The sequence below is a fragment of the Canis lupus genome, chromosome 6 (genome assembly GCF_011100685.1).
Source record: "Canis lupus familiaris isolate Mischka breed German Shepherd chromosome 6, alternate assembly UU_Cfam_GSD_1.0, whole genome shotgun sequence".
In the NCBI taxonomy this organism is placed as follows: Eukaryota; Metazoa; Chordata; class Mammalia; order Carnivora; family Canidae; genus Canis; species Canis lupus.
The window spans coordinates 72234366-72650041 of record NC_049227.1 but is presented as its reverse complement, the minus strand read 5'-3'; the positions used below and the strand labels follow the sequence as shown (position 1 = coordinate 72650041).

Genomic DNA, 415676 nt, shown 5'->3' with positions numbered 1-415676 from the left:
TATAGCAGGGTATATAACACAACACCTAGCATAATTCCCTGCTATAAAGATGAACCATTTGAAATCTGTTCCAGAGGAAGTCAGAGTATGAAGACAAAAGTTTTGCTCAATGTATGTGCTTTGAAATAGGAAATGAGTGTATATAATTTCTTCCAGGATAAGGTTATTGTTTATAAATAAGTAACTTAGACCACTGTTGTGCTCTCCCTGACTTCAAATTATAAAATATATGTTGAATATTAATTATGTATCAAGACCTTTTCTAGACAGTGGGGTTATTTTTCATTGCTCTCAGGGTCTTTCAGTCTAGCAAATGATAAGACAGGGAAAAAAAAGGAATTGTAGTAATGTTCCACAATAAACTGTAAGGTGTCATGAGGAGAAGTCAGCATAAGAGACTAACAAAAGGGGGATCCCTGGGTGGCGCAGCGGTTTAGCGCCTGCCTTTGGCCCAGGGCACGATCCTGGAGACCCGGGATCGAATCCCACGTCGGGCTCCCTGCATGGAGCCTGCTTCTCCCTCTGCCTGTGTCTCTGCCTCTCTCTCTCTCTCTCTGTGTGTGTGACTATCATAAATAAATAAAAATTAAAAAAAAAAAAAAAAAAAAGAGACTAACAAAAGGTACATAATCAGGACAGGCCTTCAGGGGAAGTGAAATTTATACTAAGACCCAAAGGAATAATAAGAACTAACATGTTTATGGGGTTTTTTTGTTTGTTTTTGTTTTTGAGGTGGATAGAGGGAGAGAGAGTGAATAGTGGAAATAGCATTTGTGAAGATTGGTAGGAGAGAGTAGCTAGTACATTGGAGGCTCTAAAAGAAGACCTGTCTGAAGTGTAGTATGTGTAAGAAAGAGTTGATTGGGGAAATGTCTAAAGTTTAGATTAATTTATAGTCCTTTATAAAAATGTTCATGTACCTTCTTAGAAATTAAATAAGGTCAATTACTTCAGAGAATAGAGAAAGTAGTGTAGTTGTGCGTGTGTGTGTGTGTGATGAGGGTAATTGTTCCAGTATTTAGCTAACAAATGACAAAATTGAGTTTTTGACAGTTGCGAATAGGAAAGCAAAGAAAGAATTTTTAAATAAAAGTCCAATGTCTTCCCACAGGTCACTTCCTAGTAAAATACTGTAAATTAAGAGAAAGTGGTGATCCATGTGATAATTTTGCCTAAGCATAAGTAGTGCACATAGAACAACAATATAGAATTGAAACAAGAGAATGGGAAAAACAGAAACTCACAAGCATATTAACATAGCACAAATATTTCACAGAAACTTATTTACTCTGAACTTGAAAAAAAATGATTTCAAAACTTTAGTGTTTAATCCTATATTTTATATTCTCTTTAAACACATATTTCTGGGAAATGTTTTTGTTTAGACATGAATAGCTACCTTTTGTCTTTACAAGACTTTATTATCATCTGTGCTGAACTAAAAATTCAGTATGCAGGTGGCTTTTTTATTGATATAGAAATGACACCACATACAATATTATTATATCAATCTGATTTAAAGAGCAAAAAGAATGTGTTTATGTAGTTAGCTACACTGCATAAACCTTTTCTTTCATGGCTCTTGGTAGAAAAATAACATCAGTAACAACCAAAATACTTACATAAATGCATATTTTATAGCCCATAATCAGACATTAGCTAAAGCAATGAAATAATCTTCAAAGTTTTCCAGTAAATAAAAAAAGAACATAATTTTCTAGTTTAGCATAAAGCTCAACCAACATAGGGCAAAGTATAAAAATTGGACGATATTTTTTTTTGGTTCCTAGCTCCACTGTTAACTCACCGCAGTCTGTACTAAGCCAAAAGTCAAGATACACAAACACTAGAGGCCACTGGTCCATGTGAGTCTGGAATGGTGTGATAAAACTTTACTAGGAAGCCTCTTCAAATTAAAACAAAAACACCTTCTAAATGAGTGAAAATATGCTGCCCGTTTAATTATGATATCTAGGAAAATTTAATGGATTAAAGGAGCACTTAGAAAATATGTTTATAATTACTCCCATTAGCTAGGATAAATATATTTCATAATTCCTTCCTTCAAATCCAAGAAGAGCTTTCTTTATATGATCTTTCTTTTATGATACTATGGGTAGGTGTCCTGCGTTGAACACTACATTTCAAATGTAGTTTCAGTAGACTTACATGCAAAACTTTTATGATCCTCTTTGTAAAATGATGCTTCTATCTAAACCACTTTACTTTCCTCATTGTGCTTCTTGCTATTATATACCATGAACTCATATATAAGTTGCATATTCCTCTCACTGATAGAATACTGGCTTATACTACATCCCATGTGCTTCTCTCCTCTGATAATTATGGTTTTAGGTTGTGTTTTTTTTCAAGCAATGTTGCTTTGCCTTTTATTTCCTGTTGAAACTCTTGTTTATCGCTCCTGCTCCTATTTCCCCCTGTTGCGGCCACTTGATGTAATTTGTTTGTCATTTGGTATTTATGACTTCATCTAACTTAATCTCATCAAATGTTTTTCTCAAAAAAAAAAAATCCACGTTGAAGTCTAAATTACTTTGATTTCATCAGTTTTGTTTAATTTGTTTTACTGTGTAGAGCAATAATAGAAATTTTAATGAACACTGTCTTAATAATTTCTCTAAATCCTCTAAAGTGATATAATGATTTAAATTGTGTTCAAGCTCTCAATTTATTGTATGTCCAAGCTTAAAGAGTCATTTCTGCTCTAACATTTTTAAAACTCCTCAAGCAGCAATACCTATTTCAAGTCATGCTATGCTCAAAAAACTTCTGTAGCCAGCCCAATGTAACCCTTTCCTCTTCTTAAGGTTTTATAGTATGTGGGGGGTTTTTTTGCGCTGTTCATTGGCTACTTTGTAGAGTAAGTTATATTTGCAAATATAAAATTAGGTTTTAAAAAATAGGTTTTAAATTCTCTCTCCACACACATATAGAAAACTGTGTCCAACACTTCAGGAGTTTTATTTTTTTCCTAATTCAAAGGACTAACCCTGGAAGATTCCAATTTAGTTGATCATGAATAAGTCCTGGTGTGTTTTAAACACTGAAGTGTTTAAAAACTCCCTGAAAATCTGATTTGTAAATTATTGTGAGAGCATCAAATACCTTGTATAAATGACAAATACTAATAACTCCAAGTAATTAAAAAAAAAAAAACTCTTAAGATACAGATAAATATTTAAAAGGAAGATGATGAGAATAAAGAGACTAAAAATTGTTTGAATTATCCTTGCATAGAATTTCAAAATGATGCATGTTTTGTCTGCAGAATTGGCAATGGCTTCATTCAAATTCACTTTACTCTTTTCCAGACCTCAGCAATATTTCCCTTAATGAAAGGATTGATTCTGCTCAATTCAATTGGTTCATTCCAATTCATTTTGGTTCAATTGAATTCAGTTCAATTCAGTCCAAAACAATTAAATTTGGGGCACCTGAGTGGCTCATTCGGTTAACTGTCTGACTTCAGCTCAGGTCATAATCCCTGCATCCTGGGATCGAGCCCCTTGTCAGGCACCCCACTCAGAGGGGAGTCTTCTCCCTTTCCCTCTGTCACCCCCTCCCCTGCTCATGCTTATGTGCTGGTTCACTCACTCTCTCTGACTCTCAAATGAATAAATCAAAAATCTTTTTAAAAAAACAATTAAATTTATATCTCTCAGACACTGTGCTGGGCTATTGCAAATGCAAAAATGAATAAACTACAATTCTTAAACTGCTTGCAGCCTAACAGGAGAGAGAAAGGCATTAATTCTATCTTCTATAATAAATGTTTTAATACAAGGGTGCCTGAGTGGCTCAGTATGTTAAGCATCTGGCCTTTGGCTCAGGGTCCTGGAATCAAGCTCTGCGGTGGGCTCTCTGCTCAGAAGGGAGTCTGCTTCTGTGCTCTGTGCTCTCTGTCTCTCTCTCAAGTAAATAAAATCTTTTAAAAAAAGTGTTTTAATACAAATAGGTATTGCATTCCTACAGGCTTAACTTAGAGTAAGACTTAAGAGTGTTATCAGTTTGTTTTATTTTGTTGCTGTTTTTGGATTTTATATATAAATGTGTATACGTACTATAGATATAATGTATATACATATATAGTGTACCTATGTATATAATGTATGCACATTTATATATATATATATACACTATTTACACACATAAAACATATATAATTGTGCATATTGCCAAATAGAAGTATATTTGGCCATCAGAAAGGAACAGGCGTAACAGCCACCCTTAATAACATAAAAGGATGCAGCCCTGCTATATCCTCTTCAGATGATTTTGTAGATTATTGCGATTCAATAAAAGAAATGCAAATTATAAAATAGTTCAAAGAGAGTGTGATCTTTAGAGGATCTGTAGATAGCTATTGTGATTATTTAACAAATTAGCTATTATGTAGCTAAATGAGATGGATAGTTTTCAACATCGTGGGAAATGAAAGTTTCAGAAAGATGATGATAAAATTAATTTGTTAAACGTCAGTTGATGGCATGAATTTATCTCTCATTTTGATATACCTAAGGCCCTCAAAAATTCTAAATGCTTTGTAGCCCTCCCCATGGGCTCCATCTCTCTTCTGGCTGCATATATGAAGTAGTGAAATATGGGGACAATTTTATATTACGATTTGGGTAACCAGATTCAGACCTCCACTTGGGCAACTCTGGGCAGCAGTTAGGAACTGGTATGACATAGTAAACCAGCTTAAACAATTAGATTCAAAATTTGGAATTTAGGTCCACTATATTGTGCCATGACTTAATAAATCTAGGCATCAGAGACACTCAAGTTAGTTGTGTCTGCAACATTTGTTTTAGTTTTCAAAAGGTGGTGATCCTAAATGGTAGAGTTTGTACTGTGGGAAAAGTAGGGAATCCTTGGGGAGGATGGAAGTGCTTCTAACAATTTCTACCACTCTGTAATTCCAAACATGCATCTCTAGTATTGGGAACAATTTTTAAAGGTTTTTAAACTGACCTAAATCTAATTTACATTTTTTCCCATTAGTATAGACCTCAAGTGACCATAATTGTGGGGTCAAGAGGCAAAGCAGAGTGCCAGATACGGTGAGAGCAACAAGGAGAAGGTGGTCTACATAGTTTAAGTAATTATAAAGGCTACTCAGAGATGCTGAACACCTAAATTGAATTCTTAAGTAATAATATGATTTTTCGGGGATCCCTGGGTGGCGCAGAGGTTTGGCGCCTGCCTTTGGCCCAGGGCGTGATCCTGGAGACCCGGGATCGAGTCCCACGTTGGGTTTCCGGTGCATGGAGCCTGCTTCTCCCTCTGCCTATGTCTCTGCCTCTCTGTCTCTCTGTGTGACTATCATAAATAAATAAAAATTAAAAAATAATAATAATAATATGATTTTTCATGGGACGTATGGGCAAAAATAGTAGAGGCAATCATTCTCCATATTACCAGGCTGGCAAAGTATAATATACACTTATTTTAAATGCAGTGATAACTTCTAAAAATGACTTTACATGAAAACAAATTATCTTGACATTCACAATTATAGTCTACTCTTGATATTCCATTTTAAGAAGGGGATAAAATTGTAAGGAAAACACTATGTAACTTGTTCACAAATTCTAATTGAAAACATTCTTTACACATTTCTTAAATATATACACACATATATATACTTAGGTTATTTTTTAAGATGTTATTTAATAATTCATAAGAAACACACACACCCACACACATACAGAGAGGCAGAGACGTAGGCAGAGGGAGAAGCAGGCTCCATACAAAAAGCCTGATGTGTGTGGACTCTGGGATCACGCTCTGAGCCAAAGGCAGACAGATGCTCAACTGCTGAGCCACCCAGGCATCCCTATATGCTTAGATTATTAAACTTGAATATTGAGTGGGAAGGTTATGTTATGTGGATACCAGTAAAGTAAGATACAAATCTATTAGGATATATGTTGACTATATAAAATTGGAAACTTGTGTTTATTATCAAAAGTATACTGGCATTGGGATATATTCAAACATTGCTTGCTATAACAAGTCTCATAATTATTATATTCTGAGACAACAGTCCCTACAACAAGAAATCAGAAAGCTGTGTGGTCCTATAAACTGTGACTTTCTGTTGATTCACCCAACCAAATGTACTGATCCATTAAGGGAGCTGTAAGTAAACATTGATCTTTTTGTACCCCTAGCAGTTTCATCACACTCCTTTTTAATCATAGCACTCCTTTTTAATTTCTCTTCGGGACATTCAAGATTATATGTATATGAAATTTCAGCTGTTAGGGGAGCCAGCCTAGTTCTACAGCTATAGTATAAAATGGATAGAAAATGTTGAGTCAGTGTCAGTTCTGATTGGTGGGATGCTGACCTGGGCTATGTGAACAGAAGAGGGATCATGAACTTCTTTCTGAGTATGTGCCGACGACTGATGCCATTTCTGGCACTGATATGATATAGGACTATAGGAGGATAGTATGAAAGTATATGGCATTATAACTATTATCACCATTCTTCCACTATGAACAGTAAAAGATGTAATAAGAAATAATGATTACCTATGCTTGGACAGACTACTTACTATGATTGTTTCTGCTTAGAGGGACTAAGCAAAGAAATGGTCATATGGAATCACTCAGCAGGCTCTCTGACAACCACATGTTATATAGATTCACTTTTTGAACCTTTAAGTAGTTTGTCCAACCTACATCTCATTAGTTTTCTTTTCATTTTGAGGAATAGCCACAGTAGATAATTGGTAAGTGAAAAGAAATTTAACTCAATGTAAGTAGAACTATATTTGTTTTCCTCCTCCACTTTGTTTTCTTTGATTTTTAAAAAAGATCAGGTGCATTCAGAGTGGTATGGCCATAGACTATTTGTTTGACTTTTAAATAACAAATCTCAGGCATAGAAAAGTTATGCCTAAAGATAATAATTACCTATTAATTGAACTGTAATTATAACATAGTGTTATTTCCTTATCAGGACATCTGACTCAGGAAGGGAGAAAGAAGGATAAAAGGAGAGAAGTGGCCTGAGTCATGAAGTTTAAACTATTCTGATGGTTTTAATGCCTCAATAATATTTTTTTCTAAGTGGAATCTAGGCTTTATTATATGTACCTTCTCATTACCAATCATTTGTATCTCTATCATAGTATAAATATTTTATCGCAATTGTCTGTTTACTTATCTCTCCTTGGCTCCCATGAACTCTTTGGAGTGGTTAGTTATAGTACATGCTTATCGAATGAATAAATGGTTCAATCCACCAATAAAGAGCTGGATTGACAGTTGAAAGAAGCTCTATCAATTTGGAAAAGAAAGTTTTAGCCAATGACAGAGATGTGACTCATCATTGTTTAATTTAGATTCTTTAATAAACTTTACTTCATGCTTACCAGTAACAAAGGAAGGCAAAGGAAAAATTAAGATATTTTCATTTTCAATTGTAGTATATTGGAAACAAAAATAGCAATATACTTTTTTTCTTTCTTTAATATATTCTCACAGTTTGAGATACTGAGAACACCTGTTTAAATTACTGTGTAATTTTTTTTTACCTTTACTTTATTGTATATGCTCAAGGCCTATTCATTTTTGAGGATTAATCTAAATATTACCTTAGCAATGTTTGTTCAGGTTCATAATGGTAATTTATAGCTCCATCTAACATACTTCATATATTCTAGTGGAAAAGAAAGGAAACTTGTTTGATAACTAAGAATCTTACAAGTTATTCTTCTTTAAATGCAGAAATTTGTGCTTAAAGTGAAATTAATCAAATAATTTTAGATGGGGCAGCCCCGGTGGCTCAGTGGTTTAGTGCCACCTGCAGCCCAGGGTGTGATCCTGGAGACCGGGGATCTAGTCCTATGTCGGGCTCCCTGCATGGAGCCTGCTTCTCCCTCTGCCTGTGTCTCTGCCTCTCTCTCTCTTTCTGTGTGTCCCTCTTGAATAAATAAATAAAATCTTAAAAAAAAAATTAGATGAATAGTTTATTCATCTTAGACAATACACAAATTTTCTTTGAGAAATTTTTGTTTTAATAAGGGGAATTTAATGTTTATTAAACACAAGGAAAAAACCTAAATATATACCGATTAGTAATTTGGGGTTATTATGTTTAAAGCAATAATTCTCTTAATTGCTTGTCAACCAGATGTAACACATCAAAAATCTAAACTTCCCTAAAACTTTGGAACATATTAATAAGAACTCATATACACTGAAAACAATTTAGGTTTTAGGTGTAAATTAACTCAGATTCCTAAATTTTATAAGAATTGCTCCAAGTGCATCAGTTTGATTTCATGGGATACATGTTCTTTATAATTTATCTGTTGGAATCATAAAGGTAGAAGTGTCAAGGTCAATTTTTGTATTTTTCATCTTGAAAGCATCCTTTTAAATATTTATGAAGAGACTAGTATGAAATATAAATAGCAGATGCACAAGTGTAGATTGGGATAAATAAATAATATAAACCCCAAATAAAGGAATTCAGAAAGAATGTAAACAGGCTTATTGAAAGAGTATTAGAACATATCTATGTATGTGCTGAAGTGGTCTAATAAATCACTTGAAAAGTTGGAGACATTAACATTAGACTTAGGCAATTCAGTAGAACTTGAAGGTTGATCAAAAAAGGAACAGTAGAAGAACTAAGGTATTTACTAAATCTACCCTGACATTTTGAATGAAAAAAAAAATGTGAAAGAAAAAATATACTTACTATGAGTTATATATTCCTTAGAGAGGGCTTTTCCCTATGTTATAAATATTCCTTGAAAGTTCAAATGGTCTTGTTAAGGAATTACTATGTTTGGTCTTATTTATTTTATATTTTTCCTTAATTTTTAAAAATTAATAGACTTTCCTGTTAAAAGTTTTAGATTGACAGAAAAATTGAAGAGAAAGTATAGAGAGTTCTCATAGACTCTTTACCTCCCCCCCCATTTCCCCTATTATTAGCATCTTAAGTTATTGTGGTATTTCATTACCATTGATGAACCAAAAAATTGATATGATAATATTAACCAAAGTCCAGTTCAATAACATTTAATATTTTAGCAACTGAGATCACCATTTCCTGAATTTTTATGCTGCTATCCTCTTTTTTGTGGGGGGAAGGAGTTGGGGGGTCTTATAAGTGCTAAGAGAAAGCAGGTGCAGCTGGTGTTGTCTGGCCTTCAAACAAGGAAAATGCAAAATGCATGAACCAAGTAACCAGAGACACCCACAGAATGGCAGACAACAAAAGCTACATAGCATATACTGATGAGGAGAGATAAGAAGAGTTTAATCTAGGGGAGGACAGAGATGTCCAGGAAGTCAGTTTATCTACTTCTCTAGCTATATCTGATCAGTATGGAAATCCTCCCTCTGCAGCTGAGATTACCTTTGCTGAGAAAATGGTGTGGGGAGTCCTAAATCTGCCTTAGCATTTACTTCAAAAAGACAAAATTGGTTGAACATTCAACTATAATAAATGTGAAATTCATACCTATTACGTTAAAACGATATCCTCTGGAAGGTGAATTTCAAGATTGAAATCTGTACCTTCTAGGTACAAAAAAGAAATACATAGTTAAAAAGCAGACACTCTTTCTTTCTATGTTCTCCAATTATTCTACATCCTATCTTGAGTTTATTTATATAAATAGAAATATGCACAAGCCAAGAGAAATATCTCCCATGAAGTAAATGGAAGGTGAATGAAAGAGGAATTATGGGAGACTTAACAATAGTAATATCTAGTTTGACCTTCAGAAACATATAGACACAGAATTGATTCCAGACTCCTCCACCTACTAGCAAATCTAGATTTTCTTATACATAATATGGGAATAATGTATACCCTGCAGAATCCTGCAAGATATGAGGTATCAATGACAAAATGTACATAAAGCACTCTGACTAGTATCTATCACACAGGAAGCATTCAATCTCATTATTCATAGTCTTGTTCTTGCATTATTTTATGAATTGCTGTTTATAAAACTCAGTGTCTTAGATTTTTATCTATGGTTCTTATGGTCAACATAATCAACACATGGTAAAATTTAATCATGGTCTATGTTGAGAATTTCTTTTTATAGTTTCATATGTCCAATATAGACAAAACCTATGTTTATTTCTATTACAGCACGTCATAGAATGTGGGTTCCCATTATTTATATAGAGAGATGAATTCTAATCAGTCACTCTTTTCCAACTGGCATTACTTTAACTCAGGGAAAAATAATTAGAAAGAAGCTTTAGAGTTTTTAATAGCTGTTTGTGAACCTCAGATGTAACTAAACAATTTTCCAGATTTACCTATTAAAAAAATGGCACATGGAGGTATACGTGGATAGAGAAAATCAATTGATAAAGGAAAATAATCCTATTGAAACATTTACTATTTATTTTGGATACAACTGTTTTAAACAAACTGATTAGTTCCCTTTATGGTTTCAGCCTTGAAAGCACAAACCATTTTGTTCTTCGTCATTGTTGCATGACATTCCATTTGACAGTTGGCTTATTTTTAGCTAGACTATCAAAGTATTTTCAACTGGACTGTCATTGCACTTGAACTTGGAATCTTGTAACCTGAGGAACTGCACTCGGAAAAAGAAGAAACTTCTCACAAATGGGAAATTATAAATCTAGACCAACCCAAACTTGTACTGGTAATTATTCTTATATCCTTAAATGTAGCATGGTTGAATAGTAGTTACAGATAATTAACATTTCATTGGACTCTCTGTTAATTTTTACATGGAGGATATGACTGTTGAGAAGATTATCTGAACTTAAATTATTTTTCTCTGAAGGATTTTTAGAAAAAATAGAAAATTTCTTACAAAAGCATATTAGTTGTTAGGTGTAATGTTCCTAGGAATACTGATGAATATAGAAATTTTAGAATTATATCTTAAATATCCAGTATTTGAAACCTAAAAACTTTTGTCTAGAATCTAGAGATTGCTATAATTAAAATGCAATAAAATCAAATGAAATAAGTAAAAAATATTCTGTGTAAATATATTATTCAATATCAAATGGGTTCTTAATTACTACAGTTCAATATGATTGCATTTTAGTTATAAGCATCTGCATTTTAAGTTCACAATCAGTAATTTAAATATTGTAGAATTTAGAATAAGAGACTGAGTTTTAATTACTTGTATGTTATGATCTGTGTCTATATTTGTAAAACACAGCTATGACTCTGTCCCATTTGTTTTTCTTTACTAGATGAATGGAAGAAGAAAGTCAGTGAATCTTATGTTATTATAATAGAAAGATTAGAAGATGACCTGCAGATCGAAGAAAAAGAACTTACAGAACTAAGGCACATATTTAGGTAAAGTTCTCAGAGTTATTATTTTTTTGGTATAAATATCTTTATTAATTATCCTGTTTTTAAATACATCTATATTTAAAAATGCAACCCATATAATCTCAGATATCGCTAGGCATGTTAAGTCCTAAAATATAAGGTTACCCCTTCTTGACCATTCATATAGCCCATAAAATGCAAATATTTTATCTCCTTAAAAAATGATTTGCATGCTCCCATTGCTAAAGTTTTTTTTTTTTTTTTATAAATTTTTTTTAATTTTTATTTATTTATGATAGTCACAGAGAGAGAGAGAGAGAGGCAGAGACACAGGCAGAGGGAGAAGCAGGCTCCATGCACCGGGAGCCCGATGTGGGATTCGATCCTGGGTCTCCAGAATCGCGCCCTGGGCCAAAGGCAGGCGCCAAACCGCAGCGCCACCCAGGGATCCCCCCATTGCTAAAGTTTAAAAAAAGAAAAAAAAAAAAAAAAAAGAGAATCAAATAAGGGCTGACTTTTGAATACAAGCTGTTGCTGGTCTGAATAATCTTCCCTGGAATTAGGTCTTTCTTGTAAGCCACGCCAGCAACAAAAAGCAAGGCTTCTCTTCCCAAATGGTGATAGAATATTGGCCATGTTGTTCTTTTTGAACTACTAGGGTAAGTCCAATTTTAACAAACCTTCTGGTCTCTCCACATTTAAAGGCTGCCCATTAATGGAACTGACTATCATTCTGCCCCTGAACAATCATATAACAATGTGTAATACTGGCTTCAAGCTTTCTGTGGGTTTTGTTCATGATATCGAGAGAAAAATAATCTAGCATAGTGTCACAACCTTGGAAGACACAAAATGTTCAGAAAAGAGGGGCAGGACCCTTATATACACAAGCAGTGTTCTGGTGAAATGGAATCTGGCATTGAGAAACTAGTTGCATTTTAGAGGGTCGGCTTAAGTTAGCTGCCTGGCCAAGGAGAAGTTCCATGTAGGCCACTTAGCTATGTTGACTTTTACCTGAGTTATTCATCTAATGTAGTCATGACAAAGAACTCCCTCTATTTTACTTGGAAAACAAATGTGAAGCAGTGGCCAAATGGCATATTTTCCATGAGAAATTTCAGCTACAGTAAATATGCAAAGTTCATATAACTGGCAATTAAAGTTATTCATGTATAATACAGTTTACATGAAATTGTCAGTGGGTTACTAAGGCTTTTTCAAGTGATTAATTTATAATTTGGGAAATAGTTAATTCCCTGTGTTAATTTGGCCCAAAATGATAAATCAGCATTGATACTAGTGATGAGATACCCCGGGCTGACTTTGGCAAGTACTTGACCATGACCAGTTATGGGAAAAACATCTCAAACTCCAGTAGAGATTTGACTGGCACTGGTATAATAGATTTATACATACATATTTATTTTGCTGTAAAAGAGATAAAAATGTAGAACTTAATCATAAGTTCTCTAGCTCTTATTGACTCAGATAAATATGCTGAATAAAATGTGGTTAAACTGAAGAGATTTTCTTCAACTTCATGAATTCAAAACTTCATTTATTAATTTTTTTAATTTAAGACATACTGTGCAAGCATGTCAAGGCTAATTTAAATAGACATATCCCTTTTAAGGATTAAGCTTAACAATGGGATTGAGATGTAAGTTTTTTCTCATACTCCCTCAACAACAGACCATTGTTTTTATAGGTCTTGCTATAGCTGACTTTTCCTACATTTCCACTATCTGAAGAAATCTGACCTCTTTTTTTACTAATTAATATTGGGATGAGAAGCAAGAAATAGTGTCAGGGAGACTATAGTTCAGAATGTATTGTGCCAACTATATTCAAGTTGTTATTCCAGACTCATCATATATAAGACATTGGGTAATTTTCACCATGACTCTGTCTGGTAAATATGAATCCTGACGGATGATAAATTAAGGATTAAAGACATTGTATCTTATCAAGATCATATGATCAGTAAGTGCTGGAACTCTGATTTATGTCAAGGTCAGCCTGACTCCATAGAGAGAAGTCTTCCTACACTTCCTACACACTGTTCCTGTTCCAGAAGTTCATAATCCAGTTTAGGGGAAAGACATATATAAATATCTCACAGAGGACAGTCTACATGTGAGAAATGGAAAGAAAAATAAAATAGTTTAAAAAAAAAAAAGATTTGGAGGGCTTGATTTATTCAGCAATTTTAAGAAGCATTCCACATAAAAGGCATACTTAAGTAAAGATATATAGGCAAGAATGGATGAGTACCATGGAAAGTCTAGAGGAGCCAAGAAAAACTAATGTCTTGATCATTTTATCTAAGTTGAGTAAGAAAGTAATACCAGTCAGTATAACGGTTTATAGTGATACAAGCATAGTTTTATTTTATTTTTTTAAACATTTTTTTAATTTTTTTTATTTATTTATGATAGTCTCACAGAGAGAGAGAGAGAGGCAGAGACATAGGCAGAGGGAGAAGCAGGCTCCATGCACCGGGAGCCCGACGTGGGATTCGATCCCGGGTCTCCAGGATCGCGCCCTGGGACAAAGGCAGGCGCCAAACCGCTGCGCCACCCAGGGATCCCCAAGCATAGTTTTAAACCCAGTTTCTTTTATTTACAAACTATGTATCCTTGGATATATTATTTAATCTCTCCGAGCCTTATTTGCATCTGTAAAATGAAATTAATAATAACAACCTCATGGGATATTTGCAAAATGATGTCAATTAAATGCTAAATAGAGGGCCTAACACACAGTAGGCATGGGATAATTGAAAGTTTCTATTATCGTGATTGGATAAATAAGGGCAGTTAGAAAGACTGAAGACTGTTACCTACTGGAAGTAACAAATAGTTTATTAAAAATTAGGAAGCAAGAAAGCTAGGATTAAATGTTTTAATATGAACAGGATGTTTTCAAAAGTAAAAATGTAAAATGTTAGAACAATTCAGGATGATGCCAAAATCTGAAATATATCTTTTAAAGATTGTGATCAAAAGGGATTTGGCTACAGTACTAGAAGGCTCATCAAAATGGATGTCAAATTCCCTAAGAATAGTAGTAGGGCATTTTATGGGGAAGAAGACTGATAGCCTGGCATTGAAGCTGTTAAGGAAGTGACAGAAATGTCCCATTAGCCAAAAGCGATAATAATGAAGCTGAGGAGAGGATTACCGCTAGCCTAGACTCATGTTTCTCCAAGGGCTAGGAACCTTCCACAAGAGAGTAACCAGCAGTGCTTGCTAAAATTTTAGATTCCATGATTCTAGCCCATATCAAATGAATCAGAATCTCTGGAGATGACTTCCAGAACCTGAATTTATAACAAGCTCCTCAGGTAATACTTTTGCATGCTAAAATGATACTTCTGTTAAAGTTTAAAAACTACTTCTGAAAAGATATTCAAGTTGCACTGAAAACTCTGCCTCAGGTGATATTTGTGAAGGGATGAGGAATATGAGAACAGAAAGCAGGCAACTAGTATGGCCTAAAGAGATTCAAGGAGGTAAGCAAACAAACAAACATAAATAGAGTACTCTGTCTCATTCCATCAAGACAGATAGCATCATTGGGAAAGAAAGTCAGTCATGCCCAGGGCAAAGGTCTGAGGGTTTTTCTTTTCTCTAGAATAAAATGATGGATGACAAGGAAAGAAAAGAATGGGGTGCTGAGAATATAAATTGTCTTACTCGTTGACTCATCAAAATTTTAAGGCATTTGAGAATATTAAACATAATGTTGTATGAGATCACATTTGAGAATCTAGAACATTTTGGATGTTAAATAAATGTTAGAATCTTTTTCTCTCTCATCTTTACCCATGCCTAATATAATGCAAGGAATACTTCCATGATAAACAACTGTGTTATGCCTCATGATACCAGGCTTTCTCTAAACATGTAGACAAGAGGAAAATGATATAAGATGTCCAAAAAGAAGCATTTGACACCAGAGTCACAGGTGGAGGATCACTGGTATAAGCATGGATTTAGCAGATATTTGGAGTTTTTGTTTTTACTTGCCAATAAATTTCTTTATGGGATTCAAGGTAGATTCTAATTCCATTCATTAAAGGATATTTTCACACCATGTGCACATAGGCTTCTGTTGGCTCACACAGATTATCTCCCAGTATAGGCTTCACCCAAATATAGTATACAGCAAGATAGTAATAAATTTTAAAATGATGAGAAAAACTAAACCATTATGTTTCCTAGGCTAATTTATAGCAGCTTTGGGATGAAAGCTTGATAGGTAAAGAAGGAGGATGGAAATGGAGTATTCTCTCATCTTCTACAATAAAGTTGCATTCACTCATAATTTTGGATATGTGTTGAAACAGATGAAAGATAGGAAGAGATGAAGAAAAAAGAAAGTGGAAGAAGGAGAACCAGAAGTGCTACATTGGAATGCCATTGTCTGTATTTCCTCCTTTGTGCTTTCCCTAATTTTTGTTTATCAATATAATAGCTCTTACTACGTGGTGTTATCTTTATCCATTTACAGGTCTGTTTAACCACTAGTATATGTGTTCACTAAAGGCAGCTTCTTTGTCTTATTTAGCTTTATTTATATTTGTGTTTATTTGTAATATTTATTTATATAGCACTTGAAAGGAAGACTAACAACTTAGTGTCTACCATATACTAAGCAGACTACTAGGTACTTTAATACGCATTAGCTTATACAATCCTAACTGTATATGCATAAAGTGCTTTAGCACAGTGATTGGCACATGGTAAACACACACAAAAAATGTTAGTAAAAACTAATCATCATTGTTTATGCTAACAACCTCTGGGGTAGGCATTCATTGCACTTGCCATTTTATACCTAAAGAAAATGAAGCTAGTCAAATTAGTGAACATGGAACATTTCCCAGGATTGATCACATCCTGGGTCACAAATCAGGACTCAGCCAGTACAAAAAGATTGAGATCATTCCATGCATATTTTCAGACTACAATGCTATGGAACAAAGTCAACCATAAGAAATTTAGAAGGACCACGAATACATGGAGGTTAAAGAATGTCTTACTAAGGAATGAATGGGTCAACCAGGAAATTAAAGAAGTTTAAAAATACATGGAAGCAAATGAAAATAAAAGCATCAGTTTGAAATCTTTGGGTTGCAGAAAAGGCAGTGCTAAGAAGGAAGTACATAGCAGTAACAGGCCTTCCTCAAGAATCAAGAAAATTCTCAAATACAAAATCTAACTGTACAAATAAAGGAGCTGAAAAAAGAACAAATGAAGACTAAATCCATCAGGAGAAAGGAAATAATAAAGATTAGGGCAGAAATCAATGATACAGAAATCACATAAACAGTAGAACAGATCAACGAATCTAGGAACTGGTTCATTGAAAGAATTAACAAGATTGACAATCCCTACCCAGGCTTACCAAAAGAAAAGAGAAAGGAACCAAATAATTAAAATCATTAATGAAAGAGAAGAAATCACAATCAACACTGAAGAAATACAAATAATTATAAGAGAAAACTATATGCAAACAAATTAGGCAATCTGGAAGAAATGGATAAATTCCTAGAAACACATATACTACCAAAACAGAAACAGGAAGAAATAGAAAATCTGACCAGACCCACAACCACCAAAGAAATAGAATAGATAATAAAACATCTCCCAAAAAACAAGAGTCCAGGGCCAGATGCCTTCCCAGAGGAATTCTAGACATTTAAAGAAGAATTAATACCTATTCTTCTGAAACTGTTCCACAGAATAGAAATGGAAATAAAACTTCCAAATTCATTCTATGAGGTCGACATTACCTTGATTCCAAAATCAGAAAAAGACTCTACTAACAAGAATTATAGAACAATATCCCTGATGAACATAGATGCAAAACTTCTCAACAAGATACTGCTAATTAGACCCAATAGTACACTAAAAGGATTATTCATCATGACCAAGTGGAATTTTTTCCTGGGCTGTGAGAGTGGTTCAACATCCATAAATCAATCAATGTGAAAAGGTACATTAGTAAAATAAAGGATAAGAACCATATGATCTCATAGATGCAGAAAAAGCATTGACAAAAATACCACATCCTTTCTTGATAAAAAAAAAACCAAGAAAATAAGGATAGAGGGAACATACCTCAACATCATAAAGGCCATAAATGAAAGACCAACTGCTTATACCATCCTTAATGGGAAAGAACTGAGAGCATTTCCCCTAAAGTCAGGAAAACAACAGGTATGTCCATTCCACCGTTGTTCAACATAGGACTGGAAGTCCTTACCTCAGCCATAAGACAACAAAAAATAAATAAAAGGTATTCAAATTAGCAAAGAAGTCAAACTTTCACTCTTTACAGGCAACATGATACTCTATGTGGAAAACCTGAAAGACTCCACCAAAAACTACTAGAACTGCTACAGGCATTCAGCAAAGTTATAGGATATGAAATCAACACACAGAAGTCTGTTGCATTGCTATACACCAACAATGAAGCAGCAGAAAGGGAAATCAAAGAATCGGTCTCATTTACAATTGCACAAAAAACCATAAGATATCTGAGAATAAACATGATCAAGGAGGTAAAAGATCAGTTCTCTGAGAACTTTCCATGAAAACATGGCAAAACATTCCATTCTCATGGATTGGAAAAACTAACATTCTTAAAATGTCTATACTACCCAAAGCAATCTACATATTTAGTTCAATCCCTATCAAAATAACACCAGCATTTTTCACAGAGCTAGAACAAACATTTCTAAAATTTATATGGAACCAGAAAAGACTCCAAATAACCAAAGTAATGTTGAAAAGGATAATCAAAGCTGTAAGCATCACAATTCTGGACTTCAGATGTATGACACAGTTATAATCATCAAGACAGCATGGTACTGGCACAAAAACAGGCATAGTGATCAATAGAACAGAAGAGAGAACCCAGAAATGGACCTTCAACTCTATGGTCAACTCATCTTTGACAAGGCAGGAAAGAATATCTACTGGAAAAAGGACAGTCTCTTCAGTAAGTGGTGTTTCAGAAAACTGGAGAGCCACATGCAGAAGAATGAAACTGGACCAACCTCTTACACTATGCACAAAGATAAATTCAAAATGGACGAAAAGACTTAAAGGTAAGGCAAGAATCCATCAAAATCCTAGAGGAGAACACGGGCAGCAACCTCTTTGACCTCGGCCACAAGAAGTTCTTCTAGACACATCTGTGAAGGCAAGGGAAACAAAAGCAAAAATGAACTATTGGGACTTCATCAAGATAAAAAAGCTTCTGCACAGCAAAGGAAACAATCAACAAAACTAAAAGGCAACCTACGGAATGGGGGAAGACATTTGCAAATGACATATTGGATAGAAGACTAGTATCTAAAATCTATAAAGAACTTTCAAACTCCACACCCAAAAAGTAAAAAATCTAGTCAGGAAATTGGCAGAAGACACGAACAGACATTTTTCCAAAGAAGACATACAAATGCCTAACAGACACATGAAAAAATGCTCAACATCACTTATCATTAGAAAATACAAAAATCAAAACCACTATAGGATACCACCTCACACATGTCAGAATGGCTAAAATTAACGTGGGGAAAAAAAGGATGTTGGCAAGGATGCAGAGAAAGGGAAACCCTCTTCCACTGTTGGTGGGAATGCAAACTGGGCCAGCTACTCTGGAAAACAGTATGAAGTTTCCTCAAAAAGTTAAAAATAGAGTTACCCTATGACACAGCAATTGCACTACTAGGTATTTACCCAAAGGATACAAAAATAGTGATTCAAAGGGGCACATGCACCCCAATGGATGCATGGATAGCAACACTATCCATAATAGCCAAAATGTGGAAAAAGCCCAGATGCCCAGATGTCCATCCACTGATGAATATATATATATTTTTTTTCATGGAATATATATGGAATATACATGGAATATGGAATATATATGGAATGTTGCTCAGCCAAAAAAAAGAATGAAAAATTGCCATTTGCAATGATATGGATGGAACCAGAAGGTATTATCTAAGTGAAATAAGTCAGTCAGAGAGAGACAAATGCCAAATGACTTCACTCATTTGAGGAATTTAAGAAACAAAACAGATGAACATAGGGGAAGAGAAGGTAAATAAACTAAGATAAAAACAGAGAGGAAGACAAACAATAAGAAACTCTTAACTATAGAGAACAAACTGAGGATTGCTAGTGGGGATATAGGAAGGGGGATGGAGTAATTGGGTGATGGGCATTCAGGAGGGCACTTGATGTAATGAAAATGGGGTGTTTTATGCAACTGATGAATCACAAAATTGTACTCCTGAAATTAATAATACATTATATGTTAACTAATTTGAAGTTCAATAAAACAAACAAAAACAAACAAACAAAAACAAATTTACAATCAGCCATTTAAAACCTAAATTATCAGTTTGGAAAAGTAGACAATCTATAACAAATCCTTTTCTTCTTGCAACTTTCTTGGTCTTTCCCTAAATTTCAGCACAAGAATTAATCTATAAAATGCATCCACCTTTCAGAATATTTTGGACAGTAGTATGTTATTTTTGGCCAAATGTTCAAATGTTACATTTTAATTAGTTTCCAATTGTGGTCATGTCAGATACTTTCTTGAAAGGGTGAGGTCATGAGAAAGAAGTTTAATTGGATCACAAAACTGCATAATTTCCTGAATAAAAGGTAAAGGCTAAGAAAAGAGTTCATTATGCTACAAGAAAGAAAGTAACCTTTGGGTACAGAACTACCATTTTTAATGATTAAGGACAGAATTTACTGTTAGAAATATATTCATAATAGTGACTTCATTTTAATTAGGAACTTCATCCATACCCTAGCAAGCACTATGAACTCATTAGGATATGTTAAGTTACAGTATGGCATGGCAGGTGATGAAAAATGTAAGGGAAAATTAAAAAATAAATTGAGCTTAGGGTATTAGAATACATAAGTGATGTTCAATTGACAGTGAATTTGACATACACAGTTCCTTTAGAAGAGGCAAAAGAAGAGAATATGAAATATCTCTCCTAGGAATGATTGCATTAAAACCTTGAATATTTTAATTACATGTTTCAAAACAGAAACATTTGACTAGAAGTTAATGGGAAGTGAGAATTAGGATTCAAATATAGCCCCAGAGTAACTCTCATTAAAAAAATTACATTCCAGTTATTAAAGTTAAGATAAAAATTGTACTATTAAAATTGCACTTGACTGCCAAATATTGTGGGAGCCTATTTTCAGGTGATTCATTTTGTTGGCATTAATAGAAGTTGCATGAGTTCAAGGAGGATATAATTCAAGAGAAGAACAAAAACAACAGGCAATAGTTTAGTTTTGAGGAAGGAGCTCTTTAGGACTCTATACTGAGTTACGTATGGATGGTCAAGTCTAGTTTAAGATTCAGTGAGCTAAGAATTGATTATTGAACAGAAAGTCACTAATATAATTCATGCTTTCAATTTTACTTTAGTAAACAATAGGTATTCATTTAGGATTGTTCTTATTTTAGATAAAGCAATACATTTTAGCACCTTGTATTTTCTGTTTATTCAGCGTTTACTCTCTTTGCAGAGCTAATTGGGGCATTAGAGACCAGGACCAGGACTAATGCTGAGATCAGTTGCAGAATTCTATCTAGCATGCATTTTCCCAGCACTGATGCACTTAAAGGATCCAGGAATAGTGAGTAGTTCATAGGAAGTAGATGTTGAGAACATGATTATTAAGAACAGAGGTGGAGCATACAGTTGGTGTTTAGTAGATGTGGTGCCAGACTGTTTGAACACATCATCAGCGTTAGATCATGGAATAAGAAAGCAACTGAATATGTCTTCTCATAAAACTTTTCAGTGTAATCTTTTTGTTCCCGTTTGGATTTTCAAGATCTCCTGTTTTCTTCCTCTTTTGTTGTTTTAGTATCTCCAGTGTTGAAAATAACCTTACCATTGACATGATGCCCTGGACTTATATTACAAAATTGTGATTCTAGTAGTTGTCCTGAATCACTGAGAGGTGCTAGGTGTCACAGCAGCCAACTTGGTAATCATTTTTAAGAGCGTATGAAGACAAGGTCAGACATTTTCTAGGAGCCCGAATGAGAGTCACCATGAGCATTAAATACTTATATCTATAGAATTGTCAAAATAAGGAAATTTTACAGGTTGTCAAATGTGAGAGATTGAAGAAGGTCAAACTTAGTTTGAAAACTGTGCTAAAACTCTCCCAAGATTTAGACTGTGCAGGGGAAGTTGTACACTCAGTGACCTTGTTAATAATATGATAATAATAAAATAGCCATTTATTGGTAACATATGTGCTAGGTACTACAGGAAGCCCCAAACTCGTGTATTCTTCACAACAATATAATCTCTACGTATTATTTTAATCATTTTATAACTGAAGAAATTACAGCTTGAAGAGGTTTAACAACTTGTCCAAATTGGAGAGGAGGGGGTAAAAAAGACTACTTAAAAGCTAGAAGCAGGATAGGATTTCAATCCTGGTGCAAATAGCTGTTAAGGATTACCTACACTGCTGAAATGATTCCACTTTTAAAACATCAAAAGATGGCAGGTATTGCTATATAATATTAGAGATACACATTGAAAAACTAATTTTCTCAAGGGTTTATTGCTACAGAGAAGCTCCCAAGCCTCCTCTTTCAGCGTTTGCCATTGAGTTCATTATAGTTAGCTCAAAAGGTACTTCCTTCCCTCTTCTTTTAGGCTGAAGGTTACATATTTCTTTACATTTAACAGAAACTTCCCTTTCCTTCCCCATGCAATACTTTGTTTTCTGTCTTTTGATCTTATTGTGTGTTTCGCTGCTGGGTAATGGAAGGACCAAGAAAGAAAAGGCAATGCAGCTCACAGTTTCCAAATCATTGTCAATCAGCATTTTCAAGTGCTAGTCACAATTTTCTTTCCTTTTTTTTATATTTTTTATTTATGGACACTGATTTCCTACAAACCTTAAGAGAAAAATCCCATCTGACGAGCTTTAAAAGCAGAGTTCAGCTCTTCAGAAAACCTGTACTATTTGAAATCATAACCACAGAGAAGACCTCCGTGAATGCACTTGTAAGTCTGAGCTGCTGAGTGCACTTTGTTTAGTACTACCTATTAAGTTTAATTTCTCCAAGACATCTGTAATACAATTGGCTTTAAGGGTTTAGAAGCCTGGCTCAGGCCAAGGCCACACATTTCCAAGAACCATGTTATTTTGTGAAGTTAATGCACATACCATAAAATAGGTATACCATTTACAATTAGGTTCATTTTCAATAGACGTTTAAAACAGTAGTATTTTCATCAGAATTCCTTTTTTTTACGTATTTCATTGAACTAGGGGAAAGTACAGAAAGGAGTGAATTAAACTCTTACCTATTTTTCCCAAAATCCTTGTCTCCTTGCTCTCTTATATTAACATGTGTAAAGATGACTGAGTTATTGTACTTCTACATATAGCATTCCAAAGCAAGTTGAGGTATGTTTCTCAATACGAATAAGCATGTCTGTGGACTTTGCCGCTGAAAAGTTGAAGAGGCAAAGCAAGAAGGTTATGAGGATGGGGAAGTTCTAGAATGTTCTCTGAAAACAAACCACTGGGCTTGCCCTTGCTACTGAAAGCTTTTCATTGAGATCCTTCAATGTCCCTAGATTTAGAGGTTTTCTCGTTTTAGTAGCGCCCTGGCAATAGCACCTTTTCTTTTGTATTTTAAATATTCCAATAGCTTTTGAAGTGCTTAACTGGGTGCCATGATGATAATGTCCTGAATTTTAGTACCTTTCAAGTGTAAGTACTTTACAAATGATATGGAAGGCTCACTCCCAAAGACTATGATATCTCACTAAAGCTGCTGGAGATTTAAATAGGCAGGAAGCAGCATGAAATTGACCTGGGAGGCCAAGGATATGATCTCATTTCTACTGAAAAATGCCCTGGGAGTACGAAGGACTTCAAGAGGTCAGGAATTTCAGCTTGACATTCCTTTTCCAGGGCTACCTGTGGCTCTCTGGGGCCCTCCTGGGGCAATGGTCTTTGTTCAGACAAAGTCAAGGATTTTATTAATTGAATCACTAACACTCCTCCCCTCCAGGGATTGTATCATAGTACCTGATCAGAGTTTAGACCTTCTTTATCTGTGAAATCTGACCCTGTCAGAGTACAAGGAAACTTTGCTTCAGGCAGAATTTGTAAAACATCGGGATTATATTCCTCTCTTCAATATCTCATCAAATTCTACGTTTTTTTTTTTTTTTTTTTTTTTCCTTTTTGGAGAGATTTCTTGAATTTCTCCATAAATGTGCGGTGAAATTCTGAATGTGAATGAGTTTACTTTCAAATGTCTGTTTTCTGTTTCTATTATACATAAGTTTTTTAATTCATAAAGTTGCCTTGGAAAGTTTGAATTATACGTAGAACACAAAACTGCACAACAGTCGTTAATTTAAACTTGGTCTCTCAAACTTTCAAATTACTTTCTCTGGACTTAAATTATTCTTCATATGGATACATTTTCAAAATTCTTTTTCTAGGTACATCAAAACCCTAGAAAAGATATATTTCTGAATTTATAATAACATGATTCCCTTTTATAGTTTTTGAAGTGAAAATTAATAAACTAAAAGGTGAAATTTTTGATCATATGAAAAAATTTTTTTCAGCTCTGATGATGCCTTCAGTAAAGTCAACTTAAATTACCGCACAGAAAATGGGCTGTCTCTACTTCATCTATGTTGCATATGTGGAGGTGAGTGCTTGAAACTCAATACTTTATAAACTAGTTATATGTCTATGTGATCAATTATTTTAGTTGCTGAATAGTCCAAAGGACAATTCTATTCATGCTCAATTTTCTTTTTTGCTTTATCCCTAAAACCCTGAAAACCTTCAGTTGAAGCAGTAACTACCAGGCAGATGTTCCAATTGATTTAGCTCTGATTTTAGGTTGCATTGTGTTCCTACGCTGAACCAAGTCACTTAATTTGCTTGGGAAAAAAAAAAAAAAAAAATCATTTTTCAGTATTGGCCATGCCAGTCAGAGATTAGGTTAAATTCAGAAGCACTTAAAGCATTCCCTAAAATAACACATTGCAATTGCTTTACAATCTGTAGTAAAATATGTGTAAGGTAAGATAAATGCCAAAGATGAAAATCTCAAAGTGAAGATTGATCAAAAGGAAGAGTTAGAGTTTGATTTGGCTCACATTCTGTTTTATTTTGTTCCTTAATGAATCCCAAGTACGGGCATATGTCAATTTATTAAATAACAAATGATTAATATTAACTTTGTTAATACCAACTACTATTCATTGAACTCAGGTTTTTAAAGAATACCCTAATGCAGAAATACTGACTCTAATCATATTTCTTAAACATTCCTCCCAAACTAAGCAGGCTCTGCTTAACAGGTCTTCCTCCCAAATTTAAACATGCTTTCTCAACCTTAGTCATTTCTTCCAGATTTCTTTAATCTAAATAAGCTCTATTGCTAATAATGTTCTGAGACATCCTGTACAACTAGATTTCTATCTAAGCTTTTTCACTAATAGCTTTTTTTTTTTACTTTTTTTAATTTAAATTCAATTTGCTAACATATAATACTCAGTGCTTATCCCATCAAGTGCTCCCCAGTGCCCGTCACCCAGTCACCCCATCCTCCAACTCACCTCCCTTTCCACAATCCTTTGCTTGTTTTTCAGAGTTAGGAGTCTCTCATGGTTTATCTCCCTCTCTAATTTTTCCCACTCAGTTTCCCTCCTTTCCCTTATAATCCCTTTCACTATTTCTTATATTCCCCGTATGAGTGAAACCATATGATGATTGTCCTTCTCTGATTGACTTACTTCACTCAGCATCATACCCTCCAGTTCCATCCATGTTGAAGCAAATGGTAGGTATTCGTCCTTTCTGATTCTGAGTAATATTCCAGTGCATATATAGACCACATCTTTGTTATCCAGTCATCTGTGGAAGGACATCATGGCTCCTTCCACAGTTTGGCTATTGTAGACATTGCTGCTATGAACACTGGGGTGCAGATATCCTGGCGTTTCACTACATCAATACCTTTGGGAGAAATACCCAGTAGTGCAATTGCGGGGTCATAGGTATCTCTATGTTTAACTTCCTGAGGAACCTGCACACTGTTCTCCAGAGTGGCTGTACCAGTTCACATTCCCACCAACAGTGCAAGAGGTTCTCCTTTCTCCACATCCTCCCCAACATTTGTTGTTTCCTGTCTCGTTAATTTTCCCCATTCTCACTGATATGAGGTGGTATCTCATTGTGATTTTGATTTGTATTTCCCTGATGGCAAGTGATGTGGAGCATTTTCTCATGTGCTTGTTGGCCATGTCTGTGTTTTCTTTGGAGAAATTTCTGTTCATGTCTCCTCATTTCATGACTGGATTGTTTGTTTCTTAGATGTTGAGTTTGATAAGTTCTTTATAGATCTTGGAAACTAGCCCTTTATCTGATATGTCATTTGCAAGTATCTTCTCCCACTCTGTAGGTTGTCTTTTAGTTTTGTTGTTTCCTTCACTGTGAAGAAGTTTTTATCTTAATGAAGTACCAATAGTTCATTTTTGCTTTTGTTTCCCTTGCCTTCATAGATGTATCTTGCAAGAAGTTGCTGTGGCCAAGTTCAAAAAGGGTGTTGCCTGTGTTCTCCTCTAGGATTTTGATGGATTCTTGTCTCATGTTTAGATCTTTCAACCATTTTGAGTTTATCTTTGTGTCTGGTGTAAGAGATTGGTCTAGTTTCATTCTTCTGCACATGGCTGTCCAATTTTCCCAGCACCACTTATCAAAGAGACTACCCTGTTTCCAGTGGATATCCTTTCCTTATTTGTCAAAGATGCATTGGCCATTGAGTTGAGGGTCCATTTCTGGGTTCTCTCTTCTGTTCCATTGATCTATATGTCTGTGTTTGTGCTAGTACAACACTGTCTTGATGATCACAGCTTTGTAATACAGCTTGAAGTCAGGCATTGTGATGTCCCCGGCATTGGTTTTCTTTTTTCAACATTCCTCTAGCTATTTGGGGTCTTTTCTGATTCCACACAAATCTTAAGATGATTTGTTCCAACTCTCTGAAGAAAGTCCATGGTATTTTCATAGGGATTGCATTGAATGTGTAAATTGCCCTTATAGCATAGAAATTATAGCATAGACATTTCACAATATTTATTCTTCCAAGGCTGCATGGCTCACCTCCCCACGGTTTCCTGGTTGCCCCACTTGCTGGGGCTCTCCTCCCCCATCTTTATTCTTCTCCCTACCTCCACAGGAGCAATCACTTTTCTCTCTGTAGCCTTCCAGTCCTTCTCTCTTTACATCTCAGATCGAAGTCTTGGGTGTTCAGGGTGTTCTGAAAGCAATCTAGGTACGTCTGTGGGACCTGGTGAATTGAGGATCCCTGCACTTCCTCCACCTTGCCTCCTCTCTTTACTAACAGCTTATTAAAATGACTGTTTTTATATTTTAAAATCAACTGATGATGAGAATACTACAGAAAAAATGTAACACAAGTGCATTAAAATAATGCAGCATTGATACAAAGTTCTGTAAGTGAAATAGAAATGTTCACGAATAAGGAAGGCTATCAGTTAATAGAAAACTTTAGAAATGGCCTGCAGACTAGCAGTCTGATATTTTTAAATATTTTATTTATTTGAGAGAGAGAGCACGAACATGAGCGAATTGAGGGGGGGTGGTCAGGAGAGGGACATACAGACTCCACCCTGAGCAGAGAGCCCAAGGCAGGTGATCCCAGAACCCTGAGAACATGACCTGAGCCAAAATCAAGAGTCAGACGTTGAACCCAACCATTCAACCACCTGAACCAGCCAGTGCCACGGGGCTGACATTTTCATACATCAGTGTGAGTTTATCATTAAGTCAAAGAAAGATTTCAAAGACTTGGTCTACCCCCACAACCATTCAGCCTTCTTTCACTTTTCTCTTTCAGGCAACAAGTCACATGTTAGAACCCTTATGTTAAAAGGACTTCGCCCATCTCGACTGACAAGAAATGGATTTACAGCCTTGCACCTGGCAGTCTACAAGGTATGATATTTTTGTTCCCATAATATTGTATTACGACTAAGGATGATGTGTGTCTTTAGACTGCTGCTGCCCTTCTTCTTCTCTTCCTTCTTCCTCCTCTTCTTTTCTTTCTATTCTTTTTTCATGACAAATTGATAATCATGAAAAACATTCAGAGTGATCAGAGCATTATATTACTGGATGAAGTCCTTTCTCTATATTGAGTTGGTTTCATCTATAAACCAGACACATGCTCTTTCTGAATGCTTTCCATGTTCAACTCATTTAAGTCTCACAAGAAATCGGTAAATGAATATTGTTTTTATCCCTAGATTACATAGTTAGTCAACACATTAGCCAGGATTTAAGACCTGGCCATCTGGTCCCCTTGCTAGAGCTTCTCACCAGGAAACCAAGCTGCCTCTGTGCAGAAGAGGATGACAGTGAAAGAAGGGCATTGAAGCTACATTTCTTTTTCTGCACATTTTCCTTAATTGACAATCTTTCTAGAGGCACATAGGTGGCTCAGTTGGTTAAGTATCTGACTCTTGGTTTTGGCTCAGGTCATAATCCCAGGATCAAGAGATCCAGCCCCATGTGGGGCTCTGAACTGGGTGTGAAACCTGCTTAATATTCTCTCTCTCTCAATCTCTCTCTCTCTCTCTCTGCCCCTTCTGCCACCACCACCCAGTTGTGGGCACTCATGTATCTCTCTCTCTCTTAAATAAATAAATAAAATTTTTTAAAAAATCTGTAGAGTTCCCTATAGTATCCTTTTAGTTCTCCTACTTTTGCTTCAGCTTATTTCCTTGCAACAGTTCCTGTTTCCCAACTAATCTCAGTACCTCATCAGAAAGTAAATATAAAAGTGGATTGGAAAAACTGGGATACTCAGTATTGGGATAGATCCCTGAGATTGTCATAAATAAAAGTTATAGAATATCATAAAATATAAATTGTTCATGCCCTGAGTATAATAAGTTTTTATTTACTCTGGACTTAGTTAAGTATTACACTAAATTTTGTATACATTATTTCTTCAACTATTAATGTAACTTGTTGAGATGCATAATAGGGTTTATTTTATAGAAAAGGAAACTGAAGGTTAAAGTTAGAATCTAGTAAATGCCAAAATAATGATTGGAATCAAGAGCAATTGGCTCACACTCTCAGACTCTCATTGTTATATTGCACATTTTGTTCTTTCTCAATTTCATGTGAATTTGTAAAAGGATTTTCTTTCAGTTTTGTATGTGCAGGTGTTGGAGGGGGCAGCTGTTGCTCCTATCAGGATCACTTTGTACTACGTTCCCTCCCCCAACCTTTAGAGTTTATCACTGTGAGAGAAGACAGCCATGTTTTCCCCATGATCCAGCTTCACATATTCCTGTACTTCATTCATAGTGCAAATGCTCTAATACTCATCCTTTTTTGCACCCGTCAATGCCTAGTCAACTTTTTTTTTTTTTTTTTTTCTGGAAGAAAGTGTCAGTTATGTGCTAAATTGCTTTTAATACCTCCTAATCATCCTGTGAAATATGAATTGAGGCTGAGTTCAGCATGTGTTCTGATGCTGGCTTTCCTGTTAAATAGTAGGAGGTGAAAGTAGAAGAGCTCTCCAAGGAATAGGAAGCCAGTAATGCATCGTTAAGGCAGCATGCGGAACCATGAATTCTGAGTCTGTCTGGGAGATTCCTTTCTATATTAGTTTGTTTTCCTAACACTTAGTATGACACAACCACAGAAATGCATTCTGAATGATTTAGTGCTACAATCTTTACAGAATTTGTTACACTTCTGTTTATGAAAATTAAATTTCCATGTTTAGAATTCCCTTTGCTCTATTTCTTCTGTTTTCATATATTTTACAGAAGGATATACGGACTAACTTTTTTTGTAGCAAGTTGAAACAAATTTAGAATCTTAGGACCTAAAGTAGGCAAAAATTTTGAAAAGGCCATAATAGACGGCATGATTACTCTACTTATTCTTAACAAAGGCAAAAACAGATTAAATTGACAATTTCCTTTAAAACACAGAAACAGGGATCCCTGGGTGGCGCAGCAGGTTTGGCGCCTGCCTTTGGCCCAGGGCGCGATCCTGGAGACCCAGGATCGAATCCCACGTCGGGCTCCCGGTGCATGGAGCCTGCTTCTCCCTCTGCCTGTGTCTCTGCCTCTCTCTCTCTGTGTGTGTGACTATCATAAAAAAAAAAAAAAAAAAAACTTAAAAAAAAAAAAAACACAGAAACTATATAAAGCAGCCATTTCTACTACCATTGCATTAAATCTAGTTCTAATTATCCATTCCCTGACCTGCTTAAGAATAAGAAAATTCACTTTACATAATCACAATACATGATCAAAATCGGAAAATTTAAGATTGATGCAATACTAGTTTCTAAATCTTAGTCCAAATTCAAATTTGATTACTTATCATATTAGTGTCATTTATAAAAATCTGTTCATTTTTTTCTTATTTAGGATTGATTCCAGGATCATTCATTTTTAGTTTTCTTATTTCTGAATCTCCTTTTATCTGAAAGAAATTTCCTTGCCTTTATTTCCTTTCCTTTCCTTTCCTTTCCTTTCCTTTCCTTTCCTTTCCTTTCCTTTCCTTTCCTTTCCTTTCCTTTCCTTTCCTATCCTATCCTATCCTATCCTATCCTATCCTATCCTATCCTATTTTAATATTTTGGCACACACAGAACAGTTGCTTACATACATTTAGTTGGATTTTTATAAATATTGCAAGTGAAATTTATTTTTTCTTACCACTCACAAAATGAATAATTTGATTTTCACATCTTTTTATTGGTCACATCAGCAGCATTTTAAATGATATACCCTGGCATGCTGGGTCCACCTCAGGGCTGGGTAATTTTTACCAACAGGGCAACTCTGCTTTCATTATTAAATGGAACAAGTGTTTCGTTTTTTTTTTTTTAATTCCATGTAGAAGATAGTACTCCTCTTATTTGTTTTGTTTGTTTTTGCTTTGTTTTTGTTTAGTTTTTTTTTTTTTTATAAGGGCTAGATTTATTGAGGTATAATTTAGGCACAGGAAAATTCACAATTTTAAGTGGACAATTTGAAGACTTTTATTTATTTATTTATTTATTTTTTTTTTGTAAATTTGAAGACTTTTAAAAACATATACAGTCATGTACTAATCATCAGTCATGGTGTAGTACTTTTCTATCATATAAAAAAGTTCCCCCCGTACCCTTTATAGTCAGTTCCCTCCTCTATCCCCATGGCTTCTGGAAACCACCATGTGTTTTCTATCAGTATAATTTTTCCCTTTCTAGAATTTTACATAAATGCACTCCACTCAATATGTTTTCTTTTGTGTGTTCAGTAATTCATCTCTTTTATTGTAGAGCTGTATTTCTTTCTATGGCTATACTACCACTTGTTTAACAATTGACCTGTTATGGACATTTTGGTTGTTTCCAGTTTTTGACTATTATAAATTAAGCTATTAACATACATGCAAAGATCTTTGTTTGAACATTTGTTTTTATTTCTCTTGGGCAATGCATAGGAATGGAATTGAAGGGTCATATCATAAAGTGTATATTTTACAAGATAATGTAAAATCCTTTACCAAATTGACTATGTCATCTTCCATTTCCATCAACAATGTCTGCAATTCTAGTGGATTATATTACACTCTTGCCAACACTTGTCAATATTTATTTTTAGCCTTTCTGTGGGATGTATATTAATATTTATGATTAATTTACATTTCACTAGTAACTAATGAAGGTTAAATAGATTTTCATGTGCTTATTTGTCACATTTTTTTCCCCTGTAATGTCTGTTTAAATCTTTATCCCATTTTTAAGTTTTATTTATCGTTTTCTTGAATTGTAAGTAAGAAGAGATCTTTATATATTTTGGATATGGGTCCTTTTTGGATATATATTTTGCAAAATTTTCCCCAGTTTGTGGCTTGCCTTATCATTTTCTTGTAGCAAAAATTGTATGCATTATTTCTTAACTGATTACTCTAGTGATTACACTATAGATCTTCAATAAATGCATGCACTGTCTCTTAATATTGGCCTGCTTCACTTTAAATGTAAGAACCTTCCATAGTATAGTTCCACTTTATATTCATCCTTTATACTATTGTTGCCAAATACTATATATATATGCATATATATATATATACACACACACACACACACATATATATATATATATACATATGTTATAAACTCCAATATATTGTTAGGATTTTTGTGATAAACCCTTCATGTCTTTTAAAGAAGATGAGAGAAAATATCTTTAGTTTTTAGCAGATTGGTTGTAACAATCCCGTGTATGATTTTCTGTGTCAATGCTTTTTAGAGTTCATTGAGCTTAAGTTCATAAGTATATGCTTTCATCAAATTCAGAAATTTTGATCATTATTTTTTCAAATATGTATATTAGAATGTTTGGTAATCTTCCACAGGTTACTGAGTCTCCATTTTCTTTTATCTTCTTTCTCTCTGTTCTTAAAATTTAATTATTTCTAATGACTTGAATTCAAGTTCAAAAACTATTTCTCTGCTGTATCCCATCTGATGCTAATCTGCTAAGAATTATTAATTTAAGATACTGTGCTTTACAGTAGGATTTCCCTTGATGTTAAAATATAATTTCAATTTCTTTTATAATTACTCATCTGCTTCCTTTATTTTTCCATATTTTCCTGTAAATCTTGAAGCTATCATTACTGACTGCTTCAAATAGCGTACCCTCAAATGAGAGATTTTTAGAAATGCAGAACCTCACCCCTAATAAACCAGAATGTGGTTTTGTTTTTTGTTTTGTTTTGTTTTTAATCCCAGCTGACTGGTTTACAGACTAAAGTTTGAAAACACTCTTCTAGATTACTTCATTCTTTAGGACAAGCATTTTTTATATTCCAGTGTTTTTATTTTTATTATTTCTTCTGCTTAAATATATTTTTATTTATTTTCCTGATAGGAGATTATTACTTATAAAACAAAGATAAATTGATCTTGAGTTTTCTTGGACTCTCAAGCATATTTTATTGTACTCTCTTTTGTGTTTCAATTACAAATTCACATTTTTTTATATTATAGCACTTAGAAGTATTTATTTGGATATTTCAGATGTTGGTCTGTAACTTTTAGCATTGAGAGTCTTTTTCTTTAATTCCTCAGTGTATAAGGACTTATAAAAGACCCTTGATAAATATTCTTGGTAAATTAATGAGTATCCAAACAGCACAAACAATATTTGATATTGATAGATATAATGTACCTCAATAAAAATTGTCAGCTTCGAAGCCTATCTCAGTTTGAGACTTCGCATCTGTAAACAAATTATTCAGTTTCTGAAATGGAGGAAATAGAATTACCTATTTCATTGGATGGTTTATAGTTTTAAAAAGGACAAACTATGTGCAGCAGTTAGCTATTAGTAATTACTCAATAAAAGTTAACTATCATATTGAACTTTTATTTCAAACAAACATTTACTGAAGACCTAATGTTCAACCATTTTTTAAAAAATAGTATGTATGTTTGTGTGTATGCATGTATTTATTCATTTATTTACTTATTTATTTGAGAGAGAGAGAGTACAAGCATGTACCAGCCCACAAGCAGGGGAAGGGGCCCAGGGAAAGGGACAGGAAGAGAATCAGAATTCCAAGCTGACTCCTACCTGAGCACATAGCCCAACATGGGCCTCATCCCACAATCCTAAGATCACGATCTGGGCCAAAACCAAGAGTTGGAAGCTTAACTGACTGAACCATCTAGGTGCTCCTCGTGTTCAGCCATTTTATACAGAAAAACAGACAAAAAAGATTGTCTTCTGGATTATTACATTCTAAAGAAATGAGAATATGTAATCCTAACAACATCAAAGTAGTGAAGTCTATTCTTAGATTAATGGATTCCAATTTTTTATCATATGTCATATAAAATTTGCATCCCAAATACATATATTTGTTCATAAATTATAATTATGAACACAATCATCAATAAATAGGTGTGGGCAAAAATATACTTTGGCAGACAGAGTTAAAATTTATGAGTATAGATCCATATTTCATATATCATTTTTGATAATATCAAAATTTTTTAACAAAAAGTATTTTGATGAATTTGTTTTCAATTATGATTAGATTGTCATTAATTTTACCTGAAAGGTTGACTTACCAAAAGCTCAGATTGCTAGAAAGAAAATTGCCAGCATGACAACTCTGCTATTTTCCTTCCTTTCTTCTTGTAATAAACATTTCCTCTGTGATATTTTTCCACAGGAATCTTTTCAAGATAATCTGGCAATTTTTTAAAGATAAATTCATTTTAAATTAGATATTAAAATCTACAAATCCACTAAGTTTAGCTCACATTAGCTATAATGTGTCCTTATGTACTAAACGCTAAAAAAGAAAAGTGAGAACCAATTCTCAACTTCTCTCCATTTGGAATTACAATATTTATTTGTTATACTTTGGTTATTAAATGTATACATAACTAACATTAACTGAGACCACCACTATAAATTTTCATGTTAAATCTTAGTAAAATTTAATTCTTTTTTAATAAATAAAGATAAATAGAATTTCTGATATTTCTGTTTTGCACCTTAACTAATTTTCTTACAAGATACCTGTCATATTTGCACTCTACTCTGAGGCATACTTCTTTTAATAGTATCTAAATTCTTCTCCTAAAATGAAACATAAGACTTTGGGGAAAAAATTGAGATTTCCATGGTTTCAAAAATCTTAAATAAGAATGGTAATGAACAAAAACATATCTGTCTGATTAACCTTACATATACTCTTCCTTCAATACATAAGCAACCACTTGAAATTTCTCAGTGAATGAAAAATAGCATTTGATTAGTTAACTTTTTTTAAGCAATTAATATGATAAAAACGGGTGTTGAATGGTCGTTTATTCTATCCTACAGCCTTCTAGCAGGATCTCATTCCAGTCATTCGGAAGTCCTTTAAATATTTTTTAAAAAGGGAATGGGCATGGAAGGTGGTAAAAATTTAATTTAACCTATATATTTTGGCTCAGTAGACCTAGGTTCTTATTACCACACGACCCTGCCTAACAAAAAGCTCTGTATTCTATTTAGGGTGATCCATAGCCTGGAAACTGTTATATGTTTTTTTTTTTTTTTCTGATTTTTTTTCCTTTCTTAACACATGTATTTGATTGCAAAATTGGTACTTTTTTCAACCGACCTAAAAACCAGGTTATAAAGCATGTGTTTCATAGTTTCTGAATCCTTTTTTTTTTTTTTTTTTTTTTTTTAGTTTCTGAATCCTTTACTTACATAGATTTTCTCTGCCTCAGCACTACTGATATTTTGAATTGTATTACCCCTTATTATGGGAGCTGTCCTGTGCATTGTAAAATATTTAGCAGCATTCCTGGCCTCTAGTCTCTAGATGCTGATAGCTACTTCCCCCATCCCCAGTGTGACACCAAAAATGTCTGCAAACATTGCCTCTTGGGGATAAAATCACCCTCCACTGAAAACCATTAATTTAGAGGGCAAAGTTAATTGATATTTTTAAAATCTAAGTTACCTTTTTATTTTTTATTTATTTATTTATTTTTATTTATTTATGATAGTCACAGAGAGAGAGAGAGAGAGAGAGAGAGAGGCAGAGACACAGGCAGAGGGAGAAGCAGGCTCCATGCACCGGGAGCCCGACGTGGGATTCGATCCCGGGTCTCCAGGATCGCGCCCTGGGCCAAAGGCAGGCGCCAAACAGCTGCGCCACCCAGGGATCCCCCTAAGTTGCCTTTTTATTTGAATAAATAAAGTTTCCTGATTAACGAGAGCATTTTCTCCAAATGGATATTTGTCAAGATAATAACAAATGCTTAGAAAAAGAAACAAAATTCACACATGCAAAAAAAGAATCTTATTTTTTGCATACTTAACTAAATCTTCCAGGTAATTGCAACTTTTAAAGACTGCTTAAAGTCTTTAATTTAAGGAACCAGAAATCATTTATACCCACCAATTAGAACAAATATTAAGATTTCTTTTTTATATTTATATTTCTTCTTAGTAACCCAATATTTCATAATCTGTAAATTAACATGTTCTCAGTAAAAAGTTGATAAGATGTGAACTTAAGACACTAACTTACCCTTCAATTTTTATATTAGCACTGGTTTTTGGATATCCCTCTCTGACCCCTCCCAAGTCTGGATTAGGTGCCCCTCCAATGTACTGTCATAAATACCTTGTACACTTTATCATACTATGCTTCTCTTTCATTACTTGGTTACTTCTCTACATCTTCCTCTAAATTAAGAATCACAATCCTACATACTTGTAGGAATGATGTGGGTAACAAATGAATCAAGGTGTTAGATAATATGGCAAAGTCAAATGGGAGCTAACACTTGGACTCCGTGTTTTTGAGATATAAAACGTGACGGAGACTGTCTAAAATTAGAGAATTTATGCTCCATGTAAAGGGAGCAGTCAGCATTCAGCTCCAGCTAATTATTGCCATAGAGGAAGGTAAGCCTGGTATTGCTCCAAATTTCAGAGAATCAGAAATTATGTGAAGTTTCCTAATATTTAATTTCTATTATTTCAAATTTTTAGTTGTAAATATTATGCATTCCAAACTATATATATAGTTTCCCCCGTGTGACCTGTTTATAATCTCTGGTAGAATTATGACCACCACCAAAGCGGACTGGATCTAAATTGCTTATCACTTAGTCTAAGTACATAGAATAATTCCTGGTCTGTGTTCATGAATAAATACATGTTGAATAAATAAATGAATGAAGTTATAATTCTATGGTGAATAATTCTATTATTCAAAGGAGGAAGAATCATATTGACATTGGACAAAATATGGTTCTATTTTGGTCATTAGATGTGGAAATTAGAAAATTTTGAGATATTTCCTTCAGGGATATTTTAGTGAATTTCTGGGAATAGAAAGTGTAAAAATGGACGCAAAATAAATGGAGTTGGGAAAATGTAGGCAATGACTACTTTCTGCTTCAAAAGGTAAACTGCTGCTTTCAAAAGGTAAAAGTTTAGGTGATATCTTGAGGAGTGACAGGATCACAGAAAGATTTCTACAATAGTGCATTTCTTGATCTTTTTAAAATTTTGCTCCTTTGGATAAACATAAACATTAACTGTCAGTTTACATGTGTTTTTAAAAAATTTAATATAAAGTGAATATAAGTGAAAACATATTAAAGAAATTATAATACTCAATTTGCTTTTTCAAACAGCATGTATCTGCACATTCTCCCAAACTCCTAGAGATTCTGATTAGCTCTTCCCTACTAAATTGACACTATATTTTTGAAAGAGAGAACAAGTGTATTCAAAGACCAGTTGGAAGCAGCCCACAGGATGTTATTATTTAACACTAGGAACCAGAAGAGGAAGGTCAGCAGAGGTGATGAGAAAAAAAAAGAAGTCAAAAGCAAATTTAGAGGCATTACCTTGAGTACAGGTACTTATCCTAAGAGTGTGTTCCTTCTTTTTTCTTTTTTCAAAATTTCAAGCAAAGTCAAGTATTCCTGTCACACCAAAACCTTTAATAAGTGATATCTTTTGCGAAGATAAATTCAGAATTATTTCAACAAGAGGCATATAGGTGTGAACTTTCATGAGCAGTTATTTTTATACTGATTAATGGATCCTTTCATTGGAGATGTCTATGATGCATGAGGCAGCTCTAGTCCATTAAACTTTAATGCCTGGAACTAAATATGTTTCATATTAAAGTTCTGTATAGTCCCTTGCCCTAAAAGAAACCTTAATATTCTTTGAGGAGTACAAAACTGCTTTTTTACTTTTCCTTACTAGCACAAACAGGCAATAATAATTACCAGGCTGGTAGAGAAAAGATACTAAAATAAACACATTATTAAAATATTTATTTGTATATCCCTGTTTTCACACCCAGAAACCCAGTCTTCTTTCCAAACCACCACGTTCAGGTCTTTCTTGCAGCTTCATGTGACATTTCAGGGTAATATTAGTATATTAGAGTTAGATAGGGTATTACAGAAAACAATTTAGCCCAACTCTGATATCTTGATGGATAAAGAAATTGAAGTAATTTACAATTAAACATATTTGGGGATAGAGTGGACTAAGATGTAAGGTGATATTCCCATAGGTTGATCTTGGAGGTGGTACATTTAACGTTAATATATGAACTTACACTTGTAAAAATCTTGAGTTTATAAACATTCACACATACATTATGCGATTTGATCCCGTAACATCTCTATAAGATGGATAGAGTGGATGTTAGATTACCTTTCTCACAGATGAAGAGCACATGGTTAGAGCTTACATGTGGAAGCCAAAAAACTGAGACTAGATTAGTTGAGGGTGGAGGGTAACACGTTGTATTGAGAAAAGCATAGGATTTAAAATCAGAAGACCCAAGTTCAAATCCCCATTCAGCTTTGATTTAAATTTACATTAAAGAAACATATTTTATGATATGGTATGCCAGTTGAGTTCTTGAAAAGCAGGGTCTGATAGGATTTTGGAGCGCAAGATATTTATCTGGAAGTGACACATGTGAAAATCAAAGGAAGGTAGTAGAATAAGCCTGGGGAAGCTATCAGACCACAATGCAGACTTACTAAAATTTTAGCCAGCCCAATGGGAGCTCCAGAGCAAAAACTGCCTATTAGAGGAGTATCACTTGAGTCGCAATGACTATCTCCTTTTACCACCAGTTTTCTCAGGCAATGACTGGGGGCCACCATGAAAAGATCTCAGCTCTATTGCTACAGTGGAATCTGAAAGAGCTAGCTAAGGGAGACTGCCAGCTAACCTCTCTCCCACAACACTCTTCGTGAAGGGAGATCTGAGTGGCATATCTCTGCATCTGCCACACGAGGGGAAATACTTTCATTTTAAATGAAAAAGGGAGATTATTTGTCTCTATATGTAGTATAGCTCAATTGTGTTCATAATAATTAATGATAAAAATTATATGTCAAGCATTATGCAAAATGCATTAATTATTTGATTTAATCCTCACAACAGCTCTATGAGATTGATACTATTATGATCTCCATTTTATAGGGAAAAAAAACCTAAAGCCTAAGAAGTTAGAAGACATGTGCCAAAAAAAAAAAAAAAAAAAAAAAAAAAAGGAGACATGTGCCAAATGTAGGAAGTGGCCATTAATATGCAAACAGAAATTTACTTTGCCGTGCTAGTCTGTGCTCTATCTAGTTTCGTGAAGGGCCATACCTGGGAAAAAGAATGGAAGGAAATAAACACGTAAATGATAATAGTGATTATATGGTTATAATGTACAGGTTATAAATTATTGATTCCTTCACTTTATTTTCTACACTTTCCACTATGACATGTTCTAGTTATCTGTTGAGGCATAATGAGTTACCCCAAACTTATACTCTACTATAATAATCATTTTATTATTCTTATGGATTCTCAGTTCAGAAATTCAGACAAGACACAGCAAGGATGGCTTGATTCTGCTCCATTATATTTAGGGCCTCAGAGGAGAAGACACAAATGACTGGGGTACTTCATCTAGCAGAGAACTGGAATCCCTTGGAGGCTTCACATATCTGATGTCTAGGCTGGGGTGACTATACGTCTGGCTTTAGCAGGATCATTTGAATGAAAAGCTTGTATGTGATATGTAGCTTCTCTTTGTGGTCTGGGATTCCTTAGAGCCTGGCTGTCTCAAGGTAGTCAGCCTTCTTACATGGTAGCTAATAGCTTCAAGAACAATTTTACCAGAAAATACAGGAAGATAATTTGGCTTCTTATGACCTAGCCTTAGAGGAAATGTGGTTTACTTCCGCCACAGTCTTTTGATCAGAACCCAGCTGGATTCAAGGGGAAGGACCACAAATTTCATATCTGTTTAGGAAGATGATGAATGAATTAGTGCCATATTTTAAAACCTGCAGAGGACATTTCCATAATCAGAAGAAAATAATTTTTAGATATTAAAAATTCCCAGTTTAATTTTTATTCTGAAATAGAAGTAGCAAAAACAAACACCTACAGACAAATGTATGTGTGTGCATGTGTGTGTATTTAACTTATGTGATTTGGTGGTAGAGAAGCTGAGCTCTCTGACACTAATGGTTATTTATCTCGGCTTTATCTAGAGTAACAATCACAGAGGTAACAACAGGCATGATATTAGATGCTGTTTTAGAGTTTCATACATAGCACAGAATTGAAGTTGCTAACATTACAAAAAGTTTTAATCCATTTATGTAAATCTTTAGAGGCCTCTATATCCCAAATCCTATTTTTTCAAGTATTTGCTGGACAGATTTTTTTTTTTTTTTTTTTTGTTCATTCAAGCCTTACCCTACCACACGAGGATTTTCTTTTGTTTAAAAAAATATACAGTGGCTTCTGGTGGCACAGTTGGTTGAGCTCTGACTCTTGGTTTTGACTCAGGTCATACCTCAGAGTCATGAGACAGAGCCCTACCTCGAGCTCTGCACTGGGCACAGAGTCTGCTTAAGACTCTTTCCTTCTCCCTCTGTTCCTCCCCATACTCTCCTTCTAAATAAATAAATAAATAAATAAATAAATAAATAAATAAATATCTTTATAATTAATATTGTACACAATGTATTACAGAGGCTTATTTACCTCATACTTGAGAATGCTTCCGTGTTTCCCATTGAATGCTTATAATGTAAATTTGGCTAGATAGCACATAATGGATAACCTGTCAGTTCTCCAAAAGACCAATCCCTATTCACATCTTAAGGTCATTCTTTTAAAAACTTTGTCCTTCAATACTTGTTATATATCACAGAGAGCAAGCAATTAATATCAACTATATCAGATTTAAATTTTACCTATGTTATTCTTTTAGAGGAATTTTTTTCCCCCTTGGGAGGTGTGTACCATACTGATGACTTTTAAAATTATTCCATTAGAACAGAACACTTCTGTAGAGGAGGGGAAAAGTATTTGGGACTCACCAGTTAAATGCAACAAAATACACCAAAAGTACATCCTCTCTTTCATATTGGAACTAAGGAAAGATCAGCTAAAGCACCATGAAATGTCAGACATAAAACATGGACTTTGGAATCAAACAGACCCAAATTTGTACATAGCTCCAGCACTTAGAAACTACTTAAGGTTCTACAGGTACTTTAAATTCTTTGAATATGACTGCTATCAGCCATGATAGAGATATTAGTATTTTTCTCGTAAGTAAGTTATGAAGCTTGAAGAGATGTCAATAAAACATTTTATATGATGCTTAGCCCATAGTAAGCAATTTTTAAATAGCAATGATTGTTTTGTTATATTCTCCTTAGCATAGCTTCAGAAGATAAAAGCTCTATCTTTGTAGTAGATCTAAAAAAAAAAGAAAAATTTAGATCAGAGGTCAACTTGAGAAATCTAACCAAGGTAGTAAACCATGATTTAGTACTTCAAACTGACCTCGACATTTGACCATTCTGAAGAAATCATGACATGCTTTCCCTTACATTCCACAAATTTTGGCTAAGAAAAAAAGTATAAAGATAGTTGAGAAAAGGATGGATGTACATTTACTACAATATGCCTGATAAATATTTCATATGTTCCATTATTTTACACGTAATTATTTTAATATAACCTAGTACAGTGCTTCTCATAAGGTAGACACTCATTAATAGATATTTGTCAAATTAAGGAGTATCCATCTTTCTACAGATTCATACAAGTTCTTCATATATTAAATATATAAACCCCTTGTTGGTTTTACATATTGTGAATATTTCTCCAATTTGTCATTTATCATATTGTATTTTTTAATACTTTTATTTGCTTAAACTTATCATCTTTCCCCTCTATTTTAAAAAATGATTTTGTGCTTAAAAAGACTTTCTTCATTTCCCTGCACTTAAATGCCCACCCATCTGCAGGGAAAAACCTTTCAAGGTGATGTCTTTTTCATTTATCTCAGAGACTACTCCTGTCTTTAGCCCTCCTCTCACCTTTTAAAAATAAAAGTTACAAAAAAAATAAAATAAATAAAAATAAAAATAAAAGTTACTGATGAGGTTGGAGTTAACTTCTGTGAATTATTTTTTTCTAGAAAAGCAAAACTTATAGACATTTCCTGTCTTCCTGTATTGCTTCAGAGTTTTCCTATATTATATTACTTTGATTAATTCAGTGGATAACTGAAGCAGAAGAAGTGAAGTTGTGGGGAGGAAGTAAGGGCAAAAGAGAAATAGGAGTTCAATGATGAAGTCAATCATTTTCTTATTGGGAAGTTTTCATTGAGGGCCAAACTAAGCCCCAGTTCTTCTATGTCCAAAAGCAATGAATTTAGTGAGTATTATTTTGCCAGGTAACTTTCAAGTATTTTAAATGCTTTACCACATCAGTTGTGAATGAACAGTTTGTATGTGTGTTACATTAGGACATACAATCACTGTCCCCTTTATTCATAATCAAGGAACTTAATGTAAAGGGTTATGTAACTTGTCCCCGTTGACATAGTCATTAGCAAAACTGAGATTCTAAGAGGTAATTCTAGTACCCATAGCCTTAACCCAATGTATCTTATGTAAGTATCTCAAACTTAACATATGAAAAATAAAACATTTTCTTTCTACCTCAAAAACTGCTTTTTCTTTATTATTCTTCCCTAGCTCAGGATCATGTCATTCTCCTTTCAGCTATTGCACTTGGAAAAAATCCAAACATCAAATACCAGAGCCTACAAAGCCCTATAAGATCAGGTGTCTTAGACCTCATCTTGAACATTACTTTTCCTTTCTTTTTTTTTTTTTTTCCTAACCTTCTACTTAACACTAGCCCTCAAACACACTAAGTTTATTTCCATTTTAGGAAATTGCGTATTCCACTCTTAATTGCTCCCTGATTTCCAGTGACCATCCTTGAAATTGTCACTTGGATTTCTTCTTTTTGGTATTTATCATTTATCTCAAAGTGTACCTTCTCAGTGAAGCTTTCCCTGACTACTCAGTTGTAAGTAGCCACTCTATCATTTGTTAGTTTTCCTTCACAGTCGTTAGTACTTTATGATACTGTATATGATATTCTCTTATTTGATTATTTATTGTTTATTTATTTATTTGAAAGAGAGGGAGCATAAGCATGTGAATAGGAGGAGAGGGGCAAAAGGAAGAGGGAGAGAAGAGAAAGAATCTCAAGCAGACTCCCTGCTGAACATGGGACCCGATGCAGGGCCCAATCCTAGGACCCTGAGATCATGACCTGAGCCAAAATGAGCCAGACGCTCAACCAACTGAGCCACTCAGACACCCTGTCTTATTTGTTTATTTTATCTCTCTCTTCTTATATGTATATGGTAAAAATATAAGCTCCATGAAAGCAGAAATTTAACTATTTTACTCAGTGTCATGACCCCTCTGCTCAGAACAGTGTTTCACATACCATATATGCTTAATAACTACTTGTTAAGTACATGAAAGGTTTATTGAAAAAGGGAATGTTGTCATCAAAACTATGCATAAGAATGTTTATTGGGTAACAGTATGGAGGCTGGGCTGCAGGGAGAAAAGGCTTGATCATGGAGACTAGTTAGAAGACTGTAAAATGGAAGGGTGATGTTAGAAGTAAGAAGAAATGTAGGAAGTACTAGTGAGTTAAAACCAGCAGAACTCTGAAACTGATTGAGTTGAAGGGTTTCAAAATCATTTGGAATAAGAAAATGCCATTAATATTAATAAAAATACTAGGAGATGAGAGATAACACTTGGGAAAATTATGAATGGTATTTACAAGAGCAATTCTGAATTTTTAATTTGAGATGCCATTGATAGGCAGGATGTATGGATGGACTTGGAGGGATTTGGACTAAAGATAAAGTTATCTGATTGTATTAGCATTGCCAAAAGGTGGCATTTGGAATGAAAAAGTGGCTTGGGGCTAAACTCACTTTTTGGAGACAGATGGAAACAAAGAGGAGGCCAAGAAAAAGAAATCAGGAATATGTGGTTTTAGGACAGCAAAACAGATTAGGATTTCAAGAAGAAAGAGACCATCTGCCTATGAAGAAGAGGAGGATTGACATTGGATTTGGTAAATAAAGTTACTTTCTGAAACTGAGGAGGTGACTTCAGCACAATGGTGATTCCTTCTGTCTCAGGTGGAAGAAACTAGCATGCAATTTCTCTTGATGAATAAGGCAAGGACAAAGGGAGAAGAGATGATATAAGAAAGAGCAAATTTCAATGTGTAAGGAGCATAGTGAACTCAGTTGGGATTTATATAAGATTTGGGTATACACAGCTAGAAATCACTAAAGAAATGGGATCAGAGCTATCAGCAGTGAGTGTCAATAACTTTTTCCAGAAGCCTGGAAAATGAAGGCAAGGATAGAGATAAGATGTAAGCCTATAGTCTGAACAGAAAGAGCCAGTGGACTAGTAAAGGAACACAAAATCTTTAACTTATTTGGTAGAAGAGGTATGCAGAGTAGAAAATTTGGAAAGTATAACATTAATTTTGCTATTTAGAATTCTTTACCAAAGTTCTTTCTTTTTCATTTTTTATGACTTTTCCTTTTTTATAATCTTCAGTTACGTGTAATAGTACTAAGAAATCAAACTTTGTTTAAACGAGAGGATCTTCTACATCAACAGTGTGTGAAATAATATGTTTATGCATAAATGCAATGGCCTATCCCGTGAAGACTTTCGTGCCACAGAGTGTTTTTTTTTTTTTTTAATTTTTATTTATTTACTTATGATAGTCACAGAGAGAGAGAGAGAGGCAGAGACACAGGAGGAGGGAGAAGCAGGCTCCATGCACCGGGAGCCCGACGTGGGATTCGATCCCGGGTCTCCAGGATCGCGCCCTGGGCCAAAGGCAGGCGCCAAACCGCTGCGCCACCCAGGAATCCCCCACAGAGTGTTTTTGAGATGTTGGTGGGCCAAGTATTATAGAAGTTGTGGTTTGAGTTCTTACTCTGAGAGAGAAGGTTAAACATGAAGACCTTTCTTGCATTCCCTTCCAATGGTGGGGGTTTTATGAATATGACCTTCCATATCACTCTTTCAAATGTTTTGACTCATAAAGTATATAATAGTAATTTTTCATAGGATAATTTAGAAAAATAGTGGTTTTTAATTTTTTATGAACCATTTTTGGAGTCTTACCATGTACTAGGTTTAAGTATGTTAATGCATATGAAACGTTGATTACATAATAAAAATTCAATGAATGTAAGGTAATATTAATATTGTGAAAAGTTCCCTGTCTCTCCAAAGACAGAAATGCAGTGCAAATAATAGTATGAGGAAAGTAAGGATCACTTTAGCCATTGCATAAATTATTCTAACTCACAGGCCTAAATACTACTTCAAACATTTTCACAGTTAAAATGAGTCAAGTTAAGAAAGACACTACTGATTAATTATGTATAAGCCCATGACACTATATGTCATTAATTATGCAGAGGAGCCATGACACACATGTAGAAAAGAAGCAATTATGGAATTACCAGGGAATAGTCCACTGCAGTCACTCCAGTCACGCAGTTGCCAGGGAAAGCACATTTATCGGAGTGACCTACACACAAGATTGAGTTGAGTTTGCAAGAGCCTCACCATAGGTAATGTCCTTTCTATCTTTCATGGTCAAGTGGTAGAGGATTGATTGAAACTGAATAGCCCTGTCATTTGCTCCTACATTTCAACCATTTGAGACTTGCTCTCTGCCGTCTCATGTGCTCTTATGCCAGAAATCACACGTAGGTTTTCTTTGAGCGCCTAAACTGTCTGACAGTCAGGGAATCAATATATCCTGTTGCACAGTGTCCAAACCTGCTATTAGTAGAAAAGTAACACTAAAGATGTGTTTCCTTACAGGACAGTGCGGAATTGATCACTTCTCTGCTTCACAGTGGAGCTGACATACAGCAGGTTGGGTATGGTGGCCTCACTGCCCTGCATATTGCTACAATCGCTGGTCACCTAGAGGTAAGTCTCACCTCGCTCACCTGTGAAAGCAAACCTGGCTCTTTTGATTCTTCTTAACTATTATCAAAGGCTGGCTTTTCAGATTCTAGGAGTTGGTTTATTTTTTTAGCTACTGAACACATATATTTATTTTGAGGGTCAGGTTAAGCTATATAAATGTTCTTTTGATAGTGGGTTCAATCTGTTTTGTAACAATGTAATCAAACATCAATTAATATAAAGATGACTGGATACACACAGGCTTTACAGCAGTGATTAACAGCATAGATTTTGGAGTCAGGCTGATGGAGTGATGGAGTCATTTTTCATCTCGTTGTGTTTACCTTAAGCAAATTTTTGTACCTCATGACCTCTGTTTTCTTCATTTATGAAAGAGAAACAGTAATAGGCCTATTATATTGATTAAACTAGATAATCCATATAAAGCACTTTACAGATTGCTTCAAATAGATTAAGGACTCCATGAAAGATCATTCATTCATTCCCTTATGTATTATTTGATTTATTAAGTATCTATTGTGCGGTAGATATTGTTCTAGTTCTGAGGTGAGACTAGCAAAAAAGACAGGCAAAACTCCATTTTCTTCTAATTTAGTTGTAGAGAATGAGAGTCAATAAAAAAAGTATAATGTCAGTAGTGAGTATTAGAAAAATAATAAAACAAGGTAGAATGGAAACAGAATGCCAAAGTGGGCACCATTTAAATATACTATATAGCGAAACTGTATAGAAAATATATGTGATAGCACATGCAAAGACCCTGTGGCAGGAAAGAATTAGTTGTGTTTGAGGGAAATGCATAAGCCAAAGTCATTAGTGTGGTATGAGCTAGAGATAGAGTGATGGAGACGAGATCAGGGGGATGTTGACAAAACAGATCACAAAATGTATTTAAAGACCATAGGAAGGACTCTGGATCTTGTCCTAGATGTAACTACTGAAATATTAATTTCATACATATAAAGCACTTTCATTTGTATTATTTGTTTAACTTAAAATTCCTCATGAAATAGTTTTTAGCATCACTGTCAACTGATAGATATAAAATCTTGTATCATCTGCCTTTACATACTGCAAAACCATTGAGAAAAAGAGCCACATCTGGAATCCTGGTCCGTTTACTCAAAATTCCCATGATTTTCACACTGTATTATTTGTGGTAATCACAATATGTTTATTATAAAACTGTTATCTGTTTCTCCCTTTTAGTCATGTTACACGTTAAATTGTACTTTCTTTGCTAACAACTGTGAGCAAGTAGAGCTGCATATAAAATCATACATAAAACCTATAAAATAGATGCGATCCACCTCCCTTAACAGAATCACTTTAAAGGGCTCTTACATTCAATAAATATTGATACATCTCATTGAGAGAAAAATAATGTCCTGCGTGCTGACATTTCCACCCCTCACTATATTTTTTTCTCCCCCCCCCAAAAAAATAAAACATTTTTGGTGAGATTCACTGTAAATATAAGTGAATCTGTTACTTATAAGAAGGGAAATTTCATTAGCATTAGCATCACCTACATATCAGTGTTTTCCAAAAAAGAAACCAACTGAGGCCAGTGATAAAGTATATGGAAGGTAAACATTAGGAAGTCTGGGTAGAGGAACTGATAAAGTAGACGTGAAGTTCCAGTGAGATATATTCAACCTCGTAATGCCCGGAAAATGGGAGAATATGTTTTGCAAGACAAAATCCTTTTTGTCTAGTGCTGAGCTGATTACGTTTGTGAGGGATAGAATTACAACAGTTTCAAAAGCAAGGTACTTAAGAGCTTGGTCTCTTTATCTCCTATTCAAATAGCTATTTTTCTTGCTTCATAAATTGTAGTGTAGAAGGAAATGTAGTTCTACCAACCTAGGGCAAACTTTGCCAAAATCTTTCCAGGTAGGTCTCTACTCTTGTCTTGCATTGCTTCATAGATTCTCCAACTTCCTCTATTAGCTGTTGTGTAACATTTAATGACTTTTATTGTCAATCACTGCTGGTACATAAAGCAGGTGTATATACATTAACCTTTATTCTCTTCTTATCTAATGGACTAATTAACTTACAAATCAGATAATAAAAGAAAATGGTATTCAAAAAGCCTTCAAGCATCATACTCAAAATGCAAAATTCTTTTTCTTTGAATTATTTTTCCAAAGCTATTAATGCAATAAATACTCACTTTTAATATATTTTCTTCCCCTCACATTCATTTATTCATTTAATAAATATTTTAAACCTCTACTTTATCCATAGCCTAGTGCTAGAATGTGGGAACGATATAAGAGATAAGACATAATTTTCCTTCTAAAGGCTTTATAGCATAGCTAGACACACAAAATTAATATACAGGAAAAATTATATAAACAGTTCAAAACTAAAATAGTAAGGAAGGAAGGGGAAAGAGTCAAGGATCAAAGTGAGTTTGGTAATTAGGAACAATTAGAAATGTGATAATTACATGGCGTGGAATGACAATACAAAATGCGAAGTGTTAGGAGTTCACTGGGGAGAAAGATCAACTTGGACTGAAAGAGTTGGGGAAAGATTTATGAGAGGGGTTTTGAAGTTAGGCTAAACTTTAAAGAACAGTGAGAATTGGGCAGAGAAAAGAGGAATCATGTCCAGAAGTAGTAAGAAGAATGAGCTGAACACATCCATATTTAAGGGAGAGTGAATTTAATGCTAGTTGAATACACTGTAAAGAGTCCCTATAAATAAATTTGGATGTTAGGAATGGATCAGACTAAGGAAACTTAGTCCAAGGAGTTTAATTCAATTCAATAAGCAATTATTGTAGTGTATGATGTATAACACACATGTCTAAATGGTGCAATAGATAAAGAGACGAATAGAAGACAGAAATTCCTGCTCTTTAAAGACACAGCCAATAGGATATTTTTCTCAACAGGAAATGACAAGCCATTGAGACTTTTTGAGCAAGGGAACGATTGGAGATTTTATAAATAATGTATTGAAGAAGACTTCTTTGAAAAATTTTTTTTAATTTTTATTTATTTATGATAGTCACAGAGAGAGAGAGAGAGAGAGAGAGGCAGAGACACAGGCAGAGGGAGAAGCAGGCTCCATGCACCGGGAGCCCGACGTGGGATTCAATCCTGGGTCACCAGGATCGCGCCCTGGGCCAAAGGCAGGCGCCAAACCGCTGCGCCACCCAGGGATCCCAAGAAGACTTCTTTGAACAAAGTTTTCAGTATAGATTCCAGAGTGATGATATGATGATTAAAGAAAGAGACAGGAAAAAGAAAGAAAGAAAGAAAGAAAGAAAGAAAGAAAGAAAGAGAAAGAAAGAAAGAAAGAAAGAAAGAAAGAAAGAAAGAAAGAAAGAAAGAAAGAAAGAAAGAAAGAGAAAGAAAGAGGACAGGGATAAAAGATTGGGTAAAGAAATCAATTGGGAAGAGAAATCAATTAGCTTCAATATGCTGATCTACTGATGACATCCAAGTTTTCAAGCAGAGATATTCATTAATCATTTAGAAATATACAACTGGCATTCAGTGGAGAAGTTGGGGTTTAGTATAAATTTTTGAAAATTATACATGAAGAGTTGATATTTGAAGCTGGAAGTTGTAAAGTAGGTCTAATAGGTAGCCAGGGACTGAGCCCCTATTCATAGGGACTTGAGGAATTACTGAATAGCCTCTTAGGGATAAAGAAGGATTGGTCACAGTGGTGTACGGAAAACAAGGGGATTGTGCTATCACAACAATGAGGAGTATGGAGACTTTCAGTAGATAAAAGATCCTGGCAATCAAATGGTATAGAAAGTACAATGAGTAGAATGGGATAAAATGCATAAGGTTTTTACTTATCATACCAAACATTTAGGTGCTTATTTTCACTCCTGCTTTTCACTGTTGGTTAGCAGAGATGGCGACAGTGAATCAGTGGGAGTTCCCTTTCATTAGTAGTCACTTTCTTTTATTGCCCACCTGTCCCTAGGCAACAATAACTGATGCTAAGTCTGACAGCCGTCTTTGTCTACACGTATCAAATTCAGAACCTCCATTAGTGTCTCAAGTGTGTTTGCTCTCCCATAATTGTGAATCCTATTAAACAATTTTACAATAAAATTTACATTGACTAGGCAGCTGTCTCCTTCAATAATAAAAGAGAACATGTGCTGTGGATTCCTAGACATGCTGATTGCAATTCAAGACTCAGATTTAAGCTTACTGTGCTTTGAAAAGCAGGCAAATAGTGCTTGTCCTGGGTCTCACTACCTCTCCCTGATTTATCCATCTATCAATACATGTGCATATGCTGCTATATACAAGGCCCAAGATCCTGTCAGCAAGCTACAAAAATGCATTAAACCTTCTTCTCCCCTTTGAATCCAGGAGGCTCATGAGTCATATGCTCTGTCAACCATAGAAAGTGAAAAATAGTAGCTAATGTTTGGTGGTGCTTTACTGCTCATGTGCATTTGTCATTTGGCTCCCTCGTTAGATAGCTACCATTAGACTCAGTTTATCAATGAGGAAACTAAGGATTAGAAAAGTTAAGTGTCTTCCATAGGGTCATTCAGGCAGTAAGTAAAAGAGATGAGTAGGACTCAAATCTGGTTATCTACTTCAGATCTGTAGTCTTGTAAATAAAAGAGTACTCATTCCCTTTTGACTCTTGTATGTGTTGCTAAAACAGGCTTAGACCCATAAGACACAAAAAATGTATGCAGAAAACAAAACATAAACTGAATATCTTACTATCTAAGGTGAAGCACCATTGCTACATATACAAATTAAGCAACATTAATTGATTCAAGAATAACTTTATATATGGGTATATGGGCACCAAACTCGTGGACGTATAATGCGTATGTGTGAGCATACAACACACACATCCCCGAAGTGTAAAACACTTTATACTTAGATAATTCTTTTAAAAGCTGTTACACTTTGGTGTCTCATGCTGTAGTTTCTTTTTTTTTTTTTTTTCATGCTGTAGTTTCTAAAGTTATCAGGAAACAAATCATTTATCTGTAGCTGTAGACAACTGTTTGAATAGCAAGCAGAAAAGCATGTCTGAGATGACACAATATGTAATATATAGGGGCTGTGGAGTGTTTTATTTCTCACAGAAAGTCACAGTTTCATATACACTTTGTGCAGGTGAGAGTATTATTTTTACAGTTGAATTTATTCTATCCTACCTTATCCTTTTTTTTTTTTTCAGATTGTAAACACTTATCCAAACACTGCTTCAGAAATGCTTCCCAGTTATTTTGGAATTTATTTCTGATTTCAAGGAAACGCAATTGATGTTGTTCCAGTTCACTCTTAACTAAATCATCTGAATGTTTCAGGAGAGAGTTTTGTTTACCATGAAGCTCCTTACTCTAAGTTATTTCTTTTAAAATGCTTTAGTTTTCTCCCCAAAGACACAAACAAGTGAATGCTTGGAATTATAAAATGTGGTTTCTCTCTCTCTCTCTCCATCCCTCCCTCCCTCCCTCTGTCTCACTCTCTCTTTCTTAAAGAGATAATGTGATAATGTACTCAGGAGTTTTATAACTTAAGAGTATCGGATCTGCCTCCGATACTCTTATGAATATCGTCTTATGAATAGGCAGTAGTCCCTTATGAACTCCATTCCAAATTAGAGAAAGGAGGACCCCAGGCCATTTCACAGTGTGTGGTACGGTTGCCTTACCTCTGATGTCTCCCAAAATTTTGCAGGCAGAGAAACAAATCCTATCTGAACATCATGGGATACTGCAATTCAGGTACAAAAAGCTTGGCAAGTTGCAAATATGCCAGTTAATGCACATTATTGTCACCAGTTGTTCGAATGTCACTCTAGGGAATGCCATTAATGGTTGATAGGTATTCTAATTACCGTTCTTTGGCATGAACTTTAAACTTGGTCTAAATAGTCACTTGCAGTTCTGTGATGCCAAACTTTATTATTCCTTCATGTCAAATGATGAAGTCTGAAACTAAACCTTTATTATGCACATAGTCTTTAAGAACTGAGACCTGATTTAGGAATGAATACCACATCTCCTGTGGCATTCAGAAGTGGTTTTTCTCAGAACTCAAAACCAAGAAGCTCTATATCCTAATTTCTGAATGTGCTTGGTGTTACAGAATCCTGTTTAGTAAGTGCAAGGAGACAGTGTCCTACTGTCTAGGCTTTTGGTCTAGAGAGTGAGACGAGATCATAGATTATACATCATAATTAGGAATTTTATGGTTTCTTTATTTTATTAAAGATTTTTATTTATTTATTTATGAGAGAGAGAGAGAGACAGAGACAGAGACACAGGCAGAGAAAGAGGCAGGCACCCTGCAGGGAGCCTGACATGGGACTCGATCCCAGAACTCCAGGATCATGCCCTGGGCCAAAGGCAGGCACTTAACCACTGAGCCACCCAGGGATCCCATATGGTTTCAAAAGCGGTACCTTAACTGTGTATCAATTATGTAAGACTGATACAAGAGGACATTACCTTCCTTGAATGTCACTTTTTTTTTTTTTGGACTCAAGTCTTTGCCATAGGTTCTATCAGCTATTATTAAATATTAAGTATTGCTTTTGGGGTGAGGCAAAAGAGCATAAGCAGGAAAAGCTTTATAGGCTAATAAAATGTAAATGAAGTGTTCATCAGCTTGCTACTATGGCAAATGATGAAAGAAACATTACCTGAGACATTAGATTCAAAGATTATTGCTAATCAAATCAGCCTGAATGAGAAATCTCTTTGTAACCATTTGTTTGGTGTGAATTTGCCTCTCTATGCTAACACTCCTGTGTACTGAATTTGATTCCAATATCCTAGACACTCCATTCACTTTTTTTTTAAAGAGATAGATATAAAAAAGAGAGAGGGAGAGATAGGGATTCCTGGGTGGCTCAGCGGTTTAGTGCCTGCCTTTGGCCCAGGGGGTGATCCTGGAGTTCCGGGATGGAGTCCCACATCAGGCTCCTGCATGGAGCCTGCTTCTCCCTCTGCCTGTGTCTCTGCCTCTCTCTCTCTCTGTCTGTAATGAATAAATAAATAAAATCTGTAAAAAAAAAAAAAAAGGGAGGGGTATCATTTAAAAAAGATAGATATAGATAAGATATATATAACATGATTTATATATAAATATATCACATTTATATATAAATCATGTTATGCCATGTATCAGCTAGGCAGAAATAATTTCTGTGCTAGATATGTGTGACATTTGATAAGAAACAGCTATAGATTTTGATGCATGTGCACTTAACCTTCTTCTTCAATGCCACATTCTCTACCAGGAATTTGCAGGCTGAGATATGAATCAAAGTTTCTACAGCGTGTTTAAGTCACACCCCCAGAGTTTCAGAATGTCTAAGCCCCCGATGTCCCAGGATGGCCGGAAATTGCTACTCTTGTTCCCCTCGATTAGGAATACATGAGAAGACCAATATTTTCAATATTACTTTAAATACAGTAATAAAGTAGGTGGTGAACAGTACTTACTTTCTCTCAGGGATGCTCCATTGTGGGATGGTATTTAGGGAGTAGGGCCCTTTACGTATTTTATCCTTCCTAAACCTTGCATGAGCCATTCTCCCTGATGGCTTCCTTTGGTGGATCTCCAAAGAACTTTGAGAAACTTTCCGAGGTCGGGGTAGTGGGAGTGAGAGCCCAGGGCCCCCACTAGTGGCTCCCAACAGCTGAGCTCTGTCACAAGCACCTCTTTTCTGAGGTGTCCCTCAAAGGCACTCAGCACCTCTGCCTCTTATCCCTTGTTCTTCCACAACTGAATATCAGACTAATATAGCCATTATAAAGCAGGGAACTGTTAAGGAAGTCACACAAAGGTTTCTAGAGTTACTCTGAAATACAATTCAAGTGTAAGTACTTGAAGTTACCTTTAACCTTCCTTCCTTTAACTTTCCTCTGTGCCCTGAAGCAGGCTACTAGCTCCCTCAGTTCTGGGCTGAGCTGTTTCATAATTACTGCACATTTCCACATCTGAGAAAGACCCTGCCAAGAGCTGAAGAGTCATTTTCATAATTCTCTCCTGAAAGGTACACACTGAGCTATCCAGGAGACTTCCCACCCATCCTCAAAGTTCAGCTGAGAGGCTGCCTTCCTAAAATTGCTGGATTCCTCTAGCTTGAGGTGTTTTCATGTTTCTAACATCCAATCGTACTTTATTTATACCTTTCTTGTACTATTTAGCAATGCTTATTTTACAAATGTGGTTTCATTTTGTTATTTTATATATCTTTCTTGAGCATAGGAATCGCATGTTAAAGATATTTGTAGTTCCAGCATTGTATAGTAGGTTTTTACCTATAGTAGGTTTTTAATTAAAAAAACCTACTATATTTGTATGTTGAATGACTAAATTAATGATTATTTTTTTAAGATTTTATTTATTTATTCATGAGAAACACAGAGAGGAGAGAGAGAGGCAGAGACACAGGCAGAGGGAGAAGCAGGCTCCATGCAGGGAGCCCGACGTGGGACTCGATGCCAGGACTCCAGGATCACGCCCTGGGCTGAAGGCGGCACTAAACCGCTGAGCCGGGGATCCCTGGGTGGCGCAGTGGTTTGGCGCCTGCCTTTGGCCCAGGGCGGGATCCTGGAGACCCGGGATCGAATCCCACGTCGGGCTCCCGATGCATGGAGCCTGCTTCTCCCTCTGCCTATGTCTCTGCCTCTCTCTCTCTCTCTCTGTGACTATCATAAATAAATAAAAATTAAAAAAAAAAAAAAAAAAAAAACCGCTGAGCCACCCGGGCTGGCCAAAATTAATGATTATTCAAGTGGTCTTTTACAAATCACACAGAATGAGGAAAATGATTTCTCCTCTCAGTGCATGCACAAGAGATTTAATGATACCTTTAAAAAAGAAAGTAGCTTACAAAATTACAAGCAATTTTCATGAATAGTTTAATACAAATTACTCTTATAAAAATCAATAAAATATAGAGTCTATACAAACAAAAATAGTAATTGTTTTTTTTAAACTTTGCCCAGTCAATATATCTTTTTTCAGTTTTAATTTATTTATTACATGTTAATAATATTTTTTTATTATTTTAGGCTAAAACAAATTTTAAAGATAATCAAATACAGTTCCATTTAAGCTAGCACTTTCATTTTCTTCTAACATCTTCTAATCATTTGTGGAATTCTGTATGCTTTTATTTTTTTAATTTTATTTATATTCCAGTTAATTAACATATAGTCTAACATTAGTTTTAGGTGTACAATTTAGTCATTCAACACTTCGATACAGCCCCTGATGCACATCACAATAAGTGAACTCAGATTTAAAATATAAAGGAGGAATTTGGACTTAATCTAATGAAGTTTGACCCCACCAAAAGAGAGTAACAGAGTTTGAATTTAGTCCACTCCACAAAAAAGAAGTCCAACATACCCATAAGGGAGCATTGTCAGTCTTTCAGATCTGCATCTCTCTCTCTCTGTGACTTGGCTGAATTTTCCTAATCTCCATTCTAATCAGTAATGTTGTCTCCAATCTCACATGCGAATTGTGTTCTCTGGCATAAAATCAGTTACTCACAGTCTTGTGTTATTACGCAGCCTGAGCACTGATAGCTTGTGATCCATTTATGAACTGTCAAGATAAATAAAGATCTTCAGATTATTTATATCTGCTATTTCCCCAGTAAACTTATACTTTGAGAATTATTATATGTCTAATCCCTCCCCAACTTGGTTTTATATCTTTTAGCCTAATTGATTGCCAAACTGAATATACAACTTTCACATTGATGATACAAGAAGGGTGGACATGTATTGTTTCAATAAGTAACGTGAACTGGTTTAGATTTTGGCACTCCCACCAGCAAGCATGATAACATAAACTGTTGAACACCTAATCGATAAGTTGTGGGATTATAGTATTTTATAGTAAAAGCCTTTGAATTTTTTAGTGATGTCTTATTGTTTCTATTAAGTAGCTGCTTCTAGCTTTTCTGGGTATCCCCCACGAAAGGGAAAATCAGGCAAATTTAATAATTTTCAGCTAACTAAACACTCTTTAAGTACTCCCACATATGAGTATACTAGTATGGGGTTACAGAGACATAGAGGATACATTCTTGAGTATCTTGGGATACTTTGCCATTCTACACTTCCTTCTTCTTGGCAAGAGACCAAGTCTGAGCCCTCACTTGGAACTTCTGGAATTGTTGAGATTGTGTCTAATTTAGGTAACCAGATTTTTAAAGTTATAGTTTAAATAAAATTTGTAATTGAACAAATTCAGTACTAATTAACTTACCTTTGCTGAGGTGCCTGGGTGACTCAATTGGTTGAACATCCAGCTCTTGATTTCAGCTCAGGTTATGGGATCAGCACTGTGTTGGGCCCCACGCTGTGGGGAGTCTTTGCCTCTGCTCCTCCCCCAGTGCATGTGCACACACACTCACTCTCTCATTAATTGATTAATTAATTTAACTTTGATATACTGCTATCAAAATTATGTGGAAACTCTCTGTTTTAGACCTTAAAATTTTGCATATGCTATAACCCAGCAAATCAACTTCTAGAAATTTATTTATGGAAATTAGAAATTGGGTTGCAAGAACACTCATGTACAGTAAATAAGGAAAAAATCTAAATGCCCAGAAATAAATATTGATTAAATCAATCTGATACATGGGTACAAAGGATACTATGCAGTCATTACACACGACATTGCAGAAGTTTACATAGTTACGTGGAAGGAGGCTCACAAGGACTTATGAAACGCTGACATTATTTAAGCTTCATTTTACATTCAAGGTTCTTCTTTTCTTTTTTAGTTTATCTTATTAGTAGGGTGAATACATTTTCTTAAAAATATAACTTTACAAAATTGGCTACACAATTAATGGCTACACACTTTACTCCACTCATTGCTACCCAAAGGTAACTGCTATTCACATTCTGATGGATATGCCTCCAGATGTTTCCATATGTATTTACATAAAAATATACAAAAATATAATCACACTAAATGATTCTAAAGACTTTTTCCTATTTAAAACATACTTGGGACAGCTTTCTAACTTAAAATTATTTTTACTGAAAAAAAATATCATGCATACAAATGGATATGTGTAAATAAACATATATGAAATTCCTCATGAAAGCTTCATGTTACCTTTTTTGTGACTCTCTCTCTCTCTCTCTTGATTTATAATAACTCCTCTCTTGCTCTCCTTGAAATTGTGTATATGTGTGTATATTTTTAACATCATGAATCATATTTTTTTTGTTTTTAACATTTTTATGTTCTTGAGTATTATTATATGGAATTACATATTTGTTGTGACATGTTTATTTTGTTCAACGTTATATTTGTAAGATCCATGTTAGCTTGTGTAGCTGTGATCCATTTATTCTTCCACAAGTTATTCATCCAGTTTCTTCTTGATGAACATTTGAGTGGCTTTAAATATTTTGCTGTTATTGACAATGTGGTATGATAATTTTTGTATGTATTTCCTGGACTTCAGGAAGAACAAGGTCTTCTTTGGGACATCTAGGATTAGAACTGTTAGGTTATAGAATATGTAAATAAATGTTTAAGGGGTTGAACTAGTTGACAGTCCTTCCCAGTGTATAGACTGTATGATTGTTTTCTTGATTCATATCCCCACCAACATTAGTACACTAGGCTTGTTTTTCCCTGAAGCTGGAAGATATGGAATAGTATCACGTTTCGGTTTCAATTTGAATTTTTGGTTTACTTATGAGATTGAACACTTCTCAGAGTTTCCTTTTTTATGAAGTTCCTTTGTGTATCTTTCTGTTGAATGGCTAGTCTATTTTTAATTGGCTCACAGAACTGTTTTCAATGTACTATGAATAATAATTTTTTTCAGAGGTAAGAAGAGAGAGAAAGAGAGGTGGGGAGAGGCAGACGGACAGGGAAAGAGACAATCTTAAGCAGGTTCCATTTGTCGTGCAGAGTCCAAGGCAGGGCTCACTCTCACAACCTTGGGACCGTGACCTGAGCAGAAATCAAGAGTCAGACACGTAACCAACTGAGCTACCAATGCACACCATGAATAATAATTTTTAAAAAATTATTATACACTCATAAAAAGCTTATTATGTGCCAGGAATGTTCTGAGCACATTGTACAAATTATCTTTTCAGCTGCGGTATAGACATCATTATTAATTTTGTTTTACAAACTAGGAGACTGAGATACAGAAAGGTTAAATAACTTGACAAAGGTTATTTAGTAGATCACAAAAAGTTGATGAGTAAGTGATACTCTATCCTAGGTTGTGTGACTTTACCACTATGATCTTAATCACCATTACTAAACTGTCTCCCCTTTCTCCTTTCTAGTTATATGTGCTACAAATATCTTCCAATTTATTGTTTAAGAATCCCTGGGATTCTATGTGAACTTATTTTCTCATATTATCTGTTTAAAGTTTGGTGCTTTGTCTTTAATATTCAGTATTTTAGCCATCTAAAATTGATTCCAGTTTATGGTGTGAGGTATGGGTCCAACCTAATTTTTTTCTATGTTCAATTGTCTTGGTAACTATTGGTGAAAAGCATATTTTTCCCTATTGATTTATAATACCAACTCTGTCATATATCAAGTACCTATTTCATTGAGAATCTGTTTCTAAATCTTTATTCTGTTCAGTTGATCTACTTGAATATTTATGGAACATTACCACAGTATCTTAATTACCAGCTATAGAAAAAGTCTTAGACACTCTAAATATTCACTTATCATGCAAAATTGCTCACAATATCCTCTTAATATTTTTTGAAATTTCCATAGTATCAATTTTGGTATGTTCTTTTTCATTCCTGATGCTAGTTATTTTGGTCTCCTTTTACTTGTTAGTCTTATCAGAAGCTTAGTAATTTTATAACTCTTTCCAAGGAATCAGCTTCTGGCTTTGTTGATTTTCTGTTTGTTTTCTTTTTCATTGATTTTTGCTCTTACCTTTTCCATTTTTTAATTTATATTTATTGGCACATACTTAACATACAATATCCTATTGGTATGACACTGGCACAGATCACTGTAATAAGAATGTATAAGAACTTACAAAAAAAAAGAACTTAACAATTATACATTTCGGGTGTTAACCCTTTATTGGATGTATAATTTGCATATATCTTCTCCCATTCAGTAGTTTGTCTTTTTATTTTTTTGAAGGTTTCCTGCACTATGCTTTAATAAGTTTTTAGTTTGATATAATTTTGTTTACTTTAGCTTTTATTCCACTTGCCTTAGAAGACTGGTTCAAAGACATATTGCTAAGACCAGTGTCACAGAGCTTATTGCCTATGTTTTCTTCTAGTAGTTTTATGGTTTCATATCTTACATTTAAGTCTAATCAATTTTGAATTTATTTTTATATATTGTATAAGGTACAGATCCTGCTGTATCATTCTGCATGCAGCTGTCCAGTTTTTCCAGTACCATTCATTGAAGAGACTATCTTTTCCCCATTGTATATTCTTCCCTCCTTTGTCATAGATTAATTGACCATAAATTGGTAGGCTTTTTTCCTGGGTTCTCTATCTTATTCTAGAAATCTATATGTCTATTTTTGTGCCAATATCAAACTGTTTTGATTACTTTAGCTTTGTAGGATGTTTTGTAATCAGAGAGCATGATACCTCCAGCTTCGTTCTTCTTTCTCAAGATTGCTTTTATTTGGGGTCTTTTGTGGTTCCATACAAATTTTAGAGTTCTTTGTTTCAGTTCTGTGAAAAATGTGGTTGATATTTTGATAAGAATTTCATTCAATCCATAGATCACTTTGGGTAGTATGGACATTTTAATATTCTTCGTATGGACATTTTAATATTCTTCTTATCTGTGAACATGGAATATCTTTTTATTTGTGCCATTTGCAGTTTCTTTCATCAGTGTCATAGTTTTCAGAATCCATGTCCTTTATTTCCTTGGTTAAATTTATTCCTAGATGTTTTATTCTTTATTTTTTTGATACAATTGTAAATGGGATTGTTTTCTTAATTTCTTTTTTTTTTTTTAAGGTTATCTTTTTAAAGAGAGAGAGAGCACATGAACATGCACAGGGAGGGGGGCAGAGGAAGAAGGAGAGAGAGAATCTTAAGCATGTTTCACACCCTGTGCAGAGCTCATTGGGGGGCTTGGTCTCACAATCCTGAAATTATGACCTGAGCCAAAATCAAGATTTGGACACTTAACTGACTGAGCCACCCAGGTGCTCCAATTTCTTTTCCTGATAGCTTGTTATTAGTGTATAGGAAAACAACTGGTTTCTGTATGTTAATTTTGTGTCTTGTGACTTTACTAAATTTGCTTATAAGTTCTAACAGTTTTTTCTGGAGTCTTTACTGTTTTCTATATACAGTATCAAATCATCTGAGAGTAGTGAGTTTTACTTCTTCCTTTCCAGCTGGGATGCCTTTTATATCTTTTTCTTGTCTAATTGTTCTGGGTAGGATTTCTAATCCTATTTTGAAAAAAAAAAAAAAAAAAAGAAAAGAAAAGTGGCAAAAGTAGGCATTCTTGTCTTGTTTCTGGTCTTAGAGGAAAAGTTTTCAGCTTTTCACCATTGACTATGATGCTAGGTGTGGATTTGTCACATATGGCCTATATTATGTTGAAATATGTTCCCTCTATACTGCTTTCTTGCAAACTTTTATCATAAGTAGATGTTGAATTTTATCAGATGATTTTTCTGCATCTGTTAAAATGAGCATTTGATTTTTATCCTTCTTTTCGTTGATACAGTGTATCACATTGATTGCAAATGTTGAACCATTTTTGCATTCTGGAATAAATCCCACTTAATTATGATATATTAGCCTTTTAATGTACTGTTGAATTTGGTTTGCTATTTTGTTGAGGATTATCATACCTATGTTCATCAGGGATATTGGTCCATAATTTTGTGGTGTCTCTGTATTGTTTGTTATCAAGATAATACTGACCTCATAAAACATTCCTCCCTCTTTAAGTGGAATAATTTAAGGATAGTTCTAACTGCTCTTATCTATCTTTTCTTATCTTCAAATTTATTTGAGTTACTTTTGTATTTTGGTCTAGTTTCTGAAGATGGATACATGGCTTAGCTCATTAATTTTTTTAGCTCATTAATTTTTACCTTTTTTTCTAATCACTTTTAAGTCTATATACTTCAAAGTTCTATTTTGACTATATTGTTCAAGTTTTTACATGTCATATTTTGTTAATACTCAGTTCAAACAATTTTCTTACTTCTACTCTGAATTATTTTTTGACCCACAAGTTATTTAGAAGTTAGCTTCCAACTTTATAATTTAGTGTTTTTTATTAACCCTTTCCTTATTGATTTTTAAGTTAATTCACGCTGTTATTAGAAACTGTCATCATTGTTTCCCAGTATTTGAAATGTGTTGAGTGTTGCTATATGGGCCAATATATTATCAATTTTGTGAAAGTTCTGTATGTTCTTGAATTGAATATACATTCTGCTATTGTTAATGTTGCATGTGCCAAGTAGGTCAAGTGTTTGCATCCTTCATATCTTATATATACTTTTATGGGGATTTGGGGGCTTACGTTATCAACTATGTGGTAGAAATCTACTGTGATGATAGATGTTTCTTGTTTTAATTCTGTATATTTTTTCCTAATATATTTTGATACCATGTTACTAAATATGAACAAATTTAACATGATTATAGTTTCCTGGGGAAATCTAGCCTTTTATTACAACAAATTAACCTTCTTTATCTCCAATAATGCTTTAGTTCACCCAAGAAGTCTAATTTCTCTCATATAAATACAGCAGTATCAACCTCTCTTGCTTAGAATTTATTGGGCTTATCTTTCTCTGTTCTTTTATAAGCCTTTATAAATGTTTTACCCTAGAGATGTCTCTTATAAATAGCATATAATTGAATTTTATTTTATCCTATCCAGAAATTCATCATTTTAAAGATTAATCTATTTGCACTGTATATTTAGAGTTAAATCTACCAACATATTTTGAACTTCTATTTGTTCTATCTTGTTTTATGTCAAAAATTAATTGTCTGAATATGGATGGTCTATTTCTAGACACTTTACCCTATCCTAATGTTCTGTTTGTTGTATGTTAAAAATGCTCCACTTTCATTGTTAAAGCTTTATAATGACTTTTGATATCAAGGGGTATAAATGTGCTAATTTAAAAAAAATCATTAAGTTTTTCTCTTTTTTTTAAAGATTTTATTTATTTATTTATTCATGAGAGACACACAGACACAGAGGCAGGCAGAGGGAGAAGCAGGCTCCATGCAGGGAGCCTGATGTGGGACTCGATCCCGGGACTCCAGGATCACGCCCTGGGCTGAAGGCAGGTGCTAAACCACTGAGCCACCTGGGAATCCCCCATCATTAAATTTTTCATTGCCATTTTTTATCTATTACATTCATTATAAACTTTAAAATCAGATTGTCCATTTCTGTGATATTACAAGTATGGGTCCTTTTTTGGTCTGACATCATGCTCAAATTGCAGGATCTTATCAAATAAATCAGGTTCAAGTGTGGATGAGAATTCTTGAGTCTGGTACTTCTGCAATGGGTGATCTCAAATGGATTCCTGTGAAATAAAGAGATAAGTTGTCTGCCTCCTACACATCCAGCATGCAGTGGTGAAGTAGGCATAGATAACTACAATAGATGTACCTATTCAAAAAGTAGAAAATAGACACACACAGCAGACAACCTCATACTGATACCACAAAGACTCAAACACCAAAATATGTCAGATAGTACAAATAGTGATGCATGATTGTAAGTGTGTTGTGAGGTCATTTATACAATTTTGAAAGTAAACATTTCCAAGTAATATGGCCATGTGTTGTATGTTGCATTTAAATATAAATGCACAAATTAAATATAATTTGTAGTTTGATTATTATAATTTTTATTCTACTGTATATTCTAACTTTTTGATCATTCAGCTTTTTTTTTTTAATCATTTAAATTTTTAGAGGTACCACACATCTGGGAATAGATCAAGTCCTAGGTATTTGGCTAAAGCATCCTCAACTGTAGCTTTGTCTCCTTTAAGGTCTTCAAATCATATTATAGTTTTATGCTTATCAAGTTTGGGCCATGAAAACTGAGGCTCTTCTCCTGTACTTTGTATAGGGGACACATAAAGTAATAATACTAAGATCAGCAAAATAATAGACACATCACATCATGGCTAATAAAATTCTATAAAATAGTTTAGATGTTTTAATTTTAATTCTGAAGGTATCAGAAAGTGTCCATTTTGGCTTATAAAAGAACATCAGTATCTCTTCTAAAAGTGCCATAAATAAGACAGCAGCTGGCAGATTTATTGTTGATCTATGTTTAATTTAAACTTGTTTTTGGAATATAGGAAAAGTGGTGAAAGGAAACTGACAGCTTTGAAGAGATATATGGTCTAAAACTCTGTACTACATCACTCATTTTAAATTAAGACTTGATATTATTCTTTCTGAAACACATCAGACATGGAAAGAGACAGAGTGTGGTCCTGTTCTTTAGAGGGGCAAAACACAGACATAAAGAACCTCTTAAATTTTTGATTTTGTGAAACATGTCAAATTACTTGTCACCATAAATGTAATAGCTTCTAACCTGAGGTGTGCTGACTATGTGTTTGGATGCTTACTGGTTTTTACACCTTTATGACAAAACATTGAGGTTTATTTTATGCTTAGATAATTTATCAATATATATGTGTGTAATCCTGTTTATCTTGCTATTTTGTCGGGTTGCTAGTGTGAGCCCAATATTTTACAAAGTTATATATCAAATAAGTAGACTTTAGCAATTTCAAGAGACATTTTTTGATACAGTAGATTTCTGTACCAAGAGTATGTCATTGGATAAACTCTTAGGAAGTAAAATATAACACAGATTAAGCTATCTGTGAAAACGTTTTTTTGAGTGTTTTTAATACGCCAGTCATTTTCTAAGCACTTTACATTGATTATCTCTTTATATTCTCATAATAACCCCACAAGATAGGTGATATTATTATCCTCATTGTATAGATGAGAAACTGAGTCACTTTATTAGATATGGGAACATTCAAGATGGGAGAAGTAGTTTAAAAAACATCATGATATATGTGTGGAAATACAAGCAATTCTGTCCAAACTTTGAAGTTTAAAATAAAGGGATTTTGAAAGATGCCAGAAAGGGAAGTAGTGGTTCTTTTATGGTGAAATTTATATGTCATTTATAGAGTGGAAATCCAATATTTTTTATATTGTATTAAGTTGAATTATTTACTGGCACCAACATATGTTAAGTTAAATATGTACCAAATGACATTTAAAGAAAAATCTAGGGTGCTTGGGTGGCTCAGGGGGTAAGCAAGGCCTGGCTCCATGCTCAGCGGGGAGTCTGCTTCTTCCTCTCCCTCTGCCCTTCCCCCTGGTTCATGTGCATGCTCTCTCTCTCTCTCTCTCAAATTAAAAACAAAACAAAACAAAACTTCTTAAAGACCTAATTCTTTTTCTTCACACTCAAAAAGTATCCAAACTCTCTAATTTTATAACTTGCAATTCTATCTGTTTCCATTTTGAATTTACTCTATGACTGCAGAACTATCTTCTTTGCCTTATCAATTCTGTGGACCGGATTAAATTGATCTGTCATAATGTACAAGATACAGAAATCTGAACAACCCCTTGGACATCTAGGGATATGGTAAGAAAGAGAAACATCTCTGAAAAGACTACTTGGCCAGAGATGCATTAAATCTAGACTGTATACCTAAAGACTTGTTTTTTTTGTGTCTATGAAAAAAAAAATGACTTTTAAAAAACCTAACACATTCACAAAGCCATATATTTTACAGTGTATTTAAATAGCTATATCATATCTCAGCTTTATAAGAGTTTTCTTTAAACATAACTCATACCTGCCCTGCAGCCAATGTTTGTTACTGTTCCTCATAGAAACTCCATGAGTGGAATTACAGAATTATCATTCAGTATTAGAGGTGAAGATTGAAGTATATAAATGATTCGCCAGACAGCAAAGTGAAAGTCAGGGAGAGTGCCTAGAGAAGAATATAGAGCCCTGGAATCTTAAACTGAAAGCTTTGGTGTTCTAGGTTTAGTAAAGATCGTATTTCTACTAAGGTGCTGGAAGAGAATTGAGCATGATAATTCACTACTCCTGTTCCAGTTTCTAGCAGACGTCAGTCATGAGCCAGTATACCTATTGATTAAAAGAGTAAGTATGCTCTGGAGTCAAGAAAATTTAGGTTTAAATCTCAATTTTTTTAAAAAGATTTTACTTATTTATTCATGAGAGACTCACACTCACAGAGAGAGCAGCAGAGACACAGGCAGAGGGAGAACAAGGCTCCACGCAGGGAGCCCGATGTGTGGGACTCGATCCCAGGACTCACGGATCCTGCCCTGGGCTGAAGGCAGGCGTCCCGGTTTAAATCTCAGTTGTGCTGTTCACTACGTAGTTGGCACCGCGGTGGGGTGGGTTGGTTATCTCTTACCCTAAATTTCTTTCTAACATAATCATTATAACAGAATTTACTTTTTATGTTGTTGGGAGGGATAAATGTAGCTGAAGAGCCCAGTACCGAGACTCGTATTGATTTATGCAGGTTCTGTGTCCTTTATTCATCATAAATATGCTGATAATGTGTGATTGTACCTTTTACGGAAATGTATACAGGAATTCTGTTTAAGATAAGACTATCTATAAAATCCATACACATTCTCTTTGTTTTGTCTTGTGTTTGGTAAGAACCTTTAACATGAAATCTATCCTCCTAACAAATTTTGAAGTATACAAAACTGTACTTTAGTTATGGGCAGTATATTGTATAGCAGGCTTCTAGAATTTATTCAGCTAGCACAACTGAAACTTTATACCCGCTGAACAACTCCCTATTTCCCCCACCTAACAGCCTCCAACAACCACTATTGTATTCCCTACCTAAAAAGGTTTGACTGTTTTAGTTACCTCACATAAAAGGAATTATGCAGTATTTGTCCTTCCGTGACACTTATTTCACGTAGCATAATGTCCTCCACGTTCATGAATCCTGTTACAAATGGCAAAATTTTTTTAAGGCTAAATAAATTTTACCGTATTCATTACCACATTTTCTTTGTCTATTCATTTCTCGATGGACACTTGGGTTGTTTCCATGTGTTGGCTATTGTAAATAATGCTGCAATAAACATGGGAGTGCTGATATCTCTTTGAGATCCTGATTTTAATTATTTTGAAATATCCAGAAGTGTTTGCTGGATCATTTGGTGTTTACCTTTTTAATATTTGTTTTGAGGAATGTCCATAATGTTTTGCGTAACTGCTATACCATTTTACATTTCTGCCAACAGTGTATAGAGGTTCCTATTTTTTTTTCACAACCTCACCAGCACCTTTTAAAATAAATAATAGCTTATCCTAACAGGTGTGAGATGATATCTTATGATCTTGATTTGTATTACCTGATAATGATATTGTGCATATTTTCATATTCATGTTGGCTGTATATATATATGTCTTCTTTGGAGAAATGTCTGTTCAAGTCCTTTGCCCATTTTTAATATAGACTGCTTGTTTTCTTTGCTGAGTTGGATGAGTTCCTTATATTTTGGAAATTAGTCCCTTATCAGACATATGGTTTGCAAATATTTTCTCCCATTCTGTAGATCGTCTTTTCATTTTGTTGATTGTTTCTTTTGCCATGCAGAAACTTTTTAGTTTGATGTATGCCCACTTGTCTCTTTTTGCTATTGCTGTCTGTGCTTCTGGTGTCATACTCAGGAAACTCTAAGAGGTGTTGGATAAGTCCATTACCTTGATCATGGGGATGATATCACGTGTGTTTGCATGTGGAACATTCAATATATACAGCTCTTTGTAAATTATAAGAACATAAAAATCAATGGCATCAGTCACATTAAATGTTCATTTACAGAGGGAGTCTAACAAAAGGAGAGTTCAAATTCATAGATCAGTTACAAGTCCCAGAAAAAGACTTGAGTGCAGAAAATTGACCCATTGTGTCCTAGGAGATGAAGCTTCTGGACGACCCTAGTGTGGCAGAGTTGCTCACCCAAATCTATGTACTCTTCTCCTTCCTGTTGCTCAGAAAGACTGCATTTCCCAGTGTTGCTTGCATTTTGGCTTGGCCTCACAACTGAACACTCAATGAAAGCGAGGGACACCATTTTCCAAGTGTGGCCTCCAAAACCCTCCACAGCTCTTCCTTCCTGTACTTTTCTTCTTTCTCATTGACTGGAATGAAGCCATCTCTCAGAGGAATCTTAGAAAACATTTGGTGAAAGTAGCAGAAATTTCTAAATAACTGTGTGGAAGAAGGCTCCATATCAACTTGTTTACCTAATGATGGCTAGTAAATGAGCAAGAAATGAACTTCTCCAGGGTCTGAAACATAAACTTCTGGGCCCATTTATTGCAGCAGTGACTATTACTGTATTATAGCTGTTAATTATAATGATGTAGTATATTATATGAGATATATATGAGATATAATGAAAATTGTGGTGTACTGAAGTAGGCTATCAGATATCCCTTTTTGTGTGCCTCCACAAGAGGAGGAGGTATGGAAAGAGGATTGGGAAGTGGGAAAGAGAAAGAAAGCAGGGACTATATCTCTGAATTTTTTTTTAAGTCAAATCTTCAACTTTGACAATGAGTCTCAGGCTGACTACAAGTGGTTAGATGCTCTTTAAAACCAATTAAAATGGGGCTCCTGGGTGGCTCAGTTGGTTAAGTGTCTGCCTTCAGCTCTGGTCATGACCTCAGGGTCCTGGGATCGAGCCCCGTGTCGGGCTCCCTGCTCAGTGGGGAGTCTGCTTCTTCCTCTCCCTCTGCTGCTCCCCCAGCTCCTGCTCTCTGTTGTTATCTCTCTCTCTCTCTCTCTCTCTCTCTCTCTCAAATAAATAAATTAAATCTTAAAAAAAATAAATAAATAAAACCAATTAAAGTGAAAGCCCTGTAGAAGCCTATTGCAGGACTCACAAGCAGCCGACTCACACTGACGTGAAGGATCAGGATGTTTATTGGACCATACCTTCAGGATCAACACCAATAGGGAAGGGGAGGAAGCAGGACCCAGCTGGGGAGAAATTGGACTGTGATGTAGTCTCGATAAAAGCTCAGTCAATCCCACAGAGAGCTCCAAAACTGGGATTGACCTTTGAGAGCTTTCCAAGTTGGAATGAGGAGGCTGGGCTTTTATACTGGCAGAATAACTGGTCATTAGATTCTGGTGGCAGGGCTGCTCTTGTTAGCCAAGGGAAACCTCCAGAGAGGCAGATAGCTGAGGGCTGTGCTGTTAGCCTGGCAGTACTCTTGGCAGCTTAGGTAATGCATTGTTCAGACATTAGAAAGCCCTGTTATCTTAAGCAATCAGGACCCAGATTTAATTGGTTAATTGGAAAAACATTGGTAGAAGAGAGAACTCATATTAAAAATACACACCAAGTTGAATATTTTGTCTTAATCTGACATATAAATGCACATTTATTCATCACACTTTGAAAATGAGGCCAAAGTTTTTCTTTAAATGAAAGTTGCCAGGTTGGCATTCAGAAACCAAGTTCTTGCTTATATAATACTTGTAATGAATCAGATACAACTTATTGCTTTAGTGTCTTTTGAATAAAGTAAGAATTTACAGACACATGCAAAGTAATCTGAATATAGAATAGATACATTTTTACTACTTTTTTCTACTTTTATTTCATTATTTTTTATTAACACATAAAAATTATATACATAAAATAACAAGACAACTAACATTATCAATTTGGGGGTGAAATATGACTGAATTTTGGACAGCATAGAGTTTAAATCAGAAGTGAAGTTCTGAAAAGATGCTTACCAGCTGCAGATGTTTGAGCAATATGTCACCAAGTCTCTGTTTTGCTACTTTGGAAGCAGTCATTTTGCTAGAGGCCAAGTGGGCTCCCACTGCAGGTCCTGCCATGCAGATTTTTTTTTCAGCTTTATTAAGGTATTATTGACAAATAAAAATTGTATGTTTACATTGCACATGATGTTTTGAATGTACATATGCATTGTTTACATGATCACCACACTCAAGCTAATTAACACGTTCATCACCTAACATACTTAAAATTCTCTTTGTGGTGAAAATTACTTGAGATCTACACTTTTAGCACATTTCAAGTGTATAATACGTTATTATTAACTATAGTCATCATGCTGCAACATTACGTGTCCAAAACGTATTCATCACCTCGCCAAGCCAAGAGTTTTCACTCCCTGAACAACATCTTCCCATTTCCTCCGATGCCTCAGCCCCCGTAACCACCACTCCACCCTTTGGTACTTTGGGTTCAATTTTTTTTAAGTTCATGTATAAGTGAGATCATGCAATATTTGTCTTTCTGTGCCTGGCCTAATTCACTTAGCAGAGTGTCTTCTAGGTGCACGCATGTTGTCACAAATGGCAGGATTTCCTTTTTTTTTTTTTTTTTCTTTAAGGCTGAATAATATTTCATTACATATGTAAATATCATATTTCATATATCGGTTGATAAGCACTGTTGTCTCTGTATCTTAGCTACTGTGAATAACACTGCAGTGAACTGGGAGTGCAGATACCAGTTTGAGAGCGACTATTTCCTTTGGCTGGAAACCCATATGTGAGCTTGCTGGATCATCTGATAGTTACATTTTTAATTTTATGGGGAAACTCCATACTGTTTTCTGTAATTGCTATTCCAGTTTACATTCTCACCAATAGTGTACAAGAACTCCCCTTTCTCTATATCCCTGCCAGCACTTGCTTTTTTGACTTTTGGTAGTAGCCATACTAACAGGCGTTAGGTAATATCTCACTGTAATTTTTATTTGAGTTTTTCTTACGATTAGTGATATCAAGCATCTTTTACGCACATGTTGGCTATTTGTGTGTCTTCTTTATAAAATTGTATGTTTAGGTCCTTTGCCTATTTTCGAATTGACTTATTTAAGGGCTCCCAGGTAGCTAAGTGGTTGAGCATCTGCTTTTGAGCTCAGGTCCTGATCCTGGGGTCATGGCATTGAGTCCCTATCAGGCTCCCTGCATGGAGCCTGCTTCTCCCTCTGCCTATGTCTCTGCCTCTCTCTCTGTGTCTCTCATGAATAAATAAATGAAATAAAATAAATAATAAAACAAATTGACTTTTTAGATATTTTGCTATTTAGTTGTATGAGTTATATATTTTAGATATTAATCTCTTATGAGATATATGTTTTGATGATACTATCTCCCATTCCATAACTGCCTTTACATTTTGTTGTTTCTTTTGTTATGCAAAAACTTTTAAATTTCATATAACCCCCCTCATTTATTTTTGCTTTTGTTCTTTGGTGTTTTGGTGTCAAATCCAAAAAAGAAAAAGAAAAAAAAAATCATTGCCAAGAACATTGTCAAGGTGGTCTTCCCCTATGTTTTCTTCTAGGAATTTTATGGTTTTTAGGTCTTACATTTAAGTCTTTAATCCGTTTTCAGTTGATTTTTGTGTGTAATATAAAGTAAATATCCAATTTTTCCCTAGTTTTCCCAACATCATTTATTGAAGAAGCTATCCTTCTCAGATTGTATATTCTTGGCAACTTTGTCAAAGATTAGTTGAATACATATGCATGGGTTTATTTCTGGGCTCTTTCTTCTGTTCCAATGGTCTAAATATCTGTTTTTAAACTAGTACCATATGTTTTGATTTTTATCACTTTGTAATATAATTTGAAATCAGTACATGTGATGCCTCCAACTTTATTCTTCTTGCTCACGATTACTTTAGGGACTGGGCTCTTTTTTTTAATTTTTAATTTTTTATTCCAGTATAATTAACATATAGTGTGATACTAGTTTCAGGTGTACAACATCGTGCTTCAATATTTAAAAATCTGAATGGCTTCACAAATTTGCATGTCATCCTTGCACAGGGGCATGCTAATCTTCTCTGTATTATTCCAATTTTAGTATATTTGCTGCTGAAGTGAGTACTATCTGGGATCTTTTGTAGTTTCCATATAAGTTGGGCTTTTTTCTATTTCTGTTGCTTGGAATTTTGATAGGGATTATATTGAATTTGTATACTTATTTGGGTAGTATGGACATTTTAAGAACTTTAATTCTTCTAATCCATGAACAGGAGATATCTTTGCATTCATTTGTATCTTCAGATTTTTGTACAACTGACTTCTGCATGTTGATTTTGTATCACGCATCTCTATTGAATTATTTATTTTTTTCTAACAGATTTTAGGATTTTCTAGATAAGATTATGTCATCTACAAGGAGAGACAATTTTACTTCTTTCTCTCTGATTTGGATGCCCTTTATTTATTTATTTTTCTTGCTAAATTTCTCTGGTGGGACTTCCACTATTACATGGAACAGAAGTGGCCATAGTAGGCATCCTCGTCTTATTGTCTTGTTTCCTGTTTTCATACAGGAAAAACCTGGAGCCCTTCACCATTGAGGATGATGTTAGGTGTAAACTTGTCATGTATAGCCTTTATTATGTTGAGATGCAGTCCCTCACTATGTAAATACTAAGGGATTTATAGGGAAGGGACACTAAATTTTGTCAGATGTGTTTTCTACATGAACTGATAGGATCATCTGAATTTTGTCCTTTATTTTGTTAATGTGGTGTATCATATTCATGGATTTGTGTATGTTGAACCATTCTTGCATCTAAGCCATAAATCCCACTATGATGATTTTAGCATGCTATTGAATCAGACTTTCAAGTGTTTTGCTGAGGACTTTTGCATGTATATTCATTTGGGATATTGGCTATAATTTTCTTTTCTTTTAATGTCCTTATCTGTTTTGGTATCAGGGTAATGTTTGCCTTATAATATTAGTTTAGAAATCTTCCCTCTTTTGCTTTTTGGAAGAGTTTGAGAAGGGTTGGTATTAATTCTTTGAATATTCAATAGAAGTTCACCAGTGAAGCAATCTGATCCTGGACTTTCATTTATTGGGAGGCTTTAATTATGATTCCATTCTTTTCATTATTGGTCCATTCTGATTTTCTATTTCTTCAATATTCAGTCTTGATACATTGCATATTCTTAGGAATTTATTTATTTATCCAATTTGTTGATATGATATATGATATGAAGCATCTTCTCATATTTTTTACATCTGTATATCTTCTTTGGTGAGGTGCTTATTAAGGTCTTCTGCCCATTTTTTTTCTTCTGCCCATTTTTAATTAATTAATTAAAATTTTGTTTTCCTAAATTTAAATTCAGTCAGCCAACATATAGTACATAATTAGTTTCAGATGCTGAGTTCAGTTATTCATCAGTTGCATATGATACCCAGTGCTCATCACATCATGTGCCCTCCTTAATGCCCATCACCCAGTTACCCCATCCTCCCACCCACTTCCCCTCCAACTGTCTTCAGTGACAGTGGCTGTTGGTTACCCTGGTGGCCAAAGCTGCTAATGTCCTTTGTAGTGCCAGCCACTGAAGTCCACACCAGCAAACACTATGGGGTCCCCCTCTCTGAAAGCCATGGGAGTCTATGGTGCCCTCAGCTTCAAAAGCTGTCGAGATTCTCAGAGCAAAGGCTGCTGGAGCCCTCTGCAGTGCAGAACACTGGAGACCGGATGATCCCAGGGTGGCTCAGTGGTTTAGCGCCTGCCTTAGGCCCAGGCTGTGGTCCTGGAGTCCCGGGATTGAGTCCTGCATCGGGCTCCCTGCATGGAGCCTGCTTCTCTCTCTGCCTTTCTCTCTCTCTCTCTGTGTCTCTCATAAATAAATAAATAAATAAATAAATAAATAAATAAATATCTTTAAACAAACAAACAAACAAACAAAAAACACTGGAGACCAGGGTGGCATTCTCTGTAGGGCTGATACTGATAGCCTTTAACCTACTTTGCTTCTAGGTTCTTAACTGAACTCTTGGGCCCTTCCAGGGCTATTTTCCTTCATGCTCTTTGGGCTTTGTGGGGTTTTCGTTGTTTTTTTATTGATTTTATTGATTTTATTAGGGGGGTTGGGGAAGCAGGAAGACAAAACTTGGTATCTCCTACTCTACCATCTTGCTGATACCATTCCCAGATGCTCCTTCCCTAAACTAATTCTGAGTAACTTCTAAGGAGATAGCTGACTCATGTAGCATCATGAAAAATCAACTCTCCTTTCTAGCCCATACATATCTGCCATGCCTCCTATTTGAATTTTGTGATGTGATCCATCTTATTCCCTTAGCTTCAGGGATGGGGCATCTCCTAGCTAGAGGATAAAAGGTAGCCAAGTGTAGAGTCTCTACCACTTTCCTGTACTTTCTATTGTTACTTACAAACAAAACAGGTCAAACTTTTAGGACAACTTTGAATCACTTCATCCCCTGCTAAACATTATATCTTTTCAGGATAGAGATTTCAAATTGTAGATTAGTTTATTGTTGGCTAAAGTCTTTTTTTTTTTTTTCCTGTAATTAATCTCCAGGTACAAGATTCATTGTCTTTGAACTATGCTATACAGTAATAAATTTAGAGCTATTTGATATTCAAAAACATAACTTTTAATCATTGTTCTTCTTTCACAAATGTGGAGCAATTTAGGAGTTATACTGAATTATTCTAATAAGTTTTCAGTTCTTATAACTAGATAAATTAATTCAGAAGTTGTAGGCTTCTAGCTGTCAGGGAAAAAAATCTATCACATACACAGTGAAGGTTTCTTTCTTTTTTTTTTTTTTTTTTCTTTTTTTAAATTATTACTTAATTAGTTTCCTTCACAGTAAAAAAAAATAAATAAAAAATAAAAAAGTCATTAGTCCAATTATAAGTCCCCTTGGTTCCAGTGAACTAGGAGTAGATATGTTATACCCCTTAGTTTTTCTATGAAAATAGCTAAAAATATATTAACATAGGATATAATACCTAACACATGACAAAAGTAGATGCAAGCCCTTCATTCCATAATAAGCTCCCAGGGGACATTTTATGAAGGTATCAAGGGCAATAAATTCTTTTTAATATAATTAGGAAAATTCTGTTATCTGGATAAAATTGAGATTTCTTTATCCTATAAATGGGAGTGAGTCTTGCCACGGATCTGAAAATGAAATTTTGGTCTCTTTGTTTAAGCATCTCCTCTGAATAGTGAAATGTTGTGCACAGAAAATTCCCTGCTTCTTACATTAAGGTATTTGCTAAATGACAAATACAATATATATTGTGTAGGTGTGTGTTGTGAAGGAATTTACAAATTCCACAGCATTCTGACCTATTCATGAGTAATTGAAAGATAAACTATGAATCTTTGCCTCTCTAACTTTATAAAATTAACAGCCTTTGACAGCCTCTGTGATTTCCATTTCATATTGTATGTATTAAGATTGTATGAGTTTTCTGTTCCCTTGCTCTCTTAAAAGATGAACAGCTTTTCTGGGGATACATGATTATTATACTTCTTGTGTTGAGATTTACATATGTTTATTCATTCATTTATTATTATTTTTTAATTTATGAAGCCTATGGCCATAAAAAAGAAGTCAGGAGGGAGATGTAAATACAGAGAGAACTTGTGGAACCTCTCTTTTATAGACTATTAAAAATAGGGTAAATTACCATCAATCTCACTTGTTTTGAGTAGCCATCTGCCTAAGAGGCCAGAAGCTGGAGGTCCTTCTAGCTTCTCAGTGATCACCTATCTTAAGATATACATGTCCTACAGTGTATGGCATTGGCTGGTTTGGATCTAGGGAGACACATTTATGTAAGATACAAGGCTGTCACAGAATTTGTTCATGGACTTGCAGTAGAGGTGAGCTAAGGACAAATAAAACATAAGGAAAAAGAAACAGGGTGTCTCCTACTGAGGTTATTTATGACTGGTCTTCCTGCCATTGCAGGTTTACTAAAAGATGGTGATGAGGTCTTATACATTTTCAATCCAAATAAACATAAGGAATTTAAATTATGTAATGAGGACAGATTCAAATAACAGATCAATTTCTGAATATTCAAGACTCTTTTCTAATTGGCAGCATTCAAGCTAATCCTTATCAAATGGTCTTCTCAGGCCACTTCTGTCTTCTTTATCACCTAGATGGGAGGATTAGAAAAAGAAGAGACCAGGATATTTGGCCACTTCACTGGTTACTGATTAAAAGTTTCTTTCAAATAGGAAAAATGGGGAATGGATGAATATGAGAGTCGGAGATTATTTATTTCCCAGCTTTGCTACTGTCTCCTCTATTATTGTTCCTATTCTCTTTGCCTCAGTTTCTTAGCTTCTGCCTTCCTAGCTTATCCCATTGAACCACCTGAGCTCTCTGGAGGAGAAAACTCAGTTCTACTTTAGGACTACCTAATCTGAATCTAAGCAGATAGTATTCAAATAGCCTCAGGCACATTTCACCTGGTCTCTTCCTATGAAACTGAGTATTTGGACCCTAGAACCTGGTATTTCTATAGCCTTTATATGTTTGGAACTTTTTTTACCTTCCTCTTAGATAGCTCCTATACAGCCTTCTACAGCAATATTCAATACAGGCATTATCTCTTTGGAAAAGTCATTCCCCCAATTCAGTGCCTCATCTTTGCCCCATAACACCCGGTTTATCTCTAGCATGCTCCCTCACTGTGTTGATATCATACTTATTTGTCTCTCACTTTAGACAACAAATTCGTTACATCCAGGACCAGGCATTTGCATTTGTCTCCTAGGCTTGGTGCAGAGTGGACATTAGGTACTTGCAGAGGAATGACTGGCTGACTCAGTCTGAAATTGCCCTGAAGTTCCAATTTTCAGGTCTCTCCTTTTTAGGCTCCTCCTTCCCTATCTTCATCTTGACAGACTTCTTTCTAAGCCTTCAATTCTGGCTTCCAAAGCGTCATTGAGGTTAACTCTTTCCTTGAGGGATAATAATAATCTGCCTGCTGGATTGTATTAGTGCATTAAGGACTCCCAACTACTGAGCTTTCCCCATAAATTCAGCCCCAATAAATGAGTTGCCCATTGGAGCCAGACTTGCTTTGCCTTGAAATGTGGCAACAGGCATGATTCGGGTCCCCCGCCATCTCACTGCCCACACTATCTGGTAGGAAACTGCCCTCTCTACCCCATTGATAGAGTTGATGCTCTAACCTGAAAGCCAAGGAAATGAATATTTATGAAGGATTTTCTTTAATCAGGTCTTTTGCTTATTTTATTATTATACCATTTACTTTAATGATCACATAACTTTATTGAAGAAACTGAGGCTCAAAGAAATGAGCCAATCTGCACTAAATCACACAGTTATTAAATATCAGAGTCTAAATTCTTACCCAAACTGGCGGACTTCAAAAACTGAGCTCTTAATTTTCTGTATAGCCAGAGAGAGACCTACGGAACACTTCCTCAGAGAAGCTGACAGAAGAAACTCCATTGTTTCTCTATATTCTTTAGTATTTCCACTTCTACATTTGGCTTTGTTCTCATTTTTAAGGTTACACCCAAGATTCCTCATCAATAAGACATTTTTTTTTTGAAATTATACTTTCTACTATCTGTTTTTCATCTGTCCTTGGTGAAAGGCTAGAATACTAAGTATCTATTACAGAAGAACTGGAAAAGCAAGAAAAATATCTTTTTTAAAACTTTTCAAGATAAATGTTTTCTTGATCAATTCTGATTAGGACTTATTTTCTGTAGCACTGAAAAATTTGTTTTTAACTCAGTAACAAAAAAAAATTTGTTAAAAATACAACAATGAAAGTATCACTTTTTTTGTTTTGTTTTTTGGTCATTTGTTTCTATCTTATTTGTTGCTGTATCATTTGATTCAGCTACTGTCTTAGGATCTAAAGATTTTCAGTTCCACCTATTGCTTTCTTCCTTGTTCAGAAATTTCTATATTACTGGTTTACTTAAAGGTTGGAGCAGTCAATTTACTTGGACTAGCCATTTATTATATTTTTTTTCATGTGCCCTTTTTATTTTTTATTTTTTATTTATTTTTAACTGGAGTTCAACTTGCCAACATATAGCATAACACCCAGTGCTCATCCCATCAAGTGCCTCCCTCAGTGCTCGTCACTCAGTCACCCCCACCTCCCACCCACCTCCGTTTCCACCACCCCTTGTTCGTTTCCCAGAGTTAGGAGTCTCTCATGTTCTGTCTCCCTTTCTGATATTTCCCAAGATTGCTAGAACTCATACAGCAATTTGGTAGCGTGGCAGGATACAAAATCAATGCCCAGAAATCAGTGGCATTTCTATACACTAACAATGAGACTGAAGAAAGAGAAATTAAGGAGTCAATCCCATTTACAATTGCACCCAAAAGCATAAAATACCTAGGAATAAACCTAACCAAAGAGGTAAAGGATCTATACCCTAAAAACTACAGAACACTTCTGAAAGAAATTGAGGAAGACACAAAGAGATGGAAAATTATTCCATGCTCATGGATTGGCAGAATTAATATTGTGAAAATGTCAGTGCCACCCAGGGCAATTTACACGTTTAATGCAATCCCTATCAAAGTACTATGGACTTTCTTCAGAGAGTTGGAACAAATCATCTTAAGATTTGTGTGGAATCAGAAAAGACCCTGAATAGCCAGGGGAATATTAAAAAAGAAAAACATATCTGGGGGCATCACAATGCCAGATTTCAGGTTGTACTACAAAGCTGTGGTCGGGATCCCTGGGTGGCGCAGCGGTTTGGCGCCTGCCTTTGGCCCAGGGCGCGATCCTGGAGACCCGGGATCGAATCCCACGTCGGGCTCCCGGTGCATGGAGCCTGCTTCTCCCTCTGCCTGTGTCTCTGCCTCTCTCTCTCTCTCTGTGTGACTATCATAAATAAATAAAAAAAAAAAAAAAAAAAAAAAAAAAGCTGTGGTCATCAAGACAGTGTGGTCCTGGCACAAAAACAGACACATAGATCAATGCAACAGAATAGAGAATCCAGAAGTGGACCCTGAAGTTTACGGTCAACTAATATTCGACAAAGGAGGAAAGACTCTCCACTGGAAAAAGGACAGTCTCTTCGATAAATGGTGCTGGGAAAATTGGACATCCGCATGCAGAAGAATGAAATTGGACCATTCTTTTACACCATTTATTATATAATTTGCAGGTCTCAATAACAATAACAAAATACGGAGCCCCTTGTTTAAAAAAAATAGAGATAACTTCAAGATAGCAACAGTAGAGCATTAAAACAAGCATAGGGGCTGTTCTAAGCATGGGATCTTGTGTGCCTGCACATTGTGGTATTTGCCCTAGTTCTCATACAATTTCATAGATATTACTGAAAATATTCTTAGCAGGAAAATTATCAAAATCACAGTTAAATGCAAGATGGAAAGGGAAAAATTCATATATATTCATATATAGTCATATATGAATATTCATATATATATGAATATTATACATTCATATGTATGTATAATATTTACTGTTTTTTCTAATTTGATTAGAATTGAGGGTGGAGAAAGTGTGTTTAATTAAATGATAATAATGACATTCCACAGCCTCTTAAGCTATAGGTTATATGTTGCTAGAGCTTTGGAAAACTATTTGGGTTGTTCATAGTTTATACTTGAGAAATAGGTTAAAGAAAATGAAAACAATTTGAAATTTGTGTTTTAGGTCTCTACTTCATTGCTTGTCCAGTGATGAAAGAATCACAAAATGCCTTCTACTAAACCTGCACTAATTGTGACCAAAACATGGCATATTGAAGGATATTTCTGGAAAGGAGGCAAAGTCATTGGAATTTCTCTGTTATATGAATGTGCATGTACTCCATGATTTGCATACAAATTGTTCATGGAAAGAAATTAGGTTCTGTTTTGATTTAGTAATGGGAATTTGACACATAGTGAAAGAGAGCTCATAACAGCAATTTTGCAAGTGAAGGTGTCTTTACAGAAGAAAAAGTAATCAGAGATAGTGAAGACTCCATTATTGGCCCAGTTTAAATACTATTTCTGAGTGTGGTATTTTAAGACATTATATACTTTCAGCCCAGCAAAGAACCACTAGAGAATGAATAATGTATTTATTGTGTATTTAAAATTTATCAAGTATTCCCAAGCACACATGCAAAAAATGTGTCATTATTGCATATTTCAGTCAGCCAATTAATGCTTATATTTATATATTACAGTGTTAGTAAACTGGACTGAGACTTGTGGTAAAGACTGTAGCTTTGGTTCTCTCGGTATATTTTTGACAATATGACCGAGTTTTAGTTTAGTTTTTTTCTTATTTTAAATTGGATTTATAAGGAAACAAGATAACTTGCCCCATTATTATTGCTTTCCTAGAGGCAATTTTACAACTATGATTATAAATAAACTTCTATTATCAAGTCTTATTTCCCAAAAGACAAGAAAAAAAAAAATCCATCATTGGTTTTCCCTTGTGTGAGTTTCATAGTTTCTGGCAATATGTAAACCTTAAGAGTTCATGTTCCTTCTTTAGACTTTTTAAAGTTTATCTTGACTTTCAGAAGTTTTCTTTTGTTATTCTACAAGTTTTTCTTCAAGAATATTATAGAAGACATAAGAGTTGACTAGGGAAGAGCAAATCAAGTTGGTAAATATTTATTGAGTACTTATTGGCTAGTTGTGATAGAAATTGAAAAAGTATAAAATATAGCTTTAAATATCACCTGGAAGCTTGCAATCTGTTAAAGAAATTAAAAATTGGAACATAATCCTATACGTTCATTCTTTTACTCAACTGTTCAACAGTTATTGAGAAATGAATCTGTATTAAGATCTATGTTTGGCACTGGTGATTTAACAGTGAGTAGAATTATATACAGTTCTTAGCCTCACAGTTTATAGTCTAGTGGAAAAGACAGGAAATCAAATAATCATACAAACACACATAAAATTGTCACTATGATAAGAGCTATGAAGATGGTGCCTTGCCTAAAAGAGGGTAATTTGGTCTTCCTTCTGCGGTTTTCCCCTCAACCTATTCTAACAAGGCAGCCTGAGTGAATCTTTTAAAATGTGTATCAGATCCTGTCACCCCTCTGATCGGCCCCAAAGGCCTCCCGTATAAATCAGAACAAAAGTAACTCATTCCCTGCCTAACTTTAATCCCCCTCTGTTCCTAGTTTCTCTTCATCAGCCTTAAGTTCCTTGAACATACCAGGAATTCTCCTGCCTTGGGACCTTTGCTCCGCTCTTCTCTCTGCTGCACTGCTCTTAGTGAAGCCGGAAGCTAGGTTCTTGTCTCATGGAGTCAAAGAATGAGTCTCGTGGACAAAGGAGAGTGAGTAAAGCAGTAGAAGCTCATTAAACATGGTTACAGGAGTGAGGGGGGTCCCGACAGAGCTGCCCCTGGGCGCTTGTAGGGTTGGCCTTTTATTAAAAGCCAACCAAGGAACCTGAATCCTTTTAACACCTCTGTTGATATCACCACTGAGTAAGGACTAGTGATAATACTTTCAATGCCTTACTTCCTTTTCAGGGTAAGGTAATTCTTTGTGGGTAACAAGTAGCTGTTATAACAAGACCCCACCTCTGGCACCTGGGACCCGATGGTCTGGTTTGCTTCTTTATCTCTGGTTTCCTTTCACCTCCACACTTGGGATTTTTGTGAGCCTGATTCCATTCCCTGGGCCCCTACGGCTCTCTCCCTCTAGCCCTGTGTGTCCCTTACTCATTAGGAACTTAGAGTATCTTATTTTCTCATCTTCTTAAGATCCTGGTTCAAATGTGATTTTATCAGTAAGTTCTTCCCAGATCATCCTATTTTAAACTGAAACCTCAAATCTTTGGTATTCTAATCTCTTCCCTCCTTTATTTTTCTCTAGTACCGATCACTGTATAACAGCCTATTATTTATCTACTGTCTGTCTCCTGTACTAAAATATCAGCTCAAAAAAGATAGATTTTGTTGTTGTTTTCTCTCCATCATCCTCAATTCCTAGCATGGGGCCTACCTGGCCCACAGAAGACACACAATTAATATTTGTTGAATGAATATGTCAATAGTCATGGAGGTCGGGAGAGACTCTGAGGAACTGATGATGTGGACCTAAGTAGATGTTAATCAAGTTAAGGAGCTAAGATGACAGCCAAGTAGGAGGTCCCCAGGCTGGTCTTGTCTGTAGAATACAATGAGAAAACTATTAAATCATCCTAAATACCCCAGAAATCTGCCTGGAGACTGACAACATAAACTCCACAACTAAAGGGAGAAAAGAAGCCTCACTGAAGAGGGTAGGAAGGGCAGAGAGGTGGTGCAGGGGAGAAAGCAGCTAGGACTGCTGTGGAGGAGGGGGAACCAGGGTGGCAGGAGCAAGAGAGAGACACCGAGAGACACCGAGAGACACAGGGGAACCCACAAGGAGAACATTTCCTCAACGCCAGCTGCTGGGAAAGAGAGGGGCTGGCTTTCGTGAGCTCTTGGAGCCAGAAGGGCTTGAAGCCGAGATTCGAAAGGTCAGTGGGCTTGGCTGCCCTGCCCCTGGAGACCCCCAGGTGGAAACAGCCACCTGAAGAGTGCCTGTATGCAGCACACTGGGGAGAGGGTGTACCCCTCAGAGAGGCAGAGCTGCAGGAGCACACAGGCCTCCTGGTGCCCTGTCGCCCCACCCCTCAGCAGAAACACGGATGCGTCAGCAGGAGGCAGCGCTGGACCACAGCAGGCAGCCACCGTGCTTCCAGCGAAGCCCACGTCTCAGAACGCAGCCTCCCTGCATTCTGGGGAGACTGTCTTTGGAGGTGATGCTGGCCTCAAGCTCAGCGCGTGAGACCCTCCCCCAGCAGACCGATCAGGCCCCTGCCCACATCATGTCCCTAAAGCCTGGAGGCAGAGAAGTCAGCCGGCTTGGCCAGGACAGACCCGCAGGACACTGCCCTGCTCCTGGGGAGAAGAGGCCAGCTGGCCGGGGGCAGGCGGCCTGGCAACGGCGACCTGGAAGAGGCCTGGGACACACCTGAGAGAGAGGATTTGTTCTTCTCAGAGAAGCAGAGACTCTGGGAGACCGCTCCCCGGGGCCGTGGCTGGCGCGGTTTCCCCTCCTTGCCCTCAGCATCAGCACAGAGCCACCAGGGGCCGTGCCCCTTTCTCAGTCAGGCCTGCCTCAGTACCAGTGGGGCAAGGCCCTTGTCTGGAAGAGCAGCCCAAACCCCAGCACAGACCGTGTCCCGGACTAGAGAGTTTTGCAGGGCTGCAGCTGTGGTGCCAGGAGCATCAGGTCCCTTTGCACAAGTAGGCCCCATCTCACAAGCAGCATCAGGTCCCATCTAGTCCAAACTCACCACAATGGGGCCAGGGACCAAAGGCTGTCCACGGCGGGCAGGGGAGCCTCTGCCCATGACCGGCCTGAGGGCTGGAGCAGCCAACCGCAGCAGCAGCAGCGTGCGGGTGGCACACAGCAGGGATGCTTGCTCGGGTGCCAGGCCCCCGGCACTACATGCCTTCCTCTTCATAAAGCCATTTCTCGCAAAGTGGGAAACAAACAGACTTTTTTTCTTGCACCCAGAAGAAGGCAGAGACTTAGACAAAATGCCAAGACAGAGGAGCTCGTGCCAAATGAAAGAACAAAATCAAGTCCTAGCCAGAGATCTAAGTGAGAGAGAGAGAAGCAACATGCCCGACGAAGCATTTAAAGCAACAATCCTAAGGATACTCTCTGGGATTAAGAAAAGAATGGAGGACATCAGGGAAGCCCTTACCACAGAGATAAAAGAGTTAAAAAAAATCAGAAATGAAAAAATACAATAACTGAGATGGGAGATAGGGTTGATGTAATGAACACGAGGATGGAAGAAGCAGATCTCTCCGCAGACACTTGGCAAGCCAGAGGGAGTGCTGGGATCTGCTCAACGTGCTGAATGGGAAGGAAATTTTCTGATTGCAGGTGGTAAGAGTTCATTGTTTTTGATGGTTGAGTAATATTCCATTGTCTGTGTATACCACATCTTCTGCATCCATTCATCTGCTGATGGACATCTGGGCTCTTCCATGGCTTAGCTGTGGTGGACTTTGCTGCGGTGCAGCTGCCACTTCTGATCACTATGTTTGTATCCTTCGGGTGAACGTCTAGAGGTGCAGTTGCTGGCTGATACTGTAGCTCAGTTTTTCACTTTCTGAGGAACCTCCGTACCGTTCTCCAGACCAATGTGGAAATTCAGAAACAAAACAGGACCATGGGGGTGGGGATGGGGGGAAATAAAATGACAAAAACAGATAGGGAGACAAACCACAAGAGACTCTTCACTATAGGAAACAAACTGAAGGCTGCTGGAAGGGAGGTGGGTGGGCGATGGGATAACTGGGTGATGGGCATTAAAGAGGGCACCTGACGGAACGAGCTCTAGGTGTTATATGCAACTGGTGAATCACTAAACTCTCCATCTAATAATAGCTATATGTTAATTAATTGAATTTAAATTAAAGAAAAAACAAATAATGGGAAAAAACCTCCAACCCAGAAGACTCTATCCAGGAAGGGCACCATTCAGAATTGAAGGAGAGATCAAGAGTTTTCCAAAAACAAAGCACTAAAGGAGTCTGTGACTACTAAGCCAGATCTTACTAATTACTGTTGTCAAATGGTGTTCTTATGAGATGTTATTTCCCATTCTGTTCTTTTTTGGATGGTAATTATTACGTAGAAGGCCATCTTTTTTTTTTTCTGTTACCTAATAAAGTGTTTTTCTCTATACACACACACACATACAAGTAAAGAGAGGAAGAAGTAATAATAGTAGCTGTGATAGTAATAACAATTACCTTTAGTGCTGTGAACTAAGTGGTTTACATATATTAACTCTGAATCCTTAAAATAACCCTCCGAAATATCTAGTTCACAAATGAAACGTTGAGACAGAGAGTTTTCTAGAGAAAGGAAATTGTATGTGTACAAGCTTCCTGACTATAGGAAATATACTGAGGAGACAGTAAAAGACTGTGTGTCTGGAACTAAGAGAGACTGAGGGGATGTGGTGGAAAAGGAAGAGACCAGAGAAAAAGATTAGGGGCCAGGTAACCAAGGGACTTATTTATCGTGTGACAGCATATTCCTGATGCCTCTGCAAAGTCCTGATCTATACCTGATGGCCTGGTGCAATTAAATGAACTTCTTTTTACTAAAAATTTTTCTAGGTTGGGTGGTTAAACTGAGTAAGAAGTTCTGTCTCCTATGAGTAATGAGAGGCCATTAAGAAGAGCTAATGTGACCTGATGTCCATTCTGAGAAAATAACTTTGGTTGAAATGTGAAACAAACTAAAGTAGAAGAATTTATGCAGGGAGCCGTATTAGGAGGTAATAAATAATCCGTAATGACTGCCTGATTGTGGGTGGTATTAGTAAAGATGGAGACAAAAACAGGGCTGCGAAATATTGAGAGAGTAAAATCAAGTGATTTGGATAATGGGTTAGATATGGGGGGGATTTAGGAGGAGACGATATGAACAAAAACTTCCAGATTTCTGGTGTCGACAACCTTCAGTTCATTATGATGTGGAACAATGGAAGACGATCGTGTGTAGATGCATGCAGAATGGAAAGTGAAAGGTTGAGGATCAATAAATGCAAAGTTTTAAAATGTTCATTTCAAAATAAATAAATAAATAATGAAATGTTTATTTCATGGTAAATTATCAAATACAGGTCTTCAGTCCGTGAGTAGTAGTCTGTTTGGATCTGCCACGGTGTTTATCTCTCCACTCACCGATGGACATTGACATTTTTTTCCCAGGTTTTAGTGATTATAAGGAAAACTACAATGACATGATTGGACATATGCTTTTATTTATCTTGGGCAAATATCTAAGAGTCGAACGACTATATCATCTGATAGGTTAATGTATGACTTTTTAAGAAATTTAAAGAAATCTGTTTCAAAGCATTTAACCTTTGACAAACTGTTGAGCTAGTTTACATTCCTATCAGCAGCGTATGAGAGTTCCGATTTCCCCATATCCCCACCGACCCTTAGAATATTGTCTTTTTTTTTTTTTTTAATTTTAACCATTCTAGTAGGTGTGCAGTGGTATTTTATTGTGCTTATAATTTACATGCCCCTAGTGGCAAGTAAGTTAAGACTGTTTCCATTGCTCATCTGACACTTATTTTGGTGGTTTTCTTTTGTCTTATATTAAGGGTTTATTGAGTTTCTTGCATCTCTGGGTTTGCGGTTTTTCATTAACTTGGGAAGATTTTCTGCCATTATTTCTTTAATTTTTTTTTTTTTTTTCTGTCTCTCCTCCAGTCACATACACATTTAGTATGCTGTTTGGTGCTCTTCATAACCTCAGTGATACTCTTTTCATTTTTCTTACATTCTCTTTTTTCTTTGTATTTCATTTTATGCAGTTTCTATTATGATATCTTCAAGTCTAGTAATCTTTTTCTCTGTAATGTCTTATATGCTTCTAAGCCCATCTAGTGCATTTTTATCTCACATATTATAATTTTCATCTCTAAGAAATTTAATTTTGGTCATTTTTATATCTTTCATGGCCTCTACTTAGCTTTATACAGAAGTTATATGGAATAGTTTCAATAACTATTTTATTGTTCTTGTTTGAACATTCTAACATTTTATCAATTTGGGGACAATTTTGATTGATTATTGTTTCTTTTCATTATAAGTCATATTTTCCTGCCTCTTGGCATTTCTGTTAATTTCTTTTTTTAAAAGATTTTTTAATTTATTCATTTGAGAGAGAAGCAAACAGAGATAGTTCAATCAGGGGTAGAGGCAGAGGGAGAGGCAGGATCCCTGATGAGCTGGGACCCCGATGTGGTGCTTAATCCCAGGACCCAATGATCATGACCTGAGCTCAAGAAAGAGGCTTAACCATCTGAGCCACCCAGGCACCCTTCCTGTTAATTTCTGAATGGATTCCAGGTATTATGAATTTTATGTTGTTAGGTGGCAGATATTTTTTTTAATTTCTACATATAGTCATTAAGGCAACATTTCCAATTCTACTGGGACACAGTTTGGTTCCTTTAGGCCTCGCTTTTAAAATTGTGGGACCAGAACAGTGCTCGATGTAAGGCTAATAACCAACTTCTGAGGGAAGTCTCTTAGAGTATTTTACAAAGTGTACTACGAATTATGAGGTTTTCTAGTGTGGGTGGTAGGAATAAGCATTATCCCTGGACTTGTGTGAACACAGAATTATTACCACTAATCTTTGTTAGTTCTTTCCTGGTCAGTAGTAGTTTCCTCACATGCACATACTGATCAAAGCTCAGCTTAATCCTCTAGGAGGGCTCTCTGCAGATCTTTGCAGCTCTCTTTGTGTAGCTCTCTTGTTTCAGGTTCTCTGTTTTATGAAGTCTGGCCACCTTGGCTTCTCCAGACTAGTCTCTGTTATTCCATATTGGATGTAAGAAGAAGTCTCCAAGTAACTTTTTTAAAATGCAGATTTCTAGTAGCACTAATTTGGGGGAGATTATCTGTAATAATTTTTATGAGCCTCAATATGACTCTAAAGCTATCAGGATATTTAATGACTTGTCTTCATAATTAGTTCAATGAGCCTAGAGGTGTAAAGAGATTTCATGACGCAAGTAAACTTTGATCTAGATTTTAAGAAATAGTAGAATTTGCAAGCATGTGTTCTGTGCTAGGTACTGTTGGATCATCAAATATGTTTGAAAGATGAATGAATGAATTGTTTCATATTCTCTTTTCTGTTTAGCAAACTTCTAGTTCAAGTCCCGAGTCTACATTTCTCCTCTATAACTTTCTCTATCTTCCCCAGACTGAGGTTATAACTTGTACCTTCTTTTTTTTTTTTTTGTTATGATACCCCACACATTATCTCCACTAAATCCATAATAATCTTATATCATAATTACTTCATTTCGTTTCTTCTACTAACCTTTATATTGCTTTTGAGCAATTAATTTATCTTTGGCCCCCAGAACCCAGCATAGTGCCTAGAACACCTAGATATTTAAAAATATCTGTTGATTTGAACTGTTGCTCTTCTTTTAATACTCACAAGTAAATGGTAATGTAGAAGTCAGTTCTGACCTGGCTGTTTTCACTGATGAACAATTATATTAGCTAACTATCGTTATGCAAAAAGTTCCAGAACTTTGTGGCTTAAAACGATAAACATTTATTATTTTGCAGCTTCTGTTCAGGAATTTCAGGCCCCCTTAGCTGGGTCCCCTGATTTAGAGTCTTTCACAAGGTATCAAGTGGGACTGTAGTTATCGCAAGGACCAAGGGAGAGAATCCCTCCCTTTCGTGCTCACTCATATCAGTGTTGGCAAGCTTAGATCCTCTCTGGCTGTTGGCCAGAGACATCAGTGTCTTGCCATGTGACCCTGTCCATAAGAAAGCTCATAGTAAGACATCAATCTGACTGCCACCAGAGAGAGTGATGGAGAAATCTAGAGTAGGCAAATGAAATAAAGTCACAGTCTTTTTGTAATGTAATGTTGGAAGTGACATTCCATAACTTTTGCTGTAATCTTTTTATGAGAAATGAGTCATTAGGTCAAGCCTACACTCAAGGGAATTACTTGACATCATGTATAGCCAATGCCACTTATATTTTCTCCAAAGTAATAACAAATATATACAGAAATGGATTCATAGAGGGATTATGTGTTCTGTATGAAAGATATGGATTCTATTAACCCAGGAAATTTGGCATGATACCAAACTCGTGTTCTTTTGCCCAGTTTTCTTCTGGAAGCAGAGGATCTAGCAAGTAGATGCAATGGCAATTTTATTCTCCAAAAACTAGCAGCTCTCTTTTGCGGAACGATGACTTCCAGTATGCATTCTCTGGATGTCTAAGGTTCCAGTAGTCATATAGGGAGAGAAGGAAGAGTTCTAGGGTCATGCCCCTTACCACCAGGTGCCACCCAACCCAATTCTATCATGTTACTTATGCTGAATTCTCAGTTCATAAATAAACATTAAAAAAAATACTGTTTGAAATGTCTGAAAAATTAATATCCTAGAGCAATGGATTCTGGCTATAGCAGTATAGTATACTGTACTGGTTAGGCATGTGGGCTCTGGAACCAGCCAGCCTGGGTCCCTTTTATCCAGGTCCTGCCATTAGCTACCCATGTGATGGGATTTAGAAAAGTCTGGGTGTGAGTCACATCCAGGGTTATTTCTTGGCCCTTTCTGTATCTGAAGCCAAAACTACTTGGGCAAATTTGATACTGTGCTTCTTTTTATTTTCATTGTAGGTATCTATTATTAGCCACCCAGCATTTATCTTAGTTTAATATAACCAATGGAATGGTTGATGCATTAACCATCATTACACCTACTGTTTTTGTCCTGATAATAGGTCTTTGACTAGATGATGTGTGTTCTTTGTTTTAATAAACTCCTTCTCTAGAAGGAAAATTATCTATAATTGATTTCTATACCTGTCAATGCTTAGTGTTTCATAATCAGTTAAGATATTTTTACAACTGTGGGCTTACCTTTTTCATTGTGTCACTTATTCTAAGCTGTTGTAGACCAACATTTTCAATTCTATTGTTAAATAAAGACCCTATAGGTTGCAATTAATTACCCAAATCTGCTATTCTAATATGAATTAAGGTAGTGTCTTACAGTTTTCTAATAGTGAGTTTTCTGGATTAATTAATGAGGAAGCTCACAGAGTAGCACTAAATATTTTATGTGTTGTGCTCGTAACCGGGCTAACCCTTGAGCTTGAGACTTAACTGCTGATGTTGTCCTCTTTGGTTTTTTTTGTTTTTGTTTTTTTAAGATTTTGTTTATTTGTTCATGAGATACACACACAGAGAGAGAAGCAGAGACACAGACAGAGGGAGAAGCAGGCTCCATGCAGGGAGCCTGACTGGGGACTTGATCCCGGGTCCCCAGGATCACGCCCTGGGCTGAAGGCGGTGCTAAACCACCGAGCCACCCAGGCTGCCCCAGTCCTCTTTGTTTCTAAATTTCAGCTGCTGGAAATTAATCATTGATATAATTTTTTAGGAGGATTCTTATTACTTAATCTTGTCTAAGGGCCAAAATCTTTATGTGTTCCTTCCTATATTCTATTAGTTGGCTCCAATTCACCTTCAAAGTGTATTTTAGACATTGATTTTTCAAAGGACACCTGGGTGGTACAGTTGGTTAAGCATTGGAACTCTTGGGTTAAGCTCATCATGATCTAGGGTCATGATCTCAAAGTTGTGATCGTTAGTGTCATGATCTCAGGGTCATGAGATAGAGCCTCACCTCGGGCTCTGGACAGAGTTTGCTTAGAGATTCTCTCTCCCTCTGACCCTCCTCACCCCTCTCTCAAATAAATAAATAAATCTTTAAAAAAAAAAAAAAAGTTGGTTTTCAAGTGGAGGAAATCACTTGTTTTCAAAATGCGTTGGCAGAGGAGCCAAAGGTGGAGGAACAGATGACTTGGGCTGGAGAAGAAAAATCATGAGAAAACTGGTTGTCAGGTGCTACTTGCCCTCTGTGGTTCTGATGTCCAGGCTGTGTGCAGTGTGGGGAGGAATGTTAGTGAGAGGAAGCCTAACTGGTACTACAATTTTCAAGTCTCCACAATCAGAATATAGTGAAAAATGTTAGGCCTTTGGCAAGCTCTATAAGTCAATCTCATAAGAAAGAAAAAAAAAATGTGGCTTTTGAAAATGCATGGAACATGATATATTCATAACATAGTAAATGTTGAAAAGCCTGTTTTCTCAGCCAGGGATTTTAAAATAAGACCCTCACATAAGGAAATGTTGCAAAAAAAAAAAAAAAAAAAAAAAAGTATATCTATGAGGAAGAAAATAGCATAGCACAATGATGGTTAGCTGGAAGACTTAGAAAATGTTGTCCCGCTTTTCTTAAAACTATCTCTTCCACGGACTTCCTTAATAAGCATTCCTTTGTTATCTTTTTCTTTCTTAGATGACTTTTTCTTTTGCTGGCTCCCTTTCTTATCACTTTTTAGCGTAAATATCCCATAAATATCTCCTCTTACCTTACGGAAATGATGTTATCTCCTGGCTTCAATTATTACTTTCATAAAATGATACATACCACTTGTATCTCCAGCCTTGACCTGCTTTTCATTACTCTTCTTCATTCATCAGCTTTTCTTATGTTCTCATCATTTCCTGAGAAGTGATACATTTATATAATTGATTAATTTTTTGTACATATATAAATATATATGGTAATATATCCTTCAACTCTATTTCTACAACTTAAGAATATGGAGCTTCCCTTTAATTTCTTTGATAATATTATCTTGTGGAATCATTTTCTAAGTAATTTTCAGACCAAATTTAATTTTAACCTGAGATAATAAGAGAAAGATCACATAAGAGAACCTCATTTCTGTGACAGCCTGAAGAAACTATTTTCCAATAAGTTTTTGTACTCAAATATTTAATTAGAGGTATGTCAGGTAAAAAAAAAGTCATTACAAAAATATTCAGTGAATGTTATAAGTGAAAAACTGTGACTACATGATAGAGAGTTCTCACCTAACTTTTGTAGTGGATGTCAAGAAGTGAGTATATATTTAAAAATAGAAGATTTTACAGAAAATAGAGCATAAAGTCAAAAGAAGTACTTATTAAATCTAAAAAAATGCTACTATCTGAAATGTTTTCTAAGCAAGACAAGCTTCAATTCAAATGGATAAGCAATTATTGGTGTATTTAATTAGCATAGTTTTTGTAGTTGCTTCAAAATTTGAGAATTATGTTCACATATTGATTGAAGGATTGGCCTCAATCAAAACAGCTTGTGGTGTTGGATAAGAACACAGTGAATTGCCAAGAGGAGTTGGAAGAAACTGGCTATTCCAAGTGATTAATCTGAGAGACAGAAATGGTAGGTAATGTTCCCACTTCCTAACTTCATAAAATAGACAAAAGTTTTATTTTCAAGTTCATCTCCCCTCAGAAGCTTCCTCTTTCAAAGTCATCCTTTTTTAAGAGTTTCCCATCATCTCTCACTGTGCTCAGTCCTCTCAATGCCAAGTCGTATGATTCTATTATCTTAATTATCTCTGAAACCCATTCTTCATTTCCAAGCCACTACTACTACCTCAGCTCATTTTATCCTTAGCTCTCTCTTTTTAAGTTATTGTAAGACTTTGGTAACTGATCACCCTGCTTGCAGTCTTATTCCTTCTTCAATCCATTTGCTATACTATTACTAGAAGGGTATTTTAAAATGGAAATCAGAATATACTTTACAACTATTTAAAATCTTTTGGTGATTTCCTATAACGAAAAAAAATAAGAAAAATTCTAAACTTCCTTCCATAGTATATCACTCTTTAAGATCCCTAACAAACAACTCCTACTTAGAATAAATTCTTAGTAGAATAAATTTTACTTCATTTGTCTTCCAGTCAACTCCAAACAATTACATAGCCAGGATTATTCTTCCTGGTATACTGGATATATGACCATGTTTGGAAATCTTTGAAGAATAACATCTACTAAGAGCTATATCTTCTGCAAGCCTGTATAAAATGGCAAGGAATTGCTAACTGGCCATAAAAAATAACACAAATAAGAAGAAAAACAGCATGGGATAGTATGGTGCTTTGGACTTCCACAGATCTGAATGTAAACTTAGGTGCTTTTCTTTACAAGCTGTATAATTTGGATCTCCAGTATTCTTATTTTTAGATGATGCTTTTAATAAAATTCCATGAGATTGCTATAAAGCAATACCTGAAACAGATATTCTCATTTAGCTCATAGATATCCTCAAAGTACACATTAAAAAAAAATATTAGTTTCCAGGGCAGCCAGTTCCTGGCTCAGCAGTTTAGCACCGCCTTCAGCCCAGGGTGTGATCCTGGAGACCTGGGATAGAGTCCCACATTGGGCTCCCAGCATGGACCCTGCTTCTCCTTCTGCCTGTGTCTCTCTGCCTCTCTCTCCGTGCCTCTCATGAATAAATAAATGAAATCTTAAAAAAAATATATAAGTTCCCTTTGCTTTCTAATGCTTAATTGACATTAATAAGAATCAAAGTATAAATTTTAAAAAGATCAATGTGGAGGACTCTACCGTCCCAGGGAAATAGAATAGAAATACATAACAGGATCAACAGTTGCCGAAGGAGGTAGATCTTGTGTTAGAGGAAGTCTGGGAAAAGCATATGCAACTGGAGAGAGATGTGTGTGTGTGTGTGTGTGTGTGTGTGTGTGTGTGTGTGTGTGTGTGTGAGAGAGAGAGAGAGAGAGAGTAGTAGTAGTAGTAGTAGCAATAGTAGTAGTAGCAGCAGCAATAGTAGTAGCAGTAGTAGATGGAATAAACCAGAGAATGTATACTACAAAATAGCAGATAGCTGCCATTTATTGAATACTTACTGTTTTGTACCAAGTATTGTGCTAAGTGCTTTGCATGTATTAATTTATTTTTTGCATGTATTAATTTAATACAAAGGAATTAGAGCAGACAAAGGAGATCAAGAAGAAACACAAGGAAATGCCTGTCAGTGAGGAAAAAAGCAACACTTAAGAAGCACTTAAGAGATGAACAGAAAGAGTCGCCTCCAGAGAGCAATAATAATAATAAGTTGGCAGAGAGGTGGGAGGCAAAAACAAAGACTGCAACGTCAATCAGCCTAAGGGAAGACAGCATCTTAGGGAGCAGATAAATAGTAAAATAAGAAAAACTTAAAAAAAAAAATCTGTTGGGATGGGCAGTCAGGAGGCGTTTGATGTCATTTTCCACAGAGAATTCACTAAAGTGTGGGACCTGAAGCCAGGGTGTAGTGGGCTGAAGAATGAATAAAAGGTGAGGTAATGTGGACAAAAGGTAAACTACTTTTAAAGGAAGATTGTCAATAAAGTTTAGGAAAGAGGGCAGTGGTTTAAGGGGACACAATTAAGAACTGGTTTTTGAACGTTAGAAGTGGAAATAACTGGAAAATATCAAATCTAAATTAATTTGCCTGTAACATGTTTGGGATCATTTTGAATTCACGAGGCATAAACTTCAGACAATATTTTCCTCTATTGTAAAGAATGCTGCTATAAACATAGGGTTTCATGTGTCCTTTTGAATTAGTGTTCTTGCATTTTTGGGTAAATATTCAATAGTGTAATTACTAGATCGTAGGGTAGTTCTATTTTTAACTTTTTGAGGAAACTTCATACTGTTTTCCACAGTGGCTGTACCAGTTTGCACTCCCACCAACAGTGCAGGACATAGATGGAGCTTGAGTGTTATGTTAAGCAAAATAAATCAGTCAGAGAAAGACAAATACCATATGATTTCTCTCATATGTGGAATTTAAGAAACAAAACAAATGAGCAAAGGGAAAGAGAGAGACAGAGAGACAGAGAAACCAAGAAACAGTCTCTTAACTAAAGAGAACAAACTAATGGCTACCAGAGGGGAGGGTGGGAGGCTGGGTTAAGTAGGTGATGGGGATTAAGGAGTGCACTTGTGTGATGAGCACCAAGTAATGTCCAGAATAGTGGAATCTCTATATTGTACACCTGAAGCTAAGATAACACTGTACGTTAACTGATATTAAAATAAAAACTTAAAAGCTTTTTTAAGTAAGAAGAACATAAAAATAAAAAATAAATCATTTTCCTCTGAAGTGTCAATACTATGGATTTTCCAATAAACAGAAGTGGGTGTTATCCTAGTAGTCTCATGGTTCTGCTCTCTGTTAGTCTCAGTAACAAAGAGTAGAGAAAGGCATACTGAAGGGGAAAATTGTGGCTTTAAAGCATTAGTATAAGTAGATATTTGAGGAAGATGAACAAAGTCATAGAAAATGAGGTATCACTTAAAGCAAAGAAAATCTTAATTTAAAAGTGTAGGTATTTATTGAACATCTACTATGTGGAAGACACTATATTTAATTTTGACAATTTCAACTGATATTGATTGCCATTTTATTCCTTTTAGAATTTACTTTATTCTACTTGTCTCCCATGGGACATTTAGTTCCTCTTTATATGGCCTTTTATTTTTTTTCCTTCATTGCTATCAATGACTTTCATAAAACAAAGTATAGAAGGAGTGCTAAATGGGACCAGGGCAGATAAGGTAAAGTCATACTGTAGGAGAAGCATTTGGCAAGGAAGAACAATAAGGGCCTTTGCTCTTATAGACACTACTTTTAGAATCTCTGGAATTTTAAACGATAAATTCTGACTATTTTAATTATGATTAAATTCCAGTGAAAAATTATTTTCCCTGAAGTCCAAACTTCTTACACTTCACTGAGACAAGTTTAGAACATGAGAAAAAAAAAACGTTAAAATTTTATATAATAGTAGTTTTATATAACAGTGATAATCAATGGAAAAATTAAGTTGTGAAAATACATACTGTAAGTATTCAGAGAAAGAAATTATCAATATGGTAAAGTATTTGTAGAAATTTATTGTGAAGAACATGAGCTTGACCTTGAGACTCGGTTATATGATAGGTGGAGAAAGAAAAGGGAAAGTTTCTAAGAAGAAAAGCAGAATATACAAATAAGTATTTAAATTACAACCTGAAAATTGAAGAGGCTCCACTTGGCCCTTTTGTGAGTCAATTGGTAAATAAAAATACCTGTAAAGTGTAATATATGATAGTAATTTCTACTATCAAAATAAGGAACTCTGATCCATTTTCTATGCTTATAAAACAACTACTTGGGAAGTGGGAAGCACTTTTTGGTGCTTATTCTTCAGTCAGTAAAAGGTACCTAGTTACCAGACCATATTTGAACATCATTCCTTCAATCATAATAACAATACTGACATATATGTCAGTTATACAAATCTAAGTATAATACAGTTTGCTTCCTTAAAAAGCTTAAAGATTATAAAGATATCCTTTCTGTGATAACACTTTTTTCTATTTAACAATTTCACTAGTAGTTTTGTTATTGTTTTTGAGGAAAAATATAAAAACTATGTATTTCATCAAAAAACCTTATGACAACAGATTTTATGCCCTGCAAAAATATTATTATATAATAATATTATATAATATTAATATAATAATTAATAATTAATATTATTAATAATTAATATAATTATATAATATATAATATAATATTATATTATATATTATATCATATTATATATAATCCTAATCACAGTTCCTTACAGATGCTGGAGTTTGCTAAAGGTTAATATAAAATAAGCAATTGTTGAATTGAATTATTTAAAATTTCTGTCATATAATTGGGTCCTAATTGTTAATGTTTAAATTCCCTTGTAACTGATGGTGTGTGTGTGTGTGTGTGTGTTTAATTTTTACTAGAAATACAGTCCGATTCAATTATCTGGATGCCTATCATATACTAAGCATAGTGCCAAGTACTTTAGGCTGTGACTTTATGGGGCTTCATGTAGTAAAAAGAATGTAAAATTGCTTTACCAACTTTCTCAGGTTCTGGAGAAGGAAAGCATGGATAAAATGATCTGATAGATATATGTTCCAGCCTAAATGTTAATACAAGAGTATTTGTCTTAGCCATATGGCAGTCATATTTTTACATTACAATATGTTATATTCCCATAAGATTACTAAGAGATACTCTCTCCATAATCTCTCCAAAAGTCATAAAAATCAGTAAATGCATTCTACTCATATGACATTATTCAGATAATTCCAACGTGCATTGCTCTCAATGGTTAAATATTTCCTTGAATTTTAAAACAAACTAAATAAAGCTTACCATTCAATAATGACTCTGTGTGGTTTCATTAAGACTTACATTTTGACAGTTTCTCAGAAGGCCAACACTTCATAATTAACGAATGTTCATCCAAAAGATTGACCTTCTGAATGACTGGATAAGTGCAAATTTAGGAGGAAAAAGTTTGCTTTGAACCATTTATTGAAGCCTAAGGGCCGTTATCTTTTAGAATGAAAGTAAGTTCTGGAACCATGCCTAAGAAACTGGCTCTATATGTTAACATTTGAGAGTTTCTATTACAATAAAAATGCATGCTGTCTACTTTATTCTATGCTATATTTAAAATAAGAGAAACTGTAAAAAGCTTCATATACTTGATCGTTTGTGACCTTCTATAAAGGTTCCTAAGATTGAACTCCCAGGCATGTGAAGTTGAAGATACCAAGTGCTTTATATAAATGACTCTGGTATTCATGTCCAAGCTGCATCTACAGAGCTTCTACTGAGAGAATGTTTCCTCTTGTCTGAGCTTGAGTCATTTAGTTCATTTACTTAAAGGTTAGTGTTAATGAGATGAAGGTCACACAAGGGCCTGATGGAAAATATTTGAAGTCAAAGGGATCTAGCTTTGAATTCCAGTTCTACCTTTACTAGCTATAGGACCTCAAAAAAGTTATCTAGACTTCCTGAGGCTCAGTTTCTTCACCTTTAAAATGGAAGAGTAGCACCAATCTTTCTGTGTTTTGGGGTGAAACAGGACACTCAGTTACCATTTATGCAAGGTCTGAGACATAAAATGCCCTCAATAAATGTTAACGGTATTTTTAAATTTTTATTAGGAAAACAGCTCACTGTATACATTATTTATTCTATGGATTGTTAATTAGCAATACCCAAATATCAGCAAAAGTATTGTTCTGGAAGTGTACAGAAGCCCCCCCCATATATATATTTACACACATATATGTGTAAATATATACATATTTGTATTTATATTTATATAAAATACATTTAATATATTTTTCTATGTATTATATATATATATATATTTTTTTTTTAAGATTTATTTATTTATTTGTGAGAAAGGGACAGAGCACGCACAGAGGGGAGAGGCAGAAGGAGAAGGAGAGAGACGCTCTCAAGGAGACTCCCTGACTGTGGATCCCCACCTAGGGTTTGCTTGATCTCAGAACCCTGAGATCATGACCTGAGCTGAAATCAAGAGTCAAACGCTTAACAGATTGAGCCACCCAGACGCCCCAACCTCTGTTTATATTTTTGAAACTGCCAGAAATTTTAGATATCCTAACAAGACTTCCTTATCTTTTTCAATCACTAGATTTTACTCCTGAAGCTAATATTACACTGTTATGTTAACTAATTTGAATTTCAAGAAATTCTTGGGGAAAATTTTTTAAAAATTAAAAATAATTTTAAAAAACTTAAAAAAATCTAACGTGTATCTTTGACAGAAAGAACATATCCAGCTGCTTTTGATCAACCTGATGAAAATTCACATTCCTTTGATCTTATAAATGACCTTTTTGGGTAGCTAGAAAATGTAATTGAGCAAAGGAGTAGCTATGCCCAAATTAATTGAAAAGTCTATAATATTAAACTCAGTCATTCTGCTATCTCTAGCATTAAGTCACTGATTGTATTTTATCTTCTGATTTTTGTTCAGTATTAATCATCAAAACCATCAAAAACATAACCTTGACTATTTTTCCCTGTTGTATGTAGAGTTTCTTTGGTAAGAATTTCAAATATCCTGGAACTATAGATGTTGCTTTGTGAGTAGAAGTTTTTTCTCAAAACCACCAAAACTCAGCTTTATTTTCGTTCCAATATCAAAAGTGTCTTTAGCTTTAACTCAGAACTATATTCACAAGCTCTAAACAGCCCCCTATTTTACTTCTGCCCATGGATAATGCAAATATTTATTTAGAACAGTGATTTCATTGGGAAGACAGTAAAGAAAAAAATATGAGTCAAATGACTTTATCCAAAATACTAAAATTTGGTATTTCTTACCAATTTTTGTTTCAAAATGGAAGACATTTTCCTGGTAATACAAATCGTGCTAAAAATTATGAAACAGAAAAATGTGAAGTTCCCTTGAAATCTCACGTTATAAAGCTATTTACTATTTTTTTTAAATTTTTTAAATTTTTTACTTATTTATGATAGTCACAGAGAGAGAGAGAGAGAGAGAGAGAGAGAGAGAGACAGACAGACAGAGACACAGGCAGAGGGAGAAGCAGGCTCCATGCACCGGGAGCCCGACGTGGGATTCGATCCCGGGTCTCCAGGATCACGCCCCGGGCCAAAGGCAGGCGCTAAACCGCTGCGCCACCCAGGGTTCCCAAGCTATTTACTATTAATGTTTTAGTATATTTCATTCTATCCTTTAAGTCATAACTATACATAATATGTATGTAAGAATACATGTGATTATTTAACTTAAAGGTATTTAATGGACTCCTTTCCAAGTTAATACAAAAGTGATAGTTTTGAGAACTTATTTAATATTATTTCCACAAAGAACATTCCATTTTTTTCTTTACTAGTATAATGTTTCAATAAACATTTGTACTTAAGAAAAAAGAAGCCCATGTTCTTTTTGTCTGACAACCAGTTCTAATGCTGATTGAATAAATTGAGAATAAGCATGTGAAACAACACAGTTTTAGCTCATACATACTCAATAAATTGTGTGTTGATGCATGAATAAATGGATGATTGAATGAATAAACTACTTAAAACCATGGAGCACTCAGAAACAAAGCTTGAGGCAAGAGATTAAAGATTCACTTCTGTGCTGACATGGACTTGCTCCAGGACTTTGAGACATTTCCTCTCATTTTCAATTTCTTTGTCTTTAATGGGGGTTTGATATGTCATGTCTGTCCATGATCCCTCTCCAGTTCTGAAGGGCTATGATTCAAACAGGAAAGGAAACTTGACTGAGGAGGCAGTTTTTTATTGGAATAGAAGAGGTGTTGGAATGTAAGTCCTTTGAGCTTTTCAATCCCATCTTCTTGTTTTCTCTCCAAGCCTAACAGACTTTTGAAAATTTTCCTAAATGTATATTATTTGAGCACATGAAGAATAGACAGCACGTTAAAATCCACAATAAAAGTGACCATATCTGAAGGAAATGTTTCCAATCAATTTTCCAGAGAAGTGAGACGTAGAAATAGGTAATTGGGAGGAGAAGAGATTTGAAGGTTAGCAGATTTGTGACCAATCTATAATTTTCAATGAAGACAGTTGGCCAACAACTCCTTGTGTCTTTCATTTGCTCGTTCATTCACTCATCCATTCACTCATTCCAAATGCTTCTGGAATGAATACTATTTACATAGCAACAGGCCAGGGCAGGATCATAAAGATGAACCTGATGTACTTTATCCTTCAAGGATTGTGCTCTAGTAGGGATGAAAAGGCATGTATATAATTCCTTAAATGTTCTATATGGCGTGAAAGAAAGCTGTATGAGATTTAGGAGAAAGACAATTTCAGTAAGTGGGTTGGCCATATAGGGAGGAAAATCAAAGAAATCTTGGAGGAGAAGGTATTCAGCTTGGGTGTAAATATCTGTAGATTGGGAAGAACATAATTCTTGGCTGAGGAAATGATGTGAACAAAGACTCAAATGAGCAGGAAATGGAGTGCAGTTTTACCACATAATGGAGTTTACGAAAGAGAATAACGGAAAATGCATTAAAAAGGATGCCATCAACCAAGAAGACATTGGAAAGCCACACCAAGGGGTTCAGTCTTCATTTTCAAGACAAAACAAGCCATTACAGGTTTCAGAGAGGGAGACAGAAGAAAACTTTTGTTTCAGGATGGTGACTTCTGAAGTAGCACTGTGCATGGCGGGAGTAAAATGAATTTTGATGGGCAGATGCCCTAAGTCAAGGTCTTCACTGAGCTCTCTCCGTCTTTCCAGGCTGCTGATGTCCTGCTGCAACACGGAGCTAATGTCAATGTTCAGGATGCAGTTTTTTTCACTCCGCTGCACATTGCAGCATACTATGGACATGAACAGGTAAGCCTGATGGTAGGATCTCCAAAAGCTGGGGGACAATTCCAGGCTTGCTGAGCTCTCTGTCCTAGCCTCAAAGACAGAATATTTAAGATACCCTTTGAATTATTTTTGCCATATTCTCATCAGCTCCACCCTTGAGGAATTTATAATTCATAGAAGTACTACATCTGCCAACTTACCCATTTTTACTATCTTAGGACCCAAGAGGGGCAATAGAGTCACTGTACAATCCCAGGAATATGTCAGTCTGAATTTTAAAAATTCCCAACTTTTTAACCATGTATAGGTTTCATCTCCCCGATTTTCAGTTTCTTCATCTGCAAAATAGAGAAAATAGTACCTACCTCATAGGGTTGCTAATATGATGAGATATTAATCTAAAAGTGTTTGGCAAATGCTGGATAATATCACTACAATGATGCTGGCACAGTAACAATAAAACGAATTATAACCGCCATCCCAGCAGATGAAACAATGTCTTTCAGAAACTTGGTTTCTTCTTTTTTTACTGTCTTGGGATGTGATAGGATGAAGGTATGTTCATGTTTTATTTTTCGGAACCTGCGTATGTCCTAAAAGAGACTTTGCTGATGTGATCAAGTGAAGGATCTCGAGTTGGAGAGATTATCCTAGAATTATCCGGGGGGACCTGAAGTAATCACAGGGGTCCTTACAATAGGGAGCAGGAAACCGATGTGACAGGAGAGGCAAGAAGTTAAAGTGATAGGAGAAGGGGTCATAAGCTAAGGAATGCAGGCAACCTATGGAAGCTGAAAAAGCAAGGAAATAAAAGCCTGCAGGGGGAATGCAACCTGCCAACACCTTGATTTTAGATTCCTGACCTCCAGAACTTGAAGAGAATAGTCTGTGCGGTTTTAATCCAATAATCTTGTGGCAATTTGCAACCGTGGGAAACTAATACATGGAATAGCCCAGATAATTAAAAAAAAAAAAAAACCAAAAAACATTATACATGTTTTAAATATAATTTGCTTTGAATAAATAAGTATATAATGGGTCATTATTTATAAAATTTGGCATTCTGTAATAAGGTAATAATATACAGAGAATGTTTTAAAATCTACAGTGTGCCTTCACTCAATGAATAGTTTCATTTGACCTTCACGACAACCTGAGGAACTTGCCAAGAATTACCATATAAGCGATCTCATACTGTATCCACTTTGCGTGGATTTTTTTTCCTTTTTTGTAATTTTGCCCCAATCCAAAAATTAACTGTTGTCTGGCCTCTTGTTGTATGATCTACACGAGCTCTCTCAGGTCAGGTAACATGCCAGAGTCTCGTAGCTGGTGAGAAGAGCCGAAGTATGTATTCAGGTCTGTCAAATCCCAAAGCCCGAAGTTCTTCTGTTGTACCTCAGAGCCTCTTCTTCTATCAGAGACACAAATTAGAAAGTCCAGGAAATGTGCCCAAGCAGTGGGGCTCCATTATTCAAGGCCAGGGGCTCTCACTCCAAAGTCCATTGACTTTTAAAATTTGTAACAACTTTATTATTGAGATTTACCTCGTCAATGTAAATCATACAACTCAGTGGTTTTTAGTATATTCGGAGCTTTGCAAACGTCACCACAATTAATTGAAGGAAGTCCTTACCCCCAAGAGTAACCCCGCATACATTAGCACTTCAGACTTCTCTCCAAACCTCTCCCTTCCAGCCTGAGGAGAATACTAATATACTTTCTGTTTCTACAGATTCACCTTTTCTGGAGACTCCCTACAAATGGAGTCATACAACATATGGTTTTTTATGACTGATTCCTTTCACTTAGCACAGGGTTTTTAAGATTCATCAACTCTATAGCATGTATCAGCATCTCCTTGCCTCTTAGTGTGGAATACCACTTTGTTGTATGGATATGTTGGATTTTTTTATTCATTCATCAGTTAATGGACGCTGGATTTTTATCCCCCACTCTTTGGCTGTTATGAAAAATGCTGCTTTGAATATTCACTTTTTTAAAAAATTCAAGTATAATTAACATACAGAGTTATATTACTTTCAGGTGTACAATGATTCAACAATTCTATACATTACTCACTGCTCATCAAGAGAAATGTACTCTTAATCCTCTCATCTATTTCACTGATTCCCCACTTCCATTTCATGTACAAGTTTTGACGTAGACATCTGTTTGTATTTCTCTTGGGTACATCTCAGGGTGGAATTGGTGGTTCATGCGGTAACACTACATTTAACAATTTATGGGATTGTCAAACTTTTCCAAAGAGGTAGATGCCTAATGAGTTAAAAGCCACACTGTCTATAGAAAAGAAAGCCTATATGACATACCTTCCAGGGCACAGTAAGTCTATTGATTTTTAACCTTAAAGTATTGAAAGATAAAATTTTTATGTGCTACTTTCAAACATTGCCATTGAGTTAGCCTTAAGAAGCTAAATAGAACCAAATAAAACAGAAGTACACATGTAATTGGATAATCAAAGCTTAACTGTTCTTTTGACATCCCATTTTCACTCTCCCTTACTTTATATCTCTAGATCTCTAGTCTTAATCATGGAGTAAAAATACACCTTTTTGCCTTTGCAGAGGTCAGACCACTGTACTGCCTGAGGATTCCAAGTTAAAAATCAAACTTACTTGTGTCTCTGTGCTCTTCTAGTCATTGTGCCTTTATTTCTTTGCTATCTGGCATATGCTTGGACACTCTCAAACCCATGAAGCGTGACCTATAGCTAGGAAAGATTTCTCATTTCATTTGATGTGCTGCTCAGAGTGCACTGGAGTGTACTGGAGAGCTAGACACTGAAAATGCTTCAGAAAGTACAGAGTCTAAAAGCCCAGATGATGAAAAAATTCCATACTTTTCTGACTTTAGGCAGAGGCAGGATGTACACAATGCATGTTATTTGTAGAGTCATCCTCTTTGGTGATTAACCTCCTCACCCACAGAAACATAAAGAGCTTCTATGCAAGTTGGGTGGATAGCTAAATTTGTTTACTTTCCCTGAATATATGGTCACAGTCTTAGAAAATTATGCTAAAATGTGGATGGCCTTTTTATGATAAGGGACTCACTTTCTGTGTGCAAAGACAGCACATAAGTAATTTATGGATGCTATTGTCATTTGCTAAAATATGCTGACAGGAGAATGGTACATTCGATATATAAATGTGCCTAATGTTCCATGTTCTTTGCCATTTGTTTATTTACTTATTTTTAAGTGGAAGAGTAGATGTTTTGGACCAAGAGCAATATTTCCTAGCTATACAATAATAGTGCTTAATAGACAATCGATTTCAAAGATAGTTTAAAGCTGTCCATTTTAAAATCACATAATCAGAATTTATGGAGTCTTTGTAAGTGGAAATATCTGCTTAGGAACACACAGTTCTTGAGACTGACTTTTACTGCTCCAATTTCTTCTGAATTAAGTATTGGTCTGCCCATTAGCCCACAAATGGATAAAATACACATGTTCCACATGGTGCTACCACTTCTGCTAACATTTATTGAGTTGCAGGCACTTTTCTAAGTGCTTTACATGTGATAACTTATTTAATCCTGTAGCAACTCTATGAAGTGGAACTATTGTGATTCTCATCTTAATAATGGAGAAACTGAAGTTTCAAAAGGTCAAATAATTTATTAAAGGTGGTAAAGCCTAACTTCAGAACCCTTGTTCTTTACTCACTATACTCACTAGGAAGTTTCCCCCACATGCCACACTACTAATTTTTTTTTTTTGCCTAGAATTTCTATCAAATACGTACCATATTCTTGAGAGGTTTCTGCCCAAGACATGTTTATTTGCTGCCGTGTAGAAAGTCAAACTATTTTTAGCATTTGAATTCACTTTTATGCTAACACCTCAGTGGTCAGGTGAGTTGAGATTTCCACCCATAACTGTTACTTTAATGGCATAGATTCCTTCTAACTTACCTCTTGGGATCATTGTAATGACTTCTGAAATGCCCAGAGGAGACAATGTCAGAGTTAGAGAAATTATTTGGAACGTTCACAACTGGGTAGGTAAATAACTTAAAGAAATCCTATAAATTACCTGAAACAATCCCTGGAAGACTCCTAAGTTGTTTAATACTTCATTCTCTCTCTCCCTTTGGATGTGGATCTCAGCTAATTAAGGAAAATGCTGACAGCTAGTGCAGCTATCAGCATTTACTCACAAATCCAGAAAAGAACCCAGAACTCTAGTAGCAAGATGATCACCAGTGACCTATGCATGGTGTTGCCGTGAAAATTGAGAATCAAGTAAACACTGCTGGCTCTGGCCAGAAGACGACTTTGGAAAGGACATTAGGGAGGATAATTTATGTACAATGAAGAACCAACCCTGAAATTGCTCTAGTTTTAGACTTCTGGTTAGGTGATATAATAATAAATTCCTTACTGTTTAGGCCAATCAAGTTAGGATTTTCTGTTATTTTCAGGTAAAAATAATTTAAGAAGAGGCTTTAATTATATGTCTTCTTCCATACTTTTGAAAGCTTTGCATTATTGTTTGACTTTTGATACTAATTTCAAATGAATGGATTCTTTAGGTAACCCGCCTTCTTTTGAAATTTGGTGCTGATGTAAATGTAAGCGGTGAGGTTGGAGATAGGCCTCTCCACCTAGCATCTGCAAAAGGATTCTTTAATATTGCAAAACTCTTGATGGAAGACGGCAGCAAAGCAGATGGTAAGATTATATGTTTAGAAGGCATTTGCTATTTTTTACTTTATGTGTATTTTTTTACTTGCACTTTCCTTATTTATTAGAGAAAAAATTTGAGGCTGCTTAATTACATATGCAAATTTGTTCCACAAACAATAATTTATTATTTTTAATGTAATAATTAAATCTATATGTTAATCTTTTTGTATACATTTTCATTCAACTCCTAATATATTAGATGCTTCAATAAAACTAAAGAGTTTTCCTGGATAAATTATTCTCATTTTGTTATTTTTCACTAATCTTTTTTTTTAATTGAGGTAAAATTTGCATATAGTAAAATTCTCAGAATTAAGTAAATGTTGACCTAAGTGAATATTTACTCTCCATGCAAAATGACCCAGGTCAAGATGTAGAATATATTCATAGGGAAAGTAGAACTCTTCTCAGTAAATAGCTTTAACCACAAAAGGTAATTAATACTCTGGCTCCTATTGCCATAGGTTTAGTTTTTCTGTTCTTGAACTTCCTACAATTTGGGACTGCCTTCTTTTGATTGACAGTATGATATTAACTTCTATACATGTTGCATGGATCGTAGTTTGCTCTTTTTTATTGCTGAAGTTGTATGAGTATTCCACAATTTGCTTATCCATCGTCCTCCTCAGGGATGCTTGAATGTTTCTAGAGTTTGGCTTTTATGAATGTAGATGCCAGAAACATTCTTATTCAATTCTTTTTTTGTGAACATGTATATTTATCTCCCTTGGGTTATATATATACGTGTGTGTGTGTGTGTGTGTGTGTGTGTGTGTGTGTGTACGGAATTGCTATGTATGCATATGTTTAACTTTTTAGGAAATCAGAAACAGTTTCCCTAAGTGTACAATTTTAACTCCACAACAATATTGAGAGTGTCAGTGGCTGTCCGTATCCTCCTCAATATTTGATATTACTATTATTTTTAGTGGAAACAGCATTATGGTGTGATCAGGCTGGAAGAAATAAGCTTCAGAACATACAGAACGTTTTAGGTTATGGTTAAGAGGATAGAATTTCCCACAACTTTTAATTTTCTTAATTAAATTATAAATTATAAATTATAAAATGAGTTTTAGAAAATTGATTAAAAGTAGAGTGTCGAGGGCAGCCCAGGTGGCTCAATGGTTTAGCGCCGCCTTCAGCCCAGAGTGTGATCCTGGAGTCCCAGGATCAAGTCCCATGTCTGGCTCCCTGCATGGAGCCTGCTTCTGCCTCTGCCTGTGTCTCTATCTCTACCTCTCACTCTCCCTGTGTCTCTCATGAGTAAATAAATAAAATATTTTTTTTAAAAAAGTAGAGTGTTGTAAAAAGTTCTTTTTCTTTTTCTCTTCCTTACAAACTTTATTTTTTGACACAAATTCACTCAGAGTTACATCTTGTCATTAAATTCTCTCAGGCATATCCAACATTCTTCCATTGACCCCCAAGAGACCTAATTAAAAGCCCAGCTGTAAGAGCTGCTGGCCTTTGCAGCAGAAACCATGCACATTTACAAAAGGACAAGGTTGTCAGAGCTCTCGAACTGCCAGTGCCTTGGTCCAAAATTGAGATCAATATTCAGTTAATAAAGCTAATCAATGTTTTTACCCGCACATAAGGAAAACATAAAGGCTTCCAGAGAGAAGTATGGGAAGAGGCTAGGTCCGTTCCCAGTTTCTCTGCTGGAAAGAGGGCCATTTTATTTTGTGAAGTTTGAGAAACATAGCTGGTGTCATTTTCTATGAGCCAGGATGCAATAACTGAGGGATTTTTCTATAGGATTATCATAAATAACCTGTGTTGTCCGGATGCAGCAATGCTGTTCCTTAGACCTTTTTTAAGCAGTCTCTTTGATTCTGTTGGTTTAGCATAGGCGGAGGTACACCTGTATGAACCACTGAACACATAATTGTGTTTTTGAAACTGTCTCACTCTTCCAAAGGGTCAGGAACAGCTCACTTTTTGCTTTTATTATCAATGCCAACCTCAGCTTTTTATTCCTGTGTGCAACTCCAAAGCTCGGTGGTGTCAAAATGAGTATCATTGATCAGCACGTCTCCGGGATCAAAGTTCTCTTCTACAAAAGGCATTGAAATGTATATTGCACCCATATTCCCCCTACATGCCAGCATCATATGATATAAATTTTGGAACTTTCTGATTCACACAAGCACTATATGCTTCCTACTCAATCATTTAAAGTATCAAGAGACAACATGACCCAGATTTTTATGTATTTTAATTTCCTTCTAATACACATTTGATATTTAAGTCCCTTTTGTACTTTAACTAGTCACAAAAAATAAACTAGAAGGTCTGTGGTGCTACTGGACACTGCACTGGTTTTAGTATCAGCTAGTTCATTTATTCCAAAGTGTAGCTAAGCCTCCAGATAATTTATTTTAGATCTGGCCCTTGGCTGTGGTAAGTGGACATAAGAGCAAGAGTAAATTAATGACCCCAAAAGGGGCATGTTTCAAAATCTGGTATTTACAGTATGTTTCCATGGCAACAGAATGTCACAAATGAAAATAAATTCAGCTTACAAAATTAGCCAAAATGTAATTCTGAAAGCAGCCTCTTCAGTTGGGCATGTTTGGGAGGCTGACCTATTCAGTCACATATGTTTCAAGTCTCTAGTCTTCTTTGTACCACTTAAGAAAATGAAAAAGGAGAAATGTAATACTTATTGAATGAGATTGAAAAGGTCAAAATATTACTGGACTCCATAAGAAGAAAGTAGTGATTGAGCCTTCACAACATATCATTTTAATAAGTTAAAAATGGAAAATTTTAAACCCAGAATTTATTAATTTTTTGTCATCTATTAAATGCCACAGTTCCTTTCACATGGAACTGGATATTATATAGAGTCACAAAAAATTTCTAAGGCTTGGCCAGTAAAAGGAAGGATTTTATTTCTAAAACTATATCTCGTCAGAGCTATTACACAGATTTGTTATTGAACGTGTATTTAAGACCCACTTGGGAGTTGTTTTAGAGAGCTAATGGGAAGTGCTTACATTGCTGGATTACTATGGGAATTTTTACTTTATCTTTAAGATCAATAAGCAGAGATAAGCAAGAAAGAGCATCCATCCACCCACCCAGTCTCCCAATCTTTCTTTCAAAATACGTTACTGAACACATGCACTCTTCAAAGTAGAGGACTAGGCACTAAATACTTTCCTAATAATGATTTACATCTATTTCTTTGCTTGAAATTCTTTAACTCTCAATAAAATGTGAAATTAGAGCAAATAGAATACATTCATACATTCAATTTCCCTCATATAAGATATAATAATATACACCTTTTTTTTTTTTTGGTCACCACAAACTGATCCAAGACAAAGCAAAGTAGATCACAATTGCTGAAGCAGAAACATAGACGTGTATCTATAAACCCTATGTCTGATCCAGATCTCTCCTGGCTTGACCCTTCAGTTGGTATTTATATCTTCTTTGCTGAAAAGAACATCTAGGCCACTGCACATAATTCACCAAGTAGATAATCTACTTTGAAGTTTACTGACTCAACTAGAGAAGAATAATGTTGGGTGGGGTTGGGGATGGCCAAAGGCAAACTATGAATTAATGGAAGATTGTGCCGTATGCTGCTTTACAATGTCCCTTCTGGACCTCAGGGCCTCTTATGTGACCTCCAGTAGCCCTGGACTCCCTACCGTTCTAAAGCATTGACTTACGGTATTGACTTTCCTTGGCTTCCAACAGAATGTGAACAAAGGAGAGGTATCATAAAAAGAAAGATAATCAAAATAACCAGGGACATTCTTCTGAAGTAAGGATGTCCTTCTGAGCCACTCATTAATAAAAAAAGATTCAAAGATTTATTTTTCAATAACGGCCTTGGGAGGAGAAGTTCAGTGACTTTGTTAAAGATTTCCCTTTGGCTTAAGATCTTGCAGGACAATAACATTAAGAATCATTGTCTACAAATATAGCAGCCACAGACCTGTGTTCATTAAATTTTAAATGATGATTGTAACAACAGTAGTAATAAGCTACTTGCACACTTTAAAAATTATTATCTTCCCTTTTTCTTCCAATCTATCCTTTATTTTTTTTCTTCAATCCTTCTGATTCTACAGATAATTTTTATTATAGATGCATAAAAGAATAATAATACATGGGTTTCCTAAAGACTGTATTTTCTATTTTGAATAAAACACCTTGTACAGATTAACAAAGTAATCACATACAATAAATGGTTATAGAGCAGATGATTCGATTATTTTAGTTTTAAAAGTTGTGCTGAAGCGGATCCAGAATTTAGCTGGTGCTCAGTTATTATTTCTTCAGGCCTGAAATTATTGAATATTCAACTAGATTTCAGGTTATTTAAGGCTATAGATTGTATATATTGGTAACGTATTGGCCTTAGCACTTAGCAGATTTCTAGGAGGGAAATTTATGACAAAGGAGAATACATACTTTCATTGAAGGTCTAATATGTGGCAGGCATCATGCTAGATACTTTCTGGCAATGATCTTCTTTAATCTTTTCAGCATCCCTGCAACAATACTACTATTATATCCATCGTTATTGATAATAAATCAGTATCTCCAACACTCAGCATGGTGCTCGGCGCACAGTGATCCTTTTATACTTGTTGAGGAATGAGTATGTATCAATCAAGAGTTCTTATTTGCAAGCGTTGGAAAGTAACTCTTGCTAATTTAAGCATAAAAGGGATATATTAAGGAATATCAGTTAGAGCACAGAATCTTCCCCAGGACGGGTTAGAGGGCCATGTTTGGAACTACAACAGTGAGGAACAGCGTCCACAACCACAGCCCAAGAGTAGTCATTTGAAGACACGTTGCCACTGCTAGGTAACTTGTGCTTCTGGCACCGACAGTGTAGGGCACTGAGTCCGACTGGAATCACTACCACCGGAAACTGGGTGGAGCTACTCTACTATTGCTACATTGCCAAGATAGATCAGGTTCTGCTTTTTTGTGTCATCAGCTCTGATGTCAGAGTCTGACATAATGTGTTGATTGGAGCAGCCCATAGATAAGTGTCCAAACCAGGGCACTGCTGAGAGTGAAAGGGCCACTATTAAAAACTATGCTAGAATAAAGCCTAAACCAGGACATATGGCCACTCTCTGCTAATCCTGTGCCCTCCCTGCAAAGGAGGCTTGGAAAACATATTTTTAGCTCCTATAATTAAACATGGTCTTGGCCTCTAGTCAGGGAATTTTCCAAATGTCCAAAGGGTGATGAGGTCGGCTGGGCCAAAGAGAGGACAGATGCCCACTACTGAGTGAACAACTGGATTTCAATAACTGTCTAAGGAAATATAATGAATGAGGTAGGCCTCACTCTAATGCCTGTCTTTGCGTTGCACCACACTGTGTGTATGATAGTATGATAATTCTCAGTTAAGGGTACATGAGACCTTCCTACAGAGTGTTGTAAACACACACAGTGCTAGGCCCTACCCTAACCTATTGAACCCAAATCTCTGGCAATGGTGCTTTAGCCAGGATTTTGGTAAAATCTTTAGCATCTTACAAAAAGGGGGAAAAAATCAATTTGGAAGGAGATACTTGTGGAAATAAGACCATGAGGATCTTTTGGATGCTTATTAGTTCCCTGAACTATTCCATTGTGCAAGGTAGATTTGATTAGATGCATTCCATAGAATTTATGGAAGCTAGAAGAAAGCCTGTTTAATGTGGTAATGGGCAATAGAACAGAATTATAACTTTTTAAATTGGTTGCACTTAATTTCCTTTATTATTATCATTAATTGGCAATTTCCAGGAGTCTCTCAGGCACTTAGAAAAGTTCCTGACACCACACATGAGAAGGCTGAGACGCAGAGGATTCCAGATAACATACTTTTCCTTTCTTGTTGACAGTGAATGCTCAGGACAATGAAGACCACGTCCCCCTCCATTTCTGCTCCCGCTTTGGACACCATGACATAGTGAAGTACCTGCTCCAGAGCGATAGTGAAGTTCAGCCACATGTTGTTAATATCTACGGAGATACCCCCTTGCACCTGTGAGTAGTACGTAGCATTCCATGTGTCCTCCAGCTATGTTCCATGCACCTTCTTACTATCATCAAAATGTTTTCTTTAACTCTAGGGCGTGCTACAATGGCAAATTTGAAGTTGCCAAGGAAATCATCCAAATATCAGGAATAGAAAGTATGACTAAAGAAAACATCTTCAGTGAAACGGCTTTTCACAGGTAAAAGAATGTTTACATTGGACAGCCACTAAGGGTGGCCGACACCCTTCGGCACCTGCAGTTGTCTACCTACAGCAAGCGCGGATAGTGGCAGATGTTGCGATCAGAGAGCAAGAGCAGAGGGTGGGCAGAGGACAAGGAGCCCAAGCTAGACACACAGAAGAAAAGGTAGAGGCAGATGCTGCAGTCAGTACAACAGATGGGGCCGGAGCCAGATGCTGCATTCCTGGCAGCGGCCACAAAGACAGGGGCTGATGTTGCCAAGGCAACAGGCATATCAACATCTGTAAGCATATTGCTTCTATTCCACTTCACTCTGCAGAAAGCTGCCAAAAGGGGCAGGGCCCATAATCCTCCTCCGACAAGAATCTCATTACCAGAATTCATCAGCATCAAACGTGACACTTTTTTCCTCACCACTTAAACCTTATGTGCAAATGTATCTACCTATCTGAGACACCCATCTGTCAGCCTGCAAAAGCCTAGTCAGGGTGGCCGCGCTGGTACCTAAGAAGGCATTAACTCCTTTCTAGGAATGCATGAGAGTCCTTTACCGTGTGCTCTAGAAGAGGAGGGGAAAGGTGGCTAAAAATTCAGAGCCATGGCTTCCCAAAATATCCCAAAGAAAGCCAAATGTTTTATAAAATTTGAAACCCTCGTATTTAAGGATGAGTTACTCTTTTGTTATAGAAATAAAAGCACAGTACTTTCCACTTACTCAGCCTCGAGTATAAGATCATTTACCTACACACTACAGGTTTCTTGGCTGGTTTCCTAACCTCTAAAAAATGTATCTGAGACTAATATGTAATTTACATAGTGTTTGTATTTCACTGGTGATTGATAGAAATGAGGAGACTTTTTTTTTTTTCCATACTGAATTAGTATTGAGCTTGAGCTTCCTGATAAGGCATCAATCTGTCCGATATTGCTTGGATGCTCAGATTTTTCCCATCAAACCAAGAGATCAGCCAAAAGGGAGTTGAAGGAAGCTACCATTTGTGGATTAGTGAATATATGCTAGATGATTTGCATCCATCATCCCATTTAATCCTTATAACCATTTTACAAATGAAGTAGGATTTATTATTCCTCTTTTACAGATGAGAAAATTGAGGCTCAGAGAACCTATATGACTTGGCGAAGAGTCTTAGGATAAGAAAGCCATGGATTAAATGCCTACCTGATTCCAAATTCTGTGCTTTTTATATATCATTACGTTCCAGTACTAAAATATTTCGTCTGTGTTCTACACGTGCTGTAACAGAACAGATGTAAGAACTCTTTAGATCATACTTTCAGTCAAAATGGATCAGTGGAATTTCTCCCCGAAGGGATAATTGGCAGAACCGATATGTATGGTTACTGGTGCCCTCGTTCCCCATTAGGTCATGCTTGTTAAGGCTGATACCTCAGGCTAGTTTTCAAGTCATTTCGCTACTCTATGTACATAAATTGGAGCCAACTATAATCAAAGGATGATTGTCACCTCCAAAAAAGCCTATGTGACAAGTTTAGTGAAGTGAGTTAAAAGTACGTATCCGATTGCTTTATTTTTTGTAAGCCTGTGGCCACTAGGAATAACATATTATTTTTTGTGTGAATTTATTTTTTATTGGTGTTCAATTTGCCAACATATAGAGTAACACCCAGTGCTCATCCCATCAAGTGTCCCCCTCAGTGCCCGTCACCCAGTCACCCCCACCCCCCGCCCAGAATAACATATTAATATTTTTTTCTTTTTTATATTAATATTTTTATTCTATTCATCTTAAGCATGTATTTATAAAAGAAACCCTCCTTTTACATGAGGAGTTCACTCTGGTTCTGAAATTTTTCTGTGTAAAAATCACAATGCCTTGCACTCAATAGGAAGCACTCAGTACATTTCGGTTATTGTTTTCACAGGTATATACACATGTACACACATATGTACACCTGTGTATGTATATATTCAGAACTCATCAATTCCCGTAAATGGTTACTTCGAAAAGAATCAATGAGGCAGTTCAGATAATGGAACATTATGAGTGTGGTTTTATGGGTCCTACTTCCAACGCAAATAATTAATGGTGATATGATCTATTGCACTGAGCGGTGGCTTTCTATTCACTCAATTATTCAAGAATGACTTATTAAGGATCTACCTTGTGTTGGCACTGGTAGGAACATTAAGATGACTCCACTCCTTCCCTCTTAAAGGAGCTCTGCTGTAAGGTCTCAAGGTAATCAGAGGTGTATCTATTACCATAACACAATAGGATAAATGTCGTGTAAGACTGAACTGACAAGGAAAGGGTAGAGATATCAACAAACTCAATCTCTGGTTTATAAGATGTCATAGATGGACCAGCAGTTCAGGTGGGTGAATAATGTATTTCTTTAAGGAAAATAATGACATTTCATGAAAGAAAAAGTATTGGGCAAGGTCATCCCAGGAAGTGGAAATACTAAGGCCTAGTAAACTGCCTCTCCTAGAACCAAGTTTGGAAAGAAAAACACTGTTTTTCTGTGTGGCTTTACAACATTCAATATTTCACTTCTGAAATAGATGACACCAGTCATGGGAATTTTTCCCACACCAAACAATTCTCCAATTTTCCGCAGACACCAAGCATATGTCCTACAATTCAATTCTGTTCTGATACCATCTACCTGGAGTTAGTGTTAGATCCCACAGTCTAAGGGCTAAGTCTCACGAGACCGCCCCCTACCACTCCCAGATGCCAGTCAAAGTCCAGCTTGTCACCTAAGTCTCTCCGGACCCTTCTGGGTTCCCCATTCAGTTGTCTTGGAGAATACCTAGGTCCTATAGCTAAAACTGCATGAAACTCTTAACAATATTTTTTCTTCTTTTATGAAAAAGAATATCATAGGACATATTTAATAATAAGGCATGAGAAATTTTATATGACTTCTTATCTTGAAAGCCTAGATTTGGGAATCTCAGGATTTTATTGCTGTATGTGCTTGTGTTTTTTTTTTTTTTCATCACTTCCTTCTCCTCTCTCATTTCCTCCTTCTCCCTTCTTTGCCTCTTTAGCACTCTTGTATACACACTAACATCTGGAATAGACTGGGTGAATCAGAGCTATATTCATTTTTTAGGGTTGACATAACAAAATACAACAGACTGGGTTGCTCTAATGCCAGAAATTTATTTTCTCACAGTTCCGGAGGCTGGAAGTCCAAGATTTTGAGGTCAGCAGATTTGGTTTCTTCTGAAGCCTCTCTCCTGGGCTTGTAGATAGCCACATTTTCCTTGTGTCTTTACATGATTGTCCTTCTGTACATGTCATCTGTGTACTAAACTTCTGTTTTTATAAGGACAACAGTCCTATTGGATTAGGGCCCACCCTAATGATTCCATTTTGACTTAAATACCTCCTTAAATTGTATCCCTTTAAATATAGTCAAACTGTGAAGTTATAAAAGGGCTTCAACATATTAATTTGTGGGGCATACAATTTAGCTCATAACAGAAGTCTTTTCTCTTATGTTGTATTTTTGCAGTGCTTGTACCTATGGTAAGAGCATTGACCTGGTTAAATTCCTTCTTGATCAAAATGTCATAAGCATCAACCACCAAGGAAGGGATGGGCACACAGGTAAGACTTTGGTGAGACATCACCAGTTTTTGATGCATATCAATGCTCAAGAACAGTGGTGTGATTAACAGGGAAGAGGAAAAAGGAAGTGTTCAGTCTGATGAGGAAGGGTCAACCCTGATGAGGAAGGATGTTTTGTCTGATGACATCATTTAGAATTCATGGTGCATAGTGATAATAAAAAAACTGGAATGACTTTTGGTCAGTTTCATTATCCTGCAAAATTATCTATAGTTGACACTATAGTTGACACTATATCTATAGTTGACACATCTATTATGGCCCATACCAGGAACAACTGACCACACTGCCTTGCCCTTGGTTTGTTGCTCAAGAAAAACATTTATCTGGGGCCTTTGTTCTCGTATAAAGATGCTAATATTTGTTCTTGGTAATTTCAGTGGATGTAGAAATACCAGAAATTGTGCTAAACATAAGGCAATCTATCTAGAAGATGAAGTAAATAGGATACTTCTTTGTCTTAAAGTAGGGTGTGCTTGCTCAATAGTAGAATTAATTCTTTATCAAAGAAATCCATCTTTGCTTTATATCTCTGGCAACAATGCTGTGATGTGGTAATTACTGTCTTTTGAAAATTGAGGTTCAGTTTTCCTCTTTTCTTCTTTCATACTTTCATTCTATTATAGGATTGCACTCTGCTTGCTACCATGGTCACATTCGCCTGGTTCAATTCTTACTGGATAATGGAGCTGATATGAATCTGGTAGCTTGTGATCCTAGCAGGTCTAGTGGTGAAAAAGATGAGCAGACATGTTTGATGTGGGCTTATGAAAAAGGTATAGTCTTCATCATTGCATCTCTATAGTGATACCATTGAACTTTGTGCATAGATTATGTCGATGCATTAATAATTCCTTTGCTTGTATTACTTGTACACTCCCATTTCCTCTATAGATTATATTTGAGTCTTTGGGAACTTGATCAAAGAGTCCAATAGACCTTCACTAGGGAAGGCGACTCTGGGGCTACAGATGAGCTGAAGGCATTCTTGGTATTGGCACTTTGAAAAGCAAATGAGCTATAACAGTCCTAGATACTGGAGAAATAAAATTATGATATGTAATAATAGTTACTTTCCTAGAGTAGACATAGAGCTAGACTTTGTCTCTTATATAGGGGAATTTTTACATGGATTCAAATTGTTTTAGTGAAATAATTACAAAGAAAGGGAATATTTGTTACATCTAACCTTACTGACAATGCCTGGACTAGGAAAAAGAGACCAGTGATTAGTGCGTACCTATAAACTTAACTTGAGCTCGAAGTGATGAAACTTTGAGCTTTGATGTGAGAACACCTGGGTTTAAATCAAGCTGTATTCTTTGATCTTGGACAAGTCATCTATCCTTGCTGAATTTCAGTTTCTTTTCTTTTTCTTTTTCTTTTTTTAAATAACAATGTTTGTTTCTAATGGTTCTTTGAGTTGACTGGGTGGTTTCTTTGCCTGTTTTGCCTGGACTTGCTCATGAGCTACATTTAGTAAGAGGGGTTGGCTGGGCTGGAACACCCAAAATGGCCTTAGATGTCTAACAGTTGGTGCTGGTTGTTGCCTGGGGTATCCCTCTTCTCCCTTCAACCAGTGTCTTTCAGCAGGTGAGATTGACTTTTCAAGTGACAGTCTTGGTATAGTGTTGCGAGAGAGAACAGAATTTGCAAAGCCTTTTAAGGCTTTGACTTCTAAGTCATTTAATGTCCCTGTTGCCACATTTTATTGGTCAAAGTAAGTCCAAAGGCCAGTCCAGATTCAAGGAGTAAGGAAGTAGATGTTTTTTCATCTAAAAAAAAAAAAAAAAAAAGAGAATAATAACAATGCCGACTTCACAAGATTATAAAGATTAAATGAGATAATACGTGCAAATTGATTACTACACTGGCTGGCACATAGCAAGCACTAATAATTGGTAGTTCAGTACTGATAACAGTGGTAATAGTAGTAGTTCATAAATAGAGTTGATCAATAATTAGCTGTACATTTTAAGGGAAAGGAAACTAGAAACAATCAAAGATGAAATGGCATCTTCATCATTGTTTTAAGATATATTGGACCTCATGAGCAAGCTCGAGATATACGCGTAAGCTGCTATGGAGTTTAAATGTTCAGGTGAAATGGAACAGTCTACATTGTCATTGAAATAAGAAGGTTGCAATGAAATACTGTTAAATATAAAATACTGCCTATTTTTTGCTGTCTTATTAGGATGTTGAAAGTACATAAAGAAGTGTTGGGTTTAAACGCTCGAATCTTAGAAGTCCGTACTAAAAAAGCACAGCTACTAAACTGGAAGATTTCTCAGGCTACCAATTTGATCTAAAAGGTTTTCACCCTAAAGTAGGACACGAAATTCTATCAATTAAAAGAGAGATGGAATCTGATAGCTAGGAATGGGGAGTTGTAAGTACATAGAGAGAAAGAAAAATATAGATCCGAAGACTGCCAGTGAAAAAATGATTATAGGAGTTACTTTAATAGAGACAAGTGAGCAGACATGGTAAAGTAAGGGATGAGCTAGATGTGACCCTGTTATGTTTTATGTTTTTTATTTCAGCATTGGGTAAACACACACGCGCGCATACATACGTCTGCACGTTATAGCTCATTGAATTTTCACAAACTGAACTCACATCCAACATCCAGAATCCAGATGAAGCAACTGAAGATGGCCAACACAAAAGCCCTATTCACATTCTCTTCCAATCATTCTACAGAAAGGGTCCCGCTGCCTCTATGGAGCATAGATTAGCTTTGCCTTTCTCTGCCCTTTAGACAAGTGGAATGTAATGGCATATACATTTTTGAGTCTGGCGTCTTTTGACCAACAATTTGAGAGATTCACTCATGTTATTTCAGGTCATTATATGTTTTTCATTCTTGTTATAGAATATAAAGTTTTGTTACTATATCACTATTCATTCTTCTGTTTAGGAGCATTTTGATAATTTTTAATTGGGGGCCATTAAGAATACTTTTGCCATTTAGCATTCACATACATGACTTCGGATGAATATTTTGATGCATTTCTGTGGTACAAGGACCTTCTAATTTGTATAAAATAAATTCCAGGGTGGGTTGGTGGCTCAGTCTGAGTCAGTCTCAGACCCTAACTGACTGAGTTAAGGGTCTGCCTTTGGCTCAGATCATGATCCCAGGGTCCTGGGATTGAGCCCCAGGTCAGACTCTCTGCTCAGTGAGGAGTCTGCTTCTCCGGCTCCCTCTGCCCCTCCCTCCTGCTTGTGCATGTGCACGTGCATTCTCTCTCTCTCTCTTTCTCAAATAAATAAATAAAATATTTAAATAAATAAATAAATTCCAGGTAGTTCTGTATTTGAGTATCAGTTGAAAAATCTTACATATTCTGAAGCCTCGGGAGGGCTTACTAAGTTCTACTTACTCAACGCATTGCATTTATTCAAGTGATTCTCAGACAGCGTCTCTCAAGAAACTTGAGTTTCAGGGAAAGCTGTTTACAAAGCATTAGTCTTCCGGAAGACAGCTCAGATATAGCTGCTATAGCTAACTCTTCACAGGGGTTGGCTTTGTTTGTTTTTAGTTGACTGAGAGTGATAGTTGAAAACTGGTTTTAGTTTTATTTTTTTGTGGAATTCCACACTTTAAGAAACAATGAATCATTGTGTAAGTTCCCAAGATTTCCTTGCAAATGACAACAACAAAAATCATTTAGCTTAGAGGATTTACCCACTGGTCTCTGCAACATATGCTATACTTGTCACCCTTATGTGTTCGACTAATGTGCTAGGCATCAGTGTTGTATTTCGTTATTACTATGAATTTTAACAAATTGAATGTTAGTACTCAAGAGACAGATGGATCTTTTGCATATGTTCTAGAACAGAACGAGTCAAAACCCACAAAATGAAATTGTTGCTATTTTCTCTTGCTAGAAAAATGTATTGTTTTCATATGTTCAGGGGAGATTGACATGGCCTCATTAAAATATCATCACTATACTATACTATTTAGTCTACTCTCTTAATAGAAATCTGGAAGTTTTTCTCAAATGCTACCCGTCTCAATGCTTCTAGGACAAATTTTTCAACTGACAAAAATTTTTTTTAGCTTACCTTCTGCTGTTCTGATACAGCACATTCAGTTCAGGGGTGCTTTAGAGTTTTGTAAGAGTTATCAACATTTATTTATTTATTTATTTATTTATTTATTTATTTATTTATTTATTTATTTATTTATTTTAGACATAGAGAGAGAGAGAGAGAGAGGCAGAGACACAGGCGGAGGGAGAAGCAGGCTCCATGCCAGGAGCCCGATGCGGGACTCGATCCCAGGACCCCAGGATGATGCCCTGGGCCAAAGACAGGTGCCAAACCACTGAGCCACCCAGGGATCCCCCTCAACTTTCTTTTAGAAACTCAGAAAAGAGTTTGCTCACCATGGCTCCCTGTGGGATCAGATATGAAGAACAGTTTCCATTTACAGAACCCTTTTAACCTAAAGATATCAAAATCAATCTTGGAAATGATTATCCTGGTGACCTTGATTCCACACAGAAGCCTACTGATTAAGTTTCAATATTTTTCTGTGAGGCTACTCAAAGCTCTGATTTTACAATATTTAGAGTGTTTCCCCTCCTCTAGTTGGCTACCGGCACCCCTCCCCGTTGTTTGCTACTCTTCCATCTGAGAGTAGCCATAGCTGTCTCACTCACTTGGATCTGTTATGCCCTTTCCCTAGGGTACAAAGGACTTGTATGAATCAATTTAAATTGGCCAGAAGAAATCGCCAGCAGCCTGCTTACGTTTAAATCCTCTGCCCTAATCACCAGTATGGAAAACTCATTGAAAAGACCTACACATAATCTTACATCCATTGCATTAAAGATGAAACTGCCGAATTGAAAAGATCTCAGCCAATTAGAATTGAACACATAGCTCAATAGTGTGTCTGGCAGTTAGATCTGAAAAGGCTGCTTTTGACAAAGAAAAGCACTTCTTTATGTCAGGCTGTTTAGGGTCAGAAAATAACCCAAACCAGAAACAGAGCTAAAAACTTCTTATTTTGCTTCAGTACTGACACCAGTTAAAGTAATTTACAGAGGCTCCTCTCCCAATATCTAATTACGCAGAATACAATATTTGTATACATCAGAACGACTGTAATTCACAGTGACAGGGAGCTGCAGTTGGAGAATTAGTGAGTAAGTGAGCAAAAACAATAAAAATCAAGACTCCTGTACCATGATATATACTTTGTTCATTCCTTTTGACAAGTGTAGTATGGTGTGAATTATTTATAGTAAACGTACTATAGTGTATTCTCTAAAAGTAATAAAGTCTTACAGTTGTGAGTTTCTACAGTCTTCAGCCAGTAAAAAATAACTAAAAGATAAGAGTGGGGGAAAAGTTGAAGGAAGAAGAGATGGATTTGTTAATTTTTTTGATAAATCTTCATCAATGGATTGTAAATTCCCAAACTTCTTCTATATTAAATTCTTACCAATTTGGGTTTAGTTACTCAGTTTAGTGAAGCTTAATTTAATATGCTAGAGTGAATTAGGGGTGAAGGAGAAGAAATAAATGCAAAATTTAGATGGTATTTCAAAATCTATGTGAAATTTTGTGTGTACTGGTTACTGTCTACATGTTTAGTTACCCTCTTTTAAAAATAAAACAAATAGAATAATACTAACTCTCATTAGAATGTTCAGAACTCTTATTTTTGTTGGGGGGGTAGCACAATTTACACACAGTAAGATATTTTCTGAAACATAATAACTGTAAAAACCCACAAACACACTTAATTCTACTACTGAAATCAATATTGCACTGTATGTTAATTAATTTAATGTTAATTTAAGTAAAAATTTGAAAATAAAAAAAGCAAAAGCCACATACATTAAAATGGAGAGTAGAAGAATTTACATTCATTACGTGCCTATTACACATCCATATACATGTATTTATAATTAAATTATCAAGTTAATGCTTTAAATTGCTATTACCTTCCTATTACAGATTAATACAAGTTTGAGACTTCAATCCGTCAATTCACAATTGCCCAAACCACACAGCTCTTAAGTGAAGAGCTGGTACCAAACAGATTTCTGTCTTATTTCTTATTTCTGTACAAGCTCTTATCACTCACTTGAGAATCAAATCCAAGTCCAAATTCCATCCTTACTATTTAATGACTTCGGACACGTCATTTAACCCCTCTAAGATTTCATATTCAGATTTAAAAGAATGAATTAATAAACACTTTACAGAATTCTAAAGGTTTGGGCTAAGATCTAAATGTCTGGAACATAACAGAGCTCAGTAAAAATAATGGTATCTGCTATTATTAGGTTCATAGCAAAGGTTTAGTCAAGCTTCACATAAGTCCCAAATCGCAGTCTTTCCTAATTTAAAACATGTTTTAGTGTCCAGGAGGAAATATGACATATTGACTCTCTAATGAAGAGTTTATATCCCTGCCAAACACCACCAGACAAAACTGGAATAAGTAAAACCATGCGTTGTTATGCGGCACCTTGGGGGCTCAGTCGGTTAAGCATCTGACTCTCAGTTTCGGCTCAGGTCCTGGTCTCATGGGTCATGACATCAAGCCCTATGTCAGGCCCCGCTCAGTCATCTGCTTAGATATTCTCTCCCTCAGCCCCTTCTCCTAGTCTGTTTCTCTCTCACTCTCTCTTTCAAATAAATAAATCTTTAAAACCAACCAACCAAAAAAAAAAAAAAAAAGCATTGTGTGTTTTATTTATTTTTCTTATTTATGAATCAAGTAACATCATTTATTTTAAAACCTCAGAACTGAAGCAAAATTAAGGAGGTTTTAAAAATCACTGATCAGAATATTTTAAAAAAGTAATTTAAAAACCATTATTTTATTTGTATAGTTGCATGCAAACATGTAAAACAATAAGTTTAGCACAAATTTGCAAGTATCTTTGCTATAGTAGGGTTTCCCCTTCAGTCGTGGACAAGTGTCAGAATTTGTGGCCATGTTTTCAAACCACCATACCAACTGACTCACTGGAGCTTTGTACTTGGATATCTGAGGAGTATGTAAAACTCAACAAGCCCAGAATTGAACTTAATATCTTTTTTTGTCCTCATCAGTCAGTTTCTCCTGCCATATCTCTTACTCATTCTGTCATTTAATGGCGTTTCCATCCACTTAGTCGCCGAGTTCAGAAATCTGGATTGATGCTTGGTGACTTTTTCTCCCTCAATCTCTCTTTCCCCACATCCATTCAATCAAAAAGTCTCATCATTTTACTTCACAGGTACATTTTAATCCATCCTTTCTTCTTTATTCTTACTGTCGCTGTTTTAGTTGATAACCTTATCATCTTTCTCCTGATCCATTTTAAAAGCTTCATAACTACTTTTTTTTTTTTTATTGTCTTCAGCTTCTCTGATTCCATTTTCTCACTGTAGTCTTGAAGAAGTGTAAACAGGGCCATAGCATTCCCCAGCTTAAAATCTTTCATTGACACACTATTAACTATAGAAAAAGTTGCAATGTATTGTCAGAGCATCATACCCTGTGCCTTCCTACCTCTCAAACCTCATGTCCAGTCACTCCTGTCACACGAGCGACCCCACACGCCACAATCATCATTACATCCACTGCATCATTAACATTCACCAGGGGTTCACTCTGTGCCAGGCATATTCTAAATACTTTGTATGCATTAACTTATCACATGGGCACAATTATCCTGAGACAGTGTCTTACTAACATGACAGTAATACAAAGATACTCGTTCTTCCCCGGGTATACCATGTTATTCCATGTTTCCTAAGCCTTTTCTCATACAATCCTCTCTATCTCTACACGCCCCATTCTCCCTATCCCACTCCACTTTTTCAATTTCTGATTTCTACTGAGCTTTCAAAACTCCATTTACAGATCCTCTCTTCCTGAAAACCTTTGCTGACGTTCCAGGCTAGCATGCATGTCCTTTCCTTATGTTTTATTACACCGTCCGTGCATCTCTGTCTCTGTATTTAGCATTTCACATTGAAGCACCCCTCCTCTTACCAGATTATAAACTTTTTGAGAGCAAACATTTGAGCTATTAATTTTTCTCTTCCAAAAGACTAATTCAATGACTGATTCCTAATAGGTGCTCATATACGTTTGTTGGAGTAAATTAGAGAATGAGCAGATATCTTCGTCAGTCCCACGTCTCGCTCATTAAATGGCATCTAGTTCATCATAATATAGTAGACGTTCTCAAGAATACCACTCACCACTACTCTGGTGTCTCCATAGATATTTCTTTTTTTTTTTTTTTAAATTTTTTTTTAATTTTTATTTATTTATGATAGTCACACAGAGAGAGAGAGAGAGAGGCAGAGACACAGGCAGAGGGAGAAGCAGGCTCCATGCACCAGGAGCCCGACGTGGGATTCGATCCCGGATCTCCAGGATCGCGCCCTGGGCCAAAGGCAGGCGCTAAACCGCTGCGCCACCCAGGGATCCCTATAGATATTTCTTTAAATATTGTGGACTTCTTATTAACTGCACAATTCTAATACTTAAATTTTAGTAGGCAGATGATTTTAAAGTATTTTTTTTAAAAAGCTCCCCTTTCTATGCATTAGAACCATGAAATATGCCCTTCTGCTTCTAATGCTATTCTCCTCCCTTTTTGCTTAATCGACTCATATCCATCTTTCAAGTTCAGCTTAAAAGACAGTCCCTTAAGGGACTCTTCCGTGACCCCTCTAGCCTACTGCAAAATAGCACTGTTATGCACATTCATAGCATCCTCTACCTTTTCCTTCCTAAGAACTTGGCTAAATAAGATTTGAACATTTATAATTTTTTTCTTTTATTCTAGAAATTATTCATTATAAGATTAAAGGCATTTATATCTCAATATTATATCTCTCATACCTGGTTCTATTCATTCAGTCATTCAAAAAAAAAAATACTGCAAACCTAATATATGACAGACCCTGTGCTAGGAACTGAGGTAAAACAGTGAGATAGACAATATTTACCCTGTTCTTTGGAAGTTTGTATTTCTAACGGAAGAGACAGGTCATGGGCAAGAAAACAAATAGAAACTATCAGAAAATAAGTCCTGTGACTAAAATGGAAAGGAAATACAACACTGAGTAAAAAGCTTAAGGACACTATTTTTTAAAGATTTTATTTATTTATTCATGAGAGACACACAGAGAGGCAGAGACATAGGCAGAGGGAGAAGCAGGCTCCATGTAGGGAGCCCAATGTGGGACTTGATCCCAGGACTCCAGGATCAGGCCCTGGGCTGAAGGCAGACACTCAACTGCTGAGCCGCCCCAGGCATCCCAGAGACACTAGTTAAAAATCAAGAAGTCATGGAGGCTTCCCTGGGAGGATATTACTTGAGCTGATCTCTAGTGGCTGCTCAATAAATATTTGTAGAAGGAAAGAGAAGGGAAAAGAAACGCCAAATGAGAAGGAGAGAAGAGAAGGAAAGAAGAATGCTAAATGAGTTGGTTTGCATAGAGTTCTTGTGGCAAAAGCATTCATGATGGGGATTCTTATCTCAAGGTGAAGGACTGGTGGCATTCTTGTTTGGGCCTGGTGATTTGGTGATTAATGGACAACAATATTGGGGAGAAAAGATGCGTGTACCCTTTCTTGTGAAAGCATCTTTCAGATTTAAGAGATGAGAAGATGAAGCAAGTCTTGAATTTTTCTTGCCTCTGATAGTGTGTGGACCAGGAGGAAGAACAAACATCAGGAGCCATCCTTGATCCTACTTTTCAATGCTTTTGGAAAATGAGCTTTTGACATTATGGAAGGGGAGATAACAAAATATTGACCAAAATCTCATCTAGACCATTGCTGTGAAAGTTTCCTCCTTCAGGCATGTACAAAGAAAGGCTGAGACTGCTCCTTTGATCACCTGGGCATTTTGAACATGTGAGGTCAATAGGAATTCCTTGGCTTATGTAATCAAGAACTAATCCCCACGTTCTCTATCTTAGACCCAGGGGGCCTTGGAGTCACAACGTCAGAGAGAAGGTCTTATACTTACTAGCATCACTGACCATTAATCTTCAGACCTAGTACTTAAAATGATTTTCATAACAATGTTTCTTCTATGTTATTAAAAATAATTTTTCATAGCAATAAACAGCACTCAGTGTTTCTAAGACAAAATGATAGGGTTGGAGAGACCCAATCATCCCTATCATTATAGGGATATAGTAAAATGTGTCCTTTTCTTCCTTGAGTAATTGTGAACCCTCTGCTGTACACATGGTCATGACATACATTCTAAACTGTCTATGTGATAGACCTCCGGAAGGGCTTATAGCCTTAAACAACAACCTAGGTTATAAAGTAAAGATATGCAGAAAGTCGAAAACAAAGAAGTTTGGAATTGGGAGGAATCACTCCACATATAAGGAAAGGAACAGAAAAAGAAGACGAATTAAAGGGTAAACATGGAATTTGAGTTAATACAGACAGATTGGAAGAGTGGGATGCAGGAAACGAAAGACACTCCAAGCTGGCAAGAACCCTCATGGGCTCCAATCGGTAATCCTCTGACGGTGCAAAGCATTATTAAAACTGCATTAGGCTAATAACATAGCAACCTCCTGTTTTGGGTAAAATACTTGGATGTAGATAGTAAATTCTTAGATATGGGAAAACATTTTATTCAATTAGCGAAAGTTTGATTATCTCTGGACGTGTTCCATTAGCACGCCTGGGCTGTCTGGGTGCATCCATTATCAGGAGCGCCTTAGCAAGTCGGGTCCGTGAGTTCCACCGAGGCATTTCCCCGCTTAACTCCTTATGGCCAAGTGTCAGGGAGCTGGGCCCCGGCGGTTTCCAGGTTTCTTTGCATCCACTTGGGTAGTGTGTCAGAACAGTGACAGCAGCAGAGAATTTCCCATACATGTGGGCCTCAGCCCACAGTTAGCAGGAGGTGGGAAATCAGGCGGAGATGCCTTCCAGAGCCGAGGGGCCTCTTGGCATTTCCCTGGCAGCCTCATGCTTATCATCAGCCAGAACCCAGGCACTCATTAGGCTCTTGATGAAAAGCATCCCAAAGAAAATGCCAGCAAATTGTGCCACTGTGCTGGCAGGAAATTAAAACCGCTCAGAGCAAGCGGAGCCAAGAGAGCTGTTGAAATGAAAGGTAACATCAAGGGTGTGATCACTGACTCCCACAGGCTCAGGATTCAGGATGCGGCTCTCTGCTTCACGAGGGAAGGCGGGAGGCCTCTCTGCTGTCAGCCCCAGCCGCAGTCAGCCCCACAGAGAGGCTGAGACCGGCAGGGAGGTGGACTTTGTGATTTGAGTAAGCTTTGTTATGCCTGGGTAAATGCTTGGGGCTCAGGTTGTTTAATTTTTTTCCCAAAGGAGAAACAGAAATAAGAAAATTTGTTTTGTTTTGGTTTGCCTTTGTCCCAAACGCTTAAAGGCCACATTACGGAAAAGAACCACCGACTAAAAGCACCACAGGTCCTGTTCAAGTGGGGCAGACAATGCAGAGGGGAGCAGAGAAGCCTCCAACCTGTGAATCTGGCAGCAGGCCGCACGCAGGGGTATTTCAATTTCAGAGAACTTTTTGTTGGTGGTGCTACTTTCATCCTGAGGCTCAAATGGCCGTCAGCACATGGGGAAGAAAGGGAGGCTCTCAACGGGAGGCAGCGGCAACACGCCAGCAGAGCGCGCCGAAACGTTCCTCACCCTGGGGTGTTAGGCAGAGTGATGGCCCCCCAGAGATGTCCAGGTCCTATTCCCTGCAACTTATGAGTACTCGGCCTTCCATGGGAACGGGGAATTGAGGCTGCTAATTAGATGACTCTTTGAGAAAGATTATCCTGGATTATCCCAGTAGGTCCAGTGTACTAGCAGGGTTCCTTAACTGTGGAAGAGGGAGGCAGAAGCAGAGGTCAGAGTGATAGGGAGGAAGGAGGACTCGGCCGGCCATTGATAGCTTTGATAACATGAAAAGGGGGGCACAGCCAAGGAATGTCAGTGGCCTTTCAAGGCTGGAAAAGGCAAGGAAACTGATGCTCCCCTGGAGCCTCTAGAAAGGAGCAGGGCCCTGTCCACACCTTGATTTTAGCCCATTGAGAACTACATCAGACTTCTGACTTCCACTGCTACAAGACAATAAAGTTATATTGTTTAAGCCGTGAAGCTTGCAGTAGTTAATCACAGCAGTGACAGAAATAGAGCATATTGGTGTTTAGAAAAGTTATCTGAAGTTCCATAAGAGAGTTCCCAAGTTCATTTACAATTGTGGGGGCAAAATAGTAAAGCAAGAAAGCGGTAAAAAGATCCGAAAGGCATATTTACATGTTAGGATTGTAGGCACATGTATTATCTCACTTAAATCTCTACAACAGCCTTAGGAGGATTATCATAACGCTAATCTGTGAATAAGGATCTTATAAAAAAGGGAAATAACTCATGTCTTCCAACTAATTAAAGTGGTCCCTCATCTCACCTACATTAAAATCCAAACTTCTTCCTTTAAACTCCAAAGCTCCACATCCATAGTATCAGAGTGTGGACTCCTAAATGGCATCACCTAAGGCTTAGGAATCTGTGGTTTAAAATGCACTCCCTCCATGAAACTAGGAGCTGGTACTTTGAAAGAATTAACAAAATTGATAAACCCCTAGCTAGATTTGTCAAAAATAGATACAGAAAGAGAGAGAGAAAGAGAGAGAGAGAGAAAGGACCCACAGAAATAAAATCAGGAATGAAAAGAGGAGAGATCACAACCAACACAGCAGAAGTACAATTATAAGAGAAAATTATGAGCAATTATATGCCAACAAATCAGACAATCTGGAAGAAATGGATAAATTCCTAGAAACACATAAACTACCAAAACAGAATCAGGAAGAAACAGAAAATCTGAACTGACTGTAACCAGCAAAGAAATTGAATCGGTGATCAAAAATCTCCCAACAAACAGGATTCCAGAGCTAGATGGCTCCCCAGGAGAATTCCATCAGACCTTTAAAGAAGAATTAATGCCTCTTCTTCTGAAACCGCTCAAATAAAAGTAGAAATGGAAGGAGAACTTCTAAATTCATTCTATGAGGCCAGCATTACCTTGATTCCAAAACCAGAAAAAGACTCCACTAAAAAATGAGAATTACAGGCCAATATGCGCCTCAAGGACATGGATGTAAAAATTCACAACAGATACTAGCTAATAGAATCCAACAGTACAATGAAAGGATTACTTACCGCAACCAAGTGGGATTTATTCCTGGGCTGCAGAGGTGATTCAACATCCACAAATCAATCAATGTGATACACCACATTAATAAAAGAAAGGATAAGAACCATATGATCCTCTCAATAGATGCAGAAAAAACATTTGACAAAATACAGCATCCTTTCTTGATAAAAACCCTCAACGAAGTAGGGACAGAGGGAACATACTTCAACATCATAAAGGCCATACACAAAAGACCCACAGCTAATATTCTCAAAGGGGGAAAACCTGAGAGCTTTTTCTCTACAGTCAGGAAAACAACAGGGATGTCCATTCTCACCACTGCTGTTCAACATAGTACTGGAAGGCCTGACCTCAGCAATCAGACAGCATAAAGAAATAAAAAGCATACAGATCAGCAAGGAAGAAGTCAAATTTTTACTTTTTGTAGATGACATGAACTCTATGTAGAAAACCCAAAGACTCCACCCAAACATGGCTGGAATTGATACAGGAATTCAGCAAAGTAGCAGGATATAAAATCAGCACACAGAAGTCTGTTGCATTTCTATACACCAATAATGAAGCAGCAGAAAGAGAAGTCAAGGAATCAGTCCCATTTGTGGTTGCACCAAAAACCATAAGATACCTAGGAGTAAACCTAACCAAAGAGGTAAAAGATCTGTTCTCTGAAAACTATAGAATACTTATGAATTTGAGGAAGACACAAAGAAATGGAAAAACATTCCATGCTCATGGGTTGGAAAAACAAATTTTGTTAAAATGTCCCTATGGCCCAAAACAATCTAGACATTTAATACAATCCCTATCAAGATAACATCAGCATTTTTCACAGAGCTAGAACAAACAATCCTAAAATTTGTATGGAACCAGAAAAGACCCAGAATAGCCAAAGTAATGTTGAAAAAGAAAACCAAAGCTGGAGGCATCACAGTCCCAGATTTCAGGCTGTATTACAAAGCCTGTGACCATCAAGACGGTATGGTACTGGCATAAATGACACATAGTTCAGTGGAACAGAATAGAGAACCCAGTAATGCCCATATAACTATATGGTCAACTATCTTTGACAAAGCCAGAAAGAATATCCAATGGAAAAAAAAGACAGTGTCTTCAATAAATGGTGTTAGGAAAACTGGACAACCACACGCAGAAGGATGAAACTGGACTACTTGCTTACACCACCCACAAAAGGATAAGTTCCAAGTGATTGAAAGACCTAAGTGTAAGACAGGAATCCATTGAAATCCTAGAGGAGAACGTGGCTGCCTTTGAACGTGGCTGCAGCAGTTTCTCACTAGACACATCTCCGTAGGCAAGGGAATCAAAAACAAAATGAACTATTGGGACCTTATCAGGATAAAAGGCTTCTGTGCAGCAAAGGAAACAACAAAACTAAAAGACAGCCAACGGAATGGGAGAAGGTATTTGGAAATGACATAGATAAATGGTTGGTATCCAAAATCTAAAAAAAAAAAAAAAAAAAAAAAAAAACTTTTCAAACTCAATGCCCCCAAAATAAAAAATCCAGTCAAGAAATGGGCAGAAGACATGAACAGACATTTCTCCAAAGAAGACATAAACGTGGCTAACAGACACATGAGAAAATGCTCAACATCACTCGTCATCAGGGAAATACAAATCAAAACCACAATGAGATCCCACCTCACACAGGTCAGAATGGCTAAAACAAACAACTCAGGAAACAAAAGATGTTGATGAGGGTGAAGAGGAAGGGGAACCCTCCTGCACTGTTGGTGGGAATGCACACTGGTGCAGCCACTCTGGAAAATGGTATGAAGGTTCCTAAAAAAGTTAAAAATAGAGCTACCCTATATGACCCAGCAATTGCACGACTAGGTATTTACCCCAAAGGATACAACAATAGTGTCACAAAATAGTGATGAATGGATAAAGAAGAGGTGGTATACACACAGGTGCACACACACACACATGCACACACACCGGGATGCTACTCAGCTATCAAAAAGAATGAAGTCTTGCCATTTGCAATGATGTGAATGGAACTAGATGATATTATGTTGAGTGATGTAAGTCTGAGAAAGATAAATACCGTGATTTCACTTCCATGTGGAATTTAAGAAACAAAGCAGATGAACATAGGGGAAGGGGAAGGAAAAATAAAAGAAGATAAAACCAGAGAGGGAGGCACACCCTAAGACACTCTTAACTATAGGTGATGAACTGAGGGTTGCTGGAGGGGAAGTGGGTGGGGGACAGGGTAACTGGGTGATGGGCATTAAGGAGGGCGCTGGTTGTATTGAGCACTGGGTGTTGTATTTAAGTGATAAATCACTAAATTCTACCTCTCAAACTAATACTACACTAAATATTAACTAGAAATTAAATAAAATTTTGAAAGAAAATAAATAAACAACATGTGTTCCGGGTGATTCCTATACACACTAACAAGTTTGTGAAGCACTACTGCACATGATGTGAGCTCATCTATTTTTCTACCCAAGTCTGGAACCGCTCTCACCCTTGCTTGTGATGCTCCAGCCACACCGGTCCTTTCATTTCTGAAGAAGTCACATTTCTGCTCCCACCTTGTAACCTTTACATTGTCTGTTCCTTATTAGAGTCTTTGGAAATGTGCCTCTTGGCTAATGCCATTCAGGCCTTGAGCTTTCCCTAATTGTGAGCACAGGAGAGTCCAAAGAAAAAGGGCTAATAGGACTGGCTCCTCATTATTTCATCATAACCTACATCTATCATTTGAGAAAATTACGAATCTGCCAGTCATGAATTGAAATCTATGGATAAGAAAATGGGCACTCATTGTTCACTCTGTAGATTTAAGTTTTGCTACAGATTTTAGCAATTGTTATCACGGTGGTTTTTTTTTTTTGTTTTTTTTTTTTCTTTTTCTTTTTTCTTGAAGAATCTGGTGTTGGGATATTACATTTGGAAAAGCTTTTAATGCTAGTTAGTATCTTAATTACTTCATCTCATGATCTTGCATGCTCTATTAATTTTAATTCTCTTTTTTTGAAGGGGGGATTTGATAACCAAGCATAACTCTCAGCACGCACTCTCTACATTAATCAGGTGTGTTCTGAACCAGCGTTAACCATGAACCATCCGTGATCGTTAAGCATGTGTGCTTTTTCAATTCCTAAAGTTTGCCATTTTCACAATGAATTCTGTTGCATTTCACAAGTCTCTTGGCAGGGTCTTTAAGGCTGACTTTGTTTTTCTCTTGTATAAATTAGCTTCAGTAGATTATTTTTATAATTGAAACATAAAATAGTATCAAAAAGTTTAGTTCTATTGAAAACCATGGATCTACTCAGAAGAGCATTTCGCGTTTTTTTCTCTTTCACAATATGTTACCTACTGCAATTAATAAACCCCCTAATTTTGGTGAGTGTTATATAATAGGCATTTATTTATCAGTTATGTAGAAGTCCAATGTGGGCATTTCTGGTCCAGTGGATGACTTTCTCCCATCCCATAGGGCCTCAGAACCTTCTGCAGCCAGCCAGCAGAAGAGAAGAGTAGGAGAAGGCTCACTTTTTTTTTTTTTTTTTTTTTTTTAAGCCCAGAGTTGGGAGTGGCATCACTTTTGCTCATGTTGCCTTGATGAGAATTTGTCACAAGGCCACAACTTAATGCAGGACGATAAGGCACTATTGTCCCTGGGTGGACAGCTATTCTGAGTGACAAAAATCACTCCATGAATGGGGAGTACAAACACTGATAGGCAGACAGATAACTGCCTCTTGCCACAAAAACCTATGGAATTATCTCAGTGCCATGTTAGACGGCCACGGTCAACCCAAATGTAACATTCAATCAAAGCAAACACATCCCTCTCTCCCAGTTACCGTATGTGCTCTTTACCCTTTTAATGGTGCCCTTAGTACCTCATATTTCCTCATTTAGAGATTCTCATTATTGTTCAACCTACCTCATTATTATTCAAGCTTCTTATGGACAGGACCATAGTCACCTTGTTCTTTATATCCCTACCACCCAATAAAGTGCTTAACATAGTGCTTCAGATCTAGTAGAATCTCAATGAATCATTCTGAATGAATGAAAGAGTGGGTGAATGAATGAGTGAATGAAAGTACTACATTCCTATTGCGATATATTATCTCTTAAGATATATCCTATGTTTCAGGCTACCTCTAATCACTTTTGGGCTGAATAAATCACACAAAAATTAAGACCCTTTGACCTTTTTTGTCTTTTCACAAAGGACATGATGCAATCGTGACCCTCCTGAAGCATTATAAAAGACCGCAGGATGAATTGCCCTGTAATGAATATTCTCAACCTGGAGGAGGTATCCTTTTCTTACTAAGTTTTTGTCATTAGTACAATATTGTGCCAAAAGGTAAACCTTTATTTCTATTACTACTATTCTGGGGTTAGGGATGAGGGCATGTCAGATTGACTTTATTCTAGGAAAACTTATGTCTGGGTAAGGCTGAAAATAAAGAAGCCTTCACTTAGGCTGTTTTCCGACTCACCAGTCTGCAGTTCCTTCAGGTTTAGCGTTCCCTCGACTGGATGTTTATGAGGCTTATGCATGACCGGGAAGGCCCTGGTGAGCTGAGAGCAGTCGTTTTCCATTTCAGTAATCTATTAAGGCAGGCCAGAGAATACTCATACCCAGACACAAATTAAATCTGCCGGAGTCTACTAGACCTTTTTTTTTTTTTTTTTAATCTTTTATATACTCTCTAAATAAACACTTGCTATACAGTTTCAGTGTCCAGAAAAGGACCTGGGTTAAAGCTATATTCTCAGTTGGTTTTCTTAGCAAATTTCTTTTGTCACCTGCTTCTTTGTATAATGTTTACTGTTTATGTAGAAAAAAAATGCTACTTTAAACTCTGTAATATAATTTGATTTCTAGATGGCTCCTATGTGTCTCTTCCATCCCCCTTGGGGAAGATTAAAAGCATGACAAAAGGTATTTTAACATGGGACAATTGTTATATTTTATTACTAAGGATAACTATTGCCTCAAATGTGATAACCTTCTGTTTTGTTTTACATATTATAAATGATGACTATTTTGCATGCATAAATGATATTATCAACAAAGCATTCTTTCCATAATTAACCTTACCCTCTGTACTATTTTACATGTGCTATCTCGGTTCATGGAGGTACAGCAGTGAAAATATCCTGAGTATTAAAGGAAGATCAAATTCTCATAGACATTTGTATTTTTAATGAAGTCTAAATCACAAATATTAATGTCTTTAAGGAGAATTGGGAATAGGTTTGCCATAGGAAAATCAGTTTGAAAAAATAGGTTATTTTCCAAAAGATCCCAAACAAGTAATACCTTGGGAAATTTTTGAGTGTATGCTGCACACAGAAATTAAAGCCATTGAATCAGGAATATTAAAAGATACCTTCATGATTCAACAACAAATTTATAGTTATGCATTTAGAATTTGAAGTTTTTAAAAATTATTTTTGGTTCGAGGTGTTTCTCTGAATGATTCATTGGACTTCTTTTTTGACATCTAATTGGCATCCCTTTGAGATTTAGCTTATGGATATTTGGCTAAGCCCATTATGATAAGTTGAAGGGATCGGCCAGATAAGGCTCCTTATCATGATGTGATGTGAACAGTACTCCGGGGTTGCCATGTCATGCAGATGAGCTAGTTATTGATCAGATTAGAAATAAACCCTTAGCCCTGATAACAAAGGTCAGGGGACAGAGACGGGACTACTCACATGTTTTTAATGCAAAGGGACAAGGATCGTTTGTGATAAGGTTTCAATATCTACAAGTAGTCAATTGTATCTGGAAAATTAAATGTTACCAGGGAATGACATTTTTGGCTAAGTAAGGTATGTACGTGCATCATGTGTACACATCCACGTGTGTTCTTTGTCTTAACAAATAAAATAACATTTCCTGTTTTCAGAAAAGGCAGATGTTCTCCTCCTAAGGGCTGGACTGCCCTCGCATTTCCATCTTCAGCTCTCAGAAATTGAGTTCCATGAAATCATCGGCTCAGGTAACCCAAGAAAACGCCCTTCTGCTTTAGTTTCATGAGCTCGAGACAACACGTGTTTATTCATTTCTCTTAATTTTAGGTTCTTTCGGGAAAGTGTATAAAGGACGATGCAGAAATAAAATAGTGGCTATAAAACGGTAAGAGAGCAGATGAGAAAAGTCAGCACCAGACTGGAATTGTGAACCTTAAGAAGCATATGCACAGCAAGCCCCCTTGTTTTGACCCGTCTGTTGACTGAGGATTTCCTGTTCCCGCCCTTTCCAGTTACCGGGCCAACACCTACTGCTCCAAATCCGATGTGGATATGTTCTGCCGAGAGGTGTCCATTCTCTGCCGCCTCAATCATCCCTGTATAATTCAGTTTGTGGGTGCCTGCTTGAATGACCCCAGCCAGTTTGCCATCGTCACTCAGTACATATCAGGGGGTTCCCTGTTCTCCCTCCTTCATGAGCAGAAGAGGTATGGTTCTCTTGTTCTGACTTCTCACTTCACGTGTCCATGGAATTATCCTTGCATTTACCTCCGAGGCTTCCCACTTGGATGAGCCTTTCCCTTCTAACATCCCTGAGTGCTCGGAAGTGTGGCAGTTTGAAGATGGCTAATAACTTCTGCCCAATAATTATATTTTAGTGAATAGAAATACTTCTGTGCTTTCTTAACAGGAAGTCAGTTGGAGATAACAAATTCAAGGAATTTAAATTAGCAACTGAAGCTTATAATTAGGCCAAATATGGCATACTAATAACGCAGCTATATGTAAGCTGAGAATAAAATAATTACCAGGGGTCACAATATTTATTTTTTAAAGTTTTAAAAGAGAATGTCCTTGCACAAATCTAATTTGAATTCAGTTCCTAGATACATGCATACAATAATTAGAGTGTGGTTTCACTCAGTTATTAAAGCAGAATCCATTTTCTGTTATCATAAAAAAATTAAGTATAGCATTATAAATATAAAATCAAGTGGAATATTTTGAATATGAGGGGTTGGTACCTGAATTGATTGATAATTAGGCATCATCTGATGTACAAAAGTTCTTTTTCCAGATTTTTTTTGGATTTTTAGTCTAATCTTCAATAAAGCAAAAAGGGCTGAAAGATGTACAGAATAACAAATCATGTGCACCATTGATATCTTTTAGAAGGATGTGTTATTGGCATTAACCATTCCATCCTCACTAAATCTATTTTTAAATTCCAGGATTCTTGATTTGCAGTCTAAATTAATTATTGCAGTAGACGTTGCCAAAGGTATGGAGTACCTTCACAACCTGACACAACCAATTATACACCGTGACTTAAACAGGTATTTTTCCCTCTAAATAATGAACATAGAATTGTTCAGGTGACTAGGAGTCTAAAACAGATTTAAATATATCTAACTTCACTTAAGTATATGGCAAGTCAGGGTTTTCTATTCTGTGGGTTAGGTGACAGGCTACCTTACGGCTAAGGGATAGAAAGTTTTGTCATCATCTTCTACGCAAATAGAAAGTTTGGTTTTTTGTTTTTTGTTTTTTTTTTTTCAAATAGAAAGTTATATAACTCTCAGGGATCTTTCGAGAGAGTGCTATCTGTAAGACTCACCAGCCAGCTAGTTCTCAAGTCAAGAGAGTCAGAACAAGAATTTAGACTAATGACTATTATGGCATGTCAGGTCTCATACAAAGTCAGATATTATAAGAGGTTCTGATTTAAATTACCTGAAACACTATTTTTGTGCTACCATTTTGGTATTTTTCTAATAATAAATTCAGCCAAACTGCAGCAGCTCGTTTACCTGTTTTTCATGTGAAAATGTTCTCCTGTGGGTTAGAGACTTGAAACAAACAAGGAATTGTAGTGTTCTAGGGGTGAAACCCCAAAGGATTAAAAAAAAAATTAAACAGTGAAAGCTTTCTCTAAGCAAAGTCTTACAAGAAGGCCAGTATACAAAATGTAGCTCTTTCAGTTGAAGACAGAATGTAGGGTTTAGAAATCTGTTCACTTACCATTTTCTACTGCCAAGGAGGGGGATCCCTAGGCCACCTCTTTGGAATCCCAAAGGTGTTCTGGAGAATAGCTGGACAACCCCTGATCTAGTTTATGAAACAAGTCATATTATTGAAAGTAACTTTCATTTCATGATGATCAATAACTAACATTCAGATCTCATATATAACCTTTTGTGTAGAGCCCACAATTCCGAGACTACTAAAAAGTAACTACTCCATTCAGCCTTTTGTTCGACAACTATTTGGGTATCTACTATGTTTAAAACCTTTATACTTGGCACATTAGAGCCTACAAGGTGAAGCGGCCATAGACTCCATTCCCAAGAAGCTTTCTAGTAGAGCTTTCTAGTAGTTCTAGTAGAGGAGAAAAAAAAAAAATACCTACTTTAGGTATAAAATAATGTTTTATAAGAGATATTAAAAATTCTACAAAATTTTTAGAAAGAAAAATTACTTCTGAGGAATTTAGAAATAGCTTCATGGAAAAAGGGACATTTGAACTTGGCACCAAAGAATGGATAAACTCTGGAAGGGCATCATAGGCTTAGGGAAGACATTAAGAAAACAGAGATTAGAACGTTAAAGGCATATATAGCAACAATGAATAGTTCCATGTTGGGGGATGAAGTGCATATGAATGTAGCTAGTATTCATAATGTATGAAACAGACAATTGGGAAGGAAATTTAGAAAAACAAATTGGAATAAGAGCACAGAAATCAGTGAATTCTAGACATAAAGGTAGTTTAGGCTTTGTAAGAAAGAAGTAGGCATTGAGGTGGTAGATCTAGGAATCAGAGATTTGGAACCGTGTTTTGGAATGATTCACCCAGTCTCTCCACTCGGTGGAGAAGTCAAGAAACTGGTGAAGAAGTTGTTGCCCATAATCTAAATGAGAAGTAATTTTAAAAAGCAGAACTTCACTCGTGACCAATGAAAATGAAAGAGAGACAGATAGGAAAGATAGGAGAGATAAAATACATTAGGTAGGAGAGTGGTTGAGTCTTAGATATTAGAAGAAATATGTGTGGGATTCAATCCATTTAAAATTATTTATTAGTTTTCACACAAAAGTCATTTCTTTGCTGTTATTAGGTTTTTTTCTTACCTCTCTTTCAAAAGCATGCATGTTAATAGACATTTTTTTTTTTTGCTTTGAGTTTCTGAACAATATTTAGGAAGTAGATTTAGGTGATAAATTAGCATAATATAAACTGGTGACTTGTGAGTTGGAGGAGGGTTATCTTGTCATCCCAACCATTTTGCATGTAGTATTAAAACAAATTAGTGACCATTAAAAGTTTCGTCTAGCTGTAACTCTCCAATTATGGGGCAATTGAGTGTGTGTTCCTTTGCTTCTGTAAGTGCAAGTTGTTACCACCAGATTATAAAACAGGACCAAAAATATAAATGTTGATTGAAAGTGGAAATAGAACATTTACTGTATAATAGATATGTTTATATTTGCCATTTTTTCTGTTTCTTTTTTTAATAATAAATTTATTTTTGATTGGTGTTCAAGTTGCCAACATACAGAATAACACCCAGTGCTCATCCCGTCAAGTGCCCCCCTCAGTGCCCGTCACCCATTCACCCCCACCCCCCGCCCTCCTCCCCTTCTACCACCCCTAGTTCGTTTCCCAGAGTTAGGAGTCTTTATGTTCTGTCTCCTTTTCTGATATTTCCCACACATTTCTTCTCCCTTCCCTTCTATTCCCTTTCACTATTATTTATATTCCCCAAATGAATGAGAACATATAATGTTTGTCCTTCTCCAATTGACTTACTTCACTCAGCATAATACCCTCCAGGTCCATCCACGTTGAAGCAAATGGTGGGTATTTGTCATTTCTAATGGCTGAGGAATATTCCATTGTATACATAAACCACATCTTCTTTATCCATTCATCTTTCAATGGACACTGAGGCTCCTTCCACAGTTTGACTATTGTGGACATTGCTGCTAGAAACATCGGGGTGCAGGGGTCCCGGCATTTCATTGCATCTGTATCTTTGGGGTAAATCCCCAGCAGTGCAATTGCTGGGTCGTAGGGCAGATCTATTTTTAACTCTTTGAGGAACCTCCACACAGTTTTCCAGAGTGGCTGCACCAGTTCACATTCCCACCAACAGTGTAAGAGGGTTCCCTTTTCTCTGCATCCTCTCCAACATTTGTGGTTACCTGCCTTGTTAATTTTCCCCATTCTCACTGGTGTGAGGTGGTGTCTCATTGTGGTTTTGATTTGTATTTCCCTGATGGCAAGTGACGCGGAGCATTTTCTCATGTGCGTGTTGGCCATGTCTATGTCTTCCTCTGTGAGATTTCTCTTCATGTCTTTTTCCCATTTCATGATTGGATTGTTTGTTTCTTTGGTGTTGACTTTAATAAGTTCTTTATAGATCTTGGAAACTAGCTCTTTATCTGATAGGTCATTTTCAAATATCTTCTCCCATTCTGTAGGTTGTCTTTGAGTTTTGTTGACTGTATCCTTTGCTGTGCAAAAGCTTCTTATCCATGTTTTCTGTTTCTAATGTAACCCAAATGATTTCAATTGTACCAAAAAGTCATCAAAGTTTACAAAACCTCATTGCATAGGTGCCTGGAATATAATAGAGTCCCAAACTATTGCATTTATTGTTTGTGAACTACTTTTTTACTAATCTTTAATCTGGCAACAATAGAAACATTGAGTTTTTCAGATTAATGGGGATATAGCATTGCACATTGCCTCAAAGAGTGTAAGTCCTTCTGGGTTTACTACGCTCTGGTTGGGTACGTAGAGCATATGCCCAGCAAACAATTTATTCCCCGTATGAGGTAGAAGGTGACTAAGGACCAAAATGATTAGGCAGCAATTTTCAAAGATTTCATGTCAGTCAAAGATCAAAGTAGAGTTGAAAGCTTCATGGAGGATGTAGAGCTAAAGCTAGAATTTGGAGAACAGGTGCATGTCTTCCTCTGGGTTCTCACAGCAGACTAACCCTTACATGTCTACAATGCTGATGGAGCCCCACTGAAAGGGGAAGGGAAAGATGCACATCAGGGTGAGGAACTCAGACATATTTGCACATTAGCATTGAAATTATCTGTTTACACTTTTCTTTCTCCCACTAATCTGGGCAGCTCAGTGCTCCAAGAACAGAGATCCTTTTCTCTTCATCTAGAGATGTTCGATCAATGCATTTTTAACTGAACCAAATTCCTGGGGGTGTTTCTGTGAATAACATTCCAGGAAGCAATGGCCTAGTTGGTACGAGTATGGCTGCTTTTAGGTAGAGCCTGATCAACTTGCCCAATACTTTTGGTAGTTTCAAGCAAAGGGGCTGTTTGAGCCTATTGATCAGCTTACAGATGAGGGGGATGCTTCTATTTTTGGTTCTGTGGTTGTTGATTTACATGAGTGAAAGGAAAGAATTCTACCTTTCCCCTGGCAAGCTTCTTACCTCACAGGTCTGAAAATTAATTTTGATCTTTAAGTATATACTAAGGAGAAGTTGAAGGGCTGAGTAAGGAAGTGGTTCTTTCCAATGATGCTGATGAGAATGATGATAATACCTGCCATTTATTTACCACTCACATGTGAAAGGCCTACTAAGCCCTTTTCATGTATGCTCTTATTTCATCTCACATCAATCCTATAACATAGTTATTATTATTTCCATTTCACTGATAGGGAAACTGACTTAGTCTGAGGTCACATCCATAACTTATAGTGTTCTTAACATTGTATTATGCTGTCCCAACAACAATAACAAAACCAAGTCAGAACAGAGAGATAAAGGAGGCTGATGATACTGAATGAGCATCAGCCATTTACCAACTTTGCTCTTTGTGCTTCAGTCCTCAGGCTCAATTCCTGTGATTCAAATCATTTCTCATATCATCTTCTTGTGCTTCAGTGTTCCTGCTCTAGTGCTTCTTTTACAGCCCGTGTTCTGCTAGTGTGGAACAGAAATTGCATATGAGGCACACCGATATGTCTCCTTTGTCTATAGTGTTTAAATATTTCTTAAACATTTTTTTCAAAGACTTACTTATTCATTTTAGCGGGAGGAAGGATTCAGAGGGAGAGACAGTATCTCAAGCAGACTCCCCACTGAGCACAGAGCTCAGCATAGGGCTCAATCCCAGGACCCTGAGATCATGACCTGAGCCAAAATCAAGAGTTGGCTGCTTAACCAATTGAGCCAATGAGACGCCTCTAAATACTTCTTCAATGTATGTAGCTTTCTACAGGAATGTACTTTCCAATTTGTTGTAGACCTCACTACCTACCAACTTACCCTTGGCCCAATTTATACTTTCATTTTGCAGCACTGGAGCTTGCAAAGCATAGTCTACAGCTAAGGACTTCAAAACTTGTTACTGAATACAAGCAGCTCTCCGTGTTCCTTTGGAAAAGTACATTTTCCAAACTGTTTGACATTGAAACCAAAACATCACTGCAAACATATATGGATCAAATGAATGACCTTTACCCCATATAAGGATATAGTATAAGAACACTGTATGCAATGAAATGGTGATACCTCCATCATGGAGTGGCCATTGCACTCCCATGAGATATGTATGAGAAAGCGTTTTCTAGACTGTGAAGCACTATACAAATGACATTTGTTACTACTATTAACCCCTCATGTGTTCTCTTATACATCAAGGGTGGAAAAATACAATATTCTCATACATACCAATATTTCTTTTTATATAACTTTATGTGACTTTTTAAGTAATTAATTAGGAGTCTACATCTATATCTGAGAAAGATTACTGTTGGTTTTGAATGTTAGCTTGTTTGGGTGACAATAAAGGAAAATAATTAGTGACAATTTAAAAATAGCCCAACTACTGATAACAAATAACAAATACTGTATAAAATGACAAAGTTGGTAAGGGCTAGAAGAATTTTAATTTTGAAGATGACATTTAATTAAATCTGAAGATTTCCAAAAGTATCAGAGAAAAAATTATTCATAAAAATTTTTAATAATTGTTTTTAAGTTGATGTATGCATTTTTCTTTCAACTGAGTATAAATATAAAAGTCCTGCATTTAAAAAAATCAAGTACAAATAAATTACTAAGTTTTTTCTAATTACTAAATTATTAGGTACTGCTGTATTTCTCAGTTCTCATAGATTAAAGAGTCTGTTCTCAGCTATGCCTTTCACTTGTGACTTTTCCAATAAGTGGTTTTACAGATAGAGTTTAATATTCACTGGCAAATACCTCATTGCAAAGAATTCTGAACATCTAGATGCAAACCAGTCGATTACAATGCAGTAATTATTATAGGTCTTGAAAGAACCCACTGAAACTCATGAAATCCTTCACAACGCTACTTTTGTAATTCTCTAGTATTAAACTAGTCACACGTGGTATTTTAAGTTTAGTCAAACTTTTCTCATCCATTTCCACTTTAAATGTAAATGAATTAATGAATTAATATAAATACTTGAGTGCATGATATGACCCAGTGTCTGTGCTATGCCTGGAAATACAGCTGAGATTGATAGCCCCTAGCAACTTTTCTAGAAGAGCTTGGAGTCTAATGAACTATTTTCCCAAATTTCCCAATCATAAGCATCATCTCATTAAAAAAATACAAAAACAAATTCAAAGACTCCCCCTTTAAAGGCACAGATTGAGAATGTCCTGAATTGGGCCTAAGAATCTATTCTTTTAAACAAGATTACCAGCTAATTCTTATGATCAAACAAGTATTATTCTAGCACAATTTTCTCAACACTGGCTGCACATTAGAAACTGTGGAAGAACTTAAAAAAAAAAAAAACCCACCCCGGTGCTACTTACCTCAGAATTTATAGGGGTGGGGCCCAGGTATCATATTTTTAGATAGTACTCCTGGTGATTCCAATATACAGATTGCACTGAGAATGACCTTTAAGTGTAATTTCAATTACTCTAGCCATGTGCATACAATCTGATCCTTCTTTGCTGCCAGTGAGGAATGGGAATATTGAGAAATTAAGTAATAGTATAATTCTAAATGTTTTGAGAATTATTGCCCAAAATTCAGTATAATCACTCATTCATTCACATATTCATTCATTCATCCATTCAATAATGAATGCAAAAGACTGAGATCCATAGGCCCATGATACATACCCACAGCATAGAGTAGGTCCCAAGGTCTAGTAGTTTCCCTGGGAATAAGGCACTCGGGAACATCTAATTTATAATTCATGATCGATACTATAAAGTTCCCAGGTGTGTAGAATCTTTTTAGGCAGCCAAAACAGAAGTGCAAGTTTCAATACTGGGCAATTGCAGTGCACACAGGTCATGTGGGTATTCAAGACTACACACTCTGGAAGAATACAGAACTATATATAACAAATCAATACACATATGGAGAAGGATAAAGATTCATATAAATGGTGTATGTGTATTATATAGCAATGCATACAGAAGCCTACATATTTCCATGTTTTTTTGTTGCTTCCAGCCTTTCTCAACTGGAGTTCTGAAGAAATTAAGTCCTTTTTTTTTTTTAATTAAGTCCTATGGAAAATGATTTGAGAAATGGTTTTCATTAATTCTCCCAAGGATGAGGCATAGCTATATCATTTAGGATGCATAAAAGAGAAGTTTATTCTTTACCTACAATGAATGCCTTAGAACTTGGGACCTCCGAGTTTAAGGGGTGCTTGTAGTTCTGAAATGTTTTTGTCCAAAACTGTAATGGGAATTCAGATTTCCAAATTAATTTTTTTATTTTATTTTATTTTTCCAAATTATTTTTTTTAATTTTTATTTATTTATGATAGTCACAGACAGAGAGAGAGAGAGAGAGAGGCAGAGACACAGGCAGAGGGAGAAGCAGACTCCATGCACTGGGAGCCCGACACGGGATTCGATCCCAGGTCTCCAGGATCACGCCCTGGGCCAAAGGCAGGCGCTAAACTGCTGCACCACCCAGGGATCCCCCAAATTAATTTTTTAAAGCAATCTCTGTGAATTTCATCACTGCTTTGAGTAATGGGGCTTGGGGGGAGTTAAGCTATTTAATTTTCCAAGATGAAATTTGAATTTGTTAGGATAGGTAATCTGCTACAATAATGGACCCCAAAATAGATAACGGTCCAAAAACAATAGAAATTTATGTCTTGATTATGTGAATAAACAGGTTGTTGGTGTGGCCCCTATTCATGAAGTCACTCAAGACTCATTTTAAACATGTGGCTTCCAGGGTCTCCTTAGGGGTCATCTCTATTCAAGTGAGCCTAAATGGGAGAAGAATATTATGTAAGATGTGCATGAAATGTTTTATAGAGCAGGTATTAGAGTGTCATGAATCACTTTGAAAACCCATCTCATTGGCTAGAGCTCACTCCAATGTCCATGCTTCTTACTACAGCAGGTACTGTGTGATATAGTCTCGCTGTGTGCCCAGAAGATGAAATGGGTTTTCATGGGCAGCCAACAGTCTGCACAACATTCACTCTATTTGCATTAGTGACAACAGTTACTAGGGTTTAGATAAAGATAACAATCAAGAAGGCTGGTCTACATTTGTATGAATCGACTGCACTAATACAGTGTTAACTGCCTACTAAATACTTTTTAAAAATACATGTTCACAATTTATAAACTAATACCACTAATTGGGAAATGTAGTAGAAGCTATTTAATAAGGCGTATTATGTATGAATTAATTTTGAAACAGTTCTTTTCATTTGTGATTGTTGATTACATTAAAGATACGAGAATAGCTTTGGGAGTGTGGAGACGTAGGAACATGGTTCAAGAGCAAAACATGAAATGAGATACAAGAGTATGACCCAGACTGTGTAAATCCAAAACAGAAGTCACCGTTCCATGTGCTCTATGTCAATTAAAACACACATTTCCACACATTTTTCTTTAAGAGTGAAAATAAAAAACACAGAAGGACTGGGATCACTCTAGTCAGAGAACCTTGTTGTACCAATATCCAGCAGAAGGCATTCCTCAGCCATTTAGTTCTACACATTACTCTAATCCTATTTACGAGCCTCATTCGGGTATTGGTGTTCAGTCATACTTTCCATTTCCATCTCGAATGTGCTCAGAGTCCATCTTAGGTCTGTCTGTCCTCCACTCCCTAAACTTCCAGATGAAAGCAGAGTGTTTCCTCTGACTCTCAAGTTCCAACCTGTTATTTAAATAGAAATTCACCATCCAGCTCATCCTCATCTTCTCTGAATGTAGCTGCATCCCTGCCTCTCACCTTATTCTCATAGTTCCCAGAGGCGATGTCCCCAACATTCCCATGATATTTCATTCTGGTTTCGGAGGCTCATCCTGCATTAAACTAGCAGGTCCTCCCACTCTCCCTCCCCCTCTCCACTGCTCGAATGTCCTTTAGCTCTGAGTTGTCCTCTCTGTGTACTCCGGTGAAAACAGCTAAAGTTTCCTCCCAGGGCCACTTAAAATGTTCTTCCTTTCTCAGCTGCCTCCATTAGAACGTCTCATTTAATTTTGGCTGCATCCACGAATTCTAAAAATAGTGCTCTTACTTAACACCCCATTAAGTAAATTCCCTTAGACACATACTCCCTTTAAATTAAAACAGGTATATTTAAGTCAGAGGAAAGCTCATTCATGCTGCTCTCACTATCATATTGTTCACGCAAACCTGGTCAAACCTGCCATCCTCACTCTCTTCAGAATCTTTTACCTCAATGGTCCCAGGCAGATAAATCCCCAAATCTCGTATTTTAGAGATGGGTTCTAAGCCACCATATGCCATTGGAAACACTACACAAGGTTGTGTATGTGCGTGTACACAATAAATGTATCTGCGTGTGCAACAGCACAGGAATGTTGGGAGTCCATGGAAAACAGGAATTCTGTGATTCCGTAATTCCCTTTGAATCGATGTAAAATACCACTACTCCGCCCTGGAACCTGGCCTCAGGATTTCTTATCCCAGAGCATCTTGTGATGACGTCGTTCATTCCGTTGCCTCTTCCTGTGATACTACACAACCATACCCTGAGAATTCCCCAAACCAGGGAGGCAGGTGTGCTTTTCCTGTAACCGTGTCACCTTCTCTCACCCCAGAGCTGAGCTTGGAAGAGTAGAAGTGATGCCCCCTCTTGATCCTATGAAACCTTTCAAAAGCTTCCCTGTGACTGGTGATGAACTGACTGGCCTCCAATTTTCTAGTGTTGCTGGTTCCTTACACTGCCATTTTCCATTCTTCGGGGATGCGGCCTGTATAAAGTCAGCTTTTGAAAATGTCAACAAAGGCTTTGCTCTGTTCAGCCTCGTTTCTTCTCTGCTCTCATTTCTTGGGAGGCACTGTGAGTGCCCTCTTGGCACCTTGTCGATTTTCCGGAGCAGCTAACCTTTCAATAATGATATTAATGCTGCCTCGTGCTTATCTGTGCATTTCTCAGTTCATCATTTTCAACCGTTGCTTGCTGAGATTCATTTACATTGTTGTGTTCTTAAAATCCTGGAATTTAATTGAGTGCAACCTGATGAGGGACCCAGAGCCAGAATTTCTAGCTAATAAGGGAGAAACAATCTTAATAGGTGGGTATTTCTTTCGCCATTGATTGAATTTCCAATAGCTACACTGGCCTAGAAAAAGAGATACAGATAATTGTGGATATTCTTCTCTTGTGTAACATTTTTTTATTTCAAAATTCTCTCCATCACTCTTGGGACGAAGTAGCTTCTCAGATAAGGTCAGTATTTGCCAGAGAGGGCAACATGGACAGCTCTGGGAGTCTGTGTTGGTGTGGTCCACCATCCCACTGGAAGGCCACAGGATGAACCAATTGAGAGCAGAAGCTATGGAGCCAGACCGTGCAAGTGCAAATACCATGTCTGTCCACATCTTACCTGTGTCCTTGGGCAATTTGTTTAAAAACAAGTTTTCCAATATAGAAGATGATTGTAGATGATTATAGTATTGCCTAATTTGTTGGGTTTAAATGAGAAAAATACATGAACTATTACTTGTCATTTTTCTTCTTTGTTTTTCTGAAAGCACATTTTCAACTACTTAATACTCTTAATGCTGAAGTTTTTTTAACTGAATTAAATGTTTCTAAGGGCCTGTCTCTCCTTTTGATTGTATTATAACAAACTTTGTGTATAATATCTCAGATGGCTTGTTTCTTCTTGTCCTAAAGATCTAGGAGATAAGGGGAACATTCGCCCATGGAACTCTCACTATATATGGCGCAAGGCCAGGGAATTCTAATCATATATCACTGCCTTCATTGGGACCTCTCTATGCCTTCACAATTCTGACTTGCAGCAGGAAATCTGTCTGGCACTTCCACTAGGTAGATACAGATCTGGTAACAGAATATGGATAAAAACACAGCTGAGGGTTGGGCAGGGTTATTTAATTATCCAAGATCCTTCTAGTTGATTCTTCTTCCTAGAGCTCATTCACAAAGCTTAAGCATACAATTTAAACACAAGCCATCCAACCACTCAACAATGTATTTGTTGGTGGATATAATGGCAGAGAAGGGAAGGTCTCATCAGAGGGCACATCCCAGAGTTCATGCCAGACCAAAAAAAAAAAAAAAAAAAAAAGTTAAGTAGGGGAAATGCTGGACCTGTAGAGTGTTCGTAGAGCATCTATATAGTTCGGTAGCTTTTCCTCTCTATGCCCAGTGAGCTCAGTCAGCCACTCAATTCAGAAGTTATCCTCTTTTGCTATTTCACTATATAAAGAACAGGGGAGGATGTTTTCCAAATTGCAGTAAAAACTTGCCCCTGCCCCTGCCCCTCCTTCAATAGAGAAAAGGAAGGATTCATTCCATCACATCCTTTTTGCTTTCTTGATTCAAGAAGACAATCATTCTTCTCATTTCTATTCCTATCCTTTTTGTGACACTGTTGTGACTTCTCTCCACCTCAGGTTTGTGGAGATAATGGTGTCTAACATCTACCCGTTCACAGAGATATCCTTGCAATTAATAGGGGTGTCAGGAGAACACCAGAGGAAGACTCTACAAGGGAAATCCATGTATCATTTTTATTAATCACATGAATCTGAGGAGCCAGAAATCTTAGAACACGATTCATTTTGTATCCAGCTGCTGGATCTGTACTCTTTGTAGGGTGGTCTGGGTTATCTTCTTCCACCTGAAGTTGAGAAGTGTCCAGGTTCCTAAATGGCGTGCAGAACAACATCCCCCTTTTCCAAAAGTCTTGATCTTACCTTGACCAGCAAGAAGAAAAGAGCATGCACAGAATGATTAGAACTTTTTAATCCTGCAGGGACTGTCTTCGTATCAATTATATTTTAAGCCTTGTATGTGATGAACTGTATTCTTAGTCACTAAACCCTCATTTAATGGCTTTAACATCCCACAGAAAGTTAGTGAAAAGCAATGCCTGGTACCATAAATGAAATAGTGTTAGAGCATTGATGATGTCTGGCTTCTTTTGTTTGGGGAGGGAAATCCCCTTCTAATTCTTAAAATAGCAGTTGGCTTTCATTAAGTCTATTCACAGCTAAGGGTCTGAGGATCTTGAGTGACCCTTTCTTTGGAAATGGGGCACATTTTAATAGGCTTTTTCCTCTCTATGGTCCCTGAAAGATTTAGCCGCTGGCAGTCTCCTGAATTGCTGGGATTTGTAAAGGAAGGGATTGATTACATGCTTCTTCTAATTCTCTCTTTAATTTTCCCCCCATTTCATAAAAAAGAATGAGAAAGATGTTTTGAGTCTTCTTCTATTGAGATATACTTGGCCTTAAGGGCAGATATTTTAGCATTGAACTTTTATTAACTTCTTAGGGGTTTGACAAAATTTCTTCTTTTCTTTTTTTTTTGCTTCCTAAATATGAGGCTAAAGAGCTGTTATTTCCCAAACTTGTTCCCTAGCAATGTAAGCAGTAGACAGAAAACTCGGTTTGAACTTTTTTCTATTAATTAATTAATTAATTGAATTGATTAATTTTGTCTTTGTCAGTTGAATTGCATCTGTAGTCTCTATCTGAACAGGTAAATTTAATATAGGCCTCAACACATGCTGTTCACTGTGATGGAAACATCCACCCCTGCTTTACCTCCTTCTCTTCTTCCCCTCATTGTTCCTTCTGTCCCTCCTTCCAGTATCACTTTTCTCCTGGCTAATTTCTATTCCTTCCTCCAGGAGGCCCTCTTATATAGTCCCACATATAATACCCATATAAGCCACAATACCCTTCTCTGGCTTATTTTGGGATTGAAGGCACTCTATGAAAATTGGTCATGTATTTGCATGTATTCCCTGCTATACATTAAGCTTAATGAGGACAGGGGCTGGTGGATTTTGTACTATTCCCAAATGCTTAGCACGGTGACCGGATCCTAATAAAAGTTCAATTAATATTTGTCAGATGCATGCATTAATGAATAGCACTTCAAGGAATATAAAAGTATCATTGATGTTTCTTTGTGCCAGGCATTGAGCTCAATGTTTCATAGGCATTAGCTTATTAAATACTCAAGACTCTATGTGATGTCTTTTTAAACAGATAACAACAGAAAGGCTTAGATGCAGTTGGTTAGTGACAGACCAAGGATATTACCCCTCCTATATAGTTACCTATATCTATGGTTATCCAAAACATAGAGCTGTATGGTCATTTAGTTCCCTAGACAGGACCAGCTCTGAATAAATAGCAAAGCAGTATTTGTTAGGTTGCCTTTTTTTTAAAAATTTATTTTTATTGGTGTTCAATTTACTAACATACAGAATAACCCCCAGTGCCCATCACCCATTCACTCCCACCCCCCGCCCTCCTCCCCTTCTACCACCCCTAGTTCGTTTCCCAGAGTTAGCAGTCTTTACATTCTGTCTCCCTTTCTGATATTTCCCACACATTTCTTCTCCCTTACCAAGGAAGGGAGAGATACAGAGTTCATAGCAGAAATTAAAAGGTAGTTTTCACTTAATATTGAACAATTCAGTGGCATTTAATAATATGGGAGCTATTTCTTTGTTCAATTAAGACTGCTGTTCCACAAGCCACTTACCTAGCTGTTTTGTGCTATAATTATTTGTATGCTCATCACTGACGCCTGTCCAAAAACACAGTGAAGACAGTGAGAAAAAAAGATATGATCAGTTGTTTGACTGCTCTGATTTTCTAATTTACTCAGGTGAAAAGTTAGCCAAACAAACTGATTTTGCAATATAGACATAGCCCAAGACTATCTGATGATTCTTTAGAAAAAAAATATAATCCCCCTGAAATTCTAGTGATTTCTAGTCACTACTGACTATGTAGATTCAAACCAATATCTGCTTTTTCTGAATTGATTGATTTTTTTCCTTCTCACAGGCAACATTTTTATTTTCTAACCTGCAGCATTTCTGTGCCTGACTAGAATATTTTTGCATTTGATTAATGTTTTCATTTGACTTTCAATGAGGTCTCAAAACAGTTTGGCTTGTCACAGTCAAATTATTTAAATATCCTCTGTAAAGAGTATGTGGGAACTAAACTCAGATTCACATGAACCTGAAAAACCAGTGGTGACATTTCCTGAACTTGTTATATTTTTATGTCTAAATTAATCATTTCACAATTTTGCTTTATGTGGATGCTCAGCTTCTTAAATACAGTGATTATTAGATGCCTTAATGGAAAAGTTTTAATTTTTAGCTGACCCAGAGGTTACTGTCTGGCAAGGATTTATGTTTCTTCTTTTTTTTTCATAATATTCTTTGTGGTTTCAACAGCACAAATATATTATCATCTATATATGTATTTATGCATGTATATACATATACATACATACATATATATATTTAAGTTTCTTTAGTTTCTTCAACACAAATACCTAAGCCATCCTTTCCACTTCTCTGTTATTGTTCTCTCCTAATTGACTGGAATTATTCCAACCATGTTTTCAAATATGGCCAGTATTCTCTGTCTACATTCAGCTTATGCCATGTGAAAGATAGCACACGTAAATGAGTATATACCACAAGATCTCATATACAATTTTAGAAAATGCAGATTAATGTCTAGCAACAAAAAGCAGGTCAGGAGTTTCCTAGGGCTGGGCTAGGAGAGGAATGAACTGCAAGGAGAGTTAAGAATCCCATTGGAGTGACAGAAATATTTTGTATCTTACTTAAGACAATGGTTCCACAGGAGTATATGTTTGTTAAAACTCATTGAATTGTCATTTTTAAATAGATTACTTCTCTTCTAATGTGGATGCGAGTAAATTGTCTAATATAAGTGGTGAATATAAAAAGTGAAATCTTTAAAAAGAAATATGTAAAGTAATATGAATTGGCACCTTTCTAATCATAAATGGAATGTATTATCCTTTTGAAAACCCTTAAAAAGGAGAAATAATAATTTGATAATTAACCTCATTGAGGATATCAAAACCAACTCCAGCTAAAGGAGAAGAATCAACATAAGTAAATTGGAAGAAAAAAGGTTTACTTAGATGCCATCACTGAGTATGAATCTATATCATACTAAGGTCAAGTTAGCTCTTTGCAAATGTTAGTGTTTAGTCAAAAGACCCTAGACATTGATGGGAAAGGAGATGAGAAAGCATCTTTGAGACTCTGCACTTACCTTCTATTCACTCTTCCTGGTTCTGGTTCTGGGCTGATGCAAATGGTATTCAGTATTGGAATCTATTCCTCAGCCAAATGTGAGAATGCATATGTTGAATGGCAAAGAAAAGGCCCAGATTTTTAATATACCATCCAAAAAACATTGGAGACATTAGATACTGAAAATTGCAAACTGGCAAATAACAACACCTGAAACAAAAAAGCTACCCTAATATCACTAAGTCGATTAAAAACTGTGCTGCTAGATATGCAGCATGAAACTGTGGATCACAGCATGCAGCTAGAATGGCTTTGTCCATCTTCCAAATGTCATTCACAAGAGATCTATGGAATCTAATGAACATTGATGCCGTGACTCAGAAAAGATACAAAGAATTAATTAATTTGCAGTCAAGATCACAGAAGTGAGATAGGATAAACAACATAACTCATGTGCAAAAAATACAAAATTAGATTCCCTCTTCAAAGTGAGACGTGTAGAGCATCTCTATATAAGCCTCGACAAATGAAAAAGTATATGTTAAATAACTAGTCTGTGGAAAATGTTCCCATTGCACTCTGATCTATGGTTAGTTTAGCCCAAATTCAGAAAATTGGTTTGGACAATCCAAATTCAGTTGGCGGAAGGAAATGAGCAACATTCAACCTTCAACAATAAACACAGTGAAGGTATTTGTGATAAATAGAATTTTTTTCTTGATGTCTATATATGATTCAGAAAGGTATAGTTTAGATGGATTTCATTTGAGCAGATTATTTTTCTAAATTAACTCTTTACTAATCATTTCGAATCATTGTCAGGGTGAGGCAGATTTCACCATTTCAGAGAGCCATTTGTTTCCTTGTAAATGTTAAAATTTCTATAGAAAAGCTACACAGTATGTGTCATCTGTATGTATTGTTTTAATTTAGCAGACACATTTAACAAATAGTTTTTGCTATGACAACAAATAAGCCCTGAAGGAAGCTGGACTCTCTGGGTCAATAATCTTACCTCCTTTGTTCAAATGTCTCAATAATTGGAGATTACGGATACTTTATAGATTTTTTTCTATTGTGCCTCTTATTTTTCAGAATATTTTAAGGAAAAGTATGTTTGTTTGGTAAATAAAACCTACAGTAGTAAGAACTAAGAATACATCCCAGGTGAAAGAAACAAAAAAAAAATCAATTTAATTAAATTTAAAATTTCATTTTGGGATGCCTGGGTGGCTCAGAGGTTGGTCTGCCTTCAGCCCAGGGCCTGATCCTGGAGACCCGGGATTGAGTCCCACATTGGGCTCCCTGCTTGGAGCCTGCTTCTCCCTCTGCCTGTGTCTCTGCCTCTCTCTCTCTGTCTCTCATGAATAAGTAAATAAAAACTTTTTAAAAATTTCTATTTGAGCATTTGATCGATGAAGTACTATCAAAGTCATAGATTGATCAAATGCTTGTATAATCAGCAAAACTTGATTTTTGCTTGCAAAACTTTATACACAAGAAGTTTCCACTTTGGAGGTGAACCCTCAGAACTGGGATTTGTTACAAACAAACTAGGGGTGGTAGAAGGGGAGGAGGGCGGGGAGTGGGAGTGAATGGGTGACGGGCACTGGGGGTTATTCTGTATGTTAGTAAATTGAACACCAATAAAAAATAAATTAAAAAAATTTAATTTTGCCAATCATAAAAAAAACAAAAACAAAACAAAACAAAACGAAACGAAGCAAACAAACAAAAAAACAAACAAAACAAAACAAAAAACATTGAGACTTCTAGAACTGAAGTTCTTCTCCCAAAAATTAGGCTTGTTTGTCCACACTAGTTTTTGGTATCATTTCTTATAAAAAGAAGTTTCTATAGGCTTTGGCCAACAATAGAGCAACTAAGAATTGCTAGAGCAATTTTAAGAGCAGTAGTAGTATCAAAGAGAATACATTCAGGAGTAGCAGAAAGACTGCCTACTTTCAAATCAGAAATACTAAGGCTTAATCCAAGCTTTGCCACTCCCTAATACTGTAAAAGTTGGCAAGTTATCTCTAAACATCATTTTCTTTATTTTTGAAATCAGGATGGTATCTACCTCATAGCAGTGTCTGGCACACAGTAGACATCATTAGATAAATTAAAAACAAAACAAGCTCTGGCAATGTGATAGTGACTTAGAACAGGAGCCTTTGCCATAGGTTAGGAGAAAGAGTAGCCCAGGCTAGAAGTAGTAAGGGTGTGAACTGAGACACTACCAGTGAGAAAGCAACAGAATGTAAGGATTACAGACCTACAGTACAGGTGAAGTTGCCTGGATTTGGTAAATGGTCCAAACTGAAGGTAAGGTGGAAAAAAAGGATCGAAAACTATGAAGATTTCAGTCTGGGTGGCAGGGTAAGTGGTGATACACACAGCAAGATGGAAAGATTGAGACTGACATCAACCATTTGTGTTTGAAACACTAGTGAAGTAATCATCTTTACTTTATGGAAAATTGTAATACGGTATAGGGCATTTGGAAATTGCATTAATGTTACTTTCCTTTATTTATTTTTTATTATTTTATTTTTTAAGATTTTATTTATTTATTTATGAGACACACAGAGAGAGGCAGAGACATAGGCAGAGGAAGAAGCAGGCTCCCTGCAGGGAGCTCGATATGGGACTCCATCCCAAGACCCCGGGGTCACACCCTGAGCCAAAGGCAGATGCTCGACCACTGAGCAACCCAGGTGTCCCTGTTACTTTCCTTTAGATACCTTCTCTAATCCACCTCTCCTCTTAGATCAGGCTGGGTGCTTCCTTTCTGTGCTCTAAAGGCACTATTTCCTTCCTTACACTTACTTCTCTTTAATTGGAATTGCCTCTTTCATTTTTGTCACCTCAGTTAGACTATAGATTTAGTGAGGGGAGGGCTTATGGCCATTCTGCTCACCTTTGTACCATTAAACTAAGCATAGATCCTAATAAATAATAAATGCTTAAAAGCTGTTTTTTGAATGATCAGTAATGCCTCAGAGTCTTTGGAAGTTGTAAGGTTGTAAAGAGGTGATAGCGATGGGTATGGGATTAATTGACTTTATGTAAAGAGTCCAAATAGAAACAGCAGTGGGAATAAAAGCTGATACAGGATGAGAGGAAAAGCGAAAAAAGGAAAGTCATAGGGATAAAGGAAAAAGGGAGAAATTTTAGAAATAAGAGGTCAGAAATGTTAGGTACCTCAAAAAGCCCAGGATGTCTAGGGAGAGAACAATACCAGAGACCTCTGGAAGGTGGTAGAGGAGAGCATTGGCAGAGCAAAAATACAGGATGTCCATTATTATTTCAAAACTAAAAAGAGCAAGTTTAAGAAGAATAAAGAGGACATCTCAATGTGTAATCACTGAATTCTTTAATTCAGTGTTTTCCTAAGAGGATAGTTTTCAGGATTCTAGAGCTTCCCACTTATAAAGATGCAGAAAATGCATTAGAAGTTCTGTAATAATTGCTCAATTTCAACAAAGTAGTTCACCAACGTCTTTGACAATTTACAACTTACTTATTAACATTCTAAGGGAAAAAATATTCCCCGGAATGCATTTTGAGATATGTCGCTTTGATTGTGTGACTACAAACACATTTATATTCTCTAATTTTAAGGGTATAATAGTGGGTACTGTCACTGTCAGAAATCTTCCCGATTCAGATGACTGTGGAAGTGATGTGTTCTCCGAGTTCCCCTGAAGTGCATCTTGTAAACAGTGATAACACTGTACATCGACATTCCTTTATTCAACTAACACTTACGGAATACCTACTGGGTACCAAGTACTGTGCTCCGTGCTGAAGATACAAGATCAAACAAGATGACAAAAGTTCCCACTCTCATGAAGCATACAGATCAGATGTGGGTGAGGGGTGGGGGTGGGGGAGACAAGACAGTAAACAAGCAGAATAATTCTGGATAATTAAAAATGTGCCATACACTGTGTAGATGTGATAGAAAGTTGTTAGGAGTGGAGGGACTCATTTTGATTGTTGGTTTTGGAAGACTTCCGTGAGTAGGTTATTTGTGGAGCTAAGATCTGAATACTACAAATGAGCTAGCCTAGTGAAGGTATGAATGGGATGTGATTCTAGAGAAATAGCAAGCGAGCAAGCGAAAAATCCCTAAATTGGAATGAAGAAGACCAGAGTAGAGACCGAAGCGTCCTGGACAGGGGAGTGATAGAACATAGGAATCTCAGTTTAACAAGAACCAGTTCATATAAGGCACATGGACTATTTGGGAGTTTCACATCTTATTTTGAATGTGATAGTAACCCACTGAGATGTTCAAGCAGGAGAGAAACATCTGATTTCTTCTTCCTGATCAGGTCCATGCATCCGACGTACTTACGGACGTTAAGGAAGCGAATGAAGGGTGGGGGCCGTGAGGAGTTGCCATCTTAAAGCCCTCATATAAGAATCCCCAAAGAACTACGGACGGCCGTTCCTGACTTCACTGTTTCTTTCTTTTCTTCCTTTTTTTTTCTTCTTTCTTTCTTTCTTTCTTTCTTTCTTTCTTTCTTTCTTTCTTTCTTTCTTTCTTTCTTTCTTTCTTTCTTCTTTCTTCTTTCCTCAGCAAATATTTATAGAGCATACACTATATGCCAGCTCTTAGGCATTGAGGATACTGCAGTTACCAAAACAGATCCTGCCATTATGAAGATTATGTCTTAGTAAGTTAATGCATCTAATCTAGACTATTCTAAATGTATTGTAGAGAATGAATTAACATGGGGGCAAGAGTAGAAGCAGAGAGAGCAGTTAGGAGTCTATGATGGGTTCCAGGAGAGGAATGAAAGTGAATCAGGTTAGAATGTCTATAGTGGAGACGGAGAGAAACCAATAGATGTGTTTTGTTTTGTTTTTTACAGGTAGAGTCTGCTAGGTTGTTGCTGGGTGCATTCAGGTGGTGAGAGAACAAGAAAACCTTGATGGACACAGATGCCTTTTTTTTTTTTTTCCTTTTAAAGATATTTTTAGGAAACAAATCAAGAGCTCTTTTGTGGCCATTTTAAATGTGAGGAGCCTATTTAAGAAAAGGCCTTAAGAAGTCAGTTGCAAATGCAAATCTAAAGCTCAGGAAGAGATCAGTACAGCTATGAATCAGATGCAGTATTTATTCCATTTTATTGTTTAAGGAAATTGAGGCACAGAGATATCAAATAACTAGCCTCCGAGGTACTGACAGTGCTGGGATTTGAACCCAGGCTGAGCCTAGGCAGACTCCAGCATTGAGTCTTTCTACTTCACTGTGCTACTTTTCTAAAACCTCACAGGGGGGATATGGAAGGCAGGGGAATGGAGATAAATTTTTCAAGAAGTTTTGAAGTGGGAAACCGAGAAATTGGATTATAACTAGAGGGGTCTGTGGGCCAGGGAGGGTTTTTACCAGAGCATGTGTGCATGCTGATGGAATAATCTGGCAAGAGGAAAAATTGATGTTGCAGGATAGAAGCATCTAATTGTGTGAACAAAGTCCTTGCACTTGGCTCAGGGCCTGGCAGCCGTCAGGACTCAGTATGAGTCTGCTGAATTACAATAAATTCCTTAAACCTGGCAAGTAACAGAAGTGGGATTTAACCCCAATCTCTGAATCCTCTGTACTTCTCAGGCCACTAGACCGTGCTGTCTCGTCGCCCTTAGTCCAGTCTACTTCTCATCTAAAAAGTCATTTCCCTCTGGTTCTATCACCAGCCCCACTGTTTTAGATGCAGAAGCCCCTGATTCAATTTCTTGCTGGAATGGATTCTCCACAAATAAGGATAATCCTCCATTTCATGTTTACTCACTTGGTTGACTTCCTCTATTCCACACTCTTTCCACAACAGGCTTTGCAGTTTCTGTTTTCTGAGACATTCAAATAAATATGAGTTGGTATTACGACCAAGTACTTCCTGAAACACATAATTCCCCCCCCCCCCGTTTTCTCATTTTTTGAAACAAATGGATAAGTTGCAAAGGAGCTACATTAATGAGATGTTTAATTCGAGGTTTTAATTTTGCAAATGTTGAGAAGCATAATTAAGATTCAGGAAGTACATAAGGGTCTTCAGGAATACAAAACTATATTTTGCATCTATAATTTTGTGAACATTTTCTGCTTAAACACAAACCTCTTATAGCTGTGTTCCTTTGTTCCACAAGCATATTGGGAACTGTGAAGAAACAGAACATGTAGTCCTCACAGAGATGGCCAATACATAATCAGCATGGCTGTTACTGTGACAATTAGCAGAAAACAATGTGCTGGGAAGGGGTGGAGGTGAAGGTGAAAGGGAGTGGGCACTGGCTTTATATTTCTTCTGTTCTCTGAATTGCAGGGCAAGTTTCACTTTCATTCCAGATGATATCTCAGATCATTAAAACAGTGAGGAGAAAAAGGAATAACGAATTAGAAAGGGATACAGGTAGGATGGTAAGGGTTTCTGGAAAAAGGTAAGCAAGGAAAGGATTTGAAAGCTTAAGAAAAAGAATATAAGCATTTCCAGGGATTAACATATCACGTCAGTATTTAAAACACAAACAAAAACAAAAAACAAAAAACAAATCTTACGCAGCCATGGTACATCTGTCAAGAGGGAAGAAGAAAAGAAAGTGAGTTTAGATGTTAGAGAGCACGACTGGTTCTCAAATATCTGAAATGGCTATTTCAGACCATTTCTAGAAATGGAAATTAATTTCCCAGACAGTTTCTGTCTCTTAGGCTATATCTAAATATGTAAGTCAGTTTGAACAAAAAAGTGAGGTGAGTCAGGGAACCAATACTCATAAAATTACTATTTCTACTTCTGTTGGAATAGCATTGTACAGGATAAAAATGGTAAAAATATATGGATGGATTGATTTGTGAGTTCATTTAAGTATTAGGTTGAACCATATGAAATTGTCCTCTTTTGGTCAAAACAGTTGCAAATCAACAATATCATATGATTCAACGTAGTACTTATCATTAAGCTAATGGAGAAAATTTCTCTTATGTTCTTATGTTCCAAATAAATCAATATATATATTTACCATACATGGGGTATAGATAGATTCAGGACTGGAGCAGATGATGGAAATCAGTGATAACAAAGATACTGAATAGGACAGTTTTTTTTTTTTTTTTTAGTAGTATTAAAAGTTAGGCAGACCTCAAGGGATGCTATTGTACCTTTAGAATCCATCAAGTGAGAGAATGCATAACCAAGCTGGCCTAATGTCAATAACACTTTATGCACAATTTTTATGTATTTTATTATAGTTCTATTGCATATATTTGAAAAATAATAGCATATATATAAATAGTATACACACGCATATATACACCCATACGTATATACATACACTTCTATGTGTGGAGGACATATATATTTAATCTCCAGACAAAGCTTAGTGCAAATTTGGATTGTTAAACTATATTAGGCTTTCTTAAGTTGCAAATGTCAGAAAAACCACTGAAACTGTTCCAAGCAAAACAGAAAATGATTTTCACTTACGTAACTGAAAAGTCCAGCAGATGTGTTTTTGAAACACAGCTAGACCTAGGATTCCAAATGATATCCTCAAAGCTTGTTCTTTCTCCACCTCTAGGCTTTTTCTCTTATTAATTTTATTATTGTTCACTTGATTTTTATTCTCTACCTGGTGGCCACTGTTGCAGTGTGAGGAGGTTTTCTAGTTCCTCATTACCAACACATGTCCTAGAATTGTGTATCATGATTCCTGGGCTCATCACTACAGATTGGAGAAAGCGATGTTCTGACTGGCTAGATAATTCATAAACTACTCCCAGAATCAATATACATGAACCTCACGAACTAAAAGTGAGGAGGGGGACTCCACATAGAAAATAAAGAAATATGAATACATGCTGAATGAACCAGCAAAACTAACAGTTTTCCAGTTGTGTAATCCCCATGAAATAACCATTGCCATCCTAGGGATCATGGCACATGGGTTGGATATCACTGTTGTAAAGATTATACAATGAAAAATATGTATCCTTACCTTGTTCCTACAGCTTATTTTGGGGGTTATTCACTTATTCAGCAAGAATTAAGAGCCTACTGTGCTTAATTTTTTTGTAGTAGAGGATTCAAATTTAATTCAGACATAGTTTCTGCCTTCTAGGAGCTCAAACCTAGTGGGAAAACAAAATTGCTGAGTGATAAACCAAGTACTATGAAAGTACAGAGGAAAATGTAACCAACAATGTACAAAGAATGCTTAAAAGATCACAGAGATGGGATCCCTGGGTGGCGCAGCGGTTTGGCGCCTGCCTTTGGCCTAGGGCGCGATCCTGGAGACCCAGGATCGATTCCCACGTCGGGCTCTCGGTGCATGGAGCCTGCTTCTCTCTGCCTGTGTCTCTGCCTCTCTTTCTCTCTCTGTGACTATCATAAATAAATAAAAATTAAAAAAAAAAGATCACAGAGATCACAGGCACCGTAATACTTGAATAAGGACTAAAGGAATAAAATTTTCAGCCAGAATGAAAAATAAAAATAAAAACAGCAATGACTAAAATTCCTAAATAATTACTGCTGTATGAGCTGATAGAAGAAGCTCATGAGGATCCAGAGGGAAAACTCTGAGTACTTACACATGCCACAGATATGAACACCGATGGGGTGAGGAAGGTCAGGACCAGTTGAAAGTATGGGGATTTAGAGAAAAATCCTGTCCAGCATTTCAAGACACTCTTTGATAGTGCAACTTTTCTCAAGAGCTAGATAAGACAATTCTTAAAAAGCCAAAAATAAAAAAGAAATGTCCACCAGTGAGTGCCTTTTGGTGAGAGAGAGAGGAATGGGAAAAAATTCAGATGATTGTAAGTGATGTCTTTGGGAGCAGAGAACTGAGCCATTTCCATCTGTTGGTTTAGAAGGAAAGAAGACGACGTCAAAAAAGCTTTGTGTGATTCTTACAATCTGAAAGAGACCTAACCTTAGTAGCACCTGGAAATAGGAGGTCAAGAATATTAAATTAGTTTTAAAGTCTTAAATTCAAGATTCACTTTCTTACTTTTTAGAATTAACAATGAGCCTTGTTCTACAAGGCAGTTTTTAAGTTGCTATTATGTACTGGCAAAGGGAACGAGTGAGCATAACCTCTGTGGGTTTTTTCTTCTATAAAGATAATAGCTTTGATAAGGACATAGATATATTTCTGCCTATAACTCATTCAAATCTATATGTCTACATACATATTGCACAACGAATGTCATATTTGGGTGATTTTCCAGGTCACAGCAATTTTAATACTTTATACGTTTCTTTGTGATGAGTGAAAGAAAAGGTCTTTTTAATGCATTCACAGCAGGAAGAAAGATTTTTTAAAAAAACTTTTTATTTATCAATTTTGGTACTTAACTATATAATTCAGCCCTTTGTTATTCACAAGTGGTATTGAATCTTTAATAACACTATCAATGAAAAGGCATGTACCTGTCTGCATTTTGTAACAAAAAGGAAAATATATAAATAGCTTGCCATTGTTTGTTAAATTCTACTGCTCAGTTATGGGGAAGCTAAATAATCCATAGTCCATGTGAACAAGTTTAGAAAAGAGCATTTAATGAGCTACAGAGGGAAGTATTTTCAGAGTACTATACTCATTTTCATAAATGTTGCTGGAGAGGCAATTGCTCAAATATAATTCTCCCATTAGGAGGTTAAGAGAGATAATAACAGCTTAACACAGAAGGAAATAACAAAAGAAATAAGATGTCAAATATGATCAGATCTGTCTTTACCATATAAATTCAAGCATTAAAATTGCTATGTAATTATTTCAAAACTCTGCTTATTTTATTTTTCAATATTAAATTCTTCAAGCAAGGGTCCGCCAGTACATCTGGGCTTTGGATCACCCATAGTATTTGTATCAGGAGGGAAGCTCATTATTTTAAGAGGGAAAAAGGCAATTTCAGATCTATGCCTATTATTGCCATCCTGAATGACATTCATAGAAATGATACAGAGTTTAGCGTTGTGTAGGTGGAACATCAAATGAAAAACTCAAATTGGAATAGTCTCAGTATTCTCATCTTTCATATTTTTAAAATTTCTTTGTTTCTTAATAGCTAACTTTTGTTCCATCATGAGGTTATCCAAATGTAGATAAATGAAAGTAGCCCTCAGTCAAACGACCTGACTGCTTATATTAACTCTTGACAGTAATTATGTGACTCTTGGAAGTGATGGAATGCTGCAGTAATAAGATGAGATTTCAGCAGGCAACCCAGGACGCCTAAAGTCTTCCCTTGATGGTGATTATACTGCTCTTCCTTTAGAAGTCCCTGAGGAAAATTAATGCCCAGAGAACTATGACAAAGTAAGGAATTGTAAGGAATTATTGACTCAGAATCTGGCCTCAAAACCCACTGAAAAATTGGTTTTTGTTCTGTACCTTATGGAAAACTCATTTTTTTCCCTTATTCTAGAGATACACTAGGATCTTGACCAGTGGCAAGTAAGATTCAAAGTCAGATCTCTAATCATTACCCCTTTCCTGCTTCTGATGTAGAACATCATGGATTAGCCTTGCCTGTTTTTAAATTTTATATATGTAGATTCATAGACAATGTTATATATCTGGCTTCCTTTTTGTGAATCCGTCTGCTTAAAACAGTCTATAGTATTCCATTCAGCAAATATATTTATTTTTCCATTTACTATTGATGGATATTTGGACTATTTCTATAATAAGAATATCCTCCTCTGAACATTTTTTACATGCCTTTTGGTGGCCAAATACATGCATGTCTATTGTTCATTTATTTAGAAATGGCATAGGAAGATCCCCAAAGGGTGAAATTGACTCCAATTTTGGGCTCATATTGGTGGGTTTTCTTCTCCTCATGATTTTAGTCCCTTAATTCTGCACTGCTTTTTAGCTGTTTTGTGCCTTAAGATAGATTGTATTTTTTAACATTTTCTATATCTTCTCACAGAATGAGGTTCAACTTGTCATTATCAAAAATGGAACTCTCGAGGCGTATCCTCTTTAACTGATTTTAAGTTTCAGCATCAAGCTTCAGGTTCAATTCCACATAGCAAATAGGATTATATTTTGTTCCCAATTTTATTAGTTCACAAGTAACATTTATTTTTCTCCTCTTCTGTATTACTATCAAACTTTGGATACCATGTTGATAATTTAATTAGGCATCGCTGAACATACAGTGGAATTCAATAAACATTTGATCAATAGATTCAAACCAATGCCAAGCTACCAGAAGGAAGAAAGAACATATTACTGGCTATAGCTACCAAAACATCTACATGAAAAGTGAAAATAAATCAGTGGCTTTGTTTATACATTGCCAAATACTTAGATTTAGGGAGATTCCCAAACCATCTACTAGGTTTTCATTCTTATATGAGTCTTTGGCATCATGTACACAACCACATGGAAATTGTGTTCATTGTTAAAAATTTTTCTACGTAGTTAATGAGAAACATAGATGGAAGACTTGGCTGAAGTCCATGCTAATCACATTACCATGGAAAATGAAGAGCAAGCTGAGTGTTTGTTTTTAAAGTTCTACTTGTGCTTCATTTTGCCCACATCCTGTTCTCATTACCATCATTTGAGCAAGGAACTAAAACTTCTCAGTCTTCTTTATGTGTTATCTGATTAGAAATGTGTATTGGTTAAGAACCTACTCCCCACCCCAATAAACATACTATTTCAGCTGGGTTGGCTGCTTCCTACCTATGTTTAAACCTCAGTTCTAGCTTGAAATCAGAATATTTGGATAAGAATTATAATTAAATAATGCATCTCACTTAGGAACAAGAGGTAATACATGTCAAAATCATCTGGAAAGACTTTATTAAATAAGAATTCTTACTCCCATTTCTTTTATCACTCCTAAGGATGTATCAGAATCTACACCTCCCATTTTCCACTAGCCTAGTTAGACTTATCACCTTAGGAAATATTGGTTCAATAGTACAGTCTTATTTGCTTTTGTTTCCTGTAACTACTGCTTTCTCTCTCTATGCCTGTCCAATTCCATCAGGATTCATAGCTTAACTTTTCATATCCAGTGTCTCTTAACTTTGTACCTACTTCCCAGCAGCTTGATCTCTTAGATATTTGACACTGCTTCCTAAAATCCAAGTTCCCCAACTAATTCACTTGGCCTATGCCAGTGGTTCTCAGACTACCATCTGGAGGGCTTAGTAAAGCATTGATTTCTAGGACTCCATTTCCAGAGTTTATGATATAATAAGTCTGGGTTATGCTCAAAACTTTGTGTTCCTAACAAGTTCCTAGGTGAGACGGATGCTGCTGGTTTGGGAATCATACGGTGAAAACCTCTAGCTGATGTTGATCCCTCAGACCTCGAACTCATTCTACATAAGTTCAAATCCCTATGGATCATCCTTTATATGAATCTTCAATGTTAGTAGTTCTAATTCTTATCTATACTTATAGCCTACTCTTCCACTAGTAACTAAATTCCTGATTCTTACTCTGTTTTTTTTTCAAACCCTAAAGAACAACCAGAGTTTTGTTAACTGATTTGATTGATTGAGTGAATGATTAATTAGGTTCATTTATTCATTCCATCATCCATTACATATTTAATGCCTTGTATGTGATAGTCATTGTCTATGCAAAGTGAAAAAAGTACATTCTATATTATCAAGAAGCTCAGAGTTGGGCAGCCCAGGTGGCTCAGCAGTTTAGCACCACCTTCAGCCTGGGGTGTGATCCTGGAGACCAGGGATCTTGTCCCATATCAGGCTCCCTGTGTGGAGCCTGCTTCTCCCTCTGTCTGTGTCTCTGCCTTTCTCTCTCTGTGTGTCTCTCATGAATAAATAAATAAAATCTTAAAGAAGCTCAGAGTTTAAGGAGAGATCATTAAGTCGATAATGCCAATACAATAACACTAAGTTTTATGATAGTGTTAAGCATTGAGTTCTATAAAAACTCAGACATGAGAGATATATCCCTGACTACATAGGAACAGAGAAGGCTTCAAGAAGAGAAGGTGCCTAGATTGAGCCTTGAATTACCAGTTGGACTATCCAGCTGATGAATAAAGACCAGGCACTTGGAGAATATGGAACATATGCAAACAGCTATGAAAAACTTGAGAATCTCAGTGTGATTGACCAAAGGTGAAGAGGTACAAGTCTAAAAAGAAATATGAAGCTGAAGAATTAAGAAGGACAAAAATATACAGAATATACAGAATCATTTAGGCCAACCAAATGAGTATGGAGCTATGGGGAAGGATTTTAAGTAAATGATCTTATCCTCTCTATATTTTTAGAATTGGAAAGTGGTGAATAACACTACTCATATTTTTAGAATTGGAAAGTGGTGAATAACACTACCCATAAGGAAACAGGCGAGGATCTAAGCTAACGATAATAAGATAATAAATCAATATATTGAAAACATATTGATGCAGAGAACTATAGACATTTTTTACAAACTGTTTATGAAATAGTATTTATACAACTTCACGGTATAGAAAAGTGCCTAGGATTAACTATCTTTTGGCAGATCCAACTGGCACACCAGGAAGAAAAATTGAAGAGGCTAGTTAGACAAAAGAATGAAGGTTAAAGAAGAAATTTTCTGGGAATGGAAAGAAAAAAACATGATTTCTTATGATTAAATACTGAGTTCCCTGTACACATCTTTGAGTAATATTAGAATAAGTCAACTGAGGTAATATTATTCCCTTGTGATTTTCAAAACATCAGATGAGTGTTGACCTGAAATTTTTACATCTGAACATCGACCTTTTACTTATATGAAGATCTTCATAGTTAATTTTATTTGTATATTAGGTTTTGATAATTAGTTGCTGCTATATAAATTACTACAAAGTTAGCCACTTAAAACAATATAAAATTATTACCTATGCTAAAGATAAAAATTGGGTTGGCCTGACTGGCTTTCTCGGCAAATAACACCCCCTCACCATACACACACACATACAAAATGAGGTGTTGCTCAGCCAGGCTCTTACTGGGAGTCTCTGAGAAGAACCCACATCCAAAGTCATTCAGGTTGTTAGCAGATCCAGTTTTGTGGTTGTAGGACTGAAGTCCCTATTAACTTGCTGGCTGTCAGTTGGAACCTTCTCTTAGCCCCTACAGATGTCTCTCAAGTCCTTGCATGTTTGTCACTAAATCTCAGAGCCATCAAGTCACATTGAATCCTTCTCATGCTTGGAATCTCTCTGATTTCTTCCACCACATCTCTCCTGTCTCCAGATGAAGAAAGTTATGTGTTTTTAAGCACTCAGATGATTCTATGGTCTGTACCTTAACTACATCTTCAAAGTCCTTCCTGTCACGTATAACTAACATATTCACAGTAATGGAGACATCTTGGACTACAGTTCTGTCTACCACAATTCGTATTCAGGTTTTCCATTTACTAAGATAAACAAAAATTATAGTCTAGTGTGAATGGCCTCTGCCATTTGCCACTGTCATATGCAATGTTTCTGTTTCTCCCCTAATTAGCACAAAGAACCTTCATAAATCACCCACATCAGGTTAACTGCTAAAAGATTTGCTCCTTGCTTCTTTCTTTCTCCTTCTCTTCCATCACTCCACTTGTCAAAGTTGGGGTCTCTAGTATCAGTTAAAATACATTTCTGTCAAAGCTATCCACAATAAAGCAGTTGTTGATTGGAGCTCTTGAGCTAATGAACGCACAAGATTAGCATGTGTCTTTGAAGTCATAATGGTACAGGGAACGCCAAAGTTAATAGAAGACTCAGTGAAGATTATTTCGCTCACCGTTTTGCCATCCTCTCCCCATTGAAATTCAATATTGCATGAAAAATAATTCAACTATTGATGATGTGGTTAATAATATACACTAGAAAGTCTACCGGGGGGTCCAAATTTACATTAACTGAGAATTCCTTGGAAGATGTAATTGCATAATATCTTTTATTGCAGTTATGTTGCTTTGCCTTCTAATAGAGAGTTCCAATATATAAGATACATGGAAATGTGATACTGATACCTAATGTGAAAAGGAAATGTGATGGCAGATATCAATAGGAAATTAAATTAGCATTAATTTTTACTAAAACTTTTTACTAAAATGTTCAGAGAACCTTTTTTTTTTTTTTTTAGGTCTTATGATTAAAGATATGCATTTCTGGCATTGTTGTGAGTTTCGCTGTTTTGTTTTTCTAAAACTATGTATTGGAGTGGAGTTTAGGCCTGGATCCTAATGTTTACTCCTCAAGACTTACACAAATTCTTCATTTTGAAATACTTGAATTATCACGTGCTATTTTCTTTTAGTGTTATAGAAAAGATGAAAGCACAGCATATTAGAGATTTGGAAGAATTCAACCAGGCAAATAATTATCAGAGTATTTCTCCTATGTTTTTTTTTTTGGCCTTTTCCTAGTTCTTTGGTTTTAATTTCTGGAAAAGAAGAAATTCATTAGCTATAAGCCCGAAACTTGGGATGTCAAAGACAGAGACATATCTAGGATGTCGAGGGGATGAGAAGTGCTAGACCCAAAATTTTAAAAATAGTAATAATAATTTTTAAAATTTTAAAAATTGTGCTTTAAGTATAGAGAATATTACAATCCAAGTGGAGATGATGCCTTCTGATACCGGGCAGCCATCTAGTCTCTAACCTCCCTCCCTTCCTGTATTATGAATCGTACAGGAGGTACAAAATAAAACCTATCTTTAGTCACAGCCACAGAAGATATTAGGGCTTTTGCTTCTCTAGATCTGCTATACAATAATGTAAGGAGACACCATTTATGATGCCTAAACAAGACAAAAAGCAGACCTTAGTATTAAAGCAGGCACCCACTCCTTCTTAGGCTTTACTAGGTAAGCTAGGCCTTACTAGGTAAGGTAGGTATATTCTCATGTGTTTCTCTCTAGTTTCATCACATCACTTAACCTCATAGATCACCCCTGAATGTGAACTATTTTGCTTTCTGTTTCAGTCAGTGCTTGCTCGTACCACAACTCCCAACTCAACTGCCAATGCAATAACCATTCTTCTCCAAGAAATCTCCAGGTTCCTAGAAAACCCTCCTCCACCATTAGAAGGACAAGATGTTTTTCTCTCAAACTTACCACATATAGCTAGATTTGAGAAACTGAGACCTCATAACCACCAGTCAACCTTGCTTCCTACCACAAAGTTTTACAGATATAAGAAGTGGGGTTTTCAATGCCAAGTTGATGACAATTTTCAAGTGTGGCTAGCCTTTCTTATGAAGTACTGGCTTTAGAAAGGCTGTTAGTGATCACTGAAACTCATTCACCTCTCCCTCTTAGTACCTCATTGACTAGACCAAGTATTCCATCTTATTCAGTCTCACTTTCTTATTCCATAGAAACTGAAATTAATACTGCCATCTGCTTAGTGTTCCTATAAAAGACAAATGATGATATGTTTCTAAAATACCCTCCATACTGCCAGGAATGTAGCAGATACACATCAAATATTAGTTTTCTTTCATCAATTCTCCCTCTGTTGTTCTTGTCAGGTTTGCATTCTTATCTTCTCAGTCATCCATTCTCTCTAGGCAATCTACATCCATGTGGCACATTTTATCCTCCCACAAATCAAGGTCAGAAAAGACAGACACCCTAATTTTGAATTCCCTATTAATCAAGTTAACTCAAGTTAGTCACAAGTCAGAAGCCTAGAATGTTAAATCTTTATTTAATGTGTCTTGATAAACAAATCAGAAGCCAGTAATTCAAATCCAAATGCTACATGGTGTTATGTTTTTGAAGTCCTTCAAGACTAAGGTATAGTTCGACATTTGACTTGACAGCTTCATAACCCAAGTCTGTAGAAGACATTTTGCAGTATTGTACTTTTTGTACAAAACTTGTTTCAATTCATCACATATACCCCTTAATTAAAAAATCTCTCTCTTCATCATATATAAATGTAAACAACTTCAAGAAAGATGACATTTACCTAATGCCCCTCTATAGCTAAAAGAACAAACTGTTTTAGAACCAGAATTAGCCACTGCTCCATCAAAGAAAATTACATTGGCATAGCACTTTGCAATTTATAAATACTTTTCCATCCATTACTCATCTGATCTTCTCAATGGCTTATAAAACAGTCAGGAAAGACACATCTATCACCAACTTGCATATGAGGAAGTTGAGGCTAAGAGAAGTTACGTTACTTGCCCAAGATCATGTAAGTAACCCAGGAACCTGTGTTCAAGCCCAAGTCTGACTAAGAACAGAGCCCAAGCTCCTCACCATTATGACCAGGAGACACTGAAATCTCCTTATTCAAATCCAACGTAATTTGCTCTAGTCTGTGTTGCCACATTTTTTGGTCATTATTTTTAAGTATGAGGAAGAGTTCTATATTACTTTGGTTTTACTTGAGGTTCTATGTATAACACTTTGAACTATATATTCTGCAATATGTAAACTATTCCATTTCATGTTTCTGATTTCATTTGTACATATCTTAAATTTGAATCCACATTCTTTAGGGATTTTGCAAATTTTTTTTTATTATTCGTTTGTTATTGGCACTTAGATAGATTAGTGACTTTATTGTGAAAGGCAGTGGATGAAGCTGTAACAACATTCCGAGTCAATGATTCCTAGGTACTCTAGGAAATGTTGTATGGAAAACCTCAACCCTGACTTCCACTTTAGATGCCTATGCAAAAAGGTAGTTGAGTAGGAGTAATTTATTTTTATCTATGTTTACTTATTTGTGGTTTATTCCAAGTTTATTTAAAAACTTGTGGTTTATTTAAATTCCAGTTAGTCACGGACGTCTGAGTGACTCAGTAGCTTAGGGGTCTGACTCTTGATTTCTGCTCAGGTCATGATGTCAGGGTCCTGAGATCAAGCCCCACATTTATATATATTATAAATTCCTACTAATTCCACTTTGTCAAAGAGGTTGCTGCCTGTATTCTCCTCTAGGATTTTGATAATTTCCTGTCTCACATTTAGGTCTTTTATCCATTAAGGATTATTTTTATGTATGGTGTAAGAAAGTGGTCCAGTTTCATTCTCCTGTATGTTGCTGTCCAGTTTTCCCAACACCGTTTGTTGAAGACACTGTCTTTTTTGCATTGCATATTCTTTCTTGCTTTGTTGAAAATTAGTTGTCCATATAATTGTGGGTCCATGTCTGGGTTTTCTATTCTGTTCCATTGATCTATGTATCTCTTTTTATGCCAGTACCATACTGTGTTGATCACTACAGCTTTGAAATATAACTTGAAGTCTGAAATTGTAATGCTTCTAGCTTTGGTTTTCTTTTTCAAGATTGCTCTGGCAATTTGGATTCTTTTGTGGTTTCACCCATACTTTAGGATTGTTTGTTCTAGCTCTGTGAAAAAAAATGCTAGCGTTATTTTGCTAGAGATGCATTAAATGTATAGATTGCTTTGGGTAGGATAGACATTTTAACATTTGTTCTTCCAATCCATCAGCATAAGATGTTTTACCATTTCTTTGTGTCCTCTTCAGTTTCTTTCATAAGTGTTCTATAGTTTTCAGAGTGCATATCTTTTACCTGGTTGGTTAGGTTTATTCGTAGGTATCTTATGGGTTTTGGTGCAATTGTAAATGGGATCAATTCCTTGATTTCTCTTTCTGCTGCTTCATTATTGGTATGTTGGTAATTTAAAACTCAAATGAAAGAATTTTGTTTTAAAATAATTATTGATTGATGAAGACACTAATGTGATTTTACATGAATAATTAATTTAGATAAAATATGTTAGAGAACCACATCAATAAAGACTATCTCTAATTTTCAGTTGTATATTTCCATTTATAGAAACTTACTTCAAAATATAAAATAAAAGTGACTATTAATTCCAATTTCTTATTTTAAAAATGTAGAAGTAAGACTTCTTTGGGGAAATATTAATTTCCCCCAAATCATATAGCTAGTTAATGGTAAAAGGATATTAGAACTCTGTCTGACTCTTAATCTAGTATTTTTTCCACTATTTCCTTAATTTTTGATTTCCTTAATATTTGAATGTCCAATATTTCATGAGAAAATAAAAGTTGTGCCTCTCAAGTAACAGAAACGTATATTTAGTTTCTAACAGAATGAGAAATTTGTATTTTTATCCACATTTTACAATTTACCTCAGATTATACCAAAGTTCTTTCAAGAACCTGGTTTCAGGGATGCCTGGGTGGTCAGTGGTTGAGAGTCTGCCTTCGGCCCAGGGCGTGATCCTGAAGACCGGGGATCGAGTCCCACATCAGGCTCCCTGCATGAAGCCTGCTTCTCCCTCTGCCTGTGTCTCTGCCTCTCTTTCTTTCTGTGTCTCTCAGAAATAAATAAGTAAAATCTTAAAAAAAAAGATCTTGGTTTCAGACCTTGTCCTGTATTTCTCTTAAGAGCTTACCAGTTATAAAATTAAGCCATGAAAGACCAGAAATAAACTTGACATCTAAGATGAAAATGGGGGAAAAAAAAAAAAAAAGCCTAGCATTCCTTCCAAGATACAGTAGTATAATAGTCAAGATGATGAGATAACTGTCAGAATCCAATAGGGATCTTAAATTGAGATTTATTCTTTGAAGGCATGACTATGCTCTTATGGTGCTCTCAAAATTAGTAGTGTCTTATGAGTTATCACAGCCTGAGACTTGCTTTGAATGCTCTCACCAAGACTTTCAAACAGACTGATTTTTTTCAGTGCTCACTCATGTCCTATGGCGATTAAGAGATTGTTGAAAAGAAAAGGTTTCTGTCCTTGACAAATGGTTGGTTATTGTGAAAGGATTTTTTTTTTTTTTTTTGTCTTTATGTAGTCATACCTTAGAGCATACATTGCATGCTAAGTTTCAGGGCTGGAAAAGTGCTAATGATCTCCCACATTTCAATTTTATACCATAAAATTAAAGTTGCTAACAAAATGCATAGCATCACTAACTCTATCAGCTCCTAGGCTTTTATGATATCTATATTCTGTAGGTTTTTATATTTGAAGATTTCTCAATGAAGGATAATAGTGTGACCATTCCATTAAATAATATGCATGGCTGTAAGGCCCCTGAATAGGTAAGGTTCTATTTAAATGCTAATTATCATCATTATAAACCATTTGGGATGCAACTAAGTGTGGATACCCTGAGATAAAAATCTTTTTATCTAAAACAGAGGATAATAACCGTGGATAAAACTTACTGGTTCTTGTAGGTATCAACCCGAGACAACCCTCAATTAGAAATTCTCATCGTACAAATGCAGCAAAAAGGGGTATAATGAGCAGGTCAAACAGGTACAGACTATGTGGGATGCACTGAAGAAGGATCTCCCCTCACCTCATCTACACACAGTCACACCTCTTGTCCGGAAATAATGGCTTTAAAGAACTGTGACTGCTGCCTGACATTCTGCTGATGCATGAATTCACTAAACCTTTCTAGACTGCCTATTGTGTATCTTGAAGTGAAGAGATGGAAAGATAAGTAAAAAACAACCACTGCTCTCAAGAAGATAGGGTACATAAAAAAAAGAGATATTCAAAAGGAAGAAGAGAAGAACATAAGAGATACAGATAAAGTAGGGAGATAGTAACATCTAATTGTTGGAGGAGTGGACATGGGGAAAGAAGAATTAGAGAAAATGTATTTGAATCTCCCCTTAAAGGATGGACAGTATTTGGGCAAACAGAAACATGGAGAACAGGCGTTTCAGGCTGAAGAAATTAGGTAAATTAGAAAGTTGTTTCCTATTAATGTCCAAATACCTCTTGAATGTATACCTATTAATTGATGGCAGGTGACTAAGGTTAATTTACTAGAGTCAACAATAAGATAGGTAGATGAGTCAAGGAGGGCTGGTGCCTTCAGCAGGTATCACAGGTAAGCTTCTGGCAAAAGTTGGAGACACTGAGCTATTTCTTCTTTGATTCTCTGTGCTATACTCATCTGTCTGAATTTCTATCTTGATAATCCTGTTGTAATGGTTTTTTCAAGGTGATACCATGACTTGAATTATGATTTCAAATCTTTATCTTTGATACGGACCTCTCTTCTGTACTCTAGACTTAAATATCCAGATACCTATTTGGCTTTCTCACTTGAATAACTAAAGGAGTCTCCCACTCAAAATATCCAGCTCCAAATTTGAAATCATAGCATTGTTCTCATCCAATGTTTCTCTTCTCAGAAGTGGTACCACCATTTGCCCAGGGTCACATTTTAGAGTCATCCTATGTAATTCCTAATCTCTCACTCTTATTATATCCAGTTATACCAAGTCTTTCTACTGTAACTCATAGATACCTTATTTACCCAATATTCTCTATCCCATTTCTATTATTTTAGTTCAAGCTACCAACTCTCCCTTAAGTGGTGGGAATAGACTCTGAACAGGCCTCTCTGAATTTTGTTTTCATCACTTCGAATCAGTTCTCTGCTTTGCTCCTAGAGTAACTGTCCCAGAATATACAATCAATTATGTTACTCTTTTGGTGTATTTTTGTATTAACCTCACCCTACCCCATGAATCATACTTCTTGGGTATCCATAGACCTATGTAGTCTGCTCCTACCCCAGCTTGGGGTTTGACAGGTGACTAAATTTGGTCAAAGAAAAATCAACTAACATGACACAAACAGAGGTTTGGAAAGTACTTGTTCATTTAGACTTGCCCTTTAGAACACTGCCATGTGAAGATGCCGGAAAAAGGAGTAGGGAGGAAGAGATAGATGCAGTCAGTGTATGTTGTTGAGTATTTGGGTTATTCAAGATCCCTACTAAACATTGCTTCACCTTGACTCAATAACAGCAGGCCACATAATTTTTTATTGTTTCTTGGTCATACTCAATCTCAATTCTCTGTTCTTCAAATATAGGTCATGGCTGTTGAGTGGGCCAGATAAGGAAATGTTGGTAATTCAGCAAAAGAAGGCCATTATGGCTAGGAAAACAATTCAATACAAGTACTATAACAGTCATGTGAGATTAATGATGCCACCTTTATTGATCGGCCAACTCATTCATTCATTTATTTGTTTGTTCTTTGTTTCACATAGGAACCATTTATTTAACCATTTATTAAAGGTTTACAGTGTGTCAAGCATTGAAGGAACAGAGCAAGAAATAAGACAGCCTCTTCTAAAAAGTATATAAGTAACAAGTAGATTAATTCCATTCATAATTCAGGAGTAACTTGAGGAATAACAGAGGAAAATCCTAGATCATAATATAAAATAATCACTAGAAGATGTGATTTATTTAACTTTCCAGCTTTTTCCAAAAAGTAACACAATATATTTCACTATAAAGTATACATCATACCTCTTCTTAAACAATTCTAAACTATATTAAGAAGGTTATAGTCTCTGAATTAGTGGTAATCAATTATAAGGGAGTGGTCATGGGAAAGCTACGTATTCTTCCTAAATTTCAAGAGTGTTATAAAGTCTCATGTATTAATGTTCAAAAAATTAACTGATCTCTGATGAAATGACTTTAGTGCAAACTACATGTGCCATTACTTTTACTGTAACTAAAAAAAATAAAATCCAACTTCGACGGAAGTTAATTGCAGGCTCTTTAAGTTCTGTGTGAAGAACGTTGAGAGTTCTGCTTAATTTGAATGCAAGGACGTACCAAAAAAACATATGTTTATAGTAGGGTACTATTTTACACTCAGGGTTTTAGTGTGTATCCAAATTATTATACGTCTTAGTTTTATTTCCTAAAATTACTCAAGATGCCTTTATTTTGAAAAGAATGGGAAAGACATGTAAAATGAGAACAATAAATAGGTTTCACTGAAACCAACTGCAGTCAGTTCTTTCAGCTGCGTGATGGTAGGGGATTTAAGGTTGGTATGTATATTTTGCATTTAGGATTCTGTAAGATACAGATTGCGTGTTGGGTGTAACAGTGAGCACGTCCTTTTCAATGGCTATTGGCTGCATGGTAGTAGTGTAGGGGTGTTATACAAGTGTTGGCTTCATCAAAACTTGCATAAACATTTTGAATTAATGGACCACTGAGTGCACTGAGAGTAACAGTTTCAGAATTGGGCTGTCATGTTTATTACTATCCCACTTATAGCATCTGAATTAACCAGATATTAAAAAGCACCTTGAAGTTTTTCTTGAAAATGTCCCAGCCGTGCGTGATAATCTATGCTGGTTACTTTATAACAACTTTGATTATACAGTACCAAATGTATTATGCCGTTTTCCTAAAATTTATATTTTGACATTATGATGTAAGAATCTAGTAGCAGTTCATTTTACAGAATAAAATATGCATGGAGTTTTGTATGAAAAAATTATAACAGTGAGAGAAATATATGCCCACTTGGTCTAGCGTATTAATCTTAACCTTTCTTCCAGTTGTACTTTAGATTGTTATTCTGCTCGTGGACTTACGTCGAGTAACAGGCAGATAAATTCTGAATGATGTTGAGGGCATTTTACATTATGCTGTGTCTATTACTATTCCACAGTGCCCGTTTTTAAATATCTGTATATAGAAATTAAATTTAGTTTAAAAATATTGATCGCTCGTTATAGGGCAGATGCTCTGTTAGTACAAAGGACATAAGCTGAATAATACATTTGTTCTGTCATTATGAAATTCTCAGCCTTATAAGGAAGTCAAACAGCAAATCAACAGCTGCAAAAGGCATCTAACTAATCAGGAAATTCTGTCAACTGTCTCCCGAATATATGTTCAGAATTGGACCATTTCTCACTACGCGCCCCACTGCCATCCTGATCCCAATTATTCTTATCTCTCACCGGGACCGTCACAATACATGTCTAATTCATCTTTCTCTTTCCATTCTTGCTCCCTTTAACCCTTCATTCTATTTTCAACAAAGCAACAAAAGTCATTAAAAAAAAAAAAAAAAAAAAGCTGATCGTGTTATTCCTATTCCCAAGTGTTACAGTGGTTCCCCAGGTCATTTGCAATAAAAGTCAAAATGCAAACACTTAAAGGGCCCTACTTCAGCTGACCCCTGCTAACACTCTGACATGAACTCCTTCCTGTTCGTTTTCTGGTTTACTCCATTCCAGTCACAGTGGCCTCCTTGCTGTTCCTTTAACACTCCAAGGATGCTCCGCTTGAGCCCTTTGCCCTCGCTGTTCCACCTGCCTGCAACATCCTTCCCCCACCTATCCACCTGGCTGTCATCCCAACTCCTTCCATTCTCAAGCATCACCTCCTTAGTGAGGCCTTTCTTGGCCATCTTAGAACAAATAGCAACTCTTGCCTTTGCAGCTTTTCCTGTTTTTCCTGACTCTGCTGTATTTTCTACATTTTCCTTCTCACTCTTTGACAAACCATGTATTCAAATGGAGTTAATGTTAATTGTCTTGTCTTACTGTATGGATATTCATGAGTATATGTTGCTTAATACAGTGTTTTGTTTTTTAAATTTTTACTATCCCTTCTTTCACTATTTTGCTTATTTATTTGGTAAAATCTTCCTCTAAAAAAAAATATTTCCAGGGGCCTGGGTGGCTCAATCAGTTAAGCATCTTCTTTTACTCAGGTCGCGATCCCAGGGTCCTGGCATGGGGCTCTGTGTCAGGCTCCCTGCTCAGTAGGAATCTGCTTCTTCCTCTCCCGCTGCCCCTCCCCCTTTTCATGGTCTCTCTCTCTCTCTCTCTCTCTCTCTCTCTCAAATAACTAAATAAAATCTTTTTTAAAATTTAAAAAATATTTCTGTAAAAGTCATTCTTTTAATATTGGTCTTAACTACAGTCACATATGTTATTGTACTTAGGCTTTACTACTTTCTGGTTTCTATACTTCTACTGATTTTTTTTCTATTCCCTTGTATCTTTTGTATAACAGACTAAACATTCCTTATTTTTCTTTTTTCTTCAGCGATTTGAGCACTATACATTCTATTCTTGATTCGGGGCTATGGTCATCTTTACATTTTTATCAACCATTATTGAACCTTTTTTCTCTGTTTATGATGAGGGAAGCAGGATTCCTAGCTTTGGCCAAGCTGTGACTACTGATGTGTAACCATCTCCAGTTTTCCCTTCAAGAGAAACTATGCTTTAGGTGGTTGACATAAGGACTTCTGTGGACAGAGGAGCACAAAAAATTATCCGTGTGGAAAGGGGAAAACTTTTAGCATAGCCCAGGCCCAGCCTGGCCCCAGATTCCTCCTAGGAGTCTCAGTCCTGAAATCTTTGGCCGAAGTGGCTGCCTATTAGAGTCACGCTTTCTCTTTTTTACAGCAGCATTGATGGTTCTCAAATGTTCAAACATGGCACATAACTGGGGAGAGGGGCTTTCTCCTGCTTTAACACAAAGCAAAGCACAATACTGGAATTTAAAGACCAGAGGAAGGACACCCAGGTGGCTCAGCGGTTGAGGGCCTGATCCTGGAGTCCCGGGATCAAGTCCCACATTGGGCTCCCTGCATGGAGCCTGCTTCTCCCTCTGCCTGTGTCTCTCTGTCTCTCATGAGTAAATGAAAATAAAGTATTTTTTAAAATACATACATACATACATACCAGAGGAATTCTCAGTTCCTGGATGTGCCATGACCTCTGGTGATCATCCCCTTGGATGTCACGGTGGGAACTACCAAAAGAAGAGACTGTGGTGCGGTGCTACAATGGTGGAGAGTAGTGAGTGGAACTGAGAAAGAGGCTGTTGAGCTGGCATAGAACTGAAAAGAAGCATTTGTTAGCACGCATGATATAGTAGTTGTGAGCATCCTAGAAAGTATTAGAGTGGGTTTTTCCAGGAGATAGAGGCCTTAAATTAGTAGGCATGGTTGTGGAAAGATAACTTATACAGTTAAATCCAAGAACCATATCAAAACTTTGAACTCCCCTGATTGAAAGCAAGGACTTTAATATGCTTTTATTTCCTGCTCCTTAATATTTTCTAATATGATCTGGAATTAGATACATGGATTTTTATTAATACATTTTTCTTTTTCTTATTAAAGATCTTGTCTTTCAAGAATAATTTTCACTCTTGCAATTTAATTTTGCTATATCACCACTCTCATTTGAAAGAAACCTACACATTTTGCTGGTAGCAATGTTCTCTGGAGTTCTATTATACTACAATTTCTTCATTTCTGTCTTTCTATTTTCCATTCATTTCTTCTAGAGTCCATCTTTGTGTAAGACCCCATGATATGTGTATAATTTGAGCCTTTGACTATCTTGATAATTTCCTCTCATCACTTTTAGATATTAATAAAAGTTTAGCTTGGCTGTCTCTAACTTTATTACTCTCCACTGAACTTCAGAGGCTTATAGCTAACTATCTACTGATTATCTCACTTGAATTTTTTTTTTTTTTTAAGATTTTATTTATCTAGGGTCACCTGGGTAGCTCAGCAGTTGAGCATCTGTCTTTGGCTCAGGGCCTGATCCTGGGGTTCTGGGATCAAGTCCTCCTTCGGGCTCCCCATGAGGAGCCTGCTTCTCCCTCTGCCTATATCTCTGCCTCTTTCTGTCTCTCACGAATAAATAAATAAAATATTTTTTAAAAGATTTTATTTATCTATTTGAGAAAGAAAGAGAGCAAGAGCCGGGAGAAGCAGCAGAGGGAGAGGGAGAATCAGACTCCCCCCTAAGCAGAGAGCCCAGGACTCGGGGATCATGGCCCGAGCTGAAGGCAGATGCTTCACCGACTGAGCCCCCAGGTGCCCCTCCACTTGAAGGTTTAAAATATATCCCAGGTTATATCAGATAATGTAACTGTGTCAGTGTGAAATTTCAGGGCCATAATAATGGCACTTGCAATATGCAGGAGAATATTTTAGTTCTTGGGAGACACAGAACTCTAGTCCTCAGGAGATACATGAAAGACGGAGGGCCATTTTCCTTTGTGGCATCAGATACAATAATAGACATCGTGGCAGTTCTGAAAATGTGCCCCCCAGATCTGCTGTGAGGAGCATAACTGACTGCTCCAGTTGCTGCTCTTTTTGATCCACCCCCATGTTCAAGACACGGACACATTGCCCGTAGGCTTCTCCCAGCCGTGACTCTGCACAGTCAGGCTATTAATATAAGCTCATTCCTACAAGCCCGTGAACTGGCTCAAGGACATCCCACTGGTCAGCACTTTCTTTAACTATGTGGCCCTTATGCCTGGGTGGCTCAGCGGTTGAGCATCCGCCTTCGGGCTCAGGGCATGATCCTGGAGTCCCAGGATCGAGTCCCACATCGGGCTCCCTGCGTGCAGCCTGCTTCTCCTCCCTTTGCCTACATCTCTGTCTCTCTCTGTGTGTCCCTTGTAAATAAATAAATAAGTAAAATCTTAAAAAAAAAAAAAAAAAACAACTATGTGGCCCTTTAGGCTCTTCCTCCACAATCCTCCATCCTTCTCCTTTTCCTTCACAGAGACTCAGGCTCACCCTCCCTCCTCTTGCTTCTTGCTTCCTCCACTTTTATCTCTCAAAATTTTCCATTCTGGCTGAACCATGGGCAGTCGCTTTTCAGAGCCCCCCAAGCACACTCCTGCGTTACAGCTGGGTACCTTGCAGCTCCTTCTCTCTGGGACACTGCCTCAGATTTCATCCTTGCTCACTCTTGGACTTTGTTCAAGCTTCTGCTCAAAGACTGTATTTTCAGAGAGGGCGTCTTGAGCTACTTATGGAAACTAGAACCCCCATCTCCATATTCCCTTTTCACTTTACTCTGTTTTGTGTCTTTTCCTGATACTTATCATTATATGATATATAGGTATTTGTTTGTTTGGTTTGTATCTTTTCCCCCCTGAATGTAAGTCCCCTGAGAAGAACAGGGTTTTTTCGGCTTTGTCTGCTGCTATATCCTCAGTGACTCTAACAGCACTTGGCATAGAATATACCTCTCAATAAATAATCGTTTAGTAAATGAGTGGGAGCACAACGGTTTAGTTAAAATCCTATTCCCCCAAAATGCTATAGACTGTTAGTCTATTGCCTTCTGTCATGCAAAGTCGCTAAGGAAAAATCTAGAGTAAACATGATTTTTATTCCTTTTGTTTAACTTAGTTTCTTTGTTGTTGGATACTTCTAGGATATCTTCAATCATCAAATTTTTTTTTTTTAATAATTTCCCAAGGTATGTTTAGATGGGCTGAATGGTCCCATGTTATAAGGAGGTGATATTCATGAAGGAAAATTTTAGGGCCTTCTCCTAGTTCCTCATTGGTTTCTGGTGTTGCTCTGTTTCAGAGTTCAGTGCTTGAGTTAGCAGAGAATTATTTTCCTATCTAGTCCATCTATATCAGATCCTATGGCTGCCATGACAAATGATTGCAAATGTGGTGCAATCACAGGAGTTGATTCCCTCACAGTCTGGAGGCTAGAAGTCCAAACTGAAGGTATCAGCAGAGTTTCATTCTCTCTGGAAGCTCTAAGGGAGATTCAATGCCTGGCTTCTACTTCTGGTGGTTCTCGGCCACATCATTTCATTTTCTGCCTCTATCTTTATATCACCTTCTCCTGTGTATATCTCTGTCTCCTTCTCTTCCATCTCTTATAAAGACACTTGCCATTGGATTAAGGGCCCACCTAGATCATCCAGAATGATCTCATGTCAAGATTCTTAGTCACATCTACAAAGCCCTTATTTTCCAAATAAGATAATATCCACAGAGTCTGGAGATTAGAAGATGAACATATCTTTTTGAGGACATCATTCAAACCACCGTGTTGTCCATGCTACAATTAAGATTTCCTTCAAAAGATTAGCAAATCACATACTCACATACACACACAGAAATGATTAGTAAATCACTGATTTGTGCTGTTGCATATTGCGTATACCACAGTGCGCCTGTATATTTGTGAGTATATGTATTTGTGATATGTGAATGAACGTATGTAGGGGTGTTTGGGGGGTTTTGGGTTTTTTTTTTTTGATCTTTCAAAAGGAAGCATAAGAGTACCCAATAACCTGGGTCTACAATTTAGATATTCAGGATTTGTATTAAATGATACAGTCAATTGTTTTTCAGGCAAAACTCCCTAGTTTTCTGCTATCAGCTAGAAAATTTTGATATAGTAATTTTTATACATTTTAACATGCTGTATAAAATATTATCAAAGTTGCATAACAAAGTAGCATAAATGGATGACAAAAATTACGTATCATTTCATTTATTCATTAAATACACATTTCTGGAATGATTGCTATATGCCAGGCACCATGCTAAGTGTAGAGATAAGTAAGACATACATTGTACTCAAAGATATTAAAATATTTTAGATGGGTATAACATAATGTAAATGGCTATACGTCAAAAGAGAAAATAATAGGTATCCAAAGAGAGAATGAAATCAGGTGCCGTATGAGTCAGGAAGAAAGACAAAAGAAAAAAATTTTAGGAGAGATGTGCATTTAAAAAAATTAATAGACTATTTTTAAGAGTGGTTTTAGGGTCAGAGCAAAAGATTGAGATGAGAGGAAGCTACAGACATTTCCCATGTAACCCTCTTTGCTGACACATGCTCCCCACCACACACGTATTGTCAACATTCCCCACCAGAGTGGAACATTTATAAAGTTGATGAACCTATACTGCACATCGTGCCACCCCAGGGTCCACAGTTTACATCATGGTTCATTCTTGGCATTACACATTCTATGGGGTTGAACAAATTTATCATGACATGTGTCTATCAATATAGGATCATACAGAGTAGTTTTACTGCCCTAAAAATTCTCTAAGCTGGATGTATTCCTCCCTCTCTTCTCCCCACTAACCCTGGCAACCACCGATCTTTTTACACTTTCCATAGTTTTGCCTTTTCCAGAATATCATATAGTTAGACTTATACAGTATGCAGTCTTTTCAGATTGGCTTCTTTCACTTAGTAATATGCGATCAGTCTCCCCCATGTCTTTTCTCCCCCCCCCCATGTCTTTTTATGACTCGATAGCTCATTTCCTTTTGGCACTGAAATTACTCCATTGTCTGGATGCACCAAAGTTCGTTTATCCATGCAACTACTGAAGACTATCTTGTTTTCTTACAAGATTAAGAAATTGTGAACAAAGCTTCTTTAACTATCCATGCACAGACTTTTGTGTGGACATAATTTTCAGCTCTCTTGAGTAAATACTAAGGGGAATGATTTTTAGATCTTTTGGTAAGAGTTATGTTTCCTTTTGTAAGAAACTGCCAAACTGTTTTTCCAAAGTGGCTGTCGCATTTTGCATTCTCACCAGCAATGAAGGAGACTTCCCATTTCTCCACATTCTTACCAGCATTTGGTGCTGCGATGTTCATTTTGATCCTTTACCACATATGTATGAAACGATTGAATAAGTAGACGTGCATGAATTTTCATGCATGTGTAACTACCAGAGGCAGAAATCTGTGTTAAGTATAGGCCAAAAATTATGTGGAAGAAATCCTAATATATTTGGAGGAGTAAAACTGCAAATAAACATTTGCTAAGTGCTTCCTGTTTTTAAATTTATACATTAAAAACTGCTCTCTGAAAAATCAGCATTTCAGATTTCACAGGATTCATTCCATGCATCCAGTTGCACAAACAAAAGGAGAAAAGAACAAGAAAGAATTCTAGCAAGACGGCCAGCGGCAGGTGCTGGGATTTGCTTCCATGAAGTGTCTTTCTTGACTTTCACTTTGCTTTTGAGGATAGGCACGGGGCTTGAGAAATAACTTCAAAGAAGTTTTCTGGCCCGCTATGTTTTGCCAAGCTGTCGTAGCTTTCTCAAAGCTTTCAAAATTATCAAATACCAACATACATCTCCCACACTATTACTTTATCAGGAAAGGACACCGCAAACAGCATCACAACTTTCAGAATTTTTTATCAGGTCATAAAGCAGCTGCAGTCAAACGGCAATGCCTCCACTCAAGCTGTAACAAGGCAATGTCAGCATTAAGATGTAACGTCCCACAGATGCCAGTTTTAGCAATAGCTGTAATAAGTGTCAGAGGAAACATTATCACATGGTACCTCTTTCAAGTTGGGAATGTGACTTTTATCAATCTTTGAAAGTAATGGTTTGACTTCGAACTTCATGCCACCATAAGAAAAAAAAATGGCTTGTTCTTATATGTACTGTCCTGAATTTTTAATTAGTTTTGCTCTTTTCTTTTGCATATTTTACCTCCATCCATAGTCATCATCAGTTTTAGCTTCCAGATGGGGAGAAATTGCTGGGATTTTCTTGAGTTCCTATGACATTTAAATGGTCCTCCTGATATTTGACAAGCCCTACAGCACTGCCAGCGTGGATGATATCTATGGACTGTCCAGTATGTAAAACAAACAAACAAACATCAACTTCTAATCCCCGAAGATTCAAAAATGTGAAAAGGATGGTTCATGTTTTTAAGGTGCTTGTAGCTTAGTGGAGGATAAAAGTACACACAAGTGATGAAGAGTTACATCTAATAGTGTTTTGCAAATCACCAAGGTCTTAAGATGTATTGTATGATCCTTACAATAACTTGACAAGATTCTTTTGTTTGTTTGTTTGCTTGCTACCTGACAAGATTTTTAAAGATAAGAGAATTTAAGGTAACATATTAAGAAGTAACTAATTTGAGTGGTTTTCTTTAAAAGACTCTAGGCAAAGCTAGACTAGAGTCTAAGTTTTGTGTCTCTAAATCTATTCTTTCTATGACACGGTGGCTCTAAGAGTCTAAACTAGAACGGAAGACGATTTTAAAATGAAGAAATTGGTAGACTTCACAAGGAGAGGTGACTTAATCTGGTTGCTAAGGATAAGAGAGCTGACGTAACCTGGAAAGCTGGCAAGAGCAAGGACATAGGTAGTGTCAAGGCCCTGGGCTTTTATTTTCTGGATCTGGTAAGGCCCACTGGGTAGATTACTACTGCAAGGACTTTTTTTTTCCTTCAAAAGATTTTATTTATTTATTCATGAGAGAGGCAGAGACACAGGCAGAGGGAGAAGTGGGCTCCCTGCAGGGAGCCCCACGTGGGACTCGATCCCAGGACCCCAGGGTGTGCCCTGAGCCAAGGCAGACGCTCAACCGCTGAGCCACCAGGCGCCCCACTACTGCAAGTACTCCTACGTGGGAAGGCCTCGTGATCACATAACTCTATGGAGCAACCTTCTGAAAGTTTTCAGTTGGGCAAAATCTGAAAAACTAAGAGTAATGTGCCAGTCAGGGAAGAAAAAGAAACAAGAGCATTGGATTGCTTTCCTTTTTAATTTTTTCAGTGTAATGGCTTCTTCTTAGGAACCTACTCCTCCTAAGAAAGGGTTTTTAAATTTGAGGGCTGTCTTAACCATTTTGAGATTTATAATCATTTATACTCTTTGGAAACTAAAGGGTTAGCACGTCTTCTAGAAGACCTAATGCCTTAAGGTGATTTCTACCAAAGGTTATTTGTTCTTTTGCTCAATATTTAAAATTACTCACACCTCCCCATATATGTGTCATAAAGTGAAGACATATATGTGTTTTTTTTTTCTTATTTACTATTATGAGGAATGTATCATTTGTTTGTGTAAGCTGTCATCCTCAATCTTTCTTTTGAGAAATCAACTAATTAATTCTCTGATGCTGGCATTTCCTTTTCTTTATTTATTTCTTTATTGAGAAAACACTCTACATCAGGCTTATGCTGCATAAATTTTTTTCACAAGTATTATTTCATTTAATCTTTATTTTAAATACTCAGAAGCCTGAATAAGAGGAATTTATAGTTCAGTAAATTATTTTCTTCCCCCAAAGTCACTCAATAGGCCAAATGACAGAATCGATACCTGAACCTAAGAGCTCTGATGCCCAGTCCCTCATTCTTTCCACATTCCACTCACACTCTAACCAGCATTCATCACCTTCTAGAGACCAGACACTCAAACTAATGTTTGCGTTTGTATCTTTGACTGTACAGGGTGTGTGGGTAACATAATCTATGACTCATTTCCATCGTGATGGGGTTAAATACAAGAACTACACACAAATCAAAACCAAAACCAAAAAATTAAAAAATTAAAAAAAAAATTAAAAATAAAATAAAATAAACTTCCAAAAATTTTTAGGAACAAAATGTTCTGCAGTACGAGGTAAATGCAGAATACAAAGTATTGACAACTTGCTGGAAAGCTTATAGACTGCTTTAGAATACTAATCATCTGTCATTTCCATGCTGCATGCAGTCTGGGTAGCTGTTGGTAAGCTTGAATAAAATCACCCAGTATCTTTTGGCTTTGTTTCAGCTGGTAGATTCCTGAGTAACCCAGTCACATAAAGCCAACATCATGAAATATGCATGTTGTTGAACTATTTAGTCCCATATCACACTTTCGATTAACACATTCTCATTAGATTTTCTAAACACCATGGAGGCAATTCATGCTTTGGCTTAGCCCCTCCTTCAGATCCCATAGATCCCCTCTACCATCGCCCCCACACCCCCACCCTTTCTGTCTCTTTCATTTGGTCCTGTTTTTCTTCCCTCTCTGTTTTCTTCCCTCTCCTTAGTCATTATTTGTTGTTCTTTGCTGCACTTACTTTAACTTACAGACTTCACTATTTTAACATTTATCCTCTTTGCTTCCATTAAAAACAATATTCACAACAAATGTTCCCAAATTAATGTGACAGATGAGAAATTTAGTCTATACTTTCCAATTTAACTTTCCTTAAACCCCTCTGTGTGGTGACTGTCAAAGCATGTATGGAGGACAGTAAATGAATTTGGAAGGCAACTGGATGTGGATTTTTTTAAAGATTTTATTTATTTATTCATGAGAGACAGAGAGAGAGAGAGAGAGAGAGAGAGAGAGAGAGAGAGAGATGCAAAGACACAGGCAGAGGGAGAAGCAGGCTCCTTGCAGGGAGCCCGATGCAGGACTTGATCCCAGAACCCTGGGATCATGACCTGAACCAAAGGCAGATGCTCAATCACTGAGCTACCCAGACACCCCAGATAAATTTTAATCATAATTTTGACTTTTACCAAATGGGTGGCCTCAGGAAAATTATTTTAAGCTTTTCAGTCTCAAAGCTATATAATACTTATACCTACCTCATGAAGCTGTGTGACACTGGTAACCATAAATTGACTAACATACATTGCTTAGAACCATGCCAAGCACATAGTGATATATAAGTGCTAATTATTATTATTACCTAATTCCTAACACCAAGCCTAGCATTGAAAGAAGGCCTATAGGTAGTACTTTTCTACAAATGGGATGGTAACAAACATGTTTTTGGATTACTGACTTGTCAAAAGGTTGGATACGGGCTCAATGCACAGAAAGTATAACTGGGCAGATGTAGAACATATTAGAAAAGCAGAATCAATAGGACATGGTGACTGATTTTATGAGGGGATTAAGGGAACAGGGAGGAATCGAGAATGGTTCCCTGGTTCTTATTTGGGTAACTTGATTCATGGTGATATCCTGCACTGAGAAGAGAAGCAAGCTTTGGTCAGAAAGAAGTAGGGCTTGGGATTAGAGGATTCAAGAACTAAAGAGTCCTTGGCTGGCTCAAGGACCAAAGAGACCATTTGATCAGTGTAGATGTTCGTGTTAGAAAAAAGGCTTATTGCAGTGGAAGGAAAAAAGGTGAGACTAGTGGGATGAAGAGGGTCTGGTCAGTAAAGAAGTAGGTGTAAGAAAATCCTTCAAGAATGTTGACTGTAGGGCAGCCCGGGTGGCTCAGCGGTTTAGAGCCGCCTTCAGCTCAGGGCGTGATCCTGGAGACCCGGGATCGAGTCCCACGTCGGGCTCCCTGCATGGAGCCTGCTTCTCCCTTTGCCTGTGTCTCTGCCTCTCTCTCTCTCAATATTTCTCTCTCTCTCTCTCTCTCTCCCTCCCTCCCTCTAATAAATAAATAAAATTTTTAAAAAAAGAATGTTGACTGTAAAGGAGAACAATAGAATCTCCAGAGGATTACTGTGAAAAAATCAGGATGTTGTATCAGTAGCTATAGTGATAATTCATAACCAAATGCTATAATTTGCCAAGTTCTAGAGAGCAAAGGATAAAAAAAAAATCTGATTTAAGAATAGTTTTCCTCTATCTGGAGAAATAGGAGATACGAAGAAAAATTTTAAAAATATGAGAGTATATACTAAGTGCTAAATGTATGGAATTAAAAATTGTAAAATTGGCATTCAGTCTCAGATATATTGGTGTGGGCTGGAATATTTGGGTATAATTACAAAAAGGAGGTAAGATTTCAACTTGTTCTTGAAGCAGGGCCAGGATTTAGACAGTCAGGAAAGGCAAGGGGGAGATGGAGTGACTAGAGCTTCAGACTTCTGCATGGCAGTTGGTGATTAGAGGGGTAGACTGAGAAATGTTTATTCAGCTCATTTCCTTATCTTTACTGGAAAGGTGGATTTGTTCTAAAGCTTTTTCTGTGTCCTGCATAATATCTAGCAGAGTGGTAGATGCCAAATAAATATTAACTAAATATTTGTTGGGTAAATGCTGATTATATAGGTAGCTGACAGATAAGAATTTGCCTGGAGTAAGACTTAAATGGGAAAATTAAGGTATTAAGCCCCAGAGAATCTATTCTGAGTCACAAATTTGGACTTTTGTAGAAAATATGACACAATAATTTGGCCTGAGTAACTACAGAATTCATTCTATGGAATTTAGGAAGAGTTATAGCTGAATATATTATCCCCATAAAATCCCCCACCCATCATTCCTAGTTTTTCCTGCCCTTTTTTCCTCCAGTATCAAGAAGAAATTTTAATTCAGTAAGAGTTTATTGATCACCAATAATTTTCTGGTTCATTGGTCTTGGAATTTATAATCTTATTGGAGACAAGCCCCGCGAGAGCCAGGCTAAGACAAAATCACTGGACAGGGTGTTGATAAATGGGATATTTATTTAGAGGAAATTGGAAGTGAATTCAAACTTGGAGTAGACAGCATGAACAAAGGGAAGGAGAAAGGGAGGAAGGAGCTGAGGGTATTGTGGGGACAGTCACACGGCATTGACAAAGGGTTAGAACTAAAATAGCCCTAAACCGTCATGGTTGATGACTTATATTTCTGTGACTAATGCTTCTATCCCATGAGGAGAGACTATCTAGTGTCTTGAAGAAAAAAAAAAAAAAAAACCTACAGCTCCTCTTCTCAGCAACTGAAGAGACACTGAATGGTTCAGTGAGTTTTTAAAAAATAGACCCGTTCATTTCTTTTGAATTTTCAAAGTGTCCTTGATGGAAGGCATGTGGGACTAAGTACATTTTTAACCCAGCCTTTTGCACAGATATGGGCATTTAGTCTCCCTGTGCTAAGAAGAGATAGAGATGCCACAGCAAAAGCTATAGCTTCAGATTAGTTCAGTAGGTAAACGGTTCCTTTTCTGAGTTACCTACAAATCCCTGCCTCCCAAAGGGCCGCAAACAAATTCCCCTGAAGCCGTACTTTTTAAACACTCATGTGTGGCTCAGGTTAGAAGGGGACACTCCTTTAGAGGTCAAGCTCTGCAGGAGCACAGCCTCTGCCTGTGAGAGTTAGAGCCCCCTTGCCTGCTCTCATGGAGTTGCCCAAGTCTGAGGCTGCTCTACTTAATTCAGGAAACCTTTGCTGATAAAGCCCAGCTCTCGTCTCAGCTGTTATTTTTAAGCTCAGCCTCCTCTGCTCAACACATGCACACCTACTTCAGGGTCTTGAAACAGGAAACTTGGTACACAGAATATCAATGGTGCCTGCCACGCCAGACTCGAAAGATTCTGCTTCTCTTACATGTCCTTATATATTTGTTTTCATTCTCTCCTCTCTCTGGCCTTATTTCTTTGTTCCCATTATCTCTGCATGATAAAATTAAATCCTGGACATTGAGGGTCAAAATAGACGTTGTGTGTTTGAGTGTTTATGCTCAGAAGGCATGTTGCCAAAGACCCCATTTGGGATCTGGTTTCTTAAACGTGGGTGGGAAGAGTCCTAGCACATTTCTTGGTACAAGCCGCTGGTGCCCTTAGCCTCTATATATCCACACCTAACAGAGGCTGGAGACATGCTTAGGTCCTCAGAGATTGGGGAGAGGGAAGTGGGAGAAGCAGGAAAAAGAACACTTATTAGTCAGTGGCTGAATCTGGTAACCTTGGGAAAACAAACACACAAAAAACAAAAACCGAAACAAAAAAAAAGCCCTTCAAGTTCTTCCTTCATAGATCTCAGATTTTGCAGGTTGCATACCTAAGACGCCTCATCCTCATAAGATAATATTCCTCATGAAGAGGAATAAGCAAAACTGTAGCCACATCTAGAAACAGAGATTATGCTTGCTTCTTGATTCTAGGACACTAACTCGTAGAAATCTCACGATCAATTGCGTGAGTGTGTGTGTGTCAGTTGATTTATTCAGTTATTATCACTCTTCCACTCGCATTTCATGGTGTTGAGCAAATAGTAAGTGAAGAGTATGGAGGTTATTTTTTTTCACATTACTCTCAATAAATGGGTTTAACCACAATACAAATCTTATAATCCACCTCTTCAATCCCGCTGGCAATGGGACAAATCCAGTAGCTTTAGAGGTAAGCCTTCAAATATACTTCTACTGACAGACTGAAGTTTGTTTTAGGAAAAGTCAAGGTTCTGCGATCCTTTGCATTCATTGGAGTGTTCTGTTTCCATGGTTTCCAAGAGTTCACTGAAATTAGGCTTTCAGTGTTTAGAAGTTAATGATATGGGGCTCTGGTAAATTCCTTCCCTCTTTCCTGTATTGTGCTCAAGATCTGTAGACTGCTGCTCCTGAATGTGTTTGAGGGCCTATTTTGTGGTCAACATGGGTTTTCCCCGGCGTGCCTTTTCTAAAGAACCAGTGGTAGATACAAGCTATCTTCAGTCAGTATGCATGAAGCCCAACTAGGGTTGCTTTTGGCAGCATGAAAAATAAAATCACGGTTCTTATTTTTAGTGAAGAACTGCCTTCGGAGAGACTAAGAAGGGGGCACCTAGGCTTGGGATTCTCTGCCCTTTGTCGGGGAGAGGTGCCCTGATGAAATAAAATCCAAAAAAAAATAGAGTTCCAGTGGCCTCACTTTTCTGGCAGAGAGAAACAGCAAAAAAACAATAACAATATTTTCTGACTACGGTGGGAGCCCTGGAACAGTTTATGTCGGGCCCAGCAGTACAAAGATTTCCAGAATAGAGCTGGAGGCTTTACTAGTTTGTGAAGCAAAGTACATGATTTCTGACGTTACCGTACAATCTGTTAACCGGGTTTCTGTGCATCCCTAATTGTGAGGGAACTTCAAGTGGTTGCTGAGGGTCTAATCACCCCCTAACATACATAATAAGGAAATACCAACATGGTCTCTGAACCTAAATGTGCTGTCTCTATTGTCTGGGGCTCCCACTCAAAATCCGCAGCCATCACCCCTCATGAAGGTACTGAGTTTTTTTTTTTTTTTTTTGATTGGCTTTTGTTCCCTAATGATGTATGAAGCAGCGAAAGAAAAATGTCAAAGAGAGAGAAAAAGAGAGAGAGAATGCGATAATACATCCGTGACTGCAAGGAGCTGATCCAGATGACTTGGAAGATTTTTTTTTTTTCCTTAGGCAAAGGAACGAAACTCCAAAGCACATAGATGTGAGTTGTACTGCGTTTCAGGGATCTAGGAAGCACCTCACCTTGTACTTGAAACAAATTGGAAGCAGCTCAGGGTATGGGGGTTACATACCGACAGGCACCGAGCCACATTTAGTTCAGTCGTGGCCACGGTTTGAGAAGGGTTTTCAAGAGGAGCTTGATAGGAGAGAACAGTGTAGTTGACTCTGCTGAAAGTCAAGAAGGTGGGACTCCCTGGGGGTGGGCGGGGGGGAGGTCTGGAGCAGGAGGAGAGTTCTGGGCCATCAAGTAGTACCACCAGCAAAATGTGGCAGCAGGCAGATCCAGGACTCCTCAGCATCAGGTCTGAATGATTGCTTGTCAGGCAGATGTGTTTGTAAACTAATGACTTTCACAGTGTGATGAGATTCGAAATGAAGCCTAATTGCTTCCACCGATTTAACCCTTGGAATGCTTCCAGGCATGCCGATAGCCATGTGTCTTTAATCATGTAAGCTAATCACCTTCAGGCATTTATCAGAAAACAGTGGCTTAGAGCAAGTCTGGGGAGCATTGCTGTTGCCTTATGAGGTTTACACTTCTGAGGCTGTCATCTCTTCAAATAAGGACACTGAGAGGTTGGCCATGGTGCCCTTAAACTAGTGTTTGTTAGTAGCAACTGACACAGGCAATTACATGGCTCTATAATTCAGAAAAAAATGAATTAATATTTATGTGGGGCTTTTTTTGTGGCTTAAAAAAAAAAAAAAAAAAAGAACTCTTAATGGTAGCAGAGTGAAAGGAGCAAGTCACCTTGATCCTTCCAAAGCCATCATGAACTTCAGTCTGGCTCTGGAAGAAAGTCAGAATTGGAAAATGGCCTAATAATCAGGCCAGTCTGATTAATAGTGACAATTAGTATTGGACTATAGTGCATAACCAACTGATTATGAATCATTTGAGCACTTTAGGTAAATTTTCAATATAGGCAATTAAAATGAGAAGACTCATGATGCTTACATAATGACTTCATTAAATTAACTCAGTTCTGAGGTTGGAGGGAAAAAAAAAAATGTCAGGAAGAACCAGTAGAATTTAACTTCCATCCACTTTTGTCTGAGAGAAAACTGGAGAAAATACTTAAAAGATACAAATACACACACACACACAACACACACACACACACACTGAAAACAGGTCATTCTTCTCGGAAAGTGAACTGTGTTGCTTTGGAAGGAAGAGCTGAAGGTCGGAGAGAGCTTGTATTTGCACTGGACGAAGGAAACGTCGCCTTCGGTTATATTCTTCTGAATTGTGCATTGTTGAGGCTAAAAGAACTTTGTTGTGGAGTCGTCTGGAAGGGACGGACATTTCAAAGAGATAAATACTCAGTTCTGGTCCATAAACAATTGACCCAAATCATTAGCTTCATGATAAAAAGACAAAAACTGGAAGCACCTCCGAATACTGCGGGGCCCGCGGGTCAGGGGGGCCAAGCTGCCTGTAGGTGAAAGGCTCGTCCCCTCGCAGCCTTGACAGTTTTATAGGATCAGACGATGGGAGTGGGGGGACCAGGGTGGCTCTGGGGCAAGGGCGGGCTGAGACATCCCCACAGCGAAGTCAGCTTCTCCTGGGGGTCTGGACTCAGAAAGTCACGTTGCTTCCAAGGCTCATCACCTGCTACCTGACAGGTGCGTGGCTTCGTAGTTGACAACGGGCCTTGTTCGGGAGTCGGACAGACCCCCGGGAGCCCGGCGGCTGCGTGGTGACGATGGCCAGCACCTACTCGGCACTTTGGCATTTGTAAGACTCCATGGGTGACCCCTTAACATCCTCCATCCTTCTCACGAGCTTCAAAGATGAGAAAGGAAGACTCCAGGAGTGAAAATTATTATTCGTCCAAATTCACGAGACCGGTCATAGCAAAAACCAGGTGTTCTGGCTCCAGGTCTTTATCCTACATAGGACCTTCTGTTCATCCATCCCTGTTTCTTAAAGACCTTCTCTTCCACTTTAATGACCTTTTCCCGAAGGAACCCGCACAGTCCCTGTGTTCTTTTCTAGGCGTCCGGCAGTGGAAGCCGCTTGACAGTCTAGCTTATGCACGATGATGCTTCTTCCCTCAGTCCGCGCTTCACTCCCAGGCAGATTGTGAGCTCCCTGAAAGCGGGAACCGTGGTTTCTTCCGCAGAACGAAGGCCCTCACAGCAGCGAGGGCGACCTGTGCGGGTGCCCAGGTCGCCGACTGCCCCTCCAGCTTGCCGGGTGCCCTGTAAGGCCCGGCGCCCTCGCCTCCACTCCCTGGAGCCCAATGACACCCCCTTTTTAATTTTTTTTTTACTTTATTTAATATGTAGCGATAGCCCCAAAGACGGCAATGAAGCCTAAAGACAGCACTGAAGCCCTCTGAGCTGCCGATGCTGGGAGGTCGACTTGGCACACTCACCAGCTAAGCAACGTACTTGCGAGCTTGAGCCTCACTTGACACAAGGAAATCACTAGTTCACAAACGGTGTGGACTCTTAGAGTCACGCTCATCTAGGTGAAACCAAAATGTTAAATCCAGAAAGGCCAAAAACTACGGTAGGAATGCAGGACTTGTTGGCCTTTGTCTCTCACACTTACCTGTAGGGTTTTACCAAACCCGCTGCGATCTGGAGAGCGTTCCTCGGCAGCACGTGACCCTTCAAGGTGTTTCCAGAGAGTTTAGGGGGCAAGTGTGTGTGTGCACTGCTTACGTGTACATGTGTGCTTATTACAACATCCGTTCACCACCGTCCTCCCTCCTTCCAGTGTAACCCAGGTCTTCCCATCTCCTGCCCCTTATTTCTCAGTCCGTTTCCCCCCCATGGGTAGGACTTGGGCTAACGTGCTGGTTCCATCCATTGCCGACAGGCTTGTCCATCCATCGAATCCAGATCAAAAGGGTCCGACTCACAGGGCTGTTTGTACCAGATGTTATGCTCTGTAAAGCATCATGTGTCACAGAAAACTGCCTCCCCCAGAATTTTATATAAAAGCAAACAGATCAAAATGAACCTCCCTGGTGGTCTCTTGGGGAAGAAGAAGTCTTAGAATTCCCATCACTTTGTTTTCTTGCACTCTTCTGATCCTGACGATGTTCTTTGTCTGCCTCGCTTGATTCCCAGGTCCGATGGCAGGTTTCCTGTTCTCAGGGACTGTGCTTCATCCCCTCCATGTGCCATGTTAGCCACACTCTAGAAGGGAAGATGGTTCTTCTTTGCCTGCTACGTGCTGGTGGGTCAGAGGCGTGTTAGGCTGATTTCCACGTAGCTTGTCGACTCCATTCTCATTACTTATAGTCATACATTGAGTGCGGGAATTTTTAGCACTAACCGGTGGGTCTTCCTTCATTCACTCCAGCAGACTTTTCTGGAATTTCTGTCTAGACATCCAACTGGAAGAGTCCTGGCTCCTCGGGGCCTACTTGGGTGACGTGGGAGTCAGCCTCTCCTAAAAAGGGCGAACTCTGGAACCTGAGAATCAAATGCTGCTTCCCCCCCCCCCCACTAGCTGGAAGACTGGTCATCTCATGCAACCCCTCTGATCCTCGCTTACCCATCCATCGACTAGATACGCTAATGCCAGCCACGGGATGGCTCCATGAGTAATGGAAAGATCACGAAAACACCAGGAGGCTCTCATGCAATATTTACTTCTTTTTTTCTTTACTGCTACCTTCTCTGTTACCACCCCACAATTTTTCACTATTGTTTGCTCCCCTCAAAACATGCCATTCAGGACCAATCTCAGCAATAAACTCTTGAAGCTTTCACTAATAATAACTGTACCACGTCTATTGCCTTAGCTGGCTTCAGCTCTAAGCTCGTCCTCTTCCCTGGGTACCCGCAGCTCCAATGCTGATGACTCTCAGACCCGCCACAAGGGCCACCACAAAGCTGTAGTGCTGTCACTGATTAGCACCGATGCTCCCAGCGTCACCCCTGCCTAGGTAGGAACTATGGCTCCGCACTAACTAAAAATTGAATGTCTGAGTCTTAGAGGTAGTTCTAAAAGTTCCCATTGCTACTGAGTGACTAGAGAAGGAATGGACAAACCCAAAAGACTATCTTCACGTGACTAGAAAATGCCATTTTATTCCAGCACTGCCTGAAGTCCCGCAGTGTTATTTTCATAGCGTCCTTTTGACCTTTGGTCCCATGTGCTGCCATGAACTGAGAGAGCCCTGGGTTCCTAAACTGTCACTTCATCCTTTGTTTTGTTTAATTTGCTATTATTTGCTAAGAACCCAAGAGCTCGTGTTTGTTTCCATTTGATAAAAAACAATAGTTGTCTGGTGAGTCCAGTCTTGCCAAGCACAGCATTGACTTCAGTCGAGTTTCTCAGCCTCCCGAGTCAGCCACTACCCTTTCCATGAAAAAGCATAGGATTTTTAAAAAGATGATCCTTTCTAATTGGATATATCATTGCTTTGTGCTTAAGAACTCCAAACTAGAAAACTTGAAGGATAGTGAAGGATGATCCTCAGTTTTCTGTTCCCCTTAGTCCTCCATATCTAAGCTATCCCAGCACCTAGGCACTTTTTTTTTTTTCAGATGTTTTGATGGATTCATGCTATCTTGTTTGTTTCCCACTCTTTTTACATTTGTACTTCTTACTCAGGGCCTATAATTATTCTTGAATACTAATCTCTCTGCTTTCAGAGCATTGCACCCGAGGCATAAAAATGTACTGTCTCCTGGTATCAGACCTAGAATTCCCTTCCCTTCCCAGCTTTCATTCCCTGTAATAACCCAACACCACCTCCACTCAATGTCCTTCCATTATTCTGCAGTGTGAACTCTCCAATTTAGTGAGTAAATTCTTCCTATAATTCTTGCTACAAACTATAGGCATCCCCAACTCTTGGCCTTTACTAAGATCATCCCCCAACTTAGACTTCTTTCCTCCTCTCATCTTCTGCCCCATTTCCTCTGCACCACAACATGAGCTCATCAACTCATTGCTGTCTTGTTCACCACCACTATATGCCAGTATATAGAAAATTTCTTGGTACATGACCAGCATTCAGCCAATTTATATTTATAGACTTACAGACTTTCCCTCAAGGCCCACTTCAAAAATAATTTCCTTTTTTAAAACCTACACTATTTTCTTTGCATTCTTACATAATCCACATTCATCTTTATTTTTATCAGCTGATTTTAAGTTCCTTGAAGATGAAATTCATAACTTGCCTCACTTTGCATCCCTCAAGAGTGTCCTGATAATGTGAGGAAAGTAAATGTCATGCTTGGGGGAAAGGTCCCTAACAACACAAGAATGACTCATAAAATGCATTTCTCTCCTACTGTTTGCCAGTCCCTGTTTTAGATCTGAGAGGGTGGCCTACATGAACTGGATCTATTTTTTCACTGTTACTGGTTACCCGTATAATCTCCTCATTGATACACTTAGGTTCTTTGAGCTTTAGACTCCTCGTCTAGGAACTAAGAGGGTTAAACTAAGTTCTAATGTCCCTTTCAATTGTAGAATTCTACAAAATCTAAATATTTATCAGTAGATTGATGAGTGATATTCTTTTTTTTTTTTTAATTCATGAGAGACACAGAGAGAGAGAGAGGCAGAGACATAGGCAGAGGCAGAAGCAGGCTTCCCATGTGGAGCCTGATGTGGGATTCAACCCCAGGACTCCAGGATCATGACCTGAGCCAAAGGCAGATGCTCAACCACTGAGTCACCCAGGCATCCCGATGAGTAATATTCAAAAAGTACTCATGACTGTTTTCAGTTTCTATTCATTTATTTGTTCAACAAATGTTTATTAATGTTCCCATGTAATTGTGTGCACTAAAAACACCAGAGGTACAGCAATGAGCATAACCCATGTGCCCTGAGATACCCTGCTTCTCATACCATGATGCACTGGGTGGGCCAGTAACCAAATTCCCTTAAATTTCTTTGATAAGAGTAAAATTTTGCTAAACCTTCCACCCCAACTCCAGCTAGCTGGTATAATCATTCTCAATAACATAAAATATTGACTTTGGAAGAAATTGAGGCAAACAAATAAATAAATACGCCATGCAGATGTAACTTACCTGGGGCTTCTCAAAATCTATGGTTTTAAGCTATTGCCCTGATGACTACTATTATGGAAAAAGTGAAAGTTCAACTAGTGGTTCTGAGAGCCTTTCCCTATATTTAACTAGAGTAGCAGCTCCATTTACAAATGTGTTTTGCATGTTGAAATTATACTGTTGTTTTAAATAACCATTGTTCTAAGGAACTAATTGGAATTAAAATAAAATAATAGGGAGGATGCTATACATATAAATGTGTTATGATTGGGGAATCCATGCTCAGTATGTGTTTTAATGATATCTCTAAAATGTAACACCCATTATCCTTTGATAGACGAAGGGATTGTGGTATTGAAACTTTCATAGATCCTTCAGAGCATCTAGTGGTACAACATTAGATGCATTTTTCTTGTTGTACTTGAACTTCCAGAGAGCTCCTAATGCCATTAAGTTCTTTATCATGACAGTCATCACATCACACATAGCAACTGATAAACTTGTAGTCAAAGAGAGAGCATATTGGGTTTGGTTTTTGTTTTTGTTTGGTTTTTGGTTTTTGTTTTTTTGACATCCATGAGTACTTCTACACTGGGTTTTTCCAAGCAAAGTGACTTTAAATATATTCTAGATTTTTGGTAGTTGAAAAGAGGATTAAGCCTATATCACAGAAATAAAACCCAGTAATGATACTATGGAAGTTCAAAAGTAACTTTCTCATAAAGCTCCAATCGGCACCAAAAAAGCATTTATGTAAAGGATTCAATATCTTATTCAGGTCTAGATAATAATAGTGCTTTCCTCATATGGATCACAAAGCAAAAACAATTAAGGATAGAGCAAATAAAATAAATATAGTGTAGTCTATAGACACTAAAAGAAATCCAGTGGAGGATCTCCTAATACTGAAATGACTCATTTACAAGCCAAATGCGACATGAGCATAAAAAAAAGGCATTCAGCAAGAAGCACCCAGAGACAATCTTCCATCATGATATGCTTGTCCATAAGATATCCCACAACTCATTTCACCAATATGTGGGAGGAATGACCTCTTTTGGGCTTTCCCAGCCTTGATTTACTTTTTGAAAAGGAAGGATGTTCTTAATCTAGCTTGAATTCTGGGTTGAAAAGACTCTGGTGATCTTTATACCTTTTCCTCCCTAAGACCTTAAAAGTGGCTTAGCTGGTATCATGCTTAAAAACACTCCTTCTTCCTGGAACTGTAGCTAGAAGATATTAGCCAAGACAATTTCCCACAAAGGAATGTGGAATTTCTTTCCTTTTACCGTGTTCATGTCAGGCCCTGACTGGAACTGTATGCCGAGGGTTCCAGCAAGCTGGTTCCCTTACTCTGACTCTCATTATGTTCACAGATGCCTTTGGCCTCATCTATTACAATTGTATTAGAAACTGAACCTCAAAGATTTGAAAAACTAATCTTCAGCTAATGGGACTTTTTGATAAGTTTAGAGGATTTATCCAAAGTTGGATACTTTGTATACTTTCAAAGTTAGATTAAAAAAAAAATGATTTTGTAAATACACCTTTTGAATTAGCAAAATTAAGAAAATCAGAGTCACTAACCTAAGATTTCTGGTCATCTTTTGTGCTTCTTTAGTCTCTGGGTGAACAAATACCATCCTCTACCTTAAGGTGCCAGATTTAGAAATCATAAAGTTTACTCAAAGCTGTTTTTTGTTTTGTTTTGTTTTGTTTTGTTTTGTTTTGTTACAGTCACAATATTCTTCTCTGTGAGGATGGGCATGCTGTGGTGGCAGATTTTGGAGGTGAGATTTCTATGAATAATACCCCAAATGACATCAGTCCTCTTTCTTCATTCCTAGTTGGCACCAAATATTGTTATGATGAATCTGAAAATGGATTTCACACTGACAGTTATACTTTTCTAAGTCATTCAAATTTCAGTGATCCTGAATCTTAAAAGTATATTGTTTATTTTCAGTTTTTCCTCTTTGATATCCCCAGATAAAAGAAAGGAAGTGAGCACTTAAATAAGGTGGAGGTTTCTTGGGGTTTCAAAATTTTAGCTGTGATTTTGACTGTTTTTAAAGACATTTCCTTTGACATGAATTCGTTTTTTTCTCTCCCTCAGAATCAAGATTTCTACAGTCTCTGGATGAAGACAACATGACAAAACAACCTGGGGTTTGTTGCTGCTTATGTTTCCTATAATTATGAAACAATTAAAATGTGTAAACTCAGCATGAGACGAAGTGAGATGAGAGCAGCGTTAGCTGGAACCATTCTCATTGTCCCAGGGGCAGGATAATGTTTTATGTTTTTATTTTCAGTAAACCCTCAAAAGAACTCTTTCAAGGCTCTACCAGAAAAATAGATTAGATATATATTTGGAAAATGAGATGGATAAAATAATACAGAATTTGTTTCAAATTTAACTGAAAAAGTACATGGCAGGCATGGCTAATTGGCTTTCCTTTTTAGATCTTCTGATTAAGTAGTGAAGTTCACATTCACTCAGTAACTGTAGAATTTGTAAATTCTATTAAAAGCATCTATTAACAACTTTTTTCTACTTTAGCATCATAAGGCAATATGTCCTATAACCAAGCATTAATGTTTAAGTAAAATATAAGTTATAACATCTGAAGCAAGCATAATTGTACTCAAAATTTCTGCAATTAAATTCATTACCTGCTCTTTCCTTTGCTCCCCACATACCTCCAGAAAGTAACTTCTTTTTCTAGACTGCTTGTGTTATTTAATTACCCAACTTTGAGGTAATTTTCCATTCCTTCCTTCCTTGCTTCCACTAACTCTGTTCACTTTTTCTATCTATGTTTCTATGCTTGTTTTAATTTCAACCCAACCTCTTATCGTCCACTTCAGTTCAGGTCTTCATCATCTCTTTTCTGGATTAGAAGTAGGATTCTATGCCCAATACTCCCTTCCAATTCATTCTTGGCAGCATCAGCCAAGTGTTGGGTTCTGACAATTAATCTCCTTCTATAAGCCATCACAGATACCCACTACCAGGGGCGCCTGAGTGGCTCAGTTGGTTAAGCATCCAACTCTTGATTTCCGCTCAGGTCATGATCTTGGGGTCGGGATCAAGCTCTTCATCAGGCTCTGCTCAGTGGGGAGTCTGCTTGAATTCCTTTTCTCTTTCTTCCTCTACCCTCCCCTCCATGTGCTCACACACACACACTCTCTCTCTCTCTCTCTCAAATAAATAAATATTAAGAAAGAAAGAAGAAAGAAAGAAAAGAAAGAAAAGGAAAGAAAAGAAAGAAAGAAAGAAAGAAAGAAAGAAAGAAAGAAAGAAAGAAAGAAGAAAGAAAGAAAGAAAGAAAGAAAGAAAGAAAGAAAGAAAGAAAGAAAGAAAGAAAGAAAGAAAAAGAAAAAGACACCTACTACCCATAGGCCAAAATCAAAATTCAGTACCTGACAGCCTCCTGTCCTCCCCAGTCTGGTTTAGGGCCACTCTGTAATCTCTTCTCTCACAGCTAGTTCTCTCAAGCCCCCTCTACCCCAGCACACAAGCCTCCTAGCCATTCCCCAGACATGCCATTCACCTTCATATCCCTGTGACTCTGCTAGTATGCGTTTCTCTCCCTGGATAGCTCTCCATTCCCCAGCTAGAAGGAGTCTACTCATCTTGCGAGGCCCAGGAAATTTTATCCATAAGTGCCTTCCTTTCCCTAACATGCTGCCTCCTCCCCATTTACTTTTCTGTTTGTGCTTTTGTGTATTTTGCACTGCTAATTTAAACTCTTATTCATTCACTCTACAAACTTTTACTGAAGCCCTACCTTGTATCAGGCATTGTTTAAAGGGCCAGAAATGCAACATTTGAAGAAAAGCTTAGTCCTTGATCTCAAGGAGCTCATTTTCTAATGGGGAAAACATGGTAATAAGCATATAGATTTAAAGCAGTGTGGAAGTTCGGTGGTAAATAAGGTGTGACAAAGAGTCCTGGGAACTCAGGTAGGATGAATGGAAGTAAATTAGGTGTAGAGAAAACGGAAGGGAGTGGCAGATAGAATGAACAACAGTATGAGCAAAGACACAGGGGACAAAGAAATAGCAGACTTCCCAGGGGAACTTCAAATAGGTTGGCATTGTTGGCATGCACTGTGTGAGGAAGAGAGTAAAAGATAAGCTAGAGAGGAAGGCAAGAACCACATCATGGACATGTTGTATTGTGATGCATGCTCCCCCCAGTTAGATTTCACTCATTCATCCAACAAATATTTATGGACTACCTACTAGATGCCAGACATTCTTCTAGGCACTGGGAATATTGCAGTGAACAAATTAATTTTCATGGTCCTACGAAGCTAACATTCTACTAGAAGGAGTTAGACACTGAACAATTTAGCAAAATATATATTAGTAGCGATAAGTGCTATAAAGAAAAAACAAAGCACAGCATATGAATGTAGAGTGGCAGAGGTGCCATTTAGACAGAGCAAGAGGGAAAGATAACATTTGATGAGAGATCTGACCAACAGTCATCCATGTGAGGCAGCGGGGAGGGGGGTGCAATATAGATGGAGGGAGCAGTAAGTGCAAAGGCCCTGAAGCAGGAAGTTCTCTGTGTGTCAAGGACAGAATGACTGGAGGGCAGTGAGCAAGAGGAGAATGGTAAGATATGAAGTACAAGGGAGGTAGGAAGAGGGTCCTCTTTCTGACAGGACACACAGTACCTGGGACACAGAGAGTGGCAAGTCAATGGTTCTCAACCCTGGCTGCACATTGGAACCACGTCAGAAACCTTTGAAAAATCACACCATTTACTTCCAACCCCCAGAAATTCTGATTTCATTGGCCTGCGGTTGATCTTGGGTACCTGCATCTTTTAAAAGTTCCCTCAGGTGACTCTAAAATACATCCAGACTGGCTAAATAAACTTTGTTTGAAAGAAAATTGAATCGAATGTCACCAACAGCAAGCATTTATTTTTTTTCTTTCCTAGCAGTGTAGCCTTTGAGCACAGCCCTACTCTAGATTTATTTTGAAGGCTATTTGGTTTCTTACTAGTTATGTGGCCTTGTGTAAGTTGGCTAATTACTCTATTACCCTCCGTGGGAAAATGGGCATATTGCATGCCCACTCCCATGTACACGATGTTGCGACACAATGCACAATCTGCTACGTAAGTGGAGGCTACTTGGGATGTGAAAGCGCTTGAGGAAGAATTGCATATAAGCCCCATAGTGGGAATATAGATATTCTTGGAATGCTGTAATTATGCATGATTTCAAAATAAGGTAGACACCTCAAAATAATTATCAGCAGCCAGCTCTCCATAGAACTTTGGGGGCAGCAATAAAAGAATATCGGTTTCCTTCAGTGGAAGCACAAAGAAAGGAGGTGTTTGGCGAAGTTCACTAAGAAGGTATATAGAGCCACGGGATGTTAGAGCTGGAAGGGCTTGCCTCCTCTGTTTTGCCCTTGAGGAATCTGAGGTCCAGGAAGCACATGAGATTTTTCCAGAGCTGCCCAAGCAGGCAGTAGTAGAGCTAGAACTGGAAATTTCATCTTGTGACTCAAAACTTGGTGCTCTTTCCCCTAAACCACAAATAAACCAAAATTATGCATTTGCATCCCAGAATGGAAGCTTATATTTAAAACCAAAAAAAAAAAAAAAAAAAGCATAACTGCCAGTGAAAAGAATGTAAATAATGCCATCAAAACATGAATATAAAACTTTGTAGGAAGAAAATTATAACATTTTATAGCCTCTCTTCCTGGAATATCGCGCACATGGCCTTCAGAAATAACACAACTGGGCGAACAAAGGAGAATGGCACACATCATTCTGCCAGTAAGAGATCTGCTTCAGAGGAACATTCTGAGCACTCCCCCAAGATCCTTTCTCTCCTCAGTCATGAGGGCGCTATCGATGGGTTTAATTTAGTGACTTTCTGAAATTACAACCTGAAGATCTAAAGGAGGGAAGGTGCCTCCCACAGTGTGTGATTCACCCCCCCAGGGAGGCACAGAGCTCTTGGACGAATCGTGGTTGGCTTCTCGGAAGCTTGTATGGCTTCTAGGGAAGAGATGCTCAGAAGTAAACAGAAAGTGCTGCTGCTGTGATCATCATTTTATAAGACGCGGGGTTACTTGACGATTAATACTATCCCAGTATTTTTGGAAAAATTATGAACATCACGATCCTCCAGTGATTTTTTTTAAAAACCCTTTTGTAAAAAGGATCAACAATAGTAAACATGCTATTTATGTATGAACACACCAGTGTGTTGCCCAGTGCAGGACAATCTATGTTATTTTACATTTATATCTTTTGAGAACAATGGGGCAACACTTAAATGCTTACTAAGAGGAAGACCGTTCCACAGTGGACTAAGTAAACACTTGGTAGATGACTCTTGGATGTTTCTGAACCCGCAGAACCTCCGCTGGATGGCTCCCGAGGTGTTCACACAGTGCACACGCTACACCATCAAAGCTGACGTCTTCAGCTACGCCCTGTGTCTGTGGGAACTTCTCACCGGTGAGATTCCATTCGCTCATCTCAAGCCAGGTAAGACATCCTGCGAAGTGTTTCCATTTTCCAGGATTCTATGCATTTTCATGACTTCAAGAAACATTTTTGTCTTCCTCAAAATCATCACTCTTGGTGGGTTGGCAAGGTGAGGATAAAGTAAACAACTTCGATTTGTTTTAAAGCAGGTGCCAAATCCAGGAAACTTATTGTGCCTAACTGTGTGATTCCTAGACCCAGGCACACACAAGCATGGCTATATTTTATTAAAGTGTAAGGCTTTGATTTATCTGTGGTTAATAAAACAAGCAAATGACTATGATCACATGGCAGGTGGTGCAAATAATGTGGACATTGTAATACTTATTTTTTGAGATTAGATTCTAGACGCTTTTCAGTGTGTATATAGGGGTGAGCTGAAAGTAGCAACACATAACAATAACTTATCAGAACTGCTTTCTGTTTGTCTCACATTATGGAAAAGAGAATTGCTTTTCCTAATAATTTTGCATCCCATAAATGGATACCTTCTAAAAGTGGGACTTAGTGAGTAAGCCTAATTTTTGGTGAGAATATAGATTATCTGCTCCGTGCACATGTAGACAAGAGAGGTAGGAAATCTAATCATATGAAAAATATACACATACTTGAGATTTAAGGTAAATTTTATCTGCATCTGTCTCTTCATTTTATTTGAGTTGCTTTTATGTCTTGTTGCTCTATTTACTTACTTAGACTGGAAATTTGCCCCCAGCTATCACTCATCTGATTTATGTCTGTATAGGTTTGCCTTTTTGAGAATATCCTGTAAATGGAATCATGTTGTTGATTTTCAGTAATTCATTCTTTTTTGTTCCGAATAATATTCCATTGTGTGGATATATCACAATTTAATTGTTTGTGCATTGACCATTTGATGATTATTCTGACTTCAGAGCTGCTGTGAATATGATCGCTAAAACCATTCAGGTATTTGTGTGGATGGTTTCATTAGTCTTGAATAAATATGTAAGAGATGATTACTAGATCTTATGATAAGAGTTTTTCTACAGTATTTATATCATTATGGATTCCCACCAGCAGTGTATTAGAATGTCAGTTGCTACACATCCTTGCCAGGACTTTTTTGTTATCTGCTTAAAATAAAATATTAGCCATTTAGGTAGGTCTGAAATGGCAGATCACTGTAGTATCATTTAATATTTCTCTAATAACTAGTGATGTTGATAATCTTTTCACATGTCTATGTGTGTTCATACCTCTTTCTTTGGTGAAGTGTTTGTTCAGATTGCCTTATTATTTACTTTGTAAGAGTTCTTAGATTCTAGGTAGAAGTCTTTCATCTGCTATGCGTTTGGGAAGTATTTTTCTCTAGTCTGTGGCTTGCCTTTTCATGATTCTTAGTGATGTCTTCAAAGAAGTTTCTATTTTCAATGATGTCTACTTTATCAACCTTTTAAATCACTTTTTTTTGTATCCTTTCTAAAATATGATTGCATCACTAAGGCAACAAAGATTTCCTCCTATGTTTTTAATAGAATTCTTAGAGGTTTAGGTTTTACATTTAGAAAAACTATCCATGTTCTTTTTTTCAATAGCACAGGTATGAGCTTTTGTTTTTCTTTTGTTGATTTGTTTTTTAATATGGATGTTTAATTTTCCAGCATGATTTGTTAAAAAAAAAAAAAACAAACTTTCCTTTCTCCATTAAATTATTTTCGGTACTTTTATCAAAAATCAATTGACTGTATATATGTGTTTATTTTCGGACTCTGTTCCATCAATATATGTCTACACTTACACCAATACCATATTATATTGAAAGGTTATATTTAAGTCTTGAAATCAGGTTGTATGACTCCTCCAACTATGTTCTTCTTTAAAAGAATTACTTTGGCTCTTCTAGGATTTTTGCCTTTTTTTTTTTTTTATAGATTTTATTTTATTTATTCATGACAGACACAGAGAAGAGAGGCAGAGACACAGGCAGAGGGAGAAGCAGGCTCCACGCAGGAAGCCCGATGTGGGACTCGATTCCGGGTCTCCAGTATCATAGCCCAGGCTGAAGGTGGCGCCAAATCGCTGGACCATAGGGGCTGCCCAGGAGTTTTGCCTTTTGATATAAATTTTAGAATTTGTTATCTCTATCAAAAAAAAAAAGCCCACTGGAATTTTAGGGAGATGGGTAGATCCCATTGAATTTATAGATCAATTTGGGAGGAACAATTTAAGCATACTGAATCTTCTGATCAGTCCACATGGTATAACTCTCCCTTCAGTTAGGTCTTTTTTAGTTTCTGTCATGAGTATATTTGTAGCTTTTAACATACAAACCTCGAATATTTTTTTAGATTTATCTCTATGCATTTTGTGTTTTGATACTATTATAAATGTTATTTTTTATTTCAAAGGGTTCTTTGCTAAAAGGGAAATATAATTAATATTTGAATATCAACCTACTATTCTACAAATTTGCTAAATTTACTTATCCACTCGAGAAGCTTTTGTCTACATTCCTTGGGTTTTTCCACATAGATTATTTTGTAGTCTGTAAATAAAGAAAACTTTCTTTTTAATCTGTATGTCTTTTTATATCTTTTTCTTGCCTTCTTGCACAAGCAAAGACTGTGGTGAACAACAATGAACAAAAGCAAAAGTGATGAGCTATGTATCTCGAATCTATCCCTTTTCAAAATTTCACCCATCATCATGCTAGTCAAAGCTGCCATCTTTATCACTGTAACTACTGAGATAGTCATTTGACTTATTTCCCTTCATTCTGCTCCACTTCCTCTCCACTCCTTATAGATCTACTGGAATAGTATCTTAACATAAAACCAATTATGTCACTATTGCTTAAAATCATCCAAAAGCTTCCTGTGTTCTTAGAATTAAATCTCAAAATTATTAATATGCCCTGAACAACTCTACATGATTCTGTATCTCTGACCTTGCCCAGATCATTTTCTGTCCTGTCCTCCAGCCACTGTAGCCATCTTTTACTTCCTTCCATGTGTCCTATTTTTTCTGGCCCCTTTACAAACTTTTTCCCTGGAAATACAGTTGATGATGACTCCACAAAGGTTACTGTGAGGATCACATGAAATGATATTTTCAACTGACCTTCATAAACTGAAAACTGTCCGCAACTGTAAGATGAGAGATGAGGGCAAAGTGTAACACAAGGTCAGGACTTCCTAGGATTCTATACTTACGTGGCACTCATTCTGCAGAAAGCCCATATAAAAAGTCCAGTCATCTGTAACTCTTCTTATTCCTCCTTTTCTTCATTCCTCCTGTCCTTCCTCTCATGTTTTCCTCACTCATCTCTGTATTTTCGGTTCTACTTTCTAAATATCTCCTGAATCTTTCCCCTTATCTCCCTCTCCCACTGCAACTTCCTTATTTTACATGTAGAACTCTGCACAGTATCTTAAATAGTGTCCTCATCTCTAGGTTTTCTTGTCATATTCTTTTAACCAGTTGTCATACCATAGCTAAGCTTAGCTTTCTAAAAACTCAAGTTAGGTCATCTGGCCTTCCTTCTTTAAAATTTCCAAGGTTTTCCCTTTGCTTTTAAGATAAAAACAAAATTTATTGAAACAATTTACAAAGCCTCACACCACTTGCAGTCTCTCATTTATGTTTCAGCCACAAGACACTATTTCTCTTCCCCAACGTGACGTGTTTCCTCTCACTTCTCTGTTTTTGTACACATTGGTCTCTTTGAGACATTCTTGCTCACTTTTCATCGTATGAACCCTAATTAATTTTAAGATCTTATCTTAAATATCACTTCTTCCCAAAACATCTTCCTTAATTCTCTAATATTGAGTTAGTTCAGTCTCCTCCATGCCCCAAGTCATCATTTATTATAGTATTTATCATATTTTACTCCTACAGTTTTGGAATTTTCTCTACCGCATTATCCTTTGCTAGTTATACAGTGAATATTTCAAAGAGATAAAGATCCCTTCTGTCATGGACCCCCCAGAAATATTTACCCTTTTTAGACAGAGAATATTATATAATAAAACAGTTACAAGTCTTGCCTAAGAATAACTTGATTCCAATATCCCAGATATTAGAATTTACAGTACTTTATTGGAAAGAGAGTTTGTTTATGATAGATGTTGAATTTTTTAAAGTTGGACAGTGACCATGCATCAAGAAATGAGACTGTTTATATCATTGCAGTGGTTAGGCAATCTAGCATATGTTCAGCAATAAATTATGTGAAGCATCAGATTCAATATAAGCTACATATTAGCCATTTACAAAGAGGAACAAATCCATGACTACAATGTGTGACAGCATTATCAATTATGGTAGTAGCAACATTACACATGGCTCATCCTTCTGGATTTAGTAGTTCCCTATCTCCTGGGAGAAATACAAAAGTGGAACACAAATGTTGGCATTGACTCCTATGCAAGTGATGGGTTTGCATTGAGAATAACTTGGAGTTAGAGTCTCTTTTGCATAGGGCATGTTCAAATTTAATCTCAGGTTTAGAAAGGACCAAAAGCCATCACATCCAACATCCTATAGTCACCTGAGATCAAATGCCCAAAGGACCAGAGGAAATAGGCAAATGCTTGACACAGGACAGTGTAATGGACAGGAAATCACCTGCTCTGATTCAAGGGGATAGCTGCTACCCAAATCTAGCCAAGCAATGGCATGCAGGAATGTAGGGATCACTGCTCACTGTTACCATATACCCTAATTTCTGTGTATTTGTTTAGAAATCTAAATGTTTGGAGTGCTTGGGTGACTCAGTTGGTTAAACCTCTGACTTCTGATTTTGGCTCAGACCATGATCTCAGGGTTGTGAGATTGAGCCCTGTGTTGGGCTCTGCACTGCACACAGAGCCTGCTTAAGATTCTCTTTTTCTCCCTTTCCCTCATGCCTCCATGCTGGCACTCTCGAAAGAAAGAAAGAAAGAAAGAAAGAAAGAAAGAAAGAAAGAAAGAAAGAAAGAAAGAAAGAAAGAAAGAGAAAGAAAGAAAGAAAGAAAGAAAGAAAGAAAGAAAGAAAGAAAGAAAGAAAGAAAAAAATAAATAAAAAAATCTAAAAAATCAAAAGAAAGAAAGAAAAAAATCAAAAGGTTTTTAAATGTCAGCAATTATTTCAATTTTTAAGAAAACATTGCTCACACTAACACTATATGGACTGAAGAGAATCAGCATACTGTGTAAGAACATGAGCCTTAAAACTGTATGCAAGCTACTTAACCTAACTATGCTTCATTTTATTTTTATTTTTATTTTTTTAAAGATTTATTTATTTATTTATTTATGGTAGATATATAGAGAGAGGCAGAGACACAGGAGGAGGGAGAAACAGGCTCCATGCCGGGAGCCCGACGTGGGACTCGATCCCGGGACTCCAGGATCGCGCCCTGGGCCAAAGGCAGGCACCAAACCGCTGAGCCACCCAGAGATCCCCCATATTATTTTTCAAATGAGGATATCAATAAGACCTCAAAAACGTTGGAATGGTCACTGGAGATTGGTAGCACTCAATAAATCTTAGCTATTATTATTATCTTTAAGCTATCATTGAGTGCTCCTCTGACTGGGAACTGGATTTGAGTTAAGAGGAAAACAGAGAAGAACAGGGAATTGCTCAGGCCCTCGTAGTACAGAGCAGAGGTTAAGTGCCAAGTAGAGAGAAGCAGAGGGCTAAGGATGTTCCCTGGAGGAGTCTCCTGCCCAGACTGTGAAAAATGGGAAGATGGTATCAGAGAAGGAATCTGAGAAGAGACGAGAGCTGAACTGCCAAGTGAAAACTAATTAAATAGGTGAATAGTGGGAAAGTAGAGAAGGAGTCGCAACAGAAAGGAGGATGGGCAAGGTACAGAGTCATGAGAGATGCACAAATAATTCAATAGGGATGAACCAGAGAACACAAGGGAATCCATCACAAGACACATGCTGTAAAAGTGAAACTTGTGCTACATGGTGATGGGCCTTGTGTGTCCACAGTGAAAGTCACTGCAAGAGATTAAGCAGGGCAATAATACAATGCTATTACTATTTTAAAATGTTCCCTCTTGCTACAAAGCAAAGTCTGGATTGAAGAGGCTTGAAACCAGGGGCAAGGAGATGAGGTAGTCTAGATAAGAATGTAATAAAAACCTTAACTAGGGTAGTGGCTTTAGAAGAGAAAGGAGAGGCTGGTTGGGAAATTTGAATGGACTTGCCCATGAATTGAGGTGGGAGCACAAGAGGGAGGGAGGAGTCAGGGATAACTTCCAGGCTTCTGGCCCAGCCAGCAGGAGGATGATGAATCCAGGGAGAAAGCAGATTTGTGAGAGAAGTGACAAGATTAGGGAGAGAAGGAGCCAAGGTGTGAAACCAAGCAGAGAGAGAAGAACCAGGCAAGATGCAAAAGGCGCTGGTATGACCTGGCAAACAAGAGCTGTACTGGATACATTTCAGAGAAAGAAACCGACACCTGCTTCCCAGATTTTATATCTCTCCTGGGTCTGTCTCCTCTGATATATTATGAAAAACTAAAGAAGAAATCTAGGATAAATTAATCCATCAATATGTAGTTCATTGAATCTCATTCCCTCCTAACCAGATACCACATTTTGTGGATCACTTTCAGATTATAGTTCGAGGCCAAAGAAGAAAGCTTCTTGTTTTCCTTTTGTTTTCCTGTGTGATGCCAGCTGGTTCACAAGGAGACTCAACTCTGTCCTGGGATTCCTTCATGCCAAGCTGTATCTAAGTCTCGGATGTGGCAGCAAATTAAGAACATCTGCCAATTTATTCTAGCCAGATTTTGGTGAGACTTCATATTGACGTTTTAACTCAGAGTTGCAAAGTATAATACAGGAGCCAAATATGGCTTGCAAATTTTGGTCTCACATATAATTGTAAAAAAAAAAATAAGAATTTAAGTACATTTAGAGACACAGTTGTATCACAGGATCTCGTATTTGTAGCCATTTGTGTTTGCTCCCTCTGTTTAAATATTAGATGATTATGTTCTCCACCTATGAGCAGGATCCTAAACACCCTAAATATAATAATCACAAAAGCCATAAGCACATTGATGATGTGGTGGGAAAATAGGAGTGAGCTAAAGTTCCGAAATCCTGTGTTTGCTGTGCTAATCTTTATCAGTTTATCACTGAGAAGAGTAGAGCCAGCCAATCGCGACACAGATCACTGGAAAGATCGAATCGGTCCAATGGATTGGTGGTATTTCTATGAACATAGCTGATATTAACATTCCAATACTTCATTACACTGACAAAGATTGCAATGAGAATAGACACTGGTGCAAATTAATCTATTCTTCTGACAGTCTGTAATGAGAATGGGATGTGGTTTAAAAAATTAAGCCATTCTTAGTGCAATCTCAAGATTGCAATCTCATGGTCTCTCTCAGATGCTATATGCTCTGGTGATACATCATTGAAAAGTGTCAGTTTAACAAAGAATGTGTCTCCGCTCTTGCTGGGAGAGTAGTCCACACTTGCTTTGTTTCACCACAGCCCAACCCATAAAAACAATGAGGTAGAATCAATTGTGGTTTTTTTAGAACACACATACGTACAATCAAAAATGAAAATATATATATATATTCTAGCAGTTTTATCTTAGTCAAAGCTTACAAATAAAATATTGTACTTTATTGCTCTCTTTTTTATATGAATGCCTAGATTTATTTTTATAAAACATAAGAGTGATAGTTTAATTTAGGAATTCAGAATCTAGCACCAATTTATCCATAAGCAATATAGCTAATTAAATTCACCATGAAGAGCTGCATAGTCATCCTCTCCACAGTGGCCATATTACATTATGAGCTGGGGCTGGTGACAGATGAAATGGTTTGTAGCCTTGTAATTTGCAGTAACTCAATGCAATCTTGTACTTGTTATTCATACTCCCAGGAAAAAACCTCAAAAGGAACTGTGATTTCTGGTCCAAAGAGAAGAGAAGATATACAATGTCTTTGATATCTAGTTTTCTAGATTCAGGCTGAAAGGGATCAGTGAAACCCTCAGCTCTGTAGATGATAATGATTACAGCAACAGCAACAGCTAACACTTTTTGAGAACCAACAATGTACCAGATGCTCTCTGTATACTATCACCTTTAATTCTAATAACCTATGGTTTTGGTTCTTTTAGGATAAGATAGATATAGATAGATAGATAGATAGATAGATAGATAGATAGATAGATAGATAGATATAGTCAGGAACTGTGTCTTTCTGGAATATATATATATATATATTCATTCAATATCACACACTAGTAAGAGGTATAGTCAAGACCTAAATGCATGGCTCCTTGACCCCAAAGCCCATGCTTATCACCATTACACTGTGTCCTCACTTCTTCATCTTACATGTACAAAAATTAATACTCACAGAGGCAAATTAGCTTAGTTAGGATCTCTCATAGAGTTAAAAGCAAAGCCAAACTGGAAATTGGGCCCCACATTTCCTTGTTAAGGGCATTTCTTTTTTTTTAAATAATAAATTTATTTTTTATTGGTGTTCAATTTGCCAACATACAGAATAACACCCAGTGCTCATCCCGTCAAGTGCCCCCCTCAGTGCCCGTCACCCATTCACCCCCACCCCCCGCCCTCCTCCCCTTCCACCACCCCTAGTTCGTTTCCCAGAGTTAGGAGTCTTCCATGTTCTGTCTCTCTTTCTGATATTTCCTACCCATTTCTTCTCCCTTCCCCTCTATTCTCTTTCACTATTATTTATATTCCCCAAATGAATGAAACCATATAATGTTTGTGTTAAGGGCATTTCTTAATAGTTAAACTGTTTTAGTTTACAGAAGCCCTCACCCCAGATGTTCTGAACAAAAGATAAGATTATGAACTAAATATGCCACCAGATCTCAATAATTTATCTAATTGTGTCACAATGGAATATTACACTAGACATTATATTCATTCTATAGTGTTTCTTGGTGACTAGGCATTGTGCTCTGTCCTAAAGACATAATAATGAGCAAGATATTAATTGACATTGATCTAGCATCTTTATTCATTTGCACAATAAATGTTTACTGAGTTCTCTGTACCAGGACCTGTATTATTTCCAGTGAAATCATATTTTAAACTCCCTCATTTATTGATTCATTTGAAGCACATCAGCTGGATACCTACTAATTACCTGTCATCGTGCTAAACACAGGAGATACAATGGTAGAAAGACACAGTTCCTGACCTCAAGGAGCTTATGATCTATTTACAGAGGCAAGGAAATAAATTAGCAATTAAGTATAATATAATATATACTATTGTAGTACCAGGCGCTGTGAGAGTACGTGGGAAGGGCACCCAGAGACACTTCTTTAAGCCAAGACCTAAGTGACAGTAGACATAATGTAGGAAAAGAGGGTACGAAAGAACATTTCAGGAAAAAAGGATCACTTTTCTGAATTTGTGACTGAACCATAAAAAGCAATGAAAATCCAGTAAATCATGTCTTTAATAATTATTCATTCATTTGCCAAATATTTTGAGAAGCCCAGTACTTCTTTTTTCTTAGCTTGTTATCACTCACATGGAATGTTCAGTACATTCAGTCACATGAATAAAAGAATGAAGATTATCACATATTACCCTGAATGCCTTTTGACAAGCTCTAGTCATATATATTTTTTTGGTAAAGTATTAATAAACAATAAAGAACTTGAATCCACAAATCAACACCATGGTTATATAAACCTTTGAGGCTGACTCACAAAAATGTATTTAATAAGTCTCATTCCAGATAATGGAAGTGGGGAAAAGCTATGCTCTAGAATTGTGCAGTCCACTGTGGAAGCTAGTAGACACATGTGGCTATTTAAATTTAAATTTATATTAATTGAAACTGAAGTAAAAATTCAGTTATTCAGTCACACCTTTTTAGTGCTTAATAGCCACCTTTTAAGCACTTAATAGCCGTATGCTACCATATTGAACACCACAGGACATTTCCATCATTGTTAAAAGTTCTATTAGACAGTCCTACCCTAGAATCTAGATTACAAGTTTCACTAAATCATTGGTAATTATCACAGTGCTGGAGAAACGGTAGATGCTCAATAAATAGTTATTGATCCTTTTAAATTTAGCCTTATTTTCTTTTAATAGCAAAGTTTCACTTGGAAAGGTAGAAACCAGCATGTACATAAATCATTTAACATATTTTATGTAGCAATCAAGGTAAAAAATTGATTAATGGGCTAACAGTGTCTTTCCTGAATCTGGAATACCAGAAAATTTCCCAGCTGTTAGTGTAGCATGGCTACTTAGGCAAGACTGACAAAGCAATCTCAAAGGCGACAAATCTCAATTCCACGACCCCTCATGTTGCATTGCCCACTTTCTGGCGGAGGTGCTAATGAGTAGTATCACTGCCAAGAGTGCGCAAAGCAAAAGGGAGAAGGAGATGCCAAGGCCTTGCAGAATCTACTTTGAATAATGAAGAATTAGATATCGTTCATCTTAAACTGATTTTCCAGACACCATGCCAAGAAGCAAACAAGTAACTTTATAGACTTGATATCAGAGTCTAAAAGGGTTTCAAAGGAGACATTTGGCACCTGCATCTGAGTTTAACTCATTTTATGAATAGTCCCTCCCCGCCCATTAGGATATGTATAATTAGTTTAAATGTGTTCACTACACTGGCTTATGTGCTTATAGCTGCACCAGCTCAACAATATCCAAATGGTCATAAGGTGAAAGAATAGAGTTTGAAGATCAAAGATCATTAAGCATTAGTTAATCCATTTGCTTATTTATTTACCTCATTCCAAAAAGAATTAAAAATAGTCAAGAATAGCCAATGGAAGAAACCTAACAAACCTAGTTTTCTGTGACACGAAAGACACATTTTGTACATCGTGTTAAGTTTGCTAAAAATGTTATGACCAGTCTTTTGTTTCTTTGTTTTCTTAGTGTAGGCAACTATAAAAATAGCTGAGGGTGGCTAGAAACGGTTGGCAAATGTGACAATGCAAATAGTCTACAAATGGCATTGAACACAAAAGCAGAAATGGAATTCCTGACTCTGCCCTCAGCCTGGAACCATTGTACAATTACAACTTCTACGGCAAGGAAATATTAGAACACCAGGCAGCCAAGAAAACAAACTTAAAATTTTAAATACAAATAACCAATAAATATCTGGTAAAATACTAAGCCTCACTGCTTATCAAAGAACAAAATTTAAACAAGAAATGAGCTGATATATTTACCTCTCATATTAGCAAAATCTTTCATAAGATGAGAAAACTTCAAAATATTGAAGAAATTACACTTTGAAGTATTTATACCCAAATTTGAACAACCTAAAATTGAGGCATGATTAAGTAAATCATAGTGAATACAGAATCATTAGAGATACATTAACCTGAAGTTTCGATAACTTGGAAAAATGTTGATATTTAGAGGAAAAATCTTTTACATAATTGTATATCGGATTGGGCATGAGCTCAATGATACAAAAAATATATAAGAGGTACTCAAATATTTTAACAACCGTCCTCTCCGAATAAGATTTTATTCGAATTATGTTTCTAAAATTCTAGAGAAAACAGGAATAAATGTTAACATTTGTCAAAATTAGATAGTAATTCTGACGGATCCATAAAGCAAAATGTTGATTAAGTTACATTACATATAATTTCACTAGATTAGTAGATCTATAAACAGAACGGAAGCTTTAGTGGAGGAGAGGTAGTAGTTGTAGGTCATGCCTCAAACCTTATTAAGGTACAGACAGGTGTTGATGACATCACAATCTAAAAGATAGGAGGTCATCACATCTCTAAAAATAAATAAATAAAAGATAGGAGGTCAATGTCCTGGGACGTTATCCTCCCACTGTTGCGGAGCAATTTTTGTGAGGAATAAAAAGAGCTTCATGTGTTGTTCACAAAGTATTTTCAATGTGAAGTGTTTGGCGAGGGCATGGAATCTGGAACAAGAGGCTACACAAACTACTAATTATTTTTAATTTTTTCACAAATTAAAAACTAGGTCACATACACACAGAGTCATACCTTCTTTTTTTTTTTTTTTTTTTTGAGTCATACCTACGTTGCATAATTGTTAGGAGATTTGAAAAAGCTTATGTGTGTACCTCCCATGAGGCCTTATACAAAATATGTTCAATGAAAGTAGCTATGAACTTAGTTTCCAGGGGAGCTATAGAAATCCCTGGCTGCAGAACAGGACAATGTGCAACAGTCAGGAATCTATAGTGAGGACCCAAGAATCACAACACTGTAATTTGGAGTTTGAGATGAGCAAAATTCAGAAATTCCAGCAGGAAGGTAACTCTAGGGAGTTGAGTCAATAAGGAGTATCAGCTAAAATGATGCATTTGAAGTATCTAACAAAGGTTAGCAAATAATAACTACTTTACAAATATTAAATATTAAAATCCCAACATTCTTATAACCAGTAAGGGTAGTTAAGCTTAAAAAAGAATCTATATTGCCCAAGTGATATGGGTACTTTCAGAATTGCAAAGTCCAGTGGCACCCCACATCTCGCCACGTACAGTATGAGCTTTTTAGCCCGAGATTTATGACACCGTGCAATCTTTCACTCTTTACTTCCTGTAATGTCACATATATACCCTATACTCCAGACACACCAAACCGCTTGCTATCGGTATGTTCTTTTGCATGTTTTTTTGATCCTGATAAATCCCCTCTGCTCACAATTTGTTGAATGAACAACTGAATGAATGAACAATGATAAACCTACGGTATCAAATTATCCAACATTTTGTTTAAGGATTAAAAAAATAGCATAGAGCTAGCTTTAAATCTCTGCTAATGTTTACAGATTGATTTCTGATGACTTTTTTTGTCTGTTCAGATGTTTCTTGAAGTAAATATGTGAATTTCAAAACTGACGTGATCCTTTGGTTTGCAGCGGCTGCTGCAGCAGACATGGCTTACCACCATCTCAGACCTCCCATTGGCTATTCCATTCCCAAGCCCATATCATCTCTGCTGATGCGAGGGTGGAATGCATGTCCTGAAGTGAGTAATTTTTATTTCCTCTTAGAAAATGTGTTTATGGTCAAAATCTGTCACAAGTAGTGTAACTCCAAAGTCTACTTTCAGTGTGTATTTTAAGACTGTCAAGGCAGGAAGACTGATTTGCCTTCTGCTCTTTAGTCTCTAATTGCTTCAAGAAGTCTGAGTATCTCATATTTCTTTGCTGCTGCTCTCTGATTTCAAAATGTTTCTCACAACTGATTAGCAAAAGAGAGACCGGGGGATGACAGATGACTCACAGTCTCATCTCAGCTGCAATTTTATTAACTACTACACTTGAACCACACTTAGTCATTTTCTGAAGAAAGAAGTTTGGCACAAGATGGATTTATGTGGCTTTTCACCATGAGGCAGACCTTCAGGCAAAGACCCCGTGACAAGTGGTCTTTAGTAGCACGGGCTCACACAGGAGGACAGGGGTCCTCCCCTAACTCTCTGAGTGGCTCTGTGATAAGGTGGTGAGGAGCACAGATGGAAGAATAGATGCTGCGGAAGGAGTAAATAAAGTAGGATATGTAAACTGAAAAAAAAACAATACGATCATAGATCTAAGACTATTACACGTAGCACTCATATAATCCCAAAATGAAGACCCTCAGACCACGTGTCTACAGGAAGGGACTCTTCTTTAGGGTACCAGGCATTTTAGTGTCTACTTCGTTCTTAGAGAATGACAAAGAAGGAGACTCCACAACTGCTCTCCCAATAACACAGTTTAGTACCATGTCTAAGAATCTCCCTGCCAGCAGGTTTTGTCGTCTGTTGAAATCCTTGTATTTTGACATCAGCCCATGTTGATTCTTTTGCTCTGAGCAGAGGGAATTAGTTCACAATAGCTCATAAAAGTGTAGCTGTTGTTAACTCAGGAAGTACCTCACCAAAGGAGAAATAGGATGAGCCCCAGTCCAGATTTTGGAAAGAGAAAAAAAAAAAAATTAAAAAAAAAAAAAAAAAACAGATTTCGGAAAGAGAAAGTGAAGTTCCCCAAAGGCAAAAGTCAGGCCAAGTTATTACACAACCCCGCAAATGTACATGGAGACTCTTAAGAAGAAAAATAAAGATTATTATGGCATGTGGGTTGAATAATCTCAAAAGAAATAACCTCTTCTCCTGACCATGCCATTTGACAGATTTTGTATTTATTGGTGTCGAATCTGCTCTTGCTACCAGAAGGCAGGGACTTTTTTGTTTCGTTTTGTTCGTTGCTGTAACCCCAGCACCTATAACCACACCCAGTAGATGTTCAAAAATATTTGTTAAGTAAATGAGTGAGTACAACTGTTGCTTATCAAAGCTTCCAATCCCCTCATCTGAATCTCAGTGTCCCAAAACTTTGTCTTGAAAATTATAGGACTTAAAATCGTTTGGGAAAAGCTTTCCTTATTTTTTCAATATGAATGTCAGGCATATTTTCTAGGAGTAAGCGTGTCAGAAAAGCTAATTCGGAATTTCCTTCTCTCTTTGGTGTGTATAACATAAAGTATAACTTAAAAAACAGCCAAGGACATCCCTTTTGCTTTTATTAATAGGTTCTTCATGATTATGATTATAAATAAGGGACATATGGAAGTTTTCATTTGGAGATAAAAGCAAGTTATTAGGAACTTCTAAAAGCATTTTAGGGGGGTTAGAATGGATGTCACAAATAACCGGTTAGGAAATAAGAGAACCAGATTAGGGCCAAGGGACGGTACATTTAAGGTTTAAAAAAAAAAAAAATACTACAAGGCCAAAAATCAGTGCTTAGCTTACTCCTAAGCTGCAAAACCTATCAGTCCAGGGCCTGGGCTCTGGGAACGCAATTCAGAGAGAAGGATGAGGGAAGCAGTCTCTGACTGGCTACATCTGGGTTTACCAGTCAGGTGGGCCCTGGCTTGGCCATGGTATCATCTCAGCATTATGAAGCCGAGCTGCTGGAAGTGATGTTCCTGAGAATTCATCACAGTGCCCAGTAAGATCTTCACCGTGGGACTAGGCTCAGTGGTGAGGACAAGGAAACAATAGGCTACTTTTCATTCTTTCTTCAGCAATTACTTATTGAGTCTCTACCATCCACAGCCCCAGGAACGAGTGCTGGGGATTCAATGGAGACGCGCTCTCCATGGCGCCTAAGTGAGGCCTAGTAGCCAAATAGGGATTAACTGAATAAACACATTGATGATTTTATGATTTTATGGTTATAAGCCAAAATAAGGGAAATCAGATGAGATGAGAATTCACACTAAAGGAACTGACAGGTGAGGGACAAAGAGGTAGTGCTGGTCAGGAAAGGCTTCCTGGAAGGAGTGAGACTTGAGCTGAGACCAGCAGCATAAATAGAAGTTTGCTGAATGAAGACGGGTTGGGGAGAGAGAAAAAACGGTCCAAGCAAAGAGAACATGGGCAAGTTCATGGAGAGAAAGGACACGAGGGAGAGACTGATCAGTTAGGAGAACGTTGCAGCCGCTGTTCATCTTTAGCTCTAAGACCCTAACACCAAGCTCTCCTGGTCCTTGCTTCTAGCTTACCAACTTCACCACTCATTCTTTCTTTCATATTTGCCTTTGCCTCACTCCTTGAATTTGAAGCACAATATTATCTCCTATGTGTGTCTTTCTGGTCAAGACCTACAAAGATGGAAGCGGACAGTGAGAACAGCAGCCTGTAGGGAATGGGAAATGCTGGTTGGAAAACGGTGAGAGGTGGAAAAAAAAAAAAAAAAAGTCCTATTAGATCAGATTTCGGAAAGCTTTGGAAACCAGAATAGGGAATTTGGTTATGAAATCCTAGGCAGTTATGCTTTTGTCTTTAAAGCGTGCAGAGATAGGATAAAACTATATACTTTTTGAAAATTCATCTGAATTTGATAACTTACTCAAAGAATTATATTTGGTTCCTATAGTGAGACAGGCACTGATTTTCTTCTAGTGTGATTGGGATATTTGGGCATTGTTTCTTAACGTGGGGGCTGCACATTACATGCTCCAGTTTACCTGGCAGTATTTGTTCAAACGAAGATTCTGGGGCCCTATTCTAAATCTACTGAATCAAAATGTCTGGGATGGAGCCTGGGACTTTGCATTTGACAAGCACCTCAGGCGATTTGTGCCCAGTAAAAGCAGAGAACTAGTGGGCTGAAACGGGAGCAACAGACACTGAAGTCAAAGCGTCCAGCTGGGCTGCTATTGCATTAATCCAGTTGATTACAACACAAAGACTACAATGGTTACCATGGGGATTCAGGAGCAAGGGTAAACTGGAGAACTACTTGAAAGGAAACAACATCCTAAAGAGGTGAAAGACTGGATTTAGGAAATGGAAAAGAGGAAGGGGCCCAGGAGAGCTGTCATCCCTGCCTCCTGAGAATCCTAGTGACCAGAGTAATCGTTGGGCCATTAGGTATCAGGATATTGTTGGCAGTGACAGGAGAACAAAGCTGAGCGCTCTGCAGTAAAGTGAAGGTGCCTAAAATAAAAGAAAGAAAAATCAAAGAAAAAGGGAAAAAGAAAGATAGCTACCAAGAGATAAAAAACAAAACAAAACAAAACAAAACCACCTAACCTGGTCTGCAAAACTGAGGGAACTGTCAATTAGAATAAAGTTCTTGCTCAAGAAGTTGGCAATAGATGCTCTTCTCACCTTAAAGGCGCTTAACCAAATGAAGTGGGATCAAGGGAGGCAGACAGATGGCACAGGAGCTAAGCTCAGGCAGAGAGGCTGAGCAAAAATAGAGGGGAGAGGAGTTGGAGTTAAAAGCAAGGAAATTTTGAATCCAGGGAGAAAACAGAAAGAAGAGAGGGAATAAGGTTAGGGAGTTTCAAAATAAGAAAGTTACATCATTTGCTGGCAATTCTCAACAGGAAAGAAAACAGGCTAGGTGGGGCGTGTAAGCAATATTTACGTTGTTCTCTAGCCTTTGAAGCTTGACGATATTGCCGAATGTAGATATAAAGATACTGATGTATAAAAATATATTAGAAACTATGTAAATGTATAGAATATGTAAAAATGGATATAGATAGAGGAAGAGAAAGTACTACCTTTTTTCCCTACCGGGAAATGTAAAACACTGTAATATCCTCTACCATGAAAGTATGCTTTCAAGGTTTTACTGGGTTATCAAAAACACAATTGTGTGGGGTATCCCTGTATCATTCCAATAAGCGTGGCTTTGAATGAGCGATGCTGGTTCTACTCTTGCTTTTAAATCTCGTATTTATAAGGACGTTTAATTCCTTGTTTAATACACAAGGAGGAGTACTCACACCAAACAATAGTGACAGGCTAAACTCAAGAGATCAAACCTTGAAAGCTAAACACACTAAAAGGTTATCCAGTTTTCAAAATCTTAAGTTAATAACGATTGTCAGTAAAGCTTGTTAAAATTCCCTTTGTTCGGGATCCATTGTGTGGATCTTGAAGCCCCATTTGTTCTTCTAAAATGATTGAAGCCGACATCCCCACCTAGTGGATTTAGAGGATTTAACAGGTTTCACAGAAATTGCCTACCACCCCTGGAAATCCTTAATTTTTTTTTTTTCTCCTAGAGAAATAACAGGTTTAAAAAAAAAACAAAAAACTCTACTTAAGATCTAGGATAATTGTCAACAGAACAGTTGCAAATGGTTGAAATATACCAATATGCATATCAACTAGACGACAGTGAACAAACAAAGCTCAATTTTTATTTTCAAACCATAATTAGGAAAACAGATCAGGCACAAATATGAATATATAATCATCTGTGTAGAAAGCAATATTGTAACACCACTAATTGAGATGTGTGTAGTAATTTCCATAAAATAAACATCAAGTGCAAATCTGTTCAAGTACTTTTTTCTTATTTAATCTTTTATTTGCTTAAGGCTCCCCCCGCCCCCTTTTCTTTATCGTTTGCTTTCTTTTTCCAAGACCGGGCAAAACTTTACTTTCCTATTTTTTTTTTTCATTCCTTGGAGAAGCAAACTCAATTAATTGTGTCAAACACATCTTGCGGCTCCATCTTTGATTTTCCCATCGCATTCCATCATGCACTTTTATTGCATTGATAACAAAAAGCTACTGAGAAATGTGCCTCCAAAGTACTACATTTGGGATGCCTGTAAAGACCAGAGGGTGCCCCTGTGTCCTTTCAAAGGAAGCTCCAGTAGAAAGTGATTATTAGTTGAGTTCTGCCTCTAAAGGTGGTGGGTTAGCATCATCAGCAGATGGGGGCTACTGCGTAGGTGGGGGGCAGCGTTTTCAGCTTCATCTAGTCTTCTAGGCATTAGAGGCACCCTATTTTTTGTCACAAAACTAATGTCTTTTAACTCCAGTAAGGAGGAAAGCAGTTCACGCGTCTCCACTGTCCTGCACCTTCTTTATGCGTACTGCCACTTTTATCTGGTTGCATATTGCGAAATTCGCCCAAAACTTGCATAGTACTGTTAAATCAAAGATCTGTTTCACCACAAGTAGGTCTATGTTCAGCCTCAGGGGAACGCGGAATACCCAAATCCTTAACTGTAATAGTGGCCTCAACAGAGCTTGGATCATACAACGTATGCTTTTCCCTTTGTCCATTTTCCCAAGTTTGCTGCATTTCTTTTGTGCTGCCTTTTAAGGTCACCTGTGCAGTTCTCATTACTGTACTAGAATCCGCCTTGTTTTCATCAAGGACTTTCTTCTCTTCTTTCCCTAATATTTTCCTCATACATGGTGTTTCACTGCCACCACCTCTGGGCAACGCATTCGAGCCACCAGTTTCTTTTTTGCCTCTATCGGTTAGATTCCAGATGGCTTGGGTCTTAAGAGAAGTACTCATTTCTTTGGGAATCTCTGTCCTATTTTGGAATGGAACAGCATTTGCCTTCATCAGTGGTAGGTCACCGTTGGCTTGTGCCTCAGAGCAAAGGAGAAGGGAATCGTTAAGTTTCTGCTTGAGGAAGTTTTGTTCCTACGTCATTTCCCTCATCCACGATACAACTCTCTACAATCTGACGTGATATTTTCTGTTTGGTCATTAGCGTTTCCTCCTCATTTCCAAATTGTTCATGCCTAGGATGTTGTTCTACATGTTTGAAAGTTTCTTTTTGATCTAAAGTGTGTTCCTTGTAGGTGTCAGTCTTGTTGCCAACTGCAAGCTGTGTTTGATTCCCCAGGGACAAAGAAAACTGATTTGGCTCAATGGTCATTGGTTTGTCCTGCTCCATGGGCTTCGTGGGCTTCATGGGCTTCATGGGCTCTGCAGCCCCTTGGTCAGTAGCCCCCCTGGAACTGCTGGGTGGTAAAACATCACTGCCTCTATTTTCCCAAGTAGCTGGTAAACACCTAGGCACCTCCAATGCAAGGGAAGGTGCACCTTCCATTTGCTCAGATGAAAACTGAGAGGCTGAATGTCCGTGTTCAGCTATGATGGGTGTGGGCAGAGGCAGTGTCGGTGCACCGCTACCGGGAATGAGGCCAGTCGGGTGACAGTTGCCTTCCCTGGAGCTCTGGTTGACTGCAGGTAAGCCATTAGCACAGAGCAGAGCAATGTTTTTAGTGTTTTCTTGGTAATATGAGGTCTGCTTTGGAGCACGTTTGAGAGACACACTCTTTGAAGTGAGTTTGACAGAGTTACCCTCTGGCCGTTGGCGAAAATCTGCAGAGGACACAAGGTTTGTATTGGCTTCTCTCTGAGAAGCCTTAGATAATTTACTAGGCGGTAACAATACTTGTCTGCATTTCTTTTGGAGTCCTGGCAAGGATTTTTCTGGATGGACTTTGACTTTTCTAAAACTGTGTAGATTTAATTTTATCCTTGAATTTTGTTTTTTAATTTTCCCTTGGCGATCACGTTGATTGGTTCTCTTCTTTTTCAGAATCTGGGGATCAGTAAGCCATCTTCCTTCTTTGTCTCCCTCCTGAGGATTGCCACATTTTCTGAGATCCAAATTGGTCAGGTGGCTACTTTGATTTTCCTGCTGTTTCCAACGGGTTGATGTTCTGGATGACATCACCAAGCTATTTTTTTCTACTAAATCAGGATCACAGAAGCTAACCCTCTTGGGGGAATATGTTCTCTTGATTTTTGTAGATAACCTTGATGGCTCCAAGTTGTCCTCACTCATAAGGAATTTTTCTATTGCACTGTTAATTTGGATTTTCTCTTTCTTGGCCTTTGAATGTTCTTGACGACTTGGCTTCTTTTCTTTCACATAATCTTGAAATTGATCACAGGGCACATATTTACAGATAAGAGAATTGTTTGGCTGAAAATAGGGAGGCCTGCTCCGATTTAACAGTCCACAAGGATCATCATATTTTGATCTATGTTTTTGTAAGATCTTTTGTACACAGCGTTCCTCAGGCTCACAAGGCTTGGATGATGAGCCTGCAATAAAATGTCTCAGGCTGTGAGGTTGTAAGCCATTGTCTTTTTTTTCTATTGGAGGCTGCCATGATTCATTTGTTAAATGCTTTTCAAGACTTTCTCTTGCCAACGCTGAAGCGGATGTTGCATATCTTCTACTAAATGTGTCACCGTTGATATCTGCTGAACAATAAATGTAGAAATTTAGTACTGAGCAGAGTTTTATTACCCAACCAAACAGATGCTTAAAAACCTTATGCAAGGTACAGAAATGAGTCCTCTGATTACGTCAGTTCTTGAGTACTTCCTAATTTTTAACCAAACCACCAAGGACTTTGCGCAGTTTAGTGTGTTTACAAAGCTACTCTTTACGGCCACATTCTAATTAGTTGTGGTGCTGACTTAAAAGTTACAGAATTAGAATTAAAAACATTCATAGTTGTACATCTTTACATTAGTTGTTGTTTAGGTTAGCTTTAGATATGAATAATACCTAAACTCTCTTCAAATGGCCATCACAACTTTTTCTGCACTATTTTCCCAGTTGGAACTAAATATTAGGAAGAATATGATACTATATTGGTTAGCGTTTAGGTTTCAAACACAGGATAACCTCAGCAACAAATAAAGAAATCTCTGTGATACTATAGGCTTCATGAAAGCAGAGACTATACCTGTTTTATTTCCCATCATTTAATATAGTATTAATTAAATATCTGTTAAATGAATGATTATTTTGGAAAATGGCCTGGTCTGTATTGCAGGAATCTCTCTCTGTGAATGTTAAATGATAAATGTTAATATGATATTAATGACTCTTATTAAATAACACTAATAGCAAAAATAATAGTAATTTTTTACCATTAATTAAGCATCTACTAAGAGCCAGGCACTGTGTTAAGTGCTGTACCTTCGTTATCTCATTTAATATTTACAAAAGATCTGACCACTGGACAAGTCCTGTTGTCCTATCACTTTTACAGATGAGGAAAGCCACTTAGGGAGGTGAAATGCTTTCCCCCCATCACATGTCCACTAATGATATGGGCAGACCTTGACTTGGGTCTTTCTGACTCTGAACCCTATCCTTTTAGGCACAATGCAAATTAGGTTTAAAATTACATCTTATCAGTGTCCTTTCTCTTGTTTTCTGAAATTGTTTGTTTTATCCAGAGGAAGAAATGAGTATTTCTGTTGACAGAAAGGAGTATTTCTGAGACAAAAAGGAAGAGCAAGCTCAGCTTCACACTACCACGTAACTCTAAGATTTCCCTTTAACTTTCTGGGGGACCTTGGAGAAGCTACTTACCCAATGGGTATCAAGAGATAAGACTTAGATGGGAATTTTATGAGGCTATAAAATTATTCTGGGGAAAGAATGTTAGCCTTTCTCAGATTCTAAGAGAGTTCTGTGACTCAAAGATAAATATTCAGAACTATTGAACTAGATTTTCTCTAAAGCCTCCCCTCCTCCTGAAATACTGGGATTCTGCATTTCCATGTTTGAAGACATAACCAGAGTCACATTGCCTCTTAGTGACTTCTGTTCTAGAGCAGATGTGGCCTTATTGTTTTCTCCTCAAACACCTGTCCTCTCCATCTCCAGGACAAGGCCTAGCATGGAGCACAATTTCAAATCTTCCTGAAAAGTAAATATATTGATTTGACAAACAAATGTATTCTCTGTGTGAATATATAGAGACTGAGTTTTAAATCGTGAAAGACAACATTCCCTTCAGTGTAAGAGTCTCCCACAGAAAAGTTAAGGCATTGGACAAAGGTAAACATCTGCCTGAGGTGTGGCTTCATTGGAAGGGTAAGTGCTTCTTCCTTTCTCAAATAAAGCCAGTCTGATCTGGTTTCTATGGTAGATTTTTTTTATTTTCTTGGCTATTCCTCTCTTGAGTCAAATCATCAGTCCCCAGAAACTAGTAAGAACCAGAGTCTGTGGAATGCAATGGAATATATTCACATCCTGCCTTATGCCACATGTGACATAACACACAGTTTCATTCTTTTCCAATCATCCCCAAATCTATCTTAAGGGCTTTATCCCCATGGTGAGAATCTCTTGGCGTAGCACCTCCACCATCCGTATTCTAGGAGAAAGCTCTGCTTATTGTAAACCAATTTGAATAAATGACAGGAACCTCTTTACAGAGAAGCTGTCAAAGTTTTCACTGCTGAGCCTGAAAGCATCACCTCACTATTCAGGAAGGAAAAGGAAGACATTTAATTCATTGCCTCCACCTAAATATTGACATTGCCCAGGTACAGTGGGTAGATGTCACGGCCAGATTCACTTGGCTCCCAACATGGGACGATGAATTAAGTCCTGACTTTCCTTGGACTGGGAAGTTATCATCCCTGACAGCTCAGCAAGCAAAGTGTGTGTCTTGACATCATTCCTGAAATGAATCACCAGCACTAGAAGGCCCATTCTTCTAACATGTCATGCTCTGAGAAGGTTGCTTACTGCAGAATTGGCATTAGAGCTCGAAGGATGTTGGAATAGAAGCTGATATTCAGCCTCCCATAAATCTTAACAGCTTAGTGCTATTTAAAAGTCTTCTTTTCAAAAAAAAAAAAAAAAAAAACACCTGTTAGGTGTTGGGTCACAAAAATTCACTTTCCAACAGGCATAAGATATACTTACCCTCAGCTCCTGAGGGTAGGGGGTGAGTCCTCACGGACACCTTACCCCAAACACACACGCATGTGCACACACACACCCAGGTCTAAATTCTTTAGAAGAAGGATAGACTGGGTGCTACCCAGTGATTTTTATAGCATGCCGCTGTTGGGAAAATTAAAGGAGATTACCTCTTTCAGAGGAATTTAAACAGGGTGGGATTTTCTAAAACAAGACAACTCACCTATTGTTCTTGTTACATGCTGTGGCACAGTTGGCTGTTGGACTTCCCCAGGCTCATGATTCCTTAGCTTTTTAACTCTCTCTGGATATCTTGTAAGGAAGCCTGCTTCATTAAAAGCTGCCATATTCCCAGGAGGCTCTGAACGTCCTGACTGCAGCAGTCTGCCACCAAAGCAGAAGAAAGTGCTGTCCGCCCCATGGTCTTTCCCTTTCAGGTTTCTAAATGATCCGTCAAGGGCTGTGGACTCAGAGGCCAGGGCTGCTTGATGGCTGTTTTCCTGTAAGAGTGGCATTTCCTTTCTGGACCCCACAATGGACGTGACCTTTATCTCGTTTTCCTGAGCTAAGTGGCAGTTACAGTATCCCTTAGCGTGGTAATTTCTTGCCTCATGAGCACACAGGGATTCATCGAAGGTTCTGCAACAAAGGTTTTCTGATGTGTGTTCATTTGCTTTGCCTTGTTGGAGTTTCCAGTTAAATACAACTAAACCTAGGCAAGTGAGACCAACAGCTCCTGTGACAAATAGAGAGACCATTAAAAGATAACATCAGAGGAAGAAACCTATAAATCACCAAATGTGAAAACCACAAATATCAAGGTTAATGATTTAAAGGGCATCAGGATGGGTGGGAAGTCTATCACCATGTAGAAAAGTTATCCGTCCAGACAGAGGCTATTTAATCAACATTGTTCTGTTTGTTAATTTGGATCTGCCTTTATAGCTATGAAAAATTTTAAGAAAAATACCATCTGGAATGCCTTTGGTGGAAAAAAGGGTTTTTCTTTTTCTTTTTCTTTTTTTTTTCGTAGACTGAGGTTGATTCAAGATAAAATAATTCTTGCATTAAAATCATTGTTCTGCCATGAGAAACCAAATTTCCTCCTTCTTAATCCCATAATGAATAAAAATAAACTAACTTTAACTCATGCCCTGAAATTCCCATATATATAACCTCCTCCTATTGCCATATTTTCATCATCCCTAAAGATCCACCGCCTGTCTCAGAAAAAGTCGTTGACTTCCTATTAGCGTAAGGCCCAAACTCCTGCGCCTCCAAGATTCGGTGCAGTCTGGCCCTGACCGCCCCCCTTTCCCTCATTTTTCATTTCTCATTATTTAAACCCTGTGTTTCAAACTCTTCAGTTCATTATCCTTAAGTTACTCCTAAGCTTTCGTGCAGCCCCTCGTTATGCGTACGGTGCTTTCTCCAATTTCTGCTTGCTTGAAATTTATCTCTTTTGAAATTTATTTATCGTCTAAAAACTAAGGGCCTCTAAATTTCTTGATACTTTTGCTGTTTTTTTTTTTTTTTTTTTTTCATCTTGCAAAGGTCGCTCCCTCCTATGAACTGCCACAAAATAATGACTGACACCTAAACTCAGACTGTCTGGTACCGTCCCTTCACGTTCTATGTATACACAGCTCATCCTCCAAATAAAACTATGAAGGGCAGTGCTGCTCAACCTCACACGCAGAGTCTAACCTGTGTCAGCATCACTGTCCCATCTTGACGAACGGCATGCTCACCTGCCACGATGCTCAAGCCAATGTCTCTTGAGTTTTACCCCAACTCCCTCTCTGTCACAGAGATTTCCTCTTTTCTTAGTACTTGTAACAGTATAGAATTACTGTGGTCACTTGCTCGCCTGCTTGCTCACTGTCCCCACCTGCTAGAACTAAGCACTGTGAGGAAATGGACCTTTGTGGTCTTGTTCGAAATTCTGTCTCCCTGCCGTCCCCTCAGCTCTGGCACAGGCACTCCAGAAATGGTTTACTGCATGTTCTTAAACAGAAGAGATTCTGTTTATGAGTTCTAATAATGAAATGCACTCAGCAGCGCAAATCCTACAAATCCCCAAAATGGTGATGGGGAAGTCAGGGATCAGGATCAACTGAATTAGGAGCCAAGTCTGCTAAGTTCAGCTCTGACCATAAATTGCTGCGTGACCTTAGGCAAGTCAGTTTCCTGATTCCAGAAACAAGGACAGTGAACGGAGGAGGATGTCAGCATTTTAGACTTTTTGATGGACTGCTCCATGCCCACTTCCCTCCTTTGCAGACAACTTTAATGAAAACGTGATATTATTTGAACGTGAAAGAAAAGAGAAAGTGTTCGGGCATGATTGCTGCATTTCTATGTTAGATGAAGACTAACCAAAGTGAATAGCAGTCTCTGGTAAAAACCTTCAACCTTTGGGTAGTTTAAGAGATCTCGAGGTCTTAGAATTTTTTGACAACATATATTCCTTAGCGCTGTCACGTTTTGAAATAATTTCATCTCTGCTAAAGACACAACATTTTTATAAAGTAGTAGCAAAAGTCAGATCCAACATTCAATCGCCTAGAGCTCGGGTAATTCCAAAGAAGACTTTTGGCTTTAAAATGTTAAAAACATACGAAAATAATACAATTTTAGAAACACTCCGTATGTCTTACATGCGGTAGGAAAACTCAGGATTCAAAGCTTTGTTATGCCACTTTTTGTGGGTATGTTTTCTAACCTCTCTGAGCCTTATTTTTCCTTCCTCGGTCAAACAGGGATGATTAATACCACTCCGTAATTAAATGAGATAATAGATGTGACATATTTGATACAGCGCTTTAGTAATAATAGTAAGGTTCAGTGGATCGTGATTATGGTTTATGGTTATGATTGCTGGAGCTGCTGCTGTTTCGGTTCAATATGGCCCTATTTAGGTCCTCGAAGACTCAGCTGTTTTGGGGTTTTTTTTTTTGGGGGGGGGGGTGGCGGGGTGGAGGAAAAAGTCCAAAAAATAAAATCATTAAGAGAATACTTTGTATGACTGATGCAGTTACTAACCAAAATAATCAAGGAAAAGAATAAAGGAAAATAATGTCTCCAAAATAACAAAGGAAAGAAAGACCCACAGTTTCTTAAACACATGCATCAGCCATTGAAATGAGACTAAGCATAATATGATTATAGGGGAAAGTTTCCTAATTGTGTCCAAACGGCAAGGAACCACTCACTCTCCTGCTGTCGATGCCAGAGCTCTGTGTGCATCACATTACCACTCAGGTGTGGTCACTTCCTATTAGTGCAGAGAGCAAAAAGCAGCAAATGAAGCTTGTAGGCAGGCTGAACGTGCTATTAAGGAGACGGTTGAATTTTCGCTGCCATGGGCATTGCTGCTATTTTTAAAAAGTGTTCTAACCATCTTTCTGAGTTGGAAAAAAAACAACAGCAACAACCAAAAGCGAATTTAATGATAAGTCCTCATTGGAAATGGTACGGCTTCGTGAAATCTTTCTCTTTTCATCCATCCACCAATTCACAGAACAGGAGGCTTTAAGATGTCAGCGTCTGATGACAAATAACCACTTATTAGTTTTAAATTCCCTGAATAAGATTATTTATAGTCCCTGAAATTGTGGTGATTCATCTATAGCCAAAGAAGGAAAGAAAATCAGGGGTCAAATTATCGTTCTAAGTCTTTTCCCCACCGTCTACAGGGAGAGATGATTGGCTACACTTCTACTTCAGGGGGGTAGTAGAATCATAATAGAATAAATTGTATAAAATCAGAGTTTTTCAAAGACAAATTCTTCCTAAAAACAGCATCCTTGACAATCACTCGATGAAAGATACATTATGATACTTTCACACATTATAACCTAACGTGTGTATAATCATACTTTTAACTTATCAGAATTTGTCCCCGCACAATAAGCTTCCTATTATCGACAAAACCTTCGAATCTTCCAGAATTTATGCTTATCTCTACACTAATGTAAGTTGGCAGTAATTTTTTTTCTGAGAATAGATATTAAAAATACCCAGAAGATACTGAAAATTAGTCTATTGTAATATTTCCAAAATGATGCCCTACAAAAACACAGATTTAACGAAATCCTCTGCGGAAAAAAAAAAAAAAAAAACAGCTAATGGTTAAACGGATTGGAGAAATGCTCCACATTGTATCTTCCTCGTAAGGATTCATAATGCTCATTAGAAACTGAAAGGCAGAGAGAAAAATGCTGTAGCAAAGAAGCCTATTTTGCTTTGTTCAATCCAGCGTTACCCAGATCTATCTGAACCCTGCAACATGTTGTTTACACGGGCGTCTGCGTGTGTTTCCATTGGACCCACCTATTAATTACTCCCCAGAACTAGTGTTGGAGTTCCAGTACCCCAGCACTTGGGAGGTAAAACTCCCTTCCCTACTGCTTTTGTCTTTGATGGTAAATTATTCCTTAACACATAAAATGCCTAAAAATAAAAAATAAAAAAAAATAAAATTGCTGACATGGTTACACAGTTTAAAAAAAAAAAAAAATTTATCTTTCCGGAAGGATTTAGATTCATTTCCAGCTGAATCTGATTACTGCCGGTGGTAGTTCCATTGTTTAGACCTGACACCACTCTCCATCTATCCTGCTTAAAAGTGTTAAATGTCAGGAGTTAAAAATCTGATGTTCAGGTCTCACTGGAAACCAGCTAGGGAATAATTTTTTATAGCACATATTCAAAATACATCAGTTCAGTCCTGGATGTCATTTGCAAGCCTCTGGTCGTCCAGCTTTGGGGCACACCCCCCTACACACACACACACACACACACACACACACACCTCTCATCACCATGGTTACCCACAAGCACAAAGGATTTCACCATGCACTGCAAGCATGACGGGAAAAACACACATCCAGGTAGATCACTCAAGAAATCTCTTGTATTTTTGGTCTTGACTAGTGATGCGAAGTGTCGCTCTACACCATTCATCCAGTGAGAGTTAACAATAACTAATGGGTAGTTAGAAATGTCCACACTACCTCAGGAAAACTAAAGGCTGGAAGATTATCTTCCTCTTAGTCAGTCTAGGGAGGTATGGGATTCAAACCTGGGTAACCTGGGATCCCTGGGGGGCTCAGCGGTTTAGCACCTCCCTTTGGCCCAGGGCGTGATCCCAGAGTCCCGGGATCGGGTCCCACATCGGGCTCCTTGCGTGGGGCCTGCTTCTCCCTCTGCCTGTGTCTCTGCCTCTCTCTCTCTCTGTGTGTCTCTCATGAAACAACAACAAAAAAAACCCAACCTGGGTACCTGGTGGCGGGGCTCACGCACCTGACCAGTGTGCGGCACCAGCACCGTAGCAGGTGGCCCGGCCTGGTGCAGCCCGCTAGTTCCTGGTGTCCCGCAGAGGGGCACACGGATGTGGGTACCCCGAGGAAGGACCCCAAGTCTTTCCATCACGTTCGAATCCCTAGTTCTAGTGTTATGATGAAGGTCCCGGTTCTCCGTGGCGAACGGAGCCTTGGTAAAATGTAGGCAGCATCCTGCATTCCGGGCAAGGAGTCTGGAGTCTAGGGCCGCCTGCGGGGCTCGGCGGTTGAGCGTCTGCCTGCAGCCCAGGGCGTGATGCTGGGGTCCCGGGATCAAGTCCCGCCTCAGGCTCCCTGCCCCCCTATCTCTCTCTGTGTCCCTTATGAATAAATAAATAAAATCTTAAAAAAAAAAAAAAGAAAAGAAAAAGAAAACTGGGGTCTAAGTAGCAAAGTAACGGAATCAGGAGTAGTGGTCACAGCCAGATAGAGGCCGGGGATTAGGGCCCCCCCGCCCCACGGCCCCCCTGCACCAGGAAGCCCCTAGCCCGCTGCCAGGCCAGCCCGCCCGCCCGCTCACACCACGGCCTGACCCCGGCCCGGGTGCTCCCGCAGCCGCCTGCCCGCCGAGGCTGCATCCCTGAATGTCCCGCGTCGGAGGGGGTGGCCGCGCCGGGACCCAGCGTACCTGCCAAGCCCAGGAGTGTCAGCAGGGCCACATCCTGCCCCGCGACGCGGGGACTCGTGTCCCGCAGCAGCACGGTGAGGTTGGAAAGCGCGGGGTGGCACCTGGCCTGGGCCGGGGACCCGAGCTCAGCAGCCAGGGTGGTGGCTGGGGCCAGGGACCCGAGTGCAGTGGCTGGGGTGGCGGCCTGGGCCGGGGACCCGAGCACGGCGGCTGGGGCAGTGGCCAGGACTGTGGCCGGGACGGTGGCTTGGGCTGGGGACCCGAGCGTGGCGGCCGGGGTGGTGACCAGGGCGGTGGCTGGGCTGGTGGCTGGGGCAGTGGCCAGGGTGGTGGCCAGGGCAGTGGCCTGGGCCGGGGACCTGAGTGGGGCGGTCGGGGCTGTGGCTGGGGTGGTGGCCAGGGTGGTGGCCGGGGTGGTGGGTGGGGCAGTGGCCAGGGTGGTAGCTGGGGTGGTGGCTGGGGTGGTGGCCTGGGCCGGGGACCCAAGTGCGGCAGCTGGGGCGGTGACCGGGGCGGTGGCCTGGGCTAGGGACCCGAGCATGGTGGCCGGGACGGTGGCCAGGGCAGTGGCCGGGATGGTGACCTGGGCCGGGGCGGTGGCCGGGGTGGTGACGGGGCTGGGGTGGTAGCTGGGGCGGTGGCCAGGATGGTGACCTGGGCCGGGGCGGCGGTGCAGGGCGTCCTCCCGGCGGCCTCAGGGCGGGGCGGGGCGGGCCGGAGGGGCCGCTCGGTGTCCCCCGGGGAGGTCGGGTCGCCGTCAGCGCCGCTCAAGCCCGGTGCTCGCGGGGCCGCTGCGGGGAAGAAAGGCACAGGCTGGAGTGGAGGTTAGGGACGCCGGGTGGGGGGGCCCGAGAGGCCCCGGGCACCTGCCGAGAGCAGAGGGCACGGCGGCAACGACGCCCGGCGCCTCGGTTTCAGGGAGGCTGGCTCTTTATCAGGATGATGGATTTCTGTGTTCTTTGTTTCCATGACATGTTTATTTGAGAAACATAAACCCATCTGTTCCCTTCGATGTCACAGTGAATCCACGGTTGGGGACGATCGCTGCTAATGTGTCCTCGCAGGTGGCTTCCCAGGCCTCCCGACCCCCGAGCCCTCTGGGCCAGGACTGACCCCCCAGTCACCCCCTCCCCCCCCTCCCCCGGGCCTGTGTGTGAGCCTCCCGGCCAGGCTGCCACCAGCCAAGTCCAGGTACCCCGTGCGTCAGTCACCGCTTCCCTCACCTAGAGGCCCAGGTGGGGGCAGTGACAACGAGGACCCGTGTCTGCTTCTTGGCTCCAGGCTAACAGCTGGCGCCTTGGTAGGGACCTACATTCTCTCCAGCCGCCCCGGGATCTGTCCGCGGGGCTCGCTCTGCAGTCCGGGCCACCTCGGCCTCCCTCTAGCCTCTGCTCCCTCCAGCGAAGTCCATCCCGCGGTGACAGGTGGCAGTCAGGGCGTCCCACTGTTAAATCCCTTCGCCGTAAGCACCTCAGAGCTATCACCGCTCTGTCATTAGAAATCAAAGCGTTTTAACTCCATAAAGATGTATTATAATCAGGAGTTATTGTAACGCATCTTTATCATGCTAAACTTGTTTTGACGGCAAGTGACAGTGTCATGAAGACGGAAGAGTCCACTGTCCCTGGGAGGTCTGCGGGTGATACTAGAGCAATCAGCCGGGCGGGGGGGGCACTAAGCAAATCCCAGTCCCCTTATGAGAGTCAGACTACACCGCTCAAGCAAAGAGATTTTAAAAAATGTAAAAACAAAGGATTTTCACGGTGCCTTCTTGGGAAGAATTGCCCCCCCCCCCTCCCCGACGGCACGAGCAAGCTTAAGTCATGGTGGGGGGTTTCCTGCATAGCATTTATCTCTGATTCCTTGAATTCTGTTCATTCAGGCCGGTTGAGCATTTTGTTTCCCTCGGTACTGTCTTACTGATCTGGGCTGAGGGAGCGGTGTTTTTAGGGGTCCCCCAGGTCTCCAGGGACTCGCCGGCCCCGAGGGAGCCTATCGATGCCGCCCATCGCTTCTCGTCTAGGATGGGACGGATGTCACTCGCGAGTCATCCATGGGCTTCTCTGTGTCTCTGGATTCACTTCGCGAATGCGGCGTCGTGGAGAGGAGAGGGAGGAGTAGAGGCCCAGCCGCGTGGGTGAGCGGGATTGTTTCTTAGAGACGTCGCTACCTCTGACCAGAAAAAGTAAGAATGTGGTGAAGTCAGGAAATCTAGGTGAGCGAGCAAGGAGGTTAGGGTTCACGTGTTTTCGGTACTAATTGGAAACCGGGTACGACCAGCGAGCCTCGAAACTGTCTCTCTCCTGGCAGGGATGACGATCACTCCCATCTCTTAATTTTCATAAAGTCATAGGATTTTAGAAATGAAGGAAATCACCTTCTTTCACTCCATCTTAACTCCGACTTGCTTCTGAAAATTTTCCACTGGCAGAGCTTATAGCTTGTTTATCTCTCCTTGGATATCGGGATGTAAATCACATTCTCCTCAAATTTGTTAATAAGGTGTCTTATTAAATTGTTGACTTAAGCAAGCAATATGTAATGAATACAGGCAGTGGATCTTGTTAGCATTTCTACAGCTCATTTACCACCAATAAAAAAAGACTAGACTCTCAAAATTAGATGCACTTTGATAATCATCTGTTTTGCTGGTACATCACTTAATCTTACTAATGCTGAACAATTGCAGTTCAGGTTTCTGATTCATTGATATTTTTTTTTTCCAGCAAGTGGTAGGATTCCAAACTGCACAGAAGTATGAATAAGAATTATAATGGAAGTGATTTGCTTTCTTTTTCTTTTATTAAAAAGAAATTTATTTTTATTTTTATAAAATAAAACTGATTTTTATTAAGAAATTGCGTAGCTGCATAAAATGGCAGTGATCTTTTGTACTAGCAAAATATCTCAGTTGCCTCTGAAGGTCCTGACGTAGTTTTGGTTGAGACCACCATGAGCAGGAGAATAAAATAATGGTGTCCGTATCGAGTCGCCGGGAAAGGCTTGCTCTTTGAGAGTTTACCTCTATCAGGCTGAGCCCAGAGAGCACTCAGCACGACGAAAGCCGTGGCAACGAGTTTGCCAGACACACTTAACACTGCTTTTTTAGAGTTGTTGGTTTTGTTACCTACTATATAGGTTAGCTGGTGACAGAGGGTTACAGCTCTGGTGCTCACCACGCATGTGGCAGGACAAGCTGAAGCCAACGGCAGCACGAGGGCAGAGAGCAGGACCATCCACCTGAAAGGAGAGGGCAAGGCACATCGTGATGTTGGCATTTATTATCCATGATTTCAGTAGATTCGGCTCATGAGGCATTTGGGTGATGCCCGCTACTTGATGAGCACCTTGGGTTCTCACAAGATGCCAGATAAATAACTAGAGTTCTTAATTTGTGTATAATTTAATCCAAACTTCCAAAGCACTTGACCACAAATTTAGACAGTGCGCGCATATCCAGCGCACACCCGTTAGAATAGTTTATTTAAAAATCAAATTACTTTGTAAAATACTGTACAGCTTGCTGAACTTCTGCACGTACATTATGTTATTTAATTCTTTTAATTCTGCAACTTATTTTGAGCCTGAAAGACTGAAGTTCGGAGTGGTTAATAAACCATCAAAAGTCACATAACTATTTGGTATTTAACCTCCCATCTTTTAACTCTCTGTCCGGTGCTCTTTCTAGTATGCAGAAGTTAATCTCAGGCGCTGAGTTTTACATAAGTATAAGGGAATTATTCTTTACAGATTTAGATGCCACACCTAGGGAGGGAGTTGGAAGGAGCGCTACGATCATAAGGTCTACCTAGCTTTGAATTCAGCTCTGCTGTTTACTGACTATCGTATCTTAGGTGAATTATTTATTAGGTGAATTATTTTTTCCCTCTTTTTGCCTTTTCATGTTTAAAATGGAAGTAATAACAGATGCCTGCGTTATAGAGTATATTATAAAAATTAAGTTGAATGCTCTAAGTGTTTAATAAATGTTAAATTTTACCGTTATTTTTATGATTTTTCAGCCCTCCAATGAAATGCTAACATCATTTCGATAGAAGATTCCAAAAAAGCCCACTTATTTATAATGTATTTATTCCCTGATTGATTTTAGGGCGTCAGAATTCTTGAAGCACATTATAATAAAAATGTTCTACCTATACAATAACAGTTTGAGAACTAAATAAAATGTAAATAAAACAGGGCAACCCGGGTGGCTCCGTGGTTTAGCACCTGCCTTCGGCCCAGGGCCTGATCCTGGAGACGGGGGATCGAGTCCCACATTGGGCTCCCTGCATGGAGCCTGCTTCTCCCTCCTCCTGTGCTTCTGCCTCTCTCTCTCTCTTTCTGTGTGTCTCTCATGAATAAATAAATAAAATCTTTTAAAAAATGTAAATAAAACAAAAAACCATTAATTCTATCATCTATTCAACAGTATGTACTGACTGCCTGCTACAGGCCGAAACACGGCTAACGGCATTCGCGATAGTGTAGTGACACTGATAAATCCCTGTCCTCATGGGCAACGAATAAATAAATATGGAAATATCTAGTAAGTCATCCGGTAATAAGTGCTACAGAATAAATAAAGCAAGAAAAGGAGCAGATAGCACGAGCTTGGGGGTTCTAAATAGGATGAACAAGGAAAATCTCTATGATAAAGTAGCACTTGAACAAAGACCCAGAGAAGCTAAAGCACTGGCCAGTCCAGGTGGAGAGCATGGCAGGTGCGAAAGTCCCTCAGAGCATGATGTGCTTGGTCTGAGGAGGTCAGCGTGACCACGGACACCATAGGAAGGGAGAGTCAGGCAATAGCAAGGGCAGGCTATGCGTTTCTTCCAAATGAACGGAAAGGTTTTGCTTTTCATACAAATCAGGTGAGCACAATTGGAGGCTTTTGTGAGTGGCATGACTCCATCCGTAGTATATCTTAAAATGATTATTTTGGGGGCTGCTGGGGGGCTCAGTCGGTCAAGTGTCTGCCTTTGGCTCAGGTCATGATACCAGTGTTCTGGGATTGAGCCCTGCATCAGGCTCCCAACCCCACCTTCACCCCCACCCCACTCCTGTGTTCTCTCTCTCTCTGTCAAATAAATAAATAAAATCATAAATAAATAAATAATAAAATGCTTATTTTGGCTACCATGTTGGTTATTGTAATTTTGTAGTATAGTTTGAAATCGGAGAGCATGATGACTCCAGCTTTGTCCTTTTTCAAGATTGCTTTGGCTATTTGAAATCTCTTGTGATTTCACACACATTTTAAGATTGTTTTTTCTATTTTTGTGGAAATACGCCTTTGGGATTTTGGTAGGGATTGCGCTGAGTCTGTGGATTGCTTTAGGTAGTATGGACATTTTAATAATATTAATTCTTCCAATCCATGAGCATGGAAAATCTTCCCATCTATTTGTGTATTTTTCAATTTCTTTCATCAACATCTTACAGTTTTCAGTGCACAGATCTTTCACCTGCTGAGTGAGATTTATTCCTAGGTATTTTATTCTTTTTGAAGTAATTATAAATAGTATTGTTTTCTTAACTTCTCTTTCTGATGTCCACTATTAATCTATAGAAATGTAACAGATTCTCATATATTTGGTTTTATATTGTGCAACCTCGCTAGATTTGCTTATCAGTTCTAACAGTTTTTGGTGGAGTCTCAAGGGTTTTCTGTGTATAATATCATGCCATCTCCAAAGAGTGACAGTTTTACTTCTTCCTTTCTAATTTGGATGCTTTTAATTTCTTTTTCTTGCCTAATTACTCTAGCAAGGACTTCTAATAAATACTATGTTGAATAAAAGTGGCAAGAGTAAGCATTCTTGTCTTATTCCTGAACTTAGAGGAAAAACGTTGAGCTTTTCACCATAGAGTATATTTGTCAGTGGTAGGTTGGCTACCATATTGGGAATACTTTTGATAGGCAAAGAATAGAAGCAGCAAAAGTAGTTAAAAGGCAATTATAATAATATAAGAAAGAGATAAAGGTGGTTTAAACAAAAAAAATTGAGCTAGATTATGGATAATTTTTTTTTATCATGATGTAATTTATTTTTTTTCGTTATGCAATTTAATATAACAAATTTGAGCTCAAACAAGCTATCCCTTGCAATGAGACCTGCTAGGTATATAGGATTAAATAAGCCATTGCTTACTCTCAAAGCACTTTCCAGTAGTGGCAAAACTATGTAAATACCTAGTTCTAACACAAGGAAGAATGAAGTAAATCTAAACAAAGGTGCAACAAAATTATTTTGTGGAATCACTTAAAACACTTCAAGAAGCATGTATCTTGCGAGTTGGGACTTGAAGAGGGCAGAGGATTTCTACAGGCAGAGAGTAAGAGTTGGTTAATTCCAGTCTGAGAAAACAGTAAGAACAATACCCCGCATCAGGCAAAAGACCTTATCTCAGTTCACTTCTTTAAACCTCTCTGTTCCCTGCATACGTGGTCCAGAGATCAGCCAGAGATTTAAACAGCGTTTATATGCAGATTCTGAGACTCCTTTCCTCAGACCCTTTTCTTCCAGGATCTCCCCTCATTTTCTAGTGCCTGTGGGTGATAAGCAGGATTCTAGGATGGCCCCAAGATCCCAGTCCCCTGGTATCCATGCCAAGAAGGACCCTCTCCCCTTGAATATGGGCAGAACCTACAAATATGATTAAATATTGCTCCAATAATTATGTTTCCTCACATGGCAAAAAGAAAATTATCAGGATAGGCCTGATCCAACCAGATGAGCTCTTTAACAGCAGAGACTATTTCTCCAGTTGGTCACAGAGGAAGAAGAGAAACATGTCCTTGCTGGCTAGGAAGAAAGCAAATGGCCATGCTGTGAACTACTTAGAGGAACCATGTGGCAAGAAACTGTGGGTGTTCTCCAGAAGCTGAGAGTCATCCCTAAACAACTATTGGCAAGAAAACAGGGACCTGAGTCATACAACCACAAGGAAATGAATTCTTCCAATAACTGGTGGGCTTGGAAGAGAACTTGAGCCTCAGATGGGAATCGCAGTGTGAGCTGACACTTTGATTTTTTTAGTCTGGTGAGACCTTGGGCAAAGGACCCAGTTAATTTGCACTCAACTCGTGACCCATGGGAACTGTGAGATAATACATGGCTGTTGTTTTAAACCATTAAATTTGTGATAATTTGTTATAAAACCATAGTAATATACTCTGATTGCCCTGAATTTTGTCCTTGGGTTCTTTAACCAAGCAAACCTGGAGGCTTTCATAAGAATTCTAATTGTTACCTAAGATCTAGGTGGGGCCTCCCCTTAGGGTAAATTTTGTCTAAATAAATAAATAAATAAATAAGATGAAAAACTTACTCCATGCCCCCCCTTTCTTCCAAGTGACTCCCCTCCAGAAGTTTTTGTTCCCTCTCTATTGCCTTTAGGTAGCTGTCTTTTAGGTTTTGTCCAGAGCTTACAATTGCCTGCGGGAAGTTTGATCCACTACAAATGCTACCTGTCCATTCAGATTCTGGATACATTTTGAAGGCATAATGAATATGATTTGTTGGTGGATTAGAAGCAAGAGTATGACAAAGAGAGAAGTCAGAGATTATCCTTTGGTTTTTGGCCTCTGTAAGTGAAAAGATACAGTTGCCATTTGCTGAAACAGGGAAGACTATAAATATAAGAAATTGCATATGTGAGTTTAGAGTTTAAGGGAGTGTTCTGGGCTAGATATAGATATTTAGGAGTTGTTTTTTAAAGCCATGAGACAGAATTAAACCCTCAACAAATTAACTCTAAAGAGAGATGAGAAGAGACCCAAACCCTGAGTCCTGATGCAATCCAGAACTTAAAGACGAAGAGGAAAAATGAAACTAATAGAGGAGACTGAGAAAGAACAAGTGAGAGAGGAGAAAAAACAGTGAGAAGCAGTGACCTCAAATCCAAGAATGTTTCAGGGATGCCTGGGTGGCTCAGCGGATGAGCATCTGCCTTTGGCTCAGGACGTGATCCTGGAGTCCCGGGATGGAGTCCCTCATCGGGCTTCCTGCATGGAGCCTGCTTCTGCCTCTCTCTCTCTTTATGTCTTTCATAAATAAATAAAATCTTTAAAAAAAAATGTTTCAGGCACAAGTGAATGATTATTTGCATTTAATGCAGTGTCAAGGAAGATGAGCTTTGAGATATAAACCTTTGAATTTAGCAATGAGGAGGTAGGCATCTGTATCCTCGAAGAGAGCAGGAGTAGGAGACTGTTACAGGAGAAAGCCTGATTGGGGTGGAGGATACATGGAAGCAGAAAGTAAGAGACTGCAAATGTAAGCGGTTCTTTAGAGCAATTTTGGTGACTAGAGAAAACGCAGCAATACCTTGAGGAAGAAGTGGAGTCGAGAGTTTCATTTTGTTGCTTGTTTTTAAGATGGAAGAATTTATAGCATGATTGTATGTTGACAGGATTAGACAATAGAAAGGGAACATTGGTGATGCAAAAAAGTAGAAGGGAGAATTATTGTTAGAGCAATGCCCTTGAGTACAGTAGCAAGGATGAGTTAGTACACTGTGAAGGAAGTGGCCTCAGAAAGAAAGGCAAAATTCATCCATAGAAATGCAGGTGAGGGCAATTTTGTGGATTTAGACATTGGTGGGTGGTCAATGTAGTAGTGGGAATTAGACGTTTGAAGAAAGAGGAGAAGGTACAAAATAGGTACCTGGAGTGTGAGAGAGTGAGGGAGCCAGAGATGTGTAATAGGCTCTCTAGGCAGTAGTGAGGGTCCACCTGAGGTTAGAGGACCATGATTTTGAAGTACAGCCAGTCAGGGTGGATTTAATCAAGATTGGGATTTTTTTTTCCCAATAGGGTATAAAATGCATGATAAGGCAAGGGAGCCGAGGCTGTATCGAATAGAGTGATAATGATTGCCCATGAAATCTGAACTAAGTAAGGGAGGAAACCAAGGTGAGTAAATAGCAGTGAAAAGATAGTAAGATGAACAGGTGAACCTGTTCTGCTTCCATGAGCTTTCTGCTTCCATGTATCCTCCACCCAAATCATCTCCTGAGTAAGAGATTCAATTATAGAGGACAAACTGAGGCTTGCTGGAGGAGAGGTGAGTGGGGACGGGCTACGTGGGTGATGGGCATTAAGGAGGGCACGTGACATAATGAGCACTGGGTGTTATATGTAAGCGATGAATCACTAAGTTCTCCTCCTGAAACCAATTTTACACTATATGTTAACTAAGTAAAATTTAAATAAGAACTTAAAAGAAAAGAAGAAAAGAAAAGAAAAGAAAAGAAAGAAAAGAAAAGAAAAGAAAAGAAAAGAAAAGAAAAGAAAAGAAAAGAAAGAAAAGATGGTAAGACGAACAAAAAAATAAGGGATATAGATTAGACGATAGGTAGGTAAGTAGATAGATGCAGACTTATGTACATCAATAGAACAATATTAGCATAAACATGGTTTTTAAGGCAGAGTGTTAGATATGTGGAGACTCATTGAATTGTTCTCTAATACTTCAGGGTATATATGAAAATGTTTACAATAAAAAGGTAGCTTTTTTAAAGTGACAAGATGTTTTGTGTGACCAAGGGTCATTGGAGTCAGAAGAAGTAAGCTGGAAAGACGTTAGTAACGGGGCCTAGAGTAGGACCCAGGAGCTACGTGACTACCAGGAAGGTGGAGTGTGGGATCAAGGCAGAAGAGATCGAGGAACCTGGAAGACAGGCCATTATAATGATTAGTTGCATGGATAATAAAAGCACTGAGTAGTGTTAGCACGACAGGGAGCCAAACACTCAGGCCTTCAAAGAATGAGGGACAGTGACTGGTGGGAAACCTTCATAAACTGGTGGTTTTTAGAGAAGCCATTTGGAAGTTGCAACAACAGCAAGGAAGACCCAGAGCTCCTGCTCACCCCATCGCCACCCCCCCCCGCCGACCTAGAGGTACCAGGAATATGCAAGAAAAAACAGATTTCACTTGAGAGGGCTCTGAGGGAAGCAGTGTCCTCAGGGGAGGGCTAGATATTAAGGGAGAAATTGTTCTACTAAGAATCTAAATTAGTTGGTTACTGCACCTGAATGTTAAATTGGGCTCTCCACCTCCTGGCAGTAAAAGTTTCATAAAGGAGAAATGATAGGTTATATAGTCCCTAGGATCTAACAAAAGGAGGCATATAATTTCTTCCAAAGAGAACATTTTCTAAAATTCCCAGCATTTTTTCCATAGATCCGTAATCATCTTTATATCTCTAGCAACTGGAACAAAGTTTGGAATGTGATCAGAATACAACAAATGTTTCTTTAACCAAACTCATCTGACACACAGGTTCATAACCAACAATATCTTTAATGGCAGCTTTTGAATATAAAAAGCTTATCTTAACCCCTAAAAAAGGGCATAGTCATGAGGTTTCCATTGATCTTAGCTTTGAATCTAAGACGGCATTTTCAAAAATGAAGCTAATTATAAAATTTGCCCTAGCAGTTCTTTTCTACAGACACATTGTACAGTATATTACAAGGCACTGAGATAGTTAACAGTTTTTAGTATTCACTTTTATTCTTTCATTTTGAAGAGGAAAACCTGCCATTTAAAAGCATGCAAAGCTAATTAAAGCTTTTCCACTATTTCATTATCTGAATGTAGTTGCAAATTCTGACTTAAAACTCTTATCAGAAGGAGACTCAACATCCCTCCCTGAACAGCAAATGAACATTCAATTAACACTTCAATACAAGTGTATTTTAAATAAAAAATATACTTTATTGTTAATCTCATTCTTTACAAATGCAAATATCCAATTTTAAAATCCAAAGACAGTTGCCTCCCTTTTATTCTTTTGGGGAAAATAAAAGTCTTTTTCTTTATTTACAGGGAAGACCTGAATTTTCTGAAGTTGTTACCAAGTTAGAAGAGTGTCTCTGCAACATTGAGGTAAGAACTTCAGCTTCTGAAATAGGTCCATGAAAAAAATCTTGAATATCCTAGGGTGTTGGGGAATAGATGAGGTGATGCTGGTAGAAAGTAAGTCTGAAGGTCCATAACTTCATTCATCTATTTACCCTGTTCATTAAGTTTCTAGGGTGGACCGACTGAATCGACAGGGGCAAAAGCAAATTCAGCATGAACTCAGACCTCCCAACACATAATCATTAAGCATAGGCAAGCCCAGCTTTAAAAAATTAATATGTAAAAATTTGAAGATACAGTAAATATGTTAGAAAGTAGTTATTTAAATCAATTTTTTTCTATACAAAAGTTCCTACGGTGAGACATAAGTTAACATATTAAGCCACTTTCTATGTTCAATAAGAAAAGGAAATTATCACTGAAATTAGTACATAAATTAATTGGGATGCATTGCTTTTATACCACACATATGTTGCATAAGGTGATATATGTTGGTAATCAGCCTAATGGAATTTTCTTCCCTTAATATCAAGGAGTTGTTTGCTTTAATTTTCTCCCTAATTGCCTTAATTTTCTATACACCTGGTCAGGAGATAGCATTTGAAAATAAGCAAGGAACTAACACGGGAGTACTAATTCAAAAATAATAATATATCCCCAAAGCAAATGAGTGCTGCAAGAGATGGGGGCGGACATCACACATCACAAATACAAGTGCATGTGATGGGAAGGGGCAAAATGGGAAACAGCATCAACCTGAGATTGCATAACTAAATCCCAGAGTGGAACCATCCAATTTTTTCCCCTAAAAACAACAACAACAACAACAAAAATCTCAACTTAGAATCACTAGAACCCAGTTTATTGGGAAAGGGTTCCAGGTCTTCAATTGCAGCCTGCAGCGAATGGCTCTGTCTCATAACTCTTTACTGGAACTTCTAAAAAGGAAGCCTTTTATGTAGGAGGCAGCTTCCGTCTTTGGACATTAAATGTCCATTCACTTCTCTTCAGTCCTGAAACCCACAAAGCAGAGAGAAGTAGTAGTGTATTCAGTGGGGTTTAGCAGCCCCTAATAACAAAAGCATCCGCCAGAGGCCTTGGATGTTGAGAGACCCTTTTAAGGCTTACGTTCCAAGTGTCCTCTCACTTTGAACCTTTGTGTTTCTCAGGGCAAAACTTCTCCAAGCCTGGGGATATATCCAACTAGATGAGAGAGTGGATTCCAGAAACAGAGACAATGGTTGGATCTCCTAAACTAGTGTGGCTTCTTACATTGAGCAAGCCTCTTAGCACAGTCTCTCCCAGTAGAGAAGATGAAACACTCAATGCAAAGAGAACTTGCTGGACTGGGCTGCACTCGATAATGGCCCAGAATCAGCTTTAAGGGGCTTGATTTGTGGAATTCCGTACCTTGGAAGATAAAACGAGAGGACGTGTCTAACAAGAATAAATATAACATCACACACTAGAGGCAAAGAAACAATAGCAAAGATGTCAAATGGTGGAGATATGGTTTAGGAGCATCATGCATGTTAGTAGATAATAAGCTCTTTGGAGTTAGAATGTGAAGTAGCTGTCTTGCTACAAAATAAAAAATGAGTATCATTCCTCTCTATCCTGAGAAGGCCAAACAAAATAGTTCCCAGGTATGTCCTTTTAAAGGGATAATTATAGGGGCGCCTGGGTGGCCCTGTGGTTGAGCATCTGCCTTTGGCTCAGGTAGCGATCCCAGGGTCCTGGGAATGAGTTCCATATGGGGCTCCCCGCGGGGAGAAGCCAACTTCTCCCTCTGCCTATGTCTCTGCATCTCTCATGAATACATAGATAAAATATTTTTTAAAATAAAATAAAGGGATAATTATAACTGAACACATTTTAGGGAAGAGAGACCGGAATGATGAATGGATTGAACATCACATATATGAGAACCAATTAAAGGAACCAGAGTTGCTTGTCCCAGAGAAGAGAAAATTAAGATAAGCCCAAAAGCTGTTTTTTAAACATCTGAAAAATGATCATATGGCAAAGGAATTGGTCTTGTCCTCTAAGGGTCAACAGATGGAAAGGAAATGAAGTGTAATTATGTATGGTTGTTTGTTGTTGTGGTTTTTTTTGTTTTGTTTTTTGGTTTTTGGGTTTTTTTTGTTTTGTTTTGTTTTTTAGGAGAGACAAATTTCTAATTGTCAGAGCTGTCCTAAGATAAATGAACAGGTCTGGAGGCAGTGAGGTCCCCATCCCTGGAGGCTCCCCATCGGCTTGCATAGCCAACTTGAAAAGGAGGCACAGGAGAGATTCAGTCATGGAAGAGTTTGAAGGTTCATTTCAACACTAACATCACATGATTCTCCGAGCTTTACTTAGTAATGTCTTGGCTACTGTAAGGAGCCTAGAATTTGCATGGATTATACTTTTAAACCAAAATCTACTGTCTACCTGTGTTGTGAAATTATAATGTCAAAGCACTAGTGTTCTCAGTTGGGTTGGGTGAAGTTCGTGAACAGCAAGGTCGTCAGAAATTCAAGAAAACTACTCTCCTATTTTTTTTCTTCTTTCTCATTTTCTTCCCTCGTATTCTTCTATTTTCTAACTACACTTAACAATTTGCAACTGTTTTTGAAAACTCTCTCCCAACAACTCTCTTTAGTCCTCATGCTTGCCAGACATTAAAGCATCCCTCATTTTGTAAAATGGATATATTCTTGGGAAAATGTGTAAATTCATTTTACATAAAAGAAATAATTTCATATAAAGGGGATAGTTTTAAGCTACAATTTAAAGGAACTCTGCCACGAATCTCATCGCCGTAGTGAAAAATGTAATCTTTCAACCATTAGATAATCACCTTCTAAATATCTATTTTATGAATCTGATTTGAGCACATCGTGTTTTCTGAAAAATGTGTATAAATTGAATGGGCCAGCTCTCGGCATAGAACTGGCTCAAAAAAGTAAATTAAGCTAGCCATGTATTACCATCCGAGGCCGAGAGGAAAAGCCAGAAGCGAGCTGAGATGAATAGAAATTAAAATAAGAGAAATCCTAGAATAGAAAGTTAAAATAAATCCATACTCTAGTCTATGCCTTAAGCCTGTCAGATTTCTGAAAGGATTGAAGCCACCCTTTCTTCCCTCAGCTGATGTCACCTGCATCAAGTAACAGCAGTGGTTCTCTCTCACCTTCCTCTTCTTCTGACTGCCTGGTGAGCCGGGGAGGGCCTGGCCGGAGCCACGTGGCCGCTTTAAGGAGTCGTTTTGAACTGGAATATGCTCTCAATGAGAGGTCCTGTGCCACCTGGTCCCAAAGGTGAGTGGCAATGTCCCAAAGGTGAGTGGCAATCTTAGCAACAATCTCGTGGTCCAGTTAAATTCCAAAATCCCACCAAGATATTGGCCTGATTTGGTCAGTATCAGTGGGGGACTTACCACCCCCATGGCAAACTTCAAAGCACAAGTTTTTTGCCCATTTTTCTTATAATATTATATTAATATTATGGGGCTAAAAAATAGAACTTTTTTTATTTAAGATCTCTAAGTTTCAAGTAACAGCAATTAACTCTAGCTTAAGTGAGCAACAAAAGGAATTTACTGAAAGTGTTTTGGAGCTATCATATGGAACCCATGGTAGGATGATATAGAAACCAAGAAACAGCTTTGAGGATCTGAGCACCGAAAATTCAGCACACCGAGGGTTACTCTATGACCCTGTAATTTCACTCCTAGGTAAATACCAAAAAAAAAAAAAGTTGAAAACAGGTACTCAAACAAATACTTGTACACATATGTTTATGGCGGCCGTATTCGCAATAGCCAAAAGGTGGAACCAACCCAAATATCCATTAACAGAGGAGCAGATAAACAAAATGTGGTATGCAAGACAATAAAATCTTATCCAGTCGTAAAAAAGGAATGACATCCTGATGCATGCTACAACAGGGATGAACCTGGAGAAAATGCCTTCACCGGAAAGAAGCCAGGCACAAAGATCACACGTTAATGGTCCTACTGATATAAATATCCAGAATAAGTGTGTGGGTCCACTAAGGCGGCCATAACAAGATACCACAGACTGGATGGTTTAGACAGCAGAAATTCGTTTTCTCTCAGTGGAGGCTGAAGATCTGAGATCGGAGGGCCACATGCTCAGGCCCTGGGGGCACTTACAGATGCCCATCTCTCTGGCTCACAGATGGCCTCCTTCTCACTGTACTCTCACATGGCAAAGGTTCTGCAATCGTTTCACCTTTTTTTGTAAAGGCACCAGTCCTGTCAGATCAGGGCTTCACTCTTCTGTCTTCGTTTAACCTTAATTGCCTCCCTAAAGGCCCCTGTCTCCAATACAGTCACATAAGGGCTCAGTGCTTCAACATATGGATTTGGTGGGAGGGGGCCACAACGCAGTCCATAATAGGCAATATGTAAATCCCTTTAAAAAATTTGTTTTTAATTTAAAAGTTAAAGCAGATTGGTAGTTGCCAGAGGCTGGGGAGAGAGAGAAATTAGGAGTAAAGGCTTAATGCATACAGGGTTTTATTTTGGGGTGATGAAAATATTTTGGAAATAGATAGAGGTGGTTGTAAAACACTGTGAATGTACTAAAGGCCACTGAATTGTTGTATGTTTTGTGAACTTTACCTCAAAACAAACAAACAACTTAAGCAGAGGAGTAGTCAGAAAAAGAAAAAAAAAAAAAAGTTCAACATTCTTCCATAGTGAGCTCTACCATTTACATGCCCCCGTTCCCAAAAGACAGTCCAAAGAGACAGTCTCTTTGTCTCTCCGCCTAATTCTAGAGTCTCAAGGAGAGATACGTCAGTTATGTGTTGCCATAATAATTCTCCCTAAAATCCAAAGCAAAATTCAAGGATATGCTATCATGAATATTTATCTGTTGCTCATGTGTCCACGCGCTGGTTATAGGCGGCTTGACTGAGCACGGGTTTTATCCAGGTCTGTCCCAGATGTCTCTCCCTGTCCTGGGGCCAGCAGCTACCTGAGCCCTGTTCTTCTCATGGACGAAGGCTAGGAGCTCAAGAGGACAGGCCCCAACTCCACATGCCCATTTAAAGCCTAGGTTCAAGCTGTACCCCTGACATTCCATGGCCAAGTCACATAGCTGGGTCCAATATCCAACAGGGAGATAAAATATATATCCTCAACCTCTGATGGAAGGACCACAAAGTTACTTGGCAAAGGGCATGGATACAGAAAGCATCATGAATTCGGAATCCATGCAGTCTGCCACGAGAGAGAATGTGGTTGGCCCTTTTTGGATCAAATGGCCACCACTGGTCTAAGCAAATGTGGGGGTCATGTTCCATTAATATAAACATAGCTGCCAGGTCCCCTACTCAGGATGGGGAACAGAAAAGGCAATCACTTATGAACTGGATGGATACCATAGAAAGTACTTACGCAACTCATGGAAATCTGGAAAAAAAAAAAAAAAAACTGGCTTAAAATCTCTATTCTTCCACATGAGCTCCCGAGCGTTTGCATATGAGCTGCTGTACACTCGTACACGCACGTAAATGCCTACACGCTCACTCACACATTCCATCATCACTGTTAAAACTTTTTATCCTGAAAGCAGAGAAAGATTACCTGGAATTAGCGAGATCTTACACCGCACTCAAGTTGCTAGTGTTGCTTTTTTCGTCATAGTCATTATATTCTCAGTCTAACAAAAGAGTTGCACCTGCAGCTACGAAGAGATGGGAACCTGAATCATGAAGCCTTTAATCTATAGAATGTCATAAAATTAAGCATCAGCAGGTTTGATTGATAACCAGGCAAACTGGACACAATTCTTTATTGGATTCCAGTCTCTTATATAATTTCCTAAGAGGCCCAAAGGCCAAGATTAGATGGTACAGTCGCAGCATCTTCTCCTAGTTCCACCTGCGCGTCTTCTTCTTTACTTGTGATTTTTAAAATTAATGCTCTGGTAAGTCAGATTTTGATATTTCCCAAGCACGCTCACCTGAAGTCTGCTTGGAAGCAGAGGTTAAGAGTGTGAGCTGTGGAATCACACCGACCTCAGGTTCAATCTCAGCTTTGCCCTTTACCAGCCCAATGACCTTGGACAAGTTACTTGCGTCTAACACCTAAAATAAAGATAATAATACCAGCTTTTAGGATCACCGTTGAGGGAAGCGGTATCGTCACAGGAGTGAGTGATTGATCAAAAGAGGCCGAGAGACCCCAGCAAAAACTCCAAGTGCCCGTAATGTAGTAGTCACACACCTTACCACGTAATCACAGCTACACTCGAAGCAGGGCCTTCAAGAACCCAGAAAAAGATAAACCACGGCTCACGAAGCTGCCCGAGTGGGGTGGTCCTTCTGATAGCCTCATGACCCCTCACAACGTTCACGGACACCGCGAAGCCTTTATCTCTCTGCTTGGTTCAGGTTTCTCCTAACCATATAGCACATCCCAAGTGTTTGCCGGGGGGGGGGGGGGGGCATCGAGGGCCAGTTTGGTAGTCGTACCACCCCTCCAGCAAGTTCAGTCTCTGAGCTGCTTGAAATCACTCCTATATTGATGAATAAAGCATGTAGCTAAGCAGTAAGAGGCCCTAAGGGAGGGACCATGTGTGTTTTAGTCCCAACCGTACTCCTAGCATGTAGCAGGGCGGCTGGCATTAAGTCGACGTGTAATAAATATTTGTTTCACAGGCAAAGAATCAGGATAAATGGGCTCCATAAATCATAATTATTACTAATTCGGGGCATAAATCGGTGAAAAAGCTTTAGCTATCTTCGCTGTGCTCTCCATGCATGTACCTCCGACTAGCGAGGGCCCCCGCGAGCTGGGCGCTATGTCCGACTCCGGGTAGTCAGCGCAGTGAGGCCGAGCAAGCGGGTGTTCCAATTTGTATAGATGAGGAAATCGAGCCTCAGCAGGAAGAAGTAGCTTTCCCAAGCTTGGGGAGGCAGAGCTGGGCTTCTCACCCAAGACTCCTCTGTGCTTTCTGAATTTCTCTGGCACAGGAGGTGGCACCTTTCAGAGGCTTGGTATATTGTGCCAATACTTGCATTTGCTGGGCTTCTTCTGGAAGCCAGTCAGGGAAAGAATTCCGCTACTTCTCCTTCCACCTGCCTTTTCAGCTTTTAGATAGAAAGACGGAGCCAGTGAGGCCAGAGAGCCACAGGTTCTCAAAGTCAGAGGGTCTAGGGATACAGGAACTGATGGAGCGACTGCAGCAGGGCCATGCGTCTCGCAGCCTGGAAGATGGGCTCACAACGTGCGCCGCACGAACTTTTGCGAGTACCAATGCCCAGGGCCGGTTACACCCAAACCCACGGGGGTGGCAGCCAGACATCAGAAGCTTTTCAAAGTTTCCCAGATAGCTAGCTAGCTAGCTAGCTAGATAGATAGATAGATAGATGATAGATAGATAGATAAATTAGAAATAGAAATAGAAATAAATAGAAATAGAAATAGAAATAGAAATAGAAATAAATAGAAATAGAAATAGAAATAAATAGAAATAGAAATAGAAATAGAAATAAATAGAAATAGAAATAAATAGAAATAGAAATAGAAATAGAAATAAATAGAAATAAATAGAAATAGAAATAAATAGAAATAGAAATAGAAATAGAAATATAGAAATAGAAATAAAGTTTCTGGGATGATTCCAATACACCTCCAAGTCCGAGAAGCATGCTAGAAGGGAATGCTCCCGTGCTCACCTGCCCCTCACTTTGGGGGCCTGGGGTGCAACCGATGGCATACACGGAAGAGAAACGTGAGCCCACAGGTGACACAGCAGCTGTGACCAAAGGATACCATCCTGAAGGCTGATGACCTGTGTGGTGTCTCCAAGAAATCCTTACAACGTGCTAATAACTGCTCATCTAAAAGGCATTTGAACTCGTTAAAAAAAAATCACAGAGGGTGTGACTTTTATTTTAGTCTGGCCTCATGCTTTTAAAAAGAAAAAACGGGAACAAGATTTGGCCTGTGCAAATCCTGCCTCACGTATGCTCCCAATTCTGGGCCTCTCAGCCCTCCCAGTGCCTTAAAAACGGTGCATTCATTTTTCAATTTTTGGTCCTGACCTTCGTAGCCTGTAGTCTCACAATGCATTATTTGATGGGGGTTTTGGTTCTTGTTTATTTGCATCTTTGTTCTCACGATTGCTGTTCTCCTTCATAAAATCAATGTCAAGGTGGGGAGATGTCATGTCACTCTCTCCGCAAAGTGGTAGGGACCCACTAGCTTCCTACTGAAACCACAGATTGTTGAACTGTGAGATTGAGGAAGGCGCTCCTGAAGTCTTGCCTCTTTTAAAATATTTTGTGTCTCTAGATATATTTGGAAAACTAAGCATGTGGCACTTGCTCCTCCCACCGGGTATGAAACCTCTCCCATCTTGTACATGGATTACATCATGTAAATTTAGAAATGACAAAGTGATACACAACCTTTCAGATGCGACAACCAATTAGTGTCTGTGTGGGGCTGGGCTCTGAGAATAGAACGCTATGACCCAGTTAGCTGTCCAGGAGAAGAAACCCAGCGATCCGGTGACTGCAACTGTAAAACAGACACGCTCGGAATTAATTTCTCACATTACGGGAAGGGTCCATCAAAGGGTTCCTTTAAATAGAAAGCTTGCCTAGCGCATTTGGAATGCAATTCAACTTTTAGAAGTTGAATGTAAGTTAAAAAATTTTCATTTACACACAGTTTTTCCGGAATGCAGCAACTGTGGAAGACGATAGCATCCTGGAAACTGAGGTTCCCAGGAAGAATGGAAGAAGAAAAAAAAAAAAAAAAAAGAAAAGGAGAGCAGTTGGGGGGTGAGGATCGTAGCCATTTGCTGTCCTGGAGCAGAATGTTTATCAAGTAGCAGCAAGAGTGTCTCCCTGTCACCCAAGGTCAATACCCCCCTCATGTACCCCCTCTCCCAAGTGCTTCTTTGTACTGAAACTCCCTTAAATGTGCCCTTGTCTTGCGCTCCCTTCTTCATCCCCATTTATTTCTCTTGCCAGCTCCCTGCCATCAGCAGCTTCAACCCCCTGCTTGGGACCACTTTAAACTCCCCCTACCTTGCTTCTCTCGTCTTCATGGGTTTTGTTGTGATTTCACACATCCCCTGGCTCCAGCCTCTCGTTCACACACACGAAGACGCTCACCTTATACACACGCATTCGCAGGCACGCGCACGACTGATCCCCAGTCTGCACGTCCCACCCTGACCTTGACCCTTGTGCTTCCTCTAATTTCTCCCCCATTCTACCTTCCTAATGGCCTTCATCGGCTTACCCCTCTAGTGCCAGCAAATAACCCTCCTTCCGTAGAACTCCAATTCCATCCTTACCCTACTTTAAAACCACCAGTCATTTTCCATTACCTCTAAAATTAAGTGAAGTCATGTCATCGTGGAATCCCAAATGATCAACGGCACATTTTCCAGTTCCACCTCCCCCTGAGCGTCATGGGTCCCAGCGGTTCTAAGCAGAGAGTGATACGGTCATTTCTTCTCTTCTCAAATGAGTGCTGAACTTCCTACAGGGTTTTGGACAATCCCACAAAATACAGAATCACCCTGCACAAGATGACAACAGCATCCCTGGTCGCGCACACTACAGACGAACTACAAGTTCTTCTCTATCCCATACCTACCTCGTGTTTAACTTACTGTTAACCTCTCCCCATATCCTATTTTTTTTTAGCCTTGACACCCTGCCCAATCTTGTCAAAATATTAACAAGCCTTCAGTAATAGCTCCATCAGCTTAATCACTACATCGTGAGGGACCTTTTCTGGAGCCACCCCATCCCCGTCTATACCTTACCAAGGGCCACAGTATTTTGTCCCACTTTATGCACTTATTTTGTCTAATAATTATTTTTTTAAGATTTTTTTTTTCATGAGAGACACAGAGTGAGAGGCCAGAGACACAGGCAGAGGGAAAAGCAGGCTCCCTGCTGGGAACCCCATGCGGGGACTCGATCCCAGGACCCCGGGATCCCGCCCTGGACCGAAGGCAGACGCTCAACCGCTGAGCCACCCAGGTGTCCCATTATTTATCTTTTTATTTCTCCATTAGCTCAGAAGTGCTTCCAGGACAGAAATTGCCTTCTCTTTTGTATTTATGTAGGTGCCTACACTATCTCGTTTATAATTTAACTGTACGTGGTGAATACTAAAAATATTTATTTATAATAAGTCAGAGGAATCATTAGTCGGGCTCTGAACACTGTGCTTTGTCTCTCTGCATTTTAAGTGAGTGAGACTCTGGCGCTCAGAGTTTGCGACCCTACATTCCTATCAGGTCAGATACGTTCTTACCCAAAAATAATGAACCACCAGATAATGTTGCCTCTCTGTCACATGTAGAGCATTAAAAGTCTACCTATTTCTTCTTAATGAACAAAAGATAAAATGGAGGTACCTGAATTTGTGAGGAGAGAAGTGAGTGATGCATTCATTCCCAGCGTGTGAAAGAAAAAAGAGAGATTGCTTTGAGTTGAGGTGGTCAGGAGAGGTCTCAATGAAGAGGCAGATGATGGAGATGCGGTCCAGGTGTAAAGAGAACAGGAGGGACAAACACGAAATAATGATTGCAAACTTTGTTTTCCTTCTTTCCAAAAAAAAATAATAATAATAAAAATTAAAATAAAAAAATTTTAAAAAGACGTCCCTTCCCCAACTGATCTGTAATAGTAATTACTTATTCATCAAGGAGCTGCATTTAGATAGACCTTTTCTCACTATTTCTATTCCATTGAAATATTTGCTTATCCCTATGTAAATAGCACACAATTTTAATTGCAACAGCATTTTATTTTATTTTTTGAAAGAATTTATTTATTTATTTATTTATTTATTTATTTATTTATTAGTGAGTGAGTGAGTGACACAGAAAGAGAGGCAGAGACACAGGCAGAGGGAGAAGCAGGCTCCATGCAGGGAGCCCAATGTGGGACTCGATCCTGCGTCTCCAGGATCACGCCCTGAGCCAAAGGCAGATGCTCATCCACTGAGACATCCAGGCCTCCACGCAGCAGCATTTTTAAAAAGATTTTATGTATGTATCTGAGGGGGGGGCAGGGAAGAGTACAGAGGGAGAGTGGGAGGGAGAAGAAGGCTCCTGCCAACCAGGGAACCCCACGTGGGGCTCAATCCCAGGACCCTGAAATCATAACCTGAGCCAAAGGCAGACACTTAACCGACTGAGCCCCCCGGGCGCCCCCAATAGCATTTTCAAAGTCTTGATCTCTAGGAGGTGATGTCTCATCTTGGCTATTTTTTATTTTTCGTGGCTTTCACTCTTCCATATAGTTTTTATGATCAGCTTGCATTTTCTGCACACACACAAAAAAATAAGATTTTGATTACAGATTTTTTCAAGTTTATTTTTTATTTTTTTAGTAGTCTCTGCAAGCAATGGGAGGTTCAAACTCATAACCCTGAGATCAAGAGTCTCATGCTCTTCTAAATGAGCTAGCCAGGCACCCCAGATTATAGATATTTTAAACTTAAAGATCAATAAGGGAAGATCTGACATCCTTATGATACTGGGTCTCTCCTCTCATGAACTTAGTGCATTTTTGCATTTATTTAAATATTCTTTAATATCTTCTAGTTGGTTTTTATAATTTCTCTGTAAGGTTCTAATATACCTTTTGTCATATTGATTGCTGAAGTAATTTTAATTCATTGCTACTGTATTGTTTTATTCTCTGTAGATTTTTCTTTTTTTTGTCAACCTACCTTTTTATTGTTGTTTTACTTTGGATTTTTTGAATATGCACTGTTTTTCTTTTTTTTATTTCAAAAAGTTGAAATTTTTATTTAAATTCAATTTAATTAACATACAGTATTTATTAGTTTCAGAGGTAATTTAGTGATTCATCAGTTGCATACAATACCCAGTGCTCATCATATCAAGTACCCTCCTTAATGCCCATCACCCAGTTACCCCATCCCCCCACCCACCTCCCTTCCAGCAACCCTCAGTTGGTTTCCTATAGTTAGGAGTCTCTAAAAAAAAAAAAAAAAAACAAAAAAAAAAAAAAAAAAAAACAAAAAAAAAGGTCTCTCTAGCTTGTCTCCTTCTGTTTTGCTCTTATTTTTCCTTCCCTCCCCCCTTTGTTTATCTGCTGTGTTTCTTAAATTCTACATATGAGTGAAATCGTATGGTATTTGTCTTTCTCTGACTTATTTCACTCAGCATCATACCCTCTAGTTCCACCCACGTCGTTGCAAATGGCAAGATTTCATCCTTTCTTGATGGCTGAGTAATATTCCATCGTATATATAGACCACATCTTCTTTATCCGTTCATCTGCCAAAGGACATCTGGGCTCTTTCCATAGCTTGGCTCTTATGGACATTGCTGCTGTAAACATTGGGGTGCCTGTGCCCCTTCAAATCTCTATGTTTTTATCTTTGGGTAAATACCCAGTAATGCAATCGCTGGGTCATAGGGTGGCTCTATTTTTAACTTTTTGAGAAACCTCCATACTGTTCTCCAGAGTGGCTGCCCCAGTGAGCATTCCCACCAACAGTGGAAGAGAGTTCCCCTTTCTCCACATCCTCACCAACGTCTGTTTCCTGAGTTAATTCTAGCCTGAATTTACACTGTTTTTCTATTCTTGGTTAGGTCCCCTAGAAACTTTAACACATTCAACTTAGCAGACTCTATATTTAATATATTTGTTATTAAAAAAAGAATATCTCCCAAACAAAAGGTTTTTGAGCATTTTAGTTGCAAATCATCCCTCCCAAATTACATGATATTTCTGTCAATTATTTTAGTTTCATTGTGATTTTTCTAATTCTACACATAGATATTACTTTAATGATTTATCTAGCTATGGTTCATTTAGACTTAGCCAATTAACTGTTCCATTATTAATTGCACTTACATTTCACACCTTCCTCCTAGATCATTTTCCTTTTCTTCAAATACATCTTTAAAAATTCCTTTAACATGACTCTGTTAGAAGTAAGCATGTGAAAACACCCTTATTTTCCCTTTCTTGAAATATACTTTAGTGAATATAGGACTTGAGGTGTGTAATTATTTTTCCCCATACCTTCGAGATGCATTCAACATATTTCTGACTTTTCTTGCTGCTGTTAAGTTTTCATCTGTGGATCTAATTATTTATACCCTTTATAACTGCTGTTAGCACTTCTCTTTGTCTTTTGTATCCCACATTTAACTATGTGTATATAGTTTTAACGGATTTAATTTATCTTACTTGGAATTTGTTGGGGGGTCCAGCATCTGAGAATTGCTGTCTTTTATACATTCTAGATAATCCCTCACCAGTACCTTTTCTAATATTTCTGTACCCCATCCTCTTTATTTTCCCTTTCTGGAACTCTAGATGTATTTTAGATCTTCTCACTCTATTTTTCATATTCCTCAATATATATATATATATATATATATATACACATATATATACCATTTACTTTTTCTATGATGCCTTCTGGTAATTTCTTCAAATCTATATTCCAGTTCACATATTCTCTTGTTAACTGAATCTAATATATATTTCCCACCATTTATTTTTTCTATGATGTCTTCTGGTAATTTCTTCAAATCTATATTCCAGTTCACATATTCTCTTATTAATTGAATCTAATATATATTTCCCACCATTTACTTTTTCTATGATGCCTTCTGGTAATTTCTACAAATCTATCTTCCAGTTCACATATTCTCTTGTTAACTGAATCTAATATGTGGTCCTATTCATTGCATTTCTATTGCAACTTATTTCTAATTTCTATTCCATATCTACTAAATGTGTGTGTGACAGTTTTGAAAGTCTTATGTATCTTCCACATACTTTTAGTTGATAATTTTTTTCTTCAAACACATTTATTTTATATTCTATACCTGAATGCCTGTTATTTCTAATCTCTGCAGTCTTTATATGTACAATTGTGTAGTTTGTTGTTTCTGCTAATTCATGCTCCTGATTTCATCACATTTAGAGATTTTTGTTTCTATTTTTGAGCTCATTTTTTTAGCTCATTTTCTTTGGAACTTTATCTCCAGCAAGTTTTTTGGCCTTAATTGGTGTAGGTTACTTCACAGATGCTTTGTGTTTGCTCTTGCTAATCATATAGGTACACTAACTCTACAGGACCACTTCAAAACTCCCACTAGAAGTTTTTTATAAAATAAATGTAGTACTATTTCTATTTTAAAACTTGTATCTTTGTGGATCATAGATGGGAGTTCTGAGGGAAAATACTTCATTTTTATTTTTATTTTTTCATTTTAAACCTGGAGCCAAGGACAAATGGACAGTTATCCTCTGCGTCTCTTTATGTACAGTAGGTTTTATTTTTCCTGGTTCACCCTGGAGTTGTCCTTTGCAGATTTTAGCTTCATACCAGTGTTTCTTATCTGATCTCCCACCTTACTGGAACCCAGGCTGTATTTCCCCCTGTATGGTTCAACAAAATGCAAGGTTTAGACCAACAGGAATCCGTATCTTCACAGCATTTACATTGACCTGGAATTATAATTTTAACCAATCATTTACTTTTTCATTGGTATCTATACTAAGTACCATGAGAGCATAAACTTCTTTTCTTCTTTTTGATGCTGTCTCTCCAATACTTAAAACAATGTCAGGCATATGGTAGGTGCTAAAAACCTATTTGTAGAATGAATGAATATCATGATAGGCCCTCACAAACATTAATGCTGTTTAATCTTCACAACAGTCTTGTGAGGTAGGCCTTGTGGTTTCCATTTTTCAAGTAAAACAGAGACTCAAATGATTTAATCAATTTGTATGAAACTATATAGTGGGAAAATGGTAGTTAATAGTTGAACCTGGGCCTGCTGGTAGAGCTTCCATTATACCATGCTGTCTCTGGAGAGTAGACTTGAGCAACATGTTTGAACCATCTATAGAAAAAACAGAAACTTGTATCCTCTGGTTTGGGCTTTGAGAATCAGCAGAGAGCTGCCTACTTCTAAAGTTCTAACAGCTCAAATGGAACATAGAGCACTCTCAGTCTACAGCCAATACAACCTTTGATTGCAGGGAAATTGTCCCTTCTCACTCCAACTACCTCTGATACTAGCCAGTTTACCTCAGTTTATGCCTGCTTGTGACAGACCCTTATAATCAGCTGCCTGCACTGATACAGACCTACCCTGAACACAGCGATCTCCATATCTGCTGCATCATGCACCAGCTTGCCATGGCCTAACCCTGCCCTCTCTACATTCTTTAATTGTGTCTCTGGAAGTCAGCCTGACTCCCTGGCCACATTTCAAAAGCCACAAAAACCAATCAGAACATTTAAAAAGATAAACTCTTCCCTTCTAGACACCATGGGACCAGTTTCGAGGATAATTCTACTTTAGTATGATTCCTTTATCAAATTAAATACATTACAAAACTAGGCCTTTTTTTTTCATTTCTTCATTAAATATATTCTCTAGCACAGTAGTCAATCGCATTCACTGTATTTTAAGGAATTTTTAGCTGACATTTTCAAGCAGCAAATAGCCTATCTAATGATGAAAGTTTCAAGAATTTTTTAACCCAGGAAATGAAACATTCACTCATAAACACAGCCTTCCGGGTGCTTCCACATAGAAAGAATTGTAAGATTTATAAATGTAAGGAGACAATAGAAAGATAGCATCTTCGGCTTCTGAACTGTCTCTTTGCTTACTAAAGATTGTTGATTCAAATATGGCATATAAAGAATTTACAGAAGCCCTTGGTGTATATCAGGGCATCACAGTAGCAGGCGACTGTCACATCAGCAATGCCTTCTGAGCTTGTAGAAAGAGTTGCCTTTTACTAACTCATTTGGTAAGTTCTATGGGCCTTGCTCTCATTGTTTGTGTTCTGAGAGCAAAACGCCACTTGCCTAATCGAAGGACAAGAAAACTTTTTTCCCCCCCGCAGGATAGTTATCACGTCCAGGATGTGTAATTTTTGTGACATTCACTTGCTGAAGGTCAGTTATCAAGCTCATTAAGGGTCTGCCTTGAAAAAAAAAAAAAACTATAAAAGCCAAAGGAAGGCAGCTAGAACCCAAGCAAGTGCCATAACGCCTGTTGGTTGCCTTTGATCTCTGTCTGTCTAAGCTCAAATCCTTCTGAGGTGCCCATAAATCTTTCTCATTAACAAAAGCAGAAGATTTCTTAATGCCATAGGGTATGGGGTTGAGACCTGAAAGTATGCAGTTTCACGTTGGTAGGAGGGTGTCAAAGTACTTGGTACGCCTCCTCGTGATGTCCCCAGATGTCATCCAATAAGGAGGAAAGAGTAAAGAAAGGGGGAGAGCAGGGACCCCTGGGGGGCTCAGCGGTTGAGCACCTGCCTTCTACCCAGGGCGTGACCCTGGAGACCCAGGATCGAGGCCCACACCGGGGTCCCTGCATGGGGCCTGCTTCTCCCTCTGCCTGTGTCTCTGCCTCTGTGTGTGTGTGTGTGTGTGTGTTTCTCATGAATAAATAAATAAAATCTTAAAAAAAGAAAGAAAGAATAGAAAGTGGAGAGGGGTCTTGGAGGAAGTCAAAACTCTCCCAGGAAGGGCCAATCACTAGGCACAGCCATACCTCGCCAGCAGCCCTAGGGCCCCAGAGAGCGCTACAGTGGGATGAGCAAACAGCTCCCATGTGCACACGCACTCGCACACGCACGCACACCAGCGGCAGGCGGAGTCGACACGGATTGCTCGCGCCCTCTGCCCCTCCGCGGGAGGCATCCTGCAAGTCACCAGGCCCGCGGGCGGTCTGGGCCCAGTGCGGTGCAGCTGGGGGGCCGCGGGGCTGCAGCCGCCCGGCCCCTGCTCTCTGGCGCCACCTGGCGACCGGCTGGCGGAGCGCGCGGGGCCGCGGGGCCCTAACGTTAGGGGCCTGCGCGCCCGCCCCGCCGCGGTCCTGCCCGGGCTTCCCAGGCCGCGACTGCTGCAATACGTTTGCAGCAATAAGGGGCGGGGGGCTGCTGGGGTCTCTAACAATTCAGAGACCAGAGCACTGATTTCTAAATAGATTCCTGAAGCAGCTCTTACAGTGGCTCTGCACAGCCTCACACACAGTCTAATTCCTCATAGGTGGGTGGTTTTGGTTTTTTTTTTTTTTTCCTCCTTTTCACTTTTTTTGCACCTTCCACGCGGGCCAGTTCTAACCCTCACATCCTGCAAATATGGCAACGCACTTCCTTTGCCTTTGCTAGTATTTGAAACAGAAAGTTTCTTGTTAAAGAAGACATTTCCCAGGTTATTGTTTCTCATTTATCGCCTTGGCAACGATGAGATGGGAGTTTTTCTTGGTGTGGAGGTAAGCCGCTGAAATAAACCGAAAAAAAAAAAAAATCGTAGATCCAGACAAGAGATGATTCCTGTATCAACCGAAGTGGAATGAAACATCGCTACCGTTAATATTCATGGTATTAGCTGAGCATTTTCTATTAATGAGCAGATGTTTTAAAGGCCTCAGCCGCAAAGAAGTACAGGGGAAAAAAATTACTGATGGATGTGTTTACCTTCCTGAATCCTCTTCCAAAGAAACAGGGGGGAAAAAGGGGAAGGAAGGAAGGAAGGAAGGAAGGAAGGAAGGAAGGAAGGAAGGAAGGAAGGAAGGAAGGAAGGAAAAGAAAAGAAAGAAAGAAAAGAAAGAGAGCGAAAGAAAGATTGATTCATTTCTTGGCTTCAATCAGGCACCACTTTGCCAGCCGGTGTTAAGTGCCCTCCTGCTTCTCCCTGGCTGCTAACACAGCCTAGCCCCTCGGGGAGGTAATGACCTACACGAGGCCATATTCATCGACAGCAATATTAACTTGGTCAGAAAAGGAAAATGGAAGATACATTATGTATTTTGATCACTTACTATGTTCCAGACACTATTGTGCATTTTTTTTTTCTCTGCCAGTCGTATCCCTGACTTATCACAATTCTTCTACAAGGTAGGAATCATTTATCAGCATTCTACAAATGAGAAAACTGGAGACCTGACAGGATAGATGGCCTGCCTAAGGCTTTGCAACTAGTAAACAATGGGGCGGACAGTGAGCCTACGCAAGTCTGACCCCAAAGCACCCTGGCTGCACCCTGGCTGCACCCTGGCTGCAGCAGGGTGAAGCGGGGAGCCGCTCTCACACTAACCAGCTGTGTGGCGTGGACACATCCCCTCCTGACCTGGGTTCCAGGATTCTCCTCTCTCTCAGGCATGTAAACTGGACCCTTGCTACTCCGGGTGTGGCCCACGTCCCAGCAGCAGGAGCTTGTTACAAGTCCAGACTCCCAGGCCCCACTGGGACCTACTGAATCACAATCTGCATTTTAACGCTGGTGAATGTACATTAAAATGTAAGCAGCACAGGACCTACCAATCTCTGCGAACCCTTCTAGCTCTAGTGCATTTAGAAGGCCCTCCCCCTTATCTCTCTATTTCTAAACCCAACTCCTCAAGGTTGCATCATTTCTCCTTCCAAGCTTTCCCAATCCCATCTTTATGCTTGATGAGAAGCTGTTTCTCTGTTCTAACCAAAGTTTCATTTACCCTATTACCATTTTCTACTTAGTATCATGTCTATGCTGTGTAAATTCCTTGAGGGACAGAACCACCCATATTAAATAATTTTATACCTGTAACACCAACTGGCCTAGTACATTACGCTAAACAAACATGCTGAAAGAAATGTTAAATAAATCATTATCTGAATTTAATTACGGATACCACATAGTGCTCTGAGTGTAAGACCCCCATGTTACTAGTATCTCAAAGCAAGCACACTTCAAGAGTTCTTTAAAAATGGACCCAAAGAAGCTTGCAAATTGCACATGTAAGAGCAGTTTTCAAACTTCCTCACCCCATTCCTACCTTTTTAGCACACATACGCATGAAAGATTTCATTAAGACCAAGCTCAACTCCAAAGTTTTCTCTCCCAGGAAGTCTCCCTGGATGCCCTCAGCTGGTTAAATGCCCATCATCATGTTTGTTGCCATCTTATCCTGTGGGTACTTCATTAAAGCATACAAACTATATTACAATCATTATAATTACATCGCCCCCCCCCCACACGCAGACACACATATTGAATACTCTCAAGGTCAGGAATTGTGTCTTTCATTTTTACCTTCTTAATATTTATCACAATGCTTGACATATAGCAAGTGGTAGGTATTTGTATATTGAATCAATCAGTCAATCAACCAGTGCAAATGTTCTTATTCCAAAGTTTCTTTTTTTTGCTCCACACAAGGGTTCATTGACCCCAAGAACATGGAGAAGCACTGCCTGTGGTGAGATTTAAGCCATGATGACATCCCCTAACAGCATGGCACTTTGATTTAGTGTCACATGAGCTAGTCATCTAGGCATATAAGCCCTGAGACTTAGGAACTCAAGTGCCTTTGGGATACCCAAGATTGAAAATTAAATCAGTGTTGATTTCGTCTCTCAGTAAGTTAGTCACCCATTCATTCAATAAGCACAGAGTGCCTGCATTGTGCCAAGGGTTTGCTAGGGATTGGGGATGTCAAGAAAAGTGCACAGTACAATCTTTCCTTTCAGCAGTCTAGTCTTGGAAACAGACCCCAAATATATTATAATAAAATGTGATACATACAGGAATGGGCATAATCTCCTGGATCATGAGAACACAGAAGGAGGTATTACTAAGACTGAGGAGAAATAGGCCATTCATTGGCCTTAGAGGTATGTGCAACAGGTCCTCGCATTTGTCCTTTTCCGGAAAAGACACTGAATTTGGGGAGGAAGAACACAACCGGGCAATGAATCTGTACTAAGGAGGAGAAACACTGAAAACAGAACAGAAGATGAGGAAAGTTGGTGGCGAAGAGACTCATTAGCAGCACGGATCTAAATCTAAACAGGGTTTATAGGAGAAAGAGAAATAAACAAGTGCAGATAATCTCTTGAGCTCATATCATCCCTCAGGATGGTCTACTCTCTAAAAGGACCCTATGCTTTTACTTTCTCAATATTTAAAAGGAAAACAGAACAGGGAACACCACATCTGGGTGACTACTTAATGGCTGATAGAATGGCCAACAGATGTTGGCGAGGATGTGGAGAAAATGGAACTCGTGCACCGTCGGTGGGAATGCGAACTGGTGCATCCGCTGTAGAAGACAGTATGGAAGGTCTCAGAAAGTTAATAATAGAACGACCCTACAGTCCAGCAATCACACTACTGGATATCTACCCAACGAATACAAAAACACTAATTCAAAGGGATACATGCATCCGATGTTTATAGCCGCATTATGTACAATAGCCACGATGTGGAAACAGTCCAAGTGTCCACTTGAACTGTTGATAGAATGGTACATGAATGGATAAAGAAGATGTAGCATATATACATATGGATAAATAATATAAATTATTGGAATATATACTGGAATATAAGTCATTGGAATATATATATCATTATATATATTTTTATAAAACATGAATAATATTCCATTATTTATGTACATCTATAATGGAATATTATTCGGCCATAAAAAAGACTGAACTCTTGCCATTTGCAGTGACACCAGTGGAGCTAGAGAGTATAATGCTAAGCAAAATAAGTTGGAGAAAGACAAATACCATATGATTGCACTTGTGTGGAATTTAAGAAACAGAACATATGAGCAAAGGGAAAGAGAGAGAGAGATACACCAAGAAACAGACTCTTAATTGTAGAGAACCAACTGACGGTTACCAGAGGGGGAGGTGGGGGGGGGCTGAGTGAAGTAAGTGAAGGGGGTTAAGGACGTCACTTACAATGAGTACCAGCTGTTGTATGCAAGTGTTGAATCACTGTATTTTACACCTGGAACTAACGTTGCACTCCATGTTAACTAACTGGAATTTAAATAAAAACTTAGAAAATAGATAAAGCAGGCATAGGGGGCCAGTGTGCACCAGCATGCTTTTCTGCTCTATAGCTTTACAGCAAGAAATCAAAAGCCTTCGGAGAACACCGACAGCGAGTTCAGGGGAGAACCTGGCCCAGGACAGGTGTCCTGTAGAAGAGCGGCTTGGGAGAAAGGGGATGATCTGTTGCTAAACGGAGTGGAGGTTGGTGTGCTACACTAGAAAAGTGTGTGTACTTTAGGAGCCAAGGATATTTGCGTTCAAATCCCAGTTCTGCCTCCTAGGAGCAGTGCGAACTTGGGCCCGAGTTTGCTAAAGTAGGTATCATGATATTACTTTGGCTAGTTTTTGCAAGGATTTGGAGAACATACATATAAACCAGTTAATATTATCCCAGGGAAGCTTGTGTTGTTTTGTCTTAAACTAGACATAACTGTCTGCTCTTTTATCGTCCTACCCAGAAATAGGTAAATACCTTTCTGAGGCTGAGAAAGTCTATGTCTGCCTGGAATTCAGAATCCTAATTCAGGCACTCTGTTCTCCTTTTTATCACTTATTCTCTTTGAGATAGTAGGACATTCCTTTTTCTCATTAAATAGCAGCTTTACCCATAAATTTCTCATAGCTCTTCCCCACCTATCTACACTACTTGTTTGTCGAATTCAATAATGTTGGTTGGCCATTCCCTAGTCAAGTTGCCATTTGAATTAAAGTCAGGGTTTCTGGTTGTTGTCTATCTGGCGGCTATTTCCATGAAAATGACAGAAATCAGGGGAAATTACGTTCAAGGATTTCAATTTTCCTTTTTTTTTTTTTGTAAGCCCTGAGAAGAAAACTACAGTTAATTGTGAATATGCCTGATAAATGCTAGAGTACTACGTGAACGTGGAAAAGATTTAAAATGCTTCAGAAACAACAAATCAAGATACACTGTTTTTATCCAAATAAACATTTCTGTACTATTAAAAAAAATCATCCTTTGTTGTTCAAGGAAAGATGAGGCTAACATTTCCTTCAATAATATTTTACCAAATCATCCAGAGAAGAAAAATGGAATCATCAAATAAATAAAATAAAAATTGATGACAAAACACCATGTTAAGAGGCTGGTTGTTATTTTTGACATATGACATATGGTAAGGAATAGAGTATTTGCTTTTTTAAAAATTTTTATTTATTTATGATAGTCACAGAGAGAGAGAGAGGCAGAGACATAGGCAGAGGGAGAAGCAGGCTCCATGCACTGGGAGCCCGACGTGGGATTCGATCCCGGGTCTCCAGGATCGCGCCCTGGGCCAAAGGCAGGTGCTAAACCGCTGCGCCACCCAGGGATCCCGGAATAGAGTATTTGACTATGAAAAGTACCTATGAACTACTTTCTGATATTAAGTGATCTGAAGTTCATATTTTTTTAGGATTTTATTTATTTATTCATGAGAGACACAGAGAGAGAGGCAGAGAGAGAGGCAGAGGGAGAAGCAGGTTCCATGCAGGGAGCCCGACGCGGGACTTGATCCCAGGACCCTGGGATCACGACCTGAACCAAAGGCAGACGCTCAACCACCGAGCCACCCAGGTGGCCCAGAAGCTCATATTTTTAAAATTAGTTTTCTGCCGCTTGTATATTCTTTAGCTATTTTTCTTTCTTTTTTGAAGCATGAACAATTCTGAGTTTAAAGACTACTTAGAAAAGTTAAACTACATTATTCACCTGCAGATTTTTCCTGAGTTCTTTAGCACAAAGGACAATAAATTCCCATCCTTTTTCTTATATCTAAATGGAAAGGGGGAAAAAAGAGATAATTGAAATACTATCAAGATTCTTGTATTTTTTTTCAATTACTGCCCATTGAATGAGGCCCTTGCACTATAATTTGTCCCAAAGTACAAAGATCTATGTGCTACATTTATTTAAGTAAATTCCTCTTTATCTTAGGGAAACATAGGAAGTTGAGCAGTATACAAAGTTTAATTGACTATGGCTAGAATTGGAAAGTTCATGGAATTAATCACCTCTCTCACAAATATGCATTGAGCTCCTACTGGGTACATAGAACTGTTGTCTAGCCCTATCCAGGGAGCACCCCATATTTGATAGCTAGTCCTCCATATACCCTCTGGGCAAACTGAATACATTGCCTTTTGCTCTTTCCTCCCTCTTTATTCCCCCCCCCTTTTTTTCTTTACCTAGAAGATTACCAGTATTTTACGTATAGATGAGAAAAGCTGATGCATGCATCATGCTCCCTCATTCGTCTAGTCCTTTCAACTCTCCTATTCCTACTGCTGATTCTTTTGCTCTTTCTTTAGGTTGTTCCACTGGTGATATATTCATCTAACATTTATTAAGCATCTGCTATGTCCCAGATCCTGTAGTCAGTATTGCCAATACAAAGATGGATAACATCTCTTCTTAGCCCTGATAGAATGCAGTCTAGTGAGGAGGTCAGAGGAGCAAACCAGAAGCCAGGAGTAGGGTGCTCTGAAATCTGGGGAAGGTCCAAAGAAGCTTCCTGAAGACAATGCTACCCAACTTGAATCTGGGAGAATTAGCCAAAAAGAGAAGGGAAGGAAAGGCATATCAGAGAAAGAAAGCAACAAGAACCAAGGTAAAGAGTTGGGAACCTGAGTGATACATCTGGGATCAGCAAACAGTCGGGGGGACATAGTAGAAGAGATGAATAGAGATTTACAATGGGCAGAAGTAGAAATAAGAGAAGAACACGGAGACAAGGGAGGCCCTATTCCTTTTCTCGATGAATAAATTCTTTTTATCCAGTGCACTAAGTGCTCTTAGGAGAGCAAGTCCTTGGAAAGGTGGAGACACAGGCGTACTGCTAGTTGAGAACCTGGTGGTGATCCTTTAGCAGGGTTCCCTCGAGAGGGAAGCTTTGTTCAGTAGACATATCCCTCTTCAATGGCCAAGAAATTTTGGAAGGAATTGAGAGAAGTGTTACTTTGTGCAGCTTCCTTTCCAGGCACTAAGACCTCAGACTCTTCATCCAGACAGGGGGCATGTGAGGCTCTCAGTGGGACTGGGTAAAGCAACCAGCAGTCTTTATTGAAATCACACCGGGGCATGAGTCTAAATTTCCAGCGACTGAATGAACATGATTTCCGCAGCTGTGTTTAGAGCGGGTCATCAAAAAGACTCAAGTGAGAGAGAAGACGTAGTCATACAGATGAGGCATGAGTGACGTAGTCACCGTAGAGGTCCCCCTTGAACCCAGGAACAGCCTCTGGAACTGTGCCAACCAGGCCGCGCTGCAGGGGTGGCTCCTGACACTTAGCAAGTCTTGCACTGATGACTCCGTGCACACGATTACGCTTGTGAGGCTGTCTCTTAAAATGATGGGGAAAGAGAAATAAATATGTAAGGATCCAGGTGGAAGGCGAGAAGGGAGGAAGGAAGGAAAGAAGGGAGGGAGGGAGGAAGGTAGAAAGTGAGGGAGGGAGGATGAAGGAAGGAGAGAAGGAAGGAAGGAAAGAAGGGAGGGAGGGAGGGAGGGAGGGAGGGAGGGAAGGAAGGAAGGAGAGAAGGAAAGAAGGAAGGAAAGAAGGGGGAGAAGAGAAAGAAATTACCCAAAGGTTTCACAGCTTGTAGTTTGCTAATCTCTACGGTGAAGGGTGGATGATAAAACTGAGGCCTACTGAGGTGACGGGTGGCGTCTCAGCCATGTGCCTCCTTCCTCTGTCTACGCGCCCCCCCTCCCGCACCGCTCCCATCTGCCTTCGTCCTTAGCGCCCAGGATAGCATCCAGCACATGGTAGTTCCTCATCAAAAGTTCACTGAAGACAGACCAACACCTACCCCTGGCAGGGGGCTATTTACACTGTTCTGTCTTCCCTGTGGGAGCTTCAGACTATGTTTTCCAAATGAGCGCTGTGCTGCGGTGTGCCTCACCCCACATGGGGCACTTGTCTCCTACCGAGCAAAGGACAGGGGCGGACCGTGGCAGCGCTCAAAGGTGGCCTTTCCTGCCTCTCACCCGGGAAAAATGGCTCATCATGGAAAACCCTGCATGACTTTTGCCATCGCATGAGCATTACTCATGATAAGACACCTAAGAAAGAGAACACTCTTGATGGTTTCAAGTTGGCGATGGTTCTGGATTGTCAACAGAGGCAACACGGGTTGCTCAGTAAGTGCTGTTTGGCTGGCCCAAATGTCACAGCAGAAGTGCCTGGGATGAGGAATTAGTTGTGGACAAAGAACTGGCATGAGCCAGAGGGCCACGCAGGCTCTTCCAGCCTATTCACTCAGCGACATTTGTTGACCATTGATAGTGGGATTTGCAAATGCACTTGACTGAGCCTCCACCCCTTCCCTTAATGAACAAGTTCCTTTAACCCAGTGCTCTTATCAGAGTGAGTCCTTGGAAAGGTGGAGACACAGGGGTACTGCCAGGAGTTGAGAACCCGGTGGTGACTCCCTTGCAATGTCCCTGCAGAGGGAAGGTTTGCTCAGTAGGCCATCCCTCTTCAGAAGCCTCCACATCTGCAGAGAACTGTGCACTCTCACTGCGAGAGTAATTCCTTTTCCGTCCTTCCTTCTTTCTTTTTCTTCTCTAAGCCAAACCTAAGCAAGTCTACATTATCCCAAAGCAGCTGGTGCTACAATGTGGGAGTGTTAAATGTTTAACATCTTGTCACTTGCGAAACTGATGGAGTCATCCTTTTTGTTTCAGAGTTTCGTGTTTAGGGGTTGAAAAGCTAGATTGATGAGCATTACCAGAGAGAAATATCTTTTGAGAAGTTAGTGGAGCTGATGACACGTTACTTTACAGTTTAGTGAAATTCAGCAAATCTAATTCTATTATCCTGTCAAAGTTTCACAAAAGGGAGACCTGAAAGCATATTTAAGATGAATCTTTAAAGATTTCAGAAGCCACAACCACATCTGCAAAAATCAGATGCATCTGGTGCTGACAGACCTTTGTTTTTTTTTTTTATAGACTAAGGGGAGTAAATAATCTTCCAACGACTAATTAAGTTTAAATAAAGTTATCTTGGTGATTCAGTGCCTGCCTTTTCTCCCTTAAAAAGACTGTCCAAGCAGTAAACCATAACCACGTTTTTTTAATTCAAAGGCTTCACAGAGTTTACATAGCCAGATTTACCCAGGCACACCAAAATGGAAGCTTCTTTTATGAATCATAGAGCAGAGTACTAAAATAGAGATTTTACAGAGCATTTAAAGCCAGATCATCTAGGCTCTTGTTTATTTTCTCAATCAAGTATGAGATATGGTCTAATAAATGCATTCTTACCAAAATGTCAGGGGTAATTGTTTTAAAGCATTTACCCACAATTCTGTGTTCTTGTTAGAGGATCACAGGCTGACGAGCTGAAAGGGCTTTATGATCCTTTCAGCAATTGGGGGGACTGTATATGCACTTATACTGAGATGTCCATTGTTGAGTCCAAGAGAAACATTGACGTAAAGGTTTGTTTAATAGAAATCGCTTTTTTAAAAAACTCTCTGCTATTTAATAATCATTCATTAAAAAGGGAATCCTCGATGTAATTTATCGAGAATTTCCTATGCACCGTACTTAAATTATCTAATTTAATATTCCTGGCTACCTACGAGGTGGATATGTTTATTTTGAGGATGGCAAAACTGGTCAAAACAGAAATGATGCCCTGAAAAAGTAAGCAGGGAAGCTGGGGTTGACCCCAGCCTGGCCAACCGCAAAGCCCACGTGTGCTCTTTCCAGGACAGCACAAGAAATGGTTTGGAATGCACGATGAGAACAAGGTCAAGGCTGTGGCCTCGGATATGAGGGGATGCCATGGATTGAATTGTGTCCCCCAGAAAGATACGTCAAAGTCCTAACCCCCAGTACTTCAAACCATGACCTTATTTGGAAATAGGGTTGTTACAGATGTAATAAGTTAACGTGAGGTCATACTAGAGTAGGGTGGGCCCTTAGTCCATTAGGAGCCGTGTTCTTCTAAGAGGAGGAGAGAGAGAATGCTAAGCGAATACATGGAGGCGGAGGTGATAGCATCCACAAGCCAGGAACACGGAGAATTGCTAGCTGTCACCAGAAGCCAGACACAGGCATGGAATGGGTTCTCCCTCACAGCCTTCAGAAGGAACCAACCTTGATCCTGGACTTCTAGCCTCCAGGACTGGTGAGAAAATAAACTTCCATTGTTTTAAGGTGTCCAGTTGGTGGAGCTTTGTTACAGCAGCCCCAAGAAATGAACGCAGGGGATGAGAGCGATTTACTGAGCCCAGGATGAAAACAAGCCCAAGACTTGATGTTAGGCTGATGCCCTGTGTGAGGAATAGCAGTCACTTGTTATTTTCCCTTCATCATCTGTGGTTGTACAGAAAACCCACACCATCCCCAGACGAGATTTGAAAAAAACACGTTTCGGGGTGCCTTCTCAGAAAGAAAAAATACATGACTAACCAAAATTATGGTTAAATTCTAATACTTTGTGATACCCATGTGTATCACAAGGACACTGGGAGACAGCGTGCTCTCTGAGGTCTCAACTGAGGTCTCTTTGATGGTTGCTGTTGGCAACCAGTTCTACAAGAGGCACAATCGAAGGCCTAATTAAGGCAGGAGTCAGGAAGAAATTGCAGGTAATTGAGGTCAAACACTACTGAGGTCGAGCAGGTGACTGACATCCGATGTCGTTAAACTAAGGAGATCAAGGTTTGACGCAGGCAGAGACAACAGGTGAGGCCTAAAGACTGATCACTGATGGAAATAATTCAAAGCGGGATCTGACAAGGACATCAAGCTAGGTCAAACAATAAGTGTGATGGAATAAGATGAGTCTGAGATTTTCATCTTCAGAAACCTAGTCTTCCTCAATTGGCCCTTACTTTTGGACGGGAGATCTTTAGTTGTTAACAGGACTGTAGTACCATGGGGCACCTGGGTGGCTCAGCTGGTTAAGCATCTGCCTTCGGCTCAGGGTCTTGGGACGGAGCCCCACATCGGGGTTCCCCACTCAGCGGGGAGCCTGCTTCTCCCTTTCCCTGTCCCTCTGCCTGCCACTCGCCCTGCTTGTTCTCACTCTTTCATTCTCTCTGTGTCAAATAAATAAATAAAATCTTTAAGAAAAGGGACTGTAGTACCCATGTCTGCCTAATGCCCCCAGAGCCAGTGTACCTCTCTTATTCTCTAAAAAATGCTGGTATCTGACTCAGTCAAGAAGAAGAAACTTGCTTTTGGTGGAGAATGTGAATAGGGAGTAGTATTTACTGTCTTAAGGGCCTCACTGGAGAGGATGGGGAGATCATCCACTTAACTGATGAGGTCTTCCCCTGGGGATCTTTGAGGGGGAACTATGGTGCGAGTGTGAATCTGAAAGTGTAAATCGTTCATGTCTATAATTTTGTCGGTCATCACTTAGGTATTCCAAGATTTTTAAAAACCTGGCCAACGACAATGAGCTAATGTTGAAGACCAGTCAATGAATGCGGCTATCCACTCATTTGTTCAAGTACTACTTACTAGAATAAGGACAGGGCTCCAATTCCCAGATATTTTGCCAAATGCTAAAAATAAAGGAAAAATAAGAAGAGATTCTCGATTGAAGATGATAAAGGTCTAGTCAGGAAGGAATTACCAAATCCATGTGGTACAATGCAGTAAGTTCCTGTAATTGGGACAGTGAGTCCCTCCACTGTAGGGCTCACATGGGGGTACTGTGACCCAGAAATTCACTGGAGGTGGGGCCTACCCGGGTTAGGCAGGGAGCAACAGGTGATGAGGCTGGAGAAGTAGACCATCTGCTGCTAGGGACCTGGGCAGTGGGACCTTAGCAGTAGGTGGCATGGTCACCTTTGCTTTATAGGACAGTCATTTCCACAACTTCCTTGTGGCCTGGGGAGGGGAAGGGGCCGCCTAGTGGCAGAGATCAGGCTTTAGTTAGAACCTTGCTAGGTTTAAAAGAGAAGTCACGGGACGTGCTGCAATTTGCAAGGAGTAACCTGTTACCTACTTCATGTATGAAGGTGGCGTGGCTAATCACTACTCAAACATTGTATTTCTGCACTAGATGTGTTCTCCTACATCCACACTTCTCCCAACCCTTATCATGACAGCCTAAGGCAGTTTATTTCTGGGATTTTCCAGTGTTTAAAAATTCCACATAGATGATAGGCCCCTATTGACTGTTCACCCAAACGAGCTCAGTAATTGCTAACCACACAACAGACGACAACTTCTCTAGCATCCTCTACCCAAAGGTGACGGGAGTCTAAAAGAAATACTTATAGTTCAGGTTCCCATGAGCAGAATTGAGGAAACACTGATAACAATTCAGAATAAAACAGAAACATCCTTGTCCCCAGTCCCCAGACCTGTCGATGGGGATTATTGATGGCTTATCCCCATTTGGGCAAATGGGATTCGTTACTATGTATCAGAGGAATCAATGTCAACACCTGTGAGAACTTTCTATGTGCAATGTATCTGTAGGGGTAATTCTTTTAAAGGAGGTTAATGACATTAATCCCATTTTACAGATGGGAATACAAGCAACGGGGTTTATCATATTTTCTCGGGTCAAATAGTAAATCAATGCCTCATTAACATTCATTAGAATTTCCACTGCCTTCAATGTCAAACTAAGCTCCTTCCCTAAGGCACCTAATTACTATCAAGAATTTTCTGGCATTCGCTCCTCACTGATTCCTACGTCTAACAGTTGAGCCCACATATGTGCCAGTGGTACAAGACCTGCCTGGAATGGTGAGTGGATCAACTGAGCCGGACTGTGGGAAGCAGCTCAGGATCCGTGCAGGGGTCGCCTTTAATGACGATACTTAGCAGCGCTGAGGTCTATGGAGGGCTCCGTATGTGTAGACGCCGTGTTATGCATTATATATGAGCTGCTGTTGATAACTCATAGTGACAATCTCAGGCTTCCATTTCTATTATTATTTTTTTAACTTTTCCAAAGACCCAGGAAGGACCTGCTGGAATTCATTTTTTTTTCTTACATTCCTGGAATCTATTGAAGTTCGATTTGCCAACATACAGAGGCTCCCGTTTTTAAAATGAGGAAACTGAGACCTAGGGAGCGACATGCGTAAGGACTACAGCTAGTGAGTGCGCAGAAAGAGGACAGGAGACTGAGCCCCCTGAAGCCAGAGTTCATGGTTCTCAGATTTACTATGTGTCAGAATCACCTGGAAGGCTTCTTAAACCGTAGATGGCTGGGGCCCCTCCCAGAGTTTTTGATTGGGTGGGTGTGGGGCAGGGTTAAAAATGTGCATTTCTAACCAGTTCCCAGGGGATGCTGGGGCTGAGGATGCAGACCCCTCGCCTGGAGAACCACCGCTCTACGCGATGCTGCCCCGTGCCCTCCTCTCTGACTCTGACTCTGCTCAGCACATACGGGGAAGCCCTTCAACGCTTCTGAGCAAGTGGTGACCCAGGCAGAGTTCCTCTTGGAAAAGATGCATCTGGTGGCTCCGTGCAGGCTGCTAGAGGACGGGGGACAGACCAAGAGCTTCCTAGTGAGAGCAAGGCGGGGAGACAGAGAGACAGGGAGACGGAGGGGCCGCAAATATTGCCCTGGGAGAGTGGACACAGGGGGTTTGCTGATTGACTAGGGATGAAGGGGTCATCAGAGCTCTTTGGTCAGGGGGGCTGCAGGAATCATCGAGCCCTCCCCTAAGAATTGAGAGGACAGGAGGGAATTCCCCTTGTTCTGTACTGGATTTCCTGCTTCCACACAGCATCCTGCTGTTTGTTCCCTTTATTTATTCTTTTTTGGTGTATGATAGTTCCACAGCATTTTCCTTCTTCCTCTTTACCGACAGGACCAGCGTTGCCTAAGGGCAGCTACTGACTCTTGTTCTCTTCTCTTCGGAGAGCCAGTTCTTCCCCCCGGGGGGCCTCTGATTCTCCCCCTCCCGCATCAGCTCCTCCTTGTTAGCTCTGCACCGGGGTCTGAGTGGATTCTACTAGTCACGACTTGGGTTGGGTTTCTGTGTTTTACCAGGAGCCCGGCTGGGGAACTTGCTGTCAGCGATGGAGGCCTCATCACCCATCATAAATGGGGTTCAAAATAATATCTGTTTTTTTAAGTTCAAAATAATCGTATTGGTTTTCTGGTCTCACATTTTGTTTTTATGTAATTTCTTTTCCGTAAGTAAACGATGCATTTTTAAAACACCATTTACGAATATGCATCCTTGAAAAAGCATTTAGTCTTCAATTTAAGACAAATTGCCTTACCTTAAAAGTAAGAGGGCTCAGATTTAAAGGTCCTCAGACTGATTTTTATAAACTAAAATAATAGGGAAGCTACAGTAATAGAAAACTTCTGAGAGTCTCTTTATTAAGTAAATGGTTTTACAAAACAATCCCCCAGAATATGTCTTTAAAAGCTACTTCTGTTTCAACCATGGCATTTTCCTAAAGTGAGGACACGTACCCGTAATGGGGATACATTATGGCTGAGATAAACCAAAGGTTAACATTTATAACGTTCGTCGCCGTTCTGTTGTAAAATATTTGTTATCTATGCCTTGATTATGAATGACAGTTCCTTTTTTTTTTATTTTTTTTTTCAAAAAATTGAACCAGGTTCAGAATAGGTCTTTAGTATGAAAATGTAAATGCATGTCATTTAAATACACTCAAAAATTTCACGTGACCTTGCCTCCCACTTTTCATAAAGAGTTGAAGCCATCTGTCATGATTGCCACCAACTTTCCTCCTCAGGCCCTCTGAATTTATTTTAGAACTTCACGGATCTTCTGTTTCCCTTCAGATAGAGAAATAGTGCATCTCCTCTCGGAGTCTAGCCTCTCCCTTGCTCCTAGGTCTTGCTCCATCGGTCCACGTGCGGATCACTTCCTCTGCCTCTGGCTCTTTCTTCCTCGGGCCCTGCTTGTCTCCTGCAACCTTCTCTCCCACTCCTGTCCTCTGGCGCCAAAATTTTTTGTCCTACAACTTAGAAAAGGAACCGCCTTATTGTTCTTCCTCCATTTTTAATATACTGATGGCAACAGAGAGGAAAGAAGGAGGGGAGCCCTGGATCATATTAAGAGGTGGGGTGAGGTGGGTCTCGGTCCATTTAGGGGTGACAAAGAAAGGAGTCCCCTTCTGAACTGTGACATATCTAAGAGGCTGGACTGGGGGGGGGGGGGGGGACTTGAAATCAAGCTGACAAAAACCAAGGCAGCCCCTCACTAAACTTACACCTGGAAGTTCCGTGTGGGGTTCATTCCTCCTGGGGGTACGTGTTTGAGGCTTTTTATGTTTATTTATTTACTCATGAGAGACAGACAGAGAGAGGCAGAGGGAGGGAGAAGCAGGTCCCCGCTGAGCAGGGAGGCCAGTGCGGGGCTCCCTCCTAGGACCCTGGGATCACGACCTGAGTGGAAGGCAGATCTTAACTGACTGAACCCCCCAGGTGCCCCTGCTTGAGGCCTTAATCCGCTCAGTGAAGAGTGGTGACCTGGGAGCAGGGGTACAGGGAAGCTTGAATGGTCAGTCCCATGTTCCCTGCAGCGTTGGGGTCCTACCTATGCGCACAGATCCACTTTCTCTGGGCTCCAAGGACCCTGAATGGACAGTGTTCTTACAAGTATTTCTCCTTTGGGCAAGAGCTCAACAGCCAGCTTTGACCCCAGAACGTTTTTAGAAACTGTCCTGTCTCGGTCCCCATAGAGGTTTGCAGAGGGGGGATCATGATAGAGACGGAGGCTGTACACCGTAGCGGCGAGGAGCACATTCTCGCAGTCGCACTGGCTGGGTTCACATCCTGGCAAAGCCATTTCTAAAACATAAGGTTGGCCCAAACTACTCAGCCTCCTTTTATTTGCTTCCTTATCTACAAAGCAAGGAAAATAATAGTACTGACTTCATGATTATTGCGAAGAGGAAGTGAAACAATGGCCGTAAACCGTAAAACAATACCTGGCGCATAGTTACTGCTCATTACACGTTACCTATATGTATGAAATATATATATATTATATATATATACCTATATATAGAAATATGAACATATATATTTCATATATATACCTATATATTACACGTTACCTATATATATATATGAAATATATACTCCAGCACAATAAATTGCTCCCTGGTCATCTACATGCACGCACACACATATTCTATATTAAATGCTACTATTTTCATAAAACTTTTTTCATGTCTTTCCTTTCTTCCTTCTTTTGTTTAGCGAATAACTGGGAAGGACCCCCTACATCCCGGGCATGGTGATAGGGGGATCAACAAGGCGACCCCAAGCCCTGCCCTCCCAGAGTTGTCGAACAGGCCATTTTAGCAAAGCAGTCTAAACTTTATGATAAGGGGGGCATGGGGGCCTAGTATGAATGCATGCATGAATGAATAAATTGTGGAATGGGTGTTTCCAGTTATTTCTACATAAATATTAAGTGTTTTGATCCTGAAAATAAGCAGTGATTTCTTCCACACCTGTGCTAGTCTACTTGAGGTGCCATTCCCGCTACGAATCATGACTACTCCAAAGCCCAGAGTGATCGTGGGTCTGCATCCAACTGTTGTTAATCTTCTAAACAGGTAGCTGGGATCCAGGTAGAGCAAAAAAAAAAAAAAAAAAAAAATCCAGATGAAGGCGGTGTATCAATATCCTTCCAAAGATAGATCACAGGAAGCGGTTACTATCTGCCTTCGTTCCCACCCTCCTCACTTTTCCACCTCTCTCTCGTGCTGAGATTCACTGGCCAGGGATTGTTCTTTTTAAGAATCTAGTTCAGGCTCTATTGGAAGCTTAACATAGCAGGTGAAGCATTCAGGCCCGTGATGAATAAGAGGCAGACACAAATAGAAGGCTGTGGACTCGAGGGCTTCAAAGCATTTAGGGCAGTTCTGTGCCCGGAGCTGCTGCTCGCCCGCGCGGAGAGCCACAGTCCAAAGGAGGCAGCCGCTGCACGGGGCGTAAAGGAAGGAAGCGTGTCCCCAGCGTTCCTGTGGGAACCTGGGGCAGCTCGGGTGGATTCCCCGCTCCCCAGACCCGGTCCCCTTTCAGCGGGGCGTCTTCTATTGAAAGGGAGACCGAGGGCTCGCTTCCAGAGGGGTGCTTGGGGGACATTTGTCGTGGGCGTTGCATGACTAATTCTCCCAGCCCAGCATGGAAGACTCACTCCCAAGGATATCATATATTTTAAAAACAGCATGAAAAAGAGGCCATCTGACTTTCCTCCACATATTCCAAAAATGTAAAGCAGTTGCTGTCTAAGTCTCTAAAGCGTGCGCGTGCGTGTGCGTGTGCAGGATCTAAGGCAGCAATCCCAGCACAACATCCGCTGGCCCGTCGGCCTATTGATTATGGACTCAAGTCTGGATTGAAAGTGGTGGGGGTTTTTATCAGGTTCAAAATCTGTCTTCTTTCTGCGTCAGCCCCTGACGCTAGTGGCCACCTCGCCCGTGTGCCCGCCGGGGCACCAGGATGAGGCCGTGACCCCGTGAGGCTCGGGCTCGCGGGGGGCACAGCATCCGTAGGCCGCCCAGCAGACACCCGGATTCCTACACTAGCCCGGGTGCCCAGGGGCCGCCGAGAAGCCCGTGTGACCGGGACAGGCCGCGGAGGCCAGCCTGGCTGCCAGGCGGTGGCCCGGGGAGCAGGAGCCCGGGAGCCTCAGCATGTGCGCCCTGACCCTTCTCCTCACTCAGCGAAGCCCCCGGCCCTGCTGCTCTTTAGCTTCTTCACAAAACAATAATAGTGGTGATAATAATAACCCCCATCCCTCACGGCTGCTGGGAAGGTTAAATGAGACTCTAATGCATGTGTGAAATAGGGGCTCCAACCCTGGTGGTTTTAAAAAGAGCCTTTAAATGAGAAACACCAGGGGACCCCTGGGTGGCTCAGCGGTTTGGCACCTGCCTTTGCCCCAGGGCCTGATCCTGGAGTCCTGGGATCGAATCCCGTGTCGGGCTCCCGGCATGGGGCCTGCTTCTCCCTCTGCCTGTGTCTCTGTCTCTCTCTCTCTCTCTCTCTCTCTGTGTGTGTGTGTATCATGAATAAATGAATAGAATCTTTAAAAAAAAAATGAGAAACACCATCCCAATTGATGACTCCTGGGAAACAGCTTCGTGAAGTCCTGAATCACAGAGTTGTGAGCGTGACACTTGTGCTTTGCTGTCCCCTGGGCCATACATCTAGTGAGAGGACAAGGCAATCCTCCGAGGCCGCAGGTCCGAGGGCCAGGGGAGTGTGGAGCCGTCGCTCTCACGGGACAAGGGCTTCTGCAAAACTTTGGCACTTTGGACGCGACCCACCCGCCACCGGCCACAAGAGCAGTTGATGTTTTTTTCTGCTACGATGTCCTCAAAGGACACCTCAAGGGACTCACAGGCCGCGGTAACCACGCAAGGCCCCTCCAAACCCTTTCCTGTTTACAAGTCCTACAAGAAAGGGCATCAGCAAAAAGTCACATGAATGTCTCCAGAAGGAAACCCATAAATGATTTTCCATTTTTCTTGGCTCTGACAGCTGTGGACAGGCTTTCATTCATTCATTCATTTAGCAAATATTTATTCAGAGCTTATCCTTGTAGGGTTCGCACTACAGCAGCAGAAAAAAAAAAAAAAACAAATGAAAGAATCCCTTTCCCTCATGGTGCTTTTATTTTATTTTTTTAAAGATTTACTTATTTATTTATTTATTCATGATAGACATAGAGAGAGAGAGGCAGAGACACAGACAGAGGGAGAAGCAGGCTCCCTACGGGACTCAATCCATCCCGGGACTCCAGGACCGTGCCCCGGGCCAAAGGCAGGTGGCAAACAGCTGAGCCACCCAGGGATCCCCTGGTGCTTTTATTCTAGTGGGGGAGGAAAGGGACAGACTTTTTTTAAAGAAAATGTTGGAGTATCTTAAAGCAGGGATGAGGGATATGGAGTGCACGAAGAGATGTGGTTTGTAATTTTGAACAGAAAGATCATGGAATGGGGGATCCCTGGGCCAGGGTGTGGTCCTGGGGTCCTGGGGTCCTGGGGTCCTGGGATCGAGTCCCGTGTCAGGCTCCTGGCGTGGAGCCTGCTTCTCCCTCTGCCTGTGTCTCTGACTCTCTCTCTCTATCATGAATATATGAATTTAAAAATCTTAAAAAAAAAAAAAAAAAAGAAAGATCAGGGAAGACCTCCTCTCCAGATGATAACAAGCAAAGATGTGAACAGAGTGCATTAGGAAACCATAGGCCTCTAGGGAAGAGCATCCCAGGTTGTAGGAACAGTAAGTGCAAGTCCCCTGAGGTGAGGTCATGTCTGTGAAGTCAAGGGACAGCCTGGAGACCAGAAGGGGCAAAAGGATAGAGTAATAGGAGTAATAGGAGGAAGAGTAATAGGGGAAGAGTAATAGGAGACAAAGCAGAGAAGTGACAGGGGCCCAGATCATGAAGCAGGTGCAGGCCGCCGGGAGGACTGGGGCATTTACTGGGATTTGGACACACGCCCCCGCGGGGATGTAAGCAGAGAGGTGGCGTGATCGGGCTGCTTCTTAGAAGGATCACCCTACCTGAGCTGCTGTGTGGCACCAAGAGGAATGGTGGTCAATCCGTTTGCTCTTTTAAGCCTGCTCTCCTCTCACTCGATTATTTAATGACTATTTTCTTTAGCGCAGGCTGTGGGCGAGGCACTAGGGAGGACGGAGAAGTGAAGAAAAGCAACGATGAGCGATCTGATGAAGAACGCGCCACGGGGCAGCCCCCCAAGTGTCGGGGAGGAGGACGCCAAGACGAGAAGTGAGGGGTCGGGGTCATGCAGGCCGGTGACCAGCCGCAGCGGGGATGCAGGGACTGTAGACAGCCGGAGCTCCCGGCCAGCCCCCCCCCCGCACCGAGCACTGGGCCAGGAGAACCGAGCTCGGGTCCAGTCCCTCAAGCTCCCTTGTTAAACAGAAGTGTTGAGAGCCTAGATGCCAGGCCCCAGGTGCCAGGGCCACGGAGTAACCCACAGACCACGGCTCCCGCTCCGGAGGAGTGTGCGGTCTGGGGCGCCCCATCTCGAGGGACAAGCACCGACAAATACCACCACGGAACAACCCACGGAGGCCTAGCTGTGGGGCCGGCCACGGAGCACGCTGTGCAGAATTCCCCGGTCGTGTTCCTGCCCACACAGAAGGCAGGGGCGGTGGTGGGCTCAGCAGGCCATGCCAAACCCCGGGCTGCCCCAGGATTCAAAGAAGCTCCGCAGCACATCACAGCGGAGTAGGGTAAGAGCCCCCACGTCTCTGGCAGGAGAAGAGCTTTGCAGGAAGAACAAGGCACCCTCGCCACATAATACCACTTTGTTGTTATTCAGGGCCTGACAGCCAAGAACACACGGAGGAGGCAGGGAAAGCTTTGGTGTTGTATGATGAGCCAAAAGGTCCCAGAGGTTTAGTATACATTCACTTAAAACAAAACAAAACCAAAAAAAAAAAAAAAAAAAACCAAAAAATCAAACCAAAACAAAAAAACCCATGGCTTGTAATTTTGTAACCTCCTTAGGGTGTTTCAAATGGTTTGTGAAGATCAATGTTCTCCATGTTCAAAGAGTTTAGGGAGTTTTCAAATCTTTCCATTCAGACCAGCCTGTCATAAAGAACAAAGGAACATGGAATTTCTTGCAGGGATCTGAATCCGCACAACAGAGCCTGGAGACGTTCAATCAACAAAGATGGCCTTTGAACTCTCCTTGATCCAAAAGGGGAGAGGACTGTGTGCTGCTCCGTGGGCGCCTACCTGGTTGTCGCTTTTATCTTCCATCAATAAAATCGGCTTTGTAATTTTTACTTATGTAGCCACCCAGGGGCCATCCTTATAAAACAGTGGTTAAAAGCTTGGGCTCAGATGGGCCTGAGTTCAAATTCAGGTTCTACTGTGCATGAGCTGCGTGACCCGAGGCACGTGGGATGCGCTCTCCAGGTCTCGAGTGGCTTACCTGTAGGATGAAAATAAGAGTATCCTCGCCTTCCTCACTAATGTTGCCGCGAGCTTCAAGTGAGAATGCAGTTTGTACGTGTCTGACGTGTGGTCAACACTGAATAAATGTAAACTGTGTTTCTTTTCTGTTTTGCTGCGAGCTCGTGTAGTTTAGTCTTGATTATTCGTCTTCTAAGAGAAACTACTAAAATGGGAGACGAGCGGAGAGCCCGCTGGAGAGCCCGCTGTCCTTGGGATTGCATTGTTTGGCCCAAAGGTCAAAGACCCTTTAGAGAAGCACCACACACAGGGTTGTCTCTTGCTCTAAAGGAGAGGTTGATACACTATTTGCCCCATGGGCCAAGTCTGACACCCTGCCTGGTTTTGTCAAGTTTTTTTTGTGACCGTGGCCACACTCGTTTACATACTGTCTATGTCTGCTTTTGTGCTGTAACAGCAAAGTTGAATGGTTGCCAACAGAGACCATATAGTCCACAAATTCTAAAATATTTACCAACTGGCCCTGTATTTACAGGAAACATTTTCTGACCCCTGTTCTAGGAACTTAAAAAAAAAAAAAAAACTGATTTTTTTTTTTCAAGTCACGTAGTTCTGAAACTGCATACATTGGAAACTTGTCTGCATATGTTGGAAACTCATCTCCCCGTGGAAAAAAAAAATAAGGCTACCTTCAAGACGTCAACACATTTCCTTCAACTGGCCAATGCCAGGTGCTATGTGAGGCCCCAGGCGACATGCGCGTCCCTCCGGATGAAGAATCCACAGTCCGCAGCTGATGAGATGAATATGCAATATGAGGCGAGTTCTGCCGACGGCTAGAGCAAACGCCTAGGGCAGCGCAGAGGCCACTGTGGCTCCTGTGCCCTTCCATGTGGCCGTCACCTCTATCCCAGAAGAGAGACTCTGCATGCTGTTCCATTTCCCTGTCATATCCATAAGACTGTACCGAAAGCCCCCGAATGGGTGAGGAAACCCTAACGAAGACCCGTTCACAGATTTCTCTGGCAACGATGTGCAGGGTGGGGTGGGCTGGGCAGGAAACAGCAGTAGGGAGGCTTTTGCAGAGGTCATGTGTCAGGGGAATGCAGCTTGTTCTTGGGCAGTGGCTAAAGAAATGGAAGGAGGCTGAGCAAGAATCAGAGGGAGATAAGCAAAGATAAATATGGGTGAAGTTGCAAGGGAGGAACCTGCATTCATCCATTGAACACATCTCTATTGGGTGCATAGTCCAAGGCACTGGGGAGCGAGGCAAACAAGGCCCCGCTGTCAGGAAACTCCCCCTGTAGTCAGAGGAGGCAGGCCATGCTAAGTTGAGTTCCTCCAAAAAAAAAAAAACAGACCACAAGACAAGGATCTGAGTGAAAACTATTTGGGGGAGAGGGGTTGGGGGGATGTGATCTCAAGCACAGGGAAGGAAAGGGAAGGAAAGAAAAGTGAAGGGTTATGTTAATGAGTAAGTCACTGCTCTGAGCAACTAAGGCTTAGTGTCACGTTGTGACCTCTGGGGGCATAGACCACGCCTCAGAATTTTCCCAACGAGGAGCCAGGATGCCCGAGTACTTTTATCCGCCACCTCTTGTTCGTCACTGATGGAGGCTCGCTCACTGGGGTGGGTGGGAAGGAGGATTAGTTAGCGATCCTTTGAGGTCAGGCGCGGGAAGCCATGAGCGTGACCAGAAAGTTGTAAAGGTGACTTCCCAGGTAGATCGAGGCAGGGCACCGCATCGGGCTACGCAGGCGACAAACAATGAACAAATACCCAAGAAAACGAGCTGGTGGCCAAGTACTGTGCAGGCCGTTAGAACGAGCTGGAGGATGAAGAGTGACCGGGAGCCCAGTTAGGATGGGCGCTCGCAATGGCGCAGACAAGGGGGGTCCTGAGACACAGCGGTGGGCAGGGAGGAAAAGCGCGTGCAGAGTTCATAGGGCAGGGGACAGAGACGGAGGCGGGCTGTGTGGAGGACCCGGGAAAGAGGCGGGCGAGAGTGCTACCAGGTGGAGGCCGAACCCCCGAAGCTTTATCAGCCGGAACCGGGCGCTAGAACGTTGTCCTGCAGGTGCAGGACATCCCCGAGGGATTCGGAGCAGAGACGTCATCAGAGATGATCTGATTAACAGTTTGAACAGTTCGTCCTGGTTACTCCCCGTCCCTTCCCTTTTCCTTCTAAATGGCTTGGTCCGAAAGCCATCAGATAGGGCTGAGCAAGGCTGGGCGCTCCCCGGACTGGAACAGGATGTCTGGGTCCGAGCAGGGCGCCGAGAGTGCCCACGCGGCCGGCACGGGGGGCAGCGCCAGGCCCGCAGTGTCCGAGCTGGGCCAGGCCGAAGGAAGGTGTGCGGCGCGCAGCCGAGATTCTGGAGCCCGGGCACGGGAGGAAGGCACCCACGTGGGAGACCCGGCACGAGGTCAGCGTCCAAGCCTGGCAGGGAGGGCATCGGTGAGAGGGGAAGCAGGGCCCCCCATGGCGTGTCGGAGCCCTTGCACGGCGGGGGGGGGGGGGTGTTCCTGTGGGGAGGCAGTGGTCTCTGCGGTTCCACGCGGGTTGAGAAGGCTACAGGGAGGGGCCTGGTGTGGGGAGGTTGAAGCATCAGGGTGGGGAGGAGGGTCCAAGCATAGCCAGGCGGCCTGTGCTGGTGCCTGGGACCCGCACGGGGTGGGGAGGCCATCAGGTCGGGCACAGCTCAGCGCCGGAGCCCAAGGTGGGTGAGGAGGCACCTGTTGGGGCAAACGGGTGGGCAGTAGCCTGGGGCGCTGAGTCGGAGCACGAGCAGGTGGGGACAGCAGGGGAGCCCACGTCGGGCACAGGAGGACGTCCACATCCATGTCGAGGGACGGTTGTGTGACGGCACCCGGAGAGGGGCACGCTTGGGGGCACGGATCAAACGGGTAAATGTGCCAAGGACGACAGGGAGCAGGTTTCCCAGTGTCAGGGAAGGGCCGTGGAAAGGGAGACACGTAGAACGGACGCCGCGACGGGGGACTGGACTGGAGAGAGGGCACGGATTCGTGATGTGCGGGCGGAGGGGAGGTCTGAGCGTGCTCACGCGTGCACCTGTATACCTGCCCGCTCATCACCTTTGCCCGCTCCGCCAGAGGGCCGACCGGGGCAGCGACACTTCCACAAGGAGCGCGCCGAGCGCCCCGATCTTGGTTTGCAAGCACTGTCCCCCCACCATTCCGGAGCAGGGCAGGGGTCAAGGCCGGGACAAGAAGCGAGCCAAAGCCTGGAACGTTTGGTGCCAGAAAGTAAAGAGATCCCCGAAGAGGAGCACGCAGCAGAGGGACAGCTTAAAGGGGCCCCCGCTTGCCAACCACCAGACGATTCCAGCTTCAAAATAATGACAGTAGCGTTCTAATCCGTTGAGTAAAATAGTAACTTGAAATCCGTACGGATATAAATAAATGAAGATCTTGAGATTTGGTTGAGATGTGGGGTATTTATACAGTCTCGCAGCAACTCCCCACAAAATACTTATTTATTACAAAAAGAGTAGTTCTGTGGTGGAGGGTCCCGCCAGACACCAGCTTGATCAAGTCATGAAAATGAGGAACGCAATTGCGGGGCAAATGAAAATGTGATGGGCTGCGACGAAGAGAACACAAAGTACAGAACGTGAATCTAGCCAGGAGTAAGCCTCGGGTAAAACCAAACCCAGGGGTATTCTGCAAAATTCCTGGCCTGTGCTCTTCAAAAATGTTCAGGGTCATAAAAAAAAAAAAAAAAAAAAAAAAAAAAAAAAAAAAAAAAACCCAGGTAAAGACCGAGAAACTGTTTGCAATGGAAGGAAATTAAAGAAACAGAACAACTAAATGCAACGTGTGCTTCGGAATCCAAAGCTTTTGCTGTAAAGAACGTTATTGAGACAACGGGCAAAGCTGGAACAGAGTCTGGGAGTAGATGAAACCAAATGATTATATCTCAGGCTCTAGAGGAGAAGGTCTTTATTTTAGGATTCTGCTGAGATACAGCTCTGCATTTCTGTTTACCCCAAAGGGTAGCGTCCACGTCCATCACACTCGTATCTGGGTTCCTAGCACTTAGCACGGCACCTGGCGTCCTGCTTGATAATCAACCAGGGAGAAAAAAACACAGGGAGAGAAGGAGAGAGACCGGGTCAGAGGTGTAAGTTTGGAATCTTCCCTAGAACTAGCTCAGTTAAGGAAAACAGCTGATTCGTGTGCTCTCCGGCCTGCGTTTGAATTACAGCCACGTGATCCTGGACAAGACCCAGACTCCTTTTCCACACGCGTAACACGGGTTGTTAGACGGAGCGAACGTAATGAGATCTGGAAGGTCTCTAGCAGAGTCCCTGACGCTTAGCAGGTATGCAACAAGTTTTTGATTCTCTTTTCTCCTTAAAAAAAAAAAAGAGAGAGAGAGAGAGAGAGAAATAAAAATGATCAAAGACTAGACGTTTCGACCTCCAGGGTAGCTCCTGGCTTCACTACACAACCTTGGTATATGAACTTGGGTAAGTCGTTTCACTTCACGAGGCCTCGACCTCCTTCTCGGTAAAATGGGAGCTTGAGTAAATGGAGGAGTCGGGGCTGAGCTTTATGACCGTCATGTTCCCAAGATCTCCTAGTTCTAAAATTTGAAATTTTCCCTTTTTTCAGGGGGGATGATAGTAAGTGCAAAAATTGTAGGATAAGAAAGGTTTTGGGCTGTATTTAAAGGACGTTCCTGAGTTTTAGCAGTCGAGGCATGCAAAGTGCACCTCCTACCGGATTGCACAATTCCTCACTTACGCCTGCTTGAAGTACAGGTAACCTGAGAGGTGGTGGTATTGTTAGGTTACTGTGGAGGACATTAAAAATGCATGAGCCATCAAGGAACTAGCAGGCACTTTCAATTCTTGCTGCATTTTTCCTTATTCATAACTCTTTTCCTAATTGCTTTTTCTCTTAAAAATGGGGGAGCCCGAGACCTTGGATATCTGCCTAATGGCTCCAGAGGAGCCGTGACCCATTGCCAAGTCTTCCGGGCCTTTTATAGCCCGGGGACATTTGCCATTGAAAGAAAGCAGATGGGTTTGATGTTCCTGAAAGAGACGTTTTGCTCTGACCTCTGGCCCCACTAGATATTTCGGCCATTGCCCATTCACTGTAATGGGAGCAATAAATTTGTTTTAATTTAGGATGTTATCAAGTAGGGAATATCGACAGAGACAAAATAATGTTCTGAAAACAGCCAGGATGAAATCATGAATAAATAAATATGTTGAACTTCGCTGATAAATTAACAAATGCTAATTCCTAAGAGTCCGACTGGACTGTTTCAAAGTTAGGCCAAAGGTGATCCCGTTTCCACTAGAAACGTCATCTTTCTCTCTCGGCCAGAGAAAAGGTGGGCTACCCAGACGCTGCGAAGCATAGAAAGGCCTTTATCCCTGGTGACAGATCTGTTTTAAACAGATCTATTTGTTTCCAGCTAAATGCCAAAAGGAACAGCCCGCTGACTCCAGTAGCCTTTTCTATGGCAAAGCATTTATTTTCCTCGTGTAAACACCTTTATTAGGGATCAAGCAGGCTGTTTCTCTACCTTTTCTTGGTCTTAGTCCCCTAGATTAGTGTCAGAGGACTTAGGTTCTGGTTCGATGTTACCTGTCTGTGTTGCACTTTGAGTGAAAGAAATGGCTTTTAACTCGGATAGGTTCCCCTTGAGGAAGGGGATGAAGGTGCATAGGCCATTGATCCCCCTGCTAATATTCTTTCACAAGTAACATCGTTATGACAGACGGCAAAAAAGAAAGAAAGAAAAGAAAAAGAAAGAAATCCTAACAAACCACAAAGCATCTTTGCGAAGCTGTGAGGCCTCGGGATGGTGTTGCCTTTGCAAAGTCCAGGTGGCTAAGCCTTCTAGGTTACCAGTAGCCCGAGGGCACCTTTAGCTGCGTAAAAGCTAATTGGACCAACTCGAATGGAAGAAGGTCTCTAACCACACCAGTAACCTAGTGGTCTTCTGTGCAACGTGTAGGAAGATGAATCCGTGCGGGCAGCTTAGAGAGCTGCGGCCGTCGGAAGCACCTGGCTTAGGACGCTGAGCACGTTCCGTCTCAGGTTTGGCCATCGCCGCCCGGGACGGGCAAGCCCTTGGGGGAGAGGAGAAGGTAAGAATTGTCTAGAAGCTCTCACAAAGCCAGGTGGGACAAAGCTGGTCCCGCTCTCTGCACGACGGTGAAGGGCGTTTCTCCACGAGGAACGTCGCGACCATCTTCACCGTCTTCACAGGCAGGGAACCCCGCCTGGAGCTCGCGGCCACGTCGGGGGAGACCAGTGGCTGGCCACGCGCTGCTCTTGAGGGCCGCGAGCCTGGGCAGAGGGAGCAGGGACTGCGGGGCCCCGGGCCGCCGTCGGGCCTGCTTCCCCGAGCCCCGGAGCCCACGCGGGTCACTTCTCTGGGAGGCCAGATCCGGGCCTCCCCCAGCACCTGCGGGCGGGCCTCAGAGGAAGTGTGCGGCGACAGAGGCCTCCACGGGCACGAGCAACCCGCCTCCCGTCATCGTGGGCCAGCCCCATGGCCGGGGTCTCTCTGATTCTGTCTGGTCACTGGCCAGAACGCTCCAGATGCAAGGCCCCGGTGCTGCAAGCCCACCTGGGAGGGGTGGGGGTTACATGGTCTCCGCGGGACCGGGCGCCCACCCGCTGCCTTCTTTGGGCCGAAATCCAGTCAGAAGCATTTGCGGCGCCAGCGGGCGTCCCGGGAAGGCACGAAGGCCCACAGCCGAGGCCCGGACTCGGGGCTGCAACCGCAGCAGACCCGACGGCTGCAGGCCGGGCCCCGGCGGCGCTGAGGCTCACCCGGGCCCGTGTGAACTCGTCCCGGGGCCTGGAGACACGGCACCAGGCCTCCCCTGCAGCCCCTTTGGACAGGACTCGTCCTGCTCGGCCTGGGCCTTGCTTGACGGTGTCCCTGCCTGGATTACGAGCTGAGTGTTGGGTTTTTTGTTTTTAAGATTTTATTTATTTTTTCATGAGAGACACAGAGAGAGAGAGAGGCAGAGGCACAGGCAGAGGGAGAAGCAGGCTCCTCGCAGGGAGCCCGACGGGGGACTCGATCCCGGGACTCCAGGATCCAGGCCCTGGGCTGAAGGCGGGCGCTAAACCGCTGAGCCACCCGGGCCGCCCGACTGCGTGTTTTCCAGAGAGTTCTTTCTCTACCCCTCAGGCACTGCGACAGGAATGTTCTACAAATTTATCTTCTATCAAGACTCCCGTGAAGCGGCCTCGGACTCCCGGGCACCGGCCTTGCACGGCCTGTCACGCCAGGCCTTGAGCCATGGGCTCACGTGGCAGGCCCTCGGCCCTGGCCCTGGCCCAACGGCCGACACCACAGAGAAGGAAGGTAGAGTCGGCCGCCTCGGCGAGAAATGTCACCTCCCCCGCCTCGCCCACACATGAAAACCAGCTTCACAGACCCGGGAACACTCCCCAGAGCGCCACCGAGCGTGGGGCATGGAGGGAGCTGGAATGTCCCGTCGCTCGGGTCCCCCTACCCCAGGCCTGAGGCCCTCCAGCCATACCTTGCAAGCCTCCAGGGATGGGATGGGACAGTACCGCCTTCTGGAACAGTCCAGCCTATTTTAGGACAATTCTAGCTTCATTTTCTTCTAACCGTTCCCCGTATCTAAGGCTCGGCTCCCCTCTTTGAAGAATGTCACCTACCTGAAGTCTATGTCAGTTCTTCTCTGGTTCAGCCAGTGACAATTCAATCTAACCACCTGTCATTTGACACGAATCTCCTCTTGTTTCTTACGAGCAATCAGGAGAAACTCTGTCCAGGATCTGCGGGAATCCGGGCGTGTGCTCCCCCTGTGGATTTCCCATTTAAATTTATCTTCAACACGAAGAAATAAAGCAAACCTAACATCTTTTAAATTATTTTTTATTTATTCACGAGACACAGAGAGAGAGAGAGAGAGGGAGAGACACAGCAGAGGAAGAAGCAGGCTCCATGCAGGGAGCCCGATGCGGGACTCGATCCTGGGACCCCGGGGTCATGACCTGAGCCCAAGGCAGATGCTCAACCGCTGAGCCACCCGGGGCGCCCAACATTTTTTTTTCTTTTTTTTTTTTTAATTTTTATTTATTTATGATAGTCACACAGAGAGAGAGAGAGAGAGAGAGGCAGAGACATAGGCAGAGGGAGAAGCAGGCTCCATGCACCGGGAGCCCGACGTGGGATTCGATCCCGGGTCTCCAGGATCGCGCCCTGGGCCAAAGGCAGGCGCCAAACCGCTGCGCCACCCAGGGATCCCCCATTTTTTTTTTTCTTATTGAACCCATGGTAGCTTTTAGTAATCTGTTCATTTGGTCTCTCTCTCTCTCTTTTTTTTTTTTTTTTTTGAGTGTACAGAAAACTCTGTTTTAATATTCCTTTCTGGAGCTGTGCCTAGAATGTACATGAACCCCCTAATTCAGTGTATAGACAGCCTTACTCCTGCTCTGAAGAACATTTGGGCGTATTCTATGATCTAGCACTTTCCCCACTTGTCATAGCTATTCTGTAATCCTACATACATATTGATGTACTTCTCTTTGGATGATACTTTTTTGCTTAACGCGCTTGTCATGGACACCGTTTTCTCTGCATTCCTTTCAGCCAACATAGCCTCCTGGTTTAGAACATTCTTGCCTTTGCTGAGGGTGTGGAAGTCCACTCACCGACCAGGTGACTGTTAACATGCTAACTGGTGCGACAAACCACGGTCTGGATGGCAGGCACACCCAAAAATGCAGATTATATACTTTGGAGTTGAGTATGGACTGACCTAAGTAGCCAACCATCTGCTAGGTAGTCTATACGCAGAGAGCTTGGTTTGAAAAGCAGAAAATAGGGGAATCCCTGGGTGGCTCAGCGGTTTAGCCCCTGCCTTGGGCCCAGGGCCTGATCCTGGAGACCTGGGATTGAGTCCCACGTCAGGCTCCCTGCATGGAGCCTGCTTCTCCCTCTGCCTGGGTCTCTGCCTCTCTCTTTCTCTGTGTCTTTCATGAATAAATAGATAAAATCTTAAAAAAAAAAGAAAAGAAAAGAAAAGCAGAAAATATGCTTCTAGTTCTGCTCTTGATTTTGGATAAATCATTCACCCCCCAGGGCACCTCCGTAAGAGACAATGGCTGATGATTACGTCTGTCTTTATATTTACGCCACGGAGCTAATTTGAACTAGGTAGTCTAAAATGACTGAAGCCCTCTTTTAGTACGAAAATATAATGTATCGCTATGATGGGGCCGTGTGTAAAAGCGAACATAAAGAGCCTGTCATCCTCTGTAAAGGAGAAAATGTCATTACATCCTCATTAAACAAATACATGATATTACCCGTACAATATCCGATAGCATTCGTATATGTGCCTATATATAATATGCAACACCCTTTTAGCAAAAAGAAGGCCTCCTCGTTGACTAGTAATACCGAAACACTGCAAAACTGAGTGCTTTTCTTACCTGCCATTAGTTCACATTTACTTTCATTGAATTCGTGGGGCGGCGGCATCACTGGAAATGCTTATCTTCACCGACCGCAACTTCAGCAAACGGAGGCCCTGCGGGTGTGTCTCCTGAACTCTGGGCTCCTGTGAAACTCCCGCTGAAGTCTGGACGCACATGGGTTGAGGACAACTAGTCCCATTGATCAGGGTCTGGTTTCTTCTGCTTTGTCTGCCCGGGGTGCGCTTAGCTTCCATCTGTCTGTCATCCTAGAACAGTGTCCGCAGCCGGCCCATGCGGGCTCTCTTGGGCAGGGAGGTTAAGGCCCCTGGCATGAATTGCATTCAGCAACTGAATAAATAAGACAGCTTGGAGACGGGCTTTTATTCATAGGAAACCAGATAGCCTTTTTGATGATAAAATATTTATTCCCTATAGTCTTGTTGCCAAGACTACTGTGTATAGCACATTTCCTAAAAAGCGAGAATGCTAAAGAGGTCTTAGTAGGTAAATTTTAGGGTATTGGAAGGGTAACTTTTATTCTAAAAAAATAACTCGAATGGCATTCTGTTGCCCAGAACTGAGTGTGGTTTGACGCTTATTGGTGGTTGAGATAATACCATGCCCCGTGTTAAGTCAATATTTTTACTTCTTTTGAATCCTTGCTTTCCTCTAAGACACAACTTCACTTTATTCCTTAAGAAAGTGAGGCCAGAGGCACCTGAGTGGCTCAGTCAGTTATGCATCTGCCCTCTGCTCAGGTCATGATCCTGGGGTCCTGGGATGGAGCCCCACCTCGGGCTCCCTGCTCAGCAGAGAGCCTGCTTCTCCATCTCCCTCTGCTGCTCCCCCTGCTTGTGCTCTCTCTCTGTGTCAAATAAATAAAATCTTAAAGAAAAAAAAGGGGGGAGGCCAAACATGCAGTCATTTTAAGGCAGCTAAGTAAGTTAGGCGTGTGGATTTATATTAGAATTAGGAAAAAATCTGGGGATCCCTGGGTGGCTCAGTGGTTTAATGTCTGCCTTTGGCCCAGGACGTGATCCTGGAGACCCGGGATCGAGTCCCACATCAGGCTCCCTGCAGGGAGCCTGCTTCCCCTCTCTCTGTGGCTCTGCCTCTTTCTCTCTCTCTCTCTCTCTCTCTTTGTGTCTTTCACGAATAAATAAATAAAATATTTTAAAAAAAGAATTAAGGAAAATCTAACTTCTCCAAATGAACTTTTTGTAATAACTTTATTTTACACACTTTAATTGTTTTAACTATTTACAAAGTACAGGCTAAGCCCAAAGATGTCAGACAGGGTTTCTGACCTCCAGGAATATTCTGTTTAGTGTGGTTTACTAGTAAACAGAGACAGATCATACTACACCAAGGCAGACTCCGACAAACACTGTATTAGAAGTACGGAGTACTAGGGGGTATGAAATTCTGAGTGCAGTTTCCAAGAAGACTCTGAGGAAATATTGCCTTTGAGTTGGACCTTGATGCATAATGAAAGTAGGTAAGATTTACTGAGGGCTAACACTTTTCAAAGTATTTTAAACTTAGTAAATTCTTTAGTTCCCCTGATTCACCTTATAAGCCAAGTTTGGTTATAATTCCTATTTTACAGTTGCATAAACAGAGGCAAAGAACAGTTAATTAATTTAGGCCCGGGGCCATCGCTAGTAAGTAAGAGTCAGGATTCAAATTCCCCCGGACTCTGGCACCAGAATGTTCCTTCGTATTGCTTCCCCTCAGGGATAAAGATGTCCCCGAGTGGATTCAAGTAGTGAGAGCAGCTCAGTCACAACTACGGAGGAAGGAAAATTCAAGATATTTTGGAAAATCCAAAGTCTATTAGTGCGGCTTGAACTTGGAGGGGAAACGATGCTGAGGAATTGTAGAACATAAGATACACACAGAACACAAGTAGGTGTGGACAGCAGAGAGTTTGGACCCTTGGCCTAAGGAACTGCAGTGGGGAACAGGGGAGTGTCCTGGCAGGATTTTTGTCACCAGAAGACCTTGTGGAGGGGAGAATTGAGTGACTTAAGAGATAGACATTTTTTAAGGACCTGTTAATTAATTAAATTGTTCCAACTATATATATATATATATATTTTTTGAGCTTCTCCTATGTACCAGGCACCAGTGTTGAGTATATAGCAGGGAATAAAGGAGATAAGATAGACAAGGTTTCCAACCTCATTGCATGAAGGCATATGTAAGTAAATAGATAAGCAAGGTGATTTTATGTAATTCTTTTTTTTTTTTTTAATTTTATGTAGTTCTAAAAGAAGTACATTGTTGTGATGAGCTACACAGTGATAAAAGCCAAGGAATGGTGGTGAGGGAAGGCCTCTCTGAGGAAGTGATGTTATAAGCGAGGTCTGAATGCGGGGAGATCCAGGCTTGGGTGAAGGCAGGGCCAAGGCCTCAGAGAAACGGGATTCAATTTTATTAAAAAGTTTAGTCCAAGCCGAGTTAACAAATGCAAAAATCTCTGGATTAGGAAAGAGCTCGGAAGGCTCAAGGGACAGAAGGAAGTGCTTAGCAGAAGATGGGGACAGGGTACGAGTTGAGGTTGAGGTAGTCGGGCCCAGGGCCTTGGAGGTGAGGGTAGAGCATTAGAGTACGTTTTACTCTCGGTGAACTGGGAGGCCATTGGGGAGGTTTTAAGTAGGCAAATGGCTAAATCGGCTTTCTACTGTGAAAAGATCTCTCTGGGTAATAGATGGAGAATGGATTATAAGGGGAAGGGGGGAAAGCAGGACGATGGATGAGGAGGCAAGTCGCAGAGCCCCCAACAAGAAAGAGATGATATGGCCTAGATCTTGAAACTCAAGAGGGGGTGAACTGATTAGGGTTACGTTTTGGAGGCAGAGCTAAAGAGATTTGAATTGAGAGAACCAGACACCAAGGGTGACTCTAAAACTGTTGGCCGCAGTGACTAAATGCTGTGGTTCTGGCTGGCGACTGGGATGGAGAGCACTGGCTTGGGACGGGGGAGGTAAGAGTTCTGCTGTGCGCACAGTGAGGCCGGTACCAGGGGTGACTAGGGCAGCCTCCTGGAGGATGCTCAGGTGCGGGTGAGAGACGGGGACATCAGAGAGGCCACACTTACATAATTAACTGACAGATGTGATTCGATATTAGGGTGAGGGTTAAGGTGGCTTCCGGTTTTGAGCCTGAAGAAGTAAAAAAGGAAGCAACCCCACTAACCAGGGTGGTAAAAGACTAGGAGAAGTTGGAAGAAGAGCAGGATTCATGAGGGTCGGGAACCAGGAAGGACTTCCCACTTGAACAGTGGATAAGCACACAGGGTTTGGAACCTGAAAGCCTTGGGTCTGAACCATAGATGAGCCAACCACCTATGGTTGCATATGGTTTATGCAACTATAAACCTGTGTGACAAGTTACTACAGGTTTGCTCCAGCCTCAGTTTTCTTACCTGTAAAATGACAGACATGATTTGGTAATAGTAACGATTAAGCGAGATGAGAGAGGGCAATGCTTGATACGTAGGGATCACGCAGTAGATACTCTCATCACCATCTCTTACATGTACCATCATAATAGCAGCAGTGTAATATTAACGATATCTCTCGGCGTGTGGTTGCTCGGTAGTGATTATTACCGAGATAATAGCGTTCCTGGATGTGTCAGTTCCTTTTAAGTAGGGCCTACAATGGTATTAACTCGGGTTTTCGATTCAACGCTCCTTTTTGGTACATTTAATCATCATCAAAACAAACTGGAGATTATTGATGTGCTTTACCCATTTTAGGGATGAATAAACTGAGGCTGAGAAAGGGGGCCAGGACTTTTGGAGCCTACCTGGAAGAGCCAGGACTCACACCTGGATCGGACTTACTCCAACTAATTGGGAGCTCTTTCCCAACTAGTCGCTTGTAGCATAAAAACACCTTTGTATCACTTTGTCAGTTTTCTGGGACCTCTGCTGAGTGAATGGATTGTGTTTTATAAAAATGTGATTAGCAAACCGCCACTGTGCTTTTCCTAGTGTGAAATCATGTGTGTCGTGGATTTTGCAGCGCCGGGCCGTGTTCCTCTCAAGGCCTGTCTTTGGAGGAGATGAAGAGAGGTCTCCAGTCCTCGCCCGTTGACAAATACGGTGAGTATACGGATTCTTCAGATTGATTAAGGGAACTGCCCCTAGGAGGCTGACATGATTTATCTGATAACAAGGCAGAAAAGGTTTTGTTTCATATGATAACTAGAAACGACAGGTGCTTAAAAACTACTATATTATAAAAGTACGACCTTCGATCTTAAGTCTCACAAAACTCTGCATTTACCATTGAGTTTAATAACGTGTGTGCCTAAGGCTGTGCTCGTACAAGCGTAGCAGAGTGTGTGCACACGTGGAAAAAGGTACAACTCTCCTTCATGCAAACAATCGGCTGCACCTTGTGATGCTCCGAACCCCCTGTCGCCACCTTGCTTGAGTTCATCACAGGTACGTGGGGAGGAGAGAAACAGGAGATGAGTTTCTGCAATGACATCACCTGCTGGGGAGGGGGGGCTCTTCCCCTTTAGCCAGCACCCAAGGGTAAAACGTAAACCCAGCCACCCCCTCAACAAGCTGCAGCAGAGGTGAAGGTACCCTGGATGGTGTCCGTTTTGCACAGAATTACTTTAAAAGGAATTAAGAAAGCTCTTGGAAAGAGTTGACACAGGTCTATGCAGGCCCCTGGAAGCCAGAGGATGGGTAATCGCCCTTAGCACCAGCTGCCATATTAATGTGCTCGGCCTGTAATGTCCTTTTACCAACCTCTAAGCCTGAGAGGCTCTGTATTTAATTGGAATTTTAGCACAATGGGCTCATTTATTCATGAGAACTTGCCTTGACAATATGGAGAACTGAAAAAAGAAAAATGTATGTCAGTTGAAGAGATCAGATTTATTACAAGAACCGGGGTTTGGGGAAGAATAAATTGGATGATGGGTTTCCAGGTCTCTGATTCAGCTGGCAATAGACCCTGCAAGCCCTCCGCTTCGGGATCCCCACCAATGCCCCTCATTTTGCCGAGTGTTATTACCTAAGGCATTCGAGAGCCTTCAAGAAATGAAGAAAAAAAAATTGTTCTGGCTAAATGCAGGCAAACTACTTGGGGGACATTAAAGAAGGGAAACTTTGTGCTCTGACTCCCAGGACGTGTCTAGAATGCAGTCGAGTGCCTTTCATCAGCAGCTTAACAACATAATCTATGGCCAGTCCCGCAGCCCGGGCGGGGGGACATGTGCTCTGGGTGTCACAGCATCACATTTTGTTTTTTTATAGAGACAATACCGTTTTTCCAGACCTTTGCAGATGATGCGACCACATAGCCACGATATACAGGGCATCCTTTGAAACACGTGCTTTGACCAAACGTCTTTCCTTTCATGGTGGACGGAGCATTGCAAGATGAAGCATTTCGTTGTCGATCTTGTTTCTTAGAGGACTAAGACCCGGAGCAGAACTCCTCAAGAGGGAGGAGACGGGAGTGATGCAGTGAAGCTGGGGTTCCCTCTGCTTGTACCCCTGGGTCCCAGGGGTGGAAGAGAACACTCGGGTGTTAGGATGCAGGGCGGGCCCCACAGGCAAAGGAGATACAGCTCCATCTCCCCCTAGGAACGTCCCAGGGGTCAAGACAGAACTTTCCATTGCTCTCCATTTTCATGGCATTAGCCAACTGGGGCAAAACAGCTCCTTGGGGAACTGTCCCCCCGCCCCAGAGCAGGGCTAGAGGAGGGAGATGGAACTACATACACCCCGACTTTCTCTCTACCGCAGGCCTCTCACCCTCAAGTAACAAGGCGGGCGCCCACGGCTCAGGCTTTTCCGGAAGCCTGTGGTCCAATTTCTCTTGGGTCCCTCCTAAGTCGGGGGGGGGGGGGGCACACAGGTGCCGGCCCTTCTGGCAATGACGCGCCAATAAAAACATCAGCCCCCCATGGGCCAGCCGCGGAAGACAGCCACCCACGCCAGGGAACAAGGCCTCCCCGTGGGGACCCCAGATGCCCCGGGGACAAGCAGAGGGGCGCCGGGGCCCTGCACTGCCTGCTGCCCTAGCAGGTGGATGAGGAGCCTAAGCACGGCGCCGAACACCTGAGACCTGAGACCAGGTGCGGGGTCAGGCTGTAGGCCATGAAACGCTGGGCCTGACCCCTCAGACTTCCATGGAAGCCCCCCAAAATTGGGATTCCGGGCTGTGTAGCCTGCCGCCCCTCGACTCCCCCCCCACCCCCCCACCGCAGAACCTGCTCCTATGCGACCTGGGCCCGCCTCCCCTCCCCTCGGCTCCCCCCACCCCATGGCACCTGCTCCCATGTGACCTGGGCCCACCTCCCCTCCTTCCTCCCCTCCCCTTGGCCCCCTCCAATCCCCCTCCCCCGTGGCACCTGCTCCTATGTGCCCTGGGCCCACCTCCCCTCCCCTCGGGTCGCCCCCCCGTAGCACCTACTCCTATGTGACCTTGGCCCCCCTCCCCTCCCCTCGGATCTCCCCCTCAGCTGCCCCCCGCCGTGGCACCTGCTCCCATGTGACCTGGGGCCACCTCCCCTCCCCTCGCCCCCCGCCTCCCTGTGGCACCTGCTCCTATGTGCTCTGGGCCTGCCTCCCCTCCCCTCGCCCCACCCTGTGGCACCTTGGCACCTGCTCCCATGTGACCTGGGCCTGCCTCCCCTCCCCTTGGCTCCCCCCTCGGCTCCCCCTCTGTGGCATCTGCTCCCATGTGACCTGGGCCCGCCTCCCTCCCCTCGCTCTGAAAACGCAGCCAGCCATCAGAGGAACGAACGGGTGCCGCCCGGCCCGCGGTCTCTAGGACAGCGGCCTGGGCCTGGGCCTGGGCCTCGGGCTGCCTTCTTGGGCTCAGCCGGGGCCTTGGCTTCAATGAGCATCGAATCCCGCTGGTATCGAGGCCAAGCATGGGGGTGCACTCAAGACCCGGGTGCTCAGGGAGCAAAAACAAAACAAGACCTCACCAGAGGCCACCTGCCATAGAGAGCGGCTCTTTCCTTGTCCTTGACGCCAGCCCCCCTTCTCCGCTTCGCCCCGGCGGTGTCACGCACCCTAGGGATGGTCTGCCGCACGTTCCCAACCTTCTGGATCAGGGATCCTTTTTGCAGATGAAGACACTGAGGCCTAGAAAGGTTAAGTGGACACAAACCACAGAACCAGTAAGCAGAGGAGCCAGGGTTTAAACCCAGACTTGCCTGACAGGGAAGCCCATGGTTCTCGCCACCGCGACCCACCAGCTTCTCGAACCGTCCCCTGCTATGGCCCACTGGGGTGCACATCACACCCCCAGCCCTCCGCGGTCCTCTGGTCTCAGCTCTCTGGTTTGCATGTTGCACTTTGCCTCCGTTCCACAGCTGCTGCCAGCAAGTCTTCCCAGAGTGTTCCGGGAGCCGGGAGAAGCTCTGTGGGGCGCTGGGGGAGGGGGGGCAGAGAAGGGCAGGATGGACACGGGCCGGTAGGTGACAGCAGGCGTCTACTCTGATGCAGGCTACGTGTCCGACCCCATGAGCCCGATGCAGCTTCATTCCTGCCGGAGTAGAGGCCGCTGCGAGGACAGCGGCTGACCGCGTGCGGCGAGGACCTACGGCCGGCTCTCCAGGACCTACGGCCGGCTCTCCAGGACCTACGGCCGGCTCTCCCTCCCAACCGGGCAGGCTCGCGTCCCATCATAATGTTTTACCCTCCAAGGTCTCCTCATTATTGTTCATTCTGGTCCTGTTTCATTCCCCACCGCAACTCGGGCTTTGGATTTGTGGCTACGGAACAACACGCAAGACCTGGAAGAACCAAGACCTGGAAGGTCCTTAAAGAATTGGTTTGGATTTTGTAACTGAAAGAACAAATCGGTATCGTTGCTTGCGGATGGGGCCCGAGTCCGTGGTGGGCGCTTGCCACGTTATTCTGTGGACTTGTGTTTGAGATCTGTGGGTTTGATGTGATTTTTTTTTGGGGGGGGGATATTATTCATTTTCCCATATTATGTCACCTCCAGCACCCAGCTCTGTGATTAAAGGTTCTTTGTTGGCCCACAAAAGGGATCCAGAAGCACCTGTCATTCCAACAAGCCGTCTTCTGCCTATACCTTCTTTATGACGTGTCGGTGATGACCTTCAGGTCAGGACGCTCCCAAAATGTTGGGCTCAGTCATTCAGCCTCCCCGTACATGACGCCGAGCGCCCTGCGCTTTGTTGCTATTAGCACCAAGGTGTCATAAATGCCATCGGTTCACGTAAGGACATGGGCCCGCAAGTGCAAACCCGCTGTGCGAACCAGAGTCTGGCGCAGGGCGTGGGGAGGCTGTCCGAGGCACCAGTGGCCTCCGAAAAATGAGCAATCTGGGGGAGCCTGGCTGGCTCAGTCAGCAAATCCCGTGACCCTTGATCTCAGGGCTGTGAGTTCAAGCCGCATGTTGGGGGGGGGGGGTAGCGTTTACCTACAGAGAGAATTGGGGCGGGGGCGGCGGGGGGGATCTGCTCTCCAGGCTCATTCCAACCAGGAAGACAGGATTACTTCCACCAAAAAAAGTTTTGCCATTGAAATGCAGACTTGGGGGAAAAAAAAAAAAAGGCAGGAAACCACGAAAAATCAGTCTGATAATTACTACTTTTCACCTCCTTAAGAGAAAAAAATTAGTAAAGGAAGATGGGGTATGGGGTAGCCCGTAAGTCAGAGTTTCTAGATCTCAGCACTGCTGATGTGCTGGGGGTGGTGACCATCTTCGTGGGCGCCGTCCTGGGCTCAGGGGATGTTTACAGCTTCTTGGCTTCTGCGCCCACATGCCAGTCACAGCCCCCCTGGAAAGTCTCCAGACATTTCTAAATGTGCCCACGGGCGGGGGGGATGGGGGGACAAAACTGCCCCCAGCTCGAGAACCACTGCTCTAAACCCTGAGAGGACAACTGAGGACTTGGAGAGCAATGATGGAATATTGAACCCGGCGTGGACAGGACTTAGGCAAATCTGCTTTCTCGTCCTGAGTGATACGGGCTCGTATGCAAGGGCAAGGGAATGGGCAAGTGCTGATTGCTCCATTCAGGCCTCTGGTGAGCTCCCCCCGCGACCCCCATCCTCCCTTCTCCCCTCTACTGATTAGAAATTAGGTTTCGTGAGGGCAATTTCTATCAGGACAAACAGCCTCACCTCTAAAACGCTTCAAAAAAATAAAAAGAAAAATAAATAAAAAATAAAATAAATAAATAAAACGCTTCCGAGCCTTTTCTTAGGACCTGTGGTTCCAAAGTCGAAGGTCCTCTGAGCAGCAGGGGGTAGCCCAGTGCCAGCCCAGCAGACCCAACACATGACACACCTCCACTTAGCTTCACTCTTCTTCTCCCCCGGCCTCTCGCTTCCCCACCTCATTATTCTGGCGTCATAGGTGCTCTTTCCCACCTAGCAGGTTGCCAAGGGTCCTTCTAAGAAGCAGAAACAAGGAGCCTGCAGTGGTCGTGCAGGTATAAAGCCTTCTGGCAAGGGGCTGGCCAAAGAGCACCTGTCTCTAGGGCTCTCTCCCTCTCTCTAGGCCTCTGCTGGGGCTGCTTGAGGGAATGAGCCAGCACCCAGCCTGGGGTTCTTCAGGCCTTAATCCTTTTATGAGTTGAAAGGAATACCTTAGAAAGTTAAAAAAATAAAAATAAGTGAATATCTACTTCTAACTAAAAGATTCATGGTAGGTAGGCGTGATGCCGATTGCATGTATGATCAGGCCCGGGCTGGGGTAAAGCGGGCATCCTCCCAGTTTCCCGTGGACCGGAGATCATATCTGGAGGAAGGACAGTTTCCTTTTGAAACACTCCTCGAGAGGGGGATTTTCTAGAAAAAATACGTGAGGCTCCCTCTCTTTGTTTCCTTTAATTAACGACCTTCGCTCTCCACCATGTATCTCCTTAGGTTACCGCTTCCCTCTGGCTCTCGTCTTGTCGAGGATCTGCAAATAATGAGACTAATGTGTCTTGATTCCTGAGAAGGGGAACCTTTTCACAGATGCCAACCTGTAGCTCACAAATCCTTGGCGTTACTGCACCTCTAATGGGGCCTAAGGATCATCTTAGAGTTTGTCTTGAGATCAGGAGGTTTTCGTGTGCGCGCCTGTGTGTCTTTTCTCCTTGCTGAAAAATGTCTCGCTAATTGCTTTCTTTTTCTGCTGGTAAAAACGAACTTCTGTGATCATGTTTTTGCATGCTTAGCACATTACATTTTTTTTCTATGCGCGTGCAGCACTGAGCTCACTTTGAAGATGTTCAATTAGCTATAATTGTAAGCCAAATTACAGCAGCACCAGGAGAGAGTTATTCCAACAGAGTGATTATTTGGGTTAAATTATTTCCAAAGCTGACATTTCCCTGGGAAAGAGGAAAAAAATGGGTGCTGGCGGTAGGAGAAAAGGCTAGTGCTAGATAATCCATCTGAAATGAAAGCCTTGACTTCTTTCTTTCCCTCTCTTCGTCCCTAATTTTCCTTCCTTCCTTCCATCCCTCCTTTCCTCCTTCCTTCCTTCCTTCCTTCCTTCCTTCCTTCCTTCCTTCCTTCCTTCCTTCCTCCTTTCCTTCCTCTCTTCCTTCCTTCTTGCCCTAAAACAGCGACCACTGACTTTGGAGTCACTCAGACCTCCTACAGGAACTGCGTGACCTTGGGCAAGTCACTTAACCTAGCTGAGCTCCAGGTTATTTTCTGTAAGATGGTAGTAATAGCATTTCTCTTGTAGCGTTACTCTAAGAATTACAAATCCTATAAAGTTCATTGTAGAGTTCCTGGCACACAATAGCTGGTATTGTTGTAAATGTTGTTGTTGTTTTTTTCTTTTTTTTTTTTTAATGAGAAAGGTATGCCACTTTTTTAAAAAAGATTTTATTTATTTATTCTTGAGAGACACACACACACACACAGAGAGAGAGAGAAAGAGGTAGAGACCCAGGCAGAGGGAGAAGCAGGCTCCATGCAGGGAGCCTGACGTGGGACTCAATCCCGGGTCTCCAGGATCACGCCCTGGGCTGAAGGTGGCGCTAAACCACTGAGCCACCGGGCTGCCCAAATGCTGTTCTTGATCATTACTGTTATATCGCCAAGCAGCCAAAGAGCTGTAGTACAACAGGGGGGCATAAGAAGGGTGGAGACGGTTTTCTCTCATGTGAAAATAACCATCAATGTCCCTAAAACCCCACCTTTGCAAACAGCCGTCGTCTGAGCTGATACTTCTAAGGCAGAGTGAGCCGAGATCCAGCGCCCTTAGGCTTGTCTTCCTTGGTGATGACTTATTTATACCCGAAATCAAATCAGAAGAGAAATCAAATCCTTCAAATCAAATACAAGAACCAAAAAGCATTTCCCCCCTACAGGAGGGATGCTAAGTAAAAATAGCAAGAAAACGTGTATCGAACACCCATTATGTGGCAGGAACTGTTTTAGGTGAATTTAAATGCAATTATGCCACTGAGTTCTCCAAATAATTCTGGAAAGGGAGAATTTTTTTTTCTTGCTTGCTCAAGTGGGTAATGAATCTGAGCGAGCATAGAATGGAACCAAGTTTCAAAGCTAGGTTTGCCTCGCACTAGTATCCACGATTTGTTCACTACCCAGTACCTGCCTCCGTTGTGTGGAGGAAAAGTAGCAAATGTCCACCAGCCAGGATCATGGTAAAAGCACACAAATCTGCAGTCCTGCAGTCCTGAAGAAAATTTGGGAATTAGCCCTGGGAAAGTTAGTTTCAGGGTGACTCATTATTGCAAAGTAAAACCAAAAATATAATCATCATCATTTTTTCCCTGTTTTAATTATGGAAAAGAAGGGGCTGGAATAATCTCAAGGCTCAAAAAAAAAAAAAAAAAACACACACACATTGTTATTTTCTAGGCAGACGGAGCCAGAAATGATTGACAGGAGCAAGACTCTCCCCATGATAAGCAGGAACAAAAAAGTTAGGAGGGCAAAGCATGGCAATTAGGGAAGCCAAGGAGTTTCACATTTTCCTCTCCTCATTAGCACACTGGGCAGGGGAGGCAAGGAGAGCAAGCGGGCCCGTTGCCAGCAGGATCCGAATGCCTTCCTCCTTCCTAGTTGTGCATCCCGTGTGGTCACTCGAGCTTGCATCCTGGAGAGCTTCCCCTCCTCGGTTCCCTTCCATATTTCAAGACCCACCAGGGCAAAGAGGAGCCAGTGGACACTTGCAATCCCTTCCCCAGGATCCGCCGAACGCTCAGCGGCCGCAATAACAGACTGTGGTCCAGGACTGTCGGCTCAATTAGCACCGGATGCAAAACATGATGGAGAAGCAAAGTTCCTCTCCCTCCTTGGACACCCTACCTTTTATGAGGCTAACTAGAAATAAAAAGAGCAGGGGTTGCACATCTCTCCCCAGGCCAGAGGTCCAAGGCAGCACAGCAGCCGACCCAGTGGCAGGGTGCTAATTAAATTAGGCCTTCTTGAATTAAAACACTGCCACGGGGGCCAAGCCCCGCTGATGAGGACACACGTCTCCAAAGCACTTTCAGTCGAGCTTTATGTTTAATTAGTGAGATAAAAAGAATATTATCTCAAGTATCTGCCTCTTAAGCAATGGGCTCGCATGCAGAAAGGAGGTATCTTCACCGTCTTTAAAAAAGGTTTCGAAGCTCACTAATTTCCACTAACCTCCATCTCCTCTTTTATCTCAACTAATCAGTAAAGGGTACGATTCCAGCAAGACCATGAAATGCAATAAAAATAATTTGAATGTTGGTTTGTCCTTCGGTTTTCTACTCAGAATAATTGATGGTCTGCTTAACACCACTTCAAAAAGTAATCCACAGTGAAGAACATCAGGTTCTTACAGCTTTTGGGTTTTGTTTTTGTTTTTTTTTTTTTTTTTCCCTTTCCCGAAACTCAAATTAGTCTAAGGGAAAAAAAAAATCAATGTTAAGATTGAGGATAATTTGAAGTAATCAGAATAAAAATGAATGGGACACTGGATGATGTATGTTTATCCTACACCAAGTATGAAACTGTAGGGAGCAGAGCAGCATAAAGCAGTTCTTTTTTTATAAATTTATTTTTTATTGGTGTTCAATTTGCCAACATATAGAATAACACCCAGTGCTCACCCCATCAAGTGCCCCCCTCAGTGCCCGTCACCCAGTCACCCCCCGCCCCCAGCCACCTTCCCTTCCACCACCCGTAGTTCGTTTCCCAGAGTTAGGAGTCTTTCATGTTCTGTCTCCCTTTCTGATGTTTCCCACCCATTTTTTCTCCTTTCCCCTCATAAAGCAGTTCTTAAGCATCAGCCTATGTCAGGATTCTCAGAGAGTTTATTAAAATACGCGTCTCCGGGCCTCATCCCAGGTTTTAGAATCGGGAGCAGCAAGTTATCAGGAGGTGCAGGACCACGCGGAGAGGCCCTGGCGTAGTGGCTCAAGGTGTGAGCTCCAGAGCTTTAGGGTCAGACGTGGGTGATGTTCTGTTTCTTTCCCTCATTACGGGACCTTTCGTGGGCAAGTAACTTCATCTCTCTGATCCTCAGATTCCCTACCTATAAAGCGGTTATAGGGATTCTTACCTCACAGGGAAGATTAAGTAAAATGATGCACGAAAAGCACATATCCCGGTGCCGGGCACAAGATAAATGTTCCGTAACGACTGGCCAGGCTTGATAGAACATGACTGAGAGAGGACTCGAGCAAGCACCAGGGGCCGATCATTTATTTCCTGGATGCTAATGAGAGGATCTTGGCTGAGAAAATTTAAGTGTTTGTAAGACAAGCCCTAAGTTATGGTCCTGCGTGCAATTAAGGTTACGTAACAAAAAGAAAGTGAGGACACAAAAGGCACAAGGTGGATAAAAAAACTATAACCCGATTTGCAAATACAGTTACATTGGACATGAGCAGTGATGAGTGTCTCCAAGGACCAAGTATTAGACACCTTCAGATCTTCTTGGCCTCACCTATGCCATTGGCCAGTGAGCATCCAGCTCACTACCACATTGTAGGGTTGGCACCTCCTCCTCCCCTCTGCACACCTACACGCCTCGTTCCTACTTCCAGGGATTGCATTCTTGCTGAAGAAGGAAGCAGCCTGTGAGCGTTTGCTCAGGGTCTGCTTTCTGATGAAACCAAACTACAGTAGACCTGTATGCAGATGATTGGGATTTTGACCACTCTTTCCTCCTTAGGGAGGCGTGGTTTGTAGAATGAAGGAGTAGGCTGTTGAAGAAGAATGCAATTAGCCTAAGAATGAATCAGCAGATGAATGAGGGGCTCCAGAGCCTGCTGGAGCTCTGGGATCCCAATTTCACAATTTCAATTTCTTTCTTTTGCCCCTTTTGAGTATCCTGTTGTCTCTGCTGCTAAAAGATCAAGTGAGGCATATTAAAAATGTTAAGTTTCTTTGAGTGAAAATCTATTCCAGGAGGGCAGCACCAAGCCCGAAGTGGTTAGGCCCCGTCCACCGACAGGAGATGTAGAGCAAGACTTTTATGGGAGACGCCGGAGCAAAGCAAAGCAATTATTGATTGGCTACAGTTTAAGCAGTTGCCTTATTTGGAAAAGCTCCGTTGGCTCTTCGGGACTGGTGGCTCTTAGGTTTTGATTTCCTAACCCTGAGACACTGATAGGCTTAGGCCTCGGTTTGCTTACATGAGGTTCTGAGGTAATCAGAGCCACGTCAGTCCCCTGGGCTCCTTTTCTAATTAACCTAACACTGTTTTTCCCTCTGTTTCAGTCTGTTATGTGGGAGACGTTGTGCTGAGCACGACTGTGTTTGGTCACGCCCTTTCTAAGTACCCTGAGCACCAGCAAAAGTAGTACAGATGCGGGGTGTTTGCTTTCCTTGCTCTACATTTCAAAAGGCTGATTTTTACCTCTTCCTTTCTGATTCTTGTTATTTCTCTCATCCCACCAATCTGCTAACTCATTTTCTTACTTTATTCCTGTATTCCTATTTAGCCATCGTTGCTGGTCTTTATTTTCCTTGAAACCTTGTGTTCGGTGTGTTTCTGCAAGTTGGAAATGACTTTTTGCCTGCCTTTCCAGGAAAACCCATCATTTCTATAAAAATTACTGGCTTCCCGGCATTGCCAGGAGGGCACTGGCCACTCGACGTCCCACCCCCAACAAACTCCATCTCTATGGTGCTTCTCATTGTTTTAGGTTAAGCATTCTTCACTCCTAGGGAGGTCTGATAAATCAAGTGCTTTTTTATTGTTTTTGCCTTTAACTCTTCAACCCTCCTAAAATAGGAGCTTCACTACCTTTGTGTACCAGTCCCCGAAAGCATAAGGGAGCAAATCCCCAAGTTTTGTCATAATAGAGCCCGGCCTACTCCAGTATAACTCCTCCTTAGTTTCAGTAATTGCCTGCTCATCCTTCAAAGTCATGGTTCTTTACAAAGAGAACAAGGAAGCAGAATTAATTAATAGAGGACTGGCTGGATTGGAAAGGCACCAACTTAAAGGTCGAGAGGGGGATGAAAGGCGATAGAGTATTGACACAAGATTGTTAGTCTACTGCTCTGCAGAACCCCAAACCTCTCAAAGTTCCTTTTGGCATCCACATATTCACCAAAAACCTTCCACCTTCTACAGTACAAAGTCAGTGCATTTGGGGCCAAGTTCAACTGGTCAAACCTATGCAAAGCAAGCACATTTTTAAAAAATTCTAATAATTAAAATAATTGGCTAGCTAAGAAAAGACTGTCCCAGTTAATTGGTCTCTGCTGAAGAAACATTAGGCTTTGGGGAAAATGCATGTTTAATAGAAGTAATAAGTTATTAATACAAATGGAAATTCTGCAAAATGTAAAATAGTGAATAGTGGAGAAGGTTCAAGTTGCTTGCTAAAGCTAAATTAGTTTGTTCCCTTCTCCCTCCCTATCCATTAAGCTGTTAATTGACTTAAAATATTAATACAGCTCAAGAATCACAGAGAGACACCTCCTTATTTGCAATTTTCCTGTCAAATGTCTTACTACTGTATCGAAAATGATTATTCATAATATAAGCATACACTGCAATTAATCAGAACCACAGCAATGGGAATGTTTACAAATGTTGTTAGTGTTCTCAGCCTGGTTAAAAACAGATCCTCCTTTACCCCCTTAGAATTTTGAACAATCTCCTTTAAAAGGCATGTTTCCTCTTTTTTTTTTTAATGGAATCTATGGAGTTCATTTTTCCCCGTGGTGCTAATTTATGGTGTTTATTTGTAAACATAGGTGGCATTAATAACTATCAACAACATTTGAAGGGAGCCATTAGTCGGGTCTCCAAGGAGATGACTGGTTTCCTACACACACATCCAGGGGCTTGTCCCCCAGCATGGTCACTCAGGGATCTCACAGCAGGCAGATGATGTTTGTTAGGCCTAGTTAGGGCTCTGGCCCAGGTGCCTTTGGAGAACTAGGATAAACCATGAGTGTGCCACAGAGTCCCTATTTCCCACTCTTTTAAGGCCTGGTCAAAGAGACGCATCTTCCTTCACACGCCTTTGCCTCCTAGGCCTTAGTCTAGTTTCCAGTCTGCCATATTTTTGTTTAACTTTTTATTTTAGATAACGATCAATTCACAAAAATTCGCAAAAATCGAGTACGGGGAGATCCTGTGCCTGTGGACGTAGCTTCCTCCAGTGGAACATCTTATGCTTCACTATAGGACAATATCAAACCCAGAAGTTGACATTGGCCTACTGCTTTTTGTTGTTGTTGTTGTTGGGGCCTGTTACTCACTTTTAATTAGGAAGACGCTCTGAGCCCTTATTCTATCGGCCGCAGTGGACAAGTTACAGGAGAGTGAAAACAATTGAAAAATGAGGCACTCAGAAGACAGAATATGTAAACCCTTTGCTTTTCTAAGGTTTCATACAACCTAGTTGTCTCCATGACCCATAAATGAACTCTTCCTTGGAGAAGAAACATGCGAAGAAATAGCACCAACAAGAGCATTACAATTTTAAATGCCACTAAAAAGAGCGCTGCAACGTTATATGCCAATAACAAGAGCACTGCGATTTTAAAATCTCTTCCCAACCATTTCAAGACAATTGTGTTAAACCATCATTTAAGAAGCTATCGTTGTTGAAAAAGCTGAGTCTCAACTGCTGGCATCTGCATAGTCAATCCAAACCTGATTTGGGGGAACTTGTGCCTATGAATATTTGAAAAAAATATATATATTCTCTTGCTTTATGATTAAATGATGTAATTATTTTGAAGATTATGTGGAAAAGTGCCTTTTGTAACATAAAGACTCGGTATCTCAAGAGTCTTCCCACTACCATACAAATAGATCCTTTATAAAACTTTTATTTTTTCCTGAACTTGCAAAGAATAAGAAAACTCTTTTTTAAAGAGTGAGCTAAGGACACCCGGGTGGCTCAGTGGTTAAGTGCTTGCCTTCATCTCAGGTCATGATCCCACAGTCCCGGGATCGAGTCCTGCATTGGGATCCCTGCAGGGAGCCTGCTTCTCCCTCTGCCTGTGTCTCTGCCTCTCTCATGAATAAATAAATAAAACCTTTAAGAAAATAAGAGTGAGCTAAAACCATCAGTGTTTGGGGTAAGCCCCAGGGAAGAACAAGGTTGCCCTGAGAGCAATGAAATATTAGAACAGAAATTGGAGATTGAGCCTTGAGCCTACGGGGCGGGGGGGGGGGGAATTTTTTATAAAGACCGATACATTAAACTGGACCCTGAGAGAATTATTCACACACTAACTCAATATTCACAAACAAATGAGAAACAAACCGCAATGGATGAAACTCGGCAGAAGTAACCATCTATAGATGCAGACTGCTCGGGACGCTAGATGGTAGAAGCATCCCTTTCAGAAGAGAAAATAACTCCGTAGAAAATACTCTAATTTTAAAAATGAAATGATGCAAAGTAGGAAGAACTTAGCGAGCAGCATGGGATCATCGGAAACGAACAGATAGATTTGGGTTAAAGACCAAACACAACGTTAAGAAATGACAAAACTGTCGAAAGCACAGACTGGGTGGTGCATTAAGCAGAGGATTAGACGGATGGCTACATGAAAGAGAGAATTGGCAAATCGCTCTGAAGAAATGACACAGAATGCCACATGAAGGGACAGAAAGGTTGAAAAATTTCAGAGCCTTTTTACCCATCTGTAAAACATGAATTAAAATACCTGCCCTATTTTGTCCTGTTTGCCACCAGATTCTACTCCATGAGAACAGTGCGCGCTCTGGGGGACAAGGACCCGTCAGGACAAACGGCCGTCACACACCAACAGGGTACAATCTGGACGCCCTCTGCCCCCTTCAGTCCCTTTCCTTCAGGCGATCCCTTGGCTTGCGTGGCTCCGCTGCACAGCCAGCTCACACTGAGTCTTCGGAGATACCCGGACCAGAGATCGCCCCGGGCCCAGGCCCTCTGGGGTGGGGGAGCACGCCTCACGTGCGATGGCTGGCCAGGAGCCCACCGGGCCACACATCCGCCGGGACCCAGCTGCCCAGATCCTACAGTTTGAAAGTGGAGATTAAGATTCGGAAACGATAGCACGTAACCACCGGAGGGAGAAGCATTCTCCTCTGGAAGAGGCCTCACCTTGGAGCCTAAGGGAGTGGGACTCACATATGGCCTCTCAGGTGACAGAGAAATGATCCCAGCACTATACTTGTTGGTTTTTTTTTTTTTCTTTAATTTGTATTCTAATTGCAGTGAGTTAACCTACAGGGTTGCATTAGTGTCAGGGGTACGATCCGGTGATTTGACTCTTCCACACATCCCCCGGGCTCACCCCGACCAGCATTACCCTTGTGACTGTGGTATGCTGTGCTCCGGAAGCCCTCCTCCATGGGGAGGGCAGGATGCAGTGTTGTGCCTAAGACAGCAGGCCTCAAGCAGTGACTCTCTACCCTAGCTACCCAGGGAGCTTTATTTTTTTTTTTAAGATTTATTTTTAAAGATTTTATTTATTTATTCATGAGAGACACAGAGACAGAGGCAGAGATACAGGCAGGGAGAAGCAGGCTCCATGCAGGGAGCCCGACGTGGGACTCGATCCCAGGTCTCTAGGATCATGCCCTGGGCTGAAGGCGGCGCTAAACCACTGAGCCGCCCAGAGATCCCCTGCCCAGGGAGCTTTAAAAAAGGCTGGCGCTGGGTCCTACTCCCCAGAGATTCTCATGGGCTGGGGTGCAGCCTGGCATCAGGGCTTTGGAAAGCTTCCCTGTAGATCCTAATGTGCTACTCGAGCTAAGAACCTTTGAGAACAGGGGGCTTCACGTATCTGTGGGCATGTGTCACCTGGCAGGCTTTCCAACACAGGCGGAGCTCCACACCCTCAGTCTGGTCTCCAGCCCAGCAACAGCAGCAGCACGGGGGGCTTGTTAGAAAGGTAAGCTCTTAGGGCTCCTGGAGGGCTCCGTGGGTTGCCATCTGCCTTCAGCTCAGGCCATGGGCCCAGGGTCCTAGGATCGAGTCCCACATCGGGCTCCTTGCTCGCTTCTCCTGCCTCTGCCTGCTGCTCTCCCTGCTTGTGCTCTCTCCTTCTATTAAGTAAATAACTAAAATCTTAAAAAAAAAAAAAAAAAAAAAGGAAAAAAAGGAAAAGAAAGAAGAAAAGAAAGAAAAGAAAAGAAGAAAAAAAGAAAAAAGAAAAGAAAAAAGAGAAAAGAAAAGAAAAGAAGAAAGAAAAGAAAAGAAAGAGAAGAAAAAAGAAAAGAAAAGAAAAGAAAGAAGAAAAGCAACGCAAACTTTCAGGTGCCCTGCAACCCTGACAAATGGGAAACTCTAGCAAATACTAATTTAATCAGCCCTCCAGGAGATTCTAATGCAAGATAAATGTTGAGGACAGTCCTACCACAGATGGACCCATTTTCTTCTGGGTTCAGTCCCCTTGGAGACACTTTCTAGCTCTGTGACCTGAATATGTCACCTCACCATGGGCTTGCGTCTCAGTCTCACCATCTGTGAAATGAGGCTAACGGTACCTTCCTCACAGCCTTGTGAGGCTTAATGAATAAAAGAATAAAGAGTAAAATAGTAAAAGCAAAATACGTTGAGCTGTAGGAAACCTGCCAGGCCAGGATTCTGAAGCCACACTGACCGTCTACTTTTTCAGAGCAGGGGTTGAAGTCTGTTACAAAACCTTGACTACGTGTATTAATCTCACCGTGGAGATTTTTTTTTTTAAAGTCCTGATGCCTGACTCTCACCCCCCAGGGATTTAAAAAAAAATTTCCATGTGCAGCTAACATTGAGAACAGAGATTTAGATTCGAGTTTGTTAAGCCAATTTGTATCGGCTCAGATACGTTTATAATTTGTTGACTCCTGCTGCCGAGTTCTGGGCTAAGCAGGCGGCCACTAACCTGATGATTAGTTCAGTGGGGACAGTGTGCATTCTTAGAGATTTGCTTTCCTTTAAATTAATCCACGACGGGGGTGTGCGCGCGCCTGCGCTCGAGTGCACTCATCAAGGTAACTAGCATTTGGGATTTCTGCCGTCTCTGGCTGACACCCTTGGCCCAGCGGCAGAGGCTTGCCAACACCTGCCGGCAAACCCTATAATCCAGACTCGGCAAGCGCCTGTAATCCCGACTGCTGAAATGTCTCACCTACACTGTCTCCGAACACCTGCCTTTCAGTGTTTGCAAGGCAAGAATTAAGTTAACGATCCTAAAACCAAAACAAGCAAACAAACACAACCGACCAACATGTAGAGACCGAATGCAATTAGAAAGTCGGGTTTTGCATCTCCAAAAAAAGAAAATCTGATGGCCACCAGCGCTGTGAAGCGAAACAGTCTCTAGACTAAAGGTGGGAGTTCTCATCCACCTTTTGTTCATCAAAGGTGAACATCCTGTTTTGTTCCCTAACCAACGCCCAGCCCGTTCCTCAGACCGTCCGGGCCCCTGCTTTCCCAACCTGGTATCTAAAAATGGAAGTCTACAAATTGAAATTCAGTAAAAGATATATTTTTAAAAAAGGGGTGGGGAAGGGTACAGTCCTTGATCTCTAGTGTCCCTATTACCATTAAATGTTATGAAAATATCATTTTCCCTTGCAGTCAACAAATTCAGATGCTTCCTGCATCAACATCAATTAAATTTGGGCTTAAAAATTTTCAGGACAGGGCAGCCAGGGAGGCTCAGCGGTTTAATGCCGCCTTTAGCCCTGGGCCTGATCCTGGAGACCCGGGATCGAGTCCCACGTCGGGCTCCCTGCATGGAGCCTGCTTCTCCCTCTGCCTGTGTCTCTGCCTCTCTCTGTGTCTCTCATGAATAAATAAATACAATCTTATATGTATATATATATAAAGAATAGTCTTAAAAAGAAAGATTCTCTAAAAAATCACCCATTCCACCAAGGGATTAAAGGGCGATTTGTTCGCACACCAGTTGTTTCCGCACTTTAAGGAGTACTTTTGAAAACTCAAATCTCTGTGGCATATGGCAAGTGAGGATTAGTCTGCACGGGTGCAGCACCACTCACCTGATTGCTTTTTCGGCTGGTTGGCAAAATACAGTCCTCAGGCCAAATCCGGCCCTCCATCTTTCTTTTGTAAATAAAAAGTTTTATTGGAACACAGCCACACTTGTTGAAGTATCGTCTATGGCTCGTTTTGCCCTAACACGACAGGACTGCGTAGTTGCGCCTCTATGTCCCGTAAACCTCAAATGGGCAGTGCCTGCTTCTTTGTAGAAAGACTTTGCTGCCTCCCGCTCCCTGGCACTGGCTTCGTTTGCTGGAGTGAAACTGTCCACGGGCCTGGCTGTGTACTTGGACACGCTCCAGGGCCACACGTTCTTCCCTACAAACAGCTGGACATTGTGCCAGGACTCTGTCCTTGTAGCAACCCCAAGCTGCGTGATCCCCCGCCTATTTCCCCGACCATCACTTCCGTAGTGTGTAGCCAAAACAAACTCCATACATGGATCCAAATTTCAGCAGTTCACTTCTGGTGGCTGTCGTGCCTTGCAGCTGGGGTGACGGCCGCCAGGGGCCAGTCACCTGGTCCCTTACACCAGTGCCCTTCAAATATTTTTGCTCACGTAACGGCCGAGAGAGCTTTGAAAAGCTGTCCATGCCCCCTTATATGTTTTCTCATTGACATCTGCAAGTTTTTCATGTAGGTTTAAATAGTAAGAGATGTAATTTGTAGCACGTTATACAATGGGATGTTCTAAGATGAAACAGTTGACGTCTCTTTTCCTAAATGAGTCCAAAGAAGTCAAAAGGGATGTGGTGGGGTGTCCACGCGCTGCCCCCTTCGAGGTATTCATTCATTCTGGGGTGGGATCTGCCGCTGGCTCATATCTGAGTCTCTCCACAGGAAGTGCTTCTGAGGGAACGGAGCCACGTAGGCAACGGTTACGCTACCTCCTGAGGACACAGCCACCATCAGTGACTGGCCCGTTGTGGGGACTCAGAGACCTGGTCCCTTCTGCCTCATCCTGCCTGTCATTGGGTCCGGGGCTCCCCATGCAGGCTGCAGCCTCCGGGGTATTGACACCAAACCCCATTCTGAGTCCCTGACTCTCCCACAGTGTTATTCCAAATGCAACGTCCCAGGAAACCTGCTGCACACAAACCTCTGTCCTAGAGGGTTTCTTGGGGAACCTGACTGAAGATACCCATTTTCAAAAGTACATAACTTCTTCTTTAGCATTAGGAGAACTCATGGTTTTTTCCCTTGCTTTCTGCTTTGCCCACAGATTTTTATCCTACTGTAGTCTATTTGTGTGGTTGAAAGTCCTTTGATTGCCCTCTCGTACTTCCCTGTCACTAAATTATTATATAAAGTAAAACTTAAAGGACATTTTTTAAATGTTAGGTCCAGGATAACAAACATACTGTGTTCTATTAGTTCCAGGTGTACAATAGAGGGATGCAACAATTCTCTCCATCGCTCAGTGCTCATCATGAGTGTACTCTTCGTCTTCATCACCTATTTCACCCATCTCCCATCCCACCTCCCTTCTGGTAACCATTACTGGGCTCTCCATAGTGAAGAATCTGTTTTTTTGTTTTTGTTTTTGTTTTTGTTTTGTCTCTTTTAAAAATTTTCTTATGGAGCAGCCCCGGTGGCTCAACGGTTTAGCGCCGCCTTCGGCCCAGGGTGTGATCCTGGAGGCCCAGGATCGAGTCCCACGTCGGGATCCCTGCATGGAGCCTGCTTCTCCCTCTGCCTGTGTCTCTGCCCCCGCCCCCGTGTTTCTATGAATAAATAAAATCTTAAAAAAATTTCTTATGAACGTAGGTTTCCATGTGTTAAATCTCTTCTAGGCTGAGCTATCATTGCAATAATGAATAATACGTATTTGACCCAAACAACATACACGTATTATAGGTTTGATAACCATTACCTACAAAAAAGTAAGAGTAGGAATGCATCTCTTAAGACGGTGACTTCTATTTTTAGTTTTGTGTATCAATGAACAAATATTATTTACCGCTAACGGAGACTGTTGAACATCAGTTCTATTCCATTTTGTTTTATTGGTCATGATGTACAAATGGGGTATCTGTGAGTGTCCCCCATGTAAATAGGTGGGAATGGAAGTGGTTTGGTGTATTGTGCTGCAATGTCTTCTTTGACCTCCTTCTGAGTGATTCACCAAAAACCACCGACTGACGAAATGCCAAAACTTATTTTAATGCCTCATCAGCCGACAACTCAATTAAGACCTTCTTTAGTTTTCTTGAAAACAAAGAATTGAAAACCAGTTGATTTGCAGGAGGACTTGTTAACCAGGCATTGAGGTCATTCCCATTTTCAACACCTGCACCGTATTTCAAGTTGTTCATCATTTGTGACATCCCAGAGGCAACAGAAAAAGTTGTTGAACGGACGAGGAGTTGACACCTCTTATGAAGAAAGAACGGGAGGCTGGCAAAAGGGAAGACCTGAGTGCAAGTAGTTTTCAGTTCCATTTCATGACAGAAGTGCAGATGGAGGCTGAGCACTTGCAAAGTAGCCTTGTCGGTGAATCTCTTGAAAAGCTTCATTTCAAAAAATAAATAAATAAATAAATAAATAAATAAGAAAGAAATAAAAGCTTCATTTCCCCTCAGGGCTGCACCCACACCAGCTTGAAGGTCTCCATGTCACATTAGTACCAAGCTCCTGAACAAGCAGAGGTTTTCTCCTATAATATTTTCCTTAGTTATAAGTAGATATTTAATAAGGACCAGGAAGGATTTGACAAAGGAGGTGGAGACGTAGTTCTTAAACAGGCTTTGGCACAAGCTTCTCTGGCCCAGAAATCTTCTGTGTACTCTGTTTTCCTTAATGAAAAATGGGGACATTGCATCACCGCAAAGCACTGTAAGGGCTACAGTCTGAGGGACACCTGGGTGGCTTTAGTCAGTTAAGTGCCTTCAGCTCAGGTCATGATCCCGGTGTCCTGAGACTGAGCCCCAGGTCAGGCTCCCTGCTTAGTGAGGAGTCTGCTTCTCCCTTTGCCCCTCTCCCTGCTCCTGCTCTCTCTCTCTCTGAAATAAAATCTTTAAAAAAAAAAAAAAATAAACAGTCTGAGACTTCTGGAAGGAATCTCAAAAGGAATGTGTATTCTCAAATATCTAGCATTTTATCTGACAGATTTTATATTTTCTGTCATAGGACATGCGTGGTATTAGGAGGAAGGAAAAACCAAAGAAAACAAAAGAAGGGTGGGTTCGAGAGTGACTTTGAAAAAAATCTAGCTATATTTATTCCCTGTTCCCTTGTTCCTCTGACCAGGGTGACAGGGAGATTCTTTTCAATGACACAATCAGGTGGGTATAGAAGACAAGAAGGAAATATTGCCCAAGGTCAGAAGTGACCTTTACTGGGCTGTCCTTGAAGCTGTTAGAATATTTCACTTATTAGATGAATCGTTAAGGCTTTCTTTTCTTTTCTCATACAGTCATTTTCCAAGGGCAATAACTGTGGCAAAATTATTGACTTAGAAGTATTGAGGAGCTCAACTTTATATTTATAACAAGAATTGATAAAGCCACAGAAAAAGCTTAATTTTAAAAAATGTACATAGTCTAATTCTGCCTACATTTACTTTGGTTGTCTATTTTTCTCCTGAATTACTTAAGTAATTTACCATATTCTTTGATTGGCTGGAAATATAAATCCCTTCTTGCTGATACAGTTTATATTCGTGAGATTTGTTATTTCCCCTTCTAAACCACCCAAATGCATCCTGTAAAAGAAGTGCTGTGTCGCCGTGGCCAGCCATAGGAGATGCAAGAAAACAGGGAATAAACACAGCTAGAATTCTCTCGGAGTCACTCTCCAACTCACCCTTCCTTATTTTGTGTTTTCCTTCTACAAGTATCTTATACTTTAGATATTTAGTATCTTGGTATCTATTTACTATGCCTCTTGCTAGAACAGAGCGTGTGAGAAGAAAAAATATCAAGAGTTTGAGATCAGAAGACCTGAGACTGCCCATGATTGTGGACAGGCCACTTAACTTTATTGAGCTTTTATGTACTTATTTATGCAACGGTGATAGTTTTCCTCTCTGGCATTATCCCATGTATGGGAAAGACACGTACGAATGCAGACGTGTTTGAGTGTCGACGGGCAACACAAACAGCCCAATGAAACAAACTTTTTCTGCTTTACAAAGTTTAAATTCATAAGGAAAAGACAAAGATGATTTTCAAAGTGTAGTGTTATCTATAAGGAATCATTCACGTCTTATCTGTAAACATGTAGTTTGTTTAGGCTTTTAATAAGGAAACAAGGGGGGAAAATCAGTTCGCCGCACATACAACTAGTTGTATCGACATAGTATTTGCAGAGAAAGGAATCCATTTAATCAAAATATCACAACACTGAATTTCACACTTAAACCCACATGCAGATTGTAGGATTATGTTGCAGAATGTTTTGACGGAATGTGTTAAATATAAAAATAATTCAATGCAATTTCCATTTAGCACATTTGTTACAAGACTCATTCTTCAATGGAATTAACAAGTTTGCAATCTTTCTCCTAAGGTGCTCTGTGTTCAACGTGCCCTGTAGCATTGAGGTGGAGATGGGGGAACCAACACTGCAGAGCCCCACAGTGATGCGGCTCAGCAGTAAACGAAAGTGGATCAAATGCAGATGAAACCCACTCACAAAACCTAAGACCGACAGTGGAGATCAGCGGTGTGCTGAGTGGTGCTCCTCCTCGGTAGGGGGTGGGGCTGGGACATGTCATAAACACATCCTGACAGTCATAATGAAAATAAGCTTCATGTTGAATCCATCGCTTCTATAGTGAGTTCCCCTTCCCAGAGAGGGAGAAGAATAGAGACGCAGAGAAAGAAAGAGACAAACAGAGAAGCTTCACAGTGCTTCTGCAACCCATGTTCCAACTGAGACTAGTCCTCAGTACAATCCACCGTCCACAAGAGCAGTTCCAGACTTTAGAGTACATCAGAGTGACCAGGAGGGCTTGTTAAAACACCAACTGCCAGGCCCCGGCCACAGTTTCCAGTTTAATAGGTGTGACATGAGGGCGGGGCTTTGTATTTGGAACAGTTCCAGGTGATGCAGATGTCCTGTCAAGGGACCACATTTTGAGAACCACAGGTCCATTATATCTTTGACCATTCAAGGGCTCCCTTATTAAAATGAAATATACTTACCACGGTCATACACCTGGTCCCTAGAGGGCACAGGGTATAGGACAGTCAGCATAGATTATATGATGATTTAGGGCAGTGGTCCTCAATTTTAGCTACATAATTTTAAAAACAAACAAAAATAACCCAAAAACCAGAACACTTGATGTCTACACTCATCTAAAGCTAATCAAATCCAAATCTCTGCGGGAGACGGGGCCCGGGGTCCAATCATTCATGCCATGCTCCTCCCAAGTCTAATGTGTAGCCCAGTTGGAGAGTCACTGCTTTAGGAAATTTTGTTTCACCTCCTCTTGGGAGAAAAGATGGCCAAACATATGAGCCCTCTAGGGTACTGGTCTAGGAACAAAGACATTTTCCAAAGAAGAATCAGAATCCCCAGTGGGCACGCTGACGCACAACTACTTGTAATAATATCAACAGGTAATTTAGAAAGGGATTCTGAGTGTTGAGTTACAACGCCCTGCAAGGTTAGTTCACGAGTCTGAAATACCAGAACTTGGGAAGGTGAGCAGCACACTAACTTAATCCAAGCTGCTTTTCCACCAGATGACATCAACCAAAGAATCCAGAGTCTAGAACGTCGGGGCATGTGCCCACGTGCAAGGTTTACCTGCTATAATTACTGTGACTCATTTCAGTCGGCTAAATTATTTACTACTTTGATCTACATTTGAAAGGACCTATAAGTAAGGCCCTCAGGGACCAAGTGCCACAGACACTGATGACAACCTCAGAGAGCAAAACTACAGAAATAAACGGAGAAAACAAAGGCCATTTTGAAATAAGACTGCCACTTGACTCCTCTGGCATAAATAAGATGAATACATATTTCTAATATTTCTATGTGCCATAGAATCCCTTTCTGGAACCATTTACAGGGTTGCAGCAATCTTTAGCATCGAGTGTACACGGAAGGACCTTTAGAACTCATTTTTTAAAATTTTTTTTTTTTTTATTTATTTATGACAGTCACAGAGAGAGAGAGAGGCAGAGACACAGGCAGAGAGAGAAGCAGGCTCCATGCACCGGGAGCCCGACGTGGGATTCGATCCCGGGTCTCCAGGATCGCACCCTAGGCCAAAGGCAGGCGCCAAACCGCTGCGCCACCCAGGGATCCCCTAGAACTCATTTTTATAAACCAGGTCATTAAACCCCCAAGCCACAGACTTTAAATAAAAGTCTAAACATATGAAACCGGGCCTAATATCTGATTATAAATTAAAAAAAGATTTTAAACAAACCCCAGGTGTGAGGGCTGAGCCTTTCGGTGATCTTTGGTAAACGTCAAACACTTGAAAACTATCAATTTGATATGAGTAGAGACAGGTTGGCTATGTTGACTAGCAACAGCCTCACAGTCCCCCATTGGGAGCCGCTGCCCCCAGAGGGTCCTACAGGTCCAGCCAGCTCACACAAGCGCAGTGATTTAAAACAGAGGAAATCTAAAGTTCTAGTGAGATGCTTGGTGACTCTTTCTCCAGTCTCTAAGTCTTCCAGAAGACATCTTACAAATATCCTGAAAAATAATTTAAAAAAAAAAAAAAAAAAGGATAGAACGATGAGTAAAATCACGCAAGATAGTAGAAATTGGGCACTAAGCCTATGAGGGCATCGGGGAAATGGCAGGAAAACAGGAAATGCTAAAAATAATGTTGGCCCCTAGTTACCCTCTGCAATATTTTACAGATATTTTTTATGTGTATGTATTTTTTACTATTTTAACGTATTTTATCTTAGGTATGCATATATGAGGCTTCACGGACATTGCAGAAATGAGGGCAGAGAGCCCACTTCCAGGCAAACAGCCAGAGCCGTCCACTAAAAGGGAAATGACTTCGGGCAGAGCCTGGGTGGTCCCTGTGGCCCGTCCTGGCCTGGAGGCCGCGAAGGGGACCTGGACTCCCCCTCTGCAGAGAGGAGCTGGGGGTCGGGGTGTGGGGTGGGCAGGGGCAGGGGGCCCTGGAGCTCGGAGCGGCCACCCACTCACCTGGGGCTCTGAGCCCCGCCCGGCGTCAGGGGCGCGCTCCCGGCTGCCTCGCGTCCTCCCTGCAGCCCGCGGACCTCGCCGCTCCCGGGCCCCGCGCTGCCGCTCTCCGCGGTCCTGACCGGCTCCCCGGGGCCGCCGCCCCGCCCAGGCCTTCGGGCGCGCCCGCCTCCGGCCCGGGGCTGCCCTCGTCGCCCCCCGCCGCTGCCCCCCGCGGGGCTTCGGCGCCCGCGCCCCCGGGGTCCTGCGCGCCCGGCTCCGGGGGGTCCGGCGGGGGGCCCCCGCCCTCTGCGCCCGGAGCCCGCGCCCCGTCCGCCCCAAGGGACCCCGCGCCCCCTGCCCCCTCCCCCTCCGCCCCAAGGGGCGCTGCCCCCTCCACCCCCGCCCCGTCCGCCCCAAGGGACCCCGCGCCCCCCGCCCCCTCCCCCTCCTCCCCGCCCGGCCCCCCGCCCCTCCGCCCTAAGGGGCGCTGCGCCCTCCACCCCTGCCCCCTTCACCCCAAGAGGTGCTGCCCCCTCCGCCCCCCTCCCCCTCTGCCCCAAGAGGTGCTGCGCCCTCTGCCCCCTCCCCCTCCGCCTCCGCCCCAAGAGGCGCTGTGCCCTCCACCCCCGCCCCCTCTGCCCCAAGAGGCGCTGCGCTCTCCGCCCCCTCCCCCTCCGCTTTCGCCCCAAGGGGCGCTGTGCCCTCCGCCCCCTCCCCTTCCGCCCCAAGGGGCGTTGCGCCCTCCACCCCTGCCCTCTTCTCCCCAAGAGGCGCTGCACCCTCCGCCCTCTCCCCCTCCTCCCCGCCAGGCCCCGCGCCCTCCGCCCCTGCCCCCTCCTCAAGGGGCGCTGAGCCCCCCGCCCCCTCCCCCTCCTCCCCGCCGGGCCCCCCGACCTCCGCCTCAAGGGGCGCTGTTCCCTCCACCCCTGCCCTCTCCTCCTCAAGAGGCGCTACGCCCCCCTTCCCCTCTTCCTCCTCCCCGCGGGGCCCCCCGCCCTCCGCCCCAAGGGGTGCTGCCCCCTCCACCCCCGCCCACTCTGCCCCAAGGGGCGCTGAGCCCTCCACCCCTGTCCCCTCCGCTGCAAGGGGCGCTGCGCCCTCTGCGTCCGGTGCCCGAACCCCCGCCCCCTCCTCCCCAAGGGGCGCTGCGCCCTCCGCCCCCTCCCCCTCCTCCCCGTCGGGCCCCGCGCCCTCCGTCCCTACTCCCTCCGCCCCAAGGGGCGCTGTGCCCTCAACGTCGGGAGCCCGCGCCCCCACCCCCTCCTCCCCAAGGGGCCCCGCGCCCTCCGCCCCTGTTCCCTCCGCTGCAAGGGGCGCTGCGCCCTCTGCATCCGGTGCCCGCGCCTCCGCCCCCTCCTCCCCAAGGGGCGCTGCTCCCGCCGCGCTCCGGCCCCCCCGCCCCCTCCTCCCCGCCCTGCCCCGCGGCCCCCACCCGCAACCCCTCCTCCCCGCGGGGCTCTGAGCCTTTGGCGTCGGGTGTCCTCACCCCTGCCCCCTCCTCCCCGCGGTGCCCGGCGCTCCCCGCCCGCGCCCCCGCCCCCTCCTCTCCGCCGGGCCCCGTGCCCTCCGCCCCTGCGCTCTCCTCCCTCGCCCCCTCCTCCTCCCCAAGGGGCGCTGCGCCCTCCGCCCCCGTCCCCTCCTCCTCCCCAAGGGGCGCTGCGCCCTCCTCCCCCGCCCTCTCCTCCTCCCCAAGGGGCGCTGCGCCCTCCTCCCCCGCCCCCTCCTCCTCCCCAAGGGGCGCTGCGCCCTCCTCCCCCGCCCTCTCCTCCTCCCCAAGGGGCGCTGCGCCCTCCTCCCCCGTCCCCTCCTCCTCCCCAAGGGGCGCTGCGCCCTCCGCCCCCGCCCTCTCCTCCTCCCCAAGGGGCGCTGCGCCCTCCTCCCCCGCCCCCTCCTCCTCCCCAAGGGGCGCTGCGCCCTCCTCCGCCCCCCGCTCCCCGCCGGGCCCCTCCGCCCCCTCCCCCGCGCCCTCCGCCCGCCGCCCGGGCCGCTGCTCCCCTCCGTGCCAGGTGTCCGTGCCAGCCGCGCCCGGCGGGGAGGCGCCCTCCTTGGCCCCTGCCTGCCCCTCCGCTGGCTTCAAATCCGCCACCGCCTGCGTCTCGGGTGCCGCCAGGCCTGCCGCCCGCCCTCCGGCCTGGAGTCCTCCCCGGGGGCTCCCGCCGCGCTCCGGGCCCCCCGCGCCCAGCACGGTGGTCGCAGCGCGCCCCGCGTCCTGGCCCGGGGCCCCGGACAGAGCGCCTCCGCTCAGCCTGCCCCCCGCCGCCGTAGGGCCCCCCGCCGAGACGCCCTGTGGGGCCCCCGCGCTGAGCCCCGCTCCTTCGGGCCCCGGGGCCTGTCCCGCTCCCGCCCGAGCTCCCGGCACCGCCGCGCGCTCCGGGTCGGGGTCCTGCCCCGGGTCGGCCTCGGGCCCCCCGGGAAGCAGCTCCGCTCTGCCCCGGCGCCGCGCGCCCCCCGCTTCGCTGGGCGTCTCCCCTCCGTCCCGCGGCCGCGCCCCTGCAGGCGCCCCTGCGCTCGCGGCCGCCGGCCCTCCCCTCCCCGCGCCGCCTCCCGGGGGCCCCGCGGGGGCTCGGCCCTCGGCGTCCCGCTCCGTGTCCCTCGGGGAGCCTGGCGCCTCTTCCCCAGGCCTCGCTTCCTCCCCGGACCCCTGCTCCTCCCCGTCAAGCCCGCGCGCTCCCGGGAGGTCGGGGCCCGGGCGGGCAGCTGCCCTGGGGGCGCCTTGCGGGGCGGAGGTGCCGCTGGCCGGTCCCCCGCTCGCCCCCGGAGCCGCTGGCCGCCCAGCCCCCGCGCGCCCCGCCGCCCCCGGTTCCTCCGCGCCCGCGGTCCCAGCCCCCCGGGGCTCCCGCGCTGCAAGCCCGGCCTCAGCCTCCCCCTCCTGCGTCTGCAGCTCCGGGGGCCGCAAGGCCGGCTCTTGGGGAGCCTCCCCTCCCCCCGCACCTCCGCGGGGGGCTCCGGCAGCCCCTTCTCCCCCGGGGCCTAGCTCCACTGTAGCCGGCCTGGGATCCTCTGCTGCTCCGGCCGCAGGTGCTGGGCCCCGAGGGCTGGCCCTTCCCTCCGCCCGCTGTCCCCCCGCAGCGGCCGGGGGCTTCTGCGCCCCCCGGAGGGCCTCCCCGACCCCTGCTCCCCCCCGCAGTGCTGCATCCTCCTCCTCTTGCGTCGCGGTCCCATCGGCATCCCGGTGCGCATCCCGGTGAGCATCCCGGTGAGCATCCCTGCGCGGCGCCAGCGCCTCTTCTTTGGCCGCTGCTTCCTTCCCCCGCGGGGACGCGTCCCATGCACCTGCCTCGGCGGCCCCGGTGCTTGAGTGCAGCGGCGCCCCGGCCTCCAACCCGAAAGTCCTGTCGGGTGCTACAAAATGAGGTCGGAAAGCGGGGTTACTTAGGCCAAAGCCCGCGGGGAGGGGGGGGGATGCTCTGTGTAACCCCCTGTGGGGCACGTGCGCTATCAAGCTGCTGATGCTATACACCCAGCAAGGCCTCGACTCTGACGCCATCGCCTCCATGGTTCATGGTTCAATAACGGCCTTCGTGATGAAAAGAGGGGCCCTCAATTTAAAGGACGCCTATTAAAGGAAAACTGAACATCAGAACCCTCAGAAACAAAATCTCCACACCATTCCCCCCCTTTCTCTCTCTCTCTCCCTCTCTCTCTCTCTCTCTCTCTCTCACACACACACACACTGCCTACTTTCATTTGAAATATTAGGACTTGCAGAAAAAAAATTATGTAATAAAAAGACCCAGTGTTTCATCTTCTTAGAAATCGCCGCGCCCTATAGCATCGCAGTGTGTGCGGCCTCAGCCTGTGCTGCTCGCACCTGTGGGCGCAGTCAGCCGCGCACTCACAATGCGGTGGGAGCTGATTATTACCCGACCCATTACTCCCACATGGTAAAGCTGCTCTACCTAGATTTAGTCATCAAATAACTTCGTAGCTCAAGGTAAGACTTTTCACGAAAGACACCAATTTGTATCCCAGGTCAGGATACCTCCGGTCTGTGTTCAGAAACCGTTTTTGCCTTTGGCAAAACAGGATCACAGAACAAGACAGGACTTTGTAGTCTGGGACAAATTTCAACATAAATAACCTTCTTGAAGTATTTCCTAAGTTCTCATCTCTAATTCCCTGGCAAATCTGGGTGTCCTAGCCACCGTACTTTAATAAATCTAAGCTCAATATGTTTCTTCAAGCTTCAAATGCATTTCTTATTATTTAACAAATACATGCATTTCCGGTGAAGTGACCTGTGCAAAATAAGTAAAAGGATGTCATGTCAAATACCCAAAGCACTTAGCTTTTCCAACTGGAGAATAATACTTAGGGAGATAGGAACTCCTAAACTGGCCGTCTTAATAATTTCCCTATCAATTGAATCTTTCTCACTTATCGAAGACGCTAGGCGTTACCGTACCAGTGTGCCAACCTCCAAATTATGGAAATTTATCCAGTAGGCAAATGTGTCTTCCTCGTATTTTTTATTGCCCATCTTTTTGGCCAGCCTCACCGTCTGCCTCATTACCAAGGACCTACCAGAAATGTAAAGCCCCGGTCTTACGTCCCCCCCTGTCCTGATACCCCGTCCAGGACCGTCTCCTCACTGCATTTCCCCTCCTCCCACAAACTACAACTGCCCTTTGTTGCATCCCCTTGGTCTTTTGCCAGCTATCACAATAAACCGTTTGTGAAGTAAGGCAGTAATAGCTGATATTCCATTTCCCCTAACAAATATACTTGGAAGGTAACTTTTGATGACTTCTTCCAAAGAGGTAACAGAAATTTCAGGCCTATCAATAAGGTGGGTGTTGACTTTTATACGTGGTCCTCTGCATATCACAGCAGTTATTTACTAAATTGTTCCTACAAGCTGCCAGAGGGAAAGGTAGGGCCAAATGTTCATTCAGGGAACATGTAGCCAATTCACCTGAAAGAATTTTACTTCATTATTCATATTTCACTTCATCGGTCCACAGTATCTCATTACGGATTATTACTGGGTTTAAAACAAAATTAAATTAAAGCAGTGTCAAGTCTCTTTAATAGTATATGTGTTGCTATTCAAATTCCTGCATAAAAGTATATTAAAAAGTCAGTTATGAAAAACATTTAAATAAAGTCCTCTGTTTTGCTAAGCTGGCCCTTAAATTTATGGATTAATTAAAGAACATTAAGGAAAATGGGGGAATAAAACTGCCTACCCACCATATAATAATGTACTGTGCCTAAATTCTAGGAGAGAAGGGGCCAGTGGCGTCCAGCTGAGCTATTCTAGGAACACACACGCCACGGGGGAGTCAGACGTTCCTGAAGTAAGGGGGAGGAGTAATGGAACCTTTCTCAGAAGTATGAGTATGAAACATGACATTTTTTTTTTATCGTAACTATGGGCTTTTGCAGGCAGGAAATGAATCTAAGACAGCAAGCGAGGGGTGCCTGGGTAGCTCAGTCAGCTGGGCATCTGCCTTCCCTCAGGTCTTGATCTCAGGGTCCTGGGATCGAGTCCTGCAGCAGGCTCCCTGCTCAGTAGAGTCTGCTTCTCCCTCTCCCTCTGCCCCTACCCCTACTCATGCTCCCTCACTCCCTCCCTCTCTCTCTCTCTCTCAAATTAATTAATTAATTAATTAATTAATAAAAATTTTAAAAAGCAGCAAGTGATATTCACAACTGGAGGCAATTTGCTTTGGTGAAGTGAGTGTGTACTTAGGGAGTCAGATGGAGCTGGCTGAACTTGGGAAACAATACCTCTCTGAGCCTTCATTCTTTTATCGGTAAAATGGGGACAGAAATGCTTGACTCACACAATCCTTGTGATAGTAAACCACAAAATGCTTCGCACGGTCCCTGGCACATAGAAGGCCCTAGCAAGTCTTTCTTCCATACCTCCCTTCTGCTGTTTACCATAAATGATATGTTCTTGATTGAATCAGATTTCGTCAGTAACAACTACTATGAGGGCATTGCAGAATGTTCGGGAGGTACACTGGAGCTCCTCCGGTGGAACGCTCACCACAGAAGATTTGGATTCCCTAAGCAGTCAGGCTCCCCCTCCCATAACTCGTCTGTCTACTTCACGTTCAAATGCCACCGGGCCCTCTCCACACTGCCCAGGGGGAGCTCGAGCTCAGGGAGCCAACCTAAGTGCATAGATTCTGGCTTCTATTTATTGTAACAACAAGTCCTTTTTCTCTGACCCAGGAGTCTTGTGTCTTCTGCTCAGACTATGAAACTGTGGATGGCAACCTTGTTTGCTTGAAAACAGGGTAAAATCTCAAATACCTCACAGCGCTTAATGACTGTCATTAAAAATTAGAGGTAGGGGTAATGCGACCATATGAAGAACAAAATGAATACCCCCCCCCCATATACACACACATATATTTAAATCAGGGCAGTTTTAAAAATCCCTCTACTAAATATGGGGAGACCTGATTTATAGAACACAGGGTGTTGGACCCGATGTGTGTGAGTCATGGTCTGCTGAGTCACTCTTAACTGGCAATCTTGCAGCTGGAATACTCATCACCAAGAGCCAGGTCATATGCTGATGGCAGTGAATTCTTCCCTAATTTTAAAAAATAATAATAATGAGTTCAAATAAACCATTGTGAAATGTGCCTTGGCTCTCCCTGTCTCCAGGGGGTCAGGTAGGCGGATCCTCCCACGTACTCAACTAACTGGGTGGCCGCCGATGAGGTGAGACTGATCTGAAAATCCCCATCAATATTTCTTTTATATTCTTTTTTTTTTTCTTTTTTTTTTTATTTATTTCTTTTATATTCTAAAGTCCCTTTTTTTCCTCCAATCTAGGCATTAATATATTCAAAAAAGAATAATAACATTCATATCTGATGTCAGCTTCAAAGCTCCCCTTAAGGCCTCTCAGGCACCTTCTGCCATCAAAGTCATTAGCTGAAAAGAAAATAAAGGTGGAAGGAGGAGGAAACAAGGGTGGGAAGATGGAAGATGGAAACGGGGCTGTCTTTTGCAGAGGATTTCTAAAGGTCTTCCCGAGGTAGTGACGTGCCCTTACCTGCACCTGCGTCAATCTCCGGCTTCCCCGAGTGCTTCTCCTCTTCTGTGCTGCTAACACCAGACTCGGTGTCATAGTGGCAGCGGCAGCCAGGTTCCACAGCTCCAGCTGCAATCTGTCCAACTGATTGGAGATCATATGAAATATCAAAAGGCATAAAAACAGGTCATGGGAACATTGCTGAGCTATTTCACATCATGTCAGCAAGCGGGGTTAATTTTAAAGTATTCACATTAAGATGTGACCTTGTTTTTAAAATCGGTTAAGATTAAATTGCTTCCAAGCCGCGATTTCAAAAAGGCAGACACAATGGGAGATCATGAAGTAAAGAGATCCATGCAAAGAAATACTTTTAAAAGACAACAGCCAGAAGCAGTGACAGAGTAGCCAAAGCACATGCAATGAAATGCCTGAAAACGAGGCTTAGTTGCCTTTTCCTTTCTAGAAACACGCGTTACGGCTTTATAACGCCAGTCATCCCATCCCTGCTTTTTGAGATTGTTAAAACCACCAGAGCTGACTATACTATGAGCATTTCATCCATTAGTAGATTTTGGTGATTCGAACCCACTACTCACTCCGTGTGGACGGAGGAAAAAAGTGAGTGCGCGGTTCCTATACATCGGACAGTGAAAGCGGTTGTAGAAATTCCTCTTATCTGCAGTTGACAATCAGCCATGGAACTTGAGAAACACAATGACCTAAGTTCGAAGTCCCGTACTCCACACTAACTGTGTCACCTTCGGTAAGTTCTTTGACCTAAGCCTAAGCCTCAGTTTACCCATCTCTCTTAAAAAGCTATCTACTCAGTGCTTATTGGAAGGATTAAGTAATACGCGTACAACATGGTCATCTTTCGCTCATTAGCAGATGCCTACGCACTTGATAAACAATAGCTGTGACGATGGTGAGCACGTTGATTAGAAGTAGTATCACCCAGTCTGGTATGACTATAGGCAACACTGTAATATCAATTAAATTTGTCTTTAATTTCTGACATGTCCCGCCTACATCTCTTACCCACTGTCTGATGATCCATGTGCCATTTTTGCCACCTTCTGACTAATTAAAGCTCATTTGAATAACGTAGACCCAGATCTGCCCTCCCAGATAAGAGTAGCTACAATAAAATACCCTTTCTTTGTCTTCCTCCTTCCCTCTATCCCCCCTTTTCTTCCTTCCTTCCCTCTCTCTCTCTCTTTTTTTTCCTCTTTCCTCTCACATATTCTGATTCAGTTGATCCAAAGACTACTTGGAGAAAAACAGAACCAGAATGTGATCTCTCGCTCACTGTAAGGTGACTTGCTAAGGGGTAATTAGTTACTTACTGATCCATCTGTGTTTGGAAGCAAATAGTGAAATGTCTGCTTCATGTGGCTTTTGGGGGAAAAAATGGAAATGACTTAACTTTATTAATCTTAAGAGAAAAAAAACATGGAAATGAAAAGAGGTACGTCAAATAGTTCAAATGTATACTTTGTGAACATCAATTTTCCTCATTCATCCAATAACCAAATTTAAAAAAAAAGACTTTTACAATAATATAGTTTAGAGATGACATCAACTCATGATAACTAGATTATCACTGGGTTTGCTATCAGTAGCCTTTATTTTAGGAACTTTATAAACATCATACATATAAGTTAAATCTCATCTTGCCCGGCTGTAATAATGTTGTCAATATATAATTAGTGAGTTTAAATAAGCAGCGTTTTGGGTCCTTGTGTATAAATCTGCTTGGCTGATTGAGCAATAGAAATCCCAAAGACAATAGGACAGGGGGACGGGAGCAAATCTGATTTCACAGCAATTATTTGAAGTTTTGTTTCATCAGAGCCAATGAAACATCTGGGTTTTTTTTCTGAGTAGCCCATAGACTATAAGTAAATATGGCTTATTATACAGATATTGAATCATTATGTTATACACTTAAAAAAATATCATGTACATCAATTATACCTCAATAAGCTTTTTTAAAGAACTATAGTTTGCAATAATAATAACAAACAATAATTAAAATAAACAGCAGCTATTGAACCAAAGACCATTCTAAGAAGCCAAATGGTACTAGCATAATTTGGAAATTACAACTCACTCGGAATGGACAGTGAAGCCTGTAGTCCCTCTGTCTCAGGACTGTCATCACCACCTGGCCACGTCTGCTGGCTTGCCCCTGGAGGGTTAGGCTTTGGAAGTAGATGAAAAGGCTTTTGGAAGTAGATACACAGTTAGGTGTTGCCTGCTTCAGATTCAGCCAGACTGGGACCCTGGCCTGAGCATCAAGCACTTATTAGGTACGAGACCAGAAAAGGCCTCACTTGGTCATTATTTTTCTCAGGTGATCTGAAACTAAAACTTAAAAGCAAGAAGTTGGCCAGGGTCTAACCTTGAGGGTTTCCACCTACAGGAGAGGAGGATGGTGCCTGCTGAGCCCGGCACCAGCAATGTGATGTGTCACTTTGTGTCCTTAACTACTTAGCCCTTCACCCCCTGAGGCCGCGCTCCTTCCCTCTCTATAAAGATGACCATTAAAAGCAAAGGTGGTTGTCAGTTCTCACAGTCTTCAAAGCAAAACGGAAGAGCCTCGCACACAGAATGTCTTAGATTGGTACCTTTTCCACTCCAATGATATGGAATATTCTAAGATGGTTTTTAAATGCCAAAATATTATCTGATAATGTTAGCTTTTTAATTATGAAAACAAACATTTTAAAGTAATATATATATAGTGCATTCCCTAAATAGGGAAATAGTACAGATTCTTACCTAAAGCTTTTGAAGATTATAAAGTGCAAAAGATAAAACAAAAACATCCTATTTTCACCACTCAGAACTACTGGTTAACATTTGGGTGAATCTCTACGTATCTTTTTCACTCTCCTCTTAGTATACATAGCATTTTGTACCCCATTCTACTCATTTAGCAATATATTGTGACTACTTCCACATATCATTAAATAAAAAATGATTCTTCAGTAACTACATTGGCTGTTCTAATAAGTTTTTACTAAAATTTGGTCAGCCAATTGCCTGATGTTGAATATTGAGTTATTTCCATTTATGTGTGTGTGTGTGTGAAAGAGAGAGAGAGAGAGAGAGAGAGAGAGAGAGATTATACAGCTATTTTAAATACTACTTATAATCATTTTTGTATTTTGTATTTTTTTGTATTTTGTATTTTGTATTTTTTTCTGACTATTCCCTTAGGGCAAATTCCTGGAGAATTGCAGTTTTAAGGAGCTTATTTTTAGAAGCTTTTGAGATATATATATACATACATCATATGTATATGATATATATATAATATACAGGATAACATACAATGTCTATGATATATATCTATATATATATCTTCTTCAGAAAAAATATATATATTCTTCAGAAAAAGGACGTATCAACGATTTCACCCGTAATGATGGAAGACTGTATATCCCTGTGCTTTTCCCACAAAATCACAACTTCCACCAATTCTTTCTATAGTTGATAATTTCGTAACTGAAAACTGGTGGCAAGGATAGAGTTTTCAATATTAGTAGGCAAGCTTTCTAAATTCCTTCCCTTTTCTCTGTTTTGAAACAAGACAAACTGACCCCATCTCGAATCCTACTAACGATCCCAAGCAATTCAGTATCAGGAGAAAGCTGTGCCAAGAACCTCTCTTCTGAATTTCAGGAATGTAGGGAGCCTGGAAGGGCAGAGGAAAGGTCTACCCCAAGTTCCCAGTGACCTTGAACACCATGCATTTGATCTGATCACTCTGCGTGGAGCCAGTGACCTTCCCAGCAAGTCCCCGTGACAAACTTCACCAGTAACACCGTCTACCTAGGCGGTGCAGACGCTCCTGCGTTACCCCCGTCGTGGACTCATGGCCCACGCAAACCCGGGATTGATTACAAACTCCAGCTGCAGGGAGCTAAAGTCTACCCTCCACACAGCACAGAATAGTGTACAATCGTCTTTCTAAAACTTTCAGGTCATGTCATTTGTAGGCTCAGACCTTTCCAGCAGTTTCCTAGCTCAGAATAAAATCCTCTCTGTGGCCTACAGGTTCTCCCCCTCGGCCTCATCTTCCACCACTTTCTGGTTCCGCTGCTCTTTGCTGCTCACACTGGCCTCCTTTCCAGATCCTTCACTCAGCAACTAAGCATCCGGTGTAGAGTCCTTGCATTTGCTCTTTCTCCCGCTTCCTGCACTCTTCCTTCAGAAGGCAGTGGCTTCAGGTCTCTGTTCAAACGTCCCCTCATCCGACAGGCCATCCCTAAAACACCACCCCTGCCTCAAACCATGACTCTGTCCTCTTACCCTGATTTATTTTTCTCCTACACTTAATCTGGAATACCCCATCCCCTGTTTATTTTTCACTTGTTAGGCCCATCTCTCCCTAGAACGCAGACTCCCACACAGGCAGGGGCTTCATGATGTTCACCCTCGGTACCAGGTCGCATAAAGCAGATAACCAGAAACTATTTCTTGGCAGAAATCACTACGTGCTTTCACGATTCATCCAGAAATTATATTCGGACTGCCACTCACAACACGTGATGGTCTGGTTCTCCCATCAGGGCCATCTGACTTGCCTGCCTGGCGATCAAACCGCCTAGGACTTGAGCCGCTACGTCACTTAGGTTTCTATGACCTGGCCAAGCACTCTGACGTCTTCTCCTTCACATATACACGATGTCTGCTCTCATAGACATTGTACGTTATCCCGTATATTAATAATACTCTGTTCTTAATGTTTTATTTATATTCATAATGCATAAATTACATTAACTTCACATATTAGTCTCCCTAAATTGTTCCACTATTAGAGCTTAAAGCAAAGATCGTGTCACAGGGCGTTAAGACGGCTTAAACGGAAAATAACAGAGAAAAATAAACGCATTACAATCACACCATGTATGCCCTATCATACTGAACTCCCTCCCAAGGACAGGGTCCCACTGCAGCCGGCAATTATAATCTACTTTATCCGCTTCACTGTGTACATCACATCTTTTGTATCAATGCACCTGATGTGACGGTGGACTGGACAAAGCCCAAATAAGTGAGACTTATTATAAAATACAAGGAAGATATCACCTTATCAATCTGAAAGGTACAAAGGTATTGAATACAGAACTTTACTCCTTTATCCACTGCTATGATCTTAAGTGAAAACAATTCAGATGAAGTTGCATTAGTTTGGACGCTACGAAACATCGTTAACGAAGTGTAATTTTCCGGCCCACAGACCTATTCCTAACATAATCACAGTTCAGAATTCAGCACCGGACAGATAGGGAGATAATCTTCTACACATTATCTCAGCCCCCATTTTGACCTACGATTCTAATCAGAGATCTAAGTAAAATAATACACATTTCACTCTTTACCGTGCCTGCTGACCTAATTTACATAAGCTGTGTTTTGCAGCAGGGTCACCTACATGACCTTCACTTCACTTTGGTTCCGTCCCTCTCTCCCTTTGAGCCACGTAGCTGAAGACTCAATTAAGAAAGAGGAACTAGCCATAACCTCTTTGCTTGGAATCAGACAAGACCTGTTTAATTGATCTAAAATTTTCTTAGAAACATTTAGTCCTATAAAGGCTTTGAGACTACTTATGACTTCTTTAATCTATTATTTTAAGTATTTACAAATTTGTTGTTACAGTTCCTTGAATATACTTAAAAAATCAGCACTCAGGAGTTATAATCTGTGTAGTATTAATCCTTCTACATCAACCTGAACATTTTACATGTTTTTTAAAAATCTGTTGTTTTATTTTCCACTGTACTTTTTTTTAAGATTTTATTTATTTATTCATCAGAGACACAGAGAGGCAGAGACCCAGGCAGAGGGAGAAGCAGGCTCCCTGCAGGGAGCCCGACGTGGGACTCGATCCTGGGTCTCCAGGATCACACCTGAGTCCAAGGCAGACGCTCAACCACTGAGCCCCCCGGGTGCCCCTCCACTGTACTTTATTCCCTCTGCCTCTGGGCCTCCATCCATAACCCAGAAGTTTTGTTCTTTTGTAGAAGATGAGTCATAGAACAAATCTATGAGTTCTTGCACAGAAAGCAACATATTTTTAAGAAAATTTGCAAAGTTCTAAAAGAGAGCAATAGCAATACTAAAGCAATACAGTGGAATACTAAGCACAGTAAATGAGAATAGAGTACAGTTGACAGGAAAAGGTATTGGAAGCTACAGAAATAAGTGAAAGAAAGGCAAGTTGTAAAACAAAATGTATCATGTTTCCATCTGTCTATAAAAATAATATATATGTATATGTAATATAGGAATACATTTATACAAGTGTGCAGAGAGAAATTTTTCTGGAATCGAGCCTAAAAAATATTCTCCTCAGTTGTGATGATGCTGTTGTGTGGGGAAGAGTAGAGGTGGGGCAAGGAAGACTAGCTTTCTTTTCATTCTCTCTGTTCTGTATTGTTTAAACTTTTCAACCAATCCTTCGTAAGAAAAAAAAATTATCTGAAGCCTTAAAACGTGATCTAGAAATTATACTCTTTGGAACTTAGCCTAAGAAAATAATTATAGATTTTAAATTACCTTAGGTAATAGGATAACAGAGTACTATTAGTAATAGTGAAAATAGGGGAAATATAAATATCAATAATAGGGGAATGGTTCCATTATAAGAAAACCACAGAATGCGAACAACACACAGACATCGAACTTATTTATAAAGAGTACATAAGAACATAAAAATGCTTATGGTATAACAATGAGAATAAAAAGCAGGACACAACATTCTATAAAAAATAGGATAACCTAACTTTTGTAAACACTAAGTATAGAAATAAAAAACCTGACCAAATGTTGAAGGTGATTTTTGTGTGTGGGCTAAATCTGTGGGGAATTTTTTAAAAATCTACTCTTCTTTAGTTTCTGACTCCTATTTCATGTTATGTTGTAAGCTGTTAAAGAAACATAAACACGGGCAGCCTGGGTGGCTCAGTGGTTTCGCTCCGCCTTCAGCCCAGGGCCTGATCCTGGAGACCCAGGATCGAGTCCCACGTCGTGCTCCCTGCATGGAGCCTGCTTCTCCCTCTGCCTGTGTCTCTGCCCCTCTTTCTCTGTGCCTCTCAGGAATAAATAAATAAAATCTTAAAAAAAAAAAAAAAAAGAAGCAAACACTCACTAAGAGACCTGGTACATTTATTAAAGCTTAAGAAAGATTAAAAAGTCACAAACCTTGCCTTCTAGTGTTGAACTTGCCTTAATAAAAAGATAACAGAATGCTTTAGAATTATAGATGTTATCAAGTCAAGAACATAGACGTCCCGTAATATAGAAGAAAAATGATAAACTTACGCACTTTTTATTTCACACATCCAGAGAAAACCACCTCACTGTCTCCCAAGCGGCAGGATCCTAGTCCAATGCTTCTACTGTTCCATCCGTCACCTAAATACAGCCTACGTCACATGCATCTTACTTCACAAAAAGATGTCTATGTCACAAGTCCAGGTAAACAATCTAGTTTTCTGATGTGGAAGTAAAAGAAATGATAATGTCACTGTTACAACTGAACTTTAACATCTCTACCTTTTTTGAGCAGCAGCTTGCCAAATCGTACAAATTCCCTATATTGTACATGTATGTTCCAGAACCAAACAATAAGATCCAGGATCAAAGATTTGAATCAGGGACATCTGGGTGGCTCAGTGGTTGACCGTCTGCCCTTGGCTCAAGGCGTGACTCTGGGGTCCTGGGATCGGGTCCCACATCGGGCTCCCTGCATGGAGCCCACTTCTCCCTCTGCCTGTGTCTCTGCCTCTCTCTCTGTGTCTCTTATGAATAAATAAATCTTTAAAAAAAAAAGACTTGATTTATTTTATAAACGGATTTCTAATATATTTTAACAAGAAACTTAACTCATGTATGGAAAAATCATTTGGACAAATCTCAGAGGTCTTTAATCCCAGAGCAGAAGTTGGCAAACTTTTTCTATTACGGGTCAGATAGTGAATTCTCAGGGCTTTGTGAGCTACAAGGTCTCTGCTGCAAACACTCAACTCTGCCCTTGCAAGACAAAAGCGATCATTAATATAATATGTAAACAAATGAGCATGGCTCTGTTCCAGTAAAACTTTATTTCCTGACACTGAAATTTGAATTTAATTTGTTCACATCACCACATATTATTCTTTTGATTTGAAAGAATTAATAAGATAGATAAACCATTAGCCAGCCTTATTAAAAAGAATAGAGAGAAGACTCAAACTGATTTTTCAAATCATTAAAAAAAAATTTAAAAACAACAAATTTCAAAAACATTCTTAGGTCACAGGCAAGGAGGAAGAAGGAGGAGGGGAAGAAGAAAGAAGAAGAAGAAGAAGGAAGAAGAAGAAGAAAACAAACAGAAGAAGAAGAACCAAGAAGAAGAATAAGAATAAAGAGAATAAGAAGAAGAATAAGAGAAGAAAGCACTACTACAACATACCAACCCCACTAACTCCTCCCTCCACATACCTCACCACACAGAATCCTACACCCACCTGCACACAGACATCACTGAAGAAAACAAGGAAGGAAAAAGAAAAGGAGGCAGGCCAGATTGTGCCAGTGGTTCAAAGTTTGTCAAAGTGTGCGCTCCAGCTTTTAAGATCCTAAAAAAAAAAATAAAGTTAGAGACATTAAAAGTATTCCTAAGTTTTAAAACAAATGATTTTAGAATATCAAATTGTGAAAACAGATTTTTATCTTGGAATCAAGAATGCCCACCGTATCGGCAGGGGAGACCAATGAGAGAGAACAGGGAAAGGACACGAGTTACAGGGTACAGGATGCTATGTGAGAGCCCAATGTCTGGCAGGCATGGCTGTCCACAGGGCACAACACGGTCCTTTAACTGTCCCCCTAAAGTTGAGAAACGCATCAGACCTTCCACTCGCCTAAGGTCCTGCAACCTGATGCTTGCAGGACACTCTTCATCTGCCCGTGTCAATAGGAACTGTCCTGCATACTCACCCAGGGACCACTGGGTCAGGGGGTCACTCAGTTTCAGAGAAGAACTCAAAGTCAAGTTGGGAGTTTTCTATGAAACTGTCATATTTTTATCTAAATTTAAATTCCCATTGCCCAGATACAATAGAAAATCTTTAAAGACTGGCGCCGCCCTGCTCGAATTCAAATCCTACGGATGCTTCTCATGAGCTATATAATCTCGACAACTTACGGAACCTCTCTGAGCCACAATTTTGTTGCCTGTGAAAAAGAGACATGATAATGATAGAGCCTAACTCAGGGGATCTGGGGCTCATGTAAGGAGTTGATGAGTTACTTATGCAAGCGTTTCAAACTGGCACATAGTAGGCGGCTACCCATGTTAGCTATGTAGGCACGTGTGTGTGTGTCTGTGTGTGTGTGTGTGTGTGTACAGAAGTGTGTATAAAGCTAAGAACAATTACTATTTCTAGTATCAATAACCTCTAAAAAGCCACACATACCCTTGCCTTCAGACACATATTGGGTTTTATTTGATTCTTGAGATTGAATGACCACAAGAAGGAATTTACAGAAAATAGGAAACCAGCTATGTAAGATTTATCAAGTAACTTTTAAAATGCAATAGAAGGAAAAACAGCAAGCTGAAAGTACATGTATGATTATGTGACGAAGAGAGAAATAAAAAATTTGAATGCCTCTGGCATTATCACAACAGTATTTCCCAAGCTTTGGCAGAAATGCAAGGACCAAAATCAGCTTCCATGCATGGGAACAATGGCAGGTCAACTCAATGGCCATACTTACCATCTTTTTCCACCCTATGGGGACCTGCCTTTTTGTCCTTCACCTTAGCAGTGCTTCCTTCCCAAAGCTTACTTTGATCCTTTTCTTCTTCTTCCTTGGAAACATGTTCCTTGGACTTCTCAGATAAGCCCTCTGCAATCACTGGGGTCCCTTCCTCTGGTTCTTCTTCAAGAACATTCTCCAAGCGTTCCTCTATTGGCAAAGGCTTGGTGGCTACATCTGCTGTTATTATTTCTTGATCTTCAATTTCAACTTCTAAGTAATCCTCCGTCGGAAGGTGGGATTTTCCTGCCTCATCATTTTCACTCAACTCCTGAGAAGAGGAACTTCTGGCACTTTTGTCTGGGCTATTTTCAGAGTGGGCTTCCCCATCCCCAAGTGCAGATTCATCTTCACTGCAGCTAGAACATGGGTGACTTCTGGAGGAGGAGGATGAAACAGTTTTTACATCTAAAAAATAAAAAATGATGACATCATTGTTTTCCCATAAAGCAACTGGTTTGATTGTGGGAGGTATGTTAGCAATAATCACACTTAAAAGTTTTCATATCGGTTAATAGGTTCGATGCCCTTTTCACATCCATTGCATATAACTGTCCAGATAAAGAAAACCCTATGTAATCTGTGAGTCTCTGGAAGTTTTCAATAGGAAGTCACTTTTAACTAAAAACCAGCTGTATTTGTTTATTGATTTTTTAAAAGCCATTTTATTGGAAAACCTTCATCTCTTATTGTAGAAGAAACAGGATACTCTTACTTGTTCAGTGAGAGTAATATTTCATTTTCATCTTGGGTAGCCACAGTCTTCTCTGTGCATACAATTTAAATTTTTATCCACTGTAACACCAACCATACCCAGCTAGCAAGGTGTACTAGAAAAATCGATGCACTTGCATAACATCTTGACACTTTAAAGATATTTTTGAGGTGATGTTTGTTGAGTGTGTGTATGTGTGTGTGTGAAGGAGGACATGTTGTCTTATTTCTGGTTCCCCCAAAACAGACACGGAGGTCAGGATTCATGTGCAAGGAAGGTATTAAGGGTCTGCTCCAGGAGAAACTCTCACAACTGTGGGGGAAGCAGGGCAAGGAAAGGAAGAAATCAATGAAGGGAGCTCCTTCAAGCAACACCTCGACCTCAGTCTGATCCCACAGGGACCTCTGAGGTCTGAATGATAGTAGGGTTTTTCCTCCCCCGAGGAAGGAGTGGGGCTTTCATACTCTGCTCCAGTCAGACACGGTGACTGGCCCCCCCAGGGTAGGCCAACACCTCTTGGTGCCTGGGGACGAAGCAGCTCTGTAGCCCAGGGCTGCCCTCAAGAAGGCAGGCGGAGCTGGAGCTGGGAGGTGGACACATGGCATCATACAAGGGCTTCTAGAAGACGGCGTGCCCCGCTGATGGGAGGCCACAGATCTGCAGACTAGAAGCCTAAGCCTACCCCAGCCCAAAATGGTTTGGTACTTACCACCCAAAAGCCCTTTCAAAAACCTCCAAGAGAGAGCAACATCCAGGCTGAATTTCTGGAAGGAAGATGCGTGGCCTGAAAACCACAGCGTAGATGTGAGCCCCAGAGATACGAACCTGCTTTGGAGCTTTCTAACCAATAGATAGTTTTTTTTATGGAATATAGTTTCAGAGGAAACATCCCACACCTAAACACTGCCTCGTTTTCTTGTTTTCTCTTCTCTGTGTGCCCCTTACTCTTTTCTCGGTTTCTTTGATTCCTTTTATTTCTGGCGGGAGCAGCTTGATACAGACTTTCAGGGAAGAAATACCTTTTCCTCTTATCCTTTTCCTTCATGCCCTCCAGCCCAAATGACTCTCCATGACAGGGCTTAGAATTTTAAGAAGAGTCACAGAGACTTATCAGAGTTTCCGCAAAGATTTGAGAGATGCTACACAGCAGTAAAAAACAAAAAAACAAAACAAACAAACAAAAAACAAAACAAAAAAACAACTCTAAAAGGCTCTAAAAGGCCTTTAAGCAACAGAACCCCTTAAGTGCAATTCCATTTGTTTTTATCTCCCAACTACCTTGGCAGGCACCAGATGCCCACTGTTTCTAAAAGGAACACACACTTTAAGTACTCATTCTTTATCTCCATTTTATAAAATCTCAATAGACTGTCTCTCACCAGGAACACAGCAGATCAAGGACAGTTGTTCTCTATCTTATTTGTGTCACTTCAGAAACTTTAGTGACTATGAGCTCACCCTGTCTTAAGCATCTCATAATCATTTAAAGAAAAACAACTCCTACTTGCTAGTTATCCAAGCAATGGCTCTCATTAACTGCACAGTTAGCTAGAACGCATTATCATACTTGTTCCGCACTTCCAAAAATTTCATATCTACCATCTTTAATGTCGATATAATGACTCACTTTTGGCTCTGAGAGTTGTTCACACACTAAAAAAAAAAAAAAAAAATGAGTTTTCCTCTACCTTTCTTTCGTAGCGTCTATTAATTGCGTTATTTTATTTCAAAAGGCTGAAACACGCTCTGGTTCATTTTGATTCAGGCCCTTAGAGAAGAAAGATCAGAAGAATGAATGGCCTTCAAGAGGCAAGGGTACCTGACCTCCCATATAAACTCATTTCAGTTTTCCAATTTCTAACTTCGCTGTACAATTTAGTTTCCTTCTCATTTCTTTCTCTCATTTTCATGCAGACACTGGGGCAAGACTTTGCCTACAAATAAAAGCTCAAAATGTTCCAGGGCCATGGAATGGGATTTTCGACACTAATTTTATTTATTGTCTTAGAAACGAAGCAAGTTTTTAGATAGAAGTTTTGTCTAAAAGAGCATTTTATATAAAAGAAATTGGAGGGCACATATGTAATTTTTGTCTGTTTTTAGGAGGGAAAAAGCTATATTGAAGGCATTGTTGGTAGGCAACTCTGGCTCCCACCCAATTCTGTTTTTCTCTCCAGGGCTCCCTGCAGGTAATCGAAGCTTAAGGAATCTGCTCTTGGTCTTTATGGTAAAGGAATGATGTGCACTCATTGGTGTGGTGCCATGATTCCATGCCCTAAGCGGGACCTCTGACTTTCCGCCCTGCACATTCGATGAGGCTCCAAACCCTTAACTGTCTTCTCTTTCCTTGTCACCTCCTCCTTTTGCACGACTACTGTTTCACACAACAGGAGACTGAGAGAAATTAATACGTTCTCTGTAAGATAAAACTAGGTGTTTCAATCATGACTCAGCTACTTAATAGCTTTGACTTTGGCTATTCCGCTTAACCTCTCTAGCCTATTCTCTTGACTATAAAATGAGGCTGATTCTCTCTGTAAGTCATTGACACAAAATTAGCATAATCAAATCAAATAATGGTTTCTTTATGAATTCTAGTCTTTCCCCCTCCATGAAATCATACTTGATAAGTCTGGTCTAATACATTTCTTTCTTGTGATTTCCCCCTGCACACTATATGAAGAATCGTAATGCAGTGACATTTTGCTGAGGAAAAAAGAAAAAGATAAATATAAAAAGGTGTTTCCGCATACACCTACTTGTACCAAACAATGAGGTAAGCACTTTACAAACATCTCATATAATCCCATGGAATAGCTATCTTCTTTTTCTAGATCTAGAAAATAAGGGGGGACACCTGGGTGGCTCAGGTGATTAAGTGTCCACCTCTTGGTTTTTGGTTCAGGTCATGATCTCAGGATCGTGAGATTGAGCCCCGTGACAGGCTCATGGCAGAGTCGACTTGGGATTCTCTATCTCTCTCCATCTGCCCCTCCCCCTGCTCACATTTACTTGCATGCTCTCTCTAACATAAATTAATTAATTACATTAAGTTTAAAAAGAAAGCAAAGTGCAGAGAAGTTAAATAATACCGAATGTCCATTAGCTATAAAGCACCAAGTTTTGTAAGACTTTTTTTTTTTTTTTTTTGGTAATGACCTATTATAGTAAAACCAAGACCACTCTACTTGCCAGAAGGCCTTCAAACAGAGAGCACCTGCTGTCATGGATTTACCATTTCTCCTCTTAACTAACTTTGCGCTGTTACCACCCCAAGGTGACAAATGGAAGATAGTTCTCTCAAAACACCAGAACTCATGGAATTCAGCCTCGCTCCCCTTTTATATCCCTAATGGTCATTCTCCATTTCAGCATCTATGTATATCTCCGGAATCTCTACTGCTTATACTACCCGCCTGGCCAAGTTGCTACACACCTGGCCAAGGGTGCCAACCACTCACACATCCATAGTCAACACCACATTCAGGAGGAATTCTGCTCCCTTCTCTCATAACTGAGGTTCTAAGTTGTTCTCCACCTTTCTACCCACATCCATAGGTCTGTTCATTAAATGCACACTGAGCACCTCCTCTCTGTGAGGCTATGTGCTAGGTTTTAAGGATACAGTAGAGGAAAAGGCAGGCCAGGCCCTGCTTCCACAGAGATGATACACTCTAGCCAGACACCCCCTCCTTCTGCATGAGCACAGTAGATCATCTGTACGTGTCCACTCAGATGTTTGTTCCCTCTCCTTCCAGTGACCAAGGAGAGCCCTCTCAGGAGCTGCTGTCATGCCCTTACTGCAATCAGTAGCCATATTGTCTGTTCTGAACCAATTATAAGTCCTGACCTTAGTTTTCTATCATTTCCTCACTCTCTAGCACAGAACATGATTTTACTATAGTTTAAATTCTCCATTTTCTCCCTTAGGGTCCTGATTTTAGCTGCTTTGTTTTGGATTCATGACCTTGAAGCCTCGTGGACACTTTAAGTTCACACACTCAGTACAAGTATGTAAATTCAGTGAAACATGACTAGCTTTCACCCCAATAACTACCACTCATCCCAACCCAGTGGATCCAATACTCTTCTGAACTCTAACACAAACTGCTTCTCTCTCCCATTCTTTAGTCTCAGGGTTCACAGCAAAATCTGTGCAGATGCTGCTCCTATTGTCTTCGAATTGGCCATGACACATGAATTCACACATCCTACTGTTATTCATATTAACAGTTCTATCTTGATTATACTCACGAACTCATCAAAATCTGTTTATACTTTATATTAGATACAGTGGCTTAGTCAATATTTTCATGTATGTCTAATAAATTTTCTAACAATATTTCATATATTGTCTAATGATGCCTAATTAGACAAGTACTTCATACTCATAAATATTATATAATCAATGTATGCTTAATGAAAATAGAAGTAGAAATCATTAAATTCCAGCTATAAACAGTAACTAGTTATTTGCCTTAAGGGGGAGCATATGTCCTCACACTGATAATTCATGACTCAATTCATCAATGAGACTAATACACATATCTTTTTGTAAGAATAAACATGTACAGGTAAATGCAGCTCTAGCGGGAAGAAATGAAAAAAACTGAGAAAAGCTTAAAAATTCCTCCATATGTACCTTTAATTACACTTTTTTAAACATTAAAATGAATACTTAAAATTCCGGGAATATAACCAAATTCTGTGTCATACTGTGCTGCCTAAGTCCTTTTACATTTATCCTTTAAGATTAAGATTTTAGGGGTGCCTGGGTTGCTCAATGGGTTAAGCATTTGCCTTCAGCTCAGGTCATGATTCCGGGGTCCTGAGATCGAGCCCCACATTGGGCTCTCTGCTCAGTGCAGAGCCTGCTTCTCCCCTTGCGTCTGCAGCAACCCCTGCTTGTGCTCTCTCTCTCTCTCTCTCTCTGTCAAATAAATAAATAAAATCTTTCAAAAAAACCTTAATAAAGATTTTATTGGGTGTCTCAATAATGCCTTTGTTGTGTACAAGGCAGATTCAAAACTGTACAGAAATACCTCATAGGAAGGTATTTTATTTGGACTGAAAGATGATCCTGTATTTAAATATTCACCTGAAAGCCATGACTTCCTACTTCGACAATCAAAATGTGAATATGGATTGAGGAATCCTTACCATTCAGAAAAATTAGTTTGACTAATCATGAAAAAAAAAATCACACATACAGACTGACCTGAAGGCCGTCTACAGTCTTCCCCTAATCCTCTCTGTCCAAGCAGCAGCAGGTTATACTCAAGTCCACACAGTGTGGCTTCACAGCATCTATAATTTCAGGACGGAAGGGGCAGCCTTCCTTCACAAGCTTCTCTTCAATAGGCCAAGAAATGAAGAGTGAGATTCTTGAAGTCAATAAGTCAAGTAAATAGAGTATTTTTTGTGACTCTGGAATTTTAAGTCTTAAGGCCTATTCCTTCAACAGACTGGAAAATAGCACAAATGAAATATTATCTTTCTTCCTTGAAAAAGCATTTGCTTTCATTCTTCTATTCTATTCTTTGCAATTCTGGGAAGAGATTCTCTCTCAACTCTTTCTCATAAGAAGCTATTGATTCTTTATCTCTTACTCATAAGCATTATCACCCAAACTGTCCATAAAAGTATAAAAGTATATTCTCAGCGACATGATATTTTTTCCCCCTCAACCTTCTAACATTCATCTATGACAATATATTTTCAACTGGTGAATTAGCGCCTGGGGTTGCCAACACAAATGCAGAGAAAAGGAAGCTGTCATTCTTTTTAAACGATGGAAAGTCTCACGCATCATCCCTAAACCTGGATGCTCTCCTAGTGGTTCTTGGTCTCAAGCACTCATCACTCATGGGCTGCTCAGCACAGAGCATTCATCAAGGCGGGCCCACGCAATTGTTAGCTGGCAGTTTAAATGGGGCCGACTTGTCACCAGAGTGACAGCCTGGGCAATTGTTTGCCCTCTGGGAACAGGTGCAGGCAGGTTCAAATGAAACACATCCAAATACTAACAGCAAGATTCTTAATCATGTCAATAAAAAGGATGAACTGGTGTCTCAGATTCAGTGGTCACAATATGCCTCTTACACTTTTGAAGATGAAATGCAGTCTGGCTTTGTAATAGAGTGTTCCAAGGAATCTATTGTGTCATTATCATTTTTAATACATGCTACTTTGTTTGCTGGGTGAAATCTCTAATTCAGATACTCCACATGCTAAAAGGAATGTTTCTGAATAACACAGAGCCAGGTTATCAAAATCAAAGGATGGGAAATAAAAGAGCTGGGAGGTAGAGGAAAGAAACAGTAATATGCAATGAGATTTTATCTCAAAATAATGGCAAAGTTTTTAATGTAAATACCAAAAATGCAAAAGAGCTCTTAAAAAGGATAGCTTAATAATATCATTATTGAAACAACAAAATGAAAGTTGGCAAATTTAACTTTTGGCTCTAAAATTTCCCACTTGTGGGCTCGATTTTATATGTTCTGGTAGCTTTCATTACATATCTCTTCAAAAATATTATGTATCCTGTGCCTAATAATGCAGGTAACTGTGTACAATATTTTCCAATAAAATTCCAAAAGCATATACTGTAAATGTAACTAGATATCATGACTAACAAAAGCACCTTTGTATCCTTGGTGTTAAAAAAAAAATCAAGTAATTGCATAATATTTACAAAATATCTTTTAGGAAATCACCTCTGTGAGGAATAACAAATACAACATACAGTCTTAGCTTTCATAGCGTAACAATTGCATGCTATTAACTTGTGTGATTAATTTGAGGGGTAAAGTTTAACATATAAAACTCTAAGAGAATAATGAATTACTGAATGATAAGAGTTTCTTTAAATAAAGAGCCCAGTGAAAACTGCCAAGGTAGGAGAGTCTTGGAAGAGGAAGGGCCTCAGCTGGAATGGAGCTAAAGGCCCCAGAGAGGACAGGGAGGTCCATCCGGGGAGGAGAAGGGTCAATATCAGTAAAGGAGAAAATGTCCATTTTAATCTCCGCTGCTCAAAAACAAAACAAAAAGCAGAGGCCAGACAAGAAGATGAGGAGGCTGAAGATAAGTGCCTCTAAAATGTATAGTCTTAAGGAAGCAGAATCCTTTTAGTGGGGGAATTTGTTTTACTTTTAGGTAAATAGGTATCTTCTCATTTGGAAAAATGTTCTAGTGTTTCTCCAAAATCCAGGCTCTGACGCTGGGTGATGTTTGTGTCTTGGCTCCTCTGCTTTCTGGCTGCATGCGTTACTTAATCCCACCATATCCAAGTTTATTCATTTGTAAAATGGAGATAAAAGGAAAAAGCACTTGCTTTTTAAGATTGTGTGAGAGAAATCAGATAATTCATGTAAATATTTAGCACAGTGCTTAGTACAGAGTCTTAATAAGCAATACCCTTTGGATGCCTTTCCAAACATAGGATTCCAATTATTTATATGCAAGCAGTTTTCAGTGTTAAAGCTTACCTATCTCTGTTGGCTAGTCAATAATTATAGGTCTAAGTGATTAAAGCTTTCCCTCCAAGGATGATCCAAGTACTGACTACATCCCTTTCTGTTTGAACATAAAAAATTATTCTGTTTTAGAAAAAAATCCATCTGATCCCCCAAAAACACGATGATTATGCAGCACAAAACTAATCCCAGATGACCAAATAGTAAAAGAATGTACTACTGAATCTTCATGAAATCAACACTTGTTAATTCCCACCATTTCTTTCATTAAAGAAATGAAAAATTGAGTTCCCTGTGTTTTGAGCCAGTTCTATTTACATGCAAACACATGTTCTATTCTTTTCCAGGCTCAAGTCACTCATATAATTTCTTTATAATTTGATTCATGTGGTGTCACTTTTCCATAGAATTCTTTAACTTTCTCTATGTCATATAGGAATATCAACTTCAATTCAATATTCACATTCAAATTGAGAACAAAAGCTTATATATTAGGCATGCCTGGAAATATAAAATGTAAGTTTTAAGAGAAATTACAGAAAGGGCCTAGTTTAAGACTTTATAAAAAATATTTCAATGCCTAGTCATCAATCTTGAGTAGATCTCCCAACTATAATAAAAGTGACAGCAAATCTTATTTTCAAGTTTACTAATAGCAAGCATCACTCTAAATTTTCACATTGTGCTTCACTCTTTGCTCTGCCTGTCAGGAAACTCAGGATTAAATTTTTAGTTCAAGCTTAGTGATGGTCCCTAGTCAAATTATTTCCTCTTTTACTCTAATTTCTATATTTTATTGCCTTGTATGTGTGTGCATGCAATTTTAGAATAGTTTTGCTTTAAATTCTTTCTTGAAGATTGGAACTAAATATTTCCTCTTGTGATTATTTGGTTACTGAATTTACTCTTATTTTATATTATCCCAATATACCTCCTTGAATTCTAAATTTTGAAATTTTATAGAGAAAAAATGTTGATAGGTGGAAAGACTGGAAGAAATGGATAGCAATTCAAAAAGTCATCATAATATAGCTTCCTTCTCTAGCCCAAATCAAACTACAAGGACATACATATACTTAAATATGACAGGATTATTGTTATAACTAGTAAATGCCCTCAATATACCAGGCACAATCTCTGTTTAATGAAGAATCACATAGCCTTGGCCAAACCCTTTTGTGGGACAAAGGAAGAAATTGGTTCCTTTGACTGAACATTATTTCAGGAAACTAAGGTCTTTAACAAAGTCTTAAAATATCTGAGATATGCCTCAGATGATAAGGGTTTCTTTCTCTACCTGAAAACTTTTCTGTATTTTTCCCATGAACATTCAGAGTCCTCTTAGGCTCGAAGACTGTGAAGGGCCTCCTTTGCCAAGAGAGAGAATCCACCCATGAAACTAAGACGCCAATATTCTGTATTCAAAGTGATCTTAGGGCAAGAATCTTCAACTTTCCTTTTAGCAGAATGGGAGCTAGTTTTCGTTTTTCCAAAATGTTGCACACGCATGTGTGTGTGTGTGTGTGTGCATGTAAGAGGGGATGATTTGGGATTTAACAAAAAGGAAGTAACTTTCTAAATAAACAGAAGACATGTCACTACAAGCTCTACCTGATCCTTGTTGAAAAAAAAAATCCCAGCAAACTAAGGAAAGAGAGGACTAAGGACTGACTCTCTAAATTGGGTATCTTTGGAAGACTGATCAGCATCCTCTGGTTAGAGAACGAGTCTCTAAACATTCCCTTTAAAGAAGATCATCTCATTAAATATAAAGAAAAGAAAAGTAGTGAGCACGCTGGCTGGCTGAACAGCCCACGTCACATGATAAGAGAAACAACCTGCCTTGTTTATCTTCCTCCAGGTCATTGTCAGAGCATCCGTCACCTTCATCTTTCACATTGTCATCGGCATCTGCTGCCTTCTGCAATGAGGTGTCACTCTCCTTTTCTGGGTCTAAATGATCTTTTTCATCGTCTGAGGGTGACTTTGAGATCCCATTCATTTGATCATCAGCCTGTCCTTCTTCATTAGCTTTCTCATCTAGTTTCTCCTCATCTACTTCAAAATCTTCTTCATATTCTGAAAGAAAAAAAAATCACGCCTATGAAAAGGAAAATAGAATCCCTGATACTTAACCCATTTTACTTGAATGAGAACTTTGACTCCACTACCCTCTCTTCTCTGGGCCTTTCTTCGCTTCTTTTTCACACAATTAGTGAACATGGAAAACTAACAGCAAATGATCAAAGATTGCAATCAGTTACATACACAAGAGAAAAAAAAAAAGAAATAAAGCTCCAAATGGCAAGCCCTAAACCTAATGAAAGTTCACTTACGAATGGACATCATCATCTACAATAACCAAAATGGACAAGAGAAGAACTTGATAGAAAACAATAAATTAGAAATAAATTAAAAATGAAGAGAACAGGATTATAATAATGAAAGTTAATTTGGAGACCCAGTGAGGTCATATTTCATATGAAGAATGTTCAAAATATTTGGATATCAAGTTAATGAATAGTGAAGTGGAAAAATTCAATTAATCAAGTCCAAAGGCCCTGAGAAGTAACACTGAATAGCACATTCTTTGAGAACCAAATGGACATCAAGAAAAGGCATTATGAGGAATTCTATACCTAGACCAGAAGCCAAATCATATGCATTATTCATCCCAACAGTCAATGAAATAATTATGTTCCAAGGATAAAATATTCTTAAAAAATAGAACATTCCTGTCACAGCCACTAATTTGCTGCATTCCCTACAGAGGTGCAACAAATCTGTAGCAGAAAAAGGAAATTGTCACATCAGATAAACTCCAGCTGTCCCTTGTGGTTATAATTTTTCACCTTTCATATTTAATTGTTCCCCTTTTCCTCCACCAAAACCTAAAAATCTTGAAATGACAACATGCCAAGGATAGAGAGCAAAAGGATTTCATGCAGAACCAATTAAGCAAATAAACAATTATCTTTAAAATAAAAAATTACAGGGAAAATAAGACTTTTCCAATTTTGTGTGTTTTAGTTATTAGATATTCTGGCTTCCTTTCCAGTGGTGGGGGCCTCTCAGGTAATTACTTGAGAGCTATCCATCCAGCTGCAATGAAAGAAACTTAATTTAGAAATGCATGCCCTGTGCATATGAAGAAAGCTCTGTTAATTCAGAGATTGTATGAGGGAGATGTAAGGGGGAAAGTGAAATCAGAAACTGTAACGAAGAAAGGCAAACAAAGAATTCATCACAAGAAGGTTTTCGTTAAAGAGATTTAATATGGGGAACATGAAATGTGAATTACTATCTGCAAAACAAAATCACAGATAAGAAAGAAGATGAAAAAGTTTGGTTTGTGTTGTATGAAACAAAAAGGAAATACTAATAAAAGCAAATATTTCGATCCAAATAGTTCATGTCAAAAATAGGATAGTTCCTCACTTGGCCCAGTCAGCTGTCAATCAATGCCCTTTTTGAGAATCTTTAATGTGGAAGGGGGTAAAATTGCAAGATAAGAGACTCTTCAATAACACAAGCCTTGCCATCAAGGAATCTCCAATTTTTTGTGGAGGAAATAAGATGCAAGTACACAAGAGATACTGTGCTTATCATAGTTTTAATACATGATCCTCAGTAATGCTAGTTTCATCACTATTGGGCTTGATTGCTATAGATTTTTATATAGGACTCATGATGAATTATGTGAAATAGTGTCAAGTGAGTGGGATGGAATAAAAAGAAAGGCAGAAAGTCACTTGGAGATTGTGGAAGACTTCCTAAAAGGAAGAGTTTAGGTTAGCCACAGAACACACGTGCATAGCCCACCCCCCCCCCCACACACACACACCCATAAACACATGCATCTATCACTTTACAGATATTTGCTACTGGTCACAGGATAAGCAGGTGCCAAACAGAACATGAGGGAATTGCTATAATTCCATCAATAGTGTCACATAGTGGTGACATATGAGGGTTTTAGAGGCAGCCCATCACGTTTCCAAGTCCAAGGGAAAACATTTGTTAGCTCTGTGACCTTAGACAATTTGCTCGATGTCTTTATAGTTCAGTTTCTTCATCCGTGACACAGTAGTTCCTGCCTCACAAAGCAGCGGTGAGTATGAACACAATAATCCCTGGAGCACGCTTAGTACCGTGTCGTGGATGGTATGTGTCTAAGAATTATTAGGGATTAGTAGTAAATCGGAGGTGGAAGGAGTTGGCCATCGACCAGGAGAAATACACTCTAATGGAGGTACCTGATTAAAAGTGGAGAAGTACAAGTGTCCGCAATGAGGACACGATTACAGTTATGTTCTCGAAGCAGAGCATAAAATTGAAGGAACATGTAGTGAACCATAAGAACAGTTAGTTCCCACATCCCATTGTGCAGGAGCTTCTGTGTTTTCTCTCCACGTATGAGATTCAAGGCTGCCCTGGCTGTGCTCTACCCACCACTGTCATCACATCTAAGTGTCATCCCTCCGTTAACCACGGGCGCTCAATTAGCATGAGAGCTCAGAGCCACCTCCTTTGTGTTCCCTACTCGTGTTCTCAAAATGAATGAATTGGCAGCCTGCTTTCTGGATTCCTTTTCATAATTTCTTCTGTTTCTCCCATCTCATCTTCCTCCTTCCAGAGAATTTAATTAGCTTGTTGTTTACCATCCCCATTAACGAGGAAGTGAGTCGACACGGGGTCAACATCAATCCAGCTGCAACCCTCTCCCACTGACTTCCACTCAAGTTTCCTGCTGCCCTTACCATCAATGGATGCTCTGCAGAGAGCCGAAGCCTTGCTGCTGCTGTTTCTTCTTCTTCTTCTTCTCTCTCTCTCTCTCTCTTTTTTTTTAAGGACAAATCCATTAACTAGCCAACACAGAAGAAAGCTTTTGGGAAAAGCTATACTATACGCATAAAGTACACTACTCATAGCACTGGCTTTGTTGGTGCAAGAAAAAAAAAAAGAAAAATACAAAAGCTTCTCCTAAACGTGGCTTTAGTAAAGCTACACATCCTGAAGTTAACACACATAAGAACACATCCAATTTGTTGATCTCTGTGCTATTGCTATTGCCATAGATAGTTTTAAATTCTTGGTCTAAGGTAATAAAGACCGGAAGGGATCACAAAGAGAGAGAAACAGGGTCAAAGGGTCACAAGTGAAATCTTTTTTTAAGAGGATCCCATTCTCTCAGTGATAAAGTCCAGTGCTATAAGAGCTCTGTAATTTTTCTCTTGGATTTCGGAAACCCTTGGGCAGCAGCAAGATGAGATGAGGAGGGACCTGGGGTATGCCCCTTTCTTGGGGCCAGTTTTTTCACAGGTCACCCCAGCCCACAGCTTCTCTAATCCCTACACCGTATCCTTGCTGTAAGAGGGACAGGAAGGCAGCTCCGCCTTTCTGACTTTGGACATACCCCCCACAAACAGGCAACATCAAGGGTATCTTGTACAGAGTGAGAGGTTGTAGAGTGTAGGAAAGTCTGGGTCTCAGAATTAGACAAGCCTGGGTACTGGAGGGGGGCTGAGTATGCCGGCCCCGAATACACCACGGTGGCATGAGGATTATTTCGAGCTGAAGGCAACTGAGCAGTAGAAGATACAAGATGAGCTCTCTGCTCTCCCCTATTTTCCTGAAAGCAGGCCATGAACTTGTGAAGGTGTCTCCCCTGCCCTCTCTACCAGGGTGGACAGAAGTTAGCCACAGGGGATAACTCTACACACTCACCAGCCCAGAAAAAACACCATCGGAACAAGCATAACGAGCCTCACTGAAATGAGCCCTCCTCCAGCGGGAGTTTCACCAGAGACCCGCCTTCTCCGAATGTGCTGCCCTGGAAGCTCAGAGCTTTTCCTTTGTCTTACCACTTTCCTACAAATGTGTTGTTCTTTGGTTAAGAGACCGCATAAGCCCAAGTTCTAACCATCCCCTTGAGTTACTCAGCGCTCCTGCTGTGAATGCATGATGCACATGCTAACGCGGTTGTTTTCCCCCCATTTTAATCTCTTTTGTCAGTCTCATTTACAAGACCAGCCAAGGAACCTAAAGAGGCCCAGGAAAACGTTTCCCTCTCCCACACTGGGAATCCTACTTCTGCCCCTTCCTATCTGGATGTCTGAGCCCCAGTTTCCTATCCCGTATGATGCACGGAGTATAACATCTACCACAGTGAATGTTATGGGTGAAATGAAATAGTGTGTGGGGGGCACCTGGTTGGCTCAGTCCGTTGAGCATCTGACTCTTGGTTTTGGCTCAGGTCACGATCTCAGGGTGGTGGGATCGAACCCCGCGTGGGGCTTTCATTATTGTTATTATCACTATATATGAGTATGTATGTGTGTGGAGACTGACAGGAAGGGAGGAAGGAAGGAAGGAAGGAAGGGAGGGAGGGAGGGAGGGAGGGAGGGAGGGAGGGAACAGGAAAGGAGAAAAGAATAACAAGGAAGGCAGACAGGCTCCAGGACCCCGCACTACGTCCACTGTTTTCAGCTGTGGAATACTCATTGCTATATAAGCACATTGTGCCTACCTGATGCCAAAGCATCAATTTCACCAAAGTGAATACATTCAAATACTTAAAAAAAAAAATTCTATTTAATCAAGCTGGTCTCTTCTGCAGAAGCAACTAGAGTTTCTGGCTCCCACAGACGTAAACTCCTCTTTCCCTCCTGCCCCTCCAAGCACCTGCACGTCTTCCGAGTTAGGCCTGCCCTCCTCTGAGGCAGGGGACACAGGCCTCCTCACGAAATAGTGGAAGAGGGCGGTCAGGGACTCCTCCCCTGTGACAGAGCTGCCTGAAGCCCCAAACCGGGTGACTTCCAGTAGATGTTGCCCATGTTGATAAGGGCATTTCAAAGACCGAAGCAAAACCACACCAGCAACAACCAAAGGACTCCGTGTTATCCATTACCGTATTTAAATATATTTTCCTGGGCATCTTCCCAAACATCTTGTCCTGGTTTTCCGTCAAGTTCCATTTCTTCTACAGCTGTTCTCACGTCTCTGATCGTTGGTTTTTCTTCTTGAGCTGAAAAAATGACTGAAGCCGTTTTGTTCCCCTCCACCTCTTTCCTTCTCGGTATCATGTACCCTCTCTCCTTCCTCAGTTTCCCCTCACCCTTCTTCAGTTCTTCTCTTTTCTCAATACTCATTTCTTTCCTAGGTTTTGGTGAAGTTGTATTTTTGTCAAGGCCCATGGCAATAATGCACCTATGAAAAATATAAACATAAGGTGCTTGTTAACCTTTATATATAACACAGTAGAACCTCAAAGCTTTTTAAATTACTTCTTATTCCAGTAAGGAACGTTATAAGAAATATTTTTATTATAATACATAGAGTTAATTAGAAAAAACTCTTTTCTCATTCATACCAAAACCTTATAAATGAACACAATTATTAACAATTTTAGGGATCCCTGGGTGGCGCAGCGGTTTGGCGCCTGCCTTTGGCCCAGGGCGCGATCCTGGAGACCCGGGATCGAATCCCACGTCGGGCTCCCGGTGCATGGAGCCTGCTTCTCCCTCTGCCTGTGTCTCTGCCCCTCTCTCTCTCTCTCTCTCTCTCTCTCTCTGTATGACTATCATAAATAAATAAAAAAATAATTAAAAAAAAAAACAATTTTACCCACAATAATAAATAAGAAAACAACAACTAAGAACGGTTGTCTCAAACTAAAACTTGCACCTTCAAAGCATGTTTTTGGCCTTATTACAGATTCCAATAAACATATCATTCAAGCCCTTAAATGAGAATTATGTGATAAAAGAACATTCAGGTATATAAACAGGGAAGCCGAGATCAAAATAATCAGAAGACGAGAGATGCCACTGAGTCTTTGATAATTTGTTATTCCAACAACACAACAACAGAAGACTTATATACAAGGTTGACTCTAAATAAACATGATTGATTTTTTAAGAAACATATACAGTCAAATGTTGTTGTGCCCTTTAAATAAACACCTCGGGAACCTGCACGCGTATTTTAATAGAACTGTCATCATTGTTTTTAGAATGGCCTTTTGAAGCCTGTACAACAATCTTCTGGTGACTTTTCCTGGCAATAAGCTTTTGTTCTTTGGAGATGGCAATAATTTGTAGAGGTCATAAAGTCATTCAAAGTCAAATCTGGTGAAACAAGCAGATGATCCAAATGTATCAAGACGTGAAAAAATATTTTAAAAATCAGTTGGAACAAAAATAACATGAATAAATTCTTCTATAGCTTTTTTTCCCTATCTCTGAATATTGAAATAAGAGTTCCAATTATGATAATACAGACATTAGTAAAAATATGATTATGATAATAGTAAGATTATTGAGCATTCCCTCTGTGCCAAGCTCTTCGCTGGCTACTCTATATACATTATCTTACAGGATTCATTACCCTACCCAGGACGAGAAATTAAGAGCTATCATCACAGCTTGACAAATGAAGAAACTGAGGCTGACAGGCCTCCATGACTCGCCCAAGTTCACCAGGCAGGTCAGGGAGGGAGCTGGATCCTGGCTCAGGAATGCTAGACTCCATCACCTCACAATGAGGTACAAAGATATTGTTAGATGACAGGTGTAGCCCTCCTAGACGGACACCCCCACAGACAGACGTGACAGGGAAAGTGCTCACACTCTTCACCAGAAACTAACACAATATGGAGCAGTTTGCACCAACGCTTAGAGACAACACTCGACCTGAGAAAGGTGCCTGGCAGTTGTCAGCGTCCACCAGCCTCCTCTTCTAGAACTACCTGTGTCCCTTCCCTACAGGTCACAGGACTTAGTGGGAAATTGAATCAATAGAGCACACAGGTGAAGACGGATCCAAATGCAGTCAAGACATGTCAGTCCAGGAAGAAGAGAAATAATATGTAAAGTTTGAAAACCGCCTCAGCGTGAATCAGATTCAATGGCAATTTTTCAAACTATAGATTTCAGTGAATTTCAGCCATCCTCAGTCTAGAAATAGCATAGGAATCAATTCTCCCAGCTTATGAGAACTTAGTTATATCACTTATCTTTTCAGTATGTCCCCATAAAATAAAGCTAAAAGGATTTGCACTCAACGTAACTATCAGGCTGTAAAAAATGAGATAATAAGAATACACTTACCTCCCCCATATTAAGAATGATAAATGTTTCTTGCCTGTAATGATGATGTACTTAGCACACTGCTTTCCTTGGAATAAAGGTGTCATGAATCTTCACAGAATATGATTACTGGTATTGCCTTCTATTCAAGCTGCTCTTAGCTTATCAATGGCAACACCAAATCCAACGATCTGGGGCTTCTGATATGCTGTTACTTTGAGTTTATGTTGTGACTGTGGAGAGGCTTTGATGCCTCCCTACTGCATGCACAGACTTTTTATGGCCCATCTGCTTAAGGGAATTGGACGAACAAAGTGAGCAACATCTGTGCTCTCCTCGTCACTGACTACCTATTTGACTTCTGAGTATAATTTGAGGTGTTGATTCTGATTGCTAAGGCTTAACGCAGTCTGTGTTCTACTTGGTGAGGCAACTCTTTCTCCTTCCAACTGAAAAATAACTACCTTGTCTCTTCAGTTTCCACGACTGAGGGATGGGTACAACCGGGGACCCTCCATACTTAGAAGTGACCACTGTTGAGTCTTTCTTGTCTTCCAAAGACCTTAAACAGGTAGTTCCTAATAATTTTTAAGACTAGAACTCCTGCTTGCTATTTTAAATAATTCCCTCCTCATAACGAAAGTTCCAGAGCCAGTATTTTGTGAATTAATTGATTGCTTTTTTAACAGATCAGGGCATTAATGGGCACCCCTTAAAATAATTAAATGTATTATTGTGGATGTGACCCCCTCTAAAACGGTTATATAATATTATAAGTGAATTATATTATATTTTATAAATATTTACTTTATATTTATATTATATAAATAAAATCTTTGAAAAAGAATAACAGGCCTAACAGGCTTTATTCTTTAATATGACAACTGCTTTGTTATTGTTATTTGAAAAGATCAAATAAAGAAGCCAGAGGGAATCGAGTGAAATCAGATAAAGAAAACTGTACATAGATTAATAAGTGTTAAATAGGAAAGGAGATGTCATCAATTAGATTTTACTACTGATTACTAAATCTCCACAGAAAGTGTTTACAACCAAACATTTACAGTGTGGATTTATAGAGCAACTCAAAGAATGCAATGTGTTTGTGCATGCGTGACTGTATATAGGCTCATTAGCTTTCTTGGGAGTCAAACAGAAATGTCTAAAATTACTTGCCCACAAATATGGAGAAAGCATATTTGAGTTAGAACAGGAAAGCAGCCTCTGGTGGGTCCTAAGTACACCTGGGCACTCCTCCTATATTCTAGACCATTCATTCACTGTCCATTCACTTGCTGGATGACTCTTTCACACCTTTTCTCTCCCCTAAAACCTCCAATCCCTTCTTCCGTAAGCCTTAACTTCAGCTGATAAATTCTTTTTTGACTGAAAATACAGAAAGCATCAGCGGAGAACTTCCAGTTGATCCCAACACATCCATCTGACACGTATTAATTGGTTTACTTGTTATTTTCCTTTCCCCCATTAGAATGGGCTCCACGAAGGCAGGAACTTTGGTTGGTTGACTCCTATTTTCTAGCTTAGGCATTTATCAATTCTCCGTGAGTACTTTCAGGAAAAAAAAATTAAAGAAAGCTTGCAAGCAAGTGTCCTAATTTCAAACAGAATGGCCAGTATGAAAGCTGATAAATAACACTCAAAATTGACCCTTTATCATGCATTTCATTATGCCTGAGATTAAAACTAGGGGCATGAGAATGATAACTGGGCCACATCGTAGTGCAAACATGACCTGCAATGCACAACCATATAAGGCAGATGCTTGGCACATGCTTTGGGACTCCCCAAACCAGTTCCTAAAAAGAATGAGACTAAAACACCCCCTCTCCTTTACTTCAGAAACAGAACTGAAAGGAGTATGAGGAAAGGGGGAGAGAAGGAAGCAGAATTTGGCATAGCACTAGCTTTTATCCCCATTATATCCTATATCTGGAAATCGAATTTATATCTAATAATATCAAACACAACACACTGGGTTATAAGAAGTAACCTTTTCCGTAGACATTTCAGGCTCATCTACACTGATAGCTCTGTTAACAAACTGTGCTGAGACATGCATCAGTAGAAGCAGAAAAAGAAAAACATAGCAAAAGTTGCCCTCTACCAAAGGACATTTGTTTCCATACTTGTAGCAAGGAGATGATCTTTCCACGCACACAAACCCAAAGTAGCCTCGTTTGCCTCCAAGTCTGGAACCTTTTCGATGCTTATATTCACAGCAGGAGCTTAACCTGTTCACTTGCATCCCATTCAGGAAAAAGGTGAGACTGAAGGGGAAACCATGGTGCCTTTTGGAAATAAACTGAAAGGTCTCTGGAATTAGAAAAGTAAATATATCAGTGAAAGCGAATCTCTTTGGACTAATAGGTTCAAAATCATATTTTTTCTATTAGATTAAGTATAATACTATGCTCTAGATCAGCTTTTTAACTTGAGGACAATTTTAATCATAAAACACACACTAATACTTTTGTTTATAATAAACATTCCAAAGCATTTTAAAATTCTGATTTGAAATAAAATAATAATATTATATGAGCTCTTACTGTGGCCAGCCATTATGCCCTACAATCTTGGTGTGTTATTTCTTAACAACCACACGAAGTGAGACTATTATCATCACTAGTTTCTATATGCAGAAATTAAAGTGTAGGGGAACTCAGTAATTTACCCAAGATCATACAATAAGTAGGAGAGTTTGTGTTGTAGTCCAAATCTCTCTCTAGGGTCTATCTTACTATTCATGTACTGATAAATTATATGACAAAAGCCTACTGTGAGCTCAGGAATGTTTTAAAATAAATTTGTATTTTTTGCTATGACTTCAAACAGCCTAACACATATATGGGTGAGGAAGAACTATCCCATCTCAAATCCATTCTCAAATCTGCCTGGATTTGGTTCCTCTTTTGGTTCCCCCAGCCACCTAAAAGTCTCACCAATAAATTAAGAAACACTATTTATAATTCATAAGTTATAATCATTCCAGGTCTTTATAATGCTCTTTGAAAAGGTCTTACCCTAGAGATCCCAAATTCTAGATCTAAGGAAACTCTATTCTACAGAACAACTCAGAAACCTGCTTTTCGTGACACTTGTAATGTTACTTCCTACAAAAGACATCTCCCTGGACTCTTCGTTTTCACTGATGATGGAGTGGATAATTTCATCTCTCTGCTATGTACACCTTTCTTGTGGTTGCTGTTATTACCACAGTTTAAAAATATGGCTATACCAGTGCCTCTCAAACTTCAGTTTGTGTCAGGATTCCCTGAAAGGCCAACACAAATTGCTGGGCTTCACTCCAGAGTTTCTAATTCAGTAGGGCCCAAGAATTTGCATTTCTATTAAGTTGCCAGGTGATGCTTGAGCTTCTGGTCCAGGGAGCACATTTTGAGAACCCTGTTACAGATGCCTGCTGCCTTGCATATTTGTGAAATCCGTGAGAACTGGAACTGTTTTACTTATCTTTGTTTCCCCAGGACAATGGCATAGGAAGCCCCCAATAAATAATTAAGAAATTATTATTTTAACCTGTTTCATAGTCACCTAGAATCTGCCCTTAAAAACTATCTAACTCAGTTGCAACTTATACTAAAGAACAGAATTACACAATTCCATCATTTATACCTTAGTATTTGTGACATAAAATCAAGCATACAAGGGAAGAGAAAATTGAAAAGTTAGCATCTGGGGAAACTAAGATACAACAGATTTAAAAATCTGCTTGCCTTAATGATATATGGACTCCTAAGTATTGACTTAGGAGTTTGCTTTCTTTTCAGAAACTTGAACAGGACATTTATGTCATAGGATCTATTCTGCTGCAACATCACACCCTATAACTATCCAAGGTCCTGGCCTGGGAAGAGGGGACAGACAGGGAAACGCTGAAAACCTGCACAGGAGGTGAGCTTCTAGGTGTGACTGCCCTTCCATCATGTACCCATATGGCTAGAGAGCATAGCCACCATTATTCCACTTTTTTCTCTTTCTTTTAGATTTCCTGAACAAGAATTAACAGCCTCTGCTTTTAACCCCTTGTTATTTCTTTTTTAATTTTATGTTTTAAAATTTAGTGACATTTTCCAACCCTGATTTAATGGTGTGTGCATGGAATAATGGAAAGAATACAGACCGGAAGTTAGAAGACTTGGGTCCCTGTCCTAGTTCTTCACTTATAAGTTGAGTGTCCTTGGTAGGTCATTGAACTACTGCATTTCAGAATTCTCATCTATAAAATGAGGATGGCCGTGGAAGTGGGTGAAGGAATTAGGTTGAGGGAGCGATCTGGTCTAGCCACTTCACAGAGTGGCTAGCCTTAAAGATTACATAATGTACAATGTTAGAAGGCATTCTATGCTATTTGCAAAACATAGTTATTCATTGTTGACTGGCAGTGGCTCACACTGTTTTAGGCACTAAAGAGGAACTAAAACACTGAAAAAAAAAAAAAAAAAAAAACAAATACGGTCTCCTGCTTCAAGAAGTTGTCATTTAGCAGGAGAGATAAAAATAATATGCCAGATTTCTGGAGTGAGGTCACCAAATCCTCTCCCCTTAAAATTTCGTCTCTAAAAATGGACCAAAGACTTAAAACAAACTGAGCAGCAGTTACTCATCAAAAATTACTGAACTTTTTATACAAACAGAGGGAATCTGAGGCAATCTTGCCTGGGGCTCTTCCCACTCCCTCCCCCCAGCCACCATCTCATCACCAGAATTCTAACAGGGTAGGGCAGGCCATAAATGACCAGCAGCTTCCCAGTCAGTGGGGGCTGACTTCATTTGGAACAGGAAAACAAAAACAACAAAAATCTTGCCCAGTGGCATTACCAGTAATAAGTAGCAGCAATCCTAGAGGCAGGCTAACATGGAAGGTCAGAGATTCTGCTTGCTGAGACTGTAGTTCTAATTAGGGCAAGCAGTAGGCTAGTGGACTAGCCAGAAATTTAACAGGGAGACACAGGCCAAAATGCAATTATAGACACATTCGATAAGCGCTCAACACACCCTTGGCTAATGGGAAAGGGCACGGATTGGAGTAGGCCCGACATATCCACACATCCCTGGCCAACCAGGAGCTTGCACCCACGAACAAAGAAAACACAAGAAAGTCTGGTGGAAAATAAAAGTTCAAGCCGACCTGAAAATTGTCTGAACTTTGAATCTACTCCTGAACCCATTACAGTGGGTTGAATGTTGCCCTCTAAGAATCCAGGACCACTGGGCAGCCCTGGGTGGCTAAGCAGTTTAGCACTGCCTTCAGCGCAGGGCGTGATCCTGGAGACCCAGGATCGAGTCCCACGTCGGGGTCCCTGCATGGAGACTGCTTCTCCCTCTGCCTGTGTCTCTGCCTCTTTCTCTGTCTCTGTGTCTCTCATGAATAAATAAATAAAATCTTAAAAAAAAAAAAAAAAGAATCCATGACCACCCAGAATTTCAGAAGGCGACCTTATTTGGAAATAGGGTCTCTGCAGATATAAGTAGTGAAGGATGGAGATGAAGTCATCCTGGATTTGTCCTGTCAAACGAATTTAATGACTGACATCCTTATAAGAGGAGGACAGGACACACACAGAGACACAAGAGAAGAATGACCTGTGAGGATAGAGGACACAGAGATGGGAGTGATGGGTATAAGCCAGGGATTGCCAAGGATTGCTGGGAATCACCAGAAGTTGATAGCGGCAAAGGAAGATGCTTCCGTTGAGCTATTAGATGGAGCATGGCCTTGCTAATACCTGATTTTAGATGTCTGGCCTCCACAGCTGTGGGAGCATTAAATTTCTGTTGTCTTAGGCCACCAGTTCTGGGGATTTGTTACATTCGCTCCAGGAAACTAATATACCCACAAGCAGATCCACAGACACAAGGTAGAGGCTGTACTTTATTGAAAGCCTTTTGACTTTGCACTGGTTCAAAGTCTTTGAATACAACCTGTGACAAATCACCAGATAATCAATAAACTGTGAAAACACAGAGACAACCCTAGGAGGCCAGTCTTCCAAATAAAAACAGATAAAATCTGAGTAGAGACATTATGCTGGCTGTCTATCGGGGAGAGGGGGCATGGATTTCACGGATTTCAGAGACGTTACCAAACGAACATAACAAAAATATTGAGAACAATAACCTTCAAGAGGGGAAAGTCAGAATCTAGAATCCACAGTTGCTGTAATACATGATCGAAAATGTCCACTTTTGAACGATAACAAAAAAAAGTCAAAAGATGTGTATGTAAGAAGCAGAAAAGCATGACCACACTCAGGGGGAAAACAAAAGCCATCAAATCCACTCCTAGGAATCTGCTCAGGAGAAATGGCCAGCTGTCTCCATAAAAACTTGTATCTGTATATTCATAACAGCATGATTTATATAGTCCCAAATTAGAAATAGCACAAATGTGCATGTAGTAGGATATAGTCAGTGGCATAAGAAGAGAGCAACTATTGATAAATCTATGAATAGATGACTCTCAGAAACATCAGGCTAAGAGAAAGAAGCAAGACACAAATGCTGCCTATTGTATGATTTCATTTATATGAAATGTCCAGAAAAGGCCTATCATCTGTAGAGACTGGAAGCAGATCAGTGGCTGCCTGAGGCTACAAAGAGGGAGGATTCTTTGCCAATGGGCACAAGGGAACTTTCTGAAGTGATAGAGATATTCTGAAACCGGTTTGTGATAATGGCTGCACAACCCCACAAAATGCTTAAAAATCAGTGCATTGTACACTCACAATGGATGAACTTTATGGAATATGAGTTACACCTCAATGAGCTATTTTTAGAAACTAAAAACTCAATATATAAAACAAGTCAAAGAAAAAAAATAAAAAAAAACAGTCACTTTAAGTCACAGTGTAATGAAATGCTTCAGTTTTCAGGGGAGACCAAGAGCCACAGCTAGGGAGAGAGGGATAAAACAGTAGACGTTGTCGTCAGAGAAAGCTGCATAGCCTCAATCTGAATCTTAAAAGATGGTTAAAATTTGAATTTAAAATCCTTTGTCCTACTGCAGACAAAGGAAGAGCGCTCCAAAAGACAAGATAATAGCACACGGGGGTGGGGAAACAGTGAGGCAGCTGGTTTGTGAGGGAGTAATGAGGAATGCACAAATTGGTACAAAGGATCAGGTTATGAAAATACCAGGAAATGGGGGAGAAAAGAAAGGGATTATTAGGAGGGTCAGGGGAAAAAATAAAAAGTTACTTTGCTCTCTGTATCCCTATGAACCCAGGAGGCCAAGGTTTGCTTTGTTGGGAAAGATGAACATGGTAAATAAAAACACCTTGAACAACTGTACTCTTCACATGGAGCGGAAATACTCGGTGACTTCACAAGTGTGCATAATAAATAATCAATATGTGGCTTGATGCCTAAATCAAACTGTAAGACATCGATGAATCAGTATGGGAATAAAAGATGCACTTGCTACGTTCCTAAATAATTAATTTTATTGTTATTTCCCATCCAAAAGCAAGACAAATTAATGAACGCCACATTTTTAATTAGTTTATTACTCCAGGCAGAAGGCTAAACGTCTTGTCTTTTTGTTTTGTTTTGTTTTGTTTTAGCAGAACTCTTCTAAAAACCTATTCACATTTCACTGAATCATGCACAACTCTGGTTTGTAAAATGGGCCGATTCTTCTCAGTCCCGCTAAATTGCCAAGATCGCTGAACCGCAAGTCAACTCTGAGTCACCCAACTTTTTAATTGTGAACAATTACTTTCCTGGCAATCAAAAGGCAAGCTGAGGCAAAATTATCGCGTGTATAGGATGCAATTCTTTAAGCCCCCATTCCATCATGTTGGTCAAGCCCGTCCAGTGACATAACAAAAGTCAGTCCCAGGATCAATCCGTATGCAAGGCAACGCGTGGTAGCCAAGTAACACTCTCCCTTACTCTTGGGTTTTGCATTGTTAGCACAGGGTATGTGTGTCTCCCCAAAAACCTTTCAGCCGGCTAAGCCTTGTTCTTGGTTCCTTTGTATGCACCACGTTTGCCAGCAGGCACATGGAACAACTGCACTGTCTTGAATGAAGTGTGACCCAAGACCCAGGAAAAGGATTGTCGACTACAGTAAGTTCAGCAGTTCTTCTAAATCAATAGTTGAAAGTTACACTTTCAAAAATTAAATGTATCTATGCCACTATCATTAGGGGTCTCAGACCTCTCATGGTTTGAAAAATGTAGGAAACCATTTGCCACTAAGAAACGCTACCTGAGCGAAGGTCCTGCACCTGCTCAGAGGTCCAGGATCTGCTCTCGCCCCGGCCCCGAGCTGCACGTGTGACCTTAGGAAGCCACCCTACCTCCGGACTTGCCTCATTTTCCTCGTCTATGAAAAGGAAGGAATGAACTCTCAAATGCTATGACAATAAATTACATTTTGGCCAGGTACGTAGAATGGGGAAAACCAGTTTCTGGCACTATTGAGCATTATTTTTTATAAATAAGTTTTATAAATCTTTATAAAGTAAAAGTTAAAACGAACATTCAAGTGTTTACTCTTAAGTTGGAAAGGTTTAAATGTTTAATCCCTAAACCTGTCTAGTTTCTTTTAAAATTAAGTCACTGTTTATGAGTGATGAGGGAAACTGAAAAGCCAAAAGTAGCAATCCGATTCTTGCCCCCAACTCCTAAGACTCCCTAAACTTCTATCAAGCTTGCCCAAATGTAAGTATTTCTTTTACTTAGTGAAAATGCAATTACTTTCTAAACAGAGTTTCTTAAACAAGGAAATAACAGATATAATCCCATAACAACTTGTCCTTTCAATTGCTATTCCGCACAACGAAATATTGATGAAAACCACTTCGGTACAATATGTGAAACCCTATATTGGATATAAAAATTATCTCATGCTAAGAAAACTGGATTTATGATCAAATGAAAGCAGAAATGCACTAAAATCCATCTAGCCAAATTCTACGCCAAGTTATTTAGGTGTGATTCACCCTGAAGTTTATTGGATTTGTGATTTTATCTCAACATTTTTCTAAAGAACAAATTGCCAATCTGGTATTTTTCCCTTAGAATAATGTATGATATAATTCACTATGGCAGGCCAAATAGTTAACTTGTAATTTGGGGGACAGTTTATTCCTGCAACATTTTAATGATCATATATCTCTATCCCCAAATTAATCTGTTACCGGGTTAAATCACTCCAAATTCTTTCTTCCACAATCTGCAAGAGTAATTGCTGCTTCGGTTTCAATCATGGAGCAGTAAATCTAGATTTACTTTGAGGCAGCTGGTTTATAAGTCCCTGGATATGCATAATTTCATAGAGTGATTGAAGTCATTTTGATATGATATCAACGACAGCTTATCTATAGCATCAACTGCAAGCAACTTAAAAAAAAATCACATTTTATGTGTACCTTTTTCAAGTAGTTTGCCTTTGTAGACACAAAGGTTTTCCCCTCCACAGTGCTGTTGATAAACTTTTATTTCATCCCGGAAGTCGGGGTGATCATGAGACAGGTGCACATTTTTCCCCAGATAGATCATTGTAATAGCTGCATTACTATGCGGTGGTGTTTTATGAATCTTTCTTGATTCCTACAATAAACAAAAAGAAGCCAGCTTATTAATTAATTACCTTCTAATTGGAGGGTAATGATACTGTCATGGGGGAGTGGAAAAGGCTCCTTTTAGGTACCTAGCAACAAAACCTTGATAAAACGTCAGTCTTTGCAGTGTACAGAAAGTCAAGCTCGTTACCAAATAAATCTCTAATAATGATGTTGCATTTTGCCTTTGTGTTTTTATTGTCACTGCCAGGGGTCTGGACAAAGGTTTTCACTTTTTATTTTACTCGGGTGTGTGTTTTACATACAACAAAACTATCAGTGGCACTAAGAAAACTGCTCTCCGTTCTTGTAGCTGGTTCTCAAATAAAAATTCAAATCGAATGAATTAAATGCTGGTGACATAATTTTGTTCTGATTTGAATTGATTTTGTGATTTAGCAACTGTTTTTGTAATTGAGTGCTTTATCCTCACGCTTGAGCACTGACGGTGTATCCTTCCCTAATCTTAACTCTGCGTGAAAGGGGAATGGCCCACGTTGGATTCCTTCTAGGGTCACTCTGAGGATTAGAGATGGAGGTTAGATGCCTAAGATCTTCAGTTTTACAGGCAGCAGTCATTCAGTGAAAAACCAACAATAATTATTATTTTCCTATCAAACGGTAAACCCAACAACAACAACACCCTGTACTCTGGTGTTCACAAACTTATTTATACAATAAACAATACACTGATACGCCAGAGATGGACAGAAGTGTCCTAGGCCTCGCCTCCTTGTTTATAGTCTGAAGTCGTTTCCCAATAGTGAACGAGCAAAGTGTTTGTCTAACCTCTGAGAGGAAATTGAGGAGAGAAGTAGGAAAAGGAAGAAGAGGAGGCAGAGAAATAGCGGGGGGCTGGCTGAGAGACTTCAGAGGGCCTAATAAGAATACTGTCAGCGCGAGAATTATACAGGGGCCAGGTAAGACTTTTAATCTACTTCACTTTTCTAAAAATCAATTTTCAGCTAAATGAAAAATGTGAAGAGACCAACTTTCGGTGAATTCAAAGCAATTATTTGAGTTGGATTTCATTGAATTACGGATGCCTTGGAAACATGCATTTTTTTTTTAAACTGCAACAAAAATTTCTGAAGGAACTACTAAAATATTCCCGTCTCCAAACCCATCCCCTTCCACTTCAGAGGACTTTTTTTTTTTTTTCTCCTCATTGAATTCCATTTCTCTGTAGCAAAAACCAGAGGCAGTAAATCTGATTAAATGAAATCCCGCAAATGACAGTCTGAAAAGTGTAAACGGGGAAGGAAGTCCAAGATTTAAAATTTAAGTAAATTGTCCCGCCTCGGGCCAGGAGAGCTCCCAAACAGAGAGGCAATCAACAAAAAATATTTCAGGGACCTCAGTAGCCGTGAAGGTAAATCAGCAACCTGGGTAATTCTTTGCAGATTAGAGACCTCTCCCTGAGTCACAGGCCCGGCTCCAAGTTGCAAGGTCACGTCTAGCTTGCAGGTGCCGGGCGGCCAGGGGCGCTGTGACAGGCATCCGTGCAGCCCAGCCACAGCCACAGCCACCAGCCTGCGGCAATCCGGCTCCACGCTCCCTCTAGAACATTTAATGATATGATGGATTAAAAAGCGCATCTCCCTTTGGCTGAGCAGTACTTTCCATGGAAAGTGGCCTGGATTCCGAGGTAGCCCCGGGAGCTTGTGGGAGGTAAGCCCTGCGTAAACGCAAGGGAATCGTGCGATCGGGGTGGAGGAACGGCCTGCCTCATCCGTACAAGATGAGAAAGTAGAAAAGTGGAAATGCTTAAAAGTAAAAGAAAGGAAATGACAGCTCTTCATCTTTTCATTTACTCACCTTTTTTTTTTTTTTTTTTTTCCTCTGCTAAAGTGTGTTCCTGACAGCAACATCTCTTTTTCTCCTGGGTCTAGTTACTTCATTTTTCTTAAAAATATTCCCCAATTATTGCCACCAGGTAACCTTTTCTGGATTCTAACAGGAGGCCCGAGTGACAGCTCGTGATTAAATACGTGCGCTAGGAGCTGAACAATTATTTCTTTCAGTTGACTGAACCGCCTCTCTACTCACCATCCTCCAAGGTTAGAAGGACCCAGACTGATGAGACTTCAGCAAGCCTTCTCGGCCCTCTCTGCCGGCCAACAGCGAGTACCAAACCCTTCCATGGAAACCCAGTTCCATTTCAGGACCCGGAGCAGGGCCGCATGCCCCTGCAAGACTAAGGCTTAGCTTTCTCACTTTCTGCACCACTGACCACTTTCCTTCTCATTTCTTTTCTGCTACCTCAGGCAAGTTCCATCTGAGCCGACAACTAAATGGCAAGCTCGTTGAGGGGTTGACCAGTCAGCTCTCACATAGTGCCAACAAGTAGCATTCAATTAATACACTAGATTTTCGTTGGGATCTTTTACCTGCGCTCAGGCCTGAGTCAGGGCGGGGATTTAGGAGACCCTGAAGGTGCCAAAGGGCCTGCTCTCGCTGATTAGTGTTGGGCGGCAAGTCCCCTTCGGCCACTTAGGCCAAGCCCTGATGAACTCCGGGCATCGTGGAGTCTTACCTAGGTCCCTGCAATAAGTCTCTACTTAAGTCGGGTGGCCACAGAATTTATCATCCAAACTGGGAGACATGGTGAAAGAGGTATTATTAATAATTATACTAGAAAAAAAACCCCACAAATTTCAACTCTTCCAGGCAAGCTGGGATGTATAGTCACCCTACTAGCTGGTCTCCCCACTTCCAGACTGGTATCTCTCAAAATGTCTTGCGTCCTGCATATCAGTGAACTATTATTATCACTGAATAGATCATGTGACGCTCCTGCTCAGAGTCTCCAATGATTCCCAGTATCCATGGGACAAGTTCAGACATTCCTCACGTACCAAAAAAATGTCTTCTATTTTCAACTCCTCCTGTGTCTCAACTGTTTGCAATATCTATTGACACATTTAAAGGTCCAGCAGCTGCCCTAGTTGTAGAGGCCCGAACACTACCCACGTGTTTGTCATCTCCAGGCCCCGAGGACTCTGTGAGTCACGTGGCCTTGACACTATGCCCTTGTGTTCCACTCTCAGTAGATAAGGACAATATCTTACTGATCTTTGTCCCCGGTGTCTGGCCAGTGCTGACACCTAGCAAGGGCCTAATAAACATCGATCTGACGGGACGCAGACATGGAACACTTAGGGATTCCACATCCTGTCCTTTGCTGAGACAAAAGCTACAGTAAGTCAACCCTGCCCTCAACCAGAAGCTTTCTGCATTTCTAGGAACTTGACAGGTACCACAACATGGAAACCCACTCAGTGTCTTCTGAAACACCTCTGACAAAGACTGATTAAAAGCAGGCAGTCCCCGAGTTGACTCTGATTCGGGCCTTTGGAGGAAAAGATTCCAAAGTGAGCCAGAGGAAGAGTGCTCCCGGGTTCGCATCCTAAGGCTTCAGGAAGCAGCTGGTGGTAATAGAAACTTCTCACTACACTCGTTTGGTTCCTCTCTCTCTCTTATTTTTCATACTAGTTTTTCCTTGTTCTCTCCTCCTCCCTCCTTTGCTTTTCCTATGCTTCCTGCTTTCACTCTCCTCTTGCCTATTCCTCTCACCACTGTGTAACTTGTGTCTCATGCGTATTCCTCACATGCCCCCAATGCCTCCACCCTCCTGGAGGTATCGGAGCTCCAGGTTGTGAGGATGCTGAGTCGAGCCTTCCCTTCCTCATCTCCCTCAGTAGAATAAATGCGGCAAGTCTGCTGAGAGGCACTATCCAGCCTATATCTAAAAAATCCAGCTGCATCCTGCTCCTGGTAAGAAGGCCTGAAAAGCTTATGAGGTCTGCCCTTAAACTCCCAACGGCTGCAGACCCCCAGAAGCATCTTTGGTTTCTTCTCCCTTCTATTGTTTAATTCTGCAATGCCAGCTGCTAAGATATCTTGACTGTGGAATTGACTTCTAAACCGTTTTTAAAGTCCTTTCTAAAAAAAAATAAAAAAAAATAAAAAAAATAAATAAAGTCCTTTCTAGTAATGTAATTGCCAAACTGCAATGTTAATTTTAAGCAAAAACACTGTGTAAAGGAAAGTTCCTGAAATAAATCAAGCCTATATAAGATATGTTGAATTATCCTATATTAAAATCATGCTGATGCTTTCCGTTTTCATTCTCAAATCTGAGTCTACTGGTGAGGAAAACCAAGAGTAAGAAAAATACCAAGATAATGCATTGACTAAAATGGAACTTAAAAAAATATATATGGTTTTAAAATTAAGACAAACAAAAGAAATGTGCAATCTCTCTAGCAAAGCTAATTTGTTGGCTTTATTTGTTGTGGAAGAAAAGGGATCTATGTCTGAAGGGTATAATTTATTTCCATTATGTTTACATAAGCTGAATAGTATAATTTAAAGTTTAGGGGTTTTTTTTGTATGTCTAATAAAATAATACCTGTTTAGGAACACAGTACTAATAAATGCTTGATTAAATATAAGTAAAATCAAATGCCTGCCCTCCACAAGCTTCATAATCTGAGAGTAGAAGGAACAAATTATAAAAAAACATGAGTATTGATACTAAGCAGAATATAGTAAGGGGCCTAAGAGAAGTAACAAAATCCTTGTGAAGAGAGGAAGGGATGGGATCCTGTTACAATGTAGAGAAATCAGTACAGAAATCCCCTCTTATGGGGACTGGGAAATGTGGGTCCGATAACATCCTTCTTCTATTTCAGGCATTTACCAGCAATTCATAGAAAAAGAACATCTCTGCATCGAGGAAACACCTGACTGATGGCAATTAATATCTTAGTCAAAGGTTGGAGAGAAAAAGGCTTGTAGATAAATTTCATAAACTTTGAGGATTATGAACGCAGGCTCTAAGCGTCAGTCTGCCAAGCGGGTGTACCGAGTCTGTCCCTAATGAGTTATGTGACCTTCGCTAGCTTATTGAATCTTATTTGACTCAGTTTCCTCATCTTTCATACGGAGAAATTATCTTATCTCTTTCTTGAGTTTCCTTTGTGTATTGAATGAGAAAATGCACATAAAACACTGAGCAAAACTCCCAGCACATACTGAAGTTCCATTACATAGAAGGTAGGATCATTGTTGTACATCGAATATAAGCATTTTACCACAGTAAAAGCTAACAAAGGTCATCAAATAAGAGAAAAACCCATATGGATGACTTAAAAGCGAGTGAACATCCTGCCAAAAGTAATAACAGAAAAAAGCACGTATCAGAGGTGGGGCGGTGGTGGACCAAAGAGCCAGGGAGTGGTTCGGTTTGGCTTGGATGGGACTGGAAAGCTGGAGAGGAGTCAAAATCTGAAAGTCCTTGAATGCCAGTGTCAAAGCATGTCTCTTTATTCTGATGCTTTGACATCTGGGGCCTTACTGACCCTGGGGAGACTACGGCTCCCAAGACTAACCGGTTCCTAGAGATGGTACATGACTTGCCTGGGAGAGTGCTTCTCGTGGACAAACTAACCAGCTGGGAGCTCACATCCACCCTCCCCCTACCTCAGCTATCTGGCTCTTAAACTCTGGGCCAATATTCCCCCAAAACCTGCCAAGGTTATTCATACTGTTGAATCCTGAGCCTGCTTACCCTGTGTTTCCTGTTCCTTCTCTCAGACACCACAACAAATACTCTTGCCCATGTTTCTCTCCTACTCCCCAAGTCTCCTGGCCAATCCTGGTGCTGCCTTGTGGTCCCGGGTGACACGTGTGATGGGTCATTTTACCTATCGACCTAGCTGGGCCACAAGGCCCAAATATGTGGTCCAACATTATTCTGGGTAGAACCCTGACTAATATACATGGCATGGCCCCTCCTTTGGGGAACTATAAGTGACAAACTGTCTTCTCGGTGTTAGTCATCTCTTGATGTATGGGTCTCAACATATCTGAATAATAATAATGAAACCTATACTTCAAAACAACCAGTCAAGGGCATCTGGGAGACTCAGTTGGTTAAGTGGCTGCCTTCAGCTCAGGTCATGATCCCAGGGTCCTGGGATAGAGCCCCATGTTGGGCTCCCTGCTCAGTAGGGAGTCTGCTTCTCCCTCTGCCCCTCCTCCTCTCATGCTTCACTCTCTCTCCATCCCTGTAAAATAACTAAATAAAATCTTTAAAAAGAAATTTTTTAAAAAAATAAAATAATTAGGCAGAAAAATAGAGCTACTTTCATTCGGAAAGAAGCTGGTGAAGGTCGTAAGCAGGGGAGGAGCATGTTGGGAGCCATTCTTTCAAGTTTCATTTAATTTTATTATGTACAATCTGTCAACACCGAGATGGACTTTGTTTGTTCTTGTTTCCCCTTCCTGCCTTTGACCCTTGCTCCCTGATTCTGTCTGCTAACTTCCTACTCCTCTCTCAAAGCCCATTTCAAAATGCCCCCTTCTCTCCGAAGGCCTCTTCAATCTCCTCAAAGCTAGCATCTCCTTCCTCTGCGTTCTCCTCGTGCTTTATTTATACCACTCTGATTGTACTCACCACAATGTGTCATGGCTAATTGTAGATATTTCTGTCTCCCCTGCTAAACTGCAATCCTTCTGCAAATAAGGATTTGGCTTTACTCATCTTGGTAACCTCAGCACCTAGCACAGTGCTGGTCATAATCAATCAAAACTAAATTGAGCTATTTGTTGATTTAGAGGCAGAACATAAACACGTAGATGAGTGCAACAGCCCTGTGAAGAGTTAGGTAGCCAGCCCCCGACCCAGGAAGCTAGCACTGAGAATGGAAAAGGATTATCAGACACATGAGCCACTGTCCAGGTGCTTGAGCTGTGCAGTCTGAGACAGCAGCCACTTCACCCACTTGGCTGTGAGGCATTTGAAAGGCTCATCTGAACGAGATGTTCCATAAACACAAAATGCTTACTGAATTTCAAAGATGTAGTATGAAAAAAAAATTGTACAATTCTCGTTAAAACTCATACTGATTACATGTTGAGATGATAATAGGTTGAATATACTTGATTAAACAAAGTATGTTAATAAAATTACTTTCACATGTTTTTTTTAGCCTTTTGGAGACAAGTTATTAGAAAATTAAAATTGCCTATGTGACTTGCATTATATTTCTATTGGGCATCTCTGATCTGGAGGACTTAGCAATTAACCCATAATGCGGACAGAATAAGGAAGTCTGGATTTTGAGCCCAAATTATTGTAGAAAAGGTGGTGATTCGTGAGATGGAAGGTAACTGAATGGAGAAGCTGGCTTAACCATGTCAAATTCGTAGGGCAATAGAACCTCCCAACCAGGCACCAGTGACTGCACAGAGCTCACGGGAGGTCTTGGAGGTGAGAAGGGGGCCTTGATCGGATATAGAGAAAGCCCAGACTGGTTCATGCCTGGAAAAGCTCTCTGCCCTTGATTTCACAAAACATATATTTTAAAAAAATACTTTGCTTTTTAAAATTAAAAGCCATAATGATTGAGTAGGTTCTTATTTGAAAGGCTATATTTTCACATTTATAAACGCTATTTATGGGACCATTCACATTTTAATAGGCTGCTATGTAGAGTAGGTGACCAGCAATACTGTGGGAGGACAGAAAAATCTGGAGATGTGTGAGGGACATCTCCGAGCACAATCTAACTAGTCTCATGGATTCCATAAAAGCAGTATAAAAGCTCTGCCATCCTGGAACAAAAGGAAACCAAGCAACAGGGCACAGTAGCAACTTGCTGGGCTTTCAGATCTACTACACCTTGTCATTTGGCACCATGGATCACCCTCTCGAGACACAGAACACAGAAGCCAGGGACTGTGTTCTACACATTCATAGAGGAACAGGCGGTGGGTCACCAGCAAGCCTTATTTCTTTGCCTTTTCCCTCTTCTTTTTTTTTTCTTTCCTTTTAAGAGTATTTAGAGGATGATTTGAGGGCAGCAGTCATAAAATGAGTGAATTTCATGTGTAATTTACTCATGATAGCCACCTGTCCTTAAATAAATCTTTCCTGGATTGAAATAAAATAAATCAAATTACTAAAGGAAAAGTGCAAGACCTGCCCCACTGTGCTAATTCTATTCTATACCTAAGGATCCAGGAGCTAGTGACAACTCCAAGAGACATCTAGAAAGCTACTGAAGTCATGCAGCAAGATGACTACATCCTGAATACAAAAGCAAGTGTCAAGGTCTAAGCCTATGGTGATGGCTAATAAAGATGAGGAAGCGTCAGAGGGGAGCAAGATGAGAAGTAAAGGGAGATGGCAAAGAAGCATGAAAGTTGAATGGTGTGGAAGGCAAGGAAGGGAAGTTTCAAAAAAGAGGCAATAATAGCCTAAAATTCTACTATCAACGAAAAATCATGGTAAGTAGAAAATACAAAGTAAGACCTAAGAAGTAAGTAGTCTAATACCAAACAGATAAGTCTAAATACACTACTAAATAAAATAAATGTAACTGGACTAAACATTCGTTAAAGAAATAGACAGTCTCAGGTCAAAATACTTGCAAAGCATCCATATGCCACATAACTACATTTAAAGGCTAAAGCTTAAAAAAATAAAAATAAAAAAATTAAAATAAAAATAAAGGCTAAAGCTTAAATTTTAAGATATTCAAAGGCTGGAAGTAAAAGGAATATATATACACCATATGTAATATATGTCATTAATTACTATATATTAAATACTAATCTAAATAAATAAATAGAGGATCCCTGGGTGGCTCAATGGTTTGGCGCCTGCCTTTGGCCCAGGGCATGATCCTGGAGTCCCAGGATCAAGTCCTGCATCGGGCTCCCAGCATGGAGCCTGCTTCTCCCTCCTCCTGTGTCTCTGCCCCGCCCCCCATGTCTATCATAAATAAATAAATAAATAAGTAAATAAATAAATAAATAAATAAATATTTTTAAAAATAAATAAATAAACAAATAAATACTGTGAGACAAAGGAGATTTTTTAAAGCCAAAAGAAATATGATAAAGATCATTTTCTTAATCATAAAGAATCACTTCACCAGTAAGATGGAGTAATTCGAAATCTGAGAGCTTATAACCAGGTAGTCTCAACACTTACAAAGCAGAATGTGACATAATTACAAGAAAAAACGGACAGATCTACGATTACAGAAAATGAATAATCCCTAGACCTCAGGAACTGAGCAAGGAGATAAACAAGAATGCTAAGCATGTGGAAACAGGAATGACATAATTAACGTTTCTTATCTATTGGGCATTTATAGAACTCTACTCCCAACATTTAGAGACTCATTTTCTCTACAAAAACCTAACATATTATATTACCCCACAAAGAAGTCTCCACAGATACCAAAGAACCAAAACTCTTAGAGAGCACAGAGCTTTTTTAAAAAGTAACATTCGGTGAACAAAAAGGAACTTCTTAGAATTTAAAAAAGGTACCAGAGGAAAAAACTCAGCAGGATGTGCGGAAGATAACCCCGAAGAAGCATCCAGCAAGTAGAACAAGAAAGACAAAGAAATAGAAAATAGGAGAGAAATGATAAGACTATGAGAGCATGAGGGTGGGAGCTCCATCAATCTCCAAAAAAGGGGATTCCAAATAGAGAAAACACATGTTTGGAAACAAAGCAAAACAAAACCAGAGACCAAGTCGAGCTGAAAGCCTGTGACTCGGCGGACGGCCGTGCTAAGGCCCCGGGGCCGCCGGGCTGCCTGCCCGCACTGGCCGAGCTGCGAACCTCGAGCTCGTGGGCTCTGGAAGCCCAGTCCCCGGACCACATCCCTGCTGGGCATCCCGGGGCCACCCTGGGCCTCGCTGGGCCCCGACTGGGTGCCCCATGTCCCCAGGAAACCCTCGTGACCTGCCCTCTCCGACTTCTCAGAAGAGCCTCTTCAAACTGCTGAGGAACCAAACTCAGACTCTGACCCAAAGGGTCCGTTCAGCTTCTTGGTCCTGCAGATCCTGTTCTTTCATCACAGTGCCGGGGTCAAGCTGAATTTCTGAAGTTTTGGGGTACATAAATGATAGAGCTTCCCAGAAAACCAGGACTCAGTTAACAGAAGTCAGCAGGCTGGTCGCTCCGGGAAGAAGCGAGACATGTGACGGGGCAGGAAACGAGGGTTCAGGGTGGCCAGCAGGGCTCTAGGGCCTTAGGGCACAGCCACGTGGACGTGGTGTCTCCTGGGTTATTGTTATTGAACTTGCACATGTAGATTGTTTTTTACTTTTATTTTTTTATTTGAGAGAGAGAGCGTGAGCGGTGGGGAGGGGCAGGGAGAGAGGGACAAGCAGACTCCCGGCTGAGCGGGGAGCCCGACGTGGGGCTCCAACCCAGGACCCTGGGATCATGACCTGAGCCATAGGCAGACGCCTAACTGAGCCCCCCAGGTGCGCCCCCCACCCCCGCACATATAGACTTAATAGGTTTTCATGGCTTAGGAGCTATCCAAACCTTTAAAAAAACAAAACAAAAAAAAAGCCTGACTGGGTTGAGTTTATCCCAGTGTATATACTTGGACACCAGAAAATCCAGCGCGGTGAGCAAGCGAGTATGATGAGCAACTCCCTGGTTTTGCTAGGGGGAGGCCACATCCTTCCAGGGCACGCCTATGGGGCAGTGGAGGGAGACCGGTGCCACGTCGAGCTCCGAGGCCAGTGAGCAGGTACAGCAGGTCGGATCGTCGCTCCCCACCTGGAGCACCCCTCCTTCTCCAGGGCTCACGCCTGGGCAGCGGAATTCAAGGAGAACTGACCTGTTTGGGGGCTCAGTGGGCTCCTAGAAACATCCCACGGCTCTGTCGCCCCTGAAGGCAACCAACCCCAGGAAGGGGCCTCTCCTCCAGTCTGGGGGGCCCAGCACCAGGGGACGACGTGACCTAGAGGTCAGCCTTGCTCCTCCCTTTTGCAGCCAGTGCCCCAGATGAGACTCCATCCCTTTGGGACTTGCAGGCCCAGCAAGCCCCCCTGGAGGCGTTCCAGTGCACCCCCCGCGCTCGCAGGAGGCCTGGACCTTCCCCTCTCCCCAAGGGGCTGGGACAGAAGTGCGACATTTGGTCTGCGCCCATCTGAAAAGAGGATGATGTCCAGGTTGTGTGAGGCCACCGCCAAGGTCAGGAGCCTGGCACCGGGGTCCAGGGACGCGGCCGGCGAGGGAGGGCGAGGGCACCACTGCCCCCCGGCCCGGCCTCGCCAGGTGCAGGGCTGCGCTGAGGCTGGACAGACGCCGGGCGAGCCTTGGACAGCTCGCCAGCAGGAGAGGAAAGGGGAAGGGGTAAGGGAGAAACGGCTGAGAGGGAGGATGCAGGAGTACAGAAATCCCCTATACGATTTTAAATAAAAACTGCTAAAATGAAAGGAAGAAAAGGCAAGCAAGCGAGCAAGCGAGCTCCGCCACTGTAATCTGAGTTGGTTAGACTAAAGCGACAGTCAACCAGGCTTCAGGAGACCTGGAGGTGGGAGAAGGGACGGGAGAATCCTAACCAGAGAGGAGAATGACGGGCGGGGGTGGCGGGGGGGCGGGAATCAAGGACACAGGGCACAAGTGGGCCTCGGAAACCATAAGAAAGAAAGAAAACTGGTGGAAATGGAATTGAAAGGAGAGGATTTGAGCACAATGAAGACAGGTCCAGTTTTTTGAGGTCCTTGAGGAGGACAGCTGGGGGGCCCAGATCCAGATGGGAGTGAGGGGGGCTGAGAAGAGCCAGCAGGCAGTCTGCACCCCCGGTTCCCCGTCAGTGAAATGCAGACCTCGCCACCCACTAATTATCGCACAAGTTACACATAGTTACGCTTAGTTGTATATTTACACGATAAAAGTAAGAGACCTTTTGCCTTCGTACTAGCCTGTATCTATATAAAGTCTAACTGGCCTTAGGACTATTTTTTTTTTATCAGTATTTTGAGAAAATAAGTACCACGAGCTACAATAGTCTCAAAAGAACACTGAGCGAAAATATCTTCTAAATATCATACCATAACTTTGCAAAAATCGTTTTAAAAAGAAGCTTTGGTAAGATATTTCATATGGCATACTATGTACACTTATGTCCCTGAATTTTCACAAATTAAATGTTAAAGTACATGTGATTGAACGGGCAAATTGGAGGAAATAAATAATTTAGAAATGGGCCCAGTACAAACTAATTTTGACCACAAGATTTACTGGATTTTTTTTTTAAATTAATTGTGCTAAATTAGTTACTGACCTGAGCTACTCAAATATTTGATTTCAGGTTCATCCAAGCTTACAATTACATTTCTAAAATTATTAAATGTATTTTTGCGAGGCATTTTGCATTTGGTTTCCCTAGATTCGTTCGTACTGCACATCTAGAAATTTAATAGCTCGATGTAATCTATGCTAAATTAATAAAAGAAAACTTGATTCCACATTTACCCTGGTAAAGAGAGGATCTAAGCCATTCGGAGCAGTGGTTGGACGAAATCTTCTCCTTCTCCACGATTCAAGTCTATTTTCCCTTGTGATTTTTCCACTGGGGGGAGGAGGTGGAGGAGGAATAGGCATCATGTAATTGTTAATGTTTGGAAGTTGAGAGCGATTCACTCCCTGTGCATTGTCCATGGAGTTCTTGAACTTCATCGCTGCCTTCTTGCCCTGTAATCACATTTCAGGACATAACCACCAGTAAAACAGAAGCAGTGACCAAGGTGACCCGAAATTAAAGACAAGACGGTATGATTTACGTTGCACGTAAATACAACTGACATTGATAGGCAGACTCAAAACACTTCATTTTTTTATTGAAAAATGCATTTTGTAACATCCATAGAAAGTTACATTTCCATGACTCTCTAACCTCATTTAAGTATATTTTTAAGCCAAATATACAGTGATTGCATTTTTATAGTACTTTGGGATTTTTCCTCAATAATCCATCATATCTATGGAGCCTGGTACAATTAAACAATTTAAAATCGAGGAGTTGGCAAGTATCGTACTTTGAGGTTGGGTTGGATAGTCCATTTAGGTGTTAATACTTTTTTTCATATTGATTTCACCTATCCAGGGGTTATAATATTCCCTGATAATATAATATCAAGGAACCAAATGTAGACTCTGACCCAAAGACACTATTTAGCTTATTTTCTCCTAGAAATCCAACTTGTGGGAATAAATTCTACCAAAATAACTGCACAATACATTGATGTAAATGTGTAAAAGAAACACACACACACACACACACACACAACAAATTTAGCTGAAACATCAAGTCCATCAATAGGAGAACATTTAACTAAAATTTTCTTTGTCTTTGTAATAGATTCTCACCAGGCTCCAACAAGAATTGTATGAATCTATTCATCCTGACATTAAAAGGTCTATGTAATGTGATCCCACATTTCTTTTAAATGCATTTGTATGTGGATTTTGATAAAATCAGGGAGGATAGGAAGACAGTAAATTGAGGGTTACATTTGAGGACTTGGATTATTGGGAGATATCATTTTCTATCTCATATATCTTTGTATTATTTGAAAAAAAATGTATCTTTATATTAATCCAAAGGTAAAGATTACCAAAGGTGTAATCAATAATTATATCACATTTTTCAAATATATTTGAGTCTTTGAATTTTCATAAATTGGCCATTTTTGTGCATCTGAGGTACTTTTCAAACTTGAAGGCATCTTTGATCACTATTACCTATTTTATACCAATTTTTTTTCAGCCAATTTAGTCTTTGAGATACTTAGATATAGTGAAATTTAGTGTTAAGAAAGGGGAGTCAGTGCTCGCTTTGGCAGCACATATACTAAAAAAAGAAAGGGGAGTCATTCTCCAAACATTTCTCACTACTAAATAAGTAAAAGCAGGATAAATAAAGGCATGAATAGTCCATATTTTGATGGAAAACAACACTTTTTTGAACAGAAACGGATTTAAATAGATATTCACCAATGAATTTGGAATTGTTAAAATAGGTGATATTGAAGGTGCTATTTATGTTCTCATTTTTCTTTTCTTACATTTTCTATGTTTTTCTGTGATGATGTACATTGATATTATAATAACAAATATAAATCAAGTGGAAATAATAAGGACAATAAATTCAATGAATCCAGAACTTTGGGGACTTGGTATTTTTTAAAATGATTATTTCTAAGTAGTAATTGGTCCATTGTATGCTTTATTTGGAAATGGTTTAATAATTTTTTTTTTTAAATTAGCATGCCATTCCTTACCTTGCTTCTTTAGCCCACAGTGTCTTGGACATCTTTCCATGCTGGTAAAAATAAGTTTACCTTATTTTTTTGTTTAACATACTTTAATAAACTATAATGTTTTTAAACAACATCCTATTAAATTTTAGGTGTGTTCAATCGTTCACTATTACAAATATTATAATACAGAGTATTCTTGAATCTATTCCTTTTCACATATTTCTAAAATAAATTCCTATATGTAAAAATGCTTGAGCATGGCCATTTAAAACATTGATAGATATTCCCACATTGCCTTCACAAATAGTTTTATCAATTTCTATGCCATCAATAATGTGTGAGAAACTCTCCTTGTAAGGATAATCATTTTCAATCAAGTCATGATTTTTACTCAGTTGCATCTTAACCACCCTGTTTTTGACCCAATTGCTTTTGCTTAAATCGAAGACCCTCACTCCTGATACTTAGAAACTTGCTTATATCTGTTGTCCCTTCAAACCATTCCCAGGTGTATAACTTTTACTGTTTTAAGAAAGCAGCAAGAATTTAGTGGGTACTCACTGCATACTCAGTAATCATGAAGACTACTAGTCTTTAGCAATTTCTTGTCTGATTTGATATTAAATCATCTTCATCATCGATGCCATGGAAAGAAATTACACATCTTCTGGCAGTTTAGTTTGCCTATGTACATATAAGCTTCAATAAGTTAGAGACTTTTGTCTGCCTTGATCATTGATAAATCACTAATGCCTAGAGCAGTATCTTGTCCATACTAAGTGCCCAATAAATATTTACTGAATGAAAAGTGTAACTTTAACTAGTTTAAATTAACATGGAATTGATCTTGTCAGCCTGAGTAAGCTACTCTTAAGTGCCTATCCCTCAGTCACTCATATCCCAAAACTTGAAAACAGGAAAATAAAAGACCCTATGCAGATTTAACTAATAAATCCATCCAATGGCTCAGAGCAGAATGGGAAAATAAGCTGAAGGAAAAAAAAAAATCCCTCCTTAGCCTGCAGAACTTGAATATTACTTGATTGGTAGTATTTACATATCTAATAGGAAAAAGCATCTATCAAAGCAGAGGAGCTTAGAAAAAAATCTATAATCACCTTGGCAAATGTGCAAAGTACCCATCCAAGTACTATCTAGGGGAGAGAAAATCTCACTCATTGGACTTCAAATATTTCCAGTCCTAATGGCAAAATTATCCCTGGAAGATACATAGGGTTTTAGCCAAAGATCTTTGAGTTTTCTGGTACCTTTGGCAAGCCATTCCCAAGATGAGATAGGTACATCAAGCCATTTTAACCTGATTCCATTCCCCTATATGCCCTCATTCTGATTCCATGCTCACTAGGCAACCTTCTCATTGTGATCTGGCTTCTCATGTAGGTCGGTCTACAGAGGGATAATGTACTGCTTCTACAGCTTTGACTAGTTGATATCTGGTGAATTAATGGCCCCTGATTATGAGTTGGCTGATGATTTTGGTTTACCATCTGGATCAAAACAAGCCTGTACCGTGTCATTTTCATTAACTTGAGACAATCTTTCAGGACCTGACTGTTCCTGTACACTGGGTGAAACGGGGAAATCTCTAGGCTTTCAGTGTGGACACCAGATCCTAGCGTGTCCGCCTAATTGACTTATGACCCCACAAGCTTCTTCCTGACCCTAAGCACATGTCCCTAAACAAAGCGCTACCACTCTTGGCTTAATTTTTCCTGCTTTCTAGGAAGCTACTACTAAATTAAGGTTTGTGAAAAGTGCTTCATAAACTGAAAAGCATATTAAGTGGATAAAATATTACTTTTAGGGCTATATTTATATTCTTATTATAAAACAATCATTTATTTGCCTGGATTAATTTCTTAGTATCAAGATTATCTATCCATCAGCTCTAGATTAAAAAAAATACCTTAATTTCAAAAACAAAGAAAAAATATCAATTTCATATGTCTTACGTTTCCTAATAAGAAATGGAACTAAATTCACCCATGTGAATACAGTGACAATTATACTCCTGACACGGGTTCTTTCTTACGCTGGTAAACATTTCTTCTTCATCTTTGAAATACAACAATAACCCTCCCTTATTACTTAATGTCCTAATTATTCCTGCCTGTTTAAGCAACTCCTATTTTATGTTTACCATGACCTCCTCTATTAAAATAATTTAAAATTACCAGGGACACAACCTTGAAAAGGAAGCAACGTCAAGCTTCTATGTGTGATTGATTCACCATTTCTTAAAGACGGACGTTCTTTTTCTTCTATATCCAACCTTCTCCAGAGTCAAACTTGAAGCAATTTCATACACTGATGGTAAAGTAAGTCAGCATGCAAATGCAAGCCTATTCTTGGAAAGTTTCATTTTCTAGGTTTCATGCATTTAAAATTTAGAATCAGTCAACACTGGGTCTATTCTGATAGAAGTCGTGTCTGGCTATAAAGAGTTTCTCTTTGTATGACCATTCAAATTAATGAAAGATAATCTATATTATTACAAATCTATTCCTTACTCATTCTGCTTAATTGCACAGAAATTATAGGCCTTCCAGTTTAAGGAAGATATAATTAAACAGAAGTACATAGTAAATGCTTAGTAAGTGCACAGTACAAATTTCACTGAGTAGATTAATTGAATCTTGCGTCTGAAAACCTGTGATAATCTAATATTCTAATAAAGAATACAAAGATATTTCTTGAAAAAGTAACATTTACCCCAATGGGAAATGGAGCTTCATTTTCCAGCAATGAGGTTTTCGATCTGGTCCCCGGAGTTATCTTTGGAACAGTTCCTAGGGCAGGATTACTGGGAAGAGGCTTTAATCGAATTGGAAGCTGCATATTTCCTGGGGCAGTGTATGGTCGAGGGGCTGTCTAGACAATTAAGGAAAAAAATTCCGTTTAAATTAGTATCTTGACATGTTTCCAGAACCAATTAATAACCCAACAAATTGCCTAGAGTAATTAATGGTGCCTCTTTACTGAACAGATTAAACTTTAATTATGTCCTTCCATTATACATAGCCTTATGACCCAAAGTATTTGTTAAAACATATGGCGTGGAAGTCCTCTACATAACTAAATGCCACAATTATAGAGTATCTAGACAAAGGAGATGTTCTCTGTTAGGTCCCTGCATTTTACCCACTTTGTAAACTTGCTGACAATACCTAATACATTCAGTGCGTAAAATGGCTTTGCTCAATTAAATGGTACCTTGAATAATGTTTCTATTTTAGAGATCTAAAGGGATATGATTGGAATGGACTCATTTCCGTTTAAATGTTTTCAACACAAACTACTGCAAGTCCTTTACATCTCCAGAATGGTGCTGAAATAAAAGCAGACAATATGATTCAAAAAGAGGAAAGGCGGATGCTTAACTATAATGCATTATCATTTATTCAACTTCTCTCTTAAAACACCAGGAAAGTAAAAATTTAAAAACAGTCACTGGCAACTGGAAAACGCTGTGTGAAAATGGAGATTGTTCCATTTGCTCCTCTTCTCTGCCTTCTCTGCTCTGCTCTGCCCTCCGGGGGTCATTGCTTTATGGAATCCAGAGATTCCAGTTGAACTTAGCCAATGAAAGGCCCTGGCAAGAGATCAGAAGATAAGAGGCAAGAGGCTGGGGTCTTCATTCTCCTGGACCCTTCCCACCCAGGTTGGGATGGGCCAGCTGGGTCCCTCCCCCGAGTCCGCTGCTCCACTCAGGCAGTCCTCTCCTCACTTGTAAGCACTGCCTGCTGGTGCTGGTACCCAGTCCTTCCCTCTCCCTCTCCTCCCTCTGGGGCCTAGGCGCTGAGTTTCCCAGGGTGCTGACCCCAACATGCTTAACATCCCCAGTTGGTTTTCCTTAACCCTGCTGGCATCTTTGTAAATAGTTTCTTTATTAAACTCTTCCTAATTACCCTATTTGTGTGAGCCATCTGTTTCCTGCTGAGACCCTGACTGATGCATTTTCTAATCAAGAATGTACTGCAGAGAATACCAAAAGTACCAGTATGGAGCATTAGGAATGCCGTTGGTGGCACGGATAGGACACTGTGAGTTTAGTATAAAGACCAGCGATGTCTCAAGAAGAAAAAGCAAAGCTTTTGGCCCTGTTGTTCGATCACAACAAAAAAAGTTGGAGACCTGTTAAGGATAATACATGTACAGTTGGGTAAGAGGGTGAGACGGACGGTATACAAACGACTCATGAATAAGGCTTAATGAACTGACTCAAGAACAGTGAAGAACAAATGTTCAACTCTGGAAAAGTAGTGTGCAAATCCATAAAAGAATGATAGGGCAGCTCCAACCACCAGAAATTGGGCTCGGTGCTAGCTTGCCAAGCACGTCATGTGCTGTTAAATGTCTGATTTTGTTAGGTCAACATTCACTGGGTTCCAACTATAGGCACTGGGGACATTAAAAAGTAACTTTTAACTTAGTGGCAACGCAAGACTACTAGTGCCAGATACACCCCACAGATACGGTGACAGAGACAACAGCGTATCTGAGACCCAACAGAACTTAGAACTGAATGTTACTTGGAATAAACCAATGAGATGAGGAAAATTCAGGTTTCCACAGAAGCATTTTATCCAGATGTATAAGCAAGAGAAGAAAACGGACGAGCAGGGAAGAAGGATGATAAATCTGAACATCCAGGTAGGTAGAAAGCCAGGTGTGAGACAGACATGGGAAGGGCAGCAAAAATACTATTCCCCAATATCTGCTTTTCTTTCTTCACCAGTAACAGAATTTTTATCAGGGAACAGGGCATCATAAAAAAGACTGTATTTCCCAGCGTCTCTTGCAGCTCTGTATAATATATGCCTCCGTTTCGGCCAATAAGATGTGAGTGGAAGTGATGCATGAAACCTCCAGATCGTGGCTTTAGAAGACGTGTACTGCCACGTGTCCTTTACCCCCTTCCCTGAAATACCCGCATAGTGGACTGCCTGCCACCTTGGCTTACGTAAATGAAGACAACACGGCACGTTTGGCAGATCAAGGACACACCAGAAGTCTGAGCTTTTGATGACTGCATAGAGTAGAGATGAGCACATCTGCTTGGGTTCGCGTAACGCGTTGGGGTGGGGAGAGCATCCTTCGGTTTAAGTCATTGTCATTTTGGGTCTCTGCGCACAAGCCTATTTCATGCCCAATAGAGAAAGCCAAGTGGATTGAGTGAGGCTACATTTGATTTAAAGAAACAGGACACAAGGCTCTATGAGCCCAAAGGTTAAATGTCTTAAAACCCACAAAGATAACTCAAAGTGGGGGTTTCCGAACGAGGGACTCAGATCGCCCAAAAGAATTCTTTTGAACTCCATAAAGCAAATATGCCTAAGACTCTCTCCTGTCAAATAATTCAACGGAACACACATACATTGAAAATCTAATGAAGGAATTCAAGAAATCAGGTTACTAGAAACTAGAGTATGATCTATTGGCTTCTGTGCTCTAAATTTTATTTCCCACATTAGCATACAGATATCATTCAGTTAGATGAATGTGGCAGTCAAATGTTCAACTGATTACATTTATCTCTAAAAACAAATTTGCACCATTCAACTAACAGCTGTGAGCTCCAAACTGTTGTAGTTCACATCAGAAGCCACCTTAAATTTGCTATATTTTAAACGGCTCGTAATATATTTTCTTGGAATAAATATGGCACCGTAGCTTAGCATCTTCAAAACTGTGCCAGAATGTGAAGCGGAATCGACTACCTGGTGATTACCCAGCTCAGCTGAGCATTTCTAATTCTTAGTAGACGATCTCTGGGGGTGAATTTTCCGAGCTTGTGCAGGATTAGTTGAATGGCCTTCCACCGTTTTAACGGGAATGGTGCAGCTAAATGCCTACATGCTACTCTGAAGGCTTAGGTTCAATTAGTGACCAAGTGCAATAACTATTCAATCCCGGATGCTCTCTTTCTATATTCAAAAAAGTTAAAAGAAAAATTGATGGCAATATCCCAAGAGGATTATCATCTCCCTCTCAGTGGCCCATGGAGGTCAGGAGTCAAATTGAAAGGATATGTATCCAGGTTGGGAGAACGTAGAGGAAGATTTGAATTTCTGTGAAATGGGAACTCCAATTCCAAGAGCATAATAGGCATCCCTTACGGTGCGGAAGCACCAGAGGGGGTGACCAAGTGAAGAATCGTGGCTTCCCAGATAGAAAGGCTTCTGAAGTGCTGGTGTCAGTGTTTCCTGTAATTTTTAAATTACTTTTCTCGCTCCTGCCACATTAAGATCTCCTGGATGTATCATAAACTACTTATTGAGGGTGTTCAGCTGGAAAATTGAAAAGAAAGCCTTTCAAGGGTTTTTCCTCTCTGAAACAGGTGGGAAGATAGAAAACAGCACTTGATTGTTTCTTTTGTTTCAACCAGGTTAAGCTTCTGAGCGCCTAGTGAATTTGCCATCCAAGAAAAGAATTATTTGTGTACGTATACATTTAAATGCAGCTTGGAAATATGGTAACAACAAAGGGAAAAGTGTTGCTTTTTCAGGACTTGAGCTGTTCATCGGGAGATGTCAAGACATATTTACCTTTGAAAGATGTCAGAGCTTAACACTATACGAGGTGAACCTACTTCAACAATCTGTGAAAGCTTTGTAATTTCTCTATAAATATTGTGCAAGCCCCAAAAATGTTCATGCTAACAAGGACACGTATTAGGCCACACAAAGCAGGAATAAAGATGTAATAATCAAGCAATCCATTTATGACTTAAACCATCAACCTCCGGCAAATATCCTGCAAACCTTTTCCCGTACGTCTATTGCTTCAAGCTACCTCGCCTTCCTTCAAACAAATCCCATCTCTGGATGGTAAATGAATCGAACTGGAATGCGATGTCGGCGTGCGATTTCTTTAAACAGAATCTCTGTACTTTTAACTGTGTTTGTGTTAGAGTATGCACACATGCTTTCGATAAAAGAAACACAAATATAAGTGTCTGGCCCAATATGCTATACAGTGTGACTGAGTTTTCGTGACAGATAAGGTGAGAGGTGGGGGGAGAGCCAGGTAAACTCCAGAGGTCAGAAAACACAAAACATGCATGGAACAACGAGTGATTTGATCTTGCAGAGTTGAGGGTGCTAAAGGGTGATCATGAGAGGAAAAACTGGTTGGTTAAACTGACAACATACGGCGTAGGGTCTTAAAATGTCAGATGAAAGAGTCTAGGTCTTCCTAAAAATGTCACAGAGCCAGTTGGGGTAAGTGACAAGTAATCTGCACTTTAAGGAAACTCCTCTAGCAGGAGCAAGCAAAAGGGACTTGCCAGGGGCCACACTGACTGAAAGTGGAATGTTCAGTAACGACAGTTGACCGGCTCCAAGCCCACGTCGTCATGCAGCAGGATTCAGAATTACACGGACAAGGACTCAGAATTCTTTCTGGGAGGAATGAGAAATTACATACTGATTAGTGGGAATGTTACAGGACAGAGTGTTTAATACGACTCACCAGTGTTACTGGACTGGAATGTCCTTCGTCAACCACAACACCGTGGCCACGGTTAGTCTTCGGGCCCGCCGGGGGGTGGGGAGACAGGACCGGCATGGTATCTTCTATAGCCCATCTTGCGGGTTCCCCCTGGAATCAGAAAGTGATTTAACCAATTGCTGCATAATCAGTCATCGAGGGTAGGTTCCTGCCTGGCAGGTCAGGAGATGCTCTATCGCTGGAGAAGTCCTCTCGCTACCTTCAAGTGTTCCTCCCGAGGCCTAGCAGGACAGTCAGAAAAAGTTTGCAGAGCTGGGGCCCGGGTGTGGTATTGAGAGGAAGCAACTGCAGTCCGCGCCTTGGAAACGGAGCTGTTCTCAGGCAGACAGCACAGGTGCACCGTATCCTGAGTTAGAGACCCTCTCCGTTAACCGGCTTTAAGCAGGTCGCGACAAGAAGCACGATGCTCCTCCCAGCTCTGATCAGGAAAGGCTACCAGAAACTTACTCTTCTACCTTAAAAAAAAATTAATAATTAAATCATGCCCCAAGCCAAAGGGTTGCCCATTTTATCAAAGGAACCTAAAACCGTAGGCCTTTCAACCAAATGCGGCTCTAAAGCGAGAAGTGTTACAAACAAACATCCTGCAGGGAGTAACCGGAGTGCGTCTGGGGAACTCCTGCCGGTGCTGGCATCGGGGTGCAACCCCCCCGCCCCCCGCCCCCCCCGGTGTTGGCATCTGTTCGTCGCGCCTTCTGGAGAGGATTTTTCTCCATCAGCACTTCAGCGGTAAGTAATGAATCTGTGACTCGGTTCTTGATGTGGGGCCATATGGGCAAAGTTGCATTAACCACAAATCCCTACAGGCCGACTTTTCTGATCTGGAAAAACTGACCTCTCTGCTGTGATTTAACGACACTTTTGTCACAAGATTATCTCTGGGCCAGGATGAAACCGACGGATGTGAGGCCACCAGGCAAGAGGGAAAAAGTACCGCCTTCCATGGCAGGTGGTTCTCGGGGAGCTTAACAAATATTCCTCAGTTTGCACCATGTGTCGGGGGCCCCATATTTGTAATATGACGCGGAGGATGAAGAATCATCTCTGAATCTGAATTGCCGGAGAAAGTGAATACAACCGCCAGCCTACAGGGAACCTCTCAGACTTGCTTAATTGAGTCTCTCGTCTCCCGATGCAAATGTATAGGTTCCATAAGTTCACTTCAAAGGAGGGATATCGAATACAAAAATAAAAAAAAATTTTTTTAAACACCTTGCACAGAGTCTCTAAATCTTATGCTTCTGTTTGCCCAGGTAGATCTCTCCTACCATAAATTCAAGGGTCGTGTTCGCATGGAAATGTGCCATTGGATAATTCTTATAATGTCATCTTCCATCCCACTGGCAACATCCCCATCTATCGTCAGCGTTTAAGACACAAAACAAAAATCCTTTGGCCTCTGTCACATATCAATCGAGAAGAGACAAAAGCAAAATTGTAAACTTGAAAAGAATGGTCCCATGTCTCCGTTGATAGGTTTCTACCTTCTAAAATTTATTTTGCAGAACAAGCTCCTACTTTGCCATGATCTTCTGAGTGATGGTGGCCGATGTACAGTCCTGGTGAAACCATCACCTGACTTCAGCTACGGGTTATTCAAAAGTAGAGCGCCTCGAAAAGCTTCAATGAAAGCATCATCAACTTTTTTTTTTTAAGATTTTATTTATTTATTCATGAGAGACACGGAGAGAGAGGCAGAGACACAGGCAGAGGGAGAAGCAGGCTTCCTGCGAGGAGCCCGATGCGGGACTCAAACCCGGGACCCCGGGGTCATGCCCTGAGCTGAACGCAGATGTTCCACCGCTGAGCCCGCCAACCCCAGGAGCCCCGGCACCACTGACTTTTAAAATCATAAAATATTATTAAGTAAAAGAGAATTACGTAGCTCCTTACCTTAAATCTCTGAATTCGCTCCTTCCTAGCTAGGATCTCCAATTTCTTTTTGATCTCAAGCTGGTGATAACGCTAAGCATACAGGAAAGAATGGAGGAAAAAATCACGTCAACTATAACAAAGATTTTTTTAGAGGGAAATAATCCCAGCAACTGACTATGTTCCCACTTACTCCCCCTTGTCACCGAGTGGAGGAGTCACCTGCGTAAGTGTGCAAGCGGGGATATAAATTGGTGCACCTCTTTGGAAAGCCGACTCCTAACCCAAAGCGGTGAAAAGCGCCCCTACCCTTTGACCAGAAAGAACATTTCACTTCTGCACCTAGGAAGAAATCGGAATTAAAAGAAAACACATCTGCGTTATGCGCAGCGATGCTACCTGAGAGGACTGCGGTCTTCAAAGCAAAAATTCAGAAGCAATATAAACCTTGTCGAGGATGGTTAACTTTGGGGCACGGCCATATAGAGGAAATAGAATATAATCCTTCAAGTAAGATTCATAAAGATTTTGTTTTAAGGAAAAAAATGGAAGATGCATGTAATACACGAAAAATGTAAAATTTGGAATTTGCACAGAAATACAAAAAAATTGATCAACCTCCGTGCTGTGTGGCTGTCCCCGCGCCAGGAAGGCATGTCCTGTGGGTCATCTCTTCGTGAACAATGCTGACTGCTGAGTGGTCTCATTCTCCCGGCCGGGAAACTGAGGCAGAGGGCCATGAACTTGGGCCAGGTCACACATGTAGTCAGTGGTTGGAGCTGCCTTCTGAAGCTCACTCCGCTGCACCCCGACTTCCTGTTTGTCTGTTGGCTTTTTATTTATTTACTTACTTATTTTTCACAAAACCGTGTCCTTTTCACAACACTGCATGTTTTTATTAACGTATAAATATGAACAGAGACTAAAGGGAAATGTGAGTACGACAACTCTGAAGAGAAAGGACTTATATGTGGTTCTGTTCTCCCCTTTTTGTTTTTTACTTTCTCCTGTTCGCCTAATCTTCTGTAATATCTTAATTATATAATTTAAAGGTAAATTTCATATGAAAATAATGGGCTTACAATCCTCTGAAACCATTCAGACACAACCGGGGGGCACCGTAAAGGGGTTTTTATATGTGTTCTTGATCCCTTCCTGCTGCCTCTGGGACCTTGCCGACCCCATCTTTTTTGTCTTTTTGTTTGGTTGGGTTTTAAAGATTTTATTTATTTATTTATTTATTTATTTATTTATTTATTTATTTATTTGAGAGAGAGAAAGAGAGAGCGAGGGAGGGAGGGAGAGAAAGGGAGAGAGAGATTGAACAGAGAACATGAGGAGGGGAAGGAAGAGGCAGAGGCAGAGGAAGAAGCAGAGACCCCAGAGCAGGGAGCCTGACCTGGGCCCCATCCCAGGACCCAGGGGCTCTGACCTGAGCAAAGGCAGGGGCTTAACCCACTGAGACCCCAGGTGCCCCACAATATCACAAACCTTCTACAGGCACCTACCTCTATTCTCTGCACCCTCCTTCCCTTACTCTAGGTCACCAGGACTCTGCACTCTCCTTCCCTTTCCCTGGGTCACCAGGCCTCTGCGCCCTCCTTCCCTTTCTCTAGGTCACCAGGACTCTGCACCCTCCTTCCCTTACTCTAGGTCACCAGGACTCTGCACTCTCCTTCCCTTTCCCTAGGTCACCAGGACTCTGCGCCCTCCTTCCCTTCCCCTAGGTCACCAGGACTCTGCGCCCTCCTTCCCTTTCTCTAGGTCACCAGGACTCTGCACCCTCCTTCCCTTACTCTAGGTCACCAGGACTCTGCACTCTCCTTCCCTTTCCCTAGGTCACCAGGACTCTGCGCCCTCCTTCCCTTCCCCTAGGTCACCAGGACTCTGCGCCCTCCTTCCCTTACCCTAGGTCACCAGGCCTCTGCGCCCTCCTTCCCTTCCCCTAGGTCACCAGGCCTCTGCAACCTCCTTCCCTTACCCTGGGTCACCAGGCCTCTGCGCCCTACTTCCCTTTCCCTGGGTCACCAGGCCTCTGCGCCCTCCTTCCCTTTCTCTAGGTCACCAGGACTCTGCACCCTCCTTCCCTTACTCTAGGTCACCAGGACTCTGCACTCTCCTTCCCTTTCCCTAGGTCACCAGGACTCTGCGCCCTCCTTCCCTTCCCCTAGGTCACCAGGACTCTGCGCCCTCCTTCCCTTACCCTAGGTCACCAGGCCTCTGCGCCCTCCTTCCCTTCCCCTAGGTCACCAGGCCTCTGCAACCTCATTCCCTTACCCTGGGTCACCAGGCCTCTGAGCCCTACTTCCCTTTCCCTGGGTCACCAGGGCTCTGTGCCCTCCTTCCCTTTCTCTAGGTCACCAGACCTCTGCAACCTCCTTCCTTTTCTCTAGGTCACCAGGCCTCTGAGCCCTCCTATGCTTTCCCTAGGTCACCAGGCCTCTGCACCCTCCTTCCCATTCCCTAGGTCACCAGGCCTTTGCACCCTCCTTCCCTTACCTTGGATCACCAGGCTCCTTGCCCTTCTTCCTTTTCCTAGGTCACCAGGTTCCTCGCCCTCCTTCCCTTACCCTAAGTCACCAGGCTTCTATCTCCCCATTATTTCCCACTCCCCGGGGCGTCCCTGTTCTCAAGCACCCCAGGACCTACCTGCATCTCCACTGCCCTGCACTGCTCTAGCCCCCACCTTGGCTCCCAGAAATATCTGGGAGGTGGCTGACATTTCCAGCATCCCTGGCCCACTGCTTGCCCCCATCACCTTCCTTGGTTCCCCGTAGTGCCCCAGGATTGCCCCAACAGCCCCCCAGCAATGCCCCCCACATCCCTCCAGCACTCCCCTTCTGGTCTGCAGTGGCTCCTTCCACCCAGGCCCTGGTCACTGAGTCAGTGCCCCCCCAGTCCCCCAGGGGTGCCCAGCAGTCCCCTCCCCTGGACGGCCCTCCGACGCTGCCCTCCCACCTCCAGTCTCTCCAGCCGTGGTCCAGAGCCCACACTGCCCCTGTGCGCTCCCAGCTCCCCACCGAGCAGAGCCAACCCGAGGGCCTCACAGCCCAGTCCTGCCCGCTGGAACCACCCGCGAGCTCCAGCCTCAGTGGCTCCCCGCCCAGGGCACGTCCTTTCCTCTCTCACCTCGCCTGCCCCCCTCTTTCCAGCCCTTTCTCAGGCCTCCGGGCGATGCCTGGGCCTTCAGGCCCTGTGCACACAGCAGGACCTGGGCTCAGCCTCCCCATCTCAGCATCGCCTCCCTGCCCAGCTCAGTCTGCTTTTCCTCCCCTTGGAGCGTGTGATCACTTTCCACGGTAGAATTTTGCTTTGATTTTTGCTTTTTGGGGGGCGGGGAGGGGTCTCTGATTTTCTGTTTCTGTATCTCACAGCTACAGCCCGGATCTTCATGCTGGTACCTGGTAAGCCCACAATTAAGGACAGATGTTTGTCATATGCACGAATGCGTGAATATTAATGTAACATTAGTAAACAGCATGGGCAGGAGCCAAATGTCAGATAAATGTGACAATTTAGAGACAGCTGTTTCATCTGTTAATTATATTAATATATTACATATCATATTATATAAAATATTATATATTGCACATGAACACTTGCCCAAGGTATCTGCTCCAAACTTTAAGAACCCATGAAGACTCTTAAGTAACAACATACTTACTACTTATGATGTGTCAGTTGCAGGAAAGTCTGGAAAACCAAACTTCAAGGATCAAAGCTAATACAGAAACTTGGTTCCCAACTGGTTAAATTTGAAATTCGGTATAAATTAATCTGCTGCACTATTTTTTTAGCACCAGTGGCCGAATTCCAACTAAGACTTTTATAAGCAACCGCATCGAGGACCGTAACATAAACGATGATCCCACATAACTCATGCCCACGATATAAAACATAAAATGAATTCCTAAAATTAACAGATCATATATGTCATATTGGAACGCAGGACTTGCTCAATATAAGGGTAGCATAATAAAACATATTTTCAGCGGCACTACCCTTAGTGGCGGTTTACTGGCGATTCCACAGTTGTTCATAAACGTTTACTACACTCACAGGTCATTGGTTTTACCAGCCAAGTTTTCTGATTTACTGCTGTACGGCCAGGCCAAGAAGTGACATGCTTTTCCACGGAGATGAAAATGGTGTTGATGCTGGAAACTCTAAGTTCCATGGAGCAAGCCTAAAATAATTTATCGAGTTAGCTAGATATCCTACTAAAAATGCCATGTCAGACTTGGAAAAAAAAAAAAAAAAGTTGTTGATGCCTGGTTTATGAATCTATGCTGACCAACGCGGCCTAAAGTAGGAGGGACAGCAGATGTTTCGATGCCTCTTCCCTGAATTTTAGCATACGGCTCAGCTTCAGAGCCTTAAAAGAATAACAAATCTGAAATAATTCATGGCAGCAGAATTACTGATATTTAAACAGATGTCACTTTTTTTTTTTTTAGCAAATGGAAATTGAGGTACAGATGGTGAGAGCTGGTATGTTTTAGAGTAGCCATTATGGATTAAAAATCTACATTTGTTAAATTAAATATCACAAAATATATAACGATGTCCATATTTTTCCCTAACTGAAATGGAGCAGAGCTTACTTCATTCGGTCTCCTGGCTCCCCGCTACCCAGAGGGATGTAGGGTATTTCTCAGGGCACCTGGTTCCATTCCTTTTTGACTAAATCCAGGAGGAATGCCTGTGCTTCTGGGTTCAGAAACATGGTGAACATGTTTAGAAAATACCCATAAAGAAAGAAAGAAAGAAAGAAAGAAAGAAAGAAAGAAAGAAAGAAAGAAAGAAAGAAAGAAAGAAGGAAGGAAGGAAGGAAGGAAGGAAGGAAGGAAGGAAGGAAGGAAGGAAGGAAAAGAAAGAAAGAAAGAAAGAAAGAAAGAAAGAAAGAAAGAAAGAAAGAAAGAAAGAAAGAAAGAAAGAAAGAAAAAGAAAATATCCATCATAAGGAGAATGTAGCTACTTTACCTCCATGTCCAGAACCTTATGGAAGATAGCCTGAGCTAGGCACTCCCGGATGTATTTCTGGTGATCCCTCTTCATGATATTGAGTCTGTATTCTTTTTCAGAAAGCACTCTCCCACTTCTCGTGATCTGTCAGGAATAAATGAAACACACATGGAAACACAAGGCAGAAAATGGGTTGTTTGTCACCAAAAAGGGAGAGACAATGAGCAAGAGCGACAGAGGCGGTGTCTTCTAAGCCTAAGAGATTACACCACGATGGTTGGTCAACTTTCACGTTTAATGACTATTTCATAAGGAAGAAAATAATCGGTCTCTACACCCATCAGCGAGAAAACACCCCCAGGTGGTCCCCTTGACGTTTCAAACAAGGTTGTCATGAGAGTCACAACGTCTCCTTGACGGAACCCAGGTGTTCCTTTCTTTTCTTTTTCTGAACACATTTGGGAAGAGGAGGTGGGGAGCTTCCTTGGAACAGTGAACCACGGCCGTGATGGCAGGGCTGATAATCTCACGGGAAATAACATCGAAGGGCAAGACATGTAAGCTACGGAGAGGTTCTCCTCAGTTTAAGAATCATTGGTTTCGGGGATCCCTGGGTGGCGCAGCGGTTTGGCGCCTGTCTTTGGCCCAGGGCGCGATCCTGGAGACCCAGGGATCGAATCCCACGTCGGGCTCCCGGTGCATGGAGCCTGCTTCTCCCTCTGCCTATGTCTCTGCCTCTCTCTCTCCCTCTCCGTGTGACTATCATAAATAAATAAAAATTTTTAAAAAAATTTAAAAAAAAAGAAAAATAATAATTGGCTTCATTACTTGATTTTCACACTGCTGTCTCTCCTTCCACTCTCCAACCCAGAATGTAATTTGTCGTGATTCAGATGTTTCTCAGATTACACAGTGCTGCGGGTATCAGACCTTCCAGATGGATTTCAGTTGGCCTCCCTGAAAATGCCAGGAATGGTAGTTTCTGTGTTTCTTTCTTTTTTTTTTTTTTCTTTAATTTACTTGTTTTTCCTTTCTTTTACTCCTTCTTCAGGGCATATTTGTTGTATTTTTTCTGTAGCTTCTGTAAACAGAGGGTGTTATCCTTTCTGGATTGTTCATCTCCTTCCTTTCCACTTAATTATGCCCTGCTCTTTCAGGTCTAATCCAAGCCCCCATATTTCTTAATTTTGAGAACTTGTTGTATAACACTGTTGTGGCAACGTATCCCTTGTGTTGCAAGGGATTGGATACTGATGATCTTTTTTAAATCTTTTACATATCTTTTTTTTTTTTTTTTTCCAATGGAAGGAAAGGATATGGTTCCAGAAAGTGTTTCCAATCACAGATAACTCAGTTACAGTCTTTGGAATGTATTGTCCATGGGATATCCTGCCATTTGTTTCCAACTGAGAAAAAAATGTTGAGAACATCCCGTATTGTGGCCCCCTCACCGGTTAACAGGTATCATTGTCCTCGCCCCTCTGGGAGATCTGGTCTCCCCAACTTAGTTCTTTTTTTTTTTTTAAAGATTTTATTTATTTATTCATAAGAGACACACAGAGAGAGAGGCAGAGACACAGACAGAGGGAGAAGCAGGCTCCACGTAGGGAGCCTGATGTGGGACTTGATCCCAGGTCTCCGGGATCACGCCCTGGGCTGAAGGCAGTGCTAAACCGCTGAGCCACCCGGGCTGCCCCCCAACTTAGTTCTTAAATTCAAGTTCTTAAGCTTGAACTTGCATCAGACTCAGAACACAAGTTGAAAAAGAGATTGGTGGGCCTCAACCCAGCAGCTTCTGACTCAGTAGCTCTGGGCTGGGGCTCTAAAATTTGCATTTTCTAACCAGTTCCCAAATGATGCTGAACGCTGCAGAGTCAGGGACTGTATCTGAACCACTGTTCTAGAGAAATCTTCCTTCTGTGAGTCGTCACGCACATAACCAACGTTCAAAAATGCTTGTTCATGATGTTGGTAAGTAAATACAAAGTCCTTCCCGTTTATGCACAAAGCTCGCAGATTGTTACCCAAAGAAATAATGTTAACAGTAACCACAAAAATTGCAATAAGCGTTGATAAACACATCTCTTATTGCCACCACAATCCTGAGGGCTGGGTGGCATTGTCTTCACTTAACAACTGAGGGAGCTGGAGCTGAGAAAGTGAAGTCCATGAATTGCTCAAGATTCTGTGACCTGTAAACATGGCAGAGCCAGGTTTCAGCCAGGTGTGTCTGAAAACCAAGCCCCAGAGGACAAAAAGCAAGCTCTCTGGAGATCCCCCAGCCAGAGGGCCCCCCACGTCAACAACCAACAACCCTTAGCAACGCAATGCATATCCTGTGGATGCCATGGCAACAACAGTTAAGGAAATCCACTGTGCTTTAAGAAGGTAAACAGCTAAAATCATTACTCACACTTTGTATAACCACACCCTTTTCTTTCAGTGGAAAACTATAGTCTTTTTTTAAAGGTTTTCACTTTAAATACATCTAGAGGCACGGAAATTCTGTGCAAATGATAGTTTTAGAGCTAAGGAAAGACACTAATGTTATCAATAAACTATCCAGGAAATGAAACAGGCTTTTAAAATTCAAGGGGGAAATTCTGAACTGTTCATGTCTTCCACACCATATTCTGTGATTATTAAAAATAATATTTTTTTCCCGAAGACAGTGAAGTCTTCTCTCTACGCTTAAATCCCTAACAGTTCCTGGCTCATACGATGTGTTCAATGACTATGTGTTGAATAAATGAATGAATAAACAAACAAGTAAAATATGCTTTTGGGAGCTCCTACGGTGTTTTTCTCAATAATTTATAAGTAGCCTTAGCGGTCATTGTGACCTCTCTTCCTGTCTTTTGAGACACAGCTTCAGAAAGATAAATCAGAGCTCTGGCAAAGAAGTAATTTTTTTTTAAATGAGGGCGGTGGAGGGGGGGATGTCGCTGATTAGCTCAAAAAGAAAAACCAGAGAAGGGAGAGAGGGCTAGAGGATTTAAGGAAACAAGAGGGCAGGTAGGAAATAAACCCAATCTTACCAGCCCCGATCTTAAGAGATGCCGTCTTATCCGTGTGTTGTTAAAATATCCAGTCAGGTGTTTATCGGTAAGACTATTATATGCTGCAAGTAATCTGGAAGAGAAAAGTGAAGCCATTAAGGTTTTATGAAGTGTCGCCTGATAGCCAGGGTGGCTCTAGACGTTCCCATCCCCAAACCACCGCTCAACCCAACCATTCACTCCTCGAGACACCCAGTCCTTCACGTGCGTGTTCAATAAACAGGTATCGAGCACTTATTGTTTTCCAGGTCTTGTGATAAGAACCGGGAGACAGTCCTGACGTGGTGTATTTTGCAGACAGGCATGGAAATCAGACACGAACAACTCGACTGGGGGTGAAAAATCCAACAAAGAAACATGCAAAACTCTTGGGGACACAGAGAAGGAGAGTACAAGCCCCGTGGTCAGGAAAGTCTTCAAAGAGGAAGCCTCGTGGAGAATGTGGAGCTCCTTCAGAGGACTCTTCAGCCTCCTGCTTCACCCTAAATCCTTACACCCACTGCCTCCACAAACTCTTTCGCGTCTTCAGGACACGACCACGGGCCCTCTACTGCCAAGGCCTCTCTCTGACCTGTTAGCTAGTGGATCTAAGACCCGAGATTCACAGTCATCTCGTCTCCCCGCAAACATTCCCCAGTGCCAACTGGGTGTGCTGTGTTCCCTTCCACTCCACCCCCTACAGCCTTCAGTCACATTACAGATCACACGAGACTGGAGGGCCAGGATCTTGGGTGACCCTCGGTATCCCTGTGCAATTATTCACTGTAGACCCAAATACTGCTGTGTTCAATAGGGGCACATGCAGTTTCACCTGGGACTTCCTCTTATAGGGTATCAACTTCTAAGTTTAAGATCGCAGCTTTGAAGTCTTCACGTCCACATATATCCGTATCTCCAGACAATTTCATAAATTCCACATCCAGAACTCCCCATCTTCCCTCCCCTCCAAAAATTCATAGATTACTTTTGATTTTTAGGGTCTTTTAAGAGTCAAAAGAAACCAAATTGGTTCTTGGATGACAGGTTATCCCGTGGTAGGTGGTCCATCTGAGTCTATAGATCAAAGTTGGAAGCGTTTTTCTTTTTAAGTTTTAACTTGGTCCTCTCCACTGAGGGTATTACCTTCCAAAAGCATATGCACATGCATTTACATGTATATATACATGTAGGCACATGTGTTCATCCATATACATAAATGTGAGTGTATTTACATACCTATGTATATACATAGAGAGGGAGAGGGAGAGATGAAGACAGAGAGACAGACAGGGAGAGAGAAGGACGCAAAGAGGGAGGACACACAAGCCTAAACACGGCCCTAAAATAAGGCTGTCTCAAAAAAAAAAAAAAAAAAAAGAAATGTATATACCCTATTACTTGCAACAAAGATTTATACTCTGAAAAAAAAAAAAACCACAAAGATTTATAGTCTGTACATATTACGAGCAGTTGATCCTTAACTTATTTGGAGCCCAGAGCAGGGACTCATATTATACAGTCAAGTAAATGTCATTAGTGACAATTTTACTTGGCTGCCTTAATTACACGGAGATAGTACTGGTGACCTTTTCCTGTCTCTTTTCTCCTTAACGCCCATCTTCGGAAAGTTATATGCTGTCAAATGGTAAGGAAAGTTTAATTCTGGCCACAAAAGACACTGAAAGCAGTTACAAAGCCCAGAAGCGAAGATGCCACAGGAGGGTTGCCGACACATGAACAACTGTAGAAACCATTATTTCGCTGGGTTTATGTAAAAAGACAACCCGAGGGCTTCAGCAATGCACATACGGAACCAGCCCCAGATAATGCTTTGAAACCATCTTTTAAATGAACTGTCTTGGTGTCCTATAGTTCATCAAAGGTTTCCTGTCTCCAAAAGGTCAACACTGTATCCCTTACCCTTTCTGAATCTCAGAATATCTTTTCAGCAACTCATTTCAGAAAGGTGAGCAGGTGTCTCTCGGTCCTAACAATCATGATTCCACAGTTCACAGATTCTTAAGATAAATCATTAGACAGGTATCATATATAGTCTTTTGTCTGTGTTTCAGGCTCAGGTTTTTTAAAAAAAAAAAAAAATCCCAATAGTTTCGGAATAGCTGTGAGGGCTAAAACCCTGATTAAATGAAATAGGGTCAAAAAGTTAGGATAACGTAAACTTTAACTTCCCCACTGACTGAAAATAATGTCCCTCTTTCAATTCAGAATTTGGAACTTTTTCAATATTTAGGTGCAGAGAATAAGGCTTAGGCAGCTTTGGCACCGGCTCGTCCTAATTCTGCTCTCTCAGGCTCCTACTAAGCGGGTGTGTCCCTGACCCCCTCCCGTCTTACCGAAAGGTCCAGGGGAGTTGAAACCTTTGACCACGTCAGCTTTCTCACCTTTCCCCATTTAGGAAAGGCCGAAAGTCCCTGGTGGGGATGCCATTTGTGAAGCAACTCTTTCCATGGCCATCATACACAACCGGCCTTGGAGGAGAAGCTGAAAAATAATGACTAGGGGGGGGTCCACCTGGGGTCAGTCATTTCTTGCTCAGCAAGTGCCTATTTTTTTTTGTTTTTTAGTTGAAACTTTAACAGGCTGATAATAAGAAATTGCACCAGAGTAAATGATACACAGATTCAGTAAAACAGTTATTATGGCCTGAGTGTTCGTCTCCCCCTAAAATCCGTGTGTTCACATCCTAACCCCTGGTGTGATGGCATTGGGGCGGGGGGTGGGGGGGTCGGGAGGCGATCGGGTTGGGGTAGAGCCCTCAGGAACAGATCCGGGCCCTTGGGAAAGGAAACCCAGAGAGCTCCCTCGGCCCTTTCACCGCTTTTCACTGCCCCCAACACACGCGCCCCTTTCCTGTCTTTCCTGCACGCAGCAGAGCCCTGGGCCCGAGGGCGTCCGCCCACCTGAGCGGGATGATTGTGTTGGCCACCGTGTTGCACCTGGAGCTCCCCACGCCCCCTGGGACTCACCGTCTGCTTCTCTGGTCAAAGCTGGACTTCGGCCCACTCTCATCCTGGCCCCTCCACCCTCCCCGGCTGCCGTCCAGAGGGCCACCGATTGCACTGGTCACAGCGATCACCAGGCCGCGGTGACCACAGCGCTCGAAGGCCATGACGCTCGCACCAAGTCCCAGCACCGAATGCCGAGACAGGCCTAACTCGGTGGCTTCTTTATCCGATGGACAAGACTGCTCACCTACCCCTGCTCTCTGGGTGGAGAACCACCCGCACTGTCTGGCTCAATGCACCGGGGAAGACGGTGCCCCAGGAAACAGGGCAACCCTGTCCCTAGATGGGCCCCGTTTCCCCCACTAAGATACACACATTCTCGCGGTGCGTAGGGATTAGAGGAGCAGGTTGTTGAGTCGCTGAGGGTGCTGCCTTCCCAGCTGCAGTCCTCAGCGCTCACCCCTCGAACCCCTGCCCTCCACCGTGTAGGATGTGTAAATGGGGCCCTGAGGAGCAAAGTCAGTGATTCCTATCCATCTCTCCACCTGCCCCAAAGAGAATGTACCCCATAAAAACCCCATCTGGAAAGACAAGCACTCTAATATTATTAATTCCAACATTTATTGCCACTGACTATTTTCAGGGCATTCCGTTAGATCCTGGGGATCTAGAGATGGTGTGGACACTGCACCCATGGAGTTCCCAATCTAGTGGGGGAAGTATGCGTGGATACACACAGTGTGCGTGCGCGTGTGTATGTGCGTGCGTGTGTGGGGTGGGGGGCATCCTTATTTCTTCCTGTGTCAGAGGCTGATTCCCTCACAAAGAAATAATGAGTGCTTAAGTGCCGCCAGGTCAGACAATGTGCCCTAAGCTGGGCAAGAACTATAGTATCCCCATCCCATTAGCAGATTACACAGCCCCTCCTCACGCAGAGTCTCATTTGATTTCTTTTAGGTCCAGGAATGAAAGCTATTATAGATCTTCCATCTTCCTAAAATGGAAAAGCTCTAAAACAAGATTATCACTTACTGTGAGTCAGTCATTGGAAAGCCTGATGTAGGTAACCCTTCTTGTGATCACAGGGATAGAAGAATTCCCTCTGGCCTTAGCACTCTTGAACCTAACCCCCCTCCCAGCACTGCCTGTTCCCACACTGTCCCCAGTGGGGTAGTGTCCCACTACCCTTGGTGGGAGAGACAGAGGGAGCGGTTAAGACCCCAGCTCCACTGCAATCCTGGCTTCACCGTTGCTGGCTCCATGCCTGGGAGCAAGTGACTTAACTGCCTCGAGTGTCCTCCATTCCACAAAACACTAGAACATGAACACGACTCAGCCAAGTTCTTTGCCACTTTATAATAAAGGCAGCTTTTCCTCAAATTTCCAATAACATGTTTCTCATTTCTGCCTCGGACCTCATTGGAATGACCTTCACCAGCCACATTTCTAACCAACAATAATACGTGATTATTTATGTGTTCTCTAAGAAGGAAGCCCTCTCTCCAGCTCCCTTTTCTTTTTGAGCTCTCACCAGAATCACAAGAAAATCCCTTCACAAGAAAATATCTGCAAGCCATATGTCTGATATGGGGTTAATATCCAAAATATACAAGGAACTCATACAGCTCAATAGCAAACAATAATAATAATAACACTAATCTAATTAAAAATGAGCAGAAGACCTAAATAGACATTTTTTTCCAAAAATAAAATTATGCAAATGGCCAACAGGTATGTGAAGGGATATCCAACTGATCATCAGGGTAATAGAAATCAAAACCACAATGAGGTATCACCTCACCTGTGTTAGGATGGTTATTCTCAAAAAGAGGGGCCCCTTGTGCGCTCCTGGTGGTACGGTAAGTTGGTACAACCACTATGGAAACAGTATGGGGGTTTCTCAAAAAATTAAAAATAGAATTCCCGTAGGATCCAGCAATCCCACTTCTGGAAATATATCCAAAAGAAGTGAAGTTCATGATCTTGAAGAGTTATCTGCACCCCCATGTTCACTGCAACATTATTCATAATAGCCAAGCCCTGGAAGCCATCTGAGTGTCCATCAATGGATAAATGGATAAAGAAAATGTGGTGACTATACATACAATGGGATATTATTCAGCATTAAAAAAAGGGAAATCCTGCCATTTGCAATAACATGGACGGATCTTAGAGCATTCTACTAAGGTAATGAAATACGTCAGAGAAAGACAAATACCGTGCAATCTCACTTGTATGGAGATTTTTATTTAAATGAACTAACAGAAATACTGAGTGATGGTTGCCAGGAGAGAAATGAAGAGATGTTGGTGAGAGGGTACAAATTTCCAGTTACAAGATGAGTTAGTTCCTGGGGATCTAATGTACAGCACGGTGACTGCAGTTAACAATGTATTGTATACTTGGAGGTTGCCAAAAATTAGATCTTTAAAAAAGTAATTATGCGAGGTGATGAATGTGTTAAGGAGCCTTGTTGTGGCAATCATTTTGCAATAGACACATACATCAAATCATCATGTGGTCCACCTTAACCTTTCACGATGTTATATATCAATGACAGCTCAGCAAAGCTGGAAAAAAAAAAAAAAAAAGCTTTTGCATCACACAACTTTTCCAGTCACCACCCCATCACCAGTTCCAAACCTGCTTCCACATTTTCAGGCATTTGTCACAGCAGCATTCCACTTCTTGGTGCCCATTCCTATCTTAGTCTGCGCAGGCTCTGTAAAACGGACTGGGTGGCTTTAAACATAGGGAATTGCTTCTCACAGTTCTGGGCCTGGAAGTCTGAGGTCAACGTGCCAGCAGGTCAGGCCCTGGGCGAGGCCCTCTTCCTGGTGACAAACAGCCACCTTCCCGGTATTCTTACATGGCACAGAACAAGCTCCTTTTCGTCTCTTTTTTTCCGGGCACTGATTCCATCATGAGGGCTTCATCCCCAATCCCGTCTCTCCCTAAAGCACCAGCTCCAAATATCATCTCACTGGGGATTGTGGTCTCAGCGTATGAATTTGGGGAGGCCACGAGCATGTAGTCTCTGACAGAAGGCATAATTGTCCTCATTTTGTGAATAAGAAAAAGCCTTAGTTTAAGTCACTAAAGATCACCTAACCTAAAACTGGTTCCTGATAAGATGTGCCAAATCACAGTGAAACACGGCTCACCCGGGCTTGCAAAGGTGGGGACCAAGATGACAGAAAGATAACCGTGAAGTATTCACAGAAAAGTGTAATTCCATAAAACCTCCAGCACAGAAACAGAAAACTTTTAAAGGAAAATTCTTAGGGACAAAATTAACAAATATATAACTTTCATTTGTAATTAGCCATATCCTTAGCATAAAAAAAATTCTGAAATCTTTAAATTATCTTATTCTCCGATATAGATTTCTGCAACCCGCTACGTGATACAGAGTTCCCTAGCAAACTTGTTCAGAAAGAATATAAAGAATAATTTTGACCCCACCAGTTTTATTTAGATCACATTGTGACTTTGCCTATCTGAATTAATGAAGCTTGTACTCGTTTACTATTGCTGCTGTACCAAAGGGCCACACATTAGCAGCTTAAACAACACAGATTTGTTATCTTATGCTTCTGGAGGTCAGAAGTTCACAGTGGGTCTCATTAGACTAACTTCAAAGTGTCATCAGGGCTGTACTCCTTCTGGAGACTCTAAGAAAAGATCTTTTCCACATTCTAGAGGCTCTTCTCATTTTCTTTTAAGGTCAGCTGATTGGCAACCTTAATTCCATGTGCAAACTTAATTTCCCCTTGCTATTAAAATTAACTCATTCACATGTTTTGAAGACTGAGACCTAGATGGACTTCTTTGAGGGGTCATCATTCTGCCCATCACGAGGCTCTTCCTATATGCCAGATGCCAGGGAGCAGAGACACTGGGTGCTGAATGTCATGGCAATAATATATATTGTCCAATGACCATGATCAATCATGCCAGTGATCCTCACTTTCAAAAAGGACACTTCCCAGATGGAGGGAGGCAGTTCTTGGCACCACACCAGGATGTACAAAATAAATTGGATCTGCCAAATGTGAGCACTAAGACAAAAGAACAAGAGGTCCAGGAAGGCACCAATATTCAAACAATAGATTTTTCTCATAAGGATAACCATAGAGAGAAAACTTCTTTAGGTAAATACAACATGTAAAAAGACCGATTAGCCCATAGGATATAACTGGACTCATGTCAAACATCAATTAATGTCACTTAACGTATTTCATTAAATGCAAATAATGATTACATGAAACACTAAGAAAGAGGAAAATTTTGCCAATTGCACTCTAGCAAGCCACAGGTGTGGGCACAAATTATTTCGGCAATGTTAAAATGTGAAAAAAAGAATCATCTTCATATTGATGTAATAGGTTACTATGCATGCTTAATTACCACACATATGTAGTTAAATCTGGGGAAGCGGAGAAAGAGGATATACACAAGAATATGGCAGGGTCCCCATCATTAAAACCCTCAACATGAGGTTAGAGAGAAGGATTTTACACATAAGACAATTAGAAAGCATATAAAACTATATTTTAAAAGTAATAACTGTGGAGTGCTGGAGTTGACTCATACTGGCCCTAATGAGATAAGTGTTGAAATTTTCAGGAGTTTTGCAAGCCACTGATAGCTGGAAATTGGCCATCATGGGAATATTTACACTATAAAAATTAACAAATACTATAAATCAGGGCTCTTTTTCTTTCTGAAAAGCCAGTTTACCAGCACACCACTAACTAAATTTCAAAAGTAAGTGGCAAGATATATCACAGGAGCTATTAAATAAAATGATTGATTGTAGGAGTCAACATATAGAAGTATGCCTTACAGTTTCATCCAGAAATTCATCTTCCATATGCAGTATTTGACCAAAGGGGCTCATATACCCGTTCGACCATTTCCTATCCTCAACAAAAAGAACATGAGGACCCTAGCAAACACATTGACATTTTCGGCAGCATTTCAATCAAGAGATTTTATGCAAGATATCTCTTTACATTGCCACAAATGGAAAGGTTCAACTCACCTACCAATCTGGAAAAACTGATTACATCATTTTATGCTCAACAAAATCAAATGAGACTTAGGTGAATGAGCACAGTTTTATTACTAAAGACGAAGAGCCTAATCGAGAGGTGCTTTGCATTTCAGAGGTCACTAAATCTGTAATTTGCAGAGTTTGATAGTGTTCAAGGAGAGCCCACATCAAGCCTCCAGTGCCACAGCAGGCTTCTAGCAATGACAACCAGATAAAATGTTTCTGCAACTCACTTATCAAGTCCTTGCATTGGGAAAGCAAGTTAAATACATAGTGTGGTATCGATATTGTGGTTTGACTGCCATTGTGTCAACAATTCACAAGCAATGGAGCTCCACCTCCTGACCCAAATGCCTTTCCCCCTGCCCATCAACAGGATCTGTAAAAATCCACAGAACTTCAGCTCTATGAGGAAACTCATCACACTCAAGCCAAACCAACCAAGACTAAGATTTTGAATCTCAGCAAGATTCATAGCAAAGAGGTCAATACAATCTAAACGGGAACAACTTCCCCAAATAAAATAACTGAAAGTTTAAAAATAAATTAATTAATTAATTAAAAACCTGAAAGCAGCACCAGTAACCAGAAAAATAAAGAAAAAAAAAAAAAAAAACTATGTGGCTTCCCATCACTGAAAACCGCATGTCTGTCATTTAAGCCTGAGAAAACTTAAGGAATACGTGACTAGACACCTTAACTCTTAACAGGTGCAATGATTTTCCTGCAGTTATTTAAGGCAAATAAATCTATATCAAATACTCCAGCCCAAAGTAAATTTGATGAGATTAAAAAAGGATGAGATTTGGGGCTAGAAGGCTTGAGGTCAAATTCTAATGCCACCCCTTACAAGATGCATGACCCTGGTGAATTCAATTTTCTCTTTGCAATTATCACCACGAAGCCAAGCGCTGTGACTGCTTCCTGAAGTGGATGATCTAAGTGTGCTGGTCTGGAAATGTATTTACCTGGAGCTACGGGATTATAGAAATGACCACATGAGGTCTAGTCAACTCTCTCATTTTATATTCAGGACACTGAGGTTATAAAAGTAGGCATAGCTCTTCAGTAAACTCAGATCAAAGGACTCACACAGAAGATGCCCGAATGTCACAGGAATCCCCATAGAATTGCACTTGTCCCTTTCCGAGGGCCCTTGTCTCCCTACCTTGCACCAGAATTTCCTTCATCATGTTTGACCACTCCCTCTTGATTCGTATAGGCTGCACCGTGGCGCCGTGTCTACAGTAAGCACCCCGCCAATAGTCGTCGAATGAATGAATAAATCAGTTATTGGAAACAAAATATATGGGTCTAATTCTTTGAAAGATATCCTAAAAAAAAAAAAAAAAAAAAATTCCGTGTGTAAGGATCCTCACCTCTTCTTTGCTGCAGGATAATAACCGAAAGTAGTTTATGCCAAAAGAGGTTCAAAAGCATGCTTTACATATTTCGGCTTCTTTAAAATTGAGAAAGCTCAGTGTGGATGATCATGCTGACAATGTTAGTTTTGTTGTTTTGTTTTTGTCAAATAAATGTTTTTGCAGCGTGCTACAAAACTGCATTGAAAGAAAAATTCCTAGGGAGGAAGGGAAAAAAAAACAAAAACAAAAACCTTTTGAGGAAACTTGAAGAAAGGCCGACACAGAAGAGTAATTGACATAAGGGTCAATTATTTTGCAACCCTTTACAAGAAAATTCTTTGCCAACTAAAATTAGACCATGAGTCTCTGCCGCCTGCCACTTTATAGAGGGTGATTGAGCTAATATTATATAAATGATTTTATATTACATTCTTCATTCTTTTTATTTGTATCCAAACCTGCCAGATCTCAGCAATTATGCTAAATATTGATTTACAATTTCTCTCAGCTTATTCCAACGATACAGACAGATGAAAACCATAATACTATTTTATTTATAGCCTTAATATGATGGTTTGAAGTGACGAGTAAAAACAAAACTAGTCTCCAACTGTGCCAACTGCTGGCGGGATAGTTTTGCAATGTTCACAGATGAGGCAATAGGAAAACAGTGCATGGGAAGTCAGTAGGCCTGGGACTCTCCGAGGGTGGACAGGTCCCAAAAGAAGAGGTTTGAGCCTCTAAGCTCTTCTCTGGACACTTCAAAATTTCAATTCTCTGATCAGAAAAAAAAAAATTGTGGCCCCCTTAAAGAAATAGTCATTAATAGAAAAATAGTACGTAAACCAAGGGAGATAAGGGGGGCTATTTGGAGGAAAGGTGGCAGGAGGGAAAGTTCTAGAAACCAATAATTTTCATCACCAGTATTTATGGATCCCTTAACGTTTTTGTAGTGCACACAGAAAACACTCTATGCACTATAGATTTTAATTCTCAAAACACCCGACAAAGTACTATCATCCACCGTCTTCACAGAAGCGTAAACTAAGGTACGGAGTGCTTGGATAAGTGGCTCACAACCAGCCAAAGGCAGATCCGCAGTTCAAAACCAGGGACTGTTCTGTTCTAACCGCTAAGCTGAACTGTGTCCTACAAGGCACACTCAACAGTCCCGAAGAGCTGGGCCTAGAGAAGAGAAAGCATACGGGGATCAGAAGTGACCGGTTGACCTGTGAGCGTGGCTAAGCAGGGAGGATCATCTCAAATGATGAGTGAAAGTACAGGGAGGACAGTTTGGCTTAATAAAAGGCAAAACTGTCTACAAGTCAAAGGGGTGACATGGGAGGTGGCAAGCCCCACGAGCCTGGGACTGGTCGGTTTTGTAACAACAGTGGAGGGTTTTAAGCAGGGAAACAGCAAGGACTCAGATTATCCTACCACCAGAATGCTCCTGCTGTGTCTCGAGGAGGCAGAGGAGGGTGGTTGAGAGTTTCACGTCTCAAGTAGAGTTTCCTGAGCTTGAATCCGAACTATTTAACTATCTCGGCTACTATCTGAACTATCTCCAGGAGATTAGCAACAAGGGCCAAGGTACTTAAATTCCCTGGACCTTGTATCTTCCTCTGAACTTGGGAATAAAAAGAATAGTGCTCCTTTAGAAAGTCACTTGGAGCATCACAGGAGTCAATACTAAAAAATTAGCCAATTACCTACCACATAGTAAACGCTCGATGAATTTGGAGGTTACCATTGAGTTGAGGTACTTTAAGAATTAGATGCGAAAGACTGAAGGATGTGTTAACTAACCTATCATTTCAAAATTCATCCATCTATAAAACCATCCCGTTGTACACTTTACACTTACACCGTGTTATTTGTCAAGTACATCTTAACAAAGCTGGAAAAATCAGAAAAAAACAAACAAACCAAAAAGACTTAAGCAGCATATGCTTTGCCCAAAGATCAAAATGAACACACAATAGCTGCTGCTCACTGAGTCTCTAATATGTGCCAATATTCCTGCAAGGGCGGTATTTATTAGCCCCGGTTTTTGAAAGAGGAAAAGTGAGACCCAGAGAAATTAACTTTCCTAAGCCTGCATAAGGCACAGCTGAGATTCAAAGCTATGTCTCTCTGAACCCAAACCCATTCCTCTTTCTACTACCGCATGCCTTTCCTCATATTTTTTTTAAATGAAACAGTGATTTTCTTTGTGGAATACCTTTTTTGTTTGCATGTGGAAGAACACAAAAAATCAGATGATTTTCACACAGCTCCAATCTTCCAGAGACTTCAAGCCCTTGTTTGTGCCCCCTTTGAAATTCTCTAGCCTTCTGTTGAGCTCCCCTGCTGCCTGAAATAGGACTTCAGGATCTGGTTCTTGCCCCATGCCCCTCCATTTGCCCCTGAAACTTCAGGCTCTCCTTTTTTTATTTTTTTATTTTTTGGTGTTTTTTGATTCCGTGGGCTAATCTCCTCACGAGCGGAACCTCAATACTCCTCTACATAGACTGCAGCCTCAGGTCAGCCTCACTCACTCCCTAAGCCCACTTGCCATTCTGGAAGATTCCAGCCTAGGCCAAAGCTCTAAGTCTCAAGTTTGACTGAGAGGAAAGAAAAATTTATAGGAAAGAAGAATTTAACAGTGATAACCTTATGTAAATCCCTATGAATTATGGTGAAACTATCATTTGCTGGTAGTTTGAGAGATTCCAAAGTACTGATTTCAAGGGGAAGAAATATTCAGACTCGCTTTTAAAAGATGAACAGAAATAAATCTGAAATTAATTTGACTCAGTATAAAAGGCAAAGATCTCCCAATTAAAAAAAAAATGATAAAAAAACCAAAAAACCAAAATCAAAAACAAAGACCCTAGTATGTACATTTAGTTGTTGGACCTGAGGTTCCAAAAATGAGCAAGAGACAGTAAGTGGAACCTAAGAGCAGCACCAAATTTGAAGTATCGACTTCTCAGGCCAGGCCAGCTTTCACTTGGTTTTATGGCATCCTCGCCTGCTCCTAAGAGTCAGCTAAACGGACAAGTGACGTTGTCTCCTCTCACTTATTCGAAGTCATAGGGCTACGATTGCCCAAGCAATGACAACTACAACGATAATTCGGGTTTCCCCGCTAACCAAAAGCAGACTGTTCTATGAAATCTTTCATGAACCAAAATGCCATAAGGAAGCAATTACCATTGATTTACATGAAAACATTTCTGCATATTCCCAGACCCAAGAAATAACCCCCCTTAAGCTTTTCTAATACCTTAGGACGCATCTTGCTAACAAATGAGCAAAAGAAACCAATCTAAAGCACAGGTCCAAGCACAGTTCAAAGCCGTGGTGGCTGAGGGGAAGAGCTTGGCGCAGCCACTCTTGCGGCTCAGCATCTGCGGGGCCTCCCTAAAGGCTCTCCGCAAACACACGCTCCAGGCTGGTCTTGCTTTTCTCCTTGTTTTATAAAAGCAAAGATCTTCAGACTTCTTTCCACTGGCAAAACCAGGTCTTAGTAAAATAGGTCCTTAGTAAAAGCAAAGTGGCTTAATGCAAACTTGTGATAATCGGGGGATACGTGTACTATGTACTCACAGAGTACTTGTTACCCTCTTTAAAGGTTTCCTGATATTTTATGCATCTCTGTGTATCTTTTATGCATGCATCCAAAACTCTTTCCCAAAACTGATCTCTCCAGAGTGCCTTGTCCAATTAACCCAACTCTACATCTAGCTCAGGACTTGGGTGTGCAAGTTCTCCTACAGAAATTCAGGCTTGTTCACGTACATTAGTACCGACCTCAGTGTTACCAGGCACTGAGTTAGCAGGTTTAACACTTACCATGTGGCAGGCCCTGTGCTAAATGTTTTAGAGGATTGCATTTAGTGCCCACAACAACAACCTACACAACAGACATATTTTGCACATGGATGAAAAATAAAAAAACAGAATCAGACAGATTATACAGAATTCGTGGAGGGCCTCACACCAGCTGTATGGCAAATCTGAACTCAAACCATCTAAGCCTAAAGCTAGGCAGCTAACCACTGGAGTACCGTGCTTTGGGGCACTGAGGGGTGGTACCAGAAGCTATTCCCGAACGCTTCCTTCTCCCTTGTCTGTCTCCCACTGATGTTGTGAAGGTCAACACACTCTTTCTCACACTCCCTTGCAGGTAGGCATGCCCATGGATCCAGTTCTGGCCAATGAGATATCGAAGGAAAGTGCTGGAATGTTCTTGATCTAAAAATCTTCTGAGCCATCTTTTTCCTTCCTGTTTTGGATGCTTTCATAAAAAAAATTTATAATGACTAGACCTAGTGTAATCACCTGGCTACCATTAAGGAAAAGACCAAGAAAATTGTACAGGCAAGGACCCAAGTCCTGATAATCCAAAAAGAAAAAAAATAGAATCGCCTACCACCAGACTACTGGTGAAATAAGTAATAAATGTTGTTGTGGTTTAAGGCACTATTCACTTGGCTTTCTGTTACCTGCCGTATTCAACTGATAAGATACTTATTCTTAACTGATAAAATTACCCTGCTGCCCTTGCAGAGCAAAACTCAGTGATATTCAATGACTTCTGAAACCTTTAAAAAGAAAAACTGTTTAGGTTTTCTTCAAGAACTTAGATGAATTACTGGAACACATAAGTGCTTAATATGATAGCTTAGTAACCAGCACTCCACACTCAGTACTGAGTACTCCACACTCAGTAAATATATATTGAATGAATGAACAAATATGCTCTTGAAACTGATCATAAATGATCAATAACATACGAGACCTATGTCAGTAATTATGGAGCTAAGTGCAGGGCACAGTCCTGATGTCCTCGGAGGACCAAAATACCTCGTAGAGAGGTATGGTCTCTACCCTCAAAATGTTTGTAGTTACAAGAGAAATATGAAGACAACTGGAATGCTATGAGGGAATTGCCTTCTTAGTATGATCTTAAAAACAGTACTGTCTTAGAAACAGCCTTTCAAACAATATAGCTTTGCCAGCAGAGCTTTAAAAGTAGGATAATACATAGGAAAATGGAGAAAAAAGAAAATGACCAAAAATCTATGCTCATCAATGGAAGGATTTCAAGCAATCCTTATTTTTTTTCTTTTCTTTTTTGCTCAAAGCAGAAATTTTTCAAAATACAGATAAGGAAGAAAATTAAAAAACAACTTGGATCCCTAGTACCCAGAGATCTGAGATCCCAAGTCTATTAATCTAATTTACAGCAGATTATTTTTATTTGAATCTAAACAACAGAAACAATGTTATTATAAATATCTTGGAGCAAGCTATGAAGAGAAACAACTTCTTAATATGAGAGCCACATAATATTCACAAATATAAAATATTACAATCCATGGCATATAGAGAATGTCAGATTAACTGCTACTATAAAACACTATGATTCAATTCAATTTAAAATCCTTAGTTTTTAATGCTGTTTCATAACTACTATGTGCAATTTATATTGTCTGTTTAGTTCCCTGCTGTTTTTTCCCTTGTTTCAATATTTTGCCCTAAGAATTTTCATTAATTTATAAATGTTTATTACTATTACACGAAAATAATAACAGTCACAGAAAAATGGATCACCAGCTTAAAATGTTCAATTTTCTATCCCATCCAGTGTAAGATACTGAGAGGTAGGGAGTAATTTGATTACGAATCAGACTAAAAAGAAAAGTTCAATACTTATCAGTAGAAACCATTGACTTATTATCTTAATTACTTCTCCTCACTAGTGCTTTAATCATATTTTCTGTTTGCTTTGAGTTTTATCTTCCTTTTCAACTTTTGGCTTCCAATCTCCACTCTTCATGAGCCTCATATTGTTAAATCATTTCTTTTCAATAACTACATTTCTCACAGAGGCCATCTTTAGCTTTTGCAGGACCAAGTAATAAAGAGCCTCAGCAGGGACAAACGGGTTGTATTAGTGTGGTGGGGCTGCCATAATGAAGTATCACAGAATGGGGGGTGGGGGGTAGGTGGGGCTTAAACAACAGAAATGTATTGTCTCGTGGTTCAGACTAGAAGTCCAAGATCAAGGTGTCAACAGAGTTGGCCTCTTCTGAAAGCCACGAGGGAAAGATCTGTTCCAGGCCTTCCTCTTTAGCTTACAGATGGCCATCTTTTCCCTCTATCACATGGTCTTCTTTCTGTGTGTGTGTCTGTGCCTGAAGCTCCTCGTCTTATAAGGACATCAGTCATCTTAGATTAATGACCCCACTGACCTCCATGAACCATAATTACCTCTTTAAGACCATATCTCAAAATACAGTCACAGCTGAGGCGCTGGGAGTTAGCACTTCAACGTAGGAATTCGGGTGGAGGTACAATTCAGCCCAAAACACAAGCATAGCCCAAAAGATGACCAACTGAAATATATAACATAGATTTAGATATGAACAAAAAAAAGCCACGCTTTGATTCCGATTATCTGTGTTGGCAAACAGAAAAGGATCATTGATGATCCATCCAAAAGGGGAACAGATACCTGCTGGATCCCACTACATCCGTGTAGGTGGTTTGGATGGATGTGGAGAGGATAATGAAGCTCTCCAAAGAGAACCCCCAGAGCACTGGGCGGAAGAAATTTCACTTCACAGCGATCTGCCCATAGACCAAAAAAAGAGTTAACCATACGTAAAAGACCAGAAGACAAGAAGAGTGAAGGGCAGAGGGAAACCCTCAAGAGAATGGAAAGTTATTAAGGAAGCCTGACCCATACATCTACACTTTGAAATGTTTCATTTTTAAAGTATGTGTCTTGAGGCTCACCATAAAAACCAATGCTTTGATAACAACTCTCAAAAAGCTTCTAATCCTAATATTGACAGAATTTCAGTAAGGCATGATTTTTCAGCCACATCTACTAAACTCATAACATCTTTTCCTCTTTTTCTCTGGAAAGACATTAATCCAGAAAGGCAAGCTCTCAGGTAAATTACTTTAATCCAGATATATTTTCGGATATAACAATCTGCAGCAATGATGTTGTCAGTGAAAGACGTGTTCCCTACTTGGAACTTCTGGAAGATAGAGAGTTATTTAGAGCTTCTAGTTAGTTAAAAAAAAAAAAAAAAAAGCCCAAATAGCTTCTGATCAGTTAGAAACCAGAGGTATACTGGAATCCTATCTAACATTTGGGTTGACATTTTCAGTCAGCATAAGATGCAAATATATGGTCAAAAATATCCTTAAAAATCATGAGCTTAACCCACAAAGTACAATACTCATGGTTGTGTATATGCCGCACTACTCAGTAATTCTTTGTATGCATAAATTTCAGAACCATGGAGGTAGGCCAAAGCAAGGTACTAAGACAAAAATCAAAATGCAGCGTTTATACACTCAAATAAGTCGCCTCTGAGGGCATTGCCCAAGTCTTACTCAATGCAATCAGGAACAGTAGTTGATCACCCAAACCAAAAATTAATTTAATGAGGCAACTATATATAAATACATTTACTTTTAGTAGCTAATTGGAACCGAAAGCATAAATGTCTGTCAGTTCACAATATTTATTTTAGTTTGTAGTGCCAAGGGTTTTACTTTGACTATGGCTCCATTGATTGTCCTCTTTGCTTATCCTTTTGAAAAATATAAATCATATTCATAATAAATTATTTGGGATTTCAAGTTTAGGGAAAGGTGATAAAGATACTTACAGATCAATATAAATATTGAATCCTAGAGTTTATTTTATTTTTTTTACAAATTTTACCCCCACCTAATTTAACCATTTATTTTAAACCCATGGACATTTATAAAATCATTCCAAAGCCTACACTATTTTCAACTATTTGTGAGGGAAATTGAGTAAGTCATTGGCAGGAAAGATCTAATAATTCAATCTGTATACTACTTCTCTTGGTCTGTAGCAATATTATTAATTAAAGTCAAAAAGATGATTTCAGTACTATCTTCCAGAATCTAAAATTTTCATTGAAAATTGGTATCTCTGGAAACTTTAAGTCTTGAAAATACATAAACACCTAGGCCCAGATTATTTGAGGCCGATCTGAATTTTAAAAATTGGGTCACAGAAGTTCCATTTTCTCATCTCCCCAAAAAACTTTTTGTAGTTATTAATAATCAAAATAAGTTGGGGAAGGCTCCACGGTCCCCAGTTGGAAATATCTTTCTTCAGTAGAAATTACGAGAAAGGAAATGGGATGCTTCAGTAGACTGCACCTGACAGTACCCTGTTCTCTACACCAGAAGTGTACATACTGGGATACGCGCATTTCTTGGATACCTAGAGACTTACAACCCGGGCAAGGATAGCTTCTATTCCCGGGGAAGAGGAATTAATTTCTATACCCTATAGTTTCTTCTGTGCTCTCCTAACAAAAAAATGCACCTCCAAGTCATATCGATCCCCCCTCCTTTCCCTTTTATATTCATCTTTCTATTTTTACAAAAGAAAGGCATACCTCCCACCACCCGGTGTCTGATTGGGGTGCATTGAACTTAGAAAAATATCTGAAAAATAAAGGGACAATTTGAAGTATTGCAGGGTTGTTAATACAACTCAACTTTCTTGAGTGGGCAACTAATATGATTGCAAGTAATGTCCAATCCTTTGCTTTCAACACAATTGAAGGATCACATTTGAAAGATCACTGAAAACATTTCTTGTCAATAGATCACTATGTGATTTTGGCATATAATTCTGAAGGTATTCAAAGAAGTGAGTGATGTTCTTTCAGCAAATCCCCGTCCAATCCCATCTGTGTACGTGAACAGGTTTGTTCAGCAAAGGGATAAGGGAAGACATCCCATCTATAACAAAAAGAGCAGACTCCATAACAGATGATCAGAGAAGAAGTCAAGATAAAGGGACATATTCAATTCACTCGTTTAACCAGAAATGACTTATTCTTGAAGTTAAATTGTCAATATGAAATGGGGGGGGGGTGAATAGAAACTACCCAATTTGAATTCAAATATTTAATGATGTCAAGTCTGATTTTCGGTGTGACACAGATACTTTCGGTGGTGGGAGTGAGGAGTCAGCAACGAATAAACTGGAATGTCACTACAACCATATGAAGCACTACGCTTCGCTAGGAAGCCAGAGACACCACAATAAATCTAGTTAACATTCATCACCACACGTAGTTCCAGATTTTGTGTGAGTGTGTATAAGACCTTTAAAAGATCTACTCTTTGAGCAACTTCCAATTAAAAAAAAAAAAAAATCAACAGTATTATTAGCTCTAGCCACCACACTGTGCATTACATCACCATGATTTATTTATCAACTGCAAGCTGGTACCTTTTGCCTCCCTTCACTCACTTCACCACCACCCTCCCCCGACCCTGGCCCCTGTCTCTGGCAGCCACCAATATGTTCTGTTCTCTGTATCTATTAGTTCATTTGTTGTTGTTGTTTTAGATTCCACATATGGGTGAAATCATACAGTATCTGTGTTGATCATTTAGCGGTAGGTACAAATATTGAATTATTATGTCGGACACCTGAAACTAATGTTATATGTTAATTATATCATAATCTTTAAAAACTCCCTGTTGGACCAAACAAACAAATAAAAGGGTGAAGGGCCACAGGCACTCCAGTTGTAAATGGCATGGTGGGTTTATGATTTTTTTTTGTCACTTTTGGATATATATAAATTAACAATTCTAAAAATTAACAATTCTACTCATAGCAGTTTTCACCTTGCCTTTGATGAAGAAGAACTGAGTTACCAGGGAGAACTAGGGATGTGCTGATTCTTTCTAACCCACACTCCAGTATATAGACAGTCCCCAGCGTACAAGGGTTTGGCTTGTGATTTTTTTTTTCACTTTATGAGGGTACGAAAGCAATATGCACCCAAGAGAAAAGCATTTTGAATTCTGGATTCTGATCCTGTCCCGGGCTAGTGATATGTGATATGATACCCTCTGGTGATGCTGAGCCTGGTAGCTCCCTGTCCGCCAAACAGTCCCCAGGATGAACAACTGACACCCCTGAACCATTCCGTATGTAGCCAGATAACCATTCTGGTGTTCCCTCTTGGTACAGCGTTCGGAGGATTACATGAGCTATTTGCCACTTTATGATACGACAGGCTCTGTGTGAGATGATTTTGCCCTAATATATGAGCTAATGTAAGTGCTCTGAGCACATTGAAGGCAGGCAAGGCCAAGCTACGATGTTCAGTAGGTGAGGTGTGTTAAATGCATTCTGGCCTTGGGTTTGTTGGATCATAACCCCGTCGTAAGTCGAGGTAGATCTGTGCCCTGTCACCACACAAACCCTCGTTCACATTAAAAACATATACATTAGTAAGCCTACATTAAAAAAAAAAAAAAAAAGACAGAAAGCGTGCCTAAACCTTGGAACAATCTTTCCAAACACACATCTTCTGCATTTTTATCTCGTCGTAAGCCACACGGCTCCCCAGTCTTCCAATTCCTCAAAGCAAATTCACAGACGAGTGTGACTATCTCTACTGAGAGCCACACTTATCTTTCATGCAGGGAGTCAACTTCCCATGGATCCAGGGACGATCCTTTGAAGGAGTCGGAAGAGCCGTATCATCTTATCCTCATGCATGCATGACCGAGGGGTGTACAACTCGGGGACCAGCACGCGACCCACAAAAACCCACAGACGTGCACGCACACAAATAGCAACCCGCAGTGAGGTGTAGCAAACCCGAGGGACTATCAGCCGAAATTTTCCACTCTAAAACAATTCCATTAGAGAGGACAGTGCCAGCAGCCGTATTTTATAGTTGACTTCCCCCAAATTACAATGCAGCTCAGATTCAAAGACTTTATTATAATCTTTGGCAGAAGTTTTTAAGACCATTTTTATTTACTCCAAACTCTCTCCGAACTAAGTCAGCACAGGCCCTTTGCAAATTTTACATCAAGTGTTTCATGCTGTAATTAAGTGAGCGGCGCAACTCAAAGGAAGCACCAAGGGAAAGCATCGGGGCGTCACTTATTGATTGGTGGAATTTTAGGGATTTGGACTTTCTGTTTCATTGTACGACTACACTTCATTACCATTTATCCTTAAAATGTAATAAGTACAAACCGCTTCAGCAATGATGGAAAAGCTCTCTCAGCTTTAATGAAACCTTTTATTTGCTACTGAAACTTTTATTATTTCCAAATGGTGGCATAGGCAAGAAAAATAATCACTACTTAGGTTGACAAAAGAACTTGAGCAATTTGAATAATTTTGTTCTTGGGTGAATTCTAAGGCATTTAGAGCCGTTGTCTTTTGTGTTTATTGTTCTCATTTACTCCCGATGAACTAAAAACAAAACAAAAAAATGTACACATGAACACACTATTACAAAATAATTTTCTGGTGATATATCAAAATACTAGATAGTTAGGAATCACTGGTCAGATGTTGATCTGATCTAGATAAGAATTTCTATATATCTGGGCGGGGGGTGGGGGTGACTGGGTGATGGGCACTGAGGGGGGCACTTGATAGGATGAGCACTGGGTGTTATGCTATATGTTGGCAAATTGAACTCCAATAAAAAAATAAATAAATAAATAAATAATAAAATTAAATTTAAAAAAAAGACTGTCTACATATCTAGGGCTCCGATACACCTCAGCCATCGGCCATGAGAGGCAATGCAGAGGAATTGCTCAGTGCACAGGCTCTGAAACTGGACCGCCTGGTTTTGCTTTCCAGCCCTGACACTCCCCTTACTTAGAAATTTCCAGACCTCAGTTTCCTTCCCGGTGAGAATGAGGGGGACTAGAATCTGCCTCATGAAATGGGTGGGAAAACTCAATGAGGAGCTTCATGTAAAACATTACTCTAAAGCCTGGTGCATGGTAAACACTTGTTGGGCTCATGGTAACAAATGTTCAGCTCTAAAACCGCTTCCCTACATGAAAACATCCCCCTCTAGACTGGATGCGGTGTCAGAAAATACCATCCATTCAACACTTACTGAGCTTTACTTTATGCAGAACATTGTCCCTAGGTAAAGGGGGCACAAAGATTAGTAAGACATGGGCCCTCCTCTCCAGGAGCTTACAGTTTCAGTGCAACATTAGTGCTGCCACCTTAGTATCCTTCTTTTTTTAATTTTTTTCCTTAGTATCTTTCTTGAAGAGTACCATGAAGCATATTCTTGCAAATTGAACACCAATAAAAAATAAATTTATTATATATAAAAAAAAGCATACTCTTTCCCTAGGTCATCAATGTTCCTCTTTTTTTTTTTTTTTTTTTTTTTTTTTTGCATGTGCTTGGAACTAATGGAGCTTTGGAAAAATTTCACTCCAGTTTCTGAAATCTTAATCATGCACAATTTAATAAGCAGCTACAGGTTTTCCCACATTTTAAAATGGATGATTAAATGGTCTAATAAGATTCTAACTTAGCCAAAAACTTGAAAAACATAGGAAGACAACCATGACTGACGCATTCATTTTCCCGAATGTGGACACGCTGCAAAAAACAGCAGCTGCAGGGAAATAGTGCCATTCACAACCCACACGACCCAGGGCTAACTAAAACTGCACAGGAGTTGGGCATCAAAGCAGCAAAGTACCCAAGCCAAAGTCAATTTGGGATAAAATGAGAGGAAGCTTGTTGAGTCAGAGCTACATTGCTTTCCAGAAAAAAAAAAAAAAGAAAAAAGAAAAGAAAAAAAAGTTGCAGAATGGACTTCCAACATGGCACCTTGCATACCTTTCGTTTTTCAAACATTTTGTTTATGTCACTACACTCAGAGAGAATTCATTAAAAAATAAAATCTTTAAGTTCGACCGTCAATCCCCAAACCCAGCGACTAATGTGGTATTTTTCAGACGTCACAGACTCCAAATGATCTTAAATATGTTGTCCTCGGCTAATTCGCCGCTCTTGAAAATGTGCAATAAATCCAATTAAAAAGGAAAACATTTTCAAATTAGTTGCAAGATCAACTAGGATATTATCTGCTTACTAGATGTATCATAATAATAAAAAAAAACATCTAATAAGCATCACATTGTTTAATTCGGGAGGAAATTGGATAGTCTCCGTTCCAACAAAAGGACCAAGGCCTTTTTTTCTTAATTTTTATTTTTTTTAACAGCATCCAAGAATGACTGTGTTAACTTTCTAGAAGAGATTGTATAATTGCCAAATACATCTTCTGGGGAGTCACCGTGCCCAGAGCAACCGGAGATCGTGTGTAAACACAGGAGGACACAATTCCTTCCTTCGCTCCTTCCTCCCCAGCATCCTACCGGGGGGAGGGAGGGGGGACACGCTTGTAAAGATCCCCGCGACCCTGAACTAAGGGGCACCCGTCACAGTAGAAAGCTCCCCGGGCATCCAATCGACTCACACCTCGTTTCTATGCAAAAGGCCCCCGCGAGGATTTCGCCCTCAGCCCCCAGTCTGCAAAGGGATGCGCATTTGGGGCGACCCCTACTTCTGCATCGCCCCGCCAGCGTCCGCCTCCCTCGTGCACGCCTGGCTCCGCGGCCTTTGATTTCAATCCTTCCAGAGCGAGACGTCAGGAGGCGACCCGAAGCCGAAGCCGGGAGAGGGAGGGCGGAGGTAGGAGCCCGGGCTTGCTGCGCCCGCTGCGCCCCGGAGCCGCCGTACGGGCCCCCCGCCCCGCGCGCTCCCCCGGGCCCCCCGGGACCCCCGGCGCCCCCTTCTCCGCAGGGCGAGGCAGGGCGGGGTCGGGGGGCGCAGCGGAGGCACTTACCCAGCGGGGGGAGGGTGGCTCATCTTCGCAGGATCCCTGCGGGCCCCGCGGCGGGCGCAGGCGCAGGTGCAGGTGCAGGTGCAGGTGCGCGGCCGGAGCGCGCTGGGGCGGCGGGGTCGGAGCCAGCCCCGGGACCCCGGGCCCCCCGCCCCGCCCCGCCCCGCCGCTGCCCCGGGAGGGAGGCGCCCAGGGAAGGCGAGGCCCAAGCGCGGCGGCCGGCGCCGAGGCCGCTCCTTCCAGCCCCTCTGGGCCCTGAGGTGGGAGGAGACGCGCGCCCCGCTCGTTGCCCCGGGCGCGGGTTCCCAGGCACCTGCCAGCTGAAAACACCACGCGCGCGCACACGCGCACAGACACGCGCACACACGCGCGCACACACACACGCACACACATGCACGCACACGCGCGCGTAAACACGCACACATATGCACACGCGCACACATGCACACACGCGCAGACACATGCATACGCGTGCACACATACACACACGCGCACACAGATACACATGCACACACGCACACGCACGCACACGCGCACATACATGCACACGCGCGCGCACATGCACACACATGCCCGCACGCACACATGAGCGCATACACACGCACACACATACACATGCACACGGGCACAAACACATGCACGCGCACGCACACACATGCACGCGCACGCACACACACGCGTGCACACACATACACATGCAGACGCGCGCACACACATACACATGCAGACGCGCGCACACACACGCGCACGCACACACGTGCACACACCCATGCACACACACACACACCACTGGGTAGGCTGCTGTGCCTCCTGCCAGGCCCTGGGGAAGGAAGGGCCGGGGCAGGGTAAGAGGATCCAGAGCTGCTCCGCGGCCAGGCGCGGTTTGCAGGTACAGAAGGGCCCCCGGATGGCAAGGTCAAGGGAAAGAGACCGGTCTTTCTCAATCTTTTGGGGTTCGATTTGGATTCTGGTCTCGAGGCCTGGCCACCGGGTCATTTCCTCGGGGGAAAGTCTCCACCCTTGACCCCACAGAGGGCCCCAGCCCCCGCAGGCAGCGCCCAGAGCCCTGAGGTTCCCAGGGCCGGGGGCTGCCGTCTCTCAGCGACTGCAAGGCTCGTGTTTAAATCCAAACCATGTTTTTTGTTGTTGTTGTTTTGTTTTTTTTAGCCAACTTCCCCCTGACTACTGAGTCAGCCACGAAGAACACAGAAGACAACAACACACTTGTGTTCATTGTGGATGTCCAGGCCAATCAGCACCAGACCAAAGAGGCTGTGGAGAAGCTCCTGGAGGTTGTGGCCAAGGTCTACACCTCGGTCAGGCCTGATGGAGAGAAGAAAGCATATGTTCCACTGGCTCCTGACCATGATGCTTAGGATGTTGCCAACAAACTTGGGACCAT

The 415676-nt window shown here is 40.2% G+C and overlaps 3 protein-coding genes, 2 long non-coding RNA genes and 1 other non-coding gene across 8 annotated transcripts; 2 read left to right on the top strand and 4 right to left on the bottom strand.

Moving 5' to 3' along the window:
- Window positions 1-10510: 10510 nt before the first annotated feature.
- Window positions 10511-250820, top strand: TNNI3K (TNNI3 interacting kinase). The gene is made up of 24 exons (XM_038541654.1): window positions 10511-10684; window positions 11253-11361; window positions 24017-24102; window positions 27325-27422; window positions 45283-45393; window positions 98928-99026; window positions 103571-103709; window positions 109601-109745; window positions 109832-109936; window positions 113450-113544; window positions 114192-114341; window positions 130990-131076; window positions 131653-131709; window positions 132686-132778; window positions 132858-132915; window positions 133043-133237; window positions 133982-134086; window positions 195606-195658; window positions 195985-196037; window positions 200268-200400; window positions 213292-213401; window positions 240198-240257; window positions 243366-243535; window positions 248929-250820. The coding sequence occupies exons 1-24, from the start codon at window positions 10645-10647 to the stop codon at window positions 249089-249091; spliced, it is 2514 nt and encodes an 837-aa protein (XP_038397582.1). The 5' UTR covers window positions 10511-10644; the 3' UTR covers window positions 249092-250820.
- On the bottom strand, window positions 70284-70385 carry LOC119872459. The gene has a single exon (XR_005361529.1). It is a non-coding gene; the product is annotated as a U6 spliceosomal RNA (small nuclear RNA).
- Window positions 218081-233834, bottom strand: LRRC53 (leucine rich repeat containing 53). The gene is given in 11 exon segments (XM_038541705.1): window positions 218081-218626; window positions 218629-218748; window positions 218751-219306; window positions 219308-220911; window positions 223608-224023; window positions 228201-228247; window positions 228692-228880; window positions 229203-229940; window positions 231439-231612; window positions 232273-232597; window positions 233797-233834. Coding segments are annotated over 11 exon segments (4275 nt in total). The 3' UTR covers window positions 218081-218558.
- A 13286-nt stretch (window positions 250821-264106) lies between the features above and the next one.
- LOC111096449 lies at window positions 264107-277668 on the bottom strand. Of its 3 annotated transcripts, none has more exons than XR_005361391.1 (4): window positions 277544-277668; window positions 276579-276698; window positions 273518-273626; window positions 264107-264419 (listed from the first exon to the last, which is right to left on the bottom strand). It is a non-coding gene; the product is annotated as an uncharacterized LOC111096449 (long non-coding RNA). The 3 variants fall into 3 exon arrangements; XR_005361390.1 differs by lacking the exon at window positions 264107-264419 and adding an exon at window positions 271400-272017; XR_005361389.1 differs by lacking the exons at window positions 264107-264419; window positions 273518-273626 and adding an exon at window positions 271400-272017.
- Window positions 276909-278103, top strand: LOC119872289. Its single transcript, XR_005361392.1, has 2 exons — window positions 276909-277274; window positions 277674-278103. It is a non-coding gene; the product is annotated as an uncharacterized LOC119872289 (long non-coding RNA).
- Window positions 278104-316435: 38332 nt separating this feature from the next.
- On the bottom strand, window positions 316436-414396 carry ERICH3 (glutamate rich 3). The gene is made up of 15 exons (XM_038538958.1): window positions 414278-414396; window positions 391177-391270; window positions 388157-388282; window positions 383195-383266; window positions 381263-381391; window positions 376502-376660; window positions 371982-372200; window positions 359482-359662; window positions 352213-352399; window positions 347887-348185; window positions 342819-343055; window positions 332742-333191; window positions 322980-323102; window positions 317962-319300; window positions 316436-316460 (listed from the first exon to the last, which is right to left on the bottom strand). Exons 1-15 carry the CDS (start codon window positions 414298-414300, stop codon window positions 316436-316438), a joined length of 3663 nt encoding a protein of 1220 aa, XP_038394886.1. The 5' UTR covers window positions 414301-414396.
- Window positions 414397-415676: the final 1280 nt, after the last annotated feature.

Bases quoted from the DNA above. Each gene is read 5' to 3' on its own strand.
- TNNI3K (XM_038541654.1), top strand. From the start codon at position 10,645: ATGGGAAATTATAAATCTAGACCAACCCAAACTTGTACTG. The intron at 103,710-109,600 runs GTAAGATTATAT...TCTTGTTGACAG, and splicing joins AGACGGCAGCAAAGCAGATG to TGAATGCTCAGGACAATGAA. The intron at 132,779-132,857 runs GTAACCCAAGAA...TCTTAATTTTAG, and splicing joins CCATGAAATCATCGGCTCAG to GTTCTTTCGGGAAAGTGTAT.
- ERICH3 (XM_038538958.1), bottom strand. From the start codon at position 414,300: ATGAGCCACCCTCCCCCCGCTGG. The intron at 352,400-359,481 runs GTACACATAAAA...TTCTAATTCCAG, and splicing joins AGGCAAACTACTTGAAAAAG to AGACCTTTCAGTTTATTTCC. The intron at 333,192-342,818 runs GCAGGTTGTTTC...TTTATTTTTTAG, and splicing joins CCTGGAGGAAGATAAACAAG to ATGTAAAAACTGTTTCATCC.